We start from the raw sequence: 576,716 nt of genomic DNA on the forward strand, positions 1-576,716 counted from the left end.
GAAAATTGTATTATACAAAAGCCTGATGCATTACTGCTTCTTGTTTTTTCTTCAGGGAGTTGTTATAGAATCATAGAATAACAGAATAGCAGAGTTAGAAGGGGCCTACAAGGTCATCGAGTCCAACCCCCTGCTCAATGCAGGAATCCACCCTAAAGCATCCCTGACAGATGGCTGTCCAGCTGCCTCTCGAATACCTCTAGTGTGGGAGAGCCCACAACCTCCCTAGGTAACTGATTCCATTGTCGTACTGCTCTAACAGTCAGGAAGTTTTTCCTGATGTCCAGCTGGAATCTGGCTTCCTTTAACTTGAGCCCATTATTCCATGTCCTGCACTCTGGGATGATCGAGAAGAGATCCTGGCCCTCCTCTGTGTGACAACCTTTTAAGTATTTGAAAAGTGCTATCATCTTTCCCTTAATCTTCTCTTCTCCAGGCTAAACATGCCCAGTTCTTTCAGTCTCTCTTCATAGGGCTTTGTTTCTAGTCCCCTGATCATCCTGGTTGCCCTCCTCTGAACACGCTCCAGCTTGTCTGCGTCCTTCTTGAATTGTGGAGCCCAGAACTGGACGCAATGCTCTAGATGAGGCCTAACCAGGGCCGAATAGAGAGGAACTAGTACCTCACGTGATTTGGAAGCTATATTTCTATTAATGCAGCCCAAAATAGCATTTGCCTTTCTTGCAGCCATATCGCACTGTTGGCTCATATTCGGCTTGCGATCTACAACAATTCCAAGATCTTTCTCGTTTGTAGTATTGCTGAGCCAAGTATCCCCCATCTTGTAACTGTACATTTGGTTTCTATTTCCTAAACGTAGAACTTGGCATTTATCCCTATTAAATTTCATCCTGTTGTTTTCAGCCCAGCACTCCAGCCTATCAAGATCACTTTGAAGTTTGTTTCTGTCTTCCAGGGTATTAGCTATCCCACCCAATTTTGTGTCATCTGCAAATTTGATAAGCATTCCCTGCACCACCTTGTCCAAATCATTAATAAAAATGTTGAAGAACATTGGGCCCAGGATTGAGCCCTGCGGTACCCCACTTGAACTTTATAAGTTCTGCAGACTTATAAAGTCTGCAGAAAATATTAACAACAAAATTAGGCTTGTGATGGTGACTAGAAGGCCTAAAAAAACAAGAAGCTGAAACGAGTTGGGCTTCTGTGTAATAAAATTTCCCTATAACATCCTGAGACTTTGCTCCCTTTTTATGTACATCTTGGATGCTCACCCATCTTGCACCCTTGAACAAATGTGTACATTTGAAAAAGAAATGTGTAAACATGTGTATATATTGGAAAAAGTGCATAATTAATGCAGTAATAAAAATGCATATAAATTTTCATGTGTTATTTTTAAAAAATGAATCCGATGTGGAAACAGGACAGAACAAATTTAAAAGTGGGGAAAAGTGAGAACCTGAGTGAAATCAAGCTTATAAATAAACACTCTGTGTGTGTGTGTGTGTGTGTATGCACACAGTCAAGGATCTTGTTTTTGCCCAAAAGAAACACAACCAACAACTAAACTGTGAAGTTTCCTGAAGAAATTAATCAGAAAATGTGACAAAGAACAGCTAGCTGCTTTGAGACATGTACTCACATTTTTCCTCAGTTACAGAGAATTATGATCGATGAAGGTAAGACAAAAATGCAACATACTTGGAAGTTGAATCACTTGGCTTAAAATTAGACAAATTAGTGTTCAAAACTCCTCAAGCAACAAAACATTGGGGAGAAGTTGTGTGTGCATTTCCCCCTTATTCCTTTTTTCCTCCTTTTTTAGAAAACATGTCATGGGATATATTAATCTATTTTACTTCCTATGTTTATGCAAATGCAATTGCAAAGCATTGACAGAAGCTAATCATGGGAGCTATTTTGGTCTCACCTCCTTCAGGTTTTCATAATTCCACTCATAACATGACCCATTGATATAATTAAGCATTCCCTCCATCCAAAAAATGTCTTGGCTGAATTATTTTTCAAACTCTGGTATCCGCACCATGAATCATCGGCACATAGCCAGTTACTGAAGCTATTAACAGCATCTTCCACACATTGGTAAATGGAAACCAAAGTTAGATATTAAAGAAAACTCACAGAGTGGGCTTAATTACATGACACTTTTATTGCACACTCGTGATTGGTCACTCATGGATGTTTGTGGCCCTTTACACAACATCGTCAACCTCCAGGGTGTCTCCCACACATTTTGAACTTTATCTTACTATCAAAAAGATTGGGGGAAAACCAATAAGAAGACTTCAAAGTACAATTCTTACCCATGAAGTTCTGGAGTTGTGTTATATCCACAGCACCACCCAGTGGCTATAAAATGAAACATATAGAAAGGTATTCCCTGAATCAAAGCACATGACTGCCCATTTAAAGGAACCAATCTTGTTCCCATAAAGAATCTGGAAGCAGAAGCCCCAGTAAGTATGTGGGATTTTAGCCCAGTGTGGTGAAGCCTAGCTCAGAAGTATGAGGCCTAGGGCTGAGCACTTCTGGCCTTGTAATGCTCACTTCTGGGCTTAAGAATGTAAGGAGAGATATGTAAGGATCAGACCAAGGGTCCATCTAGTCCAGCATTCTGTTCACACAGTGGGGAATCAGTTACCCATGGGAAAGCTACAAATAGGACATGAGAACAACAGTATCCTTGTTCTCTAGCAACTGCTGGACATATGGCATAGTGGCTCTGAGGTAGCACATAGCTATCAAAATGAGAAGAACTATCAAACACATTTTTGGAGGTCCACAAAACACATTGCCAGCTCAGAAATGTACAGATTTCAAACACAGATTGTGTCCAAGGCTGTAGCTAGACCTAAGGTTTATCCCAGGATCATCCCGGGTTCGTCCCTGCCTGAGCGCTGGATGCCCTGTGTGGCACTTAGATGAACAGGTTTGACCCCAGGATGAAACTATGGCCCAAGTCTCAGTTCGTGGCATGCATGGAATATATAGTCCCACCGTCAATGTGTGTGTGAGAGAAGAGCAAGCAGAGTCCTTTGCTAGTGTTAAAACAGCACACTTTTAAAGTTGAACAGTCCAAAGTTACAACAGCTGGGAACTTGGCTAAAGACTCTAAAGTTGCAATTTAGCTTCTGCAATGAATGTTATGAACTCTGTTTTGGAATCTTAATTGGGAGCAAACAGCCCTCTCCAAATATATTATTCATATCCTAGTTTCCCAAATGGTAAAGTAAATCTCTGACTTTTAAAATGGTTAATTTACATGTTTTACAGTGAGCATTCAGCAATCTCATTCCTTGTGAAGAAGAATTTTGAAGAAGTTCAAGCAATTAAACTGGGTGACTCCTTATTCAAGGCTTAAGGATTTATTCATTTATTTATTTTTTAAGTATCTTCTGTCAGTTTGGGAATATTCTGCTAAACCCATTAGCTGCTCTTAATGAGCGGGCTGAAAGATTTTTCAGATCATGGTGTCAGTAGGCAGATTGAAATCTGCTCCAGTGAAATTTACACACAGCATACATCATCAAGAACCCCATGAAAATCAGCAGAATTGTACCGATGAAATGGAGAATAAAAGTCACATATATAGTTCTCTGTTGTTTACAATGGTCTCCCTAGTCTTAAATCTCCAGTGGAAAACAATTTTCTTTTAAACAGAAATACGAAGGCTATTGTTTTGTGTCTTCCAAGCATGGCTTTAATTAGGTCCTTTCATCCATTTTCTAAGTTGTATGAGTTGATTATAAAATAAGGCAGCCTTGTTTTTGGTTTTTTTAAAGATAAAAAGTTTAAACTCGACATGATGCAGGAGGTAAGGGTGGATGAGAAATTTGTTTCCATTCATTTTGGACCTGAATTTACCTGGTTTGAAACTCCTGGAAGTGAAAGCAGCCTTAAACACAATCTGCAGGTGTAGTTTTTTTTTTTAAAAAAAATGGCGGACACGACACCTCTCCTGCTGAGGTTGTCATGTGTAGACAGAGGAGGGATCTCGCAATAAACTGATCACGGGATCTTCCCTCCTCTGTTGCAAGCTAAAAGGTAGGTCTAGCTAAGGCCAAAGTTGGAACATCTTTCTTGTTCCTGGATGGCCATGTGGAAAATTGGATGGCCATAGGGAAATAGGCTACTATCTCACAGAAGGGTATCCAGTACGTTGTGCACATGCCCTACCATCATGCCACATGCAGCCACATTATGAGCCTGAAGAGAACCCTTGAGAAAAGCCAACCTTTTTCAACAGTACTCTGAGAAAGCACATACATTTCAATCTGATTCTGAATTGAGTTGAATGGAAATTGACCCGTCACTAATCTCGACCAGGGCTTGGGTGAGACATGGATGGGAGCTTCATATAATCCATTCTGCATTTTCCAAAAGGAAGTTTAGGTCTGAAATATAATAAACAGGGTTTAATAAAGCTTTTTTTTTAAAAAAAAAAGAACAAAGAAACACCTACCCACTTCTCCCTTGTGAGTTAAAATCAGGGCATAACTAGTAGGTCTATTTTTGATGTACAAATAAACATTACAGGAGATTATTCCAACATGTGATTACTTTCCGTGTTCAACCTATCTGTAAAAACCCTTTTCTTTTATTTTTTTTTTGGTGCGGCCTTTAAGTTAGCAATCATTTCTGCTTATCTCTGGGATTAAAACAAATGACGCACACTTTCAAACTCTGCTCTCTTCCTGTAGTATTTATTCTAGTGAACAAGCACAAATCTGTTGAGAATGAGGTCCATCACACCTACTTTTCCCCCACCGCCTGGTATTTATCCACGATTTCCACCTCCATTTCATTTGCGCATCAAGCACTGGTCACTTTCATGTGTGTGCATTTTTACGCTTTCACCTTGTTTACCTTTTGACCTGCGCCAGCTCATGCTTCTTGGTATTGCCACTGCCCTTTCCCCACCCTGCCCCTTTTCCTTCCCTTTCCAGTTCATTGGTTCTTGTGGTTGATAGACATTGTGATGGACGTGGGCAACTCACCCCCCCCCCAGCTCTGGTTTTGTTGTCTACTGTTTTAACGATTTAGCGTTTGATCAATTAGGCACTGTTTCTGCTATTTGAGGGGGAGAAATAGCAATGAGAGAGCAATGAGAATGGGCAGTGGAAGTCTGTTGGAGTGACTCAGCACAAGCCTGTTCGTTTGAGCAACTCAGCACACCCTCCTCTTTCATCAGCAAGATTGCCCTTCAACGCAGACACCTCCAAGAAGGTAGGTTATGTGATATAGTGTGAGGAGGGCAATACATGGGGATGGAAGGGTGGTTTTATACTGCATGGAGAAAAAAATGCCATACTTTATCTGCCCTAGAAAAACACAGAAATTAGAGGGGAAGAGGTGAGACAACTTCAGGACAGGGAAACCGTCATGTGAGTGTAGTGGGCCCAAATGGTAAACAAGGCAGGACAAAGGTTAAAATGCTGGTGTGATGGAGTTCCATGTCATTAAAGTCTAAATGTGATGGGCACTCCACAGTTATTCCTCCTCCTCCTCCTCCTCCTCCTCCTCCTTATTATTATTATTATTATTATTATTATTATTATTATTATTATTATTATTTATATGAAAAATAGCTCTGGGAGATTGAAATCAGGAGTGGGGAAACATGGGCCCTGTTCAGAATACACCTTAAACCATGGCTTTAACTAGGGGTGTGCACGGACCCCCCAATCTGCTTCGTGGCCCGATCCGGAAAATCCGGATCGGGCCCGATCCTCTTCGCACCGCTCCGCCTGTCTCCCGCTCCGCTCCGCGGAGCGAGATCCAGCTTCGCCGCCGTCACTATATGGACGGCGGCAGCAGCGGTGCAAGATAACTCACCCACCCACCCCACCCCCTTACCTTCCTCCATTGGGGGCTTCAATTGAGGCCCCGGTTGAAGCCGGAAGAGGCCTCGGCCTTCACTTCTGGCTTCAACCGGGGCCTCAATTGAAGCCCGCGATGGAGGAAGGTAAGCGTCCCTCCTCCCTGCTCCCTTACCTGGCGCCGCCGCTGCCGCATGGATGGCAGCACCGGTGGCGCCAGGTAGGCCAGGCCTCCGCCCCTGCCCCCGCCCCCTTACCTTCCTCCATCGCGGGCTTCAATTGAGGCCCCAGTCAACCGGGGCCTCAATTGAAGCCCGCGATGGAGAAAGGTAAGCGTCACTCTTCCCTGCTCCCTTACCTGGCGCCGGTGCCGCCGCTGCATGGATGGCGGCACCGGCAGCACCAGATTAGTCCCCCTTCCCCCAACTTACCTGCAGGTGAAGCTCTGGATTGAGGCGATCCTCTTCGCCTCGATCTGCAGCCCCCGACTCTCTTAGCCTCCGCCTTTTCTGGAGGTGAATTAGGCCGCCTCGCTCCTGCTTCTCTGAACCGAAGAGAAGCAGAGCACATCCCTAGCTTTAACCATGGTGAATAAAGCAAAAGGCCTTACTCACTGTAAGGGAGACTGGAGTCAGCCAACTGGCTTTTCCACTGGATTTTGCACAGATCCCAGGAATAACGCACACAGCTCACAAGAGTGAGGGTTAAGCAAACTTAAATTTATTGAGAAGAGGCAAGCAAACAGGATTAGCAAGTAAAACAACACATGCAGATATATATTGAACCCCACAACCAGCAAAACTAAAAGACTATATACAGTATCATACTTCACCCAGCCATAGGTTCTGCCAGCTCAGGACAAAAGACCCATTTCTAAAGAAGCCTTTTTTATAACCCCCCTTCTACTCCATACCTCCATACCTCCCACCCTTCGGTTCTCCTTGGATGAGGTATTTCGCACTTCTCCTCAGATGTTAATTTTCTCCAAGGCCAACCGGCCTGGGCCCCCAAGCGGTTCCAGGCTGTACCCATCCGCCCACTTGCAGCTGGCGACTAGCTGGCGGCTTATCAGTTCTTACCTAAAATCATGACAATAGGACACTTTAACATCTCTTCCCTTTTTTAAGAACAGCTATTCCATGTATGAATTAACCCCTTCCTTACACTCACTATGGTTAAAGCCATGGTTTAAGGTGTCTTCTGAACAAGCCCACTGTGGCATAACCTTCACCTTCCCTTTGCCAGTTCAAAATCACCACCCCCAAAGCTGCATTCTCACCTGTAGGAGGAAAGGATATGGAAAACTTGACTATTTCTGTCCCATGGAGGGAAGCAGCTTTTTGGCGGAGAGGGGCTGGCCTTTTGAGTAGAGATGTGGGAGAATTTCATTTTGATTTCTTTTTAACTCCTCTTCATACATGAACACAAATGCAAGCATGTTTTCAAGTGGGAAAGCTCAAAATTCCCAAATTTGTGTTCATATCCACACACACACACACACAATTGGATTTTTAAAAAGTGCATTTCCCACCCACCCCAAACAACACATTTTGACAATTTAGTCCATGGGGAAAAGAGTGCATACTTTCCAAAAAATGAAGACAAGAATGCACACCTTTCTCATTCAAATGAAAAACAAAAACAAATCATAATTCAAATGAGAACAAGGCAATCTGAGCTTCATGGTGGATTTGGGGAAATTGCAGTGTTCTTGAGTGTTGCTCCAATCCCTACTTTTGAGTAGACCAATGACAGAAAAGGAAAGGGTCAAGCATTCCATTCCCTATCCTGGTTCACTGCTCCAGGTTTTTGATTTGGACTATATTCTCAAGCACTCTAAGCAACATTTTGAGCAGGGTGGGCAGAAAGGCATAGCAATAATAATAATTAGAACAGAATAATAAAAACATAGAGTTGGAAGGGATCTCAGAGATCATCTAGTCCATCCCCTTGCTCAATGCAGGCTCTGCACTGCAGGGTGTAGCTACAGCATCCCTGACAGATGTCCATTCAACACTGCTTAAATACCCCCAGCAAAGGAGAACCTGCCACTTCCAGTGGCATTCCATTCCACTGCTAAAAGCTCTCGCTATTAAGAAGTTAAATGTTTCTTGTTAAAATATTGGAAAGAAGAATCACAGAATTGCCCAACAGTTGTAGTTTGACCAAATGAATCAAGGACCAGAGAGAAAAGAAATAAATTGTTTCAGTGTGTGTGTGTGTGTGTGTGTGTGTGTGTGTGCAGAGAGACTACTAATAAAATGGGTATTTTCATGGTTATTTCTATATTACTGCTATTATTGTTATTTTTCATTTTTAAATGCCTAACTTGTTCTAACTGTTACATATATATGCACACATATCACACACACACACACACTGCATGGAAAAGGCAGGACAAAATCATTATTTTTAATATTATTAAAATAACATGGAGAGAAAACTTTAAATGTAAGGACTAGAAGTTGAGCACAATGCAAAGAGTGACGGGGATCTATAGAACATAGCTATTACTGAAGCTGGCCACATATCCTGATCCCTCCCTACACATATCCCCATCCCTCCCTGCACATATCCCCATTCCTCTCTACACATATCCCCTTCCCTCCCTACACATATCCCCATCCCTCCCTACACATATCCCATCCCTCCCTACACATATCCCCTTCCCTCCCTACACATATCCCCTTCCCTCCCTACACATATCCCCATCCCTCCCTACACATATCCCCATCCCTCCCTACACATATCCCCATTCCTCCCTACACATATCCCCTTCCCTCCCTACACATATCCCCATCCCTCCCTGCACATATCCCCATCCCTCCCTACACATATCCCCATTCCTCTCTATACATATCCCCTTCCCTCCCTGCACATATCCCCATCCCTCCCTACACATATCCCCATCCCTCCCTACACATATCCCCATCCCTCCCTACACATATCCCCATTCCTCCCTACACATATCCCCATCCCTCCCTACACATATCCCCTTCCCTCCCTACACATATCCCCATCCCTCCCTGCACATATCCCCATCCCTCCCTGCACATATCCCCTTCCCTCCCTTCACATATCCCCATTCCTCTCTATACATATCCCCTTCCCTCCCTGCACATATCCCCATCCCTCCCTACACATATCCCCATCCCTCCCTACACATATCCCCATCCCTCCCTATAGTTTATCCCTCCCTATTCGTACTTACTGGAAGTCCCCCTGACTCCAAGTGGGTTTATTCCCAAAAACATTTGCATGGTATTGCAATCTTAATCAGATAAAATAAATATTGGTTTGAAAACACACACACTTACCCGCCACCACCCTCTCCCTGTACATCAAGCTCCGTAGATTAATTCCAGCCTACAAGTCAGCTTTGATGAAATGGTTTATAATGCTTCTGAAAGATGCACACACTTTGATTATGTCGGGACATGTTCTAATTCTTTTTGCAAAGACATAATAATGTTTTTCATCTTTTTCTTAAACACACACTCACTCACACAGGCACTCCTTCCAGAGGGAGGTGGAAAAATAAATCTTCTGTCAAAGCAGCAAACAAAAACCAAACCAAAATTACCAAGAGCAAATGTTTCCAAATGTTTGCATATAATCATGTACTTGTCCTATGTTGACACATTGAGTTGGAATAAAAGGAGCGATGATTTTGGCGTTTGTTGAGGATCAGAAATGCAAAGCACATGTTTCACTTTCTGCGAGTTTGCAAATGTGAAAACACAAAAGGGCACAAGCTGTCAGGTTTTTCTCTATTCTCCATCCCAGGCAAACAATAACATGCCGAATGAGTGGTCCTGCTTGTCTTTTCTTATCTAATAAATGCAAATAAGGTACATGAGTGTTCCCCCCTTTTGTTTTCTTGCCTAAAGGGTAAATCATTAATCTCCTCAATTGCAAATAATTATCTGCTTGAAAGGTGGTGGCAACCAAGGCAAAAATCAGCTTCTGGAATGTAAAAACAGCTGCTATACGGAGCTATCATCTGGTGCCTACCATCCCATGCCCCCATGCCCCCATGCACATGTAAACAATGACCCTGTTCAGATGACACACTAAGCATTTTGAGCTAATCATTATGGCTTAGTGTGTCATGTGAACCATGACTTAGTGAGTCATGTGAACTATTCCTAACCATGGTGGGTACATAACCACAGTTTAAAGATGCTCACTAACCATTTGCTGCAAAAGGGTTAGTGTAGGGTGACCATATTTGGGAAACCAAAAAAGAGGACACCTAGTGTGTGTGTGTGTGGGGAAGAAGTTTTCTGAGTCCTGCAGAAAGTACGTTATTCCCCCGCCACCTTAAAGAACCCGATTGGAGTGGAGGAGGGGAAAGGATTTCATTCTGCACCACCACCATCCACTCCAATTGGGGCCTTTTCTATAATGTCCACGAATGACCCACTTTCCCCTTTAAGACCTCAATTGGAGCTCGGGGTGGGGGAATGACGTGCCTCAAGAAAGCATGTCACTCCCTCCTGTCATGCTAATGGCAGCCTTAAAGAGGAAGGTGTGTCATTCCAGGACATTATTGAAAATTATAGAAAATCCCCCCTGACACCATGGAAAGAACAAAAACCAGGACAAATCTGGGGAAATCCTGACAGTTGGTCACCCTAGTTAGTGGCCTAACCATGGCTTAGTGTGTCGTCTGAACAGGCCCAAAGCTTCCTCGGAATGAAACAAGGGCCAAAGCTAGACAGGGTGAAATCCCGGGGTGATCCCCAGGATTGTCCCTGTGCATCCACATGATGCACAGAGGATCCCGGAATCAGGGAGGAATGATCCCTCCCTTGCCCCGGGATTTTGCCCTCTCCCTTAGGCCCAGTTTTTCTGTGGTCTTGGGCTGAGCCCAAGACTACAGAATGTGTGGCTGGGCACTGCAGTTTGTCCTGGCTCCTCATGGTTCCTCGTGAGGAGCCAGGACCAATGCATGGTGCTCAGAGCTCTTCAGGAGCACTGTGCCCATTGGGGATGGGGTGGGGGGAGTGGGAAAAATAAGTGTTTTTTTTCCCCTAAAAAAACCTACCTTCTGTGAACAAGCACTCGTGCACATCTTCCTCTTTAAAAATAAAAATGGCAGGTGTGATCCGTACCCCTCTGAGGTTGTCACTTGCTGTGAGTAAACAGAGGGGGGATCTTGTGATAAAAACATTGTGAGATCTTCACCCCTCCATAGCGCAATAACAGGTAGGTCTAGCTAAGGCCTAGGTATTCAGGCATTATCCCTAAACAGAGTATAGGTAAGAGGAACTAGGCTGAATAGACTTGAACCAAATACAACATCCCCAACCTCACTGTAGGTAAGTAGTAGTTTATTGTTGTATGTACAGGTGACTCAAGCATACACATAGAAATAATCAAACATATATACATCATGCATAAAAACAACACCAGCTAATTTCTAAAATACTCGTAAAATACTAAAATACTAAAAATCTAACTGTGGTTATAGCTATAGTGAAGGTAATCCTGGCACTAAAACTAATCCTAGATTACAATTTAGCAAAGTGTCTAACAAGAATACTATATACCATTTTTTACACGTGCACCTTAATTTGGTGTGGGGCCTCTCGCACGGGGAAAGTGGAAGTGTCACTTTTGTAACACGACTGAGCGTTCTGGCCATGAATAGGTCCTGCATTCGTTTTGCAAAGTGTTTTGTGTGTGTATGTGTGTGGGGGGGTATTCGGCTTCATTTTAAATGGTGCATCTTCAAAATTTAGTTCCATGGTGTACCAACTCCTCCTGCAGCTTTATTATACCTAATAAAATGTACTACCTGACTAAACCTCTTGGAATGAGATGGTCTACGTACTTTGATAACTACAAGTGAAAACACCAGCCCCTTAAGACATGGGGCTGAAGAGAAGGCACTGTGGGATCTACTGATAGGTCTCTGGGTTATCGGCAGCAGGTCAGCAAGGGTTCCTCACACCCAATTGTTTTAACAATAGCATATTGGTTTAAATAGACAGTGGTGGCACAACAAAGAAAATTCTTTTACATCTATTACATAATAAATATGCAACCAAATAAAATAATACAACTAGTATAAAATATTAAATATAAAGCAGATATATATTTAAAAAATACGATGTTCACCACAAGTGGGGAAATGCTTTAATACTATGGAACATAATTAAATAAATGATGATATTCATCACAAGTGGGAAAATGCTACATCGTTCAAATCTAAACATTTTAAACACACACGAGCGCGCGCACACACACTATATAATAGGCCTCTTAGTAACATTAAGAGTAGCCATACCAATTTGATATGTTCATTTCTTTCTCCCTTTCTACAAAATACTTTACCCGTCCCACCAATGTCCACTGCGCTGCCTCCTCCCTCTCCCTCTGAGCTCGCCACTTCATCATTTCTCGGACGGGGCGTTGATCTTCTGTGATGGGCTCTGAGACTTCCAGGTTGTCAGGGGGGATCTCCACAGGATGAATGCGTCCCCTTTGTATGGTGGAGATGCAGAAGGGTCACCATCACCAGGAGGCTGAGTTTTCACTAGGGAGGATATGCATGCACTGCTTGGCCTCCAAATATTTCCTGCTAGACCAGCTGGCCTGCTGGGGAAACAAGCTGCTTTTCCAGCAACACTGGCCTGCACGCTCCACCCACTGGCTTGGGACGACGATGGTTTTGGTTTCCGTTTCCCAGCAAAGTGGATTCCAGTACATGGGATGGACATGCCCATTATTTTCTCTTGCTGACATAAATGAATCAGGACCACTTTGGCCTTCTGACAGTGATCCACTATGGCCCTATTGACTGTGGGCATGGCAGGGATCTCGTATGCCTTCTTATGGCTCATTCTGCCCTTGTCTTTATTTTTAGACTTGTTTGCCTGACCTTTTCTCTTCAGAGCTGAAGAGGTGTAATCATCAGCTAAGTGAACAACATTTGGGATGGACACTCCCATGATTTTTTTCCTGTTGAAATACGTCGATCAGGACTACTCTGGCCTTCTGGGCAGGTCCTGGTAACCCAGAATCTTCATTGTTGGAGATACAGAGGTCGATGTTATGTTCCTCTTCAGCTCTTGGTAGACAGGGATGGGACGCTTTGCACCCTGCGCTATCCAAAGTGCCAGATGCTAATCCTACGAGATCCTGGGTTTGGCCTCTGAGATTCTGGGACTGTTCCAGACTGGGAGGAAGTGACCGCTGGAACCTCTTTGGGCCGGGCTGAGCATCCCCCACTGAAAGAGAGAGAAAAATGGAGCCCATGATTACAAGACAGCGGGCTCATCTACACCAAGCAGGATATTCTACTATGAAAGTGGTATAAAAGCAGAATATAAAAGGCAGGAGTCACACTACTGCTTTATAGCAGTATGCGCCCATTGACACATACCATTTACCGCTTTCATAGCTTTTGCACTGATTGTGACTGTGGTTTCGACAATGTAGTTGTTTGTTATCTACTTGCTGAGCCAGGCACTGGCCTTGATAGTGAACTCAGCCATGGTTTTGACAATGAGCTTGCAACTGGCTTTGGCCAAGAGCTCTGCATTGGCTTTAGCCGAAAGCTCTGCATTGGCTTTGGCCTAGAGGCTGGCTCTGGCTCTGGCCAAGGCAGTGGCACTAGCCTTGGCCAAGAAGTTGGCTCTGATTTTGGCAAGGAGTTCAGTGATGGTTTTGGCAGTAAGCTTGGATCTAACTTTGTCGATGAAGTTGGCTCCACAATTCAGGAAGGATGCAGAGAAGCTGGAGCGTGTTCAGAAGAGGGCAACCAGGATGATCAGGGGACTAGAAACAAAGCCCTATGAAGAGAGACTGAAAGAACTGGACATGTTTAGCCTGGAGAAGAGAAGATTGAGGGGAGACATGATAGCACTCTTCAAATACTTAAAAGGTTGTCACACAGAGGAGGGCCAGGATCTCTTCTCGATCCTCCCAGAGCACAGGACACGGAATAACGGGCTCAAGTTAAAGGAAGCCAGATTCCAGCTGGACATCAGGAAAAACTTCCTGACTGTTAGAGCAGTGCGACGGTGGAATCAGTTACCTAGGGAGGTTGTGGGCTCTCCCACACTAGAGGCATTCAAGAGGCAGCTGGACAACCATCTGTCAGGGATGCTTTAGGGTGGATTCCTGCACTGAGCAGGGGGTTGGACTCGATGGCCTTGTAGGCCCCTTCCAACTCTGCTATTCTATGATTCTATGATTGATCTCAAGGAAAATGTGGGAATATGGATCTAGATCAGTGTTAATTATTTATAGATCTTATACAGTGTCACAAAATAGAAGTCCTCAGGGTGCTGCATTCCTGAAAGCCCAAGAAATCTGTCACAAGTGGCAAATGCCCTTAGTGAAAAGTACTGGAAAAGCTAGGCGAGACTGTGCACCAACTGGCATTCAACAAGCAAGCCACATTTGGTAGGTTTATGGTAGATGTATAGACACTCACCATCTGACATTTTGGCACTCACCATTCCGTGTAGCCTTCTCAACTTGGACTTGATTTAGTCCTTTGGGGCCTTGGAGGACTTGAGATGTTGGGACACCTGTTGGTTGTCTGTTGTCTGATGCCTTCCCCTGGTCTCCTTGTGGAAATAAATGAATGAGGAGGAATCAGTGATTCCACAACCAAAGCAGATATTTCGTTCTTTCTTTCCTAAATGCAGATGAAGCTAGGTGAAAGCCTTGTTCCCTTCCCAGGGAGGTCCACCAGCCCTGAACCTCAGAGAAAGCGATTTGAAAGGAGGTGTAGACTTATTGCTTTTCTGCTTCTCCTTTGCTGGGGTCTGAATTAACTGTTGTTTCCTTGGTTTTTTTCTTGTTCAGATTGATCAGTTGCAATTGATATTAAGGTGAAAGGGTTTTATTTATTTCTTAAAAATGCATACCTTTATTATAAATGTTTTGTGTTTAAAAATGAGTATCTCTTATTAACTAAGCATTCAAATGCCCATTTCCTCATAGGCTAAAGTTTGAAAATGTGCACTTTGTTGTATTTACACATTTAGGGGGACTTGCGCATTTTTGCAAGAATAAAATGTGTGCATTTTTTTCCAGAATGAACTGAGTCTGAAGAGCATTTGATAGACAAAGCAGGATCCAAAGACCTCTGAAATATGTCAGTGACCTGCTGGCTGCTCTCTGGGTTCTCCCCTGTTCTAGACTCAGCAGAAGCTTCCCGGAGATGGTAAACCTAGGAGACCTGCTGTTTCCCAATGGAGATACCAGCCAATGGATGGAGAAACATTGAGGATTAGATATGGAATATTGGGGATTGGAATATCCAAAACTGTACTGCTATTTGGCAAGGGAGGCAGGCAGCCCACTCCTTATGGGTTTAACACTCACCTTGGAATCCTGAATTGGTAGTTTGCACATTGCCAGAAGAAGCTGACCCCACCACAGAGAGTTCAGTGGACGAAGTGGGGGGCAGAGGCATCAGAAATGTGTCCTTGAGCTGATAGCTGCTGGTGAGGTTGTGCCCAATTCTGGGCTGTGCAAGGACTCCCTGGAGGTGATAAGCCTGGGAGTCCTGCTGTTTCCCTAGGCAGGCACTAGCCACTGAAAGAGAGGAATGGAGAAAATGGAGGTTTGGACATGTTCCCTATCCTATCTAGAGCCAGTTCTGCCATGTGGCAAGGGAGGCATGTGGCTCAATGTTTTGGGAAGTTCTGCTGAGTGTCATGGGAGCATAGCAGCTACAGCACATTTCAGTGAGGTTTGCTCAGGGAAACTTCCCAATGGATTGTGGCCTTGATTAATAGATTGGGGGGGGGGGCAGAAGTGCCATTTGGATTCTCGACCTGATAACAGTTAACCTGGACCCCAAACCTGGACCCAGAATTGGAGAACAACTATAGGCAGGTTGCAATCATCCCCTTCTTGGGCAAGATGCATGAGAACATGAGGGAGGAAGCAGCAGCCAGGCACCTCTCCACCTTGCCTGGGTCCAGCTCCAGCTGAGAGCCCCCTCCCTCCTGCTACCAACTGTCACTGCAGAGGCCACCAGTGAGGGAGGAAGCAGCAGCCAGGCACCTCTCCACTGTGCCTGGGTCCAGCTCCAGCTGAGAGCCCCCTCCCTCCTGCTACCAACTGTCACTGCAGAGGCCACCAGTGAGGGAGGAAGCAGCAGCCAGGCACCTCTCCACCGTGCCTGGGTCCAGATCCAGCTGAGAGCCCCCTCCCTCCTGCTACCAACTGTCTCTGCAGAGGCCACCAGTGAGGGAGGAAGCAGCAGCCAGGCACCTCTCCACCGTGCCTGGGTCCAGCTCCGGCTCAGAGCCCCCTCCCTCCTGCTACCAACTGTCTCTGCAGAGGCCACCAGTGAGGGAGGAAGCAGCAGCCAGACACCTCTCCACCGTGCCTGGGTCCAGCTCCAGCTGAGAGCCCCCTCCTTCCTGCTACCAACTGTCACTGCAGAGGCCACCAGTGAGGGAGGAAGCAGCAGCCAGGCCCCTCTCCACCGTGCCTGGGTCCAGCTCCAGCTGAGAGCCCCCTCCCTCCTGCTGTCACCTGTAACTGCTGAACTTTGCAACTAAGATTGTAGTGCCTGAATTTGCTTTCCTTCCCCCCCTCCTCCTCCCTCTCAATCCCCTTTCCTTTTGTGTCATGTCTTTTAGATTGTAAGCCTGTGGGCAGGGACTGTCAAGAAATACTTTTGTAAGCCGCCGTGAGAGCCTTTTTTGGCTGAATGGCGGCATAAAAATCCTTAAATAAATAAATAAATAAATAACATGGTTGTTGATCAACTGTAGGCATTTTGGGATGGAGTTGATTTTCTAGATCCATTTCAGTCCTGCTTTAGGTCCAGTTTTGGGACAGAAACTGCCTTGCATTTGCTGAGAGAGGGGGGTGGAGTCCAACCCTGATGGTTCTATTGGACCTTTCAGTGGCTTTCAAAACAAGCATGAATGGTCTCCTTCTGAAGCAACAATGTGGGTAGGGAGCTGGGGGTACTGTTTTGCAGTGGTTCCAATCCTGCTTGGATGGTCACTTTCGGAAGGTGGTATAGGGGGATTCTTGCTCTGTTCCATGCTAATTATGTCAAAGCATTCTGCTGGGCTCAATTTTATCTCCCATTTTGTTTAACATGAAGCAGCAGGGAGAAGGTATCTGGGGATGTAAAATTTAGGTGCTATCAATATGGCAATGATACCCAGCTCTACCTCTCAATCTGGTGCTCAATCTGTCCTGGAGGGGTTTGCACTCTGCCTGAAACATCAGGCACACAGTTTGGGGGTACTCCTGGATCTATCATTGTCCCTTGAGGCTCAGGTGGTCTTGGTGGCCAGAGACACCTTTTATCAGCTTAGGTTGCTATACCAGGAGTCACCCTATAAGGACAGAGATAGCCAGGTGGCAGTTTTTGATGCTCTGATAACTTCCACACACAACACACTGGTTACTGCAGTGTGTTTTGTGTGGAGTGACCGTTGAGGCCAGATTAGAATCTTCAGTTAGTTCAAAGCAGAGCTGCTAGGTTATTAAGACTGACCGATGTAATGATGTCAAGCCAGCTACAAGGGCTTCAAGCCTGCATCAGAGCTATCTTCAACGTGTTGGTGTTGATTTTGTAAGCCCTAAGCAGCTTGGGACCAGAGTATCTAAAATAATATTTTCATATATCTGTTTGGACCCCTAGGTCATCTTTGGAGGCCGTCCATGTGCCTTCACCAAGAACAGCATTCTCAGTTGTGTTATGAACTCCCCAGAGAGGTCCCCCTGGGGTCATCTTGTTATCTTTTTGGTACCAGACAAAGACCTTTCATTACCTTCCTGGCATTTTTGGGACCTAGTTCAAGATTTCTATGGCTGTTTTATCAATTCCTGTGTTGGTTGTTGTTTCGCATGGCATTGTATTGTTTTGTATTCCTTTAAATATTTGTATTGTATTTTCTATTTTTAACCATTTCATTTTAATCATTTAACTGTTTGTAATCTGCCCAGAGAACATTGGTGACTGGGCAGATTAGAAATGTCAAAATAAATAAAAGATAAATCAACCTTTCTGCAAAGAGCAACATGTACCTTTTGAGCTTGCTTTTGTGGCTTTGGCCTTACTGTGTTTTGATGGTGCTGTGGAGCACCCACTGGCTGATGGTTTGTGGCTCCATCTCTTTAAGAACCAAAACTGCTTGGTTGTTTGGGTCTGGTGGCACAGGGACAGATCTGCCTGTCTGTACCATAGGATTCCTCTGTTCCAAAGGTATGGGGGCCAAGGTGGCATAGTTGCACAGGGACAGGCCTGCCCCATCCTGGAAAGAGGTTTGCTGGAGGTGTCCTTGCCTAGAAGGCTGTACCTTTACCAGCTGAAGACTGGACACAGGCTGGGGCTGGGCATACATGTGCCCCATGGGCCTGGCACTTGGAAGTCTTCCATACTGAGATGGCAATGGCCCATAGAAAGGCCTGGGGAGATGGCCAGCTGTTCCCCACCCATGAACAGAACTATAAATTGCTGCTGAGCTGGGAATCTGAAACTGATCATGATTCCCCAAAACTGCCTGCAGGTGAGATGGTTCTGGAGGCAGGTAGCTGTAGGTGCCAGCACTCCCTAGGTTGGGCTGGATGGGCAGAGGTGAGACTGAAGGTTGCAACCAAGCAGAGCTCAGAAATGGTGTTGATGTTCCAGAGGTGCTGTGGGGTCCTCCCCCCACGGTAGTACTGGCAGTCACCACTAGGATGCTCTGAGGTGGACAATTTGATCGTTCCTGTGGCCGTCTCTTGGGGGCCTGATCTAGAACACAAACAAAGCAAGCAGGGGCATCAAGGCCTGTACCTCTTGATCAGCCTTAGCAACCATCAACCCTTAAGGCTCAGTGAATAGAGTTAGCCTGGCTTGAATGTTCACTCACAAAAAGCCTTATTCACTGTGGTTAAAGCCATGGTTTAAGGTGTCTTCTGAACAGGGCCAATGAACAGTCTCTTGCCCAAGAACCTAAATATGATTCAAAGGTGGAATCTAAAACTACTTTTTGAAACCCAAATAAAGATGGTTCTGGAGGGCAGCCCTTCGCTTTGAAGCATGCCAACCTGCTAGTTGAAATAATTGTATTTATTTATTTAACATGAATAATTTTTTTAAAAAAAAAATCATAAGAAATAAAATAAAAATCAGGAGGTGCAGGGAGCTTAGCATGCAGCAAGAGGTATTGGTGGGCATATGGATGCTCACGGGCACCACATTTGAGACTCAGTACCAGAGAAGGAAGCTGGGACCTTCAGCATGTGCCCTGCCACTGAGCTGCAGTTCTGAGGGGTTGACTCAAGTCAGCTTCCAGTAAAGAAGAAACCACGGAGCTGGGATCTTGTGTACTGCTTTACTGCTGTTCCCACGGTAACCCCAAGATTCTACCAGGCCAGAGAATGTTATGATGCAAGCGGGAGTCCAAAGAAATTAGCAGTTGGCCTCAATGGAAGGTAGTCTGTTGGGTGAGCCAAAGAGTAAGTCAAATCACAACAAGTTTGAAAAATAAGCATTTGTGCCGCCTGAAGGCTTCTCTCAAATGTGAAGGGATTACTCTGACAGTCCTGGGCACCAGCTAAATAACTTGCACCTTTTAAAATTCACCTATTCATATTATTAATGATCCTTGTTCAAGAGAATTATCTATTTAAAAACCACATTCTTCTCCCAACTTTCTTTCTCTTTTCAAAATGTCTCGTTCTGGATCATTTAATACAAAACACCTCCCAGCTCCCTTGGGCCCTTTCCTCAAAAGCCCCCATGGGCTCTGCAGTTGCAGTCAAGGGAAACCACAGCCACAGGGTACGTCTTTTAAACCCTCCTCAGGGTTGTAGAAGGAAAACAGGAATCCCTCATGGGTGACTTCATGGACTTTACCACTCCAAGCTGCCCCAAAGTCTCCTACAGCTCTGGAAATGTTACATGAGCACTGGGGGGGGGGGGGAGAGGGTTTTTTTCGGGGGGGGGGGGTTGTTATCTTTTGATGCTATTTGGGAGGCCTGCATCCACAAGAGGGTAGGGCTGATTGTGTGGATCTTTTCCACAGAATTTGCACACTCCTGTCGGCTTTAAAGAGCACCTCCTCCTTCACCACCACCAAAACTAGGTCTACATAGTTCCTTGGGGTGTGACAGCATTTGCACATGTTTCTTCCCCGTGACTCTTCCAGTGTTGTTACCACCTGCCCCCCCCACCCCCACTGGCAAAAATTTAGATTGCAAGCTCCTTGGGGCAGAGACCTGGGTAGTTTGCTTATTCAACTCTGTAATGTGCTTCATACATTTATGATAGTACAGAAATAAATAAACCAATGCTTCAGAACGTCCCCGTTCAGAAGACACCTTAACCTTAAACCATAGCTTTAACCACAGTGAATAAGGCAAAAAAGCCATATTCACCATAGTTCAAGCTGTGGTTTAACTGAACAGGACCTTTTTAACTAAGTCATTGGGCACATCCAGCAGATGCTAGTCAAGACTAAATCCCACTGAAAGCCATGGACCATCCTTAAGCATGGCTAACCGAAGCCTCGTTGGCATCGCTGGGCCTGAGTTGTGACTGTTTTTGCTGCATTGTGCCCGGGGTTATGGCTATGGACTTGCCTGCTCTTTGCTCCTTCTCTCACCTTATCGCAACTTCCACATCCATGTATTTTACCTTTTTTAACCTATCCAAAGACTTTAACCCTTTCCTAATTCTTGGTCCGTAACCTCCCAGCTGCTGCCTCTATCAGCCACCAAGAAAAAGAAAGGATGCCTTTGAACCTTTAGATGGCACATTTTCCTACCTGCCATGTTGACAAAAAGTATCCAGATAAGACAACTAGAAATATTTCACATAGAAATATTTCGCAAATCACGAGGGAGACTAACTCCGATGCTCCTAACCGATCTGATGTCCGGTAAGGAATAAGTAACAGAATTGTGATGATGCAAAATTGTTTATTTCCGTCCCTATGGTAACCCTGGGGATTGTGAGGTGGGGGCAAGGAGAATATTCAGAGTGGAATATGATGATGAAAGATGATGTCATGGTGGAAGGTGGAAGAGCAAACCAAGGTCTACCAAGAAGAACTGAGCTAGGCAGGGAAGAGAATTAGGGATTCACCCTACCTGGTAGAAAACTCACCTTCACAGACCCCCTATCTGTCTCTGTCAATCAATTATCTTCATCTGAACCTCTAAAGAGGAAGGCCTGGTCTGAGATGCTGAGATGTTTCAAACGTAATCACTACGTCCCTTTTGGCTTTTGTTTGAATGGAAAACTAACATGTTCTGCCTTCATTTTTCTGGAGTGCCATGTTACTGAATTTGAATAGCAGGCACTAGGTATGGCAGGGTCCAGGAGCTGAAAGTTATATTGACTTCATTCCTGGTATCTTTTGGATCCCTGTACTGCAGTAAATTGGGGTGGGGATGAGGCTAATAAAGAAAAAGCATTATGTAATGTCTGTGCTATGAATGGAAAAGTCCTGAGTTCAACTTTCACCATTGCCATGGACTCCCTAGATAACCTTAGGTAAGCCTCTCGGAAGTTGATTTTTAGATCCAAATTATGCCCCCATAGGATTTTAAAAACTGAAGCTAGGAAGCCATCAAAAAATGTGAAGTGGGCTTGACCCCTCTCGTCCCTCTGTAATCCAACCACTCTGCGTTAGAATAAATCCAAATATTTTTATTAATCAAATGTACAAAAAATAAAAACAAAATTAGGTTTGGTAAACAGCTTTTTAAAAATTTCAACACATTCAAATTAGGTAGAAAAGAATGTTTACCAACTTTTCACCAAAATTTTGTTTCTGCTCATAACACATTTGGACAAGTCCTGATTGTAACTCTGAACATGGACGTGAATGTGAAATATTCTCGTATTTCTGAACTTTTAAGTCTGATTGAAAACATAGCATTTTCCACACTTTATGGAATGGGAGAAAAGTATGCATTTTGGGTGCACACTTAATGGTTATGTATCTCCAGTATCTGAGGCAGTAAGCCTGTGTGCATCAGTTGTTGGGGAACATGGGTTGGAGGGTATTGTTGCATACCATGTCCTGCTTTGTTGGTCCCTGGTTAACAGCTGGTTGGCCACTGTGTGAACAGAGTGCTGGACTAGATGGATCTTTGGTATGATCCAGCATGGCACTTCTTACGAGTTTTTAACAAAACCCCTGTACATCTGCAACAAAAGTAATCAAATCTGATTCCATGAAAGGAGTGAAGGTGGAACAAAAGAGGCCTGACAATCCGCAAACACAGACAGAACAGTTTTTACCAAATCTGTACATCCCTAACTGCTGATCAGAGCTCTACAAGCTTATGACACTCTTTCTATAGCTGAAAAATTAGGAACACCCTTGGACACGTTCACATTTATTTTGAACAGGCAAACTCTGCTTGCATCCAGAAGACCTTGTACTAGATCACGAACTACCTATGCAAAGTAAGCAAAAGTATTATGTTCACAATGGAAAGCCTCCGCTTCGTCCTTTGGATTATTAAATCTCTCTCTTTTACTGACACATCACCTGACACATATTCGTATGCACACAGAGTCTGGGTGACATTTGTAAAACTGGAGTAAATGTTAATCAGCAGCCCCAACATTACTATGTAAATATTTGATCTCATCTCAAATCTGAGCAGTTTCTTTCATCATGTCAAGGCTTGGCATTAAACTTGTGCATATTTCTCCACTCAAAGGTCCTCAGCTGTAATTTAAGGATGCCATGTGTTTCTTGCTGGGGCCATGGTCGATTCACATACATAACAGCTAAAACAGGATAAGACAAATACACCCCCCCCCCAAAAAAAGATCTAAAACTCTCAACCTAAAATAGATTCACAATACAGTGTGTAAAGATCATTTAAATTAAAATACACCCAATGTTAGAAAGGATAATTAGAGTCTGAAAATTAAAACAACTAGGGAGACCATTAAGTCAGTGCATCTTTTAAAATCTATTTTAAAGTGTTTTATTCTGTTTTTATTTTATTTTATCTTGTACACCATTCTGAAATTTTCAATGGGGAGCGGTATATAAATATTGTAAATAAATAAATAAATAAATCTCCAGAACAATCAACTGCGTTGCTGGAGAGAAATTTTGCCTGGATTTTTGATGCCGTCAAAGCAAAAAGAAGGACTGTACTCTCTGGTGTTCAAAAGTCCCTCCTCTCCCATTTCCACATTACACCGTAATTAGGGAGAAAAAGAATCTCTCAGAGTACACATTTCTAAGCAAAACATCCATTTTATCCACATTCTTGGGCCGGGAATGACATCAAAACAATTGGAGGAGTGCAAAACTGTGTTTTCACCCATATGCAATGTGGTGGTGTGGTTGGAGCATTGGAATAGCACTTGGGAGATCCAGGTTCTAGTCCCCATTCAGCCATGAAGTTCATTGGGTGACTGTGAGCCACTCACTGACTCTCTGCCTGATCTGGGAGGGTGCTGGTGCACTATGTCCTGCTTTGTTGGTCCCTCGTTGACAGCTGACCACTGTGTGAAGAACCAGTAGAGTTGGAAGGGACCTATAAGGCCACTGAGTCCAACGCCCTGCCCAATGCAGTGTCTTTCTTTTTCCCCTAAGGTGGCTGCTGCTGCAATTGTTGTTATTGGTGGTGGTGGTGGTGGCAGGAACAGCAACAATTTCATTGGCAACCTCACTGCTATTTTGCATCTCTATAACACCCTGGACCAAGCATTGGCATGAGGAGCCATGGGCTCATCTACGCCAAGCAGGATATTCCACTATGAAAGCAGTACATAAAAGAAGGAGCCGCACTACCGCTTTATAAAGGTATTTAAGTGCACTGACAACTGTTGGGGCCCTTTGACACGTACCATATACCACTCTCACACCTCTATATCCTGCTTGGTGTGGCTTCTGCTTTTTATATACCGCTTTCATAGTGTAATATCCTGCTTGGTGTGGATGAGCCCATGGTCACCACACAATAAAGAAAAGGGGGAGGGTGTTTTTCCCCTTTCTCATTCTCCTAGAAAAGGAACAGTCTTGGGTATTTGCTCAGGGTACAACAACAAAAAAGACTTCTGAAAAATTTCAGTTCAGCATAAGTCCCAGGTCATCATGGAAAAGATATTTAGCAACGAAGATGCATAAAGCAGGGGGAAGGAAGGGATGGGCTCTGTTCATTTCTTGGTCTGGGGAGGGATTAGAAAACACCAACAGCCTTTGTTTGTGTTTCTGCTTGCATGGGGAACAGAATGATGTTGGCATCCCATCAGCCCAGGACCAGTTCAAAATGTAAACAAACACCCCCCCCCAAAAAACAGTAAACAGTTTGTTTACTGTTCCCCTAGTAAACAAACAAAAAAGTCACATGGCATTACCTTATTCTGAACTGGATCACAGGTCCATCCAGGGCCAACATCAAGGGTAGGCATGCCCACGGGGGTCCCAAATCCAGCAGGCACCCAATGACTTATGTCTCCATTTCACCATGGCATTGTTCACCCGCCTCTCGCTGCAGTCCAGAGAATGTTGGTGGTGAGAAGGAGGAGCAGTAGATGCCACCACCTACTCACTCATTTGCTCTCTGCCCATCAAAGCAAGCAAATGGCAGCAATGGTTTTTTTTGTGAACCGCCCAGAGAGCTTCGGCTATTGGGCGGTATAAAAATGTAATAAATAAAAAATAAAATAAATAAAAAATAATAAATGCTGAGAAAGAGGATGAGGAACAGTAGCACCTGGTGATAATGACCACCAGTCCACCAGTAAGGGAGGAAGCAGCAGCCAGGCACCTCTCCACCATGCCTGGGTCCAGCTCCAGCTGAGAGCCCCCTCCCTCCTGCTACCAACTGTCTCTGCAGAGGCCACCAGTGAGGGAGGAAGCAGCAACCAGGCACCTCTCCACTGTGCCTGGGTCCAGCTCCAGCTGAGAGCCCCCTCCCTCCTGCTGTCACCTGTAACTGCTGAACTTTGCAACTAAGATTGTAGTGCCTGAATTTGCTTTCCTTTTCCCCCTCCTCCTCCTCCCTCCCAATCCCCTTTCCTTTTGTGTCATGTCTTTTAGATTGTAAGCCTGTGGGCAGGGACTGTCAAGAAATACTTTTGTAAGCCGCCGTGAGAGCCTTTTTTGGCTGAATGGCGGCATAAAAATCCTTAAATAAATAAATAAATAAATAAATGACAGTGAGAAGGTACAGTCACTAAGGGAGGGGGGGTTGGAAGGTGTCTTGCCCAACAGTCCTCAAAATCCTCTAGCTAGCACTTGTTCCAACTAGCCCAATGTTGCCATTTGGACTGGCAGTGGCCAGGGCCGGGCAAAGCTGGTCATAGGCCCAGGCCAGATGGGAAATGTAGGCCCCATTTCAAACTGCTCATGAAGTATTTTTAATCAGTTCTAAATACATATGGACTAGAACAATTTATATATAAAAAAGGTAATGGCAAGCACTTTTATTCAAAATTTATATAAGACATCACTTCTTCAAATTCAGAAATGCTTTATGTGCTTTTCTTTGGGCAAATTCATCATCAACATCATCAACAACAGAAAAATCAAGCAACTTTGCCATGCCAATGTTAGTACTGCTCACTCACAGGAGAGCGACTTTGTAACACATCTTTACCAAAGGGTCCCTCTTTGATTCTACCAGGGGGACTCGGAGGAGGCCCCCTCAAAATCATAGGCCCATGCCAACTGGCCCCACTGGGGCCCCCTCTGCCCAGCCCTGGCAGTGGCACTCCAGTGGAGGTCTTCCCAAGCCCTTCTACCAGAAATACCAAGGATTAAACCAGGAACTTTTGGCATGAAAAGCCTGTTCTCTACCCCTGAGCTAGCAGTGTTCCCTGACAGCAGGTGGCAATAAGGAATGCACATTTTTATACGTTACCTGTGTTTTGTGGTAGAAGCCAGTTGCTTTTTGAAATGGGTTTTAATTTAAAAAGGGGGAGGACATGGAATGAAAAATGTCATGTGGAGTTATCCTCCCAGAATGTTGGCTTCAGGAGGGATGATTAAAAAGAAGGAGGGGGGGGAATCATGATTCATTAATCATAATGAGTGAGTTGTGTTGAAATAAAATGCATACTGGCTTTGATTCATTAGACAATGCAATGGTGGATTGACAGCATAAACAAGCAGAGTTCATGCACATGGAATGCAGAGGTGTTGCCAGGACTCATCCATCTGTTCAAAGGAACCCAGCATCGGGCAGCTTATCTTTTCAGCAAGGAGTATATGATGAGTGCAACTTTATCTCTCTGTCCATTTAATCCCTTGCTGTTAGTTAGTACAGTGGGGGGAAAGAGCCCTCCATCAAATAGTTATCACAAGGCTCAGACACATCTCTTTTCCTGTTCATGTAGCTCTCCAGACACTTTCACAGACATTGTTTTTGTTCTTCCAGTGATGGGTTGGCTGAATACACCAAAGAGTCACTCAAGCACTTGGACAACACATTTTACTGAAGGGTGTGATATCCAACAACCTCTTCAGCTGCCTGCAGATAAAAAGCAGCAAAGAGAACACTTGTAAAAAGGAAAACTCTTTTCTAACAGTCTTCATCCTATGTTTGGCAGGGCTTAACACATCAAATCTAGGTCTCTGCCCACCCCCTTCAAGGCATCATCTTCAAAGGATGATCTGGAGCCTCCTGGGTCTGTTGTCCCTGTTGAACAAATTGCTTTAAGAGACCAAGAAAGTCCTGGGCCCTTGGCAAAGATGAATTCACCCCTAGAGAAGTGGAAAGTTCAGCCTCTAAGTCATAGATACTCTATAGGTGACACCTAAAGACACAGGCTTTAACCATGAGCAGGTAAAGGAGTACAACCTTACAGAAAGAAACTCCTCAAGAGTAAAAGCCTCCTCATGAGCAAGGCCCTACTCATGTGTAGGACTTCTACCATAGGGCCTGTGACGATCTGCAGCTGAGCCCTGGGTGGGGCTCTGGAAGTTCTGGCTACATAAGCTTTCAATTAAAGTGCAGATGGAACAACATATGTCTTATCTGCTATGTATGCCAATCAACTTGCTTCAGCTAGAATAAGGGGACTCCTGCCCTCTTCTGTAGACTCTTCAGAGATGGGCTAGCCCCGTCTACTAACAGATCTGGCTCCTGTTAAAGTGCATGTGTGGCAAGCCCAAGGGAAAAGGTCAGATGGTGATGGCATTCTATAGTCACTAAGAGTTTTGTTTCTGAGTTGCTCAGAGCACTGAGCAGGCCTAGCCCAGAAGCTTTTATAAGGGCCCGCCCAGAAATGCTTACTGGCCAATATGTGTTGTAGCATCTGTGAAAGTAGTAAACTCTCTGACTGTGGAAATGAATTGCTGGGTGTGTTATGCCTAACCTGCTTTGATTTAAAAAGCAGGTGAAGTGTGATGTACATTTTGGAGAGCTTTGTGCATTTGCACAAGCATGAATTTGCAGAAATTCAGGATTATTTTTTTTAAAAAAGAACTTTGATTCTGTTAATAAGCAGACAATGTAATGCAAGGCACATGGCAATCCATGAAATCCAAACAGAATGGATTTTACGAAATCCATACACTCCTAGTTGTGAATATATTCTGAGAGTTTAATTGGCTCTTTCCACAGGAAGACCCAGAGAAGCAGGGGTCTGATGCATTTGGGGTTGACACTTCTATACATTTGCTAAGGAAGTGTATATGTGCATGTGGCAGTTGTTATTCTCAGTTGATAACAAGCTGCTTGTGATGTAAAGTGTAAAATGGGAACCTTGATTTTGAGCTTTTGAAGGGTTTAATAGAACAATGACAGCAGACTCAGCAAGTGCACAGATTTATAATAAATACAGCTCTTCCACACAGATACCCTGGGGTGTATTATTATAGTACTGCCCCCCAATATACTTAAGTCACGCTGCTATGTATATTCACTTAGTATGCTGGCCATGTGTCCTCTTTTGAAGAGGACACTCCTCTATTTGAAAGGCTGCTAGAGGGCCATTCTCTGTTTGAAGGTCAATATGTAAGTGGCCACTCAGACTGCCATAGATAAATGAGAGTGTGTGGTGGGCACTGGTTAAACGTAGTTCTGCTCCTGCCTTGGTGGTGGACTCTCCTTCATTTGAGAATTTTAAACAGGTGCTGACAGCATACAGGGAGGCTGTAGAAGTAGATATCCTACATCATCACAGGATTGGATGAAGTCACCTGTGGTTCTACCTGAAAGCTTCCTCTTAAAGACACCACTAGCCCTGGCTAATAGCAAGTCCATGGGAGGCAATTTCGGTCAGGGCCATCACTCTGATTCAAGTGTTCCACCATTTGAAGAAAAAATAAAATTGTGTTGGGATCACAAAACATGGTGTTCCAGTGTAACATGTAGTTTACCCTTTAGTTTGTTCGGTCAAAAGGAATAACTTTGAGCCATTCCTAGTATGTACCTACCACACAGTATGATTGCCATCTGACACACTCCTCTAGGTGCCTCATCATCTGAGGGAGGTTCAGAGGATGGCAACAAGGCAGAGGGTGTTCTCGGTGGTACCACCCCCCCCCCCAATTATGGAACACACCCCAGTTAGCATTAGGGATGTGCTCTGCTCCGATTAGGAGCGTAGAAGCAGTAGCGGATTGGCCTGCTCCGCCTTACCCAGAGGCGGAGTAGGAGCGGACCGCGGACCCCCTAGAAGCAAGGCGAAGAGAAGCGACCATTTTTCGGAGCTCCGAGTTCAGTCGGAGCGCTCCGGTCGCCATCTTGAAAACATTTCGCCATAGGATTGCATTGCGGCAAATAATCGCGCATAACTACGTTGTTTTTGAAGCTATCGTTCTGGAAATTCTTGTGCACAGAGAGTCGTGGATGGGGGTCATTTTGAGACCACTCTCACCTCTCTGCGTGCTGTGGTTCACGTGCAATATTTTTTTAAAAATCGGGTCAACCGCGGGGCTCAAACTGCGTTTCGGCTTTTCGCCCATAGGATTGCATTGAGGGAAAGAATCGGGGATAACTGGGGGGGGGTTTAAGCTATCGTTCTGAAAATTCTTGTGCACAGAGAGTCGTGGATGGGGGTCATTTTGAGACCACTCTCAACTTTCTGCGTGCTGTGGTTCACGTGCAATATTTTTTTAAAAATCGGGTCAACCGCAGGGCTCAAACGGCGTTTCGGCTTTTCGCCCATAGGATTGCATTGAGGGAAAGAATCGGGGATAACTGGGGGGGGGTTTAAGCTATCGTTCTGAAAATTCTTGTGCACAGAGAGTCGTGGATGGGGGTCATTTTGAGACCACTCTCAACTTTCTGCGTGCTGTGGTTCACGTGCAATATTTTTTTAAAAATCGGGGTTTGGGTTTTTTTTTTTTATTATTATTATTTTTTTGGAAGCGATGACAGGCACATTCAACTCCCAATCCTGATGAGAATTGATCTCCTCAGAAAGCATCCTCCTCCAATCCCAGCGTTGGAGGGGGGACTAAGGCAGACCCACCCTGAGAACTTTCTGTTTTGTGTCTCTTTGTGGGTTGGCGTTCGTGGAGGGAACACTTACTTAGCTAGTGCTCCTGCTTTGGAGATAGATTAATTTAATATAGGTTTAGTTTGGCGCGTGTGTGTGTTTGTTTGCTTCTTTCTGACTTGTAGCTTAGTTTGCCCTGTGTTTTCCCCTTACTTTGATTTAATATAAACTTTATTTTTGAATTTTGGAGTGTGTGGTTGGGTTGGTTGCCCCCCCCTTCCCTGTATTAAAGCCTGACTGTTCTGCTTTTGTGAAAGCTTTCTTTTGAAAGCATACACACACTTTTTGTCCCATTTCCCTACATTTATATTCTTAAACATATTTTATTATATTCTTTCACATAGTCCATTAGTATATATTCTCATACATATTATATTAGTATTCATATTTTGTTCTTCTTATAGTAGTGGTTGGTTCTTTTTCCCCCTCCCCTCTCTTAAATCCTGATTGTGTTTCCTTCTATCTTCTATATACCAAATATACCAAAAAAATTGGATTCTCTTTTTCTTCTCTGTGTAACTTCGACGGAGTGGGCTGCTTTTGTCAAGTTCAACAGGCAGCCACAGATTGAGCATTTTGGGGAAAGCATACGCACACCATTTCCCTATTCTTAAACATATTATTATTATATTCTTTGACATAGTCTTAGTAGTCTATTAGTATACATTCTCATACATATTAGTAGTAGTATTCATATTTTGTTCTTCTTATAGTAGTGGTTGTCCCATTTCTTGTCCCATTTCCCTACATTTATTAGTAATATTCTAAAACATATTATTATATTCTTGTAGATATTCTTAGTAGTATATTCTCATACATATTAGTAGTAGTATATTTTATTGTTCTTGTCCCATTTCCCTACATTTAAACATATTATATTCTTCTTATACATATTCTTAGTAGTACCTTATACATAGTATTAGTAGTATTAATATTTTGTTAGTCATCATGAAAAGAGAAAGCAGGCGTGCTGAAAGCAGCAAGGCTCAGTCTGCCAGCAGGGCTTCCTCTCCTCCTGTGAAACTCAAACGGGCAACTCCTTGGCTGACTGCTCCAAAACAGAAGCAGGACAAGCAGCAGGCAGAGCCACTCTCTTCTGCAACTTGTGCCCGGCGTTCTCTTTTTGAGGGTGGGAATGGGAAAAGTGCCCGTTTGCAAGAGGCATGTGGCAGCAGTGCCATTAGAGGAGGAGGAGTATCCCCAACTCCTTCATTCTCCTTTCAGCCCACGAGCCCGCTGATGGACCTAGACGAGGTCCTCAGCACAGTGGAGGGGGGGGAGGAGGAGGAGGCGGTGGGCCTCCAGGATGTGGGGGCTGAGGAGGAGCAGCAGCAGGCCGAGGCTCTCTCCCCAGTCTCATCCCACACCCCTGTTTCTGTGGCAACACCAGAGAGCTCAGGCGGGCAATTGGTGGTGTCACCACAGAAACGAAAGACAAGCATCGTGTGGGACCACTTTGAGTTGGGAGCGGATCCCCGCTTTGCTGTCTGTCGCCACTGCAAACTCAGCCTAAGCAGGGGTTCATCGACAGGGCATTATGGAACCAGCAGCATGAAGATGCATCTTCATAGGCAGCACCAGGCGATCTTGCTGGGGAAAGAGGCGGGCAAGGCGACTGGTTCCAGGGGAAAGCCGAAGGCTGCTGCTGGCACTGCCACTCTAAGCTCTCCATCTCCCATCCCCACAAGGGTTAGGCAGGCAACCCTGCAGGACATGGGGTGGGGGAAGTATTGACCCACAAGATGGCGTTTTCCAATGCCCACCCAGGGTGCTACTGTGTTGGGGCATCTGCCGGGACTGACTCCTCCCCAATACTAGATCTATGACATGTCACTCTGCCTGCCCCTCTGCTAGCCTGTCCTCCTCGGTGACCGACTCGCTGGGATGGTTTGCGTTTGCAATGCGTGACTAACTGCAATGCTGGCTTAGAAACCAGCCATCACTTCCTTGTGCCCCCAGAAATGCCCGCAGCCTGCCTGCCTGCCTGCCCGCCTCCCCCGGGGTGCTGCTGTGGTGGGGCATCTGCCAGGACTGACTCCTCGCCTACTCTGCCTGCCTCTCTGCCCGCCTGGTGCCTGGTTTGCTCCCAATCGTCCTCCTCTGTGCCCCTCAAGGCGTAACTGCTGGCTTAGAAAGAAACAACCAGCCATCTTTGCCTCACTTTGCGCCCACTTATGGGTTGGTTTGCTATGCGTTAGTGCTCAAGCCATCCTTGCGGCACTACAATGCATGCTGCCTGCCTGCTTTCCATTGATGGTGCTATATAAATAAATAATAATAATAATAATAATTCTCCCCTTCCCGCCTTGCAGCGATGGTGTATGTGTCTTGCTTTGACTCAGGGGAGAAGTCCTTCCTGCGCTCACTTAGACTTTATCAAATTCAATAATCCCTTTTTCAAATGTGCCAGAAGATTTAGGGTTATCTCGTGGCATGTTGGGATTGCCTTGGAACTGGCCCCATTGAGCTGTCTGCAATTGCAACTTTAAATCCCTGACATACTGGAGTGTTCAAATTTCAAAAGTTCCCCTAACATCAGGGGATGATGGGATTGCCTTGAAACTTGGTGTCCATGGGGACACATGGGTAAGCTGTCATGGGACCAAAGGATAGGTTTCTAACGTGCAAATTGACGTAGTTGTAGAATGGGACTTGATTTGGGGTGAGTTAAAAAGTTTAAGCCGCGCCAAAAATCAGGGGATGATGGGATTTGCTTGCAACTTGGCGTGCATGTGGACACATGGATAAGCTCTCCTGGTGCCGAGTTTGAGGTTTCTAACATGCAAATTGACGGAGCTATCCCAAGGGGTGTGAATGGGGTGCCCGATTTTCATAAATTCCCCAAAAATCAGGGGATGATGGGATTGCCTTGAAACTTGGCGTGCATGTGGACACGTGGATAAGCTATCATGGTGCTGAGTTTGAGGTTTCTAACGTGCAAATTGACGTAGTTGTAGAATGGGACAATTTGGGGTGAGTTAAGCCATGCCAAAAATCAGGGGATGATGGGATTTGCTTGCAACTTGGCGTGCATGTGGACACATGGATAAGCTCTCCTGGTGCCGAGTTTGAGGTTTCTAACATGCAAATTGACGGAGCTATCCCAAGGGGTGTGAATGGGGTGCCCGATTTTCATAAATTCCCCAAAAATCAGGGGATGATGGGATTGCCTTGAAACTTGGCGTGCATGTGGACACGTGGATAAGCTATCATGGTGCTGAGTTTGAGGTTTCTAACGTGCAAATTGACGGAGCTATCTAAAGGGGTGTGAATTAGGGTTATGGGAGGTGCGTTAGAGGGTAGAGCCGCGCCAAAAATCAGGGGATGATGGGATTTGCTTGCAACTTGGCGTGCATGTGGACACATGGATAAGCTGCCCTGGTGCCGAGTTTGAGGTTTGTAACATGCAAATTGACGGAGCTATCCCAAGGGGTGTGAATGGGGTGCCCGATTTTCAAAAATTCGCCAAAAATCAGGGGATGATGGGATTGCCTTGAAACTTGGCGTGTGTGTGTATACGCCCATGAGGTGTCATGGTGCCAAACGTGAGGTTTCTAACTTCAACGGAAAAAAAGTTGTTTACTTTTTTAGCTTTCAATGCAAGCCTATGGGGGGGCAAAAACGGAGCTCCGGATCCGATCCGGAGCTCCGAGCGGAGCGGAGCGGAAGTGGGCGGAGCGGGGGCGGGGCGGAGCGACCCGCTCCGAAAAATGGCGGATCTGCAAGTGAAGCGGAGCGGGGGGTCCGTGCACACCCCTAGTTAGCATTGCCATCCTTCTGATGCCAGGTTTAGACTTTCCTTGACTTCCAGCCATCTGAAAGCACACAGTAAGTTTTTAACCAGCCAGTGATTTCTTTTGATGGTTTTTAAAACTAGTTTTTGTATGTATTTTTTTTAATTATGTTTCAAGCTGTATTTTTAACATTTTCCATACGGTGATTTTTAGTATTTTAATCTTTTGTAACCTTGTAAGCTTTTGCTACTGGGTGGGATGTAAAGGTAAACAATAACCTTAACAGTAATAAATATAATAATGTTTAGAATGCTTTCCCCTCAACCCTAACTGAACAAAAACAAAGATTTGAAGCAAGAGCTTTCAGGACAAAGGGTCTGACAGCACCGCTCAATTTAGAAATAAAGTCCTGGCCATGGTTCCCTTTGTGAAGGAGTTGTGTGGGAAAAAAACTTTTTTGTCTTTCTTTTTAGCATTTTGAGCAAATATTTCCTCTATTTTATGTGCTTCCTGTCACAGGATGGTCTGGGGACCATCACATCTGGGATTACTTCGCTTCCCATGGTTGAGCAGCAATGTTGCCAACCTTCTCAGTTGTATTCCAAATGGCTTCTGTTTATTGCAGAAGGAGGTCTGATTCACACAATCATTTCTTGGACTTATTTCTGATTGTGCATAGACCTTTCTTCCTTCCTTCCAAAATCAATCTCAAGCAGTTCTTCTTGTTGTTTATTTATTTATTTATTTCATTTCTATGCTGCCCCATAGCTGAAGCTCTCTGGGCAGTTTACACCAATTCATTAAAGAAAGAAAGAAACAGAAATACAGCATCATAAAAATACTTGACATTGTTTTTAATTTTTCAGTGTTTAAAATTTTAAGTGGCTAAAAGCAATTTACATAAACAATGATTTCCCTAATAGAACTGTTCAAAAATAGCTGACGTAGATGCCCCGTCATACACTATTAAATACCTGGGAGTAGAGGATGGTCTTTATCTGGTGTCAAAAATGTAACAGTGTTGGTGCCAGGTTGGCCTCAGTGGGGACCTTATTCCACATTTAGGATGGCACCACTGAGAAGGCCCTCTCCCTTGTTGCCACCTGCCCTTGGCCCCAAAACATTTTGCTGATGCCTTAGGTGAAGGGCAAGACAATGTCCCCTCCCATTCCATGTACAAAAGCCAACTGTACTGGCAGTTGAATCTTTCCTCTAACACTGGCAATGGGGGCAACATTCTCCATCGCATTTGAAGACAGCAAGCTAGCTTAGAGGACTGAGGATATGCCGTGTGAGCCACAGTTCTCTCCCCCACAGCTTGCTGCCACTTCCCAACATTTACTGCCTGAGGTGACTACCTCACAATGCCTAATGATAGGGCTGGCCTTAAGAGGGCCACAAGTTGTCCACTTCTGGTTTATATAGTTCATAATGGGCTTGTGGGAGGTATGGATAAAATTCTTGAAATTCCCTTTCTGAATGGAGGAGCCAACTCCTACTATTTGGAAAGATAACTGTGGTTACTTCATAACGCTTGGGAAAATTGACCATTAAAGAAAGTGGAGGGCAACCAGAATGATCAGGGGTCTGGAAGCAAAGCCCTATGAAGAGAGACTGAAAGAACTGGGCATGTTTAGCCTGGAGAAGAGAAGATTGAGGGGAGACATGATAGCACTCTTCAAATACTTAAAAGGTTGTCACACAGAGGAAGGCCAGGATCTCTTCTCAATTATCCCAGAGTGTAGGACACAGAATAATAAGATAGCAGTTTAACAATTGAGGAGCTTGGTAAAAATGTATCAGCAAACTATACACATATAATCCAGCCCATGTTGAACCTTCTTAAATAGAACTGAAAAACAACAACATCCTAAGAACACATCCCTGTCACATCCCATTCTTAAAAGGTTGTTCTTTGCAATGATTGGGATAAATGTCATTCTCAAAGATGCTGTGTGGCAATTGGCTAACAGTTTCTCATATGTCATATTGCACAGATGCTGGAAATAGAAGGATATGTAGTTGTTTTAAATGGATACCGTTGTTTTTATACTGTTGCTTTTATGTTTTTGATGGTTTTAAATTTTGTATACTTTTTAATGTTCACTGTTTTTAACTTTTATAAACCGCCCAGAGAGCTTTGGCTATGGGGCGGTATATAAATTAAATAAATAAATAAATAAAATAAATAAATAATCGGCTCAAGTTACAGGAAGCCAGATTCTGGCTGGACATCAGGAAAAACTTCCTGACTGTTAGAGCAGTATGACAATGGAACCAGTTACCTAGGGAGGTGGTGGGCTCTCCCACACTAGAAGCATTCAAGAGGCAGCTGGACAACCATCTGTCAGGAATGCTTTAGGGTGGATTCCTGCATTGAGCTGGGGGTTGGACTCGATGGCCTTATAGGCCCCTTCCAACTCTACTATTCTATGATTCTATGAAAGAGGAATAACAATGTCTTTCAACAGTAGTTTCATGCACAAGTGGAAATGCTTTCACACATTTGGGAAACTGAGCTTGGGAACTGATCACTTCATTTCATGTTTGATAGGTTTAAACTAATATGAATCTTCAGGGGTTGCTAGTTTTTATAATTCTTATTTTATTTTACTTTTTGCACAGAAACCTGCATCATGTTGCCCAATTGACTCCAACCCAGGAAGAGGCTTTTTTACTTTTTAAGGAAGTTACAAGCTATATTTACGTTCCAAATGCTCATAGAATGATCTGATTCTTGGAAAACCTCTCATCTGGCTCTCAAACTACCGGGTTTCTTACTGAACCCTGGACAACTGTGGTCAGAGATAGCCAAATTTTGTGCACATAGAAAAATAACATGTTTCCCTGTTGAAAATGAAATAGAAGTTTCCCAATTGGTTCGTGTGAATGACTCTTGCTCTGCATTTGAATCTCCTTCTATAAGCTGAGAAAGGAGTGTGTGCTGTCTTTAAATATTCATGTGAAATATCTACTTAGTGCCGGATTGACGACTTCGGAAATAGAAACCACTTTTTTTAAAATTCAAGAGCCGTGATCTCTCTCCCCCACTCATTTTAGTAAATTGATACTGGTAGAAATCTTAACCCCATGAGGATGAGGTTAACATCCTTACAGGGAGAGGATGAAGAGAGACTGAAAAAACTGGGCATGTTTAGCCTGGAGAAGAGAAGATTGAGGGGAGACATGATAGCACTCTTCAAATACTTCAAAGGTTGTCACACAGAGGAGGGCCAGGATCTCTTCTCGATCCTCCGAGAGTATAGGACACGGAATAACGTGCTCAAGTTACAGGATGCCAGATTCCAGCTGGACATCAGGAAAAACTTCCTGACTGTTAGAGCAGTACGACAATGGAATCAGTTACCTAGGGAGGTTGTGGGCTCTCCCACACTAGATGCTTTCAAGAGGCAGCTGGACAAGCATCTGTCAGGGATGCTTTAGGGTGGATTCCTGCATTGAGCAGGGGGCTGGACTCGATGGCCTTGTAGGTCCCTTCCAACTCTGCTATTCTATGATTCTATGATACATGTGTAGAAATGTTAAGCCCATGAGGAAATCAGAAGAGGCACAGGTTTCTAAGCATAGGTTTTTGTCTTCTCGGATTTTTCAGTTGTCTTGCTTTGCTGTCGTACTTCCACTATTAACATTCTATTTCTATGATTATGAGTATGGCTTCAGATACGGATCTTTTTGCATGTGTACTTTAGACATAACAGAATATCATTCTGTAGCAGTCTCAGTAGTTCAGTAGCTATTTCATAACATGAGTGCAGTATTCCTCAATAATGGCAATTATATCAATTGATGCACTAATCTTTAATCATGCATTGTCACTTCACAAGATCATTATGTTCTCTTCATGCAGTCATGAGGGTGCAGTGGAGGAAAAAAAACATGTACAAATATCTCAGAATGTCATACTTGACCTAGTTGTTTGAATCAAATAGGAGAGGGTCAAATACTGGGATAATGTCCTGCAGAAAATTAGACTGAAGGGCCCTTGGATATTCTTTTCCTGGCCTGGTCTTTTTCATGAAGAATGACACTGTATTATATATTACTTTTTCCTAAATAAATAAATAAATGTTCTGTATTTTATATTTTCCTAATGTGATATTGGTTTGGTTCATTTGCCTAGTTATTTTCAGGTTTTTTTCCTGCAATCATGAGGACTAGAATGTTAATTTTATTTTAAATAACAAAAAATTGTCACACATTGGTAACTACCCCACTACTGTATAGGGGTGACCACATTCTGTGATTCCCTGTGCAATTGCAGGCATTATTTTATATGTCTCCTGCCTACATCCTAAACTTGTGAATTTTCAAGCCAAGTAACCTCAACTGAAAATCAGCATATTGCAGCATTTTGGGTAGGGTGGGCGAAAAGAAAAAAGAAAAGGCTTCAGTTTAGTTATTTTTATCTCCCTTTCATCTGCCTGCTAATTTCTATGCCAAAGGCTAAGAGACAAATGAATACCATGCAGGAAACCATCAATTCAAGTCTTCCTCAAAAGACTGGAAGATGCAAAACATAAGGGGAAAAAAGTCTAAGTCAAGCATCAACTTTTTCCTCTGCTGCTCAGGTATTGTAACTGCAGAATATTTTGGTTGGCGTACAATGGGGTTGAATATATTTAATAATCTCAAAGAGTTTATCTGCTGGCTCGTGTATCTTTTGAATAATGTTATGCCACAGTTTATCTTGAATGAACACCTTATCCAACGGATCAGGGAAGGCATTCTTCAACGGTGTTAATGGATGGAGAGCCACATGGTGTATTGATTAGCCAGTAGCTTGAGCTTATGCTATTATTAATCTCTGTCTATTGTTTTTGATCAGGGGGAAACCACTGCTCATTACCTTTTGTTCTTCTCCAAACTGCTACCCTTCAGGCACCTGTTATTAACAGCCATTGGGTAAGTACTCTACTCTATTCATCCATGTTGTCTATCGATTTCAGTGTTTCTGCTAGAGATCTGAATATAAGATGTATTCTTTGCCTTTCCTGATATCAATAATATTCCACAGTCAGAGTGTAAGAACATACAATCTAATAGATTGGACCAAGGATCTACCTAGTCCTGAATCCTGTTGTCCAACACCAGGTAGCTAGCTTCTTCTAGGAAGTACACCAAAGTGCACAGAGGAGATAGGAACTTCCCCTGCTATGGCTCTTGAGCAGCTGATATTCAGTGGGACACTTTCCCTAAATATGGAGGCTCTACACAGCTAGCACAGCTAATAGCTGATGAGACCTATCCTCTGTAAAATCCCCATTTAACCCATTGGTCATCTCCACATGGTTTGACAGTGGAGTCGACAGATTAATTAGGCACTTGGTGGGGGGAAAGTACTTTCTTCTGTCTGTCTTGGATTTTATTGGGTGATCCCATTTCTGTTCTGAAATGTTACGCATCACTTCCCATCACAGAAAGCAGTCTTGTACAGTCTCTCTCTCTCTCCCTCTCCCCCCCACACACTGTGTGTGTGTGTGTGTGTGTGTGTGTGTGTGTGTGTGTGTGTGTGTGAGTGAGTGTGAGTGAGAGATCAATATCTAAAAACAATGCAACATGAACCACATCCATCCACAATATACAAAATCTCACAGCCTGGAATGAATGTCAGAAAAGGATCCCATGACGTTCGGGCCATAACAAATGTCTGGGGCAATTATTATGTCTTTGTTGGCATCATGTGAGCTTTCATGGGGATCACGTTCTATAAACATGGGGCCAGCCTAGAAAAGGTGTGTTCTTCAACTACTCCCCCCCCCCCCCCCCCGGTGCTTCTACTACACAGAGAACAGTGTTATAGGAAGGTGGGGTAGTAGTTTTTCCACATCTTGCATAATCCTCTATCGTGACACCTTTTAATATTAGCTGTAGTAGTTGCTGTTTTGGAAACTAACCTCCCCCCCCCCACCCCAAAGCTTTTTCTCTAGAGGGAAAACTGTGAGCCAGTTATTGGGGCTGGTGAACTGGATATTCATTTCTATGGAAGATGAAAAACTGGATTTAAAATACCTGATTGGCTTTTTATTTGCCCTGCCTTCTACAGTTGCTATGTCCTGACAAGCTTCTGTTGCACATTGGCTCAAAAGTCAGGTTGCAGCCTTATGATAATTTCCAGTTTATGATTCAATTACAGCAATCTGGATATGAAAAGTGCCTTTGTGTCAAGTGATCATGGGGTCAGGGGTGGGGGAGTAAGCAATGGGAGAGGCAGGGGGTAAGCTACTCACCTAGGAGTTGCTTATCTCTCCCCACCCTAACCATACTTCACCTCTGGCACCACCTATGAATGGTGAATGTCCTTGATATGTATTGGAACAAGTGAATAAGCACAACTATGGCTCATTCAGGTTCTGTGGATTCCACTGCAAAGCTGTTCTGGTTCAAGTCTCTTTCAGATTGTGAGAGGGTTCCCTAACCTCCCTACCATGCCCAGGAATGATCAGAGACAGGCTGCCAATGCACTTGGGGACAGAAAAAAACCCAAACCAAACCAAAATACCTTAGGAAAAAAGAAAGAAAGAAGCTGTGCAATAACCCCTGCCAATGGTGAGCCCTATTTTATTTTTATTTTTTTTGCAAATTAAGAAAAACTCCCTCAAAGTTCCCAAATACAAACCAAATCAAGGGCTCCATAGAAATTCGGTGAGGCTAAAAAGGGCTGGATTTCATGGTGACAGACATCCCTAGTAATGCCTCTGTTTAAAGGCACGCGTCAACATAGTCCTGAGCTACTGACTGGTCTCTACTCATGTAACACTGCAGTTCCTCTGCATTTCCTTCAACTGAAACACGATTGCTAACTATTGTTTATTGTATGGGGACCAATTCGTTTGTATGACTGCGATCTGCAAGAACAACAAAAAGGTTGCAGTGGGAATTCCAGCCATTCCGTTCTGTTTCTACTTTTTATTCCCCCCCTCCCCACAACTGTCCACGTTCTGTGGCTACTGATCACACTCAATCTTCATTTGGATGTGTTTTGGGGTGGGTGGGTTCTTCTGCAAACCTTAAGGCTCTCCCATCTCTGCTGAGAATTCCCACTTGTGCATGGGAAGGCACTATTTTGGCTACGTAAGCACATGCACTTCTCGCTGATGTTTGGAAATAATTGGCTGTTTTGAACATTTCTGCAAATGTGTGTGCATGTATATATATGCTGATATGTATTGAAATATGATTCGTGCACATGGCAAAGGAAGAAGGCACATGCCACATCCCACCATAAACCTTACATTCCTGCTCAGTGCTCTTGTGTTGATAATCACTACAAAATGCTTCTTTGCTAAGCAACACATCCGAGAGACTTCACTCCTGTGGCACCTCTGGAAATTCCATCTCACTTTTTATTCTTCTTTGATTGATGATGTGGCATTGTAAAGACATATTCTTGGACGGCAAGATGTGTTTATGTTAAGGAGTGGGGCATTGTTTTGTTCATACTTTTGTGGGAGTCTCTGCAGGAGGATAATTATGGAACATCATAAATGTCCTAGATAACACACAGCAAGAAGAGGAAAGACTAAAGGAGCATGCAAAACCTGCCAATGTAATGAATAACCTTGAATGCTTGTATAACAACAGTAATAAAAAGACACTTGGGGGTAGAAATTCCTAAAAAATAATCTGTAGGGTTGGACAGTGTCATCTTAAATATTTGATTGATTGGCTGTGATGGCTTGTATGACTGAGGAATCATAGAATCATAGAATAGCAGAGTTGGAAGGGGCCTACAAGGCCATCGAGTCCAACCCCCTGCTCAATGCAGGAATCCACCCTAAAGCATCCCTGACAGATGGTTGTCCAGCTGCCTCTTGAAAGCCTCTAGTGTGGGAGAGCCCACAACCTCCCTAGGTAACAGATTCCATTATTGTACTGCTCTAACAGTCAGGAAGTTTTTCCTGATGTTCAGCTGGAATCTGGCTTCCTTTAACTTGAGCCCATTATTCCGTGTCCTGCACTCTGGGAGGATCGAGAAGAGATACTGGCCCTCCTCTGTGTGACAACCTTTTAAGTATTTGAAGAGTGCTATCATGTCTCCCCTCAGTCTTCTCTTCTCCAGGCTAAACATGCCCAGTTCTTTCAGTCTCTCTTCATAGGGCTTTGTTTCCAGACCCCTGATCATCCTGGTTGCCCTCCTCTTCCTATCCTTGAATATTTACTTGTTCCAATGAAATTTCCAATGCATTTTCCCAGTTTCTTACATACACAGCTTCTAGACCTTTCATAGGATAACCAATATTCACACATGCACACATGTACTACAACCAACAAGTTCTGATGCAAATAATAAAATAATGCATATGAAAATGGACTAGTTGTTAAAATATACCAAAATCTAAATGTCTTAGCAAAGGTGCAACTTTAAATGTTTATTGATATAGTCAATCAATTATGATGAAATGTTGGCCTCTGGTTAATCAGTGGGAATGACAATAGTTGGTGATTTGGGTATTGCATGATCTATTTTAGGGTTGGGCAGAAAGTAGATCTCCAGATGTTTGGGACTTCAACTAACCATTGGTCATACCGGCAAGGGATTCTGGGAATTGAAGTCCAAAACATCTGGAGATCTACTTTCTGCCCACCCCTGATATACTCTGCTCACCATTAATGTAGTCATGCTGCTAAAACCATCCTCCGTAAGAGTTTGGACAGACAGATAAGGCCTGAAGTCTCTGAATTCCTCACTATTGATGTCCCTCTATTATTTTTGCTGCTTTAGCAGTTCTTTTTGTTGTTGTTTTGTTTGCTGTTATAAGAATTATTCACTCCAGTCATTGGTACTTTGGCTGTCAAATATCAAAGCCTAGGGTTTTGCTATAAAGTGTTAAATTAATGCATTATTTTTCATGGTCTGAACTAAAGAGCCTGAGGATTTCTGAAATGCTATTAAAACTTCAGATGCCATAAAGATCCATTATCAAGCAACATGGGTCCCTTTAGTAAAATGTTGGGGAATCAATGATGTAACACCATGAGATATAGTCAGAAAACAAGCATAAGACACTAAAGTTTTATATGAACATTAACTTGCATATGAGCCATCTGCACTAATGGGAAAAGGGAATACAGAAAGATGCTGAGAGGACGGGTGATACATCCATCTAAAATTTCAATTTTGAGCTAGAAGTGTGTGTATGTACTTTGGCAGGAGCTTTGCGGGGCTTTACTTGGTTTAGTTTTGATAGGACAATTTATGTGTGTGTGGACTGATTAGACTTCGCCATGATCTCAGGGCTGAAAAGTATTCAAGAACACCAACAAATGACTTGTGTAGATTTTCTTAGCTTAGTGGTGTCTGCAACTCAGCCAAAGATGTTGAAGTAATTCCCATTCTGGGTTGTGTGCTTGCCCTTATTTCGTTGCAGAACTCAAGTCTGATTTTAATTTTGCAGTAGTCCCCCACCTTTTAATGCCCTGTTTCTCTGCTTTTGTGTCATCTATATAACCTAGTGGGCCTGTTCAGACAACACTCTATGCCATGGTTATGCTGCTCACCATTTTGCAGCAAATGTTTAGTGAATGTGTTTAAACCGTGGTTATGTAGCCACCATGCTTTGGAATGGTTCAGCCAACACACCAAGTCATGGTTCAGCTAACACACTAAGCCATAATAATTAGCTGAAAATGCTTAACCACCATGGCTTAGTGTGTCATCTGATCAGGGCCAATGAATTGCACTGTTAATTTTATTATTATTATTTATTTATATAGCACCATCAATGTACATGGTGCTGTACAGAGTAAAACAGTAAATAGCAAGACCCTGCCGCGTAGGCTTACATTCTAATAGAATCATAATAAAACAATAAGGAGGGGAAGAGAATGCAAACAGGCACAGGGTAGGGTAAACAGGCACTGGGTAGGGTAAAACTAGCAGTATAAAGTCAGAACAAAATCAAGTTTTAAAAGCTTTAGGAAAAAGAAAAGTTTTTAGCTGAGCTTTAAAAGCTGCGGTTGAACTTGTAGTTCTCAAATGTTCTGGAAGAGCGTTCCAGGCATAAGAGGCAGCAGAAGAAAATGGACGAAGCCGAGCAAGGGAAGTAGAGACCCTTGGGCAGGTGAGAAACATGGCATTAGAGGAGCGAAGAGCATGAGCGGGGCAATAGTGTGAGATGAGAGAGGAAAGATAGGAAGGAGCTAGACCGTGAAAAGCTTTGTAGGTCAACAGGAGAAGTTTATATTGGATTCTGAAGTGAATTGGAAGCCAGTGAAGAGATTTCAGAAGTGGAGTTACATGGTCAGAGCGGCGAGCCAAGAAGATGATCTTAGCAGCAGAGTGGTGAACAGAAACCAACGGACTGATGTGAGAAGAAGGAAGGCCAGTGAGAAGAAAGTTGCAGTAGTCTAACCGAGAAATAACCAATGCATAAACAAGAGTCTTGGCAGAAGAGACAGATCTGGGAATAAGTTTATCTGGGAATAAGTTCCATTGAACTCAGTGGAACCTTTTCTCACCCCCTGGCGGTGGGCTTTCAAGTTGTTTTCAGGGTTGCCAAGGAGACAAAAGTAGTCAGACTCACAGGTTTGTTTAGAAGGAATCAATTGCCTGGTGAGGTGGCGGGCTCTCCCACACTAGCTTCACAGCCCAGGGAAAAATGTGTTAAGTCCTGTCTTTTGGGAGGTACATGTGTATAAATTATCTAAGGATAGGGTTGCTATAGCTCTAGGTTTGATTATTTTATCATATTTTTCAGGATCTCCAGGGGAAGGAGTTTCAGTATATCCCAAGGTAAGAAGCCAGAAGCAAATGGGCTGAAATATTTTCCGCAGAGTCCATTCCTCTTCTTCTCCTTTATATTCAAAGTAGAGGTGCTGTTCAGACGTCATGCAAACCCACCGTGTGGATCACTCAGGGGTGTCCCACCCCATGACTGGTGAAGTACCCACCCCATAACATACCTTCTGTATTGGGGGTGACAATCTCTGGGGAAGGCTCACATGTCATGTGGTGGGCTCTCCATAGTTCATGGCAGCCACTCCATGGAGAAATTTGCATGACCATAGAGACAGTGGTCTAGAGTATCAGCAGGCTTTCTCTATGGTTTGGGTCTGGGAGCTGCCATTTAAATATCCCACAATGCCTCAGAGTGGAAGGACAGATTGACCTGCTCAAATGACATGCTAAGCCTCAGTGGTTAAGCATTTTGAGCTAAACATTACGGCTTAGCATATCATATGAACTGTGTCATGCGGACCATTCCTAACCATCGTGGTTACATAACCATGGTTTAAACACGCTCACTAATGATTTGCTGCAAAAGTGTTAGCAGCCTTAGCATGGCTTAGGGTGTAGTCTGAATAGGCCCAAAGCTTTAACGTTCCTCATGCAGACAAAAAATGGAGTGAGGGTCTCAGGGCCTCGCTTCTCTGCTCCTCCAAAAAGACTGTTGCTAAGCGCCATCGTCATTTCAGATTTTATCTTTTGCTTCTTGAAATATGTTTCATTAACTTATGATGACATAATGCAGTCAGTGTGCATTGTTAGTTACCTGAAAGACATGCATGTTTCCATAGTACAGGATACCTGATTGAATTAAGACAAATGAGACGAGATGATAATTTCCAAAGACAGATTCAAGAGTAATACTCATATGAAGTGTTTATGAGGTACATCGTATTTTGCCAGCATTCAGATATGTGTGTGCAAGTATAACCTGCTTCTAAGCACTATGGATTTATTTGAAAACGTATTTCAAAATACTTCTGCTGTTCCACATTTTAATATTTTGTTGAATTTTTTGTGATATGCAGATGGGTTCTTTGGCTGGATTTATATATGTTTTATGTGTGTGTGTGTGTGTGTGTATGTAGAAATACCATGACTATGACTGTTGTTCTGTAATGTTTACTTTGTGTTGCTTGTGAGCGGCAGTGATGTATTTGTGTAGACCTGAGACCTTTCTTTGTTATTGGCGAATATATATATAGTAGTTGCTTAGTAATGTTCTGAAGGTGGAGAGGGAGACAATCACTTTGAATATTGTTAGACGGGGCCTGGACCTGGCAAATCCAATTTTGATTGGTTGAGGATTCTAGCTAGGTGGAAAAGAGCAGTGGGGAAGTGAAAATTAAGGTGTTGACAGTTAAGGATAGTCTTAGACTGTTGGTAGTCAGTGAGGGAGAAAGTCTGTTGGTTGGTGGGGTGATTATAGACAAACTAGGAGAAAACTGAGAAGAATGTGATTAACTGTGGCCAGAATATTAAGTTATTCCTTCATTGTGGGATAACCTTTTGTGGCTGGGGAAGATCCGAAGTAGGGAGCAGGTGGCTGTGTTATGCCAGGATGTTGTCCTAAGACCTTGGCAGAAGAAGGTTACACAAGCAGGCATTAAAACCCAGACAAACAGTCCAAGTAGCCAGTATCACAACAGGAAGAGCTTTGGTATCAGAGGATGGCTGTACCCAAGTCCTTCTTGTGAGTGTATTTGGGCCTTGCTAGACCTACCAGATAATCCGGTGGGGAGTAGGAGCGACGGCGCACTGCAACTAGCGTATGCCGTCGCCCTTTTCTAGACGTAACACGTGACGGGGTAAGGGAAAGCCCCATCGCGTCCTCCAGTTTTTTTAAGACTTAAAGGGCCATGTGCGCAGGAGCGCACCAACGGAAAAGGTAAGTGATTTTTTTAAAAAATAAAGGGTTCCCCGCTCCCCCTGATTCCCCCCACGATGTCTGATGCCCCCTGCTCGCTCGCCTGTCCTCCCCCGTCTGCCATGGCTGTTCCCTGTCCCCGTTCTTCTTTCCCCGCCCCCGTCCACCATGGCTGTCCCCATCCCCGTTCTTCTTCCCCTGCCCCTGTCCGCCATGGCTGTCCCCGGTCCCTGTTCTTCTTCCCTCCCATCCGCCATGGCTGTCCCCATCCCCGTTCTTCTTCCCCCACCCCCGTCCGCCATGGCTGTCCCCATCCCCGTTCTTCTTCCCCCGTCCCCATCCCCGTTCTTCTTCCTCTGCCCCTGTCCGCCATGGCTGTCCCCATCCCCGTTCTTCTTCCCCCACCCCCATCCACCATGGCTGCCCCCGTCCTCGTTCTTCTTCCCCCCTGTCTGCCATGGCTGTCCCCATCCCCATTCTTCTTCCCCCGCCCCCACCCACCATGGCTGTCCCCATCCCCATTCTTCTTCCCCTGTCCCCATCTGCCATGGCTGTCTTCCATCCCCGTTCTTCTTTCCCCCCTTCCGCCATGGCTGTCCCCGTCCCCGTTCTTCTTCCCCTGTCCTCATCCGCCATTGCTGCCCTCCGTCGTCATTCTTCTTCCCCCCTGTCCGCCACGGCTGTCCCCATTCCCATTCTTCTTCCCCTGTCCCCATCCACCATGGCTGTCCCCCGTCCCCATTCTTCTTTCCCCCCTTCTGCCATGGCTGTCCCCGTCCCTGTTCTTCTTCCCCCGCCCCCGTCCACCATAGCTGTCCCCATCCCCGTTCTTCTTCCCCTTTCCCCGTCCGCCATGCCTGTCCCCATTCTTCTTCCCCCCATCTTCCTGCTGGGTTTGTTCTTTCCCCTGGCCCCCATCTCCCCCCCATGATTCCCCCCCCAGCCCGATGGGCACAGCACTCCTATGGAATGCTGTGCCCAGTCCGTGGCTTCTCCCAGCTACCTGCGAGTAAGCGAGCAGCCAGGAAAAGCCATGGACCCTGTTAGTCCTTCCACAGCCCCGGCCTCAGCCCGGGGCTGCGGAAAAGCTGGGCCATAAGCGGATCCGCTTATCCCGGTTCAAGGGAGGACTTAGCCCGGCCTGACCCCAGAATCCCCTGTGCGTCATCTGGATGCACAGGAGGGAGATCGGGCCTCACACCGGGCTAACTCCTCATCTAGCAACAGCCTTTGTCTGGGGTACAGGTTTGGGAATTTGGCCTGAGGTAAAATAAATCATTAAGAAGCTGGTAATAACAACAGTATCTTTTGAGTCCTTAAGAAGTGTTCACAAGCATACTTCTGAAAAACTCAAAGTAAATATTAATACTCCCTTAAGCACAAATTATCTCTTTTGTAAATTAACTTGTGTAGTAGTTCATCTTGTCTGTGGTGTTGGGGCCCATCTCACTGCATATGGATATATTTAGTTGTAAATATTTATAAACCACTTACATTTATGTTTTTCTAAGCAGTGCACACAAATCATAAAACACACAAACACACAAACCAATACCTCGAATATATTCTGTAGGCTACATTAAACAGGGAAATCTTGTATAAACAGATGCATGTTCAATATGTTCTTAATGATGGTGATGATGACGGTAATAATAATAATAATGTTGCATGTTTAATCTCAGAGGGAACGGGAGCCATATTTGCCACTGCCTACTTGCTCTCTGCCTGTTATGCTTGCAAGTGGCAGCAATGATGAGAAAAGGGATGAGGAGCAACAGGAGCTGGTGGCAATGGTGATAAGAATAGGAATGTAAGAGGAATCCATCTGTCTCTGTGTTGAGAACACTGAGCTTTCAGCAGCTTAGGCCTCCTGGACTACAGCTCACTGCATCAATTTGGGCCAGGTCACAGATTTCCCCTTCTTTTCCTGCCATCTATAGAAAGTTGCCCAAATTGCAAGTGCCGTTTGGGCAAATTAAGCAAACTAATTCACTCAAATTATGGAAATTGTGCCTGCAATTCGTGCAATTTTCTATTGATGGGGTGGGTGTGGGTGGGGACCAGAAAAAGTGTTCCAGGATTTGGGGGAAGCCTGCTGGCTCAGCTCATGAATGTAAGCCAAGTCGGTCAGTGGGGATCCATCAGGCCCCCAAAGAGGCAGATTTTCAAAGGACAGACATCCCAAGGTGAGAGTCACTGAGAAAGGAGGGCATTGAGCTCCCTACTCAGGCCTGCCTGGTGCCATCACTGTCATCTTGTCAGCACCAGGTTAGGACTGTTCTCTACTCCCAGACATTTAATGGCACACGATGGGGCATTTATGCCAGCCATCTAAACAGGTCTGGTATTCTATTGAAACTGGTTTGAGCTGTCTAAATTGTTTTAAATTTGTATGTTTATATTTTATAGGGCTGTGCTCCGCTTCGCTTCAGTTCTTAGAACCGATAGCAAAGCAGCCTGATTCGCCTCCAACAAAGGCAGAGACGGATCGGGTTGGGGGAGCTGCAGATCGAGATGAAGCGGATCCTTCACCTCGATCTGGAGCTCCGAAAAAAAGGTAAGTGTGGTGGGAGGGGGGCTTACCTGGCACTGGCGCCACAGTCCGTGTGGCGATGGCGGCAGAGCCAGGTAAGGGGGCAGGGGGAGGTGGAATTACCTGCCTCTGTCAAGGTCTGGTGACGGCTTCAACTGAGGCCCAGGCCTCAAACCAGAAGACCAGGCTGCAGCTGTGGCCTGGTCTTCCTGTTTGAGGCCTGGGCCTTAGTTGAAGCTGCCGCCGAACCGTGACAGAGGCAGGTAAGTGGGGAGGGGGCCCTTACCTGGCACTGCCACTGCAGTCCATGCGGTGATGGCAGCAGAGCCAGGTAAGGGGGCAGGGGGCTTACCTGCCTCCACCGTGGTCTGGCGGCAGCTTCAACTGAGGCCTCAGCCTCTGTTGAAGCTGCCACCAGACCGCGACAGAGGCAGGTAAGTGGTGAGGGGGGAGGGGGCATTATAAGTGTTTGATTTTCAATGCAAGTCTAGGGGGGGGGGAACACAGAGCTCTGATCTGGATCTGGAGCCCCGCAGCGGATCGGAGTAGAGCATAGGTAGTTCAATGCAGGGCAGAGCGGACCCCATCCGGAAGTTGCGGATTGGGGGTGGGGGTGGTCTGTGCACAACCCTAATATTTTATGCTGTGTTTTATCATATTATGAATTGTTATAAACCACTCAAAGATCATCTGCTTTAACAACAACAACAACAACAACAACAACAGAGGGTATCTGGCCCAAAGGCCCTCAAATACATGGATTGTGACCAAAAAGATAAATTAATGGTCTTGATAAAACAATTTTGTAAAAATCATTTCTGAAAATATATTTTCATTGCTTTCTTCATATTTTACAAAGTGTAGCCACTAACCTTATATCCCTCTCACACATACTCAGAACAGATAATAAAAACTGTGACACCTCTTTCAGGTCTTCCTGTATTACAATATAACATTTTGATAAAAATGCCCCCGAAACTCTGCGTCTTTTGCCAGAAGTAGTTTGGTATTATTATTTTCTTTTGTGCCTGTATAAGAGCCAACCCTTTTCATTTTGATAGAATTATTTTTCAGACATTCAGACTGATTTAATTATTACAAACAATATAAAGCAGAAAAGAAATAAGATTAGTCTAAGAAAGTTCAGAACGAGATAGAAATTGCTTTCTCTCTCTAGCTTAGCTTTGTAAGAAGTCTGATAATCAGCTTTTCCTTATATGCACTGAGCAGCCTGAGTCGCTTGGCTTTCATTTCATTTTTGTTGCATGTTCACAATATTTCAATTAGACAAAACATCTATGAAACTGGTCAGGTGGCCATGCCGCCTTCTCTTATCTAATAGATGGCCCACTTTTCACCACAAGCAACTGCCCAGCATTTTAAGGGGATTTTAGTGAACACAGGTGTTGATTTGTTAAAAGATGCGAAGAAGAGAAATTGATTTCTCCATTTCCATGTGTGTATATTAATAACAACCTCACCACAACCCATTAGTTCCATTCACTGATTCTGGATGTAATATAAGGCCATCACAGCTAGGAGCCATCTGTAGCCCTCTCATACATTAAGCAGAGGCAAGGGCAAATATCCCTCCACAGCTAGGGATAAGCAAATCTGTCCGTTGAACCTTCTCTGACATTTTGATTAAAAAAAAGGGAAAGGAAAAGTACTGTGTCTCCTGAATATGAAGAACTTAGAGAATTTCGATCAATTCTGATCACAGCTGGACTAAAACCAAAATTTTATCCATCTGCATAAGTCCAATTCAATAGGTACAGCTATGACCAGACAACACGCTAAGTCACGGTGGTTAAGCATTTTGAGCTAAACATTATGGCTTAGCATGTCATGTGAACCATTCCTATCCATGATGGCTACATAACCACAGTTTAAACATGTTCATTAATCATTTGCTGCAAAGGGGTTAGTGGCCCAAACATGTCTTAGTGTGTTGTCTGAACTGGCCTGCTGATGAGGAACCTGCTCGGAGAAAAAAGAGGTGACAATGCTATTTTAACAGGTAATATGTTTGAGTACAAAGGGATTCAAATCCAGATATTTAAGAACTAAGCACTCAAAGCCCTAGGCCTGGATGGATTAATCTATCAGTTTTAGCTTCTCCCACATTCATTTAAAAAACTAAAATAAAGCTGAAGTTCTTTCTCTTCCAAATAAGGAGAACTTTGCAAATTTTGGTAGAGTCTTTTCAAAACTGAACCAAAACCAAATTCTCACCCATCCCTAGCCACAGTAGAATTTAAATTGTCTCAATCGAACCTGATGGTAGCAGGAATGAGGAGCTTTCACATTCCAGGGCCGGATCTACACTACTGCTTTAAAGCGCTTTATAACAGTTTTAAAGCGCTTTAAAGCAGTTAAAGCGCTTTATAACGGTTATAAAGCGCTTTAAAGCAGTAGTGTAGATCTGGCCCAGGATAGCTTTTGGAAGCTTGGCCAGTGAAGCTGTTCAACTTCTAAGAGGAGGAACATTTTTAATAAGTACACATGTGGTGATTTAAAAACATAAGAAGGGCCCTGCTGGATCAGGCCAAGGGTCCATCTAGTCCAGCACTCTGTTCACACAGTGGCCAATCAGCCATTGGCCAGGGATGAACAAGCAGGACATGGTGCAACAGCACCCTCCTACCCATGTTCCCCAGAAACTGGTGCACACAGGCTCATTGCCTCAAATACTGGAGATAGCACACAACCATCAGGGCTATTAGCCATTGATAGCCGTCACCTCCAGGAATTTATCCAACCCCCTTTTGAAGCCATCCAGATTGGTGGCCATTACTACATCTTGTGGTAGTGAATTCCATAATTTAACGATGTTCTGGGTGCAGTCCTACTGATTGCAGCCTCAATTATCGTAAGCCCCTGAACCCGAAGGTTTACAGTCATGCCATTCAGGGCGTGAGGAGTGGGGGAGGCAATTTTCACCTCCCTATCCTCCTGCCATGCATTTTTCACTAGACCCCCCTATTTTGCCCATCTAGCAAAGGCATTTTGGAAGGGGAGGGGAAGAAGCTGGCAGAGGCTCAGAATAGCTCGTATCTTGGCCTTTCCCATCTTGTCTCCTCTCTGCCCACCCACCAAAATTCTTCCTTTCCCCCATCTCAAAGTCAAGTTCCCAAACTTGGAGGACAGCTGCAACTCTCCCTTCCAAGGTCAGAGTGTTGTCTTTCCTGGAGGGAGGGGGGTAGTCCAAACAATTCTATGGCCCCTCAGATGCTCTGTAGGGGCCACAAGATTGCTCCTGCTGAATAGTTTAGAATAGAAGCTGTGTATGTTATATGTACATTACTAGATGCTTGAGGTCTGAAATTTTTAAGTTAGCCAGAACATCACCACAACTTGTGGCAGCAAATTCCATAAATGACAGGCTGCTCAAACCGTCCCCTCAAATAAGGGTGGTGCCCTTCAAAGTCCATTCAGATGTTTCTTCTGAAGCCTGTAACTCTAATCCTTCCACGGTAATACTCAGGGGATGTCTCAGTTTTGTTTTGTCTACTACAGATCTAAAAGAATGACATAACTATGTATATATTGTGTAGACCGGAGCCAATTAGAAGAGTGCATCTTGTGCTTTGAATATTTGCTCTTTCAAATAAAACATTAAAAAGTGTGTGAGGGGGAAAAGAGTAACCTACAGGGTCATTCTTGTTTCTGACATGAAGGGGGGAAATTGATGGAGGCACTGAAGGGGCAAACCACTGCAACAATTCACTTGTCAAGCTCCAGCCAATATATAATCTTATAACCGGATCACATACTTGCAGTGCAATGAAAGTGGCTAATTTCATTTTCAGCCACTGAGAAGAAACAGAAAGCACATCAGGAAATTAGCTTGGGCTTTCTTTAGCATGGGAAACTGATGGAATCGCAGCACTGATCTATTTTGGCCTCCATTTACCTGCCCTGGCTCTCAGAATTTAGCATCTCCAAGGGTTCTGCTGCATAAAATCACCCACTTCCCCCCCCCCCCCCGATTTTCAGTCATGTAGTATAAATGAGTTTTTATTTCTGCCTCTGAAAATATTTGAAGGCTGACTGGCTAAATAACTCAAGACAATGTGTGGTGTGGGGACATCTTGGGTCTATTCCCAGACTCCCTCTTTTTCCTGTAGAACAGTAGATTTGAACCACTGGCTTATGGAACAGGAACAACCCATCAACTTTTCCTGGTCAAGGGTGAGAGAATCAGCTCAGCTTACTGCTCCTTGGCAGGATGTTCTGTTTTCTCCTTCCTCTACATTCTACTAGAAGTTGAGCAGGCTGAACCCTTTTAGAAAGTGCGAAGGATTCCACATGCAGCATAGCTCCTCATAAGTCGGGGATGGGTTGCAAAACAGATTGTGATGGTCTGGGGGAAATGAAAGCTTCATGGGAAATAGCTGAATGAGTTTCTAAGCACTCCTTATTCGTCTGATAGGAAGAGCCCTGCTGGATCAGACCAAGGGTCCACCTTATCCAGCAGTCTGTTCACACAGTGGCCAACCAGCTGTCAACTGGGAACCCAACAAGCAGGACACAAGTGCAATGGCAGTCCCCTGCCCATGTTTCCCAGCAACTAGTTTACATAAGCATGCTGCCTCTGATGCTGGAGGTAGCATACAGCCATCTGGATTGGTAGCCTTCTCCTCCAGGAATTTGCCTAACCCCCATTTAAAGCCATCCAAATTAGTGGCCATCGGTATGTCTTGTGGTAGTAAATTCCATATCTTAATTCCATATGTGCTGTTTAAAGAAGGACTTCCTTTTGTCTGTCATGGATTTCATGGGATGACCCTGGGTTCTAGTATTCTAGGACAGGAGAAAAATGTTTCCCTGTCCACATTCACCACACTATGCATAGTTTTGTAAACCTCTATCAGATCTCCCCTTAGCCTCCTCCCCGCTTCAAATTAAACAATGGCCTGGTTCAGACAACACGCTAAACCATGCTGCTTAACCACAAAATGGTTAAGGGAATGTGTTGTCTGAACCAGGCAGATGTCAGCTTCTGTGACCTTCCCTCATGGGACAGGTGCTCCAGTTCTTGATCGTTTTACATGCCCTTTTCTGCATTTACTGTGTAATCTGTACAGCACCATGTACATTGATGGTGCTATATAAATAAATAATAATAATAATAATTTGATATGCCAAGCCACTGCTCGGAATAAAAAGTCCAGAGAGATATATTTTAAGCACTTTTAATCTGCTGTACCTATAGCAATTTGTATCATATTGTTTTGCAATTTTGCACAATTGCAGAACTCATTGGAAAGATCATGGATGACAGGTTTCAGTTATTAGATCAACAGGGGCCATTTTCATATGTAATAGAATTTTGATAATAAACTAATGTTATGTGCTTAGGCTTTGAAGATGTGCTGTGAGATCCTGCAGCAGCAACAAAACTGTCCATAACATCTGTTGAGTTCCACATAGTCAGTACTGACCACCCCTTCTATTCACTTTCACTCACCCTGAATGTCTTATCTGACCAAAGTTCCAGATGCATGATTATGGGTATTCAAAGCCATCTCCCTGCAAACATTGTGTATCTTAAGCAAAAATCCATACGAACATCCATGCATTGGGAGAAAGATGAACAAAAATATGCACAATTTTTCATGCAAACTTCAAAAAAAAAAATAATCACTGGGTTTTCAAACAAAGGACATCCCTAGCTCAGAGTCAAAGGTATCCCCTCCAGCCCCTTTCAACCCAAACTCCATAGTCTCAATGTAAATTTCATCCTGCCCTTCCTCCAGTGGCTGCTATTAACACTTCAAAAATATTGTGGGCAGTTTGGCCAGATCCTTTTTATGTTTAGTCAGGAGTGCATCCGATTAATTTCAATGGGACTTACTCCCAGGTAAAGATGTTTAGGGGTGGAGCCCCAGTTAGTTCAATTGGGATTTACTTTCAGGTAAATGTGCATAGGTTTGCCACCTGAATGCTTGTTTATTTGGATGGAAAGGTCAAACTACATGTTACCTCCCTCCTCAAATCCCCACCACCACCACCACCACCACCACCACATGAGGGGAGGGGAGATTTCAGGAATCAAACAGTGAGGGAGGTTTTAATTCTCCCTTCCCAATGGATGGTGGCACTAATTCAAATCAGGCCTGTATGCTGTTATTCTAAAGTCAAAAGGAAATTAGCTACACATTAATGTCTGTCTGTCCGTCCGTCCGTCCGTCCTGAACCTGTGTTAATGTATTGGATCCCCCCTTTTAACCTGTTTGTTTTTTAAAACAAACGAACAAACAAACATGTTTTTAATTTTACTGTAGGTTTCATTCTATTTTAACTTTTGTAATTTATATGTTTTAATTGTACATGTTTTAAACTTGTAAACCACCTTGAGTCCCAGTACTGGGGAAAGGGTGGGATATTATTATTATTATTATTATTATTATTATTATTATTATTATTATTATTATTATTCTATCATCTGGAAGACACCAAGAAAGATGTCTGAGGGTGTACTGGTGCCCAGGGCTGCCATGTTGCCTACTTTTGCAACACACAACGTAAGATGTAGTTTGACCCCACACCCTAAGTATGATCTTCACACAGCACATAGTTAAAATGATGAATTCACCACTATGATGGCCAACACTTTGGATGGCTTTAAAAGGGGGCTGGATAAATTCCTGTAGGACAAGGCTATCAATAGTTACTAGTCCTGAAGACAATGTGCTACCTCCAGTATCAGAGGCAGTAAGCCTGTATATACCAGTTGCTGGGGAACATGGGTGGGAAGGTGCTGCTGCTGCTCTGGGGATTCCAGCTTAAGCTCAGAGGAAACAGGGAATTCGGGTGCAGCAGATGATGTCAGCATCTCTGCTAATAAAAAAGTGACAATTTTCTGCCTCTCTCATAACATTAGAACCTGCGGTCATCCTATGAAGCTGATTTGGTGGCAGATTCAGGACAGATCAAAGGAAGGACTTCTTCACACACCACATATTTAAACTATGGAATTCACGACCACAAGTTGCAGTGATGGTCACCAATATGGATGGCTTTGAAGGGGAATTGGAGAAATTCCTGGAGTAGAAGGCTATCAATGGCTACTAGCCCTGATGGCTATATGCTACCTCCAGTATCAGAGGCAGTATGCCTACATGTACACCAGTTGCTGGGGAACATGGGCAGGAGGATGTTGTTGTACTCATGTCCTGGTTGTGGGTTTCCCATGCGCAGCTGGTTGTGTGAACAGAATTTTAGACTAGATGGACCCTTGGTCTGCGCTAGCATGGCTCTTATCTTGTTGTGATCAATGGAAAGTATGCATAGGATTGCAACTCTCATAGAACTTCCTTTTTAAAAAAAATATGCACACCTGTCCCTAACTCTACCTAATACTCCCATATTGATGATTCCTTATGAAGCAGTTAATATCCCATGAAAAGGGAAAAGAAAGCTTATGCACATTGGTAGTGCAGTTTTCCCGGTATGGAAATGGGGATGATGGAAAAGGAGAGGGTGAGGGAAAGTATAATTTGGTGAGTGGGGGAGGAGGGAATAATCAAATGCCAGTTTAAAGTCTCTCACAGTGGAACTCATTCACTTCTGAAATCTGTATTTTGCCTGAATCATTTTAAAAGTCATCAGGGCATGCAGCAAGGTCTGTTTGCTCAGATAGAGATATGAGCACGATGGATGACGGTGCTGCTCCCACATTTAGAAAGCAAATTAAATATACGTTGCTTGACAAGGGAGTGTCAGGGAGTGCATACGCAGAATGTATAAACAGTTCTAATTAAGCCAAAGTGGAGACAATTTCAGCTGTCAGTCTAGCTGCTTGCAACGTTCCCTTTGCTCGTTCTGTCCACCTTTACAGCCTTTGTTGAAGTCAGTCGGCTCAAATTAGATTCTGCAGGAGAACAGAACAGTTCTAGGGAAGGACCATAACTCAGGGACAGAACACCTGCTTTGCCTGCATAAGAATATAAGAAGTTCTGGATCAGACCAAGGGTCCATCTAGTCTGGCACTCTGTTCACACAGTGGCCAACCAGCTATCGACCAGGGACCAACAAAACAGGACATGGTGCAGCAGCACCCTCCCACCCATGTTCCCCAGCCACTGGTGCACACAGTCTTACTGCCTCGGATACTGGAAGTAGCACACAACCATCAGGGCTAATAGCCATTGATAGCCTTCTCCCCCAGGAATTTTTAAAGCCATCCAAATTTGTTTCTGCATTATTATTATTATTATTATTATTATTATTATTATTATTATCCAATGCCCAACATGGAATATTGAAGGCTCACATTCTCCTGATCTTCTCTATCACTCTTTTTCTCCCATGATGCAACTCCTTGTTAAAATTGCAAATGTAGCAAAAACCCACCAATATCACTTGGAGGATAAAGTATGCAGATGGAAGAAGTTTATGCGAAGCAAATTACATTTGCATATATGTTGGTGCATTGCTTAAGTTACTGAGAACACAAAATTTGTATTTTTATGCAGACCCCGAGGGAAATATATTGGGGTCAGGCGATGCACTGCACTTAGGAATTATCATGATCCACGGTCCATTATGTCTATCTGTCTATCTTAATTCAAAAAACTCGTTGGCCCATTTAGGTTTAGAATTAGCTTTCAGTTTGAGGTTTTGATATGATTTATATATTTCAAGAGAATGGGTGTGTGTGCTTTTAATCTAGCCCCTTTCTCACAAAGTCCTGTCCTTTGCTCCCTCACTCTTTACAGAACGTATTTATTTATTTATTTTCTCTCATTGCACTTCAGTCTTTTCTGAATAACCCTTCTAGGCTGGGTCCAGATTTAAGATGGATCAATTGCATTGTTGAAAGTGGATTTCCACACCCCCTTCTTCCCATGGCAGTCCTTCCATCCCCCTGAAAATGCTACACAGTGTGTATCAGGAGTCCCTGCTGAATGGGGTGAGCTTCGGTGTGGTGGGAGAGAGATCTCCCCAAATCAGGCAGACAGACCTTCCATGAGCAGAGTTCTTCCTCTTGAAGTCAGGTCCTTGTTCCTTCCTTCCTTCCTTCCTTCCTTCCTTCCTTCCTTCCTTCCTTCCTTCCTTCCTTCCTTCCGTGTGTGTGTGTGTGAGAGAGAGAGGGGCCATAGCTAGACCTAAGGTTTATCCCTGGATCGTCCAGGGGTCAAACCTGTTCATCTAGGTGATACACAGGGGATCCAGTCCTCAGGCAGGGGCGAACCCTGGATGATCCTAGGATAAACCTTAGGTCTAGCTGTGGCCAGAGACAGACAGGCAGACACACACACACACACACACACACACACACACACACACACACACAGAGAGAGAGAGAGAGAGAGAGAGAGAGAGAGAGAGAGAAGGAAGGCATAAATGAAGATTCAGTAGAAAGTCAATCAAAATTGGCAGATTAGGACATCCTAGCACTGGCAGGAATGATGGCCAGAGAGTGGTTTGTGTTCATCATGCAAATGAGACAGACAGAGAAGTGCAGTTGAAGAACCAGCGTGTCCAGGGAAGAGGTAAATTCCAATTTGCACTCCATGGAGCTGCATGCATGGTCCTAACGCATGAGCACACATGGCATCCTGATCCTGATCCTGGGGTACAGGGGGGGGGGGTGAGTTCTCAGGACTTATCCAAGTCTGACTCCACCTGGAAAACAGTGTGTTTACTTTTAGTTTGCACTCATCCAAGCCAGCCCAAACACTGTATGGGCATTTGCTGTTCTAATCTGGAGCTGAGTAGGATGTGCGTGTCTTTTTGGCCACTGACAAGAGCCCCCTGGAGTTGCTGTTCTTCTTCACCATGACAACCTGCTTGTTCAGCTGCCTGCTGCACTGTCTCTTACAATGGTGGTGGTGAGGAGCAGGAGCAGTAGATGCCGCTGATGCCTTGCTCAGCCGCTCTCTGCCTGTCAAGGAAGCAAGTGGTTGCGGTGATGAGAAAGTGGATGAGGAACAATAGCAGCAGGAGACCATTGGCAGTGGAAAGGCAGTCTCACTGAGGCAAGGGGCCCATTGAGGGTATCTTGCTGAAGGCCTTCAAAAACGGACCCTCTACCTGTCGGATCAGAAGTAAGCTTCATTGAGCTCACCTTGACTTCCTCCCAGTTAAGTGTATATAGGATCACAGTGTAAAGTGCAATATACACATTTCATTTAACTTCCAGGAATTGCCGAAAAGCAATGCCTCAGCTATGTTGAAAGGCTCTGCTGTGGACCAGTTATTGTGAGATGTGAGGGCTGATCATAGTGACGGGAAAAAATATAGAATTTATTTTGCCCAACAAAGACAAGGAGCTGGTAGAGCATGCAAATAATATAGCAGCTCTCTTTCCACTTGAAGCCCCGGAGCATGGCAAATAAATATATTTTTGGACCTGCATTTGTATGGATTGCAATTTGGACACTAGCAGCTGAGTGCTGCTTGACCACAAGCTGAACAATATTGTTATGCATACTTATGAATTTTGCAGTGCTTATTTCTTGATCGGTTTTTATCTTATTGTCCTTTTCAATGTTTGTCAGTTTTCACTTTCTTTGTTACGACCAGTGGCCAAAACAAAGAAGCGGAACTCAATTGAAATGAACCGAGGACTTAGGGGCCATAAAACTTTGGCCAACTTGGTTATAATGAGAGCATAATTGGGGAGCCCAAGAACAGTAAACAGCAACAATTTATATCTAGCCATATTCTGTCTCGCTTTGGGAAGAAATGGAACAAATTAAAGTCCATGTTATTATATTTCCCAAATATACAACTTTTATCAGTCTGAGCCTGCTGAATGTATGCATCAAAATGACTCCTTGGGCTCATCTACACCTAAAGGCATAGTGGGAGGGAGGGAGGGGGAGGATCATGGACTTACCTACTTCCACAATCCTCCCCCATTGTCTATATAGCCTGGCGATGACCTGGAAGGGAAGAGGGACATTGTGGCCACCATTTTTTTTTTGAAGAGGTGCCCATTGTGTGGCATAAAAGTAAGGAGTAAGGAGTTTGTGTGCCAAACTCCATGCCGAAATCCCCCTACCATCCCAGGGATGGCAAAATTGCTGTCCCCCGCCCCCAAGGGCATGGAGCCACCCTGCACAGCTCTATGCTCATTTGAGGCCCTGGGAGGCCCAACCATACCAGCCACGGTCTTCGGGGTGGTCCCATGAACTCACCCACTGGGTTTCCATGGCTGAGAGAGGACAAGAACCCAGATCTCCTGACTACCAGTCCAACGCTTTAGCCACTATATTAATAATAATAATATACAAAGGACTTTAGTTTAATGAGATTATTTGTCTATTTCATCCACAGCTGGTATCAGTGCCTGGTGGCTTTGGGTCACGGCCCCATTTGAAGTCTTTATTTGACCAGCCTGACTTTATTTCCACTCCTAGACTGGCGCTCTGAGAAATGTTGGGTGGTTGAGTCTAGGCAACGCATCAATGTACCTCATTCTGAGACATTGTGGGGAAAATTGTGGCTCGTAGCTTTGGCGCTGTTTTGAGAGCTGCTCAGAGTTCTGCTGCTGTTGTCCACCTTCAGCTCCAGGTAAGCCCACCGACACCCACTGGTAGAAGAAGGAGCCCGCAAGAGGGCTGTATGTCCTCAGCTCCCCACAACCTGGTACTGGCCCCATATTCATTCTATGAAGCCAGTGGAACAGTGTATGATATCAGAGAACAGTGTCACAGGTAATTCACAGGCAATTGTCAAAACAGAGGACGATGCTCCATAAAAGCTTGTTCTCTCTCCTTTATTCCTGTATAAAAAAATATATTAAAGGTGGCTTTCAAAGTGTACATGTAAAAATTGCCTTTGCAAATTGTAAGAAAGACATGCTGAGAAGGCAATTATAAGCTTTCTCCCAGACATGAGAATTTAACTGCAAGCAAATGGCTTGAAAGATATTGGGTTCGGTGAACATAATGGCGTTTAGGCATATGAAGGATAAAGCTTCTCTTTCAAAGAACCAAAAAAAAAAAAATCATCTTTACACAATAACTGCAATATTTTGCACTTTCATCTCTATTTTGCCAACAGAGCTCATTGGCAGACCATTATTTCTTTCTAATCCGGTCTCTGGGCAACTGCCTACTCTTCTGCACTTTATGAAAAGGGGGTGAATTTTGGACCAAGGGAGCCTCAGCGATGGTTCAGAATAGATGGTGTGTATCAGCAAGGCTTGCATGAATGCAGCTAATTGGCATTAGTGTCATTTGTGGCTGGCTGGATGGGTGTTTCAAACTTCTACACATTTTGCAAAGACTGCTTTGAGGAAGGCAAAGTTTTAGAATGGATACAAAGAAGCAGAGAGAGGAATGAAGTGTCCCCAAATAAAGGATAAATACAGCAGGAGTATGCTGACCAATGCTCCAATGATAGTGCCCAGTGCAATGGTAGCTGGCCATTCTCTGTTTTCTAACCAGTTGTCATCCAGTATATTATTGCTTGGTATTAGAATTGCCAGGTCTCCTGAGGCAGACATCCTGAAATTCAGGATGGATGAGAAATTAGTTTCAGGCCTAACCTACACCAGCCGTTTTTTCTGGAATACTATCAAGGCCGTCCCTACCGCACCACATGGTGCTCACCTAGTCCCGTGGTGATCTAGGCATGACCCCTCAGTTAGTCAGGAATATCGCAGACTGCTTTTGCCGTGTCCCCCCCCCCCCCCGGCCTCTCTCGCTACGATCCTGAAGTCTGCGGCTGATGTCCCCCCCCCTTCCCAAAGCTCTTGCTGTTCAGCGTGAGCTCCCGGCCCAGCAAACAGCCAACCCGCTGCCAGGGGCATGTCCAGTGGTTTCAGACTTATGTGGGAGTGGGTGGACGCCATTTTCAGCACATTTTTTGATTGGTTATTATTGGCATGTTTGGGGCCCGACCATTTTTAAAAAACACAAACATATTGATCTTTGACCCAGTGCCTATCCCCCCTGTGTTCCTTTGTATTTGTGCTGGTGCACATCTTGGAGAAGGTATTAAAAAAAAAAAAATCCACGCCCTATACCCATCTGACCACTCCTGCCCACTTCTCCTGATACACCTTTGAAAGCACCGTGGCCCACGTCCTCCCACAATGGCTCTCCTTTACTCCTGGGGAACTTCCCTCACGTGTGCCCTGTGAGGGACAATCTCAGAAGCTGGATCATCCCTCCCCCCTCTCGAAAGGGACAGGGTTGGGCAAAGCTGGTAGTAGGCCCGGGCCAGATGGGAAATGTAGGCCCCATTTCAAACTGCTCATTAAGTCTTTTTTAATCAGTTCTAAATACATAGAGCGATTTATAAAAAAGGCAGTGGTAATCCCATCTTTGCCTCTGGGGAATGCATTCTATGAAGTCTGTTAGGAACTGAATCGCTTGATCTAGCCTTTTGTGATTGCTCTCAGCCCCATTCGTGTGCTTTTGTCTCATCTCTGCTGGAGATGGGTGGGGTGAAGACACCTTGGCTTTTTGGTTGTCTCAAAATGGAGTCAGTACTGCTCACTCACAGGAGAGCTACTTTGTAATAAATCTTTACCAAAGGGTCCCACTTTGCCTCTACCAGGGGGACTCAGAGTAGCTCCCCTCAAAATCGTAGGCCCATGCCAACTCGCCCTACTGCCCCCGCCTCTGCCCAGCCCTGGAAAGGGATCTAGGTGTAGATGAACTCTCAGATTTTGACCAAAATTTACCCAGTTTGCATCTCTTGGATCCAAACAGGGTCCTGAATACAATCTGTGGTCAAGGTCTGTACGTTTCTGGGTTTGCAATGCCATTTGCAGAGCAAGGAAAGCATTCAAAGCAATGGGTCCATTTGAAAATGCATACATTTGAAAAAAATGCACACAAACACACTTCAGTGAATGGCAGAAAAGAATGGCACAGAGTTGGTGGGTATATTTGGTGAAATGCATTTGAAAATGCACACACATTTTCTAGGGATATTGGGGAAATCCATTTGTGGGTGGAGCTTGATGAGATTTGCCAGATCCTCTCCACTCTCTCCAGACTCTGGTCCAACTTCTACCAAGTCAGGCCAGCTGATGGATTTTCAGAAGGCAGGATAGTGAGGGCAGTGGAGCCTCTCTTAGCCTCCTGTTGCACTGCTGCCACCATCACAGTGGCAGGGCTGGAAGGACGAAAGAAGAGCTGTGCTCCCCTCTTATCCTCTTGCTCTCGCTACCAAAGCAGGAGTGGTGGGACAGAAGGAGGAAGAGAGGAAAATTCCATTCACTTCTCATCCTATGTTTTGTGGACAGTGGGATGTCTGTACACAAGTCTTTCATGCACCCTCCTGGGGCCAGGAGGGAGAATGACAGACCCACACTTAGCGATCCTGCCACTGTGCACAAAAGACTCCTTCTCTCCCCTCCTAGGACCCAGGAGGGGGAGCAAGTTTTGCATGGTGGCAGGAGGGGGGTTGTACAAAAACATGCCAGGTGGCAGCATGAAACATAAAAGAATGAGGAGAAGGAACAATATAGCTCAATGATGAAATCTGTTCTTGTTTTGTTTTTATTATACTGATAATTTCTATTTTGGCACATACTGCTTAATGTATTATCCGGAAAATAAAATGTACAACCCCACAAGCTCATTTAACTAATTAAAAGCAGTAATCATCATCCCCACTAACTAATTTCATCTGTTTAGAAGTTTTAGAAGAGCTGTTTTATTCTTTTTGCCCAAGTCAAGCCAAATATTCTCTGTACCGAAACATGGTCTGGAGGAAAGGTCAGCTGTCTTGGGTTTCCATTGCTTCCATGGTTTCTTGTTATCTGCAAGAAAGGAATATAATTTGTGTATTTATCAAAGGGGAGCCAGGAAACCCCACAACACACACACGCACACACATGCACACTTGAAGCAGAAGCACATTTTGTACAAACAGGAACTTGGTTACGTGCTCCGAGTGGGTTAACTTTTAAGGACAATCCATTAAGAGTAAAATTCATCTCCATCAGAGATCGGATTTACATTTTTGAAACATGTGAAATCAAGAAGTCGGGAGAGATGGATGTCTTATGTTGGAATCTCTAGCTCCTCCTCATGATAATTTATTTATTCCCTACTTAGAACAGAACCATTGAAATGAATGGGACCTATGTGATGACTTAGTTTACTCCCATTTATTTCAATGTATCTACTTTAAGTAGTACTGCATTTTACCCATTTCCATCCCTTTTTGCAGTTATAGCTTCAGCTATGGGGTGATAGATGAATTAATTAAATAAAACTGTTAAACTGAGAGGATGGAGCATGCTTCCCTTCAGCTCAGCAGTCCCAGGGCAACTGGCAGTCTTCCTTCTACAAAGGAAGAAAAAAAAGAAGAGAGAGAGAGAGAAAGAAAGAAAGAAAGAAAGAAAGAAAGAAAGAAAGAAAGAAAGAAAAAGAAAGCAGAGCATCACACACTTAACTAATAATACAACTAGTAAAAACACATATACAAAACTTGGGGTGTGCACGGACCCCCCGCTCCGCTTCACTTCCAGATCCACAATTTGCGGATCAGGCCACTCCGCCCCGCCCCCGATCCGCCTATGTCCACTCCGCTCCGCTCGGAGCTCCGGATCCGGATCGGAGCTCCGTTTCCCCCCCCCCATAGGCTTGCATTAAGCTAAAAAAGTATGCAACTTTTTTTCTGTGAAAGTTAGAAACCTCAAGTTTGGCACCATGACACCTCATGGAGGTATACACACGCACGCCAAGACTCAAGGCAATCCCATCATCCCCTGATTTTTGGGGAATTTATGAAAACTGGGCACCCCATTCACACCCCTTTCCATAGCTCCGTCAATTTGCACGTTAAAAATCTCAAACTCACCACCATGAAAGCTTATCCAGGGGTGCACATGCATGCCAAGACTCAAGGCAGTCCCATCATCCCCTGATTTTTGGGAAATTTATGAAAATCGGGCACCCCATTCACACCCCTTTCCATAGCTCCGTCAATTTGCACTTTAGAAACCTCAAACTCACCATCATGATAGCTTGTCCAGGGATACATACGCACGCTTAGACTCAAGGCAGTCCCATCATCCCCTGATTTTTGGGGAATTTATGAAAACCGGGCACCCCATTCACACCCCTTTCAATAGCTCCGTCAATTTGCACGTTAAAAATCTCAAACTCGCCACCATGAAAGCTTATCCAGGGGTGCACACGCACGCTGAGACTCAAGGCAGTCCCATCATCCCCTGATTTTTGGGGAATTTATGAAAACCGGGCAGCCCATTCACACCCCTTTCCATAGCTCCGTCAATTTGCACTTTAGAAACCTCAAACTCGCCACCATGATAGCTTGTCCAGGGATACATACGCACGCCGAGACTCAAGGCAGTCCCAGTGGCAGAGTCCGGTAAAGGACAAAGGGAGAGGGGGACCTTACCTGCCTCCGTCCGTGGTCCGTCGCCATCTTCAATTGAGCCCGCGGTTCCACCAGGAAGTCTGGGCCACAAGCGGCCCAGGCTTCCTGGTGGAACCGCGGGCTCAATTGAAGATGCCGACGGACCGAGGATGGAGGCAGGTAAGGGAGAGGAGGGCGGGGAGGGGGTTTACTGGGCCCTGCTGCCGTCGCCGCATGGGCGACAGCGACAGCGGCAGGGCCTGGTAAACCCCACTTACCTTTCCGGCGGAGCTCCGGATCAAGGCAAAGGATCCGCCTTCACCTCGATCCTCTTCGCCACGCTCCGCCGGCCCCCCAATCCTCTTCACCTCCGCCTTAAGGGCAGGCGAAGCCCCCCACTCCGCTCCTGCTTCTCCGGTCCAATTAGAAGCGGAGCACATCCCTATACAAAACATATAAGGCCACATTCCATTTAAGGCATTCTTCATGGCAGACATATGGGCTATCCGTTACTTTGCTTAGCCAGCCCAGTGCTGTGTATTAAGACCACAGATTATATGTAAAAACCGCAGACATATAAATCATTCTTTTGCTTCTCTTGCATATATTCTATCAGAGGTTTCCAGTCCAATACGAACAAGGTTGTTGATTTTTCTCTTACTAGCGCCGTAAGTTTGGCCATCTCCAGCAGCCATTCCTCCATTGATGGTACTTGTGTATTTTTCCAGTATTGCGCGTAGAGTAGTTTGGCGGCTTGTCAGGTTCTGTCCTACAGCACCACCTGGTGGCCGCAGTGCACCTTGCCGGCTGCAGAGTAGTTGCAGGACCCAGGCCCATATCAGCAGCAGTCCCAGATGGGCTGATGCAGATCAGCTGGGAGCAGCCAGGAAAGGGCTATATAAGAACGGCATTTCCACCTCAGCCTTTGCCACATTAACATGGTCTCCTGTGCTTGCTGTAGCCCCTTCCTGAGTTCCTGCAACTCCAGACCTTGCCATGCCTGACCACACCACACCTCTGGCGCTGCTTGAACCCTGTTGCTCCTGGACTCTGAACCCTGAACCCTGCTTGTCTCTGGACTATACCTTTTGCCTCTGGACTCTGAACCCTGCTTGCTTCTGGACCTTGCCCTTTGCCTCTGGCCCTGCCTGGACTCTGTTGCCGGTTCCACCACCATCCATCCCGATGTTCCTGCGCTGAGGCCTTGCCGCCCACGCCCCAGACCTCGACACAGCTGTTGTTATGTACTGCACGCTCCATCCTCTCCATCAGCAAGAGCACCACTGAATTGTATGTAAGTATGGAGGCTTTCTTTTCTATATTGCAATCTGACAAAAGCCTCCATGAAGTTCACTCAATCAAAAGATAGGATGTAACTATCACAAATAAACAAATAAATTAATACCACTTGTACACACACACACACACAGGACTGGCTTGTTTCTGGGTGCCCTGGCCAAATTGCCCTCTGGTCATCCCCTTCCTGTGTCAGTGGTCTTTGTTGTCATATTCTCCTACCTTGATCCCCTCCCCCTCTTGCTCTGAGAGGGAGGAGCCATCATCTGTTATCCTGGGACCTTCCAGGCCAGAGGGTTTACCAAACTCCTTTGATTCAGAGAACACTCTTCTAATGCAATCCTCACTGACTTGAGGCTGTAGGAGCTAGCATCTGTACAATTGGACAGTGGCTCTTTAAGAACTAGACAGCTCCTCAGCAGGGGTGGAGTTAATTTCAGGTTCAGGCCTGCCAGCCTTCAAATAGGCCTCTGCTGAGACAACTGCTTTTCCTGATGAATTTCAGCCAGTGATCTGTCCGTGGTCCTGACAGATCTTGCCTTGGCTTGCATTGCCTGTTGAGAACTTGCATTGTCTAATTGACTTTGCCTCATCAGACCTGACCTTGCTGTGCCAGGCATGATGTAACCATTCCAGGCAGTACCAATGCAGAATCCAATCTGCCCTGGGTGGCCCATGTTCAGCTAGGACAGGAAACTGGTGGTCTTACATATTTGTGGAGACAGTGTTCCAAGAAGTGCAGAGCCACCCTTTAAATTACTCATAGTGGCCAGGAACAATGTTCGATTAAGGGTATGACATGTTCCCCACCCCACACACACAAAATGCACATTTTTAAAGTGGACTTCTTTCCTTCTTTCTTTCTATTTATTTATTCATTACATTTATATCCCTCCTTTTTTCCTCCAAGGAACCCATGGTGGCATATATAATCCTCGTTTTCTCCATTTCAACCTCGCAACAACAACCCTGTGGATTGAGTTGGGCTGAGAGTCTGCGATTAGCCCAAAGTCACCCAGTGAGCTTCCATGGCTGAATGGGGACTAGAACCCGGACCTCCCAACTCCCAGACCAACACTCCAGCCAGTACACCACAGTTGCTCTTTTTTACGAACATGTTTTGTGAAAACCCTGAAAAACAATGGGCTTGTGTTCACATTTGTGTTTGGGGGTGCAAGCAGGACAGGTTCTGATGTTTAAATGAACTGAAACAAAAAGCTCTTTCATCCCCAGCAGAAGCCATCTAGCTGAAATAGGGAAGGTTGTTTGATTTTGCCAGTTCCCTCTTCAGCCTTCTGTATTGCATACCACTGCCAACATCAGGCACGTCTTTTTCTTTTCTTTTTAGTGGGAGGGGTGCAGGATGTGTTTCAGGGAGGGCGAAACACTCTTCCACGAGCAGAACTCTGCTCTCTGAAGTTATGAGCTAAGTCATAAATTAGAAATGGAGTGAGACAGAAAATAAAACCATTTCCCACAACGACCTGGATAACCTATGCTTCACACTTGATACATTATGTTTACTATCAGTAAATTGGAACTCATTATGGCTGGCAAAAGTGAAAAGCAAATTACTTTGTAATTTAAGTCGAGGAGGAGGAGAAGCTTCTGAAATGCTTAAATACTTGGTAAACAAAGGGCAGTACAATCTACATGCCATTTAAGATTAACTATTTGGAATTAAGCTGATTTATAATCCAGAACTATGAGCTGTGGTGTGTTTGCAAATAGCAGTCTAGGACTGGGTGTAGGAATGACAGTGTCAGCACAGGCGACAGCTTATGCTAATGCACTGATGTGGTTGGACCACATTGGCACAATTGGTCTACGACCTAGGCGTTGAACTTCTTTCACCCCCAGGGCTGAATTCCAACTTAGTAAAGCTCTCAAGGGCTGAATTCCGTTGTTTTTGGAAAAGCCCAGTGGTGGGTTGGACCAAAGGCAAAAAAATCAGCAGGGCCAAAATATTCAAATATTAGCTTAAAGCCCTAACCTTGGGAGAGTCATTTCAATCTTTTAGAAAGGTTGGGGGTGGGGGAGAAACAGCACAAAAGCTAGGGCCATTGCTGATTGGCAGAAGGGGATGTGGCCAGAGGAAAGGGGCATCGCTATCTGGGGAACCCCATAGGGATTGATTGGGATCTGAGGTGGAGCAAATTTGCTCCTCAGGCCTGAAGTTCAATACAGCTTATCTGAAAGCCCGCATTCCCCTTACAAGCCTGCCCATGCTTTTAGATCTTCAGGGGAGGCCCTTCTCTTGGTCACACCACCATCACAGCCATGCCTGGTGGGAACGCGGGAGAGGGCCTTCTCGGTGGCTGCCCCAGGGCTCTGGAACGCCCTTCCCAGGGAAGCTAGACTGGCTCCCTCCTTGGTGTATTTCTGGAGGCAGGCTAAAACTTTTTTGTTCTGGATGGCCTTTGAGGAGTAGTCTGGACCTCTGTTTGTATATTGGATTTTTTTTAAAAAAGATTCATATTTTAAATGTTTTTAAATATTTTAACTGTTTTAATATTGTAGCTTCTTTAATTATTGTTTTAATTTATGTATATCTCTAGTTGTTTTAACTAGGGGTGTGCACGGACCCCCCACTCCGCTTCACTTCCAGATCTGCCATTTTCGGATTGGGCCACTCTGCCCCACCCCCACTCCGCCTATGCCCACTCTGCTCCGAGCTCCGGATCGGAGCTCCGTTCCCCCCCCCCCCATAGGGTGGACCGCGGATGGAGGCAGGTAAGGGAGAAGAGGGTGGGGTGCGGATTACCGGGCCCTGCCACCATCACCGCCCATGCGGCGACGGCGGCAGAGCCCTGTAAGGGACCAAGGGAGAGGGGGACCTTACCTGTCTCCGTCCGCAGTCCGTCGCCGTCTTCAATTGAGCCCGCGGTTCCACCAGGAAGTCTGGGCCGCATGGGCGACAGCGACAGCGGCAGGGCCCGGTAAACCCCACTTACCTTTCCAGCGGAGCTCCGGATCGAGGCGAAGGATCCGCCTTCACCTCGATCCTCTTCGCCATGCTCCGCCGACCCCCCAATCCTCTTCGCCTCCGCCTTAAGGGGAGGCGAAGCACCCCGCTCCGCTTCTAATTCGCCGGTCCGATTAGAAGCGGAGCACATCCCTAGTTTTAACTGCACATGTTTTAATTTGTAAAGCCGCGTTGAGTCTCCGTTTTGGGAAAAGGGTGGAATAACAGCAGCAGCAGCAGCAGCAGCAACAACCTGGTCTAGGCTGACTAGCAGCAGCTTCACAAGCTTCTGCCCTACTTGGAGAGGACAAGGTTTGAACCTGAGACCTTTCGAATGTGCTTTAGCATTTAACCTATCATTCTCTCCCCTTAGAGCAAGGCTCAGTGCTGCTGAACTACCAGCAACCATAATTGCTAGATGCAGATGGCAGTGATGCTTGGCAATTATAAGGGTATAGGGGTGGGGGGTGTTGCCAGTGTCAGAACAGGAAGACATATGGAGGAAAATTCTATTTATTGCCTTAATGTATGTCTTGCTTCTATGCCCAGTAGCTGCAGCCTCTCAATGGAGCCTCCCAGTCTCTGAATAAGGATGGGTACGAACAACTGGAGATAAATGACTTATGAGCTTCCTAGAAGTCTCGTGTGGCGCAGAGCGGTAAAGCAGCAGTTTCTGCAGCTGAAACTCTCCCCACGGCCTGAGTTTGATCCCAGCGGAAGCTGGTTTCAGGCAGCCGGCTTGGGTTGACTCAGCCTTCCACCCTCCCGAGGTCGGTAAAATGAGTACCCAGTTAGCTGGGGGAAAGGTAATAACGGCTGGGGAAGGCAACGGCAAACCACCCCGCTATAAGGCCTGCCATGAAAATGTCAGTGAAAGCTGGCTTGTCAGTAATGACTCAGTGCTTGCACGAGAGGTTCCTTTCCTTTCCTATGAGCTTCCTAGAGACACCTGGCTTAGTACTTTTTGAGCGAGGGAAAAATCAGCTGGCAGAAATATATATTTTTTTCAGACTGAGGTGCCTACAGAAACATTTAACAAAAATAAATTATATAGCATCCATTTGGCCTAAAGTATAGCGTTGCTCATTAAATGACTTTTAGTTTGCCACAATATAGTTTACAACCAAGCTTTTAGGGTCATCTCTGTCCTTTTGGTGGCCAATGCTGCAAAAAGTAAGTTAGATTAAATAGGATCTTCTGTCCTTTTGAAGTCACTTGAGATCCACTGAAACGTCTATGCAGAAATTACTGCAGTGAACATTTTCAATTCGCTTTGGTCCATGAGATCAGGGGAAAGAATCTGTGGACGTCACTGTTGGCTGGGATTTCCCAGCATCTCTGTAACGAAGCGGGAAGTGCCCATTTTCGGATGCGTCAACAGAGAAGTTTCTATTTGTAGATCAATTTGTCTGATCTGAATTCTGAAAGGTTCAAATGTAGTCCACTGACAACCTTGTTTTCTAGGCCAGGAGATGATGTAAAGCTGGGGGGAGGGGAGGAAATACCTCTGAAAATGTATGCCTTCCAAAGTGCTTTTTTTGGTGTAGGCCAAGAAGTTTCACTTGAAATCTCTTGTCATCTAAATTGGTCATACCATTTAGCAAATCGTCTTGGGTTCTAAGTAATAGATAATGGTCTCTGATGTTTCATTTTGCTGTATGAACAATTATTGTCATTGTTTTCATTAAGGTGGTTGATTGCACTAGGCTCTTGGGAGTCAACAAGATGCCTTTGTGATCAATCAAAGGAAATGAGTCACTTACTTTGGAGGAGGATGAACTGAAAATAGCATCCCATGCATTCTCTTTCTTCTTTGTACAGCTTCCTAATATCCTCTAATCAAGTATCTGTCTAAATCCTCAGTGGTTCATAGGACCAACAGCTATAGATATTAGGCCTTCAAAACTTCCCAGCCTGGGGACACTTGCATAACTGGCCTCCACCTGCCTTGCACTCAAAGGCCAGGCAACCAGAGGAACTGTCTTTACAGGGAAGAACCAGAACTTGCTTCACAGTCCTTATGCTCTAAAGGGTCACCTTCCAGTAGTGGGTGGGGCCAAAGGCAAAAAGGGGCATGACCAAAATACCAGCGGTTTTTAGCTTAAAGGTCCTACTGCCAGTAACTAAGCCAAAGGAGAGGCATTTCAGACTTTTAGAATTGGGGTGGTGGTGGCAAAAGCCAGGACAAATTGGCAATAGGAAGAAGATAACATAGGAAAAGCCCTGCTGGATCAGACTAAGAGTCCATCTAGTCCAACACTCTGTGCACATAGTGGCCAACCAGCTGTCGACCAGGGGCCAACAAAAGAGGACATGGTGCAACAGCACCCTCCCACCCATGTTCTCCAGCAACTGGTGCACACAGGCTTACTGCCTCGAATACTGGAGGTAGCACATAACCATCAGGGCTAGTAGCCATGGATAGCCTTCTTCTCCAGAAAGGTGGCAGGGCTGGCAAGAGGTGTGGCCCATGGTCCTGAGGTCCGACAGTCCTACCTTTTGCTGTAGAATTGCCCTATTTCCACCTATCATCACCTCATCACCAACTCAAAGTATGTTGATTTTTATGGGTGCTTAGCATCATAAATGGAATAAGCTGGATAAGAATACTTCTACACTTATTCAATTATACTGAACACCTTCTTTAAAAAATAACATTTTAAATCCCTTTATACTTTAATCACTTGCTCTGCTCACAGTCATAGCAGCTAAAAGGATAGAGAAGAGCAGGTCAGATGGCTGGGATTTGGAGCACTACCTGTTTTCGTAGAGACAGGTACGACCTAATATCAAAAGTGGCTGATAGTATTTTTTTTGTTTTTTTACCCAGAAATGTTATTTTTCTAAGATGTTCTCATTCTTCAAATGGGAATGTTACACATTAGAAAGCCTAGCTGGTATGTTTAAAAGAATTCTTCGGGAGGTGAATCAGTTCTCCATGTGGGTCAAAACACCTACTGCTCTCACCTTGAATTCAGCCCTCAGTAACTTACACTTACTTGGTCTTCTTCTTCTTATTATTTATTTATATAGCACCATCAATGTACATGGTGCTGTACAGATAACACAGTAAATAGCAGGACCCTGCCGCGTAGGCTTACAGTCTAATAAGTTGTAGTAAACAATAAAGAGGGAAGGAGAATGCGAACAGGCACAGGGAAGTGTAAACAGGCACCGGGTAGGGTGAAGCTAAACAGTATAGAGTCAGAACAAACTCAATATTTGAAGGCTATAGGGAAAAGAAAAGTTTTTAGCTGAGTTTTAAAAGCAGTGATTGAGTTTGTAGTTCTCAAGTGTTCTGGAAGAGCGTTCCAGGCGTAAGGGGCAGCAGAAGAAAAAGGACGAAGCCGAGTAAGGGAAGTGGAGGTCCTTGGGCAGGCGAGAAGCATGGCATTAGAGGAGCGGAGAGCACGAGCGGGGCGATAGTGTGAGATGAGAGAGGAGAGATAGGCAGGAGCTAGACCGTGAAGAGCTTTGAAGGTCAGCAGGAGAAGTTTATATTGGATTCTGGAGTGAGTTGGAAGCCAATGAAGAGATTTCAGAAGTGGAGTGACCTGGTCAGAGCGGCGGGCCAAGAAGATGATCTTAGCGGCAGAGTGGTGGACAGAGACCAGCGGACTGATGTGAGATGAGGGAAGGCCAGAGAGAAGAAGGTTGCAGTAGTCCAACCGAGAGATAACCAGTGCGTGAACGAGAGTCTTGGAGAAGAGACAGACAAAAATGGTCGAATCCTGGCAATATTATACAGGAAGAAACGACAGGATCTCAGTCTGTCCAGTTTTGGAAGGTGTTCCTGGGTAGGGATGTGCGAATCAGCAAAACCTAAGCTTGCTGAAATTCTCTAAATTCTGTCTTAAGCTGCTTCTTACTGAAGTCCTTATCAGGTTGCAAGTGTTGTTGTTTTCTTTTTGCATGAACTCTGTGTATTTCCATGCATAGTTTTCCAAACGTATGCATCAATTGTGTGCATATTTGAAATAGATGCATCCTTCTCCCACTGAGTAAAGCGTATTTGTGTGCATTTTTAAAAGTATGCTTTTTTTGCATACAAAAATACAGGAAAAATGAAATAAACTGAAATCAACAGTGTCAAATATCCCTAGTTGTCCTATGGAACACCCTGCCTCTGGAGGTTAGGGAGGAGCCCAAACTGTGTTGCTTTTAGCACCTTTTGAAAACAGCTCTTTACCGGGAAGCGTTCCTTCATTGACCAGCCTTAATTTTATTTTTAAAATAATAATTAGAGTATCATGTTTTATTCTTTTCTTTTTTAAAACTTTGTATCATTTTATCTCTTGTTGTTCACCGGAATCCATCTAGATGTGGAGCGATATGCAATTGTCATAAATAAATAAAAAAATCATTATTTTTTGTATTATATGATGTATGTATTTTAGTGTGAAACACTTACAGAGTAATACTATGGCTCCCAGAGATATATCCTACTCTGTGGCTCAAGACAGAGCAAAGACAGCAGAGGAGAACGTCTAGTGTATCACCTCCACACACTGCTAGCCACCATGGAAAGCTTGTAGGAAAAATAACTTATGGATAATAAATTTAATTAAGCAGATCTCTTGTTAATTTGACAAGCTCCTGCTTCCTGTCCATATTTGGTCCATAGAGACGTGGGGTGTTTTTTTTCTGATGCTGAAAATGACCCTGTCATTTTACACTCAACATAATTACTGTAGAAATAGATGCTCATAGATTATATTTTAAACATTTATTAATACCAAGCAAGTGTAGTTACGATGACTATAGGAAGCAATTGATACTAGGGGTGTGCACGGACCCCCTGATCCTCTTCACGGCCGATCCGCAAATTGCGGATCAGGCCCGCTCCGCCCCGCCTCGATCTGCCTGGGGGCCACTCCGCTTTGGAGCTCCGGCTCCGAATTGGAGCTCCGCAGTGGCGGGGAGTGGCATCAAGTAAGGCCCCCCTCCTCCTGCTTACCTGTGTCCGTCGTGGCCCATCCCAGCTTCACTAGAGCCCGCAGCTCAACCAAGAACTGTAGGCCCCAATTGCGGCTTACACTTCCTGGTTGAGCCGTGGGCTCTAGTGAAGCTGGGATGGGCCGCGATGGACTCAGGTAAGACCCCCCTCCCCCTTGGTCCCTTACCTGGCTCTGCCGCCGTCGCCGCATGGGTGGGGTGGGGCGGTGGCAGCAGGGCCAAGTAAACCCCCCCTCCTCTCCCTTAGCTGTGTCCGTCTGCGGTCCCAACCAGGACGACTAGGCTGCAGTTGCGGCCTAGTCTTCCTGGTTGAGGCCTCGGGCTCAATTGAAGCAGCCACGGGACCGTGGACAGACTCAGGTAAGACCCCCCTCCCCTTTGGTCCCTTACCTGGCTCTGCCGCCGTCACCGCACGGGCGGCAGTGGCAGGGCCAGGTAAACCCCCCTCCCTCCTCTCCCTTACCTGCCTCCGTCCGTGGTCCCGCAGCTGCTTCAATTGAGCCTGAGGACCCAACAGGAAGACTAGGCTGCAGTTGCGGCCTAGTCTTCCTGGTTGAGTCCTTGGGCTCAATTGAAGCAGCCAAGGGACCGTGGACGGACTCAGGTAAGACCCCCTTCCCCCTTGGTCCCTTACCTGGCTCTGCCGCCATTACTGCACAGGCGGCGGCAACAGGGCCAGGTAACCCCCCCTTACCTGCGTCCGTCCGCGGTCCCGCGGCTGCTTCAATTGAGCCCGAGGACTCAACCAGGAAGACTAGGTAATACATACTCAGGTAAGACCCACTCCCCCTTGGTCCCTTACCTGGCTCTGCTGCCATCGCTGCACGGGTGGTAGCGGTGGCAGAGCCAAGTATACCCCACTTACCTTTTTGGCGGAGCTCCGGATCGAGGCAAAGGATCCGCCTTCACCTCGATCCACTCCGCAACGCTCCGCGGGTCCCCCAATCCTCTTCGCCTCCGCCTTAAGGGTAGGCGAAGCCCCCCACTCCGCTCCGCTCCTGCTTCTCCGGTTCGAGGAGAAGCGGAGCACGTCCCTAATTGATACCATTGTATTTGTTGACAAAGGTTACAATCGTATATAAGAATGTGGCAGGGGAAGGCTTATTACTTGAGATCTATCAGACTGATTTTGCTCATTTTCTTTTAAACTGAAGCTTGAAGAGTGTAGACAGGCGAAAACGTTGAATGTTCCAAGCAGTTCAAAGCTCGAACTTTAATAGCAATGCATTTCCTCTGCACCAAAAAGGCAGGGCAGCTCCTCTGCCAGCAGGATGATGGACAGCCGTGCTCAGCCAAACAGTGTGGCATGAAGGCGGGCCTTGGGTGCACCCACACTGTTGGGGAGGGAGAAGGAGGGAGTGGGGCCACGCCACATGAAAATCAGAGGGGACATTCATGAGCCACACTTGCACTATTCATGAGCCCCCTCTGTGGTGAAGGGCCAAAAATTTATTTATTTATTTTATTTATTACATTTCTATACTGCCCAATAGCCGAAGCTCTCTGGGTGGTTCACAAAAATTAAAACCATAATAAAACAACCAACAGGTTAAAAGCACAATTACAAAATAACAGTATAAAAAGCACAACCAGGATAAAACCAAGCAGCAAAATTGATATAAGATTAAAATGCAGAGTTAGAACAGTAAAATTTAAATTTAAGTTAAAATTAAGTGTTAAAATACTGAGAGAATAAAAAGGTCTTCAGCGGGCGACGAAAAGAGTACAGTGTACAGAGAGAAGGGAGCTGGACTACTAGTCCGCATGGTGACATAGGCTTTACACTAGTAGGAAAAGAAAACAAGACAAAACACAGTGCATACGTTACCAATACAGATTTCTACCAGCAGAGGTTACTTCTGTAGTTTTATATTTGAACATGTGATTGGATTGGATACTGTACTCTTTTAATTCTGCCTGTATCCATATTTAAAGACATTATGTTTTTACTTATCCAGTCTTACAGAAATTTCCCAACTCATCCTTTGTGGCTTGACCTCTCAGGGACATGGCCCTTATTGGATATGGATGTTTCTCATAGACCCCCTTTCCCCAGATCAGGGCCAGATCTACACCAAGCAGGATACAGCACTATGAAAGTGGTATACAGTATGTGTCAATGGGCCCCAACAGTTGTCAGTACACTTCAATACCGCTATAAAGCACTAGCGTGGTTCCTGCCTTTTATATAATGCTCTCATAGTGTAATATCCTGCTTGGTGTAGATTAGGCCCTGGTTTCCTGCCACTAATAGGTCAAAAGCAGGCCACCATTTTAGCTATGCCTTTTTGATATGCCTGAAATTACCCTTACCAATTGCCTACAAGCTTCTCTTATGAAGCTGCAGTTGTGACCTCATAAGAGAAGCCAGAGAAGGAGGCATGCTAGTGGGGCAGAAGAGGAGTCACCAAGATTTGCAAGATCCTAAAGACTCTCAGTCACCCATTCCACCCTTCAAGGGGTAAATCAGCTAGATGACTTGAGAGGCTCATCCTGCTATAAATGCAAAGAAAGTGAGGAGCAGGCTACATTTCCACCTATGTCCTGCACCCACCCTGCCTAGTTCCTGCCACGAGAGCACAAGATAGAAAGAGGACTCTAGTCTTGGAGCCCTCTTTCTATTGAGTGGCAATCCCTTAGGGTTGCACTCTTCAAAATTTTATTATATTCGTTGGTATATAAGCATTAAAAATATAGATAGATAGATAGATAGATAGATAGATAGATCTGAGTGGAAACACCGAGAATTTCTATGTATGTGGCTTGATGTCACCAGAGGGGCAGCTAAAAAACCTTGACACATACCTACGCTTGCAGTTGATGATCAGTAACATTGGCTCTCCCTCTGACGAGGAAAAGCAATTGCCCTGCGCAGACAGCATGAAATGTGAGGAGAATCAGCTCATAGAAGAGGAATGAGATTGTGTCTGCTGGCCCCTCTTCTGAACTCGGTGCAATGTTTGGGTGAGAGAGTGCATGGGTAAAGGCTTTCTCCACACGGTTGGTCCCTGCAAGTTACAGCATTGATTATTTGCTACACATTTCATGCTGTCTGCGGAGGGCTATTATTCGGTAGTGCATGTCTCTGCGGGTGCTGGTGTTTGGTGTAGGTATATTAGCAACGGGAAGCCCTATCCTGACTCGGGGGTCATGAGAGAGGTTGGGCAAGTTTTCTGAGGCTACATCTGGGTTTGCCTTCCCTTTACATAAACCAAAATAACAATTCTTCAGTGTAGATGATTTATGACTAATGGAACCATACGACATAAATCATTTTAATGGGATTTCCTATGTTAAATCATACTAGAGCCCTCTAGTGCAAAAATCTCTCTCTTGGGCTAGCCAGCCATAACTGGTTCAATCAAGATGTGCAAATTCTTCAAGTGGCAATGATGGAATATCTATCTATCCATTTGCTTTAGCTTTTCAGAGTTTTCATGGTTTGCATATAAACCACCAGTTTTGCCACCAGTAAACTATTTTGAAGATAACATTTTTCAGCATCTCTTCCCTTCCCATCATTAAATCGGCATCACTTGGACATCTTCTGATTCATGTGTAAAAGCTAAACAACAACAACCCATAGATAAAATCTGGCACACAGTATAATTGATCTTGAGCTGTTTATTATTTCAGTTTGAAATGAAGCATCCTGTCAAAGTGATGCTTTATTTGATTTAACTTGTCTTCATTTATTTAATGCATTTATTCACCCAGCTTTTCAAATGAGTTTTTCAAAGGGGCTTACATCTTTTTTTAAAAAAGAAGTTAAAAAACCAAAACTAAAATATAAACAATAAAACATTTTTTTAAAAAAAACTACAAACTAAAAGCATACAGTAGCATTAAAACAAACAACCAGGAAAACAAAAACGAGCAAGCAAGCAAATAAATAAATAAATAAATAAACAATATACAAAACAGACTTGTACATAAAAGGCCTTCCATCTCTCTCTCTCTCTCTCTCTCTCGGAAAGGAGAACAGAATGAGTGAGGAAATGTATGGGTGGAAACCTGTTTAAAGGCACAATTCTATGCTTGTTTACACTGGAAAAAAAGTCCTACGATTTCCCACATGCCCTGGTAGGGCCGGACACAGCTGGTAGCAGGCCCAGGCCAGATGGGAAATGTAGGCTCCATTTCAAACTACTCATAAAGTATTTTTTAATCAGTTCTAAATATATATGAACTAGAACAAATTATAAAAAAGGTAATGGCAAGCACTTTTATTCAAGATGTATGTAAGTCATCACTTCTTCGCATTCAGAAATGCTTTATGTGCTTTTCTTTGGGAAAATTCATCATCAACAACAGAGAACTCAAGCAACTTTGCCCAGTGGGATTCAGAGTAGGCCCCCTCAAAGTCGTAGGCCCGTGCCAACTGGCCCCACTGCCCCCTCCTCTGCCCAGTCCTGTGCCCTGGCCAGCAATGCTTGCCAGCTAATGCTGGGAGTTGTAGGACTAATTTCTGTCTAACAAGCACAGGACTCCATCTTAAGTTGATTAGCCTAAATCAACAATACCATCCACAGCCTTCCAGAAATGTCATGACTCGCCCTCCCCACACACCAACAATTGTTTAGGGTGTTGATAAATCTGTCTGAGAGCTTTATCACACCAGCGTTATACTGTACAATCACTGTGAATTGCATGCAAAGGACTCTGAAGTTTTCCAGTTTATAATCTGCTTTTATTGTGAAGTACTCCCATGCATCCTGCTTTAATTGTGCTATAAAGGCAAAAGACTCGCCGTATTTTGCTACTAGTTTTCGAGCATATCATCAGAGCATATCACTGGGGCACAGGAGCAGGATTCAGGGAAAAAATTAAACAAATGCTTACATCTGCATAATCGTTAAAGATAAAGACATCTAAATTGGCACAGTAATAGATATCAAGGAGAGCTTTAAGCATACCAGATTTGAATCGGATTCGGACATCCATTGATTTTTAATGCTTTTTTTTTTTTACATTTCCCCCCTTAAAACCATTTCCTGGTATGCAAAGGATCTTGCCACCCGGTAACAACAAGAACAACAATGCTGACAGTTTAGCACTGTAGGGATAATTCGAGGGAAACAGGTACGTAGATGAAGCTCTACGATCCATAGCATCTGGAGAGCACTACTGTTTACAGGACTCATTGAGGAAAGGAATGCCTTTGAAATGAGTAGAAAACGAATCATAGAATAGCAGAGTTGGAAGGGGCCTACAAGGCCATCAAGTCCAACCCCCAGCTCAATGCAGGAATCCACCCTAAAGCATCCCTGACAGATGGTTGTCCAGCTGCCTCTTGAAGGCCTCTAGTGTGGGAGAGCCCACAACCTCCCTAGGTAACTCATTCCATTGTTATACTGCTCTAACAGTCAGGAAGTTTTTCCTGATGTCCAGCTGGAATCTGGATTCTTTAACTTGAGCCCGTTATTCCGTGTCCTGCACTCTGGGAGGATCGAGAAGAGATCCTGGCCCTCCTCTGTGTGACAACCTTTTAAGTATTTGAAGAATGCTATCATGTCTCCCCTCAATCTTCTCTTCTCCAGGCTAAACATGCCCAGTTCTTTCAGTCTCTCTTCATAGGGCTTTGTTTCCAGACCCCTGATCATCCTGGTTGCCCTCCTCTGAACACGCTCCAGCTTGTCTGCGTCCTTCTTGAATTGTGGAGCCCAGAACTGGACGCAATACTCTAGATGAGGCCTAACCAGGGCCGAATAGACAGGAACCAGTACCTCATGTGATTTGGAAGTTATACTTCTATTAATGCAGCCCAAAATAGCATTTGCCTTTCTTGCAGCCATATCGCACTGTTGGCTCATATTCAGCTTGTGATCTACAACAATTCCGAGATCCTTCTCGTTTGTAGTATTTCTGAGCCAAGTATCCCTCATCTTGTAACTGTGCCTTTGGTTTCTATTTCCTAAATGTAGAACTTGGCATTTATCCCTATTAAATTTCATTCTGTTGTTTTCTACCCAGCATTCCAGCCTATCAAGATCACTTTGAAGTTTGTTTCTGTCTTCCAGGGTATTAGCTATCCAACCCAATTTTGTGTCATCTGCTAATTTGATAAGCATTCCCTGCACCTCCTCGTCCAAATCATTAATAAAAAATCCACAGTTGGCCAAAGCCTTTACCAGGATCAAGAAGAGTATCGCAGATCAGTGACCACAGAGGTTTTTAGAGGCATATTAGTATGGGGGGAATCATTAGATTTAGCCTATAATTTTTCTAGAACTGCCGTTTGCAACACTTGTTGCCATTTAATTCCACAGTATGGTCAAGGTGCTCCCTCTAGTGTAAGACAAAGAGCTAGCAATGTAGCCATTTTTTATATTATTTTCTTTCTGTCCAGATTTTTTCATTGTAATTTTAGTCACTTGTACAAAAGAGCTGACTTTATAATCCCCATTAAAATGTTCTTGCAAGCTTATTTTCCCATCATGTCAAAGTTCCTCCTCCTCCTCCTCTAAATACATCAAGGACTGTATAAATTGATGTAAAGGCATAGTTCTTGCTATGTATGGATAGGCAAATCTGTCAATTTCAGTTTTGGTCATTTTCTCTTTACCCCCACCCGCAACCTTTAGTCTATTTTGTCCTGTGGTTCATCACACTGCACATTTTTTAAAGTCTGCCCAAATATTACTAACCACACTTTTGCACTTTTCTCTCACTAGACCCATTTTTGTATTCAGTTTTGCCTAATATATACATCAGTGCAATCAATATAATATCCATAATGTAATGCATTTTTGAATGTTAAAGTCAGTATTGTATACATATTTGGACACATGGTTTGACTGAAGAACTGTATCAGAAAATTTGGGAAAGTATGAATATTGATGTATAACTGCTCTTTGGTTTATATATTGGTTTGTGGAAGTTCACATTAAAAGTGTGACCCAATGAATTTCTCTCCCATAGTTACCTGTCAGGCTTATAATCTTAAATACTAACTCAAGGGAAGACAAGGAGGTGAACCACACCTAAAATATTATTTCATCTCACCTAAGAATATCCCCTCCTGTGTAGGCATCAATTTGTATCATTTTCGTTTAAAGAACAAGAGCCATTGTAGAGGTGATGGTGGAGGATTCTCTGGAGACAGAATGGGATATAGTGAGAAATGTTGATGATTACAGCAACTTTAAATAATATTTATTCCTTGTACTTTTTTAATGCCCCAATGTAGGGGAGGAATCAGGGTAAGGGGTGGGTAGAACAGGATTTATCATACCTTGTTCAAAACTCCTGCATCTGCTTTTATTTATTTATTATATTTAGATCCCACCTTTCCCCCCTCTTACAATGAACCCAAGTCATCTTACATGGTTCTCCTTCTCTCCATTTTATCCTCACAACAACAACCCTTTGAGGTTGGTTAGACTGAGGGTCATTGACTGGCTCAAAGGCACCCAGTGAGCTTCATGGCTGAATGAAGACTAGAACCTGGATCTTCCTGAGGACCAGTCCAACAGTTTAATAACTACATCACAGTGGCTCTCAAAGTTTAAGATAGCCATTATTATTATTATTATTATTATTATTATTATTATTATTATTAAAAAAGCTTCTTTTGTAGGGGAAGAAAACTTTCAAGGAAAATGCAGGATGGATTTTGACACAGCACTGGTTGTAAGTGGATAAAAAATATGTAACCTTAAACTTGAAGTAATAATTAAAATGTATATTTGATTTATCTTTTTTCTGATACTAACTATGCAGAGACTTGGACTTGGTGAGGGGGTTAAAGATATTTCTGTTGCTTTGGAGGAAATAATTCTCCCACCCCACCCACCCTCCATATACACATCTTTCTTTCTCCCCCCCCCTCTAGGATATATGAAAGCCCAACCTATCAGGGAACACAGACTACAGTGGTGGATGCAGAAAGGGGATGGACCAGAAAAAGGGGATGGGGCCAGGGGAAGTCGTTGTGGGGTAACCTGGCAGGCCAGATTGTCAGCCTAGTTAGGCTGGGGGTGGACCTGAGCTTCTGCACCTTTGAACTATATGTTGCCCCTTTCTTCCAGATGAGTACACAATAAACAGAACTGCACACAGACTCAAAACACTTAAAGAGATAGGGCTTGGGGGGGATGGTGAACCAGCAGTACCTCCTTCATGCAAGAGGTGGTCAGCCCAATACAAGCTGGAGAGATGTAGCTCGCTCCAATCATGGCTCTGCTATAATGTTACAATGAGATGGATCTCCTGGACGCATTCTATTCCCATTCAACTGGAATGGGAAATAAATTGTGGCTGGCTCTTTCTTCCAGGTGGGTATACAATGAACAGAGCTGCAGGTTGACTCATGACTGGCCATGGTTTTATCTGAACCTGTTTCTTAAAATGTAATTTTAATGATGTTTTTATTCTGTTTTTGCTCTTTTATCCTATCTGTTCATCACTCTGAAATCTTTGGAAAGGAAGTGGTATATAAATAAATAAATAAATAAATAAATAAATAAGCTCATGTTGTGATGAACCTTGACAGCAAATATGGCACATGACAATCTTGGTATGCTGGTATTGATGAACAAATGATGGAAAACCAGGTGAAACTGAGTAATTTTTTGAAGTACTTCTTGAGAAGTCTCAACGAACACCAGTGACTATCAAATCATGTTGTGGGCTTGTTTTTGACATTCACATCTGGACCATGACAAATGCTATCCTTTACTACATGATGAAAATGTGAACATTCCCTGGTGGAGAGATCAGTCTGGCAATGCCATAATAAAGAGGCACATTTTATAGAAGCCTTACATCCAGCTTTCAGCAGGATTATCTTCCATTGATGGTGTTCTTGCTATGATGGATGTGTATATGGAGGCCAAATTAGAGATGGCATTCATTGCATGAATGCATGTGTACATAAAAAAAAAATAGCTATTGTGGAGTATGAGCAGAACTGGAACAATCAAAGGGGAGGTTGGGGAGAAGTTGTTTGTTCCTCTGCACCCCACAATCCTGGGGAAAAATCCCTCCCCAATGCTTCTATTTGCATTGGAAGGGAAGCTTCCATTGGCATCATGGGTGGAAAACAGTTTAAATTGGGAACATGTCAGGAGGAGAAAATGATCATCAATTTAAGCATTTTTATCCTGCCCTTGTTCCGCCATCAAGGATCCCAGGGTGGCTAACATAAAGACAACCAGAACAATAATAAGTCTTTAAAGCAGTCCACTATTTATAGGGCTGGCAATGGAAGCAGTTTACTACTTCTTCCATGCTTGATCACAGGACAATTGGTTCTAATAGCCTTTGGCCCTTTCTACACCTAAGGATTATCCCAGGAAAATGGAGAGATTGTCCCTGCCTGCTCCCGGGATCCCCTGTGTGTCATTTGCATGCAGGGATGATCCTGGGATGATCCCTGGAAAAAAGGCAGGTGTAGAAATGGCCTTTGTCAAGGGGTGAGAAGCCCAGTTGCAGATTGGAAAATCCACAGCATGTGAAGAAGGCAATGAGGTCATGCTTAAACTCCTGCTTTCTATTCCCCATATTCTTTACCTTGCTCTCCCCTACTTTGCTACCATATTTCTCTTTATTTTTGCAGTCACAGAGCAAACTACCATTGCTGTAGTGTTCTTTCTGGAAAGGTGGAAGGCCTGATCTACACCAAGAAGGATATTTCATTATGAAAGTGGCATGAAAGCGGTATATAAAAGGCAGGAGCCACACTACTGCTTTATAGCAGTATTGAAGTGCACTGACAACAGCTGGGGCCCATTGACACATCCCATATACCACTTTCATACTGCTATATCCTGCTTGGTGTGGCTCCTGCCGTTTATGTACTGCTTTCGTACTGCTTTCATAGTGCTACAGCAATTGTTGGCCCCCTGCCCATTGCCTGGTTCCTGGACCGTTTCTACACTTGTCTCCCCCCGTGCCCATCCCTGTGCATCCAAATAACACACAGGGGATCCTAGGAGCAGGCAGGGATGATCCCTCCATTTTCCTGGGATAATCCTTGGGTGTAGAAAAGGCCCTGGCTTCCCCCATCCCTTTCTGGTGGGAAGCATTCAGCAAATGCCTGTCATTTACTATAACATCAACATAACTTCCGGCTTTATTTTAATTCCACCAAATGACAACACAGTGAAGAAAATAAATGCCTGGAAGAGGATTCTATATCATGCCTTTGTGTTTTAAATGACAAATTTCTCAATAAACCCCATGCATGCCAATAATAATAAGATCACTTATTTTTGAAAATTGTGCTCTGTGAGTGTTTGTGTGTGAGAGAGAGAAAGAGGGGAGGGGGAAGAGAACTGAAGTGGCTTATGTTTTACTGTTCTGGGGCTTTATTAATGAGCAACATTTCATTATAAGCTAATTGAAACCTCTAGGTGGCTATTATTACTTGGGAATGGAGATTCTAGATAAGAAGACAGCAAGCAGGTGAGCAGAAAGCATAATAACTGTAATTATTTCATTGGGAACTGGAAAGAAAACCACAGGAGGGGGGACACCACACATTATGTTAGTTTCAAGGCATGTAAATGGAAAGCACTTAACTCAAGAAGAGTGCTGACTAGCCTGGTACATGATTTGCTGCATTTTTGTTGCGGGGAGGGGGGATACGAAAATAATATGTCACATGCAACAATATTGACTAGGGGCTCCTCTACACCTAGAGCCCTTTCAAGAAGGGGGGGGAATGATCACAGGGTTTCCAGCTTCCCAGACCGCCTTTCAAGGGACACACGCAAAGAAAGTTTCCCACAAGTAAAGGAGAGCTCCATGATGGCACTTCCAAAGATGTATTGGGAGATGTGGGTGGGACTGGACAGGTGGGTACGGGATTCAGAATTTTTTTAAAAAATAACTCTTCTGAGATGCGCATTGGCACAAACACACAGAAGTGCATTGGGGGGGGATAGGTACTGTGTTGAAGATGTGCTCCTGAGCATCAATACGTTTGTGGTGTGTTTTTCTTTTTTTAAAAAATACACATGGCTGGGGCCAAAACACACCAATAGTCAATCCAAAAATGTGCTGAGAATGGCGGCTGCCCACTCCTGCCCATGTCCAAAACCATTGGACATGTCCCTGACAGCAAGTTGGCTGTTCACCAAGCTGGGAGCTTGCACCAAACAGCAACAGCTTTGGGAAGGGGAGGCACAGCCGTTGTGAATTCTGGGATTGTAGTGAGAGAGCCAAAAAACCATGACAAAAGCAGTCTGCGATATTCCTGAATAACTGAGGGGTCATCCCTGGATCACCTTTGGAGTAGGTGAACATTATGTGGTGTGGTTGGGATGACCTCAATATTATTCCGGAATAAATGGTTCATGTAGATTGGGCCTTGGTTGGATGAAAGCATAAGTTGGTGGCATAATTGGTCAACTCCTGAGGGCCACATCCAGTAGGGAGCCCATGGTCAAAGGCCAGAGGACCCTAGCCCTGAGCGTTCACAAGGCCCTGGCAAACATGTGGCATCCACCCGCCCTTGCATCAAAATCACATACGTCCCCTTCCTCTGTAAATGTTGGCCACCATTGTTGCAACAGAGGGATCCAGACGGAGAGGTGGGTAAGAAACATATTAGTATTATTAGCACAATTTTGGGAGCCTCATAAATTGTGCACTCCCCTCTCCACCCCAATGACAGCCTTAAAGACCCCATTGATGCAAGGGTAAATTTGTGAATGGTCTATTGATGGAATCAGACTTTTTCAAACCAGACTTCCATTCTTATTTCACTAATTTGGTGTAATTTGGATTAGGGTCAATGAACACTTGCACAAACACACCAATTTACATTAGTTAGTAACATGTTCAATGGAGACTTACTCCCAGGGAAACAAGCAAGAATTGTTCACTTTCCTATAATGTGGTGGGTGATAACTTACAATGCTTACTACTTTCATAATCATCACAACATATTTAGGATAAAAGTGAGCTTTATATTGATTTTGCTTGGTTTTCTTTATGGGTGGAGAGAATTTTAATCTCCTTTTTGTGATGCATCACTCCCCCCAATAAATGTGCATCACCAAGGGCCTTCCTAGACGAGGCCTTAGCGCGCCTTCTGTCCCGGCTTCCCTGCTGTGCGTCCAGATGACGCACAGGGGAATCCGGAGACAGGCCGCGCTGAGGCCTCCTCCAACGCGCCATAAGCGAATTCGCTTATGGCGCGCCTTTTCCCCAGCTCCGGCCTCAGGCCGGAGCTGGGGAACGTCTAGGGACTTCCGCAGCTTTTCGCGGCTCCTCGCTTACTTGCGAGGAGCCACGAAAAGCCGCGGACCTGGCACAGCGCCTATAGTAGCGCTGTGCCCATCGGCGGGGGGGCGAAGGCTGGGAGGGTGGGTGCCAGGGTGGGTGGCACGGGGGGAGGGTGGGTGCGATCGCGCCGCGCGCTGCCCGGGCAATGCCTGGCATGGGGCGGCACATGCCAGGCATTGCCCGGGAGGCGCGATCGCACTCGCCCTCCCCCCCGTGCCACCCACCCTGGCACCCACCCTCCCAGCCTTCACCCTCCCAGCCTTCGCCCCCCCCCCCCGGTAAAAAAAACCCCAAAAAACCCATTTACCTCTCCGGAGTCTTCGGGCCGCACCCGGCCCCTTTAAAATTAAAAAAAAAATGGCGGACGCCGCAGGGACGCGACGTCCCTGCGCGTCGTGCGTCTAGTAGCCTGGGGGAGGCGCGCTAACTTCAGCGCGCCTCGGCCCTGCCTCCCTGCCGGCGCCGGCAGGTCTAGCAAGGCCCCAAGATAGAGAACAAAAGAGAATGTCTCTTACATTTGCTTGACACACACACTTTAAGTACTAATGACTATAATTTAAATAGATATACCTCACATCATAGTGGGAAAGACTGTGACCTTTTCACCTGTATGCTGCTCCGTCTTCTGTAACTCCATATCATTCTTTGTTTTCAAACTCTACTTGGATTGGAGACCCATTCAAATAGAGGAAGCCTTCAAATAGAGGACTGCCTTATGTAAAGTCCTTATGCTTTCTTTTCTCATTGGAATTCACCATTAACCCTTGTGCAAGGACAGATTTAAAAATCTCAAGAAATGGGGCTTCCATTTCTCCATCAGGATCAGGGCCCAAAACACTGATTGTTTGGCATGAAGGATGAATGAAGAAACAAATCAACTGTATATCTATCAACAAGCTGATCAATACAAGGGGAAAGTCAGTTGACAACAGGGGAAGTATTGGGGATCCAAATCAGAATCAAGTGGGGATTTTTAAATTTCTTTTAATGTTATAAAACCAGTAAGGCATTGAAAGCTGAAAGCTTGTAAAGCCAATTGACTAAGAAAAATGTTTCTGGCATGCTGAATTTTTTCCTCTTTTACTTTTTGATGCATTCTCCTACTGAATGAAGATGAAAGCAGTCTCTGTGGCATTGTACAAAGAAATGGATAGTTGGATCTAAGGCTTGAGCAAAGGCTTGTTCCATTCATTATCATCTCACATTAACAGCTGTAATTAGTCAATGCCAGACCATCCACTGTTACTGAATTGTCTGAGACTAATTAGGCACAAAGATTTCTTGCTTTTGCCTTTCTTTCTTTTCTTTTTTAAATGGGAACAGGTCTGTTAGCATGAATGCTCACAACAACAGTTATTCTGGATGTAAGGGTTAGGGTTTTGTTTTGTTTCCATTAGGGTGACCATATGTAAAGGAGGACAGGGCTCCTGTATCTTTAACAGTTGTATAGACGAGGGAATTTCAGCAGGTATCATTTGTATATATGGAGAACCTAGTGAAATTCCCTCTTCAGTACTACAGTTAAAGCTGCAGGAGCTATACTAGAGTGACCAGATTTAAAAGAGGGTAGGGCACCTACAGCTTGAACTGCTGTGATGAAGAGGGAATTTCACCAGGTTCTCCAAATATACAAAAGACACCAGCTGAAATTCCCTTTTCCATGCAACTGTTAAAGATACAGGAGCCCTGTCCTCCTTTTCATATGGTCACCCTAGTTTCCATGTGACTTTCAAACTTTATACAAGGGGTGCAAAAGGGAAGCCAAAACACTGTCTGGCAGCCCCTTAGACCCCGACATCTGCCACTGCCCCTAAAATAAAAATAAATGTAAGAGAGGAGGGATACTGTAGTAGGGTGACCCTATGAAAAGGAGGACAGGGCTCCTGTATCTTTAACAGTTGTATTGTAAAGGGAATTTCAGCAGGTGCCATTTGTATATATGGGGAACCTGGTGAAATTTCCTCTTCATCACAACAGTTAAAGCTGCAGGTGCCCTGCCCTCTTTTAAATCTGGTCTCTCTAGTATAGCTCCTGCACTTTAACTGTGGTGATGAAGAGGGAATTTCACCAGGTTCCCCATATATACAAATGACACCTGTTGAAATTCCCTTTGCAATACAACTGTTAAAGATACAGGAGCCCTGTTCTCCTTTTCATATGGTCACCCTATACTGGAGGAAGAAGCTGCCTGCCATAGTTCCTGCCGTGGAGGCTTTATTTGAAAAGCATCCTAAAAAGCAGTGCTCAACAGTTCCTGCCTGCTTCCTAAGACACTCTAGGAACAAGGTGTCTATGGCAGGAACCAAAGAGCCTAGAGTGCTTTTTTCTTTTCTTTTCTATTCTTTTTTTTTGGGGGGGGGGTTGTGGTGGAAGGAAGGGAAGGGTTAAAGTTGTGAGCGAATGGATATACGTATGTGTGAGTGTGGGGTGAGAAATGAGGATAATTGTGTATCTGTGTATGTGTTCCCCATCCTCCAAAATGATGTCACTAGACAATGGGGTAATAATAGTAGTAGTAGTAGTAGTAGTAGTAGTAGTAGTAATAATAATAATAATAATAATATAGTTCTTACCCGCCTTTCCAATTGGATCAAGACGGGGAACAACAACAAGCATAAAATGCATAAAATACTGATTAAAAACATAGTATACACTGTTTAAAAACATCCTAAAAGCATACTAAAGCATCCTAAAATTCCACTGGATAGGCCTGCCGGAAGAGATCAGTCTTTATAGCTTTCTTGAATGCTAAAAGATTGTTAAGTTGATGAATCTCCTCCGGCAGGCCATTCCACAGTCTGGGAGCAGCAGAAGAGAAGGTCCTCTGGGTAACACCCGTCAGCCTAGTCTTTGCTGACTGAAGTAAATTCTTCCCAGAGGACCTGCTTGACTGAATAACTAAAGGGAGAATCCTATGGATGTTTAGTTAGAGAAAAAGCCTGCAACCCCTAGCATCCCCTAGCCAGCATATCTGCATGGGGCATGCTGGGAGTTGTAGGTCTTTTCACTGTCTAAGCATCCAAAGAATTGCACCCTAAGTCTGCAAAGGGCAACGCTACCAAGCACCAATCAGACACAAGAATGATCCAAGGGTTTTGTTGGCTACACACCTTAAGAGTGGACCAAGGGAACAACTGACTTCTTTGTCCTGCTCGCAACTGATCTGTGCTCAGAAATATGAAGCTGGTTGGGCACAAGGAGCTGCTCCCCTAACACATCCACTCAAGTCAACTGACAGTGAGGAACAGCTTTGACCAGCATCCGTTTACCGTGAGGATGCATCCAGGACAGCTTCTTCCAGTCTTCCCTCCTGGCCTGCATGACTTCACAGCAGTGGTTAAGGAAGTATAACAGCCAATCAGCCCTGGTTGTGTGCAATATGAAGTAGACAAAAAAAAAGGTGGTATGGAGTAGGAAATTGCAGGTAAACCCCCTAAAAATATCCTACTCAGACCTCCACTAAGTGACTGGCTAGACCCCCAATGCTCTGTTGGGATAGGAGGGTGGGTGTGCTGTGTGGGATCCAAAGAGGTCAGTCCTGTGACCCAGCCACTTTATAAAGGCTCACCAGGCCCTGAATCCATTGGTCGGTGTGAAATCATGCTGGTCCAGGTCTTGCATCCAGTGGGGTGGCCCTTCCAGCCAGTGGGTTGGGCAAAGTTGGCCCCGCATGATGTAGGGAGGAGGTACTACCGCTGCATGTCGCACAGGCTCATAGGACATATTTGAGGATGCATTCTCCATTGACATCAGACACTAGCCAGGCCCATCAGAATGCATCAAATGCATTATTCAACTGTGCGTTGCACCAGAAGATGGATAATGCTGGACACTGGGCAAACTTTATTTCAGCCAAATTTGCATGCCAATCTTGACCTCCCAACTTGGGACCTCCCTGTGTGGAGAGTCAAATGTGTACACATATGGGTGATCCAGCATTTAATGACCTAAATGTGACTGTGTGAACTGAATTCACAGGAAAGCATTGCTCGGAGACAGTCTGGGCACTATGGAAGTGGGGAGGGACTGCAATTTAGAGGAGAGCATATGCAGAAATCCCCGGGTTCAGTCCTTGCTATCTTCAGTATAAAAGAACTGAATTGTGTGGCAAATACTGTACAAAGACTGGATTTTGGTTTTTTTTAAATGGGATATTGGGGGGTTGATAATGTATTGGAGCCACATCAGAAATAACACCAGATAATTTGGAAATGTAACATCTGGAGAAAATTCAAGATTTGGGGTGCATCCCTAACACATGCTCATGGCAGCAGAAGTTGGGCCAGTGCTCTATTCCAAAATCCGTTCAATTTCCCATGTTCTATTCCCCCAATCTGACCTCTGACACAGTCTTCCAATAGAGCTAACACCTCCTCTTCACTTCTCATGATGTGTTGTCATGTATAACCGCAATTGGCCATCATTTTATTCGCTTGGGTGTCATGGTTCCCAGCTTGCTTGATTGTAATGAATTTGCAGCCACATCTCTCTTCAATGGGTTCATTTCTTCGAAATTCATCTTTCTAATTTCCTCCATTCTGAAGCACCACTGAGTTATGAAGAGTTTAAGTGTCCATCAATTAATGTCAAAACACAATGAAATACCCACCAAACTATATTTGACATCCACTAGAATACTAAATGAATTTACTAATGGCCTGCCCAGATACGATGAGAATCCCAGGAATTCATGGAGATGGGTATCGAGGTTCTTTTCATAAAATATGCCTTGGCCATTTATTAAGGCTTTTTAGTCCTTGCAAAAAAAAAGAACATCGTGATTTGTTGGCAGCTGGAAAAACTGAAGGGGAAGTTTTACAGGTTTACTATTGATGAAAGCTGGCCATTTACACATGCCCCCTCCCCAAAAGAAGAAATGCATCACAAAGATGACTAATTTATATTTATTTGCTAATTTATATGGATTGATGGAAATTTAGAAATAATGCTTATCATGTAAGTAGAAATACACCTTATCTCATCATAGTGCAGAAGACTGTGACTTGCTGTATTCTACAGTTTTGTTGATAGTAAATAGGGATGTTGCGAGAGTTTGCAGGGGGTGGAGCTAGATGGAATCCTCTGTTCCTGCCTTCCTGGATCCTGCTTGCTGAGCCATGGGGCACTCATGCACTCACCCATTGGGTGCTCCATGGCTCAGTGAGAGCCTGATAAAGCCACCTCCCACTAGGGTGACCATATGAAAAGGAAGATGCGGTTCCTGTATCATTAGCAGTTGCATAAAAAAGGGTGTTTCAGCAGGTGTCATTCATATACATGTAGCACCTGGTGAAGTTCCCTCATCATCACAACTGCTAAAGCTGCAGGAGCCCTGGCATCTTGACCAAAACCCAAAGAGAGCAGGGCTCCTGCAGCTTTAACGGTTGCGATAAAAAGGGAATTTCACCAGGTGCTGCATGTGTAACAATAACACTGTCACGCCCCTACTTGAGGAGTAGCCCCAGAAGCCCAGGGTGCCCCAAAAGCCAAAGCCCCAGACCCAAGACCACCATCAGACCCACAGGAGCCTGAGCCCTCATGGGAGATAGTTGCAGGACCATCCCTGCCAGGAGAAATGGACTCTGCCTCTGAGGCAGAGGCTGCGCACCCCCCCTGACCCCCGGGAGCGACATCGCCTCAAGCCACAGGTGAGTAAGGCTCCTGTGCGATGGAGTATTCGCCTGAAGAAAAGGTCTCCTCAGGGAGAAAGGGTCTCCTCAGCTTTGATTACTGCCGCTGAGCTCTGGGTGGGGTCCAACAGGCTTTGGGCTTAAAAGCCTGCATTTGGAATCGGCTAGCATTGGAACAATTTTGGTTCATCCTGCCATGAACTGTGCTTTCTGAATCTTGCCTGATACCCTGGTTACTGACCTTTTGGACTGCGTACCGAATCTGCCTCTGGACTGTGTAACGTACTGACTGTTTACCTGTGTTTTGACCTTTGGCTGTTATTGTGATGACTCCTGTTTTTGCCTGACCCTCTTGACTGCATGTGCTCTGACCTTGGCCTGGCTTGATCGTTCCTCTGTATATACCTGTTCTGCACGTAGAGCATCCTACAGCCTAAGCAGGACACACACCTGCTGAAATTCCCTTTTCTATACAACTGTTAAAGACACAGGAGCCTTGTTCTCCTTCCATAGGGTCACCTACCTGCCACTGAATGAGCCACCATTTTGTGCATCACTGGTAAACTCAGACATTTCCGGGGTGGGAATGTTGCATAAACGGCCCCTTTACAGTCCCCATTCTCAGAAATGTCCAAGCCACCATTGTTGCACCCACTAGCAGCTCAGTGAGAGGACCGATGGCCCCACAGCTTCATCAGGTGCTCAGCGAGCTGTGAAGAAGCCTGCATAGCACCATGAACAGGTGTGGGCAGCAGCGGGTTCTCCACAAGCAGCTGACAAGCCAGGCACAAGTAATTCCATCCATCCGTAATATGAAACAAGAAGAAGTTGGAGGAAGCCCTTCTGGCAGTGGAGGTGGTGCCACCCTTCCTGATCTGCCACCAGAGGCAGATAATTCACCCCACCTCATGGGAGGGATGGTCCTGCAACAACAATACTTACGCCTCCTTCTCATATTCATTTTGTGATATAAAGTCTCTCTGCAATCTCCCCACTTCTGATGGCATTCAAAGGTGTGATAAATCCTAGGTCCCATCATTCCGGATATATTCCATCATGTTCAGAAGACATGTTCAACATGGGAAAATGGGAGGTAAAAGTTATATCATTTCACCACCACAATAATGCTTTGTGAGAACTCAGAACGTCCCATACAAATGTTATCTTTGACTGGCTCTTCAGTATCTGTCAGGGTTTTGTTTGCAGGCAATTGAAAATGTTAGTAATACAAAGGGATATGAAGGCAAACAATCTTGATCTTTAGCATGAAGCAGAGAGGGTGTAACTGCAGCATTCAGCTGAGGTCTGGCAATCTTTTTTCTGGGCTCATTAATTTTCAGGGTGTTTTAATAGGAAGGAATGTAAGAAAATTAAAATACTGACTAACTGAGTCTGTGATATACACTAAATCAACCCTGAAATCTTCTGAGGAAGCCTCATTGGTCATTCCAGGACCAACAGTGTGTCGTCAAGTAACAGCATATAAGTGGGTCTTTTCAGTAGTGGCACCCACCCCCTGGATCATTCTCCAGCTTGTGATTCCAGAACGGGCAGGCTCCAAATACTTCTTGAAAATGCACTGTTCACTCAGGCTTTCCCTGAGTTGCAATCAGTCATAGCACTGCATTGTTTGCACCTGATTGTTTCATTGCTTTTCTTGTAATGTTTTTAAAGTCTTTACTGTTTTTATATTGGTTTTCATATTGTATTGCAAGGGGTTTTTGTGTAAACAGCTTGGAGATCCTGGGATGTCAAACAATATAGAAGCAGCTTAAATAAGTCAATAAATAAGTCAGACACAATGGAAGGAGAGGCTGCACAGTGCCATTTTCCAGCACTGTTCCTTAACCCACCTGTTCTCACTTGGGGCATGTCTAGATGAAGGCTTAGCCTCATAATCACCCTGGGATCATCCCTGTGCATCCACATGACACACAGGGGATCCTGGGGGCAGGGAGGGATGATCCTGACTTTAATCCTGACTTCTGCTGCTGTCTCGGGATCATCCCGAGCCTGCAGGACGTGTGGTCCTGGTTTCGCCCCAGCTCCTTGTGAGTAAACATGAGGAGCCGGGAACTGGGCATGGGGCATGGAGCTCTTCAGGAGCTCTGTGCCCATTGGGGGAGGGAGGGAGGGAGCGGGATCTTCTTTAAAAAATACACACACTTACCTCTATCGTTGGAGTGCTTGTGCGCTCATCTTCAATAAAAAGCAAAAACACAATGGCGGGTGCGACATCCTCCTTCCTTCTGGGATGTCATGCGCCGCTGCCGCATGGAGAATGAGGGGGAAGATCTCATGATCACTATATCGCAAGATCCTCTCCCTCCCCTCCCTAGGTGTAGACATGTCCTTGGACTCATCTGGTGAGGCTGAGAAGGTTTTACCAAATAAAAATCATTGCCCCAATCCTGGTAGAGAACCAATGTAGGAAAATAGGAAAATAGGAAGCTGCCTATAAAGCATTGGTCCATCAAGCCCAGTATTGTTGACACTGACTGGCAGTGGCTCCCCAGGGCTTCAGACAGGAGTTTTTCCTGCCCTATCTGGAGATGCTGGAGACTGAACCTGGGATCTTTTTCATGCAAAGCAGATGCTCTATCACTGAGCTGTGGGGCATCGGTATATTTGGCCACACAATTAGTTACAACAGTTAAATGGCCCTATACCAGGTAGATTGTTTGTCCTTCTAGCCCAGTTTTACCTACTCTGAATACCAGCAGCTTTGGGCAGTCTCAAGTGTGTGTGTGTGTGTGTGTGTGTGTGTGTGTGTGTGTGTGTGTGTGTGTGTCTGTGTGTGTGTGTGTGTGTGTGTGTGTGTGTGTGTGTGTCTGTCTGTCTGTCTGTCTGTCTGTGTCTGTGTCTGTGTCTGTGTCTGTGTCTGTGTCTGTGTCTGTGTCTGTGTCTGTGTCTGTGTGTCTGTCTTTGCCATCACCTACTACCTGATCCTTTTAATTCAAAGAATCATAGAATCATAGAACAGCAGAGTTGGAAGGGGCCTACAAGGCCATTGAGTCCAACCCCCTGTTCAATGCAGGAATCCACCCTAAAGCATACTTGACAGATGGTTGTCCAGCTGCCTCTTGAAGGCCTCTAGTGTGGGAGAGCCCACCACCTCCCTAGGTAACTGGTTCCATTGTTGTACTGCTCTATTCAGGGATACAGAAGAACTTTTGTACCCCTGTGGGATGCATCCAGTGTCAACTACAGGGTCTGGAGTCAGTCATGAACACAGCCATGTACACACACTCTCTTCTTGTCCCCTCCACCCATATTTCCATGCTTCTGTCTGCTGAGTCTAGGAACCACTGGCTGGGGGAGGTGTTTGGAGGTGAACGTCTCTCCCATTCCGGCAGTGACCACAAACAATATTGTTGTTCCTTTGTTACTAGGAAAACAGCTATCTCAGAAGCCTACCCCACAACATTAGCTGGGCTGTAGGAAAAAGTGGATGGAGTCCTACCAGGCTTGAGAGCTACACAGGGTGTTACCAAGGGTCACAGGTCATGCCTCCCTCTTTTAATTGGAGATGGCTACGATGAAGCCAGGCACATTCTGCAGGCAAAACATGTGCTCTACCTCTTCGCTATGGGACCTCCTAAATCACATCTTCTGGACTTGTGATCTTTTTCTATTGGTATAAAAAACACCCAGTCATTATGCATCTCAGTGATGGAAAAAACCTTCACTCGTGGATTTCTATTGATTGGGTAGCAACAGAATAAGAGGATCAACCAAGTTACAAATGTGAGGAACGTTACCACAAATGATGAGAATTGTGTGACTGTAGGCATTCACATGTGAATGCTGACAATCCTGAATGGATTCTGTGAATTTTTATTATTAGTATGTTGTTGTTGTTGATCTCAGATCAATTAAAAACTCAACATATGCTGCTAAATGCCTGGGGAAAGACAAAAGTCTTAACCTGATGCCAAAAAGAATAATAGAATCATAGAATAGTAGAGTTGGAAGGGGTCTATAAGGCCATCGAGTCCAACCCCCAGTTCAATAGGAATGTTCATGCTAGGTGGGACCTAGAAGGTTCTGGCATTTCTGAAAAGTAGGAAATAATACATAGAGCTAGTGTGGTGTAGTGGTGGAAGTGTCAGACTGGGAGTCAGGAGATCTGGGTTCTAGTCCCCACTCAGCCATGGAAACCCACTGGGTGACTTTGGGCTAGTCACAGACTCTCAGCCCAGCCTACCTCACAGGGTTGTTGTTGTGAGGATAAAGTGGAGAGGACGATGATTATGTATGCCACCTTGGGATCCTTGCAGGAAAAAAGGCAGGATATGAATGCAATAAGTTTTTTTAAAAAAATATCCATTTTGAGGCAAGCATACTTTTCATCTGGAATCAGCATTCCAACATGGGCATGCCATGAGTCATCATATTTCAGATATTCGCTGTGACAAAAAAATTCTGGTAACTGGAGTGCTAAATGTGAACTGTACAATTTAAATAACCCCAAAATTAGCTGGAGCTGCAAAAGGTTGTTTTGTTTGATTTTTAATACCATCGCCCCCCACCCCACCCCGGTATGTAAATATAAATATACACTTTTGCTTCTTTTTGAGTCTCCACTAGGTGGCACTGACGTACCACAACAGCACAAATAAAGGATTCAAACTGTCAGCAGGGGACAGCAGCAGGACATAAATCTAACCAAAATGCTGGGGAAATGTTCTGACTAACTTTATGAAGGAAGGAAAAGGGAAGCTTGCCATTATTATAGTGCCTCTGGAACAAAAAGATGGTTTTCAGAAAGAAAAAAAAACCCACGAAAAAAGAAAGGTTCTTATATGTGTCACAAAATGAGCATTCTACTCCTTGGCTCAAATAATTGTGCTGTAATGTCTCTCGGAACCGGCACTGGTAGAATGAGGGACAATTCAGGACAAAACACACCTTGGAATAAGGCCCCTGAGGTGGGAAATAAACCTCACTATAACCATGGAAATGAAGCCATGTTTTACGAGGGCGGTGTGAGTCAGATTGATATGGGTCTTTGGAAAGATGGGGATTTTGTCAGAGCTGTCCGCTTCATATGGCTTGATGAGATAAGACTGGATAGTCAAAGGGTCATACTTGTTTTTAAATGTGTAAAAGGTAATAGAAATTAAAATAATGTCCCTCTGAACCTGCATTCCTGTTCAGACAACACACTAAACCATGATAGTTAAGCATTGTGAGCTAAACATTATGGCTTAGCATGTCTTGTGAAACATGATTTAGTGTGTCATGCAAACCATTCCTAATCATGGGGGCTATATTTATTTATTTATTTATTTATTTATTTATTTATTACATTTTTATACCGCCCAATAGCCGAAGCTCTCTGGGCGGTTCACAAAAATTAAAACCACAGTAAAACACCCAACAGGTTAAAACACAATTACGAAATACAGTATAAAAATCGCAACCAGGATAAAACCACACAGAAAAATTGATATAAGATTAAAATACAGAGTTAAAACAGTAAAATTTAAATTTAAGTTAAAATTAAGTGTTAAAATACCGAGTGAATAAAAAGGTCTTCAGCTGGCGACGAAAGCAGTACAGTGTAGGCGCCAGGCAGACCTCTCTGGGGAGCTCGTTCCACAACCGGGGTGCTACAGCGGAGAAAGCCCTCCTCCTAGTAGCCACCTGCCTCACTTCCTTTGGCAGGGGCTCACGGAGAAGGGCCCCTGTAGATGATCTTAAGGTCCGGGCAGGTACATATGGGAGGAGGCATTCCTTCAAATAACCTGGCCCCAAACCGTTTAGGGCTTTAAATGTCAATACCAGCACTTTGAATCGGGCCTGGACCTGGACTGGCAGCCAATGAAGCTGGAAAAGGACTGGCGTAATGTGATCTCGTCAGCCAGTCCCTGTTAGTAAACGGGCTGTCATATTTTGTACCAGCTGAAGCTTCTGGACCATTGTCAAAGGCAGCCCCACGTATAATGCATTGCAGTAATCCAAGTGAGAGGTTATCAGAGCATGGATAACTGTAGCTAGGCTATCTCTGTCCAGATAAGGGCGTAGTTGGTATATCAACCTAAGCTGATAAAAGGTGCTCTTTGCCACTGAGTTCACCTGTGCCTCAAGTGACAGTTCTGGATCCAAGAGCACCCCCAAACTACAGACCCGATCCTTTAGGGAGAGTGCAACCCCGTCCAGGACAGGGCAAACATCACCTTGCCGGACAGATGAACCACCCGCTAACAGTACCTCCGTCTTGTCTGGATTGAGTCTCCATAACCATGGTTTAAATACACTCACTAACCACTTGCTGCAAAAGGGTTAGCATTCTAACCATGACTTTGCTTGTTGTCTGAACAGGCCCAGTGTGTGTTCAGAGAGACTTTATAGCATAGTGGTTCAACCAGGGGATGGGGGAGTAGTAATGGGTGAGCTTCCCCTGGGCATGCTCTGTAGTCAGTACAGTTTTTTCCAAGACTTCATGAAGAAATCTTGAAGAAACTACAGTCTGTCTGTGCTCTTTTGCAAGAAGCTATCCAGCATGCTCAGAAGAACCGGTTGCTGCCTGGGAACCAGGGAAATGAAGCTCTCAACATGTCCCAACTCAAACTACTGAGCTGGGAAGTGACGGGGACTTCATTTCCCAAGCTCCCAAACATGCTGGAAAGAAACTACGAGCATCTACACTGTCAAACAAGTGGTTGCAATGATGATAAAGAGGATGAGCAGCAATAGTAGCTGATGACAATGGCAGTGAGAGGGTAGATAGACTCACTAAATGGGAAGGGGCATTGAGGGTGTTTTTGTAAACTGCCCAGAGAGCTTCGAGTATGGGGCAGTATAGAAATGTAAATAACAACAACAACAACAACAGCAATTATAATAATCACCCAAGGACTATCACAAAACATGGAAGTGACACTGCATGAAGCCTTCGATGTGGGTAAAAGGCCTCATTGCTGGTGACCTCCTTTTGTAGGGTACATTTCGGGAAAAGGCAGAAAGGCTTATAGTAGGGTGGCTAGGTATTTTCTTCTACAGAGGACTTTCCTCTATTGGAAGGTGTTTTCTCTTTGAGGGACTGCCTTTTCCAATTGTTCATTGAAGTAAATGAATCAAAAAGCAGGAGCTTTGGTTGTAAGAGTCCATCATAAGAGACACCAAACCTGGAGAACCCCCCCTGAGACAGAATGAGAACAAAGGACCCTGGCAAAAAGCTCTTCCCAGATTTACACTGCATCCAGGACTGACTCTGGTGGTCTCCCTGCTCTGTTTTGGAAAGTAGGGTTGAAGGTAAAGGTGGCATGTTTTGCACCAGCCCCTCCCTGCAGTACCAAGTGGTTTATGGCCTTGAGGCTGGAGATAACTTGCCTGGAGCAAAAGAGCCAACGGTTTCCTCAATGCAAGTCTCTCTCACACGCACACCACAACCATAACCACTAAATGGCATTAGCCCCATAAGGGGAAACACAATCATACCTGTGTCTCCAATGCCATGTCTAATTTGGTTCTGAGTAATCCTGAAAGTGTATAAACTTCTACCCAAGAGTATAGTAGGTTTTGTACCTTGTAAAGGTCCTTGAGTCTCCTATGTGTATGACAATTCTTGCACCTGTGGTAGCACTATCCCTATCAAAGAATCCCCAGCACTTCAGCAGACTTCAGTTTCCAGGATTCCTAGAGGGAAGACATTAGACATTAATTATGTCTGTGGTGTTTATTGGGCTTTGGAATATAGGCATCATTTTCCTAAAGAAGTCGTCGTCTTCATCTTCCCTATGAATTATATCTTGCCCTGACCAAGATCCTCTGGTGAGAATGAATATGATGTTTTCCTATTGCTTTTTTTTTTTTTAAGCGCCCAGCGGTGGTGGCCCGGGTGGGCGAGGGGAGGGGGGGCAGCGGGCCAGCCAATCAGCGCCTGGGCCAGCCAATCGGTGAGCCTCCGGGGGGGGGGGACTCGGCCAGACAATGGGCTGCCCGTGGTGCTGGAGAGAGACCCAGCGAAGGAGGAGGAGGAGAAGCAGCAGCGAAGGAGGCCGAGCGCCCTGCTCCAGCTGCTCCCCAGCGCCGCTCTGCGACGGCACAGCCAAGCCCATGTTTTCCTATTGCTATGATGAAGTGAGATGTTAAAGTTTCTTTCCTTAATATGATTTGTATCAACTGTTCCATTCCCCATTCTTCAAAACACCCGTTAGCTTTTATGATGAAAGGGAAATATTGTGCATTTTTTTCAAGACCAGCACTTGAATAAAAAATCAAACCATCACTGTGCTTTCATCCCTGGAAAGGAGAATTGCTGAAAACCTCAATAAAAATTGTTTACTTTTTGGAAGCCATGGGTCAATGTTTTTGAATGTCTGGGCGAAAAGAGGGAAGGGTCATGGCAGAATTTGTTTATGAATAATACATCCCATATTGTAGCTCTATAAAAGTTACCCAGTCAACGTGACACTATAGCTTATGATAGCTGCATCCATTCTTCATGGATTTTCTTCTTGACTGACATCTGTAAGAAGGTAGGGAACACAAATTAGATAGCAGGGAAAGCTCTATGTTTTGTAGGACTTTTGAACAAGACACCCTCAATGGATCCCTCCTTCAATGAGTAAACCTTCTAACCACCATTATCACTAGCTACTATTGTTCCTCATCCTCTTTCTTATAATTGTTTCCACTTTCTTGTAATGTGAATGGTACATAAATAAATCACATGGTGAAAATGCCTGGTCCTGGTTAGCCATCTAGCCTCAAACTTTTAAACTAAGTTCAGGTTCTGGACTATTTTCAAAAGTAAGACTGATCATGAATGGGTGCATTCTTCATAGCTGAGCCATGAAGCTGAGTTCTTTCATGATCTAGAAAATGGACTTGAGTGTGTGAGAGATGCGGGGAGAGAACATTAGTAATAAAACTACTAAGTGAGACATAACTTCCTCAATCAGAAGGTCATGGAGTCTGTTTCTCACACCAGGATGCTTATACCTTAGTTCAGAGTTCCTTGACTTGTTACCTACCAAACTGAATACAGTCTACTCTCTGGGTATGGTGGCCAAGCAAGGGCACAATGAATCCTGGGTCTGAAAAAGCCATGGTTGTCGTGGGATTATTGTCAAGCACCTACCAAGCTACTACTCGTGACTTATGGTCTACTGGATACAAGGGTCCCCAAAGACTTTGGCTCAATGGGCACATTTGAAATTTTGAGAGAATGTAATGGTCACTTTCACAAAATGGCTGCTGGAATGCTTGTGTATTTGCAAAACGGCAGCCCTGTTGAGTGTGGCCTGCAGTAAAATCTGTTTCCCAGAAACCTAAAGCAAGTTGAGACTAAAATAAAAGTAACTTGCTCCAGAATCCAAGTATAAGGCAGAGGAGGGTGTCTGAGCCTCAAAATGCAAAACCACAATTTTGAACACACCCTTTTCTCAAAAGGCAAACTGACGTGGGCTCCATTTTCATATTCTTTTCTAAGAATATATCTGAGGCTCACATAAAAATGGTGCTGGAGGCTGACACTGCACTTTGCAATCCAGATTGTATAGGTGTTTTTTTTAAGCCATAAAGTAAAATCAGGAGGGTCAGGGGCCCTGCCAGAAAGGCATCTGAGGGCATACTGATGTCCCAGAGCACCAGATTGGAGACCCCAGGCATGGCCAGTCAGAAGTTGTATAGGGCTGCTTGAGTTATTTGGCTCTCTTTTCATATTTGTCTTCCTAAAGGTGAATTCTTGGTCATCCCTGACTGCTGGTGTGAATGTATGATTTCACACTAAGTTCAGGAATAGTACTGCATTTTTCAGCAGCTGTCAACACAGATGCAAAGGGCTGGGGAAATGGTGCCTGAAGGTAATAGCTATGCCTTACTTGTCTGGTTTGCTTGTATTTAAAAATGTGAAGGTTTAGAACAGCAAACCAGGAGAGGACCCAGAAAAGAGAGAGAATGAGAGAGAGGGGGGGGGGAGCCTGAAAAATGGAGTGAGCAATATATTGCTCTGAATTTTATTTCAGGGATGCTTGAGGAATTCAATCTTTCTAAATCCCCATACAAAATGACCTGATCTGACCTGGACCTCTCAGACTAATGTGTGGATTAGAACTGAAGCCACCCCTGGATTCTGTGCTTCGTTGAATGTCGAGAAACACTTCTCAGCAGTTGAAATGTATCCAAATATGTGTTTAAATGTGTGGTTTGTGAAGAAATATTTATTTATTGAATAAACAAAAAACCTACGGTTTACAAAACAACGTTAAAGGCTCTACAGTTTTCAACCAAACTCCAAAAAGCAGGGAAATTGGGAGTTAAGGCTCACAGGCCTATAACACCACATCCTCCCTAAGGAGGAAGAAAGTGCCAGTGAAATTCTCATTCTCCCAAAGTAGATATAAACTAGGGGTGTGCACGGACCCCCCGCTCTGCCCCGCGGGCTGATCCGAAAATTTCGGGTCGGCCCGCTCCGCTCCGCCCATACTCCGCTCCTCTTCGCCGCAGAGCTCCGGCTCCGAATCGGAGCTCCGCAGCGTAGGGGAGTGGCGCCAAGTAAGGCCGGGAGAGGAGGGCGGGAGGTTTACCGGGCCCTGCTGCCATCGCCGCCCATGCGGCGACGGCGGCAGAGCCCGGTAAGGGACCAAGGGAGAGGGGGGCCTTACCTGCCTCCGTCTGTGGGCTCAATTGAAGATGCCGACGGACCGCGGACGGAGGCAGGTAAGGGAGAGGAGGGCGGGGGGGGGTTACCGGGCCCTGCCACTGTCGCCGCATGGGCGACAGCGACAGCGACAGTGGCAGGGCCCGGTAAACCCCACTTATCTTTCCGGTGGAGCTCCGGATCGAGGCAAAGGATCCGCCTTCACCTCGATCCTCTTCGCCACGCTCCGCCGGCCCCCTAATCCTCTTCGCCTCTGGCTTAAGGGCAGGCGAAGCCCCCCGCTCCGCTTCTAATTCGTCGGTCCGATTAGAAGCGGAGCACATCCCTAATATAAACCATGAGGACAGGATGGAGAATAGGATATGCAGAGGTGACTGTGGGGTTGTGGAAAACTGATGACAAACAACTTAGGGCCACCTACTTCTTTTTTGTTTGTTTAGAGCAGCCCTTCCCCAACCTGGTGCCCTCCAAAGGTGTTGGACTATAACTCCCATCATTGCAAGTCAGTATATCCTATGGTCAGGAAAGCTGGGACAGCAGGATAGGGAACGCTGTTCCATATCTTTACCAAATACAGGGGCTGCGCAATATTTTTTTCTCACACACGTCTCGCATAGAGCAGCACGATTGATAACAGAAGGGGCACTATTTGTTGGAGATGTAGAACCAGAGCAAGGGCTTTCACTTTCAGCTTTTCGTAAATACCCTGCCCTTCAAAGAACCAATGTTTTTTCTTAAAATGTGTTCATACAAAATATACTTTTCACTCCCCACAATCCCTCCACAATACATCATCTCATCAGAGTGACAGAGGAACAGAAAAGGATTAGTTTGGGTGTCTTGAACTCCTTTCAGATGAGATTAGTTTGCAATCCTATACCACTTGGGGAGAAGCCCTAGTAAAATCAGTGGCACTGGCTTCTGAGAAGACATGTATAGGATCCAAGTATAAACCATCTTTCTCCAGCCTGGTACTCTCCAGATGTGCTGCACTGCAACTCCCATGTTATGGTGAGGACAAAAATCATTTTCATCAATAGTTTTTAAAATAATCCTTCCTTACACATGAATCTATTAGGTGGTAGCTCTGCCTTTGATCTCACACTGCTGAACACGTAAGAAAAATCTTCTGTGGTCACAGCATTTGCAGTGTTCTTGATCACTGTCCATGCTGACAGAGACTTTTATGAGTTGAATGCCAAAACATCTAGAGATCTACATTTTGCCTGCCCTTGCTCTAGAACAGCATTCCCTGATCAGTTTTCCAGAACTCCACAGTCACCTCTCCACATGTTTGAGAGTACAAGTTGCAGTATTCCTGTCCATGGGACATACTGACTTGCAATGCTGGGAGTTGTAGTCCAACACCTTTGGAGGGCACCAGGTTGGGGAAGGGCTGCTCTAAACCGCCCAGAGAGCTCCGGCTATTGGGCAGTATAGAAAATATATATATATATATATATATATATATATATATATATATATTGAGAAGTAGGTGGCCCTAAGTTGTTCGTCATCAGTTTTCCACAACCCCACAGTCACCTCTGCATATCCTATTCTCCATCCTGTCCTCATGGTTCATATCTGCTTTGGGAGAATGAGAATTTCACTGGCACTTTCTGCCTCCTTAGGGAGGATGTGGCATTATAGGCCAGTGAGCCTTAACTCCCAATTTCCCTGCTTTTTGGAGTTTGGTTGAAAACTGTAGAGCCTTTAACGTTGTTTTGTAAACAGTAGGTTTTTTGTTTATTGAATTTCATGGTTTTGTGTAATGGATGACCACACAGAAAAGAAGCCATATGAATGTATGGGCTGTGGGGAAAGCTTCAGCTGTAGTGGGACCTTGAGTAGACATCAAAGAACCCACACAGGTTAGAAAAAATATTTTTAAAATAATTTCCCAATTTACACTATTTAAAAAATAATAATTTAAAAGAATAGTGTAATTCTTTAAAAAATTTACACTAAAATTTATAATTTTTACTATATTGACATTAAAGAATCCACTTAAACCAAGGATCAGATCTAGCATTTTTCATATAACTGCTTGATAACCCACATATCACATAACTTCCAGATGAAAGGCATCACCAAATGTTGCTTCCTTGCTCATATTTTCTTGCTATGTCAATAAATGGAGATCATTGTTAACAACACATTTAGGTATTTATTGCAGAGCTTTGGCTATGGGGTGGTATATCAATGTAATAAATAAACACACCCAGGCTATGGGGCGGTATATAAATGTAATTCCTTATGCCCCCCCTTCCCGGCTTTCCCTCAGCCTACACTACCTCACAGGGTCGTTGTGAGGATAAAATGAAGAGGAGGATGAAGAGGACTACCTGCCCTGGACTACTGCAACTACTGAGGGGCATTGAATTCTATGATTCTGTGAATCTAAGTCTACAGCAACTGGAGGGTGCCAGGTTGTAGCAAAAACTAGGTCCCTTAACCATTTCTCTGGTGTGAAGTAATGTTTTGGGTATAAGATTCATGGATGTGCATTTTAGAAAATGTTTTCCTTTCATACAAACATAAAGCAGCAGATTTAGCTTATAAGAAGCAGGTACACAGAGAAAGGAAAATATTTTCTATGTACAACCAAAACTATTCACCTTCCTTCAAACCAAAACCTTCCTTCACACCAGAGATTTTTTTTTTTGGAGAGACCTATATCTGTGTTCAAATTCAAAACACACACACACACACACACACACACAAATCTATAAAAGAAAGCTTAAAATGTAGTGCAGCACCTTTTAAAGAAACACACACTACCTGAAGAAGTTTGAACTCATGGCAGATAGGCCAGGGTTAATCTCCTATCATTCTGAGTTTCAAAATATTTATTTCCATAAAGTTTAAACTTTAAGAGGCTTGGGTGAGGAATTGCCACCCCAAAGGAAAGTTTGCCATATATTCTTTACTTTGAAATCGTTTGCCATCTGTGCAAAACTTTGAACTAAAGTAGGTGTCCCAGCAGCCTTTACTCTAGGAAGAAGTCTATACAATATCTATTAAAGGACTTTATTCAAGCAGATGATGATGATGATGATGATGATGATGATGAATATGAATGCTGCACCAGGGTTCCATTGACAATGCTGAATCGCTGGAGAGTATAAAACATACAAAAGCATGTCACTGTCAGTTTTAAATAGTCAGAACACCATTAGAACTATGTTATAATAAAATCATCAATCATTCATTTTATTATAATAATTATGGGAGAAAGGTGGTGTGTGTGTGTGTGTGTGTGTGTGTGTGTGTGTGTGTGAGAGAGAGAGAGAGAGAGAGAGAGAGAGTGTATATATATATATATATATATATATATATATATATATATATGAGAATGTGAAGCTTTTCCTAGCATGGAAGTGAGTTGTAGGATGGGGTGGGGGGTTGGAACTGATGATGGATTTTCTTCATGTCAGGTTACTGTTAAAAGTACAGGATCAGGGTCTGTAAAAGTGCTGGTCTTAGTAGCTCACTCCTTCAGAATGAATTCACAGCCCCACCGAGATTGGAGCCAACAGCCTTCACCGTTGCCACGCTAGATGAGTTCTTACAAACTAGTGAGATAGGAAAGAGAGATTTCCTTGTTTGGTGCCAGGATTAGCATTCCTTTTATTGCAAGACATCACATCCTTATTATTAGCAATGAGGTTTTTTATACTCCTAGTTAGGCCATACAGTTCATAATGGGTTATAAATTGTTGGCGAATCAAGTGTGCCTTCTGCAGTGTACGGTATGTGCTCAGTCCCATTAAGAATAATGGTGCGAATAACCATAAGCTATTAATTTTGATGATCTCTCTCACTTTGTCTCTGTTTTTCACACACAAACACACACACACACACTTATAGTACATCACCTTAAGTGTGGCATATGCAGGCACCATGTTAGAGGCTTTGTGAAGTTTCTGTCACTCACACCCAGGCACATATTTAGTAAACAGGCCATGTGTAATTAAGAATTTGTTTCAAGCGAATCCCTCAATGAAGCATATTTTATTAATTCTCATGGGGGAGGAGTGTCCAAGAAAAATGAAATATGCTTTAATGTGGATTCCTGCACTGGGCAAGGGGTTGGGCTCGATGGCCTTATAGGCTGTTTCCAATACAACAGACTGGCAAAATTTAAAGGCTTTTAAAATAACTTCCAATGGAACAGCACAGGGGCCAACAAAATTATGTCAGGATTGGAGTTCCAGACGTTGTTGGACTACAACCCCTATCATCATTGACAATTGGCCACGCAGGTTGGGACAGATGGGAGATGAAGTCCAACAACATCTGGATGTCCACAGGTTCCTCACCAATCCTGTAAGTCACTCCTGTAAATCACTTGGTGGGAGAAAACTCAATTTTGGAGGCATTTGATCGCAATGTGTCCTTCCAAAACAAAGTTCCAAGACAAACATTATCTATGCTTTTTATGGTTTTAAATTTTGTATATATTAATGTTCACTGTTTTAAACTTCTGTAAACTGCCCAGAGAGCTTTGGCTATGGGGCAGTATATAAATAATAATAATAATAATAATAATAATAATAATAATAATATAAACGTAAGTCTCTTTTAAGGAAGGCATTTCCAACACTTAGCCTAAGTCTTCAAACACTGCTGTTGGCCTATATTGATGCCAAATATTTATGTGTTCCATTAGAATGTCCTTATTGTATGTGTTCCTTTGATGTGGCGGTGGTTATTGAGTATTAAGTTTTATATTACCTAGTTTAGAATGATCCACAAAGAGATTTATCTGTCTAATTGGCTCTTTATAGGGACTGGCCAGATTAATAATAATAACAATAATAATCTGAGTTCTATGGTAAGACAAAGAACAACATTATTTCCCATAGCTTCCAAAAACATTTGTAGTAAATCTCTTCAGACGATAGCTGGAAAGTGTAAACATTATTCATTTAATTCATTATTTATTTGAAGTGTTTTTATGCAGCTTCTCTGCCAAACTGAAAAGGCTACTGGACCAGCTTAATATCAATCAGTATAATAAGATAAGAACATGATATTCTTTGCATTTCTTGGAGGTATCTTTTATTCTGTATCTTTTTTTCCCTTTTTGTATTTCCATGTATGTACAAATGACTGCAAATATATATATATATATTACATTTATATCCCCATCTTTCTTCCACCATGGAACTCAAGGTGCTACATGCAGTTCCCAAGGGGTCTCCCCTCCAACCACTGAACAGGCCCAGACCTGCTTAGCTTCAGCAAGATAGCTGCCTCATATGCTTTCTCACCATCCCCTAGCCTAGTAAAACCAACCCAATTAAAAGCACTTTAATATCACCATTGGCAAACCAGAGTTACATTCAGATTCTTTAATGGCTATATAATGTTTCTTTTTCTGCCTTTGTCAGTGACAGTTAGTTGAAGACCATAAATACAAAAGGCAGAATCCAATGGAGGGCTGGCAGATTGTCAGTCTGTCCCTGATACACCCCTGCAATGCCCCCATTTGGGCCTTACTACTTAGGAAAAGATTGTTGGCAGTTCTCTTGTGCCTGCTGGTTTTCCATAGGTGTACTGGAAGAAAATGGGTCACCCCACCAATGAGTTCCTTTCTGCAACGGGAAGGGCTCCTCCACCCAATCCTAACACCCTTCAGCTGACCTTTGGGGTGTGTGTGTGTGTGTGTGTGTGTGTGTGTGTGTGTGTGTGTGTGAGAGAGAGAGAGAGAGAGAGAGAGAGAGAGAGAGAGAGTACATTGATGGTGCTATATAAATAAATAACTAATAATAATAATAATAATAATAATAATAATAATAATAATAGGGTAGGATTGTGCTCCACTTTATTTATTTATTTATTTATTTATTTATTTACAAGATACCGTTCCCTATAAGAAGATATCTGAATGGTGAACTAATAAGGAAAAATAATAAAAACAGAATAAAAACATCATTAAACATTAGATTTTAAAAGAACAGGTGAAGATTAAACCATGACTGGTCATTCTGGGAAAGCTTCTTGGAACAATAATGTACTCAGGAGGCACCAAAAAGAATACAACATTGGTCCCTGCCTGACCTCCAATGGCGGGGAGTTCCTTAAGAAGGGGGACGCTGCACTGAAGGCTCTACCTCTGGTGGACTCCAGTAGGGCCATAGGGCCATATAGATTGACCAAGAATATGCCTTCAGATGTCCTCAGATGCCAGGCAGGTTGGTGATGGAGGGATCCTGGTCCCAAGTTACTTAGGGCTTTGTATACTAGTACTAGAACCTTAAATATGGCCTGGTAGTAATAGGCAGCCAATGCAGTTCCATCAGCAAAGGAGTTACATGCTGGAAAGGGGCAGCTTCTGACAACAGCTGAGCTGTTGCCATCTGCACTAGCACCATTTTCCAGAGCAGTTTTAAGGGCAGCCCCACAGAGAGTGCATTGCAGTAATCCAGCCTTGAGGTTACTAATGCCTTTACCGCCGTGGCCAAGCTATCCCTGTTCAGGAGAGGCCATAGAAGTACAACATATTCCCTATTGCACAGCATTGTCTCTCCCTTCAGGGAACGGAGCAATCAGATCTACTTCTTCTTAGTCTTGTGGAGAGATTGAGAATGGTTTCTCACACAACCGTTTAAGAACAGGATAGGAGGGAGTGCTTCTGCAACACTCCAGTATGTAAAAACATCACAGGGGAATGATTAATACACACAAATTGCCTGGAGAAAGAAGCTTAGAGACTTGGGAAGTGGTTTTATAGATCATGAGGGAGGTTTGTCTGAGCCGGTTATGTGCATTAATCATCCCCCCCTATGCAAATCCTATGTGGCACTTCAATAGCAATACACTGGAGGCTGCTGCACACCAAGAGTGGATTCCCATCATGGGTTTTCCATATACACACTGGTTCTGATTAGAGCTGTGTTCCCCACGCTGCTTGGCGAATGCTGGGAACTGAAGGTCTCTCCCCCCACCCCATCTAATCATGCATAGGACTGTGCCTTTAGAAGCAAATATACTGGTTTAATGTCAAATATTGCATTGTCACCCTTAGAGGTTTGATTGTATTGTCATTCACTCTTCAGTATTCTTCTAAACTTCTCATTTCCTTGAGCCACACATGGCATTTCCATGCATCTGATTTTCAATGGAGGGAGTTTTTTGTATGTGCATGTATGTATGTTGGTAAGAGAATGGAAGAGTGAAAGAGAGAGAGAGAGAGTGGGTAGGAGGGTGACGACGATGAAAAGGGAGCAAGAATGTTATCATACCTACCAGGAAATGAGACTTCCTTTCCATATTGCCAAAGGAAAAGGCTGCTATCATTGTACTTCCTTCTGACCTGATAATACTGGGGAAGGAAAAGAAAAAGAAGACAAAGATAGAGAGAGAGAGAGAGAGGGAGGGGGAGAGAGAGAGAGAGAGAGAGAGAGAGAGAGAGAGAGAGAGAGAGAGAGAGAGATCATTCAGAATTCCCCTATGCAAACCATCTTTCTCATAAAAAACTTTTCTTTTTCCTAAAGCTTTTAAAACTTGATTTGTTCTGACTTTATACTGCTAGTTTTACCCTACCCTGTGCCTGTTTGGTGCATTCTCTTCCCCTCCTTATTGTTTTATTATGATTTTATTAGAATGTAAGCCTATGCGGCAGGGTCTTGCTATTTACTGTTTTACTCTGTACAGCACCATGTACATTGATGGTGCTATATAAATAAATAAATTAAATAATAATAATAATAATAATAATAATAATAATAATAATAATAATAATAATAATAATAATAGAGCTCATTTATTGCTTTCACTCTCACCACAGCTGCCTTTGGCCTTTTTTCTTTCTTTTTCTAACCTGACACAGCCTGACTCCTCATTATTTTAGGGCTCTTGATTCAGAAAGCAGCTTCAGCTCTTTGTACACATCAAATCAGAGATCAAAGGACACATTGGTCACACTGAAAACAACAGAAATGCTAGGTAATCATCAAACATTCATATTTGACTGATCTTATTTGACCTGGATCCAAGGCAGGGCCAACAAGGCAGAAGTAACATCATGGCCTGCTCCTGTTGGACTCTTCCCCCACCCCCACAGGGCAAACTGTCATCTTGGCCCTGTGGGGAAGAAAAAAGAACAAGGGGACAGGAGCAGGCAGAAGAAACATCATGGCCTGCTCCTGTTGGACTCTTCCCCCACCCCCACAGGGCAAACTGTCATCTTGGCCCTGTGGGGAAGAAGAAAGACCGAGGGGACAGGAGCAGGCAGAAGTAACATCGGGGCCTGCTCCTGCTGGACTCTCTCTCTCTCTCTCTCTTTCTTTCTCTCTCCTCCCTCCCTCCCTCCCTCCTTGACTCCTTTTCCTTGTGTGTCATGTCTTTATTAGATTGTAAGCCTGAGGGCAGGGACTGTCTTTTTTGCTAAGTGTAAGCCGCTCCGAGAGCCTTTTTTGGCTGAGGAGCGGGGTATAAGTATGATAAATAAATAAATAAATAAATAAACAAAGGAGGTAACTGCTGATGACCACGTACCACAAGCAGGGGAGTATTTTGAAGTGTAGGTGCTTGTCATGACAGTCTGTGTAGTCATGCCCCCAATGAGAGGCCCTGTCAGGATCTGTCCTACAGCACCATCTGGTGGTAGCTTTGCACATAACCGGCCACAGGGTTTTGCAGGATGTGAGCCCTGGCTGGTAAAGCATTGCAGGGTTCAGGCCCAGACCAGCCAGCACTCCCAGGTGGGCTCATACAGAACAGCTGGGAGCTGCCAGGAAAGACCTATATAAGAGCTGCATGTCACCTTCAGCTTTTGCCACAGCAACATGGTCACTCGTGCTAGGTGTAGCCGGTTCCTGAGCATTTGCTACCTCAGATCTTGCCTCACCTTGCTGGACCTCTTGCTCATCTCAACCATGCCTCTGCCCTCTTCGCTACCTGGTATGTGCCTGAACCTTGCTTTGCCTTTAACTGTTGACATTTGCCTCTGGCCCTTGTTTGGATTCTGCTCCTCCTGGACTCTGCTTCTTGCCTTGATCCCTGCCTGGTCCTTTCCTGCTTGACTGGACTTATCTTCTGACTCTGGCCCCCTGCTTGGATTCTGAACCTGTGTCTGATCTTGTGCTTGTTTCCTGGATCTGCCTCTGGGCCTCTGTTGGACTTTGCCATCTGAGACCTGTGCCTCACTCCCAGCTTGCTCCGCCCAGCTACCAACTGCCCAAACCAGTTCTGTCTTCCTGCCTAGGGACCCTGCTGCCCATGCCCCAGAATGTGACAGGCCCAAATGTTCAGGCTGCTGCGATCCATATCCACAAACCACTTCTAATAGTTTTACCTCTACCAGGAGCACTGCAAAATTATTAGCCTTACAACCAGGAACAATATATGTTCATGGGGGGGGGGGGAATGTCTCCCCTCCCAGATACTTTGAGAATTGCAGCTAAGCTCAGATGGAACTGAGAATTCTGAGGAGGGTGGCAGAACTGGCAGATGGTATCAGCATCCCTAATGAAATAACAACAGTAACAACAACAACAGCAGCCAGTGGTGTGTCCTTGTGAGCCCTGGCCTCCACTAGACCACATGGGCGGGGCCCCCGCCAGGCCCTGCAACTGTCCATCCCTCTTGCTCCTTTTCGTTCGCTGTTGCTGCGTCAATTTTAGCAATGTGCCCAGTAGCAAAACCCATTTCACCAAGGTTTTCTGAATTCCTTTTTGAAGCTCATTCCAATTTGAGTTCCTATCAGACTGCAAGCTTTGGCCTTTTTTTGTGCGTGCACAAAAATGCACAGGAAATTCTGTGCATATCCCCATGCACATCTTTGCTAATATACATTGGTTGCACACGTCTTTGGAATAAGCACATTCTTCTCCCATTGTTTTCATGCATGTGTTTCAAACAGGCACATTCTGAGGTGCTGGAACACCTTGTTTCTGTTCGCAAAACATGTGTGGATGCCCCATTTGAAGGTCTCCATGCCAATGCAAGCACAAGAGTGTCTCTGCTGAAAATATTTATGAGCTGTCAAACCTGTGTTCCCTTTCATTTCCCCCCCCTGATCTCCAGTTCGATGTGCACACATTTCCTCTGCAGACAAAATCAGTTCCACATTAGCCTTTGGAGGAAAGTTGTGTAAATTAGGAAATGTGTGCAAATTCGAGGAAACTTGAGCAAACCGCCTATTCGATAACTGCTCAATTTGTGCAAGTTTCCCATTCACACATAACAAGCAGCAATCACAAATGGGAATAGGAATCTGGGACAAGATATGCTGCCCAATTGCTGAAGCTCTCTGGGCAGTTCACAAAAATTAAAAGCATAAAGTGCAGCTTGAAGTATAAAATACAGAAACTTAAACCACAATGTAAAAGTACAACCAGAATAAAACCAGAAAGAAAGAAAAAGAAAAAAAAAAGAGCAGCAATGCAGAGATTTAAAATACAGATTTTAAATACAGATTTAAAACAACAGTTCAAATACTAGGATGGTAAAAAGCTAAAATACTGGGGCGGGGGGGGTGGGTGTCACCTGGATTCAGAAAGAGTACAATGTAGGTGCCAGACAAACCTCTCTAGGGAACTCATTCTGCAGCTGGGGTGCCACAGCAGAAAAGACTCTCCTCCTGGTAGCCCCCTGCCTCACTTCCTTTGGCAGGGGCTCATAGATTTGCCAGATCCAAAGATCCCTCACCAAGAAATGGCTCTGCACTATACCAGCTCTGGGGCTAGCATAGTTACTCTCCTGACATTCTAGTCAGTATTGATGAGGAAGAAAAAGCTTGTACTTGCACACTAAAAAGGCAGAGTGCTGGAAATGGCATCTGCACTGCCTTGCACATTTCCCCGCCCTCTCCAGCTTGACGTGAGGGCTGGTTTGTCCACCCATGTTGTAGTTCACTTTAGGGATGGGGAGAAATTTGGTTAGTGTGCATTTCAATGTGAATCCAGTGGAATTTTAGGATGCTTTTACTGTGCTTTTACTATGCTGTTAGGATGCTTTTTTAGGATGTTTTAACAATATGTACTATGTGTAACAATGTGTACAATGTGTACTATGTTTTTAATCAATATTGTATGTATTTTATACTTGCTGCTGTTCCCTGCCTCGATCAAAATGGAGAGGCGGGTAATAAATAAAATTATTATTATTATTATTATTCCTTCAAACTACTATGCAAACCGAAACTCAGTCACCCTTCAAAATTTACAGTTTTCTGAATTTTGAAGTTAAGTTCACCAAAATAAATACAAATGTGCACATGAGAGGGAAAACAATGTTAAAGATGCACTTCATTAGGAAAATGACTTGCAGAAATATGTATATTAGCTCGAAGTGCAAGTATGAGGAGAAATAGGCACAAAAATGCTTACAAATTTTCTGTGGGAACTTTTAAAAATAACATTCTCAAAGTTCAGGACAAACCCAACTGGGGAAAAATTCTCAAAATTTCAGATGAACTGAATTTAAGTCTGGAAAATGAAGAAGTGAGAGAAAAGCAAAATTGATAGAATTGGCCATCCCTAGTTTCATTATTGAAAGTGTTCACCAGGCTATGCCTTATTTAGGGCATTCCCTTGATTTATTTACATGTATTACACTGAATTTATTGCCTGAGCGTCAGATTATGCTTCTCTCTTATTTTATGTGTAGGCTGGATTTATGTTATTTTTGTTCCCTTCCACTTTTAAGGTATGCTAAATTTGAGGAGGTGAGCAGGCGGAGGAAATTCTATGTGATTGATATATATATAGAGAGAGAGAGAGAGAAAGAGAGAGAGAGAGAGAGAGAGAGAGAGAGAGAGAGAGAGAAATATAACAACAGATAAAACAAATGTACAACCCAGGGCATGTCTATACCTAAGGTTGTAAGAGAAGGGAGAGGGAAAGATTGCAGATTTACCTGCTTCTGTGACCCTCTTCCAGCATCTAGATGGCCACGTGACATCCTGGAAGGGAAGAGGGACGTTGGGGCCACCATTTTTTTTTTTACAAGAGGAGCCACGTGCAAGTGCGGGGCAAAAAAGATAAGTAAAAAAAAACTCTGCACCCACCTACCCTGCCATCCCCCCACCCCCATGGGCATGGAGCCTCCCCACACAGCTCCATGCCTGGCCCTGCTACTCAAGGGGAAGAAGGGAAGACCCTGGAGTGGCAGCCACACCACCCACACTTCTCAGGATGGTCCCAGGACCGCAAGAAAATTTGGGATAACTGAGTTCTCAGTTATCCCAGAAAAATGGAGGGATGAGCCCGGGATAAAAGTATGGTGTCAACATGCCCCCAGATTGGAAATAGAAGATTAGAACACCTGTACCCATATTTTATATTCTTTTTGTTAGCCACCTTTACTTTTTTTATGTTGGAAAATAAATGCAGAATACAACAATCCAATAGATTAGAGTTTTGAAATCCAAATAAGCTGCCTTAATGAAAATCTGAGATTATTAAGGAATTTGATAACAGTTCTGTAAGGAATTGACTGTAAGCAGAAATGGAACATAAAACGTTGATATGTTTTTGCTTTCCTTTAAAAATAATGGTTCTTTTAAATGAATGTGCGGATTTAGTCAGTGAGGGAGCTCTGTTCTAGTATATGCCTTGTATGGAAACTTACATTAGCACTCAGAGAGAAATTCAGTTCCCTGTTTCTCCTCAGGAGGTGGAGTTGGCATTCATATGTAGAATGTAAGGTGTTAATTGGTTTGACTTGGCTTTTTCAATGAGGTTTTTTTTTTAATCACTCCATATGCTAATTAAAAGCATGTCTTTGCCTATTAGTCCCTTGGGAAGACATTTGTTTTTCTTTTCTTTTTTCCCCCCTTTCTGTTTTCAATAGAAAGAAAAGCTTTTCAACAGCATGAAATAGTTCCAAATCCAAAGGAAATCTCCTAGGAAACATTTTCCCCCTCTTTTGCAAATCAGAAAGAAGCGTGGTGATTTGTTGCTGTTGTTTGTTACAAAAATGCATTAATTATTATTTGTAAAAATATAATTGTTCTAATTTATCTTGTTTATAAAACTGAGCATCATAAAATCTTTCTTTCTTTTTTTTAAAAAAGTGGAGGTTTAAATAGAAAAGGGGTGGGGGGGTTTGTTATAAAAAACAAAGGGGGAAATAGGGGAATTTTTCATAGTCTTTGATTACTATGAACGTTTGGCACCCCATATAATTAAGCTGTAACCATCATGCAGTACATTTGATAGAGATCAAAGAGTTACCATCATGTGGGATAGATGATAATTTTCTTTCATGCAAGTTTTGATAAGAATTTACCAGAAGTTGCAGTATCCTCCATATTTAGGTCAAAAACAACTTGAGATTTCTCCATCCAAGCTTTGAATGCTTTGTTCTCAAAATGCTGGGATTGAATCCCTGTATATTCAACCAGGTTAGTGCTGAATTAGTGGCCACTTTTTTCCTTCTTACAAGCTCTTCATCTTTAACAGCTACATGGAAGATAGCTTCCCTCCATGCAGGGAATAGCTGTGTGTATTAAGAACATAAGAAGAGACCAAGGGTCCATCTAGTCCAGCCATCTGTTCACACAGGGCCTGTTCAGTCAGCACACTAAGCCAGGGTTACACCGCTAACCCTTTTGCAACAAATGGTTAGTGAGCATGTTTAAATTGTGGTTATGTAGCCACTATGGTTAGGAATGGTTCACACAACATGCTAAATCACAGTTCACACTACACACTAAGCCATAATGTTTAGCTCAAAATGCTTAACCACTGTTGCTTGAACAGGGTCACATCCACCAACCATCTGCCAACCAGGGACCCACAAGTAGGTCACCATACAGCAGCACTCTCTCACCCATATTCCCCAGCAACTGGTGTATATAGTCTTACTGCCTCTGATACTGAAGGTAGCTGGTGCAGATGAGTGAGCCCTTTGATTCAATTCACAAGAATTTAGCAAAATTTGCAATGTTTTCAATAGAGAAAAAAGATCGAATTTTGAAACTGGCAGTTTCACCGATCCTAAGTTTTCACTATGGTAGGAGACCAACTTATCATGAACATTCTGGTAAAATCTAGTATGAGTAGAACCTTCAAAATTAGAGGGCAAATGTCCCATGGCTCTAACGGCTGTGTGGGAGCACCGGTTTAATATATGCTAATTTACTGCTGGATTCAAATCCCCCCCCCCAATTATGGTAGGACCTGAACGTTGGATTGATACACACACAGAATTTGGTATCCTTGCACTTGACAGAGGCAATGTGTACACCTAAACAGATACGTAGATATTGTTTCATTAGTTTAAATAAATGGAGGTGATCCAGGAAACTCCATCCATTCATTATAACACTTGGTGTGGGGTGGTTATATAATGTAGTGGCCAAGCTTGCAGCACTGGGCCAAGACCTTCTTAATGCCAAGAAGCAAAACACAGACACATGTGCTTTCATGTACAGCAGCCAACCAGATTGGCAGTTAAATCTTACTGGCAATGGGACACCACACCAGAGTAGGGATGTTGCAGGCATCCAGCTGGGGTCAAGGGCCAGTGATTTCTCATCTGCATGCCCACCCCCCTGATGCCAAATCCCCATGCTTGCCAGAATTGGCACATGCTGATTTGGGCAAGTGTAGGGATCCCCACTCCCTTGCCAAGCTGCCATTTTGTGTGTGTGTGGGGGAAACATTGCCATGGCCCTTTTTGTAAAGGACAATTTGCATAAATGCTACCTGTAGTGGGCCGTTTACGCAAAGAGGGTCAGGTGGCCAGCAGGGTTCTGGCAAGCAGCATGCTGCACAGGCATGGGTAAGTTTGCCCCTCCCTACACCAGAGGGCAGCAAGTTTAGAGGACACAGTTGAACTCTGTCCAGCACCCCTCCACTGCTCACTCACCACACCATCTGGTACTTGCTAGATGTCAGCTCAAACAAATTGTGGAATGCAGCCAGCATAGATGACCACAGCAATGCATGCTGGAGTGCATTGCCTGCTTGGCCCACTCTCTGACTGTTCACTGGAACAGAGCCTGCTTTCAACGACACTCTTTGTGTCAACTGGGCGAGATGGCCAAGCAGCCCAAGCCAGCAACAAGTAAGCATTGCTGATTCTGGGGAGCTGCTCAGGAGGACAAAATGGCTGCAGGCTCGAGGGGATGGCCATGGAGGCTGGCCTCTACTGCCACCCCCCAGCATCTGCTGTCTGTGGTGACTGATTCATTTCACCTCCTGGGAAGGCTGGTCCTTTCCTCAACTTAAAAAGAAAATAGCCTCAGGAGGGTGAACATTTAAATGGAGCAATGGCAGACAGTGTGTTGGGTGCAGGTAAGGAAATTAATGCTTAACCCATTTTTGTTTGGTATTGATCCACTCAAAATCATCTCAACTGCTTTTGTGCAGCCCCATGTGAGTTGACCTTGGGCATTAAATATTACGAATTTTGAAACTTGTCCCATCCCATTCACATAATCTCTTGATCTAGTTCCCGAACCTTGATGCCTCAGCACTCAGTATTGATTCAACTTGTCCATCAAACATGTACAAGAACAGGTGTGGGCAACACATGACCCATGGCTGCCTGAAGCCCCTGCTCTCCTGGTGCAGCCCCTACTGTGCCAATTTTGTTGCATCATCATCATCATCATCATCATCATCATCTTACCTGCCTCTCTGATTGGTTCGAGGCAGAGAAGAACAGCAAGCATAAAATACTGATTAAAAACATAGTATATACTGTTAAAAAAAACATCCTAAAAGTATACTAAAAGCATCCTAAAATTCCACTGCCTTGACCCCATTAAGCATGCCCAATTTAGCTTGTTCTGAACAGTGCTGGGATGCATCACTGGCACTTTTTTATTAGCAGGGTTGCTGCCTTTATCTGTTCCCTCCCTGACTTTCCTGTTCCTTCTGAGATTAGCTGCAATCCTCATAGTAGTTTGGGGAAATGGATTTTACCAGCATCACTACATTGCTCCCTGTTGTAATAGTATTTTGGGGTGGCTTGGCCTAGAATGGGCAATTAAGAGCCATTGGTTTTATGAAAGACCTGTGCCTGTTGGAAATGAACACTTCCAGACATCAGCAGTGGTGTAATGGGACCAGGGCTAATAGGGTCAAAGCTCTTGGACTTTTTGATTACCAGTGATGATGATGCCATCTGCCACTCACCTCTGTTCCCTATGAGCTTAGGTTCTATCCTCCATACTCTTTTGACTCTTTTGACTGCTCTATGGCCATAATAATAAAATCAATCAGAATCCTCACAGCAGCTGCTGGGAAAATGGATTTCCTGAGCAACAATTTACCTTTGAGATCTTCCCCTGTTGTGATGGACAGTGTTTTTGGTGAGGCCTTGCCTTAAATCAGTAATGAAGACCCATTAGCTTTACAAAAGACCCAGGAATGGTATAAATTAACACTTTTAGAACTGGCTTGTTGATATGAATCAATACAGCTGCCTGAGGTATAGTGATAGGAATCTCCTTGGGGCAGAGAACTGCCTTTTTTCTAGTACTCCACCAACAAGCCATACATACTGATGGCACTGTATAAACAAGTCCCACACTATTAAAAATCCCCTACATGTTAAAGTCTGTATGATATGAGACATTGTAGTGTAATGGAAATAAAGTGAAACAATAGATGTGAACTGGTTTGAATGTTTCAAAGGATGCATTTGAAATATAGTGGAGTAATGTTGTCCCGCACTCCCTTTTCATTTCAACGCTAAGCTGCCAAATGTCCAGGCATAGTCCCTCCCAACAAAATGCTTTGGAGTTCAGCCTGAAAAGGCATATCAGAACTCTGTCCTAGGTAAACACTTCTGCCTTTGCCCATGGTCTCTGTCTCTGTCTCTGTCTCTGTCTCTGTCTCTCTCTCTCTTAGTGGAAGAAAATGAGCCAGTCTGAAATAAACACTAGATTACAGCCGAAACTAACCCCCACCCCCCCGTGGCCATTTTGTTGGAGATGGCTATTCTGACTTGTCAGTTCCAATTACAATGGAAGGGTCTTGACTCTGACTCACCATGATTCACAGATACGGACAGAGTGTGTTTTGATTAGGCTGCCCATATGTTCAGTTGGATCACTAAATGGCACACTAACATATTTGGCTTCTGGTCGAGGTGATGCTGGGCTGGACCAGAAGGGGTTGTGTTGCTATTTCAGCAATCACTGCCCCTTCCCTCAGGAATGAGACAGATGTCCATTCCTTTCTCATCTTTCATGTGACATGGAAGATAACCCACAAGGAGGCGACCTGTGGAGAAATGGCATCTACCCGTGCTCCATTGCTTTAGTAAACAAGGCCATTTGTAGTGGGTTGGGGAGGGGAGGAATGAAGCCAAGCAACATCTTGTATCTGTAGAAGCCAGCTCTTCAGAGGGGACAAGTGCATATAATAAATAGGCTAAACTAATATTTATTAAAAAAGAAAACAAAACAAAAAATACCCCTTTGCCTCTATCTAGCCATATTTATTTATTTACAATATTTATATACCAGTCCCTATCTGAAGATTTCAGAGCAATGAACAAATAGAATAAAGGAATAAAAACAGAATAAAAACAACATTAAAATTACAATTTTAAAAGAACAAGGTTCAGATAAAATCATAGCCGGTGATTCCGGGAAAGCTTCCTTGAACCACAATGTTTTCAGGAGCTGCTGAAAGCAATATTATTATTATTATTATTATTATTATTATTATTATTATTATTATTTATTTATATAGCACCATCAGTGTACATGGTGCTGTACAGAGTAAAACAGTAAATAGCAAGACCCTGCCGCATAGGCTTACAATCTAATAAAATCATAGTAAAACAATAAGGAGGGGAAGAGAATGCAAACAGGCACAGGGTAGGGTAAGCAGGCACAGGGTAGGGTAAAACTAACAGTAGAAGTCTGCACAATAAAACTTTGGCACCTGCCTGTCTTCCAAAGGCAGAGAATTCCAAAGACACCCCCCCCCCCCCAAATGTGTATATAAATCTGTCCATTTGAGCGTAACACTTCATATGTCTTATAAAGTGGACAGTTTATGTGATAGGTAGGGATGTATGAAAAATTAATTTCTGGTCACAAAACATGCAAACATGTCTCCTTTACAATCCTAAATGTGAACTCAAGCAGGAGGAGCACTTTTCTTCTTTTTTGAGAAATGTTTTCAAATTCCCAAATTTGTATTCATGTTAACCCCCCCCCAAAAAAAAAACATACTTTGAAATGTGTATTTTTATTTTTATTTTTAAAAGGCATTTTCATGCTTTAGTCAATGGGAGGGGGAAGTGTGTGCTTTTGAAAGAGGTGCTCACTTTTCCTGGTTGAATGAGCCAAAAGAAGAAAAAAGAAAGAAAAGAAAACAGGTCAAAAATGAACACAGGAGAAAGCTGAAACAAGCTTAGAAGTGATTTTCAGATCATTTAGATGAACTCAAAAATCACTGGTTCTTCCATCCCAAGTATTAGGATGGTTTGAAAAGCTGTCTTAACAAAATGACTAAATGACATAATTGTCCATTTGCCCTCTTGTCCTTTGGAATGAATGAATTCAACTGGTACAACACCTTCCATTCAATTCGAGTGAAGCTTTTGCAGACCATCATTGTTGATGTTGTTGTAATAATAATAATAATAATAATAATAATAATAATAATAATAATAATAATAATAATTTTATTTGTTACCCGCCTCTCCCTCCAGATCGAGGTGGGGCACAATACAAATGCAACATCATACAACTAATTAAAACATTTTAAAGCAATACATAACTAAAAGCAGCATATCATTAAAAGGCAAATTTAAAATTCAAGTGGGTAGGCCTGCCGGAAGAGATCAGTCTTTATGGCTTTCTTAAATTCCGGTAGACTATTAAGTTGACGACTCTCTCCCGGCAAGCCATTCCACAAACTGGGAGCGGCAGAAGAAAAGGTCCTCTGGGTAATAGTTGTCAGCCTTGTTTTTATTGGCTGGAGTAAATTCTTCCCGGAGGACCTGAGTGTGCGGGGCGGATTGTATGGGAGAAGGCGATCCCACAGGTAGCCTGGACCCAAACCATGTAGGGCTTTAAAGGTGATAACAAACACTTTATACTTCACCCAGAAACTAATTGGCAGCCAGTGAAGAGATTTTAAGACCGTTGTGATGTGGTCACCCCTAGGTGTACCGGTAGGGTGACCATAGGAAAAGGAGGACAGGGCTCCTGTATCTTTAACAGTTGTATTGAAAAGGGAATTTCAGCAGGTGTCATTTGTATATATGGAAAACCTGGTGATATTTCCTCTTCACCACACCAGTTAAAGCTGCAGGTGCCCTGCCCTCTTTTGTATCTGGTCACTCTAGTATAGCTCCTGCAGCTTTAACTCTTGTGGTGAAGAGGAAATTTCACCAGGGTCCCCATATATACAAATGACTCCTGCTGAAATTCCCTTTTCTATGCAACTGTTAAAGATACAGGAGCCCTGTCCTCCTTTTCATATGGTCACCCTATGTACCGGTGACCAAGCTGGCTGCCATATTTTGAACTAGCTGAAGTTTCCAGACAAGGAACAAAGGTAGCCCTATATAGAGAGCATTGCAGAAGTCAAACCTCGAAGTTACCAGCGCATGCACTACTGTCTTTAGGTCTTCCGACTCTAGGAAGGGGCGCAGCTGGCGTATCAGCCAAAGCTGATAGTAGGCGTTCCTTGCCTTCACATCTATCTGGGCTGTCATTTGGAACAACAGATTCAGAAGCACCCCCAAGTTGTGGACACAGTCTTTCAGGGGGAGTGTAACTCCATCCAGAACTGGTTGACACACCTCCAAACCCAGGTTATGGACTTTGACAGCAAGCACCTCCATCTTGTCTGGATTCAGCTTCAGTTTGTTTTTCCTCATCCAGCCCATTAGCACCTCTAAGCATTCATTCAGAGCAGACACACTATTTCTTAGCTGCCTTTGGGGGCAGAAGCTCTCCTAAGGTGGCTTACAACCATACATAAACCAGTATAAACAGTATAAAAGCATAAACAGTAAAACATCAGTTAAAAACAACAAAATCCAACAGTAAAAACTAAGAATAAAAACAACAAGGGCAGTAGCAGCAAAACAGTATTTATTTATGAGAAGGCCGTAGTAAAATAAAATGTTTTTAAGGCCTTCTTAAAAAGCCTGTAAGGATGGTGCATTGCCAGTGGGACTTTATTCCACAGGTGTGGGGGCACTGCTGATATGAAGGCCCTCTCCCATGTGGAGACCCACCTAATTTCTCTCGCTGGTGGGCAGTTGAGAAGGTCCTCTCTTTTTGATCTTAAATTTTGGGCAGTTTGATATGGGTGAAGGCGGTCCTTCACGTAGCTTGGTCCCAAACCGTGTAGGGCTTTAAAAGTCAAAACCAGCACTTTAAATTGGGCTCGGAAACACACAGGTGGGTTGTGCTCCTTTACATCCTATTTGCTTTGCTGTGCTGAACAAATCAGGGATGGAATAGCTATCCCTGGTAAGTTTTTTTCTTTTTTTAAAAATTCCCCACTCCACCCCACCCCCGATGGGTGCAGAGCTCATGAGGAGCTCTGCACCCCATGCACGGGTCCCAGCTCCTCACGAGGAACTGCGAGGAACCGTGACACACACCCACACATTCCACAGTCCGCAGAAAAAGCAAGCCTAAAGCGTAGGGCAAGATACTGGGGCAAGGGAGGGATCATCCTTCCCTGATCCTGGGATCCCCTGTGCCTCATGTTGACACACAGGGACAATCCTGGGGGTCTCCCTGGGATTTTGTCCCATCTAGCTAAGGCCTGGGATTCCAGAAAGGCCGTATTGGGACCCCGGACCTGAGGTTCACCACCCCTGTGTTAAGGACATAATGGAAGGACCCTTGCAATAGCTTCATTCCCAACATTTGCATTTTGAGGAGCATAGCTGTTTCAGGTGTGTCCGTTAACCTCCATCTGAATATAAAACTTGCAATAAAACAGAACTGCATAGCTCTTGAGTCTCTGTGAAGGTCTATTGGATTGCAATCAAAGTTCCCACAATTGTCCTACAAACCCGTCTCATTCTTCAGATCAAAGTAGATTAAGGTGCAAATGTTGTCTCTTGTTCTCCTTTTTCCTACCCTCTTTTGATTTACATCTGAAGAGTAAAGTGCTCCGTTCATACTGATAAAACTGAAAGTAAAGCAGCGGCCTCAATGTTCACATTTTCTACCAGGAACAACTTCTCCTTGCCAGATATATCAAAGGAGCGGACAATAATGAAAAAAGAGAAATGTGGAAATGTTCCCAGAGTTAGTTCCAGCTCTGAGAATGGTGATTTAATTAATCTCTCGTCGTCATCAGTAAAATAGCACAGGTTTAATTGGAAACTCGGAAGCTTCTGTTGTCCGAGTGATCAGGCTGTCATTAGAGGTAAAAGAATGAAAACAGAGTGTTGGAGTCCGTGGCTTATTAAGAATGTTGTCTTATTGCCTGCTGCTTGAAATTGTGATAAATTGGCTATGAAGTCATAAAGGGGAATTCAAATGCGTAACAACATTGTTAAAATGGCATGCAAAGGTCTGTGTTAAACACATAGATGCAAAGTGATGGAGAAGTAGAGGAGAGAAAAGCACATCTCTCTCTCTCTCTCTCTCTCTCTCTCTCTCTCTCTCTCTCTCTCTCTCTCTCTCTCACACACACACACACACACACACACACACACACACACACACACTTCAAAATACATATACACCAATACAGTCTTGTAACTAGGCTGGAAAACAATGCTACTAGCTCTAAGGAACATAGGAAGCTGCTACACCAGCCTTTTCCCCACAGGGTTGTCCCTAGATCATCCCTGTGCATCCAAATGATGCACAGGGGATCCTGGAGGCAAGCAGGGATGACCCCTCCATTTCCCCAGGATAACTAGTTGCCCAGTTATCCCGATTTTCCCAGCGGTCCCAGGACTATCCTGAGGTCCGCAGGGAGGTGTGGTACGCGATCCCGCCTCCTCACGAGCAAGTGCAGCAGTGGAAATGGGCATGGAGCTGTGGAGGGGGGAGGTTTCATGCCCTTTGGGGGTGGGGGATAGCAATTTTTCCATCCCAGGGATGGGGGTGGGGGTTTGGACACATTTTTAAAAAACTTTTATTTAACAATGGGTGTGCATTTGGGGCTCATCTTCTTGGAAAAAAATGGTGGCTGCAACATCTCTCTTTCCCCCCGGAATGTCACATGGCCATCTAGACACTGGGGGAGGATCACAGAAGCAGGTAAGTCCACAACTCTCCCCCTCTTACACCTTTAGGTGTAAACATGTCCAAAGTCAGACAATTTGTCTATCTGACTCTCTAGTATCTTATGTTGGATTATATCCAGGTCCTACCTGGGACAGTTGGGGATTGGATTTTGGACCTTCTGCATGGAAAGTAGGTGTTCTGCCACTGAGCTACAACCCATCCAGATGAAGACCTTTTTATTCTCTCAGCATTTTAACAGTCTATAAATTTAATTTTAACTTTGCTGTTTTAAATTTGTATTTTTGCACTGCTGCTGATTTTATCCTGGTTGCGCTTTTATATTGTATTTGATATTATGATTTTATACTGTTTGTTTTATACTTTGAATGGTTTTAATTTTTGTGAACTGCCCAGGGAGCTTTGGCTATTAGGTGGTATAAAAATGCAATAAATAAATAAATAAATAAATAAATCCCCATTGCAAATTCTTGGAGGCTCCATGTCCTGTTCCTCCTTCTGCCTCTTTACCTGCCCTCTCCAGATGGGCAAGCAAGCAAGGAGAAGAGGAAGGAGAAACATCTCTAGCTTCTGCACACCCTTCCAGGAGGTGGTGTAGGCTAATCCTAAAGGGAGAACATAGGCCAGGATAGCACATTTTCATTACGATGTGCACCCAAGGACTTTGGAAGGCGGGGGTGGTGCCCATTGAAGATGCTCAACCCACTACAGGCTGGACTAGGCTCATGGGTTGGAGGCTGTCTTGCACTCTCCTATGCTGAAGCTTATATCCAATGGCTCATTGATCACCTTGAAGCATGGGAACTCCCATTTCAAAGCCCTGTTCAAGAGGAAGAATACTTAGCTGGGCAAGATCATGGCCCACTAATAGTCCAGGGAAGTAGGGGAAGTCAAGCTGACTACAGAAGTGCTCCATTGATGCATAAATCTAGTGATGGATCACCTCCCTGTTCAAGCAACCTCCTAGACAATTCCCCAGCAGATCAGTAGTCCAGCTGCCAGACCGCTGTCTCCCAATAGACCATGCTAGCTCAGCTGAACTGTTGCCCTGCTGAGCCTGGAAAACAAAGAACAGGCCAAGGGATGAAGGTGGTAGTACACTGCTATTTATTTTATTTATTGTTTTTATTCATTGCATTTTTATACCGCCCAATGGCTGAAGCTCTCTGGGCGGTTTACAAAAATTAAAACCACGAAAACCATTCAAAATATAAAACAAATTGTATAAAAGCATAGTATAAAATGAAATATAAAAGCACAACCAGGATAAAACTGAGCAGCAATGCAGAAATTAATACAAAATTAAAATACGAATTTAGAACAGCAAAGTTAAAATTAAGTTGATGGACTGTTAAAATGCTGAGAAAATAAAAAGGTCTTCACCTGGCATCTAAAAGAGTATAACGTAGGCGCAAGGCCAACCTCTTTAGGGAGCTCATTCCACAGCCGGGGTGCCACAGCAGAGAAGGCCCTCCTCCTGGTAGCTACTATGTAACAAATCAGATCTGGCTATGCTTTGAAGCCACAGAGGGCAAATGAAGCCTATTCAGATTGATCACAGTCATTTTCTGATTCAGCTTTTGATCAAGGATGGGCAATCTGTGGCTCTCTGGATGTTTTGGCCTACACCTCCCATCAGCCTTAACCAGCATAGCCAGTGGTAAGGGATGATGGGAGTTGTAGGCCCAAACATCTGAAGAGCTACAAGTTGCCCGCCATGATTTATTTCTTTATTTATTACATTTCTATACTGCCCAATAGCCAAAGCTCTCTGGGTGGTTTGTAGCAATTAAAACCACCAATTGCATCATAAAATACAATATCAACAAGAAAATTTTAAAAGCACAGTATAAAACTACAAACCAAAATAAAACCCAGCAGCAATGCAGAATTTGGAAATACAATAGCAGATTTAAAACAATAGGTTTTTTTTAAAAAAGACTGAAATGCCTGGGATTTCTTTCTTTCTTTAAAAAGGTCTTCACCTGGCACTGCAAAAAGTACAATCTAGGTGCCAGGTGAGCCTCTTTGGGAAGCTCATTCCACAATCAGGGTGCCACAGCAGAGAAGGCCTTCTTCTTGGTGGTCTCTTCTTGGCCACTGGCATGCTTTTCAATGCTGATGAACACAGCCCATCTTCACATTGATACAGCTGGGCAACAAATCAAGCCTTCCAATAGGCACATGTGAGGGGCCAATGTTAGTCTGAACATGGCCATAAGAGCAGGCAGTTGGGAATTGCATTTAAAATATATATCATTTGCCATGACACAAAGCAATGCAAACATTTTGTTTGCACAGTTAAATCCATGATGACTCATTCGCCCAGGTGCGTCATCTCTTGATGCTGTGGCCATCAAGTGATGAACATCCGTCTGCGAGCCGGTGCATTCCTCTCTCCTCTGAAAGTGTTAGATGAGCATGGAGGCAACTATGAAATAACGAGGAGCTATGGATTTCTTAATAAAGAAAGAAAGAAAGAAAATGTTTTCTCCTCCCAAGTGAGCAGAACCAAGAAAGGATAATCAATAAATGATGTGAGCACAGAGAAAAATCTGATTTTAATGAGGCACTTTGTTTTCTGAAAGTACCTTGTTTTCTTCTCATTTCTTTGATTACAGTCGCTTCTCTGTTCTTAGCTGCTGCCCGCTTCAAGAACTACTTGAAACGGGTCGTCGTATACAGCAATTGATTTCTGTTTTCAGTTCAGCCTAATTTTGCAGATGTTAAAGTCAGTGCATAATGAAGTTATGGTGATGACTACAATAAAGAATGATCCCTTCCAAATGGAAATATAAATTAGCTACCCATCAAAACAACAGTGTCCTATAAAAAGTTAAAAGAAAAGAGCAAGCCGCAGAAAGAGAGCAGAATGAAAATGAAGGCTTGCAACCACTTTGAATATCACTCCTGAGCTCTGGCTCCAGAGATATAGTCATGCCAGGAGGGGAGGTGAAGTCAGAGCCACTGTTGGGATGTGGGTAGAATCTTGGAGTAGGACCGTGGAGTTCTGGGTCCAAATCCCGTCAGCAACATGGTGGCCATGTGTCCAACTTTACAGAGGATTGTGCTCTAATTGAAGGTGACCTCTGTCCAGGCCAACTCCATTCTAAAGATAATGAGCTCTAAGAACAGGAAGAACAGGATCCATCAACAGTTAGCACGTGGAGAGTGCAGACATATACATCTTCTGGTCACATGCTTTCTCACTATGGCAAAATCCATATTGCATTTTTATTTAAATTATAGCATATGGCCAACTCTCCTGGACTGGTCCTTACTCTCTTTTTATATGTTTTACAGGATTATCTTCTGCTTGGGTGCTTACCTAAATAGATATGCCTGGGCTATAGACAAGAACCTGGTGGTGCATTCCTTGACCACAATGCCACATGGGACCTGGTGCTGGTTCCTCATCAAAGATCAGAAGCATCTTCTCCTTGTCCTGCTAGTAAGGGTTTTGCTTCAGATTAGACAATGTTGTTTCACATCTTGTTGCTTCCAGAGCATTTTCAAGATCCTTCTTGTTTACTAAATGTTCTCTGAATGTTTTATTTATTAGACCTGAGTGGAGGCACACAAACACCACATGCATACACATACACACACTTTTACAGGATCATTGATCTTTCACAATGCTCAATCCTATCTCAGGGATTTTTTGGGGGGTGGGGGGGAGAAGGGGAAACTGAAAGTCAAATGACTTTAAACCAAGCTAAGCTGCTGTCAGCAGCTCTGTTACCAAGTATTTTGAAAATGAGTGTCTGAACGCTCTATGCTATGTGAACAGTGCACATAGTATCATTCCTAAGGGCATTTCTGGGGTGGGAAAATGGCTGCCCCAGGATGTGAATTCAGTGCTCATCTTCTTGGCAGCACGGGTGTGAGGCACAATGCTGAATTGATGTAATTCTTGAAATGATTGTTCCTGAGTCAAGAGAGCAGGGGGCGGGGGATGATATATCTCCTTAATAAAAAGCACACAAAACTTTCTGGACAGAAATTTCTGTGCTTAAGAAGAATAGCTGGTGTAAAACCATGTTGCGGACAGTGGTATCTCTGTGTAAAATGTATTTTTACAATGAGACAAAATAGCATACCCATGGATCGCATGCCCAATAACTCTCCTCTACTCTTATCAAAAGAAGTTACTTCCTCTAGACATTTTCAAACTCAGCTTGAAAACTGTCTTCATAGTAACTGTAACCAATGCACTGTAACTGCTTTGGGCCCAATATAGAGTAGCTAAACTAGGCTTCAGGCCTTTCCAGTTACTTTATAGCATCACTCAGGGCTTACTCAAAGAATATAAAGAGGACAAAACATATACAGGTGAAATGACATTTTGAGTATGCTGAGAAGTGACATTCCAGTTAAGAAGAAACCAACAAGGGTTCTTCTGTCTTTAGTTAGTCTTCCTTGCCAAAAGCTACCCTCTCAAGCATAAGTCTGCTATGTGTATAGGGGGAGTGGCAAGGAGGAGCACATCACTGGCTAGATATGAAGATAATTTTTCCCATCCCCAATAAAACATATATTCAGTAGGCCTGAGTAAAAGATTGCCTGTTGTGTGGTAATCTAGGCCTTTATGGGCCCAATGGTTCCCTGTGACAGACCCAGCGCGGCTTGCATTTGTGAGCTGAGCTCTGTGATAGTTCCCAAACCCGGGAATGTTATTGATTTTTTAAATTTTGTTTTTTGCCCAAACCGTAGACCAATTTGTGCAAAATGGCAGCCATAAATAAGGCAAATTGTGCATAACTGAGTCTGTAAATGGTCTAGTTTGCACAAATTAAATCACTTGTGGCTGCAGTTTTGTGCAAATCATGCTATTGATTAGGGCTGTGCTCCGCTTTGCTTCAGTTCTTCGAACCGATAGTGAAGTGGTCCGATTCACCACTGACAAAGGTGGAGATGGATTGGGTCGGGGGAGCTGCGGAGCGAGACGAAGCGGATCAAGACAAAGCAGATCCTTTGCCTCGATCCGGAGCTCCAAAAGTGTGGCGGGAAGGGGGCTTAACTGGCACCGCCACAGTCCATGCAGCAATGGTGGCAGAGCCAGGTAAGGGGGCAGGTGTGCTTACCTGCCTCCGTCGCAGTCTGGCAGTGGCCATGTCTTCCTGTTTGAGGCCTCAGCCACAGTTGAAGCTGCTGCCGGACCACGACGGAGGCAGGTAAGTGGTGAGGGGGCCCTTACCTGGCGCTTCCAGTGCCACAGAGCTCCGATTTAGATCCGGTGCCCCGGAGGGGATCCAATCGGAGCATAGGTGGGGTGGGGTGGGGCGGAGCGGACCCAATCCAGAAGTTGCAGATTGGGATTCAGAGCAGATCGGGGGGTCCGTGCACAGCCCTACTATTTATGGCCACCATTTTGTGTATTTTTTTGTGAACTGCCCAGAGAACTTCAGCTATTGGGTGGAATAGAAATGCAGCAAATGATTAAAGAATTTAATAAATGGTGATTTGAGCAATCCTCCCGACTTGCTGTGTGCCAAGTCAGGCTGACTTGTAGATGATCAAGTCTAGGGGGTCAAACCAGAAACTCTCACTGAGCTCCACTCCCAAATGGATTCCTCTGACATCTCTACCTGGGTAAACATCATACAAGGATAGTGGGGAAGGACACAGCTGTCAATTCAGGATTTCACATTGATATATTCATATATTCATTAATTGCACATAAAAAGCTGACTTCTTCACAAGGATCTCTTTGTTGTATTGGGATGTAAACCTTTTTGTGGACTTGGGCTTATTCCTTGGCTTATGTTAAGTGATCACATAAATACTGATGCAGAAATGGGATTGCCATCTCTATATAAAAAGCTGGAGGAAAGAAAGAAATTGACTTTTTTGGTCAAGTAAATACACACAGAGTAATACTTTCAATTTTTTGTCTTTGAAAATACACCACACTGGAGTTACACCAGTTAATTTCAACTTGCAGTAATTAAATTTTGATGTTAATTCATTGAAATGTCTTTTGAGTGTGTGATTTCCTTATCAGTGAGCATCAGCTACTGCATCTAAATGAACTTCTGGTTCTGGAGAACACATTCAACTACAGATGCTTATCGTATGGTGATATGAGTTACAAAACAAATACATTTTTAAAACATCTCTCTGTGTTTAATGCCTAGATGCATCACACTGATCAGATGACTAATCAGTTACATAGTCTGATAGATGAGCAAATTAAGGACTCAGGCTCCAGCCCCTTGGTGTACTACACTCCCAATCTCCCCACTATAAGAGGGACTCTTTAACTACATATCTGCTAAGTAGAGTAGGAAGCATGGAAGGGACTTCAAACAGTTTCATTTTTCAACACAACCTTTCTTTTCTTTTTAATAAAAGGGCCAGGATTGTATGACTTCAAAAGGAAGATTCCAGGAGCAACTCCAAAACCTTCAGCGCCTTCTGAATGAATCGCCTAGTTACTTGGACAGGTGTGTAAAAAAGCTCTCTTTCACTGGGAAATTGAGGGATGCGAACCAACCAATTTTACTTATCCCCACTGTCCCTTGCTGCTGGACATTGGGTGAGTAGGCAGGTTGTCACGAAGGACAAGTGCTGAGGCTTTTGGAGATGTCTTTGTGTGATTGCCTTTTGTAATCCAGCAAAGCTTGCTCTTGTTCTTCTGCTCCATCCTTTTATGGAAGGTCGAAGCAAAGGTTGAAATCCAATTTGGTTTACAGTTCAGAAGTGCTCTATTCTCCTCCTCCTTGACCTTGTCCTCCTCCTCCTCTATTTATTCAAGACTTTTCTCTTCTCCCGAGCATTTAGCAATATGTAAGTAGCCTGGGTTTGTTTTTGTATGTTTTTGTGATTTAAAATTTTTGTATATTGTTTTTAAGTGTTTTTATCCTATGTAAACCACCCAGAGAGATTCAGTTATGGGGTGGTATACAAATAATAATAATAATAATAATAATAATAATAATAATAATAATAATAATAATAATAAAAAATTTGTATGATGCTTTCCACAAAATTGTGCCCAAAGCAGCTCACAACAATTTATTTATTTATTTATTTATTTATTTTATTACATTTGTATACCGACCCACAGCTGAAGCTCTCTGGGTGGTTTACAACAATTAAAAAAGCACCTCCCTGTCTGCTCACTCTCAAAACGTGCTCATGGCAGTTACCCAGAGCTCAGTGTGAGTTGAGCCTTTTTTATGCCATGCACAGTTACTTTATTTAAGACAGTGCTATTCTCAAGTCTCATCTAGGATCCATTCATTATGCTGTGCAGATTTGAAAACTTCCCACAGTGAAGAGAGTAAATAAATAGTCATGGCACCCATGTCAGCCTCGGCTGCAGAAAAATGGCAAACTCTTGTTTGGGAGTCAGGGGCTGTAAGCAACAGAAAATATTTCCCCTGCTGCACTGGAGTGGGAACATTTTCTGTACTTCCTGATTAGTATTTTCACTGATTAGGTTGCAGATAATCCTCTGATTAAAGTGCTCTTGGCTATTTCAGAGTGTCACATAAATATACATGAATGCATTAGGAAGGGGAAAAAGAATAAACCGTCAACAAAAACCAGACCTGAAATCGGATTGCCTTTACAGCAGGATTTAATAAGATATGGTCTTAACCTCAAAAGTATGTGTAGAATATAGCTGAGATGAAATTTCACACAATTTTAGCAAATGTACACATTTGGGTTTGCTGCCAAAATCTGACCCAAAATTTTGACATTAGAATGTTAGAATGAAAAGTTGACATAAAGACTCAAAATCCCGGCTTTTTGACAATTCAAATTGATGTTTCCATCTTGGTTAAATGAATGAAAGAATGAATAAAGTTAATATAAAATTTAGGCTGCAATTCTTTATCTACTTATCTGGGAGCAAGCCCCACTGAATTCAGTGGGACTTACTTTTGAGTAGAGTCATATACGGTCACACTGTTAGGGCTCACGCATATTGGGATAGTCATAAGCACCTGATCTCAAGGCAAACGACTAACCAATGTCAGGAAAATGGAGCCCCAAGGGAATCAAATCCTCCATGCTCCATACAGCCTGCAGTTTTTGCTAGATGCTTGATTTCAGGGAGCTTTGGAGCAGGACAGGGGAGACCATGTGGTGTGAAGCTGTGTAAAGGCACTTCTGTGGTCTCCCCCCACCCACCGCCCAACCAATGTTGACCGCTACATATGAGATACTCTCAAATACTGGCTAAATTTGCACAGAATTCTGGAGTTAAATGCTGATGTTGAAAACGACATCTTCATTTGGAAACAAGCCCCTCTCATTCCATCGATGGGTGGAAGACAGGACAAAATGTCCCTGGCAAACTGCAAATCACTGACGGAATGGATTTTACTAGGGGTGTGATCCGCTCCGATTAGGAGCGTAGAAGCAGTAGCGGATTGGCCTGCTCCGCCTTACCCAGAGGCGGAGTAGGAGCGGACCGCGGACCCCTAGAAGCAAGGCGAAGAGAAGCGACCATTTTTCGGAGCTCCTAGTTCAGGCGGAGCGCTCCGGTCGCCATCTTGAAAACATTTCGCCATAGGATTGCATTGCGGCAAATAATCGCGCATAACTAGGTTGTTTTTGAAGCTATCGTTCTGGAAATTCTTGTGCTCAGAGAGTCGTGGATGGGGGTCATTTTGAGACCACTCTCACCTCTCTGCGTTGTGTGGGTCGCGTGCTATATTTTTTTGAAAATCGGGTCAACCGTGCGGCTCAAACGGCGTTTTCGGCTTTTCGCCCATAGGATTGCATTGAGGGAAAGAATCGGGGATAACTGGGGGGGTGGTTTAAGCTATCGTTCTGAAAATTCTTGTGCACAGAGAGTCGTGGATGGGGGTCATTTTGAGACTACTCTCAACTTTCTGCGTCGTACGGGTCGCGCGCTAGAAGTTTTTAAAAAATCGGCGGGAAAAATACCCTTTTCAAAGGGCTGAGGGGCAGAGTCAGCTCCCGGTCATGATGATCCCAAAGTTAGAGGAGGGCATAGGCAAAACAGGTAACTTGGGATTCTGGGAAACTTCTCTTTCTTCATCTGAACGGGCTTTTCCCCGTGTTTTTTAACACAGTAGCCCCACCAAATGCACAAACACAACCTGAAATCATATACTAAGCCAAGAATAAGAGATAGAAACACAGCACTGCTCCCCACCCTAACTTTGGGGAACAACTGAAAAGATGTGGTGCAAGGGGATGAGCTCCCCTAGGGCATCTCATTGTGGACGTGCCCCCACTCTCTCCTGCACTGGAAGGCCATTAGAGCCTTCCAAAGAGAGTAAAACGGTGGAGCAATGCCTATCATGAGTTGAAGTGAATGTTCACTTTTCAGTGGTGGAGCGATGCCTGTTATGAGTTGAAGTGAGCGTTTACTTCTTAATCTCAGAGCTGTTGGTGGCTGTCTTGAGTTGAACTGGCAGCTGCTTCCCCCTCCCCTGGGCACGTCCCCCTATTGCTGGTAAAAGACAGATATAGCCTTTTTTAAAAAAATCTTCTTGCTGTTTATTGAGCAACACTGCTGCTTTTAATTCCACCCCTCCTTTGTTTATTTATTGATTTATTCCATTTTATATGCATTACTGGCTTATCCTTGGCTCACTTCCTTATGCCCCCAGAAATGCCAGCTGCATGCCTGCCTGCCTTCCCTCCCTCCTCCCCTGCCCACCTCGCAGGGATGTTGTGTGTGTGTGGCTTTGACTCAGGGGAGAAGTCCTTCCTGCGCTCACTTGGAGTTTTGGAAGTTCCAAATTTTGCAGGTTTAAGCCCCGCCAAAAAACAGGGGATGATGGGACTGCCTTGAGTCTCGGCGTGCGTATGTATCCCTGGATAAGCTTTCATGGTGGTGAGTTTGAGGTTTTTTTTTAACGTGCAAAATTGAAGGAGCTATGGAAAGGGGTGTTGGATTTTCATAAATTCCCCAAAAATCAGGGGATGATGGGACTGCCTTGAGTCTTGGCGTGCGTATGTATCCCTGGATAAGCTTTCATGGTGGCGAGTTTGAGGTTTCTAACGTGCAAATTGACGGAGCTATGGAAAGGGGTGTGAATGGGTTGCCCGATTTTCAAAAATTCCCCAAAAATCAGGGGATGATGGGATTGCTTTGAAACTTGGCGTGCGTGTGTATACCCCCATGAGGTGTCATGGTGCCAAACGTGAGGTTTCTAACTTGAACAGAAAAAAAGTTGTATAATTGTTTAGCTTTCAATGCAAGCCTATGGGGGGGGGGGGAAACGGAGCTCCGGATCCGGATCCGGATCTCCGAGCAGAGCGGAGCGGAAGTGGGCGGAGCGGGGGCGGAGCGGAGCGGCCCGATCCGGAAAATGGCGGATCTGCAAGTGAAGCGGAGCGGGGGGTCCGTGCACACCCCTAGATTTTACACAATCTATACATACCTAGTATCGGACTGAACGTGTCATAGGAGGTGAGTGTGTGTGGGGGGGTGTTGCACAAAAAATGCATGCGTATTTAAGTGTACATTTTAGCAATTGTACGCATCACGAGGACACTTGCCTACCACAGCTATCCTCATGTCACTGCAGTTTGAGGCTGCTAAAAATTGGCTTACAGTAGCCCCTTTAAGAGACAAAATGTCAGTCTAGAGGCAGAACCGACCAGCTGAAACGCTGGCAACTCCTGCTTAAGGCTCAGTCTTGGGCCTTAGCTAGACCTACCTTTTGTTCCAGGGCAGAGGAGGGGAGACCTCATGCTGCGATTAACATGAGATCTCACTCTTGTTTACACGTAAGACACAATGACCTCAGGAAAAGAGGTATTGCACCTGCCATTTTTAAAAAAAATCTTAAAGGGGATGGAGCGCACGAACAATTGTGTGCAAAGGTAAGGTGTTTGTTTTTTTGTTTTGTTTTTAATACCTACTTTCCCTGCTCCCCCCACCCTATCCCCGATGGGCGCAGCTCCTGGCTCTGCACAAGTAAACCCGCAGAAACGGGCCACACGCTCCGTGGTCTTGGGCTGAGCCTGAGACTGTGGAAAAAGCAGAGCCAAAGGGTAGGGCTGTATCCCGGGGCAAGGGAGGGATGATCCCTCCCTGTTCCCGGGATCCCCTGTGCGCCATGTGGATGCACAGGGTCGATCCCTGGTATCACCCCAGGATATATCCTAGTCTAGCTAATGCCTTGATCTGCTCCTTGTCTGAGCAACATACGGACAACCCTGTCTGCCTTCCATCCCCAGCACTACTCTAAGCTTTGAAAAGGGCTGTTCTCTTCCTGTCTTATTTCCCTGAGGAACCTGACCCAACAATGACCCCTGCTAAAACTGGGAGCATAGTAGATCCCTGAAAGCCCCCCTACATCACAGAGCATGATTTGAACCTATGGTCAGAAATGGTACCGCAATGCATTTTTTTTCAAGTTTTAAAAGCAAGGGGTGGTGGTGAGGAAAAGCCTTGGCCAACTTCTAAAGCTAAGTCAGATCTCCAATTAAAATGTTGGAGATATTTGTTTCCCCTTCCTATGATTTTTTGGGTGGCTTTTATTTTGTCTCTACCTAACCAACAAATGGTAAGATTTTTTTTTTAAAAAATTGAGAAATGCTTGGCTTGGTTCTGGTTCATGTTGGGAACAACTATTTGGATTTCTTGCAGGTAAGATGCAGGTACAAAAATGCTTTTTACCTCCCCTCCTCACCATGTTTTCCTGACATCGCCTTTCCTACCCAGACTGGCAAGTCGCTGAAAGCTCAATTCCAAACCCAAATCCGTCACCCTAAATGCTGACCCCATGAGACAACAATGGTAAATTGCAATTGTTTCAAATCAATACATTCACACTTACATTCCCCCCTTTGCTGGAACTCTGATTATATTTTGAGTTGCTTCAAGGTGAACACATGTTTTCCCCAACATTTTTGCTGCTGCTGACATACTTTTGGAGAGACAGAGAGAGAGAGAGAGAGAGAGAGAGAGAGAGAGAAGGGGGGAAAAGCAGTCTGTTCTGTCAGTTTGTTTGATGTCAAGGCAAAGAAAAAAGGGATGGGGGAATCATTCACCAGTGGGACTGGTGTTATGCCAGTCACTGGGCAACATCTTCTCTTTCTTGGTTCAGTGCTTAGAGTTCCTGCCCATTGTTATCGCCTGAATTGTTTCATTTCAAGTTCCAGTTTTCCCCTGTGATCCACAACAAAGAAGGCCCTCCTCCTGGTAGCCACCTGCCTCACTTCCTTTGGCAGGGGCTCACGGAGAAAGACCACTGAGGATGACCTTAGGGTCCGGGCAGGTACACATGGGAGGAGGCATTCCTTCAGATAGCCTGGCCCCAAGCTTTTTAGGGCTTTAAATGTTAATACCAGCACTTTGAATTGGGCCCGGACCTGGACTGGCAGCCAATGAAGCTGGAAAAGGACTGGCGTGATGTGGTCTCGCCGGCCAGTCCCTGTTAGTAACCGTGCTGCCCTGTTTTGTACCAGTTGGAGTTTCTGGACCATTTTCAAAGGCAGCCCCACATATAACGCATTGCAGTAATCCAAACGAGAGGTTATCAGAGCATGGATAACTGTAGCTAGGCTATCTCTGTCCAGATAAGGGCGTAGTCGGTATATCAGCCTAAGCTGATAAAAGGTGCTCTTTGCCACTGAGTGGTTTGCGTGCCACGCAACCCCCCCCCCCAAGAGGTTTGCGTGGCACCTACATTATATGCTTTTAGATGCCAGGTGAAGACCTTTTTATTCTCCCAGCATTTTAACAGTCTATAAGTAAATTTTAACTTGGTGTTTTAAATTCGTAATTTTGCATTGCTGCTGTTTTTATCTGGTTGAGCTTTTATATTGTATTTTATATTATGGTTTTATACTGTTGTTTTATACTTTGAATGTTTTTAATTTTTGTGAACCACCCAGAGAGCTCCAGCTATTGGGAGGTATAGAAATGTAATTAATTAAATAAATAAATAAATAAATGGTGGGCCACACGTCCCATGGTCTCAGGATCATCCTGAGACCATGGGAAAATTGGAATGAAAGGCTTTGGCGATATCCCGGGGAAAGGCAGAGGTGCCTGCTCTTGGGCTGTCCTGTGCTTTGTGTGGATGCACAGGAACGATCCCAGGATGGATATCGCCCTTTCTAGACATGCCCTCACTGGGTTTGCATGAAAAGTGACTCTGCCATGCCCAAATATTCAGCCACCACCATAACAAAACACCCCACAGGAAAATTCACCCATGTTGGCTTCTTGTTCCATGTGAACTGGGCCAGAGAGTGGGCCCATTGAAATATTGGATATAATCTGGATGTAAACAGTATTCAGTTTCTGGAACAAACCTGATATTAGTTGCCGACAATGCACAGCTGACATTATGCTCTAGTGAAACAGAAGATGCTGTCCTGGCACCATGGAGCAGATCTCTAAGCAGATCCCACAGAACTGGGAAAATATCTAACTGAGCCAACCACAGGGATATTTCTGTGTCAAGTGTAGGCTGTAGGTTGGGGAAAATATTTCTAGGGGCATAAAAGTCTAGGGCTGGGCGGGGGGATCAAATCTTTCTAGATTTAAGTACATGATATCTGATACCAAGAAATTACTCTTTGATTCTCAGCTGATAAACAAACTGTTAGTGATGGGACATGTTTCACAGACTCTTCATAATAACTCAAGCTGACACTTCCGTCCTTGGTATCAGCTACACAAAATAAATGGATATAGAATGCGGTGTTGGAATGACAGGCTTTGTCAGGGATGTTTACTATCCTGCAGTTCAAGCATCCACATTCTGAAACTTCACTCTGAGTGTAATAAAATAATGTTCTCAACTGGTGGTGAAACAATAGATATGGCTACCTTTCTGAGTGTCCAGTTGGTAAATGATCATACATACAGTGATTGCTTTCAAGACTTCACATTAAATCTCTCTCAACAATCAGTTGAGAAAAATAAATTAAAATAACACGCTTTACAATATACATTGGCCAGGAATTAAGACCTGAGATATACTGTATGGGAGCTCATCTATACCAAGCAGGATATTCCACTATGAAAGCAGTATATAAAAGGCAGGAGCCACACCAAGCAGGATGTAGCAGTATGAAAGCAATGGATGGCATGTGTCGGGCCCCAACAGTGGCCAGTACGTACACTTCAATAACACTATAAAGCAGTAGTGTGACTCCTGCCTTTTATATATTGCCTTCATAGTGGAATATCCTGCTTGGTGTAGATGAGTCCTGGGTCTTCCTCCTTAGCAAAACTGGATTTGGCCCTCAGGGCCAAAATGGTTGTGCACCCTATTGTACAGGCAGCAATTGGAGAAAAGCCCTTTTCAGTCATGATGCCTACAGATGAGAGAATTCTCCATGGAGCGTTTCAGATTAACATGGACATGAACTGAGATCTACTATGAATGTCGAACTCCCCCTGAAGATTTGCACGTGGGGCTATAGATGCCCCCCATGGCAATTTGAGGGGGCTGGCCCCATTCCATTTGTTGTGGCAGTACTGAAGGTGACAAATAATGGTAATATTGAGGGGAAATAAGGGATCCAATGATTTTAAAACACCAGTTTTAAAATCTCTTCACTGGCTGCCAGTTAGTTTCTGAGCAAAGTATAAAATGTTGGTTATCACCTTTAAAGCCCTACATGGTTTGGGTCCAGGCTACCTGTGGGATCGCCTTCTCCTGTACAGTCTGCCCCACACACTCATGTCCTCTGGGAAAAACCTACTTCAGCTAGCAAAATCTAGATTAACAACTGTTACCCAGAGGACCTTCTCTTTTGCTGCTTCCAGACTGTGGAATGGCCTGCTGGAGGAGACTCGTCAACTTAACAGTCTACTAGCATTCAAGACAGCTATAAAGACTGATCTCTTCTGGCAGGCCTATCCAGTGGAATTTTAGGATGTTTAAAAAATGTTTTTAGGATGTTTTTTAGGATGTTTTTAACAATGTATATTATGTTTTAATTTAGCAATATGAATTTTATCGTTTATTGCTGTTCCCCGCCTCAATCAAAATGGAGAGGTGGGCAAGAAATAATAATAATAATAATAATAATAATAATAATAATAATAATAATTGTAATTGTAATAAATAAATAAATAATAATAACAACAACTTGTTTGGAGGCAGAATTGAGCTCCCAGAGGTGTTCAATTCAACTGCAGTAGTGTCAATGTCAGTTGTGGCGGTGGAGTGGCAGAGCCCACACTGGGTTCTGGGAAGACAGTGTGTCCCACTTAGAGATGTCTGGATTTTATGAAATCCATTCCACGAGTGTTCTACAGATTGTATGGTGTTGCTCATTCTGGCATACATTCACAGATGGAATCATTTTTTTTTCTGTTATGCAGAAAATATGAAAATAAAGTTTGCTATGATTTTCATAACTTATATTAGTATGTAACATTTAGTGTATTGTTCCCCCTTCCATTTGACCTTTTCCAGTGTATATTTGCTGTATTTCTTCCAGCATGGCATGTCTCAGCATATTTTCCTGCTAATGAATTTGTGTACATTTTGGGAAAGCAAAAATAAATAAATAAACAAATCCAGATATCCATGGACTCCATGCAGCTTGGTAAAGATTCCACAGGTCAGATTCTTGGGGCCTTGATAGATGAGGCCTTAGCGCGCCTTCAGACCCGGTTTCCCTGCTGTGCGTCCAGATGACGCACAGGAGAATCCGGCGGCAGGCCGCGCTGAGGCCTGGTCTAATGCGCCATAAGCGAATTCGGTTATGGCGCGCCTTTTCCCCAGCTCCGGCCTCAGGCCGGGGCTGGGGGAAGTCTAGTGACTTCCGTGGCTTTTTGTGGCTACTCGCTTACTCGCGAGTAGCCGCGAAAAGCCGCATACCTGGCACAGCGCTCATACGAGCGCTGTGCCCATCGGCCCGGGGGGGGGAAGAGAGGGGAGGGGGAAGGATGGCAGGGTGGGTGGCAAGGGGGGAGGGCAGGTGAGATCGCGCCGCCCGCCGCTGCCGCCCGAGCAAGCAGGCGAGCGGCGCTTGCTCGGGCAATGCCGCCCCATGCCAGGCATTGCCCGGGCAAGCACCGCTCGCCTGCTTGCTCGGGCGGTGGCGGCGCACGGCGCAATCTCACCCGCCCTTCCCCCTTGCCACCCATCCTGCCATCCTTCCCCCCCCCCGGTAAAAAAAAACAGAAAAAAACCGGACTTACCAGTCCGGCGGCTTCGGGGCGCACGCGGCCCCTTTAAAAACAAACCAAAAAAAATGGCGGACGCTGCAGGGATCCGACGTCCCTGTGCGTCCGACGTCTGGAACCCTGGGCGAGGCGCGCTAACGTTAGTGCGCCTTGGCCCTGCCTCCCTGCCGGCGTAAGCCGGCAGGTCTAGCAAAACCCTTAGAAATCCAAACTCATTTTAGTCCATCTCAATTTTCTCCGACATCTGTAGCCCCACTGACTCCTGGACATTGCCCACTCCTGGGTACATGTATGAGGCCCCTTCTCATGCTTTCTAAAGGTGCGGCTGATGGGGCTATAGTTGGCAAGTGTGTCAGCAGCAGGGTTTATGGCACGACATCTGTCCTTCTCAATGTTTAGCTGATGTTCATTTGCACACCTCTTTCAAGAGTTTTGTCAGGAGTCAAAAGGAATTTAATGTGTAGACCCTAGCAAAGCTAGGAAGATACTCGTCCTTCAATGCATAAGGGAGTCTCTCTTTCTGATGGTTGCCCATGCTTCAGCCCCATCAGGTAGTCTGCCTAAGCTTTAGTGATTGCTTTCCCAAGCTTGGTCAAACAAGGTCAGGAATTAAGTTGTTCCCAAAAGCTTGGGAAATACCATGAGCTGTGTCTCATAGGGTAGCTTAGGATGCTTTAAAAGTTAGCATTTTGCAGCTTTTGCATAACTCTGTCAAAGTGGTAATTAGGGTCCAGGACTTAAGCGAAACAAGCAAGCATGTTTTGTTTTGTTTTGTCATATGGTTTGCTAAGCCTTTTTATGAAAAGTTCTCCACCCTTTAACACAGCAATCTCAAAATGAGAAAATAGTCCCCACAAAATATACGGCCCAGCTCTATTTGCAAATGCAGATGACTTATTTTAGGTCTCTAGGCAAAACACTTAACCTTCTCTGTCTGAATTTGTACATCTCCTACACAGGGCATATATCCAGGGATTATGATAAGGCAAAGGAACCGCTTCCAGATCTATGGCTGAAAGGCACTTGAGCAATGCAAAGCAGCAGCATTAGCAGTGATTCTTCTGTATTCTTGGCATGAACGTGACAAGAAAAATGGTAACATCAAGGATGTGAAATGTGAAATGGCTGAGAGGCATGAGTCATACTGCAGTTACATCTTGCTTTGTGTTTGATAAACCTCTGTGTTCAAAAGCAAAAGGGCATCATTTGCAGCCGTTCAAGTCATGCTGTATAAACAAAGCTTTGACTTTGAAACAATCCTTCTCTCTCTCTCTCTCTCTCTCTCTCACACACACACACACACACACACACTTACTTCTCTCTGTGTGTGAGTTAGTTGAAAGAAGAATCAAACACCTATGGGTGTTGGAAGTCAGAGCAAGCTGTGCTGAACAACAGAGATAACCCTTGGCTAACCAAAGGTCAATAATACTGGTGTGTCAGTGATTGTAATGCAGTAACAGACAAATAGCCAAAATTTGGGGTCGGGAGGTGGGAGTTGCATTAAAAATGGAGGATAAGCAAGTGGAAGGGAGGAAAGAGGTTAAAGGATATGCACACTTACCTGGGAGTAAGCTCAGTGAAATTTACATAGGATTGCACTACACAAGGCAGAAATGCGGGAGAAGGGTAAATTCTCAGTGAGACATCCATTGCAGAATAAGAACATACAATGAGCCCTGCTGGAACAAAACAAGAGTCCATCCAGTACAGTAGGTGTGGGCAACTTATGGTCCTCCAGATGCTGTTGGAATCTAGGTCCAGCTCTCAGCACCCCCAACCAGCATGGCCAATGGTCAGAGATGATGGGATGATGCACTCCTAGCTACAAATGCCACGTGAACTTCCACAGACAGAACTGAGTCTAGGGAGATACTCCAAGCAATGACCTTGGCCCTTCTGAGGAAATGCCTCTCCATTCAAGTCTGTTCATATTACTTCATTCAAGATTTATCTAATTCTCAAATTACGAATTCTCAGTCTACAATACTCCAGTCTTGGATGGATTAAGTTTCAGCTTGATTATCTCCATCCATTCCAAAACCACATCCAGACACTTGTTCACGGCTTTCAAAGTCTCCCTCTGATTCAAGGATGAGAGAGAGGCAAAGATGGTATCATCCACATGTTTTTGTTGTGCTGTGTTATATTTATTATTCTTTTCAAGGTGTTGTATTTTATATTCACTGCTTTGATATCTCTGTGGCTAGTGGCATAATAAACAAAATACGTCCTCCAGCACCACCTTCTGATATGAGTTTGCTAGGAAGGACAAGATCCACCACAAGACCATGCCCCTCAAGCCCAACTCAGCAAGTTGGATCAGAAGAGTAACATGGTCAACTGCATGAAAAGCTGCTGAGAAGTCCAAGAGAACCAACAGGGTTGCAATCCCTCTCTCCAGCACACTTTGTAAGTAAGTCAGGATGGTGACCAAGGTTATTTTCATCTCCAAATCAGAATCTGATTTGGAATGGATGCAAATAATCAATATCCTCTAAGACCACTTGAGTTGAAAAGCCACCACCTCCTCTCACAGATCATCGACCTGGCTGTTTACATTACCCAGGAAGCACATGGATCCAGAGATCAAGGTTTTAAATATCCAGGCACCTTGTCCACATCTTCAAGCTGTACAAGCTAAAAAGTTTCCATAACAACATGACAAAATGGTGTCCTAGCCCCATCCACCTTTGACTGTTAAAACAATGGTATTTTACCCACAAAATATCCATCAAATTGAGGGCTTCTGAAAACTGCACACGTTGCTCTCCTGGGCTTCTACAAAGAGACCATTAACCACCTTAAACAAGTCTGCTGGTTGACATGCTGTGGATGACTGACGCCCCCCCTGCCCACTCGCTCGCCCGTCCTCCCACTGTCCACCAGGCCCTGTCCCCGTCTGCCAGGCCCTGTCCCCGTCCGCCAGGCCTGTCCCCATCCTTCTTCCCCCCTGTCCGAAATGCCCATCCCTGCTCACCATGCCCGCTCGTCATGCCCGCCCCGTCCCTGCTCGTCATGCCCGCCCCCTGCCTGCTTGTCATACCTGCCCCTGTCCCCGCTCGTCATGCCCGTTCCCTGCCGCTCATCATGCCCATCCCCTGCCCGCTCATCATGCCCGCCCCCTGCCTGCTTGTCATGCCCGCCCCTGCCCCCGCTCGTCATGCCTGCCCCCTGCCCGCTCGTCATGCCTGCCCCATCCCTGCTCGTCATGCCCGCCCCCTGCCCGCTCATCATGTCCAATGCCCCCCCCGTCCGTGATTCCCCCCCTGGCCCGATGGGCACAGCACTCCTATGGAGTGCTGTGTCCAGTCAGTGGCTTCTCCCGGCTACTCGCAAGTAAGCGAGCAGCCGGGAAAAGACACGGACCCTGCTAGACCTTCCGCAGCCCCGGCCTGAGGCCATAAGCGAATCCGCTTATCCCGGGTTAAGGGAGGATTTAGCCCGACCTGACCCTGGGATCCCCTGTACGTCATCTGGATGCACAGGAGGGAGACCGGGTCTCACACCGGGCTAACGCCTCGTCTAGCAACAGCCTTGGTTGACTATTCATTACAATTTATATTAAAGCTTCCACAATGCAGTACATTTAACCCTACCCAGAGAGAGAGAGAGAGAGAGAGAGAATACATTGGCTACTTGGAGGTTTTTTGTATGTTTCTTCATAATGACAAATTATAATGAGCCACTTTTCCATAATCTGAGGAAAGCCTTTGACAAATATTGCTGCATATGTCCCTCATTTGTAGATGAAATAAAATCATGCCGTATTTTATAAAAGAATCAAATAATTTGACTTTGCCTCTGGCTAATTTTAGTTATTATGTCAATTTGTCTGGCCAGCACAAATTCAAGTTAAGGGACATGAATGCCATCAATTAAAATAGTTTAATATGAAAAAGTACAAATATTATTGACTAGGTAACCAAGAGAGATGTGTCAAAATCCACAATTAAAGCTGGAATATATACAAAACCCCAAATGCTCATATGTTGCAGCAATAGATAGATAGATAGAGAGATGCACATGAACCAATATACAAATTAAAAGCAGAGTGTATAAACCTAAAACACACACACACAAAAACTAACCCTACACATAGGCCCAATGCATTTGAGCCTCTGTCTTCATCGGTGTCCTATAAGAAACAATGGCCTGGTTCTAACCTTAATGCATTTCCTTAACCATTTTGTGGTTAAGCAGCATGGTTTAGTGTGTTGTCTGAACCAGGCCAGTGTGGTTCAAACTCAAATTGAGAAATCTTTCATTAGAGGACCAAATGGATGCATCTTGAACAAACTTTCATTCTAGGCAAATAGTTATCTTTCTCCTTCATTATCCTAAAGCAGTTTCAAGGCCATGTTGAACAAGACCTATGACCCTCATGTGGCCTTGGAACGTCTTTAGGTTTTTGCTTACTATATATATTGTTAAGGACTATTTTTGTATTGATATCAATTCTTCTGCTCCATGTACCAAGATTTCAATGTTAAGAAATTCTGCAGTTTCCCAATTTTAGCTATTGCCCTGTGAGCTGCCATCAACATGAACATAATTAATTCCTTCAATGTCACTGTTGTGTTTATATTCTTCCAATATTGTTAGCAGCGCCAATGCTGATGTAACAAATATAGTTTGATGCATAACATTTGCCATTTCTATCATGTTCCAGACTGGAGCACAACAGGACATAACTGCTACACATGAATATCTTGTTACAATTTCCCTAACATTGTATTGTTTACATTTGCTATCTTTGCCAGATGGACATGCATAATAAACCATTGGTGTAACAATTTTATTGAAATATCCCTAAAGATTGTTGATAGTTTTCTTTGATTCTTTTGAGTTATCTGCAGAACTTATGGTCTTGATCTCAGGATGACAGGAATGTCATTCAAAAAGCATTTTGATTCCCGAACCATATACATACACACACACACACACACACACACACACACACACACACAAGAGCAACAGTCTAATGTACAATTTGTTGATATGTCTTTGACAGGCTATGGAGCTTCACAAGTACTTTTTCACAATGTGAAGCAAACATTTCTATTGAGACCAAAAGCTATTTGGTCTCAATACAAATGGAAAGGGGGCAACTGTCAGAAGTAGAAGTGTGACCACCTGAATGGGTAAAATATGGTATAGCTAGACAGAACAAGAACTCATATACTCGCTCATACACACACATTGCAGGGATGGGGAAATTGTTCAGACTGGATTCTCTCCCCATCTCAGACTAGATAGAATGTCTGCAGGGATGATTTTACAAGACTTAGGCCTTAGCTAGATCTAAGGTTTATCCCGGGATCGTCCCGGGGTCATCCCTGTTCATGTAAATGACACACAGGATATCCCGGGAGCAGGCAGGGATGACCCCGGGATAAACCTTAGGTCTAGCTAAGGCTTTACAGTGCAGTCTTATGCATGTCTTCTCAGAAGCATGAACATTGCATTCAGTGGATCTCACTCTCAAGTAAATGGGTATAGGAATGTAGCTTTAAGCTAATCCACATTAGGGATAGTAATGGTATATGCTTCAATTCGGTTCTGTACTTCTGGAATAGTCCTCTAGATCAGAAGCTGGCTGTAGGAATTAGGCAGGCTGGATTCTATAGGGATATTTTGGATTGGTTTTCCCTAATTGCTACGACTTTGAAATACCATTTCTCCAACTCATTTCAGCAGTTAGGTTCCCCCTCCCATTATGTTTCCTCTTCCCACCCACACTGCCCCCATTGACCAAGATGTGAAGTAGCGATGCTTATTTTAAAAATTAAAATATTGGGAAAAATAAAATATAATCTTTTAAAATATTCTTTATTAAATTTTTTATGAAAAGTCAAGCCACCAAACCAAAGTCTAGCCTCCATGTACACAAACTATGGCAAATACATGATCGAGAGGCAAATGTTTGCACAGTTTCACTTCTGTGTAACTGCAGGCCTTTTAAAAACAAACACACTGGTTGAAAGCCTTGGTAAATTGGTTGAAAGCATTATCAAAGACAAAATAAGCAAGCATATAGAAGGGCAGGTCCAGCTGAAGAAGAATCGACACGGCTTCCTTACAAAGGCAAGTCCTGTCTCACTAACCTGTGATTAATTATTATTTATTTTGGTCGCAGGCCAGCAAAATCAATATAAAAAATACAAAGGGTAGATAAAAAGTGACATAAAAACAAAACACAGCTTTGTGAAGTTCCTTCTCTCAGGAGGATTGCAACATTATTTTTCTAATTTGCTCTGAGGTCATAAGAAACTTAGAGACCCTTTCAGTAATATTGGAGGACACATCCCTTCAACAAATTAATACCGAAGTTGTGGGTTTACATCCATCTTGTACCCCAACAAGCATCCCTCTGAAAGCAGTAGTACCAACCGAAGGACCTCCCCTGATGATCTAGAAAGCTGGGAGAGCTCTAGGGGGAGAAAGCACGATTCCTGGTAATTTGCATATGTGCAGAATTTCACCAGCTACCTTCCAGAACTGCAATTTCTGTTTGTCATTTCTATTCAATCCTAATCCATGTGCCATCATGCCAACATACTGCAATGACATCCAGTGGTTTAAGATTAGTGATGAGGAAATTCCTTCTTGCTTGATTCAGAATGGACTCGCTAAGCCGGGTTATTGGGAAAAGAACTACACCCCTGCCAACATAGTACTAAATGAAGTCTCTATCTCAGTCCTGATGACTTAAAACATGGCTAATTTTACCTGGATCAGGGCTTGCCAGACGAAGCTGCAATTGTAGTCAATAGTGCCCTGTTGAAGCCACTGGAATCAATGAAACTTAATCCACCAAGTTAACATCTTTGAAATTTGGTCCATGCAAAAGATGTATTTTGAATATCTGCTGAATTAATCAGTGCCTTTTAAAATAGATCTTCTTCTGAATGATACGAGCCATTCCCCAGTCACCACTTAAAACCTCCATGTATAAAAGTAGCATACCTATCAAGTAACATAAGCTGAAGCTTATGATACACATGTGATAACTGTCTATCTCAGAGACAGTGGGCAGATTTCATACCTGTTTGTCTACCAGTTTAAAGGTAAACCCATCCATTTGAGTTTCACTGGCAATATTATGTGTCATAGGCAACATCAAGTATAACAGCCTGAGAATTAAATGTTCCTTCTAGTGAAAATATATCCTGAAGAAGTGATGGCAATGTTGGAGTTCACTCATCATAACAAAATGTTAAATTTCAAATATGAAAAGAGAAGAAGAAGAAGAAGAAGAAGAAGAAGAAGAAGAAGAAGAAGAAGAAGAAGAAGAAGAAGAAGAAGAGGAAGAAGTCAGGAACAGGGGAAAAATAAACAACCCCCCCAGTGCTCAGACAAAGGTGGGGCTCAGTGGTGAACGAGAGTTTGGAAGGTTAATTTTTTTTCTGGCTTCATGCAGATCTCATTTATTTGCAATTTCATCCTTGTTACTGACAAGTCGGTTTAAAAACAACAGGACCAGTGCTGTCTGCAGCACAATATTAATAGAGACTAATTAGGAAAATATTAGCACTGGAGTAAGAAAAGCACCCTAATTCATCTTCCGTGTGCCTGCCAATGCATCACTTGATGCTGATTATTATTTCCATGGGGCTGGTGTTTACAGAAGTTTGATTAAAATGGGGAATGCACATTAAGATGGAGTTGGAGTGCACAGGTGTCAATTCTCAAAGCACTATCCCCAAACAATATACAAAGGGCACAGATACATTTTCAAATGTATTCAAAAGGGTAGGCAGGAACTGAGTGGTTCAGAAGCAATCTTGAAGTTCTCTCTTCAACATTTCAAGGTTCTCTTTTTGTGAACCACCCAAAGAGCTTTGGCCATTGGGTGGTATAGAAATGGAATAAATGAAATGAGTAAACATCATACATTGGAAGGTAGGGCTGTATGAGAAATCCACAATGGATTCAAGTGAGTTTAGATTTCTATGAATCTGACCTGCAGATTTATGTTCTTCCTACACTGTTAAGAGAACCAATTTTGATGTAACATATATAATTTGATGGACGACATTTGCCATTTCTGAGAATAACATGTTCCAGACTGTAGCACAACGGGACATGGTCACTACGTATGAATATCTAAGGCCATGGCTTGACCAGGCCTATATCCCGGGATTGTCTCGGGATCATCCCTGTGCATCCAAATGACACACAGGGGATCCCTAGAGCAGGCAGGGATGACCCCTCCATTTGCCTGGGATAATCCTTAGGTCTAGCTAAGGCCTAAGTCTTGCTGGTTACAAGGGATCTAGACAGGGAACAACATAGAATACAAAATATTATAAAATACATAAGACTGATAACATATAAAAACTAACACATTATTAAAATAACAGCCAGCCAGACATCTTAATAATAATAAATAGCAGAGCTTCTTTTTCTTTGAGAGGGTGTTTAGGTTGAATTCAAAGAGTACACACACACACACCTGCAGCCTGAAGTGACAAAGACATCATTCAGCATAATGTGTAAAATGAGTTTCAACACTTGGGCCTTTGCTAGACCACGGGTTAGCCTGGGGTTCACCCCGGGCTCGCCCCTGTGCATCCAGATGATGCACAGGGGATCCCGGGCTCAGGCAGGGGTCAACCGTCCCTTGCCCCGGGGTAACGGGCTCCAGTTGTAGCCCGGTATTTCCCACGGCCTCGGGACCGCAAGCGTGTAGACCGTTTATCTATTTATTTATTACATTTTTATACTGCCCAATAGCCAAAGCTCTCTGTTCTGCTGCTTTTCCCAGCTACCGCAATTACTCGTAAGTAGCCAGGAAAAGCAGTGGACGGGGTGCAGCACTCCTCAGGAGTGCTGTGCCCATCGGGGCAGGGGGAGAGATCACAGCCGGGGGGGGAGAGATCGTGACCGGGGGGGGGAGAGATCATAGTTGGGGGAAAGATTAGGGTGGGGGGAGATTGGGGTAGGGGGGAGTGGCGACATTTTTTTTTTAAAAAAAATTAACATTGCCACTCGAGAGTTCCTGCGCGGCGGCCCCTTTAAACAAAAAAATGGCGGACGCGACAGGGCCCATTTGCAGCCCATTGCAACTGACATCTGGATTGGAGTGATGGCCCATGCTACTTGTACCATGGGCTTGCCCCTCCTCCCGCATGGATTCCCAGGTAGGTCTAGCAAAGGCCTTGGTTTGAAATTATGTACAGTATACAATACTTTCTCCAGAGGAAATTTGTGTTTCCCAAATTAGTTTAAAAACATGATACCCAACTTTCGACCTCCTCCTCCTCCTCCCCCCCTCCTCCTCCTCCTCCTCCTCCTCCAAACCCTTTGTAGAACAAAAATAGGCATTGTGTTCCAATTTATTATGACAGGAGACACTGGGTAAAAGCCAAAAATGGCAGAGTACGAGAGAAATCCAAGTGGCTTTTATTCTATTCTATATGACAAGAAGGGATGGAGGTGTTTTGGTCTTCCACACAATAGTGCAAATTGAAAGCCGCCTTCCAGACATGGTGCTGTATAAGGGATTTTCAGAGAGTCCAGTTGCTTCCCTTTATATTTTTAGTCTTCCTACTCTTATTTCCCCATCCCTGTTTGACACCCAGTTCTTTATCCTCTGAAGGATTCTATACACACACACACACACACCCCTTCAAGAGCACAAAAGGAAGACAAAATGGGCATTTTTTCTACAGAGACGATCCTTCTTCCTTTGTTAGATCATAAAGCACATTATCTGTATAATAATAATAATAATAATAATAATAATTTACTCTCTGACAGAGCCTCTGTGTTCAGAACCAGCACACCAATAACGTCATAAGAAGAGATACTTTTTGACATTTTATTCATATGACTTTTTTTAAAGCCTCAGCACTGGATATCATCAGAACCCACAAAGCCAGAAAGCCAGGGCTTCATGAGCCTTAAAAAAAGTAAAGAAAAGAAAAGGAGCCAACAGCAAACATAAAACAATGGGGACAAAATATTTGCTCACTTTAAAGCTCATGCTGTACTGACTTCTTAAAAATAAAATAAAACGAATCCTTTCCCTCCTAAATTCTGGACATCTGAAGGCAACATATTAACATTTCCTAAAAGTGCACGTCAAAACCTTTTATGTAAACCAAAATGCAAAAACAAATTAAAAACAACAACAACAACAACAGGAATGCCACAGAAAACATCAAGAGAGCTCTTCATTTTATGACACCAAATGTTATCATGGCTTGGTTTTCTAGAAAATTGTTTTCCACTGCCCCCTGAAAATAAACAAAGCAACAAAGAAAAAGATGAAATCTTCCATCTGTGGAGTTCAGAAGCAATTATTTCTTCTCTTTTTACAAAAAGGACTCCCCTCACAACTGAACAACCATCGTGAGAGATTGGCTGTAGCATGTGGCTGTCCACGCCACTCTGAATAACATGAGGCATTTGAGGGTCAAATGGGCCACATTTCAGTGGTGGGAGGAGCCTGAAGCAAAATACTACGGGTCCAAAGAGCCTAAGGAGAAGGGTTTCCACATTTTAGGGCATGTCTACAGATGCCATTTATCCTGGACTGGTCACGTGGTCATCCCTGTGTGTCCAAATGACACACAGGGGATCCTGGGGTCAAGCAGGGATGACCACACACTTTCCCCAGGATAATTGAAACTGGGGATTTCCTGGTTTTTACAATGGTCCCAGGACAACCCTGAGGTCCAGGGGTGGGGTGGTGCAGGCTCAGAGGTCCTCCCTCCTCCCCACGAGTAATGGTCATGGAGCTTTTCAGGGGAGCTCCATGCCCATCAGGGGTGGGGGGTAGCATTTATGCTATCCCTGGGATGGCTTTCAGCAGGTTTGAGCAGGTTTCTTTAAAACAAAAAACAAAACCCTTACTCTTGGCACAGAATGGAGGCTCTGGACAAGGGCGGATAACTGTCAGGAGCAAGAGTGAGCAAGGGCCAACCGCCACAGTGGTGGAGTGAGCATTCAGCAAGATGAGTTTGCTCATCCCTATGGATGGCTATTGTTGCTTACCTTTACCACATCACACACATGATTGATTCCTAAGAAATTCTTGCCCATCTTCTTCCATGGCCATTGGGCCTTTTTTGCCTGGTGTTTTAAAATGGAACATCATAATTAAAATAATAATTATTCTTGTCAATTTGTAGATCCTAATTTGCTTCTTTCCTCAAATCCCTTGCCAGGATTGGACACATATGAACATACATTGCTTAATATGAGCAAGTAGAAAACTATTGGTCCCTTGAATCACTTGACCCACTGCTGAATTGGGAGCATTAAGACTAGGGCTGTGCACACCCTCCCCGAACCACTTCAGATCCCGATCTGGACCTCCTCCGATCCACTCCGGAACTGGGCTTAGGAGGTCTGGATCGGCCCACTCCACTTCAGATCTGGGGATCCACAACAGAGCGAAGCACACGCCCAATTACGACTCCCTCTGGCTACCTGCAGTGGAAGAATTACTAAGCAGTGAACATGTCCCCTGGTCCTCCTGTGGCAATCCACTTGGTTAATTTGTTCCATTTATATTCTGCCTTTCCTACAGGGATCCCAAGGAAGAACACACAATTCCCTTCCTCTCCTCTCCATTTTATCCTCACAACAACTCTGAGAGGTAGCATGGTCTCATAGAAAGTAAGATCCTGGGTCCTGCAGACAAATTTCCAAATTTGAGATAACTGGGCCCTTCGCACACCAAGGTTTTTTAAGCAACTCAATTAAGTTTAAAATAATAAGAAGAAGGGTAAGAGGTCGAGAGATCAGAGGACGAGGTGGGAGGGTAGGAGGTGATTCATTCAATGTCGTGTCTCAAACTAGGAGAACTGTCTCAAAACCATCTCTGAAGACTTGCTAAGCAGTTGCCAATCAAGGTTCCATAGAACCCCCTCCATTTTTCTCTTTCTCTACTTTCTTTCTCTTGAAAGCAATTTATGAAGGAATTACTTGTCAAAATGTCTATACTCACCCATTGCTTGCTACCTACATCTTATTCCTACAGCCCTTGTCAGAAGAAAAAAAAATGCAATTTTAAATAATAACCTATTCACTAGACTTTTCTTTTTTTTACCCCCAGGAAAGAGACTGTGTTTTTTGGGCTTTTCCCCCCATTAAAGAAGCCCAGCGTGTGTCTGCATCAGTCCCCATTTATCTCAGCAGGTCTGCATTTTCAAAGTATTAATAAACTTAATGCAAAAAAATATATGACTCTCCTAAAGTTTGACTTCACACATTTGGCAGTGGGAAAACTGCATTTAGGAATCAGGACAGACAGCCTGAAGGAGCTATTGAAAGCCCAAATGGCAAAGAAGAAGAAGAAAAATCCATTATAAAGTCCCAATTAATCTCAACAATCTCAGGTATTGATTTTTTTCCTTGCCTTTTATCAATTTGAACTCCTTGTTTGAGAATAACTCATTGCAGGTAATAGACTGAAATAACGAAGTCCTACAAGGTTATAATTGACATTATTTCCTAAAACACGTCCATCAGAAGTTATTGGCCTAATAATGATTTCCCAGATACCATAGATAATCTGACAGTGTTCAGCAGAGCCTGTAAGAAGGCAGAAGAGGGAGCCGACTTTCAGGGGTTTGCCTATACCGGCCTGAGAACTGAGTAATGTAATAGCTAAGAAGATACTGAGCTTTGAATCAAACAGTCTGCAGTTCAAAACTCATGTTTGTCCTGAAATCACTAGGTGATCTTATCTTAGGCATTCTCTCTACACTTTCATGTTCCTTTTTACAATATGGGAGTTATAATGCAGACCTACCTTAATCCAATGTGCACAGCCCCCTTAAGTGCAGCCCAGTCTCCAGTCTTCCTATCTTCTTTTTTTTTAGGCTGAACTAAGAGAAATCCCACATAAGAACATAAGACGAGACCTGCTGGATCAGACCCAGGGTCTATCTAGTCCAGCACTCTGTTCACACAATGGCCAGCCAGCTGTCGACCAGGAACGAACAAAGCAGGACATGGGGCAACAGCCCCTCCCACCCATGTTCCCCAGCAACTGGTGCACACAGGCTTACTGCCTTGGATACTGGAGGCAGCACATAACCATCAGAGTCCTGGTAGGAAGCTGCATATAACTCCATAAATCATAATTATTAGCATCTCTGAAGAGCCTGAAGTCAAGCTTACATATTGTCCATTTAATATAACCCAGAATTCAGTCTTCCCCTCTTTCTCTTCACTTAGATTCAGAGCAACCCTGCTGCAGGCCTGTACGTAGGCAGGAGCTGCACATTTAAAATGTGTAGATGCTGCTTTAAAACATCTTATAGTAGTAGTGATAGCTATTGTGCCCCAGGACACACTCCATACACAGTTTTCAAGACGTTTTCAAAGTGTCATATCCTGCTTGGTGTAGATCTGGCTGTACAGTCAGAAACAACAGCCAATGTTCAACAGATGACACACCTTGCAAGGTTGTTATGAGGATTGTATGTGAAATGTATGTGAAAGTGCTTTGTACTGCCATCAATATTGGTGATAATGAGGATAATTTACATTTCTGTACTGCCCCATAGCTGAACCTCTCTGGGCGCTTTACAAAGACCAAAGCGCACACTTGCGCACGCGCGCACACACACACACACACATTCAAATACAATATACAAAGTAAATGAAGACACATTACATAAAACCACAGAGACAGTAAATATAGAGACAACATATATCTAAAACAACTCGGAGCAATCAACCATAACCGTAAGACAAACCCTAAGTTAAACTCATTATATGCTGCCAAATGTCTGAGAAAACAGGAAGGTTTTAACCTGGCACCGAAAAGATTATAATGTTTAGGGGTGTGCTCCGCTCTGTTACGGATCCCCGAATCCGAAGCGGAGCAGGCCGATCCAGACCTCCTAAGCCCAGTTCCAGAGTGGATCAGGGGAGGTCTGGATTGACCCGAAGCAGTTTGGAATGGTCTGAAGCAATTCGGACTGTTCCAAAGCTTCGGAGCCAGGTAAGTGGGTAGGGGAGCTTACCTGGCTCCCCTGTCCACCACTGCAATCTGTGCAGTGATGGCGGCAGAGCCAGGTAAGTGGGAAAGGGAGGGGGGCTTACCTGGCTATGCCGCTGCCACAGTCTGTGTGGTGGCTTTGAATGCCGCCCACGCCTAAGGCTGGAAATAAGCCGCAGCCTCTTTCCAGCCTTAGGTATGGGTGGCAGTCAAAGCCACCGCATGGACCATGGCAGCGATGGTGGTGGAGGCAGGTAAGTGGAGGAGGGGGAAGGGGGGCTTACCTGGCTCCGCCTTCCTCCACCACCATGGCAGAGCCAGGTAAGGGGGGAGGGGGGTTATTCAGCCCCCATTTTGTTTCCCCCTCCCCACTTACCTGCCTTCACCATCCGCTACGGAGGCAGGTAAATGGTGAAGGGGGAAAATGGCATCCAAATATCGATCCGGACCTCCAGATCTCACTCTGGATCTGGTTCCATAGCAGATCGCAGAAGGTCCGGATCGACCCGAATGAGTTCGAGCCCAATCTGGAAGGTCTGGATCAGGACTTGAAGTGGTTCAGGGAGGGTGTGCTAGTGTTGGCATCAGGCAGGCCTCGGCAGGGAGATTATTCCATAATTGGGGAGTCACCATAGGGAAGGCTTGCTCCCTTTTTATGTTCTGAGCCTCCCTCAGAGAACCTTAGAAGCTCAGCATAGTGTACGGGTAGGTTCACGTCAGCTATTGTGGCCCCAAGCCCATGGAATCAGGCTTGGAAATGTTTTGGCAGCCAGTGCAAGCATGCCAGAGTTGGTCTTAGATGTTTGGACCATCTAGTTCCCATTATCAATCTCATCACTGCATTTTGCATGAGCTGCAGTTTCTGAACTATTTTCAAAGGTGATGATGATGATGATGAAGATGATGATGATGATGATGATGATGATGATGATGATGATGATGGACCCATTGTTTACTGGTGGAGCACTGGTGCTTGGCATGCAGAAAGATGCCAGGATCTATCTCTGTAATCTGCAGTTTAAAGGACCAGTTAGGATAAAGGACCAGGTAGTGATTCTCTGGGCCCAAAGCCCCAGAGAATCACTGCCAGAGTATCCTAGATGGAGGATTTGTCTAACCTGGTAGAAGTTTGCTTCTTATGTTGCTAATATTGTTCACATCAGAACTGCAAACATGCCTCCAAATACTGTCCCAGCCAGGCTATTTACCAAAAATGGGGAAACACAAATTATTTCATCCAGGTCAATTTCTCTTGAATGTTCACACTTGATAGACAAATGTGTTAGGTGGATTAACTGTTCTTCCTCTGTAGTAGAATATTTGCAGTTTTTGATGAGTGCTAGCTTGCTGAAAGCTCTTTCAGCTTCTGTCAGGACCACTGACAGTGTGCAAAAATAAATAAATCTGTAGGGCAGTGCACATGTAACTGAAAATGAGTTACAGTTATTATATTTTAAGGACTCATTTAATAAGATAAAGGGGAGTAGGTTATACTCTTTCCCAAAAGTAGACTTTGATTCCAACCCCCACCCCTATTGCCAGATATGACTTTTTACAAGGAAAATTCTCAGAAAGACCTGTAGGCCAGTGATATGTTATGCCTGGAAATCCTACCAGCAGAACTGGTTTTCACTGTCCCTGGGATCAATGTTCCTAATTTCCACCTGTCCTTCCCTTCAGCCTATGCACAAGCATGTTCTTGAGAAAGCATGTCACACAAAGAAGCACAAATCTCTTTGTGACTCAAACTGCAAGTCCTATAAGCACACACTTTTTGTTCTGGAGAAGGCCTGTGCCAGTAACTCAATGACCAGATTATTGCTTGTTCTGCTCTTGCACTGATTCAGATTGACTTTATCAGATCTCACATGGTCTGGTTGATAGGTGTAAAGATACAGGGAAATAGGTTTCCATAAATATCCTCAAGCATGATTTACAAGTTATCTTCCTATTTATTTATTTATTTTGTCTTCATGCTAATAAGGTTGCAGTCTGGGCCAGCCCACACACCAGATTTCTGGTCACCAAAGAAAAAAGTGACCCCCACCATGTTTTGGCCTTAGTGCTGAAAATAGAACACTGTAAAAACTGGGTAAAGATTTCTGGCGAATGCAGGGCACAATTGGGCTGTCACCACCAAGAAGGCCCTCTCTTGCATTGCCATCCACTTCAGTGGCAACCAGGATGATCAGGGGTCTGGAAACAAAGCCCTATGAAGAGAGACTGAAAGAACTGGGCATGTTTAGCCTGGAGAAGAGAAGATTGAGAGGAGACCTGATAGCACTCTTCAAATACTTAAAAGGTTGTCACACAGAGGAGGGCCAGGATCTCTTCTCGATCCTCCCAGAGTGCAGGACACGGAATAACGGGCTCAAGTTAAAGGAAGCCAGATTCCAGCTGGACATCAGGAAAAACTTCCTGACTGTTAGAGCAGTACTAAAATGGAACCAGTTACCTAGGGAGGTTGTGGGCTCTCCCACACTAGAGTCATTCAAGAGGCAGCTGGGCAACCATCTGTCAGGGATGCTTTAGGGTGGATTCCTGCATTGAGCAGGGGGTTGGACTCGATGGCCTTGTAGGCCCCTTCCAACTCTGCTATTCTATGATTCTATGAATGGCCTCCAAATAAGGTTGTACAATGGGGTTGTTCAGAGGAAGGTTATCCTTCAATTACACTGTTCCCAGCCATGTGGGGCTTTAAAGGTAACTATCAGTACCATATATTGTGCTCAGAAAAAAGATGTCGGCATGAGTCTCTAAATATATATATATATATATATATATATATATATATATATATATGGCTGAATTTTAGAAGTTTATTTCTCACAGCAACCTGAGTATACAGCACAGCTAATTGTTTCATTGCCTCCTTCACTTTAGTCTCTCACTGCCGGATCCGTGTATTTGAGGGCAAGACACTTTCAAAGGACTCATCCTTTGGTGAGTGCACTTTTCACCATCACTAGCTTCTCTCGCTCCTCATCCTCTCCTCATTGCTACCATTGGCTCGACAGGCAGAGAGTCAGTGTGCAAGTATGCAGTGGTATCTCCTATTCTCACCACCACTCTTGGCTGTGCCAGAGTGAAAGGCAGGAGAACAAGCATGTGTTATAAATATTGTGGAAAATGAACCAACTGAGCCCAATAAAAAGCATCCAGATGCAGGTTTTCAGAAAAAGGTTTTAGTTCCACCAATAGGTACCAAAAATCCCTTGCGCAACAGAGTTCTCTCCCGCAGTTCAAAATGAGCGAGAGAGATGACAAACAAAGGTTAACCTTTAGTTTTATACAGAAGGCAAAACATCTTACATCTGTGATTGGCTATTAGCCCAAATCGTCATCCTTAGTGTCATCGGGCAAACTCAGATGAGAAAAGGAATGGTTGACACCAATGCATTCCCACTACTGCAATATCTTCTTCACCTAGTGCACCCTGGGATATCTTCTTCCCAGCAGCCTGAGCTTTTCCCGCTCCTTCCCAATAAGTCAATTAGCTTTTCCCAAATTCCCGCCCTACCGTGGGAAAAAGAGAGGAGGAAGAAGGGGGCGAAGAGGGGGAGAGGAAGAAGTCATTTACCCCTAGAGAAGGGCACCAGACATCTTATGGGTTGGTACATTAATCCCATGTTCCCCTTCTCCCATTCTTTGCAGATTGCAGCCCCTCCAAGGTTTAATTCTATTGCCTTTGGGTCATAGACATCGCTTCCCGGCTTCTCCATGATATTGACTTCACCTTAATTCAACTCTGCATAGTTGCGGTTTGTCCGCATACTTGTGGTTAGGAATGGATACATTTAACGAGGTGTTGCATTCCTTCCAGGTACACGGCCTCCTTTCCTATTTTTAACCTTAGCTTTGTGCTGCTTTAGACAGGGTTGTCTCAGACAGTCTGGGAAACCTTTAGGCACACTAACTAGCACTTTGGTGACTTGGTTCCGATTATGGCTTCTATTTTACACTCGTGTAAGCAGGTTTACTCTGACGTACGAAAAAGGGTAGTGGCGCAGGGTAGGGAGACGGGAGGGAAAAAGGAAGAGGGACTGAAAGGGGAGGTTGGACAAAGAAAAGTACGGAATTTAGGTTCCCATAACACATGTTGCAATGTGGCATGACTAGGCCTGTTCCCCTTAGGTTGGGGGAAGGAGATTCAGGCAATCAATCAGAATCAAATTCTGAAGCAGAAGAGAAAGCACAAGAAACATTCCAGCCTATACAGTAGGGATGTGCATGGACCCCCCGATCCTCTTCATGCCCGATCTGCAAATTGCGGATCGGGACCGCTCTGCCCCGCCTCGATCTGCCTAGGGTCCACTCCGCTTCACTGCGGAGCTCCGGCTCCGAATCAGAACTCTGCAGCGGTGGTGAGTGGCACCAGGTAAGCCACCCTCCCTCCTCCCCCTTACCTGTGTCCGTCGTGGCCCATCCCAGCTTCACTAGAGCCCGCAGCTCAACCAGGAACTGTAGGCCCCAATTGCGGCCTACACTTCCTGGTTGAGCCGCGGGCTCTAGTGAAGGTGGCGACAGGCCGCAACGGATGCAGGTAAGACTCCCTCCCCCTTACTTGGCTCTGCCACCATCGCCGCACGGGCGGCAGCGGCTGCAGGGCCAGGTAACCCTCCCTCCCCCTCTCCCTCACCTGCTTTCAGTGACCAGTCAAGCGTTCCTCTAAATGGTTTTATTGCTTTAGGGTTTTATGGTCAATTACCCGGCCATAAATCTCTGGCCAAGAATGCAGGAGGGAGCTGCTGCTGTTTTAAGAACAGCCCAGTCTTTTAAACAAGAGTCCAAGAGTTCTTAGCCAGAGGCATGTTCTGCAGCGTAAGCCTACTGGTCCGGGTCGAAGCACCAAAATAGAGGGTGTGGGCGTCAAGGAGCCAGGAGTAAGTGAAGGTCCAGTCCAGTCCTAAATCAATAGCCAAGTCAGTCGTCCAGAGTCCCGGGGATACACGTTCAAGCGGAGTCAATCAAGCCGGTCCAGGTCAGCAATCCAGAGTCACAGTCAAAAGGCAAGGCATCGGGGCACAGTAGCAACCGGAAGAACGAAAGGTGTTTGCTACACCAGAACAGCAGTCAGATTCTCCCTTTTCAAACCCTGCCAGCATGACCCCACCCAGATCCCAGCTGTGCCTCATTCCTCCACCTTTTGACCCAACCCCCTCCTACAGTTCAGCGTCTTTTCCCTGCCTGTTCTGCAGGAGCATACTTCGCCTCACCACCTGCATTTGTTCTGCCCTTCTCCTTCGTCTCCTTTCGCGGGGGCTGGGTGGTCGAACTACCTCCGTCTCTGACTCAGCCTCAGGAGCGACAGGCAGAGGAAGCAACTGACTGGCCCGTGGCTCCTCCACGGGACCTGCATTCTCCTCCATGGAATGACTCCCTACCAACTGCGCACTGGTCTCTGGTCCAGCTGTGGGGGAGGAAACACCCTCTACTTCTTGTAAGTTTGCCTTCTCCTCATCTGAGGAGGCTTCCTCGGGTGCAATCCTAACACTTGCGTCCATCTGCGGACCCGCGGCTGCTTCAACTGAACCTGAGGACTCAAACAGGAAGACCAGGCCGCAGTTGCGACCTAGTCTTCCTGTTTGAGTCCTCGGGCTCAGTTGAAGCAGCTGCGGGACTGCGGACGGATGCAGGTAAGACCCCCCTCCCCCTTACCTGGCTCTGCCACTGTTGCCGCATGGACGGCAGCGACAGCGGCAGGGCCAAGTAAACCCCCCTTACCTTTTTTGCAGAGCTCCGGATCGAGGCGAAGGATCCGCCTTCACCTCGATCCGCTCCGCAACGCTCTGTGGCTCCCCCGATCCTCTTTGCCTCCGCCTTAAGGGGAGGCGAAGCCCCCCAATCCACTCCTGCTTCTCCGGTCCGAGGAGAAGCGAAGCACATCCCTACTATACAGGGAGTGGAAGAGGTGTCTCATGGGCTCTTCACCATCTGGGAATTCTCTTTCTCCAGACCTTATCTCTGAAAGTGTAAAGAAGACACAGTCTGTGGGAAATCAGTATTCTCCCAAGGGGTACGCTGGAGGCTTCTACAAAACTAGTCTCCCTGATGTCTAAGTGTTCTGGGAAAAGGCTTCCCATTCTTCTTGACAATTGCCTCACTTAGTTTGCATAGTTTTGCCTAGAGGAAAGTTCCTAGAGCTTAAACTCTCTTCAGGTGGGAAGAGATTTTCATTGCCTGAATAAAGCTGTGTGGATTCCGTGACAGACCTCTTTATTGTTTTCCAATACGGTGGGAGGTTCAGGGAAGCATGACTCAAGGGAGGAGCAACTCCAGACAGCTCTGTCAGTGGCCCTCTGCTGGAATGGAAGCGCTTGCCACATGCCCAGCCATGTCTACCCTTTATGCCCATTGTTGCACTTCCAGAGTCTGAGCCAAGCAGTTGCAGGTTCAAAGATCCAAAGGTTCCAAGATGGTCAGCACAAGCAGGGATCAGGGAAAAAAAGGCAAGGTCTCAGCAGTCCAGGTCACAGGCAAACAGGTTCCAAGGTAAACCAGCAGCAAAGAGCAGGCAGAAGGGGTCAGAATTCACACTGAGAAGCAGTCAAGTCAGTAGTCAAGAGAAACTGGATTCTGGAATTTCGGCAGGTGTCATTGGTATGCATGCAGCACCTGGTGAAATCCCCACTTCATCACAACAGTTAAAGCTGAAAGAGCTATACTAGAGTGACCAGATGCAAAAAAGGGCAGGGCACCTGCAGCTTTAACTGTTGTGATGAAGAGGGAATTTCACCAGGTGCTGCATGCATACAAATGACACCTGCTGAAAATCCCTTTTTCTTTACAACTGTTAAAGATACAGGAGTCCTGTCCTCCTTTCCATATGGTCACCCTACTGGAAACAACAATGTCCCGGTTCTCTTCCCCAGCCCTTTTGCTATGAGCTGTTCATTGTGATGATGCACATTAAAAAAATAATATAGAGATCCTTTACTATGTGTGTATGCCTAAAAGTGTTGTTTAAAAATAATAACAATAAGGAAAAAATGGAAATGAACATTAAAAAACCCTTCATCAATACGTAAATATATAAATTTGCAAATATATAGATAAAATAATTACCACCCTCAATAATATTAACAAAATTCAAAATATACAAAACACTACATGCTAATACTTCATACATAATTCATAAAAGGAAAATCATGAACACTAATTAGTTCAATTATTAAGAGACAGTAAAGCAAGAATAGATATTAATTTGAACATTATACTTTATTCTCCAATATTCAAAACAAGGGTTCCAGTCTCTCATGAATTTAAAGTTCTGCTGCTTACTGTCTTTCAATCTCACTGTCACACTATTTATTTATAACAATTGATCTAATTGTTAGACCATTTTTTTATCCACTAGTATTCAGTTTTGCATTTTCCCCATTTTTAACAATAATAAACTTCGCTGCTGTCAATAAATTAGGTACCATTGTGCATGGTTAATAAGCTCCAGTAACAAGGCCAAATGAACATTTGCATGCCTTTTTTTTTTTATTATTTATTTATTTTTATTTATTTATTTATTTATTTATTTTTATTTATTTATTTATTTTTTAAGCACTCCTTGAACAATTCAACAAAAATTGTGTGCCCCTTTAAAGGCTGTGAAAATGTTTGAAAAACATACAGCAGCTCAGCACTAGTAAGGACATTTCTAGGTTTGTAATTTGTACAAAATCATCATGGTGGAGCTACAGGGTTTTGGTTTTGAAACAAAATGGTTCTGTTTCAGTAAGTGCGTCATCAGATTAGCATTTTATAGCACACTTGTTACTGGGCACTCATGGATTTTCACGGGTCCCTCTCATGATGCTGTCTGCCTCCTGCTGGTTTCCCACTCCTTCTGCCATTTTTTCTCACAGTAAAATAGTCCAAACAAAATGTGACTCTTCTGAGTTATAACAAAATTGGTTGCCATTTCTTGCTGCGTGCAGAGAAGTTTTGCTATAGAAAACCCACTAGAGGGCGCAGTCCCACTACACTGAATGGGCCATGTGGTTGCAGCTCGTTTCCCCTTTCTCTCCTGTGTGATTCTTCTCATCCCTACAGGGAAAGAGCAGCAGGAAGCAAGTGAGATGGTAAGGAAACACGGTTTCCCCCTGTCTCATGATGCCCTACATTGCCCACTTTTCAATCAACCTGTTTTTTGTTTTGTTTTTATCCTGCCACTGCGACATGGAACTACACCAAGTGCCCATCTGTTTTGAGTTGAGAGGCTTATAAAATAGGGCCTACACTGTTTTCCGAAATATTGTTTTCAATTTGATTATTAGAACTTCCTAATACCTTCAAAGAGTGATTCCAGTCAATCAGAGATTGTGTAGCAAATTTATTTATTTATTCATTACACTTACATCCCACCTTTTTTCCTCCAAGGAACCCAAGGCAGCATTTATAATCCTTCTCCTCCTCCTCTCCAATTTATCCTCACAACAACCCTGTGAGGTAGGTCGGGCTGAGAGTCTGTGACTGGCCCAAAGTTACCCAGTGGGTTTCCATGGCCGAGTGGAGACTAGATCTCCCGACTCCCAGTCTAACACTTTAGCCACTACACCACACTGGCAAATGTGATGACATCACCATGTTGTGTATCTGGATTTAGACCACTGAAGGCAAAGGAATCTCTTCTGCATTTAGGGATGGATGAACCTGCCCTGCTCGCCCAACCCCTGCCACTTATCAGACTCCAGCAAGAATGTTGGGTGGTTGCCCGGTGGTCTGTGCACATTCACCAAGAACTCGCAGCTCCTCACACACCTGCTCCTGCCACCTGTCATTCACCCCACATGCTATCCTTGCAAGGAAGAGCAGGAGGGGCTGACATCACTGAGCAATGGTGCCTCCCACTGTAGGTACCTGGCAGAGAGAGCCGAGGTTCCTCAGCAGTGGCGAAGGTGGTGGAGAAAAGATGGGAACCTCTCAGCTCCCACCCTTCTCCTGCCAAGCAACTGTGCCTTGTAATGCATGATGATAACATGATAGCGCTGTGGGAGGCTGTGGGAGACTTCCATGCAGGAGTAGTGTCGCCGACTCTGCTGGAAGAGCCCTTTGGACCTCCAGCTGAAATGACACATCAGCTGCACACTTGTTCAGTGTCGGACTAGTCCTGATGGAGCCTAAACTAGGGGTAGAGCTCTGTGGATTTTGACCATTGTCAGTTATTCCCAATTAGGATAGTACAATGAATGGAACCCTCAGGTGCCACCTCCTGTATCAGAGGCAATAAGCCTGTATACACCAGTTGCTGGGGAACACAGGCAGGAGGGTGCTGTTGCACTGTGTCCTGCTTGTGGGGCCCTGGTCCACAGCTGGTTGGCCATTTGTGAACAGAATGCTGGACTACATGGGCCCTTGGTGTGATCCAGCAGGGCTCTTCTTATGTTCTCAGGTGGACTTGGTGCCATGTCAGTGATTATGCTAAATATGAACAAAGAAGGAAAGACAACTGAGAAGTCATGCGAATCAATGCCATGCCAAAAGCTTCTTAGGGAATTGGGAAATGAACTTGGATCTCGCCAGTCCTAGTCTGGTAAGGGTAAAGAGCAAATTAATAAATAAAGGCTTGCATGCAATGGTAAATACCCTTAAAATGCATGCTTCCCAGCTCTGAAATCTTTATGCTTCTTGGCCTTTAACATCTCCACCATAAAGCACTATAGCCCAAGGGAAAGGACTGTTTAGTAAGCCTGAATGGCATTTAATCACTTTTCCCTTTTCCATTCCAGAGATGTACATGGATTTAATGAATAAAATCTCATTTTCAGCTTCCCATCTATTTTGCAGAATATTGAACAGAGCATTCAGAATTTATTACATGGGTCTAAAACAGTGTTCAACAAGCCCACTCCTATTTCCATATTCACAGGAATCGAGGCTGCCAATTTCAAATTAGCTACAAATTCAGAGTGCTTGCATCAGGGGGAGCAGGTGATCAGACCTATAATTAATCCATATACTTCCCCCCTGCCGGCTGGAGAAGAGCCAGCCATTTTGACTGAATCTCAGAACTGTCAAGCAGCAGGAAATAATTAAATCCAATGGATTTAGACCTGGTCTCTCTATAGGCTTTTGAAGTCTTCTGACCAGAGATGGGGATCAATTATTACAGAACAGAATTGATTGCTACCTTATACCAGCCTAACAAAAGAGTGATGCTGAAATAGGTCACCCACATTTGTCACAAAGAAGCTGTCTGAATTCAATCCTGACCAAGAGACCAGCTTCCTCATGACAGATTTCCCCCTACCTCTTTCCATGACAAACATGCAACTTATTGTTTAAATAGAATTTAGGCATCAGGTATGAGTCTGCTACATACCTGGAGTAGAAAGAGAAATAGCCAGGGAGGAAGGCAGTTTGCCAACATATTGGAAGGACCTAGTGACTTCTTTCAGTGACAAGTGTCCCAGTACTTAAATTATTGGGTGGGGGAAGGGAAGTCCACAAGACTCTCCCAAATTTTAGCCCAATCATCCCCTAAATACCCTAAAGCAGTTCCTAAAGAGTGAACACAAATGGTAAAAGGGTACCGTCCTCTGGTCACTATGTAATTTGATCATTTGGCCAGTGTGAAGAGCAGTTTTGGGAAACGTGAGAATAGGACATGGCTAAAGATGGCCTTTCTAGTGTCATCTCATTTGCAGAGGCTAGGAGGATTTGGGACTGTTGCAATGGTGACTCAACTGTAAACTCTCACAAACCCACTTGTACACTATGTAGCCCTGCTGAGGCATATCCCCTTCTTGTCAATATCCTTGTCGGTTTCATCCTTTCCAGCTACTATTTCATTGAGACCAGCAGAGCCATATTCCCTACTTGTCAAAGAACTTGTCAATCCCCCGCCCCCCTCCACTTGGCAAGTGCCGAAGCAGAGGATGACAGCACAAACTTGAATATATTGATGCTTATGACATCCAGTCCTGCTCTGTTTCACATCCGACTCTCTTTGCTACTCTCAGCAGCATGGGACTGCATGGGCAGATGGTCACAAACATGCATATTTTTAGTCTGGGTTTACCACAACCCCCTATTTGCCTTTCTCTGCATCAGGGGGTCCTGTTTGAGTAAGCCACTGATTCCCTGTTGCTTACACCCACACATACTCACTTTTGCTTATGTTTGTTTCATCATTCCAAACAAGATTACCAGCAATTTATTTATTTATTTATTTATTTATTTTAAAACAACAACAACAACAACAACAACAACAACAACAAATCTCCACTTTAGTAAATTGTTTCTAAGATGGGCAATGAATAATGATAAGAACTTGCATTAGGCAGTGATTTCTGTGACAATCCCCCATCATCTTTGCAAGATCTGGATATACAACACACACACACACACACACACACACACACACACACACACTCAGGCCATTTCTAGACCTGCCTTTCCCCCCCGGGATCATCCTGGGATCATCCCTGTGCATCCAAATGACACACAGGGTATCCCAGGAGCAGTCAGGGATGATCCCTCCATGTTTCTGGGATAATCCTTAGGTGTCGAAAGGGCCTTAGTTAAAAAAGAAAAGAAAAAGAAATAAGAAATCCAGTATTGTTCAATTTTCAATTCACTGTTCACACTTAATGTTTTCTTTGCTGTTTTGAAATACTTTGGACTTGATTGTCATTCTACATCATATGGCATGGCTTCTAAAAATCCATTGCCATCTACAACAGTGGCTTTTATTCCAAATGTTTGCCATTTAGGGGATGCGTTCCTTATTTAGATATTTGTAACAGAACCCTGCATGCACGTCCACAACCACACATACACTGTGCATTGCAGACAATGCATGAGTAGGTTTCAGAGCACACGTTCAGTTCATGGAGGGCTCTATTGTGTACCAACCTGATCCCACCCCACCTGAACCTTCACATTACAGGGCGGGCATTGGCCATTATCTTATCTATCATTGTTGCATGTCTCAAAACCACTGACCTATAGCAAAGTTTAGATGTCTCAACTGCAACAAGAGACCAGAATTTCTGTAGATCATCAAGAGCAGCCTTCTGCTTACTGCTATCATGGTACCACTTGCCATGATCCAGAGCTACAAGAGAAATATACTCTGTTGTTGCAGAATATTATTTATTATTTATTTAGAGTATTTTTATCCTGCACCTAGCCAAAAAGGCTCTGGGAGTGCCTTACAATTGATCAGTAAGGAAGACAGTCCCTGCCCTTAGGCTTACATTCTAAAAAAGACATGACACACAAGGAAAAGGGGATGGGGAGGGAAGAGGGAGAAAATAAAAAGAAATTAAGGAGACTGTTCAGGCTGGTGGGAAGTCCCTGCTCCATCCTCTCATCTCCCAATGGAGGGGCAGACCAACAGCTCCTTCTTCTTCCCCACAGGGTGAAGATGTTAGCCCTGTGGGTGGGTGGGTGTCCAACTAAAGCAGGCTCCGATGGTCTCTGCCTGCTCCAGTCTCCCTCATTTCTTCTTCCCCAAAATATTGAACTCATTGATCTAATCAAACTGTTATTTACACAGCCAAATTTGAAATGGAGAAATCCAAGCCAGAGCTGAGCTGCATGCAAATTTTCTTCATGGTGAAAATTTGAGTATTCATCAAACATTTTTTAAAAAATCCACACTAAAATGCAAATTTGAAAAGCCCTATTAATTTTAGTTTCAGAATGAAGCTACTATCATTAACTTCCTCTCTGAAAACTTATGAAGTGAAAAGTCTTTCTTGTTAGCTTGATACTAAACACAGAGATAATTAACCAGAGGGTGGAGGGAGATAAAGAAAGAAAAGAAATACATTCAGATTTATTTCAACTTTGGATTCTTCTTTATTTTCTTTTATTCTTCTGAAATGTTTGTAGTTTTAGCTAATTTAAGTCTTTTAGTATCATACTGTCATTGTTTTCTCACTTAGGTATTGTGGACAGAGGGCAAAACAGAAGTGATGATGAATGAATGATGGATGGAAAAGGCACTATTGATTACCTTGGTGGTATGAAGAGTAATGGTACGGATTGACTGAATGACAAGGTTTCAGTGCATAATTGTATGTCCCTCTGAATGTCAGTTAGTTTAATGATATAAAAATTGTGCTGTTTTGAAAAGCCTCCCCCCCCCCAATGCTCAAGAGTTTGCAGTCTCTTTATTGGGAGGGAGTACGGGAATTTGCTCCCATAAAATGTAGCAATGGGCACACATTTGGCTGGGTTTAAAGGGGATTAGATAAATTCAAGAAGCATAAAGTTATCAATGGCTACTAGTCATGATGGCTAACTAGGGATGAGTGAAACAGGGATGCTTGAGCTCACTGAAATTCTACAGACTTTACTTTAAACTCGGTTTGGCTTGCTCCTGTTCTTATCTGCAGCCTTGTTTTTTTATTATTATTATTACTTGATTGAATGGGAAAAGGGCACATCTAGCTATATCACAGATTACTTACAGAGGATCTGATATGATTGCACTCTAAACTTACTTTTACCCAGACACATGGTATCTCCTTCCCCCCCGCCCCTAGAGATGGACAAATCTGTCATTGCTTTCTCCCATATTTGATGCTGATGGCTAATTCTCAAATTCTTTCTGTCCCAAAAATGAAGAAATTTGCAGATCTTGATAATTTTTGATTTTTTTTAAAAAAAATCTTGCCCATGTGCATGAGCCAAGTCCAATTTTTGTTGTTTATTCGTTCAGTCGTTTCCGACTCTTCGTGACTTCATGGACCAGCCCACGCCAGAGCTTTGGCCGTTGCCACCCCTAGCTCCCCCAAGGTCAAGTCTGTCACCTCCAGAATATCATCCATCCATCTTGCCCTTGGTCGGCCCCTCTTCCTTTTGCCTTCCACTTTCCCTAGCATCAGCCTCTTCTCCAGGGTATCCTGTCTTCTCATTATGTGGCCAAAGTACTTCAGTTTTGCCTTTAATACCATTCCCTCAAGTGAGCAGTCTGGCTTTATTTCCTGGAGTATGGACTGGTTTGATCTTCTGGCAGTCCAAGGCACTCTCAGAATTTTCCTCCAACACCACAGTTCAAAAGCATCTATCTTCCTTCGCTCAGCTTTCCTTATGGTCCAGCTCTCGCACCCATAGGTTACTACGGGGAATACCATTGTTTTAATTATGCGGACCTTTGTTGTCAGTGTGGTGTCTCTGCTCTTAACTATTTTATCAAGATTTGTCATTGCTCTCCTCCCAAGAAGTAAACGTCTTCTGATTTCCTGGTTGCAGTCAGCGTCTGCTGTAATCTTTGCGCCCAGAAATACAAAGTCTGTCACTGCCTCCACGTTTTCTCCCTCTATTTGCCAGTTATGAATCAAGCTGGTTGCCATAATCTTGGTTTTTTTGAGGTTTAACTGCAACCCAGCTTTTGCACTTTCTTCTTTCACCTTTGTCATAAGGCTCCTCAGCTCCTCCTCGCTTTCAGCCATCAAAGTGGTGTCATCTGCATATCTGAGATTGTTAATGTTTCTTCCTGCGATTTTAACTCCAGCCTTGGATTCGTCAAGCCCAGCACGTCGCATGATGTGTTCTGCATACAAGTTGAATAGGTAAGGTGAGAGTATACAACCCTGCCGTACTCCTTTCCCAATCTTAAACCAGTCCGTTGTTCCGTGGTCTGTTCTTACCGTTGCTACTTGTTCGTTATACAGATTCCTCAGGAGGCAGACAAGATGACTTGGTATCCCCATACCACCAAGAACTTGCCACAGTTTGTTATGATCCACACAGTCAAAGGCTTTAGAATAGTCGATAAAACAGAAATAGATGTTTTTCTGGAACTCCCTGGCTTTCTCCATTATCCATCGGATATTGGCAATTTGGTCTCTAGTTCCTCTGCCTTTTCTAAACCCAGCTTGTACATCTGGCAATTCTCGCTCCATGAATTGCTGGAGTCTACCTTGCAGGATCTTGAGCATTACCTTGCTGGCATGTGAAATAAGTGCCACTGTCCGATAGTTTGATGTTAAAGAGGATGAGTCTGTCATGGAAAAAAAAAAGAAGAAAGAAAGAAAATAAAAGAGAAAGAAAAGAGAAATGGTGACTGCTGATACCTGTCCTTGCTCCCAAGCTTCTGCTCTGGGTGACAGGGTAGAAGTCAGGATGGGCCCCTTCATTCTTTTGAATGCTTGGCATGCACACATACACACCTTTTCTCAAGCAGTTTGGGACATTCAAATTGAATGCCTGAAGGGCCCATCTCAATTCATTATTTTTACAGGGCAGGCACAGGGATGCTTAGGCCTCCCTGCTTTCGGCTGGGCAGGAAACCAAGTGATAGTGGGTGTCCCCAAGAAGAAGAAAAAGATTTTTGACAGGAGGTGAGCAGTAATATATATTCACATTCCCTGACCAGAGTTAGAAAATCGTAGGAAGTTAATTTAGGTGTACTTCACTGAGAGACCAATTATCCGTGATTCAGGAGACACTGGGGCTCTGAGGGCATAGGCTGAAATTAAATAGTTTCTTGCTAAGTACAGAGAAAGGCTATGTACAGCCACAGTGAATGGAATGCCCAGGAAGATGCCATAAGAGGAAATGAATGACAGAGCAATATTTAAATCTGCAGCGTAGAATCATAATCAAGAATTATTTTCTTCTCTCCCTTTCATTCTTTTTTTTTTTTTTTTAAGTAAGGGTCAAACTACACAGAGCCGGATATTTAAATTTGGATACTTAACCAGAAGGCCAGTTTTATTTTGAGCAAAAAAGCGTGTGATACAGATCAGGGCCTTGCAGTGCTTTTCTACTGGAAATTGCAATTTGCCCCCAAAGGTGCTGTTTAATGTGAACAGCATTTTAGATGGGGGGGGGAGGGGAGAATAGCAGCTAGTTTCAACAGGGAACTGCCACACACAACACCGAATTCACATTGGGAATATATTCGAGATCAGGGTCTAACAATTGCATTTTCCCCCTTTACTTTTCTTTTTTGCAAAATAGGAAGGGCCACTTCAGACACACTTTTTAAAAATAGAGTAAAATAATAGTGTTGAGTACAGCTATAAAATGGCAAGTTCCCCCCAACCAATCCACAATGCAAAGTGCCAACCTTTTTAACATTTAAATTATTCAACAGTTAGGTAAAAAGTTTGGAATTGATGCATGTGTATTAGTTCCAAATAGAAAAGCTGTATTGGATGTTCACTATTAGGCATAGGACACCACTAGAAGAGGTATTGGCTGAGTTTACATCCTAACCTGTTGAGAGGAAGGAGGAGAGATCTTCGTTGCTCCAATATCAGTGAGGCTTTGAATCTGCTCTGGGTTTCAGTCTGAACTCTAAAGGAGTTTGCCATGGTGCTGAACCTAGTTAGCCCTGTGAGGTGGTTGGAGGTTTCAAATAGAGCAGGCCTTGTTTCCTTTGCATGCTTCCGTGACCTTCTTAGGAAGTGGAACATACTAGGATCACTGGCGTACACACACAGCCACTGTGAAATCAAGATTGTGTACACACACAGTCACTGTGGAATCAGAAATCAAGATTCCTGATTACGTGGAAAGATGCCTACACAATTTCAAGTTTACATCTGTAGGCACACTGCTGCAGCCATGGGAATACATGCATGCATGGTGGAAGTGGAAAATGCTACCTTGACCCTCTACCTGGAGAGCAGAACCTCTTTCAGCCTTGCAGATGACTTACATTTCAGAGATGCTCTTGGTGACAGCATTCCAGTGGAGGAAAGTACTGAAGTACTTTCTATCAGGTTAGACTACAAGCCTGCTCAAACATGCTTAGCCATGGTTAGTGAACATGTTTAAACCATGGTTATGTAGCCACCATGGTTAGAAACAGTTCAAACAGCACATTGGGCATGTACAGACAACACACTAAGCCATGGTTAGGCATCTAACCCTTTTGCAGCAAATGGTTAGTGAGCATATTTAAACCATAGTTATGTAACCACTACCGTTTGGGATGGTTCACATGACACACTAAGCCATTTTGGCCCCATTCAGAAGCCACCTTAAACCGTGGCTTTAACCATGGTGATTAAGCCAGAAAGCCCAACTGTGTTCAGAAGACACCTTAAACTACAGCTTTAACCATGGTGACTAAGGCAAAAAGCCTTAGTCACCATGGTTAAAGCCATGGTTTATGGTGTTTTCAGAACACAACCCTGCTTTCTGGTTTAACCACCGTGGTTAAAGCTGGGGTTTAAGGTGGCTTCTGAACAGGACCAATGTTTAGCTCAAAATGCTTAACCACTATGGCTTAGTGTGTCACCTGAAAAGGGTCTGTTTCTCCATTGAGCCTAGTATTGTCAGTTCTCCATAGTCTGGGGCAGAGGTCTGGAGAGTGCTGGGAGTTGTATGACATTTTCTTCTTCTGTCTAAACTGGCATATTGCACCATAACTAAAGTTTCTGGGCCATTTTAGCCTATCTGAAACAGATAACTCCATCCAGTTTTCCATATAAAGAAAAAAATGTTGTGATCACTTTGGCAAGAGCCCCCTTAATGCTATTTTTTTTTAAAGAAAAGTATACTGAAAGAGAAAGAAAATGCTACTTTTGTTTCATTTTTCAAAAGTGACAGTACCTAATGAAGTGGCTAAGTGATTAATTAGGAAACAATATTTTTATGGAAACTAATCATTTGTGGGGGAAACATTAAATTCTTTGATGTCATTATTCAATGGACTAAAAGTTTCTCATTTGTCCATGTGGGAAGATACACAAAATCCATTTAAATAAGCGAACTTAGTCTGCAATCCCTGAGCACACTTACTAGGGAGTAAGCCCATTGGACAAAGGATACTTACATTTGAGTAAAATTGCATTGGATTACACTGTTCACCTTAAGGTTAGCAGCAGTTATTATTATTTTTAAATGGGGTGACCATATGGAAAGGAAGACAGGGCATCTGTACCCTTGAGATTTGTATAGAAAAGGGAATTTCAGCTAGAGTGACCATATGAAAAGGAGGACAGGGCTCCTGTACCTTTAACAGTTGTATTGAAAAGGGAATTTCAGCAGTTGTCATTTGTATATATGGAGAACCTGGGGAAATTTCCTCTTCATCACAATGCTTAAAGCTGCAGGTGCCCTGCCCTCTTTTAAATCTGGTCACTCTAGCATAGCTCCTGCAGCTTTAACTGTGGTGATGAAAAAAGAATTTCACCAGGTTCTCCATATATACAAATGACACCTGCTGAAATTCCCTTTTCAATGCAACTGTTAAAGATACAGGAGCCCTGTCCTCCTTTTCATATGGTCACCCTAATTTCAGCAGATGTCATTTGTATGCATGCAACAACTAGGTAAAGAAGAGCCCTAAACAGATACAAATGAGGGCAGGGCTCTTGCAGCTTTAACTGTTGCAATGAAGAGGGAATTTCTCCAGGTGCTGAATGCATACAAACGGCACCTGCTGAACTTTTCTTTCCTATGCAACTGTTAAAGATACAGGAGCCCTGTCCTCCTTTTCATATGGTCACCCTAATTTCAGCAGATGTCATTTGTATGCATGCAACAACTAGGTAAAGAAGAGCCCTAAACAGATACAAATGAGGGCAGGGCTCTTGCAGCTTTAACTGTTGCAATGAAGAGGGAATTTCTCCAGGTGCTGAATGCATACAAACGGCACCTGCTGAACTTTTCTTTCCTATGCAACTGTTAAAGATACAGGAGCCCTGTCCTCCTTTTCATAGGGTCACCCTAATTTCAGCAGATGTCATTTGTATGCATGCAACAACTAGGTAAAGAAGAGCCCTAAACAGATACAAATGAGGGCAGGGCTCTTGCAGCTTTAACTGTTGCAATGAAGAGGGAATTTATCCAGGTGCTGAATGCATACAAACGGCACCTGCTGAACTTTTCTTTCCTATGCAACTGTTAAAGATACAGGAGCCCTGTCCTCCTTTTCATATGGTCACCCTAATTTCAGCAGATGTCATTTGTATGCATGCAACAACTAGGTAAAGAAGAGCCCTAAACAGATACAAATGAGGGCAGGGCTCTTGCAGCTTTAACTGTTGCAATGAAGAGGGAATTTATCCAGGTGCTGAATGCATACAAACGGCACCTGCTGAACTTTTCTTTCCTATGCAACTGTTAAAGATACAGGAGCCCTGTCCTCCTTTTCATATGGTCACCCTAATTTCAGCAGATGTCATTTGTATGCATGCAACAACTAGGTAAAGAAGAGCCCTAAACAGATACAAATGAGGGCAGGGCTCTTGCAGCTTTAACTGTTGCAATGAAGAGGGAATTTATCCAGGTGCTGAATGCATACAAACGGCACCTGCTGAACTTTTCTTTCCTATGCAACTGTTAAAGATACAGGAGCCCTGTCCTCCTTTTCATATGGTCACCCTATGCCAGGAATGTCATTGCTTCAAGCAACAAGATAGTAAGCCTCCAGTAAGAAGGAGTGTTGCTTTACAAAGTTGGTCTCCTCAGGAGAAAGTGACTCCTCTTGTGTAGGGTTCTGGCCAAAGAACTCTAATGGAGAGCAGCTGAATTGGGGTGGGGCTCAGCAGCCTTTGAGATTAAAAAAAAACTTTATGCAGAGCTCACTAGTTGCTGGAATAATGTCTTATCATTTTTTCTTGCATTGTGCGTGAACCTCTATGCTTGACTCTGCAATTGGACCTTGGACTCCTGCTTGAATCTGCAATTGGACTGTGTATGTGTATTGGACTCCCCAACTGTGCTTTGACCCCTTTGCCTGTTTCAGCGCTCCTGCTTTGCCTGAACTCTGTTGAGTGAAAAGCAGGGCTCTGCACCGAACCCTGGATTTGCTTTGGATATTGATTTGGACATTCTGAATTGAGCCCAGTTTGCTTTGGGTTGATTTGGACCTCCCCTGTTTCACTTCAGAACCGAATCTGAAGCAAGATTTGGATGTCTGAATCATTCCCATAGTCTTGCATTGGAGAAAATAAATACCTATAACTTTTTTTTATTTTTCAACATAGGAATATGAAAGTTGGTGAACTTATGTGTACCCAATTTCAGACACATATGTGATGTGGGTTTCCAGTAATCCACTCCTAAATATGTGATTTTTTTCAGGCAAACCAGTAAAAGCAAAGTGCTATAACTTTCTCATCTTTCATGAGACAAACATGAAAATTGGCAACCTTACAGATGCCATGGAATAGCTTATGAGTACCAAATTTCAGACACAGTTATCAGTGCACTTCTGAGTCCTGCGACACTTGCTAGTGGTTCTCTCTTAGACCGTGATAGATTGACCCTCACTGCCGGTGAACCCTCATTGATCCAAAGCACAAAGTAATGAGGCCCTCACTGTCCCTCATTTCAAAGTGATGGTGAGGTGGTGGTGGGTGAATTCATAAAGAGCTACTTCTTTGTCCCTATACTTCCTGGTAGGGCTGTGCATGCCCTCCCTGAACCACTTTGGATCCTGATCCGGGCCTTCTGGATTGGGCCCAAACCAGTTCGGGTTGATCCGGACCTCCCCCGATCTGCTCCAGAACCAGATCCAGAGCGACATTCGGAGGTCCGGATCCATATTCAGATGCCATTTTGCCCTCCTTCCCCACTTACCTGCCTCCGCAGTGGACAGCAGAGACAAGTAAGTGGAGAAGGGGGGACAAAATGAGGGCTGAATAAGCCCCCCTCCCCCCTTACTTGGCTCTGCCATCTGCCGCCGCATATATGTTTTGTGCTTGGCTTTTTCAGTGAAAACACTTTGTTTCAAAATATGAAACATTTGATCACTTTTGTACGTAGAAGTGGCTTGTTGTGCCAATAACGAATAATTATGTTGTGAACTCAACTGCTTTTATGAAATCTCTGCCTCCTTCCTTCCACTTTAACATAATTGGTTGGTTTTGCCACAATAACATAATTTGTTTTACTTTTCAGTTCCCCCAGATTCAGACAACAATTTCCAATACTGCACAGAATCATGCTGGCTCAGTAATTGTATATGGAATTATGTTATGGCACTTGAACAATATACTCTCTGTGTAGGTCAGTAATAGATATAACAGAAGCTTCAACTCAATCTCTTTTCAATTGCTCCATTGATCTTATTTTATCATTTACTTGCTATTGGGTAGATGTTGCAATAGTTTCCTTAATATTTTGACATTTCAATATATTTTCAATGCAAAGGATTGTATACACCTGTTATCTTATACAGCTTTTGAGGCTCACATATCATCCCGTCATAAATTTGGAACAGCTTTCCTTCAGATGAGTAAATAATGCAGCCTTCCCCAATCTGGTGGACTGCACCACATGTGTTTGACTACAACTCCCATCATGCCTAGCTAGCATAGCCAATGGACACGCTGGTTGAAGATATTGGGGGTTATAGTTTGACACATATACAAGCCACCAGGCGAAGGCAGCCAAACCGAACCAAAGTGAATAATAGTTACTGTATGCAGTAATTCTATATGTCAAAATCTAAAGCTCTCCCAGTAATTTGCGCTCACCTTCAATTTCACAATGAAAACTCTGGAGAAACTTTTTTTTTTTTTTTTGAATACTGGTTTTCTGGTTTTTGATACCATGCTTTACTCAGCTGTCTCCTTCTTTAATTCCTCCTTATCTTCAACTCTTGATAATCTCGCTCCATCTACAACTCGGATAGTTCGCCCTTCTCAACCCCAACCGTGGCTCACCTCTTTCATCCGCTACCTTCGCTCTTGTTCCCAGGCAGCTGAACGCCTTTGGCGTAGGAGCAGGGACTGGGCGGACTTTGTCCATCACAAATTTGTACTCTCCTCTTTCTCTTCTGCCATTTCATTGGCCAAACAGCAGTATTACTCAACATTGATCCAGTCAAATGCTAGGCATCCTCAGCGGCTCTTTGCGTCCTTCAATTCTCTTCTGAAGCCTAATCCACCATCTCTCCCCGCCTCTCTGTCTGCTAATAACTTTGCCTCTTTTTTCAATGCTAAAATCCAAACTATTCGCTCTGATCTGGCCAGCTCTGCTCCTCTTCCAGTTCCTGTTCCTCATTTGTCATTTCCTCCTGCAAATTTCTCTGCATTTCCTTCGGTCTCAGCTGATGAATTGTCTACAATACTGCGCTCTTCGAAGCCTTCCACTTGTTCTCGTGATCCGATTCCTTCTCGCGTCTTTATTAATCTTATCCTTGCTATCCTCCCTTCTTTGCTTCATATTATTAATTTTTCTCTGTCCTCTGGTTCATTTCCTTCTGCTTTTAAACATGCTACAGTCTCTCCTATTCTCAAGAAACCTACTCTTGATATGCTATCTCTGTTTAACTACCGACCTGTCTCTTTGTTGCCTTTTGTTTCAAAGATCCTGGAACGTGTGGTCTACTCTCGTTGTCTTGATTTTCTTTCTAGTAACTCTGCTCTGGATCCTTTTCAATCTGGATTCCGTCCTTTGCATTCCACTGAAACAGCCCTTACTAAGATTACCAATGATATTCTTATGGCTAAGTCTAAAGGCCTTTATTCCTTTCTTATTCTCCTTGATCTAACTGCAGCCTTTGACACGGTTGATCATGATCTTCTTTTAGATTCCCTTCTTGACCTCGGATTTTGTGGCTTTGTCTATAACTGGTTTGCCTCCTATCTAGCGGGTCGCTCTTTCAGCGTGTTGGCTAATGGCAGCTCGTCTTCTTCTTTTCCCCTTTCAGTAGGGGTTCCGCAAGGCTCGGTGCTTGGCCCGTTGTTGTTTTCTTTATACATGTTGCCCTTGGGTAATCTTATTCAATCTCATGGCCTCCAATATCATCTGTATGCCGATGATACACAATTATATCTTTCATCTCCGGATCTTTCTCCTGATGTTCACGATCGTATCTCGGCATGTCTTTCAGATATCTCAGCTTGGTTGCTTCATCGTCGTTTGAAACTTAATATGGCAAAGACTGAATTGCTTGTTTTTCCTCCTAAACCTTCTCCTCATCTCTCATTCTCTCTTACTGTCAATGATGTTACACTTACTCCAGTCAAGGAAGCTCGTAGTCTTGGCTTTATATTTGATTCCTCGCTCTCCTTTATTCCTCATATCGAGACGGTAGGTAAATCCTGTCGTTTTTTCCTGTATAATATTTACAGGATTCGATCATTTTTGTCTGTCTCTTCTGCCAAGACTCGTGTTCATGCATTGGTTATTTCTCGGTTGGACTACTGCAACCTTCTTCTCACTGGCCTTCCTTCTTCTCACATCAGTCCATTGGTTTCTGTTCACCACTCTGCTGCTAAGATCATCTTCTTGGCTCGCCGCTCTGACCATGTTACTCCACTTCTGAAATCTCTTCATTGGCTTCCAATTCACTTCAGAATCCAATATAAACTTCTCCTGTTGACCTACAAAGCTTTTCACTGTCTAGCTCCTTCCTATCTTTCCTCTCTCATCTCACACTATTCCCCCGCTCGTGCTCTTCGCTCCTCTGATGCCATGTTTCTCACCTGCCCAAGGGTCTCTCCTTCCCTTGCTCGGCTTCATCCATTTTCTTCCGCTGCCCCTTACGCCTGGAACGCTCTTCCAGAACATTTGAGAACTACAAGTTCAATCGCAGCTTTTAAAGCTCAGCTAAAAACTTTTCTTTTTCCTAAAGCTTTTAAAACTTGATTTTGTTCTGACTTTATACTGCTAGTTTTACCCTACCCTGTGCCTGTTTGGTGCATTCTCTTCCCCTCCTTATTGTTTTATTATGATTTTATTAGAATGTAAGCCTATGTGGCAGGGTCTTGCTATTTACTGTTTTACTCTGTACAGCACCATGTACATTGATGGTGCCATATAAATAATAATAATAATAATAATAATAATAATAATAATAATAATACTGGAATGGTTTTAGATTAGTGATGGGGTGAAAATCCACTTGGGCCCACAAGTGGAGCAGATGGCCCCGTGTCTTGCCCTCATAGGCCACGAGTGACACCCCCAGGGAATTTTTGCCCCATACATGCCAAAGGACACAGGTGGCATAACTCAGTTCCATCCTGACCTGTACATGCTCTTTATCCTTTCCTCCCACTATGTTAATGGTGGGGGGAACTGCATATTTTCTCCCACCACTCTGCTAATATGCAGTTTCCCCAGCCTTGGAGCAATTGCATTTCTCTCCTTCACAGCCACACACCCCTGCGTGCCAATGGGAGCCTTAAAAGCCCTCTTAAAATGTTTTAAGAGGGCCTTTAAGACCATGATTGGTACTGCCGGGCGGGGGGGAGGCATTCCTAGGAGGCAAAGCATTCTAATGGCATGCTGAGTAAAACTGAGCACTTTCAGAAGGCCCCAGAAAGTGTGTTTTGCTGAGCGCTCTGGAACAGCAATGCTCAGCAAACTTGTGGGGTGAGCACTCCACAAGTCCCTAGTTTAGATTTCTTAAATCAGGGGGGAAGACGAATGTGTGACCCTCCAGTTGTTGTTGGACTGCAGGTCCTGTCAGCCCTACACAATGGTGAGAGATGTTCAGACATCTGGAGAACATCTGTCAGACATCCCATGACTGTGTTAGCTTTATTTAGACAAATTTCAAATGTCTGCTTAGATGTAAAAACAACCACAATAACCTTCAAACCATGGATTTTACAGCCCTCAAACCATGGATTTTACATTCAAACTCTTCATACATTAAATCTGCACTTAATTAAAAAAAACCTCTTAATTATTGCTCACAATTCTCTCTCAAAATTCTAAATGTGCCCTCCAACTGAAACTTTAGACTTTGTTTGAACCAAGATATCCTCCTCTATGTATAGAATGTTTTTTCTGCTCCAGCGATTCACACAGGCACATCAAGTTGAATGCATATTTAAGAATCTCTGCATATTCATTTGTGGAATAGATGGTTGGTGATTGGTCAATGGGGTATAAGGCAACATAAGTGGTTACAATCTGACAAGGAAGGGTTGATAAATATAGGTCAGGACAAATGAATGCAAATTTCATGCAGAAATCAGAGAAAGCCCTACTGTGAAGCAGGATAAATCAGGATGTCTCATGCAGTAGATGTTCAGGAGAAACACTGAGACATGGTAGATTTTAAGCCATGAGAGTTAATGGTCCAAGAAGCCTGGTTGATGGTCAGAACAGATAATTCATCCAGACTGCAAGCCATAGTGGAGTAGTAAATAATGTGTCAAAATATGTAAAAAAAAATTGGGGGGGGGGAAATGTGTATTTTTTGAAAAATGAATATGAAAATATGTATGCATTTTCATGAAGACTAAAAAAATTATCACAATTTGAAGTAGAAATGGGACAAAAGAAAAACTCAGCATGAACTTGGCAAGTTTGGTCCTCCCAAGTGGACAAACATAATTAAATCTTCTCCCATTGTCATGAAATAATCTTTCCTGAAGCTTATTTACAAAAATATGCCAGAATTCTTCATGAGGACACCCTGGCTACTTCATAGAATCATAGATGAGTTGGAAGGGGTCTATAAGGCCATCAAGTCTAACCCCCTGTTCAATGCTGGAATCCACCTTAAAGCATCCCTCAATCCAGACAAGACGGAGGTACTGTTAGCGGGTGGTTCTTCTGTCCGGTGAGGTGATGTTCGCCCTGTCCTGGATAGGGTTGCACTCTCCCTAAAGGTCCGTAGTTTGGGGGTGCTCTTGGATCCAGAACTGTCACTTGAGGCACAGGTGAACTCAGTGGCAAAGAGCACCTTTTATCAGCTTAGGTTGATATACCAACTACGCCCTTATCTGGACAGAGATAGCCTAGCTACAGTTATCCATGCTCTGATAACCTCTCACTTGGATTACTGCAATGTGTTATACATGGGGCTGCCTTTGAAAACGGTCCGGAAACTTCAACTGGTGCAAAACAGGGCAGCACGCTTACTAACAGGGACTGGCCGACGAGACCACATTACGCCAGTCCTTTTCCAGCTTCATTGGCTGCCAGTCCAGGTCTGGGCCTGATTCAAAGTGCTGGTATTAACATTTAAAGCCCTAAACAGCTTGGGGCCAGGTTATCTGAAGGAACGCCTCCTCCCATATGTACCTGCCCGGACCCTAAGGTCATCCTCAGGGGTCCTTCTCCGTGAGCCCCTGCCAAAGGAAGTGAGGCAGGTGGCTACCAGGAGGAGGGCCTTCTCTGCTGTGGCACCCCGGCTGTGGAATGAGCTCCCTAAGGAGGTTCGCTTGGCACCTACATTATATGCTTTTAGACGCCAGGTGAAGACCTTTTTTTTTCTCCCAACATTTTAACAATCTATAAATTTTAAATTACATGGTTTTAAATTTGTAATTTTGCATTGCTGCTGTTTTTATCTGGTTGAGCTTTTATATTGTATTTTATATTATGGTTTTATACTGTTGTTTTATACTTTGAATGTTTTTAATTTTTGTGAACCGCCCAGAGAGCTCCGGCTATTGGGCGGTATAGAAATGTAATAAATAAATAAATAAATCCCTGACAGATGGCTGTCTTGCTGCCTCTAGTGTGGGATAGCCCATGATCATTCTAGGTAACTGGTTCCATTGTCATCCTGCTTTAGCAATTAGGAAGTTTTTCCTGACGTCCGACTGGAATATGGCGTCCTCTAACTTGAGCCCGTTATTCTGTGTCCTGCACTCTGGGAGGATCGAGAAGAGATCCTGGCCCTCCTCTGTGTGACAACCTTTTAAGTATTTAAAGAGTGCTATCATGTCTCCCCTCAGTCTTTTCTTCTCCAGGCCAAACATGCCCATTTCTTTCAGTCTCTCCTCATAGGGCTTTGTTTCCATACCTCTGATCATCCTCTGAACCCCCTCCAGCTTGCTGCATCCTTCTCAGAGTGTGGTGCCCAGAACTGAAGCAATACTCAAGATGAGGCCTGACCAGTGCTGAATAGAGGGGAACCAGTACCTCATGAAATTTGGAAGCTATACTTCTATTAATGCATCCCAAAATAGCGTTCAGACAACCCTCAAATAAAATACGATAAACAACAAACACAGGCCCTCATGTGAGCCTTCTTTTTTATTATTATTTTCAGCTCATAAGACTTTCACTGCAGATGTTCCTGGATTTATTTATTTTTTAAAAAAATCACTAAAGACTCTAATGATCCATAACTTCCATTTCTTTTTCGAGTCATATTTGATTCATTCCCTAGCTGGAGAATAGCCTCAGACTTTGTCAAACTTCATAAAATCCAATATGGTTTTACTTCCTTGCTCTTACATACTTCCTCAGTTACAGAATGATTAATAATCAAATGTGAAACAAAAACAAATAGTTCATGAACAAAGGCATCCATTGTTGATTTTTAAAAGTCGATCTACATTCTCCAAATGCTCTGTAAGTCTAAAGTAACAATAGCATTCCATGACTTCATTTGTTGTCTGGATTTATTACATGGCCTTCCATGGAGCTTTTAGTTGGGATGAATTATGCCAGACATCTGAGGTGGTGAAGCCATCATGGATAACGAGCTAGGTACCATGGGTCATGAATCATAGAGTAGTAGAGTTGGAAGGGGCCTATAAGGCCATCAATTCCATCCCCCTGCTCGATGCAGGAATCCACCCTAAAGCATACCTGACAGATGGTTGTCCAGCTGCCTCTTGAATGCCTCCAGTGTGGGAGAGCCCACAACCTCCCTATGTAACTGGTTCCATTGTCATACTGCTCTAACAGTAAGGAAGTTTTTCCTGATGTCCAGCCAGAATCTGGCCCCCTGTAACTTGAGCTCCTTATTCCATGTCCTGCACTCTGGGAGGATTGAGAAGAGATCCTGGTTCTCCTCTGTGTGAAGACTGCTATCATGTCTCCCCTCAATGGGCATCCACTTTGGTCTGGGAATCTGGTGGCCTCCCCTGCACCCAAACCCCTGGATCTTGCTCGCTATGCCATGGGGAGCTTGTGGGTATGTTGGCTGAGTGGCTCTAAGAGCTCCCGACAAGGCAGTCCACCCCCTTCCCAAGCTGCCATTTTGCATACAGTAAAGACATGATGTGTAAATGGTGGCCATAAAATGCCCATTTATGTACACTCACAGTGCTTCCCCACAAATGAGATAAATGATACAGATTTCCATGCAGTTCCTTCTGCTTTGGAGGTTTTATTATTGTGAGTGTACAGTGGCAGGAAAGGAGAAGTTCACATGACTCTTTTTCCTGCTCAAACTTCCAGCTACTGGGGAGCATGCCTCTTTCTCCCCCCCCCTCTCTCTACTGTATATGTGTAAAAATCTCACAGATACATATTTTTAGTTTGGTCTGATATGACATGTTAATGCAAAGCACAGAATAATTCTTGGTTCAGTCAAAATTGAGCATGCCTGTGCTTCCAGAAGGTAAAATGGTGGTGTTGGGGGGCGGAGAGACCATTTCACATCTTTCATGGTGAAAACTTAGATTTGTCACTCCATGTACTCTTTGCAGAGCTATTGTGGTGTGGTGTAGTGGCTAAAGTGTTGGACTGGGAGTCGGGAGATCTTCAGCCATGGAAACCCACTAGGTGACTTCGGGCCAGTCATAGACTCTCAGGGCAGCCTACCTCACAGGGTTGCTGTTGTGAGGATAAAATGGAGAGGAGGATTATTACATATGCCACCTTGGGTTTCTTAAGGAGGAAAAAAGGCAGGATCTAAATTAAGTAAATAAATAAATAAATACTGCAGGCTATCAAGACCCCAAATGAGTATATTTGCAATACTTCACCCACCACATTGACACTGTATGTATTGTTATATTCATACAATGTCTAAAGTGTAGATCTAAGACCGCAGTATGAGAAGCAATCCCGATTCATGCCAATTAGTCATGATTAACTTAAGTTCCCTCGATTTCAATGGTTCTACTCAAAGTATGACTGCCTGTGGATTCCACCCATTGTAGTTATGACACATAGGAAACAAAAGTACTTTCTATTAACTAGAAAACTATTCCAATTCTTACTGGAGGCAGCAACTTGTGGCTCCTTGATCTGCGAATAGACATTGTTCATCTCATTAAAGACATCAAAGGTTATATTTGATAAAAAAAATATGCACTGGAGGGATTACTTAAATCTAGAGTGGGGTTCCACAAAGGATGCTAAAATAGCCCAGTGATAGAATGTGTCTTGCTATTTCAATCAGCAATAGAAGACAGTCAAATAAATGCTTTTCAGTGTTACATTAGTTTTGACATCACACGGAGAAATTTCCATTTCTGGCCGGTACACTAGGGTTCCACATTATTATATCCTGGGAACTGAGACTCCACTTTTGAGACTTCTTCCAAGATATGAAATGCCACCAATTGTTTCATAATTAAACAAAGAGTTACTCAACTTCTTTTCTTATAAGGAACCTGGGTTGCCTCAGGGATAGAAATTCAGCCCATTGTCATCCTAGATAACATCAGATGAAAAACATCCAGTTTTTTAAAAAAGTTGCATTACTTACCCCCCCTTGTAAAAATAACAGCATGAGCTCCCCCCCCCCTCTAAAATGCTACTACTTAGAACCCATCTGCAAGGCTCAGTCTTTCATCTTCATGTCACACAGGCCATAGCGAGATGTGGCGAAATCCCGGGGCGATCCCTGGGATCATCCCTGTGCATCCACATGATGCACAGGGGATCCCAGGATCAGGGAGGGATGATCCCTCCCTTGCCCCAGGATCTCGTCCTCCCCTTTAGGCCCAGTTTTTCTATGGTCTTGGGCTGAGCCCGAGACCATGGAACATGTGGCTGGGTGCCGCAGTTTGTCCTGGTTGCTCGTGGTTGCTCGTGAGGAGCCGGAACCCAGGGGTGAGATGGGGGGAATGGGGATTTTTTAAAAACACACACACACCAAACCACCTACCATCTGCGCATGAGTGTTCATGCACATCTTCTCCTTTAAAAACAACAAAAAATGGTGGGTGCGATGCCTTTCCAACTGAGGTTGTCGCTTGCAGCATGTGAACAGAGGTGGAGTCTCGAGATTAAAAAATCACAAGATCTTCACCTCTCCGTCTCGCTAGACCGCTAGGTCTAGCTAAGGCCACATTCAAAGGCAAACAGTTTCTCTCTGTTATAAAGACATGGGGTGTTCCCAGCAGGTTGTAGCTGCTGGGCATCACTACTCAGTTAAGTACATATGTTCTGACTGTCCATGCTTATTAAAGAAACTGTGTAACTATTCATTGAAACTGTAAGGAGAGATGGACACATCTGCCAATTTAGCTGTTTCCTACATACATTTTTTAAAAAATTTAAGTCTCAGTTGCTCAAAGCTCATTGATACACACATGTGTGCACACACACAAACATAACAAATTCATTAGGAATAGTTGTTCTCAGTATGGAGAGCAACCAGTTGTACCTATGGATGGATGGGCTCACCTTCATTCGGCTCCATCGGATGCCTGCCCAGCTCCCTCCATACAAGGTTCTTCAGGGTCAGGGAAGCACCTAACAAAACCATGAGGCTGCCTGTCCTCATCCAGAGCGTTCATTGTGTGCAACAATGGTGGCCCTGGAAATAGGGGGTGGTTAAACTTGCCTGTGTTTGCCTTGGCACGTGCTCACCCCACTACTCCATTGGGCACTCACCCCTCAGACCACAACCTTATTGTGAGCTTTTCCCTTTTCATCAATGGGGCCTTAAAGGCCGCCATCAGAGGAGGGCAGAGGGTGCAATTTATGGAGGCTCCTGAAATAGTGCACTCCCCACCCATAGTGTCAATGATGGCCACCATTGATGTAGGAAGGGGAAGGGCGTGATTTTGATGCCTGGCTTCCAAGCGCTCACTGGGCCATGCTTAGGCTCAGAAGAGTACTTGGGTGGGGGACTGGGTCTGAAGGACTGGATGTGCAGGGTGGGTGGGGTCTGCTGGATTCTCAGACCCAGTAGGGCACTCACAGCATCCCTAATTGTGTATTTCCCAAATTGCATAAACAGGGTTTTGCTGGAATGTCTTGTCCTAGAGCTTCTCTAAAATAGAATTCTGCCCTCTTGCTGAAGAAGCTTCTGTACCTCTGCTGTGCTGGATGCCTACAACAGTGTAAGCCAGAATTCCTTATGGGGCTTCTTATTTGGACAAACTTTTTCATGACCATGGATGAACAGGTAGCTATTTCAAACGTTCATTTTTTAAAATATATTTTTAAAAATGATTTCTATGTTTTGACAGCTCATGTATAAATATTTGTATTTCCAAGAATTCAGGGTTAGGGGAGAGGTTAAAAAGAAAAGACCCCCCCTCCCAACAGATGAATTACAGTGGATGGCTGACAGAATGTGCCTTAGTGTTCAAAGCTTGAAGCTGAGGAGTCACCTTGCTGGTGTGTTTCTATTCAGCCTCGGGAGCAATGGGTAAGATATACATCTTTTGCCTTTGTCAAGATTGCCGACTAAAGAGGTATGGGACAAATTGTGCCTTGATAAAACTGGAGAGCCGTGCAGTGAAGCAGGATAAATAGGAGAGGGGGGGAAAGGAACGAGAGAGACATTGATCTTGGCCTGCAGGCAGCTAGAGTGGTTCAGTCAAGGAAGACTTGCCTTTTCTTAAACCTGGTAAATAAATGCTTAGGGTTTTTTTTTTTTTTTTTTTTTTATCAATAGCGGACCTAGGGATGTCTTCTTTTGGTCTCCATTTTGTTTAATCCTTCTCCCCCTCAACTCTTCTTCCCCCCTCCCCAGTCATTAAAAGAGCACAGACACTTGGAAGCCCAGAGTTTTGTGGAATTACAAATAATATATAAATAAATACATAAATAAATAAATGAAATCTTTAGAAAAGGAATCATTAGTAAGGTGGAGGACTCCCAGAACAGCTCACTGAGGACTGGGTAGGGTGACCATATTTGGGAAACCAAAAAAGAGGACACCTAGTGTGTGTGTGGGGAAGCAGCTTTCTGAGTCCTGCAGAAAGTACGTTATTCCCCCGCCACCTTAAACGACCCGATTGGAGTGGAGGAGGGGAAAGGATTTCATTCTGCACCACCACCATCCACTCCAATTGGGGCCTTTTCTATAATGTCCATGAATGACCCACTTTCCCCTTTAAGACCTCAATTGGAGCTCGGGGTGGGGGAATGATGTGCCTCAAGAAAGCATGTCATTCCCTCCTGCCATGCTAATGGCCTTAAAGAGGAAGGCGTGTCATTCCAGGACATTATTGAAAATGATAGAAAATCCCCCCTGACACCATGGAAAGAACAAAAAGCAGGACAAATCCGGGGAAATCCTGACAGTTGGTCACCCTAGGGTTGTGGGGGGAAGCGTTGGAAAATGGGTGGGGATGAATTGGAGTGGCTCAAACCCTAGCATTCCACACCACAACCCTTTGTTCCAAGATTACCAGAGGAAACAATAGGCAGTATTGTCATTGACCTTCTCTGCCTTTGGACAAACTGAGAGACAGATCTATTCATGCACACATGGGAGAATGAGGTGGCACCTGAGCTCACACCACACACATCAGCAAAACTATTTCTGAAAGCTTCCACCACCTTTAAAGCTCCCTGCATGTAGGACACCATTTCAAGAAGAAGGGTGGGAGTTGCCCTGATAAGGCATTTATTTATTTATTTATTATATTTTTGTACCGCCCAATTGCTGACTCTCTTTGGGCGGTTCACAACAAATTCACAAAATATGTCTGCATCTCTCTCTCTCTCTCTCTCTCTCTCTCTCTCTCTCTCTGTGTGTGTGTGTGTGTGTGTGTGTCTGTCTGTGGCAGGATCTACAGTACTGCTTTAAAGCGCTTTATAACAGTTTTGACAACTGTTGGGGCTCAGGACACACTCCATATACAGTTGTCAAAAAATGTTATGAAGCACTTTTAAATACTTCAAAGCTGTAGTGTAGATTTGGCCTGTGTGTCTGTCTCTGTCTATCTCTCTCTGTGTGTATCTGTCTATCTGCATCACCTACTTATAGTTTGAACATTTGGCTCTACTACCTCATATTTGCTGCCTATGGTATTCTCTATATAGCTGGGGTATAAATTTAATAATAATAATAATAATAATAATAATAATAATAATAATAATTAATGTTAAATTAATAATAAATAAGTCACATGTACAGATCTAGCCTCAGCCATCTGATGAAGGTGGCATCACAATGAAGGCAGAACAGCAGATTTATGCACAAGATATTTCTAGCATATTCCTGAGGGATTCCTTTGTTTTCCCCTGCCTTTCCATAAGAGAGTTTTTTGGGGGGGTGGGGGGTGATGATATGTAACCGGTGATCATTTTGATGTCTCTGTTATGAAAGGGGAAAAATATTTCCTTGGAAAGAGAAGTCAGTTAAATTGATACCTCCCCTGGTAGTCTCTGGAAGTGCACAGATTTATTCAGATGGAGAGAACTTTGACAGATGAGGCCCTGGCAGGACTTGTCAAGGCCTGGAGATGTGATTTAAGTCAGGATTAAATGTGGTTATTTATGACAAAAAGTAGAGGATGCACAGCAGTACACATGCTATGCAGATGTCTAGGGATATGTCTGCATTGAGACAAGAGAAAAAGGCCCTGGACTAGGAGAGAAATGATCAGCATCCGTATATGACAGCATCTGGGCCATGCAATTTTAGAAATGTCTGTGACAAAAGCTAAGGAAGTCAAATAATGTGTTAGGCATATCCAGATCCTATACATATTTACTCATAGGTAAGAGTGCAATCTTAACCTCTCGATCCACTGGCTGGAGGGGGTTAGGATTGGGGTAGATGTGTCCCTCTACCAGGTAATTCCACCAGTTGGGTACACATGTTCCCCCAGTGGCCCCCAGTACACCTGCAAAAATCTCTGTGGGCATAGCTCTTTCCCCAGTGGTGTTCCATTGGTGGTAAATCCCACTGGTTGATAGGTTGGAGGTGAACTTGGATCTGTTAGGTTCCTCTAGCAGGCTCTAGGAACATGCCTCTTAACTATGCCAGCATGGGGGGTACTGATTTTACCCCATGCTGAAACTAACAGGATGGGGGGGAAACCTAGAGATGATGATGATGATGATGATGATGATGATGGAAATCTATCCCTCCCTCCCTGCCCACACTGGCTGATATGAGCCACCAGGGCTTTAGAAGTGGAAGTTGATCTATCACTTCACTCCCATTTCTGCCATCACAATAAGTTCATTAGGACAAACCCCCCACCCCAATAAATATGTGTATGACTGTGACCTTAGTTTTATTGGCCCATTCCATCACTAAAGTTCAGGGCGGGTTAAAAAATACCCTACATACAAACAGTGGACACGTCAGAATACATTTTTATGTAACCAAATTGGCCCCATCCAAGCACACAAGATCAGCAGTATCGGGTGAACTGCAAAGTTTGCAGCAGCAGTAAAAGGAATCTTTAGGAGGGAAAATTGGTGTGGAGGAACCCAGAAAAATCCCAATGAGGACTGAACAGGCTGAGATGATACCGCGCTGACTGTTGGAGGGAGGGGAGTAGAAAATGAGGGGGAGTTGGAATGGAATGGAATGGAGGGTCCTGGAGGAGAACACAGCTGGCTTGTTGGAAGTCCTCAAAACTGCAATACAAATCCGGCTGACGTAAAAGAGATACATCTTCTGCAGATGCTTCCTCCACAAAATCAGTAAACTCATGGAGGAGGAACATGACTCCACCTAACAGGCCTGACCTCAATGTGAATGACCCTGCTGGCTCCATCCCCTATCCTCTGGCTATTTGATGGCAGGTCTCAAAGGGAAGCTTACATATAGGATCAAAGGGATGGCTGAGGGTTTTATTTCACTTTGGTTTTCATGAGATTTGACTAAATTTGAAAAAGCGATCCACATTTGGGACAAAAAGAAATTCAAAGAGTGAATGTGTCAGAAATTGAAACAGACCAATTCATCAGTTCAGGGCCAGGGGCTTTGAGTGCTTTTCTCTTAAAAGTCTGGGTTTGAACCTCTGTATTCTACCATGTTAGTGCCGAATTAGAGCTGCCACCTTTTTTTCTGAGAGACGCTTCATCTTTAACAATTATGTAGCAGGCAGGTACACCATGGTTCTCTCCATGCTGGGAACAACTGTACCGATTGCATTTGGTTGGTGTAGATGGTTGAGAATTTTGTTTCAGTTTGTTTTGGATAAGAATTGGCTAAAATTTGCAAAGATCTTCATATTCAGGAGAGAAAGAACTTCAGAGGTTTTTCCTTTTCTTTTTAAAAAATGGAGGCAGGAGAAAGCAAAACTGGTTTATTTCCCCATTCCTACATGTGTGCAGATGCAAATTAGAATGATCTTGGAACATAATTCTTATTCTCATAGTAAGGCCCATTACATTGCACTGACTCCCTTCACTATTAGACATTTGGGATGTCAGAGAAATCACCAACAGAATCAAATGAGTTTGGATTTCTATGAATCCAAGTTGTGGGTTCTACATGGACATGTCTTTTCCAAGTTGCATGGATTACACAGCCCATAGCAAGATGGGGCTTTATCCCGGGGCGATCCACAGATTCGTCTCTGTGTGTCCACATGACGCACAGGGGATCCCAGGATCAGGGAGGGATGATCCGTCTCTTGCCCCGGGATATCATCCTCCCATTTAGGCCCAGTTTTTCTGTGGTCTTGCGGTTTGTCCCGGCTCCTCGCAATTCCTCGTGAGGAGCCGGAACCCGTGCATGGGGTGCAGAGCTCCTCAGGAGTACTGCACCCATCAAGGGTAGAGTGGGGGGAATGGGGAAAGTAATTATTTTAAAAAAATCACTTACCTTTTGCGCAGAAGCGTTCAAGCGCTGCTGTCTGTTTAAGAAAAAAAGAAAGAAAATAGCGGGCACAATGCCTCTCTCTGTGAGGTCATCGCATACTGCGTGTGTACTGACAGGAAGATCTCACAATTAAAATATTGGGGGATCTTCATCCCTCCACCCCGCTACACCACTAGGTCTAGCTAAGGCCACAGACTTGGGGACCATTTCTTTTTTTCTTTCCAGTATTTTATGCAAATTTAGTCATAGAAAAATGCATAAAAGACTAGCTAAAGTTGTGCATTTCCCCATAGACTAAAGAATAGAAAGCAAATTTTGGGGAATTTGCATATTTAGGAGGGGTGAGATTTGCACGTTTTTGTAAGTACAAATTTCCACAAATCCAAATTTGGGGAAATTCAGGGAATTGGATAAAATCCAGAGCCCCCAGTAAGCACACAATGGAACAAAGACACCTGAGAATCCACATAATACAGACGGAATACAAAATTCAAACATTTCTATAATTCACAATGCAGAAGGCTTTCATCCAGCGGCTCTGGGCATTATTCATTCATTCATTTATTGTATTTATTATTGATTTAAAACATTTCTTGGCTGCCTTTCAGGGCAGAGGCCGCTTACAACAATAAAATACATAAAGTATTAAAAGCAATAAAACATGTTCACAAGAAAATAGCAATTAAAATAATAAAAGCAGCAGGGACAACAATAGCAGCAACAACAGTATACATCCTAGTAAGGCCATGGTAAAATAAAATGTTTTTAAGGTCTTCTTGAAAGTCTGCAAGGATGGTGCATGATAGACCTCTGATGGAAGTTTGTTCCAGAGGTTTGGGGACACCACAGACAAGGCCCTCTCCCATGTAGATACCCACAGAATTGCTCTCACAGGTGGACAGATGAGAAGGGCCTCTCTTTCTGATCTTAAAGTGTGGGCAGGCTGATCTCTAATAGCCCTATATTACTAGTTTTTTTAAACAACAGCAACAACCTAACAAATTAAAAGGGAATTATTTGTATTTTAGCTGAAAGATGAATTTGGAAAAATAATGATAGTAATACTAATAAATAAATAAATAAATAATAGCAGCAACAATAAAATTATGTCCCACTTTTGCATGCTGATTGCGAGGTTAAAGGGAAGTTCCAGAAACAAAAACAAAGACACCAGAGCTTGGGGTAAAATTAGGGCCTCTTTATTTATTCATGGATATGCTACCCTCCATGGATCTGAGCGTGAACATGCGAGAATCTATTTTGTTTAGCTGCAGGCTCTAGCCTGCCCCTCAGGGCGAGCCACTCTTCTGGAAACAGGGGTCAGGTTTCCCAGCCCCCTTTTCAACTACACTTGCATATTTGGTGAGACCGACCCGCGTCATGTCCACTCAGGCTGAACAGCTGAGTAGATGAGGCAAGAAGGTCCCCAAAGGCAAACGATACCCTGACATGAAAGCTGCAAAGCCCTCGAGGAGCAGGACCTCTGACTTGCCAGTCACCATCAAGGTGCCAGAGTGCTCACCGTCCCTACTCTGACTTCCCCAAATTACCACACAATCCTGCCTTTTATAATTGACCTATTTATCCTCCGCTTCTAAGATTAAAACCAGTATGGAGTGGGCAAAATCCTGAACATCACTAGATGAAAAGGAAAATTCCTACTCAGCCCCTCCTGCAAAGGAGGTGACTGGGTTTGATTCCCATACCAGTTCATAGAGAGGGAGGGTGGGGCTGAAATCAAAAGAGGCTGAAGAATGCCGAGGGTGAGCCTTTATACCTTTGGCTCTTCGTCACGAGGCAGTACATATGTCTAGCATATATACTTTTTTTTCCTGGCTCCCCTCCCATCACAACAACCGACCCAACCCACAAGCCGTGCCAACTGGGCGTGGATCAGGCTTGTTTTAATTCTAACCCCCCCCCCTTGAGATTACATAGATTACCTTGGGTAAACCTGTTCACCTTGAACTACCTCCCTTTCCCGATAGTCTCTATTTCAAGGGAATGCTGCATGAACATGGTCCTTTGAGATCCTCTTCTGCTAGAAATGAGATTGGTGATTTAATATGAAAGCATTTCTCAGCAAATAGAAGGCATCCTGCATATTCATGAGAACAGGAGATAATGGATTGGAGATAATGGGCATGTGTATGAAACTTGCATATTGTTCACAGCACATAAATAGATATATTTGGACACAAGACAGATGTCTTTTCGGTTGCATGATCTCGCGCTTTTATGGACTGCCATCGGTGCCCTAAATGAGTTCGATATTCTTTCATATCAAAATTATTCCACCACTTCAGTGGATGATAGAGGACATTAATTTTTATTTCAGAAATCAAGGCTTTTGTTTTGAACAGACACCAAACTGCGAGCGGGAGTCAGATCACCCTGAACCTGACTTTTACAAGCTGGTGTAGGTGAAGAGAATGTTCTCTGACAGAGCATTAACTTCTCTTTACCCCTGCTACAAGATGATTCTTCTATGTAGATGTTCAATGGATGAGTACTGTTTACTCAGGGTGGACAAATCTGTCAATTTTGGTTTCTCTCAGTTCCCTAATCTTAAATATCATTTATCTCTGACTTTAACAAGTTCTCCAATCTTAAGTTTGGTTTGTCCTGAAATTTGAGATTCTTTTTTTTAAAAAAATACCATTGAGTGAAACATTAATTTTAAGTGTTGCACAAGCATTTGTGTCCACATTTCTCCAAATGCATCCATTTTTGTATGCACTTTTGCCAAATATACTCATTTTTCCAAGCAATTTTCCTATTATTATGTATTTTTTAATATTTCCCCCGATAAATACATTTTAATGCACATTTTTGGATTGGATCACTTAGCACAAAATTCAGAGAGCTGCACATTTCACTGGATAGCTGAATTTCAGTTCTCACAGTTCTGAGTCCTAGCAGTTAAGGTTCTAATCACAAAACATGGGTTATCCTTGTTAATGTCCTTGTTTTTGGACTAATTATTGAAAATGGCTCCTTTGATTTTTGTTTGTGTCATATTCAAGCCTGTTTTGTTCACTCTTCAAGGCCATTATTAGCCAATGCACAATTGCTGGTGACCCCTCCCCCCCACACACAGAGACACTACTTCCCTGGTATAGTGGGTTTGGAGTTATTCAGAGCTGTACTGCAAATCCAATGCTACACACCTGAGACATTATTTACAACCTAGAATTTAATGAGAATGGATTTCATGCAAAGATTTGTGTTTATTCTGGTTAAGGAGGAGAGAATCAAAGGTCTTCAGCTCACCTCTTCTCCCTTATTTATTCATATATTACATTTAATTAAATGTACCAAAGAATATGACATTCATATGTTTGTTTTCCCTTAGTTCTATTCAGAGAGACTCAAATCACTTTTGATTATTAGAGTGTGAATCCTTAACACACTTCCTTTTATGCAGCAAGTCCCAATGAAGTCAGTAGGGCCTCATTTCAAGTCGGTGTCTTAAGGATTAGATTGTGATTGAGGCTTTCTCTAGAAAAAGTCAAGGATCTCTCAGTTGTCATTGTGCACTTTCATACTTAAACTTTCATTGTGTTTTAGCTATTCATGTGAAACACCTTATGAACAGATATCTAAGAAATAGGGATGTCAGAGAAACACACAATGAAACCAAATGAGTTTGGATTTTTATGATTGCGACTCATAGATTCCAAAAGGGACTGGCTTTTACTTTGTCTAGTAGAGTCTGCAGAGTTGCAGACCATTTTTCTAAACTTCAGAAATTTCCCCCACAGGCTAAAGCATGAAAATGCACATTTAGGGGAACTTGCGCATTGGCGCAAATTCACATTTGCACAAATTTGTAAACTAAACAAAATGATTCTGTCAATGGGCAGATGACAGAATGAAAGGTGTCTAACAATCCATTAAATACAGACAGAATAGATTTTGCACAATCTGTACATTCCTACTGAGAAAGTAGTACACAAATGCCAGAGTGTTCCAGTTTAGGATTCCATCCAGTTAGCAAAATATGTCCTCTTCCAGGTTACTCCATTACATCCACACTGCCCTGTAGTTTTCTCTCCCCACACCCCATAGCATCCATTCAACATTCTAAACCCACCAAGCATACTCAGTCCTCATCAGGTTATTTTGGGCTCCGACCCTTAGAAACCCTCCCCAAAGATATTTCTGTATGTGGGTGGCACCATTTTGGCTGCATAAAGATCCATATTCAGGATCCATATTCAGAGAATGAGCTCTTAATCATGATATGAGATTATTAAACATAGAACAAAAGTTCATGGTTTTCTTTGTAATAATGCTGGGCAGACACAGAAGGCTACAGGGTTCTAATTCTTTCGCAGAAGAGGTAATTTCCTCAGGTACAGTTTTAGACACACCTGAATGACTAGTTAACTCTTTTTCTTCCATTTTAACAATTTTATTGTTTTCTACAAAGGAATAGGGGAAAAAGACAAGCAAAGAAAGAAAATATAACAGAACATCACACACTTAACAATACAATACAATACATCTAATAAAAACACATATGCAAAACATATAAGGCCATATTCCATTACGAATGAGGTTGTTGATTTTTCTCTTACAAGTGCCACAAGCTTGGCCATCTCCACCATCTCCAAAACCTTAAGCAGCCATTCCTTCATTGATGGTACTTGTATATTTTTCCAGAATTGTGCATAGAGTAGTCTGGCAGCTGTTGTCATGTACAAAAACAACGTTCCTCCTTTTTCTTTAAGTTGATCATCCATAAATCCCAACAAAAATGTTTCTGGTTTCATTTGTAGATTTGTCTTTAATATTTTTTTGCATTGACAGATGTATCGGAGTCCAAAAAGATTTTGCTTTTTTACATGACCACCACATATGGTAAAAAGTTCCTTCTTGTTCTTCACATTTCCACCAGTCTCCCAAACAACCTGTGTACGTTTTTGCTAATCTTGAGGGAGACATATACCATCTGTACATAATCTTGTAAAAATTCTCCTTGAGTCTGGTACTTAATGCATATTTTAAACCTTTTACCCACATATTTTTCCATAATTCCATTGGTACATTATACCCAAAGTTTTGATCCCATTTTATCATACAGTCCTTTGTTTGATCATTCTCTGTCTCAAGCTTTAACAATAGCTTATAAACCTTAGAGATAACTAGTTAACTCTTAAATGAATAAATAAATGAAATGTACTAAAAGTATGATCATTCTGACCGCAATTTCAGTCTTCAGGAGAAGAAAAATGTGTGCAGATGGTTTTAAAAAATAAGGTATATTCCACAATTTAATGCTGCGTCTTATTTGGATGGTGTGTGCAACATGGGTGTAAGATATACATGCACATATGTATAGGTAGCACTATGCCTGAGCCCATGTGCTTCACAATGGGAAAGCAAATAACAGTAGATGCCACTGAGCATTAGAGAGCCATCGAACTCAGCACTAGGTCCCTCAACCTCACATGATGAATGGAGCTTGTATACAGAACCTACATGTGTAGACCCAAATGTGCATAGGCTTTCTATGCAAAATCTGGGACCACCCATTTTCCAGGATCCAATACCGCATGTACAGGACCATATGTGCATTATTAGGGCATACACAATATAGACGGGCAATTGCTATATTAATAACTAGGCATCCAGTCCTTTGCAACTGGTCATTCTATTGACTGCCCACCTGTTTAAAGGAAATGAAATGTTTTCCCCACAAATCAAGAGTTGAAAACAGAGCTTCCTTTGAGTGTTGAAGGCCTAAACATTTAAGTAAGCTGGGGAGTAAAACTATTAAGATTCAAGGCTGTGAAACGCCTCTGAAGTTCAGAAGAATAAGCTTTAACTGATGTGCTACATCGCTTATGTCAGACAAGCCTTACAGAAGTTGAAGTTACTAACTCCCATCAGACAGGAAAAAAAATCAAAATCATGGCAGCTATGAGATAGAAGAATGAATTTTAATGACAGTTGCCATAAAAGAGGCTCAGAAAGGTTATATGCAACATATAAATCCATGGTGAGAAATGGCCTATTACTACTGTCACACACAGTTATGTTGAGAGAATCTTCCAACTTAGTTCAGGCCCAGTATAGATGATCTGGCTTTCAATTAATGGCACTTTTCTTCTGATCTACACACTGATTGTAGCTCATCTTGTCCTCTTGGTTGAGAGAACAGGACACACAACCTGTAAGAGAGAAGCTTTCATGGATAGTTAGAGCATCCTTTCAATGTGTTCAGTAGTCATTTGTTAACTGTAAGCCTCACAGCAGGAATTATGCCTTCATTGTCACTTACAAAGTGGGAAAACTGGTAGAGATCTTTGGGAGCTGATTTTTCAACTGAAACTTATCCTGACTGTTCTTGAGACCTCCTCGACATAAACAGCTAGTGGTTCAAGTTGCTGTAGACTTCCTGGCTGTCCAGGTGCCATTTCTAGTCTTCTACCCATGTGGCTCCTCCAGTAGGAGCTTGAGTTGCTTCCCTTGAGGAAATCTGTATCTTGCTGGCTAGCAATAATGTATTCATTACTGCTCTGGTTGCAAAATTTGCCTTGGCTGCAAGTAAGTTGAGAGCTAGGCAGCAAGACCATTTACAAGTATTGTAATGGGGAGCTGGAGATTTTGCCTTTTTTAAATGTGTTGTTCTAGTACCCCATTGTGGAGCTCTTGATTTATGTAAATATGATTTTGTATTTTTATATTCTTGTATTTTTGTTTATCTTTTTTATTTTATTTTAAATTATCTATTTTTATTCCATTTACATACAGCTCATATTTTTTACTTGTATTTTATTTTTCTAACTATGTGAAATTGTGATGGCTTATCACTTTTAGCAATAAAGATTTCATTCATTCACGGTAACCAAGCCACACAGAAGTTATCTAAGTGGTGAATGTGACATATACTTCTAGGAGTTTGTAAGCCACCACGGAGAGGGAAATAACAAAAATCTAGAGGCACATTTCATTGTTGTTTTTGTTGTTGTTGTTGTTATTTCAAACCCAAAATTTCGGAACAGGGCTTTAGAATTTCCGGGGGGGGGGGGGCAAATCTGGCCCTTCTTGGGTCTCAATCTGGCACTTCATGGTTCTCCAGATATCCATATCACTTGGAAAACAGTGCAGGTGAGCAAGGATTGGGTTTATTTGTTCACATCACCTAGGCCCGATCTACACTAAGCAGGATACAACACTTTAAAAACATTTTGAAAACTGTATATGTAATGTGTCCTGGGCTTGAACAGTTGTCAAAACCATTATAAACCATTATAAGCAGTAGTGTAGATCCTGCCCTAGTCCCAGTCAACAACCTGGCCACTGAATTCTCTGTCTGGGTGAAATCCCCTCCATGTCCTGTCTGTACGCTGCTTGCTGGATTCCCCCGGGTTGACTGACCCGAGTGGGCATGTGGAGCAAGTGATCAGACTCCTCACTATTGTGTTCCACCCATTGATTAAATTCCTATCTGCTTAATTATATATGTAGTTAATTGTCCAGGGAGATTAAAATCTTCACTCACTGGTTTCTGACAGTTCTTGGTCTTTATATCTGATTCAATCTTTGCTTAAAAGATAGGCCCATTTGTCCAATGCAAACCACTGATTGACATTTGATGCATGGAATTACCCACACCACATTGTTAGACATGAATGTACAAGTGCTATGGATGTGATGAATGGTACCATTGGGTCCACTGTACACAGCGTTACTTATGCTGATTAAATGGCATACTTGACATTTAGGCCTGTTACAAGGTCATGTGTCTTGTCATAAATTAGATGAGACGTGCATGTCACTGGTAAGTAATTGTGTCACATTAGTTGTATATGTGTCGGGAGTAATCTTCCTCTTGTGGTTTGTACAAGATCTGTAGATCATTCTCAAGATTGTGTTGTAGTTCCCCAATGATCAATTGTGACTAGGGATGGGTGAACTGTCCCACATCCTGCTTGTGGTCTGCTTGCCAGACTCCAGCTGGCTCCCTGCCCCTGGCGGGTGTGTGGGACGAGCCACCAAATGGCCCACAGGCATCTGGAGACAGCTCACAATTATTTTCTCCATGAGCTGCGATTTTGCACAAAAATTGCAGGTATAATTAGTATGTCAAATCATAATTTCCACAAAATGGTGGCCATAAATAGCACCATTTGTGGAAAATTAGAGCATTAACAATTGGCACACCCGCCCACCCCAATGCAAAAACTTAACAAGCTCCACCCACAATCTGGATTCCTTCAACATCCCTAAGTGTAAGTACCACAAATGAGAGTTGTAGGTAATACCTAGGTGTGCACTGTCTTATCACAGCATTAATGAAAGCTTATCTCCTTTTGAAAATAGCAGCCAGTGGGGGAATAATTATTATTATTATTATTATTATTATTATTATTATTATTATTATTATTTTCTTACCCTCTCCCACTGGATTGAGGTGGGGTACAACACGAGTACAAAACACCATAAAATACATATAACTGATTGACAACATATAAAATGAATACATTATTAAAAGGCATCTTAAAATTCAACTGGGTAGGCCTGCTGGAAGAGATCAGTCTTTATAGCTTTCTTAAAATCTGGAAGACTTGTTAATTTGACAAATCTTTCCTGGCAGGACATTCCACAGTCTGGGAGTGGCAGAAGATAAGGTCCTCTGGGTAATGGTTGTCAGCCTAGTTTTGGCTGACTGGAGTAAATTCTTCTCAGAGGACCTGAGTATGTGGGGCAGACTGTATGAGAGAAGGCGATCCTGCAGTTAACTTGGACCCAAACCATGTGGGGCTTCAAAGGTAATAACCAATACTTTATACTTTACTTGGAAACTAATTGGCAGCCAGTGTAGTGATTTTAAAGCTGGTGTAATATGGGGCCTTCCTAGACGAGGCCTTAGCGCGCCTTCAGACCCGGTTTCCCTGCTGTGCATCCAGATGACGCACAGGGGAATCTGGGCCCAGGCCGCAGGGAGCCCTCCTCTAACGCGCCATAAGCTAAGTCGCTTATGGCGCGCCTTTTCCCCAGCTCCGGCCTCAGGCCGGGGCTGGGGGAAGTCTAGTGACTTCCATGGCTTTTTGCGGCTACTTGCTTACTCGTGAGTAGCCGCGAAAAGCCGCGGACCTGGCACAAAGCTCATACGAGTGCTGTGCCCATTGGCCCGGGGGGGGGGGGAAGAGAGGGGAGGGGGAAGGATGGGAAGGGGGGTGGCAAGGGGGGAGGGCGGGTGAGATCGCGCCGTGCACCGCTGCCGCCCGAGCAAGCAGGCGAGCGGCGCTTGCCCGGGCAATGCCGTCCCATGCCAGGCATTGCCCGGGCAAGCGCCGCTCGCCTGCTTGCTCGGGCAGCGGCGGCGCGCGGCACAATCTCACCCGCCCTCCCCCCTTGCCACCCCCCCTGCCATCCTTCCCCCCCCCCCCCGGTAAAAAAAACAACTTACCGTCTCCGGCGGCTTCGGGGCGCACGCGGCCCCTTTAACAGCAAAAAAAAAAAAATGGCGGACGCTGCAGGGATCCGATGTCCCTGCGAGTCCGACGTCTGGAACCCTGGGCGAGGCACGCTAATGTTAGCGCGCCTTGGCCCCGCCTCCCTGCCGGCATAAGCCGGCACGTCTAGCAAAGCCCATGGTCACCCATAGGTGTACTGGTGACTAGCCTGGCTGCCATATTTTGAACTAGTTGAATTTTCCAGATTATGCACAAGGTTAGCCCTATGTACAGTACATGGCTGAAGTCAAACCTTGACGTTACCAGTGCATGCACTACCATCTTTAGGTCTCTAGGAAGATGGTGGAAGGTTTAAAAAACATTTTGCCTGTGCCTCAGCTTGGAAAGCAGTAGCAATGGTGCATAATATAGTGAGTGAGTGTCCACATATTTAGTATCAGTGACCATGCTAAGCAGAAAGTCCTTGAAGAATAACTGAGCTCATTGGCTGCCTGTTGTCTCTCCTTACATGATGAAGTTCGTGATAACTATGCACAGGCTCCCAAATCAACTTGTGCCTGAGGTGCCATTACTTTTCATTTAATTCAGCAAGAGGTGTTTGGGTAGCTGCTGAGAGAACGTCCCCTCAGAGGTCTCTCAGTAGCCTACATTGCCTTATCTATCCAGGTTTAGGGAAATGATTTGTGACACTTTGACAGACTTGCAGAAACACTTCTGCTATTGACGCTGGAGACATAACAAATTCTACGGAGTTCTGCTTACAGAGAGAGCAAAGATATGGGGGACAGTGCCATAAAAGAGCATGAGATTTTACAATGGTTGGGAAGTATGCAAAAACAGGAGATAGCACGTAGCCACCAGGACGAGTAGCCATTGATAGTCTTCTTCTACATGAATTTGTCTAACCCCCTTTTAGAGCCACTGAAATTGGTGGCTATCACTATGTCTTGTGGTAGCAAATTCCATCATTTAACTATATGCCATGAGAAGAACCTTTCCTAATGTGGAGGAGGCATGTCACAAGGGTTCATATGATGCCCTTTTTATGCTGAAAGCATGTATGATGGGATTGTGGGATCATGCTGACTAGTCCTGCCCTCTGCTTCCTCTGTGGACACTGGACATATCCCCCAAGTGAAGCAGCCTATGTTTATGCCAGCATGCATGCACAGAGCTATTCCACATGAGAGAGAACCCTGGGTTACACAGGAAAACCCCAACCCCTCATTTTGGGATCTGTGCGTGTATAGCTGCTTCACACAACAGCCAAACATAGAGTTGGTGTGTGTGTGTGAGTGTGAGCAGCAGGAGTCAGACATGGTTGACATGACTCCCTCACACATGCTTTCAAGTCATACAAAAGTGTATATGTTCAGGGAAAGCGTGAATAAAAATGCATATATCAGTGCGGGGGAAAACATATTTAAAAAATACATGAGGAAAAAGTACTTTCAAAAATATCCATTAGGCAAAAACACATGCATTAGGAGAAATATAGACAAAAATGCATATGGATTGCCATGCATACTTAAAAATCAACAGCACATTGAAGTGGAAATGGGACAGAATGAAGTGAAGGATGGGAAAAACTAATAAGAAACCGAGGCCATAGCTAGACCTAAGGTTTATCCCTGGATCGTCCAGGGGTCAAACCTGTTCATCTAGGTGAGACACAGGGAATCCAGTGCTCAGGCAGGGGAGAACCCTGGATGATCCCAGGATAAACCTTAGGTCTAGCTGTGGCCCGAGAGAAACTGAAATTGACACATTTACCCTTTTCTACTAGGGCTGTGCATGGATCCCCTGATCCACTTCGGAGCCTGACTTGGACCTTCTGAATCAGGCCCGATCCACCTCGGACTGATCCGGACCTCCCCTGATCCACCTCGGAGCCAGATCTGAGGCAAGATTTGGACCTCCGAATCACGATTCGGATGTGTTTCTCCATAGAGTTTGATTTGGAGAAATAAATGTCTATAACGTTTTCATTTTTCATGATAGCAACATGAATTTTTCTGAGCTTACAGATGGATTCATGGTTGTCATTGTGGAAATTTTGGGAATGATCTGTTCACAAGTTTTGTTGAAATTCATTTTTTAAAATTGGATTTTTCAGGTAATCCAAAGTACTATAACGTTTTCATTTTTGAAGATATCAACATGAGTCTCATTGAGTTTATAGATGGGTTCATGGTTGTCATCTGTGGAAATTTTGAGAATAATCTGTTCACAGGTTTTATCGTAATTAATTTTATTTTATTTTCCCAAAGGAACAGTTCAAGCAGTCTCCCTTAGCAAAGAGAGAAGGTCTGTGTATTCAAGAGAAGATCACACACTATCCATTGAAGTGCAAATCTCCCCTTCAGTGTTGTTTTGTGTTTTAAAAGCTGGGCTAGCAGAGTCTGAGGATTTTCCCATTCAGACTTCAATTATAGTTAGCAGTGAAGGAATGCAAGTTAGGGACTAGTAGACCAGTCACTAATGTGGCTCTGAGTAAGGAAGCAAAGCACAAATGTAATATTGGACAGTTACTGCACAGTTACTGGGCAAGGTCACTACACAGTGCAGTGAGGCAGCCACACAGAGATGCAGTCAGAAGCAGCATTCAGTGATGATGAGAGCAGCAGTCCGTGAGCCCAAGATTGTCTCAATTTTCAGTCATGCAGCCAAAAAAGCAAACTGACCCAGCAAGGTGGGCACAGTGGTTCCAAAACCATTGACAGTTACAAATGCTTTTGCACCCCCTTAGTTGGATTGTACTTGGAAGATTACGTCTTTGGGTTTCTCCCTTCGCCAGTCATACAATGGTGATGGAAAATGATGAGCAAAGTCCAGATGCTCATCTTTCAGGAGAAAAACTGGACAGTTGGGCTTGCAGGCAGGCTGGTGTGATTGCCATGCATGAGTATGCAATAGGTCCTTGGGTAAGACCCACTAGACCCGGTTACACCACAAGGCTGGCACTCAGTGGGCTCCCCTCAACCACTAGAGAAGGAGATGGTGATACTCCATCTCTGCCGCTGCTGCAGCCCCAGCCAAGAAGAGCGCCTGATAAGTTTCACTGCAAGTGAGACAGCCTGCCTGCCTACTAGTAGTGCTGGTCCCGCACAGCCTAAAATTAGATCGATTCGGAGATTCGGACACAATTTTAGATTTTAGATCAAACCGTGTTTTTTCCCATAGGGCTTCATTGTGATTTATAAATGCATATAACTTTTTTATTTTTAAAGATAAAAGCATGAAACTTGGGAAACTTAGAGATTTATTTGTGTAAGTCATGTGCATAATTTTTCAGACATATTTGTTAAGCATTTTTGTCTAAATTTTTTTAAAAAACTTTTAAAATGGAGGGGGAGAAGGAGTTGAATGCGTCTGCTGCTGCCGCGTTTCATTTTCCTTTCTGTGTGTGTGTGTTGGCGGGCTGCCTGTGTTACTGAAGGAGCCTGTGTACACAAGCACACACAATTTGTGAGGGCAAAGCAGCACAAAAGAACATAAGGTAAGACTGCCTTATAAAGTCTTTTATATTCAAAATTAAACACAGCGACAAAACTGCTTAACATACATGTCTGAAAATTTATGCACATGACTTTCACAAATAAATCTCTAAGTTCCCCAAGTTTCATGTTTTTATCTTTTAAAATAAAAAAGTTATACGCATTTATAAATCACAATGAAACCCTATGGGGAAAAAACACGGTTTGATCTAAAATCTAAAATGGCGTCCGAATCTCCAAATTGATCCCATTTGTTTCCCAGTAAAGCACCCACACACACACACCACAACTGCCAAATTGTATTCGTTTGATTGTGTGGACAAATAGATCCAAGAAAAAGCCAATGAAAGAAAAGGTGTCTGTCTTGACTTTTGCCTTAGACGTTTTAACTGGCCAGAATTAATAAGAGATACTGGGTCAGAGAGACTGCCTCTGTGTTCAACTTATCTTTACTCCTGCAGCATTGCTCATTAGTGGCATTCTTATAAAGTATCGCTACATGGCAAAATAGGACTCAACTCTGTTCCTGTAAAACCTTTGCCCATCTGAAAAACACACACTATACCTTTGTCCATCTAAAAAACCTTGCTCATCTGTGTTTAATAATACACTTTTGTGTTGTGCCGATTTTCTAGCTCATGTGTTTTCTGTGTCCACCTGTTCAATTAACTATGTGACACTTAGCCCTTTTCTGCTAACTTTGTACATTGCTATATCATTATTTTCTATTGTATTGGTTTGTCACTCATTATAATATCGTTGTACACTTATATGCTCTTCAGCATTTATTTTTTCAGTTCTTATTCAACTGGTGTCCTATTTTTGTCTTTAGGAAAACTGAGTTCTACAGCAGCCATTCCACTGGGCTGCAGTGATGGGGGGGGGGGGCGGAGTGTTAGGAAGCAGGAATGCTCCATGGGTTCTGCCAAGGGCCTAGTTACTTTTGGCTTCTCCTGTCCTTGAACCATTTCTAGGGCTGTAGCCAGTGGGAGACTGGGGGCATAGCTAGATGGAGTGATATCTCAGGGATCGTCCCTGTGTGTCCACATGACACACAGGGGATCCCGGGAGCAAGGAGAGATGATCCCTTTCCCTGGGATATCACCCTACCCTTTTTTCATGTTTTTTCCATGGTCTCAGGATGATCCTGAGACCATGGAAAGTGTGGCCCACCATCAAGGTTTGTCCCTGCTCCTCATGAATATCTGCGAGGAGCCGGAAGCCACGCATGGGGCACAAAGCTCCTCAGGAGCTCTGTGCCCATCAGGGGTAGGGTGGGGGGAGTGGTTTTTTTTAAAAACACACCTTACTGTTTTGCAGACAAGCACTTGTGCACTCCGTCTCCTTTAAAAGAAATGCAAAACAAAATGGCAGCTGCAACGTCGCGCACTGCATGTAGACGAGGGTGATGATCTTGCGATCCAAAAATCACAAAATCGTCTCCCTCCAACTGCCTCGTCTAGCTGAAGCCTGGGTGTGAGCCACATTTTCCCTGTTCTATGCACTCATTGAATGTGGTTTGAAGATGAGAATGGGACTTATGCAAGCAGTACTACTCCCCTGCCTATACCCACACACCCCAGCTATCATAATGACATGCATTTTATCATCATCATCATCATCATCATCATCATCATCATCATCATCATCATCATTGTATTCTTTCCCTTATGTTGTCATGCCTTCCCTAAGTGTATCTCAACTTCAGAAGAGCCTGCTCCACTTGACATTCAAGTAAAAGAGTACTGAGTGTAAAAATCAGTTCCAATGCAACTCAATTCTTCTGCTTCTCACACAAATGACATCTTTTCCAAGGAAACTAGAACCCCCTTGTGGATATGTGGGAGTGTACCTAAATAAAACCTGAGCCATGTCAGAAAACCCACTGTGTTCTGTCTTAAATCTCACTCTCTGACAGTCAGTGGATTAAACAGAAAATGAGTTACATCTCTCAGAACCATATAAATGTATGTCCCATGCTGCAAAGCAGCATGACAAATAGCTTCTGATATAAGAGAATAGAAAAATAAACCAGGTTTGAGATCTGTGCAGGCATCTGTGCTTGTATCTGCCATGAAAACAATCTCTCACCCTATTAGAAAAGGAATTGAAATGCATGCACTTCCAGGGACACAACGCCTGTGAGAGCCTACAACAATTGTCCCAGTTCACAAATATCATTTAGCTGGGATGAACCCAAGAGTCACCGATCGAAGTGCCTTTCTATGCAAAGGCAGAGGTATATACAGAACCACCCATGCAGTCCCTAGATGCAATACATTAACCTGAGCAACACAATTTAATCTTGATTTTAGCTTTGTTGAAAGTTGCCTTGGTCAGCTGGTTGAAAAGTGACTAATAAATGCAGTAAATGAATCAATAATAAATAAGGCTTAGCAGTATGCTCCCACATTATTATTTTGCAGGATTACTCTCCTCCTGAATTCCATTTTAACAAGGAGAATTTCTAAACTTAATCCCAAAATTGGAGTTTGCACAGATTACTACAGTTTTCAATGAACACGTGGAGACTGGCAAAACACTGTATAAGAGACAACTTCATGTGATTGCATCACTGATGTGAGTGCACTGGGATACCACCACATATATAACATATCGGCTGTTTTTACACCTGCCTTTTTTCCAGGGATCATCCCAAGACCATCCCTGTGCATGCAAATGACACACAGGGGATCCCGGGAGCAGGCAGGAATTATCCCTCCATTTTCCTGGGATAATTCTTAGGTGTAGAAAGGGCCATAGGTTTTCATTTAAAAGAAGAGAAAAGACAGAGGAGGGTTTTCAGGCGATGCTGTTGGCTCTGGTTTTGGTAGGGTGGAGTTTCCATTCTGGGTTTACTTACAACCAGCCAGAAGTCTAAAGGAGATATCCAAGATGCTGAACCCATTGTGTGGATAGGGTTCAGCACCTTGGGGAGCTCCTTTAGACTTTTGGCAGATTGTAACTAAAACCCAATATGGAATCTCCCCCATCAGCCCCCCATGAAGATTCCTAGTGCATCTATTCCCATTAAGAAACAAGACCAGATCATTCAGACATCCAAAATTCAGGGAGACATTCAGATGGGAAGAAGATTGTTCATAGGAGTAGAAGTTTGGAAGCATTCCTAATAAAGCCAGACCACAGTACTTGAAAAGTAGAGATCAGACCTGAGGACTGTCATTGTCCAAGTAGCTCCTGGTTAAGCAGGTTGAGTCTCAAATAGCTGTTAAGATCACTTTAACCTCCATCCTCAAATGTTCAGGCCAAGTTCCTGTAAGCATCACCTAACTCTCTTTTGCCAAGGGAGAGATTGAGAGATCAAAAAGGAAGATACAGCAGCCACAGAATCCCTGCAATGTTCTAACCAGGTGGAGAAACCCAATAGAGTACTGTGCTTGCACTAGTTCTTCAAACAAACAAAACATCTTTCATATGAAGTCTGGCTGTCTGGAAACTGTTGTTACTTTCCATAGATCAGCATTGATCTTGTCAGAATAAATAGGGTGCATGGAAGTGGCTGCCCTACCTTTGTCAGAGAAGCTCCTGGCCTGAGATGCTTAAGTGGAAGCATCATGGAAGCAGACATATGTAAGCCCCTGTTCAGACAACACACTAAACCATGATGGTTAAGTGTTTTGAGCTAACCCTGATGGCGTAGCATGTCATATGGATGGATTTTTCCTAACCGTGGTGGCTATATAACCACAGTTTAACCATGCTCACTAACCACTAGCATTACAACTTTGCTCTGTGCAGTTTATGTCATAAAAAAGGTCCTAAAACATCTCTCCTTCCGGTTGAGGCTCGTCTAGGTGGATTAATGGAAAGTGACATGTGGTAGCTGTTGTGAAGGACCAGTTGACTTGCAAAGCAGTGGTGGCTAACAAGGCTTGGAGAAACATCAGCCATGGTGGGCTGGCATGAAGGCACACCATCAATATAACTATATAGCTGCTTTATCAAAAATCTAGATATCCTCTCTTCTAATCATGTAATAACTTCATTGTTGACTTGATGGCAAGTCTTGCATGGTCTTGTTCATAATAGTACTGACAGTTTGAGGCCTTTGTAAAACTTATCAGGTGTATGTTTTATACCCTTTTGGAACAGAACTATGATGCATTTTCTCCACTGAATCACTAGAAATCGTTCCTTTTTTATTCACTGCCACTGTGCTATTCCTAATCTTATTTGGCAGGTGCGAGCAAAATCAAGTAGCAAGCAGGGACTTCCAAGTGAGAAAGTTTTCACTTTGAGAGAGATCTATCACAAAGAATATATTCTCAGCTTCTTGGGGTGTGACAATTCACGCTCCAATCTCTGGTTGCTCCAGTGGTTTTGCCTGCACTTTTTGGAACCAGTCATTTTCTCTGCCGAATGCAGCCAACACATATAGAAATATATGCCATGGCTGAAAGTTCATGTTACAGACATCAGTTGGGTTGGACTAAAAACCCAGAGCTTGGGCTACTGATCTCAGAATCTTCTGGACTTAATGTTACTCAGTTAGGGCTTTCTGGAAAGCATTCAGCACTTAGCAGAATTAGGTCTTTATTCACCAAGAATACATACACACACAGAAATGGCATCCCTTCAGTAACATGTTTTTAACACATTGAACTACAGCAGTACTTTGTATTGGCATAGACTCATATGCATCATCATGACATATATAAATATCTCATGAACTCTCAAGGGCACTGAGGTCTTCAAAACTGAGCACTGACATTAAACTCCCTTTTATCTTCTTCTTATTTGCTTATAACAGTTATACCAATTAAACAATAAATGAACTTTGACTTGTTTACCTTGAAAATACCTGTCGCTTTGCTGATGTTTGACACGCCTCTCAACCCTTATTTCTTCAGTTTTTTTCTATGATATTGAATTAGTGCCACACCGAAAATGTCTCCCATATTATTCCCCCCCCCCACAATTCTCATTCAATTTAATAGAAAAAAGAAAGTTGAAGGGAAAGAAATTTTGGAGAAATTCTCATGGTTTGGGTTTCTGGAGGAGAAAGCTATCAATGGCTACTAGTCATCATCATCATCATCATCATCATCATCATAATAATAATAATACATTTATTTCTTACCCGCCTCTCCCTTTAGATCGAGGCGGGGAACAACATTAGAACAGGAATCAATACATCTTAAAAATTCATGATTTAACATTGATCTGGATAGGCCTGCCAGAAAAGGCTAGTCTTTAGAGCTGCCTTAAAATCACACAGAGAGTTAATTTTACAAATCTCCTCTGGCAGGCCATTCCACAATCTGGGGGCGACAGAAGAAAAGGTCCTCTGGGAAACTGATGTCAGCCTAGTTTTAGCTGACTGAAGTAAGTTCACCCCAGAGGACCTGAGTGTGCGGGGCGGATTATATGGGAGAACGCGATTCCACAGGTAACCTGGACCCAAACCATTTAGGGCTTTAAAGGTAATGACCAACACTTTGTACTTTGCCCAGAAACTAATTGGCAGCCAGTGGAGTGATTTTAATGTTGGTGTAATGTGGTCACCCCTAGGTGTACCGGTGACCAACCTGGCTGCCATATTTTGAACTAGTTGAAGTTTCCGAACTTGGTACAATGGTAGCCCTATGTAGAGTGCATTGCAGAAGTCAAGCCTTGAGGTTACCAGCACGTGCACTACTGTCTTTAGGTCTTCTGACTCTAAGAAGGGGCGCAGCTGGCGTATCAGCCAAAGCTGATAGTAGGCACTCCTGGCCGTCACATCTATCTGGGCTGTCATTTGGAGTGACGGATCCAGGAGCACCCCCAAACTGCGAACACAGTCTTTCAGGGGGAGTGTAGCCCCATCCAGAACTGGCTGACACACCTCCAAACCTAGGTCAGAGCCCTTGACAGCAAGCACCTCTGTTTTGTCTGGATTCAGCTTCAGTTTGTTTTTCGTCATCCAGCCCATTACTGCCTCCAAGCATTCACTCAGAGGAGACACACTATCCTTAGCTGATGCTGTTATTGAAGGCATAGAGAAATATATTTGGGTGTCATCAGCATACTGATAGCACCCCGCCCCATGCCTCCGGATGATCTCTCCCAGCGGTTTCATGTAGATGTTAAACAGCATTGGGGATAGGATGGCACCTTGTGGTACGCCATACAACAGCTCCTTTTTTGAGGAGCAACTATCCCCAAGCATCACCATCTGGAATCTACCTGAGAGGTAGGACCGGAACCACTGGAGCACAGTGCCCCTGATTCCCAAACCCCTCAGGCGTTCCAGAAGGATACCATGGTCGATGATATCAAAAGCTGCTGAAAGGTCCAAAAGTACCAGCAGGGACACTCTCCCCCTGTCAATGCTCATGCGGAGATCATCCACTAAGGCGACCATAGCTGTCTCAACTCCGTATCCTGCCCTAAAGCCAGTTTGAAATGGGTCTAGAAAATCTGTATCATCCAAAACCTCTTGGAGTTGGAAGGCAACTGCCCTCTCAATCACCTTGCCCAAAAATGGAAGATTTGATACTGGTCTATAATTATTAAGGTCCAGGGGATCCAGGGAGGGCTTTTTGAGAAGTGGCCATGCCACTGCTTCTTTTAAACATGGCGGAAAACTCCCCTCCCTGAGAGATGCATTAACAATATGTTGTAGTTGTAGTCTAACTGCATCTCCTCCCTGGGCGACCAGCCAAGAAGGACAGGGATCGAGAGGACAAGTTGTCTTCCTTACTCGTCCAAGCAGCTTGTCCACATCATCAGTACTCACCAACTGAAACTGATCCAGTGTAATCCTACTCACGGAGTTGCTGGACACTTCAGCTTCAGCTTCTGTTATAACGACGGCATCTAAATTGGCTCTTATCCGAGAGATTTTATCTGTGAAATGATCATTAAATGCATCACAGCGAACTACCGAAGGCTTTAAAACTGGGTTCAGGGGAGGAGGTGCCCGAGTTAGACCCCTCACCACCCTAAACAGTTCTGCTGGACGTGAATTCGCAGACGCAATGCGGTCAGAGAAGAAAGCTTTCTTCGCTGCACGTATTGCCACCACATAGGAACGAAGATCGTGCCTTGTCGGATATGAGACGAGTTTTCCTCCATCGGCGCTCCAGTCGTCGACCTTCCCGCTTCAACTTCCTGAGATCTTCTGTGTACCAAGATGCCCGATTGGAAGCAGGTCGAAGAGGACGTTTGGGGGCAATCGTGTCGATAGCCTTAGTTAGGTCTTGATTCCATCTATTGACCAGGGCTTCAACAGGATCGTCGACAATACCAGCCATAGCACCCTCTAAGGCTTTCTAGAATCCAAGAGGATCCATCAGCCTTCGAGGGTGGACCATCTTAATAGGTCTGCCACCCCTACAGGGGCGGATGGTAGCCATGATATTAACCATGATGGTTATGTGCTATCTCCAGTATCAGAGGCAGTATGTCTATGTAAAGCAGTTGCTGGGGAACATGGATGGGATGGTGCTCTTGTACTCATGTCCTGCTTGTTGGTTTTTTATGGGCAGCTGGTCAGCCACTGTGTAAAGAGATTGCTGGACTAGATGGACCCTTGGTCTGATCCAGCATGGCTCTTCTTATGTTCTTCAATTTAATTGGATTTGTCTCTTGCACATAGTTCAGAACTTAGTTTCTGCTAGTATAACATCAATTGAGCTAATGAAATGGCACAACTGGATACTGCCCCATATTTTAAAGTTGTAACATAAATCAAACTGACTTTGCCTACACACATACACACATGGTTTGACAATGTAAATTTAACATGCATCAGCATCACTGGAGGTCCTTCTCTATGGGCCACTCAATCAGAAGCTCAGAAAGGGGTTACATGAGAGACAATCTTCTCTACTGTGACCCTCCATTTATGGAATAGTCTTCCCCATCTCTCATTGGGGTCAACTGGTGTCTACATTGAATCTTGAGATGCAGAAATCAGTAAAACTTGAGCTTGTTGAGATTCTTCATATTTCTTCTGAAAACTCATCCTGACTTGTGCAGGTATCAGTTCGTGAGCTTTTGTTTGTTTATTCACATGAAGATTGGAACACATTGCGCTGTGCATTAATGCATAGCAAAATGCACACACTTTTCTCCCATTGATTAAGACATGGTTGCGTACATTTTTCAGAAGTATGCATTTTTCATGTGTGTTTTTCAAATGTACACGTTTTTGAATACACTAACTTTGGTCTGTGAATCACATCGCAAACTAAGAAATTTACAGACTTTGGCTGCAGAATGCATTTGAGTCCACAGTCAAGTTCAGTAATTGAGAACTGGGTAAATTGTGGTTTAAAATGAACTGATACTAATTCCTCATCTGTCACTAGCATTGGCATCTCTTTGGCACCAAGCAATAACTTCTGTATTCTCCCAGGCTTTTTAAAGGTTATATTGTCCTGCAGTGCAATCCAATACATGTTTCCTCAAAAGTAAGTCCCATTGATTTTAATGGGGCTTACTCACAGCTGTACAGTGCAATCCCATACAGCTCTGCTCAGAGATAACCCCTGCTGCATTCAACGGGACTCACTCCCAGGGAAGGTGTATATAGGATTGCAATCTTAATATTTGTAAGATTTAAATTCAATTGATATAGTAGAGGACAAAAACCCCTCTCGATTGATCTTGTTTTTGTTGTGTTCTGTGGTGTGGTGTTAATTGACAAGAATATAAGCATTACGTTGTTTTTAGTTGTTGATTTTAGTGTGTGTGTGTGTGTGTGTACACATATGCACACTATATATATATAAAGTTATATGCCAATTCATCAATAAAATATAAGACTATATCCTCATCCTGCTATGGATGTTATCTTATTAGTTGTGTAGATAATATGTGACAGTATTTGAAGAATGTATTATAAAAAATGGAAACAGGGATGACATGGGGGAGAAAGAGATGGCATGAAATTAGCTTTGAAAAACAATATTTTTGCTGGATTCGATAACAAGAAAAGGAAACAAAGGATAAAAACAAGCCAACAAAAATCCCAGCCAAAACTACAGTTTTATCATGAAAACTGAAAAACATGGAAAACTGGCTCAGCTCTTGCAAATATAATAAAATAAACCTGATCTAGGAAAACTGAACAGGCTTCACCCCATCATATAATGAAAACGGTGTATATCTCCATTCCTAATATATAGTAAAAGTAATGCTATATAAGAAGTAATTCAAAATATACTGAGAATTTCTATGTCAATGCATGCTACAATATTCCTAAGCTTAAAGCATTTCGGTTCCACAGGCTTGACTCTAGGGTTTGGTTGCCGTAGGCAAGAATTGAAAATCAGATGCACCATGATAAATTCTTTCTCAATTTTTGGCTGCTCCTAATATCATGGTGCCCTGGGCAACTACCTGCTTCAGCTTTGATGGTACAGATGGCTGTGAATTTTCACATCAGTCCAACTGGTCTAAGAAACAAATAAGTTAAGGTAACTCTTCCAATTCTCTTTAATCCCAGGGACTCACTTTGGTCTTTCTTTTTCTGCTGTAAAAGAAGTCAGCAGGAAGTATTTAGTTCCCTCCTGTTCTTAAACCATAAATTAGGATTATTGTGAAAGAGAAGGAGGAGAAGAAAGAGGGTTGTATCAGACCCCAATCAGGAAGAACTGATCAAATGCATACAGACATAATTATATGCATAACAGGGATACTGCAAAGCAGGAAATTGGGAGCAGAGGCCAGAGAGTAGAATCCTAAAGGGACCAAAGCACAAGGTTCTGCCATTATTGCTGAGAAATTCAAGGTAGGTAGTAGGTGGTTAAAATAATCTTTGAACTGACCCACCATAGTAGGAGAGGCGAAGATCTATCAAGCCCAAATGAATAGGATTTCCCACCGAGGGACAACCCTGGTGGAATCACAGCTAAAACAGGGATGAGAAATGTGAGGCTGTCCAGAAGATGTTGGACTGCAACTCCTCTCACCTCTCACCAATAACTATGCTGGCTTTGTCCCACCGTTGCAGCGATGAAAACCCTGACCCGATTGCACATGGGTCCAGTAGCTGGGTTTTTGTGCTTGCATAACTCTGTATAACAATATGCAATTACGCAGAGGATTTTTCGGATGAGAGTGGACACCAAAATATACTTCCTCTGGTCCTAGTACACCTTCAAATAGAAGACTGTCCACTGGCTTCCAAATAATTATTTTAAAAAATGTCCTCTATAAAATTTGGCATGTGGGCCTATCTAGTTACTGGGAGTGAAAGGGTATTTTCTCAGTTGTATTGACACTATACGTTCACTGTCCCATGAGACTCAAGAAGTAACTCCAGATGGCTCATAAACTAGTGCTGGATGATTCAGCAGCAGCATGGATGAGAATCTGTCAACTATCTCAAGAATTTAGCTTTCTCTATTTTTGTTAATGTGTGTTTTTGTTTACCTCTTTGGAAAAATAAAATAAAATTAGATTTTAGTTAGCATCAGCACTGTGCCCAGTGATTAATTATGGCTCTACTTCACACCTGCCTAATAACAGAGGGCAATTATTTCCTACCACTAGAGAGCACCATGTTCTAGCATGACATACATCTGTGGAAGTAGCCGATTTGTATTGCAGATGGCAGCAGGGAGTGTTTCCATTACACACCTATAGAATGGGACACAATATATTTTGTGGAGAAGCTATGTGTAAGGATCAAGTCACCCCACCCCCACCCTCAGTTCAAAAAGAGCAAAACTAGAGTGACTGTTAAGAATTCAGATTAACACAAAAGAAGTAGACTCACAATGTGTTCTTCTGGTGTAATTCAGCAAGGTCATTTTCCTGTTAAAAAGTAAGTGAGAATGTTCCCCATTATTGACTTTGCTGAAAGGGATTTAGTATCTTAAATTAACTGAGATAAGAGTAATCCAAGAGTCAAGAAATAAAATCATAATAGAGTCAGGGAAAAGAAAAAAAAATAGCATCAGCCTTGCTTATCTTCTTCCTCCCTTTTTTACATGAATTTCAGTCAGCATGCATTAAGTTGTCATAGAGCCAAACTACATGTTGTGCTAATCATGTGGCTGAACATTAGCTTTAACTAACTCTAGTATAAGTGTGTGTTTCTCCAAGTTGGATCAAGACCACTGTACACTGGTAGGGAAGAATTACACTTTTCCCCTCACTAACATTTGCTTCTCCAAAATCCCCCATGTTGTGTGTGTGTGTGTGTGCTTGTGTATGACAAAGGGGGGGGGGGGCAAAGTATCCACTATGCCTGCACATTTCATCCAATTCTGCAAAAATAATAATAAAAAGGCATCTGTGTTTCTATTAAAAACACACACATACACAGAAAGCTTACTTGTGCCAAATCGTGGGTGGCATCCAAAATGATCTAAGTCAAATCAGCCTGCTTTACAGCGCACTGAAGTCGGATCTGAACCAAAGCTTGTGGTTGGTGCACATTCCAACTTCAGACAATGCCCTTAGAAGTAAATGTACTGAATGTACAATGTCATTATCAGCAGAATGAAGAATAAAGGCTGTGTCCAATGCTGCTTGTGCACCAGTGGGATCTGACCATTGGGCAGCATCCAGTACTGCTGCTGCACATCCACACATTCTGTTGCACCAGCAAGACCCACCGTGAGCACAGCCAGAAGTCAGTGGTCCATAAAGCTATTGGAAATAATAGAAAACACTCATTACTGGAATGGAGCAGGTCAGGAGAGCTCCCTTCCTGTCCTGATGTGGAAGCAACAACAGAATGAGCATAAGCGCAGTGGCTTGGTTTCACACATTCTTAGCTTTGGGCAGCATACCTAGATTAGGATCTCACGACTTCAGCTGTTCACACTGTACCACATGTACAATATGAAATGAAAGGAAACATTATATTGTTTAAGAAACCATTTTAATCAAGGAAAATAATGGTGAAAGGAACGAAATGATCCCCCGTAGACTATTCCTTATTTTTGTGTAGTTGCTTGATATCCCCTTTCCTGCTACAGGAAGCTGCATTTTCATCTCAGCCAGCAGTGTGTGTGTGTGTGTGTGTGTGTGTGTGTGTGTGTATGTGTGTGTGTGTATGTATGTATGTATATATATATCCACCCGCAATGTGGTACTTTAAAAAACCTCACAATGTCTGCATTATTAGTGCTGAACTGTACACCTGAGGTTTGTGGAAGGTGTAAGTCTGCAAGATGGAGACTAATGGCTGGACCTACCATTTGAGAATATATATTGAATAGTGCTCAAGGTATAGAGCGGATATATCTGAATTTTAGATTTGGGGAAACTGCTTTAGCAGAGTTGCTACATTCCCTCTCAGTTCCTTGCTTGCAATGGGGGACAATATTATAGGATCATGCATGCATGATCAATCTTCCTCTCCCCTCTTATACTTATATCCTCGTTCTGTGGTTGCAGTATAGGTTAGTTAACTGCATGTTGCAATATAGATTATGGTTGCAGTACAGAATAGTTAACTGCATGTTGAGGACATTTTCCACCTGTATTTATTGTAACTTGTTCAAATGGAGGGTTTATTTAACTTATGGATGGGTCTCCCACGAATAAGAAAATGTGAAACAGACCAATGGATTTGAAAGTCATGGGGGCTTTGCAATATTTGGGGACATTTTGTTGTTGTTTTTCTAAAACAAAATGCATGCAAAGAATACTTTGGGAGCAAACAGGTTTCTTAATTCAACTACCATTCCTGCATCAGACTCTAAAGGTGTTTCCATTTTATCCAAAGCTGTTTTAAAACTCTCTTCTCTCTGTCTGTAAACCTGTCAGTTTCAAATTGGAACTACCAAAAGTCTTCATAGCTGTCTATATGCACTCCCTCTGATAGGTGTCTGTGACATTACATGTCTTTACATACTGAGTTTATGTTTATAACTGTGTATTCTTGTTAAAGATCTGTGGTTTGTTAAGTATCTCTAGGGTAAGAATGGTAGATTTGCACTTGTGAGCTGATTGCCTGAGATAGTGACATGGAAGGAGTGAAGTGTGTGTGTGTGTGTGTGTGTGTGTGCTGTATAAATTGGATCCTGGGCCTGTGGGAGGCAGACAGGGATGAGATAAGATGAAATGAGATGGTGTTTTGATGTGAGATGGTTTAGATCAAGATGGGATGGGAGAGGGACAAGGTGAGATTGGGTTTAGATCAGACACAGGATTTTATGTTTGAGGACAGAGAGAGTGAGAGGTTTGTGGGGTGACATGATAGAGGTGTATACAATTATGCATGGTGTGGAGAATGTGGGTAGGGAGACATTTTTCTCCCTCTCTCAAAATATTAGAACCCAGGGTCATCCCATGAAGCTGACTGGTGGGAGATCCAGGACAAATAAAAGGAAGGACTTCTTCACACAGCACATAGTTAAACTATGGAACTCGCTACCACAAGATGTAGTGATGGCCACCAATTTGGATGGCTTTAAAAGGATAAATTCCTGAAGGCAAAAGCTATCAATGGCTACTAGCCCTGATGGTTGCATGCTATCTTCAGTATTCGAGGCAGTAAGCCTGTGTGCACCAGTTGCTGGGGAACATGGATGGGGGGGTGCTGTTGCACCATGTCCTGCTTTGTTGGATCCTGGTTGATAGTTGGTTGGCTACTGTGTAAACAGAGAGCTGAACTAGATGGACCCTTGGTCTGATCCAGCAGGGCCCTTCTTATGTTCTTATGTGGTGATTATGCAGGGATTGATTGAGAGAGTGATTCTGTAGTATTATGTATGAAACAACCTATACTGATAAAGCCATTTAAAATTATTTGTTTATCATTCAAAAAAAATATTATTGCAATTAATAATGCTTCTTTTGTTTATGGAATCCTATGCCTCCTGCTCGGGGCTCCATAAAGGGGGGGGGATAATAAAAGGGACAGTACAAGGTTATAAAGTAAAGTCTATGTGTCCTCATAGATAGAGGACTGAGTAAAGGGTTGAGCCCGAGACTTAAATGTCCTGGTGGTAGCAAAATCCAGTCTGTGTGAGAGAGAAGGTAGTTCCTGCTTGTGGGGTGAGAAAAACTTAGAGAAATGGGATTCTCAGTAGGATAGGGACAGGAACACCACATCCCAAAGGCTAACATGAGTTTCCAGGACAGTAAGACCCCATTCATAAGTTACACTGCTCACCCATTCACTTTGTCATGCAAGACCATAGTGACCATTCATTCTGGTGCAAGACAGGCAGAGTCATAACATCCCGCACCAATATGTTCCTGATTTCTCCACATTTGTTGGCAATTCCTTCAGAGTAAAGAATGTTGTTCTAAATCGGGAGAGTGGGCAACATTTCAAACAGCTGCAGTTTGTAATTTGCCATGCTCATCAAAGTATCAGTTAAATTGTGTTAGCTGAATGTAAGGATCAAATACTGGCTTCCCTATCAAGATAGATTTCTAGTATTCAGAAACCTGTGTGCAACCTATTTGTCAGGAGCGACCACTCCATTCCTTCAAAATGCACAGCAATCTTTACAGTTCCCAACTGCAAACATTTCCCCTTGGGCTTTTTTTCTAAATATTTCCATACAAGCTTCTGTGCACAAACTCATGTTTATTACCTCAAGGCAGTGGGTGCAAATTATTTCTTCCAGACTGCGACTTCAAGCTAGGTAATATAACACTTGAGGTCATAGGGCCACCTGTGCAATTGTTCACTTAGAAATTTGCCACCTGGCTCTGATATTAGCAACAAGGAGGGGTTGTCAAAGGGTTAGCAATTCTATTGTTCCCCTGACCCCCCTCCAATACTCCAGAAGATTGTGCATGTTAATTGAGCTTGTCTTTTATGACATCTCATTTGAATGCTACTAACATACATCATGCCATGGACATTCCTGACACTGAATTATTTAGCACAGGCACACCTCACTTGCAGAGAGGAAATGTTGCAGATCAAAAGAAATGTTTACTTTGGAAAGTTGCAGTTACAATTTGCACGCTGGTTGTGCATTCATAGTGAACTATTAGGGAACTCAACTAATAAGATATTTTAAAAAAAATGTTAGGACGTATTTTGAGTGAAACGTGTGTAAATGTGGATTTAATTGTTGTCAATTTTTAATGTGGATGGATGCAAAAATGGTGCAGGATGGGCACACAGGGAAACACATGCAAAAAATGATGCACGTCAGACACACATTGATTTGTCTATTCCCTAATCCACAACAGAGATCAATTGTTACCGACGTTTACTCCTTCTCTGAGAGCAGATAGGACCAAATATGGAATCTGAGTGGATACTGCTGTCCAGCAGTATCTGTGAAATGGAGAAAGGAAACTGCTGGCATTAGGAAAGCTTATTTGTCATAGGGTGTGACTAACATAATAATTTGTGAGGTCTGTTCACAGCTTGCTGGCTATTACTTGAAGTCACAAATCACAATAACTGTTCAGTTGAAATTGCAAAAGAGAAACCAGAAATGCTTCTAAAGCCAATGAGCCATTAAATAGTTGACAGTAATCTGCTCAAGAGCCTAGAATTGTTAATTAGGCCCCAAATACAAATGGTGAATGTTCACTGCCATAGGCTCTCACGGGCCAGCTTCAGTGCTAATACAAACCCGTGTATTCTGTTCATTTCAATGGGTTTGTGGGGATGTCATGCCATTGGCATGGCCTGCCGGGCAGACTTCCTGGGCTTTATTGTGAGGCTACTGTAAAATATGAAACAGAATGGCTACGGAGCTTGGAACTTTCTGCCAATCTGCTGCATCCTCATTAGTGAAGCAAGTATAGCTACATGTACAGTATCTATCTGCCTTATGGAGGTTTAACAAAGCTTCATTAATTAATATTTGTGAGTACTTTAATATGCTTGGATGGGGAAAAAAACATCAGCAGCTCAAGAGGACTGTTATTAATAATACCCTAGGGGAGACTCTGTTGGGGAAATACCAATGTGGAAGTGACTCAATTGTTCAGGTTAATTTCTCGATTTCTATGTTGTCATGTCAAGTGGAAGCACTGGTCATGCTACTGGTAGATCCTCAGGGGATATTTATGTTCATGCCTCCTCATTGAATTCACTAGCAATTCCAGTATGGTAAACTGGCTGAAATAGACCTACAGTTTCATAAAGGCAGTCTTCTTTTTGAAGGACTCAGCATCTTCCACCCATTATATATTCAAGGAGAAATGAGATAATGCAGTCACTAGAGTATAAACTGGGGTGAGATGTACAGAGGGTATTACTCCAATATTGTCCCACTTCACTGGTTCTCCATTTGTTTCCATTCCCAATACAAAGTTCTTAGTTAATCTGGGCTCACACAATTTTCAAGACTTTCTCCACCCGCAAATAGCTACCCAAATTGCCAAATTAAACACCCTTACACCCTACAGACAAGTGGCGCAGAAGTGCCGAAATGGCATCAGGAAGGCTAAAGCTCAGAATGAGCTGAGATTAGCGAGGGATGCTAAAAGCAATAAAAAGGCTTTCTTTAGATATGTGAGTAGTAAAAGATAGAGGAAAGAAATGGTGGTTCAACTGCTTAATGAGGATGGCAAATTGATAACAGACGACAAAGAAAAGGCTGAAGTGCTCAATTCCTACTTTGCCTCGGTCTTGTCCCAAAAGCGGGTCTATGACCCCCCTGGAAAAAGTGAAGCAGAAGTTGAGGGGGCAGGATTACAGTTTGAGATTGATAAACAAATGGTCAAAGAACACCTAATTTCCTTGAATGAGTTCAAATCTCCAGGGCCCGATGAACTGCATCCTAGAGTAATGAAGGAGCTAGCGGAAGAACTCTCAGAACCTTTGTCTATTATCTTTGCAAAATCATGGAAGACGGGTGAGGTGCCGGACGACTGGAGGAGGGCTAACGTTGTCCCTATCTTCAAAAAGGGCAAAAAGGAGGAACCTGGGAACTACAGACCAGTCAGTCTGACATCCATCCCTGGGAAAATTCTGGAGCAGATTATAAAGAAGTCAATCTGTAAACACCTTGAAATCAATGCGGTGATCACTAGAAGCCAACATGGATTTGTCAAGAACAAGTCCTGTCAGACAAATTTGATCTCATTTTTTGATAAGGTAACCTCCCTTGTGGACCGTGGGAATGCTGTGGACGTCATATATCTTGACTTCAGCAAAGATTTTGACAAAGTGCCCCATGATATTCTGATTAACAAACTAGCTAAAAGTGGGCTAGATGGAACAACTATTAGGTGGATTCACAGTTGGCTACAGAATTGGACTCAAAGAGTACTTATCAATGGAACCTTCTCAAACTGGGGAGAGGCAACGAGTGGGGTACCGCAGGGCTCAGTCCTGGGCCCAGTGCTCTTCAACATTTTTATTAATGATTTGGATGAGGAGGTGCAGGGAACGCTGATCAAATTTGCAGATGACACCAAATTGGGTGGGATAGCTAATACCCTGGAAGACAGAAACAAACTTCAAAGTGATCTTGATAGGCTGGAGTGCTGGGCTGAAAACAACAGGATGAAATTTAATAGGGATAAATGCCAAGTTCTACATTTGGGAAATAGAAACCAAAGGCACAGTTACAAGATGGGGGATACTTGGCTCAGCAATACTACAAATGAGAAGGATCTTGGAATTGTTGTAGATTGCAAGCTGAATATGAGCCAACAGTGCGATATGGTTGCAAGAAAGGCAAATGCTATTTTTGGCTGCATTAATAGAAGTATAGCTTCCAAATCACATGAGGTACTGGTTCCTCTCTATTCGGCCCTGGTTAGGCCTCATCTAGAGTATTGCATCCAGTTCTGGACTCCACAATTCAAGAAGGACGCAGACAAGCTGGAGTGTGTTCAGAGGAGGGCAACCAGAATGATCAGGGGTCTGGAAACAAAGCCCTATGAAGAGAGACTGAAAGAACTGGGCATGTTTAGCCTGGAGAAGAGGAGATTGAGGGGAGACATGATAACACTCTTCAAATACTTAAAAGGTTGTCACTCTGAGGAGGGCCAGGATCTCTTCTCGATCCTCCCAGAGTGCAGGACACGGAATAATGGACTCAAGTTAAAGGAATCCAGATTCCAGCTGGACATCAGGAAAAACTTCCTTACTGTTAGAGCAGTGCGACAATGGAATCAGTTACCTAGGGAGGTTGTGGGCTCTCCCACACTAGAGGCCTTTAAGAGGCAGCTGGACAAGCATCTGTCAGGGATGCTTTAAGGTGGATTCCTGCATTGAGCAGGGGGTTGGACTCGATGGCCTTGTAGGCCCCTTCCAACTCTGCTATTCTATGATTCTATGAATCCCCAACATGTGAGCTACAGTACAGCAGCCAGGCAGGCATGTAGGGCTTTCACAGAGTTGGTGTCACATTTGTGGGACACCCTCCCCCATCATTGCTATCCTTCTGGCTTCCAAAATGTAGTAACAACATGGCTTTTATGCCCATGACTCCTCACTGAGTTCACTCGCAGTTCCAGGTATGGTAACTAGCTGAACAACACTTATAGTTTCATAAAGGCACAGTAGCATTTTGGACAAGAGCCTGATTCAACAGGGATTCTTTATTCCATTGTCCTCTTCACTGCATTTGAAGGCTTTGCTGTACTGCATCTCCGTTGCTTCACCATAGACACTTCTATGAATTTGTTTTGCTGTGATTATTACAGTTTTGCAAATAGACTGTTAGTTACCTTGCGGGTCTTTATAAAATGGAAAGGGTGTAATCCTATGACTGGGAGGAGGAGAAGCAAAGATTATTGTCACTCCTCCCACTCTGCATTTTCACTGGATGCCCCCCCCACCCTGACTAGCTAGGGAAATTCTGGAGGGGGATGGAAGGAGACTGGAGAGGCATCAGGACAGCTTGTATCCCAGCCTCTCTAGTCTCCTCCCCTCCCTGCCCACCAGAACATCCCCTTTACTCCCTCTCCAAGGTCAAGTTCCCAGCCTCAGAGAGCCAGCCAGTACAGTTAGTTCTTTACATGCAAGCTGTGAGGGGGAAGGATTAGATGTGGATTCCTGGATCCAAGGTTGGAGCATTGTCTCCAACCTTGGATTCAAGAATCTGAAGTCTCCTAGGTGCTCTCTAGGAGTCATAGGATTGCCCCATTTATAAGTAATACATGATGCTATAATTTATTACTTGCATTTCATGACAAAATAATCTAAAAACAGCATACAAAACCAATAAAGCAGAGTAAAATTATACAAACATGAACTGATAAATCAGTAAGAAAAATGGAGAACAGAAACATGGATAAAACAGAAACAAGACATACCAGCACAGATTTAGTAATAAGCCCGGATGAACATATACATCTTTGGTTGACAGACAATGGGGTGGAGTCTAAAGGAAAAGCCAGTTGCAGACAGAACAGATGTTTCCAAAACATCTCTTTTATTCATTTACTGTATAAGCCCCCTACAAAGTATGTGCAGAAGTCTGGTAGATCTGTCACCATTCCTCCACCTTTGCTGACCTCGAAGGCTGACACACAGGCCTTAGCTAGACCTACACTATAATCCAGGACAGCAGAGGGAAGATCTCATGTTGTGTTTAAGAACCCTCCTCCATTTATACGTGAGGTGCGATGCCCTCAGGAAGAGGGGCGTCGCGCCCACCATTTTTAATTTTTTAAAGGGGAAGCAGTGCACAAACACTCGTGCGCTGAAGGTAAGTGTTTTTTTTTTTAAAAAAATTTAGTTTCCCTGCTCTCCCCACCCTTACCCCGATGGGTGCAGCACTCCTGAGGAGCACTGAGCCCCATGTGTGACTCCCAGCTCCACGGCAATCATAGAATCATAGATCATAGAATAGCAGAGTTGGAAGGGGCCTACAAGGCCATCGAGTCCAACCCCCTGCTCAATGCAAGAATCCACCCTAAAGCATCCCTGACAGATGCTTGTCCAGCTGCCGCTTGAAGGCCTCTAGTGTGGGAGAGCCCACAACCTCCCTAGGTAACTGGTTCCATTGTCGTACTGCTCTAACAGTCAGGAAGTTTTTCCTAAGGTCCAGGGGAATCTGGCTTCCTGTAACTTGAGCCTGTTATTCCGTGTCCTGAACTCTGGGAGGATCGAGAAGAGATCCTGGCCCTCCTCTGGGTGACAACCTTTTAAGTATTTGAAGAATGCTATCATGTCTCCCCTCAATCTTCTCTTCTCCAGGCTAAACATGCCCAGTTCTTTCAGTCTCTCTTCCTAGGGCTTTGTTTCCAGACCCCTGATCATCCCGGTTGCCCTCCTCTGAACACGCTCCAGCTTGTCTGCGTCCTTCTTTAATTGTGGAGTCCAGAACTGGATGCAATACTCTAGATGAGGCCTAACCAGGGCCGAATAGAGAGGAACCAGTACCTCACGTGATTTGGAAGCTATACTTCTATTAATGCAGCCCAAAATAGCATTTGCCTTTCTTGCAGCCACATCGCACTGTTGGCTCATATTCAGCTTGCGATCTACAACAATTCCAAGATCCTTCTCATTTGTAGTATTGCTGAGCCAAGTATCCCCCATCTTGTAACTGTGCCTTTGGTTTCTATTTCCCAAATGTAGAACTTGGCATTTATCCCTATTAAATTTCATCCTGTTGTTTTCAGCCCAGCACATGTTCCGCAGTCTCGGGCTCAGCCCAGGACCACAGAAAAAGCGGGCCCAAAGGGGAGGGCTCTATCTCAGGGCCAGGGAGGGATCATTCCTCCCTGATCCCAGGATCCCCTGTGAGTCATGAGGACACACAGGGACGATCCCGGGGTTTGCCCCGTGATAAAGCCCTGTCTAGCTCAGGCCACAGAGTGGAAGCCTGCTTCTGAAAAAAAAAATGTTACCATTTCAGTATGAGGCATATGAGAATGTCCTTCTTTCCAACTGAATGCATCAGTGCTTAAAGTGGGAAGAGGATTGGGACCATCCACACTGCTCCTGATCCTATATCTCTGAATGTGCTGGCTTCATCCCACTCAGTGCTTGGCAAGCACAGAACAGGAGCTCTAATTTCATTTGCTTTAATGTGAGTAGAACTCTCTACCTTGCCTTCTCAGGGTTCTCCATGACATGGAGAGCTTTACTTGTGTTCAAGCAAACGTGAGTAGAACTCCTGGTTAGACCTGGCTGATTCAACACAGCAAGTTCTGAAATGATGCAGGGTTAGGACCAACATGCAAGGCCCCAAACCTCTATCCATTTTAAGCCCTGAACACAGCTTTTCTCAGGACTTGTATCTCTATACATGTCTCCAGACTACTCAGGGATTAACTTCTGTTGACCGACTGTCAAATTCAGGATACTTTACCTCTGCTGTAGAGTGGGGGGGGGATATTTTCTAGAGCAGATAGTAGGATTTCATTTGCTTCACTTGCTAGTCTTTTTGGCACAGCAATTCAGAAGAGAGACAATCAAAATAGGGTGACCATATGAAAAGGAGGACAGGGCTCCTGTATCTTTATCTGTAATGTAGAAAAGGGAACTTCAGCAGGTGTCAATTGAAGAGGGTGAAATTCTCTCTTCATCAACACAGTTAAAGCTGCAGAAGCCCTGCCCTCTTTTGTATCTGGCCACTCTACTACAGCTAGTGTAGCTTTAACTGTTGTGATGAAGAGGGAATTTCACCCACTTCAATTGACACCTGTTGCAATTCTCTTTTCTACTTTACTGTTAAAGATACAGGAGCCCTGTCCTCCTTTTCATATGGTCACCCTAAATCAAAAGGACATAATTCTTGAAGCCACAAGAAGCAGTGATGCCCTCTTCACAAATTCGTGGAGGACATTGATTTTTTTCACCTTAAATCCCCCATCCAATTAGGGCAGAACATTCAGATTTTCAAAAAGTTCACCCATCTATTTCCAGTAAGGCAAGGTGTGGTCCTCCAGATGTTTTGGGCTATAATTGTCATCAACCATAGCCAGAATAACTAATGGTGAGGGATGGTGGGAGTTGTAGGCCAAAACATCTGGATGAGCCTAAGTCACTGACCCCTGGTAATAAGCATAGGTTCAGCATAGGTTCTAACATTATCAGTCTCCTCTCTCTCTCTCTCTCTCTCTCTCTCTCTCTCTCTCTCTCACACACACACACACACACACACACACACACACACACACACACACACAGAGAGAGAGAGAGAGAGAGAGAGAGAGAGAGAGAGAGAGAGAGAGAGAGAGAGAGAGAGAGTCAGCCATATTGGGATCTGGGTATCTCTTCAACTTTTACACATTTTAAACTCCTTTTGGTTGACCTAATAAGGCATTACACCAATATGGATTTTGGAACATCATCACTGTCAGTGTAGTACAAACACAACACAACTGGAAAATTTAGACTGCCTGGGATGAGATGACATTCAGCAGGAGAAGATTTCCGTAAGCATCCAAGCCCTCACACAGTACATCCAATCCCATAAATGAAAAACCCTCTGCAGACATAGCCCAGCTCAGGTCTCAGTGTGAACACAGTCACAGTAAGCTCCTTTAATCCTTCAATAACAGGCTGCTTCCTTCTAGTGCGGCTGATGCTTGCTTTTGAAACATTTCCCTGCTCACCCCTGCCAACCCAAACATCGGATAATTTAACTGCCAGACACTGTAAGCAGGAGAAAGGTTTCCAGACAAATCAAGGGGGAAAGGCATGGCAGCAAGCCAGCAAGAGGAAGAACACAACAAACAAAACCAGGGCACTTTAGCACCTCTGTGATGTTTGCATGGCCGCAGAAACAGTCTATTACTTGGATGTCTGGTCATGTTATCCATCTATTGGTGAATATGCTTGAAGTCAACAGTGGAGATAAAAGGAAAGGGGGGGATCCAACATCAGCAATCAGTGGGCACCCACTGTTACTAAACTGATAGTCAATGATAACCTACAGAAGAGAAATAGACACCACAGTGAAGAGTTGAATGAAACGAAGAGCTATGAAGTCAACTACGGATCCCCTGGCGTGGAGAAGCAAACAAACCCTGACTGAAAGAAAGGATTAGTGAGAAGAATAAACACAGCAATGCGTAAGCTGTACCTGAGGTATTAGACGCCATATGAGCCTTATCCTTCTTTGTGTTGACAAGAGCCAAGAAGTGGCGGAGGCCACCTGAAGAAAGCAAGGTGGATGCTGGGAGTGTTTCCTTGGAAACACGAGGCAAACCATTCAAAGTCTGTGTATCAACATTTTTTTGCTACAATTTTTGGGAGGCTACGTGGATTGCATCCCACACTTCAGAAATGTAGTTGTTGGTGGCAAAACTGAATTTCAGAGAAGCTCTCAGGGGCAGCATGCCAGGGGCAGGTGGGGCTAAAGGCAAAAGGGGTGGGGTTAAAATATTGAAAATGCCAGTGTATTTTAGCTTAGTGCACTTGCTGTCAGTAACTAAGCCTTAGGGGAGACATTTCAACCTTTTAGAATGGGGAAGACACTGTGAAAAAGCTGGTAAATCACCAAATGATCGGTAGCTTGGGGAAAGGGAGGGGCAGGGGGAGGGAGCATAGCCTTCTGTGAACCCCTAGAGGGCTGGATTTGACTCCTGGGCCTGAGGTTCTGCACCACTGTGCTATGAAGCAGATCTTTAGCAGAGGAAAGTTTTCATAGAGAACCATAACAGGAAAAGATCAGCTCCACAGAAAGCTCCAAATGTTGTTGGAGGCCTGACAGGTTTGTCTGTATGTTGCTCCAACAAGTAGCATATTTAAACTGAGCCTTTAATAAGAGTTCAGCTGAATTTAGGCTGGTTGGTTTGAACTCCACACAGACTGAGGCTTTGTTTCTTAAATGGGCTGATTTACATGTGGCCATCTAGGGAAACAGGAAAGGAGGGCAGAGAAGGGTACTCCAGGAGGACTGGATTCAGGCCACAAGCCTAAAGTTTCCCACATCTGCACTCACACTTCCTGAACCTCCTGACTCTAGCTCTTCTTCTGGAGTTTTATGGCAAGGGAAGGCCTGAAGGCCCCATTACCACCACCTACCGACATCTGCTAGCCCAGCAACTGATTTACAAACTTCCAACTAAATTACTGCCTAGCCAAAACACACTCCATAATGCAGAGATCACACAGGATCAAAACTAGGAGATCTTAAGGAGAATATACAAGTCCCCAGCTGCAGCCCATTTCCCCCTTAATAAATGAAGGAAAAGTTCCCATTCTCCCACTGACTCTAACCCCCTTATTTCTCTGACCATCTGGCCTTCAGGCTTTTATCCTGCACTTCAGTCCCACTTCCTCCTTCTCTTCTGTCAGAATCCTGGATCCATTTAAAAAGCCCCGGTCCTGATTCCCTTTCCTTCTGTTCGAACAGCCCTAGCAGTGGCTGGCTACTGCTGCTAACCAACTAGAAAAACCTGGGGGATTCTACAGTGACCCCTGATGCCTCCTTACAATGACCCATGGCAAAGTTTAGAAACCTCCAGTATAGAAAAAATAATATGCACATTTTCCTTAGTTGGTCCTATTGAATTCAGCACAAACAGTGACTTCAGTTTGTATCTTTAGGGCACAATCCTATTGATGTTTAGAAAGAAAAGGTCTCCAACCAGAATGCTCAGAGTTGTAATGTATTTTTTTCTGTCTAACTCTGCATAGAATTGAACCCTTAGGTGCTCATTCCAGCCACACGTGCCATGGGGAAGCAAACATCTGAATCTTTCCAAATGTGGTGGTGTCCTTGCTGAATCTGGAATCTAGACCTGAAAGCTATTCCATATTCATAGACAGGGGGGAGGGGGAGAAGCCACCTCAAATGAGAAATATACATAATGAACCAGCACAGATCTAATACTTCTAACACTGGTTGACTTAATCTACAGAGTTGTCCATTTTTGATGGAATATTTGCACCGATTTCATGGTGGCTATTTTGGGGGGAAAGATCACTATGTTTCATAGCTATTTCATGGCTTAGAGGGACAGATGTGGTGAACAATGATTTAATTAGGTTCCCATAATAAAATGTCTTTTCTTTTTAGAAATAGCTGCCGGTTTGTGTTAGTATCAAGGGGGTCCAATTACTATAATTTCCTTTAAGTCTGCATAGTGTATTCTTTGTTGGTGGGAAAGTGACAGAATAATGTCTAGAATAAATTATTATTATTATTATTATTATTATTATTATTATTATTATTATTATTATTTCTTACCCGCCTCTCCATTTGGATCAAGGCGGGGAATAACAACAAGTATAAAATATATAAAATTGAATTATTACTGAGAAGTCTGGAGGTTTGTGAGATATCATGCTTTTCCAAACTGTTACTTCAGGTCCATTAGTTTTCCCCATCAGTAGTTACAAACTCATTATACAATTGAGGGAATCCACAGCTTTTTGCACATAGATTATCTCTCACTTCACATATAGTCAGTTGTTTGCATATGCAGTGCTAAGCAAGTATAAGATCTGGTACTAGATGCAGAATCTTCACTTTCTATCAACTGAGATATTTGGTGCTCCTAAGGCTAGAGGAGGAACCTACAGAGGAAGGAGGAAAAAGGGAATTGAGGCATTCGTTCTTAATTATATTATTAAAAGTTATGGAATTCACTTCTACAAGGTGAATTCCTGTAGAACAGGGCCCCTGAACTACTTTGGATCCCGATCTGGACCTTCCGGATCGGGCTCAAACCGGTTTGGGCTGATCTGGACCTCCCCCGATCCACTCTGGAACTGGGCTTCAGAGGTCCAGATCGGCCCGCTCTGCTTCTGATTTGGGGATCCGTAACAGAGCTGAGCACCCCCTAGTGAAGGCCACCAAGGCCATAACTAGACCTAAGGTTTATCCTTGGATCATCCAGGGGTCAAACCTGTTCATCTAGGTGACACACAGGGGATCCAGTGCTCAGGCAGGGGTGAACCTTGGATGATCCCAGCATAAACCTTAGGTCTAGCTGTGGCCCAATTTGGATGGCCTTAAAAGGTGGTTAGATAAATTCCTGGAGGAGAAGGCTATCAACGGCTGCTAGTCCTGATGGTTGTGTGCTATCTCCAGCGTGGCACTTCTTATGTTCTTACAGTATGTTAGAATAGGATGTAGAATAAAGCACATATTATGGATGACAACATATCTTAAGGAGTTGCATTATTATTATGGATGACAACATATCTTAAGGAGTTGCATTATTATTATGGATGACAACATATCTTAAGGAGTTGCATTATTATTATGGATGACAACATATCTTAAGGAGTTGCATTATTATTATGGATGACAACATATCTTAAGGAGTTGCATTATTATTATGGATGACAACATATCTTCAGGAGTTGCATTATTTGGTCCTGTTGTAGTTGTCATGCAGGAAAAAAGTGGTTAAAAGTTACACATAAGTAATTGACTATTAAACCACCTTTTCCTCATCACAGAGCCTTGTTCTGAAATGGTGATGTTCTTCAGCATCTTGGAGGTCAGGAAAGAGATGCTGTTGTCCAGAGGTCATAAAAAGCTGAGACTTCTTGCGAAGCAACAGCTTGCCAAAGGTGATGTGACACTATTAAACTTCTCTGAACAGGACAGGACATGATCACAAAGCTAAACCAAGATTCACCTGCTCGTTGAGAGGTTTATTAAAGAAACCACCACAAATGTGGATGTTAGTCTGCTGACAGCACGGGTTGTGACCCTCACAGCACAGAGCACCACAAGTAATATTTTCCTCTCTCACGAGAACAGGATTGCTTCTTCGTGTTATAGGCAGACTTACAGGCTATAGATCAATTCCTATTCTCTGGTTTTGTTTTTGTTCTCTCTCTCTCTCTCTCTCTCTCTCTCTCTCTCTCTCTCTCTCTCTCTCTCTCTCTCTGGTTAGAGATGAGAAAAAAATACAATGGGTGAAGTTGGCAGAAAAGATCACCACCTACAAAGTTACTAAATTTCTGAAATAATTTGAAGGGAAATAAAAGTTGGGCAAAACAAATGATCACTCATTTAGAGTGGGGGCAAGAAACATTGCCCCAGTCCAACTTGGCGTCATGATTTCATAATATGCCCAAATATAATTTGCTATGTAGTAACATGTGATCATCATGCTTGGGACGTGATTGGCTGTATCACATAAACAGCATGGAACTACTTCCTTTATAGGGATACACAAATCAGCAACATTCAAATGCAGCCAAGTTTTTTGTGGTGGTTGCATTCCCTGGAGTGATGCTACTAGGCACATGTGGCATTGGAGGCCACTTTCCAGCAGTCAGTGAGGTTGATGTCCAAGTGGGTGGAGCAAAAACAATAAAGGGTGTGGCCAAAACTACAAAGCAATGCCAACATATTGATGCTTGACACTCTTCTTGCCATTCACTAGACCTCAGGAAAGTAATTCCGGTCTTTAAGGATGCAGGGGGGGTTTAAAAAAAAAAGCAAGGAAATCACAGAATGGCTGGTGGTTGGGGAAAGGGTGTAGGGTCTAGGGAAGGGACATCATCATCTGGAAAACCTCAGAGAGCCAGATTGGGCCCTCAAATGGCTATATTGACCTTCTAGATCTGAGGTTGCCCACCCAGCCATATTGGGTGTCATACCCCCTTCTCTTGGAATCTCTTCCCTGAGGCTATGGGAGCATTTGATCTCTGTAAAAGAGGCTCTCTCCTTACACTTCAACCCTTTCCTTTATACACACACTCACAAACACTGTTTTCCCCACTAGTCTTGGACACTCCGTTAATACTACTGCCACCATGTAACCTGTATTTAATATCTTTAGGGGATGTCTACATGAGGGGAAAGCCCCGCGGTGGTTGTGGATCTGCACCCCATCGGTTAGATGACGCAGGCACAGATTCACAGCCACCGCAGGGCTTCCACACAATACTGTGATAATATGAAAAAGTCAGGGATTTACCCTGACTTTTTCCAAGGGAGCAATGTCAACACGGCACTTTCAAACATCGCTTCACAGCCAGTGTGGGGCAAACCTGGGGGTGGAGCCTGGTGGAAGGTGACCAGTGATTCATTTCCTTCCATATTGTCCCTACACTCTCTAGCTCTAAACCCCAACAGTTCTCTTAACAAACAGATTCTACCCCTATTTAAACCCCACTCCACTCTCTCCACCAATCATAAACCAGCACACCAACATTCAATTCATTCCCTTCCCTCCACACCTTAACTAACTTACCATATTAACTCTACACAAAGGACATAAACAATATTACCATAAATATACATAAAAAACTCACAACACACTATATATGTCCTCTGTGTGCACACCTTTAAAAAGCCCTATGTGGATTTGTTCACTGTCACTGACTGGATTGTTTTCTCTGCAGATCCATTATAAAGTCTGATGAAATTACAGCCTGAAGTCGACATGTTGGCTTCTGAGGCCTTGCACTTTACACCAATTAATACATTCAAGTTTCATTAAGATCAACAGATTTCACAATCTCTCTCCCTTTCTCTTCATTATTCCTCCTCCTCCTTGTTTTGTTTGGTCATTACGTGCCCATTATTAATTAAAAAAACCACCTAGAATGCATGCAGCAAATTCATGCTCTTGTTAAAAGCCCAAAGCAGTGAGGTTGTCTTTGTTTCTTGTTATTTTGTTTTGTTTTGTTTTTATTAAAACAAATTAAATTGTACACAATTAAAAAAATAATGTGGCTAAGCAAAAGGGGGTGCGTTAAAAGCTCGTTAAGACAGTGCTCTGCAAAGTCATTATAATGTATTTGTCAAGGTTAATTCTGTGGAGAAACAAATGCCATTAGCGTCACAGCAATCAATATGCTCCACATTTCTGCTTTGAAAAAAGAAGGACGAAGAAGGAAGAGGAGACTGCATGGTGTCTTAAGTGCTTAAAGTCATATATTTACACAATATACTTCTGGAGTCATTAGGGTACATCTTGCATTTCTCTCAGCCATGATGACTTGCCTTGAAGCCAGCCATTAATGAGTCTGATTTCTATCGACTTCAAAGTAACTACAATGACACCATGACTAGAACTAATAGCAATGCTATGAGGGTGTGCAGAATACAGTACTGTGAATAGGGATGTGAGGTTTGTAGGTGTGATGTTGCACATCTGCACATCCTGAGTTTATGTTTATTCAGTCATTTAAAAGACCAGAAGATAAGGCTTTCTCCCCTTCATCCAAACTCCACAAAGCCAGAGAATTGAAAACTAAGGCTGGTGCCTTATTTGACATGTCCCACGATCAGTCAGCATGTTGTGCAACGTCCAGGGCCGGTGCTACCATAGAGGCCACTGAGGTGGCTGCCTAGAGCGCCAAGGTAAGGGGGGGTGCCGAACGCTGCACCCAGAAGCCACTCTCCTGCAGCGGCTCTGAGAGGGTGGCTTCCAGGTGCGTCTTTCCAAAGCCACCTGCCCATCCCAGCGTCCTGGCTTTGAGTCGGCTGGGCTCCCACCCAGCTGAAGCGAAGCCCCCCACCCCACCCCACTCCAGCGTCCTGGCTTATCCCAGAGCAGCTTCCAGCTGGGCGCGCCATTTTGGATCCTCCCGCCCACCAGCACCCCCACCCCAGCGTCCTGGCTTCGCTTCGGCTGGGTGGGCGAGATGGCGCCCCGCACCCAGGTACGCTGGGATGGGGGTGGAGGTGGCGATGGGTGGGTGAAAGTAGCTCACCTGCCTAGGGTGCAAAATAGTCTGGCACCAGCCCTGGCAATGTCACAAATTGTGCTTACTTACAACTTACCCTCCATGCATCCACACTTTTCCTGGTTCTTTTCCTGCTTCCAAGATGTCCATAAACAGGGCAACTACCCATTTTGAAGTCAGAGGAGTCTAGGAAGACATGTGATGAGACGATAAGAAGAATAGGGCACTTCCCACAATCATCTCATCTTTCATTGCTCCAGAGAAAAGAGTTTTTATTCGTTTTATTTGGTCATCCAGAAAGACTAACCAGTAATAGTTTATTATATGGCATTCCTCCCTACATTTTCTTTTAAACTGCCACACATGGACAAAACCCAAAACTAACAGATTTTGAAAATCAGACAGAGGGAGATTAGATAATTATTCACATTACAAATTAGATTAGATTACTATTCACACCTTGCCACATTTTCCTAAAACCCTTAACCCAACATCATCCATTGTTGTGAATCTTTTAAAAAAGAAACAAAATTCAGACTGCGGCCTCATCTACACCAAGCAGGATATTGCACTATGAAAGCAGTATATAAATGGCAGGAGCCACACACACCAAACAAGATATAGCAGTGAAAGTGGTATATGGTATGTGTGAATGGGCCCCAACAGTTGTCAGTGCATTTCAATACCACTATTAAGCAGTAGTGTGCCTTTTATATACTGCTTTCATAGTGCAATATCCTGCTTGGTGTAGATGAGGCCGCAGTCTGAATCTACTTTATACTACATTTCCTCAACACTGTTAAAAAATTGAAGATTGCCAACAATCATTTTGTTGACAGTAACCAATATCCAATTGTGAATGACAACCACCTTGCATTTCTTCATTCACAGTAGTGTGTATAAGGAATTGCTCCTGTACTCCCAAGAACTTGGAGGTTAGGTTATTAGTAAAGTTGTTTATGGACTAGGGTGACCATATGAAAAGGAGGCCAGAACTCCTGTATCTTTAACAGTTGCATAGAAAAGGGAATTTCTGCAGGTGTCATTTGTATATACGGAGAACCTGGTAAAATTCCCTCTTCATCACAACAGTTAAAGTGCAGGAGCTATACTAGAGTGACCAGATTTAAAAGAGGGCAGGGCACCTGCAGCTTTAACTGTTGTGATGAAGAGGAAATTTCACCAGGTTCTCCATATATACAAATGACACCTGCTGAAATTTCCTTTTCAATACAACTATTAAAGATACAGGAGCCCTGTCCTCCTTTTCATATGGTCACCCTAGCATGGAGCCACCCACCCCGATTCACTTTGGAGGCCAATTCGGAGTTTCCAATTTGGCTCTGATCTGGCTGGGGGTGCTTCGGGCCTGGACCAACCCGCTTCAAATCTGGATCCAAAGCAATTCTCTTGTTCATTCTGTTGACAATGCCGAGGTGGAAAATGTTCCTTGTAGGAAGTACAGAAGGAAGGGAGGGAGTTTATAGGCCTTGGCACAAGCTTATATAAGCATATGAGAAAGTCCCACATGAGGAGGATCCATTACTCAGTTTACCTACAGCAGCTGAAATGAGTGCCCGCCTAGAACTCCTTTAGCCTCCTAACATGATGGAACAAAAAAAGAGGTTGTAGACAGTCTGATCAACTAACTGAAAGTAATCTAGGGATGTATGAGGAGTTTGTCTGAGTTCATTTTTGATCAGTCTATATATAACCAGCTTGCAGCTTCCAAACAAGGACACAATCTGCACTCAAACTCCGTATATTTCCAGGCTTGCAATGTGGTGCATAAAAATGTGCATACAATAAATAAGCGTTGATCAATGGGAGAAGAATGCGTATGTTTCAAAAGATGTGTTCAGTGGATGCATATATTTGGAAAAATCCAAACAAAAATATTGGAGGGAGCGGGGAGATGAAGCTTACAGTCTGATACGGAGTTGAGTTGGAATGAGCTTCAAGATGGAATTTGGAGTTTTGCTGAGTCCCACATGCCTACTTGCATTCACCATTGAAGGGACATCTGCAGCAAAACCCAGTCAGTACAGTGGAACGTGACAATTTCCCTTATCAAGCAACAACACTTTCATAGATAGAACTGCTTGACAGAGTGAGAGAGCATTGCTAACCTCCTGATTCCACGCACCTGTGCACCTCACAAATGGCTCCATATGCTTAATCAAAAAGGAATTTAATTACCTTAATTTCTTTAATCTGAAACTAAGAGAGTAAACTATATGTTTAATTATAAACTTTCCACCTTAGACAGCTATAACTAATGAGTCAAGAAATTGTGCAATATGCCTTGAGCAACCCTACATTACTCCTGAGGTACTCGTATACCACCAGCGGTTTAGAGCCAGTCACTTCTTATTAGTTCTAGAAGCAGAAATGCCTATTTGAAGCATTAATCATGGCATTCCCAAGCACAGAGAGACTTTTAATTACGCAGAGCAGGTACTGTATACACAGGCTTGTGCACATGGCATGATTTTATGAATCATTTATTTATTTTATTTTATTTATTTTTATTTATTACATTTTTATACCGCCCAATAGCCGAAGCTCTCTGGGCGGTTCACAAAAATTAAAATCATCATAAAACAATCATCATAAAACAACCATTCATTTCAAGAATGATTTCATTCTAATAAATAATGTCCCTGCAGCTAGCACGGAGTCGAGTTCTCAGCCTCCTGGTACATGCAACTTTCTAGAGAGTTGCAAAAGATTGCAGGATCAACCCTCGGACTGGATAAAATAAGCTCCTGAGTTCTGGTGACGTAACTGCCAAGATTGAGCGGTGCATCAGGTCTTCAAATACTTAAAAGGTTGTCACACAGAGGAGGGCCAGGATCTCTTCTCGATCCTCCCAGAGTGCAGGACACGGAATAACGGGCTCAAGTTAAAGGAAGCCAGATTCCGGCTGGACATCAGGAAAAACTTCCTGACTGTTAGAGCAGTGCGACAATGGAATCAGCTACCTAGGGAGGTTGTGGGCTCTCCCACACTAGGGGCCTTCAAGAGGCAGCTGGACAACCATCTGTCAGGGATGCTTTAGGGTGGATTCCTGCATTGAGCAGGGGGTTGGACACGATGGCCTTGTAGGCCCCTTCCAACTCTGCTATTCTATGATTCTATGATTCTATGATTCTAGTTATTGAGTCCAATCTCACCTCTTCCATGAATTCGCTAGGGCTGCAGTCCTCTACCAACCCTAGCTTCCTATGTATGTAGTGATGGTGAAGACCTATCTTACAGCGTTGTTGCAAGGAATCCTGAGATAATGTATGTGGATTGTGGTTTAGCTCTATACTCAGAGTAGGTCAATTGAAATCAATGTCATTCATTAGTTATAACTAACTTGCCTTCTTGATTTCACTGTGTCTAAGTTTGAATTCAATCCAATGGAAATGATGGGCTTCACATGTTCTAAATCAATGTGCTGAAAATCAGGCCCGTGGGCCATATCTGGTCCACCTGAGTCTCCGGTCTAGCCCTCTGGTTTTCCCCAGATGGTTGTGCCCCCTTTCCCTAGACCCAGCACCTCTCACAATTGGTGGCTTCTTGGATTTTGCATGGATTTGCTCCCATTCTGAAAGGTTGAAATTATTCTCCCAGGGCTAAGTTACTAGCAATAAGAGCTTTAAACTCCTGAAGGGTTCTCCCAAATTGAAGTCAGCTTTTGGACTGAGTGAGGTTCAACAGCCCTGCTCTAAAGTGCCACAGTGAACTGATGGCCTGCATGTAAGGAGGGACATTTGAAATAGGATGTTTTTAGCCAGGGGCTGAAAGAAAGCATGTGGGCATGGAATGAATGAATGGATGGATGGATAAATAAATAAATAAATAAATAAATATCCTAGTCAGCTTGGCAAGGCAGAACAGAAACTGAATCCACAGCACCCAAGAGCTGGAACAGGCATTTCCTGGCATGGCCTTCCATGTGCAAAGCATAAGCCAGGAAATACAGAACCATAGAACACACTGGAGTCCAGCTAGGAAAGTCTGAGTAATCCACTACGGAATCAAGTGAGCTTGGATTTCTATGAATCTGACCGATAGATTCTGCAATGGAATGGCATTTCCCAAGTCACATGGATTCCGTGGATATGCAGACCATTTTTCCTACTTTCCAGAATTTTACACAAATTTAGTTGTATAAAAATACATTTAAAAAGAAAACTGACTGAAAATGCACATTTTCCCCATAGGCTAAATGCACATTTGGGGGTGGGGGGAGTTGTGCATTTTTTTTGGGGGGTGGGATGTATACATTTTTGCAAGTGTGAATTTGCATGTGTGGATTTGTGCAGATTCAGGAAATTGAGGGGGGTGAATCAAATTCTTCCAATGAGTGAAGGGCAAAATGAAAGACACTTGACAAACCATGAAACACAGATCCCTACATGTTGCCATCCCAAATCTGATGCCCTACAGAGGTGTTGGATTACCAAGTGGCTGATTTGGGATGATGGGAGTTGTAGTACAACACATCTGCAAGGCACTAAGTTAGAGAAGGATGCACAACAGTTTGCTATATGGTTCTCTGTTCTCCAACTTATAATTTACACATGAACTGTGAAAGAAAAATAGGGATACAGTCTTGTTTTGGCATAGGATCCATAGGGTGAGTTCCATAATGAAGAATCAAGGTTGTCTTTCTCCAAATATTTCTAGGCTTCCGTTAAGGCTGGAGCATTAAGAGACGGAACTTTCCCAATGGCCAATAGCTTTTTTGAGTGCATTGATGTTCTTGATAAAGTCCTTTTGTATTGTCATTTCCCCTTCCTAGCTATGTTTCTTGTTCTGTGAGATTGGGCAGGATGACCTCCAGGGAACTTTACATAGCAGGTAGCACAATTTAATGAAAGGAAGGGGGCTTTAAAAGTAGTTGAGATACAAACAGAATGGATGAGGAAAGGGATTGGAGAGGATGATACAGTGGTGGAGCCTACAAAAGATAAAAGATGGATTGATCAATGGCCAGGGTCATCTCCTTGCCTACCACAGAAAGCTAACATTTCTGGAAACAGGTTGTTAGGTACCAGGGAGTCAATGGAAATACCTTTGAAGAAAGATCTGTCTAAGATCACAACAGACTCAAAAGTACATTCAACATCCCTTTCGTACGGGGGTGGGGGTGGTCCTAAAACATTTACCTGTTCACATTCTTTAGTTGCTGTTTTACAACGGTTTCTCCATTACCACTTGGGAGTACAGATTTTTGTACCATCTGTGTTTTGCAGATTGTCACTCGATTTTCATTCCTTTGTCCATTCGTTGATGTAATTGGATGTGTGTGGGTTTTTTTAGGGATGTATGAGAATTTAATTCCTGTTTCCCAATGCACATTGGCAAACAAATCCAATCCCAACCCCCAAAATAAAACACAGGTGTGTAAGTCTGCAGAATACACGCAACTTGAAAAAAGACAGTCCACTGTGGAATTTGTAGGTCATATTCATAAAAATATGAACTCATTTGAATCCATTGTGTGTACTTCTCTGATTATTATTATTATTATTATTATTATTATTATTATTATTATTAACATTTCTGTACTGCCCCATAGCTGAAGCTCTCTGAGTGGGTTACAAAGATTAAAACATTCAACATAAAAAATGTTTTATGAAATTTAAACCATAGAAGCATAAAAATAGACAGTATATAAAGGCAATGTACATTTAAAAACAACTTTAAACTCTCAGCCAGGCCTAAAGATAGATCTGGGGTGAATTAAATCTTAATATAAGCTGTTAAATTCCTGGGAGAAGAGAACAATCTTGACCTGGCAACCATTTTTGTGGTTGCCATGTGACTTTTTTTTTACACAAGTTCTTGTCCAAACAGAATGCCCGGAAGAGTAGGCACCATGCCATCTGTGGTGGTCTAGATACGTTCTTGAGGTGTTGCTCCTTCAGTGTCTTTTGCAGTGAGTGGAGTGTGTAAATAACGAGGCGACACAAGTGTTTGGGATTTAAAACTGGGCCACATTTATTCAACATAACTGCAGAAGGGTGAACCTAAGCGGGCATCTCTTCTATCACGGGTATAATCCGTGTTCTCATTGGGCAACACATTCCTGTCCATAGGGTGGCGGAAACGTTCCGCCACCCACTGGCTCCCCCTTTTGGGGTGGGAGACCTTCCAGTGTCGCTCCTCCCCGTGACGTAAGTCTGCGGGTGAGTGAGAAAGGTCGGTCTCAAGGGTAAACCCTTATCTCAACCTCTGTACCGTGGGGTTCGCAGGTGTTGAGCCTCAGGAGTTTACCCTTCACTGTAAAGTGCCGTGGAATGCTCACCAGCCCTAACCCTATGGAGATGTCCGCTTCCCTGCCAACGAATGTGACCAAAACATAGAACTCCAATCAACCTATTTACTACACCCCAGCCTGTCTTGCAGTGTGAAGTAGGCGAAAAAACTTATGACCTTAACAGTAGGTTATAAGTAAAAAATTCCTACTTGGCCTCCTAATGACAACTGATAAACCACTAGGGGTGTGCACGGACCCCCCGCTCCGCTTCACTTGCAGATCCGCCATTTTTCGGATCGGGCCGCTCCGCCCCGCCCCCGCTCCGCCCCCTTCCGCTCCGCTCCGCCCGGAGCTCCGGATCCGGATCCGGAGCTCCGTTTCCCCCCCCCATAGGCTTGCATTGAAAGCTAAAAAATTATACAACTTTTTTTCTGTGAAAGTTAGAAACCTCATGTTTGGCACCATGACACCTCATGGGGATATACACACGCATGCCAAGTTTCAAAGCAATCCCATCATCCCCTGATTTTTGGCGAATTTTTGAAAATCGGGCACCCCACACACAACATCCCTGCGAGGTGGGCAGGGGAGGAGGGAGGGAAGGCAGGCAGGCATGCAGCTGGCATTTCTGGGGGCATAAGGAAGTGAGCCAAGGATAAGCCAGTAATGCATATAAAATGGAATAAATCAATCAATAAACAAAGGAGGGGTGGAATTAAAAGAAGCAGTGTTGCTCAATAAACAGCAAGAAGAATTTTTTTAAAAAGGCTATATCTGTCTTTTACCAGCAATAGGGGGACGTGCCCGGGGGAGGGGGAAGTAGCTGCCAGTTCAAGACAATGACAGCCACCAACAGCTCTGAGAAGAAGTAAAACGCTCACTTCAACTCATAACAGGCATTGCTCTACCACTGAAAAGTGACCATTCACTTCAACTCATGATAGGCATTGCTCCACCGTTTTACTCTCTTTGGAAGGCTCTATGGCCTTCCAGTGCAGGAGAGAGTGGGGGCACGTCCACGATGAGATGCCCTAGGGGAGCTCATCCCCTTGCACCACATCGATTCAGTTGTTCACCAAGGTTAGGGTGGGGAGCAGTGCTGTGTTTCTATCTCTTATTCTTGGCTTAGTATATGATTTCAGGTTGTGTTTGTGCATTTGGTGGGGCTACTGTGTTAAAAAACACGGGGAAAAGCCCGTTCAGATGAAGAAAGAGAAGTTTCCCAGAATCCCAAGTTACCTGTTTTGCCTATGCCCTCCTCCAACTTTGGGATCATCATGACCGGGAGCTGACTCTGCCCCTCAGCCCTTTGAAAAAGGTATTTTTCCCGCCGATTTTTTAAAAACTTCTAGCCCGCGACCCGTACGATGCAGAAAGTTGAGAGTGGTCTCAAAATGACCCCCATCCACGACTCTCTGTGCACAAGAATTTTCAGAACGATAGCTTAAACCCCCCCCCCCAGTTATCCCCGATTCTTTCCCTCAATGCAATCCTATGGGCGAAAAGCCGAAACGCAGTTTGAGCCGCGCGGTTGACCCGATTTTTAAAAAAATATTGCACGTGAACCACAGCACGCAGAAAGTTGAGAGTGGTCTCAAAATGACCCCCATCCACGACTCTCTGTGCACAAGAATTTTCAGAACGATAGCTTAAACCCCCCCCCCAGTTATCCCCGATTCTTTCCCTCAATGCAATCCTATGGGCGAAAAGCCGAAACGCAGTTTGAGCCGCGCGGTTGACCCGATTTTTAAAAAAATATTGCACGTGAACCACAGCACGCAGAGAGGTGAGAGTGGTCTCAAAATGACCCCCATCCACGACTCTCTGAGCACAAGAATTTCCAGAGCGATAGCTTCAAAAACAAAATAGTTATGCGCGATTATTTGCCGCAATGCAATCCTATGGCGAAATGTTTTCAAGATGGCGACCGGAGCGCTCCGCCTGAACTCGGAGCTCCGAAAAATGGTCGCTTCTCTTCGCCTTGCTTCTAGGGGGTCCACGGTCCGCTCCTACTCCGCCTCTGGGTAAGGCGGAGCAGGCCAATCCGCTACTGCTTCTACGCTCCTAATCGGAGCGGAGCACATCCCTATAAACCACACTACCTACAGGGAAGGGCGGGAGGGAGCCGCTTTGAGCAGAAGAGGAGGGGAGGGGTACGTTTTTCCAGTTAAATAAACTCGGAAAACCCCTCCCCTCCTGGTGGCCTGATGTGAGGCCATCCAATTAATGGCCTCCACGCCTCGTCACGCCACCCCCAACCGCAACGACCTCACCACGCCCAAGCTGTAAGGCTTTAAGTTCTAGTTCTGAGGTAATTATCTCTCACACATTTTTGGTGTCTAAAAGAAAGGATCTGCTTGTCTAATTCCTGCATGTGTTGGCTGTGTTTCTTTGATGTCACACACTGCCAATGCACTTCTTCTTAACTGGAAGGCAGAACAGACAAAATAGGGTGCCCCTGACATTCCTGCAGCTTTATTGCATTGCTATCAGGTGGAAATATTTTCCCTCTCTCTTTCTGGCTGCTTCCACCAAACCAGCCTGAAAATTCTCAGGGTCCCAGGCATCTAATTTAACTAGCGTAGGAGTTGGCTATCAGACATGGGCTGTCAAAAGAAAATAACAGTGTTTCAAACTGTGAAGTTTTACTGAGGGACATTGTTAACAGGAAAATCATTTAAAATCTCTACAGATGAACACATAGTGTGTACACACACACACACACACACACACGCAATAGGCTAATAAAATACTCATGAATAAATGCATCCAGCTAACACAATTAGACTGTGTTCCTATTTTTTCCAGGAGCTTTTCTATACAAAGCATTTATTGTGTTTGCCATTTCTTACAATTGTTTCTGTGTTTTTTTAGATGACATTGTAACACTCTAGTTTTGCTTGATTTTTTAAAAAGCACATCCACATTTTTGGATATTATTATTATTATTATTATTATTATTATTATTATTATTATTTTAGAATGGGGAAAATTGAGTTATTTGTGAAAGGGAAAGAAAATATTTCCCTACTTGTACAATTGCATTATTCTGATATGGCACAGTGCCACCTACAGGTTTTGTGGTGGAAAAGTGGATTAACAGCCTTGTGTAGACAAGCTCTAAGTCCATTATTAAAGTAATATCTTACTGCCACAAGTGTCTCTCAACCAGTTATCCAGTTCTAGCATCTCTAATTATTTCTTCTTTTAGGACTCAAAGTTTCTTTCAGATCTGCACCAAGGAGGATATGACATTTTGAAAATGGTTTGAAAGCTGTATATAGAGTGTGGCCTGGGCCACAAGAATTGCCACTACTGTTATAAACCATTTTAAAGCAGTAGTGTAGATCCTGCCTCTCTCTATCTCTTTCTGCTTCTCTTAGGCCTAATCTACGCCAAGTAGGATATTGCACTATGAAAGCAGTGTATGGAATGTGTCAATGGGCCCCAACAGTTGTCAGTCCACTTCAATACTTCTATAAAGCAGTAGAGTGGCTCCTGCCTTTTATATACTGCTTTCATACAACTTTCATAGTGTAGGGTGACCATATGAAAATGAGGACAGGGCTCCTGTATCTTTAACAGTTGCATAGAAATGGGAATTTCAGCAGGTGTCATTTGTATGTATGGGGAACCTGGTGAAATTCCCTCTTTTTATCACAATATTTAAAGGTGCAGGAGCTATACTAGAGTGACCAGATTTAAAAGAGGGCAGGGCATCTGCAGCTTTAACTGTTGTGATGAAGAAGAAATTTCACCAGGTTCCCCATATATACAAATGACACCTGCTGAAATTTCCTTTTCAATACAACTGTTAAAGATTCAAGAGCCCTGTCCTCCTTTTCATATGGTCACCATAGATGTTTTAATCTCATGTTTTAACCTATATTAATTTTTGCTGTGTGGTTTCATTCTGGTTGTGCTTTTTATACTGTATTTTGTATTTGTGTTTTAAATTTGTTGGTTGTTTTTATGCTCTTCATAGTTTTAATTTTTGTGAACCGCCCAGAGAGCTTCGGCTATTGGGCAGTATAAAAATGTAATAAATAAATAGATAAATAAATTAAAAAATTCCATATTTCTTTTAAGGTGAAAATGCCTACTCAGAAGTAAGAACATAGAGTTCAATGGGACCTCCAAGGGATTTTAACATTAAGATGTTATGTAGAATAGGTTTGTATTATTATTATTATTATTATTATTATTATTATTATTAATTAATTTATATAGCACCATCAATGTACATGGTGCTGTACAGATTTTGTCTGCTGTAAAATCAGATGTGTGACAAAAGCTATGTTTGGGTGGACATCCCCCCTTGGAGCTGGACACACACCCTGCGGCCGGACATGTCCTCCTTTTTGGTTTCCAAAATATGGTCACCCTAGCTTTAGGCTTACAACAAACCTATGAGGTAGGTTAGGCTAAGAGATAGTGGCTTGAATAGAGGCAGACAAAAAGTCTCCAGAGAGTTGGAAATGGTAGAAATGAGGCTCTCTTGCCCAGACAAACACAAACACACACGCAAAGACACACATGCTGTTCTGGCGCTGAAGTAGTTTCTTCACATCATTGATAATGCAAATGTTTTTCCCCAGAGCCATTTGTACTGAGTAAGGGACAAGTTGAGCATCATTGACCCATTTTTCTCCAGTTTGCAAGATGGCATATCATATGTCTTTTTTCAAGAGAGCCAGTGTGGTGTAGTGGCTAAAGTGTTGGACTGGGAGTCAAGAGATCTTGTTTCTAGTCCCCACTCAGCCGTGGAAACCCACTGAGTGACTTTGGGCCAGTCACAGACTCTCAGCCCAACCCACTTTACAGGGTTGTTGTGAGGATAAAATGGAGAGGAGGAAGAGGATTATGTACACCGCCTTGGGTTCCTTGGAGAAAAAATGGTGGATATAAATGCAATAATAAATAAATAAATAAAATAAAATTGGTAAAAACTGCTGATGTACTTTATTCAGATTTCTTGAGATGCACCTTCCATTGATTTGGTGAAGTTCTGAGTAGTACAGATTCTTTAAGGATTTTCTACCACATGAAATCCTATGGCAGCAACTACTGGCATACTTATGTCAGGCATGCTCAAAGCTCCATCCGATGAGCGTTTTATTGCATGCTCGTTCCTGGGCACTCACAGAGTTTGCTCAGGTCCCTCACATGACGTCGTCTGCCTTCTGTGCGCCTCCCGCTCCTTCTGGCTTTCCTTGCTTGACAAAAAGCTCTCCACAAAGAATGATGTATTTTTGAACACGGAATTGCTGCTCTCTCCTGCTGTGTGCAGGAGAAGCAGCGCCATTAGAGCAGCGGACTCCATGGGCCTCGTGCTCGTTCTGTACTTCCTCTTTAGAGGAAGTAACTGAGGAACAAAAACACGGGCAGAGACGTGACGGGGGACAAAATGGGGGCCGAATATCGATTCGGGGGAGGTCCGGATTGACCCGGCATCCAAAGCGGTTTGGAGAGGGATTGCACAGCCCTAGTGGAAACCAGACCTTACCCAGAACAATTTAAAAAGAACAAACATTACAAGAAGTGGGAGTATGGGGTCTCCCTGTATCCCTTCCCCACTCCTGCAATGCCTTCCCAAGGGCCCCAAACAGAGAAGGATGAACAACGATCAGCAAGTGTTACAAAATTACATCATGCCAATTATATCAAAGCAAATTGGAGAGGAAGGTCTATGGATCAAAGACTTTTTTTAAAAAAAATGAATTACTTGAGACCCACTTCTTCCTTAGTACTACAGAGCAAGTAGGTACAAATAACTCAAGCAAACGAGCCAAACCAAATACAAAAGAGGACGGCTAAAAACAACTAACTGTGTTGGGAAAGAGTTCCCTAGGATTGCTGCATATGAAGTTCTGCCTGCTCTGAATGGAACCAAAATCCTAGGACGGGCCAGACCAGACCAGGCAGCCCACCTGCTGCCTGGCCGCTGCACGACCGCCAGCTTCTGTGCCCACCTAGCTGCTGCCCGCTGCATCACAACACCTGCCACCAGCTGCTGCATGCAGAAATCTCAATCTCCCAACCTGGGCGTCGATCCAGGCCTTCTGTCTATTACCTTCACAAAATCATGGAAGACGGGTGAGGTGCTGGATGACTGGGAACTACAGACCAGTCAGTCTGACATCCATCCCTGGGAAAATTTTGGAGCAAATTATAAAGAAGTCAGTCTGTAAGCACCTTGAAAACAATGCAGTGATTACTAGAAGCCAATGAAAAAGAAGAGATAGTCCCTAGTGTTGGAAAATAGAAAAAGGTTTTTACTTTTTGCTACATATATCTTCAATCTTTAAAAATTGTGTTGTTGTAAAAGGACAATGTATCAAAAGCTCGACGTTTCGGATCTCCCGATCCTTCTTCAGGAGCTACAAATAAATGAAAAACTTTTTTATCAACACATACAATACTTACATTGAATTTTTGTCATAAATTGTATGCACATTAACAACATTAAAATATGCAAAAACAAAACAAAAAAGGAGAAGAGGGAAGGGAATATAAGAGGACAAGAGAAAAAGAGAGAAAACACTAGCGACTATCTCTTCTTTTTCATTGGATTCACATAGTGGTTTTTTCCCTCCTTCATATTGATGATTACTAGAAGCCAACATGGATTTGTCAGGAACAAATCCTGCCAGACTAATTTGATCTCATTTTTTGATCGGGTAACCTCCCTTGTGGACTGTGGGAATGCTGTGGATGTAATGTATCTTGACTTCAGCAAAGCTTTTGACAAAGTGCCCCATGATATTCTGATTAACAAACTAGCTAAAAGTGGGCTAGATGGAACAACCATTAGGTGGCTTCACTGTTGGTTACAGAATCGGACTCAAAGAGTGCTTATCAACGGTACCTTCTCAAACTAGGGGGAGGGAACGAGTGGGGTACCACAGGGCTCAGTCCTGGGTCCAGTGCTCTTCAACTTTTTATTAATTGTTTGGACAAGGAGGTGCAGGGAACGCTTATCAAATTTGCAGATGACACAAAATTGGGTGGGATGGATAGCTAATACCCTGGAAGACAGAAACAAACCTCAAAGTGATCTTGATAGGCTGGACTACTGGGCTGAAAACAACAGAATGAAATTTAATAGGGATAAATGCCAAGTTCTACATCTAGGAAATAGAAACCAAATGCAGTTACAAGATGGGGGTACTTGGCTCAGCAATGCTACAAACGAAAAGGGTCTTGGGATTGTTGTAAATCACAAGCTGAATATGAGCCAACTGTGTGATGTGGCTGCAAAAAAAGCAAATGCTACTTTGGGCTGCATTAATAGAAGTATAGCTTCCAAATCGCATTAGGTACTGGATCCTCTCTATTCGGCCCTAGTTAGGCCTCATCTTGAGTATTGCGTCCAGTTCTGTCACCACACTTCAAGAAGGATGCAGACAAGCTGGAGCGTGTTCAGAGGAGGGCAACCAGGATGATCAGGGGTCTGGAAACATAGCCCTATGAAGAGAGAGAACATTGAGGGAAGACATGATAGCACTTTTCAAATACTTAAAAGGTTGTCACACAGAGGAGGGCCAGGATCTCTTCTTGATCATCCCAGACTGCAGGACACGGAATAACGGGCTCAAGTTACATGAATTCAGATTTCATCTGGACATCAGAAAAAACTTCCTGACTGTTAAAGCAGTACGACAATGGAACCAGTGACCTAGGCCAGATCTACACTATTGCTTTAAAGCGCTTTATAACAGTTTTATAGCGCTTTAAAGCAGTTAAAGCACTTTATAACTGTTATAAAGCACTTTAAAGCAGTAGTGTAGTGTAGGCACTAAGGAGGTTGTGGGCTCTCCCACACAAGACAAGAGGCCTTCAAGAGGCAGCTGGACAACCATCTGTCAAGTATGCTTTAGGGTGGATTCCTGCATTGAGATGGGGGTTGGTCTCAATGGCCTTATAGGCCCCTTCCAACTCTACTATTCTATAATTCTATGAAGATTGTAAATTCATACAGGTGGAGATATTGCAAATATCAGCTGCAAACCACTGAGGGCTTTATAGATATGAAGCAGAACCACAGGCTGAGCTTGGAAACAAACTGGAAGCCAGTGTAGTTGATACAAAACCAGCATTATACAGCATACAATACAACACACACACACACACACACACACACACACACACACACACCAACACGGAAGCTCCAAACCAGGCCACAATACAAAAAGAGAGTGTATGCTCAAAGGCGGCTATGACAAACATTGTTTATTGAATCGAATACATTTCAGAAGCAAGAGCTGCTTCATCAGGAGCAACCTTGCCAAACCCACATTCTGGAAAGAGGCTAAATCAGCTTTCAGACAGTTTGGCTCTTCTTCATTCCCCCCCAGATCAACTTTATTACCCCATGATGCCCTGACAGTATATATTCAAATGCTGGGACATTGCACCAGCCCAGTCCTGGCAGGCTGAAGGCACTGCAAGCCAATCTGGGCTCTCCCTCATCCACTACTATATGTCTGATCCCAGGTCCCAGCAATAAGAGGTGCAGTTCACGTCATGGCACATGGTGTGGTGGGTGGGCACACTGGCATGCATTGGACCTCTGTGTGCATTGCCAGAAGAGACAGGACCTGTGTCCCTTATGAGCAGTGTGTTGGGGGCACCATGGATATGGTAAGACAGATAGACACGAGGCTATTCCTAGAAAGCACATGTGCTGCTCTAGCCTGAATCAAAAGAAACATGCATGTAATAGCCAGGGGATGGACATGAATGAAAGGCCAAACCCAGAATAAGGCCACGTCACAGTAACAATACCCCTGGCTGCTCAGTTGCTAAAGTCATTGTGACACGCCCTCCCCTGTGACACATGACACAGCTGGTTCTGGGGCCAGCTGGGCAGAAATCCTGTCACCTGATGAGTGAGTGGTTTTCGTTGTTGCATTAGAGGGAGAGAGGGAGAGAGAGAGAACAAGAATGTAAGTAGAATTCCTTAGCAGCCCTGGTTTCTGGTTGGCCCATTATCCAGCGCCTTCCGAGGGCTTCCTTCCTCCCCAGCAAAGGCCGGGCTACCCTTCAGAGACCACACGCAGAGCAGGGCGGCGACATCTTCACAACTCCAGCCGGTGGCAGGTGGAATGAAGCCACAAAGAATAAGAAATGGGCCTAAACCCACACAGACCAGGAGGAGCCGTCAAGCCCCCTTTCTCACCTTCTGCTCACTCTCTTCTAGGCTGTCCAAGTTGAAGAGGTTATTCCATTGCAAGAGGAGAGCCAAGGTGCACCCAGGAGAGGCAGGAAGCAGCGAAGCAGCTGGAGCGGTTGCGGAGGCGGCCAAGGCTGGTCGCAGGTGCTGGTGCTTCGGGCTGTGCTGCAAGAGGAGCAGAGTACAGCCCATGGCGGAGGAGGAGGGACAGGAGGCACCAGCACCGCTTCCGAAGAGGAGGTGGTTTTCCCTCTGCAGGGGGAGAAAGACTGTCGTGGTGGAAGAAGAGCCCAAGGAGAAACCCTCTCTGGGATGTGCCATCAGAGGTGAGGAGATGCCTTGATCCTTAGGGGGATGGATAGGCCAGGGGGGATTGTGACCAGGGGGGCTGGCCACTGCTTGAGGCACTCTAGCCAGTGCCAGCTCCAGGGTCCAGGGGGGAATGGGCCCCTCCTTTGGTGAGTCTTGCTAGTTATGTTAACATGTTCTCTGTGTCACCTTTCCCCCCAACAGAGTCAAGATCCTCCAATGTAATCCAGGTGGTCCCCTCTTCGTCTACCCTGGACCTCAGCTGTGGCCAGGTGTCATCGTCTATTTACAGTGCTGATGTCTCGAATGTGGACGAAGAGGGTAAGAAACAGCGCAGAGGCTTCCCTCGTAGGTGTCTTCTGCATCAAGGACCTTTTCTTGCTGCTGAGCCATTGCTTTTCAGCAAAGAGGCGTCAACTTAAGTTTAGATATTAAGACTAAGTTTAGATATTATGTTACTACTAGGTGTAGCTATGCTTGGTTGCCTAGAAGTATTTCTTGTATTGTGCAGCAGTCTCCTGTCTGCGCACTAGAGTAGATGAAATGCCAACCACGCCATATGGCAAACATGGGTCTTGGTGAGAAAGCCCTGACCACAACCCACAGGCTTGGAAGCAGCAGTTCCCACCTCCTTTGGGAGCTCAATTGCTAGCCCCAAGCCAGTGACCCCCCTCCTCCCAACCATTTCTGAAGTCTAATGTTCTGCTATCATTAAGACCCCCCTTCTCCTTTCTTCCTTACAGGTGATGATCTCCTGGTGGAGGATCTTGACTCTTACAGGATCTGAAACATCTTGGCACATCCCTCCTTCTTTCTTTCCTTCCTTCCTTCTCTCTCTCTCTCTTTGCCTTTCTCTTTTTCATCCTTTCTTTTCCATTCTATCTTTTTCCACTCTCTTTTTGTCTCCTTGGGGTTTCATATTTGGCTCATTTTCCACCGCAACAGACTTTTCCCCTCTGCAGAGGAAGAACCACTTCTTTTTGGGAAGCTGTGATGGTGCATCCTGAACCTCCTCCTCCAGCCTGGGCCGTATGTTGCTTCCTCTCCAGCACGGCCCGAAACGCCAGCGCCTGCGACCAGCCCTTGGACTAGCCGCACCAGCTCCGCCTTGCTCGCTGCTTCCTCCTCCTCCTCCCGGGTTCCCCTTGGCTTTCCTCTTGCAATGGACAAACTTCTTCAGCTTTCATAGCCTAGGCCTTGCCTACCTGAGCCCAGTCTGGGGCACTTGCCAGCCTTAAAGCAGGAAACATACTGAGTTTAAGACTTTTCATTTGCTGGCTTTCATTTGTTATCATCATCATTATTATCATTATTATTAAATATTTGTTCAATATTAACTCTTTTTTGGTTGTCTTTCATCCTTACAGATGCATGGGGAGGGAACAATGTACTTGGGTCTACTTCCGTTTTAAAAAACTCAATTTACACCAAACACACACAAGCACGAATGCACACAAAAACACACCTGGAACCTGTAAATAAAAGCCTCCATAATAATCAGTTTAAAGGCACCTAAAGCAACAGAGCAGGCTTACCAACAGAACCACACTTGAACCACATGGGCGAATAAAAGGAAGGGCTGGCGGGGGACTGAAAAGATAGTAACACGTGTGAAAGCCTGATCAACTTACGCCTTTGGGCCTTTACGTTTCATCCATCTTTACACTTCTCCTCTCCTGCGCACCAGCGTATCGGTGTTGTTCCAATGAGATGCAGCTCCCCTTCCCCCAGATCTCCTTTGTACCTCCCCTACAGTTCATTGGTTGGTGGTAGTTGGACACCTCGCCCTCCCTAGTAAGCGACATGGGGCGCTCATGGTCTTGCCCTGCTTTTTCTAGAAAGTAGCTTCTCTTGTTACTGAATTCACTTCGGGGGGGGGGGGAACTCTGCCTCTCTCCTATGTACTTTTGTGGTTATTCCCTGTTGCCTGGGCTATGCCCGTTCCCCTCACCCTACCTTGAGGTTTTAGAATGTGAACATACTAAAATCAGATGCATGCTTACCTTTGAGTAAACTCCACTGAACACAGAGAGAGACTTTTGAATAAACAGAAGTAAGACCTCAGAAGTAAGCATGGGGCTGCAGAGCACTTCTTTCCAGTTTGCTGTTATAGACTTTTTTTAAAAAAGAAAAAAGCTGAGTGACCACACTATTAAAAATCAGTTCTATATGTGTTTACTCAGAAGAAAGTCTCTCTCTGTTCAATGGGGTTTAAAAGGTAAGTTTGCATATGATTTTAGTATGACTGGGATGTAAATGCAGTTGAAATCAATGGGATTTACTTATGAGTAAGGGAACCAGCAGATCTCTATTTTATGAACTTGAAGATGCACCGCTTCGTATGATCAAAGCAATAGAAGATCGATCCTTCAATCCTCCAGACTTGTGGACTACCAGGAAAAGGGTTTAAGAGAGGGAAATTAAACAAAATCATTAAAAAATTAAAGGATGACCCAATCTGATTCAAACCTGGCATGCTGAAAGCCCTCCTAAAGAGCTATCACTGTGCCAATTTTGATCTCTTTATCTTTAAAACTTATGCAGATGTAAGCATTTGTTTAATTTCCATTTTTAAAATCCCTTAAAATCAAGGGATGACCCAATCTGATTCAAACTTGGCATGGCTAAAGCCCACCTTAAGACCTATCACTGCCAATTTTGATATCTTTGTCTCTAAAAATGAGGGCACTGCAGGCAATAAGGCTGCATTTTCCACATTTCTTTTAAGGTGAATATGCCTACTCAGGAGTAAGGACATAGAGTTCAATGGGACCTCACTCCCTTCCCCTTCACAGCTGAGAGGGGAACTGCTCTTCCCTCCTCTTTTATTAGTGAGACCGCCCTTAGACATATGCGCCCCCAACAAAGAATGGGATGGTGGATAGAAGGCAACCACAGAAATACATGGGAGGGAGGAGAGCATTTATTTCACAGGGAAGGAACATAAACCAGTCTTCATGTGTTTCAAAAAGAAATGAAACATGGAGGATAAGAGCCGAAGTTTGTGCAGGACGTGGATGACGTCATGTGGGTAAGGTATATCGAGCTGCAAAAGTGCATACCAGGCATGGGGAGCGTGCGATAAATCGATGGTGTGAGGGAGCCCATATCAGAAGATAACACTGATGAACTTACATGCTAGGGTGACCATATGAAAAGGAGGACAGGGCTCCGGTATCTTTAACTGTAATGTAGAAAAGGGAATTTCAGCAAGTGTCAATTGAAGAGGGTGGAATTCTCTCTTCATCAACACAGTTAAAGCTGCAGAAGCCCTGCGTTCTTTTGTATCTGGCCACTCTACTATAGCTAGTGTAGCTTTTCACCTACTTCAATTGACACCTGCTGCAATTCCCTTTTCTACATTACCATTAAAGATACAGGAGCCCTGTCCTCCTTTTCATATGGTCAGCCTATTATATGCACCTAATCAGAAGCAAGGTTCATTCTATCATGAGGTTTTTGAGGTAATCTTAAGAGTTTGTTGAAGGTGAAGTGATATTCGGAGGTGATTTCAATGCAGTAGTAAATGATGCTCGAGACAGAAAAGAAAAAAAACCAAGTCAAAGGAATCTACCAATATCCTTCCATCTAGCTTTTTTTAAAGGCATACACTCCTTATATTTGATAGACATGTAGAGTTTTAAATAGGGTGACCATATGGAAAGGAGGACAGGGCTCTTGTATCTTTAACAGTGGCATAGAAAAGGAGATTTCAGGAGGTGCCATTTGTATGCATGCAGCACCTGGCAAAATCCCCTCATCACAACAGTTAAAGCTGCAGGAGCCCTGCCCTCTTTTGTATCTGGCCACTCTAGTATAGCTCCTGCAGCTTTAACTGTTCTTTAACAGAGAGCTTCGGCTATTGGGCAGTATACAAATGCAAATTATTATTATTATTATTATTATTATTATTATTATTATTATTATTATTATTATTCCTGCCTCCAACGGCCTTGGAATGTGTTTGGTGTGCAGTGGGAGGGGCATGGAATGGAGGAAGGAGAGAGAGAAATGTCGGTTGGAAAGGGAAGGCGGTTGGTGGAGGAGGGTGGGGGGAAAAGAGGCAGAAAGGGGAGAAACCGACAGAGGAAACCAGCAACCAGCAGCATCTGGTGGAGACGGTCTGCAGTGAAACAAAGAGTGCACCTCCACCCAGCGTCAGTCAACCAGGGACTAGAGAACTGGGATAAGCGGCACGGTTAACTCTTCTTCACAGTGAACTCAGAGTTGAACATCTTTGGTTGGTTGTTCTGTTAATTATTTTCTTCATGGCATTATTCACCAAACTTTCTTAAGTTAAGTAAATAATGCCAAATACTGAATCTGTTTGTCTCTGCAGTGACATCCTAGTTATAAAGACAACAACCTGAAACATTATACCTTTCTTTTATTTGCCCATACAGTTTAGTGTCTTTCTGTCAGTTAGTTTGCTCTGCCTTTAAAGGAGTTATTACCATATTTCTTCGGTTGTAAGATGCCATCGATTGTAAGATGCACACTAATTTCAGTACCACCAGCAGGGGGGAAAAAAACCTAAGACACACCCACGATTCTAAGACACACCCCATTTTTAGAGATGTTTATATTGGGGGGGGGAGTGTGTCTTAGAATCGAAGAAATAGGGTATCAAGGTTTTATTGGTTGGTTTATTTTGTTGTTTTGAAAAAATCTTGGTGTATATCTAGACTTTTTAATCTAGGGGCTCATCAAGCAGGATATTCCATTATGAAAGCGGTATGAAAGCAGTATATAAAAGGTAGGAGCCACACTACTGTGTTGTAGCAGTATTGAAGTGCACTGTCAAGTGTTGGGGCCCATGATGCATCTACACCAAGCAGGATATAACACTATGAAAGCAGTATGAAAGTGGTATATGGTATGTGTCAATGGGCGCAACAGTTGTCAGTGCACTTCAATACCACTATAAAGCAGTAGTGTGGCTCCTGCCTTTTATATACCGCTTTCATACTACTTACATAGTGGAATATCCTGCTTGGTGTAGATGAGCCCTAGGTTTACTCAAGTCCATTGTTCCTTCCCAAGCATCTGTAAGTATGAAGAAAGTCAACAATATTTAACATTCCATATTTAATTAAAACACAACAACAATAAATGCATCAATATAAAACCTCACCAATGAAATGGCACGCAGACTATGAGGACTTGACAAGCCCCATTTAACATTTTCTCCTCACACTGTTATAGGTTGTGAAAGCTGCAGAAAGAAAGAGAAAGGAAGGAAGACAGAAAGAAGGAAAGAAAGACATGCAAAGAAGATTAAGATCTCTACATAGTCAAGATCTTGCAGCAGGAAATCCCATCTGTGGAAGAAAGGAGGAGTCTTAATGACCCCACCACATTTGACATAATTTCATTGTCCCCTCCCCAAACATTTGTAAGTATAAAAGGAAAACAACAATATGTAACAACAACAACTATAAAAGCAGAATCAATATAATGAAATGGCATGCTCCATTTAAACTCTTCTCTTCACTCTGTTATAGGTTGCGAAAACAGCAGCTCTGCAGAAGAGAGGAACACACACATACAGAGAGTGAAGGAAAGAAACACGTGCCAAGATGTTTCAATCTCTTCACAGTCAAGGTCTTCCAACAGAACATCCCATCTGTGGAAGAAAAGAAAAGGGAGACTTAACAACATCACAACATTGGACATAAGAAATAGTTGTGATGAGAGGTTGAAACGCAATATCCTCTAAAACTTGGACAGCCTAGAAGAGAGTAAGGCCGTAGCTAGACCTCAGGTTTATCCCAGGATTGTCCTGGGGTCAAACCTGTTCAACTAAGTGCCACACAGGGCATCCAGCGCTCAAGAAGGGACAAACCCGGGATGATCCTGGGATAAACCATAGGTCTAGCTACAGCCTAAGGGGAAGGTGAGAAATGGGGCTTGCCGGCTCCCCTGATCTGTGTTTCCAGACCGAGCTTAGGCCATTTCATTTGCGGGGCTCTCTATGGCTTCATGTGTTCTCAGCTCTTTCCTGCCACGTGTCATTGATCTCCCATGATTCCCAGCTTTCCCGGATATGCCGCATATGAGCATGGGATCAGGAAAAGACTGATCAGATGCATAAACTTGCATAAGATAGTTTGACCAATGATCACTTGGGTGATCTGGCTCACATACATTACAAGAGGGATAGGCCAAATGCATATTCTATATTTAGTAGGACTTCTGGGTAATCTGCTGTAGATCACCAAGGATATCTTACAGCAACAAAAAGAAAAAGGCTTTGGGTAATCAAGAGTGGATTGCGGTGCATTGGTGCCCGCGGCATCCACTTGCATACCACTGCAATAGGCTCGTGCCGTGGGGACAGGTATTGCTGGATTTTATGTGGCATTCAGTGGTACATTTAGTACCGCTGACTTAATATCAAAACGTAAGGCAGCTCCCACCTGATGCAGAAGAAAGATGTGAGGGAGGCATCTGTGCTGAAGTCTTTCTTACCCTCTTCATCGTCATAGATGATGACACCTGGCCACAGCTGAGGTCCAGGGTAGACGAAGAGGGGACCACCTGGATTACATTGGAGGATCTTGACTCTGTTGGGGGGGGAAGGAGACACAGAGACCATGTTAACATAATTAGCAAGACTCACCAAAGGAGGGGCCCATTCCCCCACAGGACGCTGGAGCTGGCACTTGCTAGAGTGCCCCAAGCAGCGGCCAGCCCCCCTGGTGACGATGACCCCTGGCCTATTCATCCCCCCAAAGATCTAGGCATCTCCTCACCTCTGACGGACATCCCAGAGAGGGTTTCTCCTTGGGCCCTTCTTCCACCACGACAGCTTTTCTCCCTCTGCAGAGGAAAAACCACCTCCTCTTGGGAAGCGGTGCTGGTGCCTCCTGTCCCTCCTCCTACTCTGATGCTCTTGCAGCACAGCCCGAAGCGCCAGCACCTGCGACCAGCCTTGGCCGCCTCCGCAACCGCTCCAGCTGCTTCGCTGCCTCTGTCCTCTCCTGGGTGCACCTTGGCTCTCCTCTTGCAACGGAAAAACCTCTTCAACTTGGACAGCCTAGAAGAGAGTAAGCAGAAGGTGAAAAATGGGGTTTGCCAGACTGAGTTTAGGCCATTGCATTTGCGAGGCTCTTTATGGCTTCATGTGTTCTCAGCTCTTTTCTGCCACGTGTCATTGATCTCCCATGGTTCCCAGATTTCCCAGATATGCTGCATATGAGCATGGGATCAGGAAAAGACTTGCATAAGATTTTTTGACCAATGATCTGGCTCACATATATTACAGGAGAGAAAGGCCAAATGCTAATCTATTTACTAGGGCTTCTGGGTAATCTGCTGCAGATCACCAAGGATATCTTACAGCAACAAAAAGAAATGCTTTGGGTAATCAGGAGTGCATTGCGGTGCATTGGTGCCCGCGGCCTCCACTTGCATACCACTGCAATAGGCTCATGCCATGGGGACAGGTATTGCTGGATTTTATGTGGCATTCAGTGGTACATTTAGTACCGCTGACTTAATATCAAAACGTAAGGCAGCTCCCACCTGATGCAGAAGAAAGATGTGAGGGAGGCATCTGTGTTGAAGTCTTTCTTACCCTCTTCATCGACATTTGAGACATCTGCGCTGTAAATAGATGATGAGACCTCGCCGCAGCTGAGGTCCAGGGTGGATGAAGAGGGGATGAGCTGCACTTGGTTGGAGGATCTTGACTCTGTCAGGGGAAAGGCAACACAGAGACCATGGAGACATAATGAGCAAGGCTGCTCGAGGGTCCCACCTGATGCAGAAGAAAGATGTGAGGGAAGCATCTGTGTTGAAGTCTTTCTTACCATCTACATCGACATTTGAGAAATCTGCACTGTATATGGAAGATGAGACCTCGCTACAGCTGAGGTCCAGGGTGGATGAAGAGGGGACCACCTGGACTTCATTGGAGGATCTTGACTCTGTCAGGGGAAAGGCGACACAGAGACCATGGAGACATAAGGAGCAAGACTCCCCGAGGGAGGAGACCATTACCCCCAGAACCTTGGAGCTGGCACTGGTTAGATTGCTCCAGACAGCTGCCAGCCCCCATGATAATGATCCCCCCACCCCTATCAATACCCCCACCCCAAAGATCTGGCACATTCCAGAGTTTTTTTTTCCTTGGGCTCTTCTTCCACTGCGACAGCTTTTCTCCCTCTGCAGAGGGAAAACCACCTCTTCTTGGGAAGCGGTGCTGGTGCCTCCCATCCCTCCTTCTCCGTCATGTGCTGTACTTTGCTTCCTCTGCAGCACGGCCCAAAACGCCAGCATTTGCAACCAGCCTTGGCCACTTCACAACCGCTCCAGGTATTTGGCTGCTTCCCTCCTCTCCCGGAAGCACCTTGGTCCTCCTCTCGTAACGAATCAGTTCCTTCAATTCTGACAGCCTAGAAGAGAGTGAGCAGAAGGTGAAAAGTGGGGTTTGCCAGACTGAGTTTAGGCCATTTCATTTGCGAGGCTCTCTATGGCTTCATGCGTTCTCATCTCTTTCCTGCCACGTGTCATTGATCTCCCATGGTTCCCAGCTTTCCCAGATATGCTGCATATGAGCATGGGATCAGGAAAACTGAACAGATGCATAAACTTGCATAAGATTTTTTGACCAATTGTCTGGCTCACATGCATTACAAGAGGGATAGGCCAAATGCATATTCTATATTTAGAAGGGCTTCTGGGTAATCTGCTGCAGATCACCAAGGATATCTTACAGCAACAAAAAGAAAAAGGCTTTGGGTAATCAGGAGTGGATTACGGTGCATTGGTGCCCGCGGCCTCCACTTGCATACCACTGCAATAGGCTCATGCCGTGGGGACAGGTAATGCTGGATTTTATGTGGCATTCAGTGGTACATTTAGTACCCCTGACTTAATATCAAAACGTAAGGCAGCTCCCACCTGATGCAGAAGAAAGATGTGAGGGAGGCATCTGTGTTGAAGTCTTTCTTACCCTCTTCATCGACATTTGAGACATCTGCGCTGTATGTAGATGATGAGACCTCGCCGCAGCTGAGGTCCAGGGTGGATGAAGAGGGGATAACCTGGACTTCATTGGAGGATCTTGACTCTGTTAGGAGAAAGGAGACACAGATCATGGAGACATAATGAGCAAGACTCCCCGAGGGAATAGCCCATTACCCCCAGAACCCTGGAGCTGGCACTGGCTAGATTGCTCCAAACAGCTGCCAGCCCCCATGGTAATGATCCCCCCTCCCCTATCAATACCCCCACCCCAAAGACCTGGCACATCCCAGAGGTTTTTTTTTCCCTTGGGCCCTTTTCCCACTGCGACAGCTTTTCCCCCTCTGCAGAGGGAAAACCACCTCTTCTTGGGAAGCGGTGCTGGTGCCTCCTATCCCTCCTCCTCCGTCATGTGCTGTACTTTGCTTCCTTTGCAGGATGGCCTGAAGCGCCAGCACCTGCAACCAGCCTTGGCCACTTCACAACTGCTCCAGGTGTTTGGCTGCTTCCCTCCTCCCCAGATGCACCTTGGTTCTCCTCTCGTAACGAATCAGTTCCTTTAATTTTGACAGCCTAGAAGAGAGTGAGCAGAAGGTGAAAAATGGGGTTTGCCAGACTGAGTTTAGGCCATTTCATTTGCAAGGCTCTCTATGGGTTCATGTGATCTCAGCTCTTTCCTGGCACATGTCATTGATCTCCCATGGTTCCCAGGTTTTCTGGATTTGGGTGATCTGGCTGACATACATTACAGGAGGGATAGGCCAAATGCGTATTCTATTTACTAGGACTTCTGGGTAATCTGCTGTAGATCACCAAGGATATCTTACAGCAACAAAAAGAAAAAGGCTTTGGGTAATCAGAAGTGGATTGTGGTGCATTGGTGCCCGCGGCCTCCACTTGCATACCACTGCAATAGGTTCGTGCCGTGGGGACAGGTATTGCTGGATTTTATGTGGCATTCAGTAGTACATTTAGTACCGCTGTCTTAATATCAAAACTTAAGGCAGCTCCCACCTGATGCAGAAGAAACATGTGAGGGAGGCATCTGTGCTGAAGTGTTTCTTATCCTCTTCATCCGCACTGGATACATCCGCTCAGGTAGGGTTGGGAGGAGGGGCTGCACTGGCTTGGGGCTAGCAATTGAGTTCCCCAAAGTGGTGGGGAACTGGTGCTTCCAAACCTGCAGTTTGGTTGAGACCTGTGAGGGAAACCCCTGCGCTGAAGGGTTCTTTTGTTCCTTACCCTCTTCATCCGCATTGGAGATGTCTGCACTGTAAATGGAGGATGAGACCTCCCCACAGCTGAGGTCCAGGGTGGATGAATTGGGGACGACCTGAACTTCACTGGAGGATCTTGACTCTGTCAGGGGAGAGGCGACACAGAGACCATGGAGACATAATGAGCAACAATCACCAAAGGAGGTGACTGCCCCAAGTTTTTGGCTGCTTCCCTCTTCTCCCGGATGCACCTGCCCTGTTTCACCTTTTGCAATGAATCATTTTCTGCAACCTGGAGGGAATCTACACGTCATACTGAAGGCGCTTGCGTGCGCCTCCAGTGCATCCTCAAAACGAGGGTGTAGACGGAGAAGAGGCAGTGGAGGAGGCGGCTGGGGAACCGGCCGCGTCCTTGCCGCTGCCGCCGCCTCCCTGCCAGCCTCCTGCTGCTGGAGTAAGAGCCACCCAGGTCGGAGAGCTCGGCGGAAGTGGAAGCTTACTCATACCCCAGCAGCAGGAGGCCGGCAGGGAGGCGGCGGCAGCAAAAGAAGAGACGGAGGAAGAGGCAGAGGAGGAGGAGGCTGAGGAACCGGCCGCATCCTTGCCACTGTCGCCGCCGGCCTTCTGCTGCCGGGGTAAGAGCCACCTGGGTCGGAGAGCTCGGCTTCCACTTCCGCCGAGCTCTCCGACCTGGATGGCTCTTACCCCGGCAGCAGGAGGCCGGTGGGGAGGCGGCGGCAAGGACGCGGACGGTTCCCCAGCATCCTCCACCACCGCCTCTTCCTCCGTCTCTTCTTTCTCCATCTACACCCTCATTTTGGGGGCGTACTGGAGGCTCATGCAAGCACCTTCAGTATGACGTGTAGATTCCCTCTTGGATAGCCTGGAAGAGAGTGAGCAGAAGATGAGAAATGGGGCTTGCCGGCTCTTGATCTGTATCAGGAGTTGGCACAGAAGAACTGGGTTTAGGCCCATTTCTTCTGTGAGGCTGTGGATTCACTTATTCTCATTTGTTTCCTGCCACATGCAAATGGCTGGAGTTCTGAAATGTTCCCCTCTCACCGCTCTCCAAGTTAAACTGAAGTGTTTTAACCTGCCCTGCGTGTGATCTCTAAAGGATCGCCCTGCCTTTGCTGGGAAGGAAGGAATCCCTTGGAAGGCACTGGATAATAGTCAAACAGAAATCAGATCTGCTAAGAAATTGTACTTACATTCTCATTTTTTCTCCCCCTTCCTATGTGCCAGTCAAGGAAAGATTCCATCCACTAGACATGTGAAAGGATTTCTGCCAATCTGGCACCTGTGTGTTTCTTTTGCTTCAGGCTAGATATGCACTTGTTCTTTTTGTGAATAGCCTTGTGTCTGGTGTGTCCCCCCCCCATAACTATGGTGTCCCATCATACATACAAAGGACATAGGACCTGTCACTTTGGCAATGTAATCAAATACATTCCAGTGCACACCTACACCCACCGCAATATGCCACAACATGAATTGCACCTCTCATTGCTGGGACCTGGGATCAGACGTACAGTAGTAGTGGAGGGAAAGCCCAGATTGGCATACGGTGCCTTCAGCCCACCAGGACTGGAGGGATGTAATATCTCAACTGGGTATCATGGTGTAAGAAGATGTGATGGTGTAAGAAAGAGAGCCAGACTGTCTGAAAACTACTTTACCCTCTTTTCCAGAATGTGGATTTGACAAGGTTGCTCCTGATGAAGCAGCTCTTGCTTCTGAAATGTATTAGATTCAATAAACAATGTTTGTCATAGCCACCTTTGAGCATACACTCTCTTTTTGTATTGTGGCCTGGTTTGGTGCTTCCGTGTTGGTGTATGTGTGTGTGTTGTAGACTGTATAATGTTGGTTTTGTATCAACCACTCTGGCTTCCAGTTTATTTCCAAGCTCAGCCTGTGGTTCTGCTTCGCACCTGTAAAGCCCTCAGTGGTTTGGGGCTGATATTTGAAACATCTCCTCCTCTATGAATTTATAATCTTCTTTAGAGGTCCTCCCATATGTCCACCCCTAGGGTGAGCCTAGCTTAGTGGAGTCACGGCACGGGGCCTTTTCTGCAGCAGCACCCAATTTTGGAACTTCCTATAGGAGAGGTCAGGTTGGTCCCACTTTTGCCTAGCCTGAGATGGGCTGTAAAGACTGTTTTGTTCAAATGTTTGAAAGCTCCATCGCACCTACACTTTTGCCCCGTATTATCCCCCTTCATTTCTACAGCATGTGAAGCCCTGATCTCTTACACCTGTGTGCTTTTAGGGTTCATGCATCCTTACACCTCTCCTCCCCTACACACCTGCAAATAGGCTATTGCATCCGCCTGTAGATCTCCTTCATTCCTCCCCTACACTTTATTCGTAGTTGGTGTATGGACAACTCCCCGCACCCTGCACTGACTGTTATGGACATGGGACTACTAGGGTGTTGCTCTGCTTTTTCCTCAGCAGTAGCTTCCCTTGTTGCTGAACAGATTTGGGAAAAACAAAAACTTCTCTCCCCTAAGTAGTTTTGTGGATATCCCCGGTAAGTCATTAAGCGCCCTCCTACACATCTTTACTTGGAAGTAAGTCCTGGGTAGGATCTACACTACTGTTTTAAAGCACTTTATAACAGTTTTGACAACTGTTGGGTCCCAGGACACACTCCATATACCGTCGTCAAAACTGTCATAAAGCGCTTTAAAACAGTAGTGTAGATCCGCCCCCAGATAGGAGCACTGAACACTGCCTGTGACCAAGCTGGTAGAAAGAAAGAGAAAGAAAGAAAGAAAGAAAGAAAGAAAGAAAGAAAGAAAGAAAGAAAGAAAGAAAGAAAGAAAGAAAGAAAGGGGTGAGGGGAGAGAGAGAGAAAGAGAGAGAGAGAATCCCACTTCAGTAAAGTGTCCACCTGGATGGAAAGAGACACGGGGCTCTTGCTTCCCCACTGACTCGAGGTTGCCTCTCCACCTCCCCTTGATGCAAAACAGAGGGGGGGCACCTGGAATAAGAAAAGAAGCTGCTGCTGCAGCCCTCCTGGGATTGGTACCCTCAGCCAGCTGCAGATACAGCTGGTGTCCAAGCCTTGTGGAAAGGGCACCAGGCAAACCCGGTTCCCCTCGCCTCCTTCCTGCACCTCCCTCGCATGGTGCCCCTCTTATACATGCTCCATCTGTCTAGAGATGTGAAGGGTTGGAAAAATTAAAAAAAATGAAGAAAAATGGATTATAGGGATGTTTTATTTTAGCATGACGAATAAAATGTTTAAGACAATGTGTTCAGATGTTTACTTCTCCAAATGATTTCTAAAAACTATGTACAGTGTTAGATTATTACAATTTCTGTGCACCAAGGACAAGCAAGTCCTAGTTTGCAAGTTCTTTTTATGGGAATGGGGGCTTTATATCTGCTTGACACTGTGGAGGACTAGCAGAGACGTAAATAATTTTCTTTGTTATTAATGTTGATGGTTTCCTTTGTTGTTTTAAATTGTTTTTGCCTGCTCCTCATAAACTGGCAAAACCAAAGAGATTCCTTATAGTTCAGGTGATCCTAACAGTTCAGGAGCTTTTGTTACCAAAAAGGTTAAAAAAAAGGAAAGGAAATTCAGTTTGTAATAATCGTTTGAATACACTGTATTTTAATAGACCAAATGTAATAATTTTATGCCAAACCAACTTGGACATAATTGCATTTTATGTTCCTAAAGTAACAACGTGACTTTCAATCTGTAAAAAGCGCTAATACTGCATTATTTCAGTTTTTCTGAAAATTTCCATTTCCCCCCGAAACCCCACTCACCCCGGAAGAAAAACATTTTTTCCCCATGGCTTCAAAATTTCTGGAAATTTTACATATCTACATCTGTCAAGCGCGCACACACACATACACACACACAAGCTTTCCGTGGATCTCTAGAACTGGAATATGTGTTTACTCAGATGTAAGACTCTCTCTGTTCAATGGGGTTTACTCAAAGGTAAGCCTGCATGTGACTTTAGCAGTTGAAATCAATGGGATTTACTTTTGAGTAAGGGAACCAGCAGATCTGTAGTTTATGAACATGAAGATGCACCGCTTTGCATGATCAGAGGAACAGAAGAGCAATCCTTCGCACTGGTGGAAAACAGGAAAAGAATTTAAGGGGGGATTTAAAAAATCAAGGGATGGCCCAATCTGATTCAAATGTGGTATGCTGAAAGCTCTCCTCAAGAGCTATCACTGTGCCAATTTGGATCTCTTTATCTTTAAAAATGAGGGTGCTGCTAGCAAGGAGGGTGCAGTCCTTCTACAACTTCATTGGCTGCCAGTCCAGGTCCGGGCCTGATTCAAAGTGCTGGTATTAACATTTAAAGCCCTAAACGGTTTGGGGGCAGGCTATTTGAAGGAACGCCTCCTCCCATATGTGCCTGCCCGGACCTTGAGATCATCCACAGGGGTCCTTCTCCGTGAGCCCCTGCCGAAGGATGTGAGGCAGGTGGCTACTAGGAAGAGGGCTTTCTCTGCTGTGGCACCCCAGTTGCGGAATGAGCTCCCCAGAGAGGTTCGCTTGGCACCTACATTGTTTTCTTTCCGTCGCCAGCTGAAGATCTTTTTATTTTCTCAGCATTTTAACACCTAATTTAACTTAAATGTAAACTTTGCTGTTTTTAGGGTGACCATATGAAAACGAGGACAGGGCTCCTGTATCTTTAACAGTTGCATAGAAATGGGAATTTCAGTAGGTGTCATTTGTATGTATGGAGAACCTGTTGAAATTCCCTCTTCATCACAATATTTAAAGGTGCAGGAGCTATACTAGAGTGACCAGATTTAAAAGAGGGTAAGGCACCTGCAGCTTTAACTGTTGTGATGAAGAAGAAATTTCACCAGGTTCCCCATATATACAAATGACCCCTGCTGAAATCTCCTTTTCAATACAACTGTTAAAGATACAAGAGCCCTGTCCTCCTTTTCATATGGTCACCATATCATAGTGCAATATCCTGCTTGGTGTAGATTAGGCCACAGTCTCTCACTCCTTCTCTGTGCTTCTGGCTTTGATAACTTAACATTGTTTATTTTCCCTCCCCAACTCCAACTGGAGGGTCACTTCTTTTAATTCCCTGACCTTCTGTTAAACCTCCTGCCAAGTTTTTTCTTCTGCTGGTGCTAACTTTCAGTTGAGCCTACTGCAAATCTTTCATCTTCCTGAGAAGACATCATAGCTCCTATACTCTGTCTAATATTTCAACCTTTTGAATGAAACTGACCAGCCTACACAGTCACAGACACAAAGTTTAACCCATCAATATCCAAAAGCAAGCTAAATATGGAAATGGAAGGCAATTCTGATTCTCTGCAGATGTGTAGGTCACTTAATAATAGAGCTGTGCACGGCCCCCCCCAAACTGTTTTGTGGCCTGTTCCGCCAAGTACGCCACACACCCCGCCCCCTTACCTGTGTCCATCATGGTCCATCACGGGCTGCAATTGAGGCCCCGATTGAAGCCGGAAGAGAAGGCCGCAACCTCTTCCAGCTTCAAGCTGGGGCCTCAGTTGAAGCCCATGATGGACCGTGATGGAGGCAGGTAAGCCCCCCTTCCCCCTGCCCCCTTACCTGGCTCTGCTGCCATCACCACACGGACTGTGGCAGCGGCAGAGCCAGGTAAGCGAAACTCCCCCCACCCCCTTACCTGCCTCTGTCATGGGCTTCAACTGAGGGCCAGGCCTCAAAGTGGAAGCAGGCCTTACCCGGCTCCATCGCCGTCACCACATGGACTGCAGCGGCGGCGGCAGGTGAGTCCCTCTCTCCGCACTTATGTGCGTCTGGAGCTCTGGATCAAGGTGAACTGCTTCACCTCAATCCGCAGCCCCCCTGACCCGATTTGTCTCCGCCTTTGTCAGAGGCAAATCAGGCCGCTCTGCTATCGCTTCTCTGAACCAAAGCGAAGTGGAGCACAGCCCTACTTTATAAGGAGGAACAATCAAAATTCTAGGTGTGTGAGCTCATAATACATGAGAAGTTCTGTAGCCATATGATAGAACCATTCTTCTGAGGCTAGCTGGATCTGGATCTGCTTGGTGACAACCCTAGGCATGTCTCTTTGAGACTGATCATCATGGAAGACAGATGAGATATAAAAGAGATGGTGACATATATAGTCTAGTAAATAATTATTACATGGATGCTAGTCTTTTTTAAAAAAGCTGAGCCCAAGGACAAATAGATCCCTGCCTTATTCCATTTTAATTCCTCCATTCTGATATTCCTTATGTTCTGTCTTTCGGCAGGAAGTAAAGATGTTTGCATTGTTGAGAATGGATTATTGTGACAAACCAGTGTGCTGGCACCTCCACTCCTGTGAGGTAGGTGTGAGGTATAGGTTTCAGCAAGGCCGTTGAGGCCTTGCAAGTTGTAGTTAGATTTAATTATAACCTGTTTTGGAACTGTTGAGATGGCAACTTGGGAACCAGCTTGTTATTGTAGCATACCTATCTTGGAGCATAAAGCATTCTGACCATCCATCAGCTTTAAGTATTTCTGAAGGGTGTAACCATTAAGCTTTTCACTGTGAGATTTCCTTCAGTAAAAGACATCTCAGTGATGTGGATGTCCCATGTAAGTTTGCCAGCATGTGTGAATGCAGGAGGGAATGGCATCTTCATCAAAACAGTTCATCCCTCTTCATCACAACAGTTAAAGCTGCAGGAGTCCTGCCCTCTTTTGTATCTGGTCACTCTAGTATAACTCCTGCAGCTTTAACTGCTGCGAAAAGAGGGGATTTCACCAGGTGCTGCATGCATAAAAATTACACCTGCTGAAATTCCTCTTTCAATACAACTGTTAAAGATGCAGAAGCCCTGTCCTCCTTTTCATATGGTCACCCTAACTAAACCTTACTTAACATTTATTACTTAACCGTACTAGCTGGGAAATGCAGGGAGTTGTAGGACTTTTGGGACTTTTTTTTTTTTTTTGTATAAACATGCATACGATGTCACCCTTAAAGGCTCAGTTCAAAAGATGTGTCTTTCCACCCCTTCTAAAAGGCGCGCACGCGTGTATGTGTGTGTGTGTGTGTGTGTGTGAAATCATCATTCCTGACGGAGCAGGTTCCCTAATATAGGGACAACACAGGAGAAAGCCTTTTCACCCATGACCCACAGATGGGATTCTACAGATAATGACACTCCCCTAAGGGTGGTCCCATTATCCCCTTTGATTTTCATCTGTGTTTCATCAGGGCGACCTGCTAGATACAAGTTTTCTCAGAGTTTGCCTTTATAATATTTATGCTCCTCTTTCTCCACATTACCCACTGCTGCTGAATTTTTCATTCAAAGATCATACAGTGAAAGCAAACAGTTTTGTAGACAGGGGAGATGTTCATGAAAAAGAAGGAGGAGGAGGAAAAGGAGGAGGAGGAGGAGGAGGAGGAGGAGGAGAAGAAGAAGAAGAAGAAGAAGAAGAAGAAGAAGAAGAAGAAGAAGAAGAAGAAGAAGAAGAGAAGAAGAAGATGTTACAAGCTCCTCTTGATTCTTGCCGAAAGCTCTGCAGCAGACGCATCCCCCCTTAATTCTTCTTTCTCTGCAGGTTCTTGAACAATGAATCCCCACGAGCCAAGTCAATCAGCTATTCTGTTAAAGTCTCTAATCTGCCTATGGATTTGCCCTGCAAGGAGAAAATCCCCCTTTGAATTTCTGTAAGAGAACTCACTTTGTTCCTCAAGTGCATTATGCATTACTCCTAAATTCATGGCAAATATCTCCAAAGAACTAGGGATGTGCTCCACTCCAATTAGAAGCGTAGAAGCAGAAGCGAATCGGCCTGCTCCGCCTTGCCCAGAGGCGGAGTAGAAGCGGACCAGGGACCCCTAGAAGCAAGGCGAAGAGAAACGCCCATTTTCGGAGGTCTTCTCTTTCTGCGGACCGATCCGATCGCCATTTTGAAACATTTCGCCCATAGGATTACATTGTGGAAAAGAAAAGGGGATAACTGTGTTGTTTTTGAAGCTATCTTTCTGAAACTTCTTGTGCTTAGAGAGTCATGGCTGGGGGTCATTTTGAGCCTACTCTCAGCTCTCTGTGTGGTGCGGTTCGCTTGCTAGAATTTTTTAAAAAGTAGGGGAGAGGCGGGAAAAAGATTACCTTTTCGATTGCTGAGGGGCAGAGTCAACTCCCGGTCATGATCACATGATCCCAAAGTTGGAGGAGGAGATCGGCAAAACGGGTAACTTGGGATTCTGGGAACTTCTCTTTCTTAGTCTGAACAGACTTTTCCCAGTGTTTTTTAAAACAGTAGCCCCACCAAATGCACAAATATAACCTGAAATCATATACTAAGCCAATAATAAGAGATAGAAACACAGCACTGCTACCCACCCTAACTTTGGGGAACAACTGAAAAGATGTGGTGCAAGGGGATGAGCTCCCCTAGGGCATGTGGACGTGCCCTCACTCTCTCCTGTACTTGGAGGGCCATCAGAGCCCTCCAAAGAGAGTAACCCAGTGGAGCAACGCCTATCATGAGTTGAAGTGAGAGCTTTGCTTCTTAAAAGACTGGTTCCTAGACAGGACCAGTTAAATTGGCTGATGATTCCCCATCTGGGCACGTCCACACACACACACCTTATTACTGGTAAAAGACAGATATAGCCTTTTTAAAAAAGTTCTTCTTGTTGTTTATTCAGCAACACTGCTGCTTTTAATTCCACCCCTCCTTTGTTTATTTATTTATTTATTTATTTATTTATTCCATTTTATATGCATTACTGGCTTATCCTTGGCTCACTTCCTTATGCCCCCAGAAATGTCTGCTGCCTGCCTGCCTTCCCTCCTTCCTCCCCTGCCCGCCTCGCAGGGATGTTGTGTGTGTCTGGCTTTGACTCAGGGGAGAAGTCCTTCCTGCGCTCAGTTAGACTTTTGGAAGTTCCAAATCCATTTTTCAAGTGTGGAAGAAGATTCATAGGTTTATGTCTACTCCCCAGTTCATGTCATGTTGGGATTTCCTTTGAAATGGCCCCATTGAGCTGTCTGAAGGTTTAAGCCCCGCCAAAAATCAGGGGATGATGGGATTGCCTTGTACCTTGGCATGATTGTGGGTCTAGATGGCATCTGTGAGTGTGCCCACTTCCCTTTTTTTATCTGTCCAAATGTCAGAGAACAGTCCACGTCTGCAAATGGGGTGCCCGATTTCATAAATTCCCCCCAAATCAGGGGATGATGGGACTGCCTTGAGTCTGGGCATGTATGTGTATCCCTGGATAAGCTCTCATGTTGGCGAGATTGAGGTTTTTAACATGCACATTGATGGAACTATTGAAAGGGGTGTGAATGGGGTGCCCGATTTTCATAAATTCCCCAAAAATCAGGGGATGATGGGACTGCCTTAAGTCTGGGCATGCATGTGTATCCCTGGATAAGCTATCATGGTGCTGAGTTTGAGGTTTCTAACATGCAAATTAACGGAGCTATCGAAAGGGGTGTGAATGGGGTGCCCAATTTTCATAAATTCCCCAAAAATCAGGGGATGATGGGAGTGCCTTGAGTCTGGGCGTGCATGTATATCCCTGGATAAGCTATCATGGTGGTGAGTTTGAGTTTCTTAACATGCACATTGACAGAGCTATTGAAAGGGGTGTGAAGGAGGTGCCCGATTTTCATAATTTCCCCAAAAATCAGGGGTTGATGGGAGTGCCTTGAGTCTGGGCGTGCATGTGTATCCCTGGATAAGCTATCATGGTGCTGAGTTTGAGGTTTTTAACGTGCACATTGACGGAGCTATCGAAAGGGGTGTGAATGGGGTGTTGGATTTTCATAAATTCCCCAAAAATCAGGGGATGATGGGACTGCCTTGAGTCTTGGCATGCTTGTGTATCCCTGGATAAGCTATCATGGTGGTGAGTTTGAGGTTTCTAACATGCAAATTCACGGAGCTATTGAAAGAGGTGTGAATGGGGTGCCCGATTTTCATAAATTCCCCAAAAATCAGGGGATGATGGGACTGCCTTGAGTCTTGGCGTGCATGTGTATCCCTGGATAAGCTGTCATGGTGGTGAGTTTGAGGTTTCTAAAGTGCAAATTGACGGAGCTATCGAAAGGGGTGTGAATGGGGTGCCCGACTTTCATAAATTCCCCAAAAATCAGGGGATGATGGGATTGCCTTGAGTCTTGGCGTGCATGTGTATACCTCCATGAGGTGTCATGGTGCTGAACTTGAGGTTTCTAACTTTAACAGAAAAAAAGTTGTATACTTTTTTAGCTTAATGCAAGCCTAAGGGGGGGGGGAACGGAGCTCCGATCCGGATCCGGAGCTCCGCAGCGGAGCGGACATAGGCGGAACAGGGGTGGAGCGAAGTGGCCTGATCCGCAAATCGCAGATCTGGAAGAGAAGTGGCGCAGGGCGTCCGTGCACACCCCTACAAAGAACCCTTTCTCTCTCTCAAGCCTGACATGTGTCACATTGTTCAGTTTTGCAGTCACGCTGGATATTCTCTGTAGAACTCTTAAAGTAGTCGTTTGCTGCTGAGAAGCGTTTCCTGTCTAGTCATTCCACGTCTAGGGGTGTAGGCCACCATCCTGGTTTCCTCCTGCATGTTAATAGTACTGTTGATGTGTTTACTTCAGTTATTTTGCCCTGTATTTAAAGTTCCTAGAGACGTAAAGGACACAGGGAGGGTGGGGGACATTTGGGAGAAAACCAATTCTTCCTGTTTCTTTCCCAAGCACTTGAATTGTTATGTTTTCCCAAAATATTGGATTATGAATGTTGAATAAAATGTTTAAGACAAGGTGTTCATATATTGTGGCCTTTACCTGGACTCCTTTATTCCCCCAGATTGATTTCTAAAAATCTGTGAGATAGGAAGACTTTTATGCAAGACTACTACAGTCTCAAATCATTATGATTCTGGTACACTGAGGACAAGCAGTGTACAGTGTAAATAAATAAATAAATAAATAAATGCAATACAGAGCAAACCTGAAATGTAAGAGCAAGATGCATTTTTTGCCTCCAGGGGGCACTGCTATTTTCATGGGAGGTCGAGTGGGGTGAGTCTGTTGGACTTCACACCTGTATCAGACACCTGTACAGCCCTATTCTTTGAGGTTGCAAAAGTTTGTTGCTTGTTTGTTTGTTTTTGCATGAAAATCCATGTGTGTATATGCCTCTTCCCATTGATTTAAGTGTATTTGTGCACAATTTTAAACAGTACTCATTTTTCCATGTTTGTTTTTCAAATATATGGATGCTGTTGAATGCATTATTTTATTTTATTTTATTTTATTTTATTTTATTTTATTTTATTTTATTTTATTGGTCAGTGAATCACATTACAAGCTTGGAAATGTGCAGACCTCAATTGCAGGTTGCATCTGAGTCCATGTATGGTCTGCGAGATGTGTATTTGGGAAATCCTGATTAAAAAAAATGAACTGCTACAAATTTCTCAGGCATGGCTGCTTACAAATACAGAAGAAAGCAAATGGAAAGACTCTCTCTCTCTCTCTCTCTCTCTCTCTCTCTCTCTCTCTGGAAGAATTGTATTCCTAGCCAATATGTGCTGCTTCCCATCTCTTGGACCCAGCTTCCAAGGCCTCATCTACACCAAGCAGGATACTGCACTATGAAAGTGGTATCAAAGTGGTATATAAAAGACAGGAGCCACACGAAGCAGGATATAGTGGTATGAAAGTAGTCCATGGTATGTGTCAATGGGCCCCAGCAGTTGTCAGTGCACTTCAATACTGCTATAAAGCAGTCATGTGGCTCCTGCCTTTTATATACTACTTTCATACCGCTTTCATAGTGAAATATCCTGCTTTGTGTAGATGAACCCCAAGATTCAAAGGCAGAAACCTAAGTGATGATAATGCTGCTGTTGCATTTGACTAGATTACAAAATCCTAAACACACTTAGGAAAAATGTTAGAAAGGTATTTTCAAACACTGCAGAATATGGACCATCTTCAGATATTTGGTATTTATTTATTTATTTATTTATTTATTGCATTTCTATACTGCCCAATAGCCAAAGCTCTCTGGGTGGTACACAAAAATTTAAACCAAGAAGACTATTCAAAGTGTAAAGCAAACAACAGTATAAAAACGCAGTACCAAAGGACAATACAAAAGCACAACCAGAATAAAACCGAGCAACAATGCAGAGATTAATACAAATTTAAAATACAGTTTTAAAACAGTAATTAAAAAAAAAAAAATTAAGAATGCCGTATAGGTTTGCAGTCTGTGATTCTGCCAAGCATATGCCTCCTACAACATGGTGGCAAAGGCCAGGTGAAAGAAATGGATCTACTTTTGAAAAGACATCAAACCAAGACATAAACTGACATATTAAAGCAGCTTGTCACAATTCAGGTAACCCAACAGTTTTTAGAAGTTCATGAAGATGATAAAAAACTGAAGGTTCCAAAGAAGCAGGAAATGTTGATAGTGATAACTTGGAAAATGAGACTGATTAGATGAAGTTTTTTGTTTTTTTAGATGAAGTTTAATGTAGCAAAAATTAGTATTCAATGAGTCTTGGGATTAGCCTTTTTTCTGAAAATGAATGCTTTCTGTGTCGGCTTGATATTGTGGAGGAGATTATGTTCAGAATGCATAATACTTTCTTTGTTTTATTACAGTTGATGGTTTGTTCTGTTTTCATCTTTAACTTTTTTCCTAGCTTTTCATAAACTGGCAAAAACTAAGTGATGTTAGATTCCTTTGAGTTCAGCAGCTGGTGGCTCCATTTGGAACAAAATTAAAAACATTTAAAAGTAAATTCAGCTAGTACATTTGTAGTTATTGTCTGAATAAACTATGTGGGGTTTTTTTTTTTAAAAAAAAAATTAATATACCAAACATGGTACTTTTATGAGCAAACCAAATTATACATAATGCATTTGATATGCTTAAAGAAACAATGTGGCTTTAAATCTGTTACATAACAATCCCATAGGCATCTAGCCAATAGGGCAGGGCCTTCTGATGTTGGAGCACTCTGAGAATCCAAAGTCCTCCCAGGAAGAGCAAAGCAAGGTGGAAGGAAGGAATGAACGAGGCATTTTTCCTCCCATTTCTTCTAGCATTTAGGGCTACACAGGTATCTGAGTTCATCCACTTTTCTTAACTGGCAGTGGGTGGGGAAAGGAATGGGAAGGCTTTTCAATCCAGAAGACCCATGGCTTCTCTTCTCCTCCCCCGTCCTTGGCCGTCAGCACACACCCTTTTTACCCGCCCCATCCTTGTCTGAGATCACAACAGCATCGTCAGAAGAGGAGCTGCCATGGAGCTTTCTGTGGGGAGAAAACTCCCTGCTCAAGATTCTCCCTGGTATCATAGCTCTATGTATGGCCTGGTGGCCCTATGATCCCAGAGATCATAGAATCATAGAATCATAGAATAGCAGAGTTGGAAGGGGCCTACAAGGCCATCGAGTCCAACCCCCTGCTCAATGCAAAAATCCACCCTAAAGGATCCCCAACAGATGCCTGTCCATCTGCCTCTTGAATGCCTCTAGTGTGGGAGAGCCCACAACCTCCCTAGGTAACTGATTCCATTGTCGTACTGCTCTAACAGTCAGGAAGTTTTTCCTGATGTCCGGCTGGAATCTAGCTTCCTTTAACTTGAGCCCGTTATTCCGTGTCCTGCACTCTGGGAGGATCAAGAACAGATCCTGGATACTATCACAGGGACCGCAGGATTGCTCTGTAAATAATAATAATAATAATAATAAGAAGAAGAAGAAGAAGAAGAAGAAGAAGAAGAAGAAGAAGAAGAAGAAGAAGAAGAAGAAGAAGAAGAAGAAGAAGAAGAAGTGGTGCAGATTACTGGCTCTGATTTCAGTGGTACTGTGAATCCATTCTGAATTTCAGTGAGAACTAGCAGAACTCTGAAAGAGCTATCCAAGGTGATTCACACCTATCCCAAAAATAGATGTGATGCCATGGACATCTCCTTTAGAGTTCTTACTGGTTCTGACTGAAGCACAGAATTAATTCACAGTCCCACTGAAATCAGAGTCTTTCCCCTTATATTTCAGTTTTCTCCTTGGGGCAAAATATTCTGGGAACATTTGTGGATTTTTTCTCTCCACCCCACAGCTTTCGAATCCAAGGATACACATCTTCAGTGGTTTTCAATCCCTTATAGCTCTGGGTGTTGAAAAGTTGCTGCATTTAGTTATAGCCATTTTACACACAATTGTGAAGTTAGATGTACATGGCTAAACAATCAGTATACTGTACATCCATCAGGGAGCTTCAACCATGCCCTTGACCTGCCTTGGAATGCTTTATGTCAATGCTGTAGCCATGGGCGAGGAGACACTTCAAAAGACTGCTAAACAAATCTTAGGCTGGACAACATTAATTCTGTTCATTTGGATCCATCACAGCTGTCTATTCATCAACCTTTAGCATAAATACTAGACATCCTGAGCTCCCGAACATCTGCTGGAACAAAGCCATGAATCTGTGATGGGATCAGCGTTACACAGCCTTTATTAAGGTAGAGACTGGGACAACAATACGAATGTTTTGTGTGGATCAATCTGATTTTTTTTTTTAATAGATATTGCAGTCATTCATCGTTTTATCAAGACATTTAAGAGAGATTTCTCCATAACTATGTTATTCAAATATCATTTGCTTCGTTATTGCATTCTGCCATGCTTTTAAAGGCATGATTGTATCTTTGTTCCTCCGTATGAGAGAGATGTGAATATGGCTTTTGTCTGCCTTACGCCGTTCACAATTGCTTAAATTACTGCACGCATCAGATAAGTTGGGACTGCCTGGAGTGAATTCTGCTGTATGATGTCTGATTATTTATTTGTTAACATTGTAATATATTTTTTTCTATTCTATGGGGAGGGAGGGGAAAAATAAGGAGAAAAGAAGAAAGAATTGTAGCTCAGTGGTAGTAGAGGTCATGCTTTGCAATGCAAAAACTCTCAGGTTCAGTTCTGGGCACTTTCAGGGAGGACTGGGAGAGACCTCTGTTTGGAAGACCTTGGAAAACTGCTGCCTGTCAATTGCAAACAATTCTGAGCTAAATGACTAATGGTATCTCTTAGTATAAGGCAACTTCCTAGAACAGTCACAAATGACTCTTTAGCCATCATTTATGACCATAGATGAAGGAAAACTTAAGTTCTCCTATCTTCGTGTAAAATGGCAGCTCTAATGATGGCGAAGTCTTGTGGGTGGGGTGGGGATAGCACTTCCATGTTCTCGGGGAGAGCAGGGAGGGAGGGAGGGGGAGAGGGAAGGAGGGGGCAGTGGGGAGTCCAATGGACTCCCTGTCAGCCTCATGGCATTCAGGGGCAGGAGCTCACTACAACCCTGGATGGGGCTAGGCATCCCAAAGCTTTGAGACCCATTGTAATCTGCTTTGGTGTGCCTTGGACCGATCTGGTACCACTCTGGATTCAGGCCAAATTGGCTCACTTCAGCTCAGGTATATAGGGTTCAGCCCCTGAGGTGGTGCACAGCCCTGCTATTAACTTTCTCTAGCTTTGTTTTACGAAGGCTTGTCCTCTCTACCCACTTTACTGGAGCAACAGTAAAATAGCCAGAAGTCTCTGCTCACAAGTTCCCCTTTGCCTGCCAGTTGGTCTTGTGGGATGTAGATTCCTCACCTCTCTACCCATATGGGAATGCTGCTAGTTGGTGGAGAGGGATGTATGAGAAATGTGTTTCTCTTTGTTTCAGACCCAGAAATTACTTAGGTTGCACCTCCCAAGCTTGGTCGCAAGTCAAATGCAACCTGCAGTTGAAGTCTGCTCATTTCCGAACTGGCAATGTGACTTGCCGACAAAAGAAATGTGTGTTCAACCATGTGCACATTTGAAAAGAACATGTGGAAACAAAGAGCGTACTTTGGAAGAAAATGTGGACTAGTGTGCTTTAATGAATGGGGGGAGATTGCATATTCTATTTTTAAAAATGCACATGAAAATGTGTAGCATTGGAAATATGCCTGGATTTCTATGCAAACAGGATAAGAAGCGTGCAATCTGTAGTGCGAGCGTGACATTTTCAAGGGCCCTGGGGAAAGGCACCCAGCTCCCTGCTTTCTGCTTGTCGTTCCACCTGCCTTTCTGTTAAGGGTTGGCGTCAGTATCTGGAATCCTTGGGCAGCTGCCAAGGTCACAGGGGCAACTGGTGATGCTTGCTCTAGGATTCCTTTCAGTGCTGGTTCCAGGTTTTTGAGAACTCTTGGGCAGGGCATGATGATAATGATGATGATGATGATGATGATGATGATGATGATGCATCATCATCATCATCATCATCATCATCATTATTGTTATTTACATTTTCATACCACCCCACAGCTGAAGCGCTCTCAGTGGTTTACATCAGATTAAAACACTTAAAAACAATATACAAAATTTTAAACTACAAAAACTTATAACATACACAGGCCTTAGCTTGACCTACTTAGGGTGACCATATGAAAAGGAGGACCGGGCTCCTGTATCTTTAACAGTTGCATAGAAAAGGGAATTTTGGCAGTTGTCATTTGTATATATGGGGAACCAGGTGAAATTCCTTCTTCATCACCACAGTTAAAGCTGCAGGAGCTATGCTAGAGTGACCAGATTTAAAAGAGGGTAGGGCACCTGCAGCTTTAACTGCTGTGATGAATAGGAAATTTCATCAGGTTCTCAATATATACAAATGACACCTGCTGAAATTCCCTTTTCTATGCAACTGTTAAAGATACAGGAGCCCTGTCCTCCTTTTCATATGGTCACCCTAGACCTACTGGTAAATCTGAGATGGACGAGGGGAGACCCCACGATGCAAGTATCGCAGGATGTCGCCCTCGGTTACACGTAAGACGAGGCGACCTCATGAAGTGAGCCATTGCGGCCGCCATTTTTTTAACTTTTAAAGGGGCAACGTGCACGAACGATCGTGCGCAAAGGTAAGAGTTTTTTTAAAAATGGGTTTCTCCGCTCCCTCCACCCTGCGATTAATCACGCGGAGCCAGGAAAAGCTGCAAAAATGGGCCACACGCTCACCGTCTTGGGCTCAGCCCAAGACCACAGGAAAAAGCAGGGCCAAAGGGGTAGGCTATATCACAGGGCCAGGGAGGGTTGATCCCTGCCTGAGCCCGGGATCCCCTGTGCGTTATCTGGACGCACAGGGATGATCCTGGGTATCACCCCTGAATATAGCCTGGTCTAGCAAAGGCCACAGAAACATTTATTTGAAACAACTATAAACAGCTTTTAAAAACAAATCTAGGATCACTAAGGCTCATCACACATATTGCTAATTGCCTGGGAAAAGAGACAACTTTTAACCTGGCACTGAAAAGATATTAATGCTGGTGCCAAGCAGACCTAGTTGGGGAGATCATTCCATAATTGGGGGGCCACCACAGAAAAGGCCCTTTCCTTGTTGCTGCCCTTCGAGCTTCCCTTGGAGAAGGACCTCTCAGTGAGTCTACTCTCCCACCATCAATGTCACCAGCTGCTGGTCTTGCTCGCTACTCCTCTTTCATATCATTATTGCTACTTGCTTGTTTGATAAAGTAGGCAGTGGCATATACTTCTCCTCCTTCTTACCATTATCGTTGCCTGGACCAGAGTAGGAAGCAGATGAACACGCAGGTTTCTCACTGTGCCGAACCTTGATGCCAGCCTTCACAACCTGATATGTAGCAGGATGAGCTACAAGGCAGAAATTGCAGAACTTCAACAAGTTGTTGGGTTTTTTAAACAGATTTTCACATTCCTATTGGTGGTTGACTACACTCACTGGCCTATCAGGATCCACTGTGAACACTGAACTCCATCTTGGAGTTCATACATATGTTGCTCCTAAAGGCTGCTCTTCTGATTTACCCCCTGTTAATTGGCCTCAACACTGTGCTCTGATCTGAGCAAGGCTCCTTCTGGAAGCAAGTCTTCTCATCCCATTGAGATTCTAAGCATTCTTATATGGGCCAAGAATATCCAGACATCACTGAAAAAAGACTGAAAGCACTGGGCATGTTTAGCCTTGAGAAGAGAAGACTAAAGGGAGACATGAAAGCACTCTTCTAGTACTTGAAAGGTTGTCACACAGAGGAGAGCCGGGATCTCTTTTCGATTATCCCAGAGTGCAGGACACGGAATAATGGGCTCAAGTTAAAGGAAGCCAGATTCTGGCTGGACATCAGGAAAATTTTCCTGACTATTAGAGCAGTACGACAATGGAACCAATGACCTAGGGAGGTCATGGGCTCTCCCACACTAGAGACCTTCAAGTTGCAGCTGGACAGCCATCTGTCAGGGATGCTTTAAGGTGGATTCCTGCATTGAGCAGGGGATCGGACTCGATGGACTTATAGGTCCCTTCGAACTCTACTATTCTATGATTCTATCTGTGCAGAATGATCCTTAGTTCTTGAGAAGTGGGGGCCTGCTGCAACAACTCAGAAAAACTCATATTGAGGCCCAAGTCAGATATTTTATGTGAAATCAGTGTAGTAGTGTAGTGGATAGAGTGTTGGACTAGGGCAGTCCAGGATCTAGTCCCTACTTGTCCATGGAAGCTCACTGGTTGATTTTGGACCAATCACAGGTGGCTACCAGAAGGAGGGCCTTCCCCAGCTGTGGAATGAGCTCTCTAGAGAGGTTCGCCTGGCACCTATGATGCCAGGTGAAGACCTCCTTATTTCCCCAGTATTTTAACAGTTTGTTATCTTAGTCTTTGAACTTTGCTGTTTTAAATCTGTATAAATTGCTGCTCAGTTTTATCCTGGTTGTGCTTTTATATTGCTCCAGGAGAGGCTCGGAGTGTGGCAACAAGGGACAGGGCCTTTTTGGTGGTGGCCACCAGACTATGGAATGATCTCCCTGACGAGGCTCGCCTGGCACCAACGCTGCTATCTTTCCAGCGCCAGGTTAAGTCTTTCCTCTTTGCACAGGCATATGACAGCACATCTTAATCACCCACATGTTTAGTTTTTTAACGGTTTTTAATGCTTTATGTGTGTGTGTTCTGTGTTTTTAGAATTTTAAATTTTGTATACTCATTTTTATCTTAATTTTAGAATTTCTGTAAACCGTCCAGAGAGGCCTGGCTATGGGGGCAGTATATAAGTGTAGTAAATAAATAAATAAATAAATAAATATATTGTACTTCTTTAATATTGTGTCTTTGTACTGTTGTTTGTTTTATACTTTGTATTGCAATTGATGGTTTTAATTTTTGTGAACTGCCCAGAGAGTTTGGGCTATTGGGCGGTATTGAAATGCAATAAATAAATAAATAAATAAAATAAAAATCAGTCCAACATGCATCACAGAGTTATTGTTGTGAAGGTAATAGGGAGAAGAGGAGGATCATGTATGCTGCCTTGGCTCCCTGAATGAGGCAAAAAAGAAAGACACAAACCAGGATATACATGTAATAAATAAATAAATAAATAAATCCCAATGGGTCTTTTTATTGGACAGCTGCTAAGCTACCATCTCTGGCAACCCTATTATAGTTGCATGGAGTGAACAGCATCTGGGACTCTCTCCCTCAGTCCTCGGTGCTTAACTCTTTGAGGTACCTCTTGCTGAAATAGCATGTCATTTTTTAAAAAAATGATAGTATTTTTTTAAAGAGAATTCCACCTTTGGAGCTGTTTTCTTTCTGTCTCCATTCATTTAACCCGGCCCCAAGAGATTAATTTCCTTTTCATTATCATTGCAGCAGTGACCTCCAATAAATGCTGAGTTATGGTCTAATTTATCAGGGGCTGTCATGGTTATTTACCATATCAAGCAATAATCCTCATTTTGCCTTCACTAGAGCAAAATGGAGTTACCGTGAGGCTTTGGCAGTAAATCTCAAAAGGTATTGTCTGTTTACATTGATAGTGTATTGCACACTGGCTACAGTAAATAATGCTTGTATGAATCTGATTGAACTTGATTCATTTTATCGCTTTGTTCTCACAGGAAAAGGCAAAATCCATATAACTCAAGTTTGTCCTATTCCCCAGGCTATCAAAGACCTGCTCCCTACCCCAGCCTTCACCAATCTGATGCCCCCAGAAGTTTTGAATTTCAACTTGGGAGCCAACCAGGAGGAGGGTGACTACCAGGAGGAGAGCCTTTTTTGCTGCGGCACCCTGGCTGTGAAATTATCTCCCCAGAGAGGTTTGCCTGGCACCTACGTTACACTCTTTCCAATGCCAGGTGAAGATGTTTTTATTTTCCCAGTATTTAAACATTTTACCGTCCTGGTCTTTTAACTTGCTGTTTTAAATCTGTATTTTAACCCTTTGCATTGCTGCTCTGTCTTATTCTGGTTATACTTTTATATTGTACTTTAAATATTATACCTAAGTTTTATTTTATGGTTTTGTTTTTTTGTGAACTACCCAGAGAGCTTTGGCTATTGGGTGGTATAGAAATACAGTAAGTAAATGAAGGGGTGGGGGTGGGGAAACATCCATGAGCTCCAACCAGCATCATGCATGGTCAGGAATGCTGAGACTTGAACTCCAAAACATGTGGAAAACATCAGGTTGGGGATATCTGTCCTACCCCATGAATTTAAAAGACATGGGACATGTCTACACCAGCCCTTTTTCCCAAGGGTCATACCTGTGTGTCCAAATAACTGCTTCTGTGGTTATTTTTTTTTTTTAAAAAAACCATTTATATCCCACCCAATATCAATAAGATCTCAGGGTGGCATACAGATAAAAGCATACAGTATAAAAGAGGGGTGTGCACAGACCCTCCGATCTGCTTCTCTTCCAGATCCGCAATTTGCAGATCAGGCCGCTTTGCTCCGCCACGCTCTGCCTATAGTCCGCTCCACTCCGCTGCGGAGCTCAGGATCCGGATCAGAGCTCCGCTTCCCCCCCCCCCCCATAGGCTTGCATTGAAATCCAAAAAAGTATACAACTTTTTTTCTGTTAAAGTTAGAATCCTCAAGTTTGGCACCATGACTCCTCATGGACGTATACACATGCATGCCAAGACTCAAGCTAATCCAAGCCTCCCCTGATTTGGGGGGAATTTATGCAAATCGGACACCCCATTTTCAGACATGGGCTTTTCTCCGACAATTTGACAGATACATTTTTTTGAAGTGGGCACCCTCACAGATACCATCTAGATCCACAATCATGCCAAGTTTCAAGCAAATCCCATCTTCCCCTGATTTTTGGCGGGGCTTTAACCTCTAACGCACCACCCATAACCCCAATTCACACCCCTTTCGATATCTCCGTCAATTTTCACGTTAAAAACCTCAAACTTGGCAGCATGATAGCTTATCCAGGCATACACATGCATGCCAAGCCTCAAGCCAATCCCATCATCCCCTGATTTTTTGGGAATTTATGAAAATCGGACACCCCATTTTCAGACATGGACTGTTCTCCGACATTTTGACAGATAAAAAAAATTGAAGTGGGCACCCTCACAGATGCCATCTAGATCCACATGGACACCAAGTTTCAAGCCAATCCCATCATCCCCTGATGTTAGGGTAATTTATGAAAATCGGACACTCCAGTATTTCAGGGATTTAAAGTTGCAATGCAGACTGCTCAATAGGGCCAGTTGAAAGGAAATCCCAACATGCCATGAGATAACCCTAAATCTTCTTGCACACTTGAAAAATGGATTTGGAACTTCAAAAAGTAAAAGTGAGCGCAGGAAGGACTCATCCCCTGAGTCAAAGCAAGACACACACAAACCATCCCTGCGAGGCGGGAAGGGGAGAAGGTAGGGAAGGCAGGCAGGCAGGCAGGCAGGCAGGCAGCATGCATTGTAGTGCCGCAAGGATGGCTTGAGCACTAATGCATAGCAAACCAACCCGTAAGCGGGCGCAAGGAGCAAGTGAGGCAAAGATGGCTGGTTGTTTCTTTCTAAGCCAGCAGTTACGCATTGAGGGGCACAGAGGAGGATGACTGGGAGCAAGCGTGCCAGAGGGTGCTGGGCACGAACCACAAAGCCCATCTCCCAGGCACCAGGCACGCAGAGAGGCAGGCAGAGCAGGGGAGGAGTCAGTCCTGGCAGATGCCCCACCACAGCAGCACCCCGGGGGAGGCGGGCAGGCAGGCAGGCAGGCAGGCAGGCTGCGGGCATTTCTGGGGGCACAAGGAAGTGAGGCAAGGATGGCTGGTTTCTAAGCCAGCAGTTAGTCACGCATTGCAAATGCAAACCACCCCAGCGAGTCGGTCACCGAGGAGGAGGACAGGCTAGCAGAGGGGCAGGCAGAGAGATGTCATAGCTCTGGTATTGGGGAGGAGTCAGTCCCGGCAGATGCCCCACCACAGTAGCACCCTGGGTGGGGGAAGGCAGGCAGGCGGGCAGGCAGGCATGGGCTGGCGGGCCCAGAGAAGGTGGTACTTTGCACAAGTAAGCCATAGATCTCTAGGGGAGTCAGTCCCAGCAGATCCAGCTACCTCACAAGGACGGCTCCAAGGCAGGCATGGGCAGGTGGGCACAAAGGAGCTGGTACCTTGCACAAGTAAGCCATAGATCTCTGGGGGAGTCAGACCCAGCAGATCCAGCTACCTCACAAGGACGGCTCCCAGGCAGGCGGGCATGGGCAGGCAGGCGGGCAGGCATGGGCCAGTGGGCACAAAGGAGCTAGTACCTTGCACAAGTAAGCCATAGATCTCTGGGGGAGTCAGTCCCAGCAGATCCAGCTACCTCACAAGGACAGCTCCCAGGCAAGCGGGCATGGGCAGGCAGGCAGGCAGGCAGGCAGGCAGGCATGGGCCGGTGGGCACAAAGGAGCTGGTACCTTGCACAAGTAAGCCATAGATCTCTGGGGGAGTCAGTCCCAGCACATCCAGCTACCTCACAAGGACGGCTCCCAGGCAGGCGGGCATGGGCAAGCAGGCGGGCATGGGCAGGCAGGCAGGCAGGCAGGCATGGGCCGTTGGGCAAAAATGAGCTAGTACTTATTGAAGCAGTTACTTTGAGTGTGGAAGATGATGCAGGCTTGGAGCATTAACGTTGCTGCTGGATGCAAAGTGGAAGTGTCGGATGACATGGAAAAACCAAGCCTGAGCTAGAACCTTCCAAAGGGCAACCAGTGGACTGCTAGAGTTTTCCTCCTGTTCCCGGTGGCTGGGACGGGTCTTGGCTTCTCAAAGCCATGGCACTGGTTCGTATGCACTGCAGCTTCTCCTACGAGAGCTGTCCCAAGGACGACCGGTGCACTGCTGGAGCTTAGCTTCTTCTCACAGGGGAAGTCAATGAGTTGAATGACAGGTTGCTTCTCAAAACCATCTTTCTGGATCACGACTAGTACATCTAATCCCAGAGCTGTCCAAAGGGCGACCCGTGGACTGCTGGAGTTTACCTCCTGCACATAGCGGAAGGTTGCTTCTCAAAACCATCTTTCTGGATCACGAATAGTACATCTAATCCCAGAACTCTCCAAAGGGCAACCCATGGACTGCTGGAGTTTACCTCCTGCACATAGCGGAAGGTTGCTTCTCAAAACCATCTTTCTGGATCACGACTAGTACATCTAATCCCAGAACTCTCCAAAGGGTGACCCGTGGACTGCTGGAGTTTACCTCCCTCAATTGGGGAAGTAAATGAGTTAAAGTGTCAGATTGCTTCTCAAAGCCATGAACGTTACCGAGGAAGAGGGGTTGGATGAGACTGCAGAGAGAGCCTTGGCCAACTGCTGCTCCTCACCACCCACATCCTGGAGGACCACTGCCTCCACAGTAGTGGCTGTGCTGAAGTCAATGACTTCCATGAGTTGCAGTGTGAGGTAGCTTCTCAAAGCCAACACTAACTCATTGTGGTGAGTGAGGCGAGGACTATCACAGCGAGAGAGGCAGCCACAGTCACACACACAACCACACACAATGACGAACTCTTGCCTACAGCTTTTGCACAGAGGTTCATGAGTTGAAGTGACAGGTTGCTTCTCAAAACCGTAGTTCTGGATCAGGAGCACATCATCCACTCTCAGAGCACTCCAAAGGGCGACCGGTGGACTGCTGGAGTTTACCTCTCTCAATTGGGGAAGTGAATGAATTAAAGTGTCAGGTTGCTTCTCAAAGCCATGAACGTTACCGAGGAAGAAGGGTTGGATGAGCCTTCCATGAGTTGCAGTGTCAGGTCGCTTCTCAAAGCCAACACTAACTCATTGTGGTGAGTGAGGCGAGGACTATCCTGTTTCATTTTCACAGCGAGAGAGGCAGCCACAGTCACACACACAACCACACACAAGGACGAACTCTGCCTACAGCTTTTGCACAGAGGCTCATGATGCCCACCAGGCATGAAGTATTCTCCTTTAGGGGAAGATTCAGCCTGGCAGTGCCTGCTACGTCGTCTACTGTGGTAGTAAGGAAGAGATAGACTGAATTTGACGGAGTGAACTGAATTGTAGAAGGACTACAGCCTGCCTGCCTGTATGTAAGGCGAAGAAGGCATGACCTTACTGAGAGAGAAGAATCGAATGATTCAGAGCTGATGTTGTGAACTGAAACACAGCCACATAATAATAATAATAATAATAAGAAGAAGAAGAAGAAGAAGAAGTATATAAATGTATATATACTTTTATATATACATATATAAATGTAATTTATATAAATTACATATAAATTTATATGTAATTATAAATTACATATAATTATATAAATGTAATTAAATAAATAAATAAATAAATAAATAAATAAATAATAAGAAGAAAGCCTGCCTGCCTGCCTGCCTGAACTGTAGTCTGCCTGCCAACCAAAGGAGGGGTGGAATTAAAGGGAGGGGAGCCTGCCTGTCACTCCCACGAGGGCTTGAGGGTGGGGTATCCCAGCAGGGGCAGATTGCCCTTGAGAAAGACCAGCTGCTCCACCAAGTCCGGCTCCAAGCGAGAGTGGTGAGGGGTCACTATGTCGCCCGCCATAGAGAACACCCTCTCGCTTGGAACACTGGTGGGTGGGCAGCTGAGTCGATCCATGGCCACCCGCCCCAGGTCCGGCCAAATCTGGTGGCGGGATGACCAGTAGGCCAGGGGGTCCATGGTGCACTCCTCCATGGGCTCTGCCAGGTAACGCTGCACGGTGGTTGCAGCGTCATCCTGGCCGTTGGCTGGGGAGGGTCTCTGCCCAACCACGGCATGCAGAGCCTCTGCCCAAAACCCCTGGCCTGTGCTCCTGCTGGGAGGGATGCAGGTGAGGCTGCTGCTGGTGCTGCTGCTGCTGCTGCCGCTGCGGGGAGGGGTGGCCTGCTCCTCTGCCTCACTCTGCCCCACCCTCTTGGCCCGTGCCGCCCGCACTTCACCCACCAGCATTTCCACCCAGTGCTGCCTGCTATTTGGCCACAAAGCCCATCCTTCACACGAGGGTTGCACATGGCTGCCAACATGTGGACCCTGTCGGTTTGGATGGGCTCTAGCCTCCGCGTCAGGCCGTCCCTCAGCCTAGTCACCGCTTCGCGGACCTCGGGCTCGAAGCGCCTGCCGGTGACGGGATCCTTGTACTCCAGAAAGTCGCCCATCTGTTTCTGGAGATGCCTGCATACAGGGATCACCTGGCTGAGGAGGGCAGAGCTAGTGCTCAGGGTCTCGGTGGCCTTAAGGAACAGCTTGAGGACCGCCACCAGCTGGGACATGGTGTCCCACTGCTGCTTGCCCAGGGCTGGGTGGACGCCCATGTCCCTGACCCTGAACAAGTCGTGGATGGCACGCTGTTGCTCCACCATATGCTCCAGCATGAGGTAGGTGGAGTTCCAGCGTGTCACCACGTCTTGCACTAGCCTGTGCTGCGGGAGATTCAACTCATCCTGCTTCTCCCGCAGCAATCAACTGCCCTTGACATTGTGGTGGAAATGCCCTGCCACCTTTCTGCAGCTCTCCAGGAGGTTACGGATACCGGCCAGGGGACCGAGGTTGGCCTTGCTGCCCGTCCCAAGGCCATCCCTCACCACCAGGTTCAAGACGTGCGCGATGCAGCAGACGCCCTCAAATCCGCCGTCGCGCACCGCCTTCACCATGTTGGCTCCCCCGTCTGTGACCATGTAACCGTGGGTGAGCTTCTGCCCAGCTAGCCACCCATCCACCATGCGGTTCATGGTCTCCGTAATCTCCCCTGCCGTGTGGGACTGGTCCATCACTTGCGTGTGGAGGAGGGCCCAGCAGTAGCCCTCCTTGCCAGTCCCTCTAGTGCTGGATGCTTCCTGCCCCACGGCTGCCCACCAGTGAGCCGTCAGGGACAGGTAAGCGTGCACTCCGCCCTCGCTGGACCAAATGTCCGAGGTGAAGTGCACCATCCATGCCTCTGCCTAGACGACCCAGCACTAACTCCCTGCAGGAACGGTACAGGGAAGGCACCACCCGCCTGCTAAGGGTGGTGCGACACGGCAGCTTATAGTATGGAACCACAAGCGCCATCAGCCTCTTGAAGCCTGCGTTGTCGACGAGGCTGAATGGCTGGTCGTCCAACGCCACCATCTCACTTTTTCCCTTCCTCCTCAAGCGTAGTGGGGCTGGTCACAGAGCTGTTGGGGAGGGCTCCATGCCCTTTGGGGGAGCAGCAATTTTGCCATCCCAGGGATGGCAGGGGGGGTTGTGTGTGTTTTTAAAGAAACTTATATTTTGCTGTGTACCCACACAGCTCCTCTTCCGATGAAAGAAAAAAATGGTGGGTGCAACATCCCTTCTTACTTCCAGGTCGTTGCGCTGCCATTTGGATGCTGGGGGAGGATCACAGAAGCAGGTAAGTCTGCAATCCTCCCCCTCCCTCTACACTCTTAGGGTGTAGACATGGCCATGCTGGTATACCTGGCTACAACAGCCTCCCCCTCCCCAAAAACAGGTATACGGAATGCCCCATCAATAAGGTTCTTACATTACTAGAGTGGTTTTCAGGCTCCGTTCATGTCTTTAACCTTGTGTAAATAAGGCCTTTATGGCCACTATTTATGCAAAGTTGGAGATATGCAATTTCCGGAGCTTCCATTGTGCAGTATTTCTGCAGACATCTCTTCTCAACCCCCTGAGGAAGGCTTTTGAAAGAACAGAGGACGAAACGCATTGGGCTTTGAAATAAAGACATTTTTTGGCATCCTGAGAACCTATTTTTCCCTCTTTTTTTCTGTCCAAGCAGAACATCCCGCAGCCCACATATTTCTGAAGAAACACTTTCTCTGTTACACCTTCCATGACGATATCCCAAAAGTTAAATCAGCTTTTTAATTGTCTCCATATTCTCTGTACCGCTTGCAGTTGACTTGTGCAATCATCTTCATGCCGTAATGCTGCACGTTGTAATGAAACTTTTTACAACCGCTCTGAAACAGCCATAATTTTTAATGACTTCACCCAGCATAATGATAGCATAACATGTTCTGTGGACGGGCACCCAGGTAACACATTCTTTATGTTTGTCACACAATCCAGCTGTTCTTTCTACAGCACCAACTCATTTCCCTCTCAAATACTTCTGCAAATCAGGCAGACACGGAACAGAAGAAAGGCCTATAAGAACCAGATCACAAAGCGGTGAGCTGAGCCTAGTTGTAAAGGAAAAACAACAACAAGCAATATTTAACATTGGTGGAGATGTTTGGGGAAGCACTTTTCCTAGCCTACAAACAAACATGCATTTCCCCCCTGTCTTGGGCCAGATCTTCACCAAGCAGGATATAGCACTATGAAAGTGGTATGAAAGCGGTATATGGGATGTGTCAGTGGGCCCCAACAGTTGTCAGTGCAACACTGCTATAAAGCTGTAGTGTGGCTCCTGCCTCTTACATACTGCTTTCATAATGTAACATCGTGCTTGGTGTAGATCTGGCCTGGAGTTAGCTTTGGGGTGGGTTAGGGGGAGTGGGTCACACATGGTTCACACATCCCAGTATAATATAAGGAATGAAAAACAGTAATTCTCCAGTTTTCAGAATTCTCTGAATTTTGGGATGCAGTTCTTGGCTCAAAGAAACTTACACACACAGAGACAGACAGACAGACAGACAGATAGATAGTCAGGCATATTGGGAGTTGTAGTCCAAAACAGATACTGGGGAGGATTGACTGGGGAAGATTGGCTTAGATCATCATCTGAAACTGTGTGCTGGGTACCCTGGTGGCAATAGAGATAGGGCCTTTTCTGTAATGGGATCTTGCATTTGGAACACCCACCCAAAGAGATCAGTGTCTACATTTTAATAGAGGTGTGCACAGCCCCCTCCATGATTCACCTTGGAGACAGATTTGGAGCACCTCGGAACTGCCCTGGCCCACTTCAGATTTGGTTCCGGATCTGAAACAGGCCAGCAGTTGTGGTTGGGGAGGACTTCCCTCCTCTCCTGCTCCCCCAATCTATTGCCATGTCTAACTCTACTGCCTTTGTTTTGGGAGAAGATGTTTCAGATAATCAATCAGAATCAGATTCAAAATTAGAAGACGCAGCGCCAGACACCAGACACTCTGTACAAGTGGGGGTGGAAGCTCTCACGGGCGATTCCCCAGCTGGGAGTCAGCCCTCTCCAGAGCTTATCTCCTTATCTCAAGGCCAAATCCTACACACTCAGTGGGAAGTGAGGTTTCTTCTGGAGGTGAGCATCCCGACAAGCTAGCTGATGCTAGGGTCCGCCAGAAGCTGAAATGCACAGCGTGGAAGGAAGGCGTGAGAAAGTCGGTTCGATTACGCCAGAACCTGCCTCCGCACCAGGCGCTCTGAAGTTACGGGCGTTTGAGAACTGACTTCCTATTCTTCTTGAACGGACCATTGTCTTGCTTAATTTGCATAGTTTTGCCTAGGAAACATTTCCAAGAGGTTAGACTCTCTTCAGGTAGAAGAGATGTTTGTTGCTTAATAAAAGCTTTCTGGATTACTTAGCAAGCCTCATCATTTGCCTACCATCGAAAGCAGGAGTATTCTGAGAAACATGACATCTATCAGTTTCCCCTCCCACTCACCCCCTCCCACTCACCCCCGGTGGGCTGCTGCCCCCCCCCCAACTTACCTGAAACCTTTGTTTGTGCTCCTGGAGGGCTGCTCTGGCCTGTCATAAATCGACATCAGCCTCCACTGTACTTCAATCAGTGCATAAGGTAGGAATATTTGTTGTGAACACCAAGTCTCATTAGAATAAATGAGAGCTACGCAAAAGCTGGGATCTCGTACGGCTCCCATACATTACAAGGGGACTTTAGCCAGAGATCTCCCTACTGGGTTCTGTCTCAAACAAGAACTTAGATAATGCTCTGTATGAAATCACATATTATTGCAGGAGTGGCAACCGTCTTTCAGCCCAAGGGCTGAACTCGATATTGGAGAAGACCATGGAGGGTGTGTGTGTCACATTGCAGTGGAAGGTGTAGTCAAAGGCAAAAGGTGTGGAGCCAAACTATGGCCTTAGCTAGACCTAAGGTTTATCCCGGGATCATCCCGGGGTCGTCCCTGCCTGCTCCCAGGATCCCCTGTGTGTCATTTAGATGCACAGGGATGACCCTAAACCTTAGGTCTAGCTAAGGCTGAATTTTTAAAAATCCAGTGTATTTTAGTTTAAAGCTTTTACTGCCAGTAACTAAGCCTAACAGAGAGGCATTTTCAACTGTATAGGGGGGTGGGGGCTCATGTAAAAGCCAGGAAACTGCCAATCAACTGGGGGTTAGCAGGAAATGGGGCTGAGGACCAGGGAATAGGGCATGGCCATTTGGATTAGAAACCCTGGCAGGCCAGATTCAGCTTGCAGGCATAGCATCCAACACCCCTGAGCTACAGCTTGTTTGCATATATATTGGGAAAATGAACTGTTATTGCTTTAGATTTGCAAGGGGTGGATGGGAAAGAGCCAGCTGTCCTGCCATCTATAAATTGAACAACTTTGTGTCCTATTATTTATTATTACGGTTCCCCCATCCCTTCCATATTTATTTCTCTCTTTGTTGTTTTATCTATTTATGGTTCAGTGCAACAGCATCTAGTAAAACACAATCACCTTCCATTTATGAAGTGGAAAGTCTATTTTGATAAACAACGGTGGTCAGAGATCAAGTGTGCCAGACTATCTCGGGGTTTTAACAAGTCCTCCAGTAGCTGAAGATGCTCTGGAGATTTGAGCTCTGTTATCTTCTCACCACAGGGACTCTTCAATCTCAGATTGGCATGCCCAACTCTTTTCAGAGGCATCCTTCTTGTTTGGGTCAGTCAAAGGTTTGTTTTACACTATTGGGAATACTTAGGTTCTTGTCTGAGTCAACGAATCTCAATAGGAGGTGATGTATGTGAAGAGTCCCAAGGGGTCTGGGGCGATGTCTGAAGCCTCAATGAGAGACCAAGTAGAGGGTGCCTACTGGGGGTTCAGAGAGCACTTAAAAGCTTTGAGTGGCAGAAGTGAGCTGAAGACTTCTGCAGTTTATTTATCACTCCATTGCAGAATCTGAACTGACATGGCAATTGATCAGGGTCATGCCATTTTCCTTATGGAAAGCACACTCACTCACACACACACAAACCTGCTTTTGATTTTGGAAAAGAGCTTTAGGATAGCTGTCCTTTTCTCCAGCAGGACTAATAGTTAGTACCAGCACTGGTACTAACATTCAAAGCCCTAAACAGCTTGGGGCCAGGTTATTTGAAGGAACACCTCCTCCCATATGTGCCTGCCCAGACATTAAGATCATCCGCAGGGGTCCTTCTCTGTGAGCCCCTGCCAAAGGAAGTGAGGCAGGTGGCTGCTAGGAGGAGGGCTTTCTCTGCTGTGGCACCCCAGCTGTGGAACAAGCTCCCCAGAGAGGTTTGCCTGGTGCCTACACTGTACTCTTTCAATCGCCAGCTGAAGACCTTTTTATTTTCTCAGTATTTTAACACCTTCATGGTTTTAATTTTTGTAAACTGCCCAGACAGCTTCGGCTATTGGGTGGTATAAAAATGTAATAAATAAATAAATAAATAGCAGCCTTTTTGTAAACCACCAGAGAGCTTCGGCTATGGGGCGGTATATAAAATAAATAAATAAATAAATAAATAAGGGGTGAGGGGATTTAGATCAGGAAAACAGTATAAGGATGTACAGATTGTGGAGAAAAACTGTTCTGTTTGTGTTTCATAGTTTGTCACATGCCTTTTTTGTTTCTGTATCCTTGCAAATTCACATTTGCGCGACTGTGCATTTGCACAAATTTCTCTCATTGATTTGCACAAATTTGTGTGTGTGAAAATGTGCAAATGTGTTGATCCCCTAATTTTTAGGATTTTTAAAAAAGATTTTCCCCTAACCATTGCTCTGGCTATATTGCTCCCAGCCAGGTAATATATGTGTATTGTAGGCAGCACATCCCTGGTTCTTATCTGAATGGGAAGGAATGGATGAGTTAACTTCAAAAGGCTCAAATAGGGGAGATTTGCACTTCAAAAGACACCGAAGTTAGGGAAGGCACAATGTGTGCTCATTCTTCATTAGATAAGACACCCCTGAAATTGCTCTTTGTGAATGGTGGCTTGTTTCCTTGAAAAATCACGTTTTTAAAAATTCCTAGCAAGAAATCTGTGGAACATAAATATATGAAAATTTACACATATGAGTAGGTCGATGATATCTGTTACCTCAACAACTTCCATATTTCTATCTTAAAAAATAATAAAAAAGTTATAGGCCTTTATTATTTCTCTCAATGGAAGGCTATGGGGAAAATCATCCGAATGATTCAGAGGTCTGAATCTCACTTTGGATCCGGGTCTGAGGTGGTTGGTTGGTTCTGAATTGGGGTACAAAGCAGATCGGGGGGGGGAGGGGGCTGTCTGTGCACAGCCATAATGAAAATCCAAACACATTTTCATGCTTATTTCTCCAAATGTATGGATCATTGGTACATATCTTTGAAATGTATGCACTCTTCTCCCATTGGTTAAAGCATTATTGTGTGCATTTTTTCAAAACTGTAGACATGAACAGTCTTTAATGACAGCTTGCATCAGAGTCCTTGTTTGGTCCAGAAGGTATAAACTTCATTCTTGATCAAAATCAAGGTGAAACAAATTTCTCATACATCACTATTTATGTTACAGAGTTGTTGGATTATCAAAGTTGGTTCTACAATATAAGGTAGGAGAGTGTGGCTGTGATAGTGGAATGGACTGTCTTAGAGATATAACAATTCTGAATTTCCCTTTGTGTAAAAAGAAAACAGGAACACCATACATAGAGATGTGAAGGCTTGGGAGAGGGGAAAATGGGGGGGGAGGGAGGTCCTGAGGGCTGTTTTTATTTTTTATTTTTCCTGACAAATTGGAAAAATGGAATAACTTTCGATTAGGAAAAAGTTTCTTTTTTAGAATTTAAGACAAAGTATTTATATAGTGCATATTAGCCAGGTAGGCCATTTGCATACAACCAAAAAGATTGCACACACAGCCGCCAACTCACCGCAGGCAAAAGAGTAATACAATCATTAATAACATCGCAGACAGACAGGTTGTCATATTTATGTTAACTATATTAACCAACATATGGTATCAACAGGATATAATTTGATCCTATAAGGTAGTCAGGAGCTTCCGCACCTCCAGCGCCCGATGTACAAACTTTACAGTCCTAAATGATATATAATGATCAGACCCTAACAGAAGTATTTGAGTTGCCATTTTGGGCGACATATAGTTAAACCTGGGGAATTAAAGGCTCAGGATATTGCTTCCTCAATTCCGCATACATTGGGCATTCGACTAGAAAAGGAGTCAAATCCTCAGTTTTTGGGCAGCCAGCTGGGCAGTCTGCTTTCACCTTTGGATGGGTCCTATAATGCGCCTTCACCTCCATCAACTGGAGTGAATTTAATCTGCACCGGGTGAATAACCATCTCGGCTCATATGAAGTAAGAGTGGTTAAATATAAAGGGGTCTTTCCCGGGGTAGTAATTATTAGGGATGTGCTCCGCTTCTCCTCGAACCAGAGAAGCAGGAGTGGAGCGGGGGCTTCGCCTACCCTTAAGGCGGAGGCGAAGAGGATTGGGGGGGCCGGCGGATTGAGGCGAAGAGGATCGCCTCAATCCGGAGCTTTGCCTGAAGGTAAGTGGGGGGGAGGGGGACTAATCTGGCGCTGCTGGCGCCGCCATCCATGCGGCGGCAGCGGCGGCAGCACCAGGTAAGGGAGCAGGGAGGAAGGACGCTTACCTTCCTCCATTGCGGGCTTCAATTGAGGTCCCGGTTGAAGCTGGAAGTGAAGGCCGAGGCCTCTTCCGGCTTCAACCGGGGCCTCAATTGAATCCCGCGACGGAGGAAGGTAAGGGGGCTGGGTGGGTGGTTTCCCTGGCACCGGCGTCGATATAGTGACGGTGGCAAAGCCGGATCTCGCTCCGCGGAGCAGAGCGGGAGATGGGTGGAGCGGCGTGAAGAGGATCGGGCCCGATCCGGATTTTCTGGATCGGGCCACGAAACGGATTGGGGGGTCCATGCACACCCCTAGTAATTATACTTTTGTATATCGTATTTGACTGGCTCACTTCCACAACAGCCAGTGATGACTGGAGATCGCAGTCATACAATCTCCTGGAGATCTCGTCCTTAGCCCCGTCAAACCCCCTCACAAGGAGGTATGCTTATATATTGTTACCCAGCTGTTACTCCCCCCCCCCCAATTATTTCTAAACTATGTAATAACGACACTTTTTTAAAAAAAGAAAAACTAGAGATGTAAAATGTCTGGAAATAATGAAGCCACAGGGAAAAACGACTTTAATTTTCTCTGTAAAATTCCCAGCATAGTTAATTCTCTGATTCCTTAATAAAATTATTCATCTAATGTATATTTAACTAATAGTCTTTATGCTCAGTTTCCCAATGTGTGAGTAGAGTCACCACTATGTGTTCTTAACAGTACGTGTGCATTCCTGGCATTTGGGTTTTGTTTCTGATGCTGTAGCAGTTATTTAATCTATTCTGACAATAATTACAAAGTTAACTGAGTTTAAAATAAAATAAAATATAATGTTAGTCTTATGAGCAAACTAAGGCCTTACCTAGACCTAAGGTTTATCCTGGGATCGTCCTGGGGTCGTCCCTGCCTGCTCCCGGGATCCCCTGTGTCATTTACATAAAAAGGGATGACCCTGGGACGATCCCGGGATAAACCTTAGGTCTAGTTAACGCCTAAATTATACCTAAAATAACTTTAGGGACAGAAAGGCTGGTTTATGTTCCTAAAGCAGTCCTAAGTTATGTTCCTAAAGCAGTCCTCCCCAAACTGCTGCCCTCTTGGTGTTTTGGACTACAGTGCCCAGCATTCCTGACTTTTGGCAATGCTGCCTGAAGCTAATGGGAGCTGAAGTCCAGAATATCTGAAGGGAAAGACTATCTTAAAGCAACAATGTGCCTTCAGATACATAAAGAGCACTAAAAAAAAAAAAAGTATTGCTTAATTTTGCAGAATCAATACAACTCAAGCTTGTCAAAGATTTCTGAATTCCATTTCTTAGCAGATAGTGAACTTTTTTTTTCTTTTTGCATGAAAATCTGTGTGCATTTCCCCAAATGTACCCATCAATAGTGCACATCTTTGAAAATCACACATTCTTCTCCCATTGATTAAATTGATCTGGGCAATTTTTTTCCCAAAGTGTGCAATTTCATGCACATTTTCCCCGAATGTATGCATTTGTGTGTGTGGGGGGACATCAATATTGACCACATTTTGGGGGGAGGAGTCCATAAATGACACTACAAACTTGTAAATGTATAGACTTCTACCACAAATTGCATTTCAGTCTCTGTTCAGTCCGGAAGGTGCAAAATTGCTTAATCTGATCAAAAATGCAACGAGACAAATCTCTCACACATCCCTGCTGTTGTGATTCCACACCCTCCCACTGCTATGCAAGACAATAAAGAGCTCTGCCCAGTAATCTACAAAACTTCATCCAGCAAACAAACATCTCTTTTCACCTGAAGGGTGTGTAAACACTAGGAGCTTTCCTCTAAGCTAAAACTTGGCTGACTAAACTAGGAAGATATCCTTTCAACAAAAGGGTAAGTTTTCCCCAAGCCACTTTTACTTCAGGGAAGATTCTTTGGCAAGAAGTTAGCTGAGGTGATCACTTCTCCCCTGCTTTCATCTCTGCCCTCTTGACCTTGCAGTGGACTCTGGAATTGGTCAACTCAAAAATCCCTTCTGCCACTGTGGAAAGCAGAGTTTTCACGGACTCTGAGTTGTTAGCATTCTCTCTGATAAAGTCTGATGAAGATTCATCCCTGGCTCCTGAAGAGCCTGGGAGAATCTCCTCCCTCACTTCATGTGTTGGCTGGTAAATTTCTAGTCCTGTTTCTTCTGGTTCTGATTGATAGACAATCTGATTCTGATTGATAGCCTGAAACTCCTTCCCCCACACTAGGGAGAAAAGTCATGATCCTGACACTTAGGCCTAATCTACACCAAGCAGGATATTACACTATGAAAGCAGTATGAAGGCAGGATATAAAAGGCAGGAGCCACACCAAGCAGGGTATAGCAATATGAAAGCATTATATGGTATGTGTCAATGTGCCCTGACAGTTGTCAGTGCACTTCAATACCGCTGTAAAGCAGTTGTGTGGCTCCTGCCTTTTATATACCACTTTCATACCACTTTCCTGCTTGGTGTAGATTAGAATCATAGAATAGCAGAGTTGGAAGGGGCCTACAAGGCCATCAAGTCCAACCCTCAATGCAGGAATCCACCCTAAAGCATTCCTCACAGATGGTTGTCCAGCTGCCTCTTGAATGCCTCTAGTATGGGAGAGCCCACAACCTCCCTAGGTAACTGATTCCATTGTTGTGCTGCTCTAACAGTCAGGAAGTTTTAGGCCTTACACATCATGAATAAAGAGTAGTGCAGGGGCTCCCAACTGAGAAAATGTCATGGGTGCTCTCACCCATAACCTTAATGCATTCCCTTAACCATTTTGTGGTTAAGCAGCATGGTTCGGTGTGCTGTCTGAAGGGCGCCACTGTGTTATTTCCTGCTTTTTATTCCACTTCCATAATGGGGGGGGGGGAGCCTACCTTGGTGAGCATGGCCAGTTAAAAAAAAAAAAAAAAAAAATCTCAGAAGCTAGAAGTAACTTGGCCATCATCAAGTACAAGCCAGAGATGATGTCCAAGTTCCAAAATACAAAACTACTCTTTTAAAGTCATGCTTTTCAGCTCCACCCCTCATTTCCTGGAAAAGCAAGCATGCCAGTTAATTCTTTTCTATTAAAATATCTTTAAAATAAAATGAAATAAAAACCAGGACTTTAAAAGCTCTCCTCTCATATGCGGTAATCCTTAAAGCACTCCTGATGTAAATGTCTAAGCCTGGCTCAGGGATCCCTTGTCTATTCTACCAGATCATTCTGTTTCAGGTATAGAACAGTCCTCAAATGATGCATGTTAAATGCCATGAACTGTCTAAAGAACTATGTAAACACTGTGTCTAATATACCTTTCTGTCAGTTCTGGTTTCTCATTCTTTTCAGCAGGAAACAATAACTGGTGCTTGTACAGAAATGTACATGGCCCATTTTTTTAAATGTTTTTTGTATTTTTTTGCTGCAGCTCAGAAGGTTATTAGATGACTATAGCCAGCAAATAAGTGTCTGAACGCTTCTGCTTGAAAGTCATTGATGCCAAACACACAATGGCTCACTATTGCTCTATTTGCTTTTGCATATTTTGCCGCATATTCTTCTGAAGCCTCAGATATTATTCTCTCACAATCATCGAAATATCTGTGGCACATCAGCTGGGAAAATGCTTTGGGGAGGAAATTGGGTTTCTCTGCTCTATTAGGAACAGTCCATTTTTATGATTAAAATCAGAAAAGGGGGGGGGGGAACCACCACAATGTTCTTCCCAGTTAAAGTGAAATATGCAAAAAGAAGACTTGTTCATAGCCAGGTCTCTAAATACTTATCTAAAATGTTTTTTAAAAAGGGTGTTAAGGGCAGGCCCAGTGCTGCCATAGAGGCAACTCAGGCGGCAGCCTAGAGAGCCAAGCAAACGAGGGTGCCAAACAGTATACCTAGAAGCTGCTCTCCTAGAGTGGCTTCCAGGCGTGCTGTTCCAAAGCTGCCGCCCCGGCCTCCAGGAGTGTCCTCCAGGAGTGTCCTGGCTCCTTCGAAGGAGGAGGCTTTTAATTCCACCTTGGAGGCGGAGGCTTCAGTACGGCACGCCAGGAAGCCACTTCTGGGCGTGCCACTTCAAAGCCTCCGCCCCGCCCCCCAACCCCAGCATCCTGGCTTCGAAGGCGGTGAACGGGCGAGCGAGGGGGGAGCCGGAGCTGGAGCCGGAGCGGTGAGTGAGTGAGCGAGTGAGTGGGTGGGGGTGGCGGCGGCGACGAGCGGGCGAGCCAGGGGGGAGCTGGAGCGGGGAGCGAGCAGGCGAGCAAGGGGGGAGCCGGAGCGGTGAGCAAGCGGGCGGGGGCAGCAGGTGGGAGCGGGCAGGCGGTAAGTGAGCGAGCAAGTGGGCGAGTGAGTGAGGGGGCGGTGAGTGAGCGAGCAGGGGGCGGGGTGGAGGCTTCAGAACGCGCCTGCTTGGGGTGCAATATAGTCTGGTGCTGGCCCTGGTTAAGGGTTAGGGTTAGGGATTAAGACAATACAGCAGGGTTTGGTTATTATAATTTAGCAATGACAGGCTGGCAGAAATGATGGCAGTAGTGTGTTGCGAGTGGAGAAGGAAGTACAGAATAAAGACACAGACACCATTGCTTGGGATAAACTAGGGCCTCTTTATTTAACAGCAAAGGAGATCCAATCCCTCCCTGGAACTGCATGTGAAAAGTACAGGAATTAATATGTCCTAATCTCAGGCTATTTGCCTGGTTTTAGGGTGAGCCACTCTCTTAAGCCAGGAGTCAGGAAACCCGGCCCCTTTCTTATATGACACTTCAAGAGTGTGGGGAAACCGCCCCACGTCACCCCCACGCAGAACCATAAAACTCTGAGTAGATGAGGCAGGAGGATCTCCAAAGGCATACCATATCCAGACATGTGAGCCGTGAAACTGGCGAGGAGCAGTAGCTCTGGATCTGCCAATCACCTAAAAGGTGCCAGAGTGGTCACCGTTTTGTTCTGGGATAGCAAATCCCCGCACATCCTGCTATCAAATTGATCTATTTATCTCCCCTCCTTAAAACCTCCAGTATGGAGTAGGCAAAACCTTATAAAGGAAAACTTCCTACTCAGCCCTCCACACAAAAGGAGTGACTGGCTAAGTCCCAATTTGTCCTTTCATTATTTAAGTAAAGTAAGTTTCTGCTCTCTGCATCAATATTTTAGGCCATCATTAGATCCCCCAACATCTAAGTACATGCCATGTATCGTAATGTATATCCACTGAGGATTAATCTTTTTCAACCACAGAATGGCACTAACACAACGGGGAGGAAAGATTGGTCCCAAGAGCTATGGGGAAAGAACAGAAGTAGCAACCACAAGCCATTTGCTTATTCCAAACTCTTTTGTGCTAATGACTGAGACCCCTTTAGTAGAGATGAATGAGAAATTTATTTCAGTTTGGTTTTGATCAAAATTTTAACCAGTTCACATCTTCTCGTCTCAACGTGGACTCAGGTGCAATCTATAGCCAAGTTGATACATTTCCAACTTCGACTGCAGATTTTCTGTATATATTATCAAGCTAGCTATCCAGTATCCCAGGCCTTAGCTAGACCTACCTTTTATCACACAACGGAGGAGGGAAGATCTCGCATTGTGTTAAATAGGGGTGTGCACGGACCACCCGATCCGCTTCTCTTCCAGATTTGCAATTTGCGGATTGGGCCACTTCGCTCCGCCCCGCTCCGCCTATAGTCCGCTCTGCTCCGCTGCGGAGCTCCGGATCCGGATCGGAGCTCCGCTTTTCCCCCCATAGGCTTGCATTGAAATCCAAAAAAGTCTACAACTTTTTTTCTGTTAAAGTTAGAAACATCAAGTTTGGCACCATGACACCTCATGGACGTATACACATGCATGCCAAGACTCAAGCCAATCCAAGCCTCCCCTGATTTTAGGGGAATTTATGAAAATCGGACACCCCATTTTCAGACATGGACTGTTCTCTGACATTTTGACAGATAAAAAAAATTGAAGTGGGCACCCTCCCAGATGCCATCTAGATCCACAATCATGCCAAGTTTCAAGCAAATCCCATCATCCCCTGATTTTTACTCACCCCAAATCAAGTCCCATGCTAGAACTACATCAATTTGCATGTCAGAAACCTCATGTTTGGTCCCATGACAGCTTATCCATGTGTCCACATGGACGACAAGTTTCAAGCAAATCCCATCATCTCCTGATTTTTGGGGAATTTATGAAAATCGGACACCCCAGTATCTCAGGGATTTTAAAGCTGCAGACAGGGGCCATTTCAAAAGAAATCCCAACATGCCTTGAATTGGGGAGTAGATAAACCTATATGAATCTTCTTCCACACTTGAAAAATTGATTTGGAACTTAGTCTAAGTGAGCGCAGGAAGGACTTCTCCCCTGAGTCAAAGCAAGACACACACAAACCATCCCTGCGAGGTGAGCAGGGGAGGAGGGAGGGAAGGCAGGCAGGCAGCAGACATTTCTGGGGGCACAAGGAAGTGAGCCAAGGAGAGTTTCAAAGCCAGTAATGCAAACCATCCCTGTGAGGTGGGAGCAGCACAGAGAGATGCCTTTTCTTTTGTATCCCATAACTAACTAGGAGGCTAAGAGGATAAGAGTAAAGCTTTGTGATCCTTGCTTCAGAGTTGATTGACTGCACTGTGATCACAGCCATTATTAAACAACAACAACAATAATAGCAGTACTAATTAATATTAATAGCAATAATAATAATAACAACAACAATAAGGAGTTGAACCACAATGAAAGCCTGCCTGACTTCACTGAAGAGGAAAAGCCAAGAGAGCTTGGGCTATGGGGTGTAAAATCGAATAAATAAATAAACAAATGAGGGGTGGAATTAAAAGCAGCAGTGCTGCTGAATAAACAACAACAAGAATTTTTTTAAAAAGGCTATGTCTGTCTTTTACCATTAAGAGGGAAGTGGACGTGCCCAAGGGGAGGGGGTTAAGAAGCAACCTTTCACTTCAACTCATGAAAGGAATTAGCTGCTTCTATGCCATTAAGAAGCTACCTGTTACTTCAACTCATGACAGGCATTAGGTTCAGCACAGGGCACGTCCACATGCCCTAGGGGACCTCATCCCCTCGCACTACATCTATTCAGTTGTTCACCAAGGTTAGGGTGGGCAGCAGTGCTGTGTTTCCTATCTGTTATTTATTTGCTTAGTATATGATTTCAGGTTGTGTTTGTGCATTTGGTGGGGCTACTGTTTTAAAAAACACTGGGAAAAGTCCATTCAGACTAAGAAAGAGAAGTTCCCAGTATGCCAAGTATCCTGTTTTGCCTATCCCCTCCTCCAACTTTGGGATCATGTCATCATGACCGGGAGTTGACTCTGCCCCTCAGCACTTCAAAAAGGTAAATCTCCCGGGTTTTTTACCCGATTTTTAAAAAAATTCTAGCACGCGAACCGCACCACGCAGAGAGCTGAGAGTAGGCTCAAAATGACCCCCAGCCACGACTCTCTAAGCACAAGAAGTTTCAGAAATATAGCTTAAAAAACAACACAGTTATCCCCTTTTCTTTTCCGCAATGCAATCCTATGGGTGAAATTTTTCAAAATGGCGATTGGAGCGCTCCGCGGAAAGAGAATCGCTCTGCCTATGGGCGCTTCTCTTTGCCTTGCTTCTAAGGGTCCGCGGTTCGCTTCTACTCCACCTCTGGGCAAGGCGGAGCAGGCCAATTCGCTTCTGATTCTCCGATTCTAATCGGAGCAGAGCACATCCCTAGTGTTTAATGTGAGATCCCTCCTCCGTTTACATGTGAGGTGCAGCAGGAGCGCACAAGCGCTTTAGCAGCAGCAGGAGTGCATAAGCACCCAAGCACCAAAAGGTAAGTGTTTTTTAAAATAATTTAGTTTTCTCACGCCCCCCCCACGCCAGATGGGCGCAGTGCTCCTGAGGAGCCCTGTGCCCCATGCGCAGCTCCCAGCTCCGTGCGAGGAATCGCATGGAGCTGGGTCAACCTGTGGCAATGGGCCACACCTTCCGTGGTCTCGGGCTCAGCCTGAGACCACGGAAAAACTGGGCCCAAAGTGGGGGGCTCTATCCCTGGGCAAGGGAGGGATCATGACTCCCTGATCCCGGGATCCCCTGTGCATCATGTGGACGCACAGGGACGATCCCAAGGTTCACCCCAGGATAAAGCCCCATCTAGCTAAGGCCCCAGACTTCCACACTTGGCAGGTTTAGCATATGCTTATGTGGAGGGATGGGCATACAAGCAATACCCCCACTCACAAATGTTCTCCAAATTCTACCTCGAGCACATTACTTCTCATGTCTGTATCAGACTGCAAGCTTTGCATCATTTGAAAATCAATGCATATTTCCATGAATATTTCCCCCCCAAATGCATGTATCAATTGTGGACATCTTTGAAATGTTCACATCCTTCTCTTATTGATGAAAGGGTGTTTGTGCACATTTTCCAAATGTATGCATGCTATATATGAACATTTTAAATTATTTTTGGATCTACAAATCACATTGCAAGCTCAGAAACGTCTGACCTTTGAATGCAGATTGCATTTGAGTCCATATTTGGTCTGGAAGTTTCACACTGAGTAAATTCTGGTAACTGAAATACATTTCTCAAATGTCCCTGCTCATGGGGTCTGGGATGCTGCATTGCCTTGATGGAAGAGCCTTGGATTGCTATGATATGTGCGGGTGGGCGGCCAGCCACAGCCCTCCTTAAGGGCTGCCAAAGTTGGACTTTGGTGAGTCTGTCCACCCCTAGTGAAATTAGATAAATTCACATCAAATTGGATACTGAATGAATTTCTCTTTCATCCTTTTCTGTCAAGGTCACCTTCCCAACTGGGGCAAACCGCAGCTGAACCACCGCATGGTTCCTTCCCTCAAACAAACAAAAACTGGGAACTATTACAACAGCACAGAGATATGTGAAAAGCAGCCACACATTTCACATGTTATCTAGTATGACTAGACTATCCCATTTCTGAACTGATGAATGTTATGTTCTAAAATAAGAGATGTTGGAGCTTATGCTTGCCAGGAAGATTCAGTTTTAATCCTTGCTAACCAACCTTTGGTTTTCTTCCATGACGTATATTTCTATTCCCATCATACATTTGTTGCCCTCTTGCTACTGGTTAATTAGGCAGATTGTAGTCTTGGCTATGTCCCTCTCCTGTCTCCAGCTTCCCCTGCAGTCCAGAACATGTTCAAGGAGGCAATTCATTTGAGCTCTCGTAATTTGAGTTTGCAATAGCCAAGACAAGGACTCACTTTAATATACTGCTAATAAGAAAGCTTTAATTACAAAGCTCTACAGAACAGTTTGCCGATAATTTAGGTAGCTTCAAAATGGAGGTGTTCAGCAGGTAATGGGTAATTTATCTGCTGACCTTCTATTGTTTCGGTAAATCATATGTTCCCATTACTTGTCATGCCTGCAGCATCTAGTCTGCTAAAATGCCAGCTTCAGAGCAGAAGGGAATTGGATTGGACCTGCAAGGTGGAAGCCGTGCAGTGGCTTCTATGCTTTTATGTAGCTTCATATTCTTGCGACCCACTATCAAAGATGCTGTGAAAATCTGCAAGATTTGCACTCTTCGATGAACCCTGGCGTTTTCTGTAGACCATGAACCATTTTTGGAATCTAGGCTGAGTACAGTGTGACCTAGAAAAAAAAAAGTTTTGCTGTATTATATTCTTCCCTGTGCTTCTGCTTGGGCTGCAGCTCATCCATGGATTGACAGCTGGAAGTCCATGTGCAAGATCTATCCCTGAAACAATTTTATGTGGTCCATGGTGGTCCTTACAAATGGAAACAGAGGCATTAGGGAATGGCGCATCTGCTTGTAATGAGAAGAGCAATGCTTTCAAATTGTAAGAAATAGAGATATCCCATCCTTTCGTAATACATTTTGGATTTTGTGTGCAACTGGCATAGAATATACCTTTACTGGTATTTATTTAAAATATTTATATTCCACTTCCCATTCCAAACATTGCAAAGCAGTTTATAGCAGATTTTTAAACAATAAAACACTACAGAATACAACAATGAACCTGTTTAGAAGACAAGGAAAAGCCTTCTGGTTAAGGCTTTTGGTTAAGCAGCAGGGTTTAAGGTGTCTTGTGCCATGCATTTTGCTAAACCCTGCTCACTCACTCACCACAGTTGGACCGTCTGCAGCAGGGTTAATGGCTCTAACCATTAGGAGTGTGCAAAGTGGGTCTTCTCTGCCTCAAAATTAAACAGATATGTTTACAGCTACCTCATTTTTAAAGATAAAGAGATGAATCTTGGCCCAGTAATATCTCTTAAGGAGAGCTTTAGCCCTGCCAACTATGTTTCAGATTGGTTCATGCTTTGATTTTTTAAGGAAATTTTAAATGGAAATTAACAATGCTTACATCTATGTAATTTTTATAGATAAAGAAATGAAACACAGCAACGTGATAGCTCTTATGGAGGGCTTTCACCACACCAAGTTTGAATTAGATCCATTCATGCATTGATTTTTTTTAGGGAAATCAAGCTTTCTCCAGTCTGGTGCCTTCCAGATCTATTGGATGGAAACCCCTCCCCCCTGCATCCCTTGCATTGGAACCCCAGCCACTGAAATAAAGGGACTGCCTGTGCCTGACTTAGGTGTAGAAATTTCCTCACTCACCATGCCAGCCAGCCCAGCAGCACTTTCACACTGTGGAAATATGGATGATTGACTTCTATGAGTCCAAACAGAAACACAATCCCTCTCCCTACCCACAGCCAGAATCAGCAGCTGGTTAGTGTTCCCCACTCCCACAAACACTGTGATTATAGGAGAACATGGTCAGGGGCAGTGCTGTGGCTATTTCTAATTGGTTAGCCACAGATGTCAATAACAAAGCTACCCTTCACCCCACTCAGCAACTTCCAGATATGGTGATATTCAATTTACACACACACACACACACACACACACACACACACACACACACACACACAAACCAGGATAATTCTGGAGAGTTTAGAAGCTCCAATTGGACATGTCTCCACTCTGATATTAATCAATGGGTTTGGAAGCAGCCAATCTCTGCTCTGGAAGATTGAATACTCTGCGGATGTTCACAGTTACCAGTTTATTCCAGGGCAGAGTGCACACCCCTACCAACCACGGATTAAAGTGTAATGTGTGACAGCACAGCTTGTAGTTAGTGCTAACCCCAGAGAACCACAGTTTTGGTAAACAACTGTGGCCATTTCCCACCTCCTTGCCTTTACTTGCGAGGAGGCAGGATGAAGCCGGGATGAGCACCCACACACCTCCCGCAGTCTTTGGATGATCCCAAGACCACAGGAATCAGGTTTTCCCATGGATTATTTATCGCTGGGAAAACCCATGCTTGTCCCCCAGTGCCCCCGGGAGTCAGCCATGATGAGCCTGGATTTTCAGGCTGGTGTAGAAATGGCCAATGGCTACTAGTCCAGATGGCTATATTGGACCTCCAGTAGCAGAGGCAGAAAGCCTATAGACACCAGTTGCTGGAAATCATGGAGGGTGCCGTTGCACTTGTGTGCTGCTTATGGGCTTCCCACAGGCATCTTGTTTATGACTCTGTGTCTGTGTCTGTCTGTCTGTCTGTCTGTCTGTCTCTCTCTCTGTGTGTGTGTGCTTTGTTGCTATCTCTTTATTTATATCCCACTTTTTTTCCTGCAAGGAACCCAAGGCATCTTTCATTCTCCTCCTCCTCTTCCTTATTATCCTCACAACAACCTTCTGAGGTAGGTTAGGCTGAGAGTTAGTGACTGACCCAAAGACACCCCATGCTTCTCATGGATGAGTGGGGACATGACTCCGGGTCTCCCGAGTCCCAGTTCAACACTCTAACCACTATGCCACACTGGCTCTTTGTATGTATGTGTATATATGTTTTTGTGTGTATATGCATCTTGCAAAACTTGGTGTTTTTTTTTTTAATGTGGTCATGGACTACAATAAACAGATTTGGATTTGGAACAGCTAGCAAATCATGTTTATCCAGGAGATCCATTCCAAGAAGGATTTCCGTGATTTTTAGCTTGTCAAGCGAGTAGGTGGTAGCAATGATGAGAAAGAAGATGAGGAGCAATAGCAGGTGGTGATAATGGCAGGCTCACTGAGGGAGGGGTCATTTAGGGGGCCTTGCCCAAGAGTCTCGAAAAACCTGGAACCAGCACTGTGGAAGATGTTTTGAGATATCTTTAACTGACAAAGCAGGTCTGTAGAGGTAGGTCTGGGCAGTGCTCTGCTTCTGTGTAGGATCTGGTTCCCATATCTCAATATATGTGGGATCCAGGCTGCTAGCTGCTAAAGATACTGGGGAAGTACCTATTATGGAATGCGTCAACCTATGGTACCTGCCTATCTTGCTTACCCTTGTTAGATGGAAGTATCTACTGAATGCTGGGTCATGACAACTTCCCACGATTGCTGAATTCATTCATTTTTTAAAAGTTGTTAAACCTTCAGAGTGGTTCATGACACATCGATTGCAACAATAATTTAGGCACTTAAAACACAGACCAAGATCAACCCTATAAATAAAGCACCATCACACAAGACTTGCATCAGCAGCTAAATGCCTGCCTAAATAAAAATGGTGTAGGAAGTCGATTTTTCATTTCCATCAAGACTCATCATTTGTTGATCCAAACATCAATAGGAGGCATCCATGCTTTTTTTGCCAGATCAAAGCCACAATGATTCTTGTCACAATCAGTAGGTCAGATATGAGCTTAATTTGAATGTATTGGCTGGGAACATCTTAATGATACAATTAAAGGGGAAAGCTGATAACTACTACTGTCTCCTCATGGACACAGAAAGTTGCCAAATCATGGTTCATCTGGGCTAGTGCTGTGTACATTGCTTGGTAGTATTTCTCCAAGCAAGGTCCAGCCCTACTATTAGGCAGGGTGAGGACATCACCTCAGGGGCCAAATGCTAGGAGACAGCAGCAAGGTGCTCAAGGAATGAGCACCCAGTGTGCAGCCGCTGTGAAGAAGTCAAATTCCATGTTAGGCATTATAAGAAAAGGAATTGAGAATAAAACAGCCACTATCATACTGCCCTTATACAAATCTAAGGTGCGACCACACTTAGAATACTGTGTGCAGTTCTGGTCACCACACCTAAAGAAGGATATTATAGAGCTGGGAACAGTGCAAAAAAGGGTAACTAAAATGATTAAGGGGCTGGAGCATCTCCCCTATTTATTTATTTAGTGCATTTATATACTGCCCCATAGCTGAAGCTCTCTGGGCGGTTTACAAAAGTTAAAAACAGTAAACATTAAAACAAATATACAAAGTTTAAAAACATAAAAAGCATAAAAACACAGTAGCCTTATAAAAACAGCTATTCTGGGGTCCGTTAAAAACAAACAAACTCAGCATATGTTGTTAAATGCTGTTAAATGCCTGGGAGAAGAGAAAGGTCTTAATCTGGCACTGAAAAGAGAACAATGTTGGTGCCAGGTGAGCATCGTCGGGGAGATCATTCGATCATTCCTATGATGGAAGGTTACATCAACAGGGATTGTTTAGCTTGGAAAAAAGGAGGCTAAGGGGAGACATGATAGAGGTGAACAAAATATGCATGGCATGGAGAATGTGGATAGGGAGACATTTTTCTCCCTCTCTCAAAATACTAGAACCGGGGGTCATCCCATGAAGCTTCCAAGACAAATAAAAGGAAGTACTTCTTCACACAGCACATAGTTAAATTATGGAACTCACTACCACAAGATGTAGTGATGGCCAGCAATTTGGATGGCTTTAAAGGGGGTTGGATAAATTCCTGGAGACAAAGGCTATCAATGGCTACTAGCCCTGATGGTGGTGTGCTACCTCCAGTATTCGAGACAATGAGCCTGTGCGCACCAGTTTCTGGGGACATGGGTGGGAGGGTGCTGTTGCACCATGTCCTGCTTGTTCATCCCTGGCCAATGGCTGGTTGGCCCCTGTGTGAACAGAGTGCTGGACTAGATGGACCCTTGGTCTGATCCAGCATCAGGGCTCTTCTTATGTTCTTAAGGAGGGAACTGTGTGCCTTGCAGCCTATTCTGTGTCCCCTAAGTTAGTTCGCTGCCTCAAGTTCAGTGGAGAATGTTGTCCCATCATTAGTGTTGAAGACAGATCCATCTGCCAGTCCACTCAGCTTTTGTACATGGAATGGGAGGGGCTGCCATCTAGTCCTTTGCCCCAGGCAGCAAAAATTCTTTGACTGCTCTGTCTCAGGAAGAGGTATCTCTCAGCCTCGCTGCATCAGATCCATTGGACTGGACGCTGTGGGGATTGAACTTGGAAGCTTTTATTAGCACACAACTTGTGTTCTGCAAAAAAAAGGATAAAACATTTTAGATTGCGGGGTGGTGGCGGAATCACATGATGGAAGTTGAGTCCATACAAAAGTATAATAATAATAATAATAATAATAATAATAATAATAATAATAATAATAATTCTTTTTTCCTCCCCCCCCCCAATTACCTTTCCTTTTGTGTCATGGTTGTTGTTGGTTTTTAGATTGTAAGCCTGTGGGAAGGGACTGTCTTAAAATTATTTTTGTAAGCTGCCTTGAGTGCCTTTTTTTTTTTGGCTAAAGGGTGGGATAAAAGTGCTATAATAAATAAATAATTAGGGTGACCATATGCAAAGGAGGACAGGGCTCCTGTATCTTTAACAGTTGTATTGAAAAGGAAATTTCAGCAGGTGTCATTTGTATATATGGAGAAGAACCTGGTGAAATTTCCTCTTCATCACAATAGTTAAACCTGCAGGTGCCCTGCCCTCTTTTAAATCTGGTCACTCTAGTATAGCTCCTGCAGCTTTAACTGTTGTGATGAAGAGGGAATTTCACCAGGTTCTCCATACATACAAATGACACCTGCTGAAATTTCCTTTTCTATGCAACTGTTAAAGATACAGGAGCCCTGTCCTCCTTTTCATATGGTCACCCTATAAATAATAATACAATGGGCGATATCCAGGGCTCCAACTACACTCATGAAAATGACCGAACATGCAACTGGAAACTAGTTGGAACAACCACTTCCAGAATGGGGCAAATTACTGGAACTTGTGGAAAGGAACTCCTCTGACATGCCCCATTCAAAATAAATAAATAAATAAATAAATAAATAAATAAATAAATAAATAAATAAATAAATAAATAAAAATAGCTACAGCTGGTTTCCTGGGTTGCTCTAGTAAGCAGTAGCTTCCTGTTATTCTAGAGGTCATCCTCAGGGGTCCTTCTCCACGAGCCCCTGCCAAAGGAAGTGAGGCAGGTGGCTACCAGGAGGAGGGCCTTCTCTGCTGTGGCACCCGGGCTGTGGAATGAGCTCCCTAAGGAGGTTCGCTTGGCACCTACATTATATGCTTTTAGACGCCAGGTGAAGACCTTTTTAATCTCCCAGCATTTTAAGAGTCTATAAATAAATTTTAACTTGGTGTTTTAAATTTGTAATTTTACATTGCTGCTGTTTTTATCTGGTAGAGTTTTATATTGTATTTTATATTATGGTTTTATACTGTTGTTTTATACTTTGAATGTTTTTAATTTTTGTGAACTGCCCAGAGAGCTCCGGCTATTGGGTGGTATAGAAATGTAACAAATTAAAATTAAAATAAATAATAAATATTATTCCCTCTAGCACAGCATGTTTGACACTGCTGGATTGCCAGCGTTGGGTACTGCCCAATCCCTGCACATAGAAAACTGACAAGCAAAGGTGAAGGCTAACTCTAGCATTCGACTTTCCTCTTTGCAGGGAATGTTGTTGTTGCTGTTTGTATGGAGAAACATTCTTTTCTGCAAGCCCCGCCTGTGGACCAGACACAGAAATAGCTTTATCACATCCATGGGTGCTGTTCTTCAGATAACATCGTCCAAGTGGTACAATCCTCTTACAAACCCTTCTCCAGTAAAGTTTTACTACACGCCGAAGCAGCTACCATTCTGCCCTTTTCAATATGCATTAGGGGGAGAGAGAAAAACAGTAATAAATATGATTATTCAACACGCTCTTCTCTGCAGGTTGATTTACAAAGTGGAATTATAAACATGCACACCCAGCTCTTGAAGTTTTAGATCCCAGCCACTGATTTATCAAAGCTGTCAAGGAAGTTTAAACACTCGGCTTTGATTTAGAAATCATTACTACAAATGTCGTATTTATCTTGAATATTCAGCTCTGTCACGCATTGCTGCCAGCTTGATTTACAGAAGGCAGAGGGCATTTAAACAGTGTGCAACGTATTTACAGATCATTTAAATATACTTTGCAGAACATGCCTGCTCCTTCCCCCTGTGGTCTGTTGGACCCTAACAGCAAGATACACGTGAGGCTGTTCAGATTAGAGCTGTGTCCAAAGGACCTCTCAAAGTTTTCCACCCCATTTGTGGACAGAAAAGTTGAGAGGAGAATTTCACTGAATTTCTCCAGTTGGAGGAGAAATTCTCCAACAATTTCTCACAGCCAGGTTGGTAGTACAGCTTCTTTCTTTTTTGTCTAAGGGTTTTTTATATTTTTATTTTTTTATTTTGCACTGTCACTGTAAGCAGCAAGTCTGTGACAGCCTGCCCCACCCCCATTTTATTTATTTATTTATTTATTTATTTTATTATACTTATATACCGCTCCCATAGCCAGGGCTCTCTGGGCGGTTTACAGAAATTCTAAAATTGAGATAAAAACACGTATACAAAATTTAAAATTCTAAAACACAAAACATACACACATAAAGCATTAAAGACCGTTAAAAACTAAACATGTGGGTGATTAAGATGTGCCACCATATGCCTGGCCAAAGAGGAAAGTCTTAACCTGGTGCCGGAAAGGTAGCAGCGTTGGTGCCAGGTGAGCCTCGTCAGGGAGATTGTTCCACAGTCTAGGGGCCACCACCGAAAAGGCCCTATCCCTTGTTGCAACACTCCGAGCCTCTCTCGGAGTAGGCACCCGGAGGAGGACCTTAGATGTTGAACGTAGTGACCAGGTATATTCACGTCGGGAGAGGCGTTCCATCAGGTATTGTGATCCCAAGCCGTGTAAGGCTTTATAGGTCAAAACCAGCACCTTGAATTGGGCTCGGAAACATACAGGCAGCCAGTGCAAGCGGACCAGAGCAGGTATTATATTGTCAAACCTTCTGGTTCCCAAAATCAATCTGGCCGCTGCATTTTGCACGAGCTGCAGCTTCCGAACCATCTTTTGCATTTTCTACAATATCCTGTACTTAGCATTGTTCTGGGCATAGGTGTTTAAAAGTAACTGATAAGTCATTTGTAGTTATTTATAGTTGATGGGGGTAATGTGCATTATGCGCACAGCACATTTCAGGCTGATTAAGTTTTTATTAGTACCTCCTGTACAGTATGATGGCTGACAGCCGTGTGTTCAGAAGATTATTATGATTAACCTGAATCAAATTGCAACTAGAATTGAATTAGCCTTTTCCTACCTTCGTCTCAAGAGTTCACCTAGAGCAAAAGAGAATCAAATTAGTGGAGGGTGGGGTGATCAGAGAGAAGAGGACAGTCAGATCTTTTGTTTAAAATCACTCCATTTGCAGAAGTATCTGGCATGAAGAAGGACAAGCCTTCCTATTTCAGGAATAGGAAACCAGACCTGGATTCCCAGTCAGAAGAAACTCCTTCTTCATTGCAAAAGCTAAAGTCACAGGAGCCCTGCCTTCTTTTGAATCTGGTCACTCTACAAAAGAGGGCAGGGCTCCTGCAGCTTTAACTGTTGTGATGAGGAGAGAATTTCACCAAGTGCTGCTTGCATGCAAATGACACCTGCTGAAATCCCCCTTTTTATACAACTTTTAAAGATACAGGAGTCCTGTCCTTCTTTTCATATGCTCTCTCTCTCTCTCTCTCTCTCTCTCTCTCTCTCTCTCTCTCTCTCTCTCTCTCTCTCTCTCTCTCTCTCACACACACACACACACACACACACACACACACACACATATATATATATATATATATATATATATATATATATATATATATATATATATAATCTCTATTCAGTAGAGTATGCTCTGAAGGTTGCTGAGCACAATTTTGGAATGCATACAGAGGGGAACCATGAGCTATAACTCTGCTTTTGCAAAATGAACACCAAGGAGTGTTCACATTCATTGCATGCAAAAGAAGGCCCATTACTAATAGGCTGTTCCCATTTTGCATTTGATTATTGTTTCCAGAATCAGGCCCAGAGGCATAACCATGGAGGCAGTGATTAAAAGATGGCTAATTAAAACTCATTATAAAATGGCTAATTAATTTTTACCCATTTTTCAAGGAGGGCTTCAGCTTCCTGGATGCAGGAAAGACAGCTATGCGTATAACTAGTAACAGCTGGGAAAGGGGCGGTTATATATGCTCCAGGACACTCAATGAATTCATGGCTGAGATGAGAGCTCCAGACTATGTCCAACAGCATTGGCCATCACTGTCCTACACACCCCGAATGTACAAGTGCATCTGGATGTTGGGATGCAGCCTCTCACTTTGAATGGGATTGCACTCCAAAGTGCCTTCAAATGCACATCTCCGTGCCATGATCTCGCACAACTATATGTGTCATCTCCTTGCATACACATGATGAGAGGTGTATCAGGGCCATTGATATTAGTAGACTTACTCATTTACACAAAAAGCATATTTGAACTCTCCGGAGGCTTCCATTATATTCTCTACCCCTTCTTTTTCATACCTCCCTTACCTTGTTTCACAACTCCTTTCTTTACTGAAGTCATGCTATATTTGTTATAAATGCTGTTATTAGGAAACACTGAATTTGGAATTTAAAATTTGGCAATTGAAACTGGCCAAGAGGATACAAAAGTTGTCTTCTTGCCCACTCCCAGATATGTTGGGGATTTGTCTTTATCCCATTTGTGGATTCTTGAGGAATTCAGCCTTTGTGACTTCTGATATCAACTACCCTGATCCACACCTCTTGGATGGATGCCCAGATTGGAACACTGTTATCTATCATATTTTGCACTTCCTCCTAATTTTGCTATGTAGTTGTTGGCTCAATAATGCATTTACAATTGCATAGTTTAAAATTAAATGCATTTTAATGTGCATTTAAGGGGGGAAACATTGACATGTGTACATTGAAAGAAATACTTTAGAAATGTGCATTTTGATGCTAAAGTCACTAACACATATTTTAATGGGAATTTAAAATATGAATGTTCATTTGATTTTTATTTATTAATTTGCAAATTAATATGACATGGAGCACAATGGGTTTAGGAATGAGCATGTGCTATCAGAAATTGACTGGTCCTTAAATCCCTATGGTGGTCTTCCCGTATATTATAATGCCAGATTGTCCCTCAAAAATCAGTTGCACCGAGCAACTATTGCTATGGCCTAGATTCAAAGAGCCAGAATCTTATAGTTTCCAAAGTACCTGATATCCATACTAAAGATTCAGGCAAGCTGGAGAAATGCATTCCCTTGGGTTGTTGGTGACTAGGATATTGCTGTTTCAGTGGCCAAAAACTCAGGGAGGAAGGGAAGGAGAAATGGAATTTCTATTGAAGCCTTCGCTATTTATTTATTTATTTATTTATTATTACACCGCCCAATAGCCGAAGCTCTCTGGGTGGTTCACAAAAACCAGGTTATATCCCAGGGCTAGACCAGGTTATATCCCAGGGCAAACCCCAGGATCTTCCCTGTGCATCCAGATGATGCACAGGGGATCCCGGGATCAGGGAGGGATCATCCCTCCCTTGCCCTGGGATATAGCCCACCCCTTTGGGCCCACTTTTTCCGCGGTCTTGGGCTGAGCCTGAGACTGTGGAACGTATGGCCCATTTCCGTGGCTTGACCCCACTCCCGCGAGGGAGCCACACATGGGGCGCAGTGCTCCTCAGGAGTGCTGTGCCCATCGGAGTTAGGGTTGGGGGAGCGGGGTAACCAAATTAAATTTTAAAAAAGACTTACCTTTAGCACATGAGTGTTTGTGTGCTGTGTCCTCTTTAAAAAATAAAAAAATGGTGGGTGCAATGCCTCTCTTCCTGAGGTCATCATGCCTTACATGTAAACGGGGGCAAGATCTCGTGTTAATCCCAATGTGAAATCTCCCTTCCTCTGTCCTGGACTTTCAGGTAGGTCTAGCTAAGTCCTGAGAGGTAACCAGCATAAAGGGGAAGAATGGTTGGCAATGGATGGATCATGGAAAAGTTGAGGGGTTAGAGGGAGAAATCCAGGTCTAGTTTTGCTACCAGTGATGTCATTCATTGTGCAACATGGGTCTGGAATTTGGAATGGGGTTCAGAAAGAAATTAACACCATTCTAAATCATGCTGTTGTTGAACAAATACCTCAGTTTCCCAAGTCCAATTCTAAATTGAGCAAAGGGGAGTTTGCCTATTATTGGTATTATTTGCCACAACAGGTGGAAAAAGATGTTTCTTACCTGCCCAAGGGTCTCTACTTCTCTTGCCGACCTTCATCCATTTTCTCTTGCTGCCCCTATGCCTAGAATTCTCTTCCAGAGCATTTGTGGACCACGAGTTCAATTACAGTTTCTAAAGCTCAGTTGAAAACTTTTTCTTTTTTCTAAATCTTTTAGAATTTTGATCTTACTTTTATACTGTTATTTTTATTGTCCCCTGTGCCTGTTGGGTGCTTTTTCTTCCCTGTTCTTATGGTTTTATTGTGATTTTATTAGAATGTCAGCCTATGTGGCAGGGCGCTGCTGTTTTATGGTTTTACTATATACAACACCATGTACATTGATGGTGCATAATAATAATAATAATAATAATAATAATAATAATAATAATAATAATAATAATAATAATATGACAAGAGTAGGTCATGACATTACTGGAACTGGAAGTAACAAGGTTGCATGCCATATTACCACTGCAGTGTTTTTACAAACATAGGCAAAGTTTCTGAGTTTGAACCTGGCTATAGAAAGGGGAACATGCAATCCCCTCTTCTCATTGGAAAATGCACTGAGGGGTTTATGGAGCCATATTGGTTAGCCACATTCACATGGAGAACCACCTCCCCTGATGCACATCCATGTACTGCTCCTACCAATCTCCATCTCCAAAGATGATGTCCGTGAGAAGGACTACTCCATGCTCCAGAGTATGTCGTCACATGTAGGGGTTCTCTCCACATGGAGATATCCTCATGAACATCCACCTGACATTCATCAAGGGAAGGGGAAGGTGGTGTGGGGTTCTGCCAGTGTGCAGAGCTATCCTATGAAGTCCAATGATCTCCTATGCACATTCGTTCAACATGTAGCATCATAGAACTATAGAATAGTAGACTTGGAAGGGGCCTATAAGGCCATCGAGTCTAACCCCCTGCTCAATGCAGGAATCCATCTCAAAGCATCCCTGAGAGATGGTTGTCCAGCTGCATCTTGAAGGCCTCTAGTGTGGGAGAGCCCACAACCTCCCTAGGTAACTGATTCCATTGTCGTACTGCTCTAACAGTCAGAAAGGGTTTTTTTCCTGATGTCCAGCTGGCTTCCTGTAACTTGAGCCCATTATTCTGTGTCCATATGTACCTACCCTAGTTATTTGATTTATCTGTGTTATTTGCCCAAGCGTTCTTCTAGGTGGGGCTGTATAAAATGGTGGCTGAATACTAGCTTCTCCAAACATGGAATTTAGTGACTAAAGTGATTACTACCACTCTCTGAGCACAGGCTAATAAAGGAATATAGATTGTCATCCCCCACAGAGTGAGGGGGAAGATGTGGGCCTAGAAATACTTCCCACCTTCCTCCCTACAAACTCACAAGCTCTCCTCCTGGGAAATTTAAGGGGAGGTACAAAAATGTCAGAAATCTACAAGATAAGGCACACAATGCTGTAAAATGGGAAATCTCAAAGCCAAATGGGATTTGAGCCAGCTAGTCTCTCAGTGCAGTCAAATCACTTGAGAAGAGGAGCTGGCATTTTGTGAATCAGCATCTGTTTCTGCAGCCCATCAAAAAGGTGCCAGATGTTGTTTCTGCAGTAATAGCTCTTACAGCCTGGCATTTGTGTCCTGCAATTTACAACTCTGCTCCAGGAGCCGCATGATCTAACATTTGCAAAACAGAAACTCAAAAGTTGAGCAGATAATTGCTGCACAAATTCTTTGCTTTTATGATGGCAAGGAGCCCAGGCAGGCTGGACCACCTTTCTCACAAGATAAGCTTAGGTGCTAGCCTCAGGCCACACTTTTGCTACAGCAGCAACATTGACTTTTTCCTTCTTGGCTTTGGAGATGGAGGACAGGAGAAGTAGTACATGGGAAAAGGTGGCAAGTGATGAAGGCATTCCATCTTCCAGGTTGACATCAGACACTTGCTGCTCCTGGCAAGAACACATAAGACAAACTCAGGAGAAGAGACTGGTGGGGAAATTGGTCCTCCTGAGCCAGGAAAAAAATAAAAGGTTCAAGTTTGCTAACCAATGTGGTTGCTAACCAACCAGGATTAATAAGGGCCAGGACACTTGCAAATATTTGCTTGTTTGATATATTTTTATTCTACCCAGCCAAAAGGGCTTCCAGTATGACTTACACATAGAGGTTCATCAGATGAGCTTTTTATCACATGCTCAGTACTGCCCACTTATGGATGTGTGCGCTTCCTTGAGACAGGAATATCCACCTCCCGTGTGCCTCCTGCTCCTTCCACTTCCCCCCCCCAAAATAGACCCCTTTTATTCTGACTTATTTAAGAAAACCCACAATGTGCTGCGATCTCCTGCTGTGTGCAGGAAGAGCAGCGTGATACAAACGGCCCCTGAGTGGGCCACGTGGCCTTTGTTTACTTCCCCTCCGAGCAGAAAGAGGAAGTAATGAGGGGGGAAACATGGGGGCAGCAAAGCGATGGTAAGGAAGTTTGATCCCTCCCTCCTGGTGAGATGATGCTCATAACAAAACAAGACAGTTCCTGACCACAGGAGAAGGAATCATTCTTTCAGTGGGGCTGGAGGAACTTTCCTGTTCTCCCCTCATCTTTCTCTGTACAGCCTGCTGGAAAATAAAGTTTGATGCAAGTCATCAGAATGTGTGTGCCAGAAATTTAAGCTGGTTGTTAGATGTAATAGGGTTTATGAGAGGATAAGAATAACCTTGCTAAATTTGATTTTTAAAATATTTATTTATTAAATTTATATACCGCCCCATAGCCAAAGCTGTCTGGGTGGTTTACAAAAGTTAAAAATAGTGATATTAAAAAATATATATACAAAAATTCAAACCATCAAAAAATATAAAAACAACAGTATAAAACAGTATCCATTTTAAACAAAATAATACTTTTGTCCAGCATCAGGACAACTGGAGCTAAGAATATGTCTTCTTCTTCTTCTTCTTCTTCTTCTTCTTCTTCTTCTTCTTCTTCTTCTTCTTCTTCTTCTTCTTCTTCTTCTTCTTCTTCTTCTTCTTCTTCTTCTCTTCTTCCTCCTCCTCCTCCTCCTCCTTCTCCCTCTCCCTCTCTTCCTTCTCCTTCTCCTTTTCTCTCTCTCTCTCTCTCCAGGTTGACAATGCTGTATTTATTTCTTCCACCAGGCAAATCAGCGGGCCTGTAATACAATAATCAGAGCTGCCTGCTTGTGGAAGGACATGGCCTCGCACTTATCATCCAAGTTGTAGATTTGCTCTCTGCAGGGTGCTGAGTTTGCACTTTTCCCAAGACCGGGGATGACAGTTTGCTACAAAACAACACCCTGCTGTAAAAAGAAAAATCTGAGAAGATCTGTTAATTAACTAGGATTGCCAGTAGCTCTCAGTGGGTGAAGAAGCCACACTGCATGCGGCAGTGTTAAAAGCATCCTGGCATTTGAAACTTCGCCGTCATCTTTTGTATAATGTTTCCATGAGTAGTATTAATGGAGTTGAAATGAAGTGGAGGGAGATGAGGAGGGAGAGACATTTCCTGTGGGAATCTACACTTATGTAATACAACGTAAAGCGAGGGTTATGAGAACTCTGTGGGCCACATGATGCTCTTCATTTCACAGTTTTTTGTCGTTATTTTTATCATGTAGCATGTGTCCTGTCTCAGCGTTAATGCTATGTCTGCCTCTGTTTTCAAACTTTCCCGTTTCCCCCATCACTGCCCTGGAGGCATGGCGGTCTGATTTTGGTGCTGAAATCAGCAGTTGTGCTTGCGGTTAAGAGGACGTGGGCGCAGCACTGTAAGGAGTGAGGCACAATGTGTAACTTTTAAAGAAACCCCACACTACCCTAATACAAGAAAGAGAGTGTGTCCTGATTTATTTATTTATTATTTATTTTATTACATTTATATACCGCCCCACAGCCGAAGCTCTCCGGGCGGTTTACAATTAAAAATAGTAAACATTAAAAGTATACAAAATTTTAAAACCATCAAAAACATAAAAAACCGTATAAAAACAACAGTATCCATTTAAAAACAACAATTCTGGGGTCCATTAAAAACAAACTTAACGTTGTTAAATGCTGTTAAACTGCCTGGGAGAAGAGAAAAGTCACAACCTGGCACCGAAAAGATAATAATGTTGGCGCCAGGCGAGCCTCATCGGGGAGATAATTCCACAGTCAGGGGGCCACCACTGAAAAGGCCCTCTTCCTTGTTGCCATCCTCTGAGCTTCCCTCGGAGTAGGCACTCGGAGGAGGACCTTAGATGTTGAGCGCAGTGTACGGGTAGGTTTATGGAGTATTAACAGGTAAGAGGAAGGAATCTAATACTATAATCTATGACTGTGCCCTGAGACATTTATTTATTTATTTATTTATTTATTTATTTATTTATTACATTAATATACCACCCCATAGCTGAAGCTCTCTGGGTGGTTTACAAAAGTTAAAAACAGTAAACATTAAAAATATACAAAATCAAAAACATAAAAACAACAGTATAAAAACAACAGTATCCATTTAAAAACAACAGTTCTGGGGTCCGTTAAAAAACAAACTTAGCGTTGTTAAATGCTGTTCAATGCCTGGGAGAAGAGAAAAGTCTTGACCTGGCACCTGAAAGATAACAGCGTTGGCGCCAGGTGAGCCTCATCGTGGAGATCATTCTACAGTCGGGGGGCCACCTCTGAAAAGGCCCTCTGCCTTGTTGCCATCCTCCAAGCATCCCTTGGAGTAGGTACTCGGAGGAGGACTTAGATGTTGAGCACAACGTATGGGTAGGTTCATGTCGGGACATTTAAAAATGTGATTAGTCATAATGTTACAATAAGTCATATACAACGTTAGAACCAAATGTGTAGATTCACCCCTATAAATTTAAGGCAATGCTCATTAAGGATGCTTGAAGAATTTGAAGGGTGGGGGTATTGTTTCCAAAACGAATGAACTGACCTGATCCACATCTCCTATAATTTGCCTATTCCCTTGCTCTTGCATGTCTGAAATGCTCAGACATGGTTCTTGGCTGCCCCAAAACACACCTCTTTGGCTTCTGCCCTGGCAGCAATATCCCAGCAGGCAAGGATGGTCCATCCATATAAATGAACTAGGCAATCACCTAGGGCACCAAGTTAAGTGGGCTGCCAAATTCGAGAAAAAAAAGTTTTCTTAGTTCCTTCCTTCTTGGATGTGGTGGTGATGGCAGTTAAAGCAGAGTAGCATAATGGTTGATTTGGGAGTTATAATAAAAAATATAATTATCATTTTGAATGCATTTTTATTTGAGTCTGGGCTGAAACGTCATCTGGTTGTCACATACAAATCTCTTCCGAAAATTCCATGTCTCTGTTTTATCCGATCTCAGAATCATTTGTTAGACAGGGGAGATTGAATAATGATGTCTCTGATTAAATAAATATGGCTAAAGAAAAACATTAAATGGAAAATTGGGATGAAACGTTTCCCAGTTTACTAAAAATCTCAGCATAGATCTGCAGGGGCACTGATTCCAGGCATCAGTTGCTTGCAGCTACTCTAGGGTCACCTCTTGCGATGGCACACAGGATTCTCCAATGTTTCTGAGATCAGAAGCTTCTGTCTTTCTTGTGCCCATCCTCTAGGACTACACCCCCTAGGCTGCAATCCTATACCCATTTTCCATGGATTAAGCTTCACTGAGCATAGCAGGACTTACTTTGGTCTCCACAAGTATGGGATTGCACTGTAAATGAATAAATGGGGGATGCACATGACCTGAAGGAACTGAAAGTTGAAGCAAACTGCACATTTGCCAAACACAAGACTGTTCATTGTACACGTTCTCTGAGCTAAACCAGAATTCAGGAGACCCGAGGCACAAATCGGTGACAGGGCCACTAGGATGAAGGAAATCCTCTTTTCCTAAACTGTGCCCTATTGATGGCGGACTTCTGTTTTTCAACCTTGGAAGGAAGTTTCTGGAAGGGAACTATTATCTGCCTTTTCCAAGGTTTTTCCCTTATGGTTGTGTGCCACTGGGAACCGGAGCAGCACGCCAAGAAAGTGAAATGGATGAATTACTATAAGCACAGAAAAGAGAAGGGGGGGACACCCTGCAGTAATAGGCTGAACACCCACCCACGCACACACGCACACACGCACCACACAGAAAACCGCTCTTTACATCAAAGTTCTGATTAATATTCTTTCCGCACAGCTTATCATGGATTTTGTACAGGGTTAAATATATTTTCCAGTGACTAACATTGCAAAGGCGGAGGATTAAAAAAGATAATGTACAATGTGATTTATGAAAGTTTAATGGAAAATCCCCATGGGTTATGTATAAATCTTATTTATTGCTTTAAAAGTATGTAATATGCTTATTGTATAGTTTAAAAAGAGACGGCGACAACAACTGTGAGAGCAGAGTCCCTGTCAAAGTTAATCCATTTGGGAGAAAAAAAGAAAATTTCTTTTTTTTAAAAAAAAAAAAAAGATAAAGAAAACAACTGCAAGGGATATCTAGGGATAAATGTTGTGATAGTTTAGAGGGTATTGATGTTTTCGTAAGAGATATTTGATATAGTTTATTAAGTAGATGGGTGTGTGGAAGCGATCTGACTATCTGGAAGGCAGGTTATTATTGTTAATATCTTCTTGGATAGAACAAAGGGAGCAAGCGTCTAGGGGTAAAGCAAGAATCAATCACTTTGGGGTAGAAGGTGCTAGAGTTAGGCCTTAGCTAGACTAGGCTGTTATCCTGGGGTGATACCCGAGATCGTCCCTGTGCATCTACATGATCATCCCTCCCTTGCCCCGGGATAGAGCCCTACCCTTTGACCCCACTTTTTCCGCAGTCTCGGGCTGAGCGTAAGGCCCATTTCCGTGACTTGACCCCGCTCCACGCGATTACTCACACAGAGCCAGGCGCTGCGCACAAGATGCAGCGCTCCTCAGGAGTGCTGCGCCCATCGGGGCTAGGGTGGGGGGAGCAGGGAAATCATTTTTTAAAAAAATTACCTTGAGTCGCTCGCACGCTGTTGGCCCTTTATATATGAAAAATGGCAGGCACGATGCCTCTCTTCTTGAGGTTGCCACACCTTACGTGTAAACGGGGGCAAAATCTCGCGTTAATCACAACGCAAGGTCTCTCCTCCTCTCCCCTGTACTTTACAGTAGGTCTAGCTAAGGCCTTAGATGAACACAAGGAGGGGACCTGCAGTAGAATGTTGCATTGTTGAGTGCTAATCTTCAGACAGTTACCCATGTCTTTTCCAAGGGTACTCCATTACATCCCCTCCCTTGTAAAAGTTTGAACTTCTCCCTTCCCTTTAACGTACGTTATGTGTGGCCACCTAGTGTTAAAAAGTCAAAAGTGTTTCTTTTAGAATAGTTGGAACTGAGCATGCTCTAGGCCTGTGGCTGTGGTAATAAGATGGATGCCAAACAGAACTGCGTGTAGGCTGCCTGTGGTATAACATCCCCTCTAACAGCCAGCATGTTCAGGACCCATTGGGCTGTTTTCCCTTATGGTCCTCTGCCCCCCCCCTTGCAAATTTGGGGCCTGTTCAGATGACACACTAAGCCATGGTTAGACCGCTAATGAGTTTGCACAAATAATTAGTGAGCATGTTTAAGCCATGGATATATATCCACCACAGTTAGGAACAGTTTACACAACATCCTAACTCAAGGTTCACATGAAACACTAGGCTGTAATGTTTAGCTCAACGTGTTTAACCACCATATCATCTGAACAGGGTCACAATGCATATCTGCAAACCTTAGTGCAGTGGTGTAAAACCTTTCTTCCATTTCCTTGGACACTATTTCTCATGACTGCATGTCACCAGTGGACATGCCCAGAATTGGTTATGGCTGTTCCATTGCATTCTTAAGTATCTCAAGGAATAGTGATGCACCCCCCCCCCAAAAAAAAACCCACACGTGTTGCTGGAGCGTCCCTCCTGACTTCTGGGATGTTGCACTGGCATGTGTATACTAGGAGATGAGCCAAGAAGCAGGGAAGGCTGGGATGCTCCCCACTCACTTTCCCACATAGCCGGTATGTGTAGATGACCCTTCTCTTCTGTCTGTTTCTCTCTGCCAAGTCACTTTTGCTTAGGGTGACCATATGCAAAGGAGGACAGGGCTCCTGTATCTTTAACAGTTGTATTGAAAAGGGAATTTCAGCAGGTGTCATTTGTATATATGGAGAACCTGGTGAAATTCCATCTTCATCACAACAGCTAAAGGTGCAGGAGCCCTGCCCTCTTTTAAATCTGGTCACTCTAGTATAGCTCCTGCAGCTTTAACTGTTGTGATGAAGTGGGAATTTCACCAGGTTCTCCATATATACAAATGACACCTGCTGAAATTCCCTTTTCTATGCAACTGTTAAAGTACAGGAGCCCTGTCCTCCTTTTCATATGGTCACCCTACTTTTGCTTCTCTCCTCCCATCATGTACTCACCAATGGCTTGCTGCCAGGTTCTTCCAAACATACAGGGAATCTAGACACCACCACTTCAAGAACAGGTGAACGGGGAAATGGATTTCTCTGACATACCTAATTGTTATTCAGTCATTATGATTGTGTTTTTTGTTTTTTTTTAGATTTTACATTGTAAGCTTTCTTGAACATATATCATCGGAACTGGAGATGGAAATGTGGAGATGTTCTAATTAAGTAAATAATATTATATCTACTGGTTTCCTTCCAAGTCACCAGTTCTAAAATCCACTTCCTAAAATAGAACTATGATATGGTAAGAAGCTCCAAGTGGCTCTAGCAGCTAGTAGTCATAACATCTGCTTCAGCTTTCTGCAGAAAGTGTTCTTGCAACAAATAACCTGTCTGCTTATTCTCCTGCACATCCGTCCTCTGAAGACTGGCTGCTTCTTAGAGCAGCAGAGAGAATGACATTGTAAGCAGCTGGAGGAAATGTGACCACTCAGGCAGATAGCAGTGAGGCTTCCAGAAGGTTTGCAGCAGGCTTCCTGCAGATAATTGTAGTAGCTGTTAGAACCATTCAATGCTTCACTCACCTAGAGTCGTTGTAACATGTTGAACATTGTTCACGGACTCTTGGGTTGGCCAACAGCCATAGGATTTGCCTCTACAAAAATCAAAGCTGAGCATAAGTTAGGATGACCATGTGAAAAGGAGGACAGGGCTCCTGTAATTTTAACAGTTATGTAGAAAAGGGAATTTCAGCAGGTGTCCTTTGTATGCATGCAAAACCTGGTGAAATTCCCTCTTTGTCACAACAGTTAAAGCTGCAGGAGCTTTGCCCGTGACCAGATGCAAAAGAAGTCAGGGCTCCTGCAGCTTTAACTGTTGAGATGAAGAGGGAGAGTGACCTGATACAAAAGAGGGCAGGGCTCTTGCAACTTTAACTGTTGAGATGAAGAAGGAATTTCACCAGGTGCTGCATGCATAACAATGACATCTGCTGAAATTCCCTTTCCTATACAACTGTTAAAGACACAGGAGCCCTGTCCTCCTTTTCATATGGTTACCCTAGATAAGTTTGAAATGTCATGAAGAGGTTGCTTTGTGTGTATCATTTGCAAAACTAGCCCACCCATGGAACACATTGCTTTCAACTTGAAGTTCAGTCTGGCTCATATCCATATGAGATTACAAAGTACTTGGAGGTACACACTTGGGTAAATTTTCAAAAGTACACAATCTTCACCCATTAAAGAATGATTGTGCAACCCTTTTTTAAAAAAAAAAATACACATATTTTCATTTCTCTTTTCCTAATGTACATGTTTTTGAACACAGTCCTCACCCCACCCCCACCCCACTGAAGAGCATCACAAGTTTATGAATATAGGAGTTTTGTCTCTGGATTGTATTCACATTCAATAGTTGCAAATAGGGGTGTGCACGGACTCCCCGCTCCGCTTCACTTGCAGATCCGCCATTTTTTGGATCGGGCCGCTCCGTCCCGCCTCCGCTCCGCCCACTTCCACTCCGCTCCGCTCGGAGCTCCGGATCCGGATCGGAGCTCCGTTTTTCCCCCCCATAGGCTTGCATTGAAAGCTAAAAAATTATACAACTTTTTTTCTGTTCAAGTTAGAAACCTCATGTTTGGCACCATGACACCTCATGGGGGTATACACACGCACGCCAAGTTTCAAAGCAATCCCATCATCCCCTGATTTTTGGGGAATTTTTGAAAATCGGGCACCCCATTCACACCCCTTTCCATAGCTCCGTCAATTTGCACGTTAGAAACCTCAAACTCGCCACCATGATAGCTTATCCATGTGTCCACATGGACGCCAAGTTTCAAGGCAATCCCATCATCCCCTGATTTTTGGGGAATTTATGAAAATCCAACACCCCTTTCCATAGCTCCGTCAATTTTGCACGTTAAAAAAAAACCTCAAACTCACCACCATGACAGCTTATCCAGGGATACATACGCACGCCGAGACTCAAGGCAGTCCCATCATCCCCTGTTTTTTGGCGGGGCTTAAACCTGCAAAATTTGGAACTTCCAAAACTCCAAGTGAGCGCAGGAAGGACTTCTCCCCTGAGTCAAAGCCACACACACACAACATCCCTGCGAGGTGGGCAGGTGAGGAGGGAGGGAAGGCAGGCAGGCATGCAGCTGGCATTTCTGGGGGCATAAGGAAGTGAGCCAAGGATAAGCCAGTAATGCATATAAAATGGAATAAATCAATAAATAAACAAAGGAGGGGTGGAATTAAAAGCAGCAGTGTTGCTCAATAAACAGCAAGAAGAATTTTTTTAAAAAGGCTATATCTGTCTTTTACCAGCAATAGGGGGATGTGCCCGGGGGAGGGGGAAGCAGCTGCCAGTTCAACTCAAGACAGCCATTGCTTCACCAACAGCTCTGAGATTGAGAAGTAAACGCTCACTTCAACTCATAATAGGCATCGCTCCACCACTAAGAAGTAAACGCTCACTTCGACTCATGATAGGCATTGCTCCACCGTTTTACTCTCTTTGGAAGGCTCTAATGGCCTTCCAGTGCAGGAGAGAGTGGGGGCACATCCACGATGAGATGCCCTAGGGGAGCTCATCCCCTTGCACCACATCTTTTCAGTTGTTCCCCAAAGTTAGGGTGGGGAGCAGTGCTGTGTTTCTATCTCTTATTCTTGGCTTAGTATATGATTTCAGGTTGTGTTTGTGCATTTGGTGGGGCTACTGTATTAAAAAATACTGGGAAAAGCCCGTTCAGATGAAGAAAGAGAAGTTTCCCAGAATCCCAAGTTACCCGTTTTGCCTATGCCCTCCTCTAACTTTGGGATCATGTGATCATGACCGGGAGCTGACTCTGCCCCTCAGCCCTTTGAAAAAGGTATTTTTCCCGCTGATTTTTTAAAAAATTCTAGCGCGCGACCCGCATGACGCAGAGAGGTGAGAGTAGTCTCAAAATGACCCCCATCCACGACTCTCTGTGCACAAGAATTTTCAGAACGATAGCTTCAAAAACAACGTAGTTATCTGTGATTATTTGCCACAATGCAATCCTATGGGCGAAATGTTTTCAAGATGGCGATCGGAGCGGTCCGCCTGAACTAGGAGCTCCGAAAAATGGTCGCTTCTCTTCACCTTGCTTCTAGGGGTCCGCGGTCCGCTTCTACTCTGCCCCTGGGTAAGGCGGAGCAGGCCAATCCGCTACTGCTTCTATGCTCCTAATCGGAGCGGAGCACATGCCTAGTTGCAAATGGAATCAATTCTGGTCATACATGGACTAAAACACATTTTAATGCATTCCTTCTCAAAGGTTTAAAGTAGGGAAGTTGTGGGCATCTGGCTAGTGCTTCAGGCCCAGCATTTATTTATTTATTATTATTTATTTTATTTATTATTTATTTATTACATTTTTTAATACATTTTATTACATTTTATACCGCCCATAGCCGAAGCTCTCTGGGCGGTGGGGGTGGGGGTGGGGGTGGGGGTTGTTATTATTATTATTTGCTGGTCCGCCCCCCCCCAACTCTACTTAATGGATCCCTGTGCTTGCCTGATTTTGCATGTGCTGAGGGGCAAGCCCAGGGATTACAGATTTTGCATAAAAATGAAAGCTCAGCCTTTTTTTGTAAAGAGCTATTTATGCAAACAGAGGCCATAAAACAGCCATTGACACAACATTACGCAGGGATGGGCTGTTGACGCAGGTCTGGCGAGTGGCGTGTTACCCCGACTAAAGTGAATTCACCCATCCCTAGCGCAACCATTCCATAGTATTCCAATTCTGACTTCCAGACAGAGAATGGGAACACAATGATGTTATTTTCTCTTTAAAAGAGCTGATTCCTTTCTTTGAACAGGAGAGGTCAGCCACAAAATCAAGAGCTGTTAAGTGCTAGCACTCAAACCTTAGCTCAGGTGAGCAATACCGTTTCTGGAGTGTTTGAAGTGATGGGAAAGAGGGCCCCGTATCTGCTTGACTGATGCTTTCTCTATTCTCATGTTGAGAAAGATGGCAAAGATGGCATCAGAAAGACCAACAACCAGCACTGAAAAATTGACAAAGCCAGCTCCAAGCACTATCCCATCTTCACATACACACAGAATTCAACATTCCCTTTTCTCTCATTCATTTTCTGCCAGGTTCCATATCTCTTTGAAAGACAAATATGTATATATCATGTTGTTGTTGTTGTTGTTGTTGTTGTTGTTGTTGTTGTTATTGCTTTTTATTCAGCCAGGGACATCATCACAAAAATAACAGATGAAGCTTCTGCTACCAACAATGATTTGGGATGTAGATGAAAAGATAATGAAGCAAACTTTACTTCCACATTCAGAATATATTATCACATGAAATAGCACTACTTCATCAGGAGCAAATACATTAAAGATGTTCTAAGGAATAGTTTATATTAGCTTCATCTCTTTTTTAAAAATAAAATAAAATAAAAATAAAGCATCACTGGTGTATTGCTTCTGATCGTTGGGTGCTATTTATTTATACAGACAAGTAGTAGATAGGGTTGTTCATTTGTTTTGTTTTCCTTTCTTTAAGCAGACCTTATATCAAGTTCTAACACATTTTAATCCCAACATTTGGGGAAATCCAGTGTTCTTTTCCCTGCTTTTGTTAAGACTTCTTAACTCCATAAATCAGTAATTCTGAAACGGTGTGCCCAGACAGAATAACTACCATGCTATGAGTAAATAGCCCTAGGCCAAACTTTCGAAGTCAACCTTTAGCCTGAATTAGCTGGGGCCAGTGGCAAAACAGGGGCTGAACTTACTTTTCTTTTCTTTCCTTTTTCAGAGGGAAGTTTTCAAGGATGGGAAATTTCAGAACTCACCTATAGGAATGGATGGTCTCTCCTGCGTCCAGCCAAGCTGCCGCCACCCGTCCTCATTGGCGGCAGCATAGAAGCTTCTTTGCGCCCTGGGAAGTGCACGATGAAGCCATGGGGTCATCTTCCAGAGACTCCGGCCTTAGCTAGACCTAAGGTTTATCCCGGGATCATTCCAGAGTCATCCCTGTTCATGTAAATGACACACTGGGGATTCTGGGAGCAGGCAGGGATGACCCCGGCACAATCCCGGGATAAACCTTAGGTCTAGCTAAGGCCTCCATAGTGTGCAACAAGGGCGGCTCTAGAAATGGTGTATTTCCAAAGTTGCTCAAATGACAGCTGTAAAGGATGCCCCAGAACTATGCTACATCATTATGAAGTGTTGACTGCATCCCAGAACATGTATGAGATGCCACCTTCAGATCCTTCCTCAAAACTGTGGCACAACCCCCTGGTTCCTATGCCTTAGGGGAACTCTGCTTGTAACTAAGCCCATGTAAGTATAACTGAAAGGATTGCATATTGCCTCCTTGCTTATCCTTACTTCCATAGCTCTCCCTTTCCTTTGTTTAAATTGAAAAGTTTAACTTGCCTGCTGCTTACACTATTTAAAGTGCTATGCACCCTGATGGTATAATAATGATGATGATAATGGTGCTGATGATGTAATGCCCATTTAGCATGATGTTTCTCTGTGATGTTGGCTAGTAGAACACCTACAAATGTCGGGCCATTTGGATGGGAAAAACTGAAATTACAAGCAGCAGAAGACCAACTGGATCTCCCATTGAAAGCCACAGAAAAAAAAATGGGAATAAAATAAACACAAAATCAAACAAGCTCTGAATTGGTTATGGACACAAATTAAAAGCAAACAAATGAATAACAATACAAATGGAAAGGAATACTGAAAAGGAAAGGAACATTTCTTGCACATTCCTAAATATCTTGGCTGAGATCCCAAGGAGCTATGTTTGGCATTTAATTTATGTATCTGTTCATTTGTTTATTACATTTCTGTATCTCTCAGTAGCTAACGCTCTCTGGGTGGTTTACAACAATTAAAACCATAAAATATAACACCACAATAAAACATAATGTTAATAAAAATAATAGTAAAAAAAAACTTTTAGAAGTTCAAATTTATAGAAAAACTAAAGGAAAAAAAGGGGGGATTTGGAGGATGCATGCCCGAAGGGATTTATTTTATTTTTTTTTAAAAATGCTTTGGTTGGCAGATCCATGTGCCATATCAAAACTGTTTTTGAAAACCTATAAAGTTTTAAAAGGAGGATGCCATTAGGGATTTAAGGATCTTGTATAATCTGCTCTGTTTGTGTTTTGTGGATTGTTAGGTATTATCAGCTCTGTCATCCACTCACTGACAGATGCAGATACACACACACAGACACACACACACCACCTGGAAAAGAATGCAAAATATGTCAGAATTTATGGATCTTTTGCTGATATTGAATATTTTGCATACTTTTGCAAGGTCAGCGCAAAAAAATAATAAAGAGCAGAACACATACACAAACAAACACACAAAGATTTCTACAGTGCTGAGGCTAAGAGATTAGGAATAGGTAAAACATTGGGAGTTGTTGTTGTTTCCTTAGCTTTCTTAGTTGTGAAAAGCTAATCCTCTGTGGATTCTGCAGGATGGATTCATAGAAATCTACAACATTATTAATGCATCTCTCAGGAAGGGAAGTTTTCCACCATGTTTAAAAGAAGCAGTGGTACGGCCACTTCTAAAAAAGCCCTCCCTGGACCTTAATAATTACAGACCAGTATCAAATCTTCCATTTTGGGGCAAGGTTTGAAAGGGCAGTTGCCTTCCAACTCCAAGCAGTTTTAGATGATACAGATTTTCTAGACCCATTTCAAACCAGCTTTAGGGTGGGATACAGAGTTGAGACAGCTATGGTCACTTTAGTGGATGATCTCCAGATGAGTATTGACAGGGGGAGTGTGTCCCTGTTGGTACTTTTGGACCTTTCAGAGGCTTTTGATACCATTGACCATGGTATTCTTCTGGAATGCCTGGGGGGTTTGGGAAGCACTGTCCTCCAGTGATTCTGGGCCTTCCTCTCAGGTAGATTCCAGATGGTGATGCTAGGGGATAGTTGGTCCTCAAAAAAGGAGTTGTTGTATGGCATACCACAAGGCACCATCCTATCCCCAATGCTGTTTAATAACTACATGAAACCACTGGGTGACATCATCCGAAGGCATGGGGCGGGCTGCTATCAGTATGCTGATGACACCCAAATATATTTCTCTATACATTCAATAACAGCGTAAGCTAAGGATAGTGTGTCTCCTCTGAATGAATGCTTGGAGGTGGTACTGGTCTGGATGAGGAAAAACAAATGGAAGCTGAATCCAGACAAGGTGGAGGTGCTTGCTGTCAAGGGCTCTGACCTAGGTTTGGAGGTATGTCAACCAATTCTGGATGGGGCTACACTCCCCCTGAAAGATTGTGTTCACAGCTTGGGGGTGCTCCTGGATCTGGCACTCCAAATGACAGCCCAGATAGATGTGATGGCCAGGAGTGCTTACTATAGGCTTTGGCTGATATACCAGCGGCACCCCTTCCTAGAGTCAGAAGACCTAAAGACGGTTGTGCAAGTGCTGGTAACCTCAAGGCTTGACTTCTTCAATGTGCTGTACATAGGGCTACCTTTGTGCCTAGTCCAGAAACTTCAACTAGTGCAAAATATGGCAGCCAGGTTGGTCACCAGTACATCTAGGGGTGAGCATATTACCCCAACATTAAAATCACTCCACTGGCTGCCAATTAGTTTCCAGGCAAAGTACAAAGTGTTGGTCATTACCTTTAAAGCCCTACATGGTTTGGGTCCAGGTTACCTGTGGGATCGCCTTCTCCCATACTGTCCACCATGCACACTCGGGTCCTCTGGGGAGAACTTACTTCAGTCAGCCAAAACTAGGCTGACATCTGTTACCCAGAGGACATTTTCTTATGTCACCCCCAGATTGTGGAATGGCCTGCCAGAGGAGATTTGTAAAATTAACTCTCTCTGTGATTTTAAGACAGCTTTGAAAACTAGCCTTTTTCGGCAGGCCTTCCCAGACCCGGATGAATGTGAAATCAAGAATTTTTAAGATGTGTTGAGTCTTGTACTAATGTTGTTCCCTGCCCCAATCCAAAGGGAGAGGCAGGTAAGAAAGAAATATGTTGCTGTTGTTGTTGTTGTTGCAGAATCCTCTGACATCCCTAACTGCCATGGACTAGGTGTGAGGTGGGATCTAATTACAAAGAACCACTGACAGGGTTCTTTGGATCCATGTCAAAGCATGATCAAAATGATCTTGTGATTGAATAGATCTATTGCAGATGTGGCCTACATACTCATGGAAATTCTGTAGTGACTCCTTTTCTGAAGTTGCTGTTGTGACCTCAGAAGAGGGTCAGGGAAGGAGGGAAAGAGGTGGGTAGTTGGCAGAGAAGGTTGGGGAGAGATGTGCATCCAGTAGATTCAAAGGCTTCTCCATTGCCCATCTCACTCTAAGGAAGCTAAAATAATAATAATAATACGATCATTTTTAAGGTGGAATGGAAGGCAAAAACGCCTACGTTGTTCCACCTGACCTGCCTGGCTCTTTTCAGTAGAGTTTGGGATGGGCAGAGACTGCCAATCTTAGGGCCCTCCATCTGAAGAGTGTCAATTCAGTAGGATTGTGCTCTAAGGGCACAGTGTTAATGGTTTATTTATTTATTACATCTTTATACTGCCCATCAGCTGAAGCTGATGCACAATTAAAAGCCATAAAATGTAACAAGTATACATTTAAAACATCAAAAAGTTTAAAAGACAATATAACAACCAGCTAAGTTAAAAACCAGGGGAAGCCTGTGTGAAAAGGTATGTCTTAAGAAGCCGTTTAAAAGATGTTACGTTTGTTGCCTCCTCAACCGCATGAGGGAGGGTTTTCCAGAGGGTGGGTGCCACCACAGAGAAGGCCTGCCACCGAGGTTCTTCATGGCGGCATTCTGTTTGACCCAGAATGGCTAGTAGGACTTCCTCTGAGGATCGTAGTTGTTGTCTGGGTGTATATAAGGGAAGGCAGTCTGCTAGGTATGCTGGTCCCAAGTTATTTAGGGCTTTGTAGGATGACGGCATAACCTTGTATGTGGCTCGGTAGCTAACAGGCAGTCAGTTGTGCCCTCAGTGCTCATAATCACCTGAATTTAGAGGGCTACAAGAAGCATCCTATGCAGGGTAGGAGAAGCAACCTCCCTGATCCTACCACCCTGTATTTTCATTAGACTTGCTTATTTGCTCATCTTGGGAATGTATTTCAGAGGGAATGAGGTTGGAGAGGAACCAGGATACCTTGTATCCTGACATCTCCAGTCTCCTCCCCTCTTTGCCCACCAAAACATCCCTTCTCCCCCTCTCTAAGGTCCTGTTCCTGACCTTGGCGAGGCAGCCAGCATGTGTTGTTTTTTCTGCACTGGCTGTGATGGGTAAGAGGGAGGCAGAGCTGGGAATCCACCATCTCCCATGGCCTCTCAAGATGAGAGAGGGTCTATAGGTTTGCTCCCTCAATTTATTAGTTTTTAAGAGGTGCCAAAACTCCTTTATGGCCATAGCACACTTTCTAGCACTTGTCACCAAGTATGGGGGGCAGGGAGTTTGCCATTTTCAACTTTTGATTCAAAGCCATGAGGCCCAGAAAAGTTTATTTCACAATGGAAAAAAAAATGACTCTGTGTTAAACTTCAGATTCAGCCCTGTATGATGCAGGGATAGCAAAGGGCAAAGTTTATGAGAATGTTTTACAACTGCTGCCAAAATTATATGAAAGGGTTCGAGCAAGAGAGACTCCAGTGATCACGTGAAAAGATTAGAGCAGGAGAGACTCTAGAGCTTTTTCATAAATGTCATCTTTTTAGACTTGGTGGATTCTGCACTCTGAGCCAGATGGCAGCCACCTCAATGGTTGGTTGGTTTGGACATCTGGGCCAATTTGAATACTTTTAAAGATGTTCCTTTCATCTCTTTGGGCAGGGTGATGGACAAACCTTTATGGAAACCATCAAGCACAACCTTCAATGGGATGAAGATCCTTGAAGGATTGCAAATGTTCTGGTCATTGTTCAAATGATGCCAAGAGATGGTCTCCATCTGGCTCATTAAATTAATGTTGTTGGGGTTTGGCAATGGATACTATGTAAATCATAACTGAAGTCATGCTAACTTCTAGCTTCTGAAACACTAACACTTCAGCATGCCTTTCGAAATGTCACACATACATTGGCTTTACAACCTGTTTCCAAAGGAATATTCAGTAGGGATTGCTGGCTCATTCACCAGTCCATGTCAGTTCCACATGATTTAAATATTAAGTCCATTCCATGGACTTAATATTTAAATAATTAAGTCCATTAATCTGCATTAAAAAACAAAAAATGATTTTTTTTAAAAAAAACTGTATTTCGACACATATTTAAATATGTATTTTTGAACATATTTTCTCACAGAAAGCACATCTCAAAGTACACATTTCTAAAAATATTGTCTCTTAAAAATACACATTTTGTCTATTTTTTTGAGCCAAGAACTGCATTGCAAAATTCAAACAAGTGTGAAATTCAAAGGTTAACTGTATTCTGATCTTCAGATAATTGTGGATTGGGGCAGTTTGCATCCCTAACATCCAGACATCTGGTTGATTTTGCAATCTTTGCACCCCCTGGGCTGGTCCCCCGATCTCTTCTTGTAACAGTCCACAAATCTTATTTATTTATTTATTATTTATTTATTACATTTCTATACCGCCCAATAGCCGGAGCTCTCTGGGCGGTTCACAAATCTCTGAAATTCCTTTCTTTGAATAGCTCACCTTTGGTTCTTCTACTTTTATTTTTATTTTTGCTTTGTTAAGTCAGCTAAGGATTTGATTCCCTACTCTGAAGAAGCTACATTCTTCTAAAGTCATTTCTGGCATAGTCCATTCCTGCCTGGAAAATAGCACCAGTTTTCAGGAAAGTTTCCTGTATCATCCCATATTTTAACAAGTGGGTTTCTCTCCTCTTCGGTGCTATTTCAACTCCCACACATTCACTTGTAGCATCATTTTGACCCCAAACTTGAAGACATTAGTGTGCATGAGAATTTTAGTGAAGAAAGAGAGGGGAAAAGAGAACCCTGTCTCTTTGCCGACCCCAGAATCATGGAAGTATGACTTATGTGCAGCCTCTATGGAGAAGTCACCACACATGGCACTACAGGGCTGGTGGTGATGACCTCATGCCAGCCAGCCAATGAAAAGTGGTATCTGTCTAGATATCTCATCTCAGGTGTTAATATACTCACACTGGGATGCATGGGGCAGTTAGTTAAAAGGGATAGTAACCCATCCTTTAATAGGGTCTTTATTTGCAGATCCTTTAATGGTCAAGACAAATTGTGGCTCATATTAGTCCCAAACGTGTGTGTTTCTTCTTCTTATTCCTGTGTGGGCTTATCTACACCAAGCAGGGTATTCCACTATGAAAGCGGTATATAAAAGGCAGGAGCCACACCAAGCAGGATATAGCAGTATGAAAGTGGTATATGGTATGGGTCAATGGGCCCCAACAGTTGTCAGTGCACTTCAATACTGCTACAAAGCAGTAGTGTGGCTCCTGCCTCTTATATACCACCTTCATATCACTTTCATTGTGGAATATCCTGCTTGGTGTAGATGAACCCTGTGTGTGTGTGTGTGTACACACAATATATTGGGAGCTCCAGTGTTTCTAATAAGTCATTAAAAAGCAAACTAAGATTTGGTGTGTGTCATCCTTTTTTAAAAAATAAATAAAAAATCCAATATTTATCTCATCCATGTCAGCACACTGAAGTAGTCAAACCAAATGAAGGAGCAAGATAATCTCACTAGGGTGTGTTCATGCTGTGGTTTATAGTGTGATACTTTATGATTCTATAAAATGGTTTATTGTGCCATAAACTGTTGCATCGTAAGACAGTGCTCACACCAGAGTTACCACATCCTACCTCAGGGGGCAAGGGACATGAACCGTACAAGAGATCACCAGAGAAAGTGAGAATACAAGTTATGGCCTTTATCTCTCTTTTCTGAAACCATCCTGTGTTAACTAGTCCTCTTCTAGTGGGCTATTATTTTATTGCAGCCAGGGACTCATAGCGGTTATTTGTTTCCGCAATTCATACCAATCTAACATTTCTATACAAATCTAATAACTATAATTGCCACTGGCATAGCAACTGCATTACTGAGCAAATCAGTACCAATCCATTCTGGTGCATTAAGGGATGCTGAAGAAATCTACAACCAATTCAAATGGGTTTGGATTTCGATGAATCCAACCTGAGAATTCTTCAGTGGACTGGATTTTTCCAAATTGCATGGACTAGCAGACTAGTTTTTCACTTGAGGAAGGATTTGTGGAACAGAGGTTGATAAATAACAAGACGAGACACAGAACATTGGATTTAAATAGGGCCACATTTATTAAAGATCTGCAAAAGGGAAATCCTATAGGCCATCCAGCCTGGCCTGGCCTTTCTGAGTCAGGTGAACCATTCATGACCCATGGGTTGGTGCAGGGCAATTCACCCTCCCACAGGCCTGCCCCTTTCAGGGTAGGGAGACCTTCTGGTATCACCTCCAACCCAGGCTGCAGAGTGCCTCAAAGGTAACCCTTATCTCACCAGCCAGGCCACAGAGCTCAAAGCTGGGAGCCTCAGGTATTACCAGTCACTGCAACAATGCCTATGAATGCTCACCATTCCAAAATTCCTCTCTGGATCCTGTTCCTACCTGCATAGCAGCAAATGTGAAAAAACTGTATAACCATGGCCAAATCAACCTATTTCTATTCCCACACTTTAGGTGAAAAAACTCATGAACAATTTAGAACATAAGCAAAAAAGTTCCTACTTGGCCCCAAATGGTGACCAGCAAGCTCACACTGCCTACAGGGAGGGAGGGAGCCATGCAAACAAAGAGGAGGCTGTGAGGGGTGGGTGCCCATTTATAGGCCTGTAATTCCCCTCCCAGTCCAGTGGCACCATGCAGTGACTGTTACATCACTGTAACAGTCCAGGACATGGGCTGCTGGGAGCATAGACTGAGTGCCGGGACCCGGGAGAGCAAGGGTGTACAAAGACTAACCCACACACAAGCTTTTTAGGATAGAGCAATTTACTGGTATAACCACAACATGGCATAGTCCAAAGAGCAGTCCAAGGTCAGGAACAAACAAGGCATGGCAGAGGCAAGAGCATAGTCCAAAGAGCAGTCCAACATGGCAGAGGCAATAGCAAGAGCATAGTCCAAAGAGCAGTCCAAAGTCAGGAACAAACAAGGCATGGCAGAGGCAATAGCAAGAGCATAGTCCAAAGAGCAGTCTGAGGTCAGGAACAAACAAGGCTTGGCAGAGGCAATAGCAAGAGCATAGTCCAAAGAGCAGTCCTAGGTCACAAACAAGGTGTCAGGCACCAAGCACCACAGGAACAATGTTGCTGTGGCAAATGGTGGAGGCACAATGTGGGTCTTAAATAGCCCTGACTCTAGCTGCTCTCAGCTGCACCGAATTACCCTATCATGAAAAGCTGCTGGCCAGGGCCTGAGTTCTGCCAGCACTCTGCAGCAGAGCAGCCCTTCGAGCTCGGGCCTGAATCCTGAAAGCACTGATGACTAGTACCTGGTCCTGACAGTCTCTCTCTTCCCCTGCCCACAAAGGCCTCTCCATGCCCAGGCCAAGGTTGGGCGTGGCAGAATGGCTCTTGCACTAATTCACATTAGTACTAATACACATTAATGAATGTGCCTTTGCCAATGGGTGCAATCGCAGTAATGTGAATCAGCACAAGCAAAGCAAAATTCTGTTTTTTTTTTAATTTGATCAATGCACAGATAATGGCATGAAAGATGCCTGATAATGCACAAAACACAAATGGAATGGATTTAACAAAATCTGTACATCCCTAAATGAATTGATATGGTGTCTGGAATTTGCTAGTACATCTAGTGCACCATTGACAGTGATGACACACAGCAACCTCTGTCCCTCAGGCTGTCCACATATCTAAACCACATTTTCGATTAAATTTCAGGAAAAACTTCCTGATGGTAAGATCTGTATAACACTGGAACAGTCTACTTATGGAGGTTGTGGGTTCTTCATCTCTGCACAGCCACCTCTCATGGATTGTTTAATTGGTTTTCCTGCACATGGAACTAGATGATCTTTGTGGTCCCTTCCAACTCCACAATTCTATGATTCTCTATGACATTCCAGGATTGGGCATTAAAGTCTTTAGCATAACTAGATTGTGTTAACAGATTGTCCCCATACAGAGTGTACTAAAGTTTGAAAAGAGCTATTTGAAAGTCAATTTTCTCTTCTATATATTTTTTTTTAAAAAAAGTTCTCTTAGAAGAAAAGAGAAAAATGCAGATTTATTTGAGCTCTAAGACCAGACAATCAGAAGTAGTGATTCATTTCAAATGTGCCAGAATGAGCTAGTGTGGTGCTTTGGAAGGGAATATCATACGAAATAAGATTTTATGGTATTTCTGAGAAATAATGAGTCTTATCCCTAACATGTTCTATTCAGATTTCTTCTAATTATGCTGCATTGCTCAAGATTATTGCTGGGTGCTGCAATAAAAATGCCATATGCCCAGAGATATTACTGCCTGCCAAGGAACAAGAGATAAAGAATGGGTGGAAAGGAACTGGCCATATATTGTACATGTGGATGAAGCGGGACATGATCTTTCCGAGAATGGATTCCTATGCTCTGCCCATTGATTCAGGGGAATATATATGCTTTTGTCACATCAACCCTTTTAATATGTGCATATATAGTGCATATATGGGAGGGGGAAGAATCTTACATGCAGTTTTAAGTTGCTTGGAGGAAGAATAGGGTGAAAAGGTAATTAAAAACATGATACAGTCTTTGCAGTTATTCCCTATACTCAGCAGCTTCGTGTGATGAATGTTTCTAGACTATACCACATTGGATTAACCAATGTGAGTGGAAAGTACATCCAACAATGCAAGTCAATGAGAGGGTGGGGAGGAGCCACTACATGGTTCCTGTGCAAACAACAACACCCTGATGGCCAAAACAGAAGTGATGTAGAAGATCTGATTAGAGATCTTCTTATTGTATATGTGAGAATAGCCACTTATAAGTCACTTTATTTTATTTAAAATAAATAAATAAATAAACTTCAAAGAGGACACACATCACCAAAAAAGGACACTGATGTACATTAAATTCTCCATGTGCTAATTTAACGATAGCTGCACATTTTGAACACACACACACACACACACACACACACACACACACACACAAACCAATTATTTCAATAGAAGTACAGGACATCTCGCCATAGTGTGGGAGATGGTGACCAGGTGATGTGCATTCCCTGCTCTCCAGGTATTGTTGATGGAAAACTTAAGAACATGAGAAGACCAAGGGTCCCTAGCCTTGCTTGTTTAAAACTTTTTTAAAACTTCTTAAAATCTCTGTAATGGTATTGACCTTGCTTGCTTTCAAAATAGTTTTCCTTTTTGCAGTAACTGTAGGGTTTTTAAGTCTCTGTGTTTAAGTTATAGTGAACATGCTACAGCAATTTTTGATTTTTAAGGATCGAGTAATGGTGTAGAGCACTAATTCATAATCACTCTAATCGTATTCTGAAAAGTGTAACATTGTGTAGCCTTTTTGTATAAAATTAGACAAGTAGAAATGGTCCAATTAGTTTCCTTTTTAATATGCTTAAAATAAGCAGGTGGATCTATTTCATGTTTTTGATCAAAAACTTTATCTGGAAATTTTTGGGCAGGGGCCAGTAAAAAACTTTTGTATGGAACCTTGCTTTGGACAGTTTTACCAGTTGCCTTTTATCCAAAGTTCTTGTAGCCTGCTGTGATACAGATGCTTCATGAGAACAGTTATACAAATGGTTATACAAATGGTTCCATCTAGTCCAGCACTCTGTCAACACAGTGGCCAACCAGCTGTCCACCAGGACCCACAAGCAGGACTCAGTGCAGCAGCACCCTCCCACCCATGTTCCCCAACAACTGGTGTGTATATAGGCTTACTGCCTCTGATACGGAAACTTCAAGGGCCAGGGTGAGTGAGAGAGCCTAGTCATGTAGCACCACCAAATACATTTTACTAAGCATATATCTCCAAAGCCATCTTCAAATTGGGGGAATATCCTACTTGCCCATGCATCCAAAATGTCCCTATAACACCTGTTTCTAAAACACTGGCTCTGTCCTCAACATTAAAACCTTGACAAATCAATCCCTACACTCAGGCAGCAACACATTCTCTTCTGTGCAGTAAATTACCTGCTTCAGTGACGGGTGCCCCTCGGCAGATGCTACCAGCATATGGCTTGTTGAGGACTGCCAGACACACCTGTTATGTCCTCACAGTTTACTCATTTCAAGGGACATTGCATTGGAGAGTGCTTGTGCATGGATGCAATCTTTTTCTCGCCTCTGTGATTGTTATTTATTGCAGCTTATTGGTACAGGAGAAGATTTCCTTTTCCAACTTGTGAGTCCAGCCTTTAATTTCTGCCAAGAGAACGGAATATTTAGGAATCGCCTCCCCAAAATGTAATGTTTCTTGTGTACAGGGTATGCTTTGTAGGAGGAAGCTAAACAAGGCAAATCCTCTTTGTAGGTAATGATGTGAGACACCAGGAATTACATTCCGTTTAAGCTCAATGGGATTCCACAGTGATTCCATTGCAGAATGTAACAGAATGTAGTGGAATGCAATGGTTGTCCCCCTAAATTCTGGAAATGTTTTTACACATGGTGCGGGGGGGGGGGATTTCCTGTCATTTGCACAAATAGTAATGAGTACACATTGTATTTGGGAGGAGGATTTAGAAATTTGTGCAAATAGGGTCATTTTACATGGCCTTGTGTATCACTTCAGTTGTGAAGCACACAGCTAACTTTTTTCTCTCCCTAATACCACAATTTCATGGTTTATAAGATTCCTGATATGTTAGAATGCTTAATATGGTGATGACATAACATCTGACCAATGGATTTGAGGTCTTGGTAATTATTTTATGTTTACTCCCCCCCTCCCTTTAAATGCATCCCCAGGTAAATCAAGAAACAGAAGAAATTACATTGTTCCTTTACAAGTATGAGATTAAATGCATTATCAGCAGCTTCATGTGATGAATGTTTCTAGACTATACCACATTGGATTAACCAATGTGAGTTGAAAGTACATCCAACAATGACGAGTTTAACACTGACCACTTCTTGTGAGGAAACAGCTAATCTATCTTCTAGTGTAAATTGGTGATTTGGATTTAAACTAAGGGATGTGCAATTCAGCAAAACTCAACCTCCCTAAAGTTCTCTAAATTTCATCTCCAAGCTTGTTCTGATTCAAGTCCTTGACTTAGCAACTTTCTCACACATCCCTAAAAGTCTATCACTTCCTTAACCTTCTAAAAGAGGTTCCAAAGCAAAAGCACTTTGCTATGTATATGGAGCACCCTGACTGTAACCAACATGGGTTTGTTTACTGTAGAAAGATAATATTCACACAGGGAGAGCCACAAAAACACACACAAAAGCGATCCACACCCATCCGACACGGTTTGGGAGGGGGTCGTCTGTTGCGACAGAGTGGAGCCACGAAAAAACAATAAGTAGTCCAGGCACCAGGCACATGGACTGTCACATGAGCCGGGGGCTGAACAAAGGTATAAAGGCTTGCCCTCAGTGTTTAAACTGGCCTCTTTGATTTCGGCCCCACCCTCCCTCCCTATATTCTAGTATGGGAATATAAAAACCAGTCGCCTTGTTTTTGATGGGCTGAATAGGACTTTTCCCTGTCATCTAGTGATGCTCAGGTTTTCGACTACTCCATACTGGATTGATTCTTAGAAATGGAGGATAAATAACTTGATCCTAAAAGCAGGGTTGTGTGGGAATTGGGGAAGTAAGAGGAGGGATGGTGAGCACTCTGGCACCTTTATGGTGAAGGGCAAGTTAGAGATCCTGCTCCTCGAGGGCTTTGCAGCTTTCGTGTCAGGATATGGTTTGACTTTGGGGACTTTCTTGTCTCATCTACTCAACTATGCAGACAGAGTGGGGATGACACTGGTCGGTCTCACCAAACACTCAAGTGTGCTGAAATGGGGGCTGGGAAACCCGACCCCTTTTTCCAGTGGAGTGGCTTGCCCTGAGGGGGCAGGCTAGAGCCTGCAGCTAAACAAATTAGATTCCCGCATGTTCACACTCAGACCCATTGAGGGTAGCATATCCATGAATAAATGAAGAGGCCCTAATTTTACACAAAGCTCTGGTGTCTATGTTTTATTTCTGGTATTCCACTCTCTGCTCACAAATGTATAAGCTGCAGGGTACATACTCTACATGAAGAAGCTCCTAGGTTCAGTGCCGGTGTGTCTGAAATGCTGGCGACCTGCTGATAGTCAACATCAATGATACTGAGCTACATGAGTTGGTATCCACTTCTATTTACCTAGATGTGTGACCTAGTGGGAATCTACACTGATGTTATTATAACGTTTTGAATGGGTTACTGTGACGCACAGCGTCACGTGACCCTGGGTCTCCAACGTTGCAAATGTGTTGTACTTACAGGTTCTATTTCTTAGTTCCAGCGTGGCTACAGATTCATGTGCCTCGTTCTACCGGTAATTTTCCTCTCCCTTTCTCAGAGCTGCTGGGTTTGCTCCACCCATGTCCTGTTCTTCTTCCTTCGCCCCGTTTGCTATCTTATCTGCTACAGCAGATAAATCACACCAGCGTTATACTGTGCAATTTCTGAAAATTGCATGCAAAGGACTCAGAAGTTTTCCACCTTAGAATCTGCTTTGATTGTGAAGTACTCCCGTGCATCCAGCCTTAATTGTGCTCCTTTTGCAAAAGATTCGCCCCAGCCGCTGCTGTGGGCGCAGGAGCAGGATTTTAAACAAATGCTTACATCTGCGTAAGCTTTATAGATAAAGACACCAAAATTGGCACAGTAATTCAAATACCAAATTTGAATCAAATTGGGTGATCGGTTGATTTTTTATGATTTTTTTTTTAACATTTCCCCCCTCTTTGCAAAGGAGCTGAGGAGCGCTCAAAGGATCGCTGTAGGAAAATTAGCAAGGGTCCAAAGTCCAAAACTCATGACCAGCGGGGCTTAAATGGGGCTGCTGCTAAAACTTTTCAATTTGGTCTCCCGTCTAAACTCTGACCAGACCTGGCCCTGCTTAGCTTCAGCAAAGTGGCTGGCTCCTATGCATTCAGGCAATTCCCTGGGACTTGTGTTAAGATGTTTTGGGAGGAGGTTTGTGTGTGCTTATGACTATTGCCCTGCCCTGCTCTGCTCTGCTGGCTAGGAATGAGGCAGGCAGTGGGCGGAGCAAACCCAGCAGCTCTCACAGAAGAGGGAGAACAACGGAAGGATTGAACAATGTGCCCTGAAGTTCTGTTGCAGCAAAACGTAAGTCACGCTAGTGTGTCCCGTGATACAGAGAACCGATACAGAGAACCACGTTAGAAAGGGACACTAGCAACGTTATAAGACTAGTGTAGATCTGGCCTTGGTTTGCAGTGGAGCCATGGGAATGTCTCCTATTTGCATGCATGTTGCAGAGAGAGATGCAAAACGGAAGTGTCAGTTGCTCACACATACCCTTCTCACTGCTTCTTGTAAGTCCTCGGATAACTGGGCTTTCCCACAAATCTATTCCCACAGCTATTCCCCTATATAAGATCCCTTTGAGTCCTTGCATTATGAAATGTCACTTGCATGTATTATTCTTGCCCATATGAGTAATCCCATTGGCAGTCTAGAATAAAGGCTTGGAAATCCTTCTAGAAGATGTTTTTCATGTTCATTAAGTGACACATAGCATCCTTTTACATCAGTGTCACTTCACTGAGTTTGGTCAAGTTAGTATTTCATTTCCAGCAGCGTACGTACGAGGCACACCAGGCCCAGTAAATTTATCTGTTGGAAAGAGTGGCCTAAATCAAGGAAATCCGCTTATCCCTTTTGCATTGCTATTGAGGCTTTAAATGGGGGGAAAATGGAGAAAGGCTTTCAATCACAGATCAGATAATATTTTCCCTTTAATATTCATCCCTTCTCATGTTGCTTCCAGTGAATAAGATTAAAAATTGCAAATTAGGTTAAAGGATTAAGGGAGAGCAAGCCTTTCGAAAAGGAAGTACAGTAGATTTGATTCTCTCTTGCCTTGCACCTTTCAAAAGCATTTATAGCTGTCAATTGGAAGCTTCCATCACCGCCCACTCTTGTCCTGTTAAAACATGAGAATCCAATGCCAACTCTCTGAATGAATCATTGTGCTTGGCTTAAAGAGAGCCTGTGGGTTTCTTATATTAACTTGCTCTTGCCTAAACTTTCTAGACTGGGTTTTTGCATGACTCTATAGGGGCTGCAGCCCCATTTCATTCTTCGCCACTGTCGGGTTTAAGCCATAGGTGGTCCCACATAGACCCATCCTCCGATTGGAGTCCACCAAGAGAAGAGCCTTCAGTGTGGTGGACCCCCTCCTATGGAATTCCCTGCCTCTGGAGGTCAGGCAGCAACAACTTTGTATTCATTTCGGCACCTCCTGAAAATATCATTATTCCAGGAAGCCTTGCCTTAATGACCAGCCATGGTTCACTTTACGTTTTGCTTCTTTTAAAATCTATTTTAAAGTATTTTATCCTGTTTTTATTTTTATTTTATCTTGTATACCGCTCCAAAATTTTGAATGGGGAGTGGTATATAAATATTGTAAATAAAATAAATAAATAAATAGGTCACAGTTCAAAACGATGAGTCAGGAGTGAGTTGAGCCAGGAGTTTAAAGTCAAGTGATAAGCTGGGAGTCAGATACATGTAACCTATCAGGCACTGGACAGGAATCAACATCCAGCAGCCATAGATAAACACAGAATTTAGGAAGACCTTGACTAGATCTATAGTACTGCTTTATAGCAGCATTGAGGTGCACTGATAACTGTTGGGGCCCAGGACACATTCCATATACTGCTTTCATCGTGTTATTTCCGGCTTTTTATTCCACATTCATAATGATTTGACACAAGGTGTATATCTGGGCCTTGTCTCTCAGACTAAGGATGGACAATCTGTCAATTTTGGTATCTCTCCATTTCATATTTTTCCAACCTTAAGTTCATTTTTCTTAGACTTTAAGAATTTTGCTACCATAAACTACCTTATGGTAGAAACTACCATAAACTACCTTATGGTAGTTTATTCTGAACTTTGAGACTTTTTGAAAAAAAGTTCGCATCAATATTGGAAAGTATTTATATACATTTCTTCTAATACATTTATTTCTGTATCTAATTTTGCCTAATTTACCCATTGTATTACAATCAATTTTCCTAATGTAATGCATGTTTAGCGTTATTTCACTCATGTAAGGTGGCCTTTCACCTATAAGTGGGTCTGCTGGGTTAGGTGTTGTTTTTATTTATTTATTTAATTATGTAATTGATATGTATTTATTATGTCTTCATATATTTTATTGCTTTCATCCATTTTAATTACTCTATGCCATAAGCCACATTGAGTGTCATTTTTTTTGGTAGAAACGTGAGATAGAAATCAAATAAATAAATAAATGAATAAACTGATTTTTATGTACATTTCTCACTAATATAACATTTTGTACATTTTTTTAAAAAAATGGAGAACTCCACTGCAAAATTCAGAGAAGCACCAATTTTGAAGGATATCTGAGTACTGAAAGTGTCAATTTTTGCATTAAAAGTTGGCATTAAAATATGGGCTAAATGAATTTCTCCCTCATTCCTAACTGAAGCAAGTCTTCGGCCATAGCTAGACCTAAGGTTTACCCCTGGATCGTCTTGGGGTCAAACCTGTTCATCTAGGTGACACACAGGGAATCCATTGCTCAGGCAGGGGTGAACCCTGGATGATCCCAGGATAAACCTTAGGTCTAGCTGTGGCCTTAGTTCACACAGAAAACCATTTATAGTCCCTTGCTACTCAGGAAGCTCAAATGGCCAATATGAGTTTGTAGGAACCATCCAAAGCCTGAAGGTATGTAAGTTCTAAGGCAGCTGCTCTGACCAACCATTATGTGGCTCACCACAAATGACAGTTTTACACATGAAATGGAGGTACCCCAGTTCAAGCCCTGAGAAGTACTGGGGTAAGGCGAGAACCTCCAAATCTCATGGAAGGAGCCCCTTCTGAGTTAAAGAAAAGGTATGGGAGGAATAATGCATTTGGACCATCTCCCATGATTTGGGGCTTCTGAGGTGTCCCATGGTTCATGGGAAGCCTTGTAACCACAGCAGGCCCCATGACCCTGGCTGTTGTAGAATCCCAGACTTCTTACACATTTGGCTATGAAGACAGGGACATTTTTGACCCCTCTCATTTAGTACCTCTTTAGTAAAAGAACTAGGCCAAGCAAGCAAAGCCAAATACAGCTAGTATTTACTCCACTGCAATCTCTGTAAATTAGCACTGTCCTCACAACAGTGATTTATTCATTTATTTTAAATAATAATGCTAAACAAATGCCGGGATATTTGTGACCATAGTAATACTAATTTTTCAAGAAAACTCCTCAATAATGTTATGCAGGAAATTTAACTGGGTGCTAAACCAAGCCAGCTCAACCTTACTATGGTCCAATTTAGGTCAAAATCAAGTAAAAGCTTTGAACTTTCCACAAGATCCAGATGAGCCATTACATTCAAGCATATAATATTGTTTTAAGCCCCTCTTGCAAGTAAGTACCTTACTATTGCCAGCTACTACTATTATTTCTTATTCTCACCAATAATGATGATAACAACAACTTTTTTCTTCCTTCTAAGGTCTACGGTGTTACCATATTTCAACAGCTGCCTATATTTCCATTGGCTAAGCCCTTGTCTAAAACAAAGGCAAAAATGCACTGATCCACTCTAAAAAAAGGCCTCCCAACTGACTGAGTGGACCAGCTGTCTGGCTGCACAGGCAACCATCAATCCCCTGTCATTGCCAATGTGTGTAGCCAAATGTTAGAGATGTCTGAATTGTTATTAATGGTAGCTAAAGAAGTGGGACGCTTCTGCTGAACGCAAGCATTCGTTACCATGAGTCACTTTTGAACCAGCAAGCAAAGAAGAAGAAAAGTCTCGTCCATCTACAAAATTTCTGGGTAATAAAGAAACAAAAGCTTCCATCCAATCTCATTCAATATCTTCTCTAGACTATCACTTTCAATATATATAGATCCTGGCTGCAGGGATAGGTCAGGGGCGTGAGTGATGGGACCGACCACTTGGGAATGGGAATCTTCCCAAAACACTGAGAAATATTCCCCACCTCACAGAGAGCTCCAGCTGTCCTCCAATCTGTACATACAACCCTTCCTGACATCTACCTTTGGATGGATCACTGACCACTTGTGGTCATTAAGAGATCTGATGCCATATAATAATCTCCTAGTGATTGCCAAATTCCCATTTACTTAATCATCTCACTCTCATCAAGTAATTCCTCCCTATGAATGATTAAGTGCATTTGTAGATGAGATGGGCAGTAATAGAAATGTGGCATCAAAATGCACCAAATATTCTTCTGCTTCATTTTGGGAGGGGGGGGGATTATGGTGGTTGAAAGCAGTGCTTTCAAGGGTGGAAATATTTATTAAAACAACAGGGTTTTCGGTTCTAAAGCCAAGTCTAAAACCTCGTTAAAATGATTCGAGAAAATCAGTTTCATCCCAGAGTGTCTTGGGTTTGACAGCAACCAGGTTGGGATTGTTAGAAGGAAAGGAGCATTACTTACTGTTCTACAATTGTTTATAATTGAAATCTACACGTCCAGGTTTGATTTCTTCAGGACCAGCCTTATTCAAACAATGCAGTGTAAAAAAAAATAACACCAATAAAGACAAAGAGCAAAGAGTGACAATAATAATCCCAATATCTAAGGCAAAGGCATGTCAAAAAAAATTGTTTTACTAGGTGTAAAGATGCTATCAATGAAGGGGCCAGATGACCCTCCTGGGGCAGAGTTCCAAAGCTGTGGGCACCACAGCAGAGAAGGCCCTGGGCCATGCCTAGACCATGCCTTATCCCAGGGATCACACCGGGATCATCCCTGTGCATCCACATGATGCACAGGGGATCCCGGGGGCAGGGAGGAAAGATCCCTCCATTTTCCAGGGATAACTGGGACAGCTTTCAGCCCATTTCCCCCCTGTGGTCTCAGGATCATCCTGTGACCACGTGATGTGTGGGTGGCTGTCCCAATTTTGTCCTGGCTCCTCGTGAGTAAATGCAAGGAGCCAGGAACCAGGCACAGGGCATGGAGAAATTGGGGGAAATGGTCCTTCCACTTCCTCTGCCCCGAAATTGGGTGAAGCACACAGCTCTACCTCAAGTGCACTGATCCTAAATTATTTAGTGTTTTAAAGGTAATGATCAGCACTTACCAACAAAATCAACAATACTGGAACAACAATGGAGTGCCATATTTTGTTTTTTAAATGGCTAGTGTCACAACTCTGTTGCTGCCCCTTTATATGAAGTAGTCATCCGAGGTAGCCCCACATGTACAACATTACAGGAGTCTAAGCTAGATGTTGCCTAGCCTAGTTCATGTGTGGGTCGCTTAAACATGTAGGTCATTTAACTGAAGAGATATAATCACCGTCATCCTCACAGGGCCCCTGCTTTTCTAACCAAGATTTTAATTCTTATCTTTAGTGATAGGCAAACAATTTCTCAGATGCTGCTTCTGGGATTAGATGAGAAACCAGCCTGAGCTGTACATTCAAAACAAAATCAATGCCCACCAGGATGTATCTGCCCCTCCAGCGTATTTATCTAGCAAAAGGAAAATTCAAATGGAAGCATTTTATGCATGACTAATGCACATCTATCTGGAGTTAAAAGAGAAGTAGTAATTCTATCCATGCCAGTTCTCTCTGCTGGCCTGGAGGTATCTTCTTTGGTTGAGAAAATGTCCCAAAACATTTTATGTTTGACATTTTAGAAACTTCCCCACCTTCTTCTTCTTCTTCTTCTTCTTCTATTTTTTTTTTTTTTTTTTTTTTTGTAGCCCTACTTCCACTCCCCCAGGTTTAACACTTAAATCTTTTTAGCTGTTTCGTCAAGCCTCCCAGGCTTTGGAGGGATAGAACTGGATGCAATTTAGAAGTGCAAATGACTTTGTTGATTGATTTAAGCAAAGCAGTTCCCCACACACACCAAAAGACATATCCACATGTAAACAGAGAGACATAAGAAAGGAAGGGAGTCTAAAGGGAGAGAGGATAAAGGTAAGCCTATTGCAGACAGCAGCTGCTTTTTGTGAAAATAAACAAGGTAACATGAGGTAAGGAGTGGATACAAGCAGGGGGGAAATATCTGTTGATATTACAAAAGTCAAGGTAGCTCAGTTTTTGAGATCAAAAACATTAATGATGGAAGGCAGGGGAAGAAAAAATAACTCACCCAATTCAGAATTGATGTTCTGCTAATCCCCAATATCACAGGAGGGTCCAAAGCACAGTGGTGGACCACATGTGTTGCTTGCAGAAGGTCTCATGGTCCTTCTCCAGCACAGGACCAGCCCAAGGCAATTTGCTTAGTGATACAAAGGACAATATATTGTTATTATTATTACTATTATTACCATTATTATTATTATTATTATTATTATTATTATTATTATTATTATTTAGCACCATCAGTGTACATGGTGCTGTACATAGTAAAACAATAAAATAGTAAGACCCTGCCACATAGGGTTACAGTCTAATAAAATCGTAATAAAACAATAAGAAAGGGAAGGGGATGCACCAAACAGGCACAGGGGAGAGTAAAACTAACAATATCAAAGACAGATAGTCCCCACTCCACACCCCAAGTTGCATGTATAGCGGGGATCCAAACCACATGGAGGTCTGCACAAAAAGAGTTGCAGCCCCCCTGCTGCAGCCTTTTGTGCTGTATGTGAGAATGCTTATGGGTGGGGATACATGATGTTGTGATGGCAGGGGCAGGGCTGCTCAGTGCACCCCCATTCCTGCTCATGTGGCAAATTTCACCACTTATTGTAACACTTCAATACAGCTGCAGGATGGCCCCTTTTCAGCCTTTGTACCATGGCTTTGGGATTTCATTCTTTCTGGGGTGGTGCAACCCATTTGACTCCATCACTTCTCCCCCTGCAACAGGCAGTACAATTTGTTTATTTTAGTGCTCTCCTAGGGAAAATGCTGAGTGACTCATTTATTGCTGTGCTCACTGACATCTTCTATTTCTACTACTACTACTACTACTTTACTACTACTACTACTACTATTAATTGTATACTGTACTTTATAGTACTATGCTATCTGCCTTATGCCTACTGAAAAGTAGGGGTGTGTTCCACTCCGTTACAGATCCCCGGATCCGAAGCGAAACAGGCCGATCCGGACCTACAAAGCCCAGTTCCGGAGCGGATTGAGGGAGGTCTGGATCGACCCAAAGTGGTTTGGAACGGTCCGAAGTGATTTGGACCATTCCAAAGCTTCGGAGCCAGGTAAGTGGGGAGGGGAGCTTACCTGGTTCTCCAGTCCGCCGCTGCTGCCGTGGTCCATGCGACGACAGCGGCAGAGCCAGGTAAGTGGGGGAGGGGAGAGGGGGCTTACCTGGCTCCGCCGCCACAGTCTATGCGGTGACAGTGGCGGAGCCAGGTAAGTGGGGAGGGGGGCTTACCTGGGTCCATCGTCTGCCATGGTCCGTGCCTATTTCCAGCCTTAGGCCTGGGCGGCAGTTGAAGCCACCGCACAGACCATGGAGGCGGTGGACGATAGAGCCAGGTAAGTGGGGGAGGGGGGTTACCTGGCTCCACCGTCCGCCGCTGCCACAGTCCGTGCGGTGGTGGATGGTGGAGCAAGGTAAGGGGGGAGGGGGGCTTATTTGGCCCCCATTTTGTCCCCCACTTACCTGCCTCCGCCTTCCGCTGTGGTGGCAAGTAAGTGGGGAAGGGGGGCAAAATGGCACCCAAATATCGATCCGGACCTCCGGATTGCACTCCAGTTCTGGTTCTGGAGTGGATCGGGGGAGGTCTGGATCGACCCAAAGCGGTTCGGGCCCAATCTGGAAAGTCCAGATCAAGATCCGAAGCAGTTTGGGGAGGGGGTGCACAGCCCTACTGAAAAGTATGTCTAACAGTGTTTGGCAAGTGGGTATAGACAAGGCTGGGCAGAGGGGGGGGGCAGTGGAGCCAGTTGGCATGGGCCTATGATTTTGAGGAGGCCTCCTCCAAGGCCCCCTGGTAGAGGCAAAGGAGGGCCCATTGGTAAAGATTTGTTACAAAGTAGCTCTCCTGTGAGTGAGCAGTATTACCATTGACAAGGCAAAATTGCTTGATTTTTCTGTTGTTGATGATGAATTTGCCCAAAGAAAATCACGTAAAGCATTTCTGAATGTGAAGAAGTGATGTCTTATATACATTTTGAATAAAAGCGCTTGCCATTACCTTTTTTTATATAAATCGTTCTAGTCCTTATGTATTTAGAACTGATTAAAAATACTTCATGAGCAGTTTGAAAAGGGGCCTACATTTCCCATCTGGCCTGGGCCTATGACCAGCTTTGCCCGGCCCTGAATATAGAATTGCACCCTCAACATTTTAACTGCCCCCCCCCCCGGTGTTTTAACTCCATTTGTTTGTGGGTGATTTTTTTCATTTATTTATTTTCTTCCTTCCACTGAATTTCATACTTTGGCTAGTGCCTTTTAATTATTGAGTGTTGTATTTTGTTATTTTATTTATTACCCCTTGATTCATGGAAGGACAGGATATTCAGTTTTATAATAAATAATAGAAATAAATCAATACATACATACATACATTTGTAATATGCAAATCAGCAAAATTCAAGCTCTCTGTCATGAAGCTTCTTCTCACACAAGTCCATATCAGATTGCCAGCTCTTTTTTCCCTTGCATTAAATTTCTTGTATTTTCCAAACATTCACACCAGTTGTTTTCATCTTTGAAATATACATATTTTCCCACTGATTATATTTATGCCCATTTTTTCCAAAGTACACATTTCCCCCCAGGCACATTTTTCATACCTGTGCATGCTGTTGAACATATTTTTTGCTCTGCAAATCACATTGCAACATCAGAAATATATGAACTTTGGCAGCAGATTGCATCGAAGTCCGTGTTAAGTCAGGAGGGTGCAAACTGGGTAAAATCCGGAACTGAAACAAATTGCTCATATATCTCTAGCACACATAAGCAAATCAATAGCTGGACCAATAACCTGACAACACTATAGGACCACTTTGTCAGTTGATATACTTAAGGCTGCTAAAATGGAAACTTCAAATGGACAAATGTATCAAAATCACGGTCATGCCATCGACTTCCCCCACCAGATGTTCCATGTTAGAAATATGGCAGGTTCTTGTCCCTGACCTTAGGTACGAAAGACGAGCGTAGAAAAACACTGCAGAGGACACCACGTATCAGTATACTGAGGTGCGACTCGAACAGGGTCAGACCCTGATCGGAGCTTGCACACCACTTTTATTCACATTGGGTCAGCTGACAATGAAAAAGGGGTGTGGAATGAAGGGGGTGGGATGAAGGGAGTGGGATACATTTACACAACCTGTGTGAGAGGAGTGGGCTAAACAGGATACCTTTACCTAATCCCATCCCCCTTCCCTGCCATTCCACATCTCTCTGGAATGTGTGAGTCAGCTACTTCCTCTAGCAGGGTCTACAGAAAACACAAAGGGCAGCTTAGAGTTCAATTAACCCCTTCATTTCTTACATTCCAGAAATGGAAACACCACATGATCAAAATGCAGGATTCTTCCTCTACTCACCTGCTTAGAGTAGCAAAGCTTCATGTTTAGTAGAGGCTATGCATCCTTTCTTTATGAATTTCCTGTGCTTTCGCTAACGTAACAACTGTTGGTTCAATTCCCTGATGCTGCATGCTGATTGAATATTACTGTGCTGAGAAACAGCAATCTTGCCACAGGTCTCAGGTTCAGTCCCCCCCCCCCACTCCATTGCCAATATGGAACGAGCACAAATTAATAGCAGAACAGAAACAAACAAGAAAAAAGAAGATGGATCCCGTCAGGGAAACCTGTGAGAATACTGATGCTTGACTATTATTACCAGTTCATAATTCAGCAGTACTTTCCGTATTACAGCCGGTCCCACTTGCTCTGCTTTCTCGCAATAAACATGGATCTCTGATTTATTGAAGAGCAGTTTTCTAGAGGAATGGATCTGCACCTCCTAGATGAGCTGGCTGAGTGCTGAGATGCATTCTATTGGGATGACCTGTGCCACATTTCCAGTTCAGCAGCCATTTCCTGACTTTAATCAGAGAGCCTGAGTCTCCCACTGGCAACAATAGGAAGTTGTTAAAACAGAATGCTACCGCCTCAGTCCCTAAACACAAGTGCGCCAGCAGTGCAGATGGTATGGTGATGGCTGACTGTGAATCATTAATATTAAATTGGACATGTAGTAGAAAATTGGGAAGTTTTTTTTTAAACACTCACACACACACACACACACACAGAGGAGTTACCATTACAATAATCACAGCTGCTTTTTGCATTAACGGTTAAGCAGCAAGTGAGGATGTAATTCCCCCCTCCCTGCATGAAACCTGTTTTTAACCAAATAGCTTGTGAAGCCAGTTCTAAGTGCTGGTTTTGATCTTGCATGACTTAAACATTTTGAGATCTGCAGGACTCCTCACTGTGAATCTGCCCATACATTTTAGATCTCACAAGAGGCTCTGTTCCACCACTATCTGAGATATGGTAGAGACAAAGAGCCATGGGCTTCTCGGTGGTGGCACACAGGCTATGGAACTCCCTGCCACTGAATATCCACTTTGCCCCATATCTCTGGCCATAGCTAGATGGGGCGAAATCCTGGGGTGATCCCTGGGACTGTCCCTGTGCATTCACATGATGCACAGGGGATCCCAGGATCAGGGATGGATGATCCCTCCCTTGCCCCGGTATCTTGCCCTACCCTTTAGGGCCGGTTTCCCGCAGTTTCAGGCTTGTTCTCACACAAACCGTGGCCGGACACCGGGGTTTGTCACGTCTCCTCGTGATTCCTTGCGAGGAGCCGGGACCCCCACACAGGGAGCAGCACTCCTCAGGAGCTCTGTGCCCATCGGGGGTGGGGGGGGGAGGGTGGAAAGTAATTATTTTTTAAAAAAAATCACTTACCTTTTGTGCACGAGCCTTTGCACACTGCTGGCCCTTTATTTACTTATTTATTTATTACATTTTTATACCGCCCAATAGCCGAAGCTCTCTGGGCGGTTCACAAAAATTAAAACCATAATAAAACAGCCAACAGGTTCAAAACACAAATACCGAATACAGTATAAAAAGCACAACCAGGATAAAACCACCACGCAGCAAAAATTAATGTAAGATTAAAATACAGAGTTAGAACAGTAAAATTTAAATTTAAGTTAAAATTAAGTGTTAAAATACTGAGAATAAAAAGGGCTTCAGTTGGTGACGAAAGGAGTACAGTGTAGGTGCCAGGCAGACCTCTCTGGGGAGCCCATTCCACAGCCAGGGTGCCGCAGTGGAGAAGGCTGGAAAAAAACTAAAACAAAAATTAACTGAAAAAAAATGGCGGGCGCAACACCTCTCCGTCTGAGGTCATTGCGCACCGCGTGTGAACTGAGGGGGAGATCTCGCAATGAAAAAATCTTGAGATCTTTACCCCTCGATCCCGCTAGACTGCTAGGTCTAGCTAAGGCCTCTGTGTCTTTGGATACAAGTTCAAAAACATTTTATTTTAGCTGGTATATACATCTTTGTAAACTGCCCAGAGAGCTTTGACTACGGGGTGGTATATAAATGTAATAAATAATAATAATAATAATAATAATAATAATAATAATAATAATAATAACAACAACAACAACAACAATAATAACAATAATAACAACAACAACAATAATAACAATAATAATAATAATAATAATAATAATAATAATAATAATAATAATAGGTAGGGAACCACTGCTGGATTTGATCAGCCCTTCTCATTGCAGTACCCTGTTTGTTTCCAGATCTGCTTCCAGGGGCTGGAAGAGGAAGGAGAGACTAGGTAGGTCATGTCACATGAGCAGGAGTCCTGTTACATGAGCATACTCACATGAGGGTTGGATCCAACTCAGTGAGTCCAGAGACATTTTTTTTAACCCCATTACTTAGAACTCTTCTACATGAGACAATGATCATGTGATTGTTATGCTTGTTTGCAGGTTCTTTAGATGATGTTATGGCCCTCCATTTGTGCTTATGTTTTAAAAGAGTGATGATGATGATGATGATGATGATGATGATGATGATAATTTTAGAGCAGGGAAACTGCAGTTTTATTCCTGAAAGTGAAAGAGATGACCATTTCCACTTGTGCATTCATGCTATTCTGCTATGCCACAGTGCCACCTAGGGTTTGATAGCAGAAAATCAGGAAAAGAAGCACTTTCAAGAAAAGTGCTCAGATTTCAATTCTGGGATGAACCTGAAAGTAGATACAGTGGATTAACATCATTGCATAGAAAAGCCTTTAGGTATGATGAGCTTCTTTCAGTGTGCAGCCCCAGAGAATTTCTGGATTCATAATGAGGGTGCTTACCGTTGTTGCTGTTTATCCCCAAGATCCTCATTATGCTAAATCGCTGAGCCTCAAGCCACCTGCCTTTGGGCATCTTCAACAGAAGCCAAATCAGATACACTACCTATCCTGACAAATTGCCATTAAATGCTAGTTTATCTGAAAACAGGCTTTATAATTATATCTTTGATTGCACAGGGAAAACAGTTTGAATTTGTTAGAATACATTTTAAATGCAGGCTTTCACATTCACAGTAAGGCAACAGGAAAAGCAGAGTATTTGTATCCTGTCGTTTTTTCCTGTATAATATTGCCAGGATTCGATCATTTTTTGTCTGTCTCTTCTGCCAAGACTCTTGTTCATGCATTGGTTATTTCTTGGTTGGACTACTGCAACCTTCTTCTCACTGGCCTTCCTTCTTCTCACATCAGTCCGTTGGTTTCTGTTCACCACTCTGCTGCTAAGATCATCTTCTTGGCTCGCCGCTCTGACCATGTTACTCCACTTCTGAAATGTCTTCATTGGCTTCCAATTCACTTCAGAATCCAATATAAACTTCTCCTGTTGACCTACAAAGCTTTTCACTGTCTAGCTCCTTCCTATCTTTCCTCTCTCATCTCACACTATTCCCCCGCTCATGCTCTTCGCTCCTCTGATGCCATGTTTCTCACCTGCCCAAGGGTCTCTCCTTCCCTTGCTCGGCTTTGTCCATTTTTTTCCGCTGCCCCTTACGCCTGGAATGCTCTTCCAGAACATTTGAGAACTACAAGTTCAATCGCAGCTTTTAAAGCTCAGCTAAAAACTTTTCTTTTTCCTAAAGCTTTTAAAACTTGATTTTGTTCTGACTTTATACTGCTAGTTTTACCCTACCCTGTGCCTGTTTGGTGCATTCTCTTCCCCTCCTTATTGTTTTATTATGATTTTATTAGAATGTAAGCCCATGCGGCAGGGTCTTGCTATTTACTGTTTTACTCTGTACAGCACCATGTACATTGATGGTGCTATATAAATAAATAAATAAATAAATAATAATAATAATAATTTGATACAGCCACAGAACTGTCAGCCCAGTTCAAATGTGTATGGCTGTTTGCAGCCCACCACATGCCACCCACTGTCCCCTAGGAGCGAGGAATTTAAATCTGCATACCTTTTTTTTTTCAAGTGAAGGGTAGGATAAAAAAAATAAAGGAATTGCTAGTTCCACCGCAGTTCTTTGGTTTTGACTTTCAAGAAAACCACAAAGGCTCAGACCCACACATAGGGCATGGCTACACTATGGGAGAGAGGGGGGAGGATCTCACGATATGGTGATCATGAGATGCTCCCCCTCAGTCCATATGGGCTGTGCGACAACATCCCAGGCATTGTGGCCATCGCCGTGGCCATTTTATTTTAAAGAGAGGAGAACTGGAGTGCACTTGTGCTCCAGCAAAAATTAAGGTTAAAAAAAAAAGCTCCAACCCTGCTCCCAACCCCACCCCTGATGGCCCTGGACTCTTCATGTCCTGTCTCCTTCCCTCTGATGATGCCCGCTACTCACAGTGAAGAGGGAAGGAGCTGGGATGGATGGCCAAACTACCCGCGGTCCTTGGGAACATCCCAGGACCACAGGAAAAGCCGGGAAAGAAGGGCCTGCAGATATTCTGGGGAAATGAGGGATCATCCCTACCTGCTCCCAGGATCCCCTGTGCATCATGTGGATGCACAGGGATGATCCCGGGATGATCCCAGGGATATCAACTGGTGTAGACATGTCATAGAGTCCCTACTACAGTGCAACTTTGGGGAGCAGGATGCTACAGATAGTGGAATTCATCAGGTCAGATGGAGGTAGGAATTGATATCTGAATGGTGCAGCAATGGTGTTGGTCCATGCGTAAGAGAGGGATGTGTGAGAATTGGGTTTTACTTCCCTTTGGAAGTAAAAAAAAAACTAATATCCATGAAGTTCTCCATATTTGAGACAAAAAGAACTTGAGATGTAAAGCCAACCAACAAACCAACACCTGAATGTGGGAAAGACAGAAACTCTCAGCTGTATTTATTTAGGCCTAGGGCGTTGAGTGTTTTTATCTTAAAAGTCTAGGTTTGAACTCCTGCTGCACTGAACCCCGAGTCCTAATTTTGGCAATGTTTTTCTCCCTGAAAAAGAGCCATTGCTTTTTTCTGCCACTTCTGCAAGGAGGTGGGAAATTTTGGAGATTTTTTTTTCCTCCTTGGGTCAGGGGACAGCATTTCACATACCTTTTAAAAGTGTAGCTTGTTGTTGAGGGATCTTCTTTCTGTTTTGCCTTTTAAACACCACTGTCACTTGGAGGAGCCCAGAGTCCTTAGGCTTGTACTTCTCTGTGAATGCTTGCCAGAAAAAAAAGGGGGGAAGCCAATTGTGATATGAGCCGGCTAGACCCTCACCTATCTCTAGCTGTGTCAATCAGCACTTATTTCAGCACATAGAAACCTCTTAATCCTATGGTGAACTTTAATTGCGAAAGGAATAGGTGGGGAAGAAACTGAACCCAATTAATACTGTGTTTGCTGTTCAAAAACATATTGATGAAAGGGTGGTGGGCTGTGTGTAGAAACCTGAGCACATGTGATATACCCAATTTTGTAGTCACTTTGCGGTTTGGTTTCATTGTGCCTGTTATTAGCAATATCTTAGATGTGCTCTTGCTCTTGCTCTCTCTCTCTCTCTCTCTCTCTCTCTCTCTCTCTCTCTCACACACACACACACACACACACACACACACACACACACACACCACTTCCTCCCCTACTAGTGTTCCTCAAGGATGGTCTAGAGAAGGTCAAACAATGAGCCATGACAATACAATTATGCGCTCTGCCGTAAAGGTCATTACTAGCCATCATACTATTCACCTTGACAAGTCAGCCTTCTTCTCTCAAGTTTTTCGGTGAAAAAACCTCCCACTTGGATCTTCCCTTTTATGGAAGTCAGATTTGAATGTGCATTTTTTTTTCTTTATAGCCCTTGACAGTCACTGGATGGAGATTTTTCTCTCCCAAATTCCAGCACTTTTTATGGTTGCCAATTGGGGAGAAGAGGGGCAGACTTGAGCAAATCTCTTCTCTGCTTTACCACAGAGAAGATATGCCAGACAGAGCACTGCCCCCAGGAATAATTTATTTATATATTTCACACTACTTGCTGTCTTGGAATTCCTTGCTTTAGACATGGGTGAAATCTTGATGAATTTTAACTGTTCAATCCTAGCAGATTTTGTTCCATTTCCAACCAGCAGTGCCTGCCTGCCTGCCTGCCATTTGGTTGGGAAGCACTTCTGGAGTGAAGGGGAAAGGAGTGCAAAAGTTAAGGATGAAATTGACAAGTTCTTTGACAAGTAGGAAATGTGGGTCTGCTGTGCTAAAGGAAGTCCTGTCCCAAGAGGATGAAACTGACGAGGGTATTTATAATAGGAATAAATAGCAGACAGGTGGACTTGTGATAAACCATTGATTAACATACATTGCAAAACCAACTCTTTCTCATACATATATAAACACAGGCCACTCTCTTCTCCCCCATGCAAGCTCAAGAAAAAGCATGCATGGCCCAGAGACATTAATGGCAAATGTAGATGGCAGCACCTAGAGGCTCACACCTTGCTTTGAAGCAATTCCAGCTGCCATAAAGCATTTATTTGTTTTTAAGAAAAAGTGGGAGAGGTAGGGAAGCTCAGATGGGTGTCTGGAGATACACTGGTGCCTGCAGGCACTACATTGCTTAGGGCTTCTTCATATTAAGCAAATATCCTGCAGCCTTACTGAGCCTTTGTCTTATGAAACCTTCACACATTTATCAATTTGCAAAATACCTAACCTTGCCCTTTTGTTTTTGCCAGTTCCTTCCCACATGTTTCAATTCTACCAGCAGATGGTACTGTTTTATAGTGCATTATCCATGTATTACTGCATTTTAAGTGTTTTATAAAATGACAAATACCTGCTTGGAAACAGTGCAAGAAGGCATCAGAGGTTGACGATGTCATGAAAAGGACCTGCAAGGTTCTGTGAGGGGTCAATCACGAGTGTGCAATAAATCGCTCGCCTTACTCCTAGTCTACAGGAAGTTGTAGAAGTCTGGGGGGCTTGAATTCTGTAAATAAATAAAAATAAAGTAAGAAATAATATAATCTTCAAGCATTCATATGCTGTATTCTCTTTGATACACAGGCCATAATCACACTTCTAAGTATGATAATGCTCAATGCTCATCTCATCTTCATTTATTAGATCTCCGGAGATCCTGCTATCAATGTTTGGAGAAATATGTATGTGGTTAGAGTACAGAAGGGAGACTGGAAGCTCTAATAAAAAGGGAAGGGTTGTTTGTTGCATTTAACTTCTTATTGTCTAGGGATTCTTCCACACAAGGCTTTGCCATTTTAAACAGCTGTCTTTGTTTGTTTTCAGATGTTCAGTTTGTACTCTAGATGAGACAGAGGAGTGGTTGTTTTCCTCCTATGATATGTGGTGATTTTAAGTTAGCAGATATAAATTAATAGTGTGGAGCTCCAACAAGAATTCCCTTTAAAGCAATCAGAATAATGAGATATTTATGAGATCAAAGCTGCATCACTCTTGCTCCTAGAAGCCCCTTCCCTTGGCAAAGAGTAGGATTTTCTTCTTCTTCTGATTAGACAATTTTCATGAAGTCTTTTTATAAAGTTGGCATGGTTAATTTAGCCAAGATGATTAATGTGGAACCATATATATATCCCTTGCTGCTTGACACAAAGCCAAGAATGTTGTAAACAAATCATTGACCTTTCCCTTGAGTAGATACCCAGTGAACCTGAGGGCTAGTCAAGTTGATGGATCTCATATTTCCCAGCAATATACAGAATACCATGGAAAAAAGAGAGAAAGGGGCCTCTCCTTTTTTCTGCTCACATCTTTCCTGAATGCAAAAGCTGCTTGTCTTTTTTGTCATCCCCTTAAGGAGCTTCATTTCCACCTACACACATCTCTCTTCATCACAGATGAGATCACTGTATCTTACTGAAACAAGGAACAAAGAACCGTCTCCGTTCATATGGGGCAAATCTACAGTCGAGGTGAAATTAATGAGCCCCTTCCTCCCAAGTAAGTGCAAAGTGAGGAGAATTTTCATTTTAAGTGCATTCGGATTTTATTGCCAGTGCATTCAGATTTGAGGAACATTCTAGGTGGTTACCCTGCCTGTTTTGATTTGGGATAAGGTTGAGCAAGCAGAGCTATTTTAATTCAGAAAAATAGGACTGGACGTTTGGCGACTAGAACCTTTCCTAATCTTTACCAAAGACAAGAGGTACTGGACTAATCCTAAATGGGGAAGGGGCAGCAGAGTCTGCACTTTCTCCCAAATCATGTGACTTTGAACATGGTTCCCTTTCCTAGCAGGAGGTTGGGTGAAAAACAAAACCAAAACAAAACCAACAGAAAACACCTGCTCTATGTATCCCTCTTGAAGACAATAGCACTGCAGGAATGGCAATTCTGTAAGTGAAAGAGGTTTAAAATTAAAACTCCAGGGATTAATGAGGCCTGGGAGGGGCACAGGGAAAATGCCGGGGGGGGGGGGAACACAGCATTTTGAGAGTTGTTGAGCAAGACCCACTTGATGGGACCCCTTATCCCATTGAGTCTACTTTCTCAACATCATTGGCCATTGTTAGACAATGGGTTAGCTCGGCGCTCGCCCCGGGCTCACCCCTGTGCATCAAGATGACACACAGGGGATCCAGAGCTCAGGCAGGGGTAACCCTCCCTTGGCCCAGGATAACTGGCACCACTTTTGGCCTGCTTTTGAGCCTGAGACTGCAGGCATGTAGACTGGTCCACCGCTTTTCCCAGCTACTGCATTTACTCACGAGTAGCTGGGGAAAGCAGCAGACGGGGTGCAGTGCTCCACAGCGTAGGGCTGTATCCCGGGGATGATCCCTCCCTGATTCCGGGATCCCCTGTGCGTCATCTGGATGCACAGAGATGATCCCAGGGTTCGCCCCGGGATAAAGGCTGGTCTAGCTAAGGCCCAAGTTACAGAAATGAACCAACTGGTTCTGATTCAGTAATGAAGCAAAAGTAGTTCTAACACATCACTATCAAAATGAATGACACTTTAAATAATAAGACATAGAGCAACTTTTTTCTTTCTTTCTTTTATACCCAGGAAGTTATACCCACCTCCTATGCTGTTTCCAGAAGGTTCAGGCTCTGGGTGTGTCTGGGGCCACAGCTAGACATAAGGTTTATCCTGGGCTCATCCAGGGTTCGCCCCTGCCTGAGCACTGGATCCCCTGTGTGTCACCTAGATGAACAGGTTTGACCCCTGGACGATCCAGGGATAAACCTTAGGTCTAGCTATGGCCTGAATAGATTCCCACAGGGATGTGCAGTTCGGTGCTTAATCTGATCAAAGATAGTGTTTTTGAAAGGATGCTGTGAAGTAAAATTCCATCCTTTAAAAACCTTTCACCTCAAAAACCATCCACAGCACTATTATTCCCCATCCCATCTTATTTCTAAATGACTCCCCTTAATTTATTGAATGCCTTTGTACCATACATTCAGTACATAATTAAAGCATGTAACATGAGTAATCTACTTTCTTCAATTAATTATCTCTCTTATTCACAGCCATCCATGGGAGGAAAAAAAATGTTGCCTCTTAGACAAGCTTCTCCTTCAGTCTAAAAGGTCAATTGCAATTATGAATGTGATTCCAACCCACTGTGTCATGAAATTAATTGGAAACATAAAATGAGGCTGGGGAAAAATGAATATTTCCTTCATCACAATCTACCCCCACTCTGATCTATAGCTACCAGCTCTAATGATTCTCACATTCCAAGTTTCAGGAGAAGAACATTTCATCAACTCACCCACCTACCTTTTTTTTCTGATAAAGTAATTAGGAAAGCTGTTCCTTCATGATGTGGCTTTTAGCATCTATTTAGATATTTAACTGTTGCATGAGGGTTACTCCACTCATCTATAGAAAGGTATGAGAAATTTGTTTCAGTTGGTTATTGATCTGAATTTCCCCAGTTCACACCTCCTGGAACTAAATGGGGCCCTGAATACAGTCTGCAATTGAAGTCAATACCTTTCTGTGCTTACAAGGTGATATCCAGAATGACAACAAACAGGTGTTTTAAAAAGGTGGACATTTGAGAAATGCCTGTGAAATTATGTAAGGTTGAAAAATTAACACAAACACATTTGAATCAACAAAAGAGATATGTATATATTTCAAGTCATGTGTGCTGTTGATGCATATGCTTTGAAAAACACGTGCACAAAAATTCAAATTGATTTTCATGTGGGGGGAAAAATCAACAAAGCTCCTGCCATGTCTGACCCTGACATTAGCAAGACCTCAGGCATCTCTGAAATCAGGGGAGAAGATACATTGGGTCCTTCTACAGCGGGCCCTCTGTGTACCCCCCCAGATGGGGCCCCTAAAAACTGTAACTTGCCTATGGTGGTAGAGAGGGAAACTTAGCCTTCAAATGTGTCAGCTCCTGAATGTGGAGGCACAGGCTACCACATGGAGATGAAGTGCAAACCTCAAGAATTATATTAACTAGACTCCTCAAGTGAAAGTCTCCTGATGAGCAAGGCCCTCATCATGTGTAGGACTTTGCTAGAGGACCTGTAGATGACCTTTTATTTTTTGACGTGGGTATTAAAAAGAATTGTGTTGCAATCATGCATACCATCACATCAAGAATGCTTCTTCACCATGTTTAGCATCATGTGCAGGTGCGTTTGAGTGAAATGATGGAACTGCAACTTTTCTTCTGTACAAAATTTGGGGGGGGGGGAAATAAAACAATGGAGCAGCGGCAAGTTCCAAATGCCTTGAAAATAAGGCAGTTTGCAATTCCAAAACCCAGGGAGAAATTTGGATGGGGGAGAATTTCACAACTATCATTATTAAACAAGTTGTATTTGTTTCTATAAAATTACTCCTAGCCAACAGGTACTATTTGCTATGGTTTCTTTATGAAAGCTGGGACTTAGTTAGTCCCAATATATGACAGAGCATTCCATCATTTTTATTTATCAGGAGATGACTACAGAATATTTGATAACATTAACAGAGATGGAAGAGTGGAATGAACAATGCTTAAACGCCATTTATAATCCTAAAGGCAAGTTAACATACTGATTTAATTGGTTAGGTACTCAAAAGACTGTGATGAATTTATGTCTGCTGTACTGATCTGCTGCTCCCCTGTACCTGAGAGAGATAAATTATACTAAGGGACAACCTGAGAACCATTCAAGACAGCACAGGGCAGACATGACGTCTACTTGTTTGTTCCTATACTGTTTCAAGTTGATTGCTACGTGGCGTTAATGTTTCATCCAAGTCCTTGCTTAGGGAATGAAGCTGTAATTGTCCAGGAAGTAACTTGATTTTAGCACTAAAATATTTTCTGTGGGCATAAGTATACATCAATAAAAGTGCTAGAACATTTGCCTGTGGGGAGCTAATAAGAGTGAAGAATTCTTTATGCAGCTGAAATTTCACTATATCTCACGCCAGACACATAGGTCTAACCTTGAGCTTACTTCCTTTGAGGAGACACAAGTTGTGTTCACAACTTTGATCCTATTACTTGTAGTGTGCTCTGCGCATCCCCAAAGTTTGATATTACTTATTCAGGGTTCTCCACGTATGCAGGATTCTTCAATTCCTCCTTAACAATCTATTGTGGCTCAGAGCTTGGTGATGCTGATGCTGCATCTAATGGTGAAGTCCAGGGAGACATCTCCAGTTCTTTCTCTCCCCGTCCCAAGTCAACAGCGGCTGAATTGAAGAGCGAATTCTCTCAAAGCTGGAAATCCAGGTGGAACACTATCCCTTAGTGAACGTCAGCAATATTCAGACATTTCCAGGATGGCCACCCAGTTCCTGTGGTTGAGAATTCTGTGGGCATGCCTACATGGGACTTTTATCCCAGGGTTGTCCCTAGGTCATCCCTGTGCATCCACATGATTCACAAGGGATGCCAGGGGCAAACAGGCACAACCCCTCCATTTTCATGGGATAACTGGTTGCCTAGTTATCCCAATTTTACCTGTGATCCCGGGACTATCCCAAAACCACAGGAGGTGTGGGCGCCCATCCCGCCTGCTGCCCACTTACTCATGAGTAAGTGTGGCAACAGAAACAGGCATGGAGCCATGTGGTGTGGCTCTGTGCCCATCATGGGAAGGGGTGGCAGCAATTTTGCCATCCATGGAATAGCAGGGAGGGGAGTTGGGGGGGCAATTTCAGAGGGATTTCCCCCCTTTTCTTACTTTTTTGGTGGAGCGGGGCTCGCTCTTGTGTGACCAGCCCCACTGCTTCCCCCCCGCCCAAATGGTGGCTGCAATGTCTGCTTCATCTCCAGACGTCATGCGCTGCATGTGAATCCAGGGGGAGGAGCTCACGATCAGCATATTGTGAGATCCTCTCCCCTCCCTCCCTAGGTGTAGACAAGCTCAATGTCTGGGGTTTGAGGAGATGGGTTGCCTGACCCCCAACACCTTGATTCTAATGTGTGAAATAAGCAGAGTTCCTGGTGCATATAGTCCTCAACTGTGTTATCCATTCCCCCTCTGGGTGTGAGAGAAGAATAACACAAAGAGGTCCTTGTATCTCCCCTCTGTCCCATGGAATGCCTTCACTGCACATTATGTTCATGGTGAAAGGTGTGCATGCACTGCTTAACCAACATGATAATTAAATTTCCACCTGCTTAGTGTCTGAATTCCTTTCATTAAATCAGCAGGCAGAATCTTATGCCTTGGCAGACAGGGTGGGGTGGAGAACCACTGTTTTTTGGAAGAAAATGTAATGCATTATTATTATTATTATTATTATTATTATTATTATTATTAATTATTATTAAATACCTACTGCATCTTCAACTCCTCTTGTATGCTTTCTAAATCGTTCACTTTAAATTAATGAGGTAATATACATTTCCTAATCTGTTTTTGCCTTGCCTTACGGATGCGGGTCATGGGACTTTTTAACATATTAAGTGGATGGTCAGTCACCCAGCTAATAAAGTGGTTGCCCTGGTATCCCACACATGACGTTCATTGGGTAATGATCAGATCAGCCAGAAGAGAATCCTTTGCATATGCACAAACACACACGGAGAGCGAGAGCAAATGATTTGCTTCCTAAACTTCCTGTTAGTAATAACATTTTGAACATCATTGCACAGTAGCAGGATAAATATAACAAGGTTAGAAATGTAATTGGCAGACGGCATTAAAAGGAAAGTGAGATTCTGTAGAATGTTCTCCCCGGTCCTCCCCAGTGAGTTTTGAAGGCTTCGTTCTACTACTGAGTGGAGTGGTGCAGAAAACATAGGTTGGCCTCAATAAAATAAAATTCAAAATTCAAAAAGAAATATTAATAGGGATGTAGTAGGGTTGCCACATTGTAACCTGTACGTTATACATGAAACCTGGCCACCAGACTATTAGGGCCCATTCAGAAGACACCTTAAACCATGGCTTTAACCATGATGAATAAGCCTTTTTGCCTTATTCACCATAGTTAAAGCCATGGTTTAAGGTGTTGTCTGAACACTGCCTGGCTTTCTGGCTTAACCACCATGGTTAAAGCCATGGTTTAAGGTGTCTTCTGAATGAGGCCTTAAGCCTTGCTAGACCTACCTTTGAATCTGGTTGGAATGAGGGGCCAGCCCGCACTAAAAGTAGCATGGGCCTGTCTACACATAAGACACGACAGACTGCAGGAAGGACCCGTCATATCCGCCATTTTTTTCATTTTAAAAGGGCCATGTGCGCAGGAGCACACCAACAATAAAGGTAGGCTTTTTTATTTTAAAAAAGGGGGGTTCCCTGCTCCCCCTGCCCCTGATTTCCCACCCAGCCATGATCCCCCCCCTGCAATCTCCATTCCCAGCCACCCACCCGCGATCTCTGATCCCCCCATCCCCCTGGCTCCGTTTCCCCCCATCCCCCCTGGCTCCGTTTCCCTCCATCTCCCCACCCTGCCCTGATGGCTACAGTGCTCCTGTGGAGCACTGCACACCATCTGCTGCTTTTCCTGGCTACTCACGAGTAAATGTGGTAGCCGGGAATACGCCGCGGAACAGGCTATACGCCCGTGGTCTCAGGCTCAGCTTGAGACCACGGGAAATACCGGGCCACAACCGGTGCCAGTTATCCCGGGCCAAGGGAGGGTTACCGCTGCCTGAGCCCAGGATCCCCTCTGCATCATCTGGGTGCACAGGGGCCGGCCTGGGGCTCGCACCGGGCTACCCCATTGTCTAGCAATGCCCTAAGTCTATTTCTCGTCCATGCCAGTGTTGTGCATTTTCATTCATAAGTTTGTTCTGTCCCACTTCTCTATCAATCTAAAGTTCTTTGAAATAACAGCACAAAAATGTGCATTGCTGTTGGCCACACTTCTGCTGTTAAATGCGATTTTTGTATGCATCTTACCATAAAATAAGCATTTACATTCCTGTTTTATACTATGCATTTTTGTACATTATTTTTGTTTTAATGGGAACTGCATTGTAACATTTGAAAAAGTGAAGGGAAAATACCACTATAGGGCAACTGCATTTTAATCCACTTATTAATCTAGGATGTGTGAATCAGGTCAATTGGCTTAAAAAATGCAGACTGGGTAAAACCTTTCATAAGAAGTGCCCTGCTGGATCAGCCCAAGGGTCCATCTAGTCCAACACTCTGTTCACACAGTGGCCAACCAGCTGTTGACCAGGGACCGACAAAACAGGACACAGGTGCAACAGAACCCTCCTGCTCATGTTCCCCAGCAACTGCTGTATATAGGCTTACTGCCTCTGATACTGATACATCCCTGCACCATTCCTGGAGCACTGGAGTGGGTGATAAAGCAGCCCCAAAGGTCCTGAGAACATAAGAAAAGCCATGTTAGACCAGACCAAATGCCCATGCCATACAGCCTTCTGAAGTCCACAAGGAGGACATGAAAGCAACAGCCTCCCATTTTTTTCTCCCCTGCAACTGATAATTAGAGGCAGGATTGGGCGCCGGCCAAAGCACTCCACATCATGATCCAAGATTGGACTAGCTCTCTTTGGGTGGTTTGTTAGGACTTTCAAGAACTTACTCCTTTGATTGCCTGAGGGATCATGTCAGGCATTTCCCTCCTCCCTTGTCCAGGTTTGGAACCCATGTATGAACTGATCTTCCCTTGTGTTGAGAACCGTGGAGATGGCAATGGGGAAATTGATGGGGATCTTTTCACAGTAGTGGTGATTAGCTTTTGACTGCTCTGGGATTTCTTGGAGCCTACAGCTACTGACCATCAGCTGTATGGTTTCTGAAATCTGTAACCATTTAGTTTTGCCGTGGGATTTCCTGCAGTAAAGAAGTCTCACTGATTTGGGTGTCCCGTGTGTGTTGGCCATAATGTGTGCTTGCCAGAAAGACTGGAAAACCTGAGAGGTGGTCAAGGAAGCAAATGGAAGAAATGATGATGTTTGCATCTTGCAGACTTTCAGGCCTCTTTTCTTCCATTATCTGTGTTTGTTCCTGTTTCCAAATGCACATTAGTGCAAGTGTGCTCTTGCCCATTTGTGCAAATCCCCTCTTAGTGGAAAAAGAAAACCAACCTAACAAACAAACAAACACAAGCAGAGCAAGTCTGAGCAACTTGGAAACAATCCGGTCTGTTGTGGGATCTACAAGTTGGATTTATTTATTTATATTTATTTATTAAATTTATATACTGCCCCATAGCTGCAGCTCTCCGGGCAGTAGGAATTACATAATAATAATAATAATAATAATAATAATAATAATAATAATAATAATGCTGCATTATGTTTTCTTCCAAGAAACAGTGGTTCTCTACCCCACCCTTTCTGCCAAAGTATAAGATTCTGCCTGCTGATTTAAAGAAAGGAATTCAGACACTGAGCAGGTGGAAATTTAATTATCATGCTGGTTAAGCAGCGCATGCTCACCTTTCACCATGAACATAATGTGCAGTGAAGGCATTCCATGGGACAGGGGGGAGATACAGGACCTCTTTGTGTTGCTCTTCTCTCACAGCCAGAGGGGGAATGGATAACACAGTTGAGGACTATATGCACCAGGAACTCTGCTTATGTCACACATTAGAATCAAGGTGTTGGGGGTCAGGCACCCCATTTCCTCAAACCCCAGACACTGAGCATGTCTACACCTAGGGAGGGAGGGGGGAGGATCTCACAATATGCTGATCGTGAGCTCCTCCCCCTGGATTCACATGCAGTGCATGACGTCTGGAGATGAAACAGATTTTTCTGACTAAGCGACTCTGATAATAGCTGCAACCAGAACTATATTTAATGAATTTGTCCAATCCTGTTTTAAAGTCATTAGGGTCCATCACTATATCCCTTGGTAATGAACACCATGAATTCTTTGATCTGGGCCCTTTGCTCACCTGCTACACTGAGGAGGATTAAAGTCATGCCATACAACATGTGAGGGGGGCAGAGGGTTGCAGAGACTGACCCAGAGCAAGACCAGACAGGCAGACCTGGATATGGCTGCTTTGGCTTACATTCAATGAAAGATATAAGGGACCACATCCAGCCTCAGGATTGTAAAGTGTCAACTTAAAGAGTGATGTGATAAGTAATGAAATAGGAACATAAGAAGAGTCATGTTGGATCAAACCAAGGGTCCATCTAGTCCAGCACTCTGTTCACACAGTGGCCAACGAGCTGTTGACCAGGGACCCACAAAGCAGGACATGGTGCAACATTACCCTCCCACCCATGTTCCCCAGCAACTGGTGCACACAGGCTTACTGTCTCAGATACTGGAGATAACACATAACTGTCAGGGCTAGTAGCCATTGGTAGCTTTCTCCTCCAGGAATTTATCCAACCCCCTTCTAAAACCAATCAAATTGGTGGCCGCCACCACATCTTGTGGTAGTGAACTTCATAATTTAACTATGCACTGTTTGAAGAAGTACTTCTTTTTGTTTGTCCTATATCTCCCACCAATCACCTTCATGGGATGACCACATTGGGTTCTAGTAGTTTGAGAGAGGGATAAAAAAATGTCTGTCTCTCTGAGACTTTTTTCTAGGTTCCCTCGCTATTGGAAGTTAGGCAGGTGGATACTGGACGCATTTTTGTGGTGGCACCATGTCTTTCAAACTAGCTTCCTAGGGAAGTTTGCCTGGCACCATCACCACCAAATTAAGGCAATGCTACTCCCCCAAGCTTATAATCAATGACTTTTGCATCATGTCTTCCTGTGGTTTGCTGGGATTATTCTGTGATGCCCTTTTACGCTTCTGTTTGTTGGTTTATTCATATATATATATATATATATATATATATATATATATATATATATCACAATCTGATTTCTAGTGTCCAGCAACTGGTGTATATAGGTTTACTGCCTCTGATACTGGAGGTAGCACATAACCATCAGAACTAGTAGTATTTTGTTTCTCCCTTTCATTTGTAGGAACTACTACTAGGATATGTTGCATACAGTATGAGTACAGCTGTTATTCCCTTCTCTCCTGCTGCCTTTGATGGAGTATCTGTGCCTTAACAGCTGTGTGACTGATAAAAATTCAGCTAGCACACTTTTCTCATTTTGGAGATGCAGTGGTGGAGAAACTTACACCTGCTGATTTTTCTGCCTGTAATAAAGGCACAAGAACCATGGTAGAAAGGAAAATAATAATAACATTCAAGACTATTCAATTGATTTATTGATCCAGTCAAGGCCAGAAGTATGCAGCTAAGGTAACACGCAATATGGCCCTTACAGATTTGCCAAGGCTTGACTATATGCTGAAAGGGCCCACTGGACACCTCTAGCCAGCTGCTACTGCCACTCTCAGTGGTGAGGATTGTGTTTGCTCACCCACTTGTATAGAATGCTTTAAAGCATGATTAGAATATATACACACGGAGGACAGAATTATCCACAGCTATTAGCTACAACAGCTAAATGAAAACTTTGGGGTCAAAGGCAGTATGCCACTAAATAATGGATTTGGGCCTTAGCTAGACCTAAGGTTTATCCCGAGATCATCCCGGGGTCGTCCCTGCCTGCTCCAGGGATATCCTGTGTAGGGTGACCCTATGAAAAGCAGGACAGGGCTCCTGTATCTTTAACACTTGCATAGAAAAGGGAATTTCAGCAGGTGTCATTTGTATATATGGAGAACCTGGTGAAATTCCCTCTCCATCACAATAGTTAAAGTGCAGGAGCTATACTAGAGTGACCAGTTTTAAAAGAGGGCAGGGCACCTGCAGCTTTAACTTTTGTGATGAAGAGGAAATGTCCACATGTTCCCCATATATACAAATGACACCTGCTGAAATTCCCTTTTCAATACAACTGTTAAAGATACAGAAGCCCTGACCTCCTTTCCATATGGTCACCCTAACCCTGTGTGTCATTTACATGAACAGGGATGACCCTGGGATGATCCCAGGATAAACCTTAGGTCTAGCTAAGGCCTAAGTTGGAGATGATCTACATCAAAGGCCCATTTCCTTCACACCCCACTTGGGGGCTTCTCACAGGGATCTAGGTAGCTTCTCCTGTAAAATAGAGATGGATGAATCCTACAGTTTGGTTTCTTCCTGCATTCAAATGTTTAAATCTCAAGTGCTTTCGCTCCTGAATATGGAGAGAACCATGATGTTACTTCTTACTCTATATTTATTTATTTATTTATTTATTCATTCATTCATTCATTCATTCATTCATTCATTAAATTTATATACTGCCCCATAGTCGAAGCTCTCTGGTTGGTTTACAAAAGTTAAAAACAGTGAACATTTAAAAACTATACAAAATTTAAAACCATCAAAATATAAAAACAACAGTATAAACAGCAGTATCCATTAAACAACAACAGTTACGGGGTCCATTAAAAAAAGACAAAAAAACTTAGCGTATGTTGTTATATGCTGTTAAACGCCTGGGAGAAGAGAAAAGTCTTGACCTGGCGCCGAAAAGATAACAATGTTGGTGCCAGGTGAGCCTCATCGGGGAGAACATTCCATAATTGGGGGGCCAACACTGAAAAGGCCCTCTCCCTGGTTGCCATCCTCTGAGTGTCCCTCAGAGTAGGCACTCGGAGGAGGACTTTAGATTTTGAGCACAGTGTAGGAGTACGGAGAGGCGTTCCATCATTTTTGTGAACCGCCCAGAAAGCTTCGGCTATTGGGCAGTATAAAAATGTAATAAATAAATAAATAAATAAATAAATAAATGGTATTGTGGTCCCACACAACTACCCTATAGTTGTTAAAGATTAGAGGCGTCTAAGGGAAGAAAAGAGCTGGTAACCCTAATTGAGAACTAGCATAGTTGAACACACAGGAATTCAAGCCCAGACTTTTACGAGTGAAGTGCTAAAAAACCTGGACCTGGATTTCAAATTTTCCAGTTTCACTTTCTCCCTCTTTCTCTCTCTCTCTTTCTTTTTCTTTCTTTCTTTCTTTCTTTCTTTCTTTCTTTCTTTCTTTCTTTCTTTCTTTCTTTCTTTCTTCTTCTTCTTCTTCTTCTTCTTCTTCTTCTTCTTCTTCTTCTTCTTCTTCCTTCTTCCTCCTCCTCCTCCTCCTCCCCCCTTCCCCTTCCCCTTCCCTTTCGCCTTCTCCTTCTTCAACAGCCTCAAGTTCTTCCTGTCCCAAATAAGGAAAACCTGTCTTTAAAAACAAAACAAAAACACCTTACCAAACTCAAATGAAATTCTTCCCCATCCCTAGCTGTAAACAGAATGATGGAGAAGATGGCCCTTTCTTATCTATTTGCCTACCTAGAACAGAGGTTCACAGCCCCTAATCGGAAGTTACAGGCATTAACAGATATAGCTGTAAACCCATCAGTCCAACAAATATGTGATAAAAACCTGAAATGGACAAAAGAAGAAGTGTTGCTTCCTGTAAACGTACTCCCAGAGGTAAATTCTAAATTGGATTTGACAGAACATACACATATGTTAGCCCACATACACCAGGCTAACTGTCCCAATCTATTTTTGAGAGTTTCTGCTGGAGCATCATCAACACTGTCAAGAAATGATGGCTTCCTAGAGAGATAATGGGGAAGCCCAGGGTGTCGCCTGTGCTGTGGGGAAGATTAATAGCAGCAACTCTTCAGTAGTGGGGAGGGGGGAGGGATGAAAAATTGGAATCCTGTCGTCTCTATACATTTGTCTATTTCCAAATGAAGCCAGGAGGTAATGTATACCCACTCTAAGGCCTTTTATGATCATCAACAAGTGTAAGTGAGAATTAGGACCTATTGTGTTTACCACGGCCCTCTAAAACCTCAAGTACAAATGCTTCACCATTGCTCCTGAAAGGATGGAGTGTTGCCTCTGCAGCAGGAAAATTTGAAGGAGCAATCTAGAGGACTGAATTTCAATCACTGGAACCACAAAATGTGCCCTGGGAGGCATGAGTGGAGGATGCTGATAGAGAAAGGTATGCTAGGAGAGTAAATGATTAATAAGAGCTCAAACTGGGATTGTAATCCTGCCCAGATCTTCAAAATCATGTCAGTTGAGCATGCCTACATGAGGGGAACATAAGGATTGCACCCTTGCCGCTGCCACCCTCCCCCAACCTCTACCCCCCCCAACTTCTACATGTTCAGTAGAAGCTCAGAAGGCAGCCCTAAACTTGCATATCTGCAAAAAGAAGGTTCCACTCCACTCACTCAGAGGTCATTTGTCGGTCATTTGTACATCCATAAGGCTCTGTTCAGAACTTCTGCTGAAAAAGTAGGAGATTGGGGCAGGAAGAGCCTGAGGGTTTAACCATCACTGTAACCATCAGAAGAAGGCTTTGAAAACTGAACTGATCACAGAAGTATCTCTATTTCTTTTTCTTTCAGACCAGATTACAATTCTATAGGTTGCATAGATAAGGGATCCATGAAATCTACCCCAAACTCCAAATACACGTCTTTTTAATTTTAAAATTGAAGAGTATGTATATCAGAATTTGATAGTTGTTTTTCATGTTTCAAAATCCTGTTTCCATTCCTGACGATGGATTTCATCCTTGCATGCTTGTGTGCCTTGACATTCAGATATTGATGATGATGATGATGATGATGATGATGATGATAATAATAATAATAATAATTTTATTTCAGTTTTCTGTGCACTGAACTCTACGGGCCAAAGTACACATTTTCCTGATGAAAATGCCTGCACAATGCTGCTATGTGATTCTTTGGGGGCAAGTAGCAGCTAGGGATTGGGGAGGGGTTCCATCTAGATTGGGTGCACAGCACTGGATTGGAGCCTCGTGATTGCTTTTCTTTCAAAGTAACAGTAGGACGTTGACAATGTTAAACTGGTCAGACCAGCTGGTGGAAGTCAGAACTGAGTCCAGGAGGCCAAGCTGAGAGCCTGATGAGTTCCACCCCACAGCTGGATTACTCCGACAACCCTACGTGCAGCAAGGTGATGTTTGGAGACCTTTGGCAAGCTTGAACATAACTCATTCACCCATCCCTACTATACAATTAATGTAACATGCATTTGGGGCTCCAGAGCAGTTTGCATATAGCATTAAAATAAGATGAAAATACAATAGAAAAATACAATATCACAAAACTACAGATAATAAAAACTAGACAGGCATGAAATGCAGCAATCGTTCAAAGTGGTGGGTGCATAAATGCACGAGTTGAACTCTAATTTGACCCAATAGGTTTTTGAAGTTTAAATACTAAATTAGTCAGCTTTTTCTTCTTCTTTTTGAACTCAAAATATTCCCAAGAAGAACATCCACTTAATATTGGATCCATTCCCATTTTCCTTGAGGAGTAATAGATAGAGTGTTAATTTTGGCGGGCATTGCAAGCTACTACAATTTTCCACTCAGACTGAAAGCTATTTAAAGTGTGAATTGGTCATTCTTATTTTATTGTGGAATCTTATTTTAGTATCTATATTTTATATGTTGAACATTACTAGGTGATGAGTTTATGCAGAAAGGTTAATAACTACTGCCCCTCCCACATACATACATGCATAAAAAAAGATAGTAGTTTTTCTACATACCCCTAGATGCTGTGACAAGCAACAACTATACCTCTCTTCCTGCACTATACAGGGATGTTTTGGGAGGAAGGAAAAGAAAAAGGACACTGAACATTTGTGTTTCCCACTCCCTAGAACTACCTCCACTATGGAACTATATATAGCTATGAAAGCTTAGGAACAAAGGAAGTGGCCTTATACTGAGTCAGACCTTTGGTCCATCTAGCCCAGTATTGTTGACACAGACTGGCAGTGGCTCTCCATGGTTTCAGGCAAGAGTTTCTTCCTACCCTACCTGGAGACGTTGGAGATTGAACCTTGGATGTCCCACATGCAAACAGATGCTGCTCCACTGAACCATGCTCCCTCCTGATTCAGGGCTGCAGCCAGCCCCCAAACAGAGCTCTCTAATGGGAATAGCAGGGGCCTGTCTACACAGAGTCTTCGGGGCGCCTGGAATGCGATTGCAGCGTGCCCCGAAATCGATGATGTAGACAGTACCTTAAGCGTTCCAAGAAGAGACGGAGGAGGAGGAGGAGGAGGAGGTGGCCCCGCATCGCCCCTTGCGGGGACGGGGTGAAGAGTTGCCAAGCCCGTGGCTTCGCCGGGGAATTAGCTGCGTCCTTGGCGCCGCCCACCTGCCTGCCGGCCTCCTGTTGCTGGCAAAAGAGCCACCCGGGCCCACCCGGGTCGGAGAGCTCGGCGGAAGAAGCTGAGCTCTATGACCCGGGTGGCTCTTTCGCCGGCAACAGGAGGCCGGCGGGCAGGTGGGCAGTGCCAAGGATGCAGCTGATTCTCTGGCGAAGCCGCCAGGCCCGGCAACTCTTCACTCTGTCCCCGCGAAGGGTGATGCGGGGCCTCCTCCTCCGCCTCTTCTTGGAACGCTTAAGGTACTGTCTACATCATCGATTTCAGGGCGTGCTGCAGGTGCACTCCAGGCGCCCCGAAGACTCTGTGTAGACAGGCCCCAGGTTGGGAAAGACTTAAGTGATTCTTAAGCGTGTTCAGAGGAGGGCAACCAGGATGATCAGGGGTCTGGAAACAAAGCCCTATGAAGAGCGACTGAAGCAACTGGGCGTGTTTAGCCTGGAGAAGAGAAGATTGAGGGGAGACATGATAGCACTCTCCAAATGCGTGAAAGGTTGTCACACAGATGAAGGCAAGGATCTCTTCTTGATCATCCCAGAGTGCAGGACATGGAATAATGGGCTGAAGTTACAGGAAGCCAGATTCCGGCTGGACACCAGGAAAAACTTCCTGACTGTTAGAGCAGTACGACAATGGAACCAGTTACCTAGGGAGGTTGTAGGCTCTCCCACACTAGAGGCCTTCAAGAGGCAGCTGGACAACCATCTGTCAGGTATGCTTTAGGGTAGATTTCTGCATTGAGCAGGAGGTTGGACTCGATTGCCTTGTAGGCCCCTTCCAACTCTGCTATTCTATGATTCTATGGCCTTTGCTAGACCTACTGAAATGCACCGGGGCGATCCTGGGTATCAGCCTGGGTTATAGGCTGGTCTAGCAAAGGCCTATGATTCTATGCGTCATTTCGCCCCCTCTCCCCAAACCTGAACAGGTTGGAGCTCCTCTTACGAGCTGGAGCTTCTCCTACGAGCTGGGAATACATCAAAACATATTGTTTCAAGTCCCTCTTGTAACAATAGCAAATTCATAATGGCTGTGAATATAATAATTAAGAGATGGCACCAAGTGATAAGAGGTGTCTAGATTGCCATATTGCCAAAGGCCTAAAGGACCGTAAAAACGTCCTTTAGCATCGGGCATAACATAAAAAGGGAGAAAGGCAGTGTGGACCTCCTGGAGGAGACAATTCCAGAACTTGGGGCAACCACCAAAAACGTCCTTTCTAAATTAATGATGTAACTGAAGGCATGTTTAATCTCCAGCTGACACAGCTGTCCTCCATCCCCATTTGAAGTTCTCCAGTTCGTTCATTCTTCCAATATGCTATGCATATCTCCCCCCAACCCGTACTTAAAGGTAGTTCATACAATTACTGAAACATATCATTACATAGATGAATCCATCAAACAATTTTCTTGTTGGTAAGTGCTACATAAAAGGACTTAATGGACACAGGAGCAATGTTAGTGGGGAAAGAGGCAGAAAAAAGGCTCTCAAGCCCAGCATCAGTCTGGTTATTTATGTATTTAAGAGGCCATGTAATAGACAGTTATTGCTAAAGTGCCTTTCAGAGTAGGTTTCATTCACTGCAAATATAAAAGACCAAATTACAAAGAAAGAAAAGAAAGAAAGAAAGAAAGCCATACTGTTTATGATAGTCTTGCTTTCCAAGACTTGATCATACCTTGGACCAGGCTATAATCTTCACTTAAATTGGAATGTATGTATGCATGTGCGTGTGTGTATATATAGCACACATGTGCGTGCATGCGCACGCACGCACACACACACAACTGCTTAAGAACGTAAGAAGTACCATGTTCGATCAGCCCTTTGCAAACCTCTATGAGATGCAGTAGAAATGAGTACATTTCTTCTATTTTGTTCCTTGCTTGGGATTCCCGTTGTTGCAACCTTACTGAATTCCAAATCACCTTGGAAACTTTCTAATAACAATTCCAGAATCGGGGCATGTGCAGTTGCCACACCTCCCGCACCCTTCAGTCCCTTCGAATCTTTCCATCCCATCTACATTACCGATGTACCTGTCCACAGTGATAAATCTCTGAAGAAAGGCTTTCATTTTGTTAAGAAACAAATGAAGTGATAGCTGTTAAAAACTGTGCATGCACAGTATCTCTATACTATCTAGAAGTAAGAAACCAGAACAATGGAAGATTCTTAATGCATGGAAGCATAATTCAAAACTCCAAAATCTGGGGAGAGATTCACAGAAAGATAATTTTTGAAGATCTTCATGGCTCAGTTCAATTGGGACACTACTGTGTGTGGAAGACAACTTTATATTTGTACAGCTTTATATTTGGATTGGTAAGATTTTTGTAATTTTTTAACATTCAACGGGAGCCTTCTTTCGGCTGGTTATGATGCCATTCTATACACACACACACACACACACACACACGTTACCACCTTTTACAATTTTAACCAAACTCTTTCATTCAATTTAGTCTCATGTATTACCTTCCAGCACTTAGGAAAGTGTCACTCCCCTGATGGGTTTTTCAGTCCTATCAAAATGTGTGGCACCATCAAGAGGTTTTTGTGTTTTTTCTTCTTCTTTCGGTCACTCACAGCAGTTCCTGTGCTTTTCATCATGATGGGAATGAAAAGTGTTCATTATTCGTCCGGCTCAGCACTCCGTGTAGGCTCTTCACAAACACCGTCAGAGGCAATGCAGTAGTTGATTGTCCTACTTATTAACATCACAGTCCAAAGTCACTCTTCCCCTTTCACTGGCCTTTCTTCTCAGTAGAATAGTCTGCTGAATTGAGTAACCCAGGTTTTCCCCCCTAGATGCTGGGCAGATGAGCAGAAATGTAAAGGCTAGGCTGTAATTTCAAAGGACAATCAAAAGCTTCGATGGCTTCACTTCAGCCTTTCAGTTCAATGGGATCACAGTTCAAAAATACCCTTGTATGCTAAATTGCCTTAATCTAAGACCTTACATGCATTGAGCTACAATGAGCTCCATCACACCTACTCCCCCCCCCTATTATACATCTGCAATTTCCACCTCTGTTTCATTAGCACAGCAAGCGCAGGTCACTTTCATGTGAGTGCGTTGTTGCACCATTTCACCTTGGCCACAGCTAGACCTAAGGTTTATCCTGGGATCATCCAGGGTTCGCCCCTGCCTGAGCACTGGATCCCCTGTGTGTCACCTAGATGAACAGGGATAAACCTTAGGTCTAGCTATGGCCCTTGTTTACCTTTTTATGCCACCCCTTCTTCCTCCTCCTCCAGTTCATTGGTTCTTGTGGTTGATGGGCATTCTGACGTATATGGCCACCTTCCCTCCCTTCCCTCTGGCTTTGTTGTGATTTAGCATTTCATCAGCTGGGCACCTTGTACAATAGGTAAAAAAGAGAGGGAAGTTGAAATGGGTGGATGATAGAGCAATGAGATTCGGGTTGGAGCAGGGAAAGTCCATTCGATTGACTCTGTGTACTGGAGGAGAACCGTCCCCACCCTCCTCTTTCATCAGCAAGACTGCCTTGCAATGCAGACACTCCCAAGAAGGGAGGTTCTGCAATATAGTGCAAGGACAGCAATACATGGGGACAGAAGGGTGGTTTTATCTTATCGAAGAAAAATACTGCAGTTTCCCCACCCCAGAAAAACATGGAAAATGGAGGGGAAGAGGCAAGATGATTGCAGAACAGGGATGACATCGTGTGAGGGTCTCAGGGGGAAATGATAAACAAGGAAGACAAAAGTGTGATAAAATGCTTGTGTGATGGAGCTCAATCACTCTCCTGTAATGGCAAATCATTGCTGCTGGATCACATCAATAATGATAATAAATGGTGCTTTAAAATGGGTTTAATCGTCTGCTTTGTTTTACCTTATCATAAGTCATTTGGCTCAAATTAGCAAAGGAATACTTGCTGTTGTTCTTTGTTCAGGAATACTTGCTGTTTGTTGATATATATATATATATATATATATATATATATATATATTGTTGGAGAATCAGGGTTGGGGAAAATTAATTGATCCAGGAATACTGCTAGAGACTACCTTCATTTAGAAAGTTTGCCATTTTTAATTTTTTTTCATTTTTAAAATTTATTTATTTATTACATTTTTATACCGCCCAATAGCCGAAGCTCTCTGGGTGGTTCACAAAAATTAAAACCATAATAAAACAACCAACAGGTTAAAAACACAATTACAAAATACAGTATAAAAAGCACAACCAGGATAAAACCACGCAGCAAAGTTGATATAAGATTAAAATACAGAGTTAGAACAGTAAAATTTAAATTTTAGTTAAAATTAAGTGTTAAAATACTGAGAGAATAAAAAGGTCTTCAGCTGGTGATGAAAAGAATACAGTTTAGGTGCCAGGCAGACCTCTTTGGGGAGCTCATTCCACAGCTGGGGTGCCACAGCAGGGAAAGCCCGCTGTGGCACCCCGCTGTGGCACCCCAACATATAAGATATATGTTATCTCTGTGTATACTGTCTGTTGTGTGTTTTTATATTTTTAAATGTTTATTTATTTATTTATTTATTACATTTCTATACCGCCCAATAGCCGGAGCTCTCTGGGCGGTTCACAAAAATTAAAAACATTCAAAGTATAAAACAACAGTATAAAACCATAATATAAAATACAATATAAAAGCTCAACCAGATAAAAACAGCAGTAATGCAAAATTACAAATTTAAAACCATGTTATTTAAAATTTATAGATTGTTAAAATGTTGGGAGAATAAAAAGGCCTTCACCTGGCGTCTAAAAGCATATAATGTAGGTGCCAAGCGAACCTCCTTAGGGAGCTCATTCCACAGCCGGGGTGCCACAGCAGAGAAGGACCTCCTCCTGGTAGCCACCTGCCTCACTTCCTTTGGCAGGGGCTCGCGGAGAAGGACCCCTGAGGATGACCTTAGGGTCCGGGCAGGTACATATGGGAGGAGGCGTTCCTTCAGATAACCTGTAAACCATCCAGAGAGCTTGGGATATGGGGTGAAATAGAAATAACAACAACAACAAGAACAACAACAACACAATAACTTGAGAACTGAAAACAAATTGACAGATTTGTTCATCCAGGCCTACAGCTGTGAGTGCTTTGTTCTTTATAATCTAGATTTAAATCCCTGCATATTCAAACTCGTAAGTGCTTAATTGGGGTTGCCACCTCCTTTTGTCTGACAGGTGCCTCATCTTTTACAGCTGTATGGCAGACAAGAGCATTATGGTCTTCTCCATGTTGAGATTAGCTGTATTTATTGGATTTGGCAGGTGGAGATGGATTAAGTTTTCATTTCAGTTAAATTTTTGATAAGAATTTACCAAAATTCCTAGAGAAATAACTTGAGATTTTAAAACAATGCAAATGGCGGAAAAGGCAAAACTGACAGATTCATAGAATCATAGAATCATAGCAGAGTTGGAAGGGGCCTACAAGGCCATCGAGTCCAACCCCATGCTCAATGCAGGAATCCACCCTAAAGCATCCCTGACAGATGGTTGTCCACCTAGTCATCCATAAAGGGCCTATAAGTGTGCAGTTGTACACCCTTGTGCTGTGTTCAGAACTTTGGCTGAGCACACAGAGGTTATGGTGTGGGGAGAATGAACCCTATGCATTTTTTTAAAACAATGTATATTATGTTTTAATTCAGTTTTATGTATTTTAGTGTTTATTGCTGTTCCCTGCCTCTATCAAAGTGGAGAGACAGGTCAGAAATAAATTTATGATGATGATGATGATGATGATGATGATGATGATGATGATGATGATGAATGACTGCTTCTCTGTCAGAGAGAGAGAGAGAGAGAGAGAGTGAAGGCTCATCTACACCAAGCAGGATATTCCACTATGAAAGTGGTATATAAAAGTTAGGAGCCACACCAAGCAGGTGTGTTGGGTGTTGGAGAGAAAGGAAAGACAGGCTCTGGTGCTGTGGTTGATATACGATGAACGTTTTATTGTTTCCAAATTTAAAATTCCCTCTCACCCAGCCATGTGTCAATGGCCCCCAACAGTGGTCAGTATGACTCCTGCCTTTTATATACCATTTTCATAGTGGAATATCCTCCTTGGTGTAGATGAGCCCTGAGAGAGAGAGAGAGAGAGAGAGAGAGAGAGAGAGAGAGAGAGAGAGAGAGAGAATAAATAACCTCATTGATGAATATTAAGAAGTTGCCCAGAGCAATTGTCTTTATGTCAAATGTGGGATTATCAGTGAAATTCTCCAAACTGAAACAGTACTAAAATAGACAACTTTGGTTCTTTGATCAATGCTGCACAACACCCCCACCAACCACAGTATTTCCATCACAATGTAATGCAAAGAGGGATTTCCCTTCATGCACAGGTCATTAGCTGGATATTCCCAAGTACTGTATATATTGTCTTTTAGTATTCTTTCTAAGGCTCAGAGGTGGCCATCAAAGCCACAGTGGTCTGAATTAAACGTAATGAAATTAACTTTGTGTTCCAGAATGAAGTGATCTGCAAAGGTTCTGCTCCAAATCCCTCACTTATCAAGGTCCATTTGAAGCAACATCCCACCAGCTCAAATCCAATTTCCTTTCCCATGTGGCCTCCCCCTTGTCTGTTCGTATTATATTGTCATGTTGCTTGTGTGGGATCTGAAATACTCGCTAAGCTTTCAAGCACAGTGTTAAGCCAGAAAAGGAGATATTTGAGATCCATGCGAACCTTCACAGCTACCCTTTATTAACCCTATGAAATGCTGGGAAGCTCTATTTAAATCATGTAGAACTTGGAGACACAGTTGAAATCTCCCTATTTCATTAAAATGAGTGTCCTCATCTCTATAGCAAACATATTTTTTTCCACTTGATGCTGCTGTCTTTGTCTCAGAGCTTTATTGAAAGGAGCCACTGGGTTAAGACATTTATCTGAATCCACTGTAGCACAATATTTTCTCATTGCACAGACTTTAATTAATTCATTATTTATTATTTATCATATTTTTACCCTGCTCCTCAGCCAAAAAAAGGCTCTCTGAGAGGCTTACAATTAATTAGCAAAGTTTATGAATAAGCTACTGCCAGAAAGAATGTACTAGCAACCGTTGACAAATTTGGGCAAATTGAGACCTGAATCAGGAGATCTGTAGTGTGGGTCTTCAGCAGTTTTTGTTTTGCTAATTTACCCATCCTTATATCTTAGCCTTATTACTGATAGAAGGTGTTGATTTTTGAGCACCATACTTCAAGAAGGATGTAGACAAGCTAGAGGGGGGTCAGAGGAGGGCAACGAGGATGATCAGGGGTCTGGAAACAAAGCCCTATGAGGAGAGACTGAAACAATTGGGCATGTTTAGCCTTGAGAAGAGAAAGCTGAGGGGAGACATGATAGCACTCTTCAAATACTTGGAAGGTTGTCACCCAGAGGAGGGCCGGGATCTCTTCTTGATCAACCCAGAGTGCAGGACACAGAATAATGGGCTCAAGTTATAGGAAGCCAGATTCTGGCTGGACATCAGGAAAAAAACTTCCTGACTGTAAGAGTTTTCCTGTAACATCAGGAAAAAAACTTCCTGACTGTAATGACAATGGAACCAATGACCTAGGGAGGTCATGGGCTCTCCCACCCTAGAGGCCTTCAAGAGGCAGCTGGACAGCCATCTGTCAGGAATGCTTTAAGGTGGATTCCTGCAATGAGCAGGGGGTTGGACTCCATGGCTTTATAGGCCCCTTCCAACTCTACTGTTCTATGATTCTATAAGGGCCAGACATGTTCCCCTATACAGCAAGAGGGACAAAATAGACATTACTGAAATGTATGTGTTGCAGCAAAGACTTTTTAAACAGACAAACAACCAAATATAAAAACAGAAGCAATGACCTAATCTCAAAGCATTTTATGAAGAATAAATATTAAAATAATAATAATAAGGCACACACAAAACCCTTCACTCAGCCAAGCAAGATAAGACCATACTCACAAATCTTGCAGCTTTTTGGCCAGCACTCACACCTGTACATTACCAGCAAAGGAGGTTTCATCCTGCAAGCAAGGCCTCATCTACACCAAGCAGGATATTGCAGTATGGAAGCAGTATTAAATGGCAGGAGCCACACCAAGCAGGATAAAGCACTATGAAAGTGGTATATGGTCTGTGTCAATGGGCCCCAACAGTGGTCAGTGCACTTCAGTACTGCTATAAAGCAATAGTGTGGCACCTGCCTTTTATATAGGGTGACCATATTTTGGAAACCAAAAAGAAGGACAACATGGTCGCCCCCAAGGGGGCATGTCCAGCACCAAGGGGACGTGCCCACCCGAACATAGCCTTGGGGCATAGCTAGACCTAAGATTTATCCCTGGATCATCCAGGGGTCAAACCTGTTTATCTAGGTGACACACAGGAGATCCAGTGCTCAGGCAGGGGCGAACACTGGATGATCCCAGGATAAACCTTAGGTCTAGCTGTGGCAGCACACATTTAAGACAAATCTGTTCTACATAACATCTTAATGTTAAAATCACTGAAATAAAGAACAAGTGAGAGATTCAATGTATCTGAAATTAACTTCACTCACTCCTACTTTTGTAGGTTTTGCTGTACTTTGAAGCTTTTGCTATACTCTCTGTGTTACGTTCTCCCCTTCCCTCAAATATCTTTTCTGACTGTATCTTCACTCATTGCAAGCTGCTGCTGTTGTTAACAGGGTTTACTACTGGCTCCAGATCCGTTTCAAATTTGGTATGGCTAAAGCTCTACCTAAAACCTATCATGGTGTCAACTTTCAGCTCTTTATCTTTAAAAATGTCAGTTTAAAAATAATAATTTTAAAACCTCATTTTTTAAAAAAATCCTAAAAAATCAATGGATGAATGGATCTGTTTCAAATTTGGTGTGGCTAAAGCTCTACCTAAATCCTATCATGGTACAAAATTTCATCTCTTTAACTTTAAAAATGTCGATTTTAAAAATAATAATTTTAAAACCTCAATTTTTAAAAAATTCTCAAAAAATCAATGGATGAACAGATTTGTTTCAAATTTGGTGTGGCTAAAGCTCTACCTAAATCCTTTCATGGTGCAAATTTTCATCTCTTTATCTTTAAAAATGACAATTTAAAAATAATAACTTTAAAACCTCAACTTTAAAAAAAATCCTAAAAAATCAATGGATGAACAGATCTGTTTCAAGTTTGGTATGACTAAAGCCCTTCCTAAGAGCTACCATTGTGCCAAGGTTCATTAAAAAATGACAGAGTTATAAGCATTTTTGTTAATTCCTATTAGAGCTGCTCTTTGAAATAAATCCGGATTTCCCCTCCCCCTCCCGGATTTGCCAACAAAAACCCGGACAAATACGGGCAAATTCGGTCATATGGTCACCCTACTTTTATATACCTCTTTCATACCACTTTCATACTGCAGTATCCTGCTTGGTGTAGACGAGGCCCAAGCTTCTCGGGATTCTTTTCCAAAGCCTTGAGATTGGGAGGAGGACCTCGACTTCCATTGTGCTCAGCCTTAAAATACATTTTCAACCTTGGTGCCCTCCTAATACATATTCCAAAACCCTCTAAGAGGGAGAAGCTCTAACTGCAACACTTCTCCCCTTATAACCTTTGACTATTCGCCTTAGTGGCCCTATTCAGAAGACACCTTAAACCATGGCTTTAATCATGGTGAATAAGGCCTTATTCACTGTTGTTAAAGCCATGGTTTAAGGTGTATTCTGAACAGTCCCATTCTCTGATATTGTAAATGTTTACAGAGGTATTTAATAGTGCTGAGCTGGGGAAAAAATCCCACTTTTTTTTTTAACCATTCTTTCTCATTCAATTTGATCGAAAAGAAATTGGTTTAGAAAACAAATTTGAAGGAAAAGAAATTTAGGAGAAATTCTCCTGGATATGATTCAGGATTTTTGTGCTTAGCTTACTTATGAGGTGGCTGAGGAGTGTGCAGAAGTGCCCTGACTTTCATTATGAAATCATCACTTTGGCTGCTTGCAGCTTCTTCAGTTAATTTTATATAGTGGCCATCTTCCATGTGTCTCCCCCACTAGGACATTGTGGATGATTTAAAATGTGCTGCTCACACCATTACTGCTGTTGCTTCTTTCCTCCCAGTTCCTCCAAACACATACACACACACCCCAAAAGCCCTTAAGAAAGTAGAAGTAAGGTGTGCTACAACCCCTGCCAGCGATGGGCCCTACTTTTGAGAAACTGTCAGAGAATTTCTTCTCCCACTGGAGAAATTCAGTGAAATTGTCATCCCAATTTATTTATTTTTATTTATTTATTTATCATACTTATACCCCGCTCCTCAGCCAAAATAGGCTCTCAGAGCGGCTTACACTTAGGAAAAAAGACAAATAGATGCCCACAAATAGAATGGAGAATGTTGAGAGGCCATTTAATGCACAGACCTCTAGTTTTTAAAGATGGATACAACATTGCTTGTCAATATATAAAGAATGCATCTAAACAACCACTAAATGTGAGCTCCAATTTTCCCCTTTAGCCTTAAAGTGCAATTACTGACTCAGATCAGTATCAAATTGCAAGCTTTCTTCCCCCCTTTTTTCTGTGCATACTGTATTTTTGTGTGGTTATGCCCATCTGTGAAATGAACACATTCGTCTCCCATTGATTTAAGAATATTTGTGTGCGTTTTTTGAAAGCGCACATTTTTTTCCATGCAGATTTTTGAAATGTTGTGAAATAATGCTCCTCCTCCTCCTCCTCCTCTTTCTCCCTCTTCTTTGGTCCATGAATCACATAGCAAGTTTGGAAGTATAAGGACTTTGACTGCAAACTGTGTGCAATTCTGTGTTCAGTCAGGAAGGTGTAAACTAGGTAAATGATGATCAAAAATGAATTGAAATGCCAGTTCAAAAATTGACACTGCAATCCTATGCACATTACTTAGGCATAACATTAATTGAACTTAATAAGATTTACTTTTGGAGTGAGGATTAGGTTGCATAAACCAATTGAGTGTTAACGGTTTATAAGAAGTGGAGCTTTATATATATATATATATATATATATATATATATATATTCTACCTTCCATTATTTCCCCAAATAGTTATTAATTCATGGGTGTGATTCTCACAACAATGTTATATTTTGCCAATTCGTTTAATTAGGGGAAAATTTGATTATTGGTTACCAAGAGGCAGAGCTGTGTTATAAGCCTTATTATCCCACAGAGAGTTAAAAATAAGTCATTATCCCACTGAGTGTTAAAAATAAAGTCATGATGGAAGGATCAAATATCTTTGTTATAAGTCTCATTATCCCACTGAGAACTAAAAATAAACCAAGAGCGAAGAAAAACAATAGTTCCGTGCTGAAATTCCTGACTTTTGAAGAGAAATTCAGGGGAAGGGACGGGAAGGAGGCAGAGGAGAAGAAATCAATATGGAGGGGGGAGGGAGGCAAAATTCCTTACAAACTGCAAGGACATATAGTACAAATTGTTGGCAGCAGAGCCATGTCTTCCTTGTCATTTTTTTTCTTTCTTTCTCTTAGCTTCCAGAGCAAGTAGTGGGCAAAGCATCTGCCTACTGAGGGACCAACTTTCAAAATTTCCTATCCCATTTGAGGGTAGAGAAACTGGAGTGGGGGGGAGGGGAAATAGAATTTCACCAAACTTCTCCAGAGGGAGGAGAAGTTTTCCAAGTTTTCTCCAAGGTAGGACTCACCATTGGCACAATTGCTTGCTTTTTTTTTTTTTTTTTAAAGGATTTTTGGAGGGTGTGTGTGTGTGTGTTTGTGTGTGTATTTGCTTCTACTGCAAGTGGGAACAGCATTAACTGTGATGGAAGGCTGCCCCCTTCCCATTCTGCATCCATTCTGCAGGGGTGTGGGGCAATTTTGTATCATGCTCCAGGGAAGAGGCAGAGCTAGTGTTGTGCATAAATCTATCCTCCAAATACCTGGAAGTTTCTACATGAAAGATGCTTTCCTTTTCTTCTTCATTCACAGGTGGTTTTTTGAGCTTACTTAATCACCGCAAAGGTGACCAATGGTGCTGTGTGTGTTTTCTTTCTATTATTTCACATCTCTCCATTTCTCTGCAGCCTCCCAGTCTACCTGTGCTTCCTGAAATGAAAAATCCCTATAATAGGAGTTTTGTGAGTGGAGAAAGAAGTCCCAGAAATAAACACACAGACACCAGAGCTTTGGATAAAATAGGACCTCTTTATTTACACAGGGAGATTCTCCCGTCCATGGATCTGTGCGTGAACGTGCAGGAATCAACCTTATTTCCTCAGGCAACTAGCCTGCCCATCTGGGTGAGCCACTCAGCTGAAAACAAGAGTCGGGTGACCCGGCCCCCTTTCCAACTACACTTGCGTGTTTGGTGAGACTGACCTGCGTCAGTCAGGCTGCATAGGCGATTAGATGAGACAAGAAGATCCCCAAAAGGCAAACCATATCCTGACACAAAAGCTGCAAAGCCCCCAAGGAGCAGGACCTATGCCTTGCCCATCACCATCAAGGTGCCAGAGTGCTCACCGTCCCTATCCTGACTTCCCAAAATCCCTGCACAATCCAGCCATTTATAATTAACCTATTTATCCTCCACTTCTAAAGATTGGATCCAGTATGGAGGAGGCAAAAACCTGCACATTACTAAATGACAGGGAAATTTCCTACTCAGGCTCCCCTACAAAGAGGATGACTGGTTATTCCCATACTGGTTTATAGGGAGGGAGGGTGGTGACAACATCGAAATAGGCTGATAACCTCGTGGGGGTGAGCCTTTTGTAGCCTTGGCTCCACCCCATCTCACGAGGCTGTACGCTTGCTGAGCACGCTTCACATTCTCCATTATTTCTGGCTCCCCCCACCCACAAAAACCATCCCCCGCCCAAGCTGTACCAACTGGGTGGTTTTTGTGCATCTCATAGCATCTTCCTCTAGGCCTTAATTGAAATGCAGGAAGCTGAGGAGGCTACAGGCTTCTGCAGGGATGATTGTACAATGAAAGACACTTGCACACCTTGGAAGTAAGGTAAACCCATGAAACCTGAGAATTTCTCCATTTATTTCCTCCTTTGGATTTGTTTTTGAAAGCAATTTTCTCTCTCTCAAATTGAATGATAGTGTTCGAAGAAAATGTGGGAGAATTTTTTTTGCCATAACACTTTTTGGATGTTGTTTTCATTAATGTTGCTTTTTTGTGTAAACTTTCCCTTGTTCTTGGACACATTGTGCACATTTTTGGATAGATAGATAGATAGATAAATAGATGGGGAACACCATTGCAAGATTTGGAGAAGGAGAAATTTCAAAACATAACTGGGGGCCTTGCTAGACGAGGCCTTAGCGCGCTTTGAGGCCCGGTTTCCTTGCTGTGCGTCCAGACGACGCACAGGGGAATCCGGGGTCAAGCCATGCTCAGAACTCCCTTAACGCGCCATAAGCGAAGTCGCAAACTAGACAAATTTCTCCCAAATCTCTAGTTCTCTTTGTGGAAATTTCCCCCAACAATGCCCTCGGAAAGATGCTACATCATGATGCATCATGGAGGGAAATGGCTGTGAGGCACTGTCTGTTGTTACTGCAGCAACAAAGGCTCTTAAGGAAGGAAGGAAGCAAAAGGTGAAAGAACAGTCCATATTGCTGGCAATATGAAATACAAGTGGCCTGCCCCTGAAATTGGTAAGAATCTTTTACAGGAAATGGTGCATCTTGGTAAGTTTAGTCATCTTCCTTTATATGCCCATGTGTATTAGTTCAGTTGTGAAGCACACAATGAACAATTCTCTACTCCCCAGTCAACATTTCATGCTTTAACGCAGCCTCTGTGTACTTGATATATTAGAGGTAACAAAATATCTGTTTGCCGACTATAATGATGATGATTTATAAAATTAGTAATGTTCTTGAGCATGTGTTGAGTCACATTCTATAATATATTTATAAAAGAATCATCATAATCATCGAATTATAGAATAGAGTTTTAAGGGTCCTATGAGCCATCTAGTCCAACCCCCTGCTCAATGCAGGAATCCAGTTTAAAGCATCCCTGACAGAGGGCTGTCCAGCTGCCTCTTGAATGCCTCTAGTGTGGGAGAGCCCCCCTCCCTGGGTCATTGGTTCCATTGTTGTACTGCTCTTACAGTCAGGAAGTTTTTCCTGATGTCCAGCCGGAGTCTGGCTTCCTGTAACTTAAGCCCATTATTCCGTGTCCTGTAATCTGGGATGATCAAGAAGAGATCCTGTCCCTCCTTTGTGTGACAACCTATCAAGTATTTGAAGATTGCTAATAATAAAATGAGTTCTGTCCGTATGACAAATAAAATGAGCTTCTGTCCATATGATATAAAAATGAGCCTCTGTGACCATGGACATGCCCAGCTGTGCCTACCTTGATGAGAGTTTAAAAAAAAAATAAGAAGAAGAAAGGAAGGCTGCTGTGGCAACCAGCATCAACCTCTGTTGGTCCTGACATGCCTGTGCCTGCTGACACTGAGCCTGTTTGCTCAATAACTCATCAGCTGTCATTCTCCGGCTTCTCATTTGTTGGGGTGGAGAAGGCTCTACTGCGAGGTCTTGTAGTTCACCCTGAGAGCCATTCCCAACTGTGTCACTGCTCTAGCCCCCCCCCCCAACACACACACACACACACACAGAGGGGGGATGAACTTTCTACTCAGCTCCTCCATCCCTCCAGTTTTGAATTTTCCAAAGCATGTGTATCTCTAAGTGCCAGTTTCACATGCGAACACTGGGTATCTTTGGACTTAGAATCATCAAACCATAGAATAGTAGAGTTGGAAAGGGTCTATAAGGCCATCAAGTCCATCCCCCTGCTCAATGCAGGAATCCACCTTAAAGCAATACTTTCTAAGATTACCAGAAGGATGGTGGGTCCAGGTTCCTCGAATGAGAATACCAGCATTCCAGGGGGAAGGTAAGGCTGTTAGCATTTCACAGATGTCGGGTATGTTCCAGGATCTTGCTTTGAAAAGTCAAGAAGTTATCAGCAAATGAGAACTGACAGCATGTTGCTTTGGTCTGACAATCACTCTAGTAACCTACAGCAGGTCTTGAATATTGGCTCCCTCATTGTTACTGGACAAAGTTCTTGCATGCCTGTTTTTAAAGAAAACAGTGTGTAGTTTGTGGATCTATGAAATATCTGACATCAATAAAATCCCTGGAGGAAATTGTGCCTGGAAGAATGATATATTACTTTGCTTTCCTTTGGCACCTGCAAACCCAGAATTATGTATTTGAAATAACATTTGAAAACTAGAGGCTTTGTGTGCCTGCGTTCCGATCTGGATTTTTGTCCAATCCAAGAAAACATCAAAACAAATGAGTTCACAGTTAGTTTGATATCCAATGCTATATAAATTATTTCATATCTTATGCATTCTATATGGAGATATGTATGCCTTGAAATGCAATGAAAGGGCAGGTGGAAGCAATCACAGTATACCAAATGTGAAAAAGCTTATACATTTGTTTTTCAAATTTCCTGTGATGCATACCTTGAGGTTATTTATTTACTATCTGTTCTTAATCATGCATGAAGTATGTGTTGATTACCCACACCCTGTGGAGCGAAGACACCAAATGGGTATACAGGTTTAGAATATCGGCCGCAACTTTGTTATAACTTAAGCGATCAGCACAGAATTCACATGTAACAATTATCATAACTCCATCCAACAGTGCAGGTTTAGTAGAGTTCATGGTGAGAGCTTGGAATACATTTTCCCATCATCTAATTTTTTAAAAAAGGCAATGTCACCCTGGCTGTAAGCATTGGACTTGACCATTTACTGAGCTACTTTTCTCTCTGCACATTCACCTTAAAGGTGTGCTGAACAGACACCTGATATCTTCATCATACCCCCGGTGGTAAGGTTTAGATGTATTGAGGCATAGGGCCACATGGTAGCTCAATTGCATACAATTTGAAGCTAAGATAAATAGTCAAAATGGACAGAGTTATGTATGCACCCCCCACCCATTCCAAGGGGAATGTTGTAGATAGATCCTTCCATCAGGAGGCTATGATCTAAGAGAAATTTGTTTCAGTTCATTTTTGATCAATATTTACCCGTTTTGAACCTTCTGGACTGAATACGGGCTCAGACACAGGGCATGTCTACACCAGCCATTAAATCCAGACTGGTCTCATGTCGGTCCATGTGCACGATGCACAGGGAATCCCGGGGGCAAGTGGGGATGGCCATGGGATTTCCACAGGTTACTGGGAGCTGTGGAAAACCTGATGTTTCCCGTGATCCTGGGAGCATCCTTCTCCAGCCTCTTCCTTTCCTCCCCATGAGTAGCAGGGCTCTGAAAATGGGCATAGAGCTGTACAGGGAGGCTCCATGTGTGTGTGTGGGGGGGGGCTTGGGGGAGCAGGTTCTTTTTTGTTTTTGTTTTATTCACTTTTTGTGGAGTGCAACTGTGCTCCATCTCCCCTGTTTTGTTTTCTTTTTTAAATATGGTGGCTATGATGTCCCTCTTCTCTTCTGGGACATCACACTGCTGTTTGGATGCTGGGGGAGGATCGCAGAAGCAGGTAAGTCCTCCCCCTCCCTCCCTCTACACCCTTAAGTGTAGACATGGCCACAATCTATGGACAAAGTCCGTACATTTCTGAGCTTGCATTGACAATTGTGCCCCCTACACACACACACACACACACACACACACACACTGCATTTGACAGCATGCATGCATTTGGAAAGATATGTGAAAATACACACCAATTTTAACGCGAAAGAAAGAAAAAAGCTAACAGTTTGATACAGACTTGAGTTTGAATTGGGCTTCATGATCAGATTTGGAGAACTTTGGTGAGCTTGGGTTTTGATGGCTCAAACATCCTTAACCACGGCAGGGGATAACTCTAGGGATTCCAGTGGGTCGGGGTAAAGATGTCCACCATTTGGAAATCCCCTCCTTTTTAGGCTTGATGGATTTCCACTGACTGACTGACTCAGCTTACACTTGTGAGTTGAACCAAGGGTTTTCCCCACACTCTGGGGGACTTTCTGATGCTTTGGGGGGAAAGGGTCAAGGCTGCAATTTGCACAATTTGTGCAAATTTGCGAACGTTTGCTTACATTGGAAATATATATATGGAAAACCTGCTAACTGCCCTCACTCATTGCAGACCAAGTCGGGCTAATTAGTGGGAAATGGATTAGAGTCTGGGGAATGGGATCCTTCCCCCAAATGTATTTCTCCAACATTGCTAGGCGTGACTCAATATGTCCATCTCTGACAGCTGTTAAAGTTAACTTGAAAGCATTGCTGTATCAAGCTGACTTTCCCACCTGTGTTAAGTCAGGGCCATTTGCTAGTAATTAATATAGTACAATCATAGAATCATAGAATAGTATAGTTAGAGGGGGTCTATAAGGCCATCAAGCAACTCCCTGCTCAATGCAGGAATCCACCCTAAAGCATCCCTGTCAGATGGTTGTCCAGCTGCCTCTTGAATGCCTCTAGTGTGGGAGAGCCCACGACCTCCCTAGGTAACTGGTTCCATTGTCGTACTGCTCTAACAGTCAGGAAGTTTTTCCTGATGTCCAGCTGGAATCTGGCTTCCTTTAACTTGAGCCCATTATTCCGTGTCCTGCACTCTGGGATGATCGAGAAGAGATCCTGGCCCTCCTCTGTGTGACAACCTTTCAAGTATTTGAAGAATGCTATCAAGTCTCCCCTCAATCTTCTCTTCTCCAGGCTAAACACGCCCAGTTCTTTCAGTCTCTTTTCATAGATCCCTGGTCATCCTGGTTGCCCTCCTATGAACACAATCCAGTTTGTTCATATATAACACACCAGTGAAAACTGGTTTGACATAGATGGCCCTATCATTCCAGGTTTTTAAGAAGACCCTGAAAACTTACTACATTACTCTGGCCTTCATCTGATTATGTTTATCGGACTGAATTGTAGCTGTAGTTGGATAGTTTAGGTTTTGTTTTATGCTGCTGCTGCTGTTGTCATTTGTTTGTTTTAGAATATTTGCTGTTCTGTCTGGGTTTTACGATTTTTATTATTACATCAGATTTTATTATGTGACTTTTACTATTGCACACAGCCTTGGGAGGGCTCCAGTCCTGAAAGGTGGCCAAGAAATAATATTTATTTATTCACAATATTTATATACTGTTCCCTGTTCAAGAATTTTGGAGCAGTGAATAAATACAATAAAAGCATAAAAACAGAATAAAATACATTGAAATACATTTTTAAAAGAAACAAAGTGCAAATAAAACTGTGGCTGGTCATTCAGGGAAACCTTCCTGGAACAAAAACGTTTTCAGGATGTGACAGAAGGAATTCAAGGCGCTGTAAAGACTGAGCACGGTTTTCCATGAGCCGATAACACCAGATTTAGCACGGACCCAAGCCAGGACAAAGAGCATGCACAAATTGTAAAGCTGAAGGCTTTATTAAGATTAAGGGTAGGGTAAATACATGGGGGAAACAGTGAATAATAACTTGAAACATGCATAGCATGAAAACAAACAAACCAGTAATGTATAAAACTATAAAACCTTAACTGTTGTTATCTACTTGCAGGTAGGGCCTTGCACCCTTCATCCTGGTTTTCTCTGCATCCTTTCTCCAAAAGATCAGAACTGGAGGGTTGGGGGTGGGTTCTCAGTTATAAATAGGGTGACCCTATGAAAAGGAGGACAGGGCTCCTGTATCTTTAACAGTTGTATTGAAAAGGGAATTTCAGCAGGTGTCATTTGTATATATGGGGAACCTGGTGAAATTCCCTCTTCATCACAGCAGTTAAAGCTGCAGGAGCCCTGCCCTCTTCTGTACCTGGTCACTCTAGTATAGGTCCTGCAGCTTTAACTGTTGTGATGAAGAGGGAATTTTGACTAGGTGCTGCATGCACAGAAATGACACCTGCTGAAATTCCCTTCAACTGTTAAAGATACAGGAGCCCTGTCCTCCTTTTCATATGGTCACCCTATAAGTTATAAACCTGTTTTCCCACCTTTCCTTTTGCCCTCTCCCTTCCTTCTTGGCACCAAGGTAGGCCGCCTTTTTAAAAAAAAAAAACAAATTGCTGTCTGCCCCTCCTCCTCCTCCTCGCCTGGTTCGGCCAGGGCCTTTGTGATGTATACTTGGTGCATATCAATGCTAAACAGGATTACCCTTCTAACTTCCTTTTCACCCCTCCCTTGACCTCCAGGTGGCTGGCCAAGGTTCTTTGATATTCAGATTTTGTATTCACTGATATCAGGCTAACTACATAAACCATTGGTCTACCGCTCAGTGCAGTAGACCAATGTCTGTTTTCCTTTACTGTCTGTTTTCCTTTACTGGCGCCTGTCTGACTTCCAAAGGCAGGGAATTCCATAGGAAGGGGGTCATCACACTGAAGGTTGTTCTCCTGGTGAACTTCAATCAGACCATAGGTCCATGTAGAACCACCCAAGTTGTTTAGGGCTTTGCACACTAGTACTAGAACCTTAAACCTGGCCCAGGAGTGAATAGGCAGCCAGTGCAGTTGCCTCAGCGAAGGAGTTACATGCTGGAAAGGGGCAGCTTCAGACAACAGCGAAGCTGCAGCATTCTGCCCTAGCTGCAGCTTCTGGAACAGGATTAAGGGCAGCACCACGCTGAGCATGTACCAGTAATCCAGGCTTCAGGTCACCAATGCCTGTACAACCATAGCCAAGCTATCCCTATACAGGAGAGGCCGGAGCTGGCAAAACAGGTGAAGCTGGTAAAAGGCACTCTGAGCCACCCTGATAGTTTGGGCCTCCAGCGACAGAAATTGATCTAAGAGTGTTGTTGTTGTTAATGATGATGATAATGATATCACACACACACACACTGAAGATGTTTGGAAGCCATCAGAGGCTGACAACCTTCACCCACAACAGCTACATATTTACGCAATATAATACCATCTTCAGCAGTTCTATAGATTTATAATGCAATCCCTGTATTTTTTTTGGGGGGGGTAAATGTGAACAAGATCAGTCAGGAGACGCAAGATCCATGTAACCAAATCTGACAATGTGATCTCATTAGGAAACAGACATGAAATGGATGCTTTCAAACCCAATCTAATTAGTGCCCATTAAGGGGCTCTTCTGAGTGTATTATTAATTCAAAGCAAACTTCCGCACTTTAAATGAGGCTTGGAGAGTGCATTTTAGCAGTCAGTTGCACTGAACACTTGCAGGGGAAATAGCAATAAAAATGAAGCCCTTTATGGCATGCTTTAAATCATCAAAGCATTGCATAAATATATTAACTAAACAATTTCCCCCTTTAAAGGAGAGCTTGATTCTACTTTAACCTGCATTCACTTTCATTTGCCATTTAAGTTGGTTCTAGCTGAATGTCTGAATATGAAATACATCTAACTAGCTTACAGATGTCCCAAGAAAGTGCCACTGATGAGGGCAGGCTCTGGAATTTTGCACAAAACAACTCTCAAAATCTACAAATGCACAAGAAGGTTTAACTTCGGAACAAATGCACATATTTTTGGCTGAATGGCGGCATAAAAATCCTTAAATAAAATAAATAAAATAAATAAATATTTATTTATTTGGCTGCTTTGAAGGGTAGAACCCTCCCAAGGGGGCATACAAGATGAAAGCATACCCATATAAAAATCGTTAAAATTTACAATGCTAATAAATATGTATTTGGTTAAAAAAAACATTATAAAATAGTGATTACCAATATTTAAAAATCAATAAACACAGGTATTAATGTTAAAAACCATCAGCTCAGGACATTACGGAAAGGTCAGCAAAAAATAGGTGGGCCTCTGGAGCTTTCCTGAAGACCTGCAAAGAAGAAGGCTCATGGACAACCCCACCCCCAATGGAAAGTCATTCCAAAGTTGTGGGCCACCATTGAGAAGGCCCTTCATTAGTTAGTCAAGCAGGACCTGTGACAAAGTGTTGCAATTTGGAGTGTTTCTATTCATGATTCCAGACACAATTCATCCCCTGCTTCCCCATTCTCATTTTTGTTTAGCCCTAACAGTGAGTCAATGACCCCATTCAGACAACACACTAAACCATGCTGCTTAACCACAAAATGGTTAACGGAATGTTTAACTATGGTTTACGGTGTCATCTGACACAGGTTTTCCCTAACCATCTGCCCCGTTAACCACATTGTGGTTAGGCTCACTAAGGAAAACTTAAATACCAAAGGGTTAAAAGTGTTGTCTGCAAGCATTCTGCATGTGGTTAGCATTAACCACAGCTGAACATGGTTAAGCTAACCACAAAGCCCAGAGTGTCGTCTGAACCAGGCCAAAGATCCTTGGGCACTGACCACACTGAGTCCTCATTGTGCTCTTTCCCTCCACTAAGTCCCCCCACTTACCCCCCCAAAGTAATATATATATATATATATATATATATATATATATATATATATATATATTACTGCAAACCTTGGGATTTGTCCAAACCTACTGATACCTCCCTCTTATGCATGGATGGTTGGCATTCTGGTTGTAAAGAATTATAGAATTAAGATAAGTACTACTAGACATTGTGTGTACCCATGCTGCACAGTCTATTGCCTCCTACACTGTCTAGTGAAGTCATGGGGAGAGAGCAAGAAATCTATAAATCAACAACAGGCATTAATTGATTGATTCCTAACCCCCACCTACAGTGCTGGCACTTCTCTAAGCAGAGTACTCGGGCATTTATATAACCTCCCTCCTGGTCTCCAAACCTCCCTCAATTACCACCTATTGAAACAGTATCAATGAATAGTAATTGAGGGAGGTCCAGACCACATTGGCCTCCTCAAGCTGTCAAGCCTTTGATGACTTTGATTGATGTTATATCACAGCACTGAGGGAAATTAAAATGGTGATTAGACCCAACCATCAAGCACTGCTGCTGCCCACTGCTACTACCAGGTAAGCCTACCAGGGTTCACTGATGTAAGAGAGACACCACCATCCCCTGCAGAGGTCACTTTGCCTAAGGATGCCCCCTCTGTGATAAATCTTAAGTCTGTCTCCTGAATGTTGTTGCCTAGACCTATGGTACCAGAAAGTGGGTGATGACTTTTACTATTAAGAAAGAACAATGGCATCTTGTCTATCCTGTGATTTCCTGAACTGATGTCTGGCAGATGTGTCCAGCTGGATGTGGAAGAACATGAGGAGAGAAAAAAAAGTGTAAGGAATTGAAGGGAGATGTCACATGTCCTGAATGACAAGAGCGATGAATCGGTTTGGTACTGTCATTTTGAATAAACTGAAAGGATTGTGGCTGATAAAGGTAGCCAAAGGGAAGGTTGCAGTTGTCAAGGCAGAAGATGACCAGAACATGAACCAGCATTTTAAATGGGGAGGGGGGCAAATAATAAAGGCTGGATTTTCATAATGCTGCACATGGAGAAGAAGTGTGAACAAGAGAGGCCAGGGAGAGGAATGAATCAAGACCAAGGCCACATATCTTCCTGGATGATATATGAATGGAGGATGGAGATGTTAAGTGAGGATGGAGATGTTAAGTGAAGTGGAGGGTAACTAAAGAAAGGAAAGCATGGGAGACTTCAAGGCTATTCAAGATGTTATCTCATTCAAGTTAAGTTACCACACCTGTGCTGTAATGCTATAAACACTTGGCACGTGTCTTTGTGCCATCACTCCAAATCAATTGCAGTTGCTAGTGGGGGCAGAAGAACTCATCAGCCCCTTTCTTGCATTGCTGCATTGCACTGCAAGGACCACTTGCTGCACTCACTGGAAGAGGCAGGGTCGGTGCTACTTGTCCCCAGCCCCAAGGTCACTCAACTTTCTAGCCCTGCCCCTGATGTCCCCAAGAGGGAGGTGTCAATAGACCTCTGAGACAAGGATTCCTGCATCGAGCAGGGGTTGGACTCGATGGCCTTATAAGCCCCTTCCAACTCTACTATTCTATGGTTCTATGAACCCTATGGATTTAGACTTCCACAGGAGCTAAAAGGTTGATCACACAGAGTGCCAGGTCCCAAATGAAGTCTTTGTGCGTGGAGGTCAATGTGTGGAGGTCCATGTGGTCCACGCATCCTCATGGGAATGTTAGAGGGGGCTGTTTCAGAAAGGACCACCAGCACAACCCTACTCCTATTAACATGTGAACCACTGTTTGGTGATTAATACTGGAAGAGGGCTGTTGTCTTGGACGTATCCAGTTTATTATAGTGGGGAGATATCCAAAGCAGAAATACAAAGCAACCATTGGAAATGCAAGACTGGCTAGTGGAGGATTCAGGGTAAAAGTGGGTGTCATTGGTTCATAGCCCAAATAGCCTCGCCTTTAGGTTGAATAATTTGTGTGAGCTTCAGAAACTGCCAAAACATTTCCCTTGGAACCCTGCTGTTCAGCCTAAATGTGTGCAGTTTAAAACAAGTCTATAAGAAATGCAAACTTTCTCAAAATAAAAGCTCTTGTCACTCAAAGAATCATGGCAGTTTTGATCTTCTGGGAAAATACAGTTTCTACAAATCAAAGGCCAGGTTGAAGTTTAAAGATATCCTGATAGGAAGCAGTTGCAATTGGGAGGAAAAAGAGTTTAAAATCTTCCTAATTTGCAAACGAATAGCACATCTACCAGTTGGAATAGGCGAGGAAAGAAAGCTTAGAAGTTTGAATCTACCTGCTGGTTTATCTTCTTTTACTTTGTAGTTCAGCAGTGACAAAATGAAAAAAGAAAAAAAAAGGGGGGGGGGAGACAAGAGAGAAGAAAATGCCTGACATGGTGTTTTTAAAGCCATTTTTAATGGCTGAAGCTTGCAATGTTATTTCTCCCACTTGCATATGCTAGACAAAAGAAGAAAGGGAGAGAAATATCTTGTATCTGTTATCTGCTTAACAGCGTATACTGCTGCTTTTACTTCTACCCAATGCCAATTTAATTATCCTAATAAAATGCAATCATTATATCCATATTGGCTAAGAGCTACGGGTTAGCTAAGTACATCAGGACCTCTTAAAATTTCTGTTCTACCAGAAAGTCGTAGGCAAGTTTCACTGATGGGAAATCGTAGTCAGTGGGAGCTCCCGATCCAGCTAGACTAAGGTTATGGCAAGACCTAGCGGGACAGAGGGAGAAGGATGTCACGATTTTATGATTGTGAGATCTCCCCCTCTGTCTATACGCAGCACACGATGTCCTGGGAGGAGGAGAACGTCACGGCTGACATTTTGTTTTTGTTTTTTTAAAGAAAAAGGAGCGGTTGAACGCACAAGGTAAGTGTTTTTTGGTTTTGGTTTTTTACAAAAAAAAATCCCATTCTCCCCCCCACCCACGATGGGCACAGTTCCTAGCTCCTTGCGGTTACTCGCGAGGAGCCAGGGTGAAACCACAATGCCTGGCCATACATCCTGTGGTCTCAGGATCATCCTGAGACCATGGGAAAAAGTGGGGTTAACGGCTATGCCGATATCCCAGGGCAAGGGAGAGATCATCCCTCCCTGCTCCTGGGATCCCCTGTGCATTATGTGGATGCATCTGTGCATCATGATACCAGAGCAATCCCCTGAATATTGGCAGGTCTAGCGATGGCCATCGTTTCTCCCAGCCCAATGCTCAGCTTTAGAGAAAAGCAACTTTTTTCCTCGCTCTGGTCAGGGAAATCCACTCTTATCTCTGATAAGTGATTGGAGATAAGAGTGGGGTTTCCCTAATTCCTCTTAATGTGTATTATGAAAATAACACCTGATCTTCAATACAGGGTAATTGTAAGGATTTCTGAAATAATGATTATCCAGAGTTATCAAAATCCCTCTGTCCTCGTAGTTTCCCAGGATTTATTTTAAATACAGGAGTCCTGGCAAATTATGTGTGTGTGTACATGTGCACATGCTTGTGCAGTGGTGAGAAAAGACTTGTGAACCCCTTAGAAGTGTCACACATTTCCATCCTAAAATATTATTAGATCTTAATCTAACCCCATAGTGCTAGATAAAGAACAATAGATAACCTGATTAAGTAAATGACATGCAAGCATGATGCTTTCCCAACATATATTTATCCACAACTGATTCAACATTCAATATACATGTGTGTGTGTGTGTGTGTGTGTGTGTGTGTGTGTGTGTATGATTCAGTACTTGATGGCACCCCCTTGAACAGCAATGACTTAATGTCAGTGTTTCAGTCTCACATTGGTTTTGAGGAACTTTGGTCCATTCCTCCTTAGAGAACTGCTTCAACTCCATGACATTTGAGGGTGTGCTTACTTCAGGACCTGCTACAACATTTCAATGGGGTTTATATCTAGACTTTTAAAACATGGAATGTCTTCCTCCACAGCCATATTTTGTAGGAGGAGGGCTTTCTCCGCTGTGGCACCCAGGTTGTGGAATGAGCTCCCCAGAGAGGTCTGCCTGGCGCCTATGCTGTACTCCTTTTGTCACCTTTTTATTCTCTCAGTATTTTAACACTTAATTTTAACTTGAATTTGAACTTTGCTGTTTTATCTTTGTATTTTAATTTTATACCAATTTTGCTGTGTGGTTTTTATCCTGGTTGTGCTTTTTATACTGTATTTTGTATTTGGGCTTTTAACCTGTTGGTTGTTTTACTATGGTTTTAATTTTTGTGAACCGCCCAGAGAGCTTCTGCTATTGGGCGGTATAAAAATGTAATAAATAAATAAATAAATAAATTGGTTGGAATGAGCTTCTTCTGTTTGACTCAGTATTTGTATATATATATATGTATATATATAAAAATATATTTGGCCAAACATAACATTTCTTATTGAGTCCCCAAAGTTCTACCTTTGATGTAACATTGTTCCAGAAGTCTTGGGGATCATCTATGGGCTGTGCAAGATTTGGCTTTTGCTTCAAAATTCCAATGCTTCGATGGCCATTTTACAGGGAATGTCATGCACAGCACTTGTGTCCAGTGAAAAAAAGTCCTACAACTCCCAGCATGCCTTGCCAGGGAAGAATGGACTTACTGGGGTCCAGAGTGATGGGCACTTGTAGCTTCACATTGCTGATCCCTATGGATCACCCACCTGGCTGCATGACCGGGGCTGTGGGAGACTCAGCATGGCTTGCCCCAGGGTCCATGAGAACCCAGCAGCTGCCCACATCCCCTGAGAGCCACCAGCTTCTTTCTGCTCCTCACAATGCTGGGCCCTGAGAATGCTGTAAACCAAACAGCCAGTTCAGATCTGCTGCCCCAGGTTCAGCAGCGATGAGGCCATGAGTGCCCATTGCTTCTAATCCCCATTAAGTCCTTCCATCCATGGCAAGGCATGCTGGGAGTTGTAGGACTTTTCTTCTTCACTGGATTCAAGGGCTGTGCACAACAAGGCGGCATTTCATTACAATATCAATTCATTGGCAAAATACTACAAAAAAATCAGCTTGCTATATCAGGATTTCTCCCCCACAACAAATGTTTTATCTATATATGTGGGTGTACCATTAATATAAAGGAGAGGGGAGATGCAAAGGAAATAAACAAAAAAAAATGGAGTGATGGTGATGATGATGAGCTATGAAGAGAAACTGAAAGAACTGGACATGTTTAGCCTAGTGAAGAGAAGACTGAGGGGAGACATGATATCACTCTTCAAGTACTTCAAAGGTTTCCACACAGAGGAGGACCAGGATAACTTCTCCATCATAGAATAATGGGTTTACGTTACAGGAAGCCAGATTTGGGCTGGACATCAGGAAAAACTTTCTGACTGTTAGAGTGATCCGACAATGGAATCAATTACCTAGGGAGGGAGGGAGCTCTCCCACACTAGAGGCCTTCAAGAGGCAGCTGTCAAACATGCTTTAAAGTGGATTCCTGCATTGAGCAGGAGGTTGGACTTGATGGCCTTATAGTTCCCTTCCAGCTCTTCTGGTCTATGATTCTATGACCATTATTAATGGTGGATTCCTAATGCATGGTTCAGTGAAGGAAAGAAGACTAGGGAATTTGGAACGCTAATATCTCAGGATATTTTTGGAAGAATCTATACCTGGGAAAGGGCTGGATTTGTAACATTTCCTGCAACACAACATTAGACTTTCTGCTTGGACAATGTTTCAATGGTGTAATTTCCTTCTCTAATTACTTTATAGCTTAGGCCAGCAACATTTTGTTAGGTCGCTGTACTTCCACTGTGACAAAAGAATTAAAAACTGTCCCAAAACGGGTCACACCTTTCTGAGTCATTAATTACTCCTGCTGACTCACTAAAAGTATCACACATCCTGTTCTCTCTCTATAACATCCTTCATCCCTCACATTGCTCCCAACTTGTTCCTTCCTCTCTTCAATATGTTTGGCAACACCAATGAAGTCATCTTATCCATATACTTCATGTACTGTCAGACATTTTTGGTAGATATTTTCAGGATGCAGATTAAGGCAAGCAACTTGCATCTTAAAATCTGTTGTGTGGCGCAAGAACCACTTGTTGCACGAGGGCAGGAAACCAGGAGGGGCTGAACTGTGATTTGGGGTGTACAGAATTTGTTATATCAATCCCATCTGTCTTTTGTGGATTGTCAGGCATATTTTGTTCCTGTTAGGGTTCTTTCTATGACTTGGGCCTTAGCTAGACCAGCGGTTATCCCAGGCTGATATCCAGGATCGCCCCTGTGTGTCCAGATGACACACAGGGAATCCCGGGCTCAGGGAGGGATCATCCCTCCCTGGCCCTGGGATAAAGCCTTACACTTTGGGCCTGGTTTTCCCCACGGTCTCAGGCTGAGCCCGAGACTGCGAGCATGTGGCCTGTTTCTGCAGCTTTTCCTGGCTCAGTGCAATTACTCATGTGATGCCGGGAGCCGCACATCAGGGCTAGGGTGGAGGGAGCAGGGAAATTATTTTTTAAAAAAAACAAACACCCTTACCTTTTCGCTCCAGCACTCGTGTGCAACCGGCCCTTTAAGAATTGTTTTTAAATGGTGGGTGCGATGCCTCTCCTCTTGAGCTCGTTGCACCTTCCGTGTAAACGAGGGCGAGATCTCACATTATTCACAACATGAGGTCTCCCCTCCTCTCCCCCAGATTTTCAGGTAGGTCTAGCAAAGGCCTTGGACTCCCTGAGCAACTCTTTAAGGACCTATGCCTCCTTAAGTGCCCAATCTTCCTTCTTTGCCCCATGGGGTTTAGGCTGAAGTTGTGGGATTAGGGTGACCATCTGGTAAGGAGGACAGGGCTCCTGTAACTTTAACAGTTGTATTGAAAAGGGAATTTCAGCAGGTGTCATTTGTATGTATGGAGAACCTGGTGAAATTCCCTCTTCATCACAACAGTTAAAGATGCCCTCTTTTAAATCTGGTCACTCTTGTATAGCTCCTGCAGCTTTAACTGTTGTGATGAAGAGGGAATTTCAGCAGGTTCCCCATATATACAAATGACACCTGCTGAAATTCCCTTTTCTATGCAACTGTTAAAGATACAGTAGCCCTGTCCTCCTTTTCATATGGCCACCCTATGTGGGATGAGTAATGCTGCAACCACTTGTGGCTTAACACAACAGTTTACTAGTAAAGTAAAACAAGCACATTGCAACTAAAGCACTTTATCGGTAGAGCTGAGTGACAGAAAGACATTAAAAGAAAAACAGAGTTGCAAAAATTCAAGTTCTTTTACCCTAAGCTGCTTCTTTCTGCTCCTTCCATAAGCTCTGGTCTTTCTCTGACATTGGTCTTTGGTCTGTCACTTTTTTACACCCTCTTTCCCCAAAACAGAAAGTATTTTGAGGAAATAAAACTTAACTGGAGAAATGAAACTTAACCATGGAATGTACCTTTACTTGAGAAAGGAAACAACTCTTCTCAGGGATACCTCCTCCCAACAGAAAATTTTGGGCCTCTAAGCCTGAATGTATTACCTTGCTTCCATAGGCCTCAAACCATCACAGCTTCATCACCCACTCGTTAATGGAATCAGAACTTTTAAGCTAGAATTTCACTGTAGCTGTGCTAATGCTTAAAACACTTTGAGTGCGGAAAGAGTTAAGCACTCAAAGACCTGGGCCTGGATGCATGTATCTGTCAGTTTCAGTTTCTCTTACTTTAGACCTTTCTATGACAAATGTGAAGAAATTTGAGGATTTTGATAAATAGTTATGAGAGTGAGAGCCAGTATGATGTAGCAGTTAGTTTTGGACTGGGACTCAGGAGATCTGGGTTCTCGTTCCCAATGGGCCATGAAGCTTACTGGGTGACTTTGGGCTAGGTAGGCACTGACTCTGACTCTAACCTACCTCACAGGGTTGTGGGGATTAAATTGGGAGCAGAGGGACATGTAAGCAATGTTATGTTCCTTGCAAGGCATGATAAATGTGAAAATAAATAAATAAATAATAAAATAAAAATAAGGAACCCTTTTCTAAATATTGTCATTGTTCCTAAGCAGACTTGAGCCAGGCCACCAAAATGAGAAATACCCCTGCCGATGCTATTTGAGTGCTGTAGAGGGTGAGTAATAGTTGAAAATCCCTGGTTGTGGTCACCCATTAACTGTGTAGGAGTGTTAGATGACATTCATGTTCCACACCACAGCAAACGGATTCATCACTCTCATGGAATCCCAACGGACAACATCAGAAACCCTCAATCTTGTTAACTGCCAACTAAGAACTGCTTCCATATTTTGCTGCCCTCCTCAGCAAAGACTGCTCTTATAAATTAGGTTTGACTGTAAAGAATGATCTTCATGTTAAATAGTACAGTTTCAAAGCAGCAAGGACACTGTCTGGAATTTAAGCAAGGATCCGAGACTTGTAATATTCTCTGGGGGAAACAGCTCCATCCGACGCATCCTTTAGGTAAAAAAAAGTTGGGCATCTTTGATAGTTCTCCATATTAGATCAAATGTCCCTATTGATCCTCAGCATGAAAGTTCAATAAAGACGATCAGTGTAGTGAGAGGAGTACAATGAGACCTTCCTTCTTTTTGATCTTAGTTGAAGCATTTCGTCTTGACATTTGTTAAACATATCTGCAGATTGCTTAAAATAACCCCTCCCTCTTTTAAAGCTTTCTCAGAAAAGAAAGCACACATTCAACATCATATATATATATATATATATATATATATATATATATATATATTGTAGCCTTTACATCGGATATTTTTCATTAATCACATCATGCAGCTGAGTATTATGATTCAATTCCACTCTGAGTGAGATTGTGGGCTTTAAATGGATATTAAAATATATACCCTTGACGGCTTTCTTATAAGGCTTTCCCTCCCTCTCTCTCCCTTTCTCACTAATTTTCTGTACCTTCCCTTTCATGATTTTGTTTTTTTAAAGAAACATATTTATAGTGTTGATCTGGGCTTTCCATTTTGAGAGAAAAAAGCTACTCTATTTTCATATGCATGGAAGTGATTCAAGCCTATGCAAACTTAGAATTACATATTGCATCGGCCGGAGGTTTCAATTAAGTACATGCACACTTACACCCACTGCTGGTAGCAAAAGGAACAGCAGTTGGGGGGGGGGAAGTATCAGCTCTTGAAAGGACCATCAGTTTGGGTGAGAGAACTAGGGTGGCCATGTGTCCTATATTAGAAATGGCAGTCCTCTACTTGAATGGCTGCCAAGAGACTGTCCTCAGTTTTGAAGGTGTCCTATATTTGAAGGGCTGTCCAATCCACTTTCAGAATAAAGAGAAAGAACCATCAGAAGGAAGAGCTGGACTTTGAAGATGCCTATGGACACAATCTTCTTTGAGGTGGTTTTTCTTCTTCTTCTTCTTCTTCTTCTTCTTCTTCTTCTTCTTCTTCTTCTTCTTCTTCTTCTTCTTCTTCTTCTCCTTCTTCTTCTTCTTCTTCAAAAAACTGCCCTTAAGTACTATGCTCTATGAGATTGCATATTCCTAAAATACAAGAAGACCAGGTACCATAACTGGGCAGAATTCCATGGGCAAACCATCTCACTGCTCTGTTTTGGACTAATTTAAGAATCTGGACCGTTTTCAAAGACAGCCCCTTTGCAGTAACCCATTTGAGAGGTGACCAGAATGTGAATGACTGTAGCAAGCCCAAAACTTGTTTTAAAAACGAGCTATTTGGGAGTGGGTGGAGCTTGATGAGCTTTTTATTGGCCTGGAGCCCTGGACTCTGTGATGTCTTCTACCAGTTGGCTCAACTCAGAGTGCAACACATCATGCCAGCTAGTAGAATTTCTGTAGCATAAAAAACACATTCTCACAAATTACAGCTGAGGCAAAGGCCTAATCTACACCAAGCAGGAGAATGCACTATGAAAGTGGTATATAAAAGGCAGGAGCCGCAGCAAGCAGGATATACTGGTATGAAAGTGGTATAAAGTATGTGTCAGTGGGTCCCAACAGTTGTCAGTGCACTTCAATACCACTATGAAGCAATAGTGTGGCTCCTGCCTTTTATATACCACTTTCATAGTGCAATTTTTTTTATTTTTTTTATTTATTTATTTAGAGTATTTTTATCCCGCACCTCAGCCAAAAGGCTCTCAGAGCGGCTTAGAATGTATCAATAAAGAAGACAGTCCCTACCATCAGGCTTACATTCTAAAAAAAAGACGTGACACACAAGGAAAAGTGGATGGGGAGGGAAGAGGGAGAAAATAAAAAGAAATTAAGGAGACTGTTTAGGCTGGTGGGAAGGCCCTGCTCCGTCCTCTCATCTCCCAATGGAGGGGCAAACCAACAGCTCCTTCTTCCCCACAAAGTGAAGATGTTAGCCCTGGGGGGGGGGGGGGGCAACTGAAGCAGGCCCCGATGGTCCCTGCCTGCTCCAGTCTCCCTCACATCTTCTTCCCCACAGGGTGAAGATGGCAGTTAGCCCTGTGGGGGGCGTTTTCCAACTGAAGCAGGCCCCGATGGTCCCTGCCTGCTCCAGTCTCCTTTGCATCTTCTTCCCCACAGGGTGAAGATGGCAGTTATCCCTGTGGGGGGGGGGGTGTCCAACTGAAGCAGGCCCCGATGGTCCCTGCCTGCTCAAGTCTCCCTCGCATCTGCCCTGCTTGGTGTAGATTAGGACAAACAAAATGTGTTAAAAGTCCCCATGATTCATGGAAGCCTCACAGCACCGCTCACAAAAGCAGGATGAGCCAGGTGCATCATAGGTATCCAGAGAGCCCCAAATGAGCCGGATTTCCAGGTGATAGACATACCTATATTTGTGTGGGTAGGTGGAGGTACCCCTCTCTTGCCCAAAGCCTGATAAGAGGGTGTAATTCATCCATCACCAATCTGCTTTTCCACTGGGTGACTTTAGGGGCCTTGCTAGACCTACCTGATAATCCGGTGGGGAGTAGGGGCGAGGCTGCGCTGCAGCTAGCGCGGGCCGTCGCACCTAGCTAGACGTAACACGCAACGGGGTAAGGGAAAGCCCCGTCGCATCAGCCATTTTTTTTTATCTTAAAGGGGCCCTGTGCGCAGGAGCGCACCAAGGAAAAGGTAAGTCTTTTTTTTTAAAAAAAATAAAGGGTTCCCTGCTCCCCTGCCCCCGATTCCCCCCACAATGTCTGATGCCCCCCCGCTCGCCCGCCCATCTGCCCCCCGTTCGCCATGTCCGCCCCCTGCTCGCTCGCCGCCTCCTCGCCATGTCTGCCCCCTGCTCGCCATGTCCGCCCCCCGCTCACCATGTCCACCCCCCACTCACTCGTCCGCCCGTCCCCAATCTCTTTGCCCTGGCCCCATTCTTCTTCCCCCCCCCCGTCCCCCATCTCCTTGCCCTGGCCTCGTTCTTCTCCCCCCTCCCCGTCCGTGATCTCCTCACCCTGGCTCCGCTCCCCCCCATCTCTCCTGCAGGGTCCACACTTTCCCCCCCAGCCCCCATCTCCCCCTGGTGATTTTAACCCCCCCCCCCAGCACGATGGGCACAGCACTCCTATGGAGCACTGTGCCCAGTGCGTGGCTTTTCCCGGCTACTCGTGAGTAAGCTGCGTAGCCGGGAAAAGCCATGGAAACAGCTAGACCTTCCGCAGCCCTGGGCTCAGCCCGGGGCTGTGGAAAAACCGGGCCACAAGTGGATCCAGTTATCCCGTGTCAAGGGAGGGTTTAGCCCGGGCTGACTCTGGGATCCCCTGTGTGTCATCTGCATGCACAGGGGTGAGCCTGGGTGTCAACCCGGGCTAAACCCTCGTCTAGCAACAGCCTAGGTCAGGCAGGCACTGACTCTTAGCCTAGCCTACCTCACAAGGTTGTTGTGGGGATTAAATTGGGAGGAGGGGGGACATGTAAGCCACATTGTGTTCCTTGCAAGAGGAAAAACAAAGCATGATGAATGTGAAAATAAATAAATAATAAATCAAATAAAAATAAGGAACTGAAATCAAATTCTCACCCATTCCTAAATATGTCATTGTTCCTAGGCAGACTTGAGCCAGGCTACCAAAACTAGAAATATAGCCTCCTCCCTGTGCTATTTGTGTCCTACAGGGGGTGCGTAATAGTCGAAAATCCCTGGGCGCGGTCACCCATTAACTGTTGGGGTGTTCATGTTCACTGGTACATATTCTATCTTGTACCAGTTATGGAATGCCTTCCCCACTGAGAGGTTCACCTATTGGACAGTATAGGGATGATGATGATGATGATGATGATGATGATGACGATGATGCATTCTTTGTTTTTTTCCTTGGCTTTTTAAAAAGGCATGGAATATTAGTTCTTTCTCTCACTTTGGTATGGAGCAATCACTACAGCAGCTCTCAGTTCCCCTATCATTTTGCAGTACTTTGAGAAAAGAAGAAGATGAATGAAGCACAGCACTTATGGATCAAGGTACCCAATTCCGCAGTCATGTGACAGATGGCTTGGCAGCTTGGCCTTTGACTCTCTCACCTGGCCTCTCCTCACAAATCTATTATCAGGGGAGAAAAGATACATAAATTCTGAAGTGTCAAAAGCACGCAGAAGCTTTCAGAGAGCTGCTGTATAATTTTCTGAAAAGGGTTCTTCCTCCTTCGGATCACACAAAGCAAGGGCGCACTATTGCACTGGCCTGAGGTCTCGCTTTTCACATTAGTAACGGAAGATTGAACTGCTCACTCTCTCCCACAGCCTACAGGACTGTGGAGTTTTAGATTTGCTGACAGTGTCCATCAACACAACCAACTGAGAAACATGAATGGACACACCTTGGTTTTCTTGGCATCTAGGATGATGGCTGGTTCAGATATTACTTTGAAAATGGATTGATTCAAAACCAGGAATCTGTGTCATCCAACCTTTTTTCTTATTAGGATGGTGCAGACTCCATATATTAGTATACACTATCCACATCCCATACCTTGGCCTAGATTAGGCTGCATCGTGCCCACTGACTGTATTTGGGGCAGTATCTCATGCTCTAAAAGAAGATGAAAACAGCCATACCAGATGTGCCAGCTCCAGGTTTTTGGGTACATGAGCAAGACACCCTTATGGATCCCTTCCTCAGGGAGTCTACCTTCTCACCCCACCCCCACCCCTGCTACTCATCCTCTTTCTTAGCATTGCTCCCACTTGCTTGCTTGACAGGCAGAGAGCCAGTGAGCAAGTAGGCAGCGGCATCTACTGCTTTTCCTTCTCACACTATTGCTTGGGCCAGAGTGAGAAGCAGGTGAAGAAACACAGTGTAATGATCAACATGAGGAGCAACTCCGAACCATGCCTGGCTTCTGTGCCACCCCACACACCAGTGTGGTTTAGTGGAGAGGGTGTTAGTAGTAGACCAGAGAGGCCAGAGTTCAAATCCCTGCTTAGACAATCAGTAGAGTCTTCTTCTCATTTCATCTTTCATGTGAGGATCCTTGCTCCCATAACCCTTCCAGAATTTTAAACTTCAAGAAATCTCCCCTCCACAGTGTAAGGCCCTGAAGCAGTTCTGGGAAACTATCTTCAATATAATTTCTAAGGCCACTGATCAGATAATCTTCCCAGAACCAAGCCTGGCGCTGCTGTCCCTGCCCAACGCTCTAAACCCCTCCCTTACCCATAAAGAATTGGTATTTATCCTCCTTACGGCAGCTCGTTTAGAAATAGCCGAACACTGGAAGGATCCGAAGGGCCCTACACTCACTGGATGGAAAGGGAAAGTGTGGGATATAGCCTGCTCTGAAAAATTAACCTACCACCGCAGAGTCTCGTCGGGCCAACTTAGCTATGACCCATTCAATGAAATATGGTCTCCTTTTCTCAATTACATCAATGGTATAGATGTGGCATCCAACTCTGGTTTAACAGATCTTCCTCTGACCACAGTAAATTGAAGGAAACAAGCTCGGTTCGGCAACTACAGAAATCGTGTTTGTGTATTTATTAGAAATGCTGTCTGACTTGTAAGTTTTTATATATATATATTTAACTTTTTTAAAAACTGCTTTGTTAAATGGAGTTTAATAAATAAAATTATTATTAAAAAAAAAAAATCTCCCCTCCACCAACATTCCTAAAATTGTTAATGGTGAACATTTAGTCCTTACTTCATCGGTAGGTGGGAAACTTAGAATCATAGAATCATAGAATAGCAGAGTTGGAAGGGGCCTACAAGGCCATCGAGTCCAACCCCCTGCTCAATGCAGGAATCCACCCTAAAGCATACCTGACAGATGGTTGTCCAGCTGCCGCTTGAAGGCCTATAGTGTGGGAGTGCCCCTGACCTCCCTAGGTAACTGATTCCATTGTCATACTGCTCTAACAGTATGACAATGTGGCCCTTCAGATGTTTTGACCTAGAACTCCTGTGATTCCTCCCTATTGGCTATGCTGGCTAAGGTTGTTGGAATTTGTAGGCTAAAACATCTGTAGGGACATGATGTTGCCTAATACTGCATTCATTCTTGATTCCTGTTTATGATTATTATTATTATTTATTTATTTATTTATTTATATAGCACCATCAATGTACATGGTGCTGTACAGATAACACAGTAAATAGCAAGACCCTGCCGCATAGGCTTACAATGTATATATACATGAGAGGGTCATTACTTCTTGATGCTGGCATGCACACAAGCCATACTGATGGTGCACACATGCTGGCCATATGTGTGGCAGCCCTGTTGGTAACACTAGTGGTGCACTTAGCCAACATGTGTGTAGTTGACAGGGATAATAGGTATATGGCTAGTGGGCACAACGCTATGACTCCCTCATGAGTGCTTTCAGTATGTGAAGGGGACCATGTGAACCCCCTAATGTCAAATGTCCTTGACCAACATCTAGGACTTTACAAAATTTTCCAGTTTTATTCCCTTATGGCTCCATGACTTGTCTGGCTCACACGCCACTCCTTCTGACTTCAGTTTAATCTGGAATCAGAGCACTCATTATTCACTTTGCTTCCAACTCGTTTGCTGAATCCCCCCATACATTACTGCTGCACTTATGTATGTTGATGACAGAATGGAAAAGATGAGGAAAAAAAGGGGGGGTAGGGAGCCACACAGCAACGAAGGTGGCTGGGAGGGGTGCAGTCCCTTAAAAGGGGGATCAGACCCCTCCCAGCCCAATGGCACCACACGGAGGCCGCCAATAGTGAGCCTCCATGCTTTGCCTCTCTCACACCCCCTGCAACTGCATCACCATGGCCAGGCAAGCCGGGCGTGGCTGTAATGCCTTAGCAACTGGTGACACTGGCAACAAGAAGGCAGATTCACTGAAGGAGGGGGACATTTAAGAGCGTCTTACCCAAGGGCCCTTATAAACCTGGAATTGGCATTGCTCTTGACGAATTAGGTCTTTATGAATCCCTTTGCAAAGTGACCAGAACGGCACCTCCCTGACTAATGTGCAGACTGGAACATAAATATCCAACAGGTTGTTGTTTTTTTGCAATAAGAGGCCGTGGGTAGACCAGGCCTATATCCCGGGATTGTCCTGGGATCATCTCTGTGCATCCAAATGACACACAGGGAATCCCGGGAGCAGGCAGGGATGACCCCTCCATTTGCCCAGGATAATCCTTAGGTCTAGCTAAGGCCACAGTCTCCAAAAAATCCTTGGCTCCAAAAAGTATACTAAAATATCAACATGAATGCAGAAATAGGTTAGAACAGACTTATGAATGACTATGTGGAAAGTTTTGTCGGAGTGGAAGTATACTGATCTGTGCATCTCCAACCACTAAGGAACTACCAGGCTCCAAAAAGAAAAGAAGAAAAAGAAAAAGTTGACCGGTAACTCCAAAGAAAGTGGATCTTCCCCCACTCCTTCTTATGGTCAATGTCCTCAAAAACCCTGTTGAAGGACACAAACAGAGAGATCAAATTGAATGACTGAAAACAGCAGCACCCAGGGGAGGAGGTCAGGAAGCGAAAGAAGAAAGACTTTCCCTTTATACTAAATTTATAACTCTGGGTTGGAACGAACAGTCAGGAAATTGCTTTCAAGAGGAGAAAGGGAGGAATTGAGAGCACTGAGGGAGCGAGAGTGAGGCCAGGTTTTTGTCTTCCTTTCTTCGTTTGTCAAAAAATAAGAATGAAAGAAATGGATGGTGACATTGATTCATGTAAACATCTGGGGCGGGGGAAAACAAGATCTGTATGTAGTGGGCCAGGGGTAGGTCTGGACATAAACTAAACAATTCAGAAAGGTGTCGTGTAAGAGCTAAGATATTTTGTGTGGAATGAGGGAGCTCTTGGTTCAAATCTCCCCTCTGCTACTAATTCAATAATCCCTCTTAAGCACGCCAACCGTGATTTCTGAGGTCCCATAAATTCTCTGAAAATCACTTCAAAGCTTTCTTCTTCTTCTTCTTCTTCTTCTTCTTCTTCTTCTTCTTCTTCTTCTTCTTCTTCTTCTTCTTCTTCTTCTTCTCGGTGGATGGCAACAAGGGAGAGGGCCTTTTCGGTGGTGGCCCTCCGACTGTGGAATGATCTCCCCTATAAGGCTCACCTGGCACCAACACTGTTATCTTTTAGGCGCCAGGTCAAGACTTTTCTCTTCTCCCAGGCATTTAACGCCATTTAACAACACTAAGTTTGTTTTTTAACGGACCCCCGGAACTGTTGTTTTTATACTGTTGTTTTTATGTTTTTAAATTTTGTATACTTTTAATGTTTACTGTTTTTAACTTTTGTAAACCGCCTAGAGAGCTTTGGCTATGGGGTGGTATATAAATGGAACAAATAAATTTCTTCTTCTTCTTCTTCTTCTTTTTGCTCCAGTTTTCATTTTGTAATCTGTTTTTGGCTTGTTTGAACAGGAAAAGTGCACCTTTTTGAATCGGGGGGATTTGTTTGGTTTGGATTTTAATGCAAACCTACCTAATTTGCACTTCCCGAACCAATAGATGAGCAATAGATGAAATGTTTTCAAAACCTATCTTTTGATATCCACACTTCTCTGAATTTTGTGGCATAGTTACTAAAAACAAACTATGAAAAAATCAGCATAGAAATATGAATAGGTGTCTAGTCGTAAGCACACTTTAAAAGATATGTGCCATGCACAACACATAATTTGGTCTTTAGCTTGGCTGCAATTGGTCCCCTATTTATTATTATTATTATTATTATTATTATTATTATTATTATTATCCCATCTTTTTCTCAGTATTGGGACTCAAGGTGGTTTACAAAATTAAAACATCTACAATTAAAACATATAAATATAAATTTACAAAAGTTAAAATAGAATTAAACCTACAGTAAAATTAACATGTTACAATTTTTAAAAACAGCAACAGATTAAAAAGGCGGAGGGAATCCAATACATTAACACAGGTCCAGAGTAGCTCCAAAAGCCTGCTGGGAAAAAAAAGTTTTTGCCTGCCTCTGAAAGTGTATCACAGAGGGAGCCAGCCTAGCCTCCCTGGGAAGGGAGTTCCAGAGCCTTGGAGCAGCCACCAAGAAGGCTTTCTCCCACATACCCATCAGGAGTGCCTGGGATGTTGGTGGGACTGAGAGAAAGGCCTCCCCAAAAGATCTCAGAGCACGGGTAGGCTCATATGGAATTCTACTATGGATAGCATTCATGGATACCCATCACATTACTCCATTATTCTAGCCATGTTGAGATGCTGCCAAGGTGTTCAGAACTGACCTACAAATGGAATATCTAAAACCATGCTCAGAGTACCCAGCCAGCCACATTTTGCACTGGACAAGACTTCAAAATGTTCTTCAAAATGTAACCCCGGGGAATGTGCTTTGCAGTGCAACAGCCTAGCCTGAGGCTATTAAGTCTGCACAGATGAAGGGAAGAAAAAAAATCTGAGCAAGGTTGAGCTAAAGAAGAATCCCTCTGTGTGGGTTTTGGTTTACCAAAAAACTTTTCCAGATCCCAATGTATAGCTTTCAACTGTATGAAAGTAGACCTCAAAGCTTTTTTTTTTTTTTTTTGGCATTATACATATATTGGGGAGGATCTATGCCAGGGGAGTTGCTAACATTTTAGCCCCCTTCTATGCATGATTGCCCTACATGTGAGTAATGCATGAAGTAGGGGGTGCTGTAGCTCCTTAAAATAGCAGAACCTAGAGATTGCAATGCCAATGTACAGGCCAAGCACATTCTATTCATTTTTTAAAAAAATCTAAATGCAATTTCAAGGAAAGACACATTAAAAAAAAGTTTTATTGTATAAACTTTCTTAAATGACACATTTATTCATTATGAAATAATTGAGATTGAGCAGAAATCTGACCATTTTACCAAGGGCTATGAGAAGATGCAAGGGGAACTAGATTTTAAATGGGCTGCAAATAGCAATGGGAGATGCTTGAGGTCGCTAACAAATCTCTGAACTTTATTTCAAAGATCAGTTTGGTGTGCTCCTGGTCTCATTGATGATCTGTGGTTGTTTGTTTCAATGGGAAAGTGAGCTTTTTGAATGTAGTGGATCTCCCCACCATTACATTAAAGTGTACATTTTTAAAGTGCACGTGCTTTTTTAAAAAAAGTGCACATTTTTAAAAGTGCAAGTGATTTATTTATTTTAAAGTGAACACAAGTTTGAGAATTCAGGAATGTTTTTGGACAACATCTGTTCCCATTCATGTTGGGTTTGCAAACCTGGCATTTATGAGTGTTTTGCAAACTCAAACTAAATTCTCATATTTCCTGAGCTGGACAGTTACCACGATTTTGTGATATATGTTTTTTTCTATGTATTTGATTGCCAATTTTGGGGATTTTTTTTTTTGGGGGGGGGTTGTTGAGAGTAACAAAGAAGCATTAGTCGCTGAAGCATGCCCGGTTTATGTCTCTGTGTGAATAGCTGTTTTAAAACATAAGCAGGCAGTTTGTGGAACAGCAACATGTAGAGGAAGAAGAGGAAAGACATGTTGTCAGCTGTTTGCGCTACATTTGGTACACATTGCTGGAGTCAGCAAGGTAATTCGCAGCCACATCTTCTTGACAAGTATGCCGAGTGAATGAGGTCAAACCATAGAGAGTTGTCTTCATTTATCATGTGTCTTCAAAACTGCAGGTTTGTTATCATTTGCACCTGTTACCAAGGAGGGCTGTTCAGAAGCAAAGACCTCAACTAACTTTATAAGTCTCAACTCTGCAGTTGCAGAAGGGTGCAGTAGAGTCATCTCCCATTCTCTTGGGAGAGGCTGTCCACTTGCCTTGAGAATACAGCCTATGCATCTGTTTCCATAGACTAAATATAGTAAGGTGGAGATTTTGCTGATTTTAAACAAGAACAGCAGAGAAAGCCACTTTTCTTCCCAGAACTCTGTTAAAAGGATGTGGGAGGATTCCTTTCGGTCCACATTTTTAAGCAAACTGACCTGATTAGCACTTCCTGGACTAATGCATGGATCAGATTGTAGTTGGCATTAAGGGTAGGCATGTTCAGGCACCAATGGGCCACATTGCAGTAGGAGGGCACTGACAGGAGTCCTCTGGACATTCCTGGCCAGATGCAAATGTTCCATAGGGAAGTGGAAACGGACTGAGAGGCCATTGGGTTCAGGAGATCCAACAGCCACAACTTCCTGACCTACTAGCATACATCCACCATACTCATTTACCAACTTCCCGAGGTTGGATTTCTGACCTCAGAGCCATCATGGTGGTTTCTGCAATGGGGTGGGGGATCTGCACTTAGGTCTTTTCCTCCAAGGTTAGAGCTCTGATTACAGCCATGGATGGAGAAATCAACTGCTCTGGGATGCTGTATAGGATCCATAAGCTTGAAAACAACAAGGGGTAATCAAAGGCATTAAAAAAAGGCCCTATGTCTCTCAGCTGGTCTCAGCTGGCTGGCTGAGGCATGCTGGGAACTGTAGCCCTTTTTCTGTCTAGACATTCATATGATTTCAGCCTTAAGACATCAATTAAAGTGAATGGGGGAAGCACTACATATATAAAATCCTGAGGGCCTAAACTGCCTTGTAACAACAGTCTACTTGTATTGATGAACTTGTTAAGATAATGGGGTGTTTAACTCTTTTTGTAGTTTTAATCCAAATCTGCATGAGGTTAAGTTAAAGGAACAAGTGCATAAATCAGCATTGATGGCCATTACACACTATTAACATCCCTGTATAGTTTTGCACTCATGTCATTCTGTATATGTTTCTAAATGGAATATGGCGCAACAAACTGCATTCCTTTTTGAGAAATATACTGCATAGTGCACCCCATGTTCTCATTTTCAATTAATGTACATTGAATATTAGTTTTCAAAGGTGTAGCATTAGATTTTAACTATCTGTGGTTTCAGGAGTGCAGCACTTAAAAATAAAGAGATTCATGGCGGGGGAGGAAGAGAAGGATTTATTTATCTTTGGAGTGTGTGTGGGGGGGGGAAGTGTACAATTTTGGGTGGGGAGGACTAAAAAAAAAAGCAGCGATGACAGCTAAGGATGTATGAGAAATTTATTTCCATCCATTTTTTACCAGAATTTACCCCATTTGTACCCCTCAGAACCAAACACAGGCGTAATGTGAATTATGAAACAACAAAAGGTATTCAGAAAGGCATCCATTTTTTAAAAAATGTGCACTTGGAAAAAGATATGAACAAATAGAAATACTTTTTTTTTACAGAAACAGGAAAAAAGAAATATATACACACACACAAACCAAAGCCCACAATCTGAAATGAAATGGGAATGAGCTTTGAGCTGGAATTCCTAGAACTTTGAGGAGTCTGGGTTTTTGGTGATTCACACATCCCTAGCCAGGATTCTTAAATGTGGGTAGTTTGAGAATAGCTGTTTCTTGGGGGAATTTTGGATTTATCTGATCAAAGTAGGTGCCAGGCCTTTGAAAATGTTCTTGAGCAGGAGTTGGATTTGAGTGAATGGTGTGTGTGTGTGTGTGTGTGTGTGTGTGTGTGAGAGAGAGAGAGTTGTATGCTGCATATGATTTGTATGCACACATGTACAGTATGTGTATGCATGCTTAGACATGTGCATGCATGTGTACATATATGTGCTCTCACACATCTGTGCAGCCTCCACCACTCCAGCAAACATCCAGTGTGGCCCTTGGGGCTGAAAAGGTTGTGCGTGCTTGTCCCATGGCAACTTGCACAAAGTCATGAGTCCAGGACAGTGGTCTGAGCATGGACATCTCAGGTCCAAAGGCCAGCAATTTATTCATTGGCCAATATAGTATTTTTGTAACCTGACCGAAAGCAATGATGTTAACGGTCCATTTCCATAGCCATATATTTTCATCGGTTTTCTTTTCTTTTCTTTTCCCCCCTTTGTTTTGGCAGGGGGCAGGCTGGCTGGCTTTACTGCTAACAAGACTCCATGTTGTATGCAGATGTATTATTCCTCTTTTCTTCTGTTCCCTTGTAATCCATAATCCTTCAGAAGAGACATAGCACTACAATTCTACAGCTAGACACATCACAAAATAAAAAGAAAAGAAAAGAAATGTAGCCGCTTGGAGAAACTGAATATTCTTTTTTAATAAGCTCTCAGGTGTCAGACCTTGACTGAGACAGCTGTATTCTCTAGTGGCTACAAATGAAAGACAGACGAAGAGTGGGTTTTTTTCTTTCCCCCATTGAGTTTGTAATACCTGCTTTGCCCTTTCATTTGTCCTTCTGCTTTGAGTAAGAAAGTTACATCTCCAAAAGAGATGCTTTTGCAGAAGGCCCTCTCTTCGGTTTAGGATTCTCTGGGAAAATGGTATCTAACAAAAGAAAGTGGTCATTACTGCAAACCCCTTGGATCCATTTCGTAATGTATCCACACCCTGAAAAATATCTTTCTAAGTCAAGGCTCTTTTATATGCATCTTCCAAGAATTAACTCTTTATATTCATGACAAAGAGAGAGAGAGAGAGAGAGAGAGAGCAGTTACTCTGCATGTTGGCCCAGATCCTGGTACACACAGCACATCATTTCCTGTTAAAAAGTCCCTTGGGGATTCTCCCCACCAGCCCACAATCCCAGATATCTGTGACAACCCTACTTTACAGAAATGCAAAATTTTCAGGGGGGGGGGGAGAAATGTCCTCATATTTGTGTTCACACTTCGAGGTGCAAACAGGGCAAATCAGAGTGAAAAATCAGAGTGAACCACAGCAAAATTCCAACACATCCCTAAAATATTCTGGGCAGAGTGTTCCAGAATGATATCTTTCTTCACCATGAAGAAAGATGTGTCTTTGGTAGCCACCTGCCTCACCTCAGATTGTGGGGGCAACTGCAGAAGGCCCTGCACTGAAGATCTCAGTGTAGCTATATAGAGAGACAGGTGGTCCTTCATACAATATACCTAACTACCTAGACATACTTAAGCCCATAACTCTCTCTGTGTGGGTCTCTGTCTCTGTTTCTCTGGGTGTGGCTAGACGAGGGGGTTAGAGGGAGATGATCTCGTGATATGCTGATCACGAGATCCTCCCCTCAGTCTACACACAGCGCACAATGTCCTGGGAGGTCAGAGAACGTTACGTCCGTCATTTTGGATTGTTTTTTTTTTTTTACTCAAGATGAGTGCTTGAGCGCTCCTTCAAAACGTTAAGTTTTTTTAAAAAAGAAAAATTACTCCTGCTCCCCCGACTGCACTCTCAATGTGCACGGAGCTCCTGAAGAGCTCCGTGCCCCATGCCCAGGTCCTGGCTCCCCATGGTTACTCATGAGAAGCCGGGATGAAATTGCAATGGTGGGTCATGCCTCCTGCAGTCTTGGGATCATCCAGAGACCGTGGAAAAAATGTGATTAAAGGTTAGGGTGATATCCCGGGGAAAGGGAGGGATGATCCCTCCCTGCTCCCGAGATCCCCTATGCATCATCTGGCCTGCTCCTGCTTAGCTTCCAAGATAGACAAGATCGGGCACATTCAGGGTAGTATGGCCGTAGACCATGTGGATGCACAGGGATGATCCTGGGGCAATCCTTGGGACATCGCCCTGTGTAGACATCCCCCCTCTTTTTAAGGCAATAATTCAGAAAATTCAGAAAGTTATTAATATCAGGATTTTTTTTTACAAAAGACTAAAACATAATTGAATATGAAGCATCTGTGTTTTTGAAATTATAGTATAAATAAATATGCAGTGGGCAGCGCACTTCTCCTTTAGCTACAGATCTGTTGCTAATATTAGTGAAATTGCAGACAGCTCTCCCTTCACTACAAATAGATGGCCAAAGGGGCAGAGTTACAAACCAACTGTAAAGAGCTACAACTTGAGACCTTACTCTCCAACTGAGTTGTGTCTCAGAGTCAGTTAGAGTCTTCCTTGTTTAGAACAATCAAACAAACAAACAGAAAACACAAGGAAGTATGATCCTCAAGCATTAAGTGCTATGCACATCCCAGGTCAACGTTCATGTTCCATTTAGAATCTGGATACATTTAACAAAATAAAATCACTTGCAGAACCGGAACTAACCGAGCAATGTGTAGGTGACTGTGAGTTCAGAAAGAATACGTCTGTTAAATTGTAGAAATTAAATGAGTGTCAGAGAGTTCAGAATGTATAAGTTAATTTATAGAAATTACTTACAAATCTCTGCACTGCGGCATCTCCTAAATGAGCCATCATGGCTACATTTCTAAGAGACAAGTGTTCGTTCATGCAGTCAACATTCGTTCCATATCTTCCAGGATTTCATAGACAATTGGGGACTAGATGGATGAGAATTTAGTTTTGTTTTTTAAGTATCAGAACATGCCCCATTCACAACCCAGAACGTGAACTCAAAGAGGTGTGCATTTCTCATGCCAAAGCTAACATATAACTGACCTTGACATCATACTTGAACAATGTACTAAAAAAATGCATTTTAAAAATGTGCATTTTGAAATAAAAATGCATTTTTATGCTTCAGTCAATGGTGGGAAAATATGCATGTTGATACGCACTTTAGACAGATTGCACCCAAATTAGCACTTTTCTCAATTAAAAAAGAATGGAGGGAGCTCACATTAGGAACTGTGGTGAACCAAGCTTCGAGGAGGAAATCGGAAAACCTTGACAAGCTCAACCTTTGCTGATTCTCCCATCGCTAAATAAAGGACATACATAGACCTTCTTCAGTTACATATTTGTTGAGGGTTCTATTCCAGGGTTAGATATCAACATTCAAGTCAATAGATGCATAAAAGATGGTTTGATGCAGATTGTGCTTTTCTTCAAAATCAATTACAGGCAATCTATTGGTTTTATAGATGTGAGAATGCCTTCCAGAACATTATTAGTGTTAGAAAGATTATAAAGATCTTTTGATGGGTAGCTTCAGAAGATACATGGCTTTATTGTTGAATACTTCTCTTTCTAAAAATGGGCAAAGATTTTGGAGAATTGTCAGGAGCTCTGGGTAACCATGCAGAAAGTCCAGTATGTAACACCCAAATAAAGTTTAGAAAACTCATTTTTATACTATACGATCCATCAAATTCTATGGTGGTTAACACATCAGAGGCTTTTGACAAATTACCAGCTTTGCAGGTAGTTTCTGTTAAGAAAGTCAAAGAATTGATTCTCTTGTTAAGAAATGAGAAAGCACCCGGTCCTGGCTACATCCTCTCTGAATTAATTGGCCTGTTCAGACAACACTAGCTAAAGTGTTGGACTGGGAGTCAGGAGATCCGGGTTCTAGTCCCCACTCAGCCATGGAAACCCACTGGGTGACTTTGGGCCAGTCACATATTCTCAGCCCAACCCACCTCACAGGGTTGTTGTTTGAGGACAAAATGGGGAGGAGGAGGAGGATTATGTATGCCACCGTGAGTTCCTTGGAGGAAAAAAGGTGGGATATAAATGCAATAATAAAAATAAATAAATAAATAAAAATTTAACTGCAAATGGTTATTGAGTGTGTTTGAACCATGGTTATGTAGCCAATTCCCACCATGGTTAGGAATTGTTCACATTACATGCTAAGCCATAATGTTTAGCTCAAAAACTTAACCAGCATGGCTCAGCATGTCATCTGAACTGTGTGAATAAAATTTAATATAGGTTGGTAGGCACCAATGCTTGTAACTTTGTTTACATTTATTATATTATTCCTAGGGTGAGGAACTTGTGACCCCTCAGCTTTTGTCAGACTTCAAGTTCCATCATCTCTGACATTGGCAATGCTTGTCAGGCCTCTTAGAACCTGAAACTTCTCCACCCCTGCTATATATAGGGATCAAAGAGACATTTGTTTGGTTCACATTTCAAAGAGAGCTTACTGAATTTGTGCTTCTTGAAACTCAACATGAATGGAACAGTTTTCCACCAAAATCTGCACATTTCAGATGTTTGTGTTGTGGTTCACAAGAAAAGAGTATGTCCCTCATCACATGGTAGTGATGGCTATCAATCTGGATGGCTTTAAAAGGGGGTTGGATAAATTCCTAGAGACAACGGTTATCAGTGGCTACTAGCCCTGATGGTTGTGTGCTATCTCGAGTATTCGAGGTAGTAAGCCTGTGTACACCAGTTGCTGGGGAACAGGAGTGGGAGGGTGCTGTTGCAGCATGTCCTGCCTTGTTGATCCCTGGCCGATGGCTGGTTGGCCACTGTGTGAACAGAGTCCTGGACTAGATGGACCCTCGGTCTGATCCAGCATCAGGGCTCTTCTTATGTTCTTATGTTCTTATGTTCTTACATACATTTTTTTTAAAAAAAAAATCTTCATAAAATGTGTAGATTCATATAAAACACACACACAAATGCTTCCCCCCCAATGAGGAAAATGTATACATTTGCAAAAAACATGCCAAAAAATGCATAGACATTTTTCATGCAGTCTGAAAAAGAATATTGCAGCCCAATGAAGAATCGGGATGGAATGAACTAAGCATTGGAAAAATGAGAACTTGAGTGAAATCTAGCTTGACAGATTCACCCATCCCCAATTCTATCTGATATATGCTGTTATGAGAATAACAACGTGATTGGTTAGTGGATGGTTATACTCTTTAATCCTAGGTGGAGTGTGAAATTGCACAGCAATAGGGACATTTGGTTAATGCAGATATTTTTAACACAGGAACATTTAGTTTCCTTTTCCCCCATTGGAGGAAAATGCAGCTTCCCTGGCAACATGAGAGGGCATTGACATAAACCAATGGTTTTCAATTTCTGTTCCAAGGAACCCCAGAACAAGAAGGTTACTCATGGGTGAGAAAATTTGTAATCATATTTCAGAAGATCCTCATATCCAAAGACAGCTTGTCCACCATTACCAACCTTACCATGAAATTCTCAGCTATACGGTGAGTTGGACATAGTAGGCACATGTGGGGAACCTCTTTGAGCCCAAATTCAATTTTGGAGAACCTCTCAGGGACCACATTCCCATGGTAGCTGGGGTCAAAGTCAAATAGGGATGTGCTAATGGCAAAAGGAGTGTGTCATAAACAAGCAAACAAATAAATAACCCAGCATATTGTAGCTTTAGGCTCTTACTGCCAATAACTAAGCCTTAAGATAGTCATGTCAAGCTTTCAGATTGGGGGAGCTGCCTACAAGCTAGGAAACCACCAGATGATTGGAGGTTGGGGGAAGAGCTCTTTGGGGAATCCCAGAGGACTGGACTGGGAACCCTGGTGGACTAGATTTGACCCAGATGCCTGAGGCTCTCCATCCCTGGGACACGATGGACCAAAGGCCATGATGGGGCCTAATGGGCTGTGCTCATGGTGTGATGAGAAAAATGGTACACATTTCATGAAATCCTCCAAACCCTGACAGTCGCAGCCAAATTCTTGCCCTGCTATAGCATTCTATAGAGGCACACCACCATCTTGTGAGATAAAGGGCTGGGCCACTTTGTAATCTGAGCACTGCTAACAGGGCTGGCCAACAGCCTGCATGTATTGATTGTACATAATATAATCCACAGGGGTAGGGAACCTCTAGCCTGTGGACCTAATCTGGCCTGCTGCAATTTCCCATCCAGCCCACAGAGGGTGTCCCTCTTCCTTCCCCAATTCCCCTGCCCTAGGGACTACCAAGGGGATGGAGAGGAGGCAGGGAGAGGAAACCCTTTGTTATCTCTGGACTTGGAGATAACAAGGAGATCCACCAGGGCTTGAAGGATCTCCCCTGACATTACAAGTTGTCCCCAATGTCATTCAGCCCATGGAGTGTTGAGTAGATACTATTCTACTCCACCCCATAACCAAAGTCTATCCCCCACTCCTGCTTTAGTGCTTGGGTTGCTAAGCAGCCCAAGGATGTCTAAGCAGCCTAAGGATGTGTAAAAAGTTCCCTGAGGGCTGAAAGTTTGAAAACCATTGTAAGCTCCTGAAACTCATGGCAATTCTCCCTCACCACCGCCTGCCAACTCTGGTGAATTATGGAACAAGCTCTAAGTAAGGGAGTGTTCTTAGTAGTGGAAATACGGTGCAGTTGCATCTCAGGTAAGTTACTGCTGGACAAAATTGTCCCTGGCAAGAAGAATCAATATGAGCTCTTCTTTCCTACTAAATCACTGCAGGGCTTTTGATTATATCAGATGAAGTATTTCTTAGGTAGTTACCTGTCTGCTTCACATTCTGTACTATTTATTTATGCTGCCATTTTGAGAGGGGGAAATAAAAGGGAAATTCATTGTGTTTCATCCCCCTCCCCAGTTTTGTACTCTTAGAACCAGAAATCTCTGTTGTTCAGCTTTGTCAGTTTGAGTGGGGAACGTGCCAATAGCATCATTTTAGTTCATGATAACAGGTTTGCGGGATACAAATATCAAAACTGGGAAACACCTGAAAATCAGTGCAGAAACAAAATGCCCCCCTGCCCCTTTCACTGGGGGTTTTGCAGGTGACAAAATGTGAGAGGACAGAGAGTATTGTTTTAGTCAGAAATTTCTCTGACATTTTTTCTCCAAAAATTCTCATTCAATTTGACAGAAAATAAATTACTTTTGAAAAGACACTCAAAGGAGAAGAATGTTCAGAGAAATTGTCATGGATTTGGTTCAGGGTTCTTGTGCTTACCTTACTTATGAGGTGGATGAGGAGGTTGCACAAATGTCCTGCCTGTCACTGTACAATCATCTCTCTGGCAGCTTGTAGTTTCCTCAGCTTCTCACACTTCAGTGAATTTTAGAGCTCCATCAAATGAGAGTTTTATTACATGCTTGTTACTGGGTAGTCACTGGTTTTCATGGGTCCCTCTTATGACATCGTCTGCCTCCCGCCTCTTCTAATCTTCTTCATGCGACAAAAAAACACTTCAGTCTGACTTTTTTTAGACAGAAGTTACCGTTAACTCCTGCTGTGTGCAGGAGAAGCAGAGGGGTCAAAATGGCCCACTGAATGGGCCATGTGCATGTTGTTTACTTCCTCTTTTGGAAGAGGAAGTAATGACGGACAAACCCGCAGGCAGAGAAGCGACATTAAGCAAACATGAATTCCCCATGTCTGATGATGCTCTTCTAGAGTGGCCACCTTCCCTCTCTTTCCACCTCCTTGCTTGCTGGGTATGGGACATTGCAGAGGATGTAAAATGAGGGCCAAGCTGCTCACTCAGTTACTGCCTTTGCACCATTCCTCCCCCTTCCTCCGCCCCCCCCAAAAACCCTAGAAAAATAGCAGTAAGCTGTCCTTCAACCTCAGCCAATGATGAACCCTACTTGTGAGAAACTATTGGAGAATTTCTCCTCCTCGAGAAATTCAGTGAAATTGTTCTCCCATTTTCTCTTCCCACAAGATTTTTGAGAGGCCGTTTGCACACAGCTCTAGTATTTTTGACTGGTGTGTGTATGTGTGTAGGGGAGTAATTAGATGATTTGGGGGGGGGAGGATGCCCCTATCCTGGGGGAAAAGAACACTTCTTACATCTACAAACTATTGGGACAAGCCTCATTCCCATCACATCCTTCTCCCGTATGCTGCAGGAACTGTTTTTACGGTTTTAAATTTTGTATATTGATTTTTAATGTTCAGCTTTTTAATCTTTTTTAAACTACCCAGAGAGCTTTGGCTATGGGGTGGTATATAAATGTAATTAACAACAACAACAACAACAACAACAACTATGTGTGAATTAGCAAAACTCAAGTCCATCGGAGTTCTCCAAATTCCATCTCAAAGCTCATTCCAACAGAAAACTGTATCAGATTGGGACCATTTTTGCATGAATGGATCCAGCCCAATGCCTATCACGCCTACATAAGTTGAGACAAATGTTACAAAATGAAGCATCCACACAGAATATACTGATAGTTCAGATCAACTTATTTACAAGAGAGGTAATCTTGTAATGGGGAAGGCAAAAACCTTGCACTGTCTTTGCCATACATTTTTTCATGTGGACTTCTTAATGCAGGAAAAGGATAGGACAAACAAAAGAAAAATGAGAATGAGAGAAAACAGAACTGGCAAATCCACCCACCCTTAAACCTATCACACTGCCCTTAACTGCTTTCAAGGCATTTCCTAGTTGAATAAAACTTCCTGGGACATCATGTTGCAATCAAAAGTGCCTTGAAAGATCTCTGACTATTGATCTTCTTGCTTCATTCCTATTGACCTTCAAGGGAGTACAGAGCTGCAAATGATATTTACACCGTCTAATTGGCGCCATTAACAAAACAAATAGTCCCCTTTGTTTTGTTGCAAATTGAGACTGTAGCAACATTGTGCCAAGCATTTCTTTATAAAGAAGGCCCAAGGTGACAGGAGGATCAAAGTGGCCTTAGATTTAATGAAAGGACATATTACGGGAATTGACCATCAGCCTCTGAGTTGGTCCATCTGCTGGAGAAAATTGGACTTTATTCTCACTCCTAGAATCAATTGCATGCCATCAATTAGATGCTTCCTCCATCTTCCTTCCAATATCGTTACTCCAATCCTGACCCAAAGACAAGCAACCCCATGCACCCATAAAACCAACATCCCAAAGATATGACCTTATACACAACATACAGTTAAACTATGAATTGGTTACCACAACATTATTTGTCCATAGGGCTCAGTAGTGTCTACTCTGCCTCAAAGCAATTTCCGAGGGTTTCAGCCAGAAGTACTCCCCATTTCTCATCTTCCTTCCCATCCCCAGTACTCTTCTATCCTATCTTTACTGTCTTCTAGGGATGGGTGAACAACGTGTGTGTGTGTGTGATTGCCCAGATGCATCAAAACACAGTCAGCTGCCCTGAGTAAAGTGTGAAAAATCACATTTTTAAAAATCCACATATTTAAAAGCATACTTAAAAAAAAAAAAGTGAATGCAAGTATGGGAATTTTGCTCCTGCTCATGCTTGTGAATGGGACATGACCACATAGTTTACAAACATGAATAACATCCTAGTTCATCACTATTTTCCCATTATTTCTCTGCTCTCCAACTTTCTCTTCTCTTGCCACCAATGTCCCAAGTTTTCCTTCTTTTTCTTCTCCTTCCATGCTTGTCCTTTTCTCTAGTATCCCTCTTCAGCTTTCTCCTTCCTCAGCCTCCATGGTTCAGCCTTCTGTCCTCTTTTCCTCTTTCTTTCCACTGTCTGCTCCTTGGGAGAACAACACCCAAAGTATTGACCTTCTGGTTCTTATGTGTACTCATGCCTTCCAACTTCCAAGTCCTCCACACATCCCAGTACTGGCTTAGAGGGGTCTTCCAAGCTTATACATTACTGGGTGGCACAGATGATACACTGCTCCTTACCACTTACATTGGGCATGTCTACACCTAAGGGTGTAGAAGGAGGGAGGGGGATCATGGACTTAACTCCTTCCAAGGTTCCCCCCCCCCCAGCATCTAGACAGCTGTCGGGACCACCGTTGTTGTGGTTTTAACTTGAGGAGCTCAGCGCATGGGGGCAAAACAGAGGTAAAAAAAAATGCTGCACCCAATCCCCCTGCCATCGTAGGGATGGTGAAAATGCTCCCCCCCCCATTGAAGGGCACGGAGCCTCCCCCTGCAGCTCTGTGCCCATTTCCAGTGCTGCTCTTACTTGCGAGGAGGGGGATAGCGCACCACACTTCCCACGGTTGGCCACTGTGAGAACACAATGCTGGACTAGATGGCCCCTTGAGCCGATCCATCATGGTTGTTCTTATTTTCTAATGTTCCATTATTACCGGTTATATTGTATCAATGGGGCAATTGGTTTTAATGGTCTTACTGTGTGTGTGTGTGTGGTTAGCTTTAGATAAACTGTTTAATATTTCACTTTCTTCAAAATGTGGTAAGCAAATGCCCCTTTAGTAACCGGTGGCAAAGTTGCCACGGACATCTTTTTGGAGGGAGATTTCTGGCTAGATGGCCAGTGGATGCATTTGGAATGATTAGGCAATACCTGGCAGGTCTCGGAAGTGGACATACCTTTCTTCACTCATTCATAGGGAAACTCACATAAATCCAGGGTGCTGATCTCCCATGATCTAGTCCAATATTGTTGATTCTGTTTGGCAGCTCCTCTCCAGGGTTTCAGGCAGGACTTTTTCCATCCCTACCTGGAGATGCTGGGGGCGGGGGAGGGGGAGGTTCGAACCCAGAATCTTCTGCATGGAAAGTATGTGTTCCTCCTTTGAGCCTCAGCCTCTTCTTCATTAGCTTCTAATCCATAGAGCTAGCAAAGTAAAGCAGTGTCATTTGTCTATCCAGCATATGTTGTTGATAGTTAGCATTTTGTGCCATTTCGTGCATGGCTATTTACTACCTTGTTCCCGCTGTGATACTGACTGGGATACCATCTGGGAATCTGGTTGTGTCAGCATGCGTCATTAGGTGGCCTGAACATGGGGCCAAATAAAAGGAATGTTTGTACACTGAACAGTGATATATCTGTAACTCGTACACACAGAGAGGGGGTTCATTCACTATAACGCACACATAGGACCCTTCACATGATAAGGGACCTTGAAAAAGGCAGGAGCTGAATGCATAAAGAGACTGGTGTGCATGAACATGCGTAGAATCCATGCAGATGTTCACATTTATATCCGGACTTTGGGGAGCCATGCCTGGCATCATGATTCTGCTCTCCTATCCCTGCCACACACACACACTATAACTCACCATGACTATGTCATGAATGCAATTGTGTACAATGTAACATCTGATCCCAAATTATCTGGACACATTTGATATTTAGCTTCATCACACCAGGGTTATACTGTGCAATCACTGTGAATTGTGTGCATAGGGCTCTGAAGTTTCCCATCTTATAGTCTGCTTTGACTGTGAAATACTCCTGTGCATCCTGCTTTAATTGTGCTTCTTAGCCAAAAGAACTGACCTATTTTACTACCTCTTTAGGAGTGAATCTTTTGTAGTTCTCCAAGCGGCCACTGAGGGCACAGGAAAATGATTTGATATGTTTAAAGTACAAATAAAACAAATGCTTACATCTGCATAAGTTTTAAAGATAAAGACATTAAAATTGGCACAATAATAGATATTAAGGAGAGCTTTAAGCATACCAAATTTGAATCAGACTGGGTCATCCGTTGATTTTTTATGATTTTTTACAATTCTGCCCCTTAAACCCTTTCCTGGTATGCAAAGGATCTTAGGAGCGCTGCAGCCTGGGGTGTGATTTAGCTATCAACAACAACAGCAACAGAAACAGCTTTACACTATGGGGATAATTCAAGGGAAATGGGTACATGGGATGAAGCCCATTATTGTAGGGGCTGCAGGAGAGATGGGAGACAGACAACAAATAAACAAATGAGCAGAAGTGGGCAACTAAAATGATCAAGGGGCTGAAGCATCTCCCATATGAGGGAAGGTTGGAATTGTCTAGCTTGGCAGGAAAAAGGAGGGTAAGGGGGGACATGATAGAGGTGTACAACATTATGCATGGTGTGGGGAATGTGCATAGAGAGACATTCAAAATACTAGAAACCAGGGTCACCCCATGAAGCTGATTGGTGGGGGGTTCAGTATAGAGAAAAGGAAGACCTTCTTCACACAACACATAGGCCTTAGCTAGACCTAAGGTTTATCTCAGGATCGTCCCGGGGTCATCCCTGCCTCCTCCCAGGATATCCTGTGTGTCATTTACATGAACAGGGATGACCCCGGGGCGATCCAGGGATAAACCTTAGGTCTAGTTTTTTTTGTTTGTTTTTTTAATAAATTTTTATTTTCTACAATACTTAAACATACAGCATTACAATAAAAAGAAAACAACATACTACATAAATGTTGAGTAAATATTGAATACATAATATCATATCTAAATAACATAATCAAACTTAACATATAAGTGCACCCCCCACCACGGGATCTCATTCCTGATTCCAAAATCTCATACTTTCTTCTGCTGCCGGTTTCCCACTTCCCTTAGAAAACACAAATATTAGGAACTGTTTCCAAATTCCTTCAAAATCATTTGTTTTAGCTATACCTCTTCTCCATTTAATATTACAAGTCAATTTATCATTTATAGCTATGTCCCATACTTCTTTATACCATTCTTCAATAGAATATTCCCGTTGAATCTTCCAGTTCTTTGCTACAATCAATCTTGCTGCCGTCAGCAAATTCGTTATTAATTCCTTAATTTCTTTTTTATATTTTAAATCTTCAAATAGTGACAGTAATACAACTTTTGGTGTTCGTTCTATCCCACAATTTCTTCATTCTCCAAAAACACCATCTTCCACAATTTTTGTACATATTTGCATTCCCACCACATATGTAAATACGTTCCTTTTCCCCCACATCCTCTCCAACAATTTGCTGAATGCTGATTATTTATCTTATTTAATCTAACCGGGGTTAAAACCTTAGGTCTAGTTAAGGCCATAGTTAAACTAGGAATTGGCTACCACAAGATATGGGGCCTTGCTAGACGAGGCCTTAGCGCGCTTTGAGGCCCGGTTTCCCTGCTGTGCATCCAGATGACGCACAGGGAATCCAGGGTCAAGCCGTGCTCAGACCACCCTTAACGCGCCATAAGCGAATTCACTTATGGCGCGCCTTTTCCGCAGCCCCGGCCTGAGGCCGGGGCTGCGGAACGTCTAGCAAGGTCCGTGGCTTTTTGAGGCTACTTGCTTACTAATGAGTAGCCGGGAAAAGCCACGGACTGGGCACAGCGTTCATTCGAGCGCTGTGCCCATCGGGCCGGGGGGATCCCAGGGGGGACATAGAGGGGGGGAAGGCCAGACTGGCAGGAGAGGGGGAGGGCGGAGGGCAACACAGGGGAGGGCGGAGGGCGACACAGGAGACGGCAGAGGGTGACACAGGGGACGTCGGAGGGCGACACAGGGGATGTCGGAGGGCGACACAGGGGATGGCGGAGGGCGACACAGGGGATGGCGGAGGGCGACACAGGGGACAGGGAGGGAGGGTGGGGAAAGAGTGGGCAGAAGGCATGGGAGGGGATCAGGAGCGGATGGGGGGGCTTAATTAAAAAAAAACCACCTACCTTCTCCGGAGTCTTCGGGGCGCACGTGGCCCCTTTAACAAACAAACAAACAAAAAAGGCCGACGCTACAGGGCTTCCGCTGTCCCTGCACGTCGGCCGTCTAGGAGGTGGGGCGGCACGCGCTAAAGTTAGCACGCCGTCGCCCCGCCTCCCTGGCGGCTTATCCGGCAGGGTCTAGCAAGGCCCATAGTGGTGACCACCAATTTGGATAAAATTAAAAGGGGTTAGATAAATTCCTAGAGAAGGAGGAGAAAGAGGAGGCTATCAGTGGCTACTAGTCCTGATAGCTATGTGCTACCTCCAGTAGCAGAGGCAGTAAGTCTTTGTACACGTGTTGCTGGGGAACATGGGTGGGAAGGTGCTGTTGTACTTGTGCTCTGCTTGTAGTTTTCTGGTCAACAGCTGATTGTCCTCTGTGTGAACCAAATGCTGGGCTAGATAGAGCCTTGGTCTGATCCAGCGTGGCTCTTCTTATGTTCTTAAAACCACTTCAATTGTATTTGTGGGAGGATTGGTGAGCATATGAAATGAATTGCCCATGCACAGAGAGGTCTGCATGAGCTTCAATAGGAACTGGGCTATTGAGATATCTATGCCTATCTTTCCCTGTATAGGCTCAGAATTACACCTGCAGAAAGATGGGATTCATCCAGCCATTTATTTATATAGGACACTTTTTGTTCATTGATTCCATAATATAAACGATGAAGACCTTTTCTTCTGGGGATTGAGAGAGATTCAAAATAAAATGAACAAAAGCTGCATCAAAAATCCAAGTCAAATAAACATCTAATATCTTTAATTCCTCCAGTAAAGGATTCATTGCTGTGATTTAGCACGTTTATGGAAGCGTCAGTAAAGATTTATGTTGCTAGTTGCTAATTTATCTGCCATAATTAAAGGTTTAGGAACTGCCTAGATGGAGGGGGCATTATCTGTTGATACAGAAGTTAATTATGGGCCAAATCTAATTTGTGTGGATGAGTCTCAATAGGAAAAGAAAAAATGTGGATGTGCACACACCAGAACTCTGTTCCATGTCACACATTTCTATTCCTCAAAGCACAGAGAGAGACAGAGGGTCTGTTCAGATGACACTTCAGGCTCTGTGGTTAGCAAAACTATGGTTCTCTGAGGTTAGCAGTAACCACAAGCTGTGCAGTCACACACAACACTTCAAGCCATGGTTAGAGCTGCTAACCCTTCTGCAGAGAGTCTAACTGTGTTTAGTGAGTGAGCAGGGTTTAGCAAAACACATTGCACAAGACACCTTAAACCCTGCTACTTAACCAAACGTCTTAACCACCAGGGTTTAAGGTGACTTCTGAACAGGCCCAGAGAGATGTAATCTTGCAATACTCAATCTCCAGCTACATTTGGTTCTGGTTTTGCACACAGTTGGGTCTTGCTGTACCCACCACCACTTGTAAATCCCAATTCACTTACTCACTTTTCATGTGGGTCAATTGTCCTTCATCGGGAAGGGGGGAGCACACCCAACTGGGTCTGGGTGTGTGTGGATGTGGGGCAGAACGTAGGGTCCCGGATCCAGTCAGATGCTTGCAACAACCTACCAACACAAAACCCCTGCCTTTAAGAGAGAGAGAGAGGGGGGGGGGAAGAGAGAGAGGGCGCATAGCTAGATAGGGTGAAATCCCGGAGTGATCCCCGGGATCATCCTTGTGTGTCCACATGATGTACAGGGGATCCCAGGATCAGGGAGGGATGATCCCTCCTTTGCCCCAGGATCTCGCCCTCCCCTTTGGCTGTGGTTTTTCCATTGTCCCGGGCTGGGCCTGAGAAATATGTGGCCAGGTGCCACAGATTGACTAACTTCCACGTGATTCCTCTTGAGGAGCCGGGAGCCGCGCATGGGGCACAGTGCTCCTCAGGAGCACTGCGCCCATCAGGGGGCAGGGTGGGGGGAGTGGTGAAACTAATTTAAATTAAAAAACCTGCTTACCTTTAGCACACGAGCGTTCGTGCGCTGCTGCCCCTTTAATTTTTAAAAAATGTGGGCACGACGCCTGTGCTTCTGAGGTCGTCACGTGTTGCATGTGAACAGAGGAGGGATCTTGGGATAAACAAATCATGGGATCTTCCCTCCTCTGTTTCGGGCTAAATGGTAGGTCTAGCTAAGGCCAGAAAGAGAGAAAGAGCAAGAGAGAGAGATCGTAAGTCTCAGTGATTGGAAAGCCCCTGATGAAAAAACAAAAGGCACTAATTTAGCAGACTGTCTGTCTGCATGTCCCAAGTCGGAATTGCACACATAGCTTTGATTCTGGTTGGTATGGAGGGAAGCCCTCTTCACTTTGAGATAGACCAGAAGTGGTTGGAAGGGGTAAGATTTGGCTCAGGCTTCATCCAAATCTATGTATGTTCGTATTATCTTCAATGGCATGGAGGATGCCTGTGTTTTTTTTTTCCTTCTTAAGTTGGCACACCCTTAGCCAGGCCAGATCTACACCAAGCAGGATATGACGCTTTGAAAATGATTTGAAAACTGTACATAGAGGCAGGATCTACACTACTGCTTTAAAATGGTTTATAACAGTTTTGACAACTGTTGGGGCCCAGGACACACAACATATACAGTTTCCAAAATGTTCTCAAAGTGTTTTAGCCTGCTTGGTGTAGATCTGGCCAGAGTGTGACCTGAGCCCCAACAGTTGTCGCTACTGTTATAAACCGTTTAAAAGCAGTAGTGTAGATCTTGCCCCATTCTCTGCATCACAAAACAATGTTATCACTGCCTTACTTACATCCACACCATATCACCCCCACCCACCCCCAGGATAGTTTTCAGACTATTGGATTTATTCATTATCTCACCTGTCTCCTCAACCCTTTCTCAAAAGCGTTACTTAGAAGTTAACAGGCAGAAAGAGAATTAACGAGATGAACACAAATAGGCTTCAAATGGGCTCTTTATATGCACAGCAAACTTCATGATGTACAGGGCAGGCTATTTCCTGTTGTCAAAATCAATTATTGCTCAAAACAGTGGGCAACAGAATTAACAATTCCCTGCTTTTTTTCCCTTTAAGGAAACCCAATGTATTTATATCTCAAGTGTTTTAGGTCATAGCTAGACAGGGCTTTATCCTGGGGTGATCCCTGGGATCGTCCCTGTGCATCCACATGACACACAGGGGATCCTGGGATCAGGGAGGGATCATCCCTCCCTTGCCCTGAGATTTCACCCTCCCCTTTGGCCCCAGTTTTTCCGCAGTCCCGGGCTGAGCCCGAGACCGTGGAATGTGTGGAATCTTTAAATAGCTTCAAAGAACCCCCACCCCATCCTTGGGAGCAGAACCCTCTATAGTATATAGTAGGGGTGTGCAGGTCTGCTCCACTCCAAAATTTGGACTGGAGCTCTAATGAGGCACTTCTGTGCTGTGATTTTTGGAGCAGTTCTGTCTCTCTGCACCATTGGATTACCTGTCAGAGTGCTGTTCTGTTTTCGGATAACTGTCCATTATGGTCTATGGGAATTAACAAAAATGCTTACATCTTTGTCATTTTTAAAGATAAAGAGATGAAACTTGGAACCCAGATAGTTCTTCAGTAAGGCTTTAGTGTTACCAACATTGTATCAGATCTGTTCATCCCTTGATTTTTTTTAAAAAAAAATCCTAGGGAGAGCACTCCCCTCCCATTTCACCCCATTAGAGCAAATTGTCCGGGAACGCAGGATGTCTCTATTTTTATAAACTGAAGATGCACAGCTGTAAAGTAAAGGAGAAAAGTTCCCTCCATAAATTTGCAGGAGCATATTAACACAGAGGAGTGTGTGTGTGTGTGTGTGTGTTTATGAGGGGTGGTAGTTGAGGGATTTATTTATTTATTACAAAAATATCCTAAAAAAAATCAATGGATGAACAGGTCTGCTTCAAACTTGGCTTAGCTAAAGCCCTACATAAGAGCTATCATGATGCCAAGTTTCATCATTTCCACACCAATTTGCCTTCTTTAAAAAAGTGAGTATGAAAATCCATACTCAATTTTCTGGGCATGCTTCCTGATATCCACACTTTCTAACATATGCATGTTTGCAAGCATTTCTCCCCTGACATAAGGTATATTCCTGTCTCTAATATGTGCATGTTGTGTGCAGTTTTCCTAATACAAACATTTTTGTAAGCATTTTTTTAAAAAATAAATAAATATGAGAACGTTAAAAAGAAGTCTGAACACTGAAGGATAATTGTGTTTCAGTTTAACTATTGGTTTGGGAAGTACAAATGAAGTAAGTTCACATTAAAAAGTAAACCATACATGTCAATCAAAAGGACCAATTCTTTCAGCCTTCCATCAGTATTGGGTCATTGGATTTTCCACCCCTGATTATGAATAGATTAAATACAGTGTGTCTGGCTCATAGAGAGCAGTCAGGTCATCTTCCACTTACCCTTATTCATGCCCTTGTAGCAATTATAAAGAGCTTTTTGGTCTTTGCTCTCTTATCTGGCTCCATGAGGGAGGAGAAACTGCCAGAAAAACCTATGCTTCTTGCCTTCCTCACACTATGCAGGACCATACAGGTTCATTGATGGGCTTTTTGGTCTCACCCAGCTATGAAAACCATTTGCCAAGCCACTTGCCAATTGCTGAAATATATGTGACATAACATAGATAATTGCCAGTTTCAATTGATTTATTGCATTACACTTCTACAACAATCTATATAGACACTGTCTGAGCAGTTAACAATAAAATCCACAATTAAGACAGAACAAGCAATAAAATCCCATAGAGAGAGTGTGGGTGGGTGGGGGGGGAGAGTATATAAGAATGCAATACCTGCAATCATATTGATGTCTACTCAGAAGGAACTCTATTGACTGCAGCCTAAAAAAAACCCAGCACACAACCCAAGCAAGGATATAAACAAAACAAAACAAAAAACAAAACAAGATCTCCACTTTAAAATCTGATTGAGTTGAAAGCTTTCCAAGATGAAGAGGTTTTCACCTTCTAGAAGCCAGTGGACAAGATACCAGGTGAATCTCATAAGAACATAAGAAGAGCCATATGCTGGATCAGACCAAGGGTCCACCTAGTCCAGCACTCTGTTCACACAGTGGCCAACCAGCTGTTGACCAGGGAACAACAAAGCAGGACATGGTGCAACAGCACGATCCCACACATGTTCCCCAGAAACGAGCACACAGACTTACTGCCTCGGATACTGGCCAAGGTGTGGATTGCAGAGGCAAATTGCAAATAATTAAGGAGGGTGAACAGCTAGAATACAGGCAAAGCTGGGGAAAGGTACTCCTGGCCAAAGCTGTCATATAAGACTCCAGGAACAAAAATGAGTCTAGGAATATCCTGAACTTGTTCACCTGAAGCTCCTTTTAGAATAGGTCATTCGCCAACTCGTCAATTTAAAGTTCTACCTGAAGTTATCAATCTTAAAATAATATTAATGTTAATAATAAGTAAGACATTATTTGAATTGAGCTTTGGTTTCTTGGCCCTAACCCAGCCAATTAAGCCAACAATTCAGGGATTTCAATAACTCACTGAGAATTCAAGAAAAGAAGAGATATAAATGACAATCATCAATATACTGATTACATTGGATTTTAAATGCTTAATTGTTCTTTCACATAGATCAGGGATGGAGAACCTACCTACCTTCCTTCCTTTCTATTGAGGGATGCAGTCTTTGAGAGTAATCTGTTCAGGGATGATGTGATAGAAATGGTAGAAGTTAGTGGATCCTATTCATAGATAGGACCTCTGAAATTCCAACCCACCCACCCCAAATGTGGTTTGTGGCCTTTAAAGATTACAGCAGATTTATGGGATGGGTCAAAGGATAACAAAATATCAAGGTACTACATTACTGGATTGGTCTCTCTCTCTCTCTCTCTCTCTCTCTCTCTCTCTCTCTCTCTCTCTCCCCCCTCCTTTTTCCCCTACTCTCACCTACTAAATGTATTTTCCAAATTACGTTATCTATGATTTTGTCTTAAGGAAGAGGAAGAAAAGAAAGAAAGAATGATAAGGAACATTACACCAGATGGCAAATACAATAAAATAAAAAAAAACCTCGAAGAGGGGAGGGGGAAAACCCCTAATCTTGAAATCAAGCACACATTTCGGCATAATGGACCATATAATTAATCTATGAGCAAGATGACGAAGTCTCTAATCATACATACAGTCAGCTGGCTCTTTGTCGATTTGGTTACTAACTCAACTGTTTCATTTAATACGCTGAGTTAATGAGGGGTCTCGTATCCAAACAAGCTAAGCATTCGTGGATTTCTCTGCAGTGAACACCAGGACCTCAGAAGGTTTGGTGCCAAAGCGAGATGACAATGATTACAATTAAAATCAATTGGGAACATTGGGGTTGGGGTGGGGGAATATACCTTGCACAATCTGTTGAGAAATATAATGTTAATATTCGTTCGATCTCTAAAGCATAGGGTATAACTGTAAGGGTGCTTAGAATTGCTCCTGAGAAATTCCCATAACTCTTCTAGATGAATAGGACTTTCCAAATTGTTGTTATTATTGTTGTTGTTTTAGGATAAGTGTGATGTTAACATAAAGATGCCTGAAAATTCCTCAAGAAACTGCAGAAATCTTTCCATTGGGGGTGGGTTGAGAGAGCAGGGGAATTTATTTTTATTAAGAAAACACTCAAGTTTTGTGCATGAGCGCTCATGCGCTCTGTCTTCTTTTTTAAAAAAACGGCGGCCATGACTTCCTCTTCCTCCTAGGACGTCATGTGCTGTGTGTAGACAGAGGGGGAGATCTCACGATAACCATATCGCACGATCCTCCCTCCTCTGTCGAGCTAGACCTGGTAGGTCTAGCCAAGGCCTCAGACAAATATTTCAGTTAGTCAGATCCCTACTTCAAGGGCAAGATAGGATGATACCTGTCCCATTTCACTGTGTGCCTTCCCTCCCCATCTATCTGGCTCATGTACAGGGGAGCCATTTGTGAATCTCTGAAAAAGAAATCATGCATCACCCCAAAAAGAGCACAAAAGAGGCGTGTGCAGAAGTTGAATACATTTTTATCTCATTTTTCCATGGCAAATATGCCTGTCCTTTTTGGATTCTAACTAACCTGTGCATCCAAATGCCACACAGGGGATCCGGGGAGCAGGCAGGGACGATCCCTCCATTTTCCTGGGATAACCCCTTAGGTGTAGAAAGGGCCTTCGTTGTTATCAGGGCTTGTTTTTTTAAAAAACCTTTTTTATTGTGAATATCAACAAGCAGAACAGAAAATACATTGTGAAAACAGGGGGAGGAAACCCATGCATTGTTTATATAAAATTATCATTTTCCATCATATGTACCATTCAAGAAGAAGAAGAAGAAGAGGAAGAAGAAGAAGAAGGGGAAAGAATGTCAAGAAAAATGTGTCAAGAAAAGCAGACCAGATATCCACATATTTATCCACTTGCAAGTTGTGTTTATATAACACCCGTTCAAAAGTTTATTATTTATTTATTTATTTATTTATTTATTTATTACATTTTTATACCACCCAATAGCCGAAGCTAATGTTATTAGGTCCTCAATCAATTGCATTATGGGATGTGTGGATTTGTCCTTCCAGTGTAATAGTATACTGTAAGTCTTTTGGCTGTCATAAGGGCTCTGAAGATCCATCTGTTTTGGTTGTTGTTGTTATTATTTTGTTCCCCCCCCCTTGCTTGTAGAATTATATCCTACAGCTTGCTGGCAAACAGTTCTTATATGTGGATAGCATGGATCAAACTATCATTTTTTTTAGAAAAAGTAAATACAACTTTGCCATGAAGCTACCACAACTGCCAGCCTGCTATTGTTGCAGCAAGCTCTTTTAATGGTGTCTCCTTGTGGACAGCCACAAACTACACACACAGCCCCCTTCTACCCTTCCAGGTTTGGGCTATACATTTCAGAAAGTGATTGATGAGCACAGTGGTTCATACATTAGAGTGCATCAATGGAGTGATTAGATTTTATTTTGTAGCTTTTTGCTTCTCCGCTGTGCCTGTCATTTCCTGCTACAAATTGTATCCACTGCAGTGATTCAGGGGGGGGGGGGGGCGGGTCTGATTCACTGAAAAAGCCAGGAGACACACAATTTAAATCGTTTTCAAATAATAAGGAGAAGGCAAGTGCTATGCCATTTTGCAGAAAGGACTTGATTTTGACGTAAACAACAACAACAACAACAACAACAACAACAACTTATGAAGGATAAAACCGTCAATGGCTACTAATCTTAAGTTGGAGGTATGTGTGTATGTATGTCGGATACAGCATATCCTTCATTATCAGGGCCAATATGCCTTTGCTGGGGAAGAGAAGGAGGAAGCGTATTAATCTGGCTACTCTGAGGACAGAATGCTGGACTTATCATGACTCTTCTTGGGCTTGTCTACACCTAAGGGTGTACAGGGAGGGAGGAGGGAGAATCATGGACTTACCTGCTTCTGCAATCATCCTCCAGCATCCAAACTGCCGGGCGACGTCCCGGAAGTAAGGAGGGACATCGTGGCTGCCTTTTTTTGTCAGAAGAGGAGCCGCGTGTGTGTGTGGCAAAACAGATAAGTTAAAAACAACAGCAACCCACTCCCCACCCTCTTGCCATCCTGGGGATGGTGAAATTGCTGCTCACCTGACCCCCATGGGCACAGAGCCACCACACACAGCTCCATGCCCATTTCAGGCCCTGGGAGCACGTCATGGCACAGTTCCCTACTGTTGCTTCCCTCCACCCACACTTCTGTCATGCAATACTTCCTCTTTATCATAGAGAAGAAAGGAAGTAAACAAACAAAAACATGGCCTATTCAGTGGGCTTTTTTAAAATCTCACTGCTATTCCTGCACACAGCAGGAGATTACAGCAAGTTTCACTTTTAAAAATACGTCAGACTTACCAGGGTCTTATTTTGTGATGGGAAGAAGGCCAGAAGGAGCAGGAGATGCATGGGAGGTGGACGGCGTCATCAAAGGGGCCCTCAGAAATCCATGAGTGGGCAGTAATGAGCAGGTGATAAAGCACTTGTCTGATGACACTCTTAGGGTGACCATATTTGGGAAACCAAAAAAGAGGACACCTAGTGTGTGTGTGGGGAAGCAGCTTTCTGAGTCCTGCAGAAAGTACGTTATTCCCCCGCCACCTTAAAGAACCCGATTGGAGTGGAAAGGATTTCATTCTGCACCACCACCATCCACTCCAATTGAGGCCTTTTCTATAATGTCCACGAATGACCCACTTTCCCCTTTAAGACCTCAATTGGAGCTCGGGGTGGGGGAATGATGTGCCTCAAGAAAGCATGTCACTCCCTCCTGCCATGCTAATGGCAGCCTTAAAGGGGAAGGTGTGTCATTCCAGGACATTATTGAAAATTATAGAAAATCCCCCCTGACACTATGGAAAGAACAAAAACCAGGACAAATCCGGGGAAATCCTGACAGTTGGTCACCCTAGACACTCTTAAACAAGAGAGGTTCATTTCCCCTAGCCAGGGTATCACTAAGGGGAGGGGCCATAGTTCAGTTGGAAAGAGCACAAGGTTTGCATGCAGAAGGTCCCAGGTATGATCCCTGGCTACTCCAAGTAGGGCCACAAAAGAATCCTGCCTGAAACCCTGGAGAGCTGCTGCCAGTCAGTGTTGACAACACTGGGCTAGATGGACCAATTGTCTGACTCAGTATAAGGCTGCTTCCTATGTTCCTATCTCCATGCCAAAGGTGTGTAAAGTTATTTGGCAATAGAGGAATTTATTTTAATTCATTTTTTAAAAACCAAATCAAATCAGACTTTACGCAATTTGTTCCTCCTGAACCAGACGTGGACTCCAGCACCATCAGTGGTTGAGTTTCATGCATTCCTGAGCTGTGGTTGAAGTCCATGCATTAACAGACACACAACAGCACGTGCACATTCAAAAGTGCTCACAAGAAATGTGTATTTTTGAAAAATGCATGCAAACAGACTTCAATCAATAGGAGAAGGTCACGTTTTAAAGATATTTATTTATTTATTAGATTTTTATACCGTACACTAGCCGAAGCTCGCTGGGTGGTTCACAAAAATTAAAACCATGAAGAACATAATAAAACAACAAACAATCTAAAAACACAAATTTAAAACACAGTATTTAAAGATACACACAATTGATGCATCCCCCACATATTGCTGGAAACACCAGGCCAGAACTAGATGCTATGGTCAGTGCAAAGTCCTCTCCTTCTGTGCTGTTCAGTAATGCAAAATGTGCAATATGATGGCAGATTTCTCTACCCCCGCCCTTGTTGGGATGGTATTCATAATTTGTTGAATATTACATTACTGCATAGAAAAGTGAAGAGAAGAGAAATCATGGGGTTGCTGCATGGAAGAGTAGCCTTGCATTGGCTGCAATGTGTAAGTCCTGTGCCATTTCTACACCTGCCTTTTTCCCCAGGATCGTACCTGGATCATTCCTGTGCATCCAAAGGATGCATAGAGGGTCCTGGGAGCAGGCAGGGATGATCCCTGCATTTTCCTGGGATAACCCTTAGGTGTAGAAAGGGCCCTAGTCTCAGAGATATTCGTTTTTATTGGTTTCCAATTGCACCACTGAACTTGTATCCAGCAATCCCCCTTTTCATACTATGCAGGTTATGAAGGCTAAGATCTCTGACAATGCCGTACAGAGCCAATTGCTACTTCCACCACCTCTCCCTGGGATTTCTTTTAGTTCGACTCTTTCTTAACATTCTCTGGTTCTCATGGCAACCTGTTTTAGTCACCAGTCTATCTCTTTCACACAGGATCCTTCCATCAGAGTATGTTGATTAATGTTGGAAGCCAAGTGCTGATTTCATAGTGCTGCCATAGTGCTGGAATTTTGAAAAAATCTCTCTCTCTCTCTCTCTTTCAGTGAGTGGGCATTTGTGTTGCGTAGGTCGATAAATAATGAGGTGAAGCTGGGTTTAAACAGGGCCACATTTATTAACAATCTGCAAAGGGGTAGGAATCCTAACAGGCATCCAGTATGGCCTGTTTATAGGCCCCCTCTAGTTGGGCGAGCCATTCATGGCCCGTGGGCAGGTGCTGCATAATTTGCCTTGTGGGGTAGGGTGACCTTCCTTTGTCATGCCCTAACTCAGGCCCCATGGCTCAGAATGGGTGAGTAGGGTTGGCCCCAAAGGTAAGCCTTATCTCCCTAGCTAGGCCATGGGGCTCAAAGCTGGGAACCTCAAATCTTACTCTGAACAGTGCCTGTGAAGGCTCACCAAGGCAGGATCTACACTACTGCTTTAAAACAGTTTATAACAGTTTTGACAACTGTTGGGGACCAGGACACACAACATATACAGTTTCCAAAATGTTTTCAAAGTGTCATATCCTGCTTGGTGTAGATCTGGCCCAATTTCCAGTCCCGCTCTGGATGCCCGTACCTAGTACCAAAATCAAATGTGACCAAACTGAATAAAAAAAATTAACCTATTTAGTACTCCCAAGCTGTCTTACAGTTTGGAGTAGGTGAAAAAACTCATACACAATTCAGTACATGAGTAAAAAATTCCTACTCGGATCCAAATGACAACCAGCAAGCCCGCAGTGCCTACAGGGAGGGAGGGAGCCATGCAGCAAAGATGAGGCTGGGAGGGGTGCATCTTATTTTATAGCCCTGCACCCCCCTCCCAGCCTGCTGGCGCCATGTTGTGCCTATCCAATAGCAGGCTGGCACGTCTCGTCCTCTCCCACACCCACAAAAGCCTCCCCATTTCCAGGCAACGCCGGGTGTGGCAGAATGGCACTTCCTGGCCCCAAACCTATTTTAGCAAACCTCTGGAGCGCCATAGAATGTCCCAGATCATCTGAATTCATTCAGAGAAAGTTTTTCATTCAGTTATTACTTGAATTACTGACAGGATATTAATACATTCCTTTTATTTCCAAGGCCGTTGCTTAGGTAGTCAAAACGGCATCACCAAAACGCAAAAGGGAGGCTTGTGGGAAACACGGGGCCGTATCCAATGGCGACTTTCCACAAACTCAAATACCTCCAGCGGAGTTCTACTGAATCTTTCCACTGCACAAGGCACTGCACAATGGGTGCAAGCAAATGAGTAGCTGTTAACAGAAGCAGAATGCACAAGCGGTTACACAATGGGAATGCACAAAGGGTTGCCGAAGAGTTATGCAGCACCGCTTGCACAGCCACATTTGTGCAAACATAACTTTAGTCAGCTTAATACTCTCTCTGAGTTTAAGACAGCCGTAAAGACTAGTCTCTTCCAGCAGGCCTACCCAGCTGAATTTAAAACCCAAGAATTTTAAGATGTTGTGATTGTTATTTTAATATTGCATTGGTTTTATATGCTCTTTCAAGTTTTAAGTATTATACTGTATTTAATGTTGTTCCCCGCCTCGATCCAGAGGGAGAGGCGAGTAAGAATTATTATTATTATCATTATTATTATTAATATTATTATTTGGATCCTTCTTGTGTGCATAGTTCATTACCTAGGGCTCTTCTACACCAAGCAGGATATTCCACTATGAAAGTGGTATGAAAGTGGTATATAAAAGGCAGGAGCCACACTATTGCTTTATAGCAGTATTGAAGCGCACTGACAACTGCTGGGGCCCATTGACACAGACAGGATTGACACAGCCCCCATTGACACTAGGGCTGTGCACTGCCTCAGATCCGAACCCCAAATCCAAAGCAGATCAAGGTGGTTCGGAACCTTCTGAACCAGATCGAAGGTGGTTCAGGCAAAGGCCAAGGTGGCCCGAAGCCTGAAGCCAATGGGCTCTGAAGCTTTGGGCCGCCTCGGTGCTTTGGAGCCAGCCCCATCCTCCACCAGTCTCCTTACCTGCTAACTCCATCACCATCTTCTGGTGGCTTCCGGTGCTGCCCCTGGAAATCAAAGGGAGTAGGCCGCGCAACATTATGTTATCGTAAGGCCTTCTGCTTTTCATTTCTGGCATCACTGGAAGCCACCAGAAGAAAGATGGTGGCAGTGATGGAGGCAATGATGGAGGCAACATTTAAGCCTCCCTCCCCCTTTACCTGTCCCCTCCCCCTGCCCCACTTACCTGGGGCTGCCACCGCCACTGGCTTACATCCGGTGGCTTCCACTTGAGGATGCTGAAACCAGGAAGTAGGCTGCAGCCTACTTCCTGGCTTCAGTGTCCTTGGAGTGGAAGCTGCTGGACACAAGCCAGCGGCAGTGGCGGCAGACCCAGGTTACTCCTCCTCCTTCCCCACTTACCTGGGTCCGCCACGGCTGGTAGCTTGAGTTCGGCAGCTTCCATTACAATGACACTGAAGCCCGGAAGTAGGCCACAGCCTACTTCTGGGCTTCAGCATCGTCGGAGTGGAAGCCACCAGATGCAAGCTGCCGGTGGCAGTGGACAGTGGATGCAGGTATGTGGGGGAGGGGAGCTCACCTGGTGTCTCTGCTGTCTGCGGCAGAGGATGGGAACCTCTGAGGCAGCCCCAAGGCAGATCGGGGCTTCTTTGGGGGCTCCGGATTGGCCTCTGAGGCAGATCAGGGTGTCCCTGCATAGCCCTACCATATACTGCTCTCATACCACTTTCATAGTGATATATCCTGCTTTGTGTAGATGTGTTATGGGACCCAACAGGTTTCAGTGCACTTCCTTACTAGGGGTGTGCACGGAACCCCCGCTCTGCCCCGCGGGCCGATCTGAAAATTTCAGATCAGCCCGCTCCGCGCTGCTCCGCCCATACTCCGCTCCTTTTCGCCGCAGAGCTCTGGCTCTGAATTGGAGCTCCGCAGTGGAGGGGAGTGGCGCCAGGTAAGGCCGGGAGAGGAGGGTGGGGAGGGTTATTGGGCCCTGCCGCTGTCGCCGCCCGTGCGGCGACGGCAGCAGAGCCCGATAAGGGACCAAGGGGGAGGGGGGCCTTACCTGCCTCCATCCGTGGTCCGTCGGCTTCTTCAATTGAACCCGTGGTTCAACCAGGAAGTCTGGGCCGCAACCGCGGGCTCATTTGAAGAAGCCGACGGACCGCGGACGGAGGCAGGTAAAGGAGAGGAGGGGGGGTTACCGGGCCCTGCCGCTGTCGCCGCATGGGCGACAGCGGCAGCGGCAGGGCCTGGTAAACCCCACTTACCTTTCCGGCAGAGCTCCACCTTCACCTCGATCCTCTTTGCCACGCTCCGCCGGCCCCCCAATCCTCTTCGCCTCTGCCTTAAGGGGAGGCGAAGCACCCCGCTCTGCTTCTAATTCGCCGGTCCGATTAGAAGCGGAGCACATCCCTATTCCTTACCACTATAAAGCAGTAGTGTAGATCCTGCAATGGACTTTAATACTGCTATAAAGCAGTAATGTGCCTCCTGCCTTTTATATACCACTTTCATACTGCTTTCACAGTGGAATATCCTGCTTCATGTAGATAAGCCCTGGTTTCCACTAGCGCAATATCGTTTGTGCTAACAGAATGATGCATTTTGATTCTGCCCACAAGGTTTGCAGAAGTAGAAAAAAAGGAAAGGATGTAAAAACAGATCAATAAGGCGTGATCATGTTCAGTGGCCAGGGGATGCTGCCTAACTATTTGGAGGGGTACATCTCTGTGTGTTGATGGTGAATAAAATAAAGTATCTGTTATTATTAATAATATTTACATGCACACACACACAAGTATTATGAGGTTGGTAGAAAGTTAGCTCATGGCTGATGAAAAGCCATAGCAAGTAGATACATTTTCAATACATTCAGCTGATACACCTTCCTCGAGTTAGAAGACTTAAAGACGGTAGTGCATGTGCTGGTAACTTCGAGGCTCGACTTCTGCAATGCGCTCTACATAGGGCTACCTTTGTGCCTAGTCCGGAAACTTCAACTAGTTCAAAATATGGCAGCCAGGCTGGTCACCGGTACATCTAGGGATGACCACATTACACCAGTTTTAAAATCTCTTCACTGGCTGCCAATTAGTTTCTGAGCAAAGTATAACGTGTTGGTTATCACCTTTAACCAACACATGGTTTGGGTCCAGGCTACCTGTGGGATCACCTTCTCCCATCCAATTCACCCTGCACACTCAGATCCTCTGGGAAAAATCTATTTCAGCTAGCAAGAATGATATTAACAACTGTTACCCAGAGGACCTTCTCTTCTGCGCTCCCAGACTGTGGAATGGCCTGCCAGAGGAGACTCATCAACTTTACTAGCATTCAAGAAAGCTATAATGACTGATTTCTTCCAGCAGGCCTATCCAGTGGAATTTTAAGATATTTTAAAAATGTTTTTAGGATGTTTTTAACAATGTCTATTATGTTTTAATTCAAATTTATGTATTTTATTGTTTATTGCTTCTCCCCTCCTCAATCAAAATGGAGAGGCGTGTAAGAATTATTATTATTATTATTATTATTATTATTATTATTATTAATATTGTTATTCCAAAACACAGCAGCATTGAGGCCTGACATATCTCAGAGGGGAGATCATTCCTCAGGGCAAAGGAATCCTCCACAGAAAGCATTTCACACTTCAACATTTTGTGGCCTGTCCCACTTGTATACTTATATTTGGCAAATTATGGGATATAACTAATAGTTACACAGGAAATCTTTGCTCAATGTTTTCTTTTATGTAGAAAGAACTTAATGGGCATAAAGCACAGAGGTATAACATTTCTATCACATTATCAGTTTAGATTACTAGCACTGTTCTAGGGAACTACCACATTGCTATAAATGTGACACAGCAGGTCCAGCTGCATGAATAAAATAAACTACTATCACATCCTACACTAACCAACTAATATATTACAATTAACTTGGCACAGAGAGCGATTTCTGGTAATGTTATCTTTTTATGGCGTGCATTGCAACACAGTGATAAATGAGTGCATTAAAACTCTAAACTAGCAGTGTAATTGGTTACTCTTCCCTTTTTATGCGATATTAAATTACTATTAACATGACAAAAAGGTAACCATTCCATTAATTACATTAATAATGGTAACAGACTACTATTATGATTTTAATACAGTAATATTCTATTTCTATTGATATGACATAGGCAAAATAAATTTCCCATTTGTAAGCCAAGAACTGATTCACATAACTATTGTTTGAATTGTTCAAATCATGTTGACCTGTTCATTCAACACAAGCTCAATGTGATTACTTAAGTTGTCTTTTGAGTATTTCAACACACACACACACACACACACACAGGGCATGTCTACACTAGCCCTATATCCAGGTGTAGTCCGTGGATCATCCCTATTCATCCAAATGATGCACAGGGGATCCGAGGGGCAAACTGGGACTACCAAGGACTTTCCCTGGGATAGAGGGAACCACAGAAAATCCAACCTTTCCACGGTCCCGGGACCATCCCACAGAGCATGGTTTGTGTGGCCACTGCTCCTGGGTCCTCCCATTGTCCCCACATGTATTTGAGACTGTAGAATGGGCATGGAGCCACATGGGGGTAGTCCGTGCCCATCAGGGGTGGGGGTGGGGAGCAGGTTCATCTTTGTTGTATTTTTTTACCTTTTTTGTGGGGGGAGTGCAGCTGTGCTCCTTTTCATTCCTTTGGGGGGGGGGAAAGAAAAAAAGGTGGCCACGATGTCCTTCTGGGATGTCGCAGGGATATCAAAATTCTGGGGGAGCATCACAGAAGCCAGTAAGTCTGCGATCCTCCCTGCTACCTACCTCTACACCCTATGGTGTAGACATGCCCAGAGAGAGAGAGAGAGACAGACAGACAGACAGACTAATGGGCTAAACCCTAGCTAAGCAACCTACCAACCTAAGGCAAGTTGATACTCAATTTGAACATCTTTGAGATGTTCAACATTTCCATCTTCAATGGATTTTGAAGAGAGAGAGAGAGAGAGAAGCATAATGTAAAATGTCATTTGAACCTACCCTTAAAGAGATATATCTCAAGTCACCGGCTGAAATCCAACTAACTATGGGTGTCCAAGACTTTGGATAAATTTAAACAATAAATTTAAACAATAGCAACAACATTTCTTCTTCTTTTGAATAGCAGAATTCCATGCCACATTGGTGGTATGGAAGATGGGTATGAGGAACAGGGCCTTTTCTGTAGCAGCACCAAGGCAGTGCAATAAACTGCCCAAGGAAGATTGCCTGGTCTCATTGCTGCTTTCCTTTCAACAGGCTTTTAAGACTTTGCTCTTTCTGTGGTCCTTTTAGGTAGAGTTGCTAAATTCAGATAGATGCTGGTTTTAAATTGATTGTGTGACATCAATTTCAAATATTATTGTTCTTTCAGTCTGTTTAGTATATGTGTGTGTGGGGGGGAGTTCATCAGCTTATAGAAAACTGAAGTAGACATTTTGAAAATGTAATAAATATCATACAATGCTTATAACACACACACACACCATTTTCTATTAGAGGCTGATGTTCAAGGGACACAAACAAACAAGTCCAAACCTCACTTGGCTGCTTGGAACTAGACACACGGGCCTCCAAACCCAGGCCAATGTTCTACCCAAATTCCATCCCATTGAAATCAGTAAATGATTGATTGAACTCAGTCAACACTGTAAAAAGGATCTCCCTAACTTTCCCCCCCTGAAGAATATAAACTACTCTACATGCTTGAGAATCCCAACAGGCCCACTAAATAAGAATAAACAAAACAAATTAGTATAGCCATGGGCAAATCTCCAAAGGCATGACTCAGAGAGAAGAAATACCATACAGATACATTATTCATACAAGAAGAGATCCCTTAGCAAGTGAGACGGGCAAATACGTTAGGTTCGTGGCAACTCATTATATTTCTCTTCACAACAGGTAAGGAAGAAGAAGTGCCTCATTGGTGAAGATGCTGGCCTGGGAATTCAAATGCAAAAGTTTGTCTCCAGAAGTAGGTATCAAAGCTGCCTATAAATATGGACAAGTAGGGATGTCAGATACATCTGTAATGGATTCAAATGAGTTTGGATTTGTATGAACCTGACCTGTGGATTCTTCAGTGGACCGGCTTTTCACAAGTTGCACAAATTCTGTGGACTTGTGGGCCATTTTGTGCTTTGATTTTATTTATGGTTATGGAGGGGATTTGCCAAAATGTGTCTTCATGCAAGAATGTCTTATGTACACATTACCACAACTGGACACTTGCACAAGTGAACATTAGCAAAAAAAAACCCAACAACACACATTCGCAATAGTGCTGTGCTGATCATTTCTCCCGCAAAAATGTCATCCAGTCTTATTCAATCAGACAGAAATGAAAGTGCTTTCAAAAAGAAATTCAAAGGAGAAGAAATTTCAGTTAAATTCTCAAGGTTTTGGTCAAGGGTTCTTTTTCTTCTTCTTTTTCTGCCCAGGGGGAGAAGAAATTCTCCAATAGTTTATCACAGGCATGTGCCACCATTGGCAAGGGTTGTAGAACAGCTTCTTTCCTCCCCTCCCCAAAGGGGTTTTCTTTTCTTTTTTGTTTATTTGGAATGCCATTGCAAGTGGCAATAGCATCAACCGTGTTAGCAGCCTGGCCCCCATTCTGCATCCTCTACGATGCCCCATATACCTGGCATCACTCCAGGGAACTGAGGGGAGTGAATGTAGCCACTACTACAAAAAAATAACGTGGAGAAAATTCTGAAAATTGTCCTTTTATTTCTAGGGGGTAAGAAAAGAAAAATCTCAGGGATTTCCTAGAAGTTTTCTTTCCACATGAAAGGTGCTTCCATTTTTCTGCCTCATTCTCAGGGCATTTTATAATTTATTTTGAATGTGTGCGGGTGGTGTTTTTGACCTTAACTAATCACTGTGAAGTGGCTGAGGGTACTATCTATATTTTTCTTTCTATTACACATCTCTCTATTACTCTGCAGTCTCCCAGGCTGCCTGCATTTCCTGAGCTGAAAAGGCCCCACGGGAGGAATAAATTCATGATGTCTTCCCCTTAGTGGGAAGTGCAGGAAGCCAAGGAGGCTACAGGCTGTCAGAGAAGTGACTGTGTAATGAAAACAAGGAAACTCACATACACATCTCAGGCATCTCATAAGCAAGATAAGAACAAAAACCCCTGAACCAAACCCATGAGAATATCTCAAAAATTTCTTCTCCTCTTAATTTCTTTTCAAAAGCAATGTCTTTTCTATGAACTTGAATGAAAATGGTCATTTTTTTTTTGAAGGAGACATTTCTGGCACACCACTATTTATGGAGCATACCACCAATAACTTGGGTGCCACCAAGTGGGCATTTTCTGATGAGTGCAGAAATCAAGCAGGACTAGGCTATCTCTTAAATTTCCCCATTCTGAGTTGTTTAGGGCTTTGAAAACATGGGGGGATCTACACTACTGCTTTAAAGCGCTTTATAACAGTTTTGACGACTGTTGGGGCCCAGGACACACTGCATATACAGTTTTCAAAAAGTTTTCAAAGTGCTTTAAAGCAGTAGTGTAGATCCCCCCCGCCCCCCATGTCTGTCAAAACCCTAAATCTGGCCTGGGAGCATATGATGACATTTAAAGCCGTAAACGGCTTGGGACCTCGATCCTTGAGGGGGCACCTCTCCTTATATATGCCTGCCTGAGACTTGAGATCTGTTGGAGGAGCCCTTCTCCGCATCCCACCAATGCAACATATACGTTATGATGGGACAAGGGAGAGGGCTTTCTCTCTCCGACTGTGGAATGCCCACTCCTTGGAGGCCCGACTGGCACCTACACTGATTTTATTCTGGTGCCAAGTGAAAACATGGCTTTTTAACAAAGCCTTTAAAGGTTAAATTCACTAAGATGGCACATGGTTTTAACTGTTTTAATTGTTTTTACTGCTTTTAACTTATATATTGTTTTAACTTGGTTCATCGTTTAATTTGTTTTTAGAGGTGTATATTTATTGTTTTATACTGTATGCTTTTATCTGTATGCCACCCTAAGACCTTAATGATATAGGGTGAGATACAAATGTTTTAAATAAATAAATAAATAAATAAATAAATAAATAAATAGTCAGCCAGTGCAGTTCCCTCGGCATAGCTATAACATGCTGGCAAGAAGCCTCTTTTGTTACGCACCTGGCTGTGGCTTTCTGACCCAATTGCAGGTTTTGGCCAAAATGTAAGGGCATAACATTGCAGTAATCCAATTTCATCCCTACAGGTAGAGTAGGATATAAACAAGATGAAGAGCAAGATATACTGTAAACGAGACAGACAGACAGATCCCCCATTCACCATTGGCATGCAGCAACTGTGCAGCTAGACAGCTGGTACTGTTCTGCAACTAGTTTTCAAGGAATTATGATCACAGCGTAAAGTAGTACCAATGCCCATTTTTTCTGCAGCAGTGGCATTTCTTCTGGCTCTCTGGGAAGCACTTCCTCATTCACTTGTCAAATCAATCTGCTATTCCCTAAACAAAACACCATGCAGGCTGCAAAAAGACATTTCTGCTGTCAGTGCATCTCCACCTTTTATTAGAATATTTCTTGGTTTTCTTCTGCTCCTCTCCAGCACCCTCCCTCTCTTGAAACAACTGGCATGTGGTTCATATGCAGCAATACCCTGACCAAAGGAGGAAATCTGACCTTTTGTTCTTGTAAATCATCATCGCCATCAACAACGACAACATTGACAACAAGCAACAACAACAACTGCTTCCAGGCATAATTCTATCCTGCAACATTAGCCACAAATTTGGGTTAAACTAGTTCATATTTCACAGAAGAGATAAACATTACCTCACAGAGTTGAAGCTAATGTCACTGTTTTCACTTGGGTTGCTGTCTTCCTGCAACCAGGGCCTCATCTACACCAAGCAGGATATTCCACTATGGAAGTGGTATATAAAAGGCAGGAGCCACACTACTGCTTCATAGTGGTATTGAAGTGCACGGACAATTGTTGAGGCCCATTGCCACAGTCCATATACCACTTTCATACTGGTATATCCTGCTTGGTGTGGCTACTGCCTTTTATATACCACTTCCATACTGCTTCCATAGTTGAATATCCTGCTTGGTGTAGATGAGCCCTAGGTCTACCAGGTCTCAAGGCATCACCTGAAGTATCAAGGTTTAAACCTTTTCCTCAGGGAACTCTAGAGAAAGAGAAAGAGAAACTCTAGAGAAAGAGACTCTAGAGAAACTCTAGAGAAACAAACTCTAGAGAAACAAACTATAGAGAAACTCTAGAGAAACTCTAGAAACTCTAGAGAAAGAAACTCTAGAGAAAGAAACTCTAGAGAAAGAGAAACTCTAGAGAAAGAGGTAAATTCTTAAGGGTGAGGGGGCAAAATACAGGAGGCAAACTATTCCTCCCCCCAACATGGCTTAATACAGTTATCTGATCCACTGTTCATCAGGGTCCACTCTGATTGTCCCCTTTCCAATCCATCAGGGGCCAGAGAGATGATGAGGACCATCCACCATCCACCCCTACCTGGCACTGTCCCCTGCTCTGCTAGGTACCACCCTTTGGCTTCCAGGCTCTTCTTACTTCTTAAGGAGCCTTAAGTGACCTGACAACCACTCTTCCCACTCTGGAGGACTTTTCTTCAGAGAATGATCTGATTTTCTTCTTTATTCCCCCCCCCCCATTCAACTTAGGACTGCATGCTGACCTTGCTTTCGGACTTGACTCTGGATCCCTGGAATTCTCTGTAAGCAGGACACCACCCGTCCTCCAACTACCACTGATTCTGCTACTACTCAGGCTAGCAGCAATTAATCAGCATAGTTGACACCTGGCTTTCACACATCTGCCCTGCTGATTCTCTGACTGCAACAGCATTATCACCAATTGTAAAGTAGGATGAAAACTATGCTGAAATATCAGTGATTGTATACACTATTTCAGCATCAGGGCGCACAACAGTTTAAGCAGCTGCGGGTTTTAGTCATCATTGATATTAGTAAGAGGATACTTAATATTAACAATGTTGGGGCACTTTCATGTTTAGGTAGTATCACCTGTGAGTATTAATTTATTGCATAATCCATGTTTCTTCCAGAGAGAAACTCAAGGAGGTGTAACAGGAGGAATTTACATGCAGACTCCCATTCATTTGGTACTGACCATACCCAGACCTCATTAGCTACATCTTGTGCTTTCAGACTGAGTACTATGAAACCTAAGTCTGTTGCAGAGTGAAAATAAATCTTTACCATAATAATCAGTAATTGTGTGAACTAGAGTAGTGTACATGTCTATGTCATGCTCTCATGCCTCTGCAACCATCCCACTCCCACTTGACAACACGGGTGAGAGAGAAACTATGGAACAGCGATGTTGCAATTTAGTTGTGAACCATCTCTATGTGATCGACATCACCATGATGAGTGGGGAAAGTGGTGAGTATCATTGTCCAGAGTGCTCATGCAGAAACTGCCCTTTGATTTGAATGCCTTGCTATCCCCTTTGGATATTGTGAGCTTGACAGGCAAGGTTCTTCTGAACTCACGGCTGAGTGAACGAGATGAAATGGCTGAAGAGCCAAAGCTCCGAGTGAAGAAACATCAAAATGAATTCCTGGCTGTTCAGAAGTCTGATGATTTTATATAATCAGATTACATGTTGTCATTTTGGGAGTGATGGGTTAGCTGGGCTTTTAATTGCATGTGGGCTTTGGGAGAGTCACATTGTTTTATAACTCTAGAGTTTGTTTATTGGTGTTGGCTTTAAAAACAGCTGCCTAACCTGAGCTTTGGAAACAAGTAGGGATTATGAAAGACTAGGGTGACCATATGAAAAGGAGGACAGCGCTCCTGTATCTTTAACAGTAATGTAGAAAAGGGAATTTTAGCAGGTGTCAATTGAAGAGGGTGGAATTCCCTCTTCATCACAACAGTTAAAGCTACACTAGCTATAGTAGAGTGGCCAGATACAAAAGAGGGCAGGGCTTCTGCAGCTTTAACTGTTGTGATGAAGAGGAATTTCACCCTCTTCAATTGACACCTGCTGAAATTCCCTTTTCTACATTACTGTTAAAGATACAGAAGCCCTGTCCTCCGTTTCATATGGTCACCCTATGAAAGACTCCCACCCCAAAAGGTAAAAGACAATCCAATTCTTAATCTAAGCAATAGAGATAAAGCCCTAATCTACACCAAGCAGGATATTGCACCATGAAAGCGGTAGGAAAGTGGTATATAAAAGGCAGGAGCCACACTACTGCTTTATAGTGGTACTGAAGTGCACTGACAACTGTTGGGGCCCATGACACATACCATACACCGTTTTCATAGTTCTATATCCTGTTTGGTGTGGGTCCTGTCTTTTATATACCACTTGCGTACTGCTTTCATAGTGCAATATCCTGCTTGGTGTAGATTAGGCCAAAGACATTTGAGTGATTTCAAAATGATGGATGCTATCCAGAAACGCTCCAAGAATGCATTGCTATGCATGTTTTGACTGAAAAAGCCCTATGCTAGCTGGGGGATGCTGGGAGTTAGAGGACTTTTTATGCTTAAACATGCGTAGGATTGTGCCTTAAAATAGTTAAAGTCACTAGTTTAGTTCTAATTCACAGAGAGGATCTGAGAGCTGGTGCTGTAGCTAAGAGAATGAGGTACCAACAAGGAGACCACCTGATGTCAGTTTCTTGACCTCACTTGGTGGCATCAGGGTGGCAACTCATTCACATCTTTATCATTCCCTTCCAAGCTGTGGATGATAATACTGGCCTACCTAACAAAGTTGTGTTGCGGATCTCATATAAAATTCTTCCCATCTTAGTAATATGTGTGTGTGTTTCAAACCATCACCCTCACACATTAAAAGTACAGGTAAGGCTGTTATGGAGATGTGCTACCTAACCCACCACTGGAACACATCAGTAGCTACTGGTCATAATGGTGATATGCTACCTCCAGGATCAAGGGCAGTATTTTTCTATATATTGTTGCTGGGGAACATAAACGGGATGGTGTTATTGCATGCATGCCCTACTTGTGGGTTTCCTACAGGCAGCTGGTTGGCAACTGTGTGAACAGAAAGCTGGACTAGATAGACCCTTCATTTGATCCAGCATGGCTCTTGTTATGTTCTTACGCTGGGCATAAAATAGAACAACTGCAGGGCCAATCAGGGAGTCCCCTCACGTAGAGGATTTCTACATATAATGCCAGCTCTGGGGTTTGGGGTTTTTTGGGCAAGATATCCTTCATAGAATCATGGAGGTGGAAGGAAATACAAGGATCCCTTAATAAGTCTGCTATTTCACCACCATTTTCACCAGCTGCTGCTCCTCCTCCTCCTCCTCCTTTTCCACATCACTATGACTACCCTTGCTGGGCAGGCACAGGGCCAGGAAGCAAGCAGGCAGTGGCATCTATGGCTCCTTCTCCTCGTCACCATCATTGTCAGGGGCAGAGCAAGAGGCAGGTGAACACACCCCTTGCACATATCCCAGGGTCATCTCTAGGTTTATTTATTTTATTTATTTATTTAAGGATTTTTATGCCGCCATTCAGCCAAAAAAGGCTCTCACGGCGGCTTACAAAAGTATTTCTTGACAGTCTTAGGTTGTCCCTGTGCATCCAAAAGATGTACAGGGGATCCCGTGGTCAAGCAGGGACAACCAGAGACTTTCCCCAGCATAACTGGGACTGCAGATTTCCCAGTTTTTCCATTGTCCCGGGACACCCCTGAGGACTGTGGGCAGTGTGGTGCCAGCTCCCGGGGTTGTTCCTTCTTCTCCACGAGTAGCAGAGCTCTGCTTCCAGGCACAGAGCTCCATGCCCATTGGGTGGGGGGTGAGGGGTGAGTTGTTCAGCCATTGCAGTGATGCCTCTCAGCTTTTTTTAAAAATAATATCACTTACTTCTTGGCTCACTTATTATTATTATTTATTTATTTATTTATTTATTTATTTATTTATTTATTTATATAGCACCATCAATGTACATGGTGCTGTACAGATTACACAGTAAATAGCAAGACCCTGCCGCATAGGCTTACAATCTAATCTCACTATCGTGCCCGCATTGCTGCCCAAAATTGTCTTTCAAAAAACCAAAAATAACCTCCGCACCTGACATCCCTCTTTCCTTCCAGGACTTCACACTGGCGTTTGAACACTGGGGGATGATCCCAGAAGTGGAAAAGCTCAGGATCCTCTCCCTCCCTCCCAGAAGGCTCATAGGTGTAGATGAGCCCAAGACTGAAATGCGATGTGTTACAATAGTAAACAAGATGAGTAGCATCAGGTGGGGTCTTGTCTAGGGTGACCATATTTGGGAAACCAAAAAGGAGGACACCTAGTGTGTGTGTGTGGGGAAGCAGCTTTCTGAGTCCTGCAGAAAGTACGTTATTCCCCCGCCACCTTAAAGAACCCGATTGGAGTGGAGGAGGGGAAAGGATTTCATTCTGCACCACCACCATCCACTCCAATTGGGGCCTTTTCTATAATGTCCACGAATGACCCACTTTCCCCTTTAAGACCTCAATTGGAGCTCGGGGTGGGGAAATGATGTGCCTCAAGAAAGCATGTCATTCCCTCCTGCCATGCTAATGGCAGCCTTAAAGGGGAAGGTGTATCATTCCAGGACATTATTGAAAATTATAGAAAATCCCCCGTGACACCATGGAAAGAACAAAAACCAGGACAAATCCGGGGAAATCCTGACAGTTGGTCACCCTAGTCTTGTCAAATGGAATTTAATGGTGATTCTTTCCCCTTCTTTTTTATCCACCCACCCACCCACCAAGGGGGTGGAATTTTGGGATGAAATTGAAAGGAGATGCTTAAATCCCACCTCCCAAATTGCTAGGGTTTCAATCCAAATTAGGCCTGCATGAACTTGCACTAAGATAAGTAAGGCAAGAGTGTTTAAATTGCCTCTTAGAAATATGTTCTAAGAGGGCATTTGCAATATCCCTGAACATGCCAAACACTTCTAACATCACTTAATTATCGATCACTATATTACAACTGATTTTGTTGCTTCAGTGCAACAGGAATTATTATTTATTATTATTATTTATTTATATAGCACCATCAATGTACATGGTGCTGTATAAATAGAATTAATAGAATAGAATAAATAGAATAAATAGAATTATTTAGTTCTCAAGCCAACAGACCCTAAATGTAAAGGTCAAGCAAAATAGTCCATTGCTATCATTAAAGGAAGAATGAATGCATTTCTGTCTTGATAAATCCTACTTTACATCAGAACAGGACCTGGTTATACTTGTCAACTTTGAGCAATATTTATTTGAGACTAGTCTCCAGAAATAAATACATAAATCAACATGCAGCCATCTAAGACCGAATTTCTGTCTACTGAGTGTGTATGGATTTTGCAACTCCCTGCTGACATCTGTAGACAAAGGAATTGAGCCATAGGAGACAAACAAAACTTAGTCTCATGCCCAGTAGAATTGGACATATATTTTTTAAAATAACTTTTATTCGAAATAAGCCACTGAAAGAATTATGGGGAAGTTTATGGAAGTAGCACTTACAGCAAGTGCAATGTGAAGGTTTGGTAACAGAAACAGAGGTCATAAGGATGGGAGATAAACTCAGTTGATTTGCAGTTGAATGAAAACTTACTTACTTTGGAATCAATATGCAAACTGAAACTTTTTTTCTTTCTTTCTTTCTTATTTGGGAAATCTGAACTTCTCAAAATTTTGCAATGTACTTCTCCAGTCAAAAAATGCATTCAAAATGTGTATTAGTGGAAATCATATTAAACATGACTTGTATTCAGAAAACTGTTTGCTAAAAATGTGTAGATTGGGCAAAATCGCATAAAGAAATGTAAGAAATTGGGAGAAATTGTTTCCATGCAGATAGACAGATCTTGTCAAACTTTTGCACATCCTAAATCTGTTCATGCCCTTACATCAGTTTCACAACATGGTTTCTGGCAATTTCACACCCAAGTATTGGGTCTTCAGTCTGGAATTTGCGGAAGCTATGCTCTTTGGAGCCCATATGACATTGTTGGCTAAGTTGGAAGAAAGAGGGCCTTCTGTTTCTTGCTGTAAAGAATATAAAATCTGTGTAAGATATAGACCACCAGTCCATTTATCAACTAGGAAAAAGATTTGAAGCTAGATCCATTTTGCTCGATTGATTGATTGATTGATTGATGGCAGCAATTACATGTTCTTCTCGCCTGTCCATATCACTAACTTTGTGTCTTGAACTGAGGAGATCTTCATCTTCTCAGCCAAGTCACTGAGAATATGTTGTATTTTGTTGTATATGTTTTAGGGATGTGCTCCGCTCCGATTAGGAGCGTAGAAGCAGTAGCGGATTGGCCTGCTCCGCCTTACCCAGAGGCGGAGTAGGAGCGGACCGCGGACCCCCTAGAAGCAAGGCGAAGAGAAGCGGCCATTTTTCGGAGCTCCGAGTTCAGGCGGAGCGCTCCGGTCGCCATCTTGAAAACATTTCGCCATAGGATTGCATTGCGGCAAATAATCGCGCATAACTACGTTGTTTTTGAAGCTATCATTCTGAAAATTCTTGTGCACAGAGAGTCGTGGATGGGGGTCATTTTGAGACCACTCTCACCTCTCTGCATCGTACGGGTCGCGGGCTATATTTTTGTGAAAATCGGGTCAACCGCGCGGCTCAAACTGCGTTTCCGGCTTTTCGCCCATAGGACTGCATTGAGGGAAAGAATCGGGGATAACTGGGGGGGGGTTTAAGCTATCATTCTGAAAATTCTTGTGCACAGAGAGTCGTGGATGGGGGTCATTTTGAGACCACTCTCAACTTTCTGCATCGTACGGGTCGCGGGCTATATTTTTGTGAAAATCGGGTCAACCGCGCGGCTCAAACTGCGTTTCCGGCTTTTCGCCCATAGGATTGCATTGAGGGAAAGAATCGGGGATAACTGGGGGGGGGGTTTAAGCTATCATTCTGAAAATTCTTGTGCACAGAGAGTCGTGGATGGGGGTCATTTTGAGACCACTCTCAACTTTCTGCATCGTACGGGTCGCGGGCTATATTTTTGTGAAAATCGGGTCAACCGCGCGGCTCAAACTGCGTTTCCGGCTTTTCGCCCATAGGATTGCATTGAGGGAAAGAATCGGGGATAACTGGGGGGGGGGGTTTAAGCTATCATTCTGAAAATTCTTGTGCACAGAGAGTCGTGGATGGGGGTCATTTTGAGACCACTCTCAACTTTCTGCATCGTACGGGTCGCGGGCTATATTTTTGTGAAAATCGGGTCAACCGCGCGGCTCAAACTGCGTTTCCGGCTTTTCGCCCATAGGATTGCATTGAGGGAAAGAATCAGGGATAACTGGGGGGGGGTTTAAGCTATCATTCTGAAAATTCTTGTGCACAGAGAGTCGTGGATGGGGGTCATTTTGAGACCACTCTCAACTTTCTGCATCGTACGGGTCGCGGGCTAGAAGTTTTTAAAAAATCGGCGGGAAAAATACCTTTTTCAAAGGGCTGAGGGGCAGAGTCAGCTCCCGGTCATGATGATCCCAAAGTTGGAGGAGGGCATAGGCAAAACAGGTAACTTGGGATTCTGGGAAACTTCTCTTTCTTCATCTGAACGGGCTTTTCCCCGTGTTTTTTAACACACCTCGCAGGGATGTTGTGTGCGGGGTGCCCGATTTTCAAAAATTCGCCAAAAATCAGGGGATGATGGGATTGCTTTGAAACTTGGCGTGCATGTGTATATCCCCATGAGGTGTCATGGTGCCAAACATGAGGTTTCTAACTTGAACAGAAAAAAAGTTGTATAATTTTTTAGCTTTCAATGCAAGCCTATGGGGGGGGGAAACGGAGCTCCGGATCCGGATCCGGAGCTCCGGGCGGAGCGGAGCGGAAGTGGGCGGAGCGGGGGCGGGGCGGAGCGGCCCGATCCGAAAAATGGCGGATCTGCAAGTGAAGCGGAGCGGGGGGTCCGTGCACACCCCTAATATGTTTTATATGTTTATATTGTATTTTGTATTTGTGTTTTTAGTTTGTTGGTTGTTTTTATGCTCTTCATGATTTTAATTTTTGTGAACTGCCCAGAGGGCTTTGGCTATTGGGCAGTATAAAAATATAATAAATAAATAAATAAAGAATAAAACCCCCATATGCTCAGGAGCTCAATCCAGCTCACTCAGGCCTTAGCTAGACCAGGCTGTATCCTGGGGCAAACCCCGGGATCGTCCCTGTGCATCCACACGACACAAAGGGGATCCCGGGATCAGGGAGAGATCATCCTTCCCTTGCCCCGGGATACAGCCCTACCCTTTGGGCCCAGTTTTTCCACAGTCCTGGGCTGAGCCCAAGACTGTGGAACATGTGGCCCGTTTCTGTGGCTTGACCCTGCTCCACGTGATTACTCCCATGGAGGTGGGAGCTGCGCATGAGGTGCAGTGCTCTTGAGGGGCACTACACCCATCAGATCTAGGGTAGGGGGAGCGGGGAAACCAAATTATTATTATTTTTTAAAAAACACTTACCTAGCTAAGGCCTCAGGCTCCTAATTCAGCCCTCTGAGAACAAAGGGGGTGTGACCCTGTGCAAATCACAAAAACCAAACACACTGAGGTTCATTCTGTCTTGTGTCCATATTAGATGGATACTTTGTTTTTTCTACGGTGGCACCCCAGTTGTGAAATACCTTCCCCCTGGAGGCTGGCACTTGGCACCAATCCTGGCTTCATTTCAGTGCCAAGTTAAAATGTGGCTTTTTATTAAAGCCTTTGAAGTGTAAATTCTCCAAGGCCACACATGGTTTTAATTGTTTTTAATTTTTCTCACTGTTTTTTTTTAAAAAAAAAACATTTATTTATTTATTGCATTTATATCCCACCCTTTTCCTCCAAGGAACCCAAGGCGGCATACATAATCCTCCTCCTCTCCATTTCACCCTCACAACAACAACCCTATGAGGTGGGTTGGGCTGAGAGTGTGTGACTGGCCCAAAGTCACCCAGTGGGTTTCCTTGGCTGAGTGGGGACTAGAACCCGGATCTCCCGACTCCCAGTCTGACATGTTAGCCTGTACACCACACTGGCTTTTTAAATATTACTACTAATTTTAGTTTGTCAATGGTTTTATACATTTTTAGCTTTTCATATTTATTATTTTACATCGTTCAGATTTTATCTATATGCTGCCCTGAGTTCTCAGTGATATAGGGTGGGGTACAAATATTTTAATACATACATACATACATAGACATAATTTATCAATTGAAATGTATGCACTTTTCTTAATTAAAGTGGGTTCATGCGCATTTTCAAAAGTATGCATTCTTTTATGAGCATTTTTTGAAATGTATGCATTTAAAAAAAATCCTTTTCATTTCAGCAAATCCTCCATCATTCGATGAGTGTGTGTGTGTGTGTGTGTGTGTGTGTGTGTGTGTGTTGTCGGCATCAGTCACAAATGATTTTTAGAAAAAGTTCTGTAAATGGCCTTCTTTTGGGAGGAGAGAGGAGAAAAAAGAAAGATCTTGGATATCTTCACAGGAAAAAGAAGAAGTATTTTGAGAAATGGTTGCTCAGCTCTAGTTCCACATTTTATATGTACTGATAAAGGCAAGTAACCATTGAGGCTTTGTAACATATATTTGCATGTGACCTTTATTTCCGCCCTAATCGAACTGGCAGCCTTTAAAAGAATCTGTTACACGTTCTGCTGATGTTGGAGCTTATTTTAAATAGATTGAATCTGACTGATTTATTAGTTCAAATAATCCAATCACATTTGCATAATTTGTGCAATCTGCATACATTATTCTTTTCTCACACCCGACTTGCAAAATGAATCTTTCCAGGTTTGGGGGGGAAAGTGTGAGAGTGTGTATAATTAACTGGCAATTAAGCTCAAGTGCCCAGACCCTAACCTACTTTGAGTCTTCAGAAGGGGTGGGCAAACTCACCCGTGTCTGATACCTCTCACACCACTGCCCCCATGAGTGTCCTTTCATGGTCATCCATTCTCACTCTGGAAATTTCTCATTCCTTCCCCTCCCCCATTGCATAAATGGCAGCTGTAAAGGCCCCATTTACGCAATGGGGAGAAATTACTGGAGCCTCCATTGTCCGCAACAATGGAGGTTTTGGAAATTGCGGACTTCCCCCCTTGTGTAAATGGCGGCCATAAATGCTCCATTTATGCAAGAATAAATGTGCAAATGTTTTGTTCACACCTCTACTCTTGTGAATATGGGGGCTTTACAGCTGCCATTTATGCAAAGGGGAGAAATGAGAAATTACTGGAGAGAGGCTGGACGGTTGCTGAGTCTTCATCGGGCCTCACAGATGCTTAGCGTGCAGGTCTGGAAGTGTGTTGCAAGCACCCAGCTGCATCCAGGGGGGACAGGCACAGGGGGGTCAGTTGGACTCAGGTGCCCACAACATCCCTAGTCTTCAAATCATTTGTAGAGATAGGTAGGTGTGTGGGTGTGTGTGTGGGGTGTATGTATGTATGTATGTATGTTTGTAGAGTTGATGAGAAATAAGTGCAACAGCGGTTGTATTGAAAGCAGGCTGCTGTTGTCAGGGATCTCTTTTTTCTTTTCTTTTTTCATTTTCTAATTCCATGTCTCCTTGCAAAGAAGCTGCTTTCCCAATTCTGTTGATTACTGTTGTAAAACAGAAACATTTGATCTATTGGAAATGGGGCACGGGAGATGGAGTTCCCTGAGCGCTAAATGACTGATTCAGGGCCATCTCATAAAGGTGCTTGTTTGTCCCATTTCCCTGATTTATTGCTGCTTTACTAGAAGATTGAAATCTGGAAATGTTCTCATGACTCGGAGATTCTCATTAGGGGGGAAACTATCAGCTGAGTACATGAAAAGGTGGGCTATATTTCGAGGCTTTGAACTCAAGTGATGGAACTTGAGCATGCTAATGATTCCCTGTTTTGCTGGATTGGCAGGGAGAAATGTCTTTCCTTTATCACGGGTTGTATATCTACCTCAATTCATTTGTGATGATGGGCAGAGTTAATGCCTAATGTCCAAAGGAGACTGTACTTCATAACCTTCTCTATTTTCTCTCTCTCTCTCTCTCTCTCTCTTTGAATGTAATTAATATTTTAATATCTTCTTCAGACAAATATCTTACTCATTCTCCTTTTCTTTCTTTTTTTAAATCAGACGATCCTCCCATGAGATCTTTTCATCTCCTGAAACTTGTTTGATTAATTGGTCCAACCAACGTATTAAGAGAGTTCACTCAAACCTGTCTCAGAAATAACCCCTAGTGGTTATTTAGAGTGGAAATGTAGAAATGGGTCTTATCTACACCAAGCAGGATATTGCACTATGAAAGTGGTATGAAAGTGGTATATAAAAGGCAGGAGCCACACAACTGCCTTGTAGCAGTATTTAAGTGCACTGACAACTGTTGGGGGCCCATTGACACAAACCATATACCGCTTTCAAAGTGCTACATCCTGCTCGGTGGGGCTGTTGCCTTTTATATACCACTTTCATAGAGTAATGTCCTGCTTGGTGTAGATTAGGCCATTGTCTCTCAACTCTTAATCATCTTTTCCCAGTGTTCCTTCAATCAACCCTAACACACACACATGCACACATGTGCGCGCAGACACACACACACAAGCCAGAATGGTATATAAATGTAATAAATGGTAACTAATAACAACAAAAAATGAGGAAATGTGTCATCACAAAAGGGGGCTAAAGAGGACACAGTAGAGGATTAAAGGGTACGCAGAATTGCATAGAATTTGTATCAGCTGTTTTACACGCAGAGATGTGAATTTAGGAATACATTTACATAAGATATCTTATGCGAATAGATGTAAATCTTGGAATAGTTAGTAGGGGTGTGCACGGACCCCCCGATCCGCTTCTCTTCCAGATCCGCAATTTGTGGATCAGGCCACTTCGCTCCGCCTGTAGTCTGCTCCACTCCGCTGCGGAGCTCCAGATCCGGATCGGAGCTCCGCTTCCCCCACCCCCATAGGCTTGCATTAAAATCCAAAAAAGTCTACAATTTTTTTCTGTTAAAGTTAGAAACCTCAAGTTTGGCACCATGACACCTCATGCAAGTATACACACGCATGCCAAGACTCAAGCCAATCCAAGCCTCCCCTGATTTTTGAAAATCGGACACCCCATTTTCAGACATGGGCTTTTCTCCGAGATTTTGACAGATTTTTTTTTGAAGTTTGCACCCTCACAGATGCCATCTAGATCCACAATCATGCCAAGTTTCAAGCAAATCCCATCATCCCTGATTTTTGGCGGGGCTTTAACCTCTAACGCACCACCCATAACCCCAATTCACACCCCTTTTGATATCTCCGTCAATTTTCATGTTAGAAACCTCAAACTCGGTGCCATGATAGCTTATCCATGGATACACATGCATGCCAAGACTCAAGCCAATCCCATCATCCCCTGATTTTTGGGGAATTTATGAAAATCGGACCACCCATTTTCAGGCATGGACTGTTCTCCGACATTTTGACAGATAAAAAAATTGGAAGTGGGCACCCTCACATATGCCATTTAGATCCACATTCATGCCAAGTTTCAAGCAAATCCCATCATCCCCTGATTTTTGGCGGGGATCTCCATCAATTTTCATGTTAGAAACCTCAAACTTGGCACCATGATAGATTATCCATGGATACACATGCATGCCAAGACTCAAGCCAATCCCATCATCCCCTTATTATTGGGGAATTTATGAAAACCGGACACCCCAGTATCTCAGGGATTTAAAGCTGCAGACAGCTCAATGGGGCCATTTCAAAGGAACTCCCAACATGCCATGAATTGGGGAGTAGAGATAAACCTATGTGAATCTTCTTCCACACTTGAAAAATTGATTTGGAACTCCCAAAAGTCTAAGTGAGCTCAGGAAGGACTTATCCCCTGAGTCAAAGCAAGACACACACAAACCATCCCTGCGAGGCGGGCAGGGGAGGAGGGAGGGAAGGCAGGCGGGCAGGCAGGCAGGCGGGCAGGTGGGCAGGCGGGCAGGCATGGGCCGGTGGGCACAAAGGAGCTGGTACTTTGCTTCTGATTCTCCGATTCTAATCGGAGTGGAGCACATCCCTAATAGTTAGCATTGATACTTTAAATACAAATACTGTACTTTTAGGGATGGAGGAACCCACTTCTGCCTGGTATCTCTGGAAGGACAGACCATTTACACATTTAATGTTGTATAAATGGCTGCTTTATGGCCACCATTCATGTTTGCCAGGCACTTGTGGGCAGGTCCGATGAGGGCTGAGGGCTTACACAGCTTCATGAGCGTGTGCGGTGGCTTCGTAAGCAGGACCTGGAAGGCTGGGCACGGGGGAGTCTACCAGACTCCTGGACCCAGTTGGGTGCTCACCATAGTGTGGAAGGCATTCAACATACCATAAACATTATAATATAGTGCAATACAAATACAATATACCACAATATAGTACACCTCCCTCCCTCCACCCAAACCAACAACAGCAATAAGAAACAAGGATACTTAATGGATACTGAAGCCTATTCCCCTTATTACTTTTTTTAAAAAAATTCTTGGTATCTATTTGCTATAAATTTATGTCATACCATTTATACAGTTCATATATCCTTAGTTATATTTGACATACATGTCAGCAACTCAGAGCCTATAGTTTGTGAAATGAATGTCCATCATATAGCACTAAATGCTAGTGGCTCATCTTTGCCTTGTAGTCCTCGTAACTTACGTGTGTGTTTTTCCACAAATTGGCTACAATAGATTCATTTTTATTATAATACAAGGACAGTAAAAATAATTATGGGGTAAACTGAATATATTCCTTTGTTATCTGTAATAGTTCCTGATGAACCATATGCCGGAATTGTTGAACCTCCAGGCATTCCTACCAGAGGTGTGATAAAACATGCCTCTGGTGGAACATCCCCTCCAGTGTAGAAGGCTATGTGTAGAAGGCTATGTCCAGGCTATGTGTCTGCCCACACAGTCTGCTATTCCACTGCTAACTGTTGATGGACAAAAGTTCTTATGTTTCTTTACCTTTAAACCAGAATTAAACAGGACACCTTCAAATAGAGGCTGGTCCTCTGGCCGCCCTTCAAAGAGAGGACTGCTCCCTGCAAGAGGACAGATGGCCACCGTAGGGTATACAGTTTCCTCTGTGTCTGCTTTAACATTATTCATTAGACCTTGGATCCCAGGAGATAAAAAGAAAACTGCACATGTACACACACACATTTGTTTAAAAATCCACATATACTTGCCTCCATGTACAAATTCAGCCCTACTACATTCAGCCATACACAGCCTAAAGAGCACACATAAACTGTGATCCAAGAATTCAATTACACTAGCAAGTTTTTTTTTTTTAAATGCCCCTATTGAAGTAAAGAGCTGCTGATATGCTTTCTCTTCAGTGGTAATTTGCCAAGCAGACATCATTTTATAAGAGCAAGAGCCAACTATGGATCAAGGATGCTGGCGAGAGGTCAGATTTATGTTCAATAATGATCCCCTTCTGATTTCCAGCAGGGTGAAGCCATCTGTGAATTTCCAGCCTATTTCATTGAGGATCCTCCAATGCCCTCCACTGGGAGAAGAAATTTCAAAGAACAAGCTTGCAGCAGCAGGAGGCAACTATCCAGATTTTTATATTATACGCAAAGCTCCACCCGACAAACCTTTTATTGCACACTTGTTACTGGGCACTCACGGAGTTTGCTCAGGTCCCTCACATGACGTTGTCTGCCTCCCGTATGCCTTCCACCCCTTTTGGCCTTCTTCATGTGACAAAAAACAAAACCAAACCCTCATTAAGTCTGATTTTTTTTAAAAAAACTCGGAATCACTGATCTCTCCTGCTTTGTGCAGGAGAAGCAGCACAATTAGAACAATGGACTCAATGCCTGCATGTACCAGCCTACCCACAAATGTGACCAAATTGTGTTTACACCAATCAACCTATTTACTACTCCTACCTGCCTTGCAGTGTGAAGTAGGCAAAAACAAATCATAACCAATGATAGATTATGAACAAAAACATCCTATTTGCCTTCTGAAAGCAACCAGCATGCCCACACAGCCTACAGGGAGGGAGGGAGGGAGCCTGACTTCGAAGAGGGGAGCAGCGAGAGCTGATAAATAGGCCAGGATTCCTCCTCCCCTCTCCGGTGGTGCCACGGAAAGCATGCCTCCATGCCTCATCCCCCACCCTCACCCACAATTGCCTCCCCATGTCCAGGCTGCACCTGTCGTGGGAGTAAGGCATTTCTTTTCACAAGAAAATCCATGCAGATTTTCATGCATACTTTCCCAAATGCATGCACTCATTGTGCACATCTTTGAAACATAGTCATTCTCCCACTGATGAAAGCTTGTTTGTGCACATCTCTTTTTCATGCTCGTTTTTCAAATGCATGCATGCTGTCGAATGCATTTTTCTTGGCCCGCAAAACAAGCCTGGAAGTGTACAGATGTCGACTGCAGATGGCATCCAAGTCCATTTTCCAGGTGTGAACTGGGTAAATCCTAATTTTTTGGGGGAAAAAAAGGAATTGAAATGAATTTCTCATACATCCATAACTAAAACTGCTAGAACCTATAATATATGGCTGCCTGAACATTTGGAATCTCTTTGGGGACATGGTTATGGAGACTGTCATGACGAATGCTTACATTCCAAATTTACCACTAATCCACTGAACATGATCAAACATCTAACTAAGAATTTGGAAAGGATATGGGCAATTACTTGAGAAACATTGAACCGTGTCTCACTATGGGATGTTATTTCTTAGGCCCACTTCAGATATTATTTTAGCAGCAGGCTTGCACCGAAACACAGGACCGAGTGAGCGACTTTCCATAAAGAAACAATTTGAGTGAAATAGCTCCTATGGAGACTGTGTTGGGGCCCAACAGAAAATATGGAGAAAAGTTTGGAGTATGCGGGGTGCAAAATGATACTCAAACTTCTTATGGACCTGAATTTTGTTTCAAACGTTGACATGATGGTCTGTGTCATTTATTCTTAAACTGAAATCAGCATCAGGAGACAGGAAAAGTTTGTCACCCAGCTGCCCAGGACAAAACAAAGATATCTTTGTTTCAGTGCAGTCCAAAACTTAGGAAAGAGACTCCACATTGCTTAAGCAGCTGGAGGTGTCTTCCTTCAAATATCCTGTTGTTATTTACCAAATACTAGGGAGAATCATCAGATTAACTAAAATATAAGAAGGTCCATACTAGAACAGACCAAATACCAACATAGTCCAGCATTCTGGTTGCACAGTGGCTATCCAGATGCCTTTGCAAAGCCCACAAGCAGGAATATGAGCACAATAGCACACATCAGCAACTGCTATTGAAAGGCATGCTACTAGGAATGCTGTGGGTGCCTGAGTAGGTCCAGGACTCCCTCACATCCACCCCCTTGGACCCCCATGCTTCAAGTGCCCACATGGCCCATCGAACACCAATCAGCCATCTGCCCTCTTCTGGAGCTTCCATTGCTGTGCACAATGGAAGCACCAGAAATTGTCGTTCCCCCCCCCCCCCATTTTGTAAATGGCAGCCATAAAGGCCCCATTTAAGCAAGAATAAAAGTGTGAATGGAAATGCCATTCATGCCTTTAACCTTGCGTAAATGGGGCCTTTACAGCCACCATTTACTCACGGGGAGAATACGTAATTTCCGGAGCCTCCATTGTTGTGCACAATGGAGGCTCCACACAAGGGTGGATGGGCTTGTGACTTCATTGGATGCTCGCTGAGCCTCAAAGAGGCTCACATGGAACCATGAGCAGGGGTGGGCATCCAATGGGTCCTTCTGTCCCTACTTTCTTCTTTTTATACTGGAGCTAATATATAGAGTAGCCATCATTACTAGTTAATAATTTCATATATAACTTCTTTAGAGTGCAATCCTGTGCATGTTTAGATAGGAAAAAAAAGTCCTACAATGTTAAGCAGAAAAGACATCCTATAGTGGCTAGCTAAAGAATCCTGGGAGTTGTGGGGTGAGTGGGATCTGTCTAAGCATGCATGGGATTGTGCCCTTAGGAACTCATGGATACCATCTGAACCTGCAGATTTCCCCTCCTTTTGAATATGCCAATAGGGTCTAGAAAGGCATCTGTTGTCACCATTATTTGACTCAGGCTGTCAGACTCTCCTCTGGAAAACCTCAATTCAAGCATGAGCATTTGTGCTTTATCTTCTGCCATGAAGACAGACACAAAGATTGCATTCAGCTTCTCTGCGATCCTTTAGTACTCCTTTAAAGCTGCTGCCATCTAACAGTCTAACTCCCTTCCTAGCTGGTTTTCTGCTTCTGATATGTGTGTGTGTGTCTTTGTATTATTTGTATTATGCTCCTCAAAGGCCCACTTTCCACCCCTTTACCTGGTTGCATTTCCTTTGGGCATGTTTGTGTCCCTCCGTGTTTTCCTTGTTTGGACAACACCTCCTTCAGTAAAAATGAAGTCCTCTTAGCTTCCTTGGTGCGATGTCATGATGTTGCTGACCTCTTGAACTTGGTGCAGTATATTCCTGATCTGCAGTATATGTTCATGTTGGACTTCTTTTACTGTGCTTTTGAGTAATCCCCAAGAATTCTGGAGAGATTTGACCCTGTTCATTTTCCCATTCAACTTCAGTTTTACCAGTTCTCTCATTTTAGAGTAGTTTCTCCTTTTGAAGTTCGGTATGAATGTGTTGAACTTCCCTGGTAATTTTCCACTTATAAATAGCAATGTCTGTTGTTTGAAAGTCCAGCCTGTTTTGGGCCCGATGAATTCCCTCTGCCTGACTTGCTCGGCTTGCATTTGCGAGCTGAGACATGGGCTTTCCCAAAAATTCACCTGGACTGATCCCTCTGATATCCCTACTTATATATGAAGTAGATTTGATAGCATGGTGGTCATTGTTTCCAACTGGTTCAGCAACACTCATATCTGTCACTGTATCCACAGCACACCTTAAGATCAAATTCCTTCCCCAACTGTTCTAGATTGAAGTCATTTAGGGTGTTTAGGGATGCCATGCATGTATCCATTTTATTTGTGCGGAATTACACAGATCCCCCCTTTTGATCCCTTCCTGATTTCATTCTCCATCTCAAGATCAAGCATTACTAAATTTTGAAGGGGTGATATTAAATTCACAGTGATTCTGTGGAAGAGTCAACCCTAGGGTGACCATATGAAAAGGAGGACAGGGCTTCTGTATCTTTAACAGTTGTGTAGAAAGGGGAATTTCAGCAGGTGCCGTTTGCATGCATACAGCACCTGATGAAATTCTCCCTTCATCACAACAGTTAAAACTGCAGGAGCCCTGTCCTCTTTAGTATCTGGTCACTCCAGTACAGCTCCTGCAGCTTTAACTGTGGTGATGAAGAGGGAATTTCACCAGGTGTTGCATGCATACAAATGACTCCTGCTGAAATTCTCCCTTCAATACAACTGTTAAAGATACAGGAGCCCTGTCCTCCTTTCCATATGATCACCCTAGTCAACCCCTTTTAAAGTTTCTATTTTGTTTGAAAAAAGGCCTTCTTTGATGTACAGAGTGACACCACCTCCTGTATGCCCTTCTCAGTCAGCTTTTCGATATAATCTCTGTGTAGTTGCTGCTGTTGTTATTTTCAGCCCCTTTCCAAATCTGAGTTTAGTATAAGTATATGGCTGAGGTGTTTCAAACACCCAGGCTTCTCTGCTAGAACAGGGCTGCAGGAACAGTGGTTATCAACAGGATTTTCTCCCCTGGGATTTAGCTCCTCAACTGTAAGTTTCAAAAGAAATACCCTCCTGGGATTTAACTCCCTTTGCTGCACCCTTGGTTTGGCTTCAGATGATGACTTAAATGACCATCTAAATGAATTAAAGAAAAGGGGAGGACTTACCTTACCCATGTGCAGGTGCTTATCTTGTATGTGAGCTTCTATTCTTTTTACCTTGGTGCTCCATCACTAAGTTTTCTCCTCTTGATCCATTACCGAAATATGCAACCTAGAGATGTTTCCATATCTTTTGGTACTGTGCTGCAAAACATCCCCAGAAGATAGAGAAGATCCTACATGTTACCTAAGCAACCAGGTGATTGCGCCCCCCCCCCATCTTCCAGGGCTATACTTGGCACTGGAAAATGGGTAAAATGTCCCAGTTGGCTAGGCAAAAGCTGATCTTTCTGCTTTGTGCATAGGGTGTTTCTGTCGCCCCCTCCCCAGCTAAAATAAACTTTGGGGGATGACTTGGATTGGATTGGATTGAATTGGGACTATGGCATGAAGTGAAGGGGAACGTAATCCTTCCCACTTCCTCCATTTTCCTGATTTTCTTTTTTAATCAACCCTACATAGCTGCAGGGGAAATGTACAGGTCAAATGTATCTTTAGAAGAAAAGGCAATTAAACGTTACAAATTATTTCCACTTATTGAGATCAGCAGAAAACAGTCTATGCTTACAATATTTATGATCTAGTCAATCCATCCTTGAGGAGAGGAGAGCAGACAGATCCATTTAAAGCAGGACTGATTGCAAAGAGATTACCCCTTCAGAATATGAGCAAATTAACAATAGCATAAAACCGTCATTAATCTCAATAGATTTACCACTGAGCTTAACTCTCCAGCTTTGACAAAGACTAAGAAGAATATGCTAACCAACTTAATTAGTCTAATTAACTTATGCTAATAGACCCAATTAACCTTATCAAAAAAAGGTTAAATGTCTCTTCCAACCAGAACATCAAAACTTAAAATATATACATATATCCTGGGGGTGATGTCACAATGTGTTGAATTATGTGTGAGCTGGCTGAAGAAGTTAGGATAAGTCATTTATTGTTCTAATAAGTTGATTCCTTATATTATGAAGGTGAAACATTGAGTTTTGTGGACCAATATTTGAAGCTGAAGTCAAATGAATGAGATTTTCATATATATATATATATATATATATATATATATATATATATATATATGAAAATACATATTATATTCTCATTGGATACATATTATATTCTCATTGGACATATTTCATCATATTGGATACCTGTAGTTGGACCTGCAGTCAAAAACTTCAGAATGATATATTGCCTCTTCAAGTCCCACAGAGCTTGACTGAAACATTGCAGGAGTGCGTGCATCGTCACTATACGAGAGATATTTAGGTGTGGTGCATAAAGTCTTGGCTTCCACTGGATTCTCCCTAGGGAGGTTGCTATTTCTCAGCCTAAACTATTTTGTAGAGTCATTGTGATGATAAAATAGGATAACCCATGAGTGCCACCCTGAGTTGCTCAGAGGACACTGGTAGGGTACCCTATATATACTAACCTCCTCCTCCTCCTCCTCCTCCTCCTCCTCCTCCTACTGCAAAAGCAGTCTTGAATGGACTTATACACATGCTACAGAAATCCATAATCAATATAACAGAAAAACAAACAACCCATCAGCACAGTAATAAAATAAAAGATAAACATTGCAAAAGCATAAACTAAGACCAATGCAATTTGAAAAATGGCCACTCACAATTCACAAAATCTCTCTTCCTGCACCCTCAATATAAAATGAGCACCATAAAAGCTATCTGCTTAACAGCGCATACTGCTTCTTTTACTTCCACCCAATGCTGTAAAGGGGTGTGTGACACAATGTCTGTAGCCCCACCCCATATGATACATGGATCCTTTCAGCTCTGCATTTACCATCTACACATTTCTGTGGAAACCTGAGCCAGTGAAGCATTCAGACATAGATCACTGTGTGGAGGCTTACCCATCTTCTGGAATACTCCATGATCAGGATTCCAGAACCTGAGAAAATCTCCAGGTTCCCTGCCTCATAGGTCCATGTGAATGATAATACGTTGGGGGGGGGATTCCCTTAAGGATTATCTCTCAGTATCTACATATCGGCTTCTCTCTCTTCTGCTGTTCCTCCCCTCCTCTCTCTCCCTCCACACCAATTAGGCTGTGGGGCCAGAAATGTGAACTGATCATCTGCAGAGGGATTTTGAATTAAGATCATGGCCATTCTGCCATGCCCGGCATAGCCTGGGCATGGGGAGGCATTTGTGGGCAAGGGAGATGGGAGACGTGTGCTACCAGCATTGGCTGGTGCTGGTATGGGACCACATGGGGGAGGGGTTGAGGAGCCCATAAATTAAGGTCTCTGCCTCCCTGCCCCCTCTTTGCTGTGTGGCTCCCTCCCTCCCTGTAGGCAGTGTGGGCTTGCTGGTTGCCATTAGGAGCCGAGTAGGAATTTTTTACTCCTGTACTAAATTGTGCAGGAGTTTTTTCACCTACTCCACACTGTGAGACAGTTTGGGTGTATTAATTAGGTTAATCTGTTGCTAATTTGGTCACATTTTACTATTTGGCACTAGGTATGGGCATCCGGAGTGGGAGTGGGAATGGTGAGCATTCATATGGCACTGTTCACAGTGACTGGTAAGTCTGAGGCTCCCAGCTTTGAGCCCCATGGCCTACCTGGGAGATACGACTGGGGCTGACTCTACTCACCCACTCAGAGCTGGACGGCCTGAGATAGGGTGTGACAAAAGAAGGTCCCCCGACCCCACAAGAGGCAGGCCCGGGGAAAGGCGAAAGACACAGCACCTACCCTTGGGCCCCAAATGGCTCGCCCAACTTCAGGGGCCTGGCAACAGGCCATGCTGGATGCCCGGTAGGATTCATCCCCTCTTGCAGTTTATTTAATAAAATGTGGCCCTGTTTAAATCCAGCTGTTGTGGTCTCGTCTCCTTATTTATCGACCTTTGCACCACAATAGGTGTCTCACACTTGCTATAGGTGGATAGTACACTTTCCTTATCATAACTCTTTGTTCTTGGTAACAAATACTAGGGCTATGCATGGTGACTCTTATAGAGGATGGGTGACTTCCAGATGGGTCAAGTAAGTCCTGGGGCTGGGTGGAGGCAGAAGATCTGGATTTGGGGAGTGGGGGAATGAAGGGGAATCCCGCAGACTCCCAGTTGGCCTCATGCCCAGGGGCCTGCAAAAGCTGACTTGCTTTGGGTTTCTGGATCTCACTTCAGATCTGAATCTGAAATAGGTCAGTCCAGCCCTGAAGCAGCCCAAATCGATTCAGAAGCTCCAAATCAATCTCCAAAGCAAATTGGTATGTGTGTGTGTGTGTGTGGGTGGGTGGGGTCATTATCACCCCAGCACTGGAGGTCCCATGCCTCTTTCAACCCAACCATGTCCAATTCATCTCAGTCAATCTGCAGAGCTGCCAGAGTGTCCCTGGTTGTGGGGTTCCCAACATAGTGATAAATAGTATATGGAATCAGTTTCTCACTGTCTAAGTAGGGGGAAATTAACCTGTTTTTTTTTTTTAATGACACTTCTTGTTATTAGGGATTTATGGCCATTTTGTACACATCTGGAAATAGAAGATGACATTGTCCTGCTCCCAACTCTGAATGCAAACATGATTTTCTCAAAAACCTCACACATTCTTGGGCTTGAAGTCACATTTGCAAAATGCACCTTTCCTTTTTAAAATGTTCCCTTTAAAATGCACATGCCTCCCTTCCCCCAAAAGGACACATTTCCAACATAATGGATGGAAAGTATTCAGTGTGGTGTAGTGGCTAAAGTGTTGGAGATCCGGGTTCTAGTCCCCACTCAACCATGGAAACCCACAGGGTGACTTTGGGCCAGTCACAGACTCTCAGCCCAACCTGCCTCACAGGGTTGTTGTTGTAAGGATAAAATGGAGAAGAGGAGGAGGATCATGTATGCCTCGTTTGGGTTCCTTGGAGGAAAAAATGTATTTTTTTTAATAAAATAAATAAAATAAATAAAATAAAATAAATAAAAATAATTTATAAATGTAATAAATAAATAAATTTGGATGTGTGCTTGAAACGTATCCATTTTTTTATTGTCAAAAATGTGCGCTTTTCATGTTTCGAAAAACACACACACTGCTTGCTTTCACAAATGAGAATGAGTTGAAACAAGCATCAGGGTGGGAAAAGGAGAGCCTCAGCAACCTTGAAATGTGCTCGTTCATCCAACCTTATCTGTTATGTGCTGTAGCAGTCTTGCAAATAAATGCAATGAGTTTGCCAGCCCACAAACAAAATTATTAGCCTTCCTACATATACCTATGTGTCGAAGAGTGGCAAGCTACCTCCCCGGAGTCAATAGTTATTGATCCTAGGCAAGTTTACAGCTGTCTAATTACAACACTGAATGATGGATTCAAGCTAGAAGCTGTTGTGTCCTTTTAGAAACATAGAGCAGAAAGAAAATCCAGGATTTTCAAGGTACTTCTAAAACCTACCCCCATATTCTAAAAACAAAGACACTGGACTTTGCTAGACCTACCTTAAAATCCGGCCATGTGAGGGGCGAGCCCGTGCTGTCGCTCTAATCCACACGTCAGATGCGATGGGCTAAAGGAAAGCCCTGTCGCGTCCGCCATTTTTTCGTATTTTTAAAGGGCCGGTTGCACAGGAGCGCACGCGTGCCAAAGGTAAGTTTTGTTTGTTTTTTGTTTGAAAGGTTTCCCCCTCCCCCGATCTCCCCCCCTGGCCGCGATCTCTCCCCCTGCCCCATGCGCGGCTTCTCCCAGCTACGCACGAGTAAGCCACATAGCCGAGGAAAGCCACAGAATGGGCTAGACCTTCTGCGGTCCCTGGCTCAGCCTGGGACTGCGGAAATACCAGGCCAAAAGTGGAGCCCGTTAACCCGGGGCAAGGGAGGGTTGACCCTTGCCTGACCCTGGGATCCCCGTGCATCATCTGGACACACAGGGGCGAGCCCGGGTATTAGCCCAGGCTAAACCCTGGTCTGGCAAAGCCCACTATCACGTAAAAGAATGCAAGTTAAATTGACTATCATAAAATGTCTTGCTATTGTTTATGTTTGTTAATTTAAATCTACACTGTTTTAAGATATAGTGGCTTTGTTCTTAGAATATGGGGTTGGGTTTTAAAGCTATCTTGAAAATCCTGGAGACTTGTGGCATCCTTGTAGTGTGTTCTTTATTTACAAATATACAAGCAGAGCATATATGGAGTCAAAGGGGAAGTCCTACAACACAGCAGATCCACAACCCTGTATCAAATCCCCAAAGAGAGAGAGAGAGAGAGAGAGACCGACCCTGAAGGTTAATCCCAAGTTTCACAAACACATTCACACACACACACTTATGCATCCTCCTTTCAGTTGTGTTGCCTTCTCAAAATGCTGGTAGATATCTCACTGGGCCTGTTCAGACAACACACTAAACCATGGTTAGGCCACTAACACATTTGCAGCAAATGGTTAGCGAGCACGTTTAAACCACAGTTATGTGGCCACCATGGTTAGAAATAGTTCACACAACACAGTAAGTCATCGTTCACACAATACACTAAGCCATAATGTTTAGCTCAAAATGCTTAACCACTGTGGCTTAGTGTGTCATCTGAACAGGATCTCTGAAAAACAAGAGAAATTCTCAACTATCAGGGAGGCATACATCAGACATCTAGAGAGTAATGACAGATCATCAATCTCCTTCCATATACAATAGCCCATGAAGTCATGTCATCTCATTTAGGCAAGGTTACATTCTTGCCACAGTTCTGTGGAAGTGCAGAAAAAAGCAGTGCATACAATTTCAAGCTCTTGAGAATCTTTCTCCCCCCCCTCCTTTTTAGTAAAGCAAGTTTCTAGGCCTTATGGCTTTATGGAAAGTCCGTGGCCACTTCCTAGATATATCTCAGAAGTCAGATTGGTAGCTCAATAACATTTGCATTGATTAAGGGTTGGGCTGCTATGCTCAAAGGGTAACTTCTTATCATTATTCCATGACTAGCAAACCCAGAAAAAACATACAAAATGTATGTAATATGTACAGCTCCCAGATGGAATTCACCTTCTTAAACATACCTCAGACCACCATGGGTATGGATGGATCGGGCTTTATTTTTTATTATGGGTGGACTGAGCTTTATTTTTGCAAGGTCATTTCATTTTTTCTGTGTGTTGAAGCTACAGCTCTTGCTAAATGCTGATTCTTATTCACTGTCATGCTATAAAGCACAGTCAGCACAGGATAGGAAATGGGGGAACCTATCCCTAATTAGCCAAGTAGTACTTAAGAAAGCCATCTTTTAGATCTATAAAAACACCAAAAATGTTTTCTGGGGTCCTGGAGAGATAGAAATAATAGGACCTGCAATGTCATATACTTTTCATAGAGTCATTCCCCCCCTTCAGACTATAACTACCTTGTAAAGGGCAAGAGGGTGACCTGGTGAATCTGTCAAATTAAAATGAAGGCTCCCATGGTTTTTCTCCTCTCCCCTTTTCTGAACACATGCACATGGAAGGTACAAGACCGCTCCAGAAATAATAAGCAGCAAAGAACGTTCGTCATGTTCTAAGTATGGTGGCACCAAACAAGGTGGTACCACCGTCTGTGCCTGGGTTATTTTAGCAGTAATCATAATGACTAATAGACATTTTGATCATCAGGAGAAGGCTGTGGTGGGAGGATTGGTGTAATAGTTATTCTAATAAGGGGCCCTGGGACAGAAAGCATAAGTTTGCTAGAGTTGAACTCCAGCTTTTTTGGTTTGGTTTTCTGAGAAAATGCCTGTAATTTTGTTGTTGTTTTTCCTCACCCACTTTGGAAGAGAAAGCTGCTTATCAGAATTTTCACTGAAAGTCTTCCAATGTGATTTTGTCACATCTGCCATTCCCACTCTCTGTTTTACACACACACACACACACACACACACACACACACACACGAACACACACAGAGACACACACACAATGCCCCAGAAAAGCAATAGGTCATTGTAGGGGATGCAAAATCAATCATGGCTAGAATGCTTTGGAAAAAGAAAGCAAGATGTGCTGTTGCCAGTGCTAATGGTGAGCCTGGGGATATATGAGAAATTCATTTTTGCTTGCAAAATACTCACACATGCCCCATATGAAGCTGCAAGCATGAGCACAAGCATGTGTCCACCAAAAATATTCAGAAATTGTTGAAAACATGCTCACATTTGTCTCATTCCTGATTCTCAATTTGATCTGCAGACATTTCCTGATTTGCACAAATTTCCTTTGTAGACTGAGGCCTTAGCTAGACCTAAGGTTTATCTTGGGTTCTTCCTGGGGTCATTCCTCCCTGTTCCCAGGATATCCTGTTTGTCATTTACATGAACAGGGATGACCCATGGACGATCCCGGGATAAACCTTAGGTCTAGCTAAGGTCTCAATCAGCCCTGCTTTAGCTTACGGGGAGGGAAGTTGTACAAATTTGCCCAAGTTTGGGGAAATATGGGCAGATTTGGGGGAATGTATACAAATCTCCCATTTGATAGTTGCTCGATTTGCACAAGTAGTGACCTGTTCACACAAAGTGAGCAATGTTCATAAACACAAAAAGGGAATCGGGTGAGGAATGAGTGGCAAGACAATAACTGGAGAATCTTGGCGATCTTGTACATCGCTCATTGACCCATACCTAAGAGTCCCCTGGCCAAGAAACTGCTAGAGAAATTTCCCTCCCCTTGAAGAAATTCAATAAACTGGTCTGTCTACCAATAGGGTGGAGAATTTGGAGAGGTCATTTGCACACAGTTGCAGCTGACAGCCAGCTGACCCAACCACAGTTGGCTTGGCATTCCTTAACCCTTTCCTGCACTTTGAGTAGATTACTGCTCTTGTTCTTTCTCCAGGCTTCCCAGAAATAAATATTGTGTGTGTGTGTGTGTGTGTGTTTGTGTGTGTGTGTTTGTGTGTGTGTGTGTGTGTAAGCAGGTGCCCCCTAAGGAGAATCAACCTATCCCTATAACAAAGGGGATTGGTTTGGAAAGCTACTGGGGTCCTAAAGGGAATTGTTGGTGCTAGGGATGTTGTGGTCACCTGACTGGGTCCAGGAGTCCAGTGGACTCCCCCAGGCCCACCCCCCAGACCCCAGCTTGCAGATCCTTGGTGTGCTCACCAGCTCACTCTTTGAGTGCCCCACAGCCAGTGTGATGTAGTCACTAAAGTGATGAACTTGGAGTCAGGAGATCCAGGTTCTAGTCCCCATTGGGCCATGGGAAACCACTGGATGACTTTGGACCAGTCACACACTCTCAGCCCAACCCACCTCACAGGGTTGTTGTGGGGATAAAATGGAGAGGAGGAGGATTATGTGCACTGCCCTGGGTTCCTTGGTGGAAAGAAGGTGGGATATAAATGCAATAAATAATAAATAAACTGCCCAGCAGCTCCATTCACATCTTTAATGTTATTTATTACAGTCCCTTTTTCTGCAACTTTGAAAATACACGATTTTCTAGATGCAGCCCTCCGAGCCACATAGGTAATGCCCCCTGCTTTCCCCAAAAGCCGCCTGTTCAATATCACCACAATTCACTCCCCATCGGCAGTATCCCATCATGTCATCCCCAAACTCAGTTCGTGCCAGTGGACCTCTGCCAAAAGTTTCTTTTTGTGCAAGCAGCTGTGCATCATGCCTATGCAACCAGTTGTACAAGTGGATGCACAACTGGTTACACAATCGGTTGTTCAATTGTAATGTGCAACCGTTTGCACAAGGGGGTTCACACAGGTAATGTGCAACTGGTCACCCAACGGCTTGCACAAGCATGCTTGCACAAACTTAACTTTAGCTAGATTCTCTTCTTATACATTGTTTGGCGCCTAGTTTCCCCTAGCCTGACATCATTTGCGCCAATGGAATTGAAGCAATTGGATACTGCCCCATATCAGCTATTTAGGATAATCCATAGGCTAAGATCATCTCCACTATTTCCATAGGCCAAAAAGGAATCCAGTGGCAAAGGATAGGAAACAACTAACTTGCATAATAAACTATAAGAGAGTCAGTCTTCCCAACTCTGTTGGACAGATAAGACGCCTGCCAAGAGAAGTCAGCAGGACTCTGAGTGAGTGGTGATCATTTGTAAGAAATTCGGATCAAGATTTTTCTTTGGGTAGGTGTTTAATTCTGGATAATTATCCTAATTTGTATGTGTTAGTCATTGTATCCTCTGTGGCTCAATATGGTCTTTTGGCTGAAACAATAAAACTGATTGAGTGCTTTAAACAGTTATAGAACACAGACATATTTCTAAGACCTTGCATTTGCCCAAAGGTTAAATGCATCCAGTGGAACTAATCCATAGGAGGGAGATGCCAGCTGTTGCCAATTCTCAAACTGTGAAGTCAAGAAAGAGAGGCTAGGGAGCTAGCTGGGTTTTCCGTGGCTGAAATGAAGCTGTCATCTGTTCTGAGAATGATTGAAGAGCTTCTATATTCACCTGCTTAAAATGAAACCATCCAGCATTGCTAAGTAAATTAGGAAGAGAGAATTGGAAGAGAGAAAAGATTCCATAAACCAATATCTCGACAAGGAATACTCATGGGCAAAAAAATAAAATAAAAAATCACTTTTGAGCTCACATGCACACCCATGTGCAAAATGGGGAGGCATCCATGCTGCCCAAGGAAAGGTATCCACACTGCATGCAGGGGAAATTATGGCCGTTTCTACATAAGTCTGAAAATGCAGGCTGGTCACAGCCGAGTCCCTGTGCATCCAAATGATGCATAGGGACTCCCGAGAGGAAAGAGGGACGAGAATGGGTTTTCCCAGGGATAAGTATTCCCTGGGAAAACCTGATTATTCCCACTGTCTCGAGATCATCCTGAGACCATGGGAGGTGTGACCACCCGTCCTGGCTTCTTCTCTCCTCCCTGTGAGTAGTGGGGAGCAGTAGAGGGAAGGAACTAGGCTGGGAGGAATTGGGCTGGAGGTGGGGGCTTTTTTAAAACAACAACAACAACAACAACAACAACAACAACAACACACATTTCATTGGAGTGAACGTGCGCTCAGTTCCTTTTTTAAAAAATAAAAAAAAATAGCAGGTGCAACACCCTCCTTTCTCCTGGGATGTCATAACCACAGTTAGAATAAGCGGGGTGGGGGATCTCACGGTCAGAATATCATGAGATTCTCCCCCCTCCCTCCCCCTACACCGGGCTGGTGTAGAAATGGCCTATGTCTCCATGTTGTGGTCTAAATAAATTGTGTTGTCTTAAAGCACCTGTTGTTTTGTTCCAGAAGATACACACACCAAACCACAACAAATCTTGTTTATAGCTGAATTGGATGAGCACTGTTGTACCCAGAAGTTTTCTTGAATCATTCTATCCCTTGATCACAGGACCATAGATCCTAGGATCATATTTCCTATGATCATAACTTAGGGAATGGAAACTTTGTGGGTCTGCAAAAAGCCAGGGCAGAATCTTGTTAGTTAGGGGTTGAACCTGCTGGATCCCGTAGTAAGGACAAGAACAAAATACTTTTGATTTGATAGTGGCTAGTTTTTCAAACCTGCATTTATTGTATGTGTCATCACACAGCTTTACTGATGAGACCCATAAAGTGATGGACAAATGGTCACTTTCAGGTTTGTGGTTTGTGAAGCATCCATAGTCGACAATTCTAGGTTGCCAAAGGGATGTTGGAGCCAGGCCAAATCAGATATTATGCAGGAGTTACTGAAGATAGATGATGGTCCACAGGGCTGGTGCCCTTCAACGGCAGGTTGGGTCTAATGTGATATGGCCCATCTCACTATTTGATTGAGTGCTTCTAACAGTTATTGCTGTTAACTGAAGGAACTCATTTTCTAGTGTTGCCATGGTATGAACACATGGAAAGGCTTGGCTTTGCCCATGCCCCTGAATCTATTGTATGGCTGGCCAAACCAGGGTCAAACATAAAACATGAATTCCCCAGATAACAATGTTGTCTATGAAGTATGGATAAGGACATTTAAACAAGGATTCCTTCTAAACCAGGGATGGGCAACTTGGGGCTATCCAGAGAGTTTGCCCTATAATTCCCATCAGCACTAGCCAGCATAGCTATCAGTGAGGGATGAGGGAGAGGGAAGAAGCTGCTTTGGGATTTTATTATATTAAGCCATACATGAGTATTACAAATAAATAAATCATGTGCAAGGACTATTGATACACTAATGCTTAACTTCTCAAATCTATTCTCTTTGCTGGACTGGTGTCTGGCACAAAATCCCGTATGACTGAAGGACACTACCAGACATGTCCAAACTATTAATATCATGGTCAGAATTGTAGGTACAGAACAAAGGGAAAGGAATGGTTACTGTAAAACACAATAAAAATACTTTTATTCCACTTTTGGTTTTTTTTTAACAGGTACACATTTTGCCCATCAGGACCAGAGCCCTGGCTGTTTCAAAATGAAAGCCTAGTTTCTAAGAACATTGTATTTGCTTCTAGAAGTCCCACGTTAACGGCATTGGTCACATCACACCATGCAAATTAAACTGTAGGGACTTGACGGCCACATCACTTTTGATAACCAGTTTTGTTAATGGGTCTCCAAGCGAAGTAGCCTTGAATGTTTTCTATTTTCAAAGCTCATTAAGAGTTCTGGAAGCAAGTCCCCATTGGGCCTCTAAATCCCTTTGATGCCTTTGAAAGTGCTGCCTTTGAGGAAAAGGAGAAAAAATGATCAAAAATGAAGATTCGGAGTCTTAACTTATACACCTCTTCCCTATTCGAACATTCCCTCCGCTTGTTTCGCACCTCTGCTCCATGATCCTGTGCGTGCCATTGTGGTGTTTTTCTGCCCACCCACCCACACAACTTCTTTAAACCCAGTTTTATAGCTTTAGAAACAAATGTGAGCAAAAGAAACTACCCTGTTGCAGGGTTGACTAGCTCCTGGTCGCATCATGGCAGGAATCATATATTTCACCTAATTAAGATAAGGCTGTTGCTTCTTTGCAGATTTCACTAATACAGAATTTATTGATGCAGTCTTACTCGGTGCTTCGGAGTGATAAAATACAGCTGACACTGAAGCCAAAGGCACCCTCGGTTGGAAATTGGAAAGCTGACTAATAGAGATGGATCTGCTGGCTTGAACTCAACATGGGTGCCTCTCTGAAAACCATGTGTGGCTTGCTTCATATATTTATATTTATTGCAATGTTCCCATCCCATTCTTCCTCCAAGGAGCTTAGAGCAGTATGTACCTGCCTTTCCCCATGTTATCCCCACAACACTCCTGTGTGGTAGATTGGAATGAAAGAGAGTGACTGCCCCAAGGTCATCCAGTGAGCTTCATTGCTGAAGGGTAAGATGAACCCGGGTCTCCCCAGTCCTATATTACAGAGGAAGACACAGCACTGCCATTTCCATGGCAATCTCATGTAACATTAATGGGTATTCCTGATCTTAGGGCATGTCTACACTCTAGGGTGTAGAGGGAGGGGGGATTTCACAATATTCTGAGGCCTCACTCCAATGAAAAAGTATGGAACCCCCCCTGAAATCAGCCCCGAACCCCCTCCCTGCCATCCCAGGGATGGCAAAATTGCTGCCACCCCTTCCCCTGATGGGCAGGGAGCTGTGCCATGTGGCTCTGTGCCTGTTTCTGGTGCCATGCTTACTCATGAGAAGCCCACACCTCCTGTGGTCTTGAGACGGTCCCGGGACCGCAGGCAAAATTGAGGTAACTAGGCAACCAGTTATCCCATGAAAATATAGGGGTCATCCCTGGTTCCCCCCAGGATCCGCTGTGCATCACGTGGATGCACAGGAATGACCTAGGGTTGACTCCGGGATAAAAGTCTCATGTAGACATGCCCCAGGTCTCACAACCAGACGACACTGGTTCCCAGTTATATAGTTCATTCCAAACATTAGGTTCAATTCCAGAGTGATCAAGGGGTGACCTTGATCACTCTGCAATTTGGAAGGGCTGTGGCTCATTGGGCTAGAGCAAGTGCTTTGCATGCAGAAGGTCCCAGGTTCAGTCCCTGACATCTCCAATAGGGAGGGGAAAACTCCTGCCTGAGATCCTGGAGAACTGCTGCCAGCCAGTGTTGACAATACAGGGCTTGATGGACCACTGATCAGAAGGAGGCATTAGGAGACCTGAGGTAGCACAATGGCTAGCACTATTCCATACTGCTGGTGGGGATCACACTTTTCAACATAAAAAAAAACCTTCCCTACAGGGAGAAAGTAGTAGACTCAGAACCAATCTACCTGATATTAGAGATGTGATTTATAAAAGAAAGAATATGGTGGCGAATTCAATAATGTGTCACATACTTAATTTTGCTGCATGTAAAATATTGTCACTGCTCTCCCCAAACATCATTGATAAGAAAGTTGCGCAAGAAGGCACGGTAACACCATATTTGTCTTCCATTTCTTTTCCAAATAGATTAGATGTAGAGGTTCTCTGCCACACTGACCCTGTTCAGATGATATGCTAAGCCACGATGGTTAAGTATTTTGAGCTAAATATTATGGCTTGACATGTCATGTGAACCATTCCTAACCATGGTGGCTACATAACCATGGTTTAAACAGGTTCACTAAGAATTTGCTGCAAAGGGGTCAGCAGCCTAACCATGGCTTAGCGTGTCATCTGAAAAGGGTCAGTGACTGCCAGCAGCCAGTTAGTCAAATTCAAATGCCCCAAAATTGGGAGAGAGAAGGGTCACATCAGCTGTTTTTCAACTCTGCCTTGCCCAGGAGATGTGGCAAAGACAGAACGGCTAACAGGAAGGAGATGGGAAGCTATGGCTCCGTTACTCTAGCAATACAGTTGTATATCCTGCCTAGGCAAGGGCTGGATGTATCATGAGGGAGAAAGGACCATGTGCAGCTTGTCAGCTGACATGTATTTCCCCAAGATGACTTTTATTGCTCCTCTTCCCATTTTTTGATGTCGGGTTAAGACCATTTTCTTTCAAAGGGCTTTGAGGATCAATTGTGTCATGATTAGTTGACTGCTGCTGCTGCTTATTTTGGAGGTCCACTTTTCATTTTTATTTGTTTTATTCCTTGTTTTATGAAATGGTATCATTTCTTTTAGCTCTTTGTAAATCACTTGGCAGAGCATCCTGGGTGAAAACGTAGGCTAAATGTAGGCTAAGATAAGGAAATAAAGAGGAGAGTGTTTTTCATGGCTGTAACACCAGGCAGAGAGCCAGGGTGTAGTCCGGTTTGAGAAAGGGTTAGCAGTAGGGATGTGCTCCGCTTCTAATCGGACCGGAGAAGCACTTGCGGCCCAGACTTCCTGGTGGAACCGCGGGCTCAATTGAAGACGGCGACGGACCGCGGACGGAGGCAGGTAAGGCCCCCTCCCCCTTGGTCCCTTACCGGGCTCTGCCGCCGTCGCCGCATGGGTGGCAATGGCGGCAGGGCCCGGTAACCCCCCCCCGCCCTCCTCTCCCTTACCTGCCTCCATCTGCGGTCCGTCAGCATCTCCAATTGAGCCCGTGGTTCCAGCAGGAAGTCTGGGCCGCACTTGCAGGTAAGGCCCCCCTCCTCCTTACCGGGCTCTGCCGCTGTCGCCGCATGGGCGGCGATGGCGGCAGGGCCCAGTAACCCCCCCTATGGGGGGGACCGGAGCTCCAATCTGGATCCGGAGCTCCGAGCGGAGCGGAGTGGGCACAGGCGGAGTGGGAGCGGGGCGGAGTGGGCCGATCCGAAAATGGCGGATCTTAAAGTGAAGCGGAGTGGGGGGGCCGTGCACACCCCTAGTTAGCAGTACACACATATATAGGCATATTTCGCTCTTACACACACACTTCTAAGATATGTGTAATTCCAAGGCTCTCTTATATGAGAACTAAATGTTGTGCCCATATGGGGGAGTATAGGTCACGAGCATACAATAAAACATGTTAGCTAATCAAAGAGGATAAAGGGCCACAAGGAGAAATGCAAATGCCAGAGACATCTGGAGAGAGCCAGCATGCATAGGGGTTTCGATGCTGATGCCACAAGCCTCTAAGCCAAGATTAGGGATGTATGAGACATTCATTTCAGGGTTTTGTTTTTTGCTTTTAATCAGGATTTACCCAGTTTGCACCTTCTGGACTGAACATGGACTCAGAGACAATCTATGGTCTACGTGGGGCTGCCTTTGAAAACGGTCCGGAAACTTCAACTGGTGCAAAACAGGGCAGCAAGGTTATTAACAGGGACTGGCCGGCGAGATCACATTACGCCAGTCCTTTTACAACTTCATTGGCTGCCAGTCCAGGTCCGGGCCCAATTCAAAGTGCTGGTATTGACATTTAAAGCCCTAAACGGTTTGGGGCCAGGTTATCTGAAGGAACGCCTCCTCCCATATGTACCTACCCGGACCTTAAGATCATCTACAGGGGTCCTTCTCCGTGAGCCCCTGCCAAAGGAGGTGAGGCAGGTGGCTACTAGGAGGAGGGCTTTCTCCGCTGTGGCACCCCGGTTGTGGAACGAGCTCCCCAGAGAGGTCCGCCTGGCGCCTACACTGTACTGCTTTCGTCGCCAGCTGAAGACCTTTTTATTCACTCAGTATTTTAACACTTAATTTTAACTTAAATTTAAATTTTACTGTTTTAACTCTGTATTTTAATCTTATATCAACTTTGCTGTGTGGTTTTATCCTGGTTGCGCTTTTTATATTGTATTTCATAATTGTGTTTTAACCTGTTGGGTGTTTTACTGTGGTTTTAATTTTTGTGAACCGCCCAGAGAGCTTCGGCTATTGGGCGGTATAAAAATGTAATAAATAAATAAATAAAATAAATAAAAATATGGTCAAATTCCGCACAATTTCCAATTTTGCAATGTCATTTGCAGATACCCCCCAAAATGTATTTCACATCAAGAGCGCATTTGGAAAATGTGTGTGAAGAAATGGATGCTTTTGAAAATAGCGCACAACTAAACTTTATTCAATGCCAGAAGAATGCATACATTTCAAAGATGTGTACAATAGATGCATTGATTTGGAGAAATTTGCCCAAAAATGCACATGATTTTCACACAACAAGAAAAAGAAAAAAGAAATTTCACAATCAGATGAAGTTGGAACAAGCTTTGAGATGGAATTTTGAGAGTATATCAAGCTTGGGTTTTGCTGATTCACACATCCCTAAGCAACGATGGACAGAGGTGTCAATTTCGCTTTGCTCCACATTTGATTTAAACAAACATATGAACAAACAAAGCCTCAAGTTCTTTCTCTTTCTAATATGAAGAACTTTGCAATTTTTGGTAAATTTTATCAAAACCAAACAGTAATGAAATCGTCATCCATTTGTACCAGTCAAATTCAATAAGTTACAATTAATTTGAGTATGGATTGGGTATGAACTACTTGCCTGTCATATAACCCTTAGTGACAAGGAGGAGCCAATCAGAAAATTTAGTAGTAATCTAAATTAAGCCTTAACATGTTTAAATACACTAGGGATGTCATGGGGCAGACTGGATCTGTGAGTCTGATGGACTCCTCCAAATCCTCCCACAGAGCAGCAGTCCATCCTTGACCAGAGCCTCCAATGCTGTGCACAATGGAGGCGCCAGAAATTACGAATTTCCTACTTTGCATAAATAGTGGCTTTAAAGGCCCCGTTTACGCAAGATTAAAGGTGTGAATGGATTCACACCTTTAATCTTGTGTAAACCTGCCATTTATGCAACGTGGGAAATGCACGATTTCCAGAGCCTCCATTTTGTGCAGCGATGGAGGCTCCAGACAAGGGTGGATGGGCTTGCAATTTCATCAGGCACTCTCTGAACCTCAAAGAAGCTTGCACAATGCTGCAAGTAGGGGCAGACAGTGGCAGCTTGGTGAACACCCAACAGAGTCAGATGCAGGGGAATCCATCCATCCCTAGAATAGCAAGGGATTCTTGCTATTCAAAGCAAGGTCTTCAAAGGCCCAGCACTCAAAGCCTTGGGCCTAGGTTGATAAATCGGTCAGCTTTCTTTTTATTGACCATTTTGTATTTTAATCTGAAGCACTTTTTGTTGTGAATACAAAGAACCTTGCAAGTATTGGTAAATTCTTGTCAAAACCAAACTGAAATGGAATTATCACCCATCTCTAACCTCAGGTATGATTGCGAGAGAAGTGGGGCGGGGGGTTGCCCTATCCATTACTCCATCCCACCCCAGGGCTTCAGATGCTTATCTGTTAGAAGTTTGATTTTGAACCCATGAGTATTCAACTATTTTATTTTATTTATTTATTTATTTATTTATTGCATTTCTATACCACCCAAGAGGCGAAACTCTCTGGGCGGTTTACAAAATTACTGTTTGTGATACTGAATTAGGGCTGCAACCTCTTCTTTGTTTGGTAGGCAGGTAGGGACTACATGGTCCTTTCCATGCTGTGGAAATAACTGTACCTATTTGATTTGGCTAACACTGATGGATAAGAATTTAGTATAATGTGGGTTGTTTTTTGTTTTGTTTTTATAACAGCTTACCCAAATGCTCAAATTTCTTCATAAACAGGCCGGTAAGAACTTGAAATTTAAAACAAAACAAAGAAACCTGGGAGGAAACAAAACTGTTGGATTCATCCACCCTTAGCATTGCATAGCATCAGCTGTCTACTATTGTGTCAACTAGCATTAGAGCTAGCTACAAGTTGATGCGATATGACATCAAAGTCGTAGTTTACCATTGTTCATTTTTAATCCAGTATCCATTTTCCATGAATGTTGATAATCTGGGATATTTAGAAAACAGCTGCAGTACATTAGTTGACAAATAAGATTAAGGCTTCTGAAGCTTTCCATTGTTTCAACTTTGCTCCCAGACATAAAGTGACACATCGAATAAACTAAAATCCCTTTGAGTTCTTCCAGCCTTGAGGTGCTCACTGAATCACACACACACACACACAAAATGTTTAACATACAAATATTACTTTTCCTTCTGTGCACCAGGCTAACATGAAACTTCTTTGGAATGAATATATATATATATATATATATATATATATATATATATATATCTTCACAAAGGCCACTCCTTTGTTTAGTTAGGTGCCAAATCAGAATGGAACAGGAGGAGTGAAGTAATATGTGTAGCCATGCATGCTCTGTAAACAAAGAAAGGAAAAGGAAAAAGAAATAAATGTTGGCAAGTGCCATAGAAAACAGAGAAGCACAGCCTTATGAGCTAATGGCCCCGTTCAGACAACACACTAAACCATGCTGCTTAGCCATAAAATGGTTAATGGAATGCATAATGTATTCCATTAACCATTTTGTGGTTAAGCAGCATGGTTTAGCACGTTGTCTGAATGGGGCCATTGTGTTGGTGCAGTGGCTCGTTTTGCATGAGATGTCTCTGGAATTCCCTTCCCAGGGAAGCTAGACTGGCTCCCTTCTTGATGTGCTTTCAGAAGCAAGCAAAAACTTCTTTGTTCCAGCAGGCCTTTGGCGAATCATCTGGGCCTCTGTCTATGCTAAGGACTTTAAATTTGTCATGTATTTTAAATGTTTAATGTTTTAATATTGAAATACATTTAATATATTTTTAACTTTTGTATATTTCTTTTCATATGTTTAAAAATGTATGTGTTTGAAATTTTGTAAGGCCACCTTGAGGCCCAGTATTGGGCAAATGGCGGGATACTACTACTACTACTACTACTACTACTAATAATAATAATAAATGACTTGTGGAGCAATATGGGACAGTCAGGGATCTGTTGTGACTCTTTACTAAGAACTTTGGGGCAAAATCACTTGCATTCATCTTGAGTCAATGGGCAGAACAACCCTATGATCCCTGGGAGGGCATCCCAGGGATCGTACAATGGTGTGGAGTTTCCTCCCCAAGGATGTATACACAGCTACAAACCCAGGGATACAGCCATATTCTGTATTAAGATGGTTCAGGATAATTGGTTCTCCTCAAATACAAGTTCTTACAGTTGACTCCAAGAAGTTGGGTTAGAGCCAGAGGCAATACCCAAGAACACAATGCGAACTCACAAGCAAATCCAGATGATCAATTGGGGGAGCAGCAGTAGCCATCAGCTTGCAAAGAAAGATCAGAGGGAACAGTAGGGATGGGCAAACTCCCCAACAGCAAGTCTGGGGTGGGGGATGTTTGCCATGGGGAGGACTGGGCCACTTGGGAAATACCAAAGTTCTGAGGAGCCAATTTGCAGCACATTCCACAGGTCAGATTCTTGTGACTCCAATCTCATTGGAGTCCACAGTGGATTTCTCCAGCACTCCTAGGGATCAGATAGGCTGCTATGTGGTTCATGCAGATGACAACGGAGGGATGACATCTGTGGTGTCAAACAATACTGAATTTTCAAAGGATGTGAGAACTCTAGGGTCATAATTCTAATGACAGATATAGTAAAGATATTGCAAAGGATAGGGTATATAATTTCTCTATATTATTACTTATATTTAAAATGTTTGGATTGCTCTTCCAGGATCAAGGATTGAAAAGCAATATATGAAATTGAAACAATTAAAACAGGTAGTTCAAAATTATGACTTCAAACAAATGATGAGGAAATAATGCTATTAGAAACAATGAATGAATCTCTTTATCATGTGTGTGTAGAAACAAGAATGCAAAAGAGTTCTGCTGAATCAGACTGAAGGTCCAGAGAAGAGTAGAATTATTTAGAAGACAATATGAATGACATAAAGTATGGATGTTGCCACCCAAGAAGCTTTTTGGGGGTGTCAAAAGACAAAGAATGGGGGCATGAGTAGACATTTATTAAAACTACTCTTGAAAACTGGACCAGTCACTCCTCTCGGCCTGCTGGCAGCAGGCTGGCAGGGCATAGGACACTCGGAAGCCGCTGAGGTCAGAGGTTTCTATTTAGTGGAAGCTTCCATTTTCTAGAGCCATAAAGGGCAATCCTGTGACCCTAGAAGAATGATCCAGGAGCCATAGGACAAAGCAGACCTCCCTCTACATAGTTGGCAAGGAAGGTATCCAGAGAGAGCAGGAGATCTGCACTAGCAAAGTTCCTCCAGTGCTACTGGTGTTCTGACAGGTGGTCAGGTGGGGGGAAGGATCATTGCGAGACAGATGTAAGAAATAAAGAGATGACACACAGAACTTTGGGTTTAAACTAGGGGTGTGCACGGACCCCCCGCTCCGCTTCACTTGCAGATCCGCCATTTTTCGGATCGGGCCGCTCCGCCCCGCCCCCGCTCCGCCCCCTTCCGCTCCGCTCCGCCCGGAGCTCCGGATCCGGATCCGGAGCTCCGTTTCCCCCCCCATAGGCTTGCATTGAAAGCTAAAAAATTATACAACTTTTTTTCTGTTCAAGTTAGAAACCTCATGTTTGGCACCATGACACCTCATGGGGATATACACACGCATGCCAAGTTTCAAAGCAATCCCATCATCCCCTGATTTTTGGCGAATTTTTGAAAATCGGGCACCCCACACACAACATCCCTGCGAGGTGGGCAGGGGAGGAGGGAGGGAAGGCAGGCAGGCATGCAGCTGGCATTTCTGGGGGCATAAGGAAGTGAGCCAAGGATAAGCCAGTAATGCATATAAAATGGAATAAATCAATCAATAAACAAAGGAGGGGTGGAATTAAAAGAAGCAGTGTTGCTCAATAAACAGCAAGAAGAATTTTTTTAAAAAGGCTATATCTGTCTTTTACCAGCAATAGGGGGACGTGCCCGGGGGAGGGGGAAGTAGCTGCCAGTTCAAGACAATGACAGCCACCAACAGCTCTGAGAAGAAGTAAAACGCTCACTTCAACTCATAACAGGCATTGCTCTACCACTGAAAAGTGACCATTCACTTCAACTCATGATAGGCATTGCTCCACCGTTTTACTCTCTTTGGAAGGCTCTATGGCCTTCCAGTGCAGGAGAGAGTGGGGGCACGTCCACGATGAGATGCCCTAGGGGAGCTCATCCCCTTGCACCACATCGATTCAGTTGTTCACCAAGGTTAGGGTGGGGAGCAGTGCTGTGTTTCTATCTCTTATTCTTGGCTTAGTATATGATTTCAGGTTGTGTTTGTGCATTTGGTGGGGCTACTGTGTTAAAAAACATGGGGAAAAGCCCGTTCAGATGAAGAAAGAGAAGTTTCCCAGAATCCCAAGTTACCTGTTTTGCCTATGCCCTCCTCCAACTTTGGGATCATCATGACCGGGAGCTGACTCTGCCCCTCAGCCCTTTGAAAAAGGTATTTTTCCCGCCGATTTTTTAAAAACTTCTAGCCCGCGACCCGTACGATGCAGAAAGTTGAGAGTGGTCTCAAAATGACCCCCATCCACGACTCTCTGTGCACAAGAATTTTCAGAACGATAGCTTAAACCCCCCCCAGTTATCCCCGATTCTTTCCCTCAATGCAATCCTATGGGCGAAAAGCCGAAACGCAGTTTGAGCCGCGCGGTTGACCCGATTTTTAAAAAAATATTGCACGTGAACCACAGCACGCAGAAAGTTGAGAGTGGTCTCAAAATGACCCCCATCCACGACTCTCTGTGCACAAGAATTTTCAGAACGATAGCTTAAACCCCCCCCAGTTATCCCCGATTCTTTCCCTCAATGCAATCCTATGGGCGAAAAGCCGAAACGCAGTTTGAGCCGCGCGGTTGACCCGATTTTTAAAAAAATATTGCACGTGAACCACAGCACGCAGAGAGGTGAGAGTGGTCTCAAAATGACCCCCATCCACGACTCTCTGAGCACAAGAATTTCCAGAGCGATAGCTTCAAAAACAAAATAGTTATGCGCGATTATTTGCCGCAATGCAATCCTATGGCGAAATGTTTTCAAGATGGCGACCGGAGCGCTCCGCCTGAACTCGGAGCTCCGAAAAATGGTCGCTTCTCTTCGCCTTGCTTCTAGGGGGTCCACGGTCCGCTCCTACTCCGCCTCTGGGTAAGGCGGAGCAGGCCAATCCGCTACTGCTTCTACGCTCCTAATCGGAGCGGAGCACATCCCTAGTTTAAACAGGGCCACATTTTATTACAGATCTGCAAAGGGGTGGTCCTATCGGGCATCCAGCCTGGCCTGTTTACAGACCATCCTGAGTAAGGGCGAGCATTCTTGGCCAGTGGGTTGTCGCTGCATCATTTGCCCTCCCACTGGCCGTCCCCCTTATGGGGTAGGGAGTGTCGAGGAAATCAAGATGGGTGGTCTGTTTACCTATGCCCACAGGTATAAGAAAATAAACTGCTTCAGCCTTTTAAGAATTATGCTTTCAGTGTAACTAAAAATATATTAAGATTGCAACTACTTTTTCACATCTAACAGTCGATGTTGAACTGACACGTCACAAGACTGTGTTTCAACAAAAACAGTTAGAGGGTGGAGTGAGATATTTTCGGAGCCAGCTAACTGCAAAAGGAAACAGGTGCAAGTCTCAATACATCTATGTATTGTTTTTCTAGTTTTTCTAGTCTTAGAACTATTTCCACTTTGTACATGTATAAATGCCTTGTCTATCATTGGTTACTGTATGGCAAAACTGTATTATGATTGGTGGGAAGGTTCTGCCGTTGTTTCTAAGGGGAACTGACCCTATAAGTATGTTAGCTTTGCCTGCAATTAGTGGGCAGTCCTTCAGATCCTCTAAGGGTTGTCACCTTGCAGCACTGCAGGCTGCTCGTAATAAATCTTTTCTAAGATGAGAGAAATTTTGTCTTGAGAGTCTTTGACCACCATTCAGTGAATCCAGAGAACCCGCCCTTTTGGGTTCATCAACAGAGACCTTCCATTGTCACCCCCAAACCCAGGCAACAAGGCTCAAGGTAGGTGAGAAAGGTTGGCCTCAGAGGTAATCCTTATCTCCCAGCCTGACCGCAAGGCTCAACACTGGGAGCCCTCAAGAATTACCTGTCACTGCAACAGTGCATGTGAATGTTCACCATTCAAAATCCCTCTGGATGCCCTTTCCTACCTGCAAATAAACAAATGCGACCAAATTAACTAGCAATGCCAAATCAACCTAATTATGCTCCCAGACTGTCTTACAGTGTGGAGTAGGCAAAAAAACCCCTCATGCCCAATTTAGAATATGACTAAAAAATTCCTACTCCGCCCCCTAATGGCAACCAGCAAGCTCACACTGCCTACAGGGAGGGAGCTGCGCGAGCAATGTGGATCTGGGAGGGGTAAGTGCCTATTTATTGGCCTGCCATTAACCCCTCCCAGCCCAGTGGCACCACCTGCAGTTACCCAATGGGAACTGGGCACGTCTCTCCCCTTACCCTGCCCGCAATTACCTCCCCACGCCCAGGCTTTGCTGGGCATGGCAGAATGGCCATTCTTGGGGTACATTGGAGGATACTTTGGTTAAAACAGATTGAAAGTCCTCCTGTTTCCCCAAAACTCTCACCCAAATGGGGAAATCATCATCATCATCGTCATCATCATCATCATCATCATCATCATCATCATCATCAATTTCATTTCTATACCACCCAATAGCCAAAGCTTTCTGGATGGCCCTGGATCTGGCACACTAAATGTTCATCTTATTGGAAGATGAACAGACTTTTAAAATCCAACCCATATGTATTTCATGGATTGAAAGGTCTCCTTCCTTCTGTCCTCCACTCATTGATGGGATTCCTCCACACACAATGTCCCAAATTGGTGCAAATTTGTAGTCATGCAAATCCACAGTTGCACAAATGAACACTTGCAAAAATGTGCAAATCACCCTTTGCACATTTTCATGTTTTAGCTTATGGGGGAAATACATTTTAAAAAATGTATTTTTCTAGATCTAAATTGGCATAAAATTTTGGAAAGAAAGAAAAAAACTGGGTTCACAACTCAGCAGAATCTGTACAATTCAGGGGGAAAGCTGTTTTGCTGCAAAATCTGTAGGTTAGATTTATAGAAATCCAAAATCATTTGATTCCCTTGTGGATTTCTCCAACATCTCAAATTGGAATCAATGGAAGGGAAAATTTCAGGGAAGGGATGTTTGCCAAGAAAAAAAAGGGGGGCTGGGAAAACAAACTCCTCCACTTCCACTCTCACTGGTGTCAGCCCAATGAAGTTTTGGATTTGGTGGTGGCTTCATCTAGAATTGTGGGAATGTTCAGCCAAGACAGAGATGCTAGCCTTTCTTTATTACTCTTTTGGTTATTCTGCAATGGTTCCCTTCCACTGTAGGAAAAAATATTTGACTCTGGGTCTGTCAGAGGATCCTAGCCATTGCAGGTGCAGGCACACTTGAAAGTGGGAAGGTGATGCCTGGTGGAATCTCAGAATCCATAGAGGGTGGCTGAAGTTGATTTCTAGTCATTGGGGTTGTTGCCTTTTTCAGCACAGAAAGAATCAGGTCCGTTTGGCTTCAAACCCCAACCCAATGAGTTTCAGTGATGGTTCTACTTGTGCTGCTACCAAGACAGCTCATAGCAAACTGTTAGGATCAGCATATTAGAGCCAATTCTGCCCAACCCCCACAGCACTTAGCCCAAAGTAGACTAATCAGAAAGGCGAATTTATGGCACAGTGTGAAGAATATAACTCAGATTGTGTTAAAATATAAATCATTGGAAAGGATCAATACACAATTAAATGGAACACACACAGTGAATAATTAACAACAATTCTTAAAACAATGCCAGCAATGGGTTACACAGAAGACTTTCAGCAAGTCAGAGGATGCTGCACAATCCATATCAGTCAGAAAAGAAAAAAGGGGAAAAAGGGGGGGATCTTGAAAACATAAAGTCAAAGACCATAAGCTCTCACTAAAAACCTAATATGTATAGCTCAGTCAGTGTGTGGCACTTACAGACTACAAAAGACCAGATCCCTGCTGCAAAGTACTTACAGCTGGAACTAAGTTTGGCACAGGGGAGATGACAAAGGAAATGGAAGCAAGAGAAAACAGAGGACAAATATACATTTATTGCAGTTACGTGTACTTAAGGCTAAGCTACAGCAGGGAATGGAGATTAAGAGGTTGTACCAAGGTTTCTGTGAAAAGGTAGATTTATTTGAATGTTGTAAGATAGGTGAGATCACAAAGCTGTTCTAAGTAGGTCAGTTTCACTTTCTCCCACATTCACTTTTTAAAAATAAATAAATGTATCTCAAGTTCTTTCTTTCGAGACTATGAAGACATTTGCAAATTTGGGTAAATTCATATCAAAAACAAACAGGGGGCTCATCTACACCAAGCAGGATATTCCACTATGAAAGCGGTGTGAAAGTGGTATATAAAAGGCAGGATCTACACTACTGCTTTATAGTGGTACTGAAGTGCGCTGACAACTGTTGGAGCCTATGACACATCTACACCAAGCAGGATATAACACTATGAAAGTGGTATGAAAGTGGTATATGGCAAGTGTCATGGGCCCCAACAGTTGTCAGTACACTTCAATGCCGCTATAAATCTGTAGCGTGGCTCCTGCATTTTATATACTGCTTTCATACCACTTTCATAGAGGAATATCCGCTTGGTGTAGATGAGCCTTGAGATTCATTTCTCACTGATCTGAACTAGTCCAATTTAAAAGGTACAGCTGTTCCTAGCATTTATTTACTTACTTGATCTATACTTTGGTGGTAGCTTTTAAAAATGATGTGCATGTCAACACACACACACACACACACACACAAAGATGACCACTTTAATTCAGCATCACACACATGGGCCATGGCTAGACCATGCATATATCCCAGGATTGTCCTGGGATCATCCTTGTGCATCCAAAAAACACACAGGGGATCCCAGGAGCAAGCAGAGATGACCCCGCCATTTGCCTTGGATAATCCTTAGGTCTAGCTAAGGCCGTGGATGAATATACAAGGATGTAAACCCAGATTTTATGTGAAGATTAAATCTGTCCATGTTACTTCCTGCCACATTCACATATTGTGTGTGTGTGTGTTGTCTTCAACTTGGACTCAATCAGGTGCTCCTGATGTGAGTGTGGACCCTGCTCAAGCACGCACAAGGTTCGAATGGAGCATTGACCATTCACACAGCTGGGGGAAGTGCACAATTTATGGGTAAACGTGTGACAAAATGTTTTCAATGTAGTTTCCATAACAATGAGGCAAAGCCTAAGAACATTCACTTCAACAATGTGAATGTGTTTGTTCTTCCCAGCACCCACTGCCTCAGTTTTACAAAAGGGGTAAACAAAATGGCCTAAGAGGTGTCATGATACAGGAAGTGAAAATGTTCCTGAAATGAACTCCTGTTTTGGTGATCTATCTATCTATCTATCTATCTATCTATCTATCTATCTATCTATCTAAAGGTAACCATATGAAATGGAGGACAGGGCTCCTGTATCTTTAATAGTTGCATAGAAAAGGGAATTTCAGCAGGTGTCATTTGTATATATGGAGAACCCGGTGAAATTCCCTCTTCATCACAACAGTTAAAGCTGCAGGTGCCCTGCCCTCTTTTAAATCTGTTCACTCTAGTATAGCTCCTGCACCTTTAACTGTTGTGATGAAGAGGAAATTTCACCAGGTTCTGCAGAGCATATTCTGGGGAGAATATTCTTTGTATGAAGAGTTGGATTGTGCTCTATGAAGACTTTTCAGCAATGGGACATTTTATTTATTGGTTGGATCCAGACATAGGCCATAGCTAGATGGGGCAAAATCCCAGGGTGATCCCCGGGATCATCCCTGTGCATTCACATGATGCACAGGGGATCCCAGGATCAGGAGGGATGATTCCTCCCTTGCACCGGGATCTTGCCCTACCATTTAGGCCCAGTGTTTCTGCAGTCTCGGGTGCAGTGCTCCTCAGAAGTTCTGCACCCATTGGGGCTGGGGTGGGAGGAGTGGGGAAAATAATTATTTTTAGAAAGAATCACTTACCTTTTGCTCATGAGCGTTCGTGCGCTACTGGCCCTTTAACCATGCGCTGCGTGTGAAATGAGGGTGAGATCTCGTGATGAAAAAATCATGAGATTTTCACCCCTCCATCCCGCTAGACCGCTGGGTCTAGCTAAGGCCTCCATCATGCTTAGAATAGGTCCAGTGAAATCAAGGGGATGTATGCTAGCTATGACTAGTTTACTCCATTGATTTCAGTGGTTCCACACTAACTGTGACTATGGCCATAGCTAGACCTAAGGTTTATCCCTGGATCATCCAGGGGTCATCTAGGTGACACACAGGGGATCCAGTGCTCAGGCAGGGGCGAACCCTGGATGATCCCAGGATAAACCTTAGGTCTAGCTATGGCCTATATTTGAATCCAAACGTCTCTCTCTCTCTCTCTCTCTCTCTCTCTGTGTATCAGGTGTTTCCTGAGAATTCTAGGCAGCTAACAACAATTCTAAATACAGTCATTAAAACACACACACACCTCCAAACTGGGGGAAAATAGGAATGCTTGGCTCAAACTTTGGGGATGCAGGGAGAGAAAGTGGTAGGGGTGTGATCCGCTCCGATTAGGAGCGTAGAAGCAGTAGTGGATTGGCCTGCTCCGCCTTACCCAGAGGCGGAGTAGGAGCGGACCGCGGACCCCTAGAAGCAAGGCAAAGAGAAGCGACCATTTTTCGGAGCTCCTAGTTCAGGCGGAGCGCTCCGGTCGCCATCTTGAAAACATTTCGCCATAGGATTGCATTGCGGCAAATAATCGCGCATAACTAGGTTGTTTTTGAAGCTATCGTTCTGGAAATTCTTGTGCTCAGAGAGTCGGGAATGGGGGTCATTTTGAGACCACTCTCACCTCTCTGCGTCATGTGGGTCGCGTGCTATATTTTTTTGAAAATCGGGTCAACCGCGCGGCTCAAATGGCGTTTTCGGCTTTTCGCATCACAGAATAATCCCAGCAAACCACAGGAAGACATGATGCAAAAGTAATTGATTATAAGCTTGGGGGAGTAGCATTGCCTTAATTTGGTGGTGATGGTGCCAGGCAAACTTCCCTAGGAAGCTAGTTTGAAAGACATGGTGCCACCACAAAAATGCGTCCAGTATCCACCTGCCTAACTTCCAATAGCGAGGGAACCTGGAAAAAAGTCTCAGAGAGACAGACATTTTTTTATCCCTCTCTCAAACTACTAGAACCCAATGTGGTCATCCCATGAAGGTGATTGGTGGGAGATATAGGACAAACAAAAAGAAGTACTTCTTCAAACAGTGCATAGTTAAATTATGAAGTTCACTACCACAAGATGTGGTGGCGGCCACCAATTTGATTGGTTTTAGAAGGTGGTTGGATAAATTCCTGGAGGAGAAAGCAACCAATGGCTACTAGCCCTGATGGTTATGTGCTATCTCCAGTATCTGAGACAGTAAGCCTGTGTGCACCAGTGGCTGGGAAACATGGGTGAGAGGGTGCTGTTGCACCATGTCCTGCTTTGTGGGTCCCTGGTCAACAGCTCGTTGGCCACTGTGTGAACAGAGTGCTGGACTAGATGGACCCTTGGTTTGATCCAACATGACTCTTCTTATGTTCCTATTTCATTACTTATCACATCACTCTTTAAGTTGACACTTTACAATCCTGAGGCTGGATGTGGTCCCTTATATCTTTCATTGAATGTAAGCCAAAGCAGCCATATCCAGTTCTGCCTGTCTGGTCTTGCTCTGGGTCAGTCTCTGCAACCCTCTGCCCTCCTCACATGCTGTATGGCATGACTTTAATCCTCCTCAGTGTAGCAGGTGAGCAAAGGGCCCAGATCAAAGAGTGTAATTCATGGTGTTCATTACCAAGGGATATAGTGATGGACCCTAGTTTAAATGACTTTAAAACAGGATTGGACAAATTCATTAAATATAGTTCTGGTTGCAGCTATTATCAGTAGGGGTGTGATCCGCTCCGATTAGGAGCGTAGAAGCAGTAGCGGATTGGCCTGCTCCGCCTTACCCAGAGGCGGAGTAGGAGCGGACCGCGGACCCCTAGAAGCAAGGCGAAGAGAAGCGACCATTTTTCGGAGCTCCGAGTTCAGGCGGAGCGCTCCGGTCGCCATCTTGAAAACATTTCGCCATAGGATTGCATTACGGCAAATAATCGCGCATAACTAGGTTGTTTTTGAAGCTATCGTTCTGGAAATTCTTGTGCTCAGAGAGTCGTGGATGGGGGTCATTTTGAGACCACTCTCACCTCTCTGCGTTGTGTGGATCGCGTGCTATATTTTTTTGAAAATCGGGTCAACCGCGCGGCTCAAACGGCGTTTTCGGCTTTTCGCCCATAGGATTGCATTGAGGGAAAGAATCGGGGATAACTGGGGGGGGGTTTAAGCTATCGTTCTGAAAATTCTTGTGCACAGAGAGTCGTGGATGGGGGTCATTTTGAGACTACTCTCAACTTTCTGCGTCGTACGGGTCGCGCGCTAGAAGTTTTTAAAAAATCGGCGGAAAAAATACCTTTTTCAAAGGGCTGAGGGGCAGAGTCAGCTCCCGGTCATGATGATCCCAAAGTTAGAGGAGGGCATAGGCAAAACAGGTAACTTGGGATTCTGGGAAACTTCTCTTTCTTCATCTGAACGGGCTTTTCCCCGTGTTTTTTAACACAGTAGCCCCACCAAATGCACAAACACAACCTGAAATCATATACTAAGCCAAGAATAAGAGATAGAAACACAGCACTGCTCCCCACCCTAACTTTGGGGAACAACTGAAAAGATGTGGTGCAAGGGGATGAGCTCCCCTAGGGCATCTCATTGTGGACGTGCCCCCACTCTCTCCTGCACTGGAAGGCCATTAGAGCCTTCCAAAGAGAGTAAAACGGTGGAGCAATGCCTCTCATGAGTTGAAGTGAATGTTCACTTTTTAGTGGTGGAGCGATGCCTGTTATGAGTTGAAGTGAGCGTTTACTTCTTAATCTCAGAGCTGTTGGTGGCTGTCTTGAGTTGAACTGGCAGCTGCTTCCCCCTCCCCCGGGCACGTCCCCCTATTGCTGGTAAAAGACAGATATAGCCTTTTTTAAAAAATCTCCTTGCTGTTTATTGAGCAACACTGCTGCTTTTAATTCCACCCCTCCTTTGTTTATTTATTGATTTATTCCATTTTATATGCATTACTGGCTTATCCTTGGCTCACTTCCTTATGCCCCCAGAAATGCCAGCTGCATGCCTGCCTGCCTTCCCTCCCTCCTCCCCTGCCCACCTCGCAGGGATGTTGTGTGTGTGTGGCTTTGACTCAGGGGAGAAGTCCTTCCTGCGCTCACTTGGAGTTTTGGAAGTTCCAAATTTTGCAGGTTTAAGCCCCGCCAAAAAACAGGGGATGATGGGACTGCCTTGAGTCTCGGCGTGCGTATGTATCCCTGGATAAGCTGTCATGGTGGTGAGTTTGAGGTTTTTTTTTAACGTGCAAAATTGACGGAGCTATGGAAAGGGGTGTGAATGGGGTGCCCGATTTTCAAAAATTCCCCAAAAATCAGGGGATGATGGGATTGCTTTGAAACTTGGTGTGCGTGTGTATACCCCCATGAGGTGTCATGGTGCCAAACGTGAGGTTTCTAACTTGAACAGAAAAAAAGTTGTATAATTTTTTAGCTTTCAATGCAAGCCTATGGGGGGGGGAAACGGAGCTCCGGATCCGGATCCGGAGCTCCGAGCGGAGCGGAGCGGAAGTGGGCGGAGCGGGGGCGGGGCGGAGCGGCCCGATCCGGAAAATGGCGGATCTGCAAGTGAAGCGGAGCGGGGGGTCCATGCACACCCCTAGAAAGTGGGATAAACCCTAATGTATGTGTTTTGGGGGTGGGTAGCAATGGCAACAGAGCCTTTCTGTTTATTTTTGTTTTCTTTGTCATTTGTTTCTTTTCTATGGTCTTTCCTGGCAGCTGCCATCACTTCCTCCATAATGCCCTTTCAGAACAATGCTATGTCATTTTTCAGCACCATTCTAGGAAAACAGAAGAAATGGAATTCCATATTGGCAACCACCATTTTCTTCTCCACAATGCCCCTAGAATGATTATACATCATGATATGGTACAGTCTTCCTGAACCTTATGCCCTCCAGATGTTTTGGACTACAACACTCATGCCGACCATGCTGACAGTGATGGATGTTGAAGTCTACAACGTCTGGAGGATGCCAGGTTGGGGAAGCAAGATGCTTCCCCAACCTGGCATGAATCCTGGAAAGAAGGGTTCATCCCTCTCCTTCACTCTCCTGTTCCCCCAAAATTCAAACTGGAAATGATCATATGAGAATGTTCATCTCAGCACCTTTTAAACAAACATAAATGAAAATGGCCAATTGCTCTAAAAACCACACAATTGCGAAATTCCACACAGAGCATTGTCCAGATCTACAGGTAAAGAAAATTCCCCTCGGAACACTATTCCCACCCACAAAACAAAGAGGCAGAATACACACACCCTCCCCGGAGATAAACTCAGAAACAACCACTTCTCACTCACTGCTTCTTTGCCCTTCCGTTAACACCCAATGGCTGTAAAAACAGTTCTTTCCATTTTCTTTAAATCCATTGTCAATTGCTAAATGTATACTGCTCTTGCCGGCAAATGGGAGGCATATGTAATTGCATGTAATCTCCTCCCCACCCCTTTCCCCGAGTTGTCAAGGGATTGTGCATAATGAATTTTAAATTGCTGGACCAAAGACACAGAGTAAATGGCTCAGCTAGTTAGTTCACATACACACAAGAAGAGATAATTATATAGTTTAAGGGGGAGGGAGAGAAGAACACAGACACACACAGACACACACATTGTACTAATGTTGGGGGGCGACCCCCAAGCTGCTCAGAGAAAGCATCCCATTTTTCCAAGCTTCATCTGAGAGTCCTCAGAGAGAGGGAGAAAGAGAGAGGGAGGAATGTCTACACCAGCCCTTTTTCCCAGGGTCATCCCTAGATCGTTCCTGTGCATCCAAATGATGCACAGGGGATCTTGGGGGCAAGCAGGGATGACCCCTCCATTTTCCTCGGATAACTGGTTGTCCAGTTATCCTAATTTTCCCTGTGGCACTGGGACCATCCTGAGGACTGCGGGTGGTGTGGGAACTTGTCCCAGCTTCTCCCTTCCTCCCCACGAGTAGTGGGGCTGGAGACTGAGCTGTTCAGGGGGGCTCCATGTCCTTTGGGGGTAGGGGGCAACAATTTTGCCAACCCAGGTTGGGCACAGGTTTTTTTTAAACTTATCTTCTCTGCCACACATGCATGCGTCTCCTTTACTGAAAAAATAATAATAGTGGCTGCGATATCCCTCTTCCCTTCCAGGACATCGCACGGTCGTCTAGATGCTGGGGGAGAGGATCGTGGAAGCAGGTAAGTCTGCAATCCTCCCCCTCCCTCCCTAGGCACCCTTGTGTAGACATGCCCAGAGAGACAGAAAGAGAGAGAGAGACTTGATCTCTTCTGAGGAAGTTGAAGGGGAACACATGTGTAAAGGAGATTGTCCCCATCTTTCCTCCACCCCACAATTCCAACCCCATCCCATCTACCTTCAAGCCTTCAACACCCTTCTCTTCCTGTGTACTTACTTTCTTGCTGCTCTGGAAAGGATGGGAGGGTGGGAATGTCTTGTCTTATACTATGATGCAAGTAGACTTGGGAAATTTAATTTCCCCAAAAGAAAATGACCTCCCAGTAACCCCTGGGAAAAGTGCATCACCCCAGTCTACTTGTGTCTGGTGCTCTACACAGCAGTTCTCCAGATACTGTTCTTCCATGTCTTCCATGTCTTCCAGATACTGTTCTTCCATGTCTCTTCCAACCTATCTGAATGAGTGATGCACAAATACAGATGGATAAAGCAGTGTTTCAAAAACAAGCAGGCAACAACAACAATTCTGATGTGCTTATATGTATGAATGCACCAACAGTCATTATGCATAGTGTTTTACCAATGTGCTCGTGAGTCCCTCCCTGAATGCTGATAAAACTGTATCCAAAAAGAAACTTAATGCAATCTTGCATCTAGTCAGTTCAAGACTTCTAAAAATCAGTGCGCAGAACTGCACATGCACATTGGTAAAACAGGGCACAAAGAGCAACTGTTTTTTCAATATGAATACATCATTGATACAGAGGGGGAAAGACGTCCATGAAGTGAATAGAGGGGAAGCTTTGCCTACCTGCACATGCAAATTTCTCTGTACAAAATTTAGAAATGTCATTAAAAATTGAATGATGGAAGAGTCTGATATCATTGTCTCTGCTCTGGAAACAAGAACAGGCTTTTTGGAACTCCAAAGTTCAGGGGTAATTTGAGGTGACAGAAGGATTCTTCAATAAAATGAGGTGGCAGGGACCTCCATATGCAGTGCTGAGTTCCTTGGAAGAAAGATGTGGTACAAATGTAATTACAGTCAGGAATATTTTATTTCTTTTAAAAATGTGGCCTGCATTTCCAAAGATTACCAGCCTTGAAACAGTCCCTTGGCTATATCAGTACATCACTAGTCCCCTTCCATTTAAAGGATCTATTCTGCTACCGACTGAAATAATATTTGCCCTGCTCTGTATACCTTTGGCACATTCACTCTTGAGCCTCACCTGGTACAATTATGCAAACAGCAGAGGAAGCAGCTGAGAAATGGTTCATCTTTGTTTTATATGCAAATAACACCCAGTAAAATATCCTGAACATAGAAAAAGAAATGTATATAGAAGAGATGGCCAAAAGATGAGAAGGGCAGCATTTCACATAAAATAAATATTTTGTTAAAGAGGCTGCAGCATTAAAATCCTTAGCAGTACCTCCTGGAATTAGGTTGGAGGGGGGTACTTAAACATCATCACGGCAGGGTTCTCTACATGACAAAACACCTGCCTCAGCTAACCCAATGTAGCTGCATTCATATGGACAAAGGAGCATTAGGTATATCTGCAGGGATTGTGGAAATTAATATCTCCCATGCACACAATTTCCATAAAGAGAAGCCACATAGGGCTTGCCTACACAACCTGTTTATCCCCCCCACTGTAAAGCTTTTTCTTATTCCAAATCACATGCTGACAATGAATATCATCCTCAGTTATATCGGTACTTTCCAATTCATACCTCTACATGGGTGGGTGGGACTTCTAATAAACATTGCTACCCTTTTTCCTTCACCCCTACCATTAGAATCATAGGCCTTAGCTAGACCTGCCTTTTAATCCATGATGGAGGAGGGAAGATCCCCCGATGTGATTATGGTGAGATCCCTCCTCCATTTACACGTGAGGTGCGATGACCTCAGGAGGAAAGGTGTCACACCGGCCATTTTTTTTAAGCGACAGGAGTGCACGAGCGCTCAAGCACCATAAGGTAAGTTTTTTTTTAAAAAAAAACTTTAATTTCCTCACTCCCCCTACCCTACCCCCTATGGGCACAGCACTCCTCAGGAGTGCTGCGCCCCGTGCGTGGCTCCCAGCTCTGCACAAGGAATCGCGCAGAGCCGGGTCAACCAGCAGCAACAGGACACACGTTCCGTGATATCTGAAGAAAAACTGGGCCCAAAGTGGAGGGCTCCCTGATCCCGGGTTCCCCTGAGCATCATATGGACGCACAGGAACGATCCCCAGGTTCGCACAGGGATAAAGCCCCGTCTAGCTAAGGCCATAGAATGGTAGAGTTGGAAGAGGCCTATAAGGCCATCAAATCCAACCCCCTGCTCAATGCAGGAATCCACCTTAAATCATTATTGGTTATGGAGTTGGAATTGGCAGAGCAGGGCTACTCCTCCCCATCCCTAGGAAAAAATGGCTCCTCCAAACAATGTATTGTTATTAATGTGGTCTTCCACAGTGGCATCTCTTGCTTTCAAGGAGAAGGGTGTACTGGAGCACTCGCACACCAATGATATACTGGCAAAGTGGCATACTGATGTAGTGGGATACTGAAGGGTTACATGCCCACCTGAGCATTGCCACCACCACACTGCCCAACACCTGCCTACACCAAAGCATGTCATAGCATAAATGCAGGAATACTTGGCTGACTAAAGAATACTTACTTGCCTAGCCAAATAAAAGTTTGAATTACTGCACCAGGCTCTGTTGTTCTCAGCCTCCTCCTCCTCCTCCTCCTCCTTCTTCTCTTTTGACATCAAGGCTTCCAACAGTTATCATGAACTGTGCATTGAGTCAGTCTGATAACTGTCTATCTCTCTTGCACAACACAGATAAAAGCATATTTTAAGAGTCAAAAAAATGGACGCATCAAGTGCTCTTGCTGTCTCAGCAGTGTCAGAATAGATTACTTCCTTGTTACTAGCATTTCTCTTGCTGTCCTCTGATGGGCAATGCGTGTAGCAGAAAAGTAAGAGATGTCAGTCCAAATAGATGGCTGATGGCTTCTAAGGATGAATGAGAAATTCAGTTTGGTTCATTCTTTTATAGTTTTTACTGTTTTTTAAACAAACAAAACATTAGTAAACAACAGAACAACTTGGAGTTGTCTTATTGGACCAAACATGGCCTCGGACACAATCTACGGTCAAAGTCTGTTCATTTATGAGCATGGAATTTGACTTGCAGACCAAAAGAAATGAATTTGACAGCACATGTAGATTTGAAAAATGGATACATTTCAAAAATGTGCACACTCGATGCATATATTTGTAAAAACTACATATGGAAATACACACAGATTATCATACAAAAAACAAAACAAGGACAAAACAAAAATCAATGCTCACACACTGATATGAATTCCAGTTGGAACACACTCTGAGATGGAATTTGGACTGGCATAAATTGAGCAGTGATCAAATGGGAGATTTAAGCAAATCTTCACAAATTTCTGCAAATTTCTTCCATGGGCTTCCAGAGAGGGATTTTGGAATGGTGAGCATTCATGTTGCTGTGACTGGTAATACCTGAGGCTCCCCAGCTTTGAGCCTCATGGCCTGGCTGGCAAGATAAGGGTTACCTTTGAGGCCAACCCTTCTCAGCCACCCAGAGCCCTGCGGCCTGGGTTGGGGGTGACACTGGAAGGTCTCCCTACCCCGAAAGGAGCAGGCCCGTGGGAGGGTGAATTGCCCTGCACCAACCCACAGGGCTCACCCTACTCAAAAAGGCCTGTAAACAGGCCAGGCTGGATGCCCTATAGGATTTCCCCTTTGCAGATCTTTAATAAATGTAGCCCTATTTAAATCCAATGTTCTGTGTCTCTTCTCGTTATTTCTTGACCTCTTTTCCGCAAAGTGCCACTGTTATCCAAAGAGAATACACATTCAAGCTAGGTGGTGGTCTTATCGAAATGCAGTAGCATGCTCCTCAACGTATAATCTTTTATACATATGCTGGTATCTGCTTATATAAGTGTACTTGCATAGACAACGATAGATCCTCTCCTCTTTAGTTGTAATAGCATTTATTTATTTAGGTTATATTTGTACTTTATAATGCATAACATGATATTTTGCCAATTCCCTTTGCCTTTCTTTTCCTGGGAGAGTACAACCCAATAAAAGTTGTGCATTTTAAGGTACTTGCCGCAAAGGCACATATTTTATTCACCTCCCTTTGAGAGAATTTGTACAGATCATGTCAGGAAGCGGGGGGGGGGGGAGTGAGCCAGACTGACAGCTACTGTAACAGTATATATAACAACAACAAAGAGTCTCATGGTGGCATCTTACAGGCTTACAAATTTATCCTGGCATGAGCTTTCATGGAAGCCAACTCATCAGTTCCAGTTTCTCTCATTGTTCCTCCTTGCTAGTGGAGATGGAAGTCCCAGAAATAAAACACAGACACCAGAGCTTTGGATAAAATAGGGCCTCTTTATTTAATCATGGAGATTCTCCCCTCCATGGATCTGTGCATGAACGTGCGGGAATCTAGCTCATTTATCTTCAGGAAACTACCCTGCCTATCAGGACAAGCCACTCAGCTGAAAACAGGGGTCAGGTGACCCAGCACCCCTTTCCAAATACAGTTGTGTGTTTGGCAAGACTGACCAGCATCATCTCCATTCAGGCTGCATAACTGAGTAGATGAGACAAGAAGGTCCCCAAAGGCAAACCATATCCTGACACAAAAGCTACAAAGCCCCTGAGGAGCAGGACCTCTGGCTTGTCAGTCACCATCAAGGTGCCAGAGTGCTCACTGTCCCTACTCTGACTTCTCAAAATTCCCGCGCTACCCTGCCATTTATATTTGACCTATTTATCCAGGGGAAATTCCTACTCAGCCCCCCCATCTTCAAAGAGGATGACTAGTTATTCCCATACTAGGTGATAGGGAGGGACAGTTGGGCTGAAAACTAAAGAGGCTGAGAGCAGTGTGGGGTGAGCCTTTTATGCCCTTGGCTTCACCCCACCACACAAGGCAATATAGGTGCAGAGCACATGCATGCTTCTATTCTTTTACTTTCAGCTCTCTCTCTCTCTCTCTTTCAAAAGCCATCCCCAGCCCAAGCTGTAGTAGCTGGGAGAGGATTGGGCATTTTATCAAAAAAGAAGTCCGCCCTGGAGAGATTATTAATACTGCCATCCTAGACCTTTCTACACCAACATAGTTCCCATGGAGTTCAATGGGAATTTACTCCCAGTTTAGTATTTGTAGGATTTCAGCTCAAACATCCTACTTTGAAGAAAGATAGCTACTTTGGATGGTAGGGGTGCACAAAATTTGTTCAATCTGTTCTGTGTGTGCTGGATTGTCAGCTCTTTTTGGGTTCTCTGGATCTCCCTGGAGCCCTTAGTGGCATATGGCCTCAGCCAGGCCAAAGACAGTTAACAACATATGCTATTAAATGCCTGGGAGCAAAGAAAAGTCTTGACCTGGCTCGGGAAAGATAACAGTGTTGGTGCCAGGTGGGCCTCATTTGGGAGATAGTTCTATAATGGGGGGGCACCAGAGAGAAGGCCCTCTCCCTTGTTGCTGTCCTCCAAGCTTCCCTCAGAGTAGGCACTCAGAAGAGGGCCTTAGTTGTTGGGTGACCTTCTGAATATATAAGCCATAATCTGGGCCTCAAGCTGCTGAACACTTGGTGAACTTGATCCCAACATTCCTAGTGGTTGTGATAATAATTGGCTTTTCTTAACAACCTTTTCAGGGTGCCTAAAATGTATCAGGGTGTGTAAATAGCATCAGAACGAATCTGCCTAAGGTTTTGCAAATAGGAGGCAAACAGCTGGAGTCTGTTTACGACACCCAACAGTTGAGTAGTCAGCAGTATTACTCAAAGGCAGACCTTGCCTTGCAGAGTTTTAATATGAATTATGACAGCAAAAACAACCCTTGCCAAAACAGATGATTAAAAACTCTTTTACAATGCAGTCTCTTTGATTTCAGTTTTTCATAATGTTTATTCATTTACTGGCTAATTTGGTACATTCAGTAGACTGTAAATGGGTCTTCAACTATCATTGCTGAGCATATTCATCTACATTACAAGACGATGTCTGTAGTATGTTTTTGTTTTCCCCTTCCTCCTCCTTCTTTCTGCTGCTCTCCCCATCAATCATGCTATGGGTTACCTTTTAGGATCTGAATATGGAAATTAAAACTAAACAGTTTGCAATATGTATTTCCAGTTTGCATAAAACATTAAATGGTATATACAACCTTGTACAAAGGGACTACAACTTATTCTAAACATTCATTAAAGGTTTGGCATGATATAGTAGTTAAAGCCTTGGACTAAGAGCAAGGAGACCTAGGGTCAAATCTCTGTTAAGTCAGATATGCTGGCTGTCATGCCCCCACTGAAGAAATCCTTCTGGGGATGAGGATAGAGCTTCCAGTGATGAAGAACACCACAGAACAGTCAATGGGCATGTCTACACCATAGGGTGTAAAGGGAGGGAGGGAGGGAGCGGGATGATCTCATGATATGCTGATTGCAGTGTCCTCCCCTGGATTCACACATTTAGTTTATTTATTTATTTATTGCACTTATATACTGCTCCCATAGCCAGGGCTCTCTGGGCTGTTTACAGAAAATGGCGCACAATGTCAAGGGAGGATGCAGGGACATCACAGCTGCCAATTCTTTCTCTTTTTTTGGAAGCAGCAGGGCCAGTCGCACAAGAGTGAGGCCCCGCTCCAACAAAAAAGTGAGAAAAAAACCTTTCCCCCCGAAATTGTCCCCACACACCCCTCCAAGCCATCCCGGGGGTGGCAAAATTGCTGCCACGCCCTCCCCTGATGGGCATGGAGCCAAGCTGTGAGGCTCTGTGCCCATTTCTAGTGCTGCTCTTACTTGTGAGTAAACAGGCATGAGGCGGGATGGGCATCCACACCTCTCATAGTCTTGGGATGGTCCCAGGGCGGTGGGCAAAATTGGGATAGCTGAGCAACCAGTTATCCCCTGAAAATGGAGGGGTCATCCTTGGTTGCCCCCAGGATCCCCTGTGCATCATGTGGATGCACAGGGATGACCTAGGGATGATCCCGGGATAAAAGTCTCATGTAGACATGCCCGATGTCAGAAGACCTGACATCGGGCATGTCTACATGAGGGAGATGACTGCAGTTCTATCCCTGGAATAGATGAGGGATTCTGCCTGTGGGGCAGACGTGACCCCATAGTGCCCAAGCATGTTGTCTTCTGAAAAGGCAGGCCACGGGAAACCCTGTGCAGAGGAATGTCCATTTACAAAGGACGGCCCCAGATGATTAAATGGCTGCAAGTGAGCTAGGCCCTCCTCTTGACTGCTCTTCAGCTGAGCCCTGTGTAGTCTTCTATATAAGCCTGTATGAAGTGTTATTTATCCCTAACCTTGATTTGTGACTAATTATCTGTGTCGCTGATCTCTGGACTCCTGGGGCTGATCTACACCAAGCAGGATATAACACTTTAAAAACGGTATGAAAACAGTATATGCAATGTGTCCTGGGCCTGAACAGTTGTCATAACCATTATAAACCGTTATAAGCAGTAGTGTAGATCCTTCCCTGCTTGACTTTGCTCTTTTGGAACAGTCCATTTGTACTATGCCTCAGGTTCTTCTCTTTCCTGACTGGTAAAACTGTGTCCTTGAGCCTTGCCTCTTCATTGTCTGCCCCTGCTTGAACTGCACTGTTGCTGGACTGATTCAACAATACTTGCCTGGTTAGTGACTTGTTATCAGACTTGCCTTTTAGTTTTACCACAATGCTAAGTCTGATCCAATCATAGCAGGACTCCAGTTGACCTTGGTTGAGCCATTATATCTCAGCCTAACCTTTCTCTCAGAGTTCTTATGAATGGTGATAAAAGGGGGACAAAACAAGAAAAACATGTATGTCATCCTGACCACCTTGGGGAAAAGTTTGGGATAAAAGTAATTTAAAAACAATAACTCTGGATGTCATTAGGTTTCATTCACATAATTCCTCCCTCTGTTACAGTTATTTTGCAGTCACCTAGTGGTAGGAATCTAATAACAAGGCTAAGACACAATGCTGTTGGAACGATGGAAGGGTCCAGTGCATGGCAGATTCAATAACTCTACCCCATTTTCCTCTGGATTTTAAAAATAACAGTTTTCATTTATTCTCATTTATTTTATTTACTCTGTTACACCAAATAGAAAAGGAATCATATTATGCCAGATTACATGCAAATTTCCCATGAAGAGTTAACATTCTAAGTGCAGAATGAGTCCAAAAATTAGCACATAATTCTAAACTCCAGTGTCATTAAAGAAAATAAATGTTTTCCTTAGAGAAAGTAATAGACAGTTTCTGGTGTTATGGTACATTAGCCTCGTCCATGCCCTTGCATATGATACCATCATCTTTAATGCACATATTATCGCATTAAAGAGATAGAAGTGAGAGTTAATAAAGTGAATAGTTTCAATATCTGTACACTTACAGTAAAGTGTCAATTATTTCTACTCTATAGGGCAGTTAAAAAGGTCTTCAGAGGATCTTATTTCCATTAGATAGCAACTGTGTCCACAATGCTGGAATCATGTCTTTAACTATTGTTCTGACTGACAGGTGTACAGATGGACTCACCAAAAGCATAAGTTGCTGTGATTTCTTAGTATGACACCATACCAAGCCTGTTACTACTTAGTGCTGTGTCAAAAATTGCTTCTACATTATTTCTGACAATTCTCTTTCCATTTGATAGGAAGAAATTTTGGGGAAATTTGCATGGGTTGAGTTCAGGGAGGCCTTGGTGACCCCAATGAGCACACCATGGGTTGGCTAGCAGGGTTCAGGAGGCCAGGCAAGGGGGAGTCTGTCAGACTCCACCCCCAGACTCTCACAATGTCACTGTGTGTCTTGTCTCATTATTCCAGGTCTGGTCACAAATGTGCAACTATCCAGCAAATGATGCAGGTGCGTGTTTAGATATTCCTCTGAATCTTCAAAAACATGCTTCTCTGAGCCCAGTGAATGGGCTGGATTCATTGTTATGAATGTATTTCTTATATATATATTTTTGCTCCACCCTTTTCCCAAGGAGCTTGGAATAATGGGACATATGCTCCTCTGCCATTTTACCCTCAGAGCAACCGTGTGAGCTAGTTAGGCTGAATGGTAGTGATTGCCCCAACAGTGTGCATTTCAACCTGCATCTCTCTGGTCTAATACTCTAACCACTATACCACTCTGACTCAATGTTCCTTTCCTGTACTAGATGTGACTTTGGTGTCTATCTCCATTTGGGGTACATGCACAGTTATAACTAGAGCTGTTATGAAGTCATCTCTCTCTCTCTCTCTCTCTCTCTCTCTCCTGCAGTAGGAGGCTGTTACATGAGCAATCTTCTAAATGTCTACACAATTTAAGCTGTTTGCCTACCATAGGGGCACAAACATGAAATAAGTCCTCTAAACTCCACTGCCTGCCAGATACCAACCGACCAACTGATGTCCCTCTTGTATGGTTTATTCCATTCGGGGAATCCTAACAGGAAGTAAATGAGAATTGGATCACATTCTCCAGCTTGTTCTGAAAGAGACCCTTAACTCTTGACTCACTTACTTACATATCAATTTAGCACTCTTAGCTGGATTTAAATTGAGTTGAGACCAACCTGCTTAAAACAAAATTGCATCTTTCCCCCTACAGAACGTTCTGTGGGAGATTAAAACATGAACAAAAGGGGTGGGGGAATCACATCATTACAATCTGAAAAGGCTTTGTAAAGTTATATTCGAATAGGCAGACAAATCAGCTAACTTGCCCTTTGAGCCGGCATTTTTTAACACTGCTTAAAATTCAAAGAAGAGTTTTGATAACCATGCTAGTAAGGGGAAATTATCAATTTAGTAATTAAATGCATATAGTCAAGAGATTTGTTTGGAGGCCAGTACAAGATGGGAGACAGAGCAACAATGTCTTCGCAACCATTTCTTCATGAGATTAGTTAGGCAAGGGGTTGGTGGCATTTGGCCTCAGCCAGGCCAAAGACAGTTAACAACATATGCTATTAAATGCCTTGGCGCAAAGAAAAGTCTTGACCTGGCTTGGGAAAGATCACAGTGTTGGTGCCAGGTGGGCCTCATCAGGGAGATAGTTCCAAAATTGGAGGAGGGCACCAGAGAGAAGGCCCTCTCCCTTGTTGCTGTCTTCCAAGCTTCCCTTGGAGTAGGCACCCAGAAGAGGGCCTTAGTTGTTGGGTGAGCTTCTGAGTATGTAAGCCATAATCTGGGCCTCAAGCTGCTGAACACTTGGTGAACTTGACCCCAACATTCCTAGTGGTTGTGATAATAATTGGCTTTTCTTAACAACCATTTCAGGGTGCCTAAAATGTATCAGGGTGTGTAAAATAGCATCAGAACAAATCTGCCTGAGCTTTTGCAAATAGGAGGCAAACAGCTGGAGTCTGTTTACAGCACCCAACAGTTGAGTAGTCAGCAGTATTACTCAAAGGCAGACCTTGCCTTGCAGAGTTTTAATATGAATTATGACAGCAAAAACAACCCTTGCCAAAACAGATGATTAAAATCTCTTTTACAATGCAGTCTCCTTGATTTCAGTTTTTCATAATGTCTATTCATTCACCGGCTAATTTGGTACATTCAGTAGACTGTAAATGGGTCTTCAACTATGATTGCTGAGCATATTCATCTACATTACAAGATGACATTTGCAGTATGTTTTTTTAGTTCCATAATTGGGGGGGGGCACCACAGAGAAGGCCCTCTCCCTTGTTGCTGTCCTCCAAGCTTCCCATGGAGTAGGCACCCAGAAGAGGGCCTTAGACGTTGATCCAGCCCCTGAGTATGTGAGCCACAATCTGGGCCTCAAGCTGCTGAACACTTCGTGAACTTGACCCCAGCGTTCCTAGTGGTTGTGATATTAATTGGCTTTTCTTAACAACCTTTTCAGGAAGTTATTAATTAAGTAATTACATGCATATAGTCAAAAGATTTGTTTGGAGGCCAGTACAAGAAGTGGGACAGAGCAACAATGTGTTTGCAAATATTTTTTCATGTTAGATGAGGGGTTGGTGGCATATGGCCTGCAGGTCACAGGCATCCCATGGCAGTTTTTGTGCCCCACCATTATTGCTGACATAGAATTGGCTGCTGAAATTTAGCAGTGCAGCACCAAAAAGGGACCAGTTTGTCCTTATTTTAAAGAAAAAGCCTTCCTGCTTTTTTTGTTGCTCAAATGTGGCTGCAAATGTGGGGCTGCAGAATTGATGGCAGAGGGAGGTGACTCTTGGTGGGTTTCGGGGGGGGGGGGCTTCAGCTCCAAATCTGCACACTCTCACATCCCTGAGTTAGACAAATTTTGGAGAACATAAGTATGATCAGCCTTATACATATTATTTTGCTCACTCTTTCATTCGGAGCTTTGAATTGGTGGGTTTTGCAAGACAAAATTGGATTCTCATACATCCCTGCTGAACAGCTAGAAGGAAGCTGGTGTGGTGACATGTCTAAAGAGATTGCTCACTTTTGTATCTGGTCATGCTAATTCCTGCAAGTTTAACTGTTGTGATGAAGAGGGAATTTCACTAGGTGCTGCATGCATCCAAATGAGACCTGCTGACATTCTCTTTTGACACAACTGTTAAACATACAGGAGCCCTGTCCTCCTTTCCGTATGGTCAGCCTACCATCTTCAATATAAGGCTAATACACATTTCACTTTTATGGCTTGTTACAACTATTACAAAAACAAAAACAAATATATTTTCTATGTACCATAAACAATAGAAATGGTAAGGATTATTTTTAAGCACTTTGAACTAGCACTGTGCTGAAAATTGTGATTATTCCACTTTCAGTAATTCATGCAGGGTGGGAGGAAAATGAAAAGTCTGGTGAAAGAGACTGGGAGAGGTGAGAATTTCAGTGAATTTTCCCTTTGGCGAGTGGAACAGGTTTTCCACATACCTTTTTAAGTGTAGGGAGTTTTGAGGGGTCTTCTTTCTATTTTATTTATTTATTTATTTATTTTAAAAACTCTCTCCCAGTACTTGCAGGAGTCCAGGACATCTTCCTGAATGCTTACTGGAGAGGGAATGGTCATACGATCTCCAATAAGCATTCATGAATAACTGCCAGGCTCCTTCAAATGCCAGGGGATGATGATGATGATGATGATGATTATGATGATGATGATGAAGATGATAATAATAATAATAATAATAATAATAATAATAATAATAATAATAATAGAAAGAAGACCCCTAAACAACCAGCTACATGTTTAAAAGGTATGTGGAAATGCTGTCCCCCTCCCCAAGAAGAACATTCTCTGAAATTTCCCCCCTCCCTATGAAAGAGGCAGAAAAATCAATGTGTCTTTCACAGGAAGAGAAAAAAGTTCTCAAAAATAGAGGTCAGGATTCAGCACAGCACTACTTTGAACCATCTTCCTTTCTCCTTACACAGCTCATTTCTTTAATTACTTGTATCCAGAGCTGCATCTGTACCATTTCATTCATTTCCAGAGAGCACAAGTTACAGTGATAAGTCATTAGGTTGAACTAAAGCCTTGGCTAGGTTTAATTAATTTAAATATTCATGGCAGAAAGCAATGTGGGGAAAGTGTTGTTCTTAATCAGTACAGACACTGCCGTTCTGTCATGCAAAACGGTTCCTCCTGATGTGGACAATAACAGCAGTCGATGATGGAGCTGCAGATCATGTTATTACAAAGACGGGGGAAATGCCTGCTGATCCCAACACATGCTAGACATATGCCTCACAACCTGAGAAGTGCAATGCAAATCTGTGTGACATCCAATTGCAGGTAATGGTCTACTTTTCACTTTTCTGCATCTAGGGGTTATGGGGTTATGGTGTGAAGGCAGGAGTGGAGGAAGGACCACAAGGGTGAGGTGGCAACAGGCCCTAATCCAGCAATTCTTTGGCAGTACATTTTTCTCCTTCTCTCAAAACACTAGAACTCAGTGGGGTCATCCCATGAAAATTATTGGTGGGAGATCCAGGACAAATAAAAGGAAGGACTTCTTCACACAGTGCATAGTTAAATTATGGAACTCACTACCACAAGATACAGTGATGGTCACCCATCTGGATGGCTTTAAAAGGTGGTTGGATAAATTCCTGGAGGCAATCAATGGCTACTAGCCCTGATGGTTGTGTGCTATCTCCAGTATTTGAGGTAGTAAGCCTGTGTGCACCAGTTGCTGGGGAACATGGGTGGGAGGGTGCTATTGCACCCTGGCTGATGGCTGGTTGGCCGCTGTGTGAACAGAGCACTGGACTAGATGGACCCTTTGTCTGACCCAGCATGGCACTTCTTATATTCTTATGTTCTTAGTATATATCTAGCACAAAATGATTGTTCCTCTCCTGGCCTCTCAAATTGTTGTCTTTTTTAAAAAAGAGTGCAATTAGTGTCAGATGGAATAAAATACGTATCGTTGCTGAAGTATTACCGTGTTTACTCGTAATGAAATGTTTATAGGCCAATTTGGTATGCTAGTAAAGAGTGAATGAATTTAGTTCAGGATGAAGGAACAGGAAGTGTGAAAGATTCCTAAATCACTTTGAAGTAGATATGTATGGCAAAGCACTTCATGAATACACACACACACACACACTTAAAATTAAGAAACCACTCACTAGATTTATCCACTCATCTGGATAACATGGCCATCTCTGAAGGTTTCAGGCGGAAGATTGAAAGTAACCTAAATGACTGTGCTCTTGGTGCAATCATATAGAGACGTTCCTGGGATTAAGTCCCACTGAATAGAGCAGGGACTTTCTTCTGAGTAAACATGTGTAAGATGGCATTTTAAGGGTGCAACCTTGTGGTCCCTGGGAGGGCATCCTGGAGATACTGTAGGTCTATTGATAAGTTCCAGCTTTGACTGGCTACAGAAGGTTCTGCTAAAAAGGACAGCTCTACCATTGTTGCACCAACAGAAGTAAGGTGGTGGTGGGGGGTCCATGGGGCATATCAGATTGAATCAAGATAGTCTTTGGATTGACTGGAAATTCCCTGGACATGCTCCCATAATGGGGAAAACAGTAATTCTCATTGGAACTACTGTTGTTGTTTTAAGAAACTGGCAACAAAAAATGTGGAAGGAAACACATACACACAGAGAAAGTGTGTGTGTGTGTGTGTGTGTGTGAGAGAGAGAGAGAGAGAGAGAGAGAGAGAGAGAGAGAGAGAGAGAGAGAGAGAGAGAGAGAGAGAGAGATCTGTCCTGGCTATCATGAGCCCAGGAGGGTTTAAGAATTGGCAGTTCCTCCTTTGTGGATTCTTCCCCACTTCCCGTAAGATTGCTCTGCCCATGTACAGAATAATTCAGGCCTGGTTTATTCACAAAATTGGCTGCTAAGGGAGTATTGCCTTCTCTAAATATTTCAAGTAAAAGGCTGAAATAAATTGCTCCATAGATGCATGTGCAAAATATTCTCTAATGTAGCTCCTCGCTTTGAAACTACTAGTAATGTTGCCAAAATTCAAAAAGATCTGGTTCAAAACATGGATTTGCCCATTTTGTAAATTCAAAACAGATTTCCCATCTTCTGGTTGTCCATATCAACAGCTGCACACGCTGAGCAGCAATGCTCATCCACAAGGTCATTGCCTGTCCAGCCTAATGAATTGCTTCCACTGTATTCTTGAGTCCAGATACCCACGACTCCCCAGCCCTCTTGAGGTGTTCACCTGAATATGTGAGAGCTAAAACCGGAAAAAGCAGGTTCTGATCAAGCGAACATGAATAAAGCTCCTCTTCAGGCCTTCCTGTTCAATCAGGGATGGTTGAGAATTGACAGGTCAGGAACAAGCATGCATGACAATGTTGGTGGTGGAACCAGCATTCATGTCCCCATCCACCTACACACTTTTAGCATTCACACATTCAGGTGAACATCTGAGCATGACTGTAAGATGTCCATCACTGAGAAATCTGGTGCTTTTTTTTTTTTTTTTGCTCAACAGAGTTCCATGGCATGTATGACTCACTTTGCATTGCTGAGCTGCAAGCTGTTCCCCATACTCTAGGAACTGTTTGTGTGTGGGGTGGTGGGGTGCAATCTGCACAAAATATGGCTGGAATTACAGACATTTGTCCAACATTTCTGTAAATTCATCCATTATGCGTGCAAATTGCTCAGAAATGTGTGCAAATTGCAGAACCTCCCTGCCCTGCAAAATGCGCAAAATTCTGGGGAAATCCACGAACTGCAGATCAAGTTGGCCATCACCGTGGGAATCAAAATGAAGTCTGGGATGCTGAGCCTAGGAAAACCCCTTAAACTACACCCACAAATGGATTTATCCAGCATCTCTAGTAACAACCCAGGGCCAAAATAAACATGACGTCAAATGTGTGATTGTATTTAAGGTGTTTATGTCTATGTGGGGAATCAGGATCAGGACCATGGTGTATGGGAAAGGGGCTTAATCATGGTCAGAAACACAATCCTTTCCCCTATTCAGCCTGGAAGGCATGATTCCATTGACACCAATGGAGACTTCTCTCCAACAGTGACTAGCATTGGGGAATGGGGACTTTCATCAGTATTGTGATTCTGAGCCCTATCAATGAAATATGAGACAACTACTGTGCAATCCTCAAAATCTTTATTCAGTAAAAATGGAGTGAGGATGTTAGGAGCTATCCTCTAAGCTTAGTTAGCTAAATAAAGCAAAGCAGTTGCCTATCAATTAAAGGGACAGTTTCCCATTTTTCCTGACAGGCTTTTACCAGACTCCTCCTTCAAGGAGAGTTCTCATGATGCAATGTCTGTCATGTAGCTGGCCTGGCAGATCACCCTCCATCTCCTCTCAACTTCACCCAGTTTGCCTTTCAGTGGACTCTAAAATCTGTCAATTCCAATGCTCTCTCCCCCGCTAACAAAGATAGAGTTCCCAGGGGAAAGTCCATCTCTGGCCTTTGCTAGACCTACCTGCTATCCCAGGATGGAGGAGGGAAGATCTTGCATTGTGTTTAACACGAGATCCCTCCTCTATCTACACGTGACACACAACAACCTCAGCAGGAGAGGTGTCGCGTCCCAGCAGCACACAAACGCTCGTGCGCTAAAGGTAAATCCTTTTAAAAAATTAAATTATTTTCCTCGTTCCCCCCACCCTACCCCTGATGGGCACAGCACTCCTAAGGAGCACTGTGCCCCATGCGCGGCTCCCGGCTCCTCACGAGGAATTGCACAGAGCTGGGTCAACCCGCAGCACCTGGCCACACGTTCTGCGGTCTTGGGCTCAGCCCGGGACCGTTGAAAAACTGGGACCAAAGGGGAGGGCTATATCCCAGGGCAAGGGAGGGATGATCCCTCCCTGATCCTGGGATCCCCTGTGCGTCATGTGGACGCACAGGGACAATCCCGGGGTTCACCCTGGGATAAAGCCCCATCTAGCTATGGTCTCTGACTCTGGGCCTCCTGTTTTATAAGTGTGTGGGAAGATTCCTCCTGACAGTTGGAGAGTCTTGGAGAACTCCCCCCCCACACACACAAACATACACTCCATGTCTCTGCTGGCTTTCTACTTCAGGCTCTAAGTTTTATTCAGAATCCAGGCCTCATCCTAACAATCCATGGGGAGGAGGGTTAAAAAAAAACCTCCGTGTCACTCATAGTTTTGATTCTGATCCCCTAACAGATACTACTTAGAATGAAAACATAGAAATGTTACAATCACACCGTTAATGTCATGTCTAACTCGACCCCCAGAAAATTATTTTCCTTGTGTAAAATTCTGCCATAGCTGTTTTAGGCAGCAGAATCTCTGAATTACAAGAACAAGAAAAGCCCAGGGCATAGACACAGTAGTGAGGTGAAGCTGGGTAAAAGGAGGGTGGAGCTGATCTCTGTGAAGACATTCAATATCCCTTTAAGGTTTCAGCTTGCTATTCATTGAGGCTCCAGGTAACTCAGAGAGAGTTCCACCGAGCAGCAGGAAAGAGTTGAAAGAGAAATTAAGCATTATCAATTTGGAACAAATCAAACATTCCCCACTTTTTTTTTATTTCATGTTGCCTCTTTCTCAAACCTGATAACAGAGGAAGGAGGAATCAGAGAGGATATTGGGGCTTGACAAATCCTTGGTTCCCTGCTCTAGTCTTGTCCCACTGTGTGTTAACAGCAGGGAGGTAGATGTAAGAGAAATAATACAGTTTTCCCCATTCTAAAATCGAAGCCTTCAAATGCTGAAAGGGCCAGTTTTCAGAGAAAAACACTGCAGCACATTCTGCAAATCTAGATGCTACATCGGATCCCTTGGAGGGCGATGCAACCCACAGAGACTTCTCTATATGGGCAGGCATTGATGAACTGAATTCAGCAAGGTGGATCTGAGCACATGTATGTGGGCTTCTGTAGAGGATATGTACAACTCAGTGCACATTCACACATAGTTACACTAATCAGTAGGAATGGAAGACAAATTAGTTTCATTTTATTTTAACCAGCCTAACTTACATTTCCCAAAATAATTTGCAAACCGGAATGCAGTTATCCTTTGGACTTTGCACTTCCCCAGTTCTCCCACTAGAATAAATAAATGAATAAATCTGTATACAGTAGGGGGAAATAGCATGCAAAACTGCATGTATCGGAGTAACTGTTATCAAAATGTGTATATTACGGGGAAATGCATGTACGCATATTTTTTTAAAAAAATGTGAATGATATAGAAATGAGATAGAACAGACTTGAAAAGGTATGGTGCTATAGAAAGCAAAACAGACGGATCTGTCCATAACTCTTACTGAGTTGACTGAATGGGCCCATTCAGAAGATACCTTAAACCATGGCTTTAACCACAGTGGTTAAGCCAGAAAGTCAGGCTGTGTTCAGAAGACACCTTAAACCATGTCTTTAACCACAGTGAATAAGGTTTGTGTGTGTGTGTGTGCTTTATTCACCATGGTTAAAGCCATGGTTTAAGGTGTCTCCTGAATGGGGCCTTAGTGTCTTTGAATTAGTGATGTGTGACACTTGGATTTCTTCCTTTAAAGCCCAAAAAGCCCAAAGGGGTTTTGCAGTGTTTCTGTTCCAATAAGTGGTGCAGGACTGTAATGGATTCCCCCCTTTAATTCTGGAAATGTTATTTCATATAATATTAAATCAATAGACATTTTTACAGGTCTTATGAAATGGAATCATGTGTTTCTTTTAATGGTTATTTTTCACGTCTTTAAATTTATGCAAATGTTATGTTTTTTATTATTAATATCTGTTGTAGTAGTTTTAATAGTTATGGGCATGTACATATGGGACTATTAGTTGTTAAACACATCTTCTGCTGGGTCAAGGGCATTGGTGTCAAGGAGGTAAGTGTCCTATCTTAGCTGTTTGACGTTCCAAGGATGGCCTGCTCTCAGCTGATTGGCTCAAGAAAATGCTGAGCTAATTTCTCCAAATTAGGAAATGCACTCAGTTTATTTCCAAAATAATCTAAATTTGGCCTATATTACCTCCCCTCACTGCCATGAAGGCTGCAGGCATCTCTTATCAACCCCCGAGGAAGGCCTTTGAAAGAATATAGGCCAAAATATGTTGGGCTTTGTAATAAAGTATTTTAAGCATCCTGAAAACCTGTTTCTCCCCATTTTTCTGTTCTGACTTGAATATTCTTTTTCTTTTTGTTCCAAAAAGAACCCACCTTTCCATTCATTCCCCATTTACTGGGCTGGTCCAGTAGTGCAAAGAAGCAGGTGGAAGGACAATCTCTTTTCTCTGTGTAGCAGTGATGCTCTTGTCGAGATGTGCAAAAAAAGCAAAACTTGAGCTCACTGGAATTCCTGGAATTCCATCTTGAAGCTCATTCCAATTCCATATCAGAATATGAGTTCTTTTTTTTCTTCTTTTTCCATGAAAATCCCTGAATATATTTTTTTCCAAATGCAAGCATCAGTTGTATGCATCTTTGAAATACATGCAATTTTATCCTGTGGGTTAAAGAGTACTGCTGTGCATTTCTAAAAAGTGCAGATTTTTCATGTATATATTTGTAGACATCTATGAACAATTGCATATAAAACTGTAATGGACTGGAAGAAAACTGATTCCTTTCATCCCTAATCCAGACTGCATTGCATTCAATGGGATGCACATGTGCATTTAGAATCCAAAGGGTTTATGTATCTGTTGCACATCTAATTGAAGAATGCCAGGATGCCACCCCTCCCTATTTTGGGGGAAGGGGTTTGGGGTCCTGAATTGGATTCAAAATCAGAAGAAGAAGAAGAAGAAGAAGAAGAAGAAGAAGAAGAAGAAGAAGAAGAAGAAGAGGAGGAGGAGGAGGAGCAGGAGGAGGAGGAAGAGGAGCAGCAGGAGGAGGAGGAGGAGGAGGAGGAGGAGGAGGAGGAGAAAGAAGAAGAAGAAGAAGAAGAAGAAGAAGAAGAAGAAGAAGAAGAAGAAGAAGAAGGACCAAAACAGGAAGCAGGGGAGGAGATTCTCCAAGACTTTTCAAAACTCCACAAGAGCTTAGAAGTCTGGATGTCAAAAGCTCAGAGGCCATCCTCCTCCTGCCCCTGGGAACTCAGCCTCTGTCGGACAGGGGAAGGGCCCGGAGTTGACAGATCACAGAGTCCACCACAGGGCCAAGTAGGTGGAGTCGAGAGGAGGTAGGAGGTGGTCCCATTTGTGTGAATTTTCTCAGTAGACTGAATCAGCCCCATGTTATTCTATTGAGGACATTTACATTAATTGTGACATTTGCTCAAATTTAAGGATTTTTTTTTTAACCAAATTTGGGAAATTGGCACAAAGGTCCTATTTATTTGCTGGTTGGTTTGCACAAATCTCCCATTGGTGCAGAGCGGGCAGCAATCCCAAACATGAATGGAAATTGGTTATAAGACAAGATTCCTAGCATTTCATTTGTCATCTTTAAGCATTTCCCTATTCTTAAGAAGGTTGAGCCTAAATTCAGCCACCGAAGATGAGGTTTCTTTTTCTATGAGGCAGGTCACAATGACTCCCAATGTACACATATGAAACTAAAGCTGAAAAATAATAACTTGGCTAAAGATACTAAATAAGTCCATGTCTAAATTATCCCCTTGTTCCGTTGAATCTTGTTATAAAGTCTCAATAAGTCTCTTCTAGAGGCTGGATTCTTTGTCCTAGGTATGGCATAGCTATAATATGTCAATCTCCAATATAATGAATTGGAAATGCCATCTAAAGGTCAAGGTCGGCCTGGCTGGAAATGAATCAAGGTCACAAAAACAAATAAAACATCAGAGCGCATCGCAATTGCCTGCCAAAGTGGATAGAGAAAATTTCCTGTTAATGCATGACAATTAGGAATAGCTTGAACTTGTATCTTATCCAGAAATGGAGAGCTGCAAATCATTGTACCTGGCTAGACATGCTCACCAACACTACCACAGAGTCCTTCAAATATTCAGTATTATTTATGCATTATAGAAACTCCATACTAACTCTAAGGAGCTACCAGGCAGTCTCCTATTCAGGGACAAACATGTCTAGCTTCTGCTGCGAAACAGTATCAAGTGCCTTCAGAGAACTCGTTGGATTCATCTATGGTCCGAAAGTAGCATAAGGTTCAACAGCTGTAGCTCTACTCTGGATCCATGTGGCATTCTCTCTAGATCAAGGATTGGGAAACTAATAAGACCTATGAGGGTTTCCCAATCAGCCTGCAAGCTTCTTCCTCTAGCCCCAACCCCTCTGCCATAGAGGCAGAAGCTATTATCTCTGATCAGGAGCTGATGGGCAATACGTGTTTTCCCCCTGCTTAGTAGTGAAGAAGAAAAAAACCCTCTCCCTTTTTCAGTGCATGGTAGGGTAAAGTATTTATATCTGATCAGCTGCTGATCAGAGCTAGGAGGTTTTCCCTGGGGGAGAATAGGGATGGGACCAGGGGAAGAAGCTGTTGATTGATTTAATTCTGTTTCTTTGCAAACATTAACTCCTGAGGCAAGTTCAGTTTCTGAACATATGCTGAAGATTCCATTGCTGATATGTGACAATTCAGGAACATTAAATATAGCTCCATGAATGATCCTTAGGTGACGGGAACAGTATGGATAGTAGGGATGTGCTCCGCTTCTAATCGGACCGGCGAATTAGAAGCGGAGCGGGGGGCTTCACCTGCCCTTAAGGCAGAGGCAAAGAGGATTGGGGGGCCAGCGGAGCGTGGCGAAGAGGATCGAGGTGAAGGCGGATCCTTCGCCTTGATCCGGAGCTCCGCCGGAAAGGTAAGTGGGGTTTACCAGGCCCTGCCGCTGTCGCTGTCGCCCATGCAGCGACAGCGGCAGGGCCCAGTAAACCCCCCCTCCTCTCCCTTACCTGCCTCCATCTGTGGTCCGGTGGCTTCTTCAATTGAGCCCGCTTGCGGCCCAGACTTTCTGGTTGAACCGCGGGCTCAATTGAAGAAGCTGACGGACCGCGGACGGAGGCAGGTAAGGCCCCCCTCCCCCTTGGTCACTTACCGGGCTCTGCCACCGTCGCCGCATGGGCGGTGACGGCGGCAGGGCCTGGTAACCCCTCCTCCTCTCCCGGCCTTACCTGGCGCCACTCCCCTCCACTGCGGAGCTGCGATTCGGAGCCGGAGCTCCGCGGCGAAGAGGAGTGGAGTATGGGCGGAGCGGCGCGGAACGGCATGGAGCGGGCCGATCTGAAATTTTTGGATCGGCCTGCGGGGCGGAGCGGGGGGTCCGTGCACACCCCTAATGGGTAGCATGCTTCTTTATTTTGTCATTGGACTTAGAGACATCCAATGCAATCCATTGAAACAGATTATGTTGGATAAGAAACCATATGGTTTGGGATAGTATGGAAAGGATACTCCAGATTTACTAATGGAAAAGCTTCTTTACGTTGTTGGAAACTACATGAACAATGGCTGACAAGGAAATGAAGACTGATTGTGCCAAGAATTTCTCACACATGCTTGATTGCTGACTTAATTCATTCCTATCTTAAATTAAGTGCAATTTGAATAAATTGGGGTAATTAGTACAATAGACAGACAGACAGATAGATAACAAGTCCCCAAAGTGATGCCAGGGTTGCATTACTCAGAAGCTTCTTTGAGGATTCAGAGACCTGCCGTAAGAGATGTGAAGTCCCAGATGAGCAGCAAGATCATCCTCCAATGTCTAATTTGCTTCTTGTAGCTCATTATTCGAATCCCAAGTGTCCTATTCCCTGCAGCCCCCAGAGTTGCTAGTCATCTCTCAGTGAGACAGAAAAGCCCTTGACTATCCTGAGAAATGTGCCAAGTCAAGCTTCATTCTCTCATAATATAAGGGGCCACAGAGGATCCACCCCCCCCCCAGCATATCACACTACAATAATGGAAATAATCTTGATCTATTCTCTGCTTCTGTACCCATGGAGTCCGCAACAGTCCATGCCTCACATCTAACCACAGGGAAAGGAAAATACATCTTTGTAATACCATATGAATATTAGGGATACACAGATTTCCCCTATTCTATCCCTTTACTGTTTCATAGGTTCACTCTCTCCTATCACAGAGTCACAGAATAGTATAGTTGGAAGGGGTCTCTGAGGTCATTGAGTCCAACCCCCTGTTCAATGCAGGAATACACCTTAAAACATCCCTGACAGATGGTTGTCCAGCTGCCTCTTGAAGGCCTCTGGTGTAGGAGAGCCCACAACCTCCCTAGGTCATTGATTCCATTGCCATACTGCTCTAACAATCAGGAAAGTTTTTTTCTGATGTTCACGCCCCTGTCATCTTGAATTCAAATTCAGTTGTGTTTCATATGGCTGGGGCTCATGTGTTCATTGAATGCATGTAGGGCAAGGGGTGACATTGGAGCTGGAAGTCCAAAGGGGTAGATCCATGTCTTTAATCCCCAATCTGTCACATGGAGAAAGCAGAATGGGTTGCAATGTCAAAATTATGGCTATTCTGCCATGCCTGGCCTTGCCTGGGCGTGGAGAAGCATTTGTGGGTGGGGTGGAGGAACGAGACATGCCATCCTGCCATTGGAAGGGCTCATCTGGGCCTCGAGGTGGGGAGGGGAGGTTGAGGCTTTAAAAGGTGGCTCACCCCTTCCCACTTATTTTATTTATTTATTTATTTATTTATTTATTTATTTATTTATTACATTTCTATACCGCCCAATAGCCGAAGTTCTCTGGGCGGTTCACAAAAATTTCTGGGCGGTTCCCAAAAATTCCTCTTTCGCTGCGCGGCTCCCTCCCTGTATACAGTGTGGGCTTGCTGGTTGCCTTTTACGGGGCTGAGTAGGATTTTTTTACTCATATACTGAATTGTACATCAGTTTTTTCACCTACTCCACACTGTAAGACAGTTTGGGAGTATTAAATAGGTTAATCTGCTTTAATTTGGTCACATTTTATTTGGTGCTAGGTACGGGCATCCAGAGGGATTGCGAATTGGTGAGCCTTTGCAGGTGCTGTTCAAGGTGACTGTTATGATCTGAGGCTCCCAGCTTTGAGCCCTGTGGCCTAGCTAGGGAGATAAAGCTTACCTTTGGGGCCAACCCTACTCACCCACTCTGAACCATGGGGCCTGAGTTAGGGCATAACAAAGAAAGGTCTCCCTACCCAACAAGGGGCAGGCCCATGGGAAGGCGAATGGTGCAACGCCTGCCCACGGGCCATGAATGGCTCGCCCAACTAGAAGAGCCTGTAAACAGGCCATACTGGATGCCTGATAGGATTTCAACTAGGGGTGTGATCCGCTCCGATTAGGAGCGTAGAAGCAGTAGCGGATTGGCCTGCTCCGCCTTACCCAGAGGCGGAGTAGGAGCGGACCGCGGACCCCTAGAAGCAAGGCGAAGAGAAGAGACCATTTTTCGGAGCTCCTAGTTCATGCGGAGCGCTCCGGTCGCCATCTTGAAAACATTTCGCCATAGGATTGCATTGCGGCAAATAATCACGCATAACTAGGTTGTTTTTGAAGCTATTGTTCTGGAAATTCTTGTGCTCAGAGAGTCGTGGATGGGGGTCATTTTGAGACCACTCTCACCTCTCTGCGTCGTGTGGGTCGCGTGCTATATTTGTTTGAAAATCGGGTCAACCGCGCGGCTAAAACAGCGTTTTCGGCTTTTCGCCCATAGGATTGCATTGAGGGAAAGAATCGGGGATAACTGGGGGGGGTTTTAAGCTATCGTTCTGAAAATTCTTGTGCACAGAGAGTCGTGGATGGGGGTCATTTTGAGACTACTCTCAACTTTCTGCGTCGTACGGGTCGCGCGCTAGAAGTTTTTAAAAAATCGGCGGGAAAAATACCTTTTTCAAAGGGCTGAGGGGCAGAGTCAGCTCCCGGTCATGATGATCCCAAAGTTAGAGGAGGGCATAGGCAAAACAGGTAACTTGGGATTCTGGGAAACTTCTCTTTCTTCATCTGAACGGGCTTTTCCCCGTGTTTTTTAACACAGTAGCCCCACCAAATGCACAAACACAACCTGAAATCATATACTAAGCCAAGAATAAGAGATAGAAACACAGCACTGCTCCCCACCCTAACTTTGGGGAACAACTGAAAAGATGTGGTGCAAGGGGATGAGCTCCCCTAGGGCATCTCATTGTGGACGTGCCCCCACTCTCTCCTGCACTGGAAGGCCATTAGAGCCTTCCAAAGAGAGTAAAACGGTGGAGCAATGCCTATCATGAGTTGAAGTGAATGTTCACTTTTTAGTGGTGGAGCGATGCCTGTTATGAGTTGAAGTGAGCGTTTACTTCTTAATCTCAGAGCTGTTGGTGGCTGTCTTGAGTTGAACTGGCAGCTGCTTCCCCCTCCCCCGGGCACGTCCCCCTATTGCTGGTAAAAGACAGATATAGCCTTTTTTTAAAAAATCTTCTTGCTGTTTATTCAGCAACACTGCTGCTTTTAATTCCACCCCTCCTTTGTTTATTTATTGATTTATTCCATTTTATATGCATTACTGGCTTATCCTTGGCTCACTTCCTTATGCCCCCAGAAATGCCAGCTGCATGCCTGCCTGCCTTCCCTCCCTCCTCCCCTGCCCACCTCGCAGGGATGTTGTGTGTGTGTGGCTTTGACTCAGGGGAGAAGTCCTTCCTGCGCTCACTTGGAGTTTTGGAAGTTCCAAATTTTGCAGGTTTAAGCCCCGCCAAAAAACAGGGGATGATGGGACTGCCTTGAGTCTCGGCGTGCGGCGTATGTATCCCTGGATAAGCTGTCATGGTGGTGAGTTTGAGGGGTTTTTTTAACGTGCAAAATTGACGGAGCTATGGAAGGGGTGTTGGATTTTCATAAATTCCCCAAAAATCAGGGGATGATGGTACTGCCTTGAGTCTCGGCGTGCGTATGTATCCCTGGATAAGCTTTCATGGTGGCGAGTTTGAGGTTTCTAACGTGCAAATTGTCGGAGCTATGGAAAGGGGTGTGAATGGGGTGCCCGATTTTCAAAAATTCCCCAAAAATCAGGGGATGATGGGATTGCTTTGAAACTTGGCGTGCGTGTGTATACCCCCATGAGGTGTCATGGTGCCAAACGTGAGGTTTCTAACTTGAACAGAAAAAAAGTTGTATAATTTTTTAGCTTTCAATGCAAGCCTATGGGGGGGGAAACGGAGCTCCAGATCCGGATCCGGAGCTCCGAGCGGAGCGGAGCAGAAGTGGGCGGAGCGGGGGCGGGGCGGAGCGGCCCGATCCGGAAAATGGCGGATCTGCAAGTGAAGCGGAGCGGGGGGTCCGTGCACACCCCTAATTTCAACCCCTCTGCAGATCGCTAAATAAATACGTGGCCCTGTTTAAACCCAGCTATTCTTGTCTGTCTCGTTATTTATCCACCTATACTCCACAAAGGAGTGAAAGTGTCATCGTGCTGCAAAGAGGTAAGCTATGGACAGGGATGGACAAATCTGTAAATTTCAGTTTCTTTCTGGTTCCCATTCCCACAATCTGGAATTCAGTTAGTCCCAAACTTTGATCATTTCCCCCAATTGTGAAGTCAATTCATCCTAAACAATGCATCTCAGAACATAAGAAAATGCTATTAAAGCTGGGAATATTTTGCCCCATCTGTGTTGTTAGGAGGAAGCAACTGTCATAAAACTGGAGAAAAAGCAAGGAGAGCTATAGCTATTTTGCCTTCTTTTCTTCATGCCTTCTAATACTGTCACACACAGGAGGGGTAAAAGAAAAGAAAAGCAACAACCCCAATCCGCTCACATCTCCGGCACTGCTTGAAAATGACACCATCTGCATGGTAAGCGCTCTGCCATTGCTTTATTTTTAACTTCACCTTGAACTGCAGGTGCTCAGTGCTAAGGTCACCTGTTCAGGCAGGGCTCATCCTAACTGAATATGTCACTCTCTTGTTATAACTCATAAAAAAGTGATATTTTTTGTGGATCTGCTACAACTTGAAATATTTATGGTGAACCAATTGCTAACTTTTACAGTGTATGCATGTAACATTCACTGGTTCTACTTCGGTTGTTGTTGTTGTTGTTGTTGTTGTTGTTGTTGTTATTTGGTCATGGCACTTTACAAAGTGCAAGAGGATAGATCTTTGCCCCAGGAATTTACAATTTAAAATCAGAAAGACAGAGTTGCTAGTGGAGAGATGGTAGACACTGAAGTGCAAGAGCTTGTCAGAATTGTCCACATAGACATGCCCCCAACTCATCAATATATCTATTTAGTAACTACTTGCGAGTAGGGATGTGCTCCGCTCCGATTAGAAGCGGCGAATCAGAAGCGAATTGGCCTGCTCCGCCTTGCCCAGAGGCGGAGTAGAAGCGGACCGGGGACCCGTAGAAGCAAGGTGAAGAGAAGCGGCCATTGGCGGAGCGCTTCTCTTTACGCGGAGCGATCCGATTGCCATTTTGAAAAATTTTGCCCATAGGATTGTTGTTTTTTAAGCTATCTTTCTGAAACTTATTGTCCTTAGAGAGTCATGGATGGGGGTCATTTTGAGCCTACTCTCAGCTCTCTGCGTGCTGCGGTTCGCTTGCTAGAATTTTTGGAAAAGTCGGGTAAACAAACAGGGACAGCGGGTAAACCGGCGGTTTTTTGTTTTTTTTGAAGCGATGACAGGCACATTCAACTCCCAATCCTGATGAGAATTGATCACCTCATGAAGCATCCTCCAATCCCAGCGTTGGAGGGGGGGACTAAGGCAGAGGCACCCTCAGAGCTTTGAGCTCTCAGCGTCTTGTGGGTTTTGCGTTCGTGGGGAGAGGAGTTAGTTAGGTGCTGCTGCTGTGTTTGGAGATAGATTAGATTTAGCTTGGCGTGTGTGTGTGTTTGTTTGCTTCTTTCTGACTTTTTGCTTAGTTTTCTCTGTGTTTTTCCCTTACTTTGATTTAATATAAACTTTATTTTTAAATTTTGGAGTGTTTGTTTGTTTGTTTGGTTCCCCCCCTTCCCTCTCTTAAAGCCTGACTGTTTCATCTTCCTTCTTTCTTCTAAATACAAAAAAATACCCCCCCAAAATATTCTCTATTTCTTCTCTCTGTTACTTGGACTGTGTGTGTGACTGTGTTATTGTGTGAGTGTGCTCTGTGCACTGTTTGTGAAGTGCAACAGCCACAGATTGAGCATTACAAATCCTGTTTGGGCAAAGCATACACACTTCTTGTCCCATTTCCCTACATATAGTATTAGTAATATTCTTATACATATTAGTATTAGTATTAGTATTATATTCTTATACATGATATTATAATTAGAATTAGGGTGGCATCTGGGAGGGTGCCTGCTTCAATTTCTTTTATCTGTCAAACCGTCGGAGAACAGCCCATGTCTGCAAATGGGGTGTCCGATTTTCATAAATTCCCCAAAAATCAGGGGATGATGGGACTGCCTTGAGTCTTGGTGTGCATGTGTATCCCTGGATAAGCTGTCATGGTGGCGAGTTTGAGGTTTCTAACATGCAAATTGACGGAGCTATCGAAAGGGGTGTTAATGGGGTGTCCTATTTTCATAAATTCCCCAAAAATCAGGGGATGATGGGACTGCCTTGAGTCTTGGTGTGCATGTGTATCCCTGGATAAGCTGCAATGGTGGTGAGTTTGAGGTTTCTAACGTGCAAATTGATGGAGCTATCGAAAGGGGTGTGAATGGGGTGTCCGATTTTCATAAATTCCCCAAAAATCAGGGGATGATGGGATTGCCTTGAGTCTTGGCGTGTGTGTGTATACATCCATGAGGTGTCATGGTGCCAAACTTGAGGTTTCTAACTTTAACAAAAAAAAGTTGTATACTTTTTTAGCTTAATGCAAGCGTATGGGGGGGGGGGAAACGAAGCTCTGATCCGGATCCGGAGCTCCGCAGCAGAGCGGAGCGGACATAGGCGGAGCGAGGGTGGAGCGAAGCGGCCCGATCCGCAAATCGCGGATCTGGAAGAGAAGCGGAGCGGGGGGGTCCGTGCACACCCCTACTTGCGAGTGGAATAAAGTGGCATAGAATAAAGTCACAGACACCAGAGCTTGGGATAAACTAGGGCCTCTTTATTTAAACAAAAAGGAAGATTCAACCCCTCCCTGGATCTGCATGTGAAAGTGCGGATCTATGTGTCCTTACCTCAGGCAACTTGCCTGGCTTTATGGGTGAGCCACTGGTCCCTCTTACTAATCCCCTGTCCTTTTGGGTCATGTCTGGCAGGGATTGCTATATTAATCTTTGCAAGCTTCCATGGGAGGTATTTTTGGGGGTGAAGACCAGGGTAAAAAAATGGTGTGAATAATGAATAAACAGAGTTAATGCTGGACCTCCTCACAGGGGAAAAATAAATTTAAAAATTCTTTAGAGAATGGGTTGCTGGGAAAGGAAACTGTGGAGATACCCACCTTCTGTCCCTTAGGTATGTCTGCGTTTGTATGTCTAGCGAGTATTTGACTGAGTGGGTGTGGCTAGTGATGCAGTGAGAAAGGGGGAGGGAAGAGTATAAATAGGTTGGCTGAGGGGATTGTGGTCTAGTTTTGTCTTGTCTTATCAGAGTCTGATTCTGATTATTATTCTTGTGGAGTGTCTAAGGCTTGTGCTTCTTGAGAATGTTTGGTGTGTGAAGAGTGAGAAGAGAGAGGACTTTAAGGGACTTGGGATTGTTGTTTTAAATATAAAAATAAGCAGGTTTGATCTAAATTGAAATACCAAAGATCTGTTCAATTTCACTAAACTTTTCTTTGTGTTCTGTTACCACAAACCAAGTGTCAGCTTGGATTTATTACCTGCTATATTACCCAGTGTAAAAACATCTGACAATACACCTGCAGTTCAGTACCTCAGTAATAGAACCTATTTTCCAAAACCCTTTACCTTGTTCCCTTACATATAGGGGAAAGGTTGTGTTGTTTTCACCCTTTCCTCAGGCTTTTCAAGAGGTGGCGCTTGGCTTGAGAAGGGTGTGCTAGGCAAGGCCTTCTGTGTGAGGTTGGTGTCGTTCCAGAAACCTTCATAGATAGATAGATAGATAAATGCTGGATAGATAGATGATTGATAAAATGATAGGCTAGGCACAGGGCTTCAAAGAAGATGCAAATCAGCTTCATGTGTATGGTCTTGCAAAAATAATATTAATTTGAGCTGGACTCATTGAAATGATATCCCAAGTAGACTGTGCCCATAGAGGCCAGAACACTGTCTTCAGAAACACATTTCCAGAAGAAGCCTTTATGAATAACAGTGAGCAGATTAAATAAGAGGATGGCAAAGCTGAAAACATGCATTTTTACCAAGGCCATGCAAAGAAGAGGAAGTAGTAGTAGTAGTAGTAGTAGTAGTAACGGAGCTAATATTATTTAGAGCAGGGCAGGAAATCCACAACATCTATACAGCAGTCTGCTATGGTAGCAATTAGATTCACAGGCTTTCTTTTTTCTTCTTTTTTTTAACCAGCAGGTGACCTGTATACATTCCAAGAAAAAGGGCTTGAAAATAGATTTTGATGTTGTAACATAGCTGCATCCTCTCAAGGAAAGGTCAGCAGCCTCTCTGTTTCTCACAAACCTCCCATTTTTCTCTTACAACCTTTTTCTTCTTCGTCGTCGCCAGGATGTGAAGAGGGTACAGCAAATTTAGAGCTGTGGGGAAGCAGGTCTGTCAGCTGGTGGGAGATAGAATGAACGGGGCTTGCTGTTTATGTGACAGGTGCACAAAAGCAGGGGGAAAAGAAAAATCACATCGTACAGAAGAGCTCTGAGTCTGAAATGAGGTGTGCATGGAGGAGGGGGGACAGGGAGAGAACTTTGTGATCCATAAAAATGTATAGGAAAGAGCAGAAGGGTGAGTCATATTCTAGGAAGGTGTCCAGTTGTCACTGTGAAGAGGTGGTGGGTTTGCATTCACCCTGTCGATGTACAGATGCTCCCATTTGTATCAGTACCAAGGTGTGGGTGTTTATTAGTTGTGAATATCAACAAAACAGAACAGAAAATACATTGTGAAAATGAAAAAACAAAACAAAAAACCACACCATATATGACATATATAAGATTATCGTCATTTCCCATCATATGTACCGTTCATTAAAAAAAAGGAAAAAGGGAGAGAGTTATACAAAGGTTTCAAGAAAAGCAGACCAGATATCTGCGTATTTATCCACTTGCAAGTTGTGTCTATATAACACCCATTCAAAAGTTAAAAACATTATTAGGTCCTCAATCCATTGCATTACGGGAGGTGTGGATTTGTCCTACCAATATGATAGTGTAACTATTTTAGCTGTCATAAGGGCTCTGAAGACCAAGGTTTATTTAAGGACAAAAACAAACATACTCTCCTGCCGTTAAAGTGAACCAGCAGGAGGGCATGGAACATTCAGATGAACATTTAGGGGTGAAAGAAAATGACATGGGAAAGGCAGATCTGGCATTTGGTTCTATGACATGCCTTAGATCAGGGAGATATTCTTGAGTATTTGCTATGATATAGAAGACCATCATAATTGATTGGTAGGGAAGGGGGGGGATGAAGTGTCCTTGTCCTTTCCAAAGCCACCCCCTTCCTGCTTCAAAAGCTACATCACATTTACAATTGGGCAGTATCGTTTCATTCTGTTAGCACAAATGACGTTGCACTTATGGAAACTACATTTTGAACTATGCATAAGAGAAGAATCTGACTCAAATTATGTTTGCACAAATGTGATTGCACAGGTGGTTTTGCATTATGCTCATGCAACCCTTGTGCACCCTCTTGTGCAAAACTCCCCATAGAGAAGACCTAAACCCAGTAGACCAATCCTAGGAGAAATTGATTCCTGAGAAGGTGAAGCACCGAAGCATAGGAAATTAAATTCCAGGGCCTGCTTCAGGGGTTAGCATTGTCAGCCATGTGCTGAAGGCCCATGATTCAGCGGGGGTGGGTGGGTGTGCTCTCAACACTTGAAGTCTCTTACCTCACCTATTCCTCTTCCTTGCTGCCATTGCCTGTTTACCTCCCTGCTTGAGAAATTAAGCAATGGAAGGATCAAGGAGATGGAGTAGCAAACTTTGCTTGCCTCACTGTCTCCTTCCTGGTGGCCGTGTGGATTGGGATCCAGAGGAAGAAGGTGGAATGCCAAGGGTGGACACGGCCAGGCATCTCCTGAGGCCCAACAGTGCCCACAGACAACAAGTCTCTGGAGTTTTTCCTCCTTTTCACTATTCCAACCTGCTTATTCACCTGCCACTTGCTCTGGCCTAGAGGGTGGTGGTGGTGAGAGGGATTGCCTGCCAATCAAGCAAGTTGGAGCAATTATGAGAAAGAAGGTGAGGAGTGCTAACAGCTGGTGACAGTGAAGGTTACAAGGTAGACTCTCTGAGCATGCCATCCAATGAGGGTGTCTTGCCCAAGGGCCCTCAACAACCAGACATCCCCACTGGATGAGGGCAAATGAATAGGCACCAACCTTGAACAGCCCTCCAGGTTCACCTAGCAATGCTCTTTGCGTAGGTTGAATTTCTCAATTATATGCATGTTGACTGCCATGTTGATGCATCTAGTGCTATGTACAGAACAGTTTTGTAGCAGCGCCCCCCCCCCACAATTGATATTCTCTGAAGTTCTTGATGAGGACAAAGTTTTTACTACATACACTCATCCAGTTTTACTGAGTGGATTGTTATACTGTTGGCTGGCCATCATCAGCCATTCCTTTGTTAGGCAGATTGCTGTTGATGGCACAGAATGGTTGGCTGATCAGAGCTAGTGATTAGAAGCTTTCAGCATGGGTATTTGGAAATGCATCCCTTCTCCCAGTATGCTCAGTGCAACTCTTGTGAAAGTGCACATATAAAACTTGTCTCCTACCATTGTTGGGAAGGGGATGTTGATGGTTGTAGTATGTGGGAGAGAGGGAGGGAGAGTCTGAGCTAGCTGTTGCAAACATCTCACTGCATCATTGTTAATGCAATGGTATAGAAGTCTACTCCTATTAATCAACATTCAAAACAGACACCATTAGGGTGACCATATGAAAAGGAGGACAGGGCTCCTGTATCTTTAACAGTTGTGTTGAAAAGGGAATTTCAGCAGCTGTCATTTGTATATATGGAGAACCTGGTGAAATTTCTCCTTCATCGCAATGGTTATAGCTGCAGGTGCCCTGCCCTCTTTTAAAATAGTCACTCTAGTATAGCTCCTGCAGCTTTAATTGTGATGATGAAGAGGGAATTTCACCAGGTTCTCCATATATACAAAGGACACCTGCTGAAATTCCCTTTTCTTTGCAACTGTTAAAGATACAGGAGCCCTGTCCTCCTTTTCATATAGTCACCCTAGACACCATGCCATATTCAAAAGCCATTGCCTGCACATGTTTCCTTATTTCAAAAAAGCAAACAGAAATCAGATTGGAAGTGCATGCCTTCTTGTGATATGCCCAGTGCAATAGCCATTCTGCATAAATTGAGTCATTTCCCCCCAAAGTTGTGGCTTTACTTTTTCTTTTTGCTATGGGGAAAATAAAAGTGTGTGTGTGCACATGTGTGAGAGAGGGTGACAGAAGCACTGATACATATCAGAACAAAGCTCCCAGGAGAAATTATCTTGAGTACAGACAGCAGAAAGTGGGATGGACCATAGGGCACAACACTTCTTTGAGAATGACACAGAAGAAGAGGGATGAGTCCAACCTCAGCATAACTAGCAGGAATTCAGTGCATGTAGTATTCTGTTAATGCATTTCCCATTGCCAGGACAGGCAGCACCTACTGCATGTACTGTAGGTTGGTTGATGACTTCTTTGAAACACAGGGCCCCTGCAAGTAGCAGTCAAATGCAAGGTTGTACCTTTACACCTGGAATTAGAAGTCAGGTTTCCAGATCACAGGGTGTATTTTTGGTCCGTACCATCCTTTTTTTTTTTTTTTTTTAAAAAAAAGACTCATATCAAAATCTCACAGGTGTTTTATTGAGAAGGGGATCTCCTTCTCTTTGAACGTCCCAGGAGATGGACTTTTGGTGGTAATTCTAGTGGAACAGATAGGGAAGGACAATAGGTCTACTTGCTCAGGCAACAAACAGGAGACACTGAATGTATAGGGGCTGGGGATGATCATCACCCTACCCCAGAAAAGAAATAAAAGGCTGCCTTAACCCTTTCAGACTATTTGGGCCTCTAGTCCAATATTGTCCATATCAGGAAAGCACAGCTTTTGGGGCTTGAGGGTCTCATCTAATGGGAGATCAGGGAGGTGCACCTGTGCACACACAGAGACACCCATAGACTTGCACACATACACAGAGACATGTGCACACCCACCAATAATCCTGATCCAGATTGCTTGTTTCTTGCACCTAGCAACATAGAGGAGGAATCTGGTGTTAGGTTACATTATTTACCTGCAGAAGATCTGATGTTCTGTCCCTGGCATCTCCTGTTAGGAGTCATGATCTTTTTATTTTATTTCATTTCTCTCCCCCCCTCCCTCCATTAAGGCACACATTTCTTTGAGGGTGCCACATGCCAATGGTGGGAGGGGCCAGAGCCAGAAGTAGGGGGCCCTTTTCTATCAGTCTGCTGCTCCCCTTTTCTACATGCTTCTGCCAACTCTTCACCGCTACTGAGCTACCAGGAGAAGGGATTGCGGAGCAGATGCAAAGAATAAAGAGACGACACACAGAACTTTGGGTTTAAACAGGGGCCACATTTTATTCAAGATCTGCAAAGGGGAGGTAATCCTATCAAGCATCCAGCCTGCCTGCTCACAGACCTTACAGAGTAAGGGTGAGCATTCTTGTCCAGGGGGATGGCATGGCATCTTTCTCCCTCCCCCTGGCCGTCCCCCTTACAGGGTAGTGAGACATTCCATCATCACCCCCAACCCAGGCCATTAGGCTCATGGTGGGTGAGAAAGGTTGGCTTCAGAGGTAATCCTTATCTCCCAGCCTGACCACAAGTCTCAACACTGGGAGCCCTCAAGAGAAGGGATACTCACTCTTGCCAGAGGTCTGAACTTATGGCTTACAGCAGACTTTTGAAAGATGGATTGCATACGCCTAGGTTAAAAGGACTGAGTGACAAATGATTAGATAGCTCTCTGGCTGAGATTTGGAAAGCCACAGCCAGTCGAAGTATTCAATCCTGGGTTAGACGGACAAGATCATTCCACTGATTGGCTGGAAAGTGCCAGTTGGGAATATCTTTGCAGGCCTGGAAGATAGAGATGAGGCTTAATCAGGGTGGCACGTGGTCACACATCATGTGGTTGTGCTGTGTCATGGAGCTGAGGATTTCTAAGCTTGCTCCACCCTGACTCGGCCTTTTTCCTTCTGGCTGCTTCCTCCCTCCTTGCTGTTTCAGTACAGGATTAACTGGCTACTTTTTTTCAGAGGCGAAGTAAAATTTATCCCCGCAACTAATTGGCATTGTTTCTGTTTGTTTGTTTTTGGTTTGCTTTTTCTACTGAGATGTGGGAGGTGGGTTTAACTTAGGCCGTAGCTAGACCTAAGGTTTATCCCAGGATTGTCCAGGGGTCAAACCTGTTCATCTAAGTGCCACACAGGGCATCCAGCGCTCAGGCAGGGACGAACTCAGGATGATCCTAGGATAAACCTTAGGTCTAGCTACGGCCTTAGTAAAGTTGAGGCAGGTTAATCTGAACACATTTGGTTGCTGTTTTTGTTGGCAGAGATGTGTGGGAAGTGACAGTTAGGATTAGGGATTGGTGAGCACCCCAAGGAATTGTTATGGTGATTAGCCATTCTTGAGGCTTGCTCATTTAGGGCTGTGTGGCCTAGTGACAGGGTAAGGATGGCTTTTGGAGCTAACCTGGATCAACCACATGGAGCTGTGTGGCACCGTGTGGCACTGGAAAGGTTGCCCTCCACATTAGAAGATGTGGCTTAAGGAAGGAGTGGGGATACCTGACCCACTCCAGGATGTATAACTCTACTCACTCGTAGGCTGGTGCCTGACTTGAGTGCAATGAGTTAGCCTCCTACACAATCATTCCACCCTTCTGCAGATTTTGGTTAATAATGTAAATAAATGTGGACCATTTTTCATCCAGCACAGTTGTCTTGTCTCTTTATTTCCACTATTAATAGACTTTTCTAATATAAGGCATCCATTTCTATATTTTAGTGTCCATAAGGGGGAAAAAGCATAATGTAGGTTAAAAAGAAAAAAAAGAAAAAGAAAAAGAAAAAAACCTAGGTAGAAACCAGGAGAAAATCTCCCCCTCTTACATTTACAGTCACCCATAAGGAAATCAAAAACTCAAGACAGATACCTGCAGAGTTATGTAGCACTAATTAGTTTGGCTGTGCAGTTATATTTAGAGGAGATAATGTCTACTTATTTTCCACGCTATGCATTAAGGGTACATTTCTGGGTTCTCGGTGAAGCATGGCTGTGGGTGGAGACAGCTAAGTTGATGGACAGGAACCTGGCAACGTAACTGATCTTGCTCCAATGAGTGCCACATAATCCGTGGGCTCACGTTAGCTTTCCAGAGGGCACAGCAGGAAGCACAAGTTCATTAGTTGTGCGATAAAGATAGACTTTCAGACACTGTGTGATAATAGTCAAAGAAAATTACATGCAAGAAATTTTTGAAGGGGATGAGGGGGTGATCAGGAAGTTATGATCCAGTGTGAATTTCATATGGCTGAACCATTTCATAGGTATGGTTCTGAAATAGTCCTCTCACCTGAAATTCTCAATGGGTTTATGGAGTTTTGGATTATCTGGTCTTGCTTCCAAACGGGAGTAAAATGCGCTCCAAGTCGGGCAGGTGCAGGGATCTGCGACTGGCATCCAGGTGGACGAGCTGTTGAGAAATCACCTAGAGTCCCAGAATCCCTATTGCACATGGAGAAGGAAGTGAAGAATGAAGACACAGGCAACAGTCCTTGGGTAAATTAGGGCCTCTTTATTAAATAACTGTGTAGCTTCATCCCTCCCTTGATCTGCAGGTGAAAATGCAGGAAGTAATGTACTTATCTCAGGCTACTTGCCTGGCATCATGGGCGAGCTGCTCTCCAAAGACAGGAGTTGGAAAATCAAGCTCCTTCCTTATATGACACTTTGTAAGTGTGGGGAGCGCCCTATGGCACCCCCACTCACTGCCATAGCGACAGCAAGTAGGTGACGCAGGAGGGTCTCCAAAGGCATACCATATCTTGACTCGGGAGCTGCCTAACCCCCGAGGAGCAGGTCCTCCAGCTATGCCAGTCACCGAAAGGTGTCAGAGTGCTCACCATCCCTATTATAGCCAGTTCCTGCACATCCCTGCCACGAATCAACCTAATTACTTACCTTCTCACATATGACTTTCAGTATGAAGTAGGCAAAAAACCCTCCGAGAGGGAAAAATTCCTACTCAGCCCCCCCTCCAAAGGGAGTGACTGGCTAATCCCATACTAGAAGAAGGGAGGGAGGCAGGCAGGGAAGGAGGGAGGGTGGGGTCAGCGATGGAAAGAGGCCAAAGCATATTTAATTTATTGTATTATTATCTATTATCAGATTTATATACCGCCCCATAGCCAAAGCTCTCTGGGCCGTTTACAAAAGTTAAAAACAGTGTACATTAAAAAGTATACAAAATTTAAAACCATCAAAAATATAAAAACCGCAGTATAAAACAACAGTATCCATTGATATGCACAGCCCCACCCTGCCTCACACACGTGCCCAGAGGGAAGCTTTATTCAGCTCCTTCCCAAACGCGATGGCCGGCCTCCCTCCCAAGCCATTGGGGCTGGGAGGATGCGGGATTTGTTGAGGCAAGAGATTTCCTTGATGGAATTCTCCTCAGCATAGATCTGCCCAAGTCCTGAAAGACTGTGCTATGTCTGGCCTTACCTTGCCATCCTGTATAGCCAAACTTGACTGTGCTTCATTGCCCTTCTAGCTCTTGCAACTGGTTCAGATTGTCTCTCCTGGGAATGTTGGGCCAAGCAAGATAGGGCAGGTGGAGCATTCACTGGGCAGCCAAAGTGTGTGCCAAAATCTAGAATGTGAACTATCATGTTAAAGTGCATCTCAAGCCAGTCAAGAGCTCCAGTACTGAAGACAGAATTCTATTATTACTTCAAAAGTTTAAGTGGCTAATATCCAATGGAGAATTAAGTGCACTTATGCTCTCCCCACTTTTTAAAGGGCTTAAATCCATCTAAGGGATGATTCCTGATAGCTGTTTAGGCAGTGCTGCTGCCGTGGAACTGTTAATGCTTAGTTTGACCTTTGTGTATAAGCCATCACAAATACTGCTCTAGTGTAAGTCCCATTGGGATGAATGGTGATTACCCAAGAGCCCAAGAGTGAGCTTTTCAGGACACTGATGGAGGGAAGTGCATAGGGTTTGAAAAAGGGGTTGTGACGAAGCAATACCTGATGGAGCATCTCTCCCAGTATGAATCTAACCATAGAGTATGCCCACCATCTGAGGTCTTCGTCCAAGTGTCTCCTCCAAGTAACACTTAGGACTTTGCTAGACCTACCTGGGAATCCGTGCGGGAGGAAGGGCGAGCCCATGGTACAAGTAGCGTGGGCCGTCTCTCCAATCCAGATGTCAGATGTGATGGGCTGAAGGAAAGCCCTGTCATGTCCAGCATTTTGTTTTGTTTTGTTTAAAGGGACCGCTGCGCAGAAACGCTCAAGCGGAAATGGTAAGTTGTTGGGGTTTTTTTTAAAAAAATGTCTCCGCTCTCCCCCTGCCCCACTCTCTTCCCCCCCCCCGGCTACGATCTCCCCCTCCTGGCTGCGATCTCTCCCCCTGCCCCAATGGGCACAGCACTCCTGAGGAGCACTGCGCCCTGGCCGCCACTTTTCCCAGCTACTAGCGAGTAATTGTGGTAGCCGGGAAAAGCGATGGAACGGTCTACACGCTCGTGGTCTTGGGCTCAGCCCGAGGCCATGGGAAATACCGAGCTACAACTGGAGGCTGTTACCCTGGGGCAAGGGATGGTTGACCCCTGCCTGAGCCCGGGATCCCCTGTGCGTCATCTGGATGCACAGGGGCGAGACCGGGGTTCACCCTGGGCTAAACCATGGTCTAGCAAAGGCCTTAGAGGAGGGTAACAATGGAGAGGGACATCTTTGTTGTAGCCCCCTGATTGTGGAATGCTCTCCCCAGTAAGGCCCACCAGGCATGAATATTGTCATCTTTTCAATTCCAGATTAATACTTGCCTCTTCTCCCAGACATTTGATGGCATTTAATGGTAGGTTTTTGTTTGTTTGTTTGTTTGTTTGTTTTTGGTATTTTATGTCAGTTGTTTTATCGGTACTGGTATCTTATTGTAATTGGAATAGCCTGCCGGAGGAGACTCATCAGCTTTACAATCTTTTAGCATTCAAGAAAGCTATCAAGACTGATCTCTTCCAGCAGGCCTATCCCGTAGAATTTTAGGATACTTTTAGTATGCTTTTAGTATGCTTTTAGGATCTTTTTTTTAACAGAGTATACTATGTTTTTAATTAGTATTTTCTGTATTTTATGCTTGCCATTGTTCCCCACCTTGACCCAATCGGAGAGACGGGTAAGAAATAAACTATTATTATTATTATTATTATTATTATTATTATTATTATTATTATTATTGGTTGTGGTGGTTGTTGTATTAGGCTGTTTTAAATTGTTGTAAAATGCTTATGTTAAATATTTATGTTATGTTTTTCTTCTCTTGAAGGTGTGAATTGTAATTATTGTGAACCTCCCAGAGAGCATTGTCTATTGGGTAGTATAGTAATAAAATAAATGCATGAATAAAGGTAAGTATGAGGCATGTAGTGCAAAACCATCTGACCTCAGACAGTGTAGAAAATGTTTGGCCACAATGGACCAGGACATTTCCCCCCATAGAAGAAAAATAATTTGAGGAGATGGTTTATGAACGGGGGTGGGGTGCATTTTGTTTATTTGGAGATCATGAACAAGATTGAGTAATTTTATTATTATTATTATTATTATTATTATTATTATTATTATTATTTATTTATTTATATAGCACCATCAGTGTACATGGTGCTGTACAGAGTAAAACAGTAAATAGCAAGACCCTGCCACATAGGCTTACAATCTAATAAAATCATAGTAAAACAATAAGGAGGGGAAGAGAATGCAAACAGGTACAGGGTAGGGTAAGCAGGCACAGGGTAGGGTAAAACTAACAGTAGAAAGTAACAGTAGAAGTCTGCACAACATCAAGTTTTAAAAGCTTTAGGAAAAAGAAAAGTTTTTAGTTGAGCTTTAAAAGCTGCGGTTGAACTTGTAGTTCTCAAATGTTCTGGAAGAGCGTTCCAGGCATAAGGGGCAGCAGAAGAGAATGGACGAAGCCGAGCAAGGGAAGTAGAGGCCCTTCTCAGTTATGAGTTGTATTCCCTAATGCTTCTGGACACAGTTTCCTACTTTGCTTTACCAACAGTACTTCAGAGTGAAGAGAGGAAGCAATAATCCTTGCCCCCACTCAGCATTTAGACTATGTTCAGAGCAGGGCAACGAGGATGATCAGGGGTCTGGAAACAAAGCCCCAGGAGCAGAGACTGAAAGAAGTGGGTATGTTTAGCCTAGAGAAGAGAAGATTGAGGAAAGACATGATAGCACTCTTCAAACACTTGAAAGGTTGTCACACAGAGGAGGGCCAGGATCTCTTCTCAACTTTCCCAGAGTGCAGGACATGGAATAATGAGCTCAAGTTAAGAGAAGCCAGATTTTGGCTGAACATCAGGAAAAACTTCCTGACTGTTAGAGCAGTACAGCAATGGAACCAATGACCTAGGGAGATAATGGGTTCTCCCACCCTAGAGTAGGGTGACCATATGAAAAGGAGGACAGGGCTCCTGTATCTTTAACAGTTGCACAGAAAAGGGAATTTCAGCAGGTGTCATTTGTATGCATGTCACACCTGGTGAAATTTCCTCTTCCTCACAACAGTGAAAGCTGCAGGAGCTATACTGCAGCTATACTGTGACCAGATTTAAAAGAGGGCAGGGCACCTGCAACTTTCACTGTTGTGATGAAGAGGGAATTTCCCCAGGTTCTTCATATATACAAATGACACCTGCTGAAATTCCCTTTTCAATACAACTGTTAAAGATACAGGAGCCCTGTCCTCCTTTTCATATGGTCACCCTACCCTAGAGGTGTTCAAGAGGCAGATGGACAACCATCAGGTATGCTTTAAAGTGGATTCTTGCATTGAACAGGGGTTTGGATTCCATGGCCTTATAGGCCCCTTCCAACACTACTATTCTATGATTCATGGAAGGTCACAAAACCAATGTAATTTTACTAGGTGATAAACACTGAAGCCACTCAGAGTAGGAGCAGGTAGCAATGGTTCCCACCTTCATTTTGGACTGTTCTGATGAAGGAGAAGGTGGATGGTACCCAGGAACAACAGGAAGTGCAGCTGCCATGAACAGATCCTCATGAATAGGTAGTGCATTTAAAAGTGAGTAGGCGTTGGCTGGTTTTATGAAACCTTTCCCCCCAAGTCACACATTTTCATCTCAGTGTTATACATCTTATATTTAGCATCTCTTTCCAATTATTCAGTCTACCTTTTGGAAACTTGAATCAGTTCTCATAGAATCATAGAATCATAGAATAGTAGAGTTGGAAGGGGCCTATAAGGCCATCAAGTCCAACCCCCTGCTCAATGCAGGAATCCACCCTAAAACATCCCTGTCAGATGGTTGTCCAGCTGCCTCTTGAATGCCTCTAGTGTGGGAGAGCCCACAACCTCCCTAGGTAACTGGTTCCATTGTCGTACTGCTCTAACAGTCAGGAAGTTTTTCCTGATGTCCCCCTTTTTATATCCTCCTTGCTTACCCCACCCCCTACTCCTATAGTTGATAAGAACAGAAGATAGATACAGGTCTTCAAACAATTCTTTTGTATTTTTTTTTGGGGGGGGGGAATACAAGTTTTGCAACTAATACTGTGAATGCCTTCTGGGAAACCAATGACCCTTTTCATTAGTTCCACTTGGAAAGGGGGAAAAGAAAAAAGAAAAAGAAAAAAGAAGAAGATTGGCTTGTAGCTGGGACTGTTTGAGAGCAGGCTCCAGGTATGTCCTGTCTTTTTCTATTAGTAAAGGTAGAGCTGCTGATAGGTTCAAGATTGACAACTAGAGAATGGGGAAATTAGGATGAAGGGAATTTCAAAGAGCAGATAACATAAAGCAATCTGCTTTTCTATATCCCTCAGTGGTACTTGGAGCATTTCCTTCTGGATCAAAGTTCCATTTCTGTCGGTAGCTAAAACCCCTTCAGAAGGATTTGCACCCTAATCCCAGGCATGTTTATTTTTGAGTAAGCCTCATGGTAGGGTAGCTTGAGGGCAAGTGGTGCAAATCTGCCACCATTTCGTGCTGCCACCATTTAGCACTGACTCAGTAAAGAGCAGCACAATTTATCTGAGATGCATGAGAATTCAAAGAAAAGTTACTAAGGGGGGATGCCTGTGAAGTACAACACCTGTTGTTATTGCCACTGCTGTTCTTGTAGTTTTAGGCGTGTTTGTTTTTAGTTAGATGTTTGTCTTCCTCTTTCATAATATTGGAACTTGGGGACTCCTAGTTCCATTGATTGGTTTTTGGTTCCGAACTGACAAGGGTGCATAATCTCCACACAATGCTTAAATTATGGAACTCATGGCCACAAGATGTCAAGATGGGAAGTGTTGTACTCTAAATGGAGGTCTTGTTTATTTTATTGATGCTGTTAAAATATATCTTCTTCTTTAATGGGAAACATGCTTAGAATATGCATCAAAATAAAATTCATGTTTCCACCTATTGAAATATTGAATTCATTCAGCAGCAAAATTTGTGCAAATTTTAATATATTATCTTGTGATGAATCAATCACATATCCTTTAACAGGGTTGCAGTGCTGCTCTTAGCCACTCTGGTGCATTATCTTTTAGTTAACTAAAGGTAGTTAATAAACTCAGATTTATGTTGCATTTTTCAATAAGAACATTTCATCCTATGGAAGAACAGCTGATTTCAGACTTTCTCATTCTTCTGTGTCTGTAATTTCTACACTTTTTTTTTTGTCCTATAGCTGAGCTTTTGGAAATCTGATCTTTTCTGTATTTCATTCATTCCCAAAGGAAGTGCAGGTCCTATTGTATTGATGTGCATTTTTAGACAAGCCTTAATTGTTTCAAATTTATGTAACAGCTGAGTGTTATCTCTTTGGTACTAAAAGTTGCAGAAGATCTACCTGTAGTGGTAGAACGTATTCCCTTCCTTTGTACGAATTAACCCACTCCAGAGTCTCTCATTATCTCCAAGGCACTCTGTAGACACCAAACACACTCTACATATTTACCTTCTTTTTCCACATAGGAAAGAAAAGATAATCAGCAGATTGAATGCCGTAAGGCTTCATTTATTTTGCAAGGCACTGTGAGACTCCAAGGTAGAGCCCCGTGCTGCATGAGTGCAAATTCCTATTGATTTTTAAAAATGGTTAAGAATAAAACATGGGAGGCATGAGGGAAAGGGAATCATTCACGTTTGAAGAACAATCATTAGGATGCTCGAAGAATCAATTCTGAGTGTGATTTTGTTCACTTTGCATATTTCATTAATCACCCTGAAGGTGGCTGTGAATATGATCAATGGTTCTGTTATGAGTACATTTGCTAATGACTCAAAAAGGGGTCAGAGATTCACTATATACATCTGTGGGACAGCAAGGAAAGTGCATGTGGAATTGTTTGGATAAATGAGAAGGGCTGCAGGCAAAGCATTTGGCCTGCATGATAATTGTAATTGAACAGGATATGATGTACAGGTTCCCAACTAAGTTGTTTGCATTGGGACGGATCATGTTCTGATTCCTTGATGGTTTGTTTAGAAGAAAGAGGATGTGACAACCCCTAGCAAAATACTTTTGTGAATCGGGTGGTACAATAGAAGCACTTGGGTTTAATTGCAATGAAAAGGGTAGAGGAACAAGAGACAGACTTTCAAACTCCCGAGGGAGGGAGATCTGTTTTGCTTTCATGCTAGGACACCTATTATAAGTGTTCCACTAGAACAAAAAGCATTAAACCAGTGTGACATTGTAATTGAAGAGGACATGGTGTTCATATTCTTGCAAATAGCCAAACTAAGACCTGGTGTTGATTGTGTGAATGCAATTAACACTCATTGGTATTTATTTATTTATTTAAACATTTGTATCCCACCTTATGTTTCTGGGATCTCAGGGCACTGTACAGATAAAATCATACAATTAATATAAAACAATAAAAATAAACAGCTAAAAGCAAATTGGACCATTAAACAAGCTAAAAACAGAATGGGGTTTAAAGCAGTCAAAACAATTAAACCTATGTGCAAGTTTGGTTAATTTAGCCATCAAAGGCTTTATTATAAAGCCATGTCTTAACTTTTGTTGTTGATGTTATGTAAACAGCAGATTCAGAAAAGCTGGAGCAGTCTTGAGGGCATGAGGAGGGAGAATTTAACTCTCCGTCCTTTCCACAGACCCAAACAAAATGTTGTCTCTAAAGCTGGTATTTGCATTTCAAGGGAAGCTCATATTTGCACTACTTGAGGCTTCTCTTGAAATGCAAATCCCAGCATCAGAGGAGTGATTATCTTTGGGACCTTAGCAGGAACATAAAGTGTTAAACTTACTCCCACCCACCTCTCTGCCCCCACAGTCCTGAAGATGCTCAAGCTTCCCTATGGCAGATATTTACATAACACGAAATCGACATGCTGTGGTTTCATTCCAACAATTGATTTCACATCTCCTTTGGACCTGAGTTATTTGCATTAGGAAAGATTTATTTATTATTTTTATTTACAGCAGTTATATACCAATCCACATCTGAATGGATTCTGGGGCTGACATCATGAACCACCTTTAGAAGCTGAGCCAGGCATAGTCAAAACTGTTTCCACCTGCATCTTAATGCTTCACACCAAAGAATCCATCTCTCCTTGAACCGTTGACTTCAAATGAAGAAAGCCAGACAGTGAGAGGCAGTGTGATGCAGGGTGGTTGAAAATACATGTCCCCTGTTCTCATCAGTTAAATGCTGGGATGTGTCTTGGAGGCACTGTTTTACAGTGGCTCCATTCTTTCCTGGATGGACAGAATCAGAAGGTGGTACTGGAGGACTCCTATTCGACTCCTTGGCCATTGGCCTCTGGAGTCCCTCAGGGCTCTGTTTTGTCTCCCATGCTATTTAACATATACATGAAACCATTGGGAGAGGTTATCCGGAGTTGTGGGATGCGGTGCCACCAGTACGCTGATGACACCCAACTCTACTACTCCTTTCCACCCAATTCCAAGGAAGCAGTTTCTGTGCTAAACCGGTGTTTGTTGGCAGTAATGGATTGGATGAGGGCGAACAAATTGAAGCTTAATCCAGATAAGACAGAGGTGCTCCTGGTCAGTCGAAAGGCAGATCAGGGAATAGGGATTCAGCTTGTGTTGGATGGGGTTACACTCCCCCTGAAGACGCAGGTCTGCAGCTTGGGTGTACTTCTGGATTTAGCCCTGAGCCTGGATACTCAGGTTTCGGCGGTGGCCAGGAGTTCATTTGCACAGTTAAAGCTAGTGCGCTAGCTGTGCCCGTTCCTAGAGATGTCGGACCTGGCCACGGTGACACATGCCTTAGTTACATCCCGATTGGATTACTGTAACGCGCTCTACGTGGGGCTGCCTTTGAAGAGTGTTCGGAAACTCCAGCTGGTTCAAAGAGCTGCAGCCAGATTGTTGACCGGGGCTGGTTACAGGGAGCACACAACTCCCCTGTTAAAACAGCTCCACTGGCTTCCAGTCTGTTTCCGGGCACAATTCAAAGTGCTGGTTATGACCTATAAAGCTCTATATGGTTCGGGTCCAGGTTATTTGAAAGAACGTATTCTCCCTTATGAGCCTGCCCGTGCTTTGAGATCTTCTGGAGAAGCCCTTCTTTCAGTCCCACAGGCACGTTTGGTGGGAACATGGGAGAGGGCCTTCTCGGTGGCTGCTCCGGTGCTCTGGAACTCTCTTCCCGGGGAAGCTAGGCTGGCTCCCTCCTTGATGGGCTTTCGGAAGCAGGCTAAAACTTTTTTGTTCAAGCAGGCCTTTGGAGAATAATCCAGCCCTCCATCTATGTTAATGTCTTATAATTTTGTTGTGTATTTTTTTAATTGTTTATGGTTTTGTTTCCCTCCCCCCCCCCCCCATGTATATTTTAAACTTTGTAAGGCCGCCTTGAGGCCCAGCATTGGGCAAAAGGCGGGATACAAATAAATATAATAATAATAATAATAATAATAATAATAATGGGAATGGTACAATGGAGTATAGTACTTGTGTTGGATTGGGACTCAGGAGATCCAGGTTCATGTCTCAGTTGGATGTGAAGCTCCCTGGATGACTTTGGGCCCGTCACTAACTCTCAGTCTAACCAACCTCACAGCGTGCTTGTAAAAATAAAATGGAGAGGAGGAGGATCATTTGAGCAGCCATGGCTAAATATAATATAAGAAAGAAACAAAGAAAAAAATATTGTACAATGGAAGACAGGATACTCATGTACAATCCTTGGTCCCCTCATAAGCACAAGAACACTGAAGACAACCCATGAGAATTTGTCTGGCATTTCTTCTCTTTCAGTTTTTTTTTGAAAAACAATTTATATAAAAATGAATGAGAATGGTCAAAACAACATGGAATGAATTTTCAGGACAGTACTAGTTTGAATACCACCTGCATCCATCAGTGGCCATTTTAACAGAGAGCTTCGGCTATTGGGCGGTATAGAAATGCAATAAATAAATAAAATAAATAAATAACTGATGGCATCAGAGGAACCCCTCTGTCACCTTTTCTGATTGGTGAGCCCTACCTGTGAGACATTCTTAGAGAAATTTGGTGAAATTGTACCCTGAAGTACTTTGCCCATAAATTTGATGGAGAATTTCAAACTAGTTCCAACTGTGCTATGGGTGTCATCTCCCTCTCAGCAGCATTAAATGTCCTGTTGAGAGTCTGAGACTGGTGAAGAAACTGTGACCCTGTTCAGACAACATGCTAAGCCCCGGTGGTTAAGCATTTTGAGCTAAACATTATGGCTTAGTGTTTTGCTAACCATGACTCATGTGAACCACTCCTAACCTTGGTTTAAACATACTAACCATATTTTTGCAAAAAGCTTAGTGGCTTAACCATGGCTTAGTGTATTGTCTGAAAAGGGCCTGTGTGTGATGGGCAAAGCTAATAATACCTTTCAACTAGAGTTGCGACTAAATTTCACCTAGAGCAGAAGAAAGCAGAAGTACGGGGCACATTTGACAATTTGAGAAACTGTTCTAGGGACCACCACAAAATAGCTGCCATTGGGCTTATTGCAAAAGACAAATCATCTGTTGTTGTTGTTGTTATTATTATTATTATTATTATTATTATTATTATTATTACTATTATTATTTATTGCATTTTTATACCGCCCAACAGCCAAAGCCCCCTACCCAAAAAGATTGACATACTAAACAACTCTTTTGAACCCATAGTTTTTAGTACCCATACAAACTTGTTTCACAGCAATCCTAGCTGCCCATAACAATATGTGACATCATTATTATTATTATTATTATTATTATTATTATTATTATTATTATCTCTTTCTCACTCATGGCAGTTTTTCTAGACAGACATGACGGGCTTTGCCAAGTCATGCTGTCTTTTACAGATTCAGGAATTTCCTGACAATTGAGCATGTTTTAATTATGAGTGCTTTCTGGATGTTGGTGTGGATGTATTTTGGTAGGCCCTGTTTCTGAAGGTTTTCTGTATAATTTTTTGATGTGATGCCAGTAACTGATGTAACTAATGGAATAATTGTGACCTTTTCCTGTTGCCATAGTTCTTTGACCTCCATGGCCAATGGTGTATATTCTTCTCTCTTTTCCTCTTTGTTTTCAACATTATTATCATTATTATTATCATTATCATTATTTTTAAGTGGGAAGGATAGGGCATCATGGTGGGTGCCAATAAAAATGTCCATGGGGACATTGGTGCCTACAGGCATCACATTGCCTGTCCCTGACCTAGAGCAATAGAAAAGTGAAGATTCCTAATTGGGAGAAGAACCAACCAAAGGTCAAGGAATAAGAGTTTCAGTAGAACACTCAGCATTTCTCAGGAGAGTTTCTTATATCTGACAGACATATGGGGTCAGTTCCAACCATCTGCAGCTGCAAAGGCAAGATATATTGGAAAAGAAAAGAGATGAGATGTAGCCAGGCATTAGCCCAAGGAAAACTAAGGCTGGCATGGAATTGCTTTCATAGTGCAATATTCAACTTGTGTAGATTAGGCCCAGAACTGTCTCTGTGTCTATATGGACACAATGTGAGCCCTCAAGCAAGTACTTATTGCAAAGGAGGGGGGATCCCAACTGGCATGCTCTGTATTTAGTTCTTGGAAATGCAAGCAGAGTGGCTGAATTCCCAGCATGTTAAGGTTAGCTAGCATCTTTCTTTCTTTCTTTTTTTCTGACGCCTGGCAGTGCAAACATATGTACAGGATTTCTAGCAAGACGAATCTACAAAATTCCAGGAAAAAGAAAAAGGAAAGAACACATACCCAACAAATGTATGCTTTATTCCCCCCTTCTTTTCCTGCAAGCACACCCATCTCATTCTGGATTCGACTGACATATGGCCCTGAGTTTCTGGTCAGTGAATGCATAATAATCTCCCCCCCAGGCTGCCCCAGGAGAGATAGTCCATGATCTTGCTGCCAGCCCAAACATATAGAAGGTTTAGCTTCCTGGCAAAACCAGCCTGATGTGACTCATGAAGGAACAAATCTTGTTGTTTTCCTGCCAAAAGAAATTACTGATGGTCACACCAAGGCAAACACACCAGATGGGGTCCTGCAGGGAAAAATAAACCAACCTTATTTCCGCACATTCGCCACCTGTAATTTGTTTACTCGGTGTCTGTGTTGCCATTCTGATGTGAAGTTCAGAGAGGCTGCATCCAATTAATAGCCCCATTCACACATTCGGTATTTCCAATGTTGCAGCAGGAGCAGGGCTGCCTTCTTAGTCCCTCCTTGATATTGTACCGCCTTCCTCTTACATCCATGCATTGAACACCATGGGCTGCAAAGGAACCCCAAAAAGGGATGTCTCAGAGATCTGCATCTGATTCAAATGAGTTGGATTTCTATGAATTTAACCGACGGTTTTCACAGCGGAGTGGATTTTTCCAAGTCACACAGATTTTGTGGACATGCAGACTAATGTTGCTGTTGTTGTTTTATTGGGAAGGAAGGGGATTCATGTAATTTCATGGGTTTGCAAATGTGCATTTGTGCTAATGCGCATTAGCACAAATGGAGGGCACCAGGTTAGCTTCTGTAAACCAATGACAGAAAAAAGAAAACCCAGTTCTCTTAATGAGCAGAAAATGGAGCAAAAGATCCCTGGAAACACAGATGGAATGGTTGTAACAAAATCCGTATATCCATAACCCCAACTCAAGAGCAGCTTCTTGCCCTTAGGGGCTTCATGCAACCAAAACCACAAGTGGTTTGAGTAACCGAATTGCACAAAGACCCTACCCATGAGCAACTGCTTGCACATGCACCCACACTTAATGTGCATACATCAGAAAAACTATACAGAACACTACAGAACCCTTCAGAAACTATACACCATCAAAAAACACCCATACAGAAAACCTTCAGAAACTGGGCCTACCAAAATACATCCACACCAACATCCAGAAAGCAGACTTTCTTAAAACATTCTCAATAGTCAGGGAATTCCTGAGTCAGTAAAAGACAGAATGACTTGGCAAAGCCTGGCATGTCTAGCTTGAAAAACCGCCATGACGGAGAAAAGAAATAATAATAATAATAATAATAATAATAATAATAAATGTATTTATTTCTTACCCGCCACTCCCTTTGGATCGAGGAGGGGAACAACGTTACTATAATAATCAGCACATCTTAAAAATTCTTGATTTTTCATTGATCTGGGTAAGGTTGCTGGAAAAGGCTAGTCTTCAAAGCTTTATTATTATTATTATTATTATTATTATTATTATTATTTATTTATTTATTTATATAGCACCATCAATGTACATGGTGCTGTACAGAGTAAAACAGTAAATAGCAAGACTCTGCCGCATAGGCTTACAATCTAATAAAATCATAGTAAAACAATAAGGAGGGGAAGAGAATGCAAACAGGCACAGGGTAGGGTAAGCAGGCACAAGGTAGGGTAAAACTAACAGTATAAAGTCCGCACAACATCAAGTTTTAAAAGCTTTAGGAAGAAGAAAAGTTTTTAGCTGAGCTTTAAAAGCTGCGGTTGAACTTGTAGTTCTCAAATGTTCTGGAAGAGCGTTCCAGGCGTAAGGGGCAGCAGAAGAAAATGGACGGAGCCGAGCAAGGGAAGTAGAGGCCCTTGGGCAGGCGAGAAACATGTGCAATAATAATAATAATAATAATAATAATAATAATAATAATAATAATAATAATAATGGCAGTGATGTATCTAGGATGGGGATCAAAAAATAGCTGCTGACCCTGGTACATAGAGAAATTGGAGTGACTGATGAAATATCTACTGAACCTCCAAATTAATGGAAGAAAGCATGACTGCTCTATTTTTCTAGTTAATTTCCTATATATTCAGAGAGCTCTTTTAGCAGCCCACTGCAGCCATCTCCTTAACACAACAAAATCTACTTACCTTGTGGAACAAGTTAATCGACAGCTTTAACAATCTCCACTTATTAGACAATTGGAAAACAGTCACGCCATAAAGTGCAGATTCCTTGTCCCCTGCTGGGGATACTTGGGGCCCCTGCAAACTAAATTAGTCCAGTATTTCTGCAGGATGTGCCATTTCATTTAGCACAAAGCACTTCCAAAATGGCTATTGGGAGTCTCCACTGAGATTAAACGGAGCATTGGCGGATAGTTCCCCCCCCCCCAAAAATTGATTTTTTAATAAATAAATAAATAAATAAATATGTATATATGTCTAAGTGGGAAATGAGGTTACAATCCAGTAAAGCTTGCCTGCTTCAAGTCCCACTGTGTTCAGTCTGATAGCTAAGTGTGCGCTTCGACTTGGCTCATACCTGCCTGTGATGGCTTGCATGTGCCAACGGGCCATCACAGATATATTAGTTCAACTTTGCATCACTTTACAAGCAGCATTTTTTTTTTTTTTAAAGGAGATTCTGCTCACACGTTCAACTGTAGGGTTCGATGAACCTTTTTCATTCTGAGAGCTGACATCCATTTTAGAGAAGCTGTGAGTGGGTGGGTTACATTCCAGTGTTGGCTATGGCTGAATGCAAAAGATGGCAATGCCAAAGGCAACTGGGTTTTGACAAAATGTGGACCTATTTTATCTCAAAGCACTGAGTGCCAGGAACTAAGCTTGAGGAGAGGGCTTTCAACCTTTTAGAATTGAGGGGAAAACTGCACAAAATCTGGGAAAACACAAGCAATTGTTGGTTGGTGGAAAGCTGTGGGGCCAGGGGAAAGGGGTGAACCCCAAAAGGCTTGAACTTCTGTTCAAAAGGATAGTAATAGAGAATAGAGAAATCAAGGGATGTACATATAAGAAAAGAAGTTCCCTGCTGGATCTGACCGAGGGTTCCTCTAATCAAGCTCTCTGTTCACACAGAGGCCAACCAACTGTCAACCAGGGACCAACAAAGCAGGACATGCTGCAACAGAACCCCACTTCTCATGTTCCCCAGCAACTGGTGCACATTGGCTTACTGCCTTGGATACTGGAGGCAGCACACAACCATCAGGGCTAGTAGCCATTGATAACCTTCTCTTCCAGAAATTTATCCAATCCCCTTTTAAAGCCATCCCAACATATTGGTTATGTTTATTTCCCAACTTCCTTTTAAGGAGCTCGAGGCAGCGGAAATTGGTTTTCGCCTTTCCCTTTTTCATCCTCACAAAAACGGTTGGTGAGGCTGAGATATGGCAGCTGCCACTAGGTCAACCTGGAAGCCTTGTAGCTGGCTGAGGATCTGAAGCCAGGTCTCCCCAGACCTAGTGACAGATACTCTGATTCAGGGACAGGCAAGCTGGTGACCTCCAGAGGTTTTAGGCTACAATTCACAATATAGCCAGTGAACATAACATCAGAAGATGTTTTAATCAATGGAAGAACATAAGCAGTGTCATGCTGGATCAGACCAAAGGTGCCTCTTGTCCAGCTCTCTGTTCACACAGTGGCCAACCAGCTGTCAGCTTTGAGTCCACGGTTTCCCCATTCATTTCCTTAGTGAGTTGAGTGCTGGTCACTTTCACGTCTGTGCATTGTTGCGCTATTTCATCTCATGTATCTTTTCACCTGTATCACTACTGTGCCAGCAAAATCTCCCACCCCACCCCCTGCGTTCTCCTTCCCCCTGCACAAATACAATAGTATGGCAGCCTGCAACTGTGCAATTATGGTAAAACAACACACTATGCTTTCCTCTAAGATCATGTTAAACAATATAAGTGAAAAGAAAGTATTACAAATAGCTTTTGGAGAAGTTTGTGGCCAATGTTGGCAAATCTAACATTGTTTTGGTGAGACATGCCTACTCAGGAGTAAGAACCATAGAGTTGAATGGGACTGAGTCCAGGCACGGGCAGCGGTGGCGGTCTCGCTTGCCTTCTCCGCAGGGTGTTCAGGCGTCCTCTCTCCCTCCCCCTCACGGTTGATCAGTTGAGCGGAGAACTGCCCCACCCTCCTCTTTTGTCAATGAGATAATAGTAATGGCACACACCCCCAACAAAAAACAGGATGGTCCAATATAGCACAAGGACAGCAATACACAGGATGGAGGAGCGCTTTATTGCACACAGAGGGGGGAAATTGGATTTTCTCCACTCCAAAAAAAGGCAGAAAAGGGAGGAAAGAAGAAAGATGAGCACAGGACAGGGATGATGTCATGTGGGTACTGTGCTGCAAAAACACATACCAGGCATGGTGAGAGTGCGATAAATTGCTGGTGTGATGGAGCTCAAAGAATACTAGGAGATTAATGAGATAGGACTTGCCTTTGCAGAAGCCATGTTGATTCTTCTTCAGCAGGACATGTCCTTCTATATGATTACTATTTTTGACTTTAATCATGCTTTCAACTAATTTACCTAGAATGAATGTCAAGCTAGCTGGCCTGTAATTTCAGGATTCCCCCATGAGTCCCTTTTTAAAAGCGGCTCCTGCAGCTTTAACAGTTGTGATGGAGAGGGAATTTCACCAGGTGCTTCATGCATACAAATGACACCTGCAGAAATTCCCTTTTCTATTCAACTGTTAAAGATACAGGAGCCCTGTCCTCCTTTCTATATGCCCCCCACCATTAAGGTTGTTATCTGGGAGTTTCTGTGTCCCCCCCAAAAAACACAGTTTGTACTGCTAGACAACATAGTCCAGTTTACTGAGATGGTTTAGAACATGGGACCCCACCAGCCAGTCATCCTGCACATAGTATGCAAGGGCTTGAAGGCATCCCTTGCCTGCCTGCACTGCAAGTGGTGTCAAGCTGGGTAGGAAGGGGGAGCAATTGGTGAAGCTGATTGGCTCCTTGTGGGTGGGAAACATGTGTCCCTCCAGATATGACCTACAACTCCCATCATCCCTCACTATTTTCTATGTTAGCTAGGGCTAATGGGAGTTGTAGGCCAAAATGTCTGGAGGTCCACAAGTTGGCCACTCCTGCCATAGACCACTTGTTTCCTCTGGAGTCCCTGGCAGTTCCTCTTTTTATTATGATGTCATTTAAAAAGCAACAGCTCTTGAAATGCGCCAATCTTTGGCAATTTAATCTTGAATCAATTTAACCTTGAATCTTTCTGTGAAACTTGCACCCCCAGAAATCTTTCCCCTGGAGTCTGAAACAACGCCTCTGTCTACCCATTGTGTGTAACATGTTAACCCCATTAAGCCATTCTTTGTTAATTCATCATGCAGTGACACTTTTGAAAGAAAAGTGTGGACGCATTTCCTTCGGACTACGCTGTTCCTTCGCATTTGCTGTTCTTTCCTGCAGGAAGATGGGAGGCTGTCCCTCTGGGGAGCTGGGTGCCATCTGGGCCTGTAGGCTCAATTAGCACATCCTGACAGCTAGCAAGACACTTTTGAGAAATTTCAATGTCTTGGCAAAGCGGGAAGCATTCTGGATAGCTTTGGCTGTGTTTTTACAAGGCAACTTCCTGTTCCTTAGCTTAATGCAACTATTGCAATAGAAAAGCAAAATCTCAAAAAGGAAGCATATAAAAGGCAGGACGAAGTGTGTGTTTATGTTAAGGAGGAGTGTCTTATAACGTGGGTTGAGATTTCCCAGAAGTGAAGCACTGTCCCCTCTTCCACCCATAGCACCAGCTTTTCCCTTGCCAAACACGGGCAGAGGCCATGTCAGCATGAGGTGTTTTATTGCTTACTTCTGACTACTGGGACTGATCTCATAGTAATTTGGCATGTCTCAAAGAGAGGATCACTACAAATGGCTTCCTTTGCACATTAAATACGTAAGGTGATGACTGTTTCCCAAAATTAATCTAGAGCATCTTCATGGTATTGAAGAATCAAGAAAGTCTGCCAGCCACTTCCATTAGGCCCCCTCTTTCTTTTTAATTCATAAAACAACCAAGCCTTACTCACATGATAGAACCATGATGAAGGGTTGGTGGTGGGTCATTTTGATGTGCCTCACTGATATTCTGGACAGGGACAATAGCTTGGCCACAGTGGTACAGGCATTGGTAACTTCAAGATTGGATTACTGCAACGTGCTCTATGTGGGGCTGCCCTTGAAGCTGCCCCGGAAGCTGGAGCTAGTGCAGAATGCTGCAGCTCGTCTGTCGTCTGGAGCTGCCCCTTTCCAGCATGTAACTCTTCTGCTGAGGGAACTGCACTGGCTGCCTATTCGCTACCGGGCCAGGTTGAAGGTTCTTGTACTTGTGTATAAAGCCCTAAACAACTTGGGACCAGGATACCTGAGAGAGCACCTTCTCCCTTACCAACCTGCCCGGCCTCTGAGGTCATCCGAGGGCTTGCTCCTGGTGGTTCCACATAGATCCATCCTCCGATTGGAATCCACCAGGGGAAGAGCCTTCAGCGTGGTGGCCCCCCTCCTGTGGAATTCCCTGCCTCTGGAGGTCAGGCAGGCGCCAACCTTGTACTCCTTTCAGCGCCTCCTGAAAACATCTTTATTCCTAGAAGCCTTTCTCTAACATGCAGCCTTGGATTACTGTTATTGCTTCTTTTAAATTTTGTTTTAACTGGGGTTTTTTTCTGGGTTTTTTTCTTTCTTTTTTTTCTTCATTTTACCTTGTACACCGCTCTGAAATTTTTCAATGGGGAGCAGTATATAAATATTATAAATAAATAAATAAATAAATATTCTGCATGGAGCTATGCACAGAGCCTTCTGGTGGAGAACTTATCTAGGGATGTATGGGTTTTGTTAAATCAGTCCTGACTGTGCTTCACAGATCGTCAGGTGTCTTTCATTCCATCATCCACATGTTGACAGAACCAGAGCCGATTTGTCTCAATTTCCTGAAGTTGTGTTTATGATGGAAAATGTGCATTTCCACAAATGTGCATTTTAGCAAAATTTGACCCCACTGCATTTTCATGTTTTAACCTATTGTGTGTGTGTGTTTGTGTGTGTGTGTGCATTCTTCAGTTGTTGTTGTTGTTCTTGTTGTGTTGTTGTTTTACATTTTTCATATTTTTGTATGACTAAATTTGTGTGCAAATCTAGGGGGGGGGGAGTGGTCTGCAAGACTGTGCAACTTGGAAAAAAGCCAGCCTGCTATGTAATCTGCAGCTCAGTTTCATTGAAATCTGAATTGATAAATCCATTTCAGATTTCTCCAATGTTAAGAACATAAGACGTCCCATGCTGGATCATAGAATAATAGAACAGTACAGTTGGAAAAGCCTCTAAGGCTATCGAGTCCAACCCCCTGCTCAATGCAGTAATCCACCTTAAAGCACACTTGATAGATGGCTGTCCAGCTAAATCTTGAAGGCCTTTGGTGTGGGAGAGCCTACTACCCCCTAGGTCATTGTTTCAATTGTCATACTGCTCTAACAGTCAGGAAGTGTTTCCTGATTTCCAGCCAGAATCTGGCTTCCTGTAACTCGAGTCCATTATTCCATGTCCTGCACGCCCTCCTCTGAACATGCTCCAGCTTGTCTGCATCTGTCTTGCAGTGTGCTGACCATATACACAAGGAAATATACGCAGGGTAAAGTGTGCATGTGTGGTGCCCAGAACTGGACGCCATTTATACATTAAATGACTTTACGATATACATTAAAATAGAATTAAAATACATAATAATTGCTAAATATAAGCATTATTATTATTATTGTCATATTGATGATGATGATGTAATTTGTGTCCGTCTGTGTTTTAAGAAGTTTTCTTGAACCATTTATTTCTTGTTGTTGTTTTTGAAACAATAGTCTCTCACTGTATTTGCTGTCCAATAACCCATCATGTTTTGAAAGAGGCCTAACTGAAAACAGCTTGATGTTTTGAAAATAGCTTACATAAGTTTAGAGACGATGAACTTACGAAGTATGAATTTACAGTTCACCAAGCCATTGGAGATGAGCCGGGTGGGGTGGGGGACTAATGTGTAGAACACATGTAGCAGCCGATGTCAGTTGAGATCAGATTAAACCTGGAATGTACAGAACAATTCTCGAGTCTTTGTTCAGGCTAGCCAACGAGAGCAAATGAAGCATTCAGCATCAGTGAACCTTGCAGACCAAATATCTGACAGCCTCAGAGAATGATACCTGAAGCTCCAGGCTGCAAATGCACTGATACATGAAAGAAAGAAAGAAAGAAAGAAAGAAAGAAAGAAAGAAAGAATCACTGCAGCAGTTTTGATTTGCCATGGCTGCATGACAGTTTTTACAGAAACTGTTGTGGGTGTATGAAGCCTGTCCTGGTCAAAAGATGTCCAGTGGACATGAGCTACTGTAAACATGTCCTGCTTGAACCCTCTAGGATGCAAAGAACATCACTTGTGCAACTAGTTTCTTTCAAAGGTCTTTTCAATCTTAATGTTTTTCTACACTTCTTGATACATTACCGTCATAAGCAAAAGTAACATTTGCGTGGGAATGTTCCAAGTAGCCCTGTTCCCAGGTATGCTGAGTAGCTCCACCCACAACCTTTAGAGCATTAAGTAGTCCTGCCCCAACATGCCATACATTGATTAGCCCCTCCCTCTGGGATCTGTACATACAATGCAAATGCCTCCAGGGAAGTAGCCTTCACATATTCAGTTGTATACGCAAAGGCTTATCAGACCTGGAATCATGGTTATGCATCATTCCAGGTCATGTGAAAGCCTTTGTGCATATCATTGTATGCATGAAGGCCCTCTCTCTCATCCATTGCTTCTGTTGTACATGCAGCCGCTAGCTGCTATTTTTCTGGTCTGAACAGGAGCTCATGAGGCTCAGTGCATGGCAGGGTGGTTGTAGCAGCACCCAAGGAAGCTTCTAGAGATCAACTTGCTCCAAGGTTTGAACACAGTCTAAAGCCTTTTATATTTCAATCTTGAGGCCTAGGCTCCACCCCTTCCCACAAAATGGAACACTTGAAGAGACTGGCTTCTGGCTCAGAGCCTGACTCTTCACCATCTCTCCAACAGGTCATGCCTAATGCACTGCCAACATTGGTGTTTTGGCTCCAAAGAAAGTTGAGTTCATGGGAAAGGGTGTCCCAACCCTGGGCTGGAGCTAGGCTTTAGAGCCACAGATGTTGGTCTGTGCTTGGGGGTTTCAGACTTTGGGGTGTCCAGCCTCTTGATCTTAGGGGTCCATGGTCCAACAGTAGTGATTGGGCATGGAGCCTCCTCTCTTGGCAGAATAAATAGCTGACAGCCTCAGAGACCTGCTCTTCAGCCTCTGAGTCCATGTTGAAGTCACTGCAGAACATCATGACACCAAGGGGGAGGGACGCCTCAGTGTGAGAAATGCTGTGGATTTGATTCCTCAGTGTATCCACACTCTCCACTTAAATGTTCCTTTTTACTCATAAATATAACATCTGAATAGGGCTTTTGTTAAACTTGCATCTGACATATATGCCATGTATACACACTTACAGTATACACACTTACTGTATCCGACTTATATGCCATGTATACACACATCTCTGCAGCATTCATGGTCAGACCCACTTATTTTCACCATTAGTGCCTTCATGCATGGGATGGGTGTGTGGAGGAGATGTGACCAACAGATTGCACCATTTGTCGATTGAGTTTTATCTCCTTGTAAAGGGGAGGGGATGGACCAACAAGAGACTAACAAAAGCCAAAATAAGTTAAAGTTCTTTTTTCTCTCTCCTTTGGGCCAGTTTACATTGACAATAATCTAAAGTAGCCTTGGAAACATGCAAGGACCACCTGGGAGCATGTAATGACCACTGATGGGCTCAGGACTGAGCTCCACTCATGGGAAGGTGCTGAGTGTGAGAAATGCAGTCACTGCGTAAAACCCAGTATAAGTCTTAACTCAGAGAAGACCCACTGAAATGAATGGGACTAACTGAAATCCCATTCATTTCAATGGGTCTACTCTAAGTAGGACTTACATTGGATTTTTACTCTCTGTAAGGGGGGCTATTCCAGGGGTGCAGAAGGTCAGGCCTTGAGGGCCAAATGCAATTCATCTGATGTCACATTCCCTCCCCTGGTCTCCCCCCAAACCATCTATCATTTGGTGCTTCCCTGGCTTTTGTGCAGTTTTCCACCTTTTGAAAATGTTGAAATGCCACTTCTAAACCTTAGTTGCTGGCAGGAAGAGTTTTGAGTTAAAATTGCTGGTATTCCGGTCCACGCTTTTTTGCCTTTGGACGGCAAAAAGATCAAACCAGTCCATACTCCAGGAAATAAAGCCAGACTGCTCACTTGAGGGAATGGTATTAAAGGCAAAACTGAAGTACTTTGGCCACATAATGAGAAGACAGGATACCCTGGAGAAGAGGCTGATGCTAGGGAAAGTGGAAGGCAAAAGGAAGAGGGGCCAACCAAGGGCAAGATGGATGGATGATATTCTGGAGTTGACAGACTTGACCTTGGGGAAGCTAGGGGTGGCGACAGCCGACAGAAAGCTCTGGCGTGGGCTGGTCCATGAAGTCACAAAGAGTCGGAAACGATTGAACGAATAAACAACAAACAACTTCGCCCACCACTGTTCTGCATATCCCTCAAACTTCTCCAAAAATGGGATGTGGCCCTTGGGCTGCAAGACCTTCAATGCCCTTGGATTATGCACACAGCCATTACAATGTAGGGACTCATAGCAGCCCCCCCCCAAGACATCCGCACCTGGGAGCTGCAGTGCTCTGGAGAAAATTACATGGGGGCTGCCGCAAATATGAACCAGTTTTTTGTCTCTTTCCCACACTGTTCCATATTATGCCTCTGTTTGGATACATCGACCCCTTTCAAGATGTTGAGTTGCCTTCTCCTTCGTCAATAAATTCTTTGAGTCCCATATGCCTCTCCAGCATTCCCCTATCCTCTCCCTTCCTGAACCTCTGCTGCCATTTGATTTAGTGCATGGCTGAAATATTCAGCCAATGATTTATGTTACTTTCAGGAGAGTTGGCTGATAATGCCCTCTGAATATTAATCGTCAATGGACACATTGAAGAATATTTGGATAGGGGGTAGACTTACTTAGAAAAATGAAATGGCTGAAGCTTGTCCCTTTTTTTAAACCGGGAGAGCGGAGGTGGGAGAACTTTCCTAATGCATTCAACAGTGTCTCAGCTGCCATCAGTGCTGTTCCCTTTCAAATTTGGGACAGAATACCTAGGCTGACCATATGAAAAGGAGTACAGGGCTCCTGTATCTTTAACAGTTGTATTGAAAAGGGAATTCCTGCAGGTGTCATTTTTATACATGGAGAACCTGGTGAAATTTCCTCTTCATCACAACAGTTAAAGCTGCAGGTGCCCTGCCCTCTTTTAAATCTGTTCACTCTAGTATAGCTCCTGCACCTTTAACTGTTGTGATGAAGAGGGAAGTTCACCAGGTTTCCCATATATACAAATGACACCTGCTGAAATTCCCTTTTCTATGCAACTGTTAAAGAAACAGGAGCCCTGTCCTCCTTTTTATATGGTCACCTTAGAATACCCTATGGGAACAATGCTGCCCCATGGTGATGTGGCAACTTTATTGTTAAATACCAAGGGGATTATATGCATTACCACAGGTGGCTCATTAGATCTGGCTGCAGTGCCACCTATTGTTGGGAGGGTAACATTACTCAGCTAAGTGCCTCATCCCATGCTCGGCTTGCCTGGGCGGGGGTGGCCAGTTGCGGGTGGGGCGAAAGAGATGGGTTGTGGAGGCTCACCATTGATGGCCTCCATATGGTGCCACAGAGGAGGGAGAAGATTAAGAGGTATTTTAAGCCCAGCTCGCTCCTCCCAGTATCTCTTTCGCTTTTGCAGCTCCCTCCCTCCCCTCCCTGTAGACAGTATGGGCTTGCTGGTTGCCCTTTCCGTGGGCCAAGTATGATTTTTTTGCTCAAAATCTAACTTTGTTATGAGTTTTTTTTTCACCTACTTCATATTGTAAGACAGCAGGGGAGAATTAATTAGGTTAATTTGGCTTATCTAATTTGGTCTCGTTTGTTCTGAGCTGGTAAGTGTGGGCATCTCGAGTGGGGTTTGCTATTGGAGAACATTCAAAGGCACCTTTCAGGTGATGGGTATTCCCACAACTGGGAGCCTTGCAGCGCCTGCTGAGGGGATAAGGGTTACCTTTGAGGCCAACCCTCCTCACACACTCAGAGCCCTGCAGCAGGGGTGCTGTGAGTGACACCGGAAGGCCTCCCTACCCCATGAGGGGTGAGTCAGTGGGGTGGCAAAGCACTAGGCACCAATTCTCAGATTGTGAATGGTTCTCCCGATCCAGGAATGGCCTGTGGATAGGCCAAACAAGGATGCCCACTTAGGCCTTCACCTTTCAATAAATGTGGCCCTTATTTAAACTACGGCTGTGCTCCGCTTCTCTTCGGATTGGAGAAGCAGAAGCGGATTGGGGTGCTTCGCCTCCCCTTAAGGCGGAGGGGAAGAGGATCGGAGGGCAGCGGAGCATCACAGAGCGGATCGAGATGAAGGTGGATCCTTTGCCTCGATCCGGAGCTCTGCAAAAAAGGTAAGGGGGCCTTACCTGGCGCTGCCCGTGCAGCGACGGCGGCAGAGCCAGGTAAGGGGGCAGGGGGGAGGGGGGGGTCTTACCTGCATCTGTCCACGGTCTGTCCGCGGCTTCAACTGAGCCCAAGGACTCAAACCAGAAGACCAGGCTGCCGGTTTGAGTCCTCGGGCTCAGTTGAAACAGCTGCTGGACCACGGACGGATGCAGGTAAGGGGGGAGGAGGGAGGGGGCCCTTACTTGGTGCTGCCGCTGCTGCTGCTGCGGAGCTCCAATTTGGATCCAGAGCTCCGCAGCGAAGCAAAATGGACCACTGGCGGATCGGCGCAGAACGGAACGAAGCAGTTGGGGGGGGGGGTCCATGCACAGCCCTAATTTAAACCCAGCTTTGTGCCTCGTCTCATTATTTCTTGCTCTCCATTCGCGTAAAGCTCACCACTACACTTACAAGCAGTTAGGACTGAAGCTACTGGTTTGATTTATTGATTGAAAATCTCTTGATCAACTAAAAAAGATGCTCCCAAGTAAATGGGTGGCGCATTTCATCCTATAAACCAATACCAAAGTCGTTATCTGACTGTTAATCCTTATTTAGCCGAAACAGCACTATTCATGCCCATGAGGAATGCATCAGTAGGCTCAGGGGAATCCCAAGGTTTGCAGAAGTACTTTTTGTTGTCGAAAAAATTCCTGAGGCAGGGATAACCCAAACCCCCAATGAGGATTGAGCATACTCAGTGATCACAGGATACTGACTGACTATTCTGAAAACACGGGAGTGCTATTGGAATGGAGTATCCTGGGAAATGTCATGGCTGAGTGGCTGGTATGCTGAACAGAAATAATAATAATAATAATAATAATAATAATAATAATAATAATAATAATAATTATCATCATCCCGCCTTTTGCCCAATATTGGGCCTCAAGGTGGCCTTACAAAATTTTAAACGTACATTTTAAAAAATAGGAAAAGAAATGTACAACACACACACACAATATTAAAACATAAATGTTTAAAATACACGACAATATTACAAGTCCAATAAACAACCACCCTCTCTCTTTAATGTTTTTTTCCTCCCAACCAGGATGAAACACCTCTCCTTAGATGGCGCCTCTTGCAATGCATATTTGCATTAGGCATGTTCAAATCTAGTTAAATTCAGTCTGAAGGGTGTCCATCATGGGGAAATTTAGCCCTCTTGCGGCTTGACGGATTTCCCCGGAGCTCCTGGCCTGGCTTGCGGATTCCAGATTATTATTATTTTCTCTAAAAATGGCAAGATCCTCAACTGATTGTCATAATTTGACCAAGATATTCCATTTGCAGCCACAAATTGCAGCCACAAAAGCCACATTTGTGTATTTTGCCATTTTATATAGTGAAAAAAAAAATCACCCAGAATTCGCAAGCCATGCACCAGCAGGGAGAGACAGTCTATTGTGGATTCCACAGGTTAGAGTCCTTAAAAATTGGGTGTCCTTTCTTTCCATTGTGGATTTCTCCAATATCCTTAATTTACATAGCATTTAAAGAAGGAATGTGCATTCTTTTCTTTATAAAAACAAACAAACAAAAACAAACTATTGTTTCAGCCACATGTACGTTCATACAGATGTAATTGAATAATTTAAAACTCATATTATTAATTTACTATGATTTTTTTTAATTGGGTGACAGCTCTGTTAACAGACGTTCTATCTGAGCTCATATATCAGGCTGCTAATTGGAACTACCATCTGAATTTATATTAATCTGCCACTCTAGATTAGTTATCATGGATCATTGTCGGTTATCACGTCGGCCTATCATGTAAAACAGGATGATCTTATGTTTGCCATCACTTAGGCTGAGTTAGTGAAATATTTATTTCTTGGATTATTTTTATGCCACTCCTCAACCAAAAAGGCACTCAGATGGCTTACAATTAAACAAGCATGCAGGGTTACTATCTGAAAAATGTATAGCCCACAAGGAAAAAGGAATGTGGAGGGAGGAGGGGGGGGGGGGAAACCTAATCCTTGCACCACTGAAGCAGCTCTGCAAAAGAGGAAGTTGTCAGTTAGATCCAGGGTGCTTCAACAGCTCCCCTACATTAGCCAGAGACAGTGACCCTGTCCTTCAACCCATCTGAACTAGAGCTGAGCCAACAATTCTCAGAAGATATTTTTCACAGTATACACACACACACACACACACACACACACACACACACACACACTATATCTTCAACCCAGTTTCAGCTCCAGGTTTTTAAAAACACTTGGACATTCTGAATGGCCCTTTTCTCCACCACTGTCACTAGCTGCTATCGCCTCCGATCCTTCATTATAGATAGTTAATGAACAAAACCCACATTTTCCTAATTGGCTATGTGGGTATCCCAACTCTGCATCCTATTACATAGAATTACACTTACACCCTGCTCCTTGGCCACCATCCTCTGTTCCTTGACATTACACTTCTTTGTGCATTATTAATATTTCTGAACATCTCCCACATCATAAAACAGGGTGAAACATCTCTCAAGGCCCAGATCCATGCTGGTCTGGCCTGCTTTCAAGTTAATTTCCCACTTAGGTCTATTAACTTCTCACCTACGAACATCCAAATTGACTCAGCAGCAATTTTTGCTTGGTAGTAAAAGCTAGATGCTGCAATGGGTATTTCAGAGATTAAAAAAGAATAAGGATTAATTTGCCAAGGTACTATAATAAGCTGATACCCAGCTGAATATGCTAATAGAAGAAGACAGCTAATGGTTATTTTCTAATATGTGTTCGGTACAATGATACTATTATGAAGGGATGCTTGAAGAATTTGATCTCCACAAATTCTGATACAAACTGACCTGATCCACTCCTCCTGGACCACTATGGAGAACTTAACATAATTATATACCAGACGTTGCCCTTCTCCATTAGACATGCACAACACACTTATGAGTGAATACATGCAAATGTGACACAAGCTGGAAATAGCCGGATATATCCATGCCTACTGTAGTGATACAGGAAACCCTGATCTTGTCTTGTGCTATTTTGTAGTACCTAGATTCTATAACATGATACAGCTCTTCTGATGCAGAACAACTAGATTTTCAAGGGATAGGGGAGCCACACATAATAACAACAGTAACATGCAGGTTATATTTTCCGATTAAAGATTTTATCATTTTTTTCTGAAGGCATTTCACATTGATTCATTACACCCACCACATTAAGGCTGAAAACAGATGGAGTTGTCCTTCCTGCTACTTGAATGCTTTTGTGCTAAACCAGGAGAACTGAGCTGTCGCCAAATATCATCCAGAGATTCAAGCACATTTACAAAGTTTTGCTTGGGTAAAATGCCCATAGGGATTTTGAGGAAAGATAAAAGGTTTTCAATAAGCTCCACAAGATATCTCAAGGAAGATTCTGAACATCTCAAATGTGTCACCTAAAGAACATTTTTCTTGTGAGAGAACATTGGCAGCCATCTTGAGGAACACTAAGACTTACTGGCATGGTGGGCATTCCTGTTGATGCCCTGGCCACACTCTATAAAGTAGAGATGATATGGCCCAGACAGTTTACACCGTAGTACCTCAGTGCTGATTTCCACTGAGCAGAACCTGCTCAAATCCTGAGAATTCCATGGAGCTGAGGAGAACAAAGTAAGTATGAAGATGGTTACATCATAAGTGGCAGTAGACTCACAGTGATTGAAAACTAGCCAGCGGCTGTAATATCAACAATGTTCTTTTCCAAAACCATTGCATCTGATTTATTTATTATGTACTTTATTATTGACATTTATATACAAACTCTTTTTTTTCTGCTAAAAAGCTATTAAAGTGATGTATAAAAATTTAAAACACAAATGTTTCTGGATCCAGTAAAAGTTAGCCATAGAATTTAAGAGTTGGAATGGCTAGTCCAACCTCCCTGCTCAATGGACCAGTGAGTCCACCCCCCACATCACACACACCATTCAATGCAGGGTTTACAATTTGAGATTTAAATACAGAATGCATCTGCAGCATCCCTGACAACCTCTACTTAAATATTTTGTTTTAAAAAATGTACAACCCACCATCTCCTAGGACATTCTGTTCCATAGTCAAACAGCCCTTACCTTTATGAAAAGTCTCTTAATGTTTAACCAACATCTGCTTCTGTGGGATTTAATTAGTTATGAGTAAGCCCCATTCCTTTGCTTTCAATGGGGCATAGTCCAAATTGCCTTTTACTGAATTGTGCCTCTCAAGATCTGTAATAGGATGGAGGAAATTATCAGATCTGTGTGATGAACCATATATGTATACCCTGGCATTGAGGCCTTGAGAATCAGCTGTAAACCAGCACAAGAATGGTAGACTAAAGAGCTAGCCAAATTAATACATTCTTCTTTATGAGTCATCACTGACAAATCCTGCATTAAAAACCCAACTTCACATTTAATTTAAAGCCTAATGAAAAATAAAAAAAGATGGCACAACAATTGGCCCATTATATCAGGGAAATGGCATATTGTTATTTGATATTGCAAATGTCAGATTACCTGAGTGTTCATCATAAAACTGCAAAGGCAGCCTTCACCATTGTCACAAATCTATACCCCAATGTAGCATGCAACATGTTCAGTTCTCACAGATAAGCCAATTTCATTATCACTTGTTTACTTTATTTATTCTTATTTTATTTAGATTGGTGGAAGGCAGGCACCTCTATCAAGTGGAGACACTGCACTGAAATTCCTGTTTGCGAACATTAGACTAGAGAATGCACTTAAGTGTGCATCCTTTTACCTTATTCAAGCAGATGGGTCAAGGATTTGGGGGGGGTAGTAACATGAGGAATATCCCCCCCCCAAAGAGGCTGTTGGTTTAATCCTTGCTTTTTATTATTGATTACTAAAAATATACATCCCAGCCTATAATACAAGGATCTCAAGGCGGCGTACAGATAAAATCATACATATAAAACAGATTGTAAGCCTATGCGGCAGGGTCTTGCGATTTACTGTTTTACTCTGTACAGCACCATGTACATTGATGGTGCTATATAAATAAATAATAATAATAATAATAATAATAATAATAATAATAATAACAATAAATATACAATTCTAAAATAAACTAAAATGTTAATATGTTAAAACCAAAATGAAATATTAAAACAGTAAAATCCAATTAAAGCAAGACAGTGTGCAGGCTTGTGGATTTAGCAATCAAAGGCTCTGTTAAAAAGCCATTTCTTAAAGGAATTAAAGGCACCAAAAGGAAGCCATTTGGGCTTCCAGGGGGAGGACATTCCACAGCTGGGGTGCCACAACAGAGAAAGCCCTCTCCCATGTCCCACCATAGTGTATACCTTACATTAGTGGGGCATGGAGAAGGGCTTCTCTGGCGTATCACAGGTCTTGAACAGGCAGGGAAAGGCACTCCCTCAAGTATCAAGGTCCCAAGCTGTTTAGAGCTTTTAACGTCATTACCAACACCTTGAATTCTGACCTGAAATGTATTGGCAGCCAGTGCAATTCCTTTAGGACTGGTGTTATATGGTCTCTATGAGATGTTCCAGTCAGCAAACTAGATGTTGCATTTTGCACTAGCTGCAACTTCTGAGTCATCTTCAGGGGCAGCCCCACATAGAGTGCATTGCACTAGTCTAATCGGAAAGTAACACAGTGCATGTATTACTGTGGCTAGATTATCCCTGTCCAGGAAAGGCTTTATTTTAACTGGCTATCTTCAGTTAAAAGAAGGATGAATTTCTTTGGCCTGGGGGCTAAATCTGGCCAACCTGGGGTCCCAACCTGGGGTTCCACAGATGGCCATGACCCCTGTCACCAACCATAAATCATTCAGTGGTTCCACAGTTTTTGTGTATCCTCCCCTCGAGGCCAAAGTGCCTCCCCTAAGACTCAGTGTCCTGGTTCAGACAACACACTAAACCATGCTGCGTAACCACAAAATGATTAAGGGAATGCATAACCGTTTTGTGGTTAAGCAGCATGGTTTAGCATGTTGTCTGAACCAGGCCAGTTACTGGCAGTAAGCAGAAATATGTCAGTATTCTGGATTTTCCCCCTCCCCATTTTCCTTCTCCACCCCATCACTGGAATGTGCCCCACAAGGGCTTCTCTGAAATTGAATGGGGCATTCAGGCTAAAAGAGGTCCAACAGCCCTGAGTTAAAATATCTTGGGGTAGAGCAGTGGGAAAGACTTTAGTTTGAGCCCTTGGGGAGTTACTGCCAGGCACAGTAGACAGTACTTGATTAGATGGACAAATGACCCAATTCTGTATCCAGAAGCTTCACATACTGGGAAGTATAAAAAATCATCATCATTATCATCATCATCATCATCTTATATTCTATTGAATATATTCTATTGCCTATCTTATATTTTATCTTTAGGAAAGTGTACCTCTCCTTATGCAGCTAGAATAGCAGCACCCATGTACAACACAGAAGTATTGGGGAATACCTAAGTTTGCAGAAGTACAAACATTGTCTAGAAAACATCTTTAAGAGAGATGTAAAGGGGCGACCCTTTGAGCTCTGTCTGTGACTTAAATATGGTCAGTGGGAAAGGAATGCTGACCGACTGTTAAGAGAGATGGGGACACCAGTTGCAGGGAGACTAGAATGCCATGGTTAGTAAAAGGAGGATAGTGGGAAAATACATGGAGATATGAAAAAGGATAGACAGGACCTTCTCATTGTCTAGATAAGTAAGTTCCTGGTTCAGACTGAGAAGCTACTTTAAAATTGGTTGTATCCTGGTTGTGCTTTTTATACTGTATTTTGTATTTGTGTTTTAACCTGTTGGTTGTTTTATTATGGTTTAAATTTTTGTGAACCGCCCAGAGAGCTTAGGCTATTGGGCAGTATAATAAATAAATAAATAAAATTCCCACAAGTATGGAAGTGAGAGCTGTCCATAGAAACTGATGGAGAAATCTCAGAATTTTATGTCTGTAATTGTGCACCTCACCTCCAATCCCCCCAAAGGTAGCAGTCTTTCTAACTTGGTTCTTATTTAGTGTGAATAATTCCAAAATAATAGAATAATTCCAATATTTCCAATTCCAAAATAAATGCAGTTTATTGTCCATTTGGGAGGTTGGAAGGAGTTATGGTTTGGAGTGAGTGGCTGATGACTACCTTGTTTTTTATTTGATTTAATATTTGTGGCACTTAAAAAAAAAAAAACCCACGTTGGGCTGAAAGCCAATCCCAAAACAAGGTCACTTAGTGGAGCATTAGCAATTAGAATGGGAAGTAGCAGTAGTTCAATTGTGCCTTGGGGGAACCATGACAATCCAAAATATAGCAGGTGGATCTTTCCCTAGAATGGATATAAGGTCCTATACAGCTTAGGTCCAGGTTATCTGAAAGGCCGTATTCTCCCATATAAGCCTGCCCATGCTCTGAGATCTTCTGGGGAGGTCTTTCTCTCAGTCCCACCAACATCCCAGTCATGCCTGATGGGTACACAGGAGAGGGCCTTTTCGGTGGCTGCTCCAAGGCTCTGAAACTCCCTTCCCCAGGAGGCTAGGCCGGCTCCCTCTGTGGTAAACTTTCAGAGGCAGGCAAAACCTTTTTTGTTCCGGCACACTTTTGAAACTACTCTTGATATGTGTTAATGTATTGATATATATTTTTAAAAAAATCTGTTAATGCTTTTTTAAAAATGTTTTTAATTTTACTGCAGGTTTAATTTTATTTTAACTTTTGTAAATTTATAGTTATATATTTTAACTGTACATGTTTTAAACTTGTAAACTGCCTTGAGTCCCAGTACTGGGAGAAAGGCGGAATAATAATAATAATAATAATAATAATAATAATAATAATAATAATAGAAAATAGCTTCATTGGCTGCATTTCTCTTTGTCAGACTGCTTCCAAAGGAATAGGAGCAAAACCATATTAAAAATTCTGCAGAATAACAGAGCTTGAATGTGAAATGCTCAGTTGGGATAAAACTCCACGGTCTTTGACATTTCCTTGGCCCCATGTAGAAGTAAACTTGCAACTCCTATTGATTTGTTGGTTTCATCCCACATATCTATACATTATTTAGCACAGCTGAACATTTTGTAAACCAGCTTTCTGGAGTTTTTGAAATATTGATGCATTTTTAGAAGGTCACAACTTCTCCTGTAAATCCACTGCCATGCATAACCAGTGTGTGTGTGTGTGTGTTTACACACCTATAGCATACATCTCTTCAAGGAAGAAAACTAGGGGTGTGCACGGACCCCCCGATCCGCTTCTCTTCCAGATCCGCAATTTGTGGATCAGGCTGCTTCACTCCGCCCCACTCCGCCTATAGTCCGCTCCGCTCCACTGCGGAGCTCCGGATCCGGATCGGAGCTCCGCTTCCCCCCCCCCCAATAGGCTTGCATTGAAATCCAAAAAAGTATACAACTTTTTTCTGTTAAAGTTAGAAACCTCAAGTTTGGCATTATGACACTTCATGGACATATACACATGCATGCCAAGACTCAATCCAATCCAAGCATCCCCTGATTTTTGGGGAATTTATGAAAATCGGACACCCCATTTGCAGACATGGACAGTTCTCCAACATTTTGACAGATAAAAAAAATTGAAGTGGACACCCTCACAGATGCCATCTAGATCCACATTCATGGCAAGACTCAAGCAAATCCCATCATCCCCTGTTTTTTGGCGGGGCTCTAACCTTTAATGCACCACCCATAACCCCAATTCACACCCCTTTCGATATCTCCGTCAATTCTCATGTTAGAAACCTCAAACTTGGCACCATGATAGCTTATCCAGGGATACACATGCATGCCAAGACTCAAGCCAATCCCATCATCCCCTGATTTTGGGGGAATTTATGAAAATCGGACACCCCATTTGCAGACATGGACTGACGTTTTGATAGATAATTTTTTTTTGAAGTGGGCACCCCAACAGATGCCATCTAGATCCACATTCATGCCAAGTTTCAAGAAAATCCCATCATCCCCTGATTTTTGGCAGGGCTTAAACCTTTTAACTCACCCCAAATCAAGTCCCATGCTACAACTACGTCAATTTGCATGTCAGAAACCTCACGTTCGGTCTCATGACAGCTTATCCATGTGTCCACATGGACGCCAAGTTTCAAGCAAATCCCATCATCCCCTGATGTTAGGGGAATTTATGAAAATCCGACACCCCATTTGCAGACATGGACTGTTCTCCAACATTTTGACAGATAAAAAAACTTGGAAGCAGGCACATACGCATTCATGGCAAGTTTCAAGCAGATTCCATCATCCCCTGATTTGGGGGGGGGCTTTAACCTCCAACGCAGCACCCCTACCCACAATTCAAACACCCCTACATTAAGATCTATCCCATATGGTCGTTTCTACACCTGCCTTTTTTCCAGGGATCATCCCTGTGCATGCAAATGACACACAGGGGATCCCTCCATTTCCCTGGGATAATCCTTAGGTGTAGAAAGGGCCTATGAATCACCAACAAGAGGACAGGATTGTAGCTCTAATTGAAAACCTGTATTTTAAAGACTTCACCAATAAAAGCCAGCAATGAAACAAACCACGGGCATGCCTGTATATAAACTCTTCTACAGGTGGTCCCGACTCTTCGATAGACCTCTGATCCATTTCTGCAAAAGGTACAAACTCCAGCTTCCAGCATCTTTGATTAAAAAAAAAAGATCAATTGCTCTGGCAGGTGCTGGTGGGAAAGTCTCCTTGAAGGAAACCCAAGCAGCATATTAAGATGGATGGAACAGCTGGTTTGTATGTTCTTTTTATGAGAAACTCACTTTGTATAAGGATCAATGTTCTGCTTAGAACACACAAATACACAGTGTCTTCTCTCAAAATGTCATTTTTTCCCATTTATTTATTTTTAAAAAAACTTTCATCATGTTGACTGCTCATTAATTAAGATATTCTGGTCTTAAGAAGTCTTGACAATCTAAGAGGAAAGAGGAAACACACACACACGCACCCTTCTTGTTCTAATATTGAGATTTATCATCATCATCATCATCATCATCATCATCATGCACAGATGCCCAAACAAAAGCACAGTACAGCTAGGGATAGGTAACCCCCCTCTATTGGTAGGATATCGTTAGTGTTCAATAATGTAGTTGGCATATAATACTATCAGCCTGGGGTCCTGCTAGGCTTGGGAGAACATTATAGTGTGCTCCGACACACATTCACATACTAGGTCTTGATCCAAAGTAGGAATTCACAGATCGCTCTTTTGGCAGTCCTTGCTGGTTTCACATGTGTTCTTCATCAACCTATGATAGCTTTTTCCTTTTTTTTCTTTTTTCTTTTTGAAAGCATGAACATTCACATTTAAATATGACTGCATTTTTTTTCATAACATATGCATGTTTATCACATTTTCCCCTTTAATTTGTGGGGCTGATACAAAAAATGGTGGGGGACTCTCTGTTCCTCATGCAATTCAAGCACTATCGTAGTGTATAACAACTCGGGCTGTGCACTGCCTTGGGTCTGAACCCCAAATTTGAAGTAGATTGGGGTGATTCAGACCCTCCCGAACCAGATCCGAAACAATTTGGGGGAAAAGTCTGAAGCGGCCCGAAGCCAAAGCCAATTGGTTCCAAAGCTTCAGGCCACCTCAGCACTTCGGAGGTGGCCCCATTTCCTTACCTGCCTGTGCCGTCCGCCTCCGCCTTTGCTTCCAGCGGCTTCCACTGCTGTGCAATTGGCTGCTAAGAGGGAGCAGAGAAGTCCTGAAGAACAATGTTTGTTAAATGAAGGCTGCAATCCTAAAGCTCCATCACACCTTGGAAGAAACACTGGCCAATGCTGGCTACCGTCATTTCCCCATGGACACTCAGTTACTTCCTGTTTTCAAACAGGAAGTAAATAAGTTGCATGAGGGCCATTCAGTCCCTCGTTGTGAACACGCTGCTTCTCCCACACACAGAAGGAGAGAGACACAGCTTTTGTTTTAAAAAATATTTCACAGTTTTTCTGGTTTTTCTTGCGGCACAAGGAAGACCAGAAGGGGTGGAAGGCGCATGACAGACAGACTGGTGAGGGACCTCCAAGGAATCAGCAAGTGCCTAGTAACGAGCATGCAATAAAACAATCATTGGATGGAGCTTCTATACACAGTTTCCTTGGAGTAATTCTCCACTGAACTCAACAGGATGGATTCTGAATTAAATAATTAGGTTAAATAAATTAATTAAATAAAAAAGTAGACATGCTGAAGATAGTTCTGTAAACCCAGCCTTCCCCAATGTGGTGACCACCACATGTTTCGAACCCGAACTACTATCAGTCCCATAGCCAATGTTTTCCCCGCTCTCTCTTGAAGAATAGTGGTCCACACTGATAGGTTGTGAGCGGATTGCTTACTTGTCCATCCGCTGTGGATTCTATTGAGTTAGTAAAGCTGACCTCATTTATCCCAGTTCATCTCTCCTACTTAATTCCTGGCAGAATTGATCCAACTCCATTCCTGGTGGAGGGTGGAAGACGGACAAGTGTCCCCCCAAAATAAATATTCATGCGAATTCAAAAATCACAGGCAATGGAACTGGGGAATGATTCTATGGTCACAGAATTATATTGTTGCTGTCTCTGCAGTTAAGTGATCCGAAGACTGCAATCTCAGGCTCACCTTCCTTTCTGCTCAGAAATGTCTTGACATGATTAAAATGCACAGCCAGAAAGACCGATCCATCTAAGTGCTAGCATAAGACTCATCGCTCTTGTGTTTGGGCAACTGATGGGATGTTATAGACATACAGCATGTAAAGAAAATGTCAGGTGGGCGAGACCTTCAGCCCTTTTTATTGTTCCACGATTTCAGGATCATTTCTCCAGTTGTGACATCTGACATGCCCTGCACCCTATCATCCTAAACTCTCGGAAGCCACATTATTTGGTGGATATTGCCAGCAGGACCCATAATGTCACACATCAATCATGTTATGTGCCTCAGTCATCATCACTACCTCCACTTTACACAGTTGCTTTTAAAAGGAAAGTCAGTTAGGATGTTCTGAAAAACACAACAAATCAAAGGCTGCAACCTAAACCCATGATCATCTGCAGCACATTGGATGAGGCATCAGTGCTCTATCCCTAGGACAGGATAACTTGTACCAAACAGACAAATGTGCCCTTGGTGTTTCTCTGCTAATGATCTCAGAGAACACATCCTTCATTATGAATTATTTTATTTCTTTATTTCTTTCATTTCATTTTTATACTGCCCAATAGCCAAAGCTTTCTAGGCAGTTCACAAAAATTAAAATCACAAGGTACAATTTAACATATAAAATGTGGAAGCTTAAAACCACAATATAAAAGTACAACCAAAAGAAAACCTAGCCACCAGGTGAACCTCTCTAAGGAGCTCATTCCACAACCGGGGTGCCACAGCAAAAAAAGCCCTCTACCTTGTAGCTACCTGCCTCACTTCCTTTGATGAGAGCTCATAGAAAAGGACCCCCTGAAGATGATTTTAAGGCCCAGACATGTATATAGGAAGAGACAATCCTTCAGATAACCTGGTCCCAAGCTCTTTAGGGCTTGAATGTTAATGCCAGCACTTTGAATTGGAAATGGAATGGCAGCCAGCACACCTGGAAGAGTATAGGTGTAATGTGGACTCATTGGTCAGTCCCCACTAACAATCTTGCTGCTCTGTTTTGAACCACCTGGAGTTTCTGGACCATTTTCAAAGGCAGCCCCATGTGTAACACCTAGCAGTAATTCAAACAAGAGGTTATCAGAGCATGGATACCTGTAGCAAACAGAGGGGGGTACTTGGTATATCAGCCTAAGCTCATGCTCTGAGATCAGTGAGAAACCCTCTGCTTGGAATTGGCATCTTCAATCTGAGCAGTGTCTCCAGAAGGTAAACTCAGCGCATGTTTTCCTGGATTGCGCAGAGTCATTTTTTCCAGCATCCTTTCACAGACAGATTCATTTTCCCCCCATTATGCAGAAAAATACGTAAATAATTCTGAAAGAAAGTTTGCAACAATTTACATAATGTACACTAGCATGTAGGTTTTGACAAATTGTCCTTCATTCCATTCAACTTTTCCCTTCATATATTTTCTAACATGGCATATGTTCCAGGAGAAATTTGCATAAATTTCAGGAAAGTTTTTTTTTTTAATATACAGATATATATGAAAGTCCATGGACCTTGCATGGCCTGGGGAGGCTGGTCTGCAGTCGATTCCTCAGGCCAGAGTCTTAGAAATCTCAATCCATTTTAGTCCGCCTTGCATTTCTGCAGCATTCCTGTGCCCCACTGATCATTGGAAAGCAGCCCTCAAAAGTTTCTCCAAACTTGAATCCAGCTCTTCACGGCAGGAGCATCATCATCCTTGGCCCAACCATTGAATCCATTGTTTGATAAAGTGCTGCAGGTTAATTTTAGGTCTATTTTGTTTATCTTAGTATTACAACTTGTTTTCTTATATATCATAGAATTATAGAAGAGTAGAGTTGGAAGGGGACTATGAGGCCATGGAGTCCAACCCCCTGCTCAGTGCAGGAATCCACCTTAAAGCATCCCCAGCTGATGGTTGTCCAGCTGCATCTTGAAGGCCTTTGGTGTGCCCATGACCTCCGTAGGTAACTGGTTCCATTGTCATACTGCTCTAACAGTAGGGAAGTTTTCCTGACGTCCAGCTGGAATCTGGCTTCCTGTCACTTGATCCCATTATTCTGTGTCCTGCACCCTGGGATGATCGAGAAGAGATCCTGGCCCTCCTCTGTGTGACAACCTTTTGAGTATTTGAAGAGTGCTATCATGTCTTTCCTCAATCTTCTCTTCTCCAGGTTAAACATGCCCAGTTCTTTCAGTCTCTCTTCATAGACCCCTAATCATCCTCACTGCCTTCCTCTGAATATGCTCCAGCTTGTCTGCATCCTTCTTGAAGTGTGGTGACCATATACACAGGGAAATATACACAGGGTAAAGTGTGCATGTTTGTGTGTAGATAGATAGATAGATAGAAAACGATTTTGAGGATAAAAATTAAATGGTAGTATATATAGACTGTAAGTAAGTCAAATCAATGAGGGCCGGGGTTAACCTGTAAAGGTGGACTTAAGCTAATTTTAAATAACCAAGGGCACAATCCTATTCCAGTGCTTGTCAGCCTCCAAACTCAGAAAGTGGAAGAGCAGCCGAAGTGACCTTCGCCTCTGAATTCTGCACCTCTGCATTTAAGCTAGATGGCCCTCTAGCTGAGGCCTTGGGGAGAGGGATGGAAGGAGGCTATGGAGGGCAGAGGATTCCTCATAATCCAGCCTCCCCTGTCCCCTTCTTGCCCCACCCATGAGAACACCCCCTTTATCTTCCCTCCAAGGTCGCTTTGCAAAGTCGGAGAGCCAGTGTGGTTCTCTGTCTCCAGCCTCAGATCCAGGAATCTAAACTATCCTATACGCCCCCCCCCCACACTTTCTGAGGGCCATAGGATTGCTTTCTAAATAAATAAGTAGATAATGCAAGAAAAAGCTGGCTTGCACAGAAGCTTTGTTTATTTGAACAATTTACAAAGGTCTAATATCTTTTGCAATAGGTTGGATCTCTCCCCAGGAGTTGAGCCCACTGACCTGGTGGCTTCCCACAGCAAGGTTCTGCAAGATCCCAAGTTTCAGTCTTGAACTTAGAAACTGGGTATAAAGAGCTAAGCAAAAATAATCCAATCGGTAAACCCTGAGGCTAAGTAAAAAAAAAAAGTTTGATTGTTTTGCTTATACCTTAAACTTAGCAATATTCCCACAGCTACCCCTTAAGGCTAGTTTTGATGCCCTTCTAGCAACAGATACCTCAAAGAAAGGTTGTATGGCATTTTGAAATATGCAGGTGGATGCAGAATATAAGGGAGAATGCACACTGACCTTCACTCTTGTCTTATCAGTGTGTTGGCCTTTAGTTTTACAGATAAATGCACTCCAACTATCAGATTGTGTGTAAAACAATCTGATAGTTGGATTTTTTGCGAGTGGAGGGGGGGGGGAGCCAGAAATCAAGGAAGACATGGAGCATGCTCTTCATGCAAACAGCCTCAAGACGTGGGGATGGATCCAAGTGTATAAAGGCTCACCCCCACGAGCCTATTGGCCTCTTTCAATGTTGGCCCCACCCTCCCTCCCTATCAACCAATATGGGAATAACTGGTTGTTCCCTTTGTAGGAGAGGCTGAGTAGGAATTTTCCCTGTCATTTAGTAATGTGCAGGTTTTTGCCTACTCCATACTGGATCCAATCTTTAGAAGTGGAAGATAAATAAGTTAATTGTAAATGGCAGGGTTGTGCGGGAATTTTGTGAAGGCAGGATAGGGACGGTGAGCACCTTGGCACCTTGATGGTGATTGGCAATAATAATAATAATAATAATAATAATAATAATAATAATAATAATATTTCTTACCCACCTCTTCAACCTGATCGAGGCGGGAAACAACAGCAAATATAAAATACATGAAATATTAATCAAAATACAGTATACATTGTTAAACTTCCTAAAAACATCCTAAAATTCCACTGGATAGGCCTGCTGGAAGAGACCAGTCTTTATAGCTTTCTTAAATGCTAAAAGACTGTTAAGTTGATGAATCTCCTCCGGCAGGCTGTTCCACAGTCTGGAAGCAGCAGGTATTACCTCTGGGTAATACCTGTCAGCCTAGTTTTGGCTGGCTGAAGGAAGTTCTTCCCAGAGGACCTGCGTGTGTGGGGTGGATTGTACAGGAGAAGGTGATCTAGCAGGTAGCCTGGACGCAAACCATGTAGGGCTTTAAAGGTGATAACCAACACTTTATACTTTACCCAGAAAGGTCCTGCTCCTCGGGGGCTTTGCAGCTTTCATGTCAGGATATCGCTTGCCTTTGGAGACCTTCTTGTCTCATCTACTTGGGTTTGCAGCCTGAGTGGAGATGATGCAGGTCAGTCTCACCAAACATACAAGTGTAGTTGGAAAGGGGGGGGGGCGGGTGACCCGACCCCTGTTTTCAGCTGAGTGGCTCGTCCTGATGGGCAGGTTAGTTGCCTGAGGAAATAAGCTTGATTCCCGCACGTTCACACACAGATCCATGGAGGAGAGAATCTCCCTGCGTAAATAAAGAGGCCCTATTTAATCCCAAGCTCTGGTGTCTGTGTGTTTATTTCTGGGACTTCCTTCTCTGCTCGCAAACAAACTATGAACAGTCTTGTGGCACCTTAAAGACTAACATTGTGGCATACATTTTATGGGAGACATACAAGAGAAAAGAGTTTCTGAACTCCCACACTAGCCAACTACCTAGAAATGCCTACTCAGGCCATTACTGTGGATGCCAGAAATGGGGATATTTCTGAATTTCTCCTCAAAATTTCTTCCCAGATTTTGGGACTTGATCTTATATCTGAACTGGAACCAGGACATTAGGAATATGCCATAGTTCAATTTCTTTATTTTGTACTGAGCGGTGAGCCTGTGTGGTTTCCTGAGTTGAGTTGTATCTCTACAATATTAATCCACATATGAACACTGATAAAATGTTTTAAAAAAGGAAAGGAAAGGAGAGGAAAAGCAGCCATGTGTATAACTTTGTACTATGTCATGTCAGAAAAAACCCACGTTTTTTTTAGATCATTCTAATTCAATTTGATAGAAAAGAAAATGCTTTTTAATGGAAATTCAATGGTAAAAAAACACATTGCACAGGAATTCTCATCAGCTGGGCTTGTGTTTCTTCTGCTTACCTTACTTGAGAGGAGGCTTAAGAGTGTGTGAAAGTTCTTGTCTTTCATTGTACAAGCAACTCCATAGCAGCTATAGCCTCCTCAGCTTCCCACATTTCAATTTATGTCTAGGGGTTCATCATGCACCCTTCCTAGAGTTGGAAGACCTAAAGATGGTAGTGCATGTGCTGGTAACTTCAAGGCTCAACTTCTGCAATGCGCTCTACATAGGGCTACCTTTGTGCCTAGTCTGGAAACTTCAACTAGTTCAAAATATGGCAGCCAGGCTGGTCACCGGTCCACCTAGGGGTGACAACATTACACCAGTTTTAAAATCTCTTCACTGGCTGCCAATTAGTTTCCGGGCAAAGTATAAAGTGTTGGTTATCACCTTTAAAGCCCTACATGGTTTGGGTCCAGGCTACCTGAGGGATCGCCTTCTACCAT

This window comes from Elgaria multicarinata, chromosome 12 (assembly GCF_023053635.1).
Source record: "Elgaria multicarinata webbii isolate HBS135686 ecotype San Diego chromosome 12, rElgMul1.1.pri, whole genome shotgun sequence".
Taxonomy (NCBI): Eukaryota; Metazoa; Chordata; class Lepidosauria; order Squamata; family Anguidae; genus Elgaria; species Elgaria multicarinata.